A 576,716-nucleotide genomic window follows, 5' to 3' on the forward strand; every position below is an offset into this window, starting at 1 on the left:
TGGAAGGTTAGATTACCGGGATCAAGTAGAATTAGCAGAGTGGATTCATAATTGGCTCTCTGTTAGGAAGCACAATGTGGTCGTGAAGGTTGTTTCTGGCGATGGATGGCAGTCTAGTGGTATCCCATAGTGGTCAGTGTTAGCACCTTTGCGTGTAATTTATACAAAAAATTTGTCTGTAAATTTACAAGATACAGTTAGCAAGTTAACAAATGCTACTAAAGTAGGTGGTGATGTAGACAGTGTGGAAGGCTTTGAAATTATCGGAAGATATTGTTCGGTTAGGTTTGTGGCCTGAGGACTGGCAAATGGCTTTCACTTCTGATAAATGTAAGGTATTGCATGTTGGGAATCAATTCAGGATTAATCCTATAACAGTGAATGGTAGAACTGTGGGGAGTGTTAGGGTACAGAAGGAGTGAGGATTTCATGTCCATAGTTCACTGGAAGTGTGTCATAGCTAGATAGAATGGTGACAAGAATGTTCGGTATACTGGCCATCAACAGAAACTGCACTGAGTACAGGAGATGGGAATGATGTTGCATTTATGTAAGATGCCAGTGAGGTTGCACAAAGTATTGTGTATGGTTTTGATCACACTGTTAACTGAAAGATATTATCAGTCTAGAAAAAGTACAGAAAAGATTCACTCGGCTGTTAGCTGGATTGGAGGTGGGGCCTGGGTTATAGGGAGAAGCTGCATTGTTTACTACGTTAGTTCCTGCAATGTAGAAGGTTGAGGGGGAGCTTATAGGGGCAGAAGAGCATGTGGGGTCTGGACAGAGTGAACCTTCTGTTTCCTGTTGGGAGGTGTTCGAAAAAGAACATAAATTTAAGATCGGGTGAGAGATCTACAAAGGACATCAGGCCAGCTTCTTCATGCATAGGGTATGCATATTTGGAATAAACAAACAAAAAAAATAGTTTATTAGCAACTTTCCGCAGGGGTCACTCCCTCCATGGTTCCCTTGACCATTGATCCCTCCCCAGTAATCTCCCTCCAGGCACTTACCTATACAAGCGGCCCAAGTGCTACACCTGCCCCTACACCTTCTCCCTCACCTCCATTCAGGGCCCCAAACAATCCTTCGGGTGAGTCAATACTTCACCTGCAAATCTGCTGGGGTCATCTATTGTGTCTGGTGCACCCTCTACATAGGTGAGATCCATCAATAATTGAGGGACTGCTTCATCGAGCACCTCTACCATCTGCCATAAGCGGGACTTCCCGGTGGCCAAACATTTTGATTACGATTCCCATCCCTGTTCCTACCAGTCGATCCAGGGTGGAGGGGCTACACCTTATATTCTGTCTGGGTACCATCCAACCTGATGGCATGAATATCGATTTCTCCTCCCGGAGAATTGAAAATAGTCCGCCTCTCCTCCATTCCCCATTTACTTCTTGTCACCTGCCCGGGGTTCCCTCCCCTTCCCTTTCCACTATTGTCCATTCTGCCCTCCTATCAGATTCTTTCTTCTGCCCTTGACCTGTCCCACCCATCTGGCTTCACCTATCACCTTCCTGGTAGCCTCTTTCTCCTCCCCCACTTTTAATTCAGGCGTCTCACCCCTTCCTCTCAGTCCTGAAGAAGGGTCTCAGCCCGAAACGTTGACTGTTTATTCTTTTCCGTAGTTGCTGCTGGACCTGCTAAGTTCCTCCAGCATTTTGTGTGTTACTCTAGAGAGGAGCATGTTGGACTTGTCTCTCTCACTCATTTAAAATGGTTGATAAATATTATAAAAGTAAACAACTGGAAGAAGGCACACAGCATCATTGGAGGCAAAGGGATGGTCGATATTTTGGGTGAAGACCCAACATCAGGGCTGAGTGAAGTGCCAAGATAGCCAGTGTATCAAAGATTCAAATGTAGTCTCTACAAGCTGAACGCAAGCTGCTGTACTTCCAGTTTGTTATTGGCAACACAGTGGCAGTGGAGCAGCAAAGGACAGATAGGTCAGTGTGGAAATGGGAATGGGTGATGGGGTGGGGAAATGCAATGACATGCAATGAGAACTTCAAGATATCCAGAGTGCAGGGAATGTAGGGGCTTTCCAAAATTTTGCTCGGTCTTGCCTTTCAGTTTTAATCTTAATAATAATCTGTAACTCACTGTTTCATGACAGATATATTAAAACATTAAGACACATTAGGAACACTTTAAGATAGTCTGTAGCATTTGAACATTTTTTGTTGCGTTTTCCTGAGGAATGTTGATTGGAGATGCTGGTTGCTCATTTATTTCCACAGCTGCAGCTGACTCACTGAGATTCTCTCATTTACATGTGAGCAGACTTGTGTCTCAACATTGTTTTAAGATAACTGCCTCTTATATCTGGTAATTTTAGTTGAGATTGTTTCAAATTTGAGAAAACTCTCTCGTAGATGTTGACGAGTGATATACAGTATTGCAATGTTCATGATCAAAAACTACTTAGTTTCAGATTTTTGTTTTATATTTGCATTCATTTCAGTAACATTAATTTACTTGGAAGGATATTCCCGTACATATCAGAAACTCTTCTGCCCATAATGGGGAAAATACAGAAATACACAATGTATGCTGCCCTCCACAAGCTATCGAGAGACAAGCCTCTGGGTTTGGATGAGCTGACTGTGGAGTACTTCAGGAGATTCTCAGTCCTGGAATGGTGGGGATGATGGTTCGGGAGGGTGGTGCTGACTAGTGTCATAATGAAATGCAAAACAGAAGCAGCTTCTTTGCCCTATTCAGTGCACACCAAACAACAACAAAACAGTTCCACTAATCTTACATTAATCTTATATAATAAATACACCGTCATATTCCCATCAACTTCCCGCAGTTCTACCACTCACCTAAATACCAGGGGATGCTTCAACACCTCACCCTCAGCTACACTCGCCCCTGTCAAAAAGTAGCCTAAGCTGCCGGTTAACTACAAACTGTACAAACATCGGTGTTGAAGCAACCTGGGGCACCCACAGGAAATCCACATGGACACATGGAGGATGTGCCAACTCCACAAAAACAGGGTCTGAGGTTGGAAGTCATTCTGGTTTTCTGGCTCTGTGAAGCCCAGCAGCACCACTTTGGTTGGACAGTGCCTGGTTAAGAATTCAAGATGGGAAGTTCCACTGGTGATCAGTTGGCGCCCTGAGTAAACTGACACATTCCTGCTTTTGGAAGATCTGTGCTCCGAAATTATACACATCTGACTGTTTTCATTGTAAATGACACTTTTATTTATTTCTTTTTTTCTTTCTTCTTTAATAACTGTTTGATTACATTGGCATTCACAAATACACCATCATTAAAATTGCATGCAGTGTACAATCAATGGACAAGAAGTGTTACTTCTTGCCGTCGGGAAATTGTTAGCGATCAATTGGCCGGTAAGGGTGTTGTGTTCATCCATATTAGCAAGGACATGATGCGAGTAGATCTGTCTGGTATGTTTGGAGCACCTGAAGAGGCAGGGCCACCTGGAGAAGGGGGGACTGTAGCCAAGTGTGAGGAATTTGAAGACACATTTCTCACAGCTGAGGGCGGAGACTTGAAAGCCAAGTTGCTATCGGTTCTGTGGAATGAGGGCAAAGGAGCCAGATGTGAAAGGTTCAATGGGTCCCTCAGTGGGTGGTGAAAACTTCGAGTTGGTTTCAGCAATTCCATCTTTTACAGATTCAAAACAACAAAAAAGGAAAAGGGTCCGAAGCAAAGGTTTGGGCACCTTCCATGGTCAGTACTTTTGCATGCCACTGTATATCCTGGTATCAGTGAAACTGGATGCGACAGGCCATCATTGGTTTGAGACGTTGTCTGCCTTTGTCTTCAACCTGAAGTACCAGCCGGGTAGCCGGAACATTGATGCAGACACGTTGTCCCTATGTTTGCTCGGAGGGGGCGGTGCGCAGAATGGATGGAGAGTATTATCCTTTGGAGTTAAATAAAATGCCAGTTTCCTGCCTTGGGGAAATCAGAGGCAAGGCAATGGCAGTAAAAAGCTGTGGATAATTTGGGAGCTTCTGGTTGTGCCATTCCACAAGTTTACTACAAACTTACTGCTCTAAATACGCTTGTGTGTCCTGAGGAGAGGCAACAGCTCAGTGAGATGACCCTCGTATAGGAACCGTCTGGTCAGCTGCTATAGAAGGGGATATGGCCCAAGTTCAAAAGACGCAACATCCTACCACATCCCTACTGATGAGAGAATGGAACAAATCAGGTTCTATACAGGGTCACGTCTCCTCCAGACAGGCCTTGGTGTTCCCAGTTGGTTTTGCCTGAGAAGCTTCGGAGAATTGTGTTGAAGTCACTTCATGATGATTCAGGTGATTTGGGGTTTGATAAGACTTTTGTATTGGTCCGAAATCAGTCTACTGGCCCTGAATGAAGCCTGAGGTTAAAGTGTCACACCACGGATTTGGCAGCGCAGTAGATACGGCTGTTGCACTTGTGAATATGCACATGTCAGCTAATTATTATTTCATTGTAATAGTATTTAACACCATTCTTTTCATCGTAGTGCTTATCGACACCTGGACACAGCACAGCAAGGCTTCGCTGCCTGTTTGCATTCGCCCTTGCCTGAGAAATTGGACTGTCGAGTCAACTGGCTCTGAAAACCAGTGGTATTCATTTTATATTTAGTTGCTCTTTTCAGCCGCAGTGTAGGCTTCCTTTTCCATTTGAGAGTTTTGTTAACAGCCCTATTTGGCCGAGCGTTTATTGTTGTCTTTGCCCTTTAACACTGTTTGTATTAAAGTCTGTGAACTATTGACCCACTTCAGTCTCTTTCACTCCGCACTTGGGCCATATCAGAACCGGATGACAGCAAGTCTCAAACACATAAAGAGAGAGAGAGAGAGCAGCTGACCTTGGCCATGGGATTCATTGCTCAGGTAGGAGACAAGCTGCAGGCAATGGAATCTGTTCTGAGTGAAATTATGGAGCAGATAATCTCATATCGACAAGCCCAGACTCATGTGGAGGAACTGGTATCATCCCTAGCTGCAATGGTTGAACAGATCACCACAGACAATCAGACTCAGGTGTCTACCATTTCCACACTCACGGCTGCCGTCCATGAACTTACTTGAATAGCCAGCATAAGCTGACAGCCATTAACGTACTCGCCAGCGCAATTCACCAGCTTCTGGCTGCCTCAGTCCCACTCCTAGCATCTTGCAGGTCCTCATTTTCTGCTGCCCCAACAATCTTTGCTACTAATGCTCCCAATCCCGTGCCCGGAGCAGAGCTGACTCCCACGTCCATAGAGGAACCAAGAATTCCAGCATCAGGCAGATATTCTGGTGATGCCAATGGTTGCAGGAATTTTATTACCCAATGTGAGCTGACATTCCAAGCCCAGCTTGGTCGTTTTGGTGATGATACGCAAAAACTAGCGTACATGGTCAATCTTCTCGATCGGCCTCCACTCAGCTTATTCAATGCTTTACGGGAGCAAGAATACGCTGCAGCACAGTCATTGTGACATTTCATGGCGGAGTTAAGGAGGGCTTTTGATCTTCCAGTACGTGGTCAGGAGGCTGCCCACTGACTCTTGTTCCTACGCCAAGGCAGAGGAACGGTGAGAACCTATGCAGTTAAATTATGTATCTTTGCAGTAATGACGGGTTGAATGAGAGATCTCTCATCGTGGCTTTCCAGCCTGGACTGAACACAGGGTCTGGCATGAGATTGCTGTCTGGGACCAGCAGGATAGTCTGGATGACCTGATTAATCTTGCTATCCGAGATGACAACCGGGTGACTGACTGGCGCAGGGAAAGAATGTTTCAAACTTTTTATGCGCCGTCTGATCACTGTCTTTCCTTGCCCCCTATCCATCCTTCACCATCCAGCGCCCTGTCCACGGAGGAGCGTCTGTCACCAGGTTCGTGGATATGGCCCAACTGTGGAGTGAGAGACACTGAGGAGGGTCGATACTTCACAGATTTTAATGTGAACAGTGCTAAAGGGAGAAAGAAAACAATAAACAGCAGGCCAAACAGGACCGTTAGGTAAAACTTTCAAATGGTGAATGAAGCCTACACTGCAGCTGAAAAGAACAACTAAGAATAAAATGAATACCGCTGGTAATCAGAGTCAGTTGACCAGACTGTCCAATTTCTCAGGCAAAGCATTGCTCTGACCGTGTCCAAGTCTCGACAAGCTCTACGACGACAGGTATGGAGTTAAATACTATCACAATTAAATAATAATTAGCTGACACGTGCATATTCAGCTACCTCTTTTAGATCCATCTGATCCACATTGCTTATCTAATTTCAGCCCTTTCAGTTTTCACAGAACCTTCTCTCTAGTAATGGCAACTTCAACACTTCTGCCCCCTGACACTCTGGAACTTCCACCAAACTGCTGATGTCTTCCACAATGAAGACTGATGCACAATACCTAGTTTGTCCAGCATTATCTTGTCCTTCATTACTACCTCTTGAACATAATTTTTCAATGGTCCAATATCTATTCTTGTCTCTACTTTACACTTTATATATCTGAAGAAACTTTTGGTATCCTCTTCAATATTACTGGCTGGCTTACTTTCGTATTCTATCTTTTCCTTCTTAATGACTTTTTAGTTGCCTTCTGTTGGTTTTTAAAAACTTCCCAATAACCTAAATTCCCACTAATTTTTATTCTATTATATGCCATCTCTTCGGCTTTTATGTTGGCTTTGACTCTCTTATGAGCCATTGTTGTGTTCTCTTGCCTTTTTGAGTACTTCTTCCTCTTTGGTATGTACCGTATACCAGAGGTGATGGATAAGTTCCTGGCCTAAGGTAGGAGGAGTCAAATTTAGAAAACCTAGCACATTTATTTTTCAACATAGTCCCCTCTTACATTTACACACAGTCCAGCAGTCGTGGAGCATACGAATCCTTTTTTTTAATGATTTAAATTTTATTGAATTCTTTTAGAAATTTTCCCCAGAACCCTTGAGTCAGTGTTAAAATTATGTAAATCATAGCTTACAAAACATAAAATTATCCATAAAATAAAAAACAAACATGGCAGAAATAAATATCAATATCATAACCATGTGTGTCTCTTTAGATCTCTAATAACATAAAAGACTGCCATTCAGCAATATGCTTCAGCACTCATTCACCACTATTTCCACCCCAGGAAACAGGAATATTTGCCCCATTTTTGTGTATAGACGTCCAATCTATCCAGCTGTTTCTAAGTCATGCGTTCAAAAGCTGCCACTTTGGCTATTTCTGTGGCCCACTCCTAAAATGATGGTCCTTTCAAGTTCCACCAACCTCTAAGGATAATTTGTCTTCCTCCCATTATACTTGTCTGGATCCAATTTTCAGAGTGTCTATCCCCAATAACCCAAGTGTGTCTCCCAAGACAAAACGTCTGCGGCAGAAAGCAAGTTGAATACCTGAAACTTCACCAATATACTTATGTATCGTAATCCAAAATTCTTGAATTCTGGGACAGGACCAGAGTGCATGTACTAAGTGCCCTTTATCTGCCTCATAGCACCAGCAATCAGGGGTATTTTTCAGCCCTAATCTATGTAAACTTGCTGGAGTCCAACAAAAATGGTGTAGAATCTTAAACTGAATAAGGCGCACCCTCAGGTCTCTTGACATTGTTTTGATATTTTTGCAAATTTTGTTGCACTCTTCTGTACGGATCCCATCTTTGTAGAACTCGGAATCTTGGACCTCCAGAAAGTGGTCCACAACAGGGGTGATTGATAAGTTTGTGGCCTAAGAGAGACGGAGGTGAGTTATCCAGCTGTCGTTACATGCATGTGCAGTTCAACACTTTGAGTGATTATGCAGAAAGTTTGAAGTTCATAACTCATGTCCTTCTAACTTAGGCCATGAACTTATCAATCACCGATGCTGTGGACCGATTTCAGGAGATCCAAGACGCTGACTTCTACAAACAAGGGATCCGTGTGCCCCACGGCCGCTGGACTAAGTGTGTAAATGTAGGAGGGGACTATGTTGAAAAATAAATGCGCTAGGTTTTCTAAAATTGACTCCTTCTACCTTAGGCCACGAACTTATCAATCACCCCTCGTATAACCTGTGCCTTCCGAATTCTTTCAGTAGTTTCAACTACTGCTGCTCTGCCATCATCCCTGCCAGTGTTTTTTCCCCCCAGTCAATTTTGGCTAACTTTTCTTCCATGCATCTGTTATTCCCTTTACACCACTGTAACATTCATTCATCTTACTTTAGCTTCTCTTAAATTTCAGGGTGAATTCGTTGATGTTATGATCACTTGCCCCAATGGATTTTTCCCCCTTAAACTCAATACAGGTTCACTGCACAGCATGCAATCCAGAATAGCTGATCCCCTAGTGGTCTCAGCCATGAACTACTCCAAAAAGCCGTCTCAGAAGCATTCTAGAAATTCCCCCTCTTCCGATCCTGCACCAACCTGATTTTCCCAATCTACTTGCATATTGAAATCCTCCATGACTATTGCAACATTGTCCTCTGGGCATGCACTTTCTATCACCCATTGTAATTTTAGACAACACCCTTACTACTCTTTAGGGGTCTGTATATACAGTAATTTCCAACAGGGTCTTTTTACCCTTTCAGTTCTTTAGCTCTACCCACAATGATTCAACACCTTCTGACCCTATATCATCTCTTTCTAATGATATGATTTAATTTTTAACCAACAGAGACTCCCACCCTATTTACCTGACTGACTGTCCTTTTGATACAATATGTATCCTTGGACGTTAAGCTCCCATTTATCATCTTATTTCAGCCATGATTCAGTGATGCCTACAACATCACGCATGCCAATTTGTCACTGTGCTACACATTCATCTACCTTATTCTGCATACTGTATAGAGTGCACATTCAGATATAACACCTTCCGTATGGTATTCACACTTCTTGATTATGTCGACCTTTTAGATTGCAACTCATCCTGTTGATTGCAATTTTGCCCTATCATCAGCCTCTACTGGCAAGAAGTCTCATTGCACCTTACCTTCGTAAACTACTACCTCATCCTCAGCACCATCACTCTAATACCCATCCCCTTGCCAAATTAGTTTAAACACTACCGAACAACTCTACCAACCTTGCTCACAAAAACATTGGACCCTTTTTGGTTCTGGTCCAACCCATCCCTTTTGTACAAGTCATACTTTTCCATAAGAATTTCTAATCATCCATATATCTGAACCAAGGGAAGTCACCTCTGCACCAGTTCCTCAGCCACATATTCACCTGCCAAATGATCCTATTCTTACACTCACTGGTGTGTTGCACAGGCAGCAATCCAGAGATTACTACCCTGGAGGTCCTTTCTTTTTCAACTTTCTGCCTAGCTCCCTGAAATATCTCTTCAGGACCTTCTCTCCTCGTCTACCAATGTTATTGCTGCCAATATGCACCAAGACTTTTGGCAGCTGAAACTCACCATTGAAAATACCATGGGCCAGATCCAAGACATCCCTGACAGATTTCAATGAAAGGTATATCATTGACCCTGAATCATGTCCACAATAATTAGGAGAACAATCCTAGCCTCAAGTGTGTAATTATGAATGTGGGCCATTCAATGCCTCACCAGAGGGTATTTATAAAATCACGACATCTTTCTCCATATCAGTAAGCAGATATTTTATAAATGTGGGGTGAGTTTCACATACCTGAGAAATCTCTATCAATATTAACTGATCAATGTGAGAAAGAGACCTCATTAACACATGACTCTAGCAATAATGGCAAATAGATGTTAATCTGATAAATGCAAGGAGATGCACTTTGGAAGGTCTGATGAAGATAGGATATAATGAATATTAGGGTTAGGAAGCAGTGAAGAACAGAAGGACATTGATATACAGATTCAGAGATGCCTCAGATTGGCAGCACAGGTAGATATGATGCTGAAAATTTTTGAATATTTGCCTTCATTGGCCAAGGTAAATAATACAAAGGGAAGGATGTTATGGACACTTGAAACCTACATTGCATGTGGGACTGTATTTTATGATTCAGCAAACCTGGTAGCAAACCTAGTGAAAATTTGTTCATGAGACTATGGGAACTAGTTTATAACTGTATGCCTTTTACGTTATATGACTACTTTCACTACCATGAACAGCCGCAACGAATCTTCAATTCTTCCAATGCAGAAGGAAGACAATAGTTTAGTAAATAAATGAGGACAGAAGGCCATGGAAGATAGAAAATGGGGAGGAACGGAGGGAGGTGATAGGCAGGAAAGGAGATAAGTTGAGAGAGGGAAATGAGAATGGGGAATGGTGAAGGCCCATTGGGGGGCATTATTGAAAACTCGGGAAATCCAACCAGAGCAGAGGAGACCATAGACTGACATGTCAGAACGGGAATGGGAAGTGGAATTAAAATGGGTGGCCACTGAGAGATCACACTTTCTCTGGCAGATGGAGCTTAGGTGCTCAGCAAAGTGGTCTCCCAAACTAAGTCCGGTCTCAGTGACATACAGGTACCACACTGGGAGAACCAGATATAGTAGATAACCCCAAAAGACTCACAGATGAAGTGTCACCTCACCAGGAAGGACTGTTTGGAGCCCTGAATGGTAGTGAGGGAGGAAGTGTAGGGGCAGGTGTAGCACTTGTTCCGTTTGCAAGACTAAGTGCCAGGAGGGAGATCAGTGGGGAGGGATGAATGGACAAGGGAGTCACATAGGGAGCGATCCCTGTGGAAAGCAGAAAGTGGGATCGTGGGAAGGAAAGGTGTGCTCGGTGGTGGGATCCTGTTGGAGATGGTAGAAGTTATGGAGAATTGTGTGCTAGACGCAGATGCTGGTGGGGTGATAGGTGAGGAGAAGAGGAACACTATCTCTAATAGGGTGGCAAGAGGATGGGGTGAGGGTAGACATGCATGGGAGGAAGAGATGCAGTTGAGGGCATAGTTGATGGTGGAAGAAGGGAAGCCTGTTTCTTTGAAGGAGGAGGATATCTCCATTGTTCTGAAATGAAAAGCCTCATCTTGAGAGCAGATGGGGTGGAGAAGGAGGAATTGAGAAGAGGGGTTGGCATTTTTACAAGTAACAGGTTGAGAAGAGGTATAGCCCAGGGAGCTGTGAGAATCATTAGGTTTATAATAGACATCGGTAGAAAAGCTGCCCCTAAAGAGCGGGTGGAGGGAGGTATTGGAAATGGAACAGTTAAATTTCAGTACAGGATGTAAGCTGGAGACAAAGTTGCTGAAGTTGATGATCTCCACATGGGTGCAGTTGTCAATGTAGCATAGGAAAGGTTGATGAGCGATACCAGCATGGGTTTGCAACATAGACTATTCACATAGCTGACAAAAAGGTAGGCATAGCTGGGACCCATGTGAGTGCCCATGCTTACACCTTTAGTCTGAACGGAGCTGAAGGAGTAATTATTAAGAGTGAGGACAAGTTCTGCCAGATGGAGGAGAGTGGGGGTGAAGGACAACTGGTTGGGTCTGGTGCCCAGATAAAAATGGCGAGCTTTGAGGCCTTCCTGGTGGGTGAGTGGAGGTTTATAGGGACTGGACACCCACAGTGAAAATAAGATGCTTGGGGCCAGGGAACTTGAAATTACAGAAAAGATCAAGAGTTTGTGAAGTATCACAGATATAAGTGGGAAGGCTGAACCAGAGCGATAAAACTGGGTTGAGATATGTAGATATATGAGGGGTGATTGATAAGTTCGTGGCCGAAGGTATAAGGTGTCAATTTTAGAAAACCTAGCACATTTGTTTTTCAACATAGTCCCCTCCTCCATTAACACACTTAGTCCTGTGGTCATGGAGCATACAGATCTTGGACCTCCAGAAAGTGTGCACAGCAGGGGTGATCGATACGTTTGTGGCCTAAGGTAGAGCGAGATGACTTATTGACTTCAAACTTTCTGCATCATCACTCAAACAGTTGAACTGCACATGCGTGTAACGAGAGCTGTATAACTCATCTCCGTCTAACTTCGGCCACAAAACTTATAAATCACCCCTGCTGTGGAGACTTTCTGGAGGTCCCAGATCTGTATGCTCCATGACAGATGGACTAAGTATGTAAATGTAGGAGGGGCCTACGTTGAAAAATAAATGTGCTAGGTTTTCTAAAATTGACTCCTTCTATCTTAGGCCACAAACTTATCAATCACCCCTCGTAAGTGCAGTTGAGCAGGAACAAACAGAAACCTGGACCCACCTGGACAGGCAGTTTTGTTGCTCTTGAGTAGGAGGTAGAAATCGGTGGTGCCGGTCAAAGAAACAATGAGTGTTGGTGGCAGCGGCTGGGAGATCCCTAAATTTATTTATACTGGTGATGGTGTTGGAGACAATGACCTGGTGATCCTTAGAAAAGAATAGAATAGAATATCTTTATTGTCATTGTTGAGCAATGAAACACAGTTTAGCAGCTCAACTTTTTGCAGCATGAGAAAGAATATATACATAAACTCTAAAACCTCAGGAGTGCAGTCCAAAATTAATAATATATGGATGGGGGGGTAGGACTATTGCACACCTGCCATTCCTGGAAGTGTGATGGATTTAGCTGCCGCCGTCTTAGGAGGGGGGCAGGAGAAGGGAAGGGGGTGTTATACATTTCACTGCTTGTGGGTAGAAGCTGTTAAGGAGTCTCTTTGTTTCGTCCTTCATGCTCTGTATCTCTTCCCAGAAGGTAGAGGGGAAAACAGGTGATGTCGAGGATGAGTAGGATCCTTTGAAATACAACTAACCTTTTTTTGAAGTCTGCCAGTATAAATGTCTCTAAGGGAGGGTAATGTTGTGCCAATAATCCGCTCTGCTACCCTCACCACCCGCTGCAAGTCCTTCCCGTTCTGTTCTGTGCAGCTGGCAAACCACACTGCACAGCAATACGTCAGGAGGCTCTCTATAGTTGTCCGATAGAAGTTGATCAGCAGGTGATGAGGGAGGAGAGTGTGCTTTAGCTTTCTTAGGAAGTAGAGCCTCTGTTGGGCCTTCCCCACCTGATAAGAGATTGAGCAGTCCAGGTGAGGTCAGCCGAGATGTGGACGCTGAGGAACTTGAAACTCTCTACTCTCTCCACCTCTTTCCCGTATATGTGCAGAGCAGAGTGCCCCACGCGCTTTGATTTCCTGAAATCTACTATCAGCTCCTTGGTTTTTCTGATGTTCAAGTCCAGGTTATTATGACAACACCATTCTGTCAAATGCTATACCTCCTCCCTATAGGCTGTCTCATCACAGTCTGAAATGATACCTATTAGGGTGGTATCGTCAGCAAATTTGACAATGGTGTTGGTGGAGTGAATGGTAGAGCAGTCATGGGTGAAAAGAGAATAGAGGATGGGGCTGAGAACACACCCCTGTGGTGTACCGGTGTTCCGGATGAGAGTAGATGATGTGTGTTCTCCCATCCTGCCACTTTGGGGTCTGTTACTCAGAAAATCCAGTATCCATCAGCACAGTGAGCTGCCAAGGCCCAGGTTGCTCAATTTCTGCACCAGTTTGTAGGGGATGACTGTATTAAAAGCTGAGCTGTAGTCCACAAACAGCATTCTTACATAGGTGTTATCCTGATCCAGGCTTGTAAGGGCTGTGTGGAGAGCCGTGAAAACTGCATCCTCTGTCGATCTGTTTGCACGATACGCAAACTGGTATTTATCAAAGTCAGCAGGTATGGCAGACTTAATGTAAGACAGTATGAGCCTGGTGGGGTCCTGTTCAGTAAGGGGAGGTGTCTGACAGTTATCGTTGTACCTCAGCAAGGTAGATATCAGTCTGCCCGACTACTCTAGCACACCCTTCATCTGTGGGTTTAAATGCAAGGCTAGGATTAGCACAGAGAGAATGCAGAGTAGTAAATTACTCCAAAAAGCCCTATAGATCGTAAGTAGTGAAAGACAATACTGTGAATTAAATTAAAGCCACTCCTATAACTTAGCAAAAGTTTTAAATGAAAACTATCAACCCAAAAGATTATGGAAGCCTGCATTTGATTTCTTTCAACCATATGCTTGACAGTGTAATACTATATATTCAATTGTTTCATAATAATACCTGCATAACCCAGAATGATGTTTACAAACAAGAAACAAGGAATAATTAAACCATTGTAAGTCATGTCAAAATAACTCATCCCTTCGCGTTTTATCCCACTTTCTAATGAACTCAAGTTTCATGTATTTTGTAAAGGTCTCTCCCCCATGCTCATTATACACAAGTCTTGCCATAATCCCTTAGCTTCTGATTTGCTAAGTGGAAGGTCTATATCCACTGCTGAACGTTTTACACCCTTTCAGCTAAACAATCAACCCTCTCAAAACCCCTCAGCAACTCTATGTGCAGGGACCCTTAAGAAAAAAAATGCAAATCGATAACTTGGACACGAACTAATCTTTGATGAGCTTCCAACAGTAAATTGACCTACTGCTGTTTCAACTCTTCAAGACTGAAAAAGGAATCTGAACGTTACAACTTTACATGGACAAACTTCCACCAGCCACTGTAAGCCAAACATGATGCCAACAAATTCTGCTATATGTACTGATAAATAATTATTTATTCGTTTCTGTATTGTTACCTGTAATTTGGGCACTGAAACAGCCACAACATTCCCAGATTAACTATATTTTCATCCATTTGCAAAAATAGCTGACATATCATAATACTTTCCTTAATTTATAGTAGTCATAGTCATAATCATATCTTATTGATCTTGGGGGAAATTGATTTTCGTTACAGTTGCACCATAAATAATAAATAGTATTAAAACCAGAAATAGTTAAATAGTAATATGTAAATTATGCCAGGAAATAAGTCCAGGACCAGCCTATTGGCTCAGGGTGTCTGACCCTCCAAGGGAGGAGTTGTAAAGTTTGATGGCCACAGGCAGGAATGACTTCCTATGACGCTCTGTGTTGCATCTCGGTGGAATGAGTCTCTGGCTGAATGTACTCCTCTGCCCAACCCAGTACATTATGTAGTGGATGGGAGACATTGTCCAAGATGGCATGCAACTTGGACAGCATCCTCTTTTCAGACACCACCGTGAGAGAGTCCAGTTCCATCCCCACAACATCACTGGCCTTACGAATGAGTTTGTTGATTCTGTTGGTGTCCGCTACCCTCAGCCTGCTGCCCCAGCACACAACAGCAAACATGATCGCACTGGCCACCACGGTACTGATGAACCAACAGACTTTCAGGAATAACAGAATCCCTGGACTTTATCAAATCGTATAAACTAAAACCAACTTCTTCATCTGCTCAAGGAGAGACTGCCATTTCAGAGCCCCGCCCCTGTCGTCAGCACGTCCCCTACCCGGACAACGCGCATGCGCCGAGAATAATCCCACCCATCCCGTCGTTCTGGCGGGAAAACGAAGATGATGTGAAGTTCCGGACGGTTTTGGCGCTTTTTACCACAGAGTTTCAGCGCCGCACGCGCAGCGCGGTATGCCGTCGTCTGATTGGCCCAGCCCGGCTCACGTGAGTAACGTCTATAAATAGCAGCCTGCAGGCGAGCAGCGGGTTACGGCAGGAAGTGGTGGGAATGTGTGGTTGTGTGGGGTTTCTGAGACTGAAATGGTGAAGGACCGAATTCTCTCAGGATACAAGGGACTAGACGCGTGATCGAGAGTATTAGTGAGGAGCCAGTGCACCCTCGTCAGAAAGAAACTCTTGTGGGAGAAACGATCTGCAGCGCAATACCGAGAAAACATCACTCTGGTCACAGGAGATTATTGAGCTGTCTGCCGTCTCGGCAGAGTGGGAAGTAACAGGATCAGGGAAAGAGGTTTGGGCAGCAGAGTTGCCCAGAAGGAAAAAGGGGCGAGAAGGATCAGGGGAATTGGGGTGTGTGAGTTCAGGAAAGAAGGCTGAGCTGTTGCTTTAGGTGAAGAAGTCATGTCTGGGAGCTGGGAATCGGAGGTGAGTTCCCTGGGACCTTGGACACAGATGATGGATAGATGTACTCTTGATGGCCTTGAAAGGGGAAAGATGCTGTTGCTCCATCTCAGACCAGATTAGTGCCTGCTTGTGGAGAGGCCCCAGCCACATTAATTACTGTCAGTGGGGAGTTGATGAGTTAAACCGGATGTTGATTCTCACCATGGACATTAATTTTGGTTGTATGGACATTCAAACTATCTACCTCATGCTTCCAGTTCTGTATCCCTATGCTGTTTTGTTTCTCCTCAGATGTGAGACAACATTTACTCAATTTCTGTTTCCACAGAGCATGCCTGTCATTTGATTATCTTCACCATTTTGTTCTTTTTTTGATGTGTTTTATCGCAACTTCGTAGGTTTTCTTAAAAGAATCAAATGAGTTCTTAACTCCTAGACATGAACTGTGTGAAGTGAAAGTAGAGATTGTGTTATGTCTCCTGTTTTGTTGTTCAGATGTCACTGGATGACAACAGCATTATTGAAATATTGAAATAACTATGCCAACAATATAGTCTCTTTCCTTCATCCAGAAATAGTGCAATGGTTTTCAAGATGTAGTCAATCAGCATCTCAAGCTTTCCCAATCATTCCACAATATCATAGCTCATGTATGTGCTGAAGAGCATTATTTAACTCATTTTGTGATATGTAGTAGATTCATTCCTCTGATATCCTGACATACTTTCATTTCATCTGGAATGTAATCAGTGGTTGATCTCACTCAGCTCTTGGGTGTGAACTCCAAGTATTTGCCAACCTCTAAATAAAATTTCTCCTTGCGTCCAGCCAGTGGGGCTGCCCTTTCATTTGAGCTTGTGATTGCTTGATCCTGTTTCCTATATTGCAGGGATTATCCTTGCACACAAAATAAATATGTGGAATGTTGTCTAATCTGTTTTGTAACTGTGATAAAAGAAAATAGATATTCTACTCTGATAAATACTCTGGTATTTCAGGAAACATGTCTTATCTTTCCAGGATGCAAACAAGTTTAACGACATTGTTCGTTACTTTTCCAAAGAAGAGTGGGCAGAGCTGAGTGACTGGGAGAAACTCCGCTACAAGAATGTGAAGCGGAACTATGAAGCCATGCTCGCCATTGGTTTGTAGAAACCATTACTTTCCTGAATATTCTGTTTGGCATTTTCAGTTGACTCCTGTTGGTACATGATTTTCCCACATGCCTTCGCAGTAGATAATGAGTTTGAAGGCTGTGTTCGTTTGAGTGTTCTATTTCCTCTGCTGATACACTTTCAGAATCTGTATAAATACATTTAATAGCCCTGTTCTGTGATAATATTGATTCAAACACAAGAAAATCTGCTGATACTGGAAACCCAAGACAACACACGAAATGTTTGAGATTCACAGTAGGTCAGGCAGTATCTATGAGAAGAAATAAACAGAACTCATGAAGGGTCTCAGCCTACAACATCAACTGTTTATTCCTCTGCACTAACTGGAATGCACAAGTCAAAAGAGATTGATTGTGTGAAAGTCTTAAGACCAGAAGACATGAGAGCAGAATATGGCTATTTCACCAACCAAGTCTGCTCTGTCATTGCATCGTGGCTGATTCATTATACCTCTCAACCCCACTCTTTTGACTTTTATCAGTAACCTGTGGCACCCTTAAGAAACTGTCAACCTATGGTTTATACGCAATGACATGTCCTTCTGACATGCAAATAATGAATGAAGCAAGCACTCTCCACAGTTAAAATCAACAGGATAAATGGAAGTTATTACATATTCTTGCATAATGATCTTCCTTCTCTTCTGCCAAGCTGCCCCTAGTTGAAATCTTTGTTCTCTCCATGCTTGAAGCAAGGTCACTGCAATCTCAGTCAAGAAGCAAGAGCTTAAGCAATCCAATTAGCACTTGCCTGTTAACACACTGAATACCTAAGCTTTGACCTATACAACACAATATGTACAAAGGAATTGGCTAACACAGAAAAAAATCTGAATGAAGGTGGGCTGTTAACTTGCCTTTCTGCTGACCAACACTCCAGCAATAAATGCCTGCTAAGTTTAAAGTCTTTTTCTGTCACCATACCCTACCTAGCGGTTTATCTTTTTGCAGGCGTTCACAGTAGAGTGACGAAATACAATAGAATCAATGAAAAACTACACAGACTGACAAACAACCAATATAAAAATAATGAGCAACTGCAAATACAATAATAATAATCATGGTCAGAAATAAGTAATAAATGATATCGTGCACATGAGTTATTCAGCCCTTAAAAGTGTGTCCATAGTGTGATCAGTGCAGTGATGAGGTGAGTGAAGTCATCTATACTGGTTCAGGAGCCTGATGGTTGAAGGGTAAGACCTGTTCCTGAATTAGGTGCTGTTGGACATTAGGCTCCTTCACCTCCCGATGGCAGCAGAGGGAAGAGAGCATTGCCTGGATGGTGGGTATCCTTGATGCTTAATGCTTTTTTGTGGCATCACTCAATTGCTGGGAGGACTTTTCCTTTGATGGACTGTGGTGAATTCAGTTCTTGGGCATTGGTATTTTCATACCAGGCCATACATCAGGTTTTCTGAAACTGGTAGATAAATAATTAATTATTTTTCTGAAGTATAGTGCTAATTTATTCACAACATCAGGCAAAACATTGTCAATGTTTTCTCCCAAATTAACAACATGACATTAAGTTTTGGCATTGTGTGAGGAACAGAAGATACTTTAAAGTTATCTGTCAAATTCTAACAGCAGTGCTGATGTGGCTGCCCATGATCTGTGACTGTTCAAGACATTGGAAGACCATGTGGGAAGTCTATTCAGCAAATTAAATGAAATACTGGATTTACAAAGAACCTCGTAAAAATAGTAAGTGCTCTAAATGTGACGAGCATTCCCAAAACACACAGAACCAGAATATGGGAATATAATATTCCCTACTCGACAGATCACTCAGAAACAACAAATATGAAAGTGAGCAATGGAGCACTGTGAAAGTACCTCAGATGAGGGCGTGTTCTCCATGGTGCTTGATACGTACTGCTTTCACCAAACTGAACATGCACTGTCTCTACAAGCTATACAACATTAGAAATGCGCTGGGATGTTTATGGCAAGATTTTCCAGCAAAATATTTCAAACCTGTGACTACTGCACTAAAAATGACCGGGTTATCTTGTGGATTGGGGCCCCACTGTCTCCAAGTTTGGTTGCTATTTCACACAAAAGGCAATTCAAAAGCACATTAAATGCCTACTCTGCTGGTGATGGTCTCATTTTTTCATACTAAATAAATGTCTGTTAAAGCACGAGATAAGTTTAAAATTAAACAGTGACACAAACATACAAACACACATGAATTCGGAAATGAATGTGAAAAAGAATCAAATTCCTGCCCAATAACTTGCTCCAAAGTAATGTGTGATCACTCTAAGATTTCTTTGTCACTAGAGGAAATGAGCACACCAAACTGCCTTGAGATTACTCCAAGATTCCTTGTGCAGTTTTGCTTGTTTTCGTTTCCTTGTGAGAGTTTCCTAATCAATAGCGCAATAATATTCCCTTTAATCCCTGGCCATACACTCCTTTCTGGATAATAAAGAAACCTCTGATGTTTCTTTTCAAGTCTTAAAATGAACCCTTCGTTGTATTTGATTGTGACTTTTTGAATTAAACATGACCCCTCTTAACCCTCCTAGCTATCTTGTGCTTGTAAATTTAGTGAAAGGAAATACTGGCATTATCATCAAGAGATGATGAACACATTTTACTTTTCACAGGACTGAATGTACCAAAGCCAGAATTCATGGGACGGCGAAGCAGAGGGTGTCAGCCCCATTTATATGAATCAAGTGGTTCAGATGAGGAGCGGATGCCTAATCTTTCCAAAAAGTCACAAAGTAATTTGTATTATTATTTGTTGAAATATTTGATGCAGTTGTTACCAAAACTTCGTCTGCAAAGTTTGGCCTTGAGCCTGTTGAATATATTGTCAAAGAGAATCAATACTAAAGTTCAGAGAGAAGGTAAAGTTTTGCAGTTTCCCATTGCATTGCTGATATGGAGTGAGTTTACTTTTACTTTTCTGATACAGTATCTTGCTTTTAATTTAAGCTTTAAATAAATGTCAAAAGTTCAGCTTATTATCTTATGGACAAGTACATGCCTGAAGACAACAAAGTAAAATATACTTACAGAAGTATCGCAGGCACATAGTATCATATCAGCAGCATTCTCAGGAAAAACATAAAATAAGAAAAACTTTTACATTACAGAACAGAATCAGAACAAAACACAATGTTTATTTTAGTGCAAAGTGATCTAAAGGTTTCTAAACTGTAGTGACTTGAGTATATACTGGATTTTTCAGAACTGCCAAGCATTTGGGATAAAATTTCCTATCTTAACCTGAACTGATGATTCACTTTTTATTTGCAAGGAATGAGAACCTTTATACCTCCTTTTAAACATCAATATAGCCAGGGAGCTAAGAGGACTGTTGGCAAGGTAGGAAAAGGAAATACTCACTGAATAAATTAATATCTTAATATTCAATAATAATAGCATGGTCACCTAGATCAGTATTTCTATTTCTAAAGAAGAAAATGTTTGAACTCTTTGGGTTTTCACAATCACTGCTGTTGAATTGATGTGCTAAAGTTAGCAACAATCTTTTGGTGTTCAGGAGAGGACAATTGTTACACAAAATTTGTTAGGCACACCATCTGCCATTTCAAATTACTTTTGATGTTATTGTGAAATGTTAATTTGCAACTTCTCTGAGGATTGGGTGTAATATGAAGGACGATCGGAGACAAGTATTAAGAAGATATGTCAAATCTCCTCTATTCCCCTGATTCACAATCAGATGGGTTTCCTTCATTTGTTCTTGTTTTGTGGGCAGGGCTGTTGTTAATTTTCAAACAACTTACTTAAATATTGTATTCAATTTTTCTCATCTGCTGATGTGATTAATTATTATTTCACAGCATGGTATGAAAGATGTGGCCTTACAGAAATTACCAACATGGGGTAGTTACTACTTTTATTTGTTGATTGGTTTGGGAGTTCAACTGAAAAACAAAGAAAGAACGAGTAGGAATAAAAAAACAAAATCTTGCTACGTTATTCTGAAGCACTGTTTGAGCATCACACTTTGCACCAAATTGACACATTACAGGTCACACCCCATTCAGACAAAGACAAACGTGAAGATTTGAGTGAAGTCACTGAGGAACATGGCTCAATGAAGGAAGATCCCATTTTCGTGAAACAAATCAAAAGAGCAGCAGGTAATTTTGGTTTCTGCAGGTGAAGCTCAAAGTAGAGACCAAACATTGACTTTCATTTATTAATATAAATGATGGATGTAAGATGAATATGATTTAACTTCCATCATAGCTATTTTAGTTGGATTTATGAATATATTGCATTCTATATATCTCTGTACTTACTGTCCAAACTGACTTGAAGCAATAATGGAACATAATGTAGGGTTCATCTACCATGTATATATGGGTAGAAATTAAAATTAAAATGCAATCACTCTGGGATTGTACTACAGATTCCACAACAGCCTCAGGGTCATTGAGGAATGGATATTCGATTAGATTAGATTCGATTCAACTTTATTGTCATTGCGCTGAGTACAGATACAAAGCCAATGGAATGCAGTTAGCATCTAACCAGAAATGCAAATCGTGTTATTTACAAACTAACTGCGAATAAAAAGTAAGTGCGACTGCACACAAATATGAAAGTACTGAGACAGTACAATATGGGTGTAATTCTGCTTAATGCTGTGATGTGAGATTCAGCAGGGTCACAGCCTCAGGGAAGAAGCTCTTCCTCTGCCTGCTGGTGCGGGAACGGAGACTCCTGTACTGCCTACCGGATGGGAGGTGAGTAAAAAGTCCATGGTTAGGGTGAGATGCATCCTCGATAATGCTTTTCACCCTGCCCAGGGAGCATTCATGGTAGATGTTCTCAATGGTGGGCAATTAGGGAGATTGGGGAAAGCTGTAAAAGCAACAGGGTATCAGCCACAGCTATATTCCCATTCCTCAATATAGACTAAGCTCCTTGGCACAGGAGGTTTTGATGGGACAGAATTTGTTTTGTGTATCCCGGTGGGTTTCATACATCAATGTGTAAATAGTCCAATATGAGGAGGGGCCAGACTGGACCTGGTGCTGGGAAATGAGTCTGTCCAGGCACAACGCATTATAATGGTGGGCATGCATTTAAAGTGTGAGGTGGTAAGTTCAAAGCAGATGTGCAGGGCAGGCTGTTGCACAGAAAGAGCTTGGTGCTTGGAATGTATTGCCATGGGTGGCAGTAGAGGCAAATATGATTCAGGCTTTGAAGAGTTTTCCGAGAAAGACATATCAGTGTGAATTGAATGGATGGATGTGGATGTTGTATAGGCAGATGGGATTTGTTTATATCAGTATTTAACTACTAGTCTAATTAGTTTGGTACAACATTACAGACTAGCCAGTTACAATATTGTCCTGTTCTATGTTGTATTAATTTAATTTGCTTAATATTTGCTCATTTTGTGTTATTCCAGCTGTCTCCACCAAAAATATGTTTGGATCAACAAATGATAAGTCAACCAAAGTGTCTGAGAAAAGACAATATGATTTACGAAAGAAAGAGAAGAAAAATTACATTGAGGAACAAGAGCTTCGTGATGACGACTACCTTTGTAGGTCCAAATTATCAATCTTTTTGTTTAAAGCATGCGTAATATATTGGGAGAATTGTTGTGATAACACAATGGAATGGGAGGCTATAGGAATGATGGAACAATGAGACGTGTAGAATATTTGGGAAAAGAGCGCTGACATGTTGGATCCGAGCGTATGATTTCTCTTTAACTTTAACGGCCAGTAATCGCATGATTGATGTTAAATTTACTTCTGCACATTGCAGTATGGTCAGCATCTTCTTGGTCCAGTTTATATTAATTTGCTGATATTTTTCATGGGTTGTTTTGCCACCTACAGTCGAATCCAGGGCAAGCTGTGAAATATTACAGTCTGCCTTCTATGAAACCGATAACTTCAACTGATCCTTATGATAACCTACAATGAACAAACAAAATATGGCTTGAAATAGTTAGCATTCTTAACCTACTGTCATAACTTTTCATCCTATTTTCAAATGTTAGCAATCTGATCTTAATATGTATATAAATGATTTGACTTCAATGTCATAATTTCTGATGTATTTTTGTCACTAATTATCTCAATGCAGATTCCTATAACTAACTTCATTATATTTCCCCAAGGGATTTCTTACTGTGCAGTTATGAATGAATTCTGTCATATTACACAAGTATCAGAGGTAACCTACAGATCACGAAAAACAAGTAATATTTCTGGATTAATTCCTATGATCTGAACTTCAAAATGAAATGTTTTGCTATTTTACATTTCACAGCTGTTGACTTATTTGCTGACTGTTTCCAGAATTTTCAGCTTTCATTTCAGATTTCCAGACCATGTTGCTATAGATTTTTATCTTTTTGTGACTGGTTGCTGTTGCAGTCTTGATTCTCCATCCAATTGTCCATTTCCCTTCTTCAAAAGAATATTGCAGTTGCTAACAATTTCATTTACCATTTTTAAAGTGAATGTTTCATTTTGTCTCCATCACTCTTATGCTACTTCATTTCCTGAGCCAATTTTACCAAAAAGAAATGTAAACACTAATTCATCATGTTTTTATTTGTGAAAGTACCCCTCTGCTAGAAAGTATGCAACCACTTTACTCCATTGGATTGTTGATCAAATTTTGTATCTTTTCTCATGCAGTGGCCCAGTTATAAATGCTTCATTAGTTCAAATTATAGAACTTTTCTTTAACCTTTTTAAAGCAGTTTTATTAGAGTTGATCCTATCTGCCATGACATTGTTAGCTTTAAACATTTTCTTTGCATTTTCCCTGACATCATTACAGTATTGTGTTTGATCATCGTGAGTTTCTCTTCAAGTTTATAAATGAACACCTAGTTGTATTTGATTGGTCTTTTGAATGAAACAGTTCAATCTTAACGCAAGATATTCATGTTAACCTACGGCTGACCTAATGAAGTGACTTTTTACATATCTCCATTGTTATTCTGACTTACTAGGAATGTCTCCACATATAGGTCATAGCAATGGAAAATACTTTTTTTTTCAGCAATGCACACACAAAATGCTGGAGAAATTCAGCAGGGCAGGCACCACCCATGGAAAAGAGGTGATCAAGTCTGACGAAGTGTCGGCCCAAAATATCATCTGTTTTCTCTTTTTCATAGAAGCTGCCTAGCCTGCTTAGTTCCTCCAGCACGTTGAGTATGTTGCTTGGAGTCCAGCATCTGTAGATTTTCTCATATTTTGAGCAATTATTTTTCCAGATGCTTTGCACAGCAGCCAGTTCATGATGGTATTATATTCAAAGACATGCAGTAGAATTATATCCATCGTGGATCATTTAGCCTTTCTCAGCACTAGCTCCCACCAGCTATAGGAACAGCAACATCTTGATCAGTTCTTAACTTTGTATTTTAGTTTGTGAAGCCTGCGAGACGTTTTTTATTGAAGAATGCCCTGTGCATGGTCCACCCATCTTTATGAAGGACACTGTTGTGGATTTCAATCAACCAGACAGAGCACGTTTAACTCTTCCTGAGGGTCTCTACATAGCCCCATCAAAAATTCAGAAAGCTGGTCTGGGTGTCTGGAATGAAGGGAAGCTTATTCCCAGGGGTGTTCATTTTGGACCATATGAAGGGGAGGTTTCTAGTGAAGAAGCAGCTGCTGTCAGTGGATATTCATGGGTGGTAAGTAGCTCTTGCAGTTAATTCCACATCCCATTCTGACATGGCTATCCACGGCCTCCTCTACTGTAAAGATGAAGCCACACTCAGGTTGGAGGAACAACACCTTATGTTCCGTCTGGGTAGCCTCCAACCTGATTGCATGAATATCGACTTCTCTAACTTCCGCTAATGCCCCACCTCCCCCTCGTACCCCATCTGTTACTTATTTTTATACACACATTCTTTCTCTCACTCTCCTTTTTCTCCCTCTGTCCCTCTGAATATACCTCTTGCCCATCCTCTGCGTTCCCCCCCACCCCCATCTTTCTTCCCGGACCTCCTGTCCCATGATCCTCTCGTATCCCTTTTGCCAATCACCTGTCCAGCTCCTGGCTCCATCCCTCCCCGTCCTGTCTTCTCCTATCATTTTGGATCTCTGCCACCCCCTCCCACTTTCAAATCTCTTACTCACTCTTCCTTCAGTTAGTCCTGACAAAGGGTCTCGGCCTGAAACGTCGACTGCACCTCTTCCTAGAGATGCTGCCTGGCCTGCTGCGTTCACCAGCAACTTTGATGTGTGTTGCTTGAATTTACAGAATCTGCAGAATTCCTGTTGTTTACAATGCTCCACGTGTTAGGTTGCACCTGTTGAAGAGAATTTTTGGAGCAAATATGTTCCTACTAGCTCGAGACCAGCTAAACACCACCATAGGGAAAACAGTGAGAGGACAGTATGTTCACAAAATGTTCCCCATAGTTGATAATCCTGTCTTCCATTATTACCACCATCATTATTTGTACACTGCTAAACTTTGTCATTAAATTATATTTCACTGGAATTAGGGAACCAGCTACAGACAAGTATTCTCAGCTGAGAAAAAATACAGAACTTTTGACCCTTAATTTCTCTCTTCTCCCCATGTTCCAGTGATTCTCAATACCATTCACACACTGTCAAGCTTTGTTCTTTCCCACTCTCAGCTGAGTAGATACTCCGTCACGTTCCTGCTCTGTTACCCTTCCTTTTATTCTGATTTCTACACTCCTGGATTGAGAGTACATTAAATGTTTGTGGCCAACACAAATGATCAGAACTTTGTTGTAGCTAAAGAAACTTTAACTACCATGCAAAACGTTTCAAAGTTGTACTGAATTCCGAGTATATATTCCAGTAGCTCATTTTCCACATGATTTGAGTTCCAGGAATATTGTTGGAGTGCTGTGCTTTTAAAGCATAAGCTCATTAAACAGATTAATGGATAATTAATTGAATTGATAGTATGGGAAAATGTGGAAACTTCATGCTTATGTTCTTCATTAATCAGGGAGTTGTACCAAAATATTTTTCCATAGATCAGCAAGGCAAACAATAACCTTGAGTACATAGATGCCCAGGATGAAGCGAAATCAAACTGGATGAGGTAAGGAAAGATTTATACAATTACAAGACAATGATGGATAACTGATTTTGAATATTCCAGAAGAATCAACACTTTCTCTGACAGTTGTTCTCTAGCTAAACGAACTTTTCTCCTCAGACCAGGCCAAGGCCCACAAATCCTTCCTCAAGCCTTGTGATCCTGTGCTGCCAACTGATGCTGTAGTAATGTCAAATGCATTGGTGCTGGTTCAAAGCACCCAGGCTGAGGTCGTCAATTTCATCAAGTTTTCCTCTAACTTTCCTGCCCTTACATCCACTTGGTCCATTTCTGACAGCTCCATCCCGTTTCTTGATCCCTCTGCCTCCATCTGTGGAGCCAAACTGTCGACTGCCATCTTTATCAACCTACTGATTCCAATGGTTTTCTTGACTATACCTCCTCCCACCTCATCTTCTGTTTAAAAAAGATGATTCCCCTTTCCCAGTTCTTTCACCTCTGCCACATCTGTTCCCAGGATGAAGCTTTCCTTTCCAGGATATCAGAGATGTACTCTTTCTTCAAAAACTGGGTTTTCTCTTCCTCCACTGTTGATGCTGCCCTCACCCGCATCTCCTCCATTTCCTGAACACTTTCACTCATCCTATCTTCCCACTGCTTTAACAGTGACATAGTTCCTCTTCTCCTTACCTACCACCCCATGAGCCGATGCATCTAACACATCGTTCTTTGAAACTTCTGCCATCTCCAAAGGGATTCAATCTATCAAAGTCCCTCCTAGCACTTACCCCTGCAAGCTGGCCAAATCACTATACCTGCCCATTCACCTTCTTTCTCGCCATGGACTCCTCTTGTACCACTAGGTAGTCTCTAACATGATGCTATCAATATCTGTTTCTTATGGTTAAGTGAAATCCTCTCCCTTCCTTCTTCTATTTCCTACCCTGGCCTCTTACCTCGTCTCTCTGTCACCTCTCCAATCTGGTTCCTTCCTTTCCAGCCCTTTATCTTTCATGCCCACCAAGTGTCACCTATCACTTTCTATCTATCCTCCTTTAGATCCCCCACCTTTTTATTCTCTTCCCTTTCCCTTTCCTTTTCTGTCTATAAGAAGGATCTTGGTCTGAAATAGTGACTATTTATTCATTTCCATTGATGTTGCCCGGCCTGCTGATTCCCCAACATTTTGTGCATGTTTCTCTGGATTCCTCGCATCTGCAGAGTTTCATGTGTTGAAAATAATCAGCCTGCCATGTTTCGATCTGACTGGGATACTGAAACCACAGTTTAAACTCAGGCATAGATTCTGAGATCTGTTGGAGTCACAGCAAGTCTAAGGAAAGTATTAACCCACTTCACATCACACTTCCTCACTCCTGTTGGTTTTTACCCTCCTGTTAATATCACAGTCAGAATATTCTGCATCTAAGTTGTGTGAGATTGCTTTATCTAGACATCAGATTTGAAGTTGAATCATAAATGTGTGCTATTTGAAGTGTGCTGTTGGGAAGATGTTTTGTAACTTGTCCCCAGAGGAACATTGTTTTATTTTGGTTAGATTGATGTATGCTTGAATGAAAATTCAACTGGAACTTGACATAAAAATCAAAAACAAACTGTAGATGCTTGAAACATAAAATAAAAAGAGGAGGTTCTGGGAACATTGAGGAGGCCAGTCCACATTTCTGGTAGGAAATTTGTTAAAGTTTCAGATGAAAGACTGCTTGACCAATTTCTGACAAAGAGTCTTCCATATTTCATTTTTGAATTTGTGCCAGAACTGGAGATTTCTTTCATTCATTCGGCTTTGCAAATAGACCTCACTTTCTGTGTTTACTTCACAGTTTTACGTTGTTCACTTCATATTTACTTCTTGTGTTCCAGGTTTGTGAACTGTGCCAGAAAGGAGGAGGAACAGAACCTGGTTGCCTTCCAGCACTGTGAAAACATTTACTACAGGACGTGTAAGCCAGTTCCTGCTCACTGTGAGTTACTGGTCTGGTACGGTGATGATTATGCCAAGGAGCTGGGAATCACTTGGACCTCCATGTGGATGTCAAATCAGGAAGCAAAATGTGAGCATTCTGATCAGTTTAACAAACTCCAGGAAAACAATATGTTTACTGTAAATTTATTATCGGAATTTCAACTGGAACGTATAACTATCAAAAACAACATAGCAAACTCATGCAGATGAGATATTTGACAAAAGTTAAAGCACACAGAATTGCACTGAATGATATGCGTATATTTTGTAGGTGCATTGATTTATGAAAAAAACACAGTCTGTGAGCATATTGACAGATGTATTCAGTTCCTTTGCCCTGCTGTGGACCGCAGCAATTCCCAGCTTGTGATTTTCTCTGACATGTATATTTTGCTTCTCTGTTACCCATTTTAACCTACAGAGGCGAGAGGAATTGTTAAAGATTAATACATGAAGGAGATCAGAGATAGAATCCATCAGGCTTTATTATTTATGGAAATCCTGCAGAGTTTCATAATTTTGTCCCCTCAAACCCCTCCCCACGACCCACAGTCTAAGAATTAATGTCTCAGGGCATCTCAGTAATGATGAAGCAATTACAGATCTCACGTTGAAATTGATTCTTGTATATTTTTCTGAATGTGATATTTTCTGGTTTTTTTCTCTCCAGTATCACATCAAGTGACCCAGAGTGACTGTTATCCTTGCCCTCCCTGCAACATTGCATTTACCACAACAGATTTCCTTAAACGGCATTTGAGACGACACGCTGCAGCGTCCAGACCAACATCAACTGGAGAACCATCGTCCTCCAATGTAAACCAAGATGGTCAGAGTCCAATGTCGAAACGTAGGCAGGATCCATTCACACTATCCGATAGAAAGAGGACATTTGCCAAGTCAGATTACCCTCAAGTTGGCAAAAAGGAGAGACAGCATGAATGTCCGGACTGTGGGAAGAGTTTCACACAGGCAGGGAGCCTCCACCAACACCAGCGGACCCACACCGGAGAGAGGCCGTATAAATGTTCCGAATGTGGGAAGAGTTTCACAGTGTCAGGCCATCTCCACCAACACCAGCGGACCCACACCGGAGAGAGGCCGTATAAATGTTCCGAATGTGGGAAGAGTTTCACACAGGCAGGGCACCTCCATCAACACCAGCGGACCCACACCGGAGAGAGGCCGTATAAATGTTCCGAATGTGGGAAGGGTTTCACACAGGCAGGGCACCTCCACCTACACCAGCGGACCCACACCGGAGAGAGGCCGTATAAATGTTCCGAATGTGGGAAGAGTTTCACACGGGCAGGAAACCTCCATCAACACCAGCTGACCCACACCGGAGAGAGATCGTATAAATGTTCCGAATGTGGGAAGAGTTTCACACGGGCAGGAAACTTCCATCAACACCAGCTGACCCACACCGGAGAGAGGCCGTATAAATGTTCCGAATGTGGGAAGCGTTTCACACAGGCAGGAAACCTCCACCGACACCAGCGGACCCACACCGGAGAGAGGCCGTATAAATGTTCCGAATGTGGGAAGAGTTTCACGGTGCCAGGGGACCTCCACCGACACCAGCGGACCCACACCGGAGAGAGGCCGTATAAATGTTCCGAATGTGGGAAGAATTTCACACGGGCAGGAAACCTCCACCGTCACCAGCGGACCCACACCGGAGAGAGGCCGTATAAATGTTCCGAATGTGGGATGGGTTTCACAGAATCAGGGAGCCTCCAGCAACACCAGCGGACCCACACCGGAGAGAGGCCGTATAAATGTTCCGAATGTGGGAAGAGCTTTGCTCATCTTCACCAGCAGAAATCTCACACTTGTGTTGAAACTTGTCACACGTGTGGGAATGTCTTCAGGGATTCATCAGCTTTCACAATTCGTGTGAGAAGTTGTATCGAACAATAACGAACACAACGGTAATTAATTCCGTATTTATTAAAGTTCAGTGAATCTTTCTAAATGACCGTGAATAGTTTTTTTTCTCAAATTGTATTTTTTTACTTATACGTCCCGTATTTTACTCTTTTTGTTGATGTATTTATGTGAAGTTTTGGGCCCCGTCGTTTTCCACAACCTGCGTGAGTTGGAATTTGAGGGGCGATATCACTGGTGCATGTTCCACCCACTCTGTCAAGGCAGCATCTTCCGACTGGGAAAAGCACTGCCCCACTGTGAATTTAATGTATTTAACAGATGTTTCAGGGATGAAACAAGTTTAATTCGTATCGTTGTGCACTGTACGTTTTTAAAATATTGCCGAGTAAAATTCTTGTCCAGCACCCCACGTTTTGCGGGTAATATGTTAATGATAATAAACTAATTGTTCTCTGAATAAACGTGACCGAATTGTTGTTTTAGAGGTGGTTGCGTAAAATCCGATGTCCATTGCGCACCGTATTGCCGGTTGTTCCAAGGGAACTATAAATCTGCTCAGCATACTCCCGGCGTTGGTCACCGGGTAATCCTCTACTACCTCAGCACCAAACCTTTGCCGCTCACTGCACTCCATCCCTGCTGGTTGCAGTCTAACTGCGCATTTGTCATCTAGCATTCACAGTCTTTGTTTTGCCGAAATTCTTCCGACTCCTCTGACTACTACCACAGACTGCGACCGGCTACCACCGAGATCTGTGTCTGGATCGCTTGATCCATATTCTTTGTTCATCCGGCGTGCGTAAAGTTCCACACAGTGGGCGTCTGGAATCCAGTAGGTCCGAGAGTGGAATCTGGTAGGTACGAGAGTCGAATCAGGAATTTCTGACGTTTCAAGGCGAGAAGGGAAATGCTGTGTTCGGTAAGCATGCATAATAAATGTGAGATGAGTATAAAGTTGAAGTTGTAATTTGCACTGTCTCGAGATTCCCCGCCCTTACTGGGGGCAGCACGGATTAGATGGAGTGCTTCTGACCCTCCCACTGCCACTCCGATTTACCTTTTGGGGCGAAAGAAATTACCTTTATTGATGATGTGATAACTAAATGAAAGGGTGCATATAGTGAATCATGATCCTTCAAAGACTGAACGTGAAGCTGAGGGAAGTTTGCTCGCAATTTGTGTGTTCAGTGCTGCTGCTTTTTGTGGGCTATTGAACAACTGATCCATAGCAGCTACCCCTTTGTAGTCTGTGCACATTTGGGAAAGCCCAAAATGACAAGCAGCATCTACAGCGGATTTATTAAAAATAGACAACTGGCAGATAATGTAACTCGGCTACTCAGTATAATTCATTTGGCACAAAAAAGGGATGAGAAGAGTATAGTAGTAGCTTTGGATGCAGAAAAAGCATTTGATAGATTAGAGTGGGATTTTTTATTTAAAGTATTAGAAAAATATGGGTTAGGAACATCTTTTATAAATTGGATTAAAACTTTAAATTCTAACCCTAAAGCTAAAGTAGTGACAAACTCTCAAATTTCAACACCATTCCAGCTAAAAAGGTCAACTAGACAAGGTTGTCCACTATCACCTGCTCTATTTGTATTGGCGATAGAGCCATTAGCAGAACTAATTAGATTGGATCCAGATATTATGGGTTTTAGAGTTAACCAAGAGGAATATAAAATTAATCTTTTTGCCGATGATGTATTTAACAAACCCACAACATTCGTTACATAAATTATCTTCTAGATTGGATGAATATGGGAAGGTATCAGGTTACAAAATAAATTGGGATAAAAGTGAAATTTTATCTCTTACTAAAGGAGACTATAGTCAATGTCGATTAGTAACCCAATTCAGATGGCCGGTAAATGGTATAAAGTATTTAGGTATAAGACTTGATAGTGATGTAAAGAATTTATATAAATTTAATTATTTACCACTATTGAAAAAAATTTAAGAAGATCTTGACAAATGGATGATACTACCAATAACATTAGTAGGTAGAGTCAATGTTGTAAAAATGAATATATTTCCGAGATTACAGTATTTGTTTCAAACATTACCAATACAATTGCCACAGAAATTTTTTCAAGAGTTAAATAAACCTGTGAGAAAATTTCTTTGGAAAGGTAAAATGTCAAGAATATCATTGGAAAAACTGACATGTAAATTTAGGTTAGGAGGGTTACAACTTCCAAACTTTAAAAATTACTATGAAGCAAATCAACTTAGATTTATTGCATCTTTTTTCGATGATCAAAACCCAGCATGGATTAAAATAGAACTAGACAAGATAGGAGAAAATAAACCTGAAGATTTTATATATAAATGGGAATCTAAATGGATACGGGAAAAGAAAGAATCTCCTATATTAACACACTTGACTGATCTATGGAATAAGATAAATGTTGATAAGGAAACACAGAAATCTCGATTAGCAAGGAGACCTTTGTTTCAAAACAGACTTATTCCTTTTACGCAAACAACAGGAATTCTGCAGATGCTGGAAATTCAAGCAACATGCATCAAAGTTGACGAAGGGTCTCGGCCTGAAACGTCGACTGCGCCTCTTCCTATAGATGCTGCTGCGTTCACCAGCAACTTTGATGCATGTTGCTCTTATTCCTTTTGCAATGGACAATCAACTTTTATATAATTGGTACCAAAAAGGGATTAAATTTATAGGAGATTGTTTTGAGCAAGGTATATTGATGTCATTTGAACAATTAAAGGATAAATATAAAATATCTAATAATACTTTCTTTTGTTACTTTCAGTTAAGGGCTTACTTAATAGGTAAGCTGGGTCAAACAATGTTTTTGCCAAAAGCTAATGAAATTGAAATTTTAATTCAAAAAGGGAAAATTAAAAAATTTATTTCTTGTATGTATAATTTGATTCAAGAACAGACAATTAAACAAGGAACCCATAAATCAAAGCAAAAATGGGAAACAGATCTGAATATTAATATTGATGAACTAAATTGGTCAAAACTTTGTCTGGACAGTATGACAAATACAATAAATGTTCAACTTAGATTAGTACAATATAATTTTTTACACCAATTATACATTACACCACAAAAAATAAATAGATTAAATTCAAATCTATCTGATAAATGTTTTTGGTGTAATCAAGAAATTGGTACTTTTTTACATTCTACTTGGTCTTGTTTTAAAATTCAACCCTGTTGGATAAATTTAAGAGTCTTATTGGAACAAATTACTGGAATTCAACTTCCACATAACCCTGTATTATTTCTATTAGTTGATATTGAAGGGATAAAACCGAAACTTAAATTGAATAAATATCAGAAAGAATTTATAAAAATTGCATTGGCAGTAGCTAAGAAGACTATAGCAGTTACTTGGAAATCTGATTCGTATTTAAGTATGGATCGTTGGAATAATGAAATCGCTAGTTCTATTCCACTTGAAAAAAATTACTTATAATTTAAGAGATAATTATGTAACATTCTAGAATATTTGGCGCCCTTATTTACAAAAGATAGGATGTCATATTTAAGTGCTCCGACAAAGAATTTGGTTACTTGGGGAAAGTAACGAATAATTGTACCAAATTTATTTTGAATCCCATGGAGCATGTGGAAACCTTCCAATACCCAGGCGGCTCTTTTTTTCCCCTCTTTCTTTTAGGTAGGACTATATATGGGGGGGGGGGGAGGGTTAAGGGGAGGGGGGTGGGTAGATTTTATCTTTTCATGTATTCTTTTTGAAAATTTAATAAAAATTATATTTTAAAAAAAGCAGCGTCTACAGCGAGAGGAAAACTCCCCGATAAACACTTCATCCCAAAGAAATCTATACGGTTCGATTATTACAGATATCCTGTGTGTTAAGCTGAGCGAAGGTTCCTGAACGGTCGACAGTAACAGTTCTTACTGTGACTTCTCCTCTTTCTCTCTAGCTCAGAAAGGTCTCGGCCCGAAATGTCGACTGTTTACTCTTTTCCCTAGCTGCTGTCTGGCCCGCTGAATTCCTCCAGTGTGTTGCGTTGTATTTCCTGCACCTGCACACTTTCTCGTGTTTGTCCAGACAAGAATAAGACTGGAGGGGATTTTGTGGATAATTCTGGTTGCATGACTTTCGTATTTAGAAATATAATAAGCTCGCTTGCCCCGACCCCTTTCCCGAGATCTGTCATTCTGTCGTTTGGTGCTACTGCTCATTTTATTTACTCCCCACCCTACATTGGTCTCCTACGCCTCCCAAACCCTCGTCTCCAGAAACTCTGATGAGCCACTCCCCGGCCCCCAATCTTCCCATCTCAGTATCACTGACATCTCTAAACTTCGAAGTTTTGTTGAGCCCAGGTTCAAACCCCAGAATTCACTGACCACAGCTCCACCTGTACCCTTCCCTGACCACAGCTCCACCTGTACCCTTCCCTGACAGTAGTTCTTAACTCCCTACACAACCTCCTATCGTACTAGCTGTCCCGACCCACCGCTGGTCTCCTACGGCTACTCCTCATCTCCACAAACTGATTTGAATTTCACTCCCCTTGTATATTCTCTGAACTTGCCACCCTTTTTTGTTCCTGTAGACTTCAGCCCTCTCCTATTTCTAACTGCAACCGTCTACGCTTTGCTGACCCCAATACCCGTCTCTGACTCTGGCTTCCTCCCCCTACCGTTCACTAACTACAATCCCATACTCTTCCCTGAACCTGGTTCCGGCTTCGACTCCAGCTGTAAACTCTTATCCCTTTCCTGACTCCTGCATCAATCCCTCAAGCTTCGCTGAACCCAGCCCCAACACCTTTCACTTCGCTGACGCTGTTGCCAACCTCTGTCATGTCTTTACAGTCGGCTCTGACCTTATCTACCCTGAGGCAGAGAGCTCTTTGTCCTCCTGTACCCAAATTCTCAATGAGCTTTGCACACCCCATCATGCTGAGTTCTTCCAGCGTTGCCTATTTCTGCAGTAAGAATTGCCCCGCACCACCAGCACCAGGAATAATCCATTTCTCATACCATTTTCTGAAGGTAGAGGCCCAGAGCCATTAAAAGCTCCTTAAATGATATATCTTTAATTCTGGAATCTTGTTTGTGAACCTTTGGACGTTCTCCATCATCAGCACATCCGTTCTTTAATGCGGGGCCTAAAAATACCTACAGTACTCAAAGAGACGCCGCACCAGTGCTTTATAAAGCCTTAGCATTGTATGCTTGTTTTTCTATTCAAGTCCTCTCAAAATGAATGGTAACATTTGAATTATTTCCCGTTTAGAAAATAGTTTACACTATTATTCCTTCTACTATAGTGCATGACCATAAGCTTCCAGAAACTTTCATCTGCCATTTCTTTACCCATTATTCTAATCTGTATAACTATTTCTGCAAACTCCCTGCTTCCTCAACATAACCTACATGTACACCTGTCTTCGTATCCTGCACAAACTTGGCCTAAAAGCCATTAACTCTGTCATTCAGATGATTGAAATACACCATGAAAAGAAGCAGTCCCAACACTAGCACCTGCAGTCACACCACTAGTTACTGGCACCAATTAGAAAAGGTGCAGTTTATTCCCACCCTTTCCTTTACCAACCAGCCAATGCTGTATCCATGCTGCCAATGCCATGGGCTCTTATCTCATTTAGCAGCTTCATGTGCAGCACCATGTGAAAGGCCTGCTGAAAATCTGAGTACACAACATCTACCCATTCTCCTTTCTTTACCCTGCTTGTTATTTCCTCAAAGCACTCCCTTGGATTTGTCAGGTATGAGTTTCCCTTAATGTAATCATGCCTATTTTATTATGTGCCACACTGGCATATAATTTCCTTTCCTCTGTCTCTCTCATGTGAAGAGTTGAAAGACATTTGCAATTTTTCAATCCTCCAGAACCATGCCAGAATCTATTGAATCTTGAAAGATCATTACCAATGCCTTCACAATCTCTTCAGCTATCTTTTTCAGAACCCTGTGGTGTAGACCATCTTGTCTGGATGACTCATCTACCTCCAGACCCCCTTCATCTACCCCTTTCCAATCAACTTCAGCCATCGCCTCTCATATGCCTCTGTAATTCCCTTTTCACCACTGCAATATTGATACGTTTGACTTTAACTTCTTCCTCTCAAATTCTTGGGTGCATTCTATCATATTATAATTGTTGCTTCCTAAGAGTTTCTTCACCTTAAGCTCCCTCATCAAATCCAGTTCATTACACAACACCTGATCAAAAACCACTGATACCCCACTGGACTCAAGCTGCTCTAAAAAGCCAAACCCAAATGCATTGTAGAAACTCTCTTTCTTGGGATCCAAAACCAGCACCAACCTGATTTTTCCAATTTATGTGCTTATTGAAATCTCCTATGACTATCCTAACATTGCTCTTCAGATATGATTTTTCTATCTCCCATTGTAACTTTGTAGCCCACATCCTGGCTACTGTTTGGAGGCTTGTATACGGTCTTTTTACCTTTGTCTATCTTTAATTCTCTCCACAACAATTCTACATATTCCAATCCCATTTCACCTCTTTCTAAGGATTTGATTTCATTGTTCAGCAACAGAGCCATGCCACCTTGAGAGTGTGATAAATAAGACAAATGAAGAGGTAGTTACACCCAAGGTGCAGGACACAGGAAACTGGATGACAGGGAGGGAAAAGGAATTAAAGAGCAAGTGCAGACTGTCCCTGTGGCCACCCCCTTGACAACAGGTAGACAAATTTGGATACTGTTGGTGGGGTTGGTGGAATGACCTAGCAGAAGAAAGTCACAGTGGACAGGGATCTGGCACTTAGCCTGATTCTGCAATTCAGAAGGGAAGGGGTTAGCAGAGGTTAGCTGCCGTGACTGGGGATTCGTTCATTAGGAGTAAAGAATGGAGGTTATGTGGAAGAGAATGAGATTCTTAGATGGTACGTTTCTCCTGAGACGACGCTCTGGAATATCTCTGAATGAGACTTCAGCATTCTTAAATGGGAGGGGGAATAGCCAGAGGTTGTTGTAAGGTCTATGTAGATGCCAAAGATATACAGTAGGAAGGATGAGTGGAAAGGTTCTGTCATGGTCCGGTCCATGAAGTCCGCATTCCTGTTCACGGTCCGGTCCATCGACCCTTGCTCCAGGTTTTCCTGTCTACCCTGTTTCTGTTCCTGTTGAGCACTAATTGAGGCAGCTGATTCTCGTTGGGCTGGCTGCATAAATACCTCCAGAAACCAGGGCATGGCTGCTGGATTGTTCTTGTCCTTACTCCTTGTATCCCTTCCCCTGCCTTCTGTTTCCTCGCCTGAAGCCTTGCCTTCTCTTGCCGGTAACTCTCGCCTCGCCTCGCCAGAAGTCTTGTCTTGGAGCCACCCTGTACCTGGCTCCCTTCCTGTCCTTGCCTCTGCTGGGTAAGTCAGGCTGTCTTGCCATTACCCTGCGGTCGGTTCTGTCCCTTCCTGTACCTTGCCTCCCTTGGGAAGCCAGGCCGTCTTGCCGTTACTTGCGGTTGGTTCTGTCCCTTCCTGTCCCTTGCCTCTGTTGGGTGGAGATCCGTGCCCTGCCCAGGAGTACCACGCCCTGCCCAGGAGGAGCTTCAAGACCCCCAAGCCTCTAGCCAAGCCAAGCTTCAAGACCCCACGCCTCACCTCAAGTCTCAAGCCTCGTCTCAAGTCTCTGGTCTCCAGCCTCACCTCAAGTCTCTGGTCTCCAGCCTCACCTCAAATCTGAAGACTTCAGTCTCATCCTGCCTGCCAGCCAAGTCTCGTCCTTGCCTAGTTCTGGGGTCTGCGCCAGAGGCAAGACCCAAGTTCTTGTCCCGTCTCTGGCTTGGAGTCCAAGCCCGGGCTCCTAGCTCTCTTGCCCAGTCCTGTTCCGGGTTCACGGTTTTTGTGTCCATGTCCTTGCCCTCACCCTGTATCCTAGTCCTGTCCCTAGTACATCAGTGTCTGTGTCTTGCACTTGGGTCCGTTCCCAGCCATCCACTTATGACTGGTTCTGCAAAAGGATTGCTATTAGTGCCACATGCTAGTGAGGATAGGAATAAGAAGATTATACAGTTCAACACATGGCTAAGGAATTGGTGCAGGAGGAAAAGCAGACAATTTTTGGATCTTTGGGCTCTCATGTAGAATTTATTCTTCAGAATGTAGAAGACTGAGGGGTGATCTGATGGAGGTATTCAAAATTATGAAGGGTATAGATAGCCTCAATACCAGCAGACTTTAACCATTAAGGTTATGTGGGACTATAAGCAGAGGTCATGGATTAAACGTGGAATGTGAAAAATTTTTAGATGATGAGGACACTAAGTCCTCGTTTATTGTCATTTAGAAATGCCATGTATTAAAAAATGATGCAACGTTCCTCCAGATTGATATCACAAGAAAACACAGGACAAACCAAGACTAAAACTGACAAAGCCACATAATTATAGAATATAGTTAGAACAGTGCAAAGGAATACCATAAATTGATAAAGAGCAGACCATGGGCACGGTAAAAAGAATTCTCAAAGTCCCGATAGCTTCATCATCTCACACAGGCAGTAGAAGGGAGAAGCTCTACCTGCCATGAACCTCCAAGCGCTGCCAACTTGCCGATGCAGCACCATTGGAAGCAGCGGACTCTGAGTCCGTCTGAAAACTTTGAGCCTCCGACCAGCCCCTCCGACACAGTGTCTCCGAGCACCATCCTATCCCGAGTGCTTTGACCCCACCCCAGCCGCCGACCAACAAGCAAAGCTGAGGTCTCGGGGAACATTGAAGGAAAACTCTTGCACTCTGAGAGTCATGAGAGTGTGGAATGAACTGCCATCACATGTGGTGTATGCAAGCTGAATTTCAATGTTTAAGCACGGTACTAGTATTGAGGGCTATGTTCCCAGTGGACATTGATGGGATTAGGCAGTTTAAAAGGGTTCAGTATGCACTAGATGGGCTGAAGGGCTTGATACTCTGCTGTACTTTTCTATGACTCTGAGTCCTTCGGCTTGTCCTTTCAATATACTGTGATCTCTGCATGTTAAGCTCCCGATTATACTCCTCTATCAACCACGATTCATTGATGCCCATAACATCATACCTGCCATTCCCTGACTGAGCTACAGGATCAACCACCTTATTCCGTATGTTGAGCACTTTCAAATATAACACTTTCAGTCCTGTATTTATTACCCTTTTGATTTTGCCCCGCTGTTACACTGCAAATCTTCCCAGTGACAGCAGTTTTGACCTATCATCTGCCTGTCCTTTTTAATGCTCACTACACAGTGTATCTGCCCCATTGTCAACCCAATCACACAGTTTCACATCCGCATGCCAAATGCCAAATCCCCACTGAGAAAAATCAGAAAAATTAGACTGAAGCGCAACTGAGAAAAGTCAGGTACAGACTCCTGCATCGTTACTACCCGTGTAACCTCTGTTGATCTCTCCTCTACAACCTCCATCCTCTAAGTTCCCCAACCCCACACTGCCCATTTCAACCCTTACCCAAGATCCACCAGAATCAGATCCAGGTTTATTATCACCGGCATATGACGGGAAATTTATTAACTTAGCAGCAGCAGTTCAATGCAATACATAATCTAGCAGAGAGAGAAAAATAATAACAAATAAAATAAAACATAATAAATAAACAAGAAATCAATTACATATATTGAATAGATTATTAAAAGATGTGCAAAAACAGAAATACTGTAGATTAACAAAGTGAGATAGTGTCCAAAGCTTCAAAGTCCATTCAGGAATCAGATGGCAGAGGGGAAGAAGCTGTTCTGGAATCGCTGAGTGTGCGCCTTCAGGCTTCTGTATCTCCTACCTGATGGTAACAGTGAGAAAAGGGCATGCACTGGGTGCTGGAGGTCTTTAATAATGGACGCTACCTTTCTGAGCCACCAATCCCTAAAGATTTTCTGGGTAATTTGTAGGCTAGCGCCCAAGATGGAGCTGACTAGATTTATAACCTTCTTCAGCTTCTTTTGGTCCTGTGCAGTAGCTCCTCCATACCAGACAGTGATGCAGCCTGTCAGAATGCTCTCGATGGTACAACCATAGAAGTTTTGGAGTGTATTTGTTGATATGCCAAATCTCTCCATACTCCGAATGAAGTATAGCCGCTGTGTTGCCTTCTTAATGATTACATCAATGGTTGGGACCAGGTTAGATCCTCAGAGATCTTGACATCCAGGAATGTGAAGCTGCTCACTCTCTCCACTTCTCATCCCTCTATGAGAATTGGTATGTGTTCCTTCATCTTACTCTTCCTGAACTCCACAATCAGCTCTTTCGATTTACTGACACTGAGTGCCAGGTTGTTCCAGCGGCACCATTCCACTAGTTGGCATATTTCACTCCTGTACGTTCTCTTGTCACCACCTGAGATTCTACCGACAATGGTTGTATCATCAGCAAATTTTTCAGATGTTATCTGAGCTATGCCTAGCCACACAGTCATGTGTATACAGAGAGTGGAACAGTGGGTGATGCACGCACCTGGTAGGCCCATTCTTCCTGCTTGTGCTTGCCCAGTGAGCTCATGTCCTTATAGATGTACTCCATACAGTCCCTTGGTTTAATCCCATCCCACCAATGTGTGTGACACTAAGGATGCCTTCCACCACTTTAACAACTCTCAGTATACTGACCCTGATTGCCTCATGTTTGCCATGGATATCTAGACTCTATGTTTCCATCCACTTGGAGGAGGAGCTAAAGCTGGCACAGAGCACCACTTCTTCTCGTTCATCTGCAAAACAGTTTAATTTCTTCTCTTTAATATCTCTTCTTTCCTTTCTACAATGGCTGGCGTTCTATCACATTCCATGATCTACAGCTGCACTCAAACTGCAGTTCTTCACCATCGGAGCTCGCCGAGCAGCCTACCATTTTTGCTTTCTCCAGGAATGGTCTGGAGGGTATACACCTTCAGGGTGCAGCCCTTTGGATGATCCGATTCCTCGCCGGTGTCAGCGACTGAGTAAGCTGGGAGATCAGGTCATCAAGATAGCAGTGTATGCTTCTATCAAAATGTGCGATGCTGCAGATTGTAAGATTGAAACAGTGAGTTGTTGGTCTCCCTCCTCGCTGTGGGGGGAACAATATCTCTATCTCCCTCGTTAGTGACAGAGAGAGCCTGTGTCAAAGTCTTGGGTTGGACACCATTTTTTAACGGACACAGACTGTAACTGATATCTTCTAACTCCCACTATCTGCCACAATTATATTTATTACATCTCTTCTCAATCTGCCACTTGCCAGAATACTATTCACATTTGTTACAAGAATCACCGCTTGTAATCATGATCAGTGAGGTACAGAGAATCTGTATTTACCGACAAGAAACATATATCGTTTCAACTAAAAGCACATGGGTTCACCATCTTCTCCACCTGTGTGCACCCCACTAGAAATCCCTGACACTCCATGAACAGTCAATGAAGAGGAAAGGTATTACATGGGAAAGGAGTCCACGCTGGACAGGCATTCCTCGTGGTCCCAATCTCCATGTCCTCCTTGTCCATGATGGTTGGTCTCTGACTGCTGGAGATTTATCGCCCCTGCGTATTTGGAGCTCCTGGCTCTTATACCGTTCAACTGAACCATTGGATCTCCATCCTATTGGCTCAAGGTCACCCAACCTACCAGGGTCACCTTCTTACTGGTCATTGTACAGGGCTACAACCAATATTTTTTATCGTTCTGCCCACCCCAGCCTTTTGTATTTGTGCCTTTACATTCTGACTGCTCCAAACCAGTTCAATGAGATGACACAGACAAACTCCAATGAGATTACAGATTACAGGTCTGGTATTTTACAAAACAAGTAGCTACTCCTCTGAGAATGGTCTCAGGTTTATTGCTCTGATTAGATTGTCCCAGGGTCAAGAATCAGTTCAGAGTCCATACCCTTTACATAACAAATGGCTGCTTGTTTGAGAATGGTCGTAGGTTACGAGATCATTACCTGAAGTTTCCTGTAATCGCATTCAGTTGCTGATTAGATTATCCAAGAGCAAGAATCAGTTTAGAGTCCAACAAAGGGGAAACAAAGACAACTGGCTTGTCTGCTTCCCCTGTCCTTGAATAGACTGCGTTTTTTTGTGGCCAACACCTTCCACTCAGTTCTTTTGTCTCCAATGCATCTATTTTGATGATGTAGGTTTCCATTCCAGAATATTCGGAAAATGCGATTTATACTCAAGTCTTTTCAATGCAGTCTTCATTGGTATCTCTCCAATTTCCCACAAGTCTTCCCTCACCCAATCTTCCCCCACCGCAACAACCCTGACATAACAGTGATAGCTTTCCCCTTGTTCTCACCTATCACCAACCAGGTATTCCCATCAATGCATTCCCAACAAATTCTGGCATCTTCCAGGGACTCCCCCTAGCTGCACATATTCCTCTTGCTTCTCTCCCCATCTGTATGCATCACACTGTCCATGATTCCCTTGTCCTCTCATTCCTCTCCTCTGATGTCATTACAGGCACCTGCAAATCTGTTATTCAGAGGTAACTCACTAAGGATAACTTCTCTCTCCTACTCCCATTTTGACCTCTCTTCCTTTGACCATCAACACTGCTACAATTGTCCTATAGAGTCATGGATGGGCAGGAGGGAAACATGCCCTATGGCCCAACTTCTGTGTTTGATAATAAATACAGATTAGATTAAATTAGATTATGAGGACACTCAGTCGTTGTTTATTGTCATTTAGAAATGCATGCATGAAGAAATGATACAATGTTCCTCCAGAATGATATCACAGAAACACAGGACAGACCAAGACTAAAACTGACAAAAACCACATTATTATAACATATAGTTACAGCAGTGCAAAGCAATACCATAATTTGATAAAGAGCAGACCATGGGCAACGTACAAAAAAGTCTCCAAGTCCCAATAGCCCATCATCTCACTCAGATGGTAGAAGGGAGAAACTCTCCCTGTCATGAACCTCCGGCACCACAAACTTGCTGATGCAGCACCCTGGAAGCACCCGACCACAGCCAACTCTGAGTCAGTCCGAAAACTCTGAGTCTCCGACCAGCCCTCCGACACCGAGCACCGAGCACCATCTCTGCTGAGCACTTCGAACGCGCCCCGGCTGCCGAGCAACAAGCAAAGCCGAGGACTTGGGGGCCTTCCCCTCCCGAGATTCAGGATCACACAGCAGCAGCAGCAGCAACAGCGAAACAGGCATTTCAGAAGTTTCACCAGATGTTCCTCCGCCCTCTCACGTCTGTCTCCATCAAATCAGAATTGTGCATGGCACCCTACTTGAGAGATAACAGATATTCATCACCAGAGTGGCTGCTGCACGCTGCGTCGTGCCGCCATCTTCTCCTCCTCTTCATAAGTTCTCTTTAAACCATTCACCTATCACTATAAAAATATATTATCTTGTTTTGGGCTCCCCTGCAATGGGAAAAGACTGACCATTTGCCTTATCTAGTCCTCTTATGATTTCAATATGCTATAAAATCATCCAGTAATCCCTCCTATGCCCTGGGAGGAGAACCATTGTCTTTCGAGATTCTCCTTTTAACTCCTGCCCTCCAGCCTCAGTAACATCCCCATGAATCTTCAGCCTTTCTGGAATAGTTACATCTCTTATCACTTGCAAAGCAGACCTGTGCACAATCATCCAAGTGAAGTCCCACCAGAACTGCAGAGAATTGGATGGTCTTCAGGAGAGTTAAGGTGAAAAGAGAGACAGTACAGGGTCTTCCGTATGTATAGTACCCCAAGGAAAATGTATATCCCTGTGAGCAACATGACCATAATTCTATTAATATTAACATAGCTATAGAGAAATAACCAAGAGGATAAATGCGAGCAGGAGAAGGATGTTGTTGGTATGGATTTTCAAAGGTACATTTAATGTCAGAGAATGCATACAGTATACATCCTGAAATTCTTTTTCTTCTCAAACATATACAAAAACAGAGCAGTGCACCAAAGAATGAATGACAGTTAATTGTTGAAACCCCAAAGTCCCCCCCAGCTCCTCCCACCCACGCATTAGCAGCAGCAAAGCAATGACCCCACCCCTCCCCCACAAGCAAAAAGCATCTTTGCCCCCCCACCGAACACTCAAGCGTTCAGCAAAGCATCAATAAAGACACAGACCTGCAGTACCCCAAACACTACTCATTCACCTGATAACTCAACATACCACTGGCTCTCTCTCTCTCCCTCATAAGTGAAAAAGGGGTGTCCCCATTTCACAGCGACAGGGGAGACATAACAAACAACTTGCTGATTTACAATGCTAAAAGTCTGTTGTGTCGCTTTTTCCTCATAAGTGAAAAAGGGGTGTCCCCATTTGACAGCGACAGGGGAGACATAACAAACAACTTGCTGATTTACAATGCTAAAAGTCTGTTGAGCTCTGTGCCCAAAGAACTTGGGTCTCTGGGCACACAGCCAGCAGCCAGCTTGCTGCTTTCAATCTTCCATCTCCCACGACACACCACTTTCCTGCATGGCACTGACCTCCAGTCTGCCCGCCTCCAGAGCCACAAAATCCCGGAACCCTGAAGGTACACTAATCTTCTAGGCTGCGTCCTTGGCATATTAAAAAGGGGCCAGTTGTGAAACCCCGAGAACGGGTCCCATTTCTGCAAAGAGCTGAAGTCTATGTGTCACTCCAGGTCTTCAGAAGAACCCTGAAAGGAAAACATATTATAGACAGAAATAGAGCTGTTTCCGAAGATGCCAGCAAAGGAGTCACTGTTAGGCACCATCATTCCCCTAAGCTCCTCCTCCATGCCTTTAACAAGGGACCATTGGTGGCTCATCTGGAAGGTTAGATTACTGGGATCAAGTAGAATTAGCAGAGTGGATTCATAATTGGCTCTTTGTTAGGAAGCACAATGTGGTCGTGAAGGTTGTTTCTGGCGATGGACAGCTGTCTAGTGGTATCCCATAGTGGTCAGTGTTAGCACCTTTGTGTGTAATTTATACAAAAAAATTTGCCTGTAAATTTACAAGGTATAGTTCGCAAGTTTACAAATGCTACTAAAGTAGATGGTGATGTAGACAGTGTGGAAGGCTTTGAAATTGCATGTGGGAATCAATTCAGGATTAAGCCTATAACAGTGAATGGTAGAACCGTGGGGAATGTTATGGTACAGAAGGAGTGAAGATTTCATGTCCATAGTTCACTGGAAGTGTGTCATAGCCAGATAGAATGGTGATGAGGGTGTTTGGTATACTGGCCATCAACAGAAACTGCACTGAGTACAGGAGATGGGAATGATGTTGCGTTTATATAAGATGCCAGTGAGGTTGCACAAAGTATTGTGTATGGTTTTGATCGCACTGTTAACTGAAAGATATTATCAGTCTAGAAAGAGTAGAGATAAGATTTACTCGGCTGTTAGCTGGATTGGAGGTGGGGCCTGGGTTATAGGGAGAAGCTGCATTGTTTACTACGTTAGTTTCTGCAATGTAGAAGATTGAGGGGGATCTTATAGGGGCAGAAGAGCATGTGGGGTCTGGACAGAGTGAACCTTCTGTTTCCTGTTGGGAGGTGTTCGAAAGAGAACATAAATTTAAGATCAGGTGAGAAATCTACAAAGGACATCAGGACAGCTTCTTCATGCATAGGGAGTGCATTTTTGGTATAAGCAAACAAAAATAATAGTTTATTAGCAACATTTAAAATCCATCTTGATTTAATTACATGAATAGGAAGGGTTTACAGGGCTATGTGACAAACACAGACAGATGGGACTTCACTCTGGGACTACACAGTGTGCATGGATGAGTTGGGTTGAAAGAACTGACTCCTATGACTGATGAAGGGAAGCACGGCGGACATTTCCTTCACTGTCCTGTCCACCAGTTTTGGTGGAATTGGACAGGAATATGTAAAGGTTGATTGGGAGAGGCTGTTTCCTGTTTCAATCAACCTTAATAATTTCTTGTCTAATGCTAATAAGTTCCATTTAGTGAATGGAACTAAAATGCGATCATTGTGTGATTAAAGTTGTGCAGGTTGGTTCAGAAGCTGATCAAACAACCTCTGCAGGGTGGAGATACTCTAGTGAGGACTGCATTGGCGCTTCTTCATGCCCCTATGCTGAGCTTGTCAATTTCATTAGTTTTATCTCTAACTTCCATCCTGCCCTAAATCAACTTCAGCCATCTCTGACACCTCCCTCCCTCTCCAGAGTTTGTCTCTCTGAAGATAAACTATCAACCGACACCTTTTATATTTCTACTGATTGCCATAGTTATCTCAACTATACCTCTTCCCAGCATATCTCCTGTAAAAATGCTCTTCCCCTCTCAATTTCCTCACCTCCAAAATATCTGTTTGTAGGATGCAATTTTCCATTCCAGGACATCTGAGATGTCCTCTTTCTTCAAAGTACGGGGTTTCCCTCCTTCTACTATTGGTGGTTCCCTTAATCACATCTCCTCCATTTCCCATACATGTGCACTCACCACTTCCCACTATTGTAATAGTGATAGAGTCGCTCTTGTCCTTACCTGCTACGCCATCAGCCTTCACATCGAACACTATCCTCTGCAACATTCGTCATCTCCAAGGAACGCCACCACTAAACATACCTTTACCTTTGACACCTCCCTCCACTTTCCACAGGGTCACTCCCTCCGTGATTCCCTTGTCCATTTGTCCATCTCCACTAATCTCCCTCCAGGCATGTATCTATGCAAGTGGCCCAAGTGCTATACCTACCCACACACTTCCTCCCTCACCTGGATTCAGGGCCCCAAACAATCCTTCAGGTGAGTCAATACTTGGTATGGAAGTCAACCTGGTATGGAAGTTGTCCTGTCCAAGACCGGAAGAAGCTACAGAAGATCATGAACATAGCCCAGCACATCACACAAACCAATCTTTCGTCCTTGGACTCACTTTACACCGCACGCTGTCAGTGCAGTGCTGACAGGATAATCAAGGACACGACCCACCCAGCATACACACTTTTCGTCCCTCTTACCTCCGGGAGAAGACTCAGGAGCTTGAAGAATCGTACAACCAGATTTGGGAACAGCTTCTTTCCAACTGTGATAAGACAGCTGAACGGATCCTGACCCAGATCTGGGCCGTACCCTCCAAATATCTGGACCTGCCTCTCGGTTTTTTTTTGCACTACCTTACTTTCCCTTTTCTATTTTCTATTTATGATTTATAATTTGCATTTTTAATATTTACTACCGATTTGTACTCCAAGGAGCACAAAGCGCAGAATCAGATATTGCTGTGATGATTGTAAACTCTGGTATCAAATGTTTGGCAATAATAAAGTATGAAGTATAAATTAAGTATACTTCACCTGCAAATCTGCTGGGGTCATCTATTGTAACTGGTGCACCCTCCACATTGGTGAGACCCATCAGTAATTGAGGGACTGCTTCGTCGAGCACCTCTATACCATCTGCCATAAGCGGGACTTCCCGGTGTCCAAACATTTTAATTACGATTCCCATCCCTGTTCCTACCAGTCGATCCAGGGTGGAGGGGCTACAACTTATATTCTGTCCGGGTACCCTTCAACCTGATGGCATGAATATCGATTACTCCTCCCGGAGAATTGAAAATAGTCAGCCTCTCCTCCATTCCCCATTTACTTCTTGTCACCTGCCCTGGGTCCCCTCCCCTTCCCTTTCTACTATTGTCCATTCTGCCCTCCTATCAGATTCTTTCTTCTGCCGTTAACCTGTCCCACCCATCTGGCTTCACCTATCACCTTCCAAGTAGCCTCTTTCTCCTCCCCCACTTTTAATTCAGGCGTCTCACCCCTTCCCTCTCAGTCCTGAAGAAGGGTCTCAGCCCAAAACGTTGACTGTTTATTCTTTTCCGTAGTTGCTGCTGGACCTGCTAAGTTCCTCCAGCATTTTGTGTGTTACTTTAGAGAGGAGCCTGTTGGACTTGTCTCTCTCACTCATTTAAAATGGTTGATAAATATTATAAAAATAAACAACTAGAGGTACTGGAGGTTGTTTCAAATTTGAGAAAACTCTTTCTCGTGGATGTTGACGAGTGACATACAGTATTGTAATGTTCATGATCAAAAACTACTGAGTTTCAAATTTTTGTTTCACATTTGCATTCGTTTCAGTAACATTAATTTACTTGGAAGGACATTCCCGTACATATCAGAAATTTTTCTGCCCATAATGGGAAAAATACAGAAATACACATTGTCTGGTACCCTCCACAAGCTATCGAGAGACAAGCCTCTGGGTTTGGATGAGCTGACTGTGGAGTACTTCAGGAGCTTCTCAGTCCTGGAATGGTGGGGATGATGGTTCGGGAGGGTGGTGATGACTAGTGTCATAATGAAATGCAGAACAGAAGCAGCTTCTTTGCCCTATTCAGTGCACATCAAACATCAACAAAACAGTTCCACTAATCTTACATTAATCTTATATAATAAATACACCGTCATATTCCCATCAAATTCCTGTATTTCTACCACTCATCTAAATACCGGGGGATGCTTCAACACCTCACCCTCAGCTACACTAGCCCCTGTCAAAAAGTAGCCTAAGCTGCCGGTTAACGACAAACTGCACAACCATCGGTGTTGAAGCAACCTGGGGCACCCAGAGGAAATCCACATGGGCACATGGAGGATGTGCCAACTCCACAAAAACAGGGTCTGAGGTTGGAAGTGAATCTAGTTTTCTGGCTCTGTGAAGTCCAGCAGCACCACTTTGGTTGGATAGTGCCTGGTTAAGAATTCAAGATGGAAAGTTCTACTGGTGATCAGTTGGCGCCCTGCGTAAACTGACACATTCCTGCTTTTGGAAGATCTGTGCTCCGAAATTATACACATCTGACTGTTTTCATTGTAAATGACCCTTTCATTTATTTCTTTTTTTCTTTCTTCTTTAATAACTGTTTGATTACATTGACATTCACAAATACACCATCATTAAAATTGCATGCAGTGTACACTCAATGGACAAGAAGTGTTACTTCTTGCCGTCGGGAAATTGTCAGCGATCAATTGGCCGGTAAGGATGTTGTGTTCATCCATATTAGCAAGGACATGACGCGAGTAGATCTGTCTGGTATGTTTGGAGCACCTGGAGAGGCAGGGCCACCTGGAGAAGGGGGGACTGCAGGCAAGCGTGAGGAATTTGAAGACACATTTCTCACAGCTGAGGGCAGAGACTTGAAAGCCAAGTTGCTATCGGTTCTGTGGAATGAGGGCAAAGGAGCCAGATGTGAAAGGTTCAATGGGTCCCTCAGTGGGTGGTGAAAACTTCGAGTTGGTTTCAGCATTTCCATCTTTTACAGTTTCAAAACAACAAAAAAGGAAAAGGGTCCGAAGCAAAGGTTTGGGCACCTCGCATGGTCAGTACTTTTGCATGCCACTGTATATCCTGGTATCAGTGAAACTGGATGCGACAGGCCATCATTGGTTTGAGACGTTGTCTGCCTTTGTCTTCAACCTGAAGTACCAGCCGGGTAGCCGGAACATTGATGCAGACACGTTGTCCCTATGTTTGCTCGGAGGGGGCGGTGCGCAGAATGGATGGAGAGTATTATCCTTTGGAATTAAATAAAATGCCAGTTTCCTGCCATGGGGAAATTGGAGGCAAGGCAATGGCAGTAAAAAGCTGTGGATAATTTGGGAGCTTCTGGTTGTGCCATTCCACAAGTTTACTGCAAACTTACTGCTCTAAATACGCTTGTGAGTCCTGTGGAAGTGGCAACAGCTGTATGAGATGACCCTCATATAGGAACCGTCTGGTCAGCTGCTGTAGAAGGGGATATGGCCCAAGTTCAAAAGACGCAACATCCTACCATATCCCTACTGATGAGAGAATGGAACAAACCAGGTTTTATACAGGGTCACGTCTCCTCCAGACAGGCCTTGGTGTTCCCAGTTGGTTTTGCCTGAGAAGCTTCGGAGAATTGTGTTGAAGTCACTTCATGAAGATTCAGGTGATTTGGGGTTTGATAAGACTTTTGTATTGGTCCGAAATCAGTCTACTGGCCCTGAATGAAGCCTGAGGTTAAAGTGTCACACCACGGATTTGGCAGCACAGAAGACACGGCTGTTGCACTTGTGAATATGCACATGTCAGCTAATTATTATTTCATTGTAATAGTATTTAACACCATTCTTTTCATAGTAGTGCTTATAGACACCTGGACACAGCACAGCAACGCTTCGCTGCCTGTTTGCATTTGGCCTTGCCTGAGAAATTGGACTGTCGAGTCAACTGGCTCCGAAAACCAGTGGTATTCATTTTATATTTAGTTGCTCTTTTCAGCCGCAGTGTAGGCTTCCTTTTCCATTTGAGAGTTTTGTTAACAGCCCTATATGGCCGAGCGTTTATTGTTTTCTTTGCCCTTTAACACTGTTTGTATTAAAGTCTGTGAACTATTGACCCACTTCAGTCTCTTTCACTCCGCACTTGGGCCATATCAGAACCGGATGACAGCAAGTCTCAAACACATAAAGAGAGAGAGAGAGAGAGCAGCTGACCTTGGCCGTGGGATTCATTGCTCAGGTAGGAGACAAGCTACAGGCAATGGAATCTGTTCTGAAGTGAAATTACGGAGCAGATAATCTCATACCGACAAGCCCAGACTCATGTGGAGGAACAGGTATCATCCCTAGCTGCAATGGTTGAACAGATCACCACAGACAATCGGGCTCAGGTGTCTACGATTTCCGCACTCACGGCTGCCGTCCATGAACTTACTTGAATAGCCAGCATAAGCTGACAGCCATTAACGTACTCGCCAGCGCAATTCACCAGCTTCTGGCTGCCTCAGTCCCACTCCTAGCATCTTGCAGTTCCTCCTTTTCTGCTGCCCCAACAATCTTTGCTACTAATGCTCCCGATCCCGTGCCCGGACCAGGGCTGACTCCCACGTCCATATAGGAACCGAGAATTCCACCATCAGGCAGATATTCTGGTGATCCCGATAGTGCAGGAATTTTATTATACAACATGAGCCGACATTCCAAGCCCAGCTTGGTCGTTTTGGTGATGATACGCGAAAACTAGCGTACATGGTCAATCTTCTCGATCAGCCTCCACTCAGCCTATTCAATGCTTTACAGGAGCAAGAATATCTCACAGCCCAGTCATTGTGACATTTCATGGTGGAGTTAAGGAGGGCATTTGATCTTCCAGTACGTGGTCAGGAGGCTGCCCACTGACTCTTGTTCCTACGCCAAGGCAGAGGAACAGTGAGAAACTATACAGTTAAATTATGTACCTTTGCAGTAATGACGGGTTGAATGAGAGATCTCTCATCGTGGCTTTCCAGCCTGGACTGAACACAGGGTCTGGCATGAGATTGCTGTCTGGGACCAGCAGGATAGTCTGGATGACCTGATTAATCTTGCTATCCGAGATGACAACCGGGTGACTGACTGGCGCAGGGAAAGAAAGTTTCAAACTTTTTATGCACCATCTGATCACTGTCTTTCCTCGTCCCCTATCCATCCCTCACCATCCAGTGCTCTGTCCATGGAGGAGCGTCTGTCACCAGGTTCGTGGATATGGCCCAACTGCGAAGTGAGAGACACTGAGGAGGGTCGATACTTCACAGATTTTAATGTGAACAGTGCTAAAGGGGGAAAGAAAACAATAAACACCAGGCCAAACAGGACCGTTAGGTAAAACTTTCAAATGGTGAATGAAGCCTACACTGCGGCTGAAAAGAACAACTAAGAATAAAATGAATACCGCTGGTAATCAGAGTCAGTTGACCAGACTGTCCAATTTCTCAGGCAAAGCATTGCTCTGACCGTGTCCAAGTCTCGACAAGCTCTACAACGACAGGTATGGAGTTAAATACTATCACAATTAAATAATAATTAGCTGACACGTGCATATTCAGCTACCTCTTTTAGATCCATCTGATCCAGATTGCTTCTCTACTTTCAGCCCTTTCAGTTTCCAAAGAACCTTCTCTCTGGTAATGGCAACTTTAACACTTCTGCCCCCTGACACTCTGGAACTTCCACCAAACTGCTGATGTCTTCCACAATGAAGACTGATGCACAATACCTAGTTTGTCCAGCATTATCTTGTCCTTCATTACTACCTCTTGAACATAATTTTTCAATGGTCCAATATCTATTTTTGTCCCTATTTTACACTGTATATTTCTGAAGAAACTTTTGGTATCCTCTTCAATATTACTGGCTGGCTTACTTTCGTATTCTATCTTTTCCTTCTTAATGACTTTTTAGTTGCCTTCTGTTGGTTTTTAAAAACTTCCCAATAACCTAAATTCCCACTAATTTTTATTCCATTATATGCCATCTCTTCGGCTTTTATGTTGGCTTTGACTCTCTTATGAGCCATTGTTGTGTTCTCTTGCCTTTTTAAGTACTTCTTCCTCTTTGGTATGTACCGTATACCAGAGGATACGGATATGGATATGGATAAGTTCATAGCCTAAGGTAGAAGGAGTCAAATTTAGAAAACCTAGCACATTTATTTTTCAACATAGTCCCCTCTTACATTTACACACAGTCCAGCGGTCGTGCAGCATACGAATCCCTTTTTTTTATTATTTAAATTTTATTGAATTCTTTTAGAAATTTTCCCCCGAACCCTTGAGTCAGTTTTGAAATTATGTAAATCATAGCTTACAAAACATAAAATTATCCATAAAATAAAAAACAAACATGGCAGAAATAAATATCAATATCATAACCATGTGTGTCTCTTTAGATCTCTAATAACATAAAAGACTGCCATTCAGCAATATGCATCAGCACTCATTCACCACTATTTCCACCCCAGGAAACCGGAATATTTGTCCCATTTTTGTGTATAGATGTCCAATCTATCCAACTGTTTCTAAGACATGTGTTCAAAAGCTGCCACTTTGGCTATTTCTGTGGCCCACTCCTAAAATGATGGTCCTCTCAAGTTCCTCCGATCTCTAAGTATACTTTGTCTTCCTCCCATTATACTTGTCTGGATCCAATTTTCAGAGTGTTTATCCCAAGTAACCCAAGTGTGTCTCCCAAGACAAAAAGCCTGGGGCAGAAAACGAGTTGAATACCTGAAACTTCACCAATATACTTACGTAACATAATCCAAAATTCTTGAATTCTGGGACAGGACCAGAGCGCATGTACTAAGTGTCCTTTATCTGCCTCACAGCACCAGCAATCAGGGGTATTTTTCAATCCTAATCTATGTAAACTTTCTGGAGTCCAACAAAAATGATGTCGAAACTTAAACTGAATGAGGCGGACCCTCAGGTCTCTTGACATTGTTTTGACATTTTCGCAAATTTTGTTCCACTCTTCAGTACGGATCCCGTCTTTGTAGAAGTCGGTATCTTGGACCTCCAGAAAGTGGTCCACAACAGGGGTGATTGATAAGTTTGTGGCCTAAGAGAGACGGAGGTGAGTTGTCCAGCTCTCGTTACATGCATGTGCAGTTCAAATCTTTGAGTGATTATGCAGAAAGTTTCAAGTTAATAACTCATCTCCTTCGAACTGAGGGCATGAACTGATCAATCCCCATGCTGTGGACCACTTTCAGGAGATCCAAGACGCTGACTTCTACAAACAAGGGATCCGTATGTTCCACGTCCGCTGGACTAAGTGTGTAAATGTAGGAGGGGACTATGTTGAAAAATAAATGTGCGAGGTTCTCTAAAATTGACTCCTTCTACCTTAGGCCACGAACTTATCAACCACCCCTCATATAGTCATAGTCATACTTTATTGATCCCGGGGGAAATTGGTTTTCGTTACAGTTGCACCATAAATAATAAATAGTTATAAAACCATAAATAGTTAAATAGTAATATGTAAATTATGCCAGTAAATTATGAAATAAGTCCAGGACCAGCCTATTAGCTCAGGGTGTCTGACACTCCAAGGGAGGAATTGAAAAGTTTGATGGCCACAGGCAGGAATGACTTCTTATGATGCTCTGTGTTGCATCTCCGTGGAATGAGTCTCTGGCTGAATGTACTCCTGTGCCCAACCAGTACGTTATGTAGTGGATGGGAGACATTGTCCAAAATGGCACGCAACTTAGACAGCATCCTCTTTTCAGACACCACTGTGAGAGAGTCCAGTTCCATCCCCTCAACATCACTGGCCTTACCTGTGCCTTCCAAACTCTTTCAGGAATTTCAACCACTGCTGCTCTCCCATCATCCCTGCCAGTGTTTTCCCCCCAGTCAATTTTGGCCAACTTCTCTTCCATGCATCGTAAATTCCTTTTCCTCCACTGTAATATTGTTCCATCTGACTTTAGCTTCTCTTAAATTTCAGGGTGAATTCGTTGATATTATGATCACTTGCCCCAATGGATCTTTTCCCCTTAAACTCAATACCGGTTCATTGCACAGCATGCAATCCAGAATAGCTGATCCCCTAGTGGTCTCAGCCATGAACTACTCCAAAAAGCCATCTCAGAGGCATTCTAGAAATTCCCCCTCTTCGGATCCTGCACCAACCTGATTTTCCCAATCTACTTGCATATTGAAATCCTCCATGACTGTTGTAACATTGTTCTCTTGGCATGCATTTTCTATCTCCCATTGTAATTTTAGACCACACCCTTACTACTCTTTAGGGGTCTGTATATACAGTAATTCCCATCAGGGTCTTTTTACCCTTTCAGTTCTTTCGCTCTACCCACAATGATTCAACACCTTCCCACCCTATATCATCTCTTTCTAATGATATGATTTAATTTTTAACCAACAGAGTCACCCACCCTATTTACCTGACTAACTGTCCTTTCGACACAATATGTATCCTTGGAAGTTAAGTTCCCATTTATAATCTTATTTCAGCCATGATTCAGTGATGCCTACAACATCATACATACCAATTTGTCACTGTGCTACACATTTATCTACCTTATTCTGCATACTGCATAGAGTGCACATTCAGATATAACACCTTCCATATGGTATTCACACTTGTTGAATAGGTCGACATTTTATATTGCAACTCATCCTGTTGACTGCAATTCTGCCCTATCATCAGCCTCTGCTTGCTGGAAGTCTCTTTGCACCTTACCTTCGTAAACTACTACCTCATCCTCAGCACTATCACTTTGACACCCAGCCCGCTGCCAAATTAGTTTAAACACTACCAAACAGCTGGTAGTGAGTGAGGAGGTGTAGGGGCAGGTGTAGCAGTTGTTCCACTTGCAAGACTACGTGCCAGGAGGGAGATCAGTGGGGAAGGACAAATGGACAAGGGAGTCACATAGGGAGCAATCCCTGCAGAAAGCTGAAAGTGGGATCGTGGGAACGGAAGGTGTGCTTGGTGGTGGGATCCTGTTGGAGAGGGTAGAATTTATGGAGAATTGTGTGCTAGACGCAGATGCTGGTGGAGTGGTAGATGAGGACAAGAGGAACACTATCTCTAATAGGGTGGCAGGAGGATGGGGTGAAGGTTGACATGCATGAGTGGTAGAGATACAGTTGAGGGCATAGTTGATGGTGGAAGAAGGGAAGCCTGTTTCTTTGAAGGAGGAGGATATCTCCTTTGTTCTGGAATGAAAAGCCTCATCTTGAGAGCAGATGGGGGGGAGAAGGAGGAATTGAGAAGAGGGGTTGGCATTTTTACAAGTAACAGGTTGAGAAGAGGTATAGCCCAGGTAGCTGTGAGGACCACAAGGTTTATAATGGACATCGGTAGAAAAGCTGTCCCTAAAGAGTGGGGGGAGGGAGGTATTGGAAATGGACCAGGCAAATTTCAGTACAGGATGGAAGCTGGAGACAAAGTTGATGAAGTTGACGATCTCCACATGGGTGCAGGAATCAGCAGCATGCGGTTGCCAATGTAGCATAGGAAAGGTTGATGAGCGATTCCAGCATGGGTTTGGAACATAGACTGTTCACATAGCTGACAAAATGGCAGGCATAGCTGGGACCCATGTGAGTGCCCATGGTTACACCTTTAGTCTGAATGAAGTGGGAGGAGCTGAAGGAGTAATTATTAAGAGTGAAGACAAGTTCTGCTAGATGGAGGAGAGTGGGGGTGAAGGATAACTGATTGGCTCTGGTGTCCAGATAGAAATGGCGAGCTTTGAGGGCTTCCTGGTGGGTGAGTGGAGGTTTATAGGGACTGGACACCCACAGTGAAAATAAGATACTTGTGGCCAGGGAACTTGAAATTACAGAAAAGATCAAGAGTTTGTGAAGTATCACAGATATAAGTGGGAAGGCTGAACTGGAGCGATAAAACTGGGTTGAGATATGTAGATATATGAGGGGTGATTGATAAGTTTGTGGCCTAAGGTAGAAGGAGTCAATTTTAGAAAACCTAGCACATTTGTTTTTCAACACAGTCCCCTCCTCCATTTACACACTTAGTCCAGTGGCCGTGGAGCCTACAGATCTTGAACCTCCAGAAAGTGTGCACAGCAGGGGTGATCAATACGTTTGTGGCCTAAGGTAGAGGGAGATGATTTATTAACTTCAAACTTTCTGCATCATCAGTCAAACAGTTGAACTGCATGTGCGTGTAAGGAGAGCTGTATAACTCATCTGCTTCTACCTTAGGCAACAAAACTTATCAATCACCCCTGTTGTGGACACTTTCTGGAGGTCCAAGATCTCTATGCTCCATGACAGATGGACTAAGTATGTAAATGTAGGAGGGGACTATGTTGAAAAATAAATGCGCTAGGTTTTCTAAGATTGACTCCTTCTATCTTCAGCCACAAGCTTATCAATCACCCCTCGTAAGTTCAGTGGGGCAAGAACAAACAGAAACCTGTATCCACCTGGATAGGCAGTTTTGTTGTTCTTGAGTAGGAGGTAGAAATCAGTGGTGCCGGTTGAAGAAACTATGAGCGTTGGTGGCAGCGGCTGGGAGATCCCCAAATTTATTTATACTGGTGATTGTGTTGGAGACAATGACCGGTGCTCCTTAGTGGGGTCCTGTTCAAAGGATAAGTAAAGGGAGGTGTCTGACAGTTGTCATTGTGCCTCAGCAAGGTAGAGGTCAGTCTGCCAGACTACTCTAGCACACCCCTTATCTGCGGGTTTAATAGTGAGGCTAGGATTAGCAGAGAGAGAGTGGGGAGTAGTAAATTACTCCTGAAAGCCCTGTGGATCGTAAGTAGTGAAAGACAATACTGTGAGTTAAATTAAAGCCACTCCCATAATTTAGCAAAAGTCTTAAATGAAAACTATCAACCCAAAAGATTATGAGGCCTGCATTTGACTTCTTTCAACCATATGCTTGACAGTGTAATAATAAATATTCAATTGTTTCATAATATTACCTGCATAACCCAGAATGATGTTTAAAAACAAGATACAAGGAATAATTAAACCATTGTAAGTCATGTCAACATAACTCATCCCTTCTCGTTTTATCCCACTTTCTAATGAACTCAAGTTTCATGTATTTTGTAAAGGTCTCTCCCCCATGCTCATTATTCCACAAGTCTTGCCATAATCCCTTAATTCTTAACCCTACCAACCCCTTAGCTTCTGATTTGCTAAGTGGAAGGTCTATATCCACTGCTGAACTTTTTACACACTTTCAGCTAAACAATCAACCCTTCAAAACCCCTCAACAACTCTATGTGCAAGGACCCTTAAGAAAAAAATGCAATCGATAACTTGGACACGAACTAATCTTTGATGAGCTTCCAACAGTAAATTGACCTATTGCTGTTTCAACCCTCCAAAACTGAAAATGGAATCTCAACGTTACAACTTTACATGGACAAACTTCCACCAGCCACTGTAAGCCTAACATGATGCCAACCAATTCTGCTGGATGTACTGATAAATAATTATTTAGTCGTTTCTTTATTGCTAGTTGTAATTTGGGCACTGAAACAGCCACAACATTCCCAGATTAACTATATTTTGATCCATTTGCAAAAATAGCTGACATATCATAATATTTTCCTTAACTTATAGTAGTCATAGTCATAGTCATACTTTATTGATCTGGGGGGAAATTGAATTTTGTTACAGTTGCATCATAAATAATAAATAGTAATAAAACCATAAATAGTTAAATAGTAATATGTAAATTATGCCAGGAAATAAGTCCAGGACCAGCCTATTGGCTCAGGGTGTCTGACCCTCCAAGGGAGGAGTTGTAAAGTTTGATGGCCACAGGCAGGAATGACTTCCTATGACGCTCTGTGCTGCATCTCGGTGGAATGAGTCTCTGGCTGAATGTACTCCTGTGCCCACCCAGTACATTATGTAGTGGATGGGAGACATTGTCCAAGATGGCATGCAACTTGGACAGCATCCTCTTTTCAGACACCACCGTCAGAGAGTCCAGTTCCATTCCCACAACATCACTGGCCTTACGAATGAGTTTGTTGATTCTGTTGGTGTCCGCTACCCTCAGCCTGCTGCCCCAGGCCACAACAGCAAACATGATCGCACTGGCCACCACGGTACTGATGAACCAACAGACTTTCAGGAATAACAGAATCCCTGGACTTTATCAAATCGTATAAACTAAAACCAACTTCTTCATCTGCTCAAGGAGAGACTGCCATTTCAGAGCCCCGCCCCCTGTCGTCATCACGTCCCCTACCCGGACAACGCGCATGCGCCGAGAATAATCCCACCCATCCCGTCGTTTTGGCGGGAAAGCGGAGATGAGGTGAAGTTCCGGACGGTTTTGGCGCTTTTTACCACAGAGTTTCAGCGCCGCACGCGCAGCGCGGTATGCCGTCGTCCGATTGGCCCAGCCCCGCTCACGTGAGTAACCTCTATAAATAGCAGCGTGCAGGCGAGCAGCGGGTTACGGCAGGAGGTGGTGGGAGTGTGTGGTTGTGTGGAGTTTCTGAGAGTGAAATCGTGACGGACCGAATTCTCTCAGGATACAAGGCACTAGACCCGTGATCGAGAGTATTAGTGAGGAGTCAGTGCACCCTCGTCAGAAAGAAACTCTTGTGGGAGAAACGATCTCCAGCGCAATACCGAGAAAACATCACTCTGGTCAATGGAGATGATTGATCTGGCATTGGGCTGTCTGCCGTCTCGGCAGAGCGGGAAGTAACAGGATCAGGGAAAGAGGTTTGGGCAGCAGAGTTGCCCAGAAGGAAAAAGGGGCGAGAAGGATCTGGGAATTGGGGTGTGTGAGTTCAGGAAAGAAGGCTGAGCTGTTGCTTTAGGAGATGAAGTCATGTCTGGGAGCCGGGAATCGGAGGTGAGTTCCCTGGGACCTTGGACACAGATGATGCATAGATGTGCTCTTGATGGCCTTGAAAGGGAAACGATGCTGTTGCTCCATCTCAGACCAGATAAGTTCCTGCTTGTGGAGAGGCCCCAGCCACATTAATTCCTGTCAGTGGGGAGTTGATGAGTTAAACCAGGTGTTGATCCTCATCATGGACATTAATTTTGGTTGTGTGGCCATTCAGACTATCTACCTCATGCTTCCAGTTCTGTATCCCTATGGTGTTTTGTTTCTCCCCAGACGTGAGACAACATTCACTTAATTTCTGTTTCCACAGATCATGCCTGTCATTTGATTATCTTCACCATTTTGTTCTGTTTTTGGTGACTTTTATCTCAACTTCGTAGGTTTTCTTAAAAGAATCAAATGAGTTCTTAACTCCTAGTCATGAACTGTGTGAAGTGAAAATAGGGATTGTGTTATGTCTCCTGTTTTGTTGTTCAGATGTCACTGGATGACAACAGCATGAATGAAATATTGAAGTAGCTATCCAACAATATAGTGTCTTTTCTTCATCCAGAAATAAGTGCAATGATTTTCAAGATGTAGTCAATCAGCATCTCAAGCATTCCCAGTCATTCCAAAATATCATAGCTCATTTATGTGCTGAAGAGCATTATTTAACTCATTTTGTGATACATAGTAGTTTTATTCCTCTGATATCCTGGCATACTTTCATTTCATCTGGAATGTAATCAGTGGTTGATCTCAGTCAGCTCTTGGGTGTAAATTCCAAGTACTTGCCAACCTCAAAATAAAATTTCTCCTTGCGTCCAGCCCAGTGGGGCTCCCCTTTAATTTGAGCTTGTGATTGCTTGATCCTGTTTCCTATATTGATCCTGTTTCCTGTATCCTTGCACTCAAAATAAATATCTGGAATGTTGTCTAATCTGTTTTGCAACTGTGATAAAAGAAAGTAGATATTCTACTCTGATAAATACTCTGGTATTTCAGGAAACATGTCTATCTTGCCAGGATGCAAACAAGTTTAACGACATTGTTCGTTACTTTACCAAAGAAGAGTGGGCAGAGCTGAGTGACTGGGAGAAACTCCACTACAAGAATGTGAAGCAGAACTATGAAGCCATGCTCGCCATTGGTTTGTAGAAACCATTACTTTCCTTAATAATCTGTTTGGCATTTTTGGCATTTTCAGCTGACTCCAGTTGGCATATGATTTTCCCACATGCCATCGCAGTAGATAATGAGTTGGAAGGCTGTGTTCGTTTGAGTGTTCTATTTCCCCTGCTGATACACTTTCAGAATCTGTATAAGTACATTTAATAGCCCTGTTCTGTGATAATATTGATTCAAACACAAGAAAATCTGCTGATACTGGAAACCCAAGACAACACACGAAGTGTTTGAGGATCACGGTCGGTCAGGCAGTATCTATGGAAAGAAACAAACAGTTTCCATTTCGGGCTGAGACCCTTCATCAGAGCTCATGAAGGGTCTCAGCCTAAATCATCAACTGTTTACTCCTCTCCACTAACTGGAATGCACAAGTCAAAACAGATTGATTGTATGAACGTCTTAAGACCATAAGACATGGGAGCAGAATATGGCTATTTCACCTATCAGGTCTGCTCTGTCATTCCATCGTGGCTGATTCATTATCCCTCTCAACCCCATTCTTTTGACTTGTATCAGTAACCTGTGGCACCCTTAAGAAGCTGTCAACCTAGGCTTTATACGCAATGACATGTGCTTCTGACATGCAAATAATGAATGAAGCAAGCACTCTCCACAGTTAAAATCAACAGGGTAAATGGAAATTATTACACATTCTTCCATAATGATCTTTCCTCTCTTCTGCCAAGCTGCCCATAGTTGAAATCTTTGTTGTCTCCATGTTTGAAGCAAGGTCACTGCAATCTCAGTCAAGAAGCAAGAGTTTAAGCAATCCAATTAGCACTTGCATGTTAACATTGAATACCTAAGCTTTGACCTATCCAACACAATATGTACAAAAGAATTGGCTAACACAGAAAAAAATCAAAATGAAGGTGGACTGTTAACTTGCCTTTCTGCTGACCAACACTCCAGCAATAAATGCCTGCTAAGTTTAAAGTCTTTTTCTGTCACCATACCCTACGTATCGGTTTATCTTTTTGCAGGCGTTCACAGTAGAGCGATGAAATACAATAGAATCAATGAAAAACTACACAGACTGACAAACAACCAATATAAAAATAATGAGCAACTGCAAATACAATAATAACAATCATGGTCAGAAAAAAGTAACAAATAATATCGTGCACATGAGTTATTCAGCCCTTAAAAGTGTGTCCATAGTGTGATCAGTGCAGTGATGAGGTGAGTGAAGTTATCTATACTGGTTCAGGAGCCTGATGGTTGAAGGGTAAGACCTGTTCCTGACCTAGGTGGTGTTGGACATAAGGGTCCTTCACCTTCTCCCGATGGCAGCAGAGGAAAGAAATCATTGCCTCGGTGGTGAGTATCCTTGATGCTGAATGCTTTTTTGTGGCATCACTCAGTTGCTGGGAGGACTTTTCCTTTGATGGACTGTGGCGAATTCACCACTGTTTCTTGGCTTACCAGTTCTTGGGCATTGGTATTTCCATACCAGGCCATGATGCACCAGTCAGGATACTCTCCACTGTGCATCAGGTTTTCTGAAACTGATAGATAAATAATTAATTATTTTTCTGAAGAATAGTGCAAATTTATTCACAACATCAAGCAAACCATTGCCAGTGTTTTCTCCCAAATTAACAACATGACTTTAAGGTTTGGCATTGTGTGAGGAACAGAAGATACTTTAAAGTTATCCTGTCAAATTCTAACGGCAGTGCTGATGTGGCTGTCCGTGATCTGCGACTGTTCAAGACATTGGAAGACCATGTGGGAAGTCTATTCAGCAAATTAAATGAAATACTGGATTTACAAAGAACCTCGTAAAAATAGTAAGTGCTCTAAATCTGAAGAGCATCACCAAAACACACACAACCAGAATAAGGGAAGATGATAGCCCCTACTCGACAGATCTCTCAGAAACAACAAATATGAAAGTGAGCAATGGAGCACTGTGAAAGTACCTTGGATGAGGGCATGTTCTCCATGGTGCTTGATACGTACTGCTTTCACTAAACTAAACATGCACTGTCTCTACAAGCTATATGACATTCAAAATGCACTGGGATGTTTATGGTAAGATTTTCCAGCAACATATTCCAAATCTGTGACCATTACATTAAAAATGACAAGGATATCGTGTGCATTGGAGCTCCACTGTCTGCAAGTTTGGCTCTTATGTCACACAAAAGGCAATTCAAAAGCACAGTAAATGCCTACTCTGCTGGAGATGGCCTCATGCTTTAATACTAAATAAATGTCTGTTAAAGCACAAGATAAGTTTAAAATTAAACAGTGACACAAACATACAAACACACATGAATTCAGAAATGAATGTGAAAAAGAATCAAATTCCTGCCCAATAACTTGCTCCAAAGTAATGTGTGATCACTCTAAGATTTCTTTGTCACTAGAGGAAATGAGCACACCAAACTGCCTTGAGATTACTCCAAGATTCCTTGTGCAGTTTTGCTTGTTTTCATTTCCTTGTGAGAGTTTCCTAACCAATAGCGCACTAATATTCCCTGTAATCCCTGGCCATACACTCCTTTCTGGATAATAAAGAAACCTGTGATGTTTCTTTTCAAGTCTTAAAATGAACCCTTCCTTGTATTTGATTGTGACTTTTTGAATTAAACATGACCCCTCTTAACCCTCCTAGCTATCTTGTGCTTGTAAATTTAGTGAAAGGAAATACTGGCATTATCATCAAGAGATGATGAACACATTTTACTTTTCGCAGGACTGAATGTACCAAAGCCAGAATTCATGGGACGGCGACGCAGAGGGTGTCAGCCCCATTTATATGAATCAAGTGATTCAGATGAGGAGTGGACACCTAATCTTCTTTCCAAAAAGTCAAAAGTAATTTGAATTTATTATTTGTTGAAATATTTGATGCAGTTGTTACTAAAACTTCTTCTGCAAAGTTTGGTCATGATCCTGTTGAATATATTGTCAAAGAGAATCAATACTAAAGTTCAGAGAGAAGGTAAAGTTTTGCAGTTTCCAATTGTATTTCTGACACGGTGTGAGTTTACTTTTATGATACAGTATCTTGCTTTTAATTTAAGCTTTAAATAAATGTCAAAAGTTCAGTTTATTATCTTATGGACAACTACATGCCTGAAGACAACAAAGTGAAATGTACCTGCAGAAGTATCGCAGGCACATAGTATCATATCAGCAGCATTCACAGGAAAAACATAAAATACGAAAAACTTACAGTACAGAACAGAATCAGAACAAAACACAAAGTTTATTTTAGTGCAAAGTGATCTCAAAGTTTCTAAACCGCAGTGATTTGAGTATATACTGAATTTTCCAGAACTGCCAAGCAGTTGGGATAAAATTTCCTATCTTAACCTGAACTGATGATTCACTTTTTATTTGCAAGGGATGAGAACCTTTATACCTCCTTTTAAACATCAATATAGCCAGGGAGCTAAGAGGACTGTTGTCAAGGTAGGAAAAGGAAATACTCACTGAATAAATTCATATATTAATATTCAATATTAATAACATGGTCACCTACATCAGTATTTCTATTTCTAATGAAGAAAATGATTGAATCGTTTGGGTTTTCATGATCACTGCTGTTGGATTGATGTGCTAAAGTTAGCAACAATCTTTTGGTGTTCACTACAGGACAATTGTCACACAAAATTTGTTCGGCACACCATCTGCCCTTTCAAATTACTTTTGTTGTCATTGTGAAATGTTAATTTGCACCTTCTCTGAGGATTGGATGTAATATGAAGGATGATCAGAGACAAGTATTAAGAAGATATGTCAGATCTCCTCTCATTCCCCTGATTCACAATCAGACGAGTTTCCTTCATTTGTTCTGGTTTTGTGGACAGGGCTGTTGTTAATTTCCAAACAACTTATTTAATTATTGTATTCAATTTTTCTCATCTGCTGATGTGATTAATTATTATTTCACTGCATGGTATGAAAGATGTGGCCTTACAGAAATTACCAACATGGGGTAGTTACTACTTTTATTTGTTGATTGGTTTGGGAGTTCAACTGAAAAACAAAGAAAGAACTAGTAGGAATAAAAAACAAAACCATGCTATGTTATTCTGAAAGAACTGTTTGAGCATCACACTTTGCACCAAATTGTCACATTACAGGTCACACCCCATTCAGACAATGACAAACGTGAAGATTTAAGTGAAGTCACTGAGGAACATGGCTCAATGAAGGAAGATCCCGTTTTCGTGAAACAAATCAAAAGAGCAGCAGGTAATTTTGGTTTCCAAAGGTGAAGCTCAAAGAAGAGACCAAAAATTAACTTTCATTTATTAAGATAAATGATGGAGGTAGGATGAATATGATCTAACATCCATCATAGCTGTTTTAGTTGCATTTATGAATATATTGCATTCCATATCTCTGTACTTACTGTCTAAACTGACTTGAAACAATAAGGGAACATAACGTAGGGTTTATCTACCGTGTATATATGGGTAGAAATTAAAAATAAAAATGCAATCACTCTGGGATTGTACTACAGATTCCACAATAGTCTCAGGGTCATTGAGGGATGGATATTCGATTAGATTAGATTAGATTCAACTTTATTGTCATTGTGCTGAGTACAGATACAAAGCCAATGAGATGCAGTTAGCATCTAACCAGAAATGCAAATAGTGTTATTTGCAAACTAACTATGAATAAAAAGTAAGTGCTACAGCACACAAATATAAAAGTACTGAGACAGTACAATATGGGTGCAATTCTCCTTAGCGCTGTGATGTGAGATTCAGCAGGGTCACAACATCAGGGAAGAAGCTCTTCCTCTGCCTGCTGGTGCAGGAACGGAGACTCCTGTAGTGCCTACCTGATGGGAGAAGAGTGAAAAGTCCATGGTTAGGGTGAGATGCATCCTCGATAATGCTTTTCACCCTGCCCAGGCAGCGTTCATGGTAGATGTTCTCAATGGTGGGCAATTAGGGAGATTAGGGAAAGCTGTATAAGCAACAGGGTATCAGCCACAGCTATATTCCCATTCCTCAATATAGACTGTAATCTCCTTGGCAGAGGAGGTTTTGATGGGACAGAATTTGTTTTGTGTATCCCGGTGGGTTTCATACATCAGTGTGTAAATAGTCCAATATGAGGAGAGGCCAGACTGGACCTGGTACTGGGAAATGAGTCTGTCCAGACAAAACGCATTATAATGGTGCGCATGCATTTAAAGTGTCAGGTGGTAAGTTCAAAGCAGATGTGCAGGGCAGGCTGTTGCACAGAAAGCGCTTGGTGCTTGGAATGTATTGCCATGGGTGGCAGTAGAGGCAAATATGATTCAGGCTTTTAAGAGTTTTCCAAGAAAGACATATCAGTGTGAAGTGAATGGATGGATGTGGATATTGCATAGGCAGATGGGATTTGTTTATATCGGTATTTAACTTACTAGTCTAATTAGTTTGGCACAACATTACAGACAGGCCTGTTACAATGTTGTACTGTTCTATATTGTATTAATTTAATTTGTTTAATATTAGCTCATTTTGTGTTATTCCAGCTGTCTCCACCAAGTATGTTTAGATCAACAAATGACAAGTCAACCGAAGTGTCTGAGAAAAGACGGTATGATTTACGAAAGAAAGAGAAGAAAAATTACATTGAGGAACAAGAGCTTCGTGATGACTACTACCTTTGTAGGTCCAAATTATCAATCTATTTCTTTAAAGCATGCATAATATATTGGGAGAATTGTGGTGATGATACAATGGAATGGGAGGCTACAGGAATGATGGAACAATGAGACGTGTAGAATATTTGGGAAAATTACGCTGACGTGTTGGATCCGAGTGAATGATTTCTCTTTAACTTTAACGGCCAGTAATCGCATGATTGATGTTAAATTTACTTCTGCACATTGCAGTATGGTCAGCATCTTCTTGGTCCAGTTTATATTAATTTGCTGATATTTTTCATGGGTTGTTTTGCCACTTACTGTTGAATCCAGGGCAAGCTGGGAAATATTACAGTCTGCCTTCTACTAAACCAATAACTTCAACTGATCCTTGTGATAACTTAGAATGAACAAACAAAATATGGCTTGAAATAGTTAGCATTCTTAACCTACTGTCATAAATTTTCATCTTATTTTCAAATGTTAGCAATCTGATCTGATTATGAATATAAATGATTTGACTTAAATGTCATAATTTCTGATGTATTTTTGTCACTAATTATCTGAATGCAGATTCCTATAACTTCACCATATTTTCCCAAGGGATTTCTTACTGTGCAGTTATGAATGAATTCTGTCATATTACACAGTATCTGAGGTAACCTGCAGATCACGAAAAAGAAGTAATATTTCTGGATTAATTCCCATGATCTAAACTCCAGAATGAAATGTTTTGCTGTTTTGCATTTCACGGGTGTTGACATATTTGCTGACTGTTTCCAGAATTTTCAGCTTTCATTTCAGATTTCCAGACCATGTAGCTATACATTTTTATCTTTTTGTGACTGGTTGCTGTTGCAGTCTTGATTCTCCATCCAATTGTCCATTTCCCTTCTTCATAAGAATATTGCAGTTGCCAACAATTTCATTTACCATTTGTAAAGGGAATGTTTCATTTTGTCTCCATCACTCTTATGCTACTTCATAATTTCCTGAGCCAATTTTACCAAAAATAAATGTAAACACTAATTCATCATGTTTTTGTTTGTGAAAGTACCCCTCTGTTAGAAAGTATGCAACCACTTTACTCCATTGGATAGTTGATGAAATTTCATATCTTTTCTTATGCAGTGGCCCCATTATAAATGCTTCGTTAGTTCAAATTATAGAACTTTTCTTTAACCTTTTTAAAGCAGTTTTATTAGAGTTGATTAGCTGGTCCTATTTGCCATGACATTGTTAGCTCTAAACATTTTCTTTGCAGTTTCCCTGGCATCATTACAGTATTATGTTTGATCATCATGAGTTTCTCTTCAAGTTTATAAATGAGCACCTGGTTGTATTTGATTGGCCTTTTGGATGAAATAGTACAATCTTAACGCAAGATATTCATGTTAACCTACGGCTGACCTAATGAAGTGACTTTTCACATATCTCCATTGTTAATCTGACTTACTCGGAATGTCTCCACATATGGGTCATAGCAAGGGAAAACAATATTTTTTTTTCAGCAATGCACACACAAAATGCTGGAGTAATTCAGCAGAGCAGGCACCATCCATGGAAAAGAGGTGATCAAGTCTGATGAAGTGTCGGCCCAAAATGTCATCTGTTTTCTCTTTTTCATCAAAGCTGCCTAGCCTGATTAGTTCCTCCAGCACGTTGAGTGTGTTGCTTGGATTCCAGCATCTGTAGATTTTCTCATGTTTTCAGCAATTATTTTTCCAGATGCTTTGCACAGCAGCCAGTTCATAATGGTATTATATTCAAAGACACACAGTAGAATTATATCCATCGTGAATCATTTAGCCTTTCTCAGCACTAGCTCCCACCAGCTATAGGAACAGCAACATCCTGATCAGTTCTTAACTTTGTATTTTAGTTTGTGAAGCCTGCGAGACATTTTTTTATTGAAGAATGCCCTGTGCATTGTCCACCAATCTTTATGAAGGACACTGTTGTGGATTTCAATCAACCAGACAGAGCACGTTTAACTCTTCCTGAGGGTCTCTACATAGCCCAATCAAAAACTCAGAAAGCTGGTCTTGGTGTCTGGAATGAAGGGAAGTTTATTCCCAGGGGTCTTCATTTTGGACCATATGAAGGGGAGGTTTCTAGTGAAGAAGCAGCTGCTGTCAGTGGATATTCATGGGTGGTAAGTAGCTCTTGCAGTTAACAAAAGCAATACTCCACGTGTTAGGTTGCACCTGTTGAAGAGAATTGTTGGAGCAAATATGTTCCTACTAGCTTGAGACCAGCTAAACACCACCATAGTGAAAACAGTGAGAGGACAGCATGTTCACAACATGTTCCCCATAGTTGATAATCCTGTCTTCCATTATTACCACCATCATTATTTGTACATTGCTAAACTTTGTCATTAAATTATATTTCACTGGAATTAGCAAACCATCTACAGACAAGTATTCACAGCTGAGAAAAAATACGGAACTTTTGACCCTTGATTTCTCTCTTCTCCCCACGTTCCAGTGATTCTCAATACCATTCACACACTATCAAGCTTCGTTCTTTCCCACTCTCAGCTGAGTAGATACTCCGTCACGTTCCTGCTCTGTTACCCTTCCTTTTATTCTGATTTCTACACTCCTGGATTGAGAGTACATTAAATGTTTGTGGCCAACACAGATGATCAGAACTTTGTAGTAGCTAAAGAAACTTTAACTACCATGCAAAAGTTTTTAAAGTTGTACTGTATTCTGAGTATATATTCCTGTAGCTCATTTTCCACATGATTTGAGTCCCAGGAATATTGTTGGAGTGCTGTGGTTTTAAAGCTTAATCTCATTAAACAGATTAAAGGATAAATAATTGAATTGATAGTATGGAAAATGTGGAAACTTCATGCTTATGTTCTTTATTAATCAGGGAGTTGTACCAAAATATTATTCCATAGATCAGCAAGGCAAACAACGACCTTGAATACATAGATGCCCAGGATGAAGCTAAATCAAACTGGATGAGGTAAGGAAAGATTTATCCAATTACAAGACAATGATGGATAACTGATTTTGAATGTTCCAGAAGAATCAACACTTTCTCTGACAGTTGTGTTGTCCAGCTGGACAAACTTTTCTCCTCGGACCTGGCCAAGATCCACAAATCCTTTCTCAAACCTTGTCATCCTGTGCTGACAACTGATAGAACCATAGAAACTACAGCACAGAAACAGGCCTTTTGGCCCTTCTTGGCTGTGCCGATCCATTTTCTGCCTGGTCCCACTGACCTGCACAGGGACCATATCCCACCATACACCTCCCATCCATGTATCTGTCCAATTTATTCTTAAATGTTAAAAAAGAACCCGCATTTACCACCTCATCTGGCAGCTCACTCCATACTCCCACCACTCTCTGTGTGAAGAAGCCTCCCCTAATGTTCCCTTTAAACTTCCCCCCCCCTCACACTTAACCCATGTCCTCCGGTTTTGTTCTCCCCTTGCCTCAGTGGAAAAAGCCTGCTTGCATTCACTCTATCTATACCCATCATAATTTTATATACCTCTATCAAATCTCCCCTCATTCTTCTATGCTCCAGGGAATAAAGTCCTAACCTATTCAACCTTTCTCTGTAACTGAGTTTCTCAAGTCCTGGCAACATCCTTGGAAACCTTCTCTGCACTCTTTCAACCTTATTTATATTCTTCCTGTAATTTGGTGACCAAAACTGAACACAATACTCCAGATTCGGCCTCACCAATGCCTTATACAACCTCATCATAACATTCCAGCTCTTATGCTCAATACTTTGATTAATAAAGGCCAATGTACCAAAAGCTCTCTTTACGACCCTATCTACCTGTGACGCCACTTTTAGGGAATTTTGTATCTGTATTCCCAGATCCCTCTGTTCTACTGCACTCCTCAGTGCCTTACCATTAACCCTCTATGTTCTACCTTGGTTTGTCCTTCCAACGTGCAATACCTCACACTTGTCTGTATTAAACTCCATCTGCCATTTTTCAGCCCATTTTTCCAGCTGGTCCAAGTCCCTCTGCAGGCTCTGAAAACCTTCCTCACTGTCTACTACACCTCCAATCTTTGTATCATCAGCAAATTTGCTGATCCAATTTACCACATTATCATCCAGATCATTGACATAGGTGACAAATAACAATGGACCCAGCACTGATCCCTGTGACACACCACTAGTCACAGGCCTCCACTCAGAGAAGCAATTCTCTACTACCACTCTTTGGCTTCTTCCATTGAGCCAATGTCTAATCCAATTTACCACCTCTCCATGTATACCTAGCGACTGAATTTTCCTAACTAACCTCCTATGCGGGACCTTGTCAAAGGCCTTACTGAAATCCATGTAGACAATATCCACTGCCTTCCCTTCATCCACTTTCCTGGTAACCTCCTCGAAAAACTCCAATAGATTGATCAAACATGACCTACCGCGCACAAAGCCATGTTGACTCTCCCTAATAAGTCCCTGTCTATCCAAATGCTTGTAGATTCTGTCTCTTAGTACTCCCTCCAATAACTTACCTACTACCGACGTTAAACTTACCGGCCTATAATTTCCCGGATTACTTTTCGATCCTTTTTTAAACAACGGAACAACATGAGCCACTCTCCAATCCTCCGGCACCTCACCCGTAGACAGCAACATTTTAAATATTTCTGCCAGGGCCCCCGCAATTTCAACACTAGTCTCCTTCAAGTTCCGAGGAAATACCCTGTCAGGTCCCGGGGATTTATCCACTTTAATTTTCCTCAAGACAGCAAGCACCTCCTCCTTTTCGATCTGTACAGGTTCCATGATCTCACCACTTGATTCCCTTAATTCCATAGACTGCATGCCAGTTTCCTTAGTAAATACAGACGCAAAAAGCCTATTTAATATCTCCCCCATTTCCTTTGGTTCCGCACATAGCTGACCACTCTGATCTTCAAGAGGACCAATTTTATCCCTTACAATCCTTTTGCTCTTAATATACCTGTAAAAGCTCTTTGGATTATCCTTCACTTTGACTGCCAAGGCAACCTCATGTCTTCTTTTAGCCCTCCTGATTTCTTTCTTAAGTATTTTCTTGCACTTCTTATACTCCTCAAGAACCTGATTTACTTCCTGTTTCCTATACATTTCATACAACCCTCTCTTCTTCTTTATCAGAGTTGCAATCTCCCTTGAGAACCAAGGTTCCTTATTCCTATTCACTTTAATCCTGACAGGAACATACAAACTCTGCACTCTCAAAATTTCTCCTTTGAAGGCTTCCCACCTACCAATCACATCTTTGCCAGAGAACAACCTGTCCCAATCCACGCAGTGGATGCAATAACTTCAAATGCATTGTTGCTGATTCAAAGCACCCAGGCTGAGCTTATCAATTTCATCAAGTTTTCCTCTAACTTTCCTGCCCTTACATCCACTTGGTCCATTTCTGACAGCTCCATCCCATTTCTTGATTCCTCTGCCTCCATCTGTGGAGCCAAACTGTCGACTGCCATTTTTATCAACCTACTGATTCCAACGGTTTTCTTGACTATACCTCCTCCCACCTTATCTACTGTTTAAAAAAGATGATTCCCCTTTCCCAGTTCTTTCACCTCTGCCACATCTGTTCCCAGGATGAGGCTTTCCTTTCCAGGATATCAAAGATGTACTCTTTTTCAAAAACTGGGGTTTCTTTTCCTCCACTGTTGATGCTGCCCTCACCCGCATCTCCTCCATTTCCTGAACACTTGCACTCATCCTATCTTCCCTCCGCTTTAACAGTGACATAGTTCCTCTTCTCCTTACCTACTACCCCATGAGCCGATGCATCTAACACATTGTTCTTTGCAACTTCTGCCATCTCCAAAGGGATTCTATCAGCAAATGTATCTTTACTTACTACGTCTGTCTGCTTTCCACAAACACTTGTCCCTCCCCACTAAACTCCCTCTTTGCACTTACCCCTGCAAGCTGGCCAAATCACTACACTGCCCATTCACCTCCTTCCTCGCCATGGACTCCTCTTGTACCACTGGGTAGTCTCTAACATGATGCTATCAATATCTGTTTCTTCTTATGGTTAAATGAAATCCTCTCCCTCACTTCTTCTATTTCCTACTCTGGCCTCTTACCTCTTCTCTCTATCACCTCTCCCATCTGGTTCCTTCCTTTCCAGCCCTTTATCTTTCATGCCCACCGAATGTCACCTATCACTTTCTATCTATCCTCCTTTTGATTCCCCACCTTTTTATTCTGTTGCTTTTCCCTTTCCTTTTCTGTCTGTAAGAAGGATCTTGGTCTGAAATAGTGACTATTTATTCATTTCCATTGATGTTGCCCGGCCTGCTGATTCCCCAACATTTTGTGCATGTTTCTCTGGATTCCTCACGTCTGCAGAATTTCTTGTGTTGAAAATAATCAGCTTGCCATGTTTCGATCTGACTGGGATACTGAAACCACAGTTTAAACTCAGGCATAGATTCTGAGATCTGTTGGAGTCACAGCAAGTCTCAGGAAAGTATTAACCCACTTCACATCACGCTTCCTCACTCCTGTTGGTTTTTACCCTCCTGTTAATATCACAGTCAGAATATTCTGCATGTATGTTGTGTGAGATTGCTTTATCTAGACATCAGATTTGAAGTTGGATCATAAACGTGTGCTATTTGAAGTGTGCTGTTGGGAAGATGTTTCGTAACTTGTCCCCAGAGGAACATTGTTTTGTTTTGGTTAAATTCATGTATGGTTGAATGAGAATTCAACCAGAACTTGACATAAAAATCTAAAACAAACTGTAGATGCTTGAAACCTAAAATAAAAGGAGGAGGTTCTGGGAACATTGAGGAGGCTAGTCCACATTTCTGGTAGGGAATTTGTTAAAGTTTCAGATGAAAGTCTGCTTGACCGATTTCTGACAAAGTGTCTTCCATATTTCATTTTTGAATTTGAGCCAGAACTGGAGACTTCTCTCATTCATTAGACTTTACCAATAGACCTCACTTTCTGTGTTCACTTCACAATTTTACATTGTTCACATCATATTTACTTCTTGTGTTCCAGGTTTGTGAACTGTGCCAGAAAGGAAGAGGAACAGAACCTGGTTGCTTTCCAGCACTGTGGAAACATTTACTACAGGACGTGTAAGCCAGTTCCTCCTCACTGTGAGTTACTGGTCTGGTACGGTGATGATTATGCCAAGGAGCTGGGAATCACTTGGACCTCCATGTGGATGTCAAATCAGGAAGCAAAATGTGAGCATTCTGATCAGTTTAACAAACTCCAGGAAAACAATATGTTTACTGTAAATACATTATGTGTGTTTCAAGTGGATCGTATAACTCTATTGAAAACAATGCAGCAATAGTCATGCAGATGAGATATTTGACAAAAGTTAAAGCACACAGAATTGCACTGAATGATAACCGTGTCAACAGTGTGTATATTTTGTAGATGCATTGATTTATTCAAAAAAACACAGTTGGACCATCTCAGTTTCGAACCTGTGAGCATATTGATAGATGTATTCAGTTCCCTCGCCCTGCTGTGGACTGCAGCAATTCCCAGCTTGTGATTTTATCTGACATGTACATTTTGCTTCTCCGTTGCCCATTTTAACCAACGGACCATCACAGAGGCTAGAGGAATTCTTAAAGATTAATACATGAAGGATATCAGGGATAGAATCCATCATCCTTGATTATTTATGGAAATCCTGCATATTTTCATAAATTTGTCCCCTCCAGCACCCCCCGCCCCTCACAGTCTTAGAACTAATGTTTCAGGGCAATTCAGTAATGATGAAGCAATTGCAGATCTCACGTTCAAATCCATTGTTGTATATTTTGCTGAAAGTGGTATTTTCTGTTTTTTTTCTCTTCAGTATCACATCAAGTGACCCAGAGTGTTGTTATCCTTTGCCCTCAGTGCAACATTGCATTTACCACAACAGATTTCCTTAAACAGCATTTGAGACGACACGCTGCAGCGTCCAGACCAACATCAACTGGAGAACCATCGTCCTCCAAAGTAAACCAAGATGGTCAGAGTCCAGTGTTGAAAAGTAGGCAGGATCCACTCACACTATCTGATAGAAAGAGGGCCTTTGCCAAGTCAGATTACCTTCAAGCTGGCAAAAAGGAGAGACATCATGAATGTCCGGACTGTGGGAAGAGTTTCACACGGGCAGGTGACCTCCAAAAACACCAGTGGACTCACACCGGAGAGAGGCCATATAAATGTTCCAAATGTGGGAAGAGTTTCACAGTGTCAGGGAGTCTCCATCAACACCAGCGGATCCACACCGGAGAGAGACCGTATAAATGTTCCCAATGTGGGAAGAGCTTTGCTTATCTTCACCAGCAGAAATCTCACACTTGTGTTGAAACTTGTCACACGTGTGGGAATGTCTTCAGGAATTCATCAGCGTTCACAGTTCATATGAGAGGTTGCATCGAACAATAACGAACACAACGTTAATTAATTCCATATTTATTAAAGTTCAATGAAACTTTCTAAATGATGTTGAGTAGTTTTTTTCTCAAATTGTATTTTTTTACTTATACGTCCCATATTTTACTCTTTTTGTTTATGTATTTATGTGAAGTTTTGCTATACAGGGACGGGTCCCCTCGTTTCCCACAACCTGCGTGAATTGGAATTTGAGGGGCGATATCACTGTTGCACGTTCCACCCTCTCTGTCAAGGCAGCATCTTCCAACTGGGAAAAGCACTGCCCCACTGTGATTTTAATATATTTAACAGACGTTTCAATGATGAAAAAAAGTTTAATTCGTATCATTCTGCACTGTACGTTTTTAAAATATTGCCGAGTAAAATTATTGACCTGCACCCCACATTGTGCGGGTAGTATGTTAATGTTAATAAACTAATTGTTCTCTGAATAAACGTGACCGAATTGTTGTTTTAGAGGTGGTTGCGTAAACTCCTATATCCATTGCGTGCCGTATTGCCGGTTGTTGTTCAAGGGAAGTATAAATCAACTCAGCATACTCCCGGTGTTGGTCACCGTGTAATCCCCTCCTACTTTAGCACCAAACGTTTGCACCTCACTGCATTTCATCCCTGCTGGTTGCAGTCTAACTGTTCAGTTGTCGTCCAGCATTCACAGTCTTTGTTTTACCGAAAGTCTAACGACTACCCTGACGACTACCACAGACTGCGACCGGCTACCACCGAGATCTGTGTCCGGATCGCTTGATCCATATTCTTTGTTCATCCGGCGGGCGTAAAGTTCCACACGGTGGGCATTTGGAACCTGGTAGGTACGAGGGTCGAATCAGGAATTTCGGATGACGCAAGGCGAGAAACGAAATGCTGTGTTCGGTAAACATACATAATAAATGTGAGATGAGTATAAAGTTGAAGTTGTAATTTGCACTGTCTCGAGATTCCCCGCCCTTACTGGGGGCAGCACGGATTAGATGGAGTGCTTCTAATCCTCCCCTCCACTCCGATTTACCTTTTGGGGCGAAGGAAATTACCTTTATTGATGATGTGATAACTAAAAGAAAGGGTGCGTGCAGTGAATAATGATCCTTTAAAGACTGAACGTGAAGCTGAGGGAAGTTTGCTCGCAATTTGTGAATTCTGTGCTGCTGCTTTTTGTGGGCTATTGAATAACTGAACCATAGCAGCTACCCCTCTGCGGTCTGTGCACATTTCGCAAAGCTCAAAATGACAAGCAGCGTTTACAGATAGAGGAAAACTCCCTGATAAACACTTCATCCCAAAGAAATATACACGGTTCGATTATTACAGATATCCTGTGTGTTAAGCTTAGCGAAGGTTCCTGAACAGTCAACGGTAACAGTTTTTACTGTGACTTCTCCTCTTTCTCTCTAGCCCACATGGAACGTCTCTCCCAGAAATGTCGACTGTGTTTGCTCCTTTCCCGAGCTGCTGTCTGGCCCGCTGAATTCCTCCAGCGTGTTGCGTTGGATTTCCTGCACCTGCAGTCTTTCTCGTGTTTGTCCAGACAAGAATAAGACCGGAGGAGATTTTGTGGATAATTCTGGTTGCATGACTTTCGTATTTAGAAATATAATAAGCTCGCTTGGCCTGACCCCTTTCCAGAGATCTGTCATTCTGCCGTTTGGTGCAACTGCTTATTTTTGGTCTCCTACGCCTCCCAAACCCTCCTCTCCAGAAAATTTTATGAGCCACCCATCCCCCAAACTACCCATCTCAGTATCCCTGACATCTCTAAACTTCGAAGTTTTGTTGAGCCCAGGTTCAAACCCCACAATTCACTGACCACAGCTCCACCCGTAGCCTTCCCTGACAGTAGTTCTTAACTCCCTACACAACCTCCTCCGCACTAGCTGTCCCGACCCACCGCTGGTCTCCCACGGCTACTCCTCATCTCCACAAACTGATTTGAATTTCACTCCCCTTGCATATTCTCTGAACTCGCCACCCTATTTTGATCCTGTAGACTTCAGCCCTCTCCTAATTTTAACTGCAACTGTCTACGCTTTGCTGACCCCACTACCCGTCTCTGACTCTGGCTTCCTCCCCCTACCGTTCACTAACTACAATCCCCTACTCTTCCCTGAACCTGGTTCCGACATCAACTCCAGATGTAAGCTCTTACCCTTTTACTGACTCCTGCTCCAATCCCTCCAGCTTCGCTGAACCCAGCCCCAACACCTTTCACTTTGCTGGCCCTTTTGCCAACCTCTGTCATGACTTCATTATCGGCTCTGACCTTACCTACTCTGAGGAAGAAAGCTCTTTGTCTTCCTGTACTCAAATTCTCAGTGAGCTCTGCACACCCCATAATGCTGAATTCTTCCATGCTTCCATCTCTGAGCTTATTTCTGCAGTAAGAATTTCCTCGCAACACGACCACCAGGAATAATACATTTCTCCTACCTTTTTCTGAAGGTAGAGGCCCAGAGCCATTAAAAGCTCCTTGAATGATGTATCTTTAATTTTGGAATCATGTTTGTGAATCCTTGGACGCTGTCTATCATCAGCACATTCGTTCTTTAATACGGGGCCTAAAACTACTTACGGTACTCAAAGTGACGCCACACCTGTGCTTTATAAAGCCTTAGCATTGTATGCTTGTTTTTGTTTTCAAGTCCTCTCAAAATGAATGGTAACATTTGAATTTACTTCCCGTTTAGAAAATAGTCTACACTTTTATTCCTTCTACTAAAGTGCATGACCATAAACTTCCAGAAACTTTCATCTGCCACTTCTTCACCCACTATTCAAATCTGTATAACTATTTCCACAAACTCCCTGCTTCCTCAGCATAACCTGCACGCACACCTGTCTTCGCATCCTGCACAAACTTGGCCGAAAAGCCATCAACTCTGTCATTCAGATGATTGAAATGTACCATGAAAAGAAGCAGTCCCAACACTAGCACCTGCAGTCACACCACTAGTTTCTGGAACCAATTAGAAAAGATGTTGTTTATTCCCACTCTTTCCTTTGCCAATCAGCGAATGGTCTATGCATTCTACCAATATCATGGGCTCTTACCTCATTCAGCAAGCTCACGTGAGGCACCATGTAAAAGGCCTGCTGAAAATCCACGTACACAACAACTACCGATTCTCCTTTCTCTATCCTGCTTGTTATTTCCTCAAAGCATTCCCATAAGTTTGTCAGGTATGAGTTTTCTTTAAGGGAATCATACTGACTTTGGCCTACTTTATCATGTGCCTCACTGGCCTATAATTTCCTTTCCTCTGTCTCTCTCACATGAAGGGTTGAATGGCATTTCCAATTTTCCTTCCTCCAGAACCATGCCAGAATCTATTGATTCTTGAAAGGTCATTACCAATGCCTTCACAATCTTCTTCAGCTATCTTTTTCAGAACCCTGTGGTGTAGACCATCTTGTCTGGATGACTCATCTACCTCTAGACCCCCTTCATCTACCCCTTTCCAATCAACTTCAGCCATCGCCTCTCATATGCCTCTGTAATTCCCTTTTCACCACTGCAATATTGATACGTTTGACTTTAACTTCTTCCTCTCAAATTCTTGGGTGAAATCTATCATATTATAATTGTTGCTTCCTAAGAGTTTCTTCACCTTAAGCTCCTGTTGAGCACTAATTGAGGCAGCTGATTCTCGTTGTGGCTGGCTGAATAAATACCTCCGGACACCAGGGCGTGGCTGCTAGATTGTTCTTGTCCTTACTCCTTGTATCCCTTCCCCTGCCTTCTGTTTCCTCGCCTGAAGCCTTGCCTTGTCTTGCCAGTAACTTTCGCCTCACCTCGCCTGAAGTCTCCTCTTGGAGCCACCCTGTACCTGGCTCCCTTCCTGTCCCTTGCCTCCGCTGGGTAAGTCAGTCTTGCCATTACCCTGCGGCAAGTTCTGTCCCTTCCTGTCCATTGCCTGTGCTGGGTTAGTCAGGACGTCTTGCCGTTACCCTGCAGTTGGTTCTGTCCCTTCTTGTCCCTTCTGTCCCTTCTTGGTGGAGATCCGCGCCCTGCCCAGGAGGAGCTTGAAGACCCCAAGCCTCTAGCCAAGCTAAGCTTCAAGACCCCATGCCTCACCTCAAGTCTCAAGCCTCGCCTCAAGTCTCTGGACTCCCACCTCACCTCAAGTCTCTGGTCTCCAGCCTCGCCTCGTCTGAAGACTCCAGCCTAGTCCAGCCTGCCAGCCAAGACTTGTCCTTGCCTAGTTCTGGGGTCTGAGCCAGAGGCAAGACCCATGTTCTTGTCCCGTCTCTAGCTCGGAGTCCAAACCCGGGCTCCTAGCTCTCTTGTCCAGACCTGTCCGGGTTCTCGGTTTTTGTGTCCATGTCCTTGCCCTCGCCCTGTATTCTAGTCCTCTCCCTAGTACATCAGTGTCTGTGTCTTGCACTTAGGTCTGTTTCCAGCCACCTCCTTATGACTGGTTCTGCAGAGGGATTACTATTAGTGCCATGTGCTAGTGAGGATAGAAATAAGAAGATAATACAGTTCAACATGTGGCTAAGGAATTGGTGCAGGAGGAAAAGCATGCAATTTTTGGATCATTGCGCTCTCATGTACAATTTATTCCTCAGAATGTAGAAGACTGAGGGGTGATTTGATGGAGATATTCAAAATTATGAAGGGTATAGATAGCGTCAATACCAGCAGACTTTAACAATTGAGGTTAGGTGGGATTATAAACAGAGATCATGGATTAAGCATGGAATGTGAAAAGTTTTTAGATGATGAGGACACTCAGTCCTCGTTTATTGTCATTTAGAAATGCATGCATTAAAAAATGATGCAACGTTCCTCCAGAATGATATCACAAGAAAACACAGGACAAACCAAGACTAAAACTTACAAAACCACATAATTATAGAATATAGTTACAACAGTGCAAAGCAATACCATAATTTGATAAAGGGCAGACCATGGGCACGGTAAAAAGAATTTTCATTTCCCCAATAGCTTCATCATCTCACGCAAGCAGAAGAAGGGAGAAACTCTCCCTGCCATGAACCTCCAAGCGCTGCCAACTTGCCGATGCAGCACCATTGGAAGCAGCGGACTCTGAGTCCGTCCGAAAACTTCGAGCCTCCGACACAGTCTCTCTGAGCACCATCCTACGCCGAGCGCTTCGACCCCGCCCCAGCTGCAGAGCAACAAGTAAAGCTGAGGACTTGGGGAACATTGAAGGAAAACTCTTACACTCTGAGAGTCATGAGAGTGTGGAATGAACTGCCATCACATGTGGTGTCAAGCTGAATTTCAATGTTTAAGCATGGGAGGAGTATTGAGGGCTATGGTACCAGTGGACGTTGATGGGAGTAGGCAGATTAAAAGGTTTTATTATGGACTAGATGGGCTGAAGGGCTTGATACTGTGCTGTACTTTTCTATGACTCTGAGCCCTTCTGCTTGTCCTTTCAATATACTGTGATCCCTGGATGTTAAGCTCCCAATTATACTCCTCTATCAACCATGACTCATTGATGCCCACAACATCATACCTGCCATTCCCTGACTGAGCTACAGGATCAACAACCTTATTCCGTATGTTGAGTGCTTTCAAATATAACACTTTCAGTCCTGTATTTATTACCCTTTTGATTTTGCCCCGCTGCTACACTGCAACTCATCCCAGTGACAGCAATTTTGACTAATCATCTGTCTGTCCTTCCTAACGCTCACTACACAGTGTGTCTGCTTGAATACCACATGCTCCATTGTCAATCCAGTCACACAGTTTCACATCCCCATGCTGAATGCCAAGTCACCAATGAGAAAAATCAGAAAAATTAGACTCAAGCGCAACTGAGAAAAGTCAGGCTACAGGCTCCTGCATCGTTAATACACTTGTAACCTCTGTTGCTCTCTCCTCTACAACTTCCATCCTCTAAGTTCCCCAACCCCACACTGCCCATTTCAACCCTTACCCAAGATCCACCAGAATCAGATCCAGGTTTATTATCACCGGCATATGACGTGAAATTTATTAACTTAGCAGCAGCTGTTCAATGCAATACATAATCTAGCAGAGAAAGAAAAATAATAATAATAAATAAAATATAATAAATAAAAAGAAAATCAATTACATATATTGAATAGATTATTAAAAGATGTGCAAAAACAGAAATACTGTAGATTAACAAAGTGAGATAGTGTCCAAAGCTTCAAAGTCCATTCAGGAATCAGATGGCAGAGGGGAAGAAGCTGTTCCGGAATCGCTGAGTGTGCGCCTTCAGGCTTCTGTATCTCCTACCTGATGGTAACAGTGAGAAAAAGGCATGCCCTGGGTGCTGGAGGTCTTTAATAATGGACGCTGTCTTTCTGAGACACCACTCCCTAAAGATGTCCTGGGTACTTTATAGACTAGCGCCCAAGATGGAGCTGACTAAATTTATAACCCTCTTCAGCTTCTTTCAGTCCTGTGCAGTGGCCCCTCCATACCAGACAGTGATGCAGCCTGTCAGAATGCTCTCGATGGTACAACCATAGAAGTTTTGGAGTGTATTTGTTGATATGCCAAATCTCTTCATACTCCTAATGATGTATAGCTGCTGTCCTGCATTCTTAATGGCAGGCACTCTCTGAGCCACATGGAGAGGATATTGATGGGCTCACAGAGTGCATCACTGATTACATCAAGTTCTGTTTGGACTGCAATGTTCCGACAAGAACTATCCTTTGTTATTCAAAAAACAAGCCGTGGGTGACAAAGGACATTAAGGACATCGTGAACGCCAAAAAGAGGGTGTTTAGAGATGGAAAGAGGGGGGAGCTGAGGGCAATAGAGAGGGACCTGAAAGCCAGGATCAGGAAGGCTAAAGACAGGTACAGGAGGAAGCTCGAGTGGAAACTCCAGCAGAACAACATGAGAGAGGTCTGGAGGGGGATGAGGACCATCACTGGGTTCCAGCAAACTAGCAACAGAGAAGCTTAAGGCAGTGTGGAGAGGGCCAATGAACTTAACCTGTTCTTTAACAGACTTGACATTGTGGTCACTGCCCATCCCCCACATGAGCCATCTGTTGCCTGCCCCCAACCAACACATATTCCACTCTCCCCTCCTACCCCTCCTCACAGTCCCCCATCCTGCTCTGATGACTATACCCCTTCCCCACACGAAACCACCACGGTGGGCTTCACAGCTGAACAGGTGAGAAGACAGCTGAAACGTCTCAACCCAAGCAAGGCTGCAGGACCGGATGGTGTCAGTACCAGGGTGCTCAAAGCCTGTGCCCCTCAGCTATGTGGAGTACTTCACCATGTATTCAAACCGAGCCTGAGGCTCCGGACGGTTCCTGTACTGTGGAAGACGTCCTGCCTCATCCCTGTGCTGAAGGCGCCACGCCCCAGCGGCCTCAATGACTACAGACCGGTGGCATTGACCTCCCACATCATGAAGACCCTGGAGAGACTTGTTCTGGAGCTGCTCCGGCCTATGGTCAGGCCACACTTAGATCCTCTCCAGTTCGCCTACCGACAAGGAGTTGAGGATGCCATCGTCTATCTGCTGAACTGTGTCTACGCCCACCTGGACAAGCCAGCGAGCACTGTGAGGGTCATGTTTTTTGACTTCTCCAGTGCGTTCAACACCATCCGCCCTGCTCTGCTGGGGGAGAAGCTGACAGCGATGCAGGTCGATGCTTCCCTGGTATCATGGATTTTTGACTATCTGACTGGCAGACCACAGTACGTGTGCTTGCAAACCTGTGTGTCCGACAGAGTGATCAGCAGCACTGGGGCTCCACAGGAGACTGTCTTGTCTCCCTTTCTCTTCACCATTTACACCTCGGACTTCAACTACTGCACAGAGTCTTGCCATCTTCAGAAGTTTTCGGATGACTCTGCCATAGTTGGATGCATCAGCAAGGGAGATGAGGCTGAATACAGGGCTACGGTAGGAAACCTTGTCACATAGTGTGAGCAGAATTATCTGCAGCTTAATGTGAAAAAGACTAAGGAGCTGGTGGTAGACCTGAGGAGAGCTAAGGTACCGGTGACCCCTGTTTCCATCCAAGGGTTCAGTGTGGACATGGTGGAGGATTACAAATACCTGGGGATACGAATTGACAATAAACTGGACTGCTCAAAGAACACTGAGGCTGTCTACAAGGGTCAGAGCCGTCTCTATTTCCTGAGGAGACTGAGGTCCTTTAACATCTGCCGGACGATGCTGAGGATGTTCTACGAGTCTGTGGTGGCCAGTGCTATCATGTTTGCTGTTGTGTCCTGGGGCAGCAGGCTGAGGGTAGCAGACACCAACAGAATCAACAAACTCATTCGTAAGGCCAGTGATGTTGTGGGGATGGAACTGGACTCTCTCACGGTGGTGTCTGAAAAGAAGATGCTGGTCTAAGTTGTATGCCATCTTGGTCAATGTCTCCCATCCACTACATTATGTACTGGGTGGGCACAGGTGTACATTCAGCCAGAGACTCATTCCACCGAGATGCAGCACAGAGCATCATAGGAAGTCATTCCTGCCTGTGGCCATCAAACTTTACCACTCCTCCCTTGGAGGGTCAGACACCCTGAGCCAATATGCTGGTCCTGGACTTATTTCATAATTTACTGGCATAATTTACATATTACTATTTAACTATTTATGGTTCTACTACTATATATTATTTATGGTGCAACTCTGATGAAAACAAATTTCCCCTGGGATCAATAAATTATGACTATGACTATTAATGATTACATCAATGGTTGGGACCAGGTTAGATCCTCAGAGATCTTGACACCCAGGAACGTGAAGCTGCTCACTCTCTCCACTTCTCATCCCTCTATGAGAATTGGGATGTGTTCCTTCATCTTACCCTTCCTGAAGTCCACAATCAGCTCTTTCGTTTTACTGACATTGAGTGCCAGGTTGTTCCAGCGGCACCATTCCACGAGTTGGCATATTTCACTCCTGTACGTTCTCTCGTCACCACCTGAGATTCTACCAACAATGGTTGTATCATCAGCAAATTTTTCAGATGTTATTTGAGCTATGCCTAGTCACACAATCATGTGTATACAGAGAATAGAGCTGTGCTTGCCCAGTGAACTCATGTCATCATAGATGGACTCCATTCAGCCCCTTAGTTTAATCGCATCTCACCAATGTGTGTGACACTTAGGAAGCCTTCCACCACTTTAACAACTCTCAGTATACTGACCCTGATTGCCTCATGTTTGCCATGGATATCTGGACTCTATGTTTCCATCCACTTGGAGGAGGAGCTAAAGATGGCACAGAGCACCACTTCTTCTCGTTCATCTGCAAAACAGTTTAATTTCTTCTTTTCAACATCTCTTCTTTCCTTTTTGCAGTGGCTGGTATTCTATCACATTCCATGATCTACAGCTGCACTCAAACTGCAGTTCTTCACCATCGGAGCTAGCCGAGCAGCTTAGCATTTTTGGTTTCTCCAGGAATGGTCTGGAGGGTATACACCTTCAGGGTGCAGCCCTTCGGATGATCCAATTATTCACCGGTGTCACTGACTGAAGTAACGTGGGAGATCAGGACATGAGGACAGCAGTGTATGCTTCTATCAAAATGTGCGATGCTGCAGATTGTAACATTGAAACAGTGAGCTGTTGGTCTCCCTCCTCACTGTGGCAGGAGGAATATCTCTATCTCCCTTGTTAGTGAGAGAGAGAGCATGTCGAAGTGTTAGGTTAGACACCTTGTTTTAATGGACACAGACTGTAACTGATGTCTTCTAACTCCCATAATTATCTTGATTACATCTCTTCTCAATCTGCCACTTGCAAGAATACTATTCACTTTTGTTACAAGAATCACCCCTTGTAATAATGATCAGTGAGGTACAGAGAATCTGTATTTTCCAACAAGTAACGTTTATTGTTTCAACTAAAGGAACGTGGATTCACCATCTTCTCCACCTGTGTGCACCCTCCTAGAATTCCCCGACACTCCATGAAGAGGAAAGGTATTACACGGGAAAGGAGTCTACGCTGGCTAGGCATTCCTCGTGGTCCCAATCTCCACATGTCCTCCTTATCCATGATGTTTGGTCTCTGATTGCTGGAGATTTATGGCCCCTGCGTACTTGGAGCTCCTGACTCTTATAGTGTTCCTCATCAATTGAACCATTGGATCTCCTTCCTACTGGCTCAAGGTTACCTGACCTACCAGGGTCACCTTCTTACTGGTCATTGTACGGGGCTACAACTAACATTGTTTCATGGTTCTGCCCACCCCAGCCTTGTGTATTTGTGCCTTTACACTCTGACTGGTCCAAACCAGTTCAATGATGCAACCCAGGCTGAGTCTAACTAGATTACAGACTGCAGGTCTGTTACTTTACATAATAAGTAGCTACTCCTCTGAGAATGGTCTCAGGTTTATTGCTCTGACTAGATTGTTCCAGCGTCAAGAATTAGTTTGGAGTCCACGTCCTTTACATAACAAATGTTTACTTGTTTGAGAATGGGCTCTGCTTTAGCAGATCATTTCCTGAAGCTTCCTGTATCCATATTCAGTTGCTGATTAGAATATCCAAGAACAAGAATAAGTTTAAAGTCCACAAAAAAGGGGAAACATAGACAGCTGGCTTGTCTGCTTCCCCTGTCCTTGAATAGACTGCAGTATCTTCTGGCCAACACCTTCCATTCAGTTCTTTTGTTTCCAATGCATCTATTTTCATGAGGTAGGTTTCCATTCCAGAATATTCAGAAAATAGGATTTATCCTCCAGTCTTTCCAATGTAGTCTTCACTGGTATCTCTCCCATTTCCCACAAGTCTGTCCTCACCCAATCTTCCTCCCCACAACAACACTAACATGACAGTGATAGGGTTCCCCTTGTCTTCACCTACCGCCAACATTCACAACAATTTCTGTCATCTTCCAGTCACTCCCTCCAGCTGCACATATTCCTCTTGCTTTTCTCCTTTCTGTATGCATTACACTCCCCATGATTCCCTTGTCCTCTCACCTCTCTCCTCTGATCCCATTACAGGCACTTATCACTGCAAATCTGTTATACCTGCAGCTACACCCAGTCAGAGGTATCTCACTAAGGATGACTTCTCTTTCCTATTCCTATTCTGATCTCTCTGTCTTTGACCACCAACACTGCTACAATTGTCCTATAAAGTCATGGATAGGTAGGAGGGAAAGAGGCGCTATGGCCCAACTTCTGTGTTTGATAATAAGTGTAAGTTCTCTTTTAATAATTCTCCTATCACCACCAAAATATATTCTCTTGTTTTGGACTCCCCTGCAATGGGAAAAGACTGACCATTTTCCTTATCTAGTCCTTTTATGATTTCATTATGCCTCTATAAAATCATCCAGTAAATCCTCCTATGCCCTGGGAGGAGAACCATTGTCTTTCGAGTTTCTCCTTTTAACTCCTGCCTTCCGGCCTCAGTAACATCCTCATGAATATTCAGCCTTTCCTGAAACCTACACAGTTATCACTTGCAAAGCAGTCCAGTTTATTGTCAATTCATATCCCCAGGTATTTGTAATCCTCCACCATGTCCACACTGAACCCCTGGATGGAAACAGGGGTCACCGGTACCTTAGTTCTCCTCAGGTCTACCACCAGCTCCTTAGCCTTTTTCACATTAAGGTGCGGATAATTCTGCTCACACCATGTGACAAGGTTTCCTACCGTAGCCCTGTATTCAGCCTCATCTTCCTTGCTGATGCATCCAACTATGGCAGAGTCATCCGAAAACTTCTGAAGATGGCAAGACTCTGTGCAGTAGTTGAAGTCCGAGATGTAAATGGTGAAGAGAAAGGGAGACAAGACAGTCCCCTGTGGAGACCCAGTGCTGCTGATCACTCTGTCGGACACACAGGTTTGCAAGCACACGTACTGTGGTCTGCCAGTCAGATAGTCGAAAATCCATGATACCAGGGAAGCATCCACCTGCATCGCTGTCAGCTTCTCCCCCAGCAGAGCAGGGCGGATGGTGTTGAACGCACTGGAGAAGTCAAAAAACATGACCCTCACAGTGCTCGCTGGCTTGTCCAGGTGGACGTAGACACGGTCCAGCAGGTAGACGATGGCATCCTCAACTCCTTGTCGGTAGGCGAAGGGTCTCGGCCTGAAACATCAACTGCACCTCTTCCTAGAGATGCTGCCTGGCCTGCTGCGTTCACCAGCAACTTTGATGTGTGTTACAGGTTTCATTCAATGGTTACATAGTTGAAATACCATAATAATCCCTACACACTCAATAACAGACACTTAATGCATAGTGAAGGCATGGTCAACATCTGAATAAACACGATGCACAATAAAATCACACTTAAATAAACACTTAGAAAACAGAGTATTACAATGTTTTCCAATATATACCTCCTTTGAGAACTGTATGGTCTCACACAGAGAGAGGAAACTACGAGTCCACACACAAAACCTCAAATAAACTCCAGAATTTACTCTCAAATCTGGGTCAAACTATAATTTCTTGTGGTAAGAACTCGAAGTGTTCTCTCCCTACCTTCCTAGGCCACTGAGCCAAAAACCTGTCCCTTCGTGTCTGAGACAGGAAAAAAGACTCAGGAGCCTTTACAATCTACTCCCACATTATTATTTCCCTCCTGTACATCTTGCATGTCGTGTAAGTTGTACCAATACATCATCGGTATTTCTCTTTCTACTGGGCTTGATTCAGCAATTTCCAGGAGCATCAGAAAGCATTTTGTTGCAGCCTGCACTATAAGAGACTTGAGACACGGAAGAAAACAGCACAAAACAATTGCACAGCTTACCAATACAATACCTACAGTTATCGCTACCTTGGTTAGCCGTGCTCCCCATCCCCCTAGTTTACTATCTACCCAGTCAAATAACTGATCTCTGAACCCTGCATTCTGTCTAACTTCTCTTCTCAGACTTTTCAATTTGTTCATTGCTCCGGTGAATGATCCCTCCGGACTGGTGTTATTTGGTATAAAAGTACTGCACTGTTCTCCAAACATTACACAAACTCCTCCTTTTTCTGCCAACAGCCAGTCTAACACCTGTCTATTCTGCCACGCCACTCTCCTAGTTGCATCCAGCTGTTGTCCTAGTGCCTCCAGCGCATCATTGGTGTAGTTAATGAATCTCTGCTGATTTTAATGTATATAATTTATCCACTCAATGTTTTTGCTAACCCCGAGTATAATCACTTCCCAGCCAGCAGCAAACTTGTTTCTTGCCTTAAACTTGTTAGGTATACCTCTTGGCTGTCCTATACTATCGATTCGGATCATTGGGTCAGGTTCATATTTTCTCCTCTTCCGCCGCAATGTCTGCTGCTTTGGAGCGTCAAATTGTACTCCAGGGGATACAACAACCTCTTGAATCAGCATAACTCGTGTACATGTACCTGCCCAACTGAGGGGAAGCGTGGATCTCAGGCCTTCCTCCATTCCGCACAACCACCAATTGTCTGCTAATGGAATGTTCTGGACATCCAATGCACCTTCGGGTGGAGGGGTACCTCGTATGTATCTTCGGCCCGGGGTTACATCCCAAGTCTGCACGCAGTTACCCCTAAAATGGCCAACCAAAAAAGCACCTGTCCGTGTTAAGCATTCATAATTCAAATGATCCTGCATTACCAATTTTCCCACTGCGGGGGTCTGACTTATTTTACTAATGGCCCAAGGTCTGCTATAATTACATTTATGGGCGAGCACATTTCGATCGAATTGCGAGGAGGCTTGGGATAGCATACACCAATAAGGGCAATATGGGGAGTTATCAATGCATTTCTGATAACAAGGATCCATCCCGCTACAAATTCCCATGCTGCAAGTCTTGACTACACTTGGTCACGGCCGCGCACACTGCCCTCTCCGCTCCTTTTGCCATTGCGTGCAGGTGAGGAGTTATAAGGCATGGGGGCTACGTGTTGCACGGGCTTCGTCCTGGAGCACAGATAACAGTTCTGTCTCTCCATCATTTCTGCTGTGTATTGTGCCCATTTGTACCACTGGCTAGTACATGTCTGTTGCCACTACAAAGAGGTAACTCTTGCGTTCCGCTTACTCCTTTCTTTTAAGGTTTGCGGAGTCCTAACATTCCTATGCCAGATCAGCCAAATTAATGGTTTCCAAGTCCGTACAGGGGTTTGTGGGTGTATCATCCCAAGGGGCAAGACTGGTCGCTCCCAAGTCATCCTCACTGTCTGAAGGAGAACTACTATCCACAACCCCATCCTTAGGGTCACCAGACCTGTTCTCAAAACCAAAAACTTCCCTTATTGTCTGATCAAACTCCTGTGGTACAGTGACAACTTCTTGTTCCTCTTGTCTGTCCCCTGCTATCCGTTCCTCTTCACCACCTACCTCAGGTTCCATACCTGACTGTACCTGCAGGACTGCTCTGGTGCAGTGATTGAGATGGTACCAGGTGGAACGTCCCTCTACTTGAACTGCGGTGGGTGACGCCTTGATTACCGTAAAGGCCCTTCCCTTCTTGGTTCTTTCCACTTTCTTCGAAAAGCTCGCACATAGACCTGAACTCCTGGCTTGATTGGTCCTTCCCTTCGCATGATCTCTGGCTCTTTCCGTTTTTCCTGTGCATAGATAGACTTATGTATCATGATTAGTTGCTGCATGTATTGTTTTAGTTCTATGTTCCAATTGTTCCAAGCTGGGCCCTTTGAATGGTCCACTTCACTGGGGCACTGGCATGGGCCTTCCAGTTAGCATTTCATGCGGTGTTAGACACGTCACTCGATTAGTTTGCATGTGGTAACTCCTAAACGCTTACAGCAGCGCGTCGATCCAGTTGAGTTTAGTACCCGCACAAATTTTATTCAGTTTGGATTTCAGAGTCCCATAAATTCTTTCCACCACGCCCTGCGACTGAGAGTGATACACGCATCCAAACCTCTGCTTTATTCATAGTGCTTGCAATACTAATTTGACCACCTTTTGGATAAATGCTGAAGCATTGTCTGAGCTGACTTCTGAATCTTGGGATTACCTTGTTTGTCAGGAATTTTACCACTGTCCCTGCCCCTTGATCTTGCGAGGGTACCGCTTCTACCCATATACTGGATCTGTCAATTAACATAGAATATAGAACAAAGAATAGTAGAGCACAGTACAGGCCCTTCGGCCCACAACGTTGTGCCGACCCTCAAACCCTGCCTCCCATATAAGCCCCCACCTTAAATTCCGCCATATACCTGTCTAGTAGTCTTTTAAACTTCACTAGTGTATCTGCCTCTACCACTGACTCAGGCAGTGCATTCCACGCACCAACCACTCTCTGAGTAAAAAACCTTCCTCTACTATCCCCCTTGAACTTCCCACCCCTTACCTTAAAGCCATGTCCTCTTGTATTGAGCAGTGGTGCACTGGGGAAGAGGCGCTGGCTATCCACTTTATCTATTCCTCTGATGATCTTGTACACCTCTATCATGTCTCCTCTCATCCTCCTTCCCTCCAAAGAGTAAAGCCCTAGCTCCCTTAATCTCTGATCACAATGCATACTTTCTAAACCAGGCAGCATCCTGGTAAATCTCCTCTGTACCCTTTCCAATGCTTCCACATCCTTCCTATAGTGAGGTGACCAGAACTGGACACAGTACTCCAAGTGTGGCCTAACCGGAGTTTTATAGAGCTGCATCATTACATCGCGACTCTTAAACTCTATCCCTCCACTTATGAAAGCTAACACCGCATAAGCTTCCTTAACTACCCTATCCACCTGTGAGGCAACTTTCAGGGATCTGTGGACATGTACCCCGAGATCCCTCTGCTCCTCCACACTACCAAGTATCCTGCTATTTACTTTGTACTCTGCCTTGGAGTTTGGCCTTCCAAAGTGTACCACCTCACACTTCTCCGAGTTGAACTTCATCTGCCACTTCTCAGCCCACTTCTGCATCCTATCAATGTCTCTCTGCAATCTTTGACAATCCTCTACACTATCTACAACACCACCAACCTTTCTGTCGTCTGCAAACTTGCCAACCCACACTTCTACCCCCACATCCAGGTTGTTAATAAAAATCACGAAAAGTAGAGGTCCCAGAACAGATCCTTCTGGGAAACCACTAGTCACAATCCTCCAATCTGAATGTACTCCCTCCACCAGCACCCTCTGCCTTCTGCAGGCAAGCCAATTCTGAATCCACCTGGCCAAACTTCCCTGGATCCCATGCCATCTAACTTTCTGAATAAGCCTACTGTGTGGATCCTTGTCAAATGCCTTACTAAAATCCATATAGATCACATCCACTGCACTACCCTCATCTATATGCCTGGTCACCTCCTCAAAGAACTCTATCAGGCTTGTTAGACACGATCTGCCCTTCACAAAGCCATGCTGAATGTCCCTGATCAGACCATGATTCTAGAAATGCCTATTGATCCTATCTCTAGGAATCTATTCCGACAGCTTTCCCACCACAGATGCAAGGTTCACTGGTCTATAATTAACTGGACGATCCCTACTACCTTTTCTGAAAAAGGGGACAATATTCGCCTCCCTCCAATCCTCCGGTCCCATTCCCGTGGACATCGAGAACATAAAGATCCTAGCCAGAGGCTCAGCAATCTCTTCTCTCGCCTCGTGGAGCAGCCTGGGGAATATTCCGTCAGGCCCCGGGGACTTATCTGTCCTAATGTATTTTAACAACTCCAACACCTTCTCACCCTTAATATCAACATGCTCCAGAACATCACTCATATTGTTCTCACCATCATCAAGTTCCCTCTCATTGGTGAATACCGAAGAGTGTTATTCATTGAGGACCTCACTCACTTCCACAGCCTCCAGGCACATCTTCCCACCTTTATCTCTAATCGGTCCTACCTTCACTCCTGTCATCCTTTTTTTCTTCACATAATTGAAGAATGCCTTGGGGTTTTCCTTTATCCTACTCGCCAAGGCCTTCTCATGCCCCCTTCTTGCTCTCCTCAGCCCCTTCTTAAGCTCCTTTCTTGCTTCTCTATATTCCTCAATAGACCCATCTGATCTTTGCTTCCTAAACCTCATGTATGCTGCCTTCTTCCACCTGACTAGATTTTCCACCTCACTTGTCACCCATGGTTCATTCAGCCTACCATTCTTTATCTTCCTCACTGGGACAAATTTATCCCTAACATCCTGCAAGAGATCTCTAAACATCGACCACATGTCCATAGTACATTTCCCTGCAAAAACATCATCCCAATTCACACCCGCAAGTTCTAGCCTTATACCCTTATAATTTGCCTTTCCCTAATTAAAAACTTTCCTGTCCTCTCTGATTCTATCCTTTTCCATGATAATGCTAAAGGCCAAGGATCGGTGGTCACTGTCCTCCAGATGCTCACCCACTGAGAGATCTGTGACCTGCCTGGGTTCATTACCTAGTACTAGATCTAGTATGGCATTCCCCCGGTCGGCCTGTCCACATACTGTGATAGGAATCCGTCCTGGACACACTTAACAAACTCTGCCCCATCTAAAACCTTGGAACTAATCAGGTGCCAATCAATATTAGGGAAGTTAAAGTCACCCATGATAACAAACCTGTTATTTTTGCACCTTTCCAAAATCTGCCTCCCAACACGCTCCTCTGTATCTCTGCTGCTACCAGGGGGCCTATAGAATACCCCCAGTAGAGTAACTGCTCCCTTCCTGTTCCTGACTTCCACCCATATTGACTCAAAAGAGGATCCTGCTTCATTACCCACCCTTTCCTGTAGCTGTAATAGTATCCCTGACCAGTAATGCCACCCCTCCTCCCCTTTTTCCGCCCTCTCTATCCCTTGTAAAGCACTGAAATCCAGGAATATTGAGAATCCATTCCTGCCCTGCTGCCAGCCAAGTCACTGTAATGGCCACTACATCATAATTCCATCTATGTATCCACGCTCTCAGTTCATTACCTTTGTTCCTGATGCTTCTTGCATTGAGGTATACACATTTCAGCCCTTCTACCTTACGGTCTTTACACCGTTTATTCTGCATCTCTTTCCTCAAAGCCTCTCTGTATGTTCAATCTGGCTTTACTCCATGCACTTCTTTCACTGCTCTATCGCTCTGGGTCCCATCCCCCTCGCAAATTAGTTTAAACCCTCCCGTACCATGCTACCAAACCTACCTGCAAGGATATTGTTCCCCCTCGAGTTCAGGTGCAACCAATCCAATCTGTACAGGTTCCACCTTGCCCAGAAGAGATCCCAATGATCTAAAAATCTAAAACCCTGCTCCCTGCACCAACTCCTCAGTCACGCATTCAACTGCCATCTCCTCCAATTCTTACCATCACTGTCACGTAGTACTGGCAGCAATCCTGAGAACGCCACCCTTGAGGTCCTGTTCTTCAGCCTTCTGCCAAGTTCCCGAAACTCACACTTCAGAACCTCATCCCTCTTCCTGCCTATGTCGTTGGTGTAAACATTTATCACGACTTCTGGTTGCTTTCCCTCTCGTACCAGGATGTCGTTCACCCGGTCAGAGACATCCCGGACCCTGGCACCCGGGAGGCAACAAACCATGCGGGTGTCCTTCTCACGTCCACAAAATCTCCTGTCTGCTCCCCTGACCACGGAGTCTCCAATGACGACAGCTCTCCTTTTCTCCGTCCCACCCTTCTGCACCATAGGGTCAGACTCAGTGCTGGAGGCCCTGCCACCGTGGCTCACACCTGGTCGGTCGTCCCCGCCAACAGTATCCAGGACGGTAAACTTATTATTCAGGGGAATGGCTACAGGGGTGCTCTGCAGTACTTGTCTGCTCACCTTCGCTTTCCCCCCTCTGACTGTCACCCAATGACCTCCTTCCCACAGCCTACGTCTGACTACCTCTCTGTAGCTCTCATCAATGACTGCCTCATTCTCCCTTATGAGTCGAAGGTCATCCAGCTGCTGCTCCAGTTTCCTTACACGGTCTTCCAGATCGCCCAGCCCTATGCACTTCTGGCAGATGTGACTCTGCGGGAGAGGGGAGCTCCCCCAAGACTGCCACATCTCACGAGAGGTACATCACCGTCTCAGGAGACATTGTAAAAACTAACTGCGAGCTAACTTGTCCTCTGCCTCTTCTCGTTGAAGCCTCAAAGCTCCACTCTTTCACTGGCCCACTCACGCACTGGCCATTTTCCACTGGCCACTTCGCTTGAGCTATCCCTCTATTTATCTGTCTGAGTGTTTCAAAATGTTTGGTCACCTGACCTCAACTGCCCAATCAGCTGCTTTCTGTTCAGTCTGAGCTATTCAAATCTTGATTGTCAAATCAATGGCTTTCTGCTCATCTATTCAAATCTTGATTGCACAGACCAACTGCCAAAACTGCCAGAATCTCTCGAGTCAAAGCCTCAAAGCTCCTCTCCTTCACTGGCCCACTCACGCACTGGCCGCTTTCCAGATACATGTTAATTACTACTAACATGTATCTTTTCTATCTTACTGTCCTTATCATGTCTATGTAATCAATCACTAAATGTTTAAAAGGCCCTTTGGGCATGGGTATATGACCTATTGGGGTTGTAATTCCTTTCCAAACATTATTCTGTGTACAAACCTCGCACTGCGACAGCACATAATCTACTGAAGCATGTAAATAAGGCGACCAAAAACCGTCCTTTTTTATTTTCCTTATCACTTTCCCCCCTTGCACAATGATCCATCCCATGCGCATATGCCGAACCAGTAGAAATGTCTACTTTCTCACCTTCCATCATTTCGCACGCTGCTGTCAAGGCTTTGATTTCTGCTAATTGGGCGGAACACGGTTGGGGGCAAGCTTCCATTTCAATAGTCTTAAAGCTTGTCTGATCCTGCTGCACCACTGAGAAACCTGCATGATTTCCATCATAATCCCTATAACAGGAGCCATCTACAAACAAAACCTTTTTATCTTCCTCTTCTAGTGGTTCGGATCGTAAATCTGCTCTTAATTTGGCAAATGCCATTGTTTCCCTTACACAGTCATGGGGTTCTCCTTCCTGACCCAAGGGGACATAATCAGCTATCTTACTGGTAGTATATCTCCGTATAGTTATATCTGGAAATGTCAATAACATCTGATATGCTGCTATTCTGGCTGGTGTCAACACGAATTTACCTTTTTCCAGTAATTCTGTTACCTTCTGGTGTGTGTACAGGATCACAGGGTAGCCCATTGTCACGGATGATGCCTTTTCATAGGCATAGTATAATGCTGCTAGTCCCTGATAACAGAGTGGGTACCCTAGAGCCACTTCATCCAATTTCGCACTATAGTGTGCTGTAGGTTGTTTTGCTTTTCATGTGCCCATCTCTTGTGTTAGAACCGCTGCGACATAGCCTTCCTGCCGTTTGAATACATACAAATGAAAGTCCTTCTCATAGTCAGGCAAAGCTAACGCTGGGGCTGACTGCATTTCCTGTTTAAAGTATTAAATGCTATTTCTGCCTCCCTTGTTATCACTAGGTATTGTCCCTTCCCACCTGGGTTCTCTGGGCACCCCTAGCATTTTGCATAGGGGTTCACCGGTCCGCCCGTGCCTGTGGGGGCTGATCCTTGGCTAACCTGCGGTTCCCCTCTCATCGGTCCCTGTTGGTACGTGACGGGCCATGACCTGAGTGGACAGTCTTTTCTCATGTGTTCTGGCTGGTTACACCCCCAGCACAGTCTCTCTATCTCTCTCTCCCCTTGTCTCCTCACTGGCCCTCTTTGTCCATAACCTCTCTGTCCCCCTCCTTGGGATTTCCAGTCCTGTCTGGGCTGCTGTTTAAATTTACTCTGTTCCTGATAGGGCATTTGTGGGAATGCTGCTCCAAAGACGTTTATTATTGGCATGGGGTTTTCTGGCCCCTATCTGACAGAGCGACCGGTTCCTCCATACAGTGGTGTTTCATTCATTTCAATGGTTGCACTCAAATCGGGTGCTACTGGCAGCATCTTTTCCCTTCTCTTTTCCCTTCTTTTTGAGTTCTTCAAGCTGCATTTGCATTAGCTTTCTTTGCACCTCTTCCTGCTGCTCAATCAGCTTCCGTTTGTCTTTCCGGGATTTCTCAACCGCATGGACTACGTGGTCTCTAAATTCTCATGAGTTCATTGACATCAGTCCGACCACTTCCTCCAGTTTAGATTTAACTTGCGGAGAAATTGCGTCCAAAATGGTGGTTCGGAACAGTATGGTCATAAACGAGTTGCCTTCCACTTCTTGCTCAGTTTCCAGTCTCCACCTTTTCAACTGAGATTCTACATAGGCTGCTGGATCCTCAGTGTCCCTCAGCGGATCTCCTTTCAAAGCTTTGGGGTCCACTTTGGGTGGGTAAAGCTTCCCGAGGGCCTGCCATACCTTCTGCCTCACTTCGTCAAAGCTGGTCCCGTCAGTCATTGGGCTGAACGCATTTAGTAGTCCAGCCGTTTCCATCAGCTCTTTTAATTTGCAGGTTCCCATCAAGCTTATCAGCAGTGCCTTCAAATCTCCCATAGCCAATAACCATCCCGTAGTTTCCTCTTCAAAGGCTCTAATCCACTTCCCTGCTCCTTCATGTAAGCTAGGCAGGGTGTTTTTCAGATCTTCCAGGTCCTGGGAGCCCCAAGGAGCATACTGTACTTGTCCTGACCCTTTTACTAACAACGGCATCACTTTTTTTCCTTCTCTCCCCATATTCTGATTTTCCTCCTCACCCGACTCCTCAGTATCCCAGACTTTAAACTTTCCCCCCAGTTCTCGTTCTCCTGATATTACAGGGCACTGTTTAAGAGTCTCCTTCTCGTAATAAGGGGGAGGGGCTTCTACATTTCTCAGGTCTGGGTATAGAGTCAGCTCCTTATTCTGTTTCTCCTGTGGTTTACCAGACTGCTTTTCTTGTTTCTCAGTGTTTCTTTACTTGCTACTGATATTCTTCCTTTCTTTCTCAATCTGTCTCCCTCCATCCTAAAGAGTTTTAACACTTCTATCTCCTATTTTCTTTTTTTCTCTCTTTTCTTGGATTTATCTCCAGATTTTTGGTTCATTTTTCCCACTTTTCTGAAATTTCCACGATCTTACCTTGACACACCGGGAATACTTTACTCAGTATTTCTACTGCTGTTCCTTTCCCTGTCATATTGTTCTTCCCCTTTTTAAGGTATTCTTAATGTCTCACACCTCGGTAATACTATTTTTTGTAACTTATTTCTCTATCTCGCCTTATTTTTTCTTCTCATCCACGTCTAAATTATCTACTTAAGCTGTCCTTATCTTCTATTCTGTTCTGCCCGTACAGACCCCTTTCTCGGGCATTATCCGCACAACTTTCATATTGCACCTCGTCTATTCAGACCCTTACTTTTCTTAAGGCGGTATTCACGAGGATTTTCTCTTTTTTTCTTTCTTTCCCTGGCCGTTCAGACCTTTGTCTCATACGAAGCGGTATCCACAGGGACTTACTAACACCACGTGGAATTCTTCTTACTTAACTTCTCGTTATCTTATTCATACTCACCCCCCTCACTGCAGTGTTCTTGATTAATCCTCCCAGCCTCCTTTTAACCCTTAATTCTGCCAGATTCTTTGAATCGGAGAGACCCTTCGGCAGTTGTTTCACACTTTTGAGTCCCCGAGATCTCCCCAAAAACCAACAGAATTCTTAGTCCAAATTGTTGCTAAAAAGCGCCTACCTTTGTTCGGGTGCACCCTGAATTCTGTTAGCTCTGTGGAGGTCCCCCAGGGACCCGGAAGCGCCCTCAATCTACCGTTTCCTTCTTCCACGGGTCTCTTCCCGATCCTGCCCAACTACGCCAGTTTTGTCGTGGTTTTACAAATGACAAGGAAGCGTCAAAGATTCTTCAAGATATTTTAAACTTTAATTTGCAAATTAAAGCTGAGACAGACAGTGGGCTGTAAGTCTGCCACTGAATGCCCGCCTGTCTGCTTCACACAGCACTTTTTATAGGCTCCTTCTGGGTTAGCAGCATTAGCATATCGCTTTAGTTTTACTCTAGCTAATAAATCAATTACTCTTATCTCTCTTACTTGGCTACATTCATTTTTCTCGGGGGTCAAAAGTACACAGGTTTCATTCTAACTAATGATCAATGGTTACATGTGAAATACCATAGTAATCCCTACACACTCAATAACAGACACTTAATGCATAGTAAAGGCATGGTCAACATCTGAATAAACACTTGATGCGCAATAAAAGCACACTAAAGTAAACACTTAAAAACAGAGTGCTGCAATGCTTTCCAATAACATCAACAAAACAGTTCCACTAATCATTCATTAATCTTATATAATAAATACACCATCATATTCCCATCAACTTCCTGCAGTTCTACCACTCACCTAAATACCAGGGGATGCTTCAACACCTCACCCTCGGCTACACTCGCCCCTGTCAGAAAGTAGCCTAAGCTGCCGGTTAAGTACAAACTGTACAAACATCGGTATTAAAGCAACCTGGGGCACCCAGAGGAAATCCACATGGGCACATGGAGGATGTGCCAACTCCACAAAAACGGAGTCCCAGGTTGGAAGTTATACTGGTTTTCTGGCTCTGCGAAGCCCAGCAGCACCACTTTGGTTGGAGAGTGCCTGGTTAAGAAGTCAAGATGGAAAGTTCTACTGGTTATCGATTGGCGCCTTGAGAAAAATGACACATTCCTGCTTTTGGAAGATCTGTGCTCCAAAATTATACACATCTGACTGTTTTAATTGTAAATGATGCTTATTTATTTCTTTATTCCTTTCTTCTTTAATAACTGTTTGATTACATCGGCTTTCACAAATACACCATCATTAAAATTGCATGCAGTGTACACTCAATGTACAAGAAGTGTTACTTCTTGCCGTCGGGAAATTGTCAGCGATGAAATGGCCAGTAAGCATGTTCTGTTCATCTACATTAGCAAGGACGTGATGCGAGTAGATCTGCCTGGTATATTTGGGGCACCTGCAGAGGCGGGGCCACCTGGAGAAGTGGGGACTGTAGCCAAGTGTGAGGAATTTGAAGACACATTTCTCACAGCTGAGGGCGGAGACTTGAAAGAAAAGTTGCTATCGGTTCTGCGGAATGAGGGCAAAGGAGCCTGATGTGAAAGGTCCAATGAGCCCCTCAGTGGGTGGTGAGGTGGTTTCAGCATTTCCATCTTTTACAGTTTCAAAATAACAGAAAAGGAAAAGGGCCCGATTGAAAGGTTTGGGCACCTTGCATGGTCAGTACTTTTGCATGCCACTGTATATCCTGATATCAGTGAAACTGGATGCGACAGGCCATCATTGGTTGAAGACGTTGTCTGCCTTTATTTTCAACCTGAAGTACCAGCCGGGTAGCCAGAACATTGATGCAGACACGTTGTCCCTATGTTTGCTCGGAGGGCGGCGGGGTGGGGGAGCTGTGCGCAGAAATGGATGGAGAGTGGGAGAGCATTCCTGCCTTTGGAGTTAAATAAAATGCCAGTTTCCTGCCATGGGGAAATCAGAGGCAAGGCAACGGCAGTAAAAGGCTGTGGATCATTTGGGAGCTTCTGGTTGTGCCATTCCACAAGTTTACTGCAAACTTACTGCTCTAAATACGCCTCCATTGAGTCCTGTGGAAGTGGCAACAGCTGTATGAGATGACCCTCGTATAGGAACCGTTTGGTCAGCTGCTGTAGAAGGGGATATGGCCCAAGTTCAAAAGACGCAACATCCTACCATATCCCTACTGATGAGAGAATGGAACAAATCAGGTTCTATACAGGGTCACGTCTCCTCCAGACAGGCCTTGGTGTTCCTAGTTGGTTTTGTCTGAGAAGCTTCGAAGAATTGTGTTGAAGTCACTTAATGATGACTCAGGTGATTTGGGGTTTGATAAGACTTTTGGATTGGTCTGAAATCAGTCTACTGGCCCTGAATGAAGCCTGAGGTTAAAGTGTCACACCACGGATTTGGCAGCACAGTAGATACGGCTGTTGCACTTGTGAATATGCACATCAGCTAATTATTATTTCATTGTAATAGTATTTTACACCACTCTTTTCATCGTAGTGCTTATCGACACCTGGACACAGCACAGCAACGCTTCGCTGCCTGTTTGCATTTGGCCTTGCCTGAGAAATTGGACCGTCGAGTCAACTGGCTCCGAAAACCAGTGGTATTCATTTTATATTTAGTTGCTCTTTTCAGCCGCAGTGTAGGCTTCCTTTTCCATTTGAGAGTTTTGTTAACAGCCCTATTTGGCCGAGCGTTTATTGTTTTCTTTGCCCTTTAACACTGTTTGTATTAAAGTCTGTGAACTATTGACCCACTTCAGTCTCTTTCACTCCGCACTTGGGCCATATCAGAACCGGATGACAGCAAGTCTCAAACACATAAAGAGAGAGAGAGAGAGAGAGCAGCTGACCTTGGCCGTGGGATTCATTGCTCAGGTAGGAGACAAGCTACAGGCAATGGAATCTGTTCTGAGTGAAATTACGGAGGCGATGAAGCAGATAATCTCATACCGACAAGCCCAGTCTCATGTGGAGGAACAGGTATCATCCCTAGCTGCAATGGTTGAACAGATCACCACAGACAATCGGACTCAGGTGACAGCCATTAACATACTCACCAGCGCAATTCACCAGTTTCTGACTGCCTCAGTCCCAATCCCAGCATCTTGCAGGTCCTCCTTTTCTGCTGCCATAACAATCTTTGCTACTAATGCTCCCGATCCCGTGCCCGGACCAGAGCTGACTCCCACGTCCATATAGGAACCAAGAATTCCACCATCAGGCAGATATTCTGGTGTTCCCGATAGTGCAGGAATTTTATTATCCAATGTGAGCTGATATTTCAAGCCCAGCTTGGTCGTTTTGGTGATGATACGCGAAAACTAGCGTACATGGTCAATCTTCTCGATCAGCCTCCACTCAGCCTATTCAATGCTTTACAGGAGCAAGAATACGCTATAGCGCAGTCATTGTGACATTTCATGGCGGAGTTAAGGAGGGCTTTTGATCTTCCAGTACGTGGTCAGGAGGCTGCCCACTGACTCTTGTTCCTACGCCAAGGCAGAGGAACGGTGAGAACCTATGCAGTTAAATTATGTATCTTTGCAGTAATGACGGGTTGAATGAGAGATCTCTCATCGTGGCTTTCCAGCCTGGAATGAACACAGGGTTTGGCATGAGATTGCTGTCTGGGACCAGCAGGATAGTCTGGATGACCTGATTAATCTGGCTATTCGAGTTGACGACCGGGTGACTGACTGGCGCAGGGAAAGAATGTTTCAAACTTTTTATGCGCCGTCTGATCACTGTCTTTCCTCGCCCCCTATACATCCCTCACCATGCAGCGCCCTGTCCACGGAGGAGCGTCTGTCACCAGGTTCGTGGATATGGCCCAACTGTGGAGTGAGAGACACTGCAGTGGGTCGATACTTCACAGACTTTAATGTGAACAGTGCTAAAGGGGGAAAGAAAACAATAAACACCAGGCCAAACAGGATCGTTAGCTAAAACTCTCAAATGGTGAATGAAGCCTACACTGCGGCAGAAAAGAATAAGTAAGAATAAAACGAATACCGCTGGTCTTCAGAGTCAGTTGACCTGACTGTCCAATTTCTCAGGGAAAGTGGACTGCAGGCAGCAAAGCATTGCTCTGACCGTGTCCAAGTCTCGACAAGCTCTATGACGACAGGTATGGAGTTAAATACTATCACAATTAAATAATAATTAGCTGACACGTGCATATTCAGCTACCTCTTTCAGATCCATCTGATCCAGATTGCTTCTCTATTTTCAGCCCTTTCAGTTTCCAAAGAACCTTCTCTCTCTGGTAATGGCAACTTTACACACTTCTGCCCCCTGACACTCTGGAACCTGCACTGGACTGCTGATGTCTTCCAAAATGAAGACTGATGCACAATAGCTAGTTTGTCCAGCATTATCTTGTCCTTCATTACTACCTCTTGAACATAATTTTTCAATGGTCCAATATCCATTCTTGTCTCTATTTTACACTTTATATATCTGAAGAAACTTTTGGTATTCTCTTCAATATTATTGGCTAGCTTACTTTCGTATTCCATCTTTTCCTTCTTAATGACTTTTTAGTTGCCTTCTGTTGGTTTTTAAAAATTTCCCAATAAGCTAACTTCCCATTAATTTTTATTCTATTATATGCAATCTCTTTTGCTTTTATGTTGGCTTTGACTCTCCTGTGAGCCATTGTTGTGTCCTCTTGCCTTTTGAATACTTCTTCCTCTTTGGTATGTACAGTATACAAGGGGTGATTGATAAGTTTGTGGCCTAAGGTAGAAGGAGTCAATTTTAGAAAAGCTAGCACATTTATTTTTCAACATAGTCCCCTCTTACATTTACATACTTGGTCCAGCGGTCGTGGAGCATACAAATCCCTTTTTTTATGATGTAAATTTTATTCAATTCTTTTAGAAATTTTTCAAAGAACCCTTAAGCCAGTGTTGAAATTAAGTAAATCATAGCTTAAAAAACATAAAATTATCCATAAAATAAAAAACAAACATGGCAGAAATAAATATCAATATCATAACCATGTGTGTCTCTTTAGATCTCTAATAACATAAAAGACTGCCATTCAGCAATATGCTTCAGCACTCATTCACCACTATTTCCACCCCAGGAAACAGGAATATTTGCCCCATTTTTGTGTATAGACGTCCAATCTATCCAACTGTTTCTAAGACATGCGTTCAAAAGCTGCCACTTCGGCTATTTCTGTGGCCCACTCCTCAAATGATGGTCCCCTCAAGTTCCACCAACCTCTAAGGATAATTTGTCTTCCTCCCATTATACTTGTCTGGATCCAATTTTGAGAGTGTCTATCCCCAATAACCCAAGTGTGTCTCCCAAGACAAAATGTCTGGGGCAGAAAGGGAGTTGATTACTCGAAACTTCACAAATATACTTATGTACCGTAATCCAAAATTCTTGAATTCTGGGACAGGACCAGAGTGCATGTACTAAGTGCCCTTTATCTGTCTCACAGCACCAGCAATCAGGGGTATTTTTCAACCCTAATCTATGTCACCTTGCTGGAGTCCAACAAAAACAGTGTAGAGTCTTAAACTGAATGAGGCGCACCCTCAGGTCTCTTGACGTTGTTTTGACATTTTTGCAAATTTTGTTCCACTCTTCTCTATGGATCCCGTCTTTGTAGAAGTCGGAATCTTGGACCTCCAGAAAGTGGTCCACAATAGGGGTGATTGATAAGTTTGTGGCCTAAGAGAGATGGAGGTGAGTTGTCCAGCTCTTGTTACATGCATGTGCAGTTCAACACTTTGAGTGATTATTGTGACGAGAATACACATAGATAAGATGTTAGCTGTCCTGTGTGATCAGCAGTTGGTCTGCCACCTGTCTTCAAGAGAGAGATAAGGAACACAATGAAACAGCATCTGGAGATGTGTAATGAAGGGATGGGAGAGAGAGAGCTGTCTGGAGAGGCCCCCCCTTTGAACCCTGAACTGTTTGAAGTGATGGACAGGCGATACCCCAGCAGGGGGATAAAAAGGGACAGGTTCGCTAAGGCAGGACACACACGACACCCGAGGTAATGAGACCCTGGAAGCGGTGCGCCTCTCACGAGTCGGTGGGAAGTACCGGACAACGCACAGGGTGGAAAGGTACGATCAGCGGGAACCCGGTGTGTGTCCGCCCTTGCTTGGGTGCCGGGTTCACTGCAGAGGATCGACCGCATCTGGAGGAGGGGTTACAGTCGGTGACCTCAGGTGACATCACCAAAGACCTGCCCGAAAGCTGCTTGTGAGCCATATCGCCGGTCTGTGAGTGGAAGCCGTTTCTGAATGATCAGTCGTTCCCGTTCTCTCTCTTTCTCTCTCTCTCCCCCCACATTGTCCATCGCCATGGCAACGATTACTGCGAGCTGAACTCAATTGGACTGAACTTTTGTGTCACTTTGAAATTTGGTCATTTACCCCTAGACGATAGAGCTTGATTGATGCTGTTATCTTAATTCTGTGCACATGTGTGTTTATCATTGCTGAACTGTTGCATTTATTATCCTTTCGATTACTGTGTTGCTTGTTTCTTTAATAAAACTTTCTTAGTTCTAGAAATCCAGACTCCAACTGAGTGATCCATTTCTGCTGGTTTGGCAACCCAGTTACGGGGTACATAACAATTATGCAGAAAGTTTGAAGTTCATAACTCATCTCCTTCTAACTTAGGCCATGAACTGATCAATCACCCATGCTGTGGACCAATTTCAGGAGATCCAAGACGCTGACTTCCACAAACAAGGGATCCGTATGCTCCATGACAGTGGACTAAGTATGTAAACGTAGAAGGGGACTATGTTGAAAAATAAATGTGCTAGGTTTTCTAAAATTGACTCCTTCTATCTTAGGCCACAAACTTATCAATCACCCCTCGTAAGTTCAGTGGGGCAGGAACAAACAGAAACCTGGATCCACCTGGATAGGCAGTTTTGTTGCTCTTGAGTAGGAGGTAGAAATAGGTGGTACCGGTCGAAGAAACTATGAGTGTTGGTGGCAGCGGCTGGGAGATCCCTAAATTTATTTATACTGGTGATGGTGTTGGAGACAATGACCTGGTGCTCCTTGGAATAGAATAGGATAGAATATCTTTATTGTCATTGTTGTGGAGCAATGAAACACAGTTTAGTAGCTCAATGTTTTGCAGCATGACAAAGAACATATACATAAACTCTAAAACCTCAGGAGTGCAGTCCAAAATTAATAATATATGGATGGGGGGGGGGGGGTAGGACTATTGCACACCTGCCATTCCTGGAAGTGTGATGCATTTAGCTGCCGCCGTCTTAGGAGGGGGGCAGGAGAAGGGAAGGGGGTGTTATACATTTCACTGCTTGTGGGTAGAAGCTGTTAAGGAGTCTCTTTGTTTTCGTCCTTAATGCTCTGTATCTCTTCCCAGAAGGTAGAGGGGAAAACAGATGATGTCGAGGATGAGTAGGATCCTTTGAAATACAAGTAGCCTTCTTTTAAAGTCTGCCAATATAAATGTCTCTAAGGGAGGGTAATGTTGTGCCAATAACCCGCTCTGCTACCCTCACCACCCGCTGCAAGTCCTTCCTGTTCTGTTCTGTGCAGCTGGCAAACCACACTGCACAGCAATACATCAGGAGGCTCTCTATAGTTGTCCGATAGAAGTTGATCAGCAGGTGATGAGGGAGGAGAGCGTGCTTTAGCTTCCTTAGGAAGTAGAGCCTCTGTTGGGCCTTCCCCACCTGATAAGAGATTGAGCAGTCCAGGTGAGGTCAGCCGAGATGTGGACGCTGAGGAACTTGAAACTCTCTGCTCTCTCCACCTCTTTCCCGTACATGTGCAGAGCAGAGTGCCCCACGTGCTTTGATTTCCTGCAATCTACTAGCAGCTCCCTGGTTTTTGTGATGTTCAAGTCCAGGTTATTATTACAACACCGTTCTGTCAAATGCTATACCTCCTCCCTATAGGCTGTCTCATCACAGTCTGATATGATACCTATTAGGGTGGTATCGTCAGCAAATTTGACAATGGTGTTGGTGGAGTGAATGGTAGAGCAGTCATGGGTGAAAAGAGAATAGAGGATGGGGCTGAGAACACACCCCTGTGGTGTACCGGTGTTCAGGATGAGAGTAGATGATGTGTGTTCTCCCATCCTGCCACTTTGGGGTCAGTTACTCAGAAAATCCAGTATCCATGAGCACAGTGAGCTGCCAAGGCCCAGGTTGCTCAATTTCTGCACCAGTTTGTAGGGGATGACTGTATTAAAAGCTGAGCTGTAGTCCACAAACAGCATTCTTACATAGGTGTTATCCTGATCCAGGCTTGTAAGGGCTGTGTGGAGAGCCGTGATAGCTGCATCCTCTGTCGATCTGTTTGCACGATACACAAACTGGTATTTATCAAGGTCAGCAGGTATGGCAGACTTAATGTAAGACAGTATGAGCCTGGTGGGGTCCTGTTCAGTAAGGGGAGGTGTCTGACAGTTATCGTTGTACCTCAGCAAGGTAGATATCAGTCTGCCCGACTACTCTAGCACACCCTTCATCTGCGGGTTTAAATGCAAGGCTAGGATTAGCATAGAGAGAATGCAGAGTAGTAAATTACTCCAAAAAGCCCTATAGATCATAAGTAGTGAAAGACAATACTGTGAATTAAATTAAAGTCACTCCCATAACTTAGCAAAAGTTTTAAATGAAAACTATCAACCCAAAAGATTACGAAGCCTGCATTTGATTTCTTTCAACCATATGCTTGACAGTGTAATCATATATATTCAATTGTTTCATAATAATACCTGCATAACCCAGAATGATGTTTACAAACAAGAAACAAGGAATAATTAAACCATTGTAAGTCATGTCAAAATAACTCATCCCTTCTCGTTTTATCCCACTTTCTAATGAACTCAAGTTTCATGTATTTTGTAAAGGTCTCTCCCCCATGCTCATTATTCCACAAGTCTTGCCATAATCCCTTAATTCTTAACCCTACCAACCCCTTAGCTTCTGATTTGTTTAGTGGAAGGTCTATATCCACTGCTGAACTTTTTACACCCTTTCAGCTAAACAATCAACCCTCTCAAAACCCCTCAACAACTCTATGTGCAGGGACGCTTAAGAAAAAAATGCAAATCGATAACTTGGACACAAACTAATCTTTGATGAGCTTCCAACAGTAAATTGACCACTGCTGTTTCAACTCTTCAAGACTGAAAAAGGAATCCTGAACGTTACAACTTTACATGGACAAACTTCCACCAGCCACTGTAAGCCTAACATGATGCCAACCAATTCTGCTATACGTACTGATAAATAATTATTTATTCATTTCTGTATTGTTACCTGTAATTTGGGCACTGAAACAGCCAGAACATTCCCAGATTAACTATATTTTGATCCATTTGCAAAAGTAGCTGACATATCATAATATTTTCCTTAATTTATAGTAGTCATAGTCATAGTCATACCTTATTGATCCTAGGGGAAATTGATTTTCGTTACAGTTGCACCATAAATAATAAATAGTAATAAAACCATAAATAGTTAAATAGTAATATGTAAATTGTGCCAGGAAATAAGTCCAGGACCAGCCTATTGGCTCAGGGTGTCTGACCCTCCAAGGGAGGAGTTGTAAAGTTTGATGGCCACAGGCAGGAATGACTTCCTATGACGCTCTGTCTTGCATCTCGGTGGAATGAGTCTCTGGCTGAATGTACTCCTCTGCCCAACCCAGTACATTATGTAGTGGATGGGAGACATTGTCCAAGATGGCATGCAACTTGGACAGCATCCTCTTTTCAGACACCACCGTGAGAGAGTCCATTTCCATCCCCACAACATCACTGGCCTTACGAATGAGGTTGTTGCTTGTGTTGGTGTCTGCTACCCTCAGCCTGCTGCCCCAGCACACAACAGCAAACATGATCGCACTGGCCACCACGGTACTGATGAACCAACAGACTTTCAGGAATAACAGAATCCCTGGACTTTATCAAATCGCATAAACTAAAACCAACTTCTTCATCTGCTCAAGGAGAGACTGCCATTTCAGACCCCGCCCCCTGTCGTCATCACGTCCCCTACCCGGACAACGCGCATGCGCCGAGAATAATCCCACCCATCCCGTCGTTCTGGCGGGAAAGCGGAGATGATGTGAAGTTCCGGACGGTTTTGGCGCTTTTTACCACAGAGTTTCAGCGCCGCACGCGCAGCGCGGTTTTCCGTCGTCTGATTGGCCCAGCCCCGCTCACGTGAGTAACGTCTATAAATAGCAGCCTGCAGGCGAGCAGCGGGTTACGGCAGGAGGTGGTGGGAATGTGTGGTTGTGTGGGGTTTCTGAGAGTGAAATGGTGAGGGCCGAATTCTCTCAGGATACAAGGAACTAGACGCGTGATCGAGAGTATTAGTGAGGAGTCAGTGCGCCCTCGCCAGAAAGAAACTCTTGTGGGAGAAACGATCTGCAGCGCAATACCGAGAAAACATCCCTCTGGTCACAGGAGATCATTGAGCTGTCTGCCGTCTCGGCAGGGCGGGAAGTAACAGGATCAGGGAAAGAGGTTTGGGCAGCAGAGTTGCCCAGAAGGAAAAAGGGGCGAGAAAGATCAGGCGAATTGGGGTGTGTGAGTTCAGGAAAGTAGGCTGAGCTGTTGCTTTAGGTGATGAAGTCATGTCTGGGAGCTGGGAATCGGAGGTGAGTTCCCTGGGACCTTGGACACAGATGATGCATAGATGTGCTCTTGATGGCCTTGAAAGTGAAACGATGCTGTTGCTCCATCTCAGACCAGATAAGTTCCTGCTTGTGGAGAGGCCCCAGCCACATTAATTCCTGTCAGTGGGGAGCTGATGAGTTAAACCGGGTGTTGATCCTCATCATGGACATTAATTTTGGTTGTATGGACATTCAAACTATCTACCTCATGCTTCCAGTTCTGTATCCCTATGGTGTTTTGTTTCTCCCCAGATGTGAGACAACATTTACTCAATTTCTGTTTCCACAGAGCATGCCTGTCATTTGATTATCTTCACCATTTTGTTCTTTTTTTTTATGTCTTTTATCGCAACTTCGTAGGTTTTCTTAAAAGAATCAAATGAGTTCTTAACTCCCAGACATGAACTGTGTGAAGTGAAAGTAGAGATTGTGTTATGTCTCCTGTTTTATTGTTCAGATGTCACTGGATGACAACAGCATTATTGAAATATTGAAGTAGCTATCCAACAATATAGTGTCTTTCCTTCATCCAGAAATAGTGCAATGTTTTTCAAGATGTAGTCAATCAGCATCTCAAGCATTCCCAATCATTCCACAATATCATAGCTCATTTATGTACTGAAGAGCATTATTTAACTCATTTTGTGATATGTAGTAGATTCATTCCTCTGATATCCTGACATACTTTCATTTCATCTGGAATGTAATCAGTGGTTGATCTCACTCAGCTCTTGGGTGTGAATTCCAAGTATTTGCCAACCTCAAAATAAAATTTCTCCCTGCGTCCAGCCCAGTGGGGCTCCCCTTTCATTTGAGCTTGTGATTGCTTGATCCTGTTTCCTACATTGCAGGGATTATCCTTGCACACAAAATAAATATGTGGAATGTTGTCTGATCTGTTTTGTAACTGTGATAAAAGAAAATAGATATTCTACTCTGATAAATACTCTGGTATTTCAGGAAACATGTCTTATCTTTCCAGGATGCAAACAAGTTTAACGACATTGTTCGTTACTTTTCCAAAGAAGAGTGGGCAGAGCTGAGTGACTGGGAGAAACTCCGCTATAAGAATGTGAAGCGGAACTATGAAGCCATGCTCGCCATTGGTTTGTAGAAACCATTACTTTCCTTGATATTCTGTTTGGCATTTTCAGTTGACTCCCGTTGGTATATGATTTTCCCACATGCCTTCGCAGTAGATAATGAGTTTGAAGGCTGTGTTCGTTTGAGTGTTCTATTTCCCCTGCTGATACACTTTCAGAATCTGTATAAATACATTTAATAGCCCTGTTCTGTGATAATATTGATTCAAACACAAGAAAATCTGCAGATACTGGACACCTAAGACAACACACGAAATGTTTGAGATTCACAGTAGGTCAGGCAGTATCTATGGGAAGAAACAAACAGAACTCATGAAGGGTCTCAGCCTATAACATCAACTGTTTATTCCTCTGCACTAACTGGAATGCACAAGTCAAAAGAGATTGATTGTGTGAAAGTCTTAAGACCATAAGACATGAGAGCAGAATATGGCTATTTCACCTATCAAGTCTGCTCTGTCATTGCATCGTGGCTGATTCATTATACCTCTCAACCCCATTCTTTTGACATGTATCAGTAACCTGTGGCACCCTTAAGAAACTGTCAACCTACGGTTTATACGGAATGACATGTCCTTCTGACATGCAAATAATGAATGAAGCAAGCACTCTCCACAGTTAAAATCAACAGGGTAAATGGAAATGATTACACATTCTTGCATAATGATCTTTCCTCTCTTCTGCCAAGCTGCCCCTAGTTGAAATCTTTGTTGTCTCCATGTTTGAAGCAAGGTCACTGCAATCTCAGTCAAGAAGCAAGAGCTTAAGCAATCCAATTAGCACTTGCCTGTTAACTCACTGAATACCTAAACTTTGACCTATCCAACACTATGTACAAAAGAATTGGCTAACACAGAAAAAAATCTAAATGAAGGTGGACTGTTAACTTGCCTTTCTGCTGACCAACACTCCAGCAATAAATGCCTGCTAAGTTTAAAGTCTTTTTATGTCACCCATACACTACCTAGCGGTTTATCTTTTTGCAGGCGTTCACAGTAGAGTGATGAAATACAATAGAATCAATGAAAAACTACACAGACTGACAAATAACCAATATAAAAATAATGAGCAACTGCAAATACAATAATAATAATCATGGTCAGAAATAAGTAACAAATGATATCGTGCACATGAGTTATTCAGCCCTTAAAAGTGTGTCCATAGTGTGATCAGTGCAGTGATGAGGTGAGTGAAGTCATTTATACTGGTTCAGGAGCCCGATGGTTGAAGGGTAAGACCTGTTCCTGGACTAGGTGGTGTTGGACCTACGGCTCCTTCACCTTCTCCCGATGGCAGCAGAGGGAAGAGAGCATTGCCTGGATGGTGGGTATCCTTGATGCTGAATGCTTTTTTGTGGCATCACTCAATTGCTGGGAGGACTTTTCCTTTGATGGACTGTGGTGAATTCACCACTATTTCTTGGCTTACCAGTTCTTGGGCATTGGTATTTCCATACCAGGCCATGATGCACCAGACAGGATACTCTCCGCTGTGCATCAGGTTTTCTGAAACTGGTAGACAAATAATTAATCATTTTTCTGAAGAATAGTGCAAATTTATTCACAACATCAAGCAAACCATTGTCAGTGTTTTCTCCCAAATTAACAACATGGCATTAAGGTTTGGCATTGTGTGAGGAACAGAAGATACTTTAAAGTTATCCTGTCAAATTCTATCAGCAGTGCTGATGTGGCTGTCCATGATCTGTGACTGTTCAAGACATTGGAAGACCATGTGGGAAGTCTATTCAGCAAATTAAATGAAATACTGGATTTACAAAGAACCTCGTAAAAATAGTAAGTGCTCTAAATCTGAAGAGCATCCCCAAAACACACAGAACCAGAATATGGGAATATAATATTCCCTACTCGACAGATCACTCAGAAACAACAAATATTAAAGTGAGCAATGGAGTACTGTGAAAGTACCTTGGATGAGGGCGTATTCTCCATGGTGCTTGATACGTACTGCTTTCACCAAACTGAACATGCACTGTCTCTACAAGCTATATGACATTCGAAATGCGCTGGGATGTTTATGGCAAGATCTTCCAGCAACTTATTTCAAATCTGTGACGACTGCACTAAAAACGACCAGGTTATTTTGTGGTTTGGGGTCCCACTGTCTCCAAGTTTGGCTGCTATGTCACACAAAAGACAATTCAAAAGCACAGTAAATGCCTACTCTGCTGGTGATAGTCTCATTTTTTAATAATAAATAAATGTCTGTTAATGCACAAGATAAGTTTAAAATTAAACAGTGACACAAACATACAAACACACATGAATACAGAAATAAATGTGAAAAAGAATCAAATTGCTGCCCAATAACTTGCTCCAAAGTAATGTGTGATCACTCTAAGATTTCTTTGTCACTAGAGGAAATGAGCACACCAAACTGCCTTGAGATTACTCCAAGATTCCTTGTGCAGATTTGCTTGTTTTCGTTTCCTTGTGAGAGTTTCCTAATCAATAGCGCAATAATATTCCCATTTAGCCCTGGCCATACACTCCTTTCTGGATAATAAAGAAACCTATGATGTTTCTTTTCAAGTCTTAAAATGAACCCTTCGTTGTATTTGATTTGACTTTTTGAATTAAACATGACCCCTCTTAACCCTCCTAGCTATCTTGTGCTTCTAAATTTAGTGAAAGGAAATACTGGCATTATCATCAATAGATGATGAACACATTTTACTTTTCACAGGACTGAACGTACCAAAGCCAGAATTCATGGGACGGCAAAGCAGAGGGTGTCAGCCCCATTTATATGAATCAAGTGATTCAGATGAGGAGTGGATGCCTAATCTTTGCAAAAGGCACAAAGTAATGTGAATTATTATTTGTTGAAATATTTGATGCAGTTGTTACTAAAACTTCGTCTGCGAAGTTGGTGGCCTTGAGCCTGATGAATATATTGTCAAAGAGAATCAAAAGGAAAGTTCAGAGAGAAGGTAAAGTATTGCAGTTTCCTATTGCATTGCTGATATAGTGTGAGTTTACTTTTACTTTTCTGATACAGTATCTTGCTTTTAATTAAAACTTTAAATAAATGTCAAAATTTCAGTTTATTATCTTATGGACAAGTACATGCCTGAAGACAACAAAGTAAAATATACTTACAGAAGTATCGCAGGCACGTAGCATCATATCAGCAGCATTCTCAGGAAAAACATAAAATAAGAAAAACTTTTACATTACAGAACAGAATCAGAACAAAACACAATGTTTATTTTAGTGCAAAGTGATCAAAGGTTTCTAAACTGTAGTGATTTGAGTATATACTGGATTTTCCAGAACTGCCAAGCAGTTGGGATAAAATTTCCTATCTTAACCTGAACTCATGATTCACTTTTTATTTGCAAGGAATGAGAACCTTTATACCTCCTTTTAAATGTCAATATAGCCAGGGAGCTAAGAGGATTGTTGGCAAGGTAGGAAAAGGAAATACTCACTGAATAAATTCATATCTTAATATTCAATATTAATAGCATGGTCACCTGGATCAGTATTTCTATTTCTAAAGAAGAAAATGATTGAACTCTTTGGGTTTTCACAATCACTGCTGTTGGATTGATGTGCTAAAGTTAGCAACAATCTTTTGGTGTTCAGGAGAGGACAATTGTTACACAAAATTTGTTAGGCACACCATCTGCCATTTCAAATTACTTTTGATGTCATTGTGAAATGTTAATTTGCAACTTTTCTGAGGATTGGGTGTAATATGAAGGACTATCAGAGACAAGTATTAAAAAGATATGTCAAATCTCCTCTCATTCCCCTGATTCACAATCAGATGGGTTTCCTTCATTTGTTCTGGTTTTGTGGACAGGGCTGTTGTTAATTTCCAAACAACTTATTTAATTATTGTATTCAATTTTTCTCATCTGCTGATGTGATTAATTATTATTTCACTGCATGGTAGGAAAGATGTGGCCTTACAGAAATTACCAACATGGGGTAGTTACTACTTTTATTTGTTGATTGGTTTGGGAGTTCAACTGAAAAACAAAGAAAGAACTAGTAGGAATAAAAAACAAAATCTTGCTACGTTATTCTGAAGTACTGTTTGAGCATCACACTTTGCACCAAATTGTCACATTACAGATCACACCCCATTCAGACAATGACAAACGTGAAGATTTGAGTGAAGTCACTGAGGAACATGGCTCAATGAAGGAAGATCCCATTTTCGTGAAACAAATCAAAAGAGCAGCAGGTAATTTTGGTTTCTGCAGGTGAAGCTCAAATTAGAGACCAAACATTGACTTTCACTTATTAATATAAATGATGGATGTATGATGAATATGATCTAACTTCCATCATAGCTATTTTAGTTGGATTTATGAATATATTGCATTCTATATACCTCTGTACTTACTGTCCAAACTGACTTGAAACAATAATGGAACATAATGTAGGGTTCATCTACCATGTATATATGGGTAGAAATTAAAATTAAAATGCAATCACTCTGGGATTGTACTACAGATTCCACAACAGCCTCAGGGTCATTGAGGAATGGATATTCGATTAGATTAGATTCGATTCAACTTTATTGTCATTGCACTGAGTACAGATACAAATCCAATAAAATGTAGTTAGCATCTAACCAGAAATGCAAATCGTGTTATTTACAAACTAACTGCGAATAAAAAGTAAGTGCGACTGCACACAAATATGAAAGTACTGAGACAGTACAATATGGGTGTAATTCTGCTTAACGCTGTGATGTGAGATTCAGCAGGGTCACAGCCTCAGGGAAGAAGCTCTTCCTCTGCCTGCTGGTGCGGGAACAGAGACTCCTGTAGTGCCTACCAGATGGGAGGTGAGTAAAAAGTCCATGGTTAGGGTGAGATGCATCCTCGATAATGCTTTTCACCCTGCCCAGGCAGCGTTCATGGTAGATGTTCTCAGTGGTGGGCAATTAGGGAGACTGGGGAAAGCTGTAAAAGCAACAGGGTATTAGCCACAGCTATATTCCCATTCCTCAATATAGACTAAGCTCCTTGGCACAGGAGGTTTTGATGGGACAGAATTTGTTTTGTGTATCCCGGTGGGTTTCATACATCAATGTGTAAATAGTCCAATATGAGGAGGGGCCAGACTGGACTTGGTGCTGGGAAATGAGTCTGTCCAGGCGAAACGCATTATAATGGTGGGCATGCATTTAAAGTGTGAGGTGGTAAGTTCAAAGCAGATGTGCAGGGCAGGCTGTTGCACAGAAAGCGCTTGGTGCTTGGAATGTATTGCCATGGGTGGCAGTAGAGGCAAATATGATTCAGGCTTTGAAGAGTTGTCCTAGAAAGACATATCAGTGTGAAGTGAGTGGATGGATGTGGATGTTGTATGGGCAGATGGGATTTATTTATATCGGTATTTAACTACTAGTTTAATTCATTTGGTACAACATTACAGACTAGCCAGTTACAATATTGTCCTGTTCTATGTTGTATTAATTTAATTTGCTTAATATTTGCTCATTTTGTGTTATTCCAGCTGTCTCCACCAAAAATATGTTTGGATCAACAAATGATAAGTCAACCAAAGTGTCTGAGAAAAGGCAATATGATTTACGAAAGAAAGAGAAAAAAAATTATATTGAGGAACAAGAGCTTCGTGATGACGACTACCTTTGTAGGTCCAAATTATCAGTCTTTTTGTTTAAAGCATGCATAATATATTGGGAGAATTGTTCTGATGACACAATGGAATGGGAGGCTATAGGAATGATGGAACAATGAGACGTGTAGAATGTTTGGGAAAAGAGTGCTGACATGTTGGATCCGAGTGTATGATTTCTCTTTTAACTTTAACGGCCAGTAATCGCATGATTGATGCTAAATTTACTTCTGCACATTGCAGTATGGTCAGCATCTTCTTGGTCCAGTTTAAATTAATTTGCTGATATTTTTCATGGGTTGTTTTGCCACCTACAGTTGAATCCAGGGCAAGCTGCGAAATATTACAGTCTGCCTTCTACGAAACCGATAGCTTCAACTGATCCTTATGATAACCTACAATGAACAAACAAAATATGGCTTGAAATAGTTAGCATTCTTAACCTACTGTCATAACTTTTTATTCTATTTTCACATGTTAGCAATCTGATCTTAATATGTATATAAATGATTTGACTTCAATGTCATAATTTCTGATGTATTTTTGTCACTAATTATCTCAATGCAGATTCCTATAACTTCACTATATTTTCCCAAGGGATTTCTTACTGTGCAGTTATGAATGAATTCTGTCATATTACGCAAGTATCAGAGGTAACCTGCAGATCACGAAAAAGAAGTAATATTTCTGGATTAATTCCCATGATCTGAACTTCAGAATGAAATGTTTTGCTATTTTACATTTCACAGATATTGACTTATTTGCTGACTGTTTCCAGAATTTTCAGCTTTCATTTCAGATTTCCAGACCATGTTGTTATAGATTTTTATCTTTTTGTGACTGGTTGCTGTTGCAGTCTTGATTCTCCATCCAATTGTCCATTTCCCTTCTTCAAAAGAATATTGCAGTTGCTAACAATTTCATTTACCATTTTTAAAGTGAATGTTTCATTTTGTCTCCATCACTCTTATCTTATGCTACTTCATCATTTCCTGAGCCAATATTACCAAAAATAAATGTAAACACTAATTCATCAGGTTTTTGTTTGTGAAAGTACCCCTCTGCTAGAAAGTGTGCAACCACTTTACTCCATTGGATTTTGATCAAATTTTGTATCTTTTCTCATGCAGTGGCCCAGTTATAAATGCTTCATTAGTTCAAATTATAGAACTTTTTTTTTTAAAGCCCATTCTTTTTAATTTTCCATGTTCAGATTGGCTCATATGTGTTTCATGGAGGAAAGCTATTTGTGCCCTCTCTTTTTTCAATTTAGACATAATCTTATTTCTTTTAATTGGATTCAAAACCCCATTAACATTATAGGAAATTATTTTTACCAATTCAGTTTGCATTTTTCTCTCGTAGAAAAAAAAGCACTCTCCTTTTCTAACCAAACAGTAAGCAATCCCTTCTCAACAGTAAACCAAGACATATAACCACACCCTAGACATTTCTGAACGTATAACATTTGAAAATTTTCTCCGACTTCCCACAGTGAGGCCTGAGCACCGACCCGCCTCAGTTCAGAGGGATAACCTCTATCTTCACCCTGTGTTAGAGGGCCCTCAGCAGTTTGAATAATCATAGAGAATTTTCTCCTATTTATGTCTCGACCATATTGCTATCATTCAAGTTATTCCGCCTAGATTATTTTCAGTTACCAGTTTTCATTTTACTTTTAAGTCCGATTTACTCTTTTCAGTCATTTCTCTTAATTAATCTATATTCTCTGTACATTCGCGTCTGAATATTTGCAGCTTTTCCTTATAGTTTGACACTCTGGTTCGAGTGGAGCGTCCTCGCCCCACTAACTGCCACGACTTCTGCCGAATCCTCTCCAGTAGCGACTCCGGTTGGGTGATAACTTTAATAGGTAGTCCCCGGTCCGCCAGGTCCGACGTTGCCTCCTCCACCGTAGCGTAAGTTTTTGTCCCTTCGTCGTAAAAGACTCTCAGCCGAGCTGGATACAGGGTCTGGAATCTGATGTTGTTTTCCTTCAGGACTCTCTGTGTTTCCGTATATTCCTTCCGTCTGGCAAGAATCCCCGGTGCGTAGTCGTGGTCTAAACTGATTTTACAGTTGTTCCACATGAAACCTTTCTTTTGCCATGCTCTTTTAAGCACCTCTTCCTTCGTTCTGTAACTGAGAAATCTGATCAGAATCGATCTGGGCTGGGTGCCTGCCGGAGGCTGTGGTGCCAACACACGGTGAGCCCTTTCTATCTGTAGGTCTTTTGCGGCCGGTATATCAAGGTTCTCTCTAAGCAGCTTCTCCACGAAGGGAATCATCAATCCGGGTTTTCCTTCGGGAACTCTGTAGATCCTCACATTTTCCCTTCTCGAGCGGCCTTCTTGATCTATTAGTTTCCACTGGAGTTGGTCTTGTAGCTTCAGCATTTCTGCTATCACCTCCTCTGAATTTTGTAGCGTCTCTTCAATTCCAACAATCCTCGCTTCGGCTTCATCTATCCGCAAGTTAGTTTTTACTATTTCTCCTTTAATATCTTCCAGCTGTTTGCTGTTATCTTGTCGGAACTCGCGAATCTCTCCGAGAATCAAAGACAAAGTCACCGATTCCCCCTCATTATCTCCGTCCTGGCTTGCCGTGGGAGAGCTAGGCCCTTCGCCTTGCTGCATCTCTTTATGTTTATCAGCCTTCAGAGCGGACTTTTTATTCTTGTTCTTAGACATCATCCTTGCCCCTTTTATTAATATAGTTATGCAATATTAAGTATTTGTCTAAATTCGATTTTGGGGCAGTTTACCTTCTTTTTTGTCGAGAGACCTTTTCCTTACGCCGCCATTCCCTCGATGACCCGGAAGTCCTCCTAGAACTTTTCTTTAACTTTTTTAAAGCAGTTTTATTAGAGTTGATCCTATTTGCCATGACATTGTTAGCTTTAAACATTTTCTTTGCAGTTTCCCTGGCATCATTACAGTATTGTGTTTGATCATCATGAGTTTCTCTTCAAGTTTATAAATGAACACTTAGTTGTATTTGATTGGTCTTTTGAATGAAACAGTTCAATCTTAACGCAAGATATTCATGTTAACCTACAGCTGACCTAATGAAGTGACTTTTTACATATCTCCATTGTTAATCTGACTTACTAGGAATGTCTCCACATATAGGTCATAGCAATAGAAAATACTATTTTTTTCAGCAATGCACACACAAAATGCTGGAGAAATTCAGCAGGGCAGGCACCATCCATGGAAAAGAGGTGATCAAGTCTGACGAAGTGTCGGCCCAAAATATCATCTGTTTTCTCTTTTTCATAGAAGCTGCCTAGCCTGCTTAGTTCCTCCAGCACGTTGAGTATGTTGCTTGGAGTCCAGCATCTGTAGATTTTCTCATATTTTGAGCAATTATTTTTCCAGATGCTTTGCACAGCAGCCAGTTCATGATGGTATTATATTCAAAGACATGCAGTAGAATTATATCCATCGTGGATCATTTAGCCTTTCTCAGCACTAGCTCCCACCAGCTATAGGAACAGCAACATCCTGATCAGTTCTTAACTTTGTATTTTAGTTTGTGAAGCCTGCGAGACGTTTTTTATTGAAGAATGCCCTGTGCATGGTCCACCCATCTTTATGAAGGACACTGTTGTGGATTTCAATCAACCAGACAGAGCATGTTTAACACTTCCTGAGGGTCTCTACATAGCCCCATCAAAAATTCAGAAAGCTGGTCTGGGTGTCTGGAATGAAGGGAAGCTTATTCCCAGGGGTGTTCATTTTGGACCATATGAAGGGGAGGTTTCTAGTGAAGAAGCAGCTGCTGTCAGTGGATATTCATGGGTGGTAAGTAGCTCTTGCAGTTAACAAAAGCAATACTCCACGTAACACACATCAAAGTTGCTGGTGAACGCAGCAGGCCAGGCAGCATCTCTAGGAAGAGGTGCAGTCGACGTTTCAGGCCGAGACCCTTCATCAGGACTAACTGAAGGAAGAGTGAATAAGAGATTTGAAAGTGGGAGGGGGAGGCGGAGATCCAAAATGATAGGAGAAGACTGGAGGGGGAGGAATGGAGCCAGGAGCTGGACATGTGATTGCCAAAAGGGATACGAGAGGATCATGGGACAGGAGGTCCGGGAAGAAAGACAGGGGTGGGGGGAACCCAGAGGATGGGCAAGGGGTATATTCAGAGGGACAGAGGGAGAAAAAGGAGAGTGAGAGAAAGAACGCGTGTATCAAAATAAATAACAGATGGGGTACGAGGGGGAGGTGGGCATTAGCGGAAGTTAGAGAAGTTGATGTTCATGCCATCAGGTTGGAGGCTACCCAGTCGGAACATAAGGTGTTGTTCCTCCAACCTGAGTGTGGCTTCATCTTTACAGTAGAGGAGGCCGTGGATAACATTTAATTCCACATCCCATTCTGACATGTCTATCCACGGCCTCCTCTACTGTAAAGATGAAGCCACACTCAGGTTGGAGGAACAACACCTTATATTCCGTCTGGGTAGCCTCCAACCTGATGGCATGAATATCGACTTCTCTAACTTCCGCTAATGCCCCACCTCCCCCTCGTACCCCATCTGTTACTTATTTTTATACACGCGTTCTTTCTCTCACTCTCCTTTTTCTCCCTCTGTCCCTCTGAATATACCCCTTGCCCATCCTCTGGGTTTCCCCCACCCCTGTCTTTCTTCCCGGACCTCCTGTCCCATGATCCTCTCGTATCCCTTTTGCCAATCACCTGTCCAGCTCCTGGCTCCATCCCTCCCCCTCCTGTCTTCTCCTATCATTTTGGATCTCCGCCTCCCCCTCCCACTTTCAAATCTCTTATTCACTCTTCCTTCAGTTAGTCCTGACGAAGGGTCTCGGCCTGAAACGTCGACTGCACCTCTTCCTAGAGATGCTGCCTGGCCTGCTGCGTTCACCAGCAACTTTGATATGTGTTGCTTGAATTTACAGAATTTGCAGAATTCCTGTTGTTTGCAATGCTCCACGTGTTAGGTTGCACCTGTTGAAGAGAATTTTTGGAGCAAATATGTTCCTACTAGCTCGAGACCAGCTAAACACCACCATAGGGAAAACAGTGAGAGGATAGTATGTTCACAAAATGTTCTCCATAGTTGATAATCCTGTCTTCCATTATTACCACCATCATTATTTGTACACTGCTAAACTTTGTCATTAAATTATATTTCACTGGAATTAGGGAACCAGCTACAGACAAGTATTCTCAGCTGAGAAAAAATACAGAACTTTTGACCCTTAATTTCTCTCTTCTCCCCATGTTCCAGTGATTCTCAATACCATTCACACACTGTCAAGCTTTGTTCTTTCCCACTCTCAGCTGAGTAGATACTCCGTCACGTTCCTGCTCTGTTACCCTTCCTTTTATTCTGATTTCTACACTCCTGGATTGAGAGTACATTAAATGTTTGTGGCCAACACAAATGATCAGAACTTTGTAGTAGCTAAAGAAACTTTAACTACCATGCAAAAGTTTTTAAAGTTGTACTGAATTCCGAATATATATTCCAGTAGCTCATTTTCCACATGATTTGTGTCCCAGGAATATTGTTGGAGTGCTGTGCTTTTAAAGCATAAGCTCATTAAACAGATTAATGGATAATTAATTGAATTGATAGTATGGGAAAATGTGGAAACTTCATGCTTATGTTCTTCATTAATCAGGGAGTTGTACCAAAATATTTTTCCATAGATCAGCAAGGCAAACAAGGAACTTGAATACATAGATGCCCAGGATGAAGCTAACTCAAACTGGATGAGGTAAGGAAAGATTTATACAATTACAAATCAATGATGGATAAGTGATTTTGAATGTTGCAGAAGAATCAACACTTTCTCTGACAGTTGTTCTGTAGCTAAAGGAACTTTTCTCCTCAGACCAGGCCAAGGCCCACAAATCCTTCCTCAAGCCTTGTGATCCTGTGCTGCCAACTGATGCTGCAATAATGTCAAATGCATTGGTGCTGATTCAAAGCACCCAGGCTGAGGTCGTCAATTTCATCAAGTTCTCCTCTAACTTTCCTGCCCTTACATCCACTTGGTCCATTTCTGACAGCTCCATCCCATTTCTTGATTCCTCTGCCTCCATCTGTGGAGCCAAACTGTCGACTGCCATTTTTATCAACCTACTGATTCCAATGGTTTTCTTGACTATACCTCCTCCCACCTCATCTTCTGTTTAAAAAAGATGATTCCCCTTTCCCAGTTCTTTCATCTCTGCCACATCTGTTCCCAGGATGAAGTTTTCCTTTCCAGGATATAAGAGATGTACTCTTTCTTCAAAAACTGGGTTTTCTCTTCCTCCACTGTTGATGCTGCCCTTACCCGCATCTCCTCCATTTCCTGAACACTTGCACTCATCCTATCTTCCCACTGCTTTAACAGTGACATAGTTCCTCTTCTCCTTACCTACCACCCCATGAGCCGATGCATCTAACACATCGTTCTTTGAAACTTCTGCCATCTCCAAAAGGATTCGATCTATCAAAGTCCCTCCTAGCACTTACCCCTGCAAGCTGGCCAAATCACTATACCTGCCCATTCACCTCCTTCCTCGCCATGGACTCCTCTCGTACCACTGGGTAGTCTCTAACATGATGCTATCAATATCTGTTTCTTATGGTTAAGTGAAATCCTCTCCCTCCCTTCTTCTATTTCCTACTCTGACCTCTTACCTCGTCTCTCTGTCACCTCTCCAATCTGGTTCCTTCCTTTCCAGCCCTTTATCTTTCATGCCCACCAAGTGTCACCTATCACTTTCTATCTATCCTCCTTTAGATCCCCCACCTTTTTATTCTGTTGCTTTTCCCTTTCCTTTTCTGTCTATAAGAAGGATCTTGGTCTGAAATAGTGACTATTTATTCATTTCCATTGATGTTGCCCGGCCTGCTGATTCCCCAACATTTTGTGCATGTTTCTCTGGATTCCTCACGTCTGCAGAATTTCTTGTGTTGAAAATAATCAGCCTGCCATGTTTCGATCTGACTGGGATACTGAAACCACAGTTTAAACTCAGGCATAGATTCTGAGATCTGTTGGAGTCACAGCAAGTCTCAGGAAAGTATTAACCCACTTCACATCACGCTTCCTCACTCCTGTTGGTTTTTACCCTCCTGTTAATATCACAGTCAGAATATTCTGCATCTAAGTTGTGTGAGATTGCTTTATCTAGACATCAGATTTGAAGTTGAATCATAAATGTGTGCTATTTGAAGTGTGCTGTTGGGAAGATGTTTTGTAACTTGTCCCCAGAGGAACATTGTTTTGTTTTGGTTAGATTGATGTATGCTTGAATGAAAATTCAACTGGAACTTGACATAAAAATCTAAAACAAACTGTAGATGCTTGAAACATAAAATAAAAAGAGGAGGTTCTGGGAACATTGAGGAGGCTAGTCTACATTTCTGGTAGGAAATTTGTTAAAGTTTCAGATGAAAGACTGCTTGACCGATTTCTGACAAAGAGTCTTCCATATTTCATTTTTGAATTTGTGCCAGAACTGGAGATTTCTTTCATTCATTCGGCTTTGCAAATAGACTTCACTTTCTGTGTTCACTTCATATTTACTTCTTGTGTTCCAGGTTTGTGAACTGTGCCAGAAAGGAGGAGGAACAGAACCTGGTTGCCTTCCAGCACTGTGAAAACATTTACTACAGGACGTGTAAGCCAGTTCCTACTCACTGTGAGTTACTGGTCTGGTACGGTGATGATTATGCCAAGGAGCTGGGAATCACTTGGACCTCTATGTGGATGTCAAATCAGGAAGCAAAATGTGAGCATTCTGATCAGTTTAACAAACTCCAGGAAAACAATATGTTTACTGTAAATTTATTATCGGAATTTCAACTGGAATGTATAACTATCAAAAACAACATAGCAAACTCATGCAGATGAGATATTTGACAAAAGTTAAAGCACACAGAACTGCACTGAATGATATGTGTATATTTCATAGATGCATTGATTTATTTAAAAGAAGTCTATAACCTGTGAGCATATTGACAGATGTATTCAGTTCCATTGCCCTGCTGTGGACCGCAGCAATTCTCAGCTTGTGATTTTATCTGACACGTACATTCTGCTTCTCTGTTCCCCATTTTAACCTACAGAGGCTAGAGGAATTGTTAAAGATTAATACATGAAGGAGATCAGAGATGGAATCGATCATCCTTGATTATTTATGGAAATCCTGCAGAGTTTCATAATTTTGTCCCCTCAAACCCTTCCCCCCCGACCCACAGTCTAAGAATTAATGTCTCAGGGCATCTCAATAATGATGAAGCAATTACAGATCTCACGTCGAAATTGATTCTTGTATATTTTGCTGAAAGTGATATTTTCTGTTTTTTTTCTCTCCAGTATCACATCAAGTGACCCAGAGTGACTGTTATCCTTGCCCTCAGTGCAACATTGCATTTACCACAACAGATTTCCTTAAACGGCATTTGAGACGACACGCTGCAGCGTCCAGACCAACATCAACTGGAGAACCATCGACCTCCAATGTAAACCAAGATGGTCAGAGTCCAGTGTCGAAACGTAGGCAGGATCCACTCACAGTATCCGATAGAAAGAGGACATTTGCCAAGTCAGATTACCCTCAAGCTGGCAAAAAGCAGAGACAGCATGAATGTCCGGACTGTGGGAAGAGTTTCACATGGGCGGAGAGCTTCCACCGACACCAGCGGACCCACACCGGAGAGAGGCCGTATAAGTGTTCCGACTGTGGGAAGAGTTTCACACAGGCAGGAAACCTCCATCAACACCAGCGGACCCACACCGGAGAGAGGCCGTATAAATGTTCCGAATGTGGGAAGAGTTTCACGGTGTCAGGGGACCTCCACCGACACCAGCGGACCCACACCGGAGAGAGGCCGTATAAATGTCCCGAATGTGGGAAGAGTTTCACACGGGCAGGGAGCCTCCATCAACACCAGAGGACCCACACCGGAGAGAGGCCGTATAAATGTTCCGAATGTGGGAAGAGTTTCACAGAGTCAGGAAACCTCCATCAACACCAGCGGACCCACACCGGAGAGAGGCCGTATAAATGTTCCGAATGTGGGAAGAGTTTCACGGTGTCAGGGAGCCTCCACCGACACCAGCGGACCCACACCGGAGAGAGGCGGTATAAATGTTCCGAATGTGGGAAGAGTTTCACGGTGTCAGGGAGCCTCCACCGACACCAGCGGACCCACACCGGAGAGAGGCCGTATAAATGTTCCGAATGTGGGAAGGGTTTCACAGTGTCAGGCCACCTCCATCAACACCAGCGGACCCACACCGGAGAGAGGCCATATAAATGTTCCGAATGTGGGAAGAGCTTTGCTCATCTTCACCAGCAGAAATCTCACACTTGTGTTGAAACTTGTCACACGTGTGGGAATGTCTTCAGGGATTCATCAGCTTTCACAATTCATGTGAGAAGTTGTATTGAACAATAACGAACACAACGGTAATTAATTCTGTATTTATTAAAGCAACATACATCAAAGTTGCTGGTGAACGCAGCAGGCCAAGCAGCAACTTTGATGTATGTTGCTTGAATTTCCAGCATCTGCAGAATTCCTGTTGTTTCCGTATTTATTAAAGTTCAGTGAATCTTTCTAAATGACCGTGAATAGTTTTTTTTCTCAAATTGTATTTTTTTACTTATACGTCCCGTATTTTACTCTTTTTGTTGATGTATTTATGTGAAGTTTTGGGCCCCGTCGTTTCCCACAACCTGCGTGAATTGGAATTTGAGGGGCGATATCACTGGTGCATGTTCCACCCACTCTGTCAAGGCAGCATCTTCCGACTGGGAAAAGCACTGCCCCACTGTGAATTTAATGTATTTAACAGATGTTTCAGGGATGAAACAAGTTTAATTCGTATCGTTGTGCACTGTACGTTTTTAAAATATTGCCGAGTAAAATTATTGTCCAGCACCCCACGTTTTGCGGGTAATATGTTAATGATAATAAACTAATTGTTCTCTGAATAAACGTGACCGAATTGTTGTTTTAGAGGTGGTTGCGTAAAATCCGATGTCCATTGCGCACCGTATTGCCGGTTGTTCCAAGGGAACTATAAATCTGCTCAGCATACTGCCGGCGTTGGTCACCGGGTAATCCTCTACTACCTCAGCACCAAACCTTTGCAGCTCACTGCACTTCATCCCAGCTGGTTGCAGTCTAACTGCGCATTTGTCGTCTAGCATTCACAGTCTTTGTTTTGCCGAAATTCTTCCGACTCCTCTGACTACTACCACAGACTGCGACCGGCTACCACCGAGATCTGTGTCCGGATCGCTTGATCCATATTCTTTGTTCATCCGGCGTGCGTAAAGTTCCACACAGTGGGCGTCTGGAATCCAGCAGGTCCGAGAGTCGAATCTGGTAGGTACGAGAATCTAGAATCTGGTAGGTACGAGAGTCGAATCAGGAATTTCTGACGATTCAAGGCGAGAAGGGAAATGCTGTGTTCGGTAAGCATGCATAATAAATGTGAGATGAGTATAAAGTTGAAGTTGTAATTTGCACTGTCTGGAGATTCTCCGCCCTTACTGGGGGCAGCACGGATTAGATGGAGTGCTTCTGACCCTCCCACCGCCATTCCGATTTTCCTTTTGGGGCGAAAGAAATTACCTTTATTGATGATGTGATAAATAAAAGAAAGGGTGCATATAGTGAATCATGATCCTTCAAAGACTGAACGTGAAGCTGAGGGAAGTTTGTTCGCAATTTGTGTGTTCTGTGCTGCTGCTTTTTGTGGGCTATTGAACACCTGACCCATAGCAGCTACTCCTTTGTAGTCTGTGCACATTTGGGAAAGCCCAAAATGACAAGCAGCGTCTACAGCGAGAGGAAAACTCCCCGATAAACACTTCATCCCAAAGAAATCTATCCGGTTCGATTATTACAGATATCCTGTGTGTTAAGCTGAGCGAAGGTTCCTGAACAGTCGACAGTAACAGTTCTTACTGTGACTTCTCCTCTTTCTCTCTAGCTCAGATGAAAGGTCTCGGCCCGAAATGTCGACTGTTTACACTTTTCCCTAGCTGCTGTCTGGCCCGCTGAATTCCTCCAGCGTGTTGCGTTGGATTTCCTGCACCTGCACACTTTCTCGTGTTTGTCCGGACAAGAATAAGACTGGAGGGGATTTTGTGGATAATTCTGGTTGCATGACTTTCGTATTTAGAAATATAATAAGCTCGCTTGCCCCGACCCCTTTCCTGAGATCTGTCATTCTGCCGTTTGGTGCTACTGCTCATTTTATTTACTCCCCACCCGAGATTGGTCTCCTACGCCTCCCAAACCCTCGTCTCCAGAAACTTTGATGAGCCACTCTCCCGCCCCCAATCTTCCCATCTCAGTATCACTGACATCTCTAAACTTCGAAGTTTTGTTGAGCCCAGGTTCAAACCCCACAATTCACTGACCACAGCTCCACCTGTACCCTTCCCTGACAGTAGTTCTTAACTCCCTACACAACCTCCTATCGTACTAGCTGTCCCGACCCACCGCTGGACTCCTACGGCTACTCCTCATCTCCACAAACTGATTTGAATTTCACTCCCCTTGCATATTCTCTGAACTCGCCACCCTTTTTTGTTCCTGTAGACTTCAGCCCTCTCCTATTTCTAACTGCAACCGTCTATGCTATGCTGACCCCACTACCCGTCTCTGACTCTGGCTTCCTCCCCCTACCGTTCACTAACTACAATCCCATACTCTTCCCTGAACCTGGTTCCGGCTTCGACTCCAGCTGTAAACTCTTATCCCTTTCCTGACTCCTGCCTCAATCCCTCAAGCTTCGCTGAACCCAGCCCCAACACCTTTCACTTCGCTGACGCTGTTGCCAACCTCTGTCATGTCTTTACAGTCGGCTCTGACCTTATCTACCCTGAGGCAGAGAGCTCTTTGTCCTCCTGTACCCAAATTCTCAATGAGCTTTGCACACCCCATCATGCTGAGTTCTTCCAGCGTTGCCTATTTCTGCAGTAAGAATTGCCCCGCACCACCAGCACCAGGAATAATCCATTTCTCATACCATTTTCTGAAGGTAGAGGCCCAGAGCCATTAAAAGCTCCTTAAATGATATATCTTTAATTCTGGAATCTTGTTTGTGAACCTTTGGACGTTCTCCATCATCAGCACATCCGTTCTTTAATGCGGGGCCTAAAAATACCTACAGTACTCAAAGAGACGCCGCACCAGTGCTTTATAAAGCCTTAGCATTGTATGCTTGTTTTTCTATTCAAGTCCTCTCAAAATGAATGGTAACATTTGAATTTACTTCCCGTTTAGAAAATAGTTTACACTATTAATCCTTCTACTATAGTGCATGACCATAAACTTCCAGAAACTGTCATCTGCCATTTCTTTACCCATTATTCTAATCTGTATAACTATTTCTGCAAACTCCCTGCTTCCTCAACATAACCTACATGTACACCTGTCTTCGTATCCTGCACAAACTTGGCCTAAAAGCCATCAACTCTGTCATTCAGATGATTGAAATACACCATGAAAAGAAGCAGTCCCAACACTAGCACCTGCAGTCACACCACTAGTTACTGGCACCAATTAGAAAAGGTGTAGTTTATTCCCACCCTTTCCTTTGCCAGTCAGGCAATGCTGTGTCCATGCTGCCAATGCCATGGGCTCTTATCTCATTTAGCAGCTTCATGTGCAGCACCATGTGAAATGCCTGCTGAAAATCTGAGTACACAACATCTACCCATTCTCCTTTCTTTACCCTGCTTGTTATTTCCTCAAAGCACTCCCTTAGGTTTCTCAGGTATGAGTTTCCCTTAATGTAATCATGCCTATTTTATTATGTGCCACACTGGCGTGTAATTTCCTTTCCTCTGTCTCTCTCATGTGAAGAGTTGAAAGACATTTGCAATTTTTCAATCCTCCAGAACCATGCCAGAATCTATTGATTCTTAAAAGATCATTACCAATGCCTTCACAATCTCTTCAGCTATCTTTTTCAGAACCCTGTGGTGTAGACCATCTTGTCTGGATGACTCATCTACCTCCAGACCCCCTTCATCTACCCCTTTCCAATCAACTTCAGCCATCGCCTCTCATATGCCTCTGTAATTCCCTTTTCACCACTGCAATATTGATACGTTTGACTTTAACTTCTTCCTCTCAAATTCTTGGGAGCATTCTATCATATTATAATTGTTGCTTCCTAAGAGTTTCTTCACCTTAAGCTCCCTCATCAAATCCAGTTCATTACACAACACCTGATCAAAAACCGCTGATACCCCACTGGACTCAAGCTGCTCTAAAAAGCCAAACCCAAATGCATTGTAGAAACTCTCTTTCTTGGGATCCAAAACCAGCACCAACCTGATTTTTCCAATTTATGTGCTTATTGAAATCTCCTATGACTATCCTAACATTGCTCTTCAGAAATGATTTTTCTATCTCCCATTGTAACTTTGTAGCCCACATCCTGGCTACTGTTTGGAGGCTTGTATACGGTCTTTTTACCTTTGTCTATATTTAATTCTCCCCACAACAATTCTACATATTCCAATCCCATTTCACCTCTTTCTAAGGATTTGATTTCATTGTTCAGCAACAGAGCCATGCCACCCTGAGATTGTGATAGATAAGACAAATGAAGAGGTAGTTACACCCAAGGTGCAGGACACAGGAAACTGGATGACAGGGAGGGAAAAGGAATTAAAGAGCAAGTGCAGACTGCACCTGTGGCCAACCCCTTGACAACTGGTAGACAAAATTTGATACTGTTGTGGGGGGGAGAGGTGTTGGTAGAATGACCTATCAGAATTAAGTCATAGTGGACAAGTATCTGGCGCTTAGCCTGATTCTGCGATTCAGATGGGAAGGGGGTAGCAGAGGTTAGCTGCAGTGATTGGGGATTCATTAGTTAGGGGTACAGAAAGGAGGTTCTGTGGACGAGAATGAGATTCGTAGATGGTACGTTGCCTCCTTAGACAATGCTCTGGAATATCTCTGATTCAGACTTCAGCATTCTTAAATGGGAGGAGGAATAGCCAGAGGTTGTTGTCGGGTCAATGTAGATACCAAAGACATACAGTAGGAAGGAAGAGTTGAAAGGTTCTGTCATGGTCTGGTCCATGAAGTCCGTGTTCCAGTTCACGGTCTGGTCCATCGACCCTTGCTCCAGGTTTTCCTGTCTACCCTGTTTCTGTTCCTGTTGAGCACTAATTGAGGCAGCTGATTCTCGTTGTGGCTGGCTGAATAAATACCTCCGGACACCAGGGCGTGGCTGCTAGATTGTTCTTGTCCTTACTCCTTGTATCCCTTCCCCTGCCTTCTGTTTCCTTGCCTGAAGCCTTGCCTTGTCTTGCCAGTAACTTTCGCCTCGCCTCACCTGAAGTCTTCTCTTGGAGCCAGCCTGTACCGGGCTCCCTTCCTGTCCCTTGCCTCCGCTGGGTAAGTCAGGCCGTCTTGCCGTTACCCTGCGGTCAGTTCTGTCCCTTCCTGTCCCTTGCCTGTGCTGGGTTAGTCAGGCCGTCTTGCTGTTACCCTGCGGTTGGTTCTGTCCCTTCTTGTCCCTTCTGTCCCTTCTTGGTGGAGATCCGCGCCCTGCCCAGGAGGAGCTTGAAGACCCCAAGCCTCTAGCCAAGCTAAGCTTCAAGACCCCATGCCTCACCTCAAGTCTCAAGCCTCGACTCAAGTCTCTGGACTCCCGCCTCACCTCAAGTCTCTGGTCTCCAGCCTCGCCTCAAGTCTGAAGACTCCAGCCTAGTCCAGCCTGCCAGCCAAGTCTTGTCCTTGCCTAGTTCTGGGGTCTGAGCCAGAGGCAAGACCCAGGTTCTTGTCCCGTCTCTAGCTCAGAGTCCAAACCCGGGCTCCTAGCTCTCTTGTCCAGTCCTGTCCGGGTTCTCAGTTTTTGTGTCCATGTCCTTGCCCTCGCCCTGTATTCTAGTCCTCTCCCTAGTACTTCAGTGTCTGTGTCTTGCACTTGGGGCTGTTTCCAGCCACCTCCTTATGACTGGTTCTGCAGAAGGATTACTATTAGTGCCACGTGCTAGTGAGGATAGAAATAAGAAGATTATACAGTTCAACATGTGGCTAAGGAATTGGTGCAGGAGGAAAAGCATGCAATTTTTGGATCATTGCGCTCTCATGTACAATTTATTCCTCAGAATGTAGAAGACTGAGGGGTGATTTGATGGAGATATTCAAAATTATGAAGGGTATATATAGCGTCAATACCAGCAGACTTTGACAATTGAGGTTAGGTGGGATTATAAGCAGAGATCATGGATTAAGCATGGAATGTGAAAAGTTTTTAGATTATGAGGACACTCAGTCCTCGTTTATTGTCATTTAGAAATGCATGCATTAAAAAATGATGCAACGTTCCTCCAGAATGATATCACAAGAAAACACAGGACAAACCAAGACTAAAACTTACAAAACCACATAATTATAGAATGTAGTTACAAAAGTGCAAAGCAATACCATAATTTGATAAAGGGCAGACCATGGACATGGTAAAAAGAATTTTCATTTCGCCAATAGCTTCATCATCTCACGCAAGCAGTAGAAGGGAGAAACTCTCCCTGCCATGAACCTCCAAGCGCTGCCAACTTGCCGATGCAGCACCATTGGAAGCAGCGGACTCTGAGTCCGTCCGAAAACTTCGAGCCTCCGACACAGTCTCTCTGAGCACCATCCTACGCCGAGCGCTTCGACACCGCCCCAGCTGCAGAGCAACAAGCAAAGTTGAGGACTTGGGGAACATTGAAGGAAAACTCTTACACTCTGAGAGTCATGAGAGTGTGGAATGAACTGCCATCACATGTGGTGTCAAGCTGAATTTCAATGTTTAAGCATGGGAGGAGTATTGAGGGCTATGGTACCAGTGGACGTTGATGGAAGTAGGCAGATTAAAAGGTTTTATTATGGACTAGATGGGCTGAAGGGCTTGATACTGTGCTGTACTTTTCTATGACTCTGAGCCCTTCTGCTTGTCCTTTCAATATACTGTGATCCCTGGATGTTAAGCTCCCAATTATACTCCTCTATCAACCATGACTCATTGATGCCCACAACATCATACCTGCCATTCCCTGACTGAGCTACAGGATCAACAACCTTATTCCGTAGCTTGAGTGCTTTCAAATATAACACTTTCAGTCCTGTATTTATTACCCTTTTGATTTTGCCCCGCTGCTACACTGCAACTCAACCCAGTGACAGCAATTTTGACTAATCATCTGTCTGTCCTTCCTAACGCTCACTACACAGTGTGTCTGCTTGAATACCACATGCTCTATTGTCAACCCAGTCACACAGTTTCACATCCCCATGCTGAATGCCAAGTCACCAAAGAGAAAAATCAGAAAAATTAGACTCAAGCGCAACTGAGAAAAGTCAGGCTATAGACTCCTGCATCGTTAATACGCTTGTAACCTCTGTTGCTCTCTCCTCTGCAACTTCCATCCTCTAAGTTCCCCAACCCCACACTGCCCATTTCAACCCTTACCCAAGATCCACCAGAATCAGATCCAGGTTTATTATCACCAGCATATGACGTGAAATTTATTAACTTAGCAGCAGCTGTTCAATGCAATACATAATCTAGCAGAGAGAGAAAAATAATAATAATAAATAAAATATAATAAATAAACAAGAAAATCAATTACATATATTGAATAGATTATTAAAAGATGTGCAAAAACAGAAATACTGTAGATTAACAAAGTGAGATAGTGTCCAAAGCTTCAAAGTCCATTCAGGATCAGATGGCAGAGGGTAAGAAGCTGTTCCGGAATCGCTGAGTGTGCACCTTCAGACTCCTGTATCTCCTACCTGATGGTAACAGTGAGAAAAAGGCATGCCCTGGGTGCTGGAGGTCTTTAATAATGGATGCTGTCTTTCTGAGACACCACTCCCTAAAGATGTCCTGGTACTTTGTAGGCTTGCGCCCAAAATGGAGCTGACTAAATTTATAACCCTCTTCAGCTTCTTTCAGTCCTGTGCAGTGGCCCCTCCATACCAGACAGTGATGCAGCCTGTCAGAATGCTCTCGATGGTACAACCATAGAAGTTTTGGAGTGTATTTGTTGATATGCCAAATCTCTTCATACTCCTAATGATGTATAGCTGCTGTCTTGCCTTCTTAATGGCAGGCACTCTGTGAGCCACATGGAGAGGATATTGATGGGCTCACACAGTGCATCACTGATTACATCAAGTTCTGTGTGGACTGCAATGTTCCGACAAGAACTATCCTTTGTTATTCAAAAAACAAGCCATGGGTGACAAAGGACATTAAGGACATCGTGAACGCCAAAAAGAGGGTGTTTAGAGATGGAAATGGGGGGGAGCTGAGGGCAATAGAGAGGAACCTGAAAGCCAGGATCAGGAAGGCTAAAGACAGGTACAGGAGGAAGCTCGAGTGGAAACTCCAGCAGAACAACATGAGAGAGGTCTGGAGGGGGATGAGGACCATCACTGGGTTCCAGCAAACTAGCAACAGAGAAGCTTAAGGCAGTGTGGAGAGGGCCAATGAACTTAACCTGTTCTTTAACAGACTTGACATTGTGGTCACTGCCCATCCCCCACATGAGCCATCTGTTGTCTGCCCCCAACCAACACATATTCCACTCTCCCCTCCTACCCCTCCTCACAGTCCCCCATCCTGCTCTCATGACTATACCCCTTCCCCACACGAAACCACCACGCTGGGCTGCAAAGCTGAACAGGTGAGAGGTCAGCTGAAACGTCTCAATCCAAGCAAGGCTGCAGGACTGGATAGTGTCAGTACCAGGGTGCTCAAAGCCTGTGCCCCTCAGCTATGTGGAGTACTTCGCCATGTATTCAACCCGAACCTGAGGCTCTGGAGGGTTCCTGTACTGTGGAAGACGTCCTGCCTCGTCCCTGTGCCGAAGACGCCACGCCCCAGCGGCCTCAATGACTACAGACCGGTGGCATTGACCTCCCACATCATGAAGACCCTGGAGAGAGTTGTTCCGGAGCTGCTCCAGCCTATGGTCAGGCCACACTTAGATCCCCTCCAGTACGCCTACTAACACCGACTAGGAGTTGAGGATGCCATCGTCTACCTGCTGAACCGTGTCTACACCCACCTGGACAAGCCAGCGAGCACTGTGAGGGTCATGTTTTTTGACTTCTCCAGTGTGTTCAACACCATCCGCCCTGCTCTGCTGGGGGAGAAGCTGACAGCGATGCAGGTGGATGCTTCCCTGGTATCATGGATTCATGATTATCTGACTGGCAGACCACAGTACGTGTGCTTGCAACACTCTGTGTCCGACTTAGTGATCAGCAGCACTGGGGCTCCACAGGGGACTGTCTTGTCTCCCTTTCTCTTCACCATTTATACCTCGGACTTCAAATACTGCACAGAGTCTTGTCATCTTCAGAAGTTTTCGGATTACTCTGCCATAGTTGGATGCATCAGCAAGGGAGATGAGTCTGGGTACAGGGCTATGGTAGGAAACTTTGTCACGTGGTGTGAGCAGAACTATCTGCAGCTTAATGTGAAAAAGACTAAGGAGCTGGTGGTAGACCTGAGGAGAGCTAAGGTACCGGTAACCCCTGTTTCCATCTGGGGGTCAGTGTGGACATGGTGGAGGATTACAAATACCTGGGGATACGAATTGACAATAAACTGGACTGATCAAAGAACACTGAGGCTGTCTACAAGAAGGGTCAGAGCCGTCTGTATTTCCTGAGGAGACTGAGGTCCTTTAACATCTGCCGGACGATGCTGAGGATGTTCTACGAGTCTGTGGTGGCCAGTGCTATCATGTTTGTTGTTGTGTGCTGGGCAGCAGGCTGAGGGTAGCAGACACCAACAGAATCAACAAACTCATTCGTAAGGCCAGTGATGTTGTGGGGATGGAAATGGACTCTCACGGTGGTGTCTGAAAAGAGGATGCTGTCTAAGTTGCGTGCCATCTTGGTCAATGTCTCCCATCCACTACATAATGTACTGGGTGGGCACAGGAGTACATTCAGCCAGAGACTCGTTCCACCGAGATGCAGCACAGAGCATCATAGGAAGTCATTCTTGCCTGTGGCCATTAAACTTTACAACTCCTCCCTTGGAGGGTCAGACACCCTTAGCCAATAGGCTGGTCCTGGACTTATTTCATAATTTAATGGCATAATTTACATATTACTATTTAACTATTTATGGTTCTACTACTATTTTTCAGATGTCATTTGAGCTATGCCTAGCCACACAGTCATGTGTATACAGAGAGTAGAACAGTGGGTGAAGCACGCACCTGGTAGGCCCATTTTTCCTGCCTGTGGTTGCCCAGTGAGCTCATGTCCTCATAGATGGACTCTTTATTCAGCCCCTTTGTTTAATCCCATCCCACCAACGTGTGTGACACTTAGGAAGCCTTCCACCACTTTAACAACGCTCAGTATACTGACCCTGATTGCCTCATGTTTGCCATGGATATCTGGTCTCTAAGTTTCCATGCACTTGGAGGAGGAGCTAAAGCTGGCACAGAGCACCACTTCTTCTAGTACATCCACAAAACAGTTTAATTTCTTCTCTTTAATATCTCTTCTTTCCTTTCTACAATGGCTGGTGTTCTATCACATTCCATGATCTACAGCTGCACTCAAACTGCAGTTCTTCAGCATCGGAGCTCGCTGAGCAGCCTAGCAGTTTTGCTTTCTCCAGGAATGGTCTGGAGGGTATACACCTTCAGGGTGCAGTCCTTTGGATGACCCGATTCCTCGCCGGTGTCACCGACTGAGTAAGGTGGGAGATCAGGACATGAGGACAGCAGTGTATGCTTCTATCAACATGTGCGATGCTGCAGATTGTAACATTGAAACAGTGGGCTGTTGGTCTGTAACCTCATTGTGGCAGGAGGAATATCTCTATCTCCCTCGTTAGTGACAGAGAGAGCCTGTCGAAGTGTTGTGTTAGACACATTTTTTTAATGGACACAGACAGTAACTGATGTCTTCTAACTCCCACAATTATCTTGATTACATCTCTTCTCAATCTGCCACTTGCAAGAATACTATTCACCTTTGTTACAAGAATCACCCCTTGTAATAATGATCAGTGAGTTACAGAGAATCTGTATTTACCGACAAGTAACGTTTATTGTTTCAACTGAAGGAACGTGGATTCACCATCTTCTCCACCTGTGTGCACCCTCCTAGAATTCCCCGACACTCTATGAATAGTCAATGAAGACGAAAGGTATTACACGGAATGGAGTCTACGCTGGCTAGGCATTCCTCGTGGTCCCACTCTCCACATGTTCTCCTTATCCATGATGTTTGGTCTCTGATTGCTGGAGATTTATGGCCCCTGCGTATTTGGAGCTCCTGACTCTTATAGTGTTCCTCATCAATTGAACCATTGGATCTCCTTCCTACTGGCTCAAGGTCACCTGACCTACCTGGGTCAACTTCTTACTGGTCATTGTACAGGGCTACAACAAACATTCTTTCATGGTTCTGCCCACCGCAGCCTTGTGTATTTGGACCTTCACACTCTGTCTGTTCCAAACCAGTTAAATGAGGCACCCCAGACAGAGTTTAATGAGATCACAGACTGCAGGTCTGTTACTTTACATACAAGTAGCTACTCCTCTGAGAACGGTCTCAGATTTATTGCTCTGATTAGATTGTTCCAGTGTCAAGAATCAGTTCGCAGTCCACGTCCTTTACATAACAAATGGTTACTTGTTTGAGAATGGGCTCTGCTTTAGCAGATCATTACTGAAGCTTCCTGTATCCATATTCAGTTGCTGATTAGATTATCCAAGAACAAGAATAAGTTTAAAGTCCACAAAAAGGAGGAAACAAAGACAGCTGGCTTGTCTGCTTCCCCTATCCTTGAATAGACTGCAGTTTCTTCTGGCCAACACCTTCCATTCAGTTCTTTTGTTTCCAATGCATCTATTTTGATAATGTAGGTTTCCATTCCAGAATATTCGGAAAATGGGATTTATCCTCCAGTCTTTCCAATGTAGTCTTCACTGGTATCTCTCCCATTTCCCACAAGTCTGCCCTCACCCGATCTTCCTCCCCACAACAACCCTAGCATAACAGTGACGGGGTTCTCCTTGTCTTCACCTACAACCAACCAGGTATTCACATTCACAACAACTTCTGTCATCTTCCAGTCACTCCCTCCAGCTGCATATATTCCTCTTGCTTCTCTCCTTTCTGTATGCATCACACTCTCCATGATTCCCTTGCCCTCTCATCTCTCTCCTCTGATCCCATTACACGCACTTATCACTGCAAATCTGTTATACCTGCAGCTACACCCAGTCAGAGGTATCTCACTAAGGATGACTTCTCTTTCCTATTCCTATTCTGATCTCTCTGTCTTTGACCACCAACACTGCTACAATTGTCCTATAGAGTCATGGATAGGTAGGAGGGAAAGAGGCGCTATGGCCCAACTTCTGTGTTTGATAATAAGTATAAGTTCTCTTTTAATAATTCTCCTATCACCACCAAAATATATTCTCTTGTTTTGGACTCCCCTGCAATGGGAAAAGACTGACCATTTGTCTTATCTAGTCCTTTTATGATTTCATTATGCCTCTATGAAATCATCCAGTAAATCCTCCTATGCCCTGGGAGGAGAACCATTGTCTTTCGAGTTTCTCCTTTTAACTCCTGCCTTCCGGCCTCAGTAACATCCCCATGAATCTTCAGCCTTTCCTGACACCTACACAGTTATCACTTGCAAAGCAGTCCTGTGCACAATAATCCAAGTGAGGTCCCACGAGAACTGCAGAGTTCGATAGTCTTCAGGAGAGTTAAGGTAAAAAGAGAGACAGTACAGGGTCTTCCGTATGTATAGTACCTCCAAGCAAATAAGTGTATCCCCGTGAGCAACATGACCATAATTCTATTAATATTAAAGTAGCTATAGAGAAGTAACCAAGAGGATAGATGCCAGCAGGACAGCGGATTTTGATAGTATGGATTTTCAAAGGTACATTTAATGTCAGAGAAATGTATACAATATAAATCCTGAAATTCTTTTTTCTTCTCAAACATATACAAATATAGAGGATGACCCAAAGAATGAATGACAGTTAATTGTTAGAACCCCAAAGCACCCCCAGCTCCTCCCAACCACGCATAAGCAGCAGATCCCCCCAAAAGCAAAAAGCATCTTTGCGCGCCCCCACCGAGCACTCAAACATTCAGCAAAGCATCAATAAAGACACAGACCCGCAGTACCCCAAATGTTACTCGTTCACCTGGTAATTCGACATACCACAGGATCTCTCTCTCCCTCATAAGTGAAAAAGAGATGTCCCCATTTCACAGCGAGAGGGGAGAGATAACAAATAACTCGCTGATTTAGAATGTTAAAAGTCTGTTGTGTCGCTTTTTCTGAGCTCTGTGCCCAAAGAACTTGGGTCTCTGGGCACACAGCCAGCAGCCAGCTTGCTGCTTTCGGTCTTCTGTCTCGCATGACACACCAGTTTCCTACGTGGCACTGACCTCAAGTCTGCCCGCCTCTGGAGCCACAAAATCCCAGAACCCTGAAGGTGCTCTACTCTTCTAGGCCGCGTCCATGGCATATCAAGTCGCGGACAGTCGTGAGACCCCAAGAACGGGTCCCATTTCCGTAAAGAACCGAAGTCTGTGAATCACTCCAGGTCTTCAGAAGAACCCTGAAAGGAAAAGATAGAGATATTATAGACAGAAATAGAACTGTTTCCGAAGATGCAAGGAAAGGAGTCACCATTAGCCACCATCATTCTCCTAAGCTCCTCCTCCATGCTTTTAACAAGGGACCATTGGTGGCTTGTCTGGAAGGTTAGATTACCAGGATCAAGTAGAATTAGCAGAGTGGATTCATAATAAGGTCTGTGGTGGGAAGCACAATGTGAACATAGAGGATGTTTCTGGCAATGGATGGCTGTCCAGTGGTATCCCATAGTGGTCAGTGTTAGCACCTTTGCGTGTAATTTATACAAATATTGTCTGTAAGTTTACAAGATATAGTTAGCAAGTTTACAAATGCTACTAAAATAGGTGGTGATGTAGACAGTGTGGAAGGCTTTGCTATTATTGGAAGATATTGTTCAGTTGGGTTTATGGCCTGAGGACCGGCAAATGGCTTTCACTTCTGATAAATGTAAGGTATTGCATGTTGGGAATCAACTCAGGATTAAGCCTATAACAGTGAATGGCAGAACCGTGGGGAGTGTTATGGAACAGAAGGAGTGAGGATTTCATGTCCACAGTTCACCGGAAATGTATGATTGATAGATAGAATGGTGACGAGGGTGCTTGGTACACTGGCCATCAACAGTAACTGCACTGAGTACAGGAGATGGGAATGATGTTCATTTATATAAGATGCCAGTGAGGTTGCACAAAGTATTGTGTATGGTTTTGATCACACTGTTAACTGAAAGATATTATCAGTCTAGAAGGAGTACAGAACAGATTTATTTGAATGTCACCTGGATTGGAGGTGATGCATGGGTTACAGGGAGAAGCTGCATGGTTTACTATGTTAGTTCCTGTACGGTAGAAGATTGAGGGGGCCTCAATCTTAGTTATAGTCATACTTTATTGATCCCAGGGGAAATTGGTTACAGTTGCACCATAAATAATTAAATATTAATAAAACCATAAATAGTTAAATAGTAATATGTAAATTATGCCAGGAAATAACTCCAGGACCAGCCTATTGGCTCAGGGTGTCTGACCCTCCAAGGGAGGAGTTGTAAAGTTTGTTGGCCACAGGCAGGAATTACTTCCTATGACGCTCTGTGCTGCATCTCGGTGGAATGAGTCTCTGGCTGAATGTACTCCTGTGCCCAACCAGTACATTATGTAGTGGATGGGAGACATTGTCCAAGATGGCATGCAACTTGGACAGCATCCTCTTTTCAGACACCACCGTCAGAGAGTCCAGTTCCATCCCCACAACATCACTGTCCTTATGAATTGGTTTGTTGATTCTATTGGTGTCTGTTACCCACAGCCTGCTGCCCCAGCACACAACAGCAAACATGATCACACTGGCCACCACAGACTCGTAGAACATCCTCAGCATTGTCTGGCAGATGTTAAAGTACCTCAGTCTCCTCAAGAAATAGAGACGGCTCTGACCCTTCTTGTAGACAGCCTCAGTGTTCTTTGACCAGTCCAGTTTATTGTCAATTCATATCCCCAGGTATTTGTAAGCCTCCACCATGTCCACACTGACCCCCTGGATGGAAACAGGGGTCACCAGTACCTTAGCTCTCCTCAGGTCTACCACCAGCTCCTTAGTCTGACAGGGTTTCCTACAGTAGCCCTGTACTCAGCCTCATCTCCCTTGCTGATGCATCCAACTATGGCAGAGCCATCCGAAAACTTCTGAAGATGACAAGACTCTGTGCAGTAGTTGAAGTCCGAGGTGTAAATAGTGAAGAGAAAGGGAGACAAGACAGTCCCCTGTGGAGCCCCAGTGCTGCTGATCACTATGTCGGACACAGGGTACGTACTGTGGTCTGCCAGTCAGGTAATCAAGGATCCATGACACCAGGAAAGCATCCACCTGCATCGCTGTCAGCTTCCCCCCGGCAGGGTGGATGGTGTTGAATGCACTGAAGAAGTCAAAAAACATGACCCTCACAGTGCTCGCTGGCTTGTCCAGGTGGGCGTAGGCATGGTTCAGCAGGTAGACATTGGCATCCTCAACCCCTCGTCGGTGCTGGTAGGCGAACTGGAAGGGATCTAAGTGTGGCCTGACCATAGGCCGGAGCAGCTCCAGAACAAGTCTCTCCAGGGTCTTCATGATGTGGGAGGTCAATGCCACCGGTCTGTAGTCATTGAGGCCGCTGGGCCATGGTGTCTTCGGACAGGGACGAGGCAGGACGTCTTCCACATGGTGACGTACTTCACGTAGCTTAGGGGCACAGGCTTTAGGCACCCTGGTACTGACACCATCCGGTCCTGCAGCCTTGCTTGGGTTGAGACATTTCAGCTGTCTTCTCACCTGTTCAGCTGTGAAGCCCACCGTGGTGGTTTCGTGTGGGGAAGGGGTATAGTCATGAGAGCAGGGTGGGGGACTGTGAGGAGGGGTAGGAGGGGAGAGTGGAATATGTGTTCTATATTCTCTCGGTTTCTTCACCTCTAAAACATCCGTTTGCAGCAAGCAACTTTCCATTCCAGGACATCTGAGATGTCCTCTTTCTTCAAAGTGTGGAGTTTCCCTCCCTCTACTATTGATGCTGCCCTCACTCACATCTCCTCCATTTTCCATACATGTGCACTCACCCCACCCTCCCACTGCTGTAATAATGATAGAGTCGCTCTTGTCCTTACCTGCCACCCCACCAGCCTCCACATGGAACACTATCTTCTGCAGCTTCCGCCATCTCCAAAGGGACACCAGCACTAAACATATCTTTACCTACTTACCACCCTCCACTTTCTGCAGGGGTCACTCCCTCCATGATTCCCTTGACCATTGATCCCTCCCCACTAATCTCCCTCCAGGCACTTATCTATACAAGCGGCCCAAGTGCTACACCTGCCCATACACCTTCTCCCTCACCTCCATTCAGGGCCCCAAACAATCCTTCTGGTGAGTTAATACTTCACCAGCAAATCTGCTGGGGTCATTTATTGTATCTGGTGCACCCTCTACATAGGTGAGACCCATCAATAATTGAGGGACTGCTTCGTCGAGCACCTCTACCGTCTGCCATAAGCGGGACTTCCCGGTGGCCAAACATTTTAATTATGATTCCCATCCCTGTTCCTACCAGTCGATCCAGGGTGGAGGGGCGACACCTTATATTCTGACTGGGTACCCTCCAACCTGATGGCATGAATATTGATTTCTCCTTCCAGTGAATTGAAAATCGTCCCCCTCTCCTCCAATCCCCATTTATTTCTTGTCACCTGCCCGGTGACCCCTCCCCTTCCCTTTCTACTATTGTCCACTCTGCCCTCCTCCAGGTTCTTTCTTCTGCCCTTGACCTTTCTCACCCACCTGGATTCAACTATCACGTTCCAGTTAGCCTCTTTCTCCTCCCCCACTTTTAATTCAGGTGTCTCACCCCTTCCCTCAGTCCTGAAGAAGGGTCTCGGCCTGAAACGTTGAATGTTTACTCTTTTCCGTAGTTGCTGCCGGACCTGCTAAGTTCCTCCAGCATTTTGTGTGTTACTTTAGAGAGGAGCCTGTTGGACTTGTCTCTCTCACTCATTTAAAATGATTGATAAATATTATAAAAATAAACACCTGGAAGAAGTCAGTAGGCACACAGCATCATTGGAGGCAAAGGGATGGTCGATATTTTGGCTGAAGACCCAACATCAGGGCTGAGTGAAGTGCCAGGATAGCCAGTTTATCGAAGAGTGGAATGCAGTCTCCACAAGCTGAATGCAAGCTGCTGTACTTCTAATTTGTTTTTGGCTACACAGTGGCAGTTGAGAAGCAGAGAACAGATAGGTCAGTGTGGAAATAGGAATGGGTGATGGGGTGGGGAATGAAATGACATGCAATGAGTAGCTCAAGATATTCAGAGTGCAGAGAATGTAGGTGCTTTCCAAAATTTAACTTGGTCTTGGCTTACAGTTTTTATCTTAATAATAATCTGTACATCACTGTTTCATGACAAGTATATTAAAACATTAAGACACATTAGGAACACTTCAAGGTAGTCTTAAACATTTGAACATTTTTTGTTGCGTTTTCATGAGGAATCTTGATTCGAGATGGTGGTTGCTCATTTAATTCCATAGTGCAGATGACTCACTGAGATTCTCTCATTATATGTGAGCAGACTTGTGTCTCAACATTTTTTAACTGAACTACCTCTGATATCTAGTAATTTTACTGGAGATTGTTTCAAATTTGAGAAAACTCCTTCTCGTAGATGTTGATGAGTGATATACAGTATTGCAAAGTTCATGATCAAAAACTACTTAGTTTCAAATTTTTGTTTTATATTTGCATTCGTTCCAGTAACATTAATTTTCTTGGAAGGACATTCCCGTAAATATAGAAACTCTTCTGCCCATAATGGGAAAAATACAGAAATACACATTGTCTGGTGCCCTCCACAAGCTATCGAGAGACAAGCCTCTGGGTTTGGATGAGCTGACTGTGGAGTACTTCAGGAGATTCTCAGTCCTGGAATGGTGGGGATGATGGTTGGGGAGGGTGGTGCTTGTGAAGAAAATCCCAGGTCCTCTGGAGGAACTGGATGCAATTTGCCTGGATGCAGGAGGTATTGAAAGGTTTCCAACATCACTTTGTTTCAGCATCTCCTGAGAATTAATTTTGATTTTCTCCCTTGTAGAGTCAATACCTGTCCATGGGGTGGCAGCACATCACCATACTTTACAGTGGAATTGAAGCTCCACTTGAAGTTGGTTCTTTCAGGTCTCTGTTTCTTTCTGCTGATGGAAGGAAGGAAATGCGAGAATAGCCACAATGGGACAGGGAGAGAGGGAAGAGAGGCATTAGGAGGCACAGAATTGCCTTGCAGTTTACACTCTCTGCTGTTGTTCCAATTTCAGAGTTTAATCCTATCGTCATCTATAAGGAGTCTGAACGTCCTCCTCGTGAAAGCTGTAGTTTTCTCCGGGTGCTCTGGTTTCGTCCCACTGTCCCACGACATACCAGTCAGTATGGTCAGTGTAAATTGTCCCGCGATTGGGCTGTGGTTGAATTGGGGTTTGCCCTTGTAGCATGGCTCGAAGGGCTGGAAGGGCCTTTTCTGCTCTGTAACCCTAAATAAATACAAAAATTAATTAATTAATGAAAAAAACTTACAGCTGACTAGTGTCATAATGAAATTCAGAACAGAAGCAGCTTCTTTGCCCTATTGAGTGCACAGCAAACATCAACAAAACAGTTCCACTAATCTTACATTCATCTTGTATTATAAATACACTGTCATATTCCCATCAACTTCCTGCAGTTCTACCATTCACCTAAATACCAGGGGATGCTTCAACACTTCACCCTCGGCTACACTCACCCCTGTCAAAAGTAGCCTAAGCTGCCGGTTAACGACAAACTGCACAACCATCGGTGTTGAAGCAACCTGGGGCACCCAGAGGAAATCCACATGGGCACATGGAGGATGTGCCAACTCCACAAAAACGGGGTCCGAGGTTGGAAGTGAATCTGGTTTTCTGGCTCTGTGAAGCCCAGCTGCATCACTTTGGTTGGATAGCGCCTGGTTAAGAATTCAAGATGGAAAGTTCTACTGGTGATCGGTTGGCACCCTGAGTAAAATGACACATTCCAGCTTTTGGAAGATCTGTGCTCCAAAATTATACTAATCTGACTGTGGCCAAGTGTGAAGAATTTGAAGACATTTTTCTCGCAGCTGAAGGTGGAGACTTGAATGACAAGTTGTTATCGGTTCAAGCAACACACATCAAAGTTGCCAGTGAACGCAGCAGGCCAGGCAGCATCTCTAGGAAGAGGTACAGTCGACGTTTCGGGCCGAGACCCTTCGTCAGGACTAACTGAAGGAAGAGCTAGTAAAATTGTTTTTAAATTCACTACTGCGAAGCCTCTTCCGTGATGCCTACACTGAAGAAGTTTAAATCTTCTCTTCGACGGGAGTTCAGTGAAACCATCTCTCACTGCTCCCCATCTGTAATTTCTTTGGCTCTTACTAGCTCTTCCTTCAGTTAGTCCTGACGAAGGGTCTTGGCCCGAAACGTCGACTGTACCTCTTCCTGGAGATGCTGCCTGACCTGCTGCGTTCACCAGCAACTTTGATGTATGTTGCTTGAATTTCCAGCATCTGCAGAACTCTTCGTGTTTACATTGTTATCGGTTCTGCAGAATGAGGGAAAGGAGCCTGATGTGAAAGGTCCAATGGGTCCCTCAGTGGATTGTGAAAACTCCAAGCTGGTTTCAGCATTTCCATCTTTTACAGTTTCAAAATAACAAAAAAGAAAAAGGGCCCGAAGCAAAAGTTTGGGCACCCTGCATGGACAGTACTTAGTAACACCCTCTTTTGCAAGTATCACGGCTAGTAAATGCTTTCTGTAGCCAGCTAAGAGTCTTTCATTTCTTGTTTGGGGGATTTTCGCCTATTCTTCCTTGCAAAACGCTTCGACTTCTGTGAGATTCCTGGGCCGTCTTGCATGCACATCTCTTTTGAGGTTTATCCACAGATTTTTGTTGATGTTTAGCTCGGGGGACTGGGCCATGGCAAAACCTTCAGCATGCGCCTTTAGAAGTAGTCCATTGTGGATTTTGAGGTGTGTTCCGATCATTATCCTGAAAAGAGCCATCCTCTTTTCATCTTCAGCTTTTTTTTTTACAGACAGTGTGATGTTTGCTTACAGAATTTGCTGGTATTTAATTGAATTCATTCTTCCCTCTACTAGTGAAATGTTCCCCGTGCCACTGGCTGCAACACAAGCCCAAAGCATGATCGATCCAACCCCGTGCTTAACAGTTGGAGAGGTGTACTTTTCATGAAATTCTGCACCCTTTATTCTCCAAACATATCTTTGCTCATTGCAGTCAAAAAGTTCTATTTTAACTTCATCAGTCCGCAGGACTTGTTTCCAAAATGCATCAGGCTTGTTTAGATGTTCCTTTGCATAGTTCTGATGTTGAATTTTGTGGTGAGGACGCAGGAAATGATTTCTTCTGATGACTCTTTCATGAAGATCATATTTGTGCAGGTGTTGTTGCCACAGTACAACAGTGCACCACCAATCCAGAGTCGCTAAATCTTCCTTCAGGTCTTTTGCAGTCAAATGGGGGTTTTGATTTCCCTTTCTAGCAATCCTACGAGAAGTTCTCTCAGAAAGTTTTCTTGGTCGTCAAGACCTCAACTTGACCTGCACCATTCCTGTTAACTGCCATTTCTTAATTAGGTTACGAACTGAGGAAACGGCTACCTGAAAGCGCTTTGCTATATTCTTATAGCCTTCTCCTGGTTTGTGGGCATCATTTATTTTAATTTTCAGAGTGCTTGGCAGCTGCCCAGGGCTGCTGATTTTTGGGAGAAGGTTTGAGGAGTCAGGGTATTTATAAAGCTCTGAAATTTGCATAACCTGGCCTTGCCTAATGATGATTCTGGACAACCCATAGCCCTAACAAGCTAATTAAGGTCTGAGACCTTAGTAAAAGTTATCTGAGAGCTCAAATCTCTTGGGGTGCCCAACCTTTCGCACTGTGCTCCTTTCCTTTTTTTGACTCTAAAATTGTACAAAACAAAAATAATGCACTAATCTTGCTTAAAATGTTGCAAAGAATGTTTCATCTTTAAATTTATGACTTTTGGAGATCAGTTCATCTTCTACTCGCTTACCTATTCATGTTGTGGTTTTACAAACGACAAAGGGAGACACCGAAGATTCTTCAAGAAATGTTTAAACTTTAATTTGCAAAGTAAAGGTGAGACAGAAAGTGGGCTAGGCTCTGTAAGTCTGCGACTGAATGCCGGCTGTCTGTTTCACACAACCATTTTTATAGCCCTTCTGGTTGAGCATACCACTGTAAGTTTCACTCTCGCTAATAAACCAATTACTCTTATCTCTCTTACTTGGCTACATTCGTTTTTCTCCAGGGGTTAAAAGTACACAGGTTTCATTCAATGGTTACATAGTTGAAATACCATAATAATCCCTACGCACTCAATAACAGACACTTAATGCATAATGAAGGCATGGTCAACATCTGTATAAACACTTGATGCACAATAAAAGCACACTTAAATAAACACTTAGAAAACAGAGTATTACAATGTTTTCCAATATATACCTCCTTTGAGACCTCTACAGTCTCACAGAGAGAGAGGAAACTACGAGTCCACACACAAAACCTCAAATAAACTCCAGAATTTACTCCCAAATCTGGGTCAAACTATAATTTCTTGTGGTTAGAACTCGAAGTGTTCTCTCCCTACCTTCCTAGGCCACTGAGCCAAAAACCTGTCCCTTCGTGTCTGAGACAGGAAAAAAGACTCAGGAGCCTTTACAATCTACTCCCACATTATTATTTCCCTCCTGTACATCTTGCATGTCGTGTAAGCTGTACCAATACATCATCGGTATTTCTCTTTCTACTGGGCTTGATTCAGCAATTTCCAGGAGCATCAGAAAGCATTTTGTTGTGGCCCGCACTATAAGAGACTTGAGACATGGAAGAAAACAGCACAAAACAATTGCAGAGCTTACCAATGCAATACATACACTTATCGCTACCTTGGTTAGCCATGCTCCCCATCCCACTAGTTTACTATCTACCCTGTCAAATAACTGATCTCCGAACCCTGCATTCTGTCTAACTTCTCTTCTCAGACTTTTCAATTTGTTCATTGCTCTGGTGAATGATCCCTCCGGACTGGTGTTATTTGGTATATAGAAGTACTGCACTGTTCTCCAAACATTACACAAACTCCTCCTTTTTCTGCCAACAGCCAGTCTAACACCTGTCTATTCTGCCACGCCACTCTACTAGTTGCATCCAGCTGTTGTCCTAGTGCCTCCAGCGCATCATCGGTGTAGTTAATGAATCTCTGTTGATTTTAATGTATATAATTTATCCACTCAACGTTTTTGCTAACCCCTATTACAGGTATAATCGCTTCCCAGCCAGCAGCAATCTCGTTTCTTGCCTTAAACTCGTTAGGTATACCTCTTGGCTGTCCTATACTATCGATTCGGATCATTGGGTCAGGTTCATATTTTCGCCTCTTCCGCCGCAATGTCTGCTGCTTTGGAGCGTCAAATTGTGCTTCAGAGGATACTACAACTTCTTGAATCAGCATAACCCATGTACATGTACCTGCCCAACTGAGGGGAAGCGTGGATCTCAGGCCTTCTTCCATTCCGCACAACCACCAAGTGTCCGCTAATGGAATGTTCTGGACATCCAACGCACCTTCGGGTGGAGGGGTACCTACTATGTATCTTCGGCCTGGGGTTACATCCCAAGTCTGCACGCAGTTACCCCTAAAATGGCCAACCAAAAAAGCACCTGTCCGTGTAAAGCATTCATAATTCAAATGATCCTGCATTACCAATTTTCCCACTGCGGGGGTCTGACTTATTTTACTAATGGCCCAAGGTCTGCTATAATTACATTTATGGGCGAGCACATTTCGATCGAATTGCGAGGAGGCTTGGGATAGCATACACCAATAAGGGCAATATGGGGAGTTATCAATACATTTCTGAAAACAAAGATCCGTCCCGCTACAAATTCCCATGCTGCAAGTCTTGACTACACTTGGTTACGGCTGCACACAGCCCCCTCCGCTCCTTTTGCCATTGCGTTCAGGTGAGGAGTTATAAGGCATCAGGGCTACGTGTTGCACGGGCTTCGTCCTGGAGCACAGATAACAGTTCTGTCTCTCCATCATTCCTGCTGTGTATTGTTCCCATTGGTACCACTGGCTAGTACGTGTCTGTTGCCACTACAAAGAGGTAACTCTTGCGTTCCGCTTACTCCTTTCTTTTAAGGTTTGCGGAGTCCTAACATTCCTATGCCAGATAAGCCAAATTAATGGTTTCCAAGTCCGTACAGGGGTTTGTGGGTGTATCATCCCAAGGGGCAAGACTGGTCGCTCCCAAGTCATCCTCACTGTCTGAAGGAGAACTACTATCCACAACTTCATCCTTAGGGTCACCAGACCTGTTCTCAAAACCAAAAACTTCCCTTATTGTCTGATCAAACTCCTGTGGTACAGTGACAACTTCTTGTTCCTCTTGTCTGTCCCCTGCTATCCGTTCCTCTTCACCACCTACCTCGGGTTCCACACCTGACTGTACACGCGGGACTGCTCTGGTGCAGTGATTGAGACGGTACCAGGTGGAACGTCCCTCTACCTGAACTGCGGTGGGTGACGCTTTGATTACCGTAAAGGCCCTTCCCTTCTTGGTTCGTTCCACGTTCTTCGAATAGCTCGCATATAGACCTGATCTCCTGCCTTGATTGGTCCTTCCCCTCGCACGATCTCTGGCTTTTTCCATTTTTCCTGTGCATAGATGGACTTACGTATCATGGTTAGTTGCTGCATGTATTGTTTTAGTTCTACTTCCAATTGTTCAAGCTAGGCCCTTTGTATGGTCCTCTTCACTGGGGCACTGGCATAGGCCTTCCAGTTAGCATTTCATGCGGTGTTAGACACGTCACTCGATTAGTTTGCATGTGGTAACTCATTAACGCTAATGGCAGTGCGTCGATCCAGTTGAGTTCAGTACCCACACAAATTTTATTCAGTTTGGTTTTTAGAGTCCCATTAAATCTTTCCACCATGCCCTGCGACTGAAGGTGATACACGCATCCAAACCTCTGCTTTATTCATAGTGCTTGCAATACTAATCTGACCACCTTTTGGATAAACGCTGAAGCATTGTCTGAGCTGACTTCTGAATCTTGGGATTACCTTGTTTGTCAGGAATTTTACCACTGTCCCTGCCCCTTGATCTTGCGAGGGTACCGCTTCCACCCATATACTAGATCTGTCAATTAACATAGAATATAGAACATAGAATAGTACAGCACAGTACAGGCCCTTCGGCCCACAACATTGTGCCGACCCTCAAACCCTGCCTCCCATATAAGCCCCCACCTTAAATTCCGCCATATACCTGTCTAGTAGTCTCTTAAACTTCACTAATGTATCTGCCTCCACCACTGACTCAGGCAGTGCATTCCACGCACCAACCACTCTCTGAGTAAAAAACATTCCTCCAATATTCCCCTTTAACGTCCCACTCCTTCCCTTAAAGCCATGTCCTCTTGTATTGAGCAGTGGTGCCCTGGGGAAGAGGCGCTGGCTATCCACTTCATCTATTCCTCTTATTATCTTGTACACCTCTATCATGTCTCCTCTCATCCTCCTTCTCTCCAAAGAGTAAAGCCCTAGCTCCCTTAATCTCTGATCACAATGTATACTTTCTAAACCAAGCAGCATCCTGGTAAATCTCCTCTGTACCCCTTCCAATGCTTCCACATCCTTCCTATAGTGAGGTGACCAGAACTGGACATAGTACTCCAAGTGTGGCCTAACCGGAGTTTTACGGAGCTGCATCATTACATCACGACTCTTAAACTCTATCCCTCGACTTATGAAAGCTAACACCGCATAAGCTTTCTTAACTACCCTATCCACCTGTGAGGCAACTTTCAGGGATCTGTGGACATGTACCCCAAGATCCCTCTGCTCCTCCACACTACCAAGTATCCTGCCATTTACTTTGTACTCTGCCTTGGAGTTTCTCCTTCCAAAGTGTACCACCTCACACTTCTCCGGGTTGAACTCCATCTGCCACTTCTCAGCCCACTTCTGCATCCTATCAATGTCTCTCTGCAATCTTTGACAATCCTCTACACTATCTACAACACCACCAAACTTTCTGTCGTCTGCAAACTTGCCAACCCACCCTTCTACCCCCACATCCAGGTTGTTAATAAAAATCACGAAAAGTAGACGTCCCAGAACAGATCCTTCTGGGATACCACTAGTCACAATCCTCCAATCTGAATGTACTCCCTCCACCACCACCCTTTGCCTTCTGCAGGCAAGCCAATTCTGAATCCACCTGGCCAAACTTCCCTGGATCCCATGCCATCTAACTTTCTGAATAAGCCTACCGTGTGGAACCTTGTCAAATGCCTTACTAAAATCCATATAGATCACATCCACTGCACTACCCTCATCTATATGCCTGGTCACCTCCTCAAAGAACTCTATCAGGCTTGTTAGACACAATCTGCCCTTCACAAAGCCATGCTGACTGTCCCTGATCAGACCATGACTCTCTAAATGCCTATAGATCCTATCTCTAAGAATCTTTTCCAACAGCTTTCCCACCACAGACGTAAGGCTCACTGGTCTATAATTACCCGGACTATCCCTACTACCTTTTCTGAACAAGGGGACAACATTCGCCTCCCTCCAATCCTCCGGTACCATTCCCGTGGACAATGAGGACATAAAGATCCTAGCCAGAGGCTCAGCAATCTCTTCTCTCGCCTCGTAGAGCAGCCTGGGGAATATTCCGTCAGGTCCCGGGGACTTATCTGTCCTAATGTATTTTAACAACTCCAACACCTCCTCACCCTTAATATCAACATGCTCCAGAACATCACTCATATTGTCCTCAGCATCATCAAGTTCTCTCTCATTGGTGAATACCGAAGAGAAGTATTCATTGAGGACCTCGCTCACTTCCACAGCCTCCAGGCACATCTTCCCACCTTTATCTCTAATCGGTCCTACCTTCACTCCTGTCATCCTTTTTTTCTTCACATAACTGAAGAATGCCTTGGGGTTCTCCTTTATCCTACTCACCAAGGCCTTCTCATGCCCCCTTCTTGCTCTTCTCAGCCCCTTCTTAAGCTCCTTTCTTGCTTCTCTATATTCCTCAATAGACCCATCTGATCCTATCTTCCTAAACCTCATGTATGCTGCCTTCTTCCACCTGACTAGATTTTCCACCTCACTTGTCACCCATGGTTCCTTCACCCTACCATTCTTTATCTTCCTCACTGGGACAAATTTATCCCTAACATCCTGCAAGAAATCTCTAAACGTCGACCACATGTCCATAGTACATTTCCCTGCAAAAACATCATCCCAATTCACATCCGCAAGTTCTGGCCTTATAGCCTCATAATTTGCCTTTCCCCAATTAAAAATTTTCCTGTCCTCTCTGATTCTATCCTTTTCCATGATAATGCTAAAGGCCAGGGAGCGGTGGTCACTGTCCCCCAGATGCTCACCCACTGAGAGATCTGTGACCTGATCCGGTTAATTACTTAGTACTAGATCTAGTATGGCATTCCCCCTGGTTGGCCTGTCCACATACTGTGATAGGAATCCGTCCTGGACACACTAAACAAATTCTGCCCCATCTAAACCCTTGGAACTAATCAGGTGCCAATCAATATTAGGGAAGTTAATGTCACCCATGATAACAACCCTGTTATTTTTGCACCTTTCCAAAATCTGCCTCCCAATCTGCTCCTCTGTATCTCTGCTGCTACCAGGGGGCCTATAGAATACCCCCAATAGAGTAACTGCTCCCTTTCTGTCCTGACTTCCACCCATATTGACTCAAAAGAGGATCCTGCTTCATTACCCACCCTTTCTGTAACTGTAGTAGTATCCCTGACCAGTAATGCCACCCCTCCTCCCCTTTTTCTGCCCTTTCTATCCCTTGTAAAGCACTGAAATCCAGGAATATTGAGAATCCATTCCTGCCCTGCTGCCAGCCAAGTCACTGTAATGGCCACTACATCATAATTCCATGTATGTATCCACGCTCTCAGTTCATCACATTTGTTCCTGATGCTTCTTGCATTGAGGTATACACATTTCAGCCCTTCTACCTTACGGTCTTTACACCATTTATTCTGCATCTCTTTCCTCAAAGCCTCTCTGTATGTTAGATCTGGCTTTACTCCATGCACTTCTTTCACTGCTCTATCGCTCTGGGTCCCATCCCCCTCGCAAATTAGTTTAAACCCGCTCGTACCATGCTAGCAAACCTACCTGCAAGGATATTGCTCCCCCTCAAGTTCAGGTGCAACCAATTCAATCTGTACAGGTCCCACCTTGCCCAGAAGAGATCCCAATGACCTAAAAATCTAAAACCCTGCTCCCTGCACCAACTCCTCAGCCACGCATTCAACTGCCATCTCCTCCAATTCTTACCATCACTGTCATAGAAACATAGAAAAATAGGTGCAGGAGTAGGCCATTCGGCCCTTCGATCCTGCACTGCCATTCAGTATGATCATGTCTGATCATCCAACTCAGAACCCTGTACCAGCCTTCCCTCCATACCCCCTGATCCCTTTAGCCACAAGGGCCATATCTAACTCCCTCTTAAATATAGCCAATGAATTGGCCTCAGCTGTTTCCTGTGGCAGAGAATTCCACAGATTCACCACTCTCTGTGTGAAGAAGTTTTTCCTAATCTCTGTCCTAAAAGGCTTCCCCTTTATCCTCAAACTGTGACCCCTCGTTCTGGACTTCCCCAACATCGGGAACAATCTTCCTGCATCTAGCCTGTCCAATCCCTTTAGGATTTTATACGTTTCAATCAGATCCCCCCTCAATCTTCTAAATTCCAACGAGTATAAGCCTAGTTCATCCAGTCTTTCATCATATGAAAGTCCTGCCATCCCAGGAATCAATCTGGTGAACCTTCTTTGTATTCCTTCTATGGCAAGGATGTCTTTGCTCAGATTAGGGGACCAAAACTGCACACAATACTCCAGGTGTGGTCTCACCAAGGCCTTGTACAACTGCAGTAGTACCTCCCTGCTCCTGTGCTTGAATCCTCTTGCTATAAATGCCAGCATACCATTCGCCTTTTTCACCGTCTGCTGTACCTGCATGCCCACTTTCAATGACTGGTGTATAATGACACCCAGGTCTCGTTGCACCTCCCCTTTTCCTAATCGGCCACCATTCAGATAATAATCTATTTTCCTGTTTTTGCCACCAAAGTGGATAACTTCACATTTATCCACATTAAATTGCATCTGCCATGAATTTGCCCACTCACCTAACCTATCCAAGTCACCCTGCATCCTCTTGGCATCCTCCTCACAGCTAACACTGCCACCCAGCTTCGTGTCATCCACAGACTTGGAGATGCTGCATTTAATTCCCTCATCCGTCATTAATATATATTGTAAACAACTGGGGTCCCAGCACTGAGCCTTGCGGTACCCCACTAGTCACTGCCTGCCATTCTGAAAAGGTCCCGTTTATTCCCACTCTTTGCTTCCTGTCTGCCAACCAATTCTCTATCCACATCAATACCTTACCCCCAATACCGTGTGCTTTAAGTTTGCACACTAATCTCCTATGTGGGACCTTGTCAAAAGCCTTTTGAAAATCCAAATATACCACATCCACTGGTTCTCCCCTATCCACTCTACTAGTTACATCCTCAAAAAATTCTATGAGATTCGTCAGACATGATTTTCCTTTCACAAATCCATGCTGACTTTGTCCGATGATTTCACCGCTTTCCAAATGTGCTGTTATCACATCTTTGATAACTGACTCTAGCAGTTTCCCCACCACCGATGTTAGGCTAATCGGTCTATAATTCCCTGGTTTCTCTCTCATGTAGCACTGGCAGCAATCCTGAGAACGCCACCATTGAGGTCCTGTTCTTCAGCCTTCTGCCTAGTTCCCGAAACTCACACTTCAGGACCTCATCCCTCTTCCTGCCTATGTCGTTGGTATCAACATGTATCATGACTTCTGGTTGCTTTTCCTCTTGTACCAGGATGTTGTTCACCCAGTCAGAGACATCCCGGACCCTGGCACCCGGGAGGCAACAAACCATGCGGGTGTCCTTCTCACGTCCACAAAATATCCTGTCTGCTCCCCTGACTACGGAGTCTCCAATGACGACAGCTCTCCTCTTCTCCGTCCCACCCTTCTGCACCACAGGGTCAGACTCAGTGCCGGAGGCCCTGCCACCGTGGCTCACACCTGGTCAGTCGTCCCCGCCAACAGTATTCAGGACAGTAAACATATTATTCAGGGGAATGGCTACAGGGGTGCTCTGCACTACCTGTCTGCTCACCTTTGCTTTCCCCCCTCTGACTGTCACCCAACGACCTGCTTGCCACAACCTACGTGTGACTACCTCCCTGTAGCTCTCATCTATGACTGCCTCATTCTCCCTTATGAGTCGAAGGTCATCCAGCTGCTGCTCCAGATTCCTTACACCGTCTCCCAGATCGCCCAGCCCTATGCACTTCTGGCAGATGTGACTCTGCGGGAGAGGGGAGTTCCCCCAAGACTGCCACATCTCACATGAGCGGCACATCACCGTCTCAGGAGACATTGTAAAAACTAACTGCGAGATAGCTTGTCCTCTGCCTCTTCTCGTCGAAGCCTCAAAGCTCCACTCCTTCACTGGCCCACTCACGCACTGGCCGTTTTCCACTGGCCACTTCGCTTGAGCTAGCCCTCTATTTATCTGTCTGAGCTTTTTAAAATGTTTGGTCACCTGACCGCGACTGCCCAATCAGCTGCTTTCTGTTCAGTCTGAGCTATTCAAATCTTGATTGTCCAATCAACGGCTTTCTGCTCATCTATTCAAATCTTGATTGACTTGATTGCACAGACCAACTGCCAAAACTGCCAGAATCTCTCGAGTCAAAGCCTCAAGCTCCACTCCTTCACTGGCCCACTCACACACTGGCCGCTTTCCAGATACATCTTAATTACTACTAACATGTATCTTTTCCCTCTAACTGTCCTTATCATGTCTATTTAATCAATCACTAAATGTTTAAAAGGCCCTTTGGGCACGGGTATATGACCTATTGGGGTTGGAATTCCTTTCCAAACATTATTCTGTGTACAAACCTCGCACTGCGACAGCACATAATCTACTGAAGCATGTAAATAAGGTGACCAAAAACCGTCCTTTTTTATTTTCCTTATCACTTTCCCCCTTGCACAATGATCCATCCCATGCGCATATGCCGAACCAGTAGAAATGTCTACTTTCTCACCTTCCATCATTTCGCACGCTGCTGTCAGGGCTTTGATTTCTGTTAATTGGGCGGAACACGGTTGGGGGCAAGCTTCCATTTTAATAGTCTTAAAGCTTGTCTGATCCTGCTGCACCACTGAGAAACCTGCATGATTTCCATCATAATCCCTATAAAGAGGAGCCATCTACAAACAAAACCTTTTTATCTTCCTCTTCTAGTGGGTCGGATCGTAAATCTGCTCTTAATTTGGCAAATGCCATTGTTTCCCTTACACAGTCATGGGGTTCTCCTTCCTGACCCAAGGGGACATAATCAGCTATCTTACTGGTAGTATATCTCCGTATAGTTATATCTGGAAATGTCAATAACATCTGATATGCTGCTATTCTGGCTGGTGTCAACACGAATTTACCTCTTTCCAGTAATTCTGTTACCTTCTGGTGTGTGTACAGGATCACAGGGTAGCCCCTGGTCATGGTTGATACCTTTTCATAGGCATAGTATAATGCTGCTAGTCCCTGATAACAGGGTGGGTACCCCAGAGCCACTTCATCCAATTTCGCACTATAGCATGCTGTAGGTTGTTTTGCTTTTCATGTGCCCATCTCTTGTGTTAGAACCACTGCGACATAGCCTTCCTGCCGTTTGAATACATACAAATGAAAGTCCTTCTCATAGTCAGGCAAAGCTAACGCTGGGGCTGACTGCGTTTCCTGTTTAAAGTATTAAACGCTATTTCTGCCTCCCTTGTTATCACTAGGTAATGTCCCTTCCCACCTGGGTTCTCTGGGCACCCCTAGCATCTTGCATAGGGGTTCACCGGTCCGCCCGTGCCTGTGGGGGCTGATCCTTGGCTAACCTGCGGTTCCCCTCTCATCGGTCCCTGTTGGTACGTGACGGGCCATGACCTGAGTGGACAGTCTTTTCTCATGTGTCCTGGCTGGTTACACCCCCAGCACAGTCTCTCTATCTCTCTCTCCCCTTGTCTCCTCACTGGCCCTCTTTGTCCATAACCTCTCTGTCCCCTCCTTGGGATTTCCAGTCCTGTCTGGGCTGCTGTTTAAATTTACTCTGTTCCTGATAGGGCATTCGTGGGAATGCTCCTCCAAAGACGTTTATTATTGGCATGGGGTTTTCTGGCCCCTATCTGACAGCGCGACCGGTTCCTCCATACAGTGGTGTTTCATTCATTTCAATGGTTGCACTCAAATCGGGTGCTACTGGCAGCATCTTTTCCCTTCCCTTTTTCCTTCTTTTTGAGTTCTTCAAGCTGCATTTGCATTAGCTTTCTTTGCACCTCTTCCTGCTGCTCAATCAGCTTCTGTTTGTCTTTCCGAGATTTCTCAACCGCATGGACTACGTGGTCTCTAAATTCTCATGAGTTCATGGACATCAGTCCGACCACTTCCTCCAGTTTAGACGCAAACAACAGGAATTCTGCAGATGCTGGAAATTCAAGCAATCCACGGCCTCCTCTACTGTAAAGATGAAGCCACACTCAGGTTGGAGGAACAACACCTTATATTCCGTATGGGTAGCCTCCAACCTGATGGCATGAACATTGACTTCTCTAACTTCCGCTAGGCCCCACCTCCCCCTCGGACCCCATCTGTTACTCTTTTTTATGCACACATTCTTTCTCTCACTCTCCTTTTTCTCCCTCTGTCCCTCTGAATATACCTCTTGCCCATCCTCTGGGTCACCCCCCCCCCACCGTCTTTCTTCCCGGACCTCCTGTCCCATGATCCTCTCGTATCTCCTTTTGCCAATCACCTGTCCAGCTCTCGGCTCTATCCCTCCCCCTCCTGTCTTCTCCTATCATTTTGCATCTCCCCCTCCCCCTCCAGCTTTCAAATCCCTTACTCACTCTTCCTTCAGTTAGTCCTGACGAAGGGTCTCGGCCTGAAACGTCGACTGCGCCTCTTCCTATAGATGCTGCCTGGCCTGCTGCGTTCACCAGCAACTTTGATGTGTGTTCCTCCAGTTTAGATTTAACTTGCGGAGGCATTGTGTCCAAAATGGTGGTTTGGAACAGTATGGTCATAAACGAGTTGCCTTCCACTTCTTGCTCAGTTTCCAGTCTCCACCTTTTCAACTGAGATTCTACATAGGCTGCTGGATTCTCAGTGTCCCCCAGCGGATCTCCTTTCAAAGCTTTGGGGTCCACTTTGGGTGGGTAAAGCTTCCCGAGGGCCTGCCATACCTTCTGCCTCACTTCGTCAAAGCTGGTCCCGTCAGTCATTGGGCTGAATGCATTTAATCGTCCCGCCATTTCCATCAGTTCTTTTAATTTGCAGGTTCCCATCAAGCTTATCAGCAGTGCCTTCAAATCTCCTGTAGCCAATAACCGTCCCGTAGTTTCTTCTTCAAAGGCTCTAATCCACTTTCCTGCTCCTTCATGTAAACTAGGCACGGTGTTTTTCAGATCTTCCAGGTCCTGGGAGCCCCAAGGAGCATACTGTACTTGTCCTGACCCTTTTACTAACAACGGCATCACTTTTTTTCCTTCTCTCCCCATATTCTGATTTTCCTCCTCACCCGACTCCTCAGTATCCCAGACTTTAAACCTTCCCTCCAGTTCACGTTCTCCTGATATTACAGGGCACTGTTTAAGAGTCTCCTTCTCGTAATAAGGGGGAGGGGCTTCTACATTTCTCAGGTCTGGGTATAGAGTCGGCTCCTTATTCTGTTTCTCCTGTGGTTTACCAGACTGCTTTTCTTGTTTCTCAGTGTTTCTTTACTTGCTACTGATATTCTTCCTTTCTTTCTCAATCTGTCTCCCTCCATCCTAAAGAGTTTTAACACTTCTATCTCCTATTTTCTTTTTTTCTCTCTTTTCTTGGATTTATCTCCTAGTTTGTGATTTTGAATCAGCGCCTCCATTTCCTCTAATAAACTTACATCAAATGTTCCTTCTTTCAGCAACTTGGTGACCAGATTTTTGGTTCATTTTTCCCATTTTTCTGAAATTTCCACAATCTTACCTTGACACACTGGGAATATTTTACTCAGTATTTCTACTGCTGATCCTTTCCCTGTCATATTGTTCTTCCCCTTTTTAAGGTATTCTTAATGTCTCACACCTCGGTAATACTATTTTCTGTAACTTATTTCTCTATCTCGCCTTATGGTTTCTTCTCACCCACGTCTAAATTATCTACTTAAGCTATCCTTATCTTCTATTCTGTTCTGCCCGTGCAGACCCCTTTCCCAGGCAGTAACCGCAGAACTTTCATATTGCACCTCGTCTATTCAGACCCTTACTTTTCTTAAGGCTGTATTCATGAGGATTTTCTCTTTTGCACCTCACCTATTCAGACCCTTACACTTCTTAAGGTGGTATTCACGAGGATTTTCTCTTTTTTTCTTTCTTTCCCTGCCCATTCAGACCTTTGTCTCATACGAAGCGGTATCCACAGGGACTTACTAACACCACGTGGAATTTTTCTTACTTAACTTCTCGTTATCTTATTCATACTCACCCCCCTCACTGCAGTGTTCTTGATTAATCCTCCCAGCCTCCTTTTAACCCTTAATTCTGCCAGATTCTTTGAATCGGAGAGACCTTTCGGCAGTTGTTTCACACTTTTGAGTCCCCGAGATCTCCCCAAAAACCAACAGAATTCTTAGTCCAAATTGTCGCTAAAAAGCGCTTACCTTTGTTCGGGTGCACCCTGAATTCTGTTAGCTCTGTGGAGGTCCCCCAGGGACCAGGAAGCGCCCTCAATCTACCATTTCCTTCTTCCACGGGTCTCTTCCCGATCCTGCCCAACTACGCCAGTTTGGTCGTGGTTTTACAAATGACAAGGAAGCGCCGAAGATTCTTCAAGATATTTTAAACTTTAATTTGCAAATCAAAGCTGAGACAGACAGTGGGCTAAGCTCTGTAAGTCTGCCACTGAATGCCCGCCTGTCTGCTTCACACAGCACTTTTTATAGGCTCCTTCTGGGTTAGCAGCATTAGCATATCGCTTTATTTTTACTCTAGCTAATAAATCAATTACTCTTATCTCTCTTACTTGGCTACATTCATTTTTCTCGGGGGTCAAAAGTACACAGGTTTCATTCTAACTAATGAATCATGGTTACATGTGAAATACCATAGTAATCCCTACACACTCAATAACAGACACTTAATGCATAGTAAAGGCATGGTCAACATCTGAATAAACACTTGGTGCGCAATAAAAGCACACTAAAGTAAACACTTAAAAACAGAGTGCTGCAATGCTTTCCAATAACAACAACAACGAAACAGTTCCACTAATCATTCATTAATCTTATATTATAAATACACCATCATATTCCCATCAACTTCCTGCAGTTCTACCACTCACCTAAATACCAGTGGATGCTTCAACACCTCACCCTCAGCTACACTCGCCCCTGTCAAAAAGTAGTCTAAGCTGCCGGTTAACTACAAACTGCACAAACATCGGTGTTGAAGCAACCTGGGGCACCCAGAGGAAATCCACATGGGCACATGGAGGATGTGTCAACTCCACAAAAACAGGGTCCCAGGTTGGAAGTCATTCTAGTTTTCTGGCTCTGTGAAGCCCAGCAGCACCACTTTGGTTGGATAGTGCCTGGTTAAGAATTCAAGATGGAAAGTTCTGCTGGTTATCGGTTGGCGCCTTGAGAAAAATGACACATTCCTGCTTTTGGAAGATCTGTGCTCCAAAATTATACACATCTGACTGTTTTAATTGTAAATGACGCTTATTTATTTCTTTCTTCTTTAATAACTGTTTGATTACATTGGCATTCACAAATACACCTTCATTAAAATTGCATGCAGTGTACAATCAATATACAAAAAGTGTTACTTCTTGCCGTTGGGAAATTGTCAGTGATCAAATATCTGGTAAGGATATTGTGGTAGTCCAGAATAGCAAGGACGTGACGCGAGTAGATCTGCCTGGTATGTTTGGGGCACCTGGAGAGACAGGGCCACCTGGAGAAGGGGGGACTGTAGCCAACTGGCTCCGAAAACTAGTGGTATTCATTTTATATTTAGTTGCTATTTTCAGCCGCAGTGTAGGCTTCCTTTTCCATTTGAGAGTTTTGTTAACAGCCCTATTTGGCCGAGCGTTTATTGTTTTCTTTGCCCTTTAACAGTGTTTGTATTAAAGTCCGTGAACTATTGACCACTTCAGTCTCTTTCACTCCGCACTTGGGCCATATCAGAACCGGATGACAGCAAGTCTCAAACACATAAAGAGAGAGAGAGAGAGAGCAGCTGACCTTGGCCGTGGGATTCATTGCTCAGGTAGGAGACAAGCTACAGGCAATGGAATCTGTTCTGAGTAAAATTACTGAGACAATGAAGGAGATAATCTCATACTGACAAGCCCAGACTCATGTGGAGGAACAGGTATCATCCCCAGCTGCAATGGTTGAACAGATCACCACAGACAATTGGACTCAAGTGTCTGTGATTTCAGCACTCACGGCCGCCTTCCCTGAACTTACTTGAACAGCCAGCATAAGCTGACAGCCATTAACGTACTCGCCAGCGCAATTCACCAGCTTATGGCTGCCTCATTCCCAATCCCAGCATCTCTTAGGTCCTCCTTTTCTGCTGCCCCAACAATCTTTGCTACTAATGCTCCCGATCCCCTGCCCGGACCAGAGCTGACTCCCACGTCCATATAGGAACCAAGAATTCCAGCATCAGGCAGATATTCTGGTAATGCCAATGGTTGCAGGAATTTTATTATCCAATGTGAGCTGACATTCCAAGCCCAGCTTGGTCGTTTTGGTGATGATACACGAAAACTAGCGTACATGGTCAATCTTCTCGATCGGCCTCCACTCAGCCTATTCAATGCTTTATGGGAGCAAGAATACGCCTCAGCACAGTCATTGTGACATTTCATGGCGGAGTTAAGGAGGGCTTTTGATCTTCCAGTACGTGGTCAGGAGGCTGCCCAGTAACTCTTGTTCCTGCGCCAAGGCAGAGGAACGGTGAGAACCTATGCAGTTAAATTATGTATCTTTGCAGTAATGACAGGTTGAATGAGAGATCTCTCATCGTGGCTTTCCAGCCTGGACTGAACACAGGGTCTGGCATGAGATTGCTGTCTGGGACCAGCAGGATAGTCTGGATGACCTGATTAATCTGGCTATTTGAGTCGACGACCGGGTGACTGACTGGCACAGGGAAAGAATGTTTCAAACTTTTTATGCGCCATCTGATCACTGTCTTTCCTTGCCCCCTATCCATCCCTTACCACCCAGCGCCCAGCCCACGGAGGAGCGTCTGTCACCAGCTTCGCGGATACGGCCCAACTGTGGAGTGAGAGACACTGAGGATGGTCGATACTTCACAGATTTTAATGTGAACAGTGCAAAAGGGGGAAAGAAAACAATAAACACCAGGCCAAACAGGACCGTTAGCTAAAACTCTGAAATGGTGAATGAAGCCTACACTGCGGCTGAAAAGAACAACTAAGAATAAAATGAGTACCGCTGGTAATCAGAGTCAGTTGACCAGACTGTCCAATTTCTCAGGCAAAGCATTGCTGTGACCGTGTCCAAGTCTCGACAAGCTCTACGACGACAGGTATGGAGTTAAATACTATCACAATTAAATAATAATTAGCTGACACGTGCATATTCAGCTACCTCCTTCAGAACCATCTGATCCTGATTGCTTCTCTACTTTCAGCTGTTTCAGTTTCCAAAGAACCTTCTCCTCGTAATGGCAACTTTACACACTTCTGCCCCCTGACACTCTGGAACCTGCACTGGACTGCTAATGTCTTCCAAAATGAAGACTGGTGCACAATACCTAGTTTGTCCAGCATTATCTTGTCCTTCATACTACCTCTTGAACATAATTTTTCAATGGTCCAATATCTATTCTTGTCTCTATTTTACACTTTATATATCTGAAGACACTTTCGGTATACTCTTCAATATTATTGGCTAGCTTACTTTCATATTCCATCTTTTCCTTCCTAATGACTTTTTAGTTGCCTTCTGTTGGTTTTTAAAAATTTCCCAATAAGCTAACTTCCCACTAATTTTTATTCTATTATTTGCAATCTCTTTGGCTTTTATGTTGGCTTTGACTCTCTTGTGAGCCATTGTTGTGTCCTCTTGCCTTTTGAGTACTTCTTCCTCTTTGGTATGTACAGTATACGAGGGGTGATTGATAAGTTTGTGGCCAAAGCTAGAAGGAGTCAATTTTAGAAAACCTAGCACATTTGTTTTTCAACATACTCCCCTCTTACATTTACACACTTGGTCCAGCGGTCATGGAGCATACAAATCCCTTCTTTTTTTATAATTTAAATTTTATTCAATTCTTTTAGAAATTTTTCCAAGAACCCTTGAGTCAGTGTTGAAATTATGTAAATCATAGCTTACAAAACATAAAATTATCAAAAAAAACAAACATGACAGAAATAAATATCAATATCATAACCATGTGTGTCTCTTTAGATCTCTAATAACATAAAAGACTGCCATTCAGCAATATGCATCAGCACTCATTTACCACTATTTCCATCCCAGGAAACCGGAATATTTGCCCCATTTTTGTGTACAGACGTCCAATCTATCCAACTGTTTCTAAGACATGCGTTCAAAAGCTGCCACTTTGGCTATTTCTGTGGCCCACTCCTAAAATGATGGTCCTCTCAAGTTCCTCCGATCTCCAAGTATACTTTGTCTTCCTCCCATTATACTTGTCTGGATCCAATTTTCAGAGTGTTTATCCCCAAGTAACCCAAGTGTGTCTCCCAAGACAAAAAGCCTGGGGCAGAAAGTGAGTTGAATACCTGAAACTTCACCAATATACTTATGTATCGTAATCCAAAATTCTTGAATTCTGGGACAGGACCAGAGCGCATGTACTAAGTGTCCTTTATCTGCCTCACAGCACCAGCAATCAGGGGTATTTTTCAACCCTAATCTATGTAATCTTGCTGGAGTCCAACAAAAATGGTGTAGAATCTTAAAATGAATAAGGCGCACGCTCAGGTCTCTTGACATGGTTTTGACATTTTCACAAATTTTGTTGCACTCTGCTGTATGGATCACGTCTTTGTAGAAGTCAGAATCTTGGACCTCCAGAAAGTGGTCCACAACAGGGGTGATTGATAAGTTTGTGGCCTAAGAGAGATGGAGGTGAGTTGTCCAGCTCTTGTTACATGCACGTGCAGTTCAACACTTTGAGTGATTATGCAGAAAGTTTGAAGTTCATAACTCATCTCCTTCTAACTTAGGCCATGAACTTATCAATCACCGATGCTGTTGACCAATTTCAGGAGATCCAAGACGCTGACTTCTACAAACAAGGGATCCGTGTGCTCCACGGCCGCTGGACTAAGTGTGTAAATGTAGGAGGGGACTATGCTGAAAAATAAATGTGTTAGGTTTTCTAAAATTGACTCCTTCTACCTTAGGCCACGAACTTATCAATCACCCCTTGTATAACCTGTGTCTTCCAAATTCTTTCAGTAATTTCAACCACTGCTGCTCTGCCATCATCCCTGCCAGTGTTTTTTCCCCCTCAGTCAATTTTGGCTAATTTCTCTTCCATGCATCTGTTATTCCCTTTACACCACTGTAACATTGATCCATCATACTTTAGCTTCACTTAAATTTCAGGGTGAATTCGTTGACATTATGATCACTTGCCCCAATGCATTTTTTCCCCTTAAACTCAATACCGGTTCACTGCACAGCATGAAATCCAGAATAGCTGATCCCCTAGTGGTCTCAGCCATGAACTACTCCAAAAAGCCATCTCAGAGGCATTCTAGAAATTCCCCCTCTTCGGATCCTGCACCAACCTGATTTTGCCAATCTACTTGCATATTGAAATCGTCCATGACTGTTGTAACATTGTCCTCTTGGCATGCATTTTTTATCTCCCATTGTAATTTTAGACCACACCCTTACTACTCTTTAGGGGACTCTATGTACAGTAATTCCCATCAGGGTATTTTTACCCTTTCAGTTCTTTAGCTCTACCCACAATGATTCAACACCTTCCCACCCTATATAATCTCTTTCTAATGATATGATTTAATTTTTAACCAACAGAATCTCCCACCCTATTTACCTGACTGACTGTCCTTTCGACACAATATGTATCATTGGACGTTAAGCTCCCATTTATAATCTTATTTCAGTCATGATTCAGTGATGCCTACAACATCATTCATGCCAATTTGTCACCGTGCTACACATTTATCTACCTTATTCTGCATACTGTATAGAGTGCACAGTCAGATATAACACCTTCCGTATGGTATTCACACTTTTTTATTATGTCGACCTTTTATATTGCAACTCATCCTGTTGACTGTAAATTTGCCCTATCATCAGCCTCTACTGGCAAGAACTCTCATTGCACCTTACCTTCGTAAACTACTACCTCATCCTCAGCACCATCACTCTAATACCCATCCCCTTGTCAAATTAGTTTAAACACTACTGAACAACTCTACCAACCTTGCTCACAAAAACACGGGACCATTTTTGGTTCTGGTCTAACCCATCCCTTTTGTACAAGTCATACTTTACCATTAGAATTTCTAATCAGCCATATATCTGAACCAAGGGAAGTCACCCCTGCACCAGTTCCTCAGCCACATATTCACCTGCCAAATGATCCCATTCTTACACTCACTGCTGTGTTGCACAGACAGCAATCCAGATATTACTACCTTGGAGGTCCTTTCTTTTTCGACTTTCTGCCTAGCTCCCTGAAATATCTCTTCAGGACCTCCTCTCCTCGTCTACCAATGTTATTGCTGCCAATAAGCACCAAGAATTTTGGCAGCCATAACTCATCATTGAAAATACCATGGGCCAGATCCTAGACATCCCTGACAGGTTTCAATGAAAGGTATATCATACACCCTGAATCATGTCGACAATAATTAGGAGAAGAATCCTGGCCTCAAGTGTGCAGTTATGAACGTGGGCCATTCAATGCCTCACCAGACGGTATTCATAAAATCAAAAGATCTTTCTCCATACCAGTAAGCAGATATTTTATAAATGTGGGGTGAGTTTCACACACCTGAGAAAGTTCTATCAATATTAACTGGTCAGTATGAGAAACAGACCTCATTAACACATGACTCTTGCAACAATGGCAAATAGATGTTAATCTGATAAATGCAAGGAGATGCACTTTGGAAGGTCTGATGAAGATAGGATATAATGAATGTTAGGGTTAGGAAGCACTGAAGAACAGAAGGACATTGATATACAGATTCAGAGAGGCCTCAGATTGGCAGCACAGGTAGCTAGGATGCTGAAAATTTTTGAATATTTGCCTTCATTAGCCAAGGTAAAGAATACAAAGGGTTGTTATGGACACTTGAAACCTACATTGCATGTAGGACTGTATTTTATGATTCAGCAAACCTAGTGAAAATTTGTTCATGAGACTATGGGAACTAGTTTATAACTGTATGGTTTTTACATTATATGACTACTTTCACTACCATGAACAGCCGCAACTAATCTTCAATTCTTCCAATGTAAATGGAAGACAATAGTTTCGTAAATAAATGAGGACAGGCGGCCATGGAAGATAGAAAATGGGGAGGAGCGGAGGGAGGTGATAAGCAGGAAAGGAGATAAGTTGAGAGAGGGAAATGAGAATGGGGAATGGTGAAGGCCCAATGGGGGGCATTATTGGAAACTCGGGAAATCCAACCAGAGTAGAGGAGACCATAGACTGACATGTTAGAACGGGAATGGGAAGTGGAATTAAAATGGGTGGCCACTGAGAGATCACACTTTTTCTGGCAGATGGAGCTTAGGTGCTCAGCAAAGTGGTCTCCCAAACTAAGTCCGGTCTGAGTGACATACAGGTACCACACTGGGAGAACCAGATATAGTAGATAACCCCAAAAGACTTATTGACTTCAAACTTTCTGCATGATCACTCAAACAGTTGAACTCCATGTGCGTGTTACGAGAGCGGTATAACTCAGCTCCTTCTAACTTAGGCCACAAAACTTATAAATCACCCCTGCTGTGGAGACTTTCTGGAGGTCCAAGATCTGTATGCTCCATGACAGCTGGACTAAGTATGTAAATGTAGAAGGGGACTATGTTGAAAAATAAGTGTGCTAGGTTTTCTAAAATTGACTCCTTCTATCTTAGGCCACAAACTTATCAATCACCCCTCGTAAGTTCAGTGGGGCAGGAACAAACAGAAACCTGGATCCACCTGGACAGGCAGTTTTGTTGCTCTTGAGTAGAAGGTAGAAATCGGTGGTGCCGGTCGAAGAAACTATGAGTGTTGGTGGCAGCGGCTGGGAGATCCCTAAATTTATTTATACTGGTGATGGTGTTGGAGACAATGACCTGGTGCTCCTTAGAATAGAATAGGATACAATATCTTTATTGTCATTGTTGTGGAGCAATGAAACACAGTTTAGTAGCTCAATGTTTTGCACAATGACAAAGAATATATACATAAACTCTAAAACCTCAGGAGCGCAGTCCAAAATTAATAATATATGGATGGGGGCGGGTAGGACAATTGCACACCTGCCATTCCTGGAAGTGTGATGCATTTAGCTGCCACCGTCTTAGGAGGGGGGCAGGAGAAGGGAAGGGGGTGTTATACATTTCACTGCTTGTGGGTAGAAGCTGTTAAGGAGTCTCTTTGTTTTCGTCCTTAATGCTCTGTATCTCTTCCCAGAAGGTAGAGGGGAAAACAGATGATGTCGAGGATGAGTAGGATCCTTTGAAATACAAGTAGCCTTCTTTTAAAGTCTGCCAGTATAAATGTCTCTAAGGGAGGGTAATGTTGCGCCAATAACCCACTCTGCTACCCTCACCACCCGCTGCAAGTTCTTCCTGCTCTGTTCTGTGCAGCTGGCAAACCACACTACACAGCAATACGTCAGGAGGCTCTCTATAGTTGTCCGATAGAAGTTGATCAGCAGGTGATGAGGGAGGAGAGCGTGCTTTAGCTTTCTTAGGAAGTAGAGCCTCTGTTCGGCCTTCCCCACCTGCTAAGAGATTGAGCAGTCCAGGTGAGGTCAGCCGAGATGTGGACGCTGAGGAACTTGAAACCCTCTACTCTCTCCACCTCTTTCCTGTATATCTGCAGAGCAGAGTGCCCCACGCGCTTTGATTTCCTGAAATCTACTATCAGCTGCTTGGTTTTTGTGATGTTCAACTCCAGGATATTATGACAACACCGTTCTGTCAAATGCTATACCTCCTCCCTATAGGTTGTCTCATCACAGTCTGATATGATACCTATTAGGGTGGTATCGTCAGCAAATTTGACAATGGTGTTGGTGGAGTGAATGGTAGAGCAGTCATGGGTGAAAAGAGAATAGAGGATGGGGCTGAGAACACACCCCTGTGGTGTCCCGGTGTTCAGGATGAGAGTAGATGATGTGTGTTCTCCCATCCTGCCACTTTGGGGTCAGTTACTCAGAAAATCCAGTATCCATGAGCACAGTGAGCTGCCAAGGCCCAGGTTGCTCAATTTCTGCACCAGTTTGTAGGGGATGACTGTATTAAAAGCTGAGCTGTAGTCCACAAACAGCATTCTTACATAGGTGTTATCCTGATCCAGGCTTGTAAGGGCTGTGTGGAGAGCTGTGATAACTGCATCCTCTGTCGATCTGTTTGCACGATACGCAAACTGGTATTTATCAAAGTCAGCAGGTATGGCAGACTTAATGTAAGACAGTATGAGCCTGGTGGGGTCCTCTTCAGTAAAGGGAGGTGTCTGACAGTTATCGTTGTGCCTCAGCAAGGTAGATATCAGTCTGCCCGACTACTCTAGCACACCCTTCATCTGCGGGTTTAAATGCAAGGCTAGGATTAGCATAGAGAGAATGCAGAGTAGTAAATTACTCCAAAAAGCCCTATAGATCGTAAGTAGTGAAAGACAATACTGTGAATTAAATTAAAGCCACTCCCATAACTTAGCAAAAGTTTTAAATGAAAACTATCAACCCAAAAGATTATGAAGCCTGCATTTGATTTCTTTCAACCATATGCTTGACAGTGTAATACTATATATTCAATTGTTTCATAATAATACCTGCATAACCCAGAATGATGTTTACAAACAAGAAACAAGGAATAATTAAACCGTTGTAAGTTATGTCAAAATAACTCATCCCTTCTCGTTTTCTCCCACTTTCTAATGAACTCAAGTTTCATGTATTTTGTAAAGGTCTCTCCCCCATGCTCATTATTACACAAGTCTTGCCATAATCCCTTAATTCTTAACCCTACCAACCCCTTAGCTTCTGATTTGCTAAGTGGAAGGTCTATATCCACTGCTGAACGTTTTACACCCTTTCAGCTAAACAATCAACCCTCTCAAAACCCCTCAGCAACTCTATGTGCAGGGACCCTTAAGAAAAAAATGCAAATCGATAACGTGGACACGAACTAATCTTTGATGAGCTTCCAACAGTAAATTGACCTACTGCTGTTTCAACACTTCAAGACTGAAAAAGGAATCTGAATGTTACAACTTTACATGGACAAACTTCCACCAGCCACTGTAAGCCTAACATGATGCCAACCAATTCTGCTATGTGTACTGATAAATAATTATTTATTCGTTTCTGTATTGTTACCTGTAATTTGGGCACTGAAACAGCCACAACATTCCCAGATTAACTATATTTTGATCCATTTGCAAAAGTAGCTGACATATCATAATATTTTCCTTAATTTATAGTAGTCATAGTCATAATCATACCTTATTGATCCTGGGGGAAATTGATTTTCGTTACAGTTGCACCATAAATAATAAATAGTAATAAAACCATAAATAGTTAAATAGTACTATGTAAATTATGCCAGGAAATAAGTCCAGGACCAGCCTATTGGCTCAGGGTGTCTGACCCTCCAAGGGAGGAGTTGTAAAGTTTGATGGCCACAGGCAGGAATGACTTCCTATGACGCTCTGTGCTGCATCTCGGTGGAATGAGTCTCTGGCTGAATGTACTCCTGTGCCCACCCAGTACATTATGTAGTGGATGGGAGACATTGTCCAAGATGGCATGCAACTTGGACAGCATCCTCTTTTCAGACACCACCGTGAGAGAGTCCAGTTCCATCCCCACAACATCACTGGCCTTACGAATGAGGTTGTTGCTTGTGTTGGTGTCTGCTACCCTCAGCCTGCTGCCCCAGCACACAACAGCAAACATGATCGCACTGGCCATCACGGTACTGATGAACGAACAGACTTTCAGGAATAACAGAATCCCTGGACTTTATCAAATCGCATAAACTAAAACCAACTTCTTCATCTGCTCAAGGAGAGACTGCCATTTCAGAGCCCCGCCCCCTGTCGTCAGCACGTCACCTACCCGGACAACGCGCATGCGCCGAGATTAATCCCACCCATCCCGTCGTTCTGGCGGGAAAGCGGAGATGATGTGAAGTTCCGGACGGTTTTGGCGCTTTTTACCACAGAGTTTCAGCGCCGCACGCGCAGCGCGGTATGCCGTCGTCTGATTGGCCCAGCCCCGCTCACGTGAGTAACCTCTATAAATAGCAGCGTGCAGGCGAGCAGCGGGGTACGGCAGGAGGTGGTGGGAATGTGTGGTTGTGTGGAGTTTCTGAGACTGAAATGGTGAAGGATCGAATTCTCTCAGGATACAAGGCACTAGACCCGTGATCGAGAGTATTAGTGAGGAGCCAGTGCACCCTCGTCAGAAAGAAATTCTTGTGGGAGAAACGATCTCCAGCGCAATACCGAGAAAACATCACTCTGGTCACAGGAGATCATTGAGCTGTCTGCCATCTCGGCAGGGCGGGAAGAAACAGGATCAGGGAAAGAGGTTTGGGCAGCAGAGTTGCCCAGAAGGAAAAAGGGGCGAGAAGGATCTGGGAATTGGGGTGTGTGAGTTCAGGAAAGAAGGCTGAGCTGTTGCTTTAGGTGATGAAGTCATGTCTGGGAGCTGGGAATCGGAGGTGAGTTCCCTGGGACTTTGGACACAGATGATGGATAGAAGTACTCTTGATGGCCTTGAAAGGGGAAAGATGCTGTTGCTCCATCTCAGACCAGATTAGTGCCTGCTTGTGGAGAGGTCCCAGCCACATTAATTCCTGTCAGTGGGGAGTTGATGAGTTAAACCGGGTGTTGATCCTCATCATGGACATTAATTTTGGTTGTATGGACATTCAAACTATCTACCTCATGCTTCCAGTTCTGTATCCCTATGGTGTTTTGTTTCTCCCCAGATGTGAGACAACATTTACTTAATTTCTGTTTCCACAGAGCATGCCTGTCATTTGATTATCTTCACCATTTTGTTCTTTTTTTGATGTCTTTTATCGCAACTTCGTAGGTTTTCTTAAAAGAATCAAATGAGTTCTTAACTCCTAGACATGAACTGTGTGAAGTGAAAATAGAGATTGTGTTATGTCTCCTGTTTTATTGTTCAGATGTCACTGGATGACAACAGCATTATTGAAATATTGAAATAACTATGCCAACAATATAGTGTCTTTCCTTCATCCAGAAATAGTGCAATGGTTTTCAAGATGTAGTCAATCAGCATCTCAAGCATTCCCCATCATTTCACAATATCATAGCTCAGTTATGTGCTGAAGAGCATTATTTAACTCATTTTGTGATATGTAGTAGATTCATTCCTCTGATATCCTGACATACTTTCATTTCATCTGGAATGTAATCAGTGGTTGATCTCACTCAGCTCTTGGGTGTGAATTCCAAGTATTTGCCAACCTCTAAATAAAATTTCTCCCTGCGTCCAGCCCAGTGGGGCTCCCCTTTAATTTGAGCCTGTGATTGCTTGATCCTGTTTCCTATATTGCAGGGATTATCCTTGCACACAAAATAAATATGTGGAATGTTGTCTAATCTGTTTTGTAACTGTGATAAAAGAAAATAGATATTCTACTCTGATAAATACTCTGGTATTTCAGGAAACATGTCTTATCTTTCCAGGATGCAAACAAGTTTAACGACATTGTTCGTTACTTTTCCAAAGAAGAGTGGGCAGAGCTGAGTGACTGGGAGAAACTCCGCTATAAGAATGTGAAGCGGAACTATGAAGCCATGCTCGCCATTGGTTTGTAGAAACCATTACTTTCCTTGATATTCTGTTTGGCATTTTCAGTTGACTCCTGTTGGTACATGATTTTCCCACATGCCTTCGCAGTAGATAATGAGTTTGAAGGCTGTGTTCGTTTGAGTGTTCTATTTCCTCTGCTGATACACTTTCAGAATCTGTATAAATACATTTAATAGCCCTGTTCTGTGATAATATTGATTCAAACACAAGAAAATCTGCAGATACTGGAAACCCAAGACAACACACGAAATGTTTGAGATTCACAGTAGGTCAGGCAGTATCTATGGGAAGAAATAAACAGAACTCATGAAGGGTCTCAGCCTATAACATCAACTGTTTATTCCTCTGCACTAACTGGAATGCACAAGTCAAAACAGATTGATTGTGTGAAAGTCTTAAGACCAGAAGACATGAGAGCAGAATATAGCTATTTCACCTATCAAGTCTGCTCTGTCATTGCATTGTGGCTGATTCATTATACCTCTCAACCCCATTCTTTTGACTTATATCAGTAACCTGTGGCACCCTTAAGAAACTGTCAACCTATGGTTTATACACAATGACATGTCCTTCTGACATGCAAATAATGAATGAAGCAAGCACTCTCCACAGTTAAAATCAACAGGATAAATGGAAGTTATTACATATTCTTGCATAATGATCTTTCCTCTCTTCTGCCAAGCTGCCCCTAGTTGAAATCTTTGTTGTCTCCATGTTTGAAGCAAGGTGACTGCAATCTCAATCAAGAAGCAAGAGTTTAAGCAATCCAATTAGCACTTGCCTGTTAACACACTGAATACCTAAGCTTTGACCTATCGAACACAATATGTACAAAGGAATTGGCTAACACAGAAAAAAATCTAAATGAAGGTGGGCTGTTAACTTGCCTTTCTGCTGACCAACACTCCAGCAATAAATGCCTGCTAAGTTTAAAGTCTTTTTCTGTCACCATACCCTACCTAGCGGTTTATCTTTTTGCAGGCGTTCACAGTAGAGTGATGAAATACAATAGAATCAATGAAAAACTACACAGACTGACAAACAACCAATATAAAAATAATGAGCAACTGCAAATACAATAATAATAATTATGGTCAGAAATCAGTAACAAATAATATCGTGCACATGAGTTATTCAGCCCTTAAAAGTGTGTCCATAGTGTGATCAGTGCAGTAATGAGGTGAGTGAAGTTATCTATACTGGTTCAGGAGCCCGATGGTTGAAGGGTAAGACCTGTTCCTGGACTAGGTGGTGTTGGACCTAAGGCTCCTTCACCTTCTCCCGATGGCAGCAGAGGGAAGAAACCATTGCCTGGATGGTGGGTATCCTTGATGCTGAATGCTTTTTTGTGGCATCACTCAATTTCTGGGAGGACTTTTCCTTTGATGGACTGTGGTGAATTCACCACTGTTTCTTGGCTTACCAGTTCTTGGGCATTGGTATTTCCATACCAGGCCATGATGCACCAGTCAGGATACTCTCCACTGTGCATCAGGTTTTCTGAAACTGATAGATAAATAATTAATTATTTTTCTGAAGAATAGTGCAAATTTATTCACAACATCAAGCAAACCATTGTCAGTGTTTTCTCCCAAATTAACAACATGGCATTAAGGTTTGGCATTGTGTGAGGAACAGAGGATACTTTAAAGTTATCCTGTCAAATTCTATCAGCAGTGCTGATGTGGCTGTCCCTGATCTGTGACTGTTCAAGACATTGGAAGACCATGTGGGAAGTCTATTCAGCAAATTAAATGAAATACTGGATTTACAAAGAACCTCATAAAAATAGTAAGTGCTCTAAATCTGAAGAGCATCCCCAAAACACACAAACCAGAATATGGGAAGATGATATCCCCTACTCGACAGATCACTCAGAAACAACAAATATTAAAGTGAGCAATGGAGCACTGTGAAAGTACCTCAGATGAGGGCGTGTTCTCCATGGTGCTTGATACGTACTGCTTTCACCAAACTAAACGTGTACTGTCTCTAAAAGCTATACGACATTAGAAATGCGCTGGGATGTTTATGGCAAGATTTTCCAGCAAAATATTTCAAACCTGTGACTACTGCACTAAAAATGACCGGGTTATCTTGTGGATTGGGGCCCCACTGTCTCCAAGTTTGGTTGCTATGTCACACAAAAGGCAATTCAAAGGCACATTAAATGCCTACTCTGCTGGTGATGGTCTCATTTTTTCATACTGAATTAAACATGACCCCTCTTAACCCTCCTAGCTATCTTGTGCTTGTAAATTTAGTGAAAGGAAATACTGGCATTATCATCAATAGATGATGAACACATTTTACTTTTCACAGGACTGAATGTACCAAAGCCAGAATTCATGGGACGGCGAAGCAGAGGGTGTCAGCCCCATTTATATGAATCAAGTGGTTCAGATGACGAGTGGACACCTAATCTTCTTTCCAAAAAGTCACAAAGTAATTTGAATTTATTATTTGTTGAAATATTTGATGCAGTTGTTACCAAAACTTCTTCTGCAAAGTTTGGCCTTGAGCCTGATGAATATATTGTCAAAGAGAATCAAAACGAAAGTTCAGAGAGAATGTAAGGTATTGCAGTTTCCCATTGCATAGCTGATACGGTGTGAGTTTACTTTTACTTTTCTGATACAGTATCTTGCTTTTAATTTAAGCTTTAAATAAATGTCAAAAGTTCAGTTTATTATCTTATGGACAAGTACATGCCTGAAGACAACAAAGTAAAATATACTTACAGAAGTATTGCAGGCACATAGTATCATATCAGCAGCATTCTCAGGAAAAACATAAAATAAGAAAAACTTTTACATTACAGAACAGAATCAGAACAAAACACAATGTTTATTTTAGTGCAAAGTGATCTAAAGGTTTCTAAACTGTAGTGATTTGAGTATATACTGGATTTTCCAGAACTGCCAAGCAGTTGGGATAAAATTTCCTATCTTAACCTGAACTGATGATTCACTTTTTATTTGCAAGGAATGAGAACCTTTATACCTCCTTTTAAACGTCAATATAGCCAGGGAGCTAAGAGGACTGTTGGCAAGGTAGGAAAAGGAAATACTCACTGAATAAATTAATATCTTAATATTCAATATTAATAGCATGGTCACCTGGATCAGTATTTCTATTTCTAAAGAAGAAAATGATTGAACTCTTTGGGTTTTCACAATCACTGCTGTTGGATTGATGTGCTAAAGTTAGCAACAATCTTTTGGTGTTCGGGAGAGGACAATTGTTATACAAAATTTGTCAGGCACACCATCTGCCATTTCAAATTACTTTTGATGTCATTGTGAAATGTTAATTTGCAACTTCTCTGAGGATTGGGTGTAATATGAAGGACGATCAGAGACAAGTATTAAGAAGATATGTCAAATCTCCTCTCATTCCCCTGATTCACAATCAGATGGGTTTCCTTCATTTCTTCTGGTTTTGTGGACAGGGCTGTTGTTAATTTCCAAACAACTTATTTAATTATTGTATTCAATTTTTCTCATCTGCTGATGTGATTAATTATTATTTCACTGCATGGTATGAAAGATGTGGCCTTACAGAAATTACCAAGATGGGGTAGTTACTAGTTTTATTTGTTGATTGGTTTGGGAGTTCAACTGAAAAACAAAGAAAGAAGTAGTAGGGATAAAAAACAAAATCTTGCTACGTTATTCTGAAGCACTGTTTGAGCATCACACTTTGCACCAAATTGTCACATTACAGGTCACACCCCATTCAGACAATGACAAACGTGAAGATTTGAGTGAAGTCACTGAGGAACATGGCTCAATGAAGGAAGATCCCATTTTCGTGAAACAAATCAAAAGAGCAGCAGGTAATTTTGGTTTCCGCAGGTGAAGCTCAAAGTAGAGACCAAACATTGACTTTCACTTATTAATATAAATGATGGATGTAAGATGAATATGATCTAACTTCCATCATAGCTATTTTAGTTGGATTTATGAATATATTGCATTCTATATATCTCTGTACTTACTGTCCAAACTGACTTGAAACAATAATGGAACATAATGTAGGGTTCATCTACCATGTATATATGGGTAGAAATTAAAATTAAAATGCAATCACTCTGGGATTGTACTACAGATTCCACAACAGCCTCAGGGTCATTGAGGAATGGATATTCGATTAGATTAGATTCGATTCAACTTTATTGTCATTGCGCTGAGTACAGATACAAAGCCAATGAAATGCAGTTAGCATCTAACCAGAAATGCAAATCGTGTTATTTACAAACTAACTGCGAATAAAAAGTAAGTGCGACTGCACACAAATATGAAAGTACTGAGACAGTACAATATGGGTGTAATTCTGCTTAACGCTGTGATGTGAGATTCAGCAGGGTCACAGCCTCAGGGAAGAAGCTCTTCCTCTGCCTGCTGGTGCGGGAACGGAGACTCCTGTACTGCCTACCGGATGGGAGGTGAGTAAAAAGTCCATGGTTAGGGTGAGATGCATCCTCGATAATGCTTTTCACCCTGCCCAGGGAGCATTCATGGTAGATGTTCTCAATGGTGGGCAATTAGGGAGATTGGGGAAAGCTGTAAAAGCAACAGGGTATCAGCCACAGCTATATTCCCATTCCTCAATATAGACTAAGCTCCTTGGCACAGGAGGTTTTGATGGGACAGAATTTGTTTTGTGTATCCCGGTGGGTTTCATACATCAATGTGTAAATAGTCCAATATGAGGAGGGGCCACACTGGACCTGGTGCTGGGAAATGAGTCTGTCCAGGCAAAATGCATTATAACGGTGGGCATGCACTTAAAGTGTGAGGTGGTAAGTTCAAAGCAGATGTGCAGGGCAGGCTGTTGCACAGAAAGCGCTTGGTGCTTGGAATGTATTGCCATGGGTGGCAGTAGAGGCAAATATGATTCAGGCTTTGAAGAGTTTTCCTAGAACAACATATCAGTGTGAAGGGAGTGGATGGATGTGGATGTTGTACGGGCAGATGGGATTTGTTTATATCGGTATTTAACTACTAGTTTAATTCGTTTGGTACAACATTACAGACTAGCCAGTTACAATATTGTCCTGTTCTATGTTGTATTAATTTAATTTGCTTAATATTTGCTCATTTTGTGTTATTCCAGCTGTCTCCACCAAAAATATGTTTGGATCAACAAATGATAAGTCAACCAAAGTGTCTGAGAAAAGGCAATATGATTTACGAAAGAAAGAGAAGAAAAATTACATTGAGGAACAAGAGCTTCGTGATGACGACTACCTTTGTAGGTCCAAATTATCAATCTTTTTGTTTAAAGCATGCGTAATATATTGGGAGAATTGTTGTGATGACACAATGGAATGGGAGGCTATAGGAATGATGGAACAATGAGACGTGTAGAATATTTGGGAAAAGAGCGCTGACATATTGGATCCGAGTGTATGATTTCTCTTTAACTTTAACGGCCAGTAATCGCATGATTGATGTTAAATTTACTTCTGCACATTGCAGTATGGTCAGCATCTTCTTGGTCCAGTTTATATTAATTTGCTGATATTTTTCATGGGTTGTTTTGCCACCTACAGTTGAATCCAGGGCAAGCTGCGAAATATTACAGTCTGCCTTCTACGAAACCGATAACTTCAACTGATCCTTATGATAACCTACAATGAACAAACAAAATATGGCTTGAAATAGTTAGCATTCTTAACCTACTGTCATAACTTTTCATCCTATTTTCAAATGTTAGCAATCTGATCTTAATATGAATATAAATGATTTGACTTCAATGTCATAATTTCTGATGTATTTTTGTCACTAATTATCTCAATGCAGATTCCTATAACTTCACTATATTTTCCCCAAGGGATTTCTTACTGTGCAGTTATGAATGAATTCTGTCATATTACGCAAGTATCAGAGGTAACCTGCAGATCACGAAAAACAAGTAATATTTCTGGATTAATTCCCATGATCTGAACTTCAGAATGAAATATTTTGCTATTTTACATTTCACAGATGTTGACTTATTTGCTGACTGTTTCCAGAATTTTCAGCTTTCATTTCAGATTTCCAGACCATGTTGTTATAGATTTTTATCTTTTTGTGACTGGTTGCTGTTGCAGTCTTGATTCTCCATCCAATTGTCCATTTCCCTTCTTCAAAAGAATATTGCAGTTGCTAACAATTTCATTTACCATTTTTAAAGTGAATGTTTCATTTTGTCTCCATCACTCTTATGCTACTTCATCATTTCCTGAGCCAATTTTACCAAAAATAAATGTAAACACTAATTCATCAGGTTTTTGTTTGTGAAAGTACCCCTCTGCTAGAAAGTATGCAACCACTTTACCCCATTGGATTGTTGATTAAATTTTGTATCTTTTCTCATGCAGTGGCCCAGTTATAAATGTTTCATTAGTTCAAATTATAGAACTTTTCTTTAACCTTTTTAAAGCAGTTTTATTAGAGTTGATCCTATTTGGCATGACATTGTTAGCTTTAAACATTTTCTTTGCAGTTTCCCTGACATCATTACAGTATTGTGTTTGATCATCATGAGTTTCTCTTCAAGTTTATAAATGAACACTTAGTTGTATTTCATTGGACTTTTGAATGAAACAGTTGAATCTTAACGCAAGATTGTTAACCTACGGCTGACCTAATGAAGTGACTTTTTACATATCTCCATTGTTATTCTAACTTACTAGGAATGTCTCCACATATAGGTCATAGCAATGGAAAATACTTTTTTTTCCAGCAATGCACACACAAAATGCTGAAGAAATTCAGCAGGGCAGGCACCATCCATGGAAAAGAGGTGATCAAGTCTGACGAAGTGTCGGCCCAAAATATCATCTGTTTTCTCTTTTTCATAGAAGCTGCCTAGCCTGCTTAGTTCCTCCAGCACGTTGAGTATGTTGCTTGGAGTCCAGCATCTGTAGATTTTCTCATATTTTGAGCAATTATTTTTCCAGATGCTTTGCACAGCAGCCAGTTCATGATGGTATTATATTCAAAGACATGCAGTAGAATTATATCCATCGTGGATCATTTAGCCTTTCTCAGCACTAGCTCCCACCAGCTATAGGAACAGCAACATCCTGATCAGTTCTTAACTTTGTATTTTAGTTTGTGAAGCCTGCGAGACGTTTTTTATTGAAGAATGCCCTGTGCATGGTCCACCCATCTTTATGAAGGACACTGTTGTGGATTTCAATCAACCAGACAGAGCATGTTTAACACTTCCTGAGGGTCTCTACATAGCCCCATCAAAAATTCAGAAAGCTGGTCTGGGTGTCTGGAATGAAGGGAAGCTTATTCCCAGGGGTGTTCATTTTGGACCATATGAAGGGGAGGTTTCTAGTGAAGAAGCAGCTGCTGTCAGTGGATATTCATGGGTGGTAAGTAGCTCTTGCAGTTAACAAAAGCAATACTCCACGTAACACACATCAAAGTTGCTGGTGAACGCAGCAGGCCAGGCAGCATCTCTAGGAAGAGGTGCAGTCGACGTTTCAGGCCGAGACCCTTCATCAGGACTAACTGAAGGAAGAGTGAATAAGAGATTTGAAAGTGGGAGGGGGAGGCGGAGATCCAAAATGATAGGAGAAGACTGGAGGGGGAGGAATGGAGCCAGGAGCTGGACATGTGATTGCCAAAAGGGATACGAGAGGATCATGGGACAGGAGGTCCGGGAAGAAAGACAGGGGTGGGATGGCTTCATCTTTACAGTAGAGGAGGCCGTGGATAACATTTAATTCCACATCCCATTCTGACATGTCTATCCACGGCCTCCTCTACTGTAAAGATGAAGCCACACTCAGGTTGGAGGAACAACACCTTATATTCCGTCTGGGTAGCCTCCAACCTGATGGCATGAATATCGACTTCTCTAACTTCCGCTAATGCCCCACCTCCCCCTCGTACCCCATCTGTTACTTATTTTTATACACGTGTTCTTTCTCTCACTCTCCTTTTTCTCCCTCTGTCCCTCTGAATATACCCCTTGCCCATCCTCTGGGTTTCCCCCACCCCTGTCTTTCTTCCCGGACCTCCTGTCCCATGATCCTCTCGTATCCCTTTTGCCAATCACCTGTCCAGCTCCTGGCTCCATCCCTCCCCCTCCTGTCTTCTCCTATCATTTTGGATCTCCGCCTCCCCCTCCCACTTTGAAATCTCTTATTCACTCTTCCTTCAGTTAGTCCTGACGAAGGGTCTCGGCCTGAAACGTCGACTGCACCTCTTCCTAGAGATGCTGCCTGGCCTGCTGCGTTCACCAGCAACTTTGATATGTGTTGCTTGAATTTACAGAATTTGCAGAATTCCTGTTGTTTACAATGCTCCACGTGTTAGGTTGCACCTGTTGAAGAGAATTTTTGGAGCAAATATGTTCCTACTAGCTCGAGACCAGCTAAACACCACCATAGGGAAAACAGTGAGAGGACAGTATGTTCACAAAATGTTCCCCATAGTTGATAATCTTGTCTTCCATTATTACCACCATCATTATTTGTACACTGCTAAACTTGTCATTAAATTATATTTCACTGGAATTAGGGAACCAGCTACAGACAAGTATTCTCAGCTGAGAAAAAATACAGAACTTTTGACCCTTAATTTCTCTCTTCTCCCCATGTTCCAGTGATTCTCAATAACATTCACACACTGTCAAGCTTTGTTCTTTCCCACTCTCAGCTGAGTAGATACTCCGTCACGTTCCTGCTCTGTTACCCTTCCTTTTATTCTGATTTCTACACTCCTGGATTGAGAGTACATTAAATGTTTGTGGCCAACACAAATGATCAGAACTTTGTTGTAGCTAAAGAAACTTTAACTGCCACGCAAAACGTTTCAAAGTTGTACTGAATTCCGAGTATATATTCCAGGAGCTCATTTTCCACATGATTTGAGTCACAGGAATATTGTTGGAGTGCTGTGCTTTTAAAGCATAAGCTCATTAAACAGATTAACGGATAATTAATTGAATTGATAGTATGGGAAAATGTGGAAATTCATGCTTATGTTCTTCATTAATCAGGGAGTTGTACCAAAATATTTTTCCATAGATCAGCAAGGCAAATAATGACCTTGAGTACATAGATGCCCAGGATGAAGCTAAATCAAACTGGATGAGGTAAGGAAAGATTTATACAATTACAAGACAATGATGGATAATTGATTTTGAATATTCCAGAAGAATCAACACTTTCTCTGACAGTTGTTCTCTAGCTAAACAAACTTTTCTCCTCGGACCAGGCCAAGACCCACAAATTCTTTCTCAAACCTTGAGATCCTGTGCTGCCAACTGATGCTGCAGTAATGTCAAATGCATTGCTGCTGATTCAAAGCACCCAGGCTGAGGTCGTCAATTTCATCAAGTTTTTCTCTAACTTTCCTGCCCTTACATCCACTTGGTCCATTTCTGACAGCTCCATCCCATTTCTTGATCCCTCTGCCTCCATCTGTGGAGCCAAACTGTCGACTGCCATCTTTATCAACCTACTGATTCCAATGGTTTTCTTGACTATACCTCCTCCCACCTCATCTTCTGTTTAAAAAAGATGATTCCCCTTTCCCAGTTCTTTCACCTCTGCCACATCTGTTCTCAGGATGAAGCTTTCCTTTCCAGGATATCAGAGATGTACTCTTTCTTCAAAAACTGGGTTTTCTCTTCCTCCACTGTTGATGCTGCCCTCACCTGCATCTCCTCCATTTCCTGAACACTTGCACTCATCCTATCTTCCCACTGCTTTAACAATGACATAGTTCCTCTTCTCCTTACCTACCACCCCATGAGCCGATGCATCTAACACATCGTTCTTTGCAACTTCTGCCATCTCCAAAGGGATTCAATCTATCAAAGTCCCTCCTAGCACTTACCCCTGCAAGCTGGCCAAATCACTATACCTGCCCATTCACCTCCTTCCTCGCCATGGACTCCTCTTGTACCACTGGGTAGTCTCTAACATGATGCTATCAATATCTGTTTCTTCTCATGGTTAAGTGAAATTCTCTCCCTTCCTTCTTCTATTTCCTACTCTGGCCTCTTACCTCGTCTCTCCGTCACCTCTCCAATCTGGTTCCTTCCTTTCCAGCCCCTTATCTTTCATGCTCACCGAGTGTCACCTATCACTTTCTATCTATCCTCCTTTAGATCCCCCACCTTTTTATTCTCTTTCCCTTTCCCTTTCCCTTTCTGTCTATAAGAAGGATCTTGGTCTGAAATAGTGACTATTTATTCATTTCCATTGATGTTGCCTGGCCTGCTGATTCGCCAACATTTTGTGCATGTTTCTCTGGATTCCTCACGTCTGCAGAGTTTCTTGTGTTGAAAATAATCAGCCTGCCATGTTTTGATCTGACTGGGATACTGAAACCACAGTTTAAACTCAGGCATAGATTCTGAGATCTGTTGGAGTCACAGCAAGTCTAAGGAAAGTATTAACCCACTTCACATCACGCTTCCTCACTCCTGTTGGTTTTTACCCTCCTGTTAATATCACAGTCAGAATATTCTGCATCTAAGTTGTGTGAGATTGCTTTATCTAGACATCAGATTTGAAGTTGGATCATAGACGTGTGCTATTTGAAGTGTGCTGTTGGGAAGATGTTTTATAACTTGTCCCCAGAGGAACATTGTTTTATTTTGGTTAGATTGATGTATGCTTGAATGAAAATTCAACTAGAACTTGACATAAAAATCAAAAACAAACTGCAGATGCTTGAAACATAAAATAAAAAGAGGAGGTTCTGGGAACATTGAGGAGGCTAGTCCACATTTCTAGTAGGAAATTTGTTAAAGTTTCAGATGAAAGACTGCTTGACCGATTTCTGACAAAGAGTCTTCCATATTTCATTTTTGAATTTGTGCCAGAACTGGAGATTTCTTTCATTCATTCGGCTTTGCAAATAGACTTCACTTTCTGTGTTCACTTCATATTTACTTCTTGTGTTCCAGGTTTGTGAACTGTGCCAGAAAGGAGGAGGAACAGAACCTGGTTGCCTTCCAGCACTGTGAAAACATTTACTACAGGACGTGTAAGCCAGTTCCTGCTCACTGTGAGTTACTGGTCTGGTACGGTGATGATTATGCCAAGGAGCTGGGAATCACTTGGACCTCTATGTGGATGTCAAATCAGGAAGCAAAATGTGAGCATTCTGATCAGTTTAACGAACTCCAGGAAAACAATATGCTTACTGTAAATTTATTATCAGAATTTCAACTGGAATGTATAACTCTATCAAAAACAACGCAGCCATAGTCATGCAGATGAGATATTTGACAAAAGTTAAAGCACACAGAATTGCACTGAATTATATGTGTATATTTCGTAGATGCATTGATTTATTTAAAAGAAGTCTATAACCTGTGAGCATATTGACAGATGTATTCAGTTCCTTTGCCCTGCTGTGGACCGCAGCAATTCCCAGCTTGTGATTTTATCTGACACGTACATTTTGCTTCTCTGTTACCCATTTTAACCTACAGAGGCTAGAGGAATTGTTAAAGATTAATACATGAAGGAGATCAGAGATGGAATCCATCATCCTTGATTATTTATGGAAATCCTGCAGAGTTTCATAATTTTGTCCCCTCAAACCCTTCCCCCCCGACCCACAGTCTCAGAATTAATGTCTCAGGGCATCTCAATAATGATGAAGCAATTACAGATCTCACGTTCAAATTGATTCTTGTATATTTTGCTGTAAGTGATATTTTCTGTTTTTTTTCTCTCCAGTATCACATCAAGTGACCCAGAGTGACTGTTATCCTTGCCCTCAGTGCAACATTGCATTTACCACAACAGATTTCCTTAAACGGCATTTGAGACGACACGCTGCAGCGTCCAGACCAACATCAACTGGAGAACCATCGTCCTCCAATGTAAACCAAGATGGTCAGAGTCCAATGTCGAAACGTAGGCAGGATCCATTCACACTATCCGATAGAAAGAGGACATTTGCCAAGTCAGATTACCCTCAAGTTGGCAAAAAGGAGAGACAGCATGAATGTCCGGACTGTGGGAAGAGTTTCACACAGGCAGGGAGCCTCCACCAACACCAGCGGACCCACACCGGAGAGAGGCCGTATAAATGTTCCGAATGTGGGAAGAGTTTCACACAGGCAGGGCACCTCCACCAACACCAGCGGACCCACACCGGAGAGAGGCCGTATAAATGTTCCGAATGTGGGAAGAGTTTCACACAGGCAGGGCACCTCCATCAACACCAGCGGACCCACACCGGAGAGAGGCCGTATAAATGTTCTGAATGTGGGAAGGGTTTCACAGAGTCAGGGAGCCTCCACCGACACCAGCGGACCCACACCGGAGAGAGGCCGTATAAATGTTCCGAATGTGGGAAGAATTTCACACGGGCAGGAAACCTCCACCGACACCAGCGGACCCACACCGGAGAGAGGCCGTATAAATGTTCTGAATGTGGGAAGCGTTTCACAGAGTCAGGGAGCCTCCACCGACACCAGCGGACCCACACCGGAGAAAGGCGTTATAAATGTTCTGAATGTGGGAAGGGTTTCACAGAGTCAGGGAGCCTCCACCGACACCAGCGGACCCACACCGGAGAGAGGCCGTATAAATGTTCCGAATGTGGGAAGAGCTTTGCTCATCTTCACCAGCAGAAATCTCACACTTGTGTTGAAACTTGTCACACGTGTGGGAATGTCTTCAGGGATTCATCAGCTTTCACAATTCATGTGAGAAGTTGTATCGAACAATAACGAACACAACGGTAATTAATTCCGTATTTATTAAAGTTCAGTGAATCTTTCTAAATGACCGTGAATAGTTTTTATTCTCAAATTGTATTTTTTTACTTATACGTCCCGTATTTTACTCTTTTTGTTGATGTATTTATGTGAAGTTTTGGGTCCCGTCGTTTCCCACAACCTGCGTGAGTTGGAATTTGAGGGGCGATATCACTGGTGCATGTTCCACCCACTCTGTCAAGGCAGCATCTTCCGACTGGGAAAAGCACTGCCCCACTGTGAATTTAATGTATTTAACAGATGTTTCAGGGATGAAACAAGTTTAATTCGTATCGTTGTGCACTGTACGTTTTTAAAATATTGCCGAGTAAAATTCTTGTCCAGCACCCCACGTTTTGCGGGTAATATGTTAATGATAATAAACTAATTGTTCTCTGAATAAACGTGACCGAATTGTTGTTTTAGAGGTGGTTGCGTAAAATCCGATGTCCATTGCGCACCGTATTGCCGGTTGTTCCAAGGGAACTATAAATCTGCTCAGCATACTCCCGGCATTGGTCACCGGGTAATCCTCTACTACCTCAGCACCAAACCTTTGCCGCTCACTGCACTTCATCCCTGCTGGTTGCAGTCTAACTGCGCATTTGTCATCTAGCATTCAAAGTCTTTGTTTTGCCGAAATTCTTCCGACTCCTCTGACTACTACCACAGACTGCGACCGGCTACCACCGAGATCTGTGTCCGGATCGCTTGATCCGTATTCTTTGTGCATCCGGCATGCGTAAAGTTCCACACAGTGGGCGTCTGGAATCTGGTAGGTAGGAGAGTCGAATCAGGAATTTCGGACGATTCAAGGCGAGAAAGAAAATGCTCAGTTACAGAGAAACTCAGTTACAGAGAAAGGTTGAATAGGTTACGACTTTATTCCCTGGACGTAGAAGAATGAGGGGTGATTTGAGAGAGGTATATAAAATTATGATGGGTATAGCTAGAGTGAATGCAAGCAGGCTTTTTCCACTGTGGCAAGGGGAGAAAAAACCAGAGGACTTGGGTTAAGGGTGAGGGGGGAAAAGTTTAAAGGAAACATTAGGGGGGGCTTATTCACACAGAGAATGGTGGGAGTATGGAATGAGCTGCTAGATGAGGTGGTAAATGCGGGTTCTTTTTTAACATTTAAGAATAAATTGGATAGATACATGGATGGGAGGCGTATGGAGGGATATGGTCCGTGTGCGGGTCAGTGGGACTAGGCAGAAAATGGTTCAGCACAGCCAAGAAGGGCCAAAAGTCCTGTTTCTGTGCTGTTGTTTCTATGGTTTCTATGCTGTGTTCGGTAAGCATACATAATAAATGTGAGATGAGTATACAGTTGAAGTTGTAATTTGCACTGTCTCGAGATTCCCCGCCCTTACTGGGGGCAGCACGGATTAGATGGAGTGCTCTGACCCTCCCTCCGCCCCCCACCAACACTCCGATTTATCTTTCGGGGACAAAGAAATTACCTTTATTGATGATGTGATAACTCAAAGAAAGGGTGCATACACTGAATAATGATCCTTTGAAGTCTGAACGTGAAGTTGAGGGAAGTTTGCTCGCAATTTGTGTGTTCTGTGCTGCTGCTCTTTGTGGGCTATTGAACACCTGACCCATAGCAGCTACTCCTTTGTAGTCTGTGCACATTTGGGAAAGCCCAAAATGACAAGCAGCATCTACAGCGAGAGGAAAACTCCCCGATAAACACTTCATCCCAAAGAAATATACACGGTTCCATTATTACAGATATCCTGTGTGTTAAAGCTGAGCGAAGGTTCCTGAACAGTCGACAGCAACAGTTCTTACTGTGACTTCTCCTCTTTCTCTTTAGCTCAGATGAAAGGTCTCGGCCCGAAATGTCGACTGTTTACTCTTTTCCCTAGCTGCTGTTTGGCCCGCTGAATTCCTCCAGCGTGTTGCGTTGGATTTCCTGCACCTGCACACTTTCTCGTGTTTGTCCAGACAAGAATAAGACTGGAGGGGATTTTGTGGATAATTCTGGTTGCATGACTTTCGTATTTAGAAATATAATAAGCTCGCTTGCCCCGACCCCTTTCCTGAGATCTGTCATTCTGCCGTTTGGTGCTACTGCTCATTTTATTTACTCCCCACCCAACATTGGTCTCCTACGTCTCCCAAACCCTCGTCTCCAGAAACTTTGATGAGCCACTCCCCCGCCCCCAATCTTCCCATCTCAGTATCACTGACATCTCTAAACTTCGAAGTTTTGTTGAGCCCAGGTTCAAACCCCACAATTCACTGACCACAGCTCCACCCGTACCCTTCCCTGACAGTAGTTCTTAACTCCCTACACAACCTCCTCCCACTTGCTGTCCCGACCCATCGCTGGTCTCCTACGGCTACTCCTCATCTCCACAAACTGATTTGAATTTCACTCCCCTTGCATATTCTCTGAACTCGCCACCCTTTTTTGTTCCTGTAGACTTCAGCCCTCTCCTATTTCTAACTGCAACCGTCTACGCTTTGCTGACCCCACTACCCGTCTCTGACTCTGGCTTCCTCCCCCTACCGTTCACTAACTACAATCCCATACTCTTCCCAGAACCTGGTTCCGGCTTCGACTCCAGCTGTAAACTCTTATCCCTTTCCTGACTCCTGCATCAATCCCTCAAGCTTCGCTGAACCCAGCCCCAACACCCTTCACTTCGCTGATGCTGTTGCCAACCTCTGTCATGTCTTCACAGTCGGCTCTGACCTTATCTACCCTGAGGCAGAGAGCTCTTTGTCCTCCTGTACCTAAATTCTCAGTGAGCTTTGCACACCCCATCATGCTGAGTTCTTCCAGCGTTGCCTCTTTCTGCAGTAAGAATTGCCCCGCACCACCAGCACCAGGAATAATCCATTTCTCATCCCATTTTCTGAAGGTAGAGGCCCAGAGCCATTAAAAGCTCCTTAAATGATATATCTTTAATTCTGGAATCTTGTTTGTGAACCTTTGGACGTTCTCCATCATCAGCACATCCGTTCTTTAATGCGGGGCCTAAAAATACCTACAGTACTCAAAGAGACGCCGCACCAGTGCTTTATAAAGCCTTAGCATTGTATGCTTGTTTTTCTATTCAAGTCCTCTCAAAATGAATGGTAACATTTGAATTTACTTCCCGTTTAGAAAATAGTTTACACTATTATTCCTTCTACTATATTGCATGACCATAAACTTCCAGAAACTTTCATCTGCCATTTCTTTACCCATTATTCTAATCTGTATAACTATTTCTGCAAACTCCCTGCTTCCTCAACATAACCTACATGTACACCTGTCTTCGTATCCTGCACAAACTTGGCCTAAAAGCCATCAACTCTGTCATTCAGATGATTGAAATACACCATGAAAAGAAGCAGTCCCAACACTAGCACCTGCAGTCACACCACTAGTTACTGGCACCAATTAGAAAAGGTGTAGTTTATTCCCACCCTTTCCTTTGCCAGTCAGCCAATGCTGTATCCATGCTGCCAATGCCATGGGCTCTTATCTCATTTAGCAGCTTCATGTGCAGCACCATGTGAAATGCCTGCTGAAAATCTGAGTACACAACATCTACCCATTCTCCTTTCTTTACCCTGCTTGTTATTTCCTCAAAGCACTCCCTTAGATTTCTCAGGTATGAGTTTCCCTTAATGTAATCATGCCTATTTTATTATGTGCCACACTGGCATATAATTTCCTTTCCTCTGTCTCTCTCATGTGAAGAGTTGAAAGACATTTGCAATTTTTCAATCCTCCAGAACCATGCCAGAATCTATTGATTCTTAAAAGATCATTACCAATGCCTTCACAATCTCTTCAGCTATCTTTTTCAGAACCCTGTGGTGTAGACCATCTTGTCTGGATGACTCATCTACCTCCAGACCCCCTTCATCTACCCCTTTCCAATCAACTTCAGCCATCGCCTCTCATATGCCTCTGTAATTCCCTTTTCACCACTGCAATATTGATACGTTTGACTTTAACTTCTTCCTCTCAAATTCTTGGGAGCATTCTATCATATTATAATTGTTGCTTCCTAAGAGTTTCTTCACCTTAAGCTCCCTCATCAAATCCAGTTCATTACACAACACCTGATCAAAAACCGCTGATACCCCACTGGACTCAAGCTGCTCTAAAAAGCCAAACCCAAATGCATTGTAGAAATTCTCTTTCATGGGATCCAAAACCAGCACCAACCTGATTTTTCCAATTTATGTGCTTATTGAAATCTCCTATGACTATCCTAACATTGCTCTTCAGATATGATTTTTCTATCTCCCATTGTAACTTTGTAGCCCACATCCTGGCTACTGTTTGGAGGCTTGTATACGGTCTTTTTACCTTTGTCTATATTTAATTCTCCCCACAACAATTCTACATATTCCAATCCCATTTCACCTCTTTCTAAGGATTTGATTTCATTGTTCAGCAACAGAGCCATGCCACCCTGAGATTGTGATAAATAAGACAAATGAAGAGGTAGTTACACCCAAGGTGCAGGACACAGGAAACTGGATGACAGGGAGGGAAAAGGAATTAAAGAGCAAGTGCAGACTGTCCCTGTGGCCACCCCCTTGACAACAGGTAGACAAATTTGGATACTGTTGGTGGGGTTGGTGGAATGACCTAGCAGAAGAAAGTCACAGTGGACAGAGATCTGGCACTTAGCCTGATTCTGCAATTCAGAAGGGAAGGGGTTAGCAGAGGTTAGCTGCCGTGACTGGGGATTCGTTCATTAGGAGTAAAGAATGGAGGTTATGTGGAAGAGAATGAGATTCTTAGATGGTACGTTTCTCCTGAGACGATGCTCTGGAATATCTCTGATTGAGACTTCAGCATTCTTAAATGGGAGGGGGAATAGCCAGAGGTTGTTGTAGGGTCTATGTAGATACCAAAGACATACAGTAGGAAGGATGAGTGGAAAGGTTCTGTCAGGGTCCGGTCCATGAAGTCCGCATTCCAGTTCACGGTCTGGTCCATCGACCCTTGCTCCAGGTTTTCCTGTCTACCCTGTTTCTGTTCCTGTTGAGCACTAATTGAGGCAGCTGATTCTCATTGGGGCTGGCTGCATAAATACCTCCAGACACCAGGGCATGGCTGCTGGATTGTTCTTGTCCTTACTCCTTGTATCCCTTCCCCTGCCTTCTGTTACCTCGCCTGAAGCCTTGCCTTCTCTTGTCGGTAACTCTCGCCTCACCTCGCCTGAAGTCTTGTCTTGGAGCCACCCTGTACCTAGCTCCCTTCCTGTCCTTGCCTCTGCTGGGTAAGTCAGGCTGTCTTGCCATTACCCTGCGGTCGGTTCTGTCCCTTCCTATCCCTTGGCTCTGTTGGGTGGAGATCCATGCCCTGCCCAGGAGTACCACGCCCTGCCCAGGAGGAGCTTCAAGACCCCCAAGCCTCTAGCCAAGCCAAGCTTCAAGACCCCACGCCTCACCTCAAGTCTCAAGCCTCGTCTCAAGTCTCTGGTCTCCAACCTCACCTCAAGTTTCTGGTCTCCAGCCTCACCTCAAATCTGAAGACTCCAGTCTCATCCTGCCTGCCAGCCAAGTCTCGTCCTTGCCTAGTTCTGGGGTCTGCGCCAGAGGCAAGACCCAAGTTCTTGTCCCGTCTCTGGCTTGGAGTCCAAGCCCGGGCTCCTAGCTCTCTTGCCCACTCCTGTTCCAGGTTCACGGTTTTTGTGTCCATGTCCTTGCCCTCACCCTGTATCCTAGTCCTGTCCCGAGTACATCAGTGTCTGTGTCTTGCACTTGGGTCCGTTCCCAGCCATCCACTTCGACTGGTTCTGCAAAAGGATTGCTATCAGTGCCACATGCTAGTGAGGATAGGAATAAGAAGATTATACAGTTCAACACATGGCTAAGGAATTGATGCAGGAGGAAAAGCAGACAACTTTTGGATCATTGGGTTCTCATGCAGAATTTATTCTTCAGAATGTAGAAGACTGAGGGGTGATCTGATGGAGGTATTCAAAATTATGAAGGGTATAGATAGCGTCAATACCAGCAGACTTTAACCATTGAGGTTATGTGGGACTATAAGCAGAGGTCATGGATTAAGCGTGGAATGTGAAAAATTTTTAGATGATGAGGACACTAAGTCCTCGTTTATTGTCATTTAGAAATGCCATGTATTAAAAAATGATGCAACGTTCCTCCAGATTGATATCACAAGAAAACACAGGACAAACCAAGACTAAAACTTACAAAACCACATAATTATAGAATATAGTTACAACAGTGCAAAGGAATACCATAATTTGATAAAGAGCAGACCATGGGCACGGTAAAAAGAATTCTCAATGTCCCGATAGCTTCATCATCTCACGCAGGCAGTAGAAGGGAGAAGCTCTCCCTGCCATGAACCGCCAAGCGCTGCCAACTTGCCGATGCAGCACCATTGGAAGCAGCGGACTCTGAGTCCGTCTGAAAACTTTGAGCCTCCGACCAGCCCCTCCGACACAGTGTCTCCGAGCACCATCCTATCCCGAGTGCTTTGACCCCACCCCAGCCGCCGAACAACAAGCAAAGCTGAGGTCTCGGGGAACATTGAAGGAAAACTCTTGTACTCTGAGAGTCATGAGAGTGTGGAATGAACTGCCATCACATGTGGTGTATGCAAGCTGAATTTCAACGTTTAAGCATGGTACTAGTATTGAGGGCTATGTTCCCAGTGGACATTGATGGGATTAGGGAGTTTAAAATGTTTCAGTATGCACCAGATGGGCTGAAGGGCTTGATACTGTGCTGTACTTTTCTATGACTCTGAGTCCTTCGGCTTGTCCTTTCAATATACTGTGATCCCTGCATGTTAAGCTCCCAATTATACTCCTCTATCAACCACGATTCATTGATGCCCATAACATCATACCTGCCATTCCCTGACTGAGCTATAGGATTAACCACCTTATTCCGTATGTTGAGCACTTTCAAATATAACACTTTCAGTCCTGTATTTATTACCCCTTTGATTTTGCCCTGCTGTTACACTGCAAATCTTCCCAGTGACAGCAATTTTGACCTATCATCTGCCTGTCCTTTTTAATGCTCACTACACAGTGTATCTGCCCCATTGTCAACCCAATCACACAGTTTCACATCCCCATGCCAAATGCCAAGTCCCCGCTGAGAAAAATCAGAAAAATTAGACTGAAGCGCAACTGAGAAAAGTCAGGTACAGACTCCTGCATCGTTACTACCCGTGTAACCTCTGTTGATCTCTCCTCTACAACCTCCATCCTCTAAGTTCCCCAACCCCACACTGCCCATTTCAACCCTTACCCAAGATCCACCAGAATCAGATCCAGGTTTATTATCACCGGCAGGTGACGTGAAATTTATTAACTTAGCAGCAGCAGTTCAATGCAATACATAATCTAGCACAGAGAGAGAAAAATAATAACAAATAAAACATAATAAATAAACAAGAAAATCAATTACATATATTGAATAGATTATTAAAAGATGTGCAAAAACGGAAATACTGTAGATTAACAAAGTGAGATAGTGTCCAAAGCTTCAAAGTCCATTCAGGAATCGGCTGGCAGAGGGGAAGAAGCTGTTCTGGAATCGCTGAGTGTGTGCCTTCAGGCTTCTGTATCTCCTGCCTGATGGTAACAGTGAAAAAAGGGCATGCCCTGGGTGCTGGAGGGCTTTAATAATGGACACTACCTTTCTGAGTCACCACTCCCTAAAAACGTTCTGGGTAATTTGTAGGCTAGCGCCCAAGATGGAGCTGACTAGATTTATAACCTTCTTCAGCTTCTTTTGGTCCTGTGCAGTAGCTCCTCCATACCAGACAGTGATGCAGCCTGTCAGAATGCTCTCGATGGTATAAACATAGAAGTTTTGGAGTGTATTTGTTGATATGCCAAATCTCTCCATACTCCGAATGAAGTATAGCCGCTGTGTTGCCTTCTTAATGATTACATCAATGGTTGGGACCAGGTTAGATCCTCAGAGATCTTGACATCCAGGAACGTGAAGCTGCTCACTCTCTCCACTTCTCATCCCTCTATGAGAATTGGTATGTGTTCCTTCATCTTACTCTTCCTGAACTCCACAATCAGCTCTTTCGATTTACTGACACTGAGTGCCAGGTTGTTCCAGCGGCACCATTCCACTAGTTGGCATATTTCACTCCTGTACGTTCTCTTGTCACCACCTGAGATTCTACCAACAATGGTTGTATCATCAGCAAATTTTTCAGATGTTATCTGAGCTATGCCTAGCCACACAGTCATGTGTATACAGAGAGTGGAACAGTGGGTGATGCACGCACCTGGTAGGCCCATTCTTCCTGTTTGTGCTTGCCCAGTGAGCTCATATCCTCATAGATGTACTCCATACAGCCCCTTGGTTTAATCCCATCCCACCAATGTGTGTGACACTAAGGATGCCTTCCACCACTTTAACAACTCTCAGTATACTGACCCTGATTGCCTCATGTTTGCCATGGATATCTAGACTCTATGTGTCCATCCACTTGGAGGAGGAGCTAAAGATGGCACAGAGCACCACTTCTTCTCGTTCATCTGCAAAACAGTTTAATTTCTTCTATTTAATATCGCTTCTTTCCTTTCTACAATGGCTGGCGTTCTATCACATTCCATGATCTACAGCTGCACTCAAACTGCAGTTCTTCACCATCGGAGCTAGCCGAGCAGCCTAGCATTTTTTCTTTCTCCAGGAATGGTCTGGAGGGTATACACCTTCAGGGTGCAGCCCTTTGGATGATCCGATTCCTCGCCGGTGTCACCGACTGAGTAAGGTGGGAGATCAGGACATCAAGATAGCAGTGTATGCTTCTATCAAAATGTGCGATGCTGCAGATTGTAAGATTGAAACAGTGAGTTGTTGGTCTCCCTCCTCGCTGTGGGGGGAACAATATCTCTATCTCCCTCGTTAGTGACAGAGAGAGCCTGTGTCAAAGTCTTGGGTTGGACACTTTTTTTTAATGGACACAGACTGTAACTGATATCTTCTAACTCCCACTGTCTGCCACAATTATATTTATTACATCTCTTCTCAATCTGCCACTTGCAAGAATACTATTCACATCTGTTACAAGAATCATCCCTTGTAATAATGATCAGTGAGGTACAGAGAATCTGTATTTACCAACAAGAAACATATATCATTTCAACTAAAAGCACATGGGTTCACCATCTTCTCCACCTGTGTGCACCCCACTAGAAATCCCTGACACTCCATGAACAGTCAATGAAGAGGAAAGGTATTACACGGGAATGGAGTCTACGCTGGCAGGCATTTCTCGTGGTCCCAATCTCCATGTCCTCCTTGTCCATGATGGTTGGTCTCTGACTGCTGGAGATTTATCGCCCCTGCGTATTTGGAGCTCCTGGCTCTTATACTGTTCAACTGAACCATTGGATCTCCATCCTATTGGCTCAAGGTCACCCAACCTACCAGGGTCACCTTCTCACTGGTCATTGTACAGGGCTACAACCAATATTTTTTATCATTCTGCCCACCCCAGCCTTTTGTATTTGTGCCTTTACATTCTGACTGCTCCAAACCAGTTCAATGAGATGACACAGACAAACTCCAATGAGATTACAGATTACAGGTCTGGTATCTTACAAAACAAGTAGCTACTCCTCTGAGAATGGCCTCAGGTTTATTGCTCTGATTAGATTGTCCCAGAGTCAAGAATCAGTTCAGAGTCCATACCCTTTACATAACGAATGGCTGCTTGTTTGAGAATGGTCGCAGGTTACGAGATCATTACCTGAAGCTTCCTGTAATCGCATTCAGTTGCTGATTACATTATCCAAGAGCAAGAATCAGTTTAGAGTCCAACAAAGGGGAAACAAAGACAACTGGCTTGTCTGCTTCCCCTGTCCTTGAATAGACTGCGGTTTTTTGTGGCCAACACCTTCCACTCAGTTCTTTTGTTTCCAATGCATCTATTTTGATGATGTAGGTTTCCATTCCAGAATATTTGGAAAATGCGATTTATCCTCAAGTCTTTTCAATGCAGTCTTCATTGGTATCTCTCCAATTTCCCACAAGTCTTCCCTCACCCAATCTTCCTCCACCGCAACAACCCTGACATAACAGTGATAGCTTTCCTCTTGTCCTCACCTATCACCAACCAGGTATTCCATCAATACATTCCCAACAAATTCTGGCATCTTCCAGGGACTCCCCCCAGCTGCACATATTCCTCTTGCTTCTCTCCCCATCTGCATGCATCACACTGTCCATGATTCCCTTGTCCTCTCATCCCCCTCCTCTGATGCCATTACAGGCACCTGCAAATCTGTTATACCTGCAGCTACACCCAGTCAGAGGTAACTCACTAAGGATAAATTCACTCTCCTACTCCCATTTTGACCTCTCTTCCTTTGACCATCAACACTGCTACAATTGTCCTATAGAGTCATGAATGGGCAGGAGGGAAACATGCCCTATGGCCCAACTTCTGTGTTTGATAATAAGTACAGATTAGATTAAATTAGATTATGAGGACACTCAGTCGTCTTTTATTGTCATTTAGAAATGCATGCATGAAGAAATGATACAATGTTCCTCCAGTATGATATCACAGAAACACAGGACAGACCAAGACAAAAACTGACAAAAACCACATTATTATAACATATAGTTACAGCAGTGCAAAGCAATACCATAATTTGATAAACAGCAGACCATGGGCAATGTACAAAAAAGTCTCAAAGTCCCAATAGCCCATCATCTCACTCAGATGGTAGTGGGGAGAAACTCTCCCTGTCATGAACCTCCAGCACCACAAACTTGCTGATGCAGCACCCTGGAAGCACCCGACCACAGCCAACTCTGAGTCCGTCCGAAAACTCTGAGTCTCCAACCAGCCCTCCGACACCGAGCACCATCTCTGCTGAGCACTTTGACCGCGCCCCGGGCGCCGAGCAACAAGCAAAGCCGAGGACTCGGGGCCTTCCCCTCCCGAGATTCAGGATCACACAGCAGCAGCAGCAGCAAAACAGGCATTTCAGAAGTCTCACCAGATGTTCCTCCGCCCTCTCACGTCTGTCTCCATTAAATCAGAATTGTGCATGGCACCCTACTTGAGAGATAACAGATATTCATCACCAGAGTGGCTGCTGCACGCTGTGTCGTGCCGCCATCTTCTCCTCCTCTTCATAAGTTCTCTTTAAACCATTCACCTATCACTATAAAAATATATAATCTTGTTTTGGACTCCCCTGCAATGGGAAAAGACTGACCATTTGCCTTATCTAGTCCTCTTATGATTTCAATATGCTTCTATAAAATCATCCAGTAATCCCTCCTATGCCCTGGGAGGAGAACCATTGTCTTTCGAGATTCTCCTTTTAACTCCTGCCCTCCAGCCTCGGTAACATCCCCATGAATCTTCAGCCTTTCTGGAATAGTTACATCTCTTATCACTTGCAAAGCAGACCTGTGCACAATCATCCAAGTGAAGTCCCACCAGAACTGCAGAGAATTGGATGGTCTTCAGGAGAGTTAAGGTGAAAAGAGAGACAGTACAGGATCTTCCGTATGTATAGTACCCTAAGGAAAATGTATATCCCTGTGAGCAACATGACCATAATTCTATTAATATTAACGTAGCTATAGAGAAATAACCAAGAGGATAAATGCGAGCAGGAGACAGATGTTGTTGGTATGGATTTTCAAAGGTACATTTAATGTCAGAGAATGCATACAGTATACATCCTGAAATTCTTTTTCTTCTCAAACATATACAAAAACAGAGCAGTGCACCAAAGAATGAATGACAGTTAATTGTTAAAACCCCAAAGTCCCCCCCAGCTCCTCCCACCCACGCATTAGCAGCAGCAAAGCAATGACCCCACCCCTCCCCCACAAGCAAAAAGCATCTTTGCCCCCCCACCGAACACTCAAGCGTTCAGCAAAGCATCAATAAAGGCACAGACCTGCAGTACCCCAAACACTACTCATTCACCTGATAATTCAACATACCACTGGCTCTCTCTCTCCCTCATAAGTGAAAAAGGGGTGTCCCCATTTCACAGCGACAGGGGAGACATAACAAACAACTTGCTGATTTACAATGCTAAAAGTCTGTTGTGTCGCTTTTTCTGAGCTCTGTGCCCAAAGAACTTGGGTCTCTGGGCACACAGCCAGCAGCCAGCTTGCTGCTTTCAATCTTCCATCTCCCACGACACACCACTTTCCTGCATGGCACTGACCTCGAGTCTGCCCGCCTCCAGAGCCACAAAATCCCGGAACTCTGAAGGTGCACTAATCTTCTAGACCGCGTCCTTGGCATATCAAAAAGGGGCCAGTCGTGAGACCCCGAGAACGGGTCCCATTTCCGCAAAGAGCTGAAGTCTGTGTGTCACTCCAGGTCTTCAGAAGAACCTTGAAAGGAAAAAATAGAGATATTATAGACAGAAATTGAGCTGTTTCTGAAGATGCCAGCAAAGGAGTCACTGTTAGGCACCATCATTCCCCTAAGCTCCTCCTCCATGCCTTTAACAAGGGACCATTGGTGGCTCATCTGGAAGGTTAGATTACCGGGATCAAGTAGAATTAGCAGAGTGGATTCATAATTGGCTCTCTGTTAGGAAGCACAATGTGGTCGTGAAGTTTGTTTCTGGCGATGGACAGCTGTTTAGTGGTATCCCATAGTGGTCAGTGTTAGCACCTTTGCGTGTAATTTATACAAAAAATTTGTCTGTAAATTTACAAGGTATAGTTAGCAAGTTTACAAATGCTACTAAAGTAGATGGTGATGTAGACAGTGTGGAAGGCTTTGAAATTATCGGAAGATATTGTTCGGTTAGGTTTGTGGCCTGAGGACTGGCAAATGGCTTTCACTTCTGATAAATGTAAGGTATTGCATGTGGGAATCAATTCAGGATTAAGCCTATAACAGTGAATGGTAGAACCGTGGGAAATGTTATGGTACAGAAGGAGTGAAGATTTCATGTCCATAGTTCACTGGAAGTGTGTCATAGCTAGATAGAATGGTGATGAGGGTGTTTGGTATACTGGCCATCAACAGAAACTGCACTTAGTACAGGAGATGGGAATGATGTTGCGTTTATGTAAGATGCCAGTGAGGTTGCACAAAGTATTGTGTATGGTTTTGATCGCACTGGTAACTGAAAGATATTATCAGTCCAGAAAGAGTACAGAAAAGATTTACTCGGCTGTTAGCTGGATTGGAGGTAGGGCCTGGGTTATAGGGAGAAGCTGCATTGTTTACTACGTTAGTTCCTGCAATGTAGAAGATTGAGGGGGATCTTATAGGGGCAGAAGAGCATGTGGGGTCTGGACAGAGTGAACCTTCTGATTCCTGTTGGGAGGTGTTCAAAAGAGAACATAAATTTAAGATCGGGTGAGAGATCTACAAAGGACATCAGGACAGCTTCTTCATGCATAGGGTGTGCATTTTTGGTATAAGCAAACAAAAATAATAGTTTATTAGCAACATTTAAAATCCATCTTGATTTAATTACATGAATAGGAAGGGTTTAGAGGGCTATGTGACAAACACAGGCAGATGGGACTTCACTCTGGGACTACACAGTGTGCATGGATGAGCTGGGTTGAAAGAACTGACTCCTATGACTGATGAAGGGAAGCACGGCAGACATTTCCTTCATTGTCCTGTCCACCAGTTTTGGTGGAATTGGACAGGAATATGTAAAGGTTGATTGGGAGAGGCTGTTTCCTGTTTCAATCAACCTTAATAATTTCCTGTCTAATGCTAATAAGTTCCATTTAGTGGAATGGAACTAAAATGGGATCATTGTGTGATTAAAGTTGTGCAGGTTGGTTCAGAAGCTGATCAAACAACCTCTGCAGGGTGGAGATACTCTAGTGAGGACTGCATTGGCGCTTCTTCATGCCCCCAAGCTGAGCTTGTCAATTTCATTAGTTTTATCTCTAACTTCCATCCTGCCCTAAATCAACTTCAGCCATCTCTGACACCTCCCTCCCTCTCCAGAGTTTGTCTCTCTGAAGATAAACTATCAACCGACACCTTTTATATTTCTACTGATTGCCATAGTTATCTCAACTATACCTCTTCCCAGCATATCTCCTGTAAAAATGCTGTTCCCCTCTCAATTTCCTCACCTCCAAAATATCTGTTTGTAGGATGCAATTTTCCATTCCAGGACATCTGAGATGTCTTCTTTCTTCAAAGTACGGGGTTTCCCTCCTTCTACTATTGGTGGTTCCCTTAATCACATCTCCTCCATTTCCCATACATGTGCACTCACCACTTCCCACTATTGTAATAGTGATAGAGTTCCTCTTGTCCTTACCTGCTACCCCATCAGCCTCCACATCGAACACTATCCTCTGCAACATCCGTCATCTCCAAGGAACGCCACCACTAAACATATCTTTACCTTTGACACCTCCCTCCACTTTCCACAGGGTCACTCCCTCCGTGATTCCCTTGTCCATTCGTCCATCTCCACTAATCTCCCTCCAGGCATGTATCTATGCAAGTGGCCCAAGTGCTACACCTACCCACACACCTCCTCCCTCACCTGCATTCAGGGCCCCAAACAATCCTTCAGGTGAGTCAATACTTGGTATGGAAGTCAACCTGGTATGGAAGTTGTCCTGTCCAAGACCGGAAGAAGCTACAGAAGATCATGAACATAGCCCAGCACATCACACAAACCAATCTTTCGTCCTTGGACTCACTTTACACCGCACGCTGTCAGAGCAGTGCTGACAGGATAATCAAGGACACGACCCACCCAGCATACACACTTTTTGTCCCTCTTACCTCCGGGAGAAGACTCAGGAGCTTGAAGAATCGTAAAACCAGATTTGGGAACAGCTTCTTTCCAACTGTGATAAGACAGCTGAACGGATCCTGACCCAGATCTGGGCCGTACCCTCCAAATATCTGGACCTGCCTCTCGGTTTTTTTTTGCACTACCTTACTTTCCCTTTTCTATTTTCTATTTATGATTTATAATTTGCATTTTTAATATTTACTACCGATTTGTACTCCAAGGTGCGCAAAGCGCAGAATCAGATATTGCTGTGATGATTGTAAACTCTGGTATCAGATGTTTGGCAATAATAAAGTATGAAGTATAAATTAAGTATACTTCACCTGCAAATCTGCTGGGGTCATCTATTGTATCTGGTGCACCCTCTACATTGGTGAGACCCATCAGTAATTGAGGGACTGCTTCCTCGAGCACCTCTGCACCATCTGCCATAAGCGGGACTTCCCGGTGGCCAAACATTTTAATTACGATTCCCATCCCTGTTCCTACCAGTTGATCCAGGGTGGAGGGGTTACAACTTATATTCTGTCTGGGTACCCTTCAACCTGATGGCATGAATATCGATTACTCCTCCCGGAGAATTGAAAATAGTCCGCCTCTCCTCCATTCCCCATTTACTTCTTGTCACCTGCCCTGGGTCCCCTCCCCTTCCCTTTCTACTATTGTCCATTCTGCCCTCCTATCAGATTCTTTCTTCTGCCGTTAACCTGTCCCACCCATCTGGCTTCACCTATCACCTTCCAAGTAGCCTCTTTCTCCTCCCCCACTTTTAATTCAGGCGTCTCACCCCTTCCTCTCAGTCCTGAAGAAGGGTCTCAGCCCAAAACGTTGACTGTTTATTCTTTTCCGTAGTTGCTGCCGGACCTGCTAAGTTCCTCCAGCATTTTGTGTGTTACTTTAGAGAGGAGCCTGTTGGACTTGTCTCTCTCACTCATTTAAAATGGTTGATAAATATTATAAAAATAAACAACTAGAGGTACTGGAGGTTGTTTCAAATTTGAGAAAACTCTTTCTTGTGGATGTTGACGAGTGACATACAGTATTGTAATGTTCATGATCAAAATCTACTTAGTTTCAAATTTTTGTTTCACATTTGCATTCGTTTCAGTAACATTAATTTACTTGGAAGGACATTCCCGTACATATCAGAAACTCTTCTGCCCATAATGGGAAAAATACAGAAATACACATTGTCTGGTGCCCTCCACAAGCTATCGAGAGACAAGCCTCAGGGTTTGGATGAGCTGACTGTGGAGTACTTCAGGAGCTTCTCAGTCCTGGAATGGTGGGGATGATGGTTCGGGAGGGTGGTGCTGACCAGTGTCATAATGAAATGCAGAACAGAAGCAGCTTCTTTGCCCTATTCAGTGCACACCAAACATCAACAAAACAGTTCCACTAATCTTACATTAATCTTATATAATAAATACACCGTCATATTCCCATCAACTTCCTGTATTTCTACCACTCACCTAAATACCAGGGGATGCTTCAACACCTCACCCTCGGCTACACTAGCCCCTGTCAAAAAGTAGCCTAAGCTGCCGGTTAACGACAAACTGCACAACCATCGGTGTTGAAGCAACCTGGGGCACCCAGAGGAAATCCACATGGGCACATGGAGGATGTGCCAACTCCACAAAAACAGGGTCTGAGGTTGGAAGTGAATCTAGTTTTCTGGCTCTGTGAAGTCCAGCAGCACCACTTTGGTTGGATAGTGCCTGGTTAAGAATTCAAGATGGAAAGTTCTACTGGTGATTAGTTGGCGCCCTGCGTAAACTGACACATTCCTGCTTTTGGAAGATCTGTGCTCCGAAATTATACACATCTGACTGTTTTCATTGTAAATGACCCTTTCATTTATTTCTTTTTTTCTTTCTTCTTTAATAACTGTTTGATTACATTGACATTCACAAATACACCATCATTAAAATTGCATGCAGTGTACAATAAATGGACAAGAAGTGTTACTTCTTGCCGTCGGGAAATTGTCAGCGATCAACTGGCCGGTAAGGATGTTGTGTTCATCCATATTAGCAAGGACATGACGCGAGTAGATCTGTCTGGTATGTTTGGAGCACCTGGAGAGGCAGGGCCACCTGGAGAAGTGGGGACTGTAGCCAAGCGTGAGGAATTTGAAGACACATTTCTCACAGCTGAGGGGGGAGACTTGAAAGAAAAGTTGCTATCGGTTCTGTGGAATGAGGGCAAAGGAGCCAGATGTGAAAGGTTCAATGGGTTCCTCAGTGGGTGGTGAAAACTTCGAGTTGGTTTCAGCATTTCCATCTTTTACAGATTCAAAACAACAAAAAAGGAAAAGGGTCCGAAGCAAAGGTTTGGGCACCTCGCATGGTCAGTACTTTTGCATGCCACTGTATATCCTGGTATCAGTGAAACTGGATGCGACAGGCCATCATTGGTTTGAGACGTTGTCTGCCTTTGTCTTCAACCTGAAGTACTAGCCGGGTAGCCGGAACATTGATGCAGACACGTTGTCCCTACGTTTGATTGGAGGGGGCGGTGCGCAGAATGGATGGAGAGTATTATCCTTTGGAATTAAATAAAATGCCAGTTTCCTGCCATGGGGAAATCGGAGGCAAGGCAATGGCAGTAAAAAGCTGTGGATCATTTGGGAGCTTCTGGTTGTGCCATTCCACAAGTTTACTGCAACCTTACTGCTCTAAATACGCTTGTGAGTCCTGTGGAAGTGGCAACAGCTGTATGAGATGACCCTCGTATAGGAACCGTCTGGTCAGCTGCTGTAGAAGGGGATATGGCCCAAGTTCAAAAGACGCAACATCCTACCATATCCCTACTGATGAGAGAATGGAACAAACCAGGTTTTATACAGGGTCACGTCTCCTCCAGACAGGCCTTGGTGTTCCCAGTTGGTTTTGCCTGAGAAGCTTCGGAGAATTGTGTTGAAGTCACTTCATGAAGATTCAGGTGATTTGGGGTTTGATAAGACTTTTGTATTGGTCCGAAATCAGTCTACTGGCCCTGAATGAAGCCTGAGGTTAAAGTGTCACACCACGGATTTGGCAGCGCAGTAGATACGGCTGTTGCACTTGTGAATATGCACATGTCAGCTAATTATTATTTCATTGTAATAGTATTTAACACCATTCTTTTCATCGTAGTGCTTATCGACACCTGGACACAGCACAGCAATGCTTCGCTGCCTGTTTGCATTCGGCCTTGCCTGAGAAATTGGACTGTCGAGTCAACTGGCTCCGAAAACCAGTGGTATTCATTTTATATTTAGTTGCTCTTTTCAGCCGCTGTGTAGGCTTCCTTTTCCATTTGAGAGTTTTGTTAACAGCCCTATTTGGCCGAGCATTTATTGTTTTCTTTGCCCTTTAACACTGTTTGTATTAAAGTCTGTGAACTATTGACCCACTTCAGTCTCTTTCACTCCGCACTTGGGCCATATCAGAACCGGATGACAGCAAGTCTCAAACACATAAAGAGAGAGAGAGAGAGAGCAGCTGACCTTGGCCGTGGGATTCATTGCTCAGGTAGGAGACAAGCTACAGGCAATGGAATCTGTTCTGAGTGAAATTACGGAGGCAATGAAGCAGATAATCTCATACTGACAAGCCCAGACTCATGTGGAGGAACAGGTATCATCCCTAGCTGCAATGGTTGAACAGATCACCACAGACAATCAGACTCAGATGTCTACCATTTCCACACTCACGGCTGCCGTCCATGAACTTACTTGAATAGCCAGCATAAGCTGACAGCCATTAACGTACTCGCCAGCGCAATTCACCAGCTTCTGGCTGCCTCAGTCCCACTCCTAGCATCTTGCAGTTCCTCCTTTTCTGCTGCCCCAACAATCTTTGCTACTAATGCTCCCGATCCCGTGCCCGGAGCAGAGCTGACTCCAACGTCCATATAGGAACCAAGAATTCCAGCATCAGGCAGATATTCTGGTGATGCCAATAATGCAGCAAATTTATTATCCAACATGAGCTGACATTCCAAGCCCAGCTTGGTCGTTTTGGTGATGATACGCGAAAACTAGCGTACATGGTCAATCTTCTCAATCAGCCTCCACTCAGCCTATTCAATGCTTTACAGGAGCAAGAATATCTCACAGCCCAGTCATTGTGACCTTTCATGGTGGAGTTAAGGAGGGCTTTTGATCTTCCAGTACGTCGTCAGGAGGCTGCCCACTGACTCTTGTTCCTACGCCAAGGCAGAGGAACGGTGAGAACCTCTGCAGTCAAATTATGTACCTTTGCAGTAATGATGGGTTGAATGAGAGATCTCTCATCGTGGCTTTCCAGCCTGGACTGAACACAGGGTCTGGCATGAGATTGCTGTCTGGGACCAGCAGAATAGTCTGGATGACCTAATTAATCTGGCTATTCGAGTTGACGACCGGGTGACTGACTGGCGCAGGGAAAGAATGTTTCAAACTTTTAATGCACCGTCTGATCACTGTCTTTCCTCGTCCCCTATCCATCCCTCACCATCCAGTGCCCTGTCCATGGAGGAGCGTCTGTCACCAGGTTCGTGGATATGGCCCAACTGCGAAGTGAGAGACACTGAGGAGGGTCGATACTTCACAGATTTTAATGTGAACAGTGCTAAAGGGGGAAAGAAAACAATAAACAGCAGGCCAAACAGGACCGTTAGGTAAAACTTTCAAATGGTGAATGAAGCCTACACTGCGGCTGAAAAGAACAACTAAGAATAAAATGAATACCGCTGGTAATCAGAGTCTGTTGACCAGACTGTCCAATTTCTCAGGCAAAGCATTGCTCTGACCGTGTCCGAGTCTCGACAAGCTCTACGACGACAGGTATGGAGTTAAATACTATCACAATTAAATAATAATTAGCTGACAAGTGCATATTCAGCTACCTCTTTTAGATCCATCTGATCCAGATTGCTTCTCTACTTTCAGCCCTTTCAGTTTCCAAAGAACCTTCTCTCTGGTAATGGCAACTTTAACACTTCTGCCCCCTGACACTCTGGAACTTCCACCAAACTGCTGATGTCTTCCACAATGAAGAATGATGCACAATACCTAGTTTGTCCAGCATTATCTTGTCCTTCATTACTACCTCTTGAACATAATTTTTCAATGGTCCAATATCTATTCTTGTCTCTATTTTACACTGTATATATCTGAAGAAACTTTTGGTATCCTCTTCAATATTACTGGCTGGCTTACTTTCGTATTCTATCTTTTCCTTCTTAATGACTTTTTAGTTGCCTTCTGTTGGTTTTTAAAAACTTCCCAATAACCTAAATTCCCACTAATTTTTATTCCATTATATGCCATCCCTTCGGCTTTTATGTTGGCTTTGACTCTCTTATGAGCCATTGTTGTGTTCTCTTGCCTTTTTAAGTACTTCTTCCTCTTTGGTATGTACCGTATACCAGAGGTGATGGATAAGTTCATAGCCTAAGGTAGAAGGAGTCAAGTTTAGAAAAACTAGCACATTTATTTTTCAACATAGTCCCCTCTTACATTTACACACAGTCCAGCGGTCGTGGAGCATACGAATCCCTTTTTTTTAATGATTTAAATTTTATTGAATTCTTTTAGAAATTTTCCCCCGAACCCTTGAGTCAGTCTTAAAATTATGTAAATCTGATTAAAATTACTTGTAAATATAAAGATTTATTTAAGATTAACTTTTTACCATTAATAGACCATATTACTCAACTTTCATCTAAATGGTTTCCCTTATATTTAACTTTGATTGGTCGTATTAATGCAGTTAAGATGTTTTTTTTGCCAAAATTTTTATATGTGTTTCAGGCATTACCAATTTTTGTTCCAAAATCTTTCTTTGATAAAGTTGACTCTAAAATTTCTTCATTTATTTGGCAGAATAAGAATCCGAGACTGGGTAAAATACATTTACAGAAAGCTAAGAGAGATGGAGGTTTAGCATTACCTAACTTTAGATTCTATTATTGGGCTATTAATATTCGACATATGAAATTTTGGTTACTTGATCAGGATATACTATCTATTCCTAAATGGGTAGCATTGGAACTACAATCTGTTCAGGGTTATACACTTGGCTCTATTTTAGGCTCCTCTCTCCCTTTTGATTCGAAAGGCCTTAAGCAGGTCTCTAACCCGATAGTTAAATATGCTTTGCGCATTTGGTTTCAATTCAGAAAATTTTTTGATCTTAATCAATTCGGGTTAGCGATTCCTATTTTAGGTAACATATTTTTTCCTCCCTCTTTTACGGATCGCGCTTTTCAAATTTGGAAGACTAAGGGTATTTTACGGTTTTTGGATTTATTTTTAGATGGTTCCCTTATGTCTTTTGAACAATTATCTAATAAATATAACTTATCAAGAATACATTTTTTTAGATATTTACAAGTTAGAAATTTCCTAAGTACTATACTTTCTTCCTTTCCAATGCTTCCTCCTACATATATTTTAGATTCGATAATTAACCTCAACCCATGTCAGAAAGGTGCATCGGCTATGATTTATAATATTATTATGAAACTTAGGAAAGCTCCATTTGATAAGATTAGGGTAGATTGGGAACAGGAATTGGGGCTTACCATTTCTGTGGATGATTGGGGGCAGATTTTTACAATTAGTTAATACTTCCTCTATTTGTGCTAAACATTCCCTAATTCAATTTAAAGTGGTTCATAGAGCACATATGTCCAAAGATAAGTTAGCGCGTTTTTACTCGTATATTAATCCTTTTTGTGATAGATGTTCGGGGCAGATAGCCTCTTTAACTCATATGTTTTGGTCTTGCCCTACTTTGGAAACTTTTTGGAGAGATATTTTTAATATTATTTCTAAGGTATTAAATATAGATATCTCTCCTCACCTTATTACTGCTATCTTTGGACTACCTAAAATTTCTAGTAATCTTTCCCCTTCAGCCCGTAGAATGATTGCATTTCTTACTTTAATGGCGAAAAGATGTATTTTACAACATTGGAAAGAGCTTAATGCTCCAACTACCTTTTTTTGGTTTTCTCAGACGATTTTATGTTTGAATTTGGAGAAAATTAGAAGTAACCTTTATGATTCTTCATTTAAATTTGAACAGATTTGGGGACCTTTTATTCGATATTTTCATTTAATGTAATATTTACCCTTCTTGTTTTTTTTCACTGTTTTTAATGGAGGTCGGGATTGAGGACGTGATTTTAAGTTTAACTCTGTTTGGTTTCAAGTTAGCCCATTGCTTTGCTTTGCTTTTAGTTAGTTGCACGGTGGGTTTTTTTTGGGGGTTTTTTTTTTCTTTTTTTTCCCATTGATATATATAAAATTTAGTATACTATTATGTTATCTTGGTTTCTTATGTTTAAATTACATTGTTTGTAGTATTTTTTTTGGTATTGATACCTTTTGGAATTTTATTATACTTTAACATTGTATTAATGTTTATATGGCTTACCTTTTTTGTATACTTATTCAATAAAAAGATTTAAAAAGAAAGAAAATTATGTAAATCATAGCTTACAAAACATAAAATTATCCATAAAATAAAAAACAAACATGGCAGAAATAAATATCAATATCATAACCATGTGTGTCTCTTTAGATCTCTAATAACATAAAAGACTGCCATTCAGCAATATGCATCAGCACTCATTCACCACTATTTCCACCCCAGGAAACCGGAATATTTGCCCCATTTTTGTGTATAGACATCAAATCTATCCAACTGTTTCTAAGATATGAGTTCAAAAGCTGCCACTTTGGCTATTTCTGTAACCCACTCCTAAAATGATGGTCCTCTCAAGTTCCTCCGATCTCTAAGTATACTTTGTCTTCCTCCCATTATACTTGTCTGGATCCAATTTTCAGAGTGTTTGTCCCCAAGTAACCCAAATGTGTCTCCCAAGACAAAAAGCCTGGGGCAGAAAGCAAGTTGAATACCTGAAACTTCACCAATATACTTATGTAACATAATCCAAAATTCTTGAATTCTGGGACAGGACCAGAGCGCATGTACTAAGTGTCCTTTATCTGCCTCACAGCACCAGCAATCAGGGGTATTTTTCAATCCTAATCTATGTAAACTTTCTGGAGTCCAACAAAAATGATGTCGAAACTTAAACTGAATGAGGCGGACCCTCAGGTCTCTTGACATTGTTTTGACATTTTCGCAAATTTTGTTCCACTCTTCAGTACGGATCCCGTCTTTGTAGAAGTCGGTATCTTGGACCTCCAGAAAGTGGTCCACAACAGGGGTGATTGATAAGTTTGTGGCCTAAGAGAGACGGAGGTGAGTTGTCCAGCTCTCGTTACATGCATGTGCAGTTCAAATCTTTGAGTGATTATGCAGAAAGTTTCAAGTTAATAACTCGTCTCCTTCGAACTGAGGGCATGAACTGATCAATCCCTATGCTGTGGACCACTTTCAGGAGATCCAAGACGCTGACTTCTACAAACAAGGGATCCGTATGTTCCACGTCCGCTGGACTAAGTGTGTAAATGTAGGAGGGGACTATGTTGAAAAATAAATGTTCCAGGTTCTCTAAAATTGACTCCTTCTACCTTAGGCCATGATCTTATCAATCACCCCTCGTATAGTCATAGTCATAGCCATACTTTATTGATCCCGGGGGAAATTGGTTTTCGTTACAGTTGCACCATAAATAATAAATAGTAATAAAACCATAAATAGTTAAATAGTAATATGTAAATTATGCCAGTAAATTATGAAATAAGTCCAGGACCAGCCTATTAGCTCAGGGTGTCTGACACTCCAAGGGAGGGTGTGAAAAGTTTGATGGCCACAGGCAGGAATGACTTCCTATGATGCTGTGTGTTGCATCTCCGTGGAATGAGTCTCTGGCTGAATGTACTCCTGTGCCCAACCAGTACATTATGTAGTAGATGGGAGACATTGTCCAAAATGGCACGCAACTTAGACAGCATCCTCTTTTCAGACACCACCGTGAGAGAGTCCAGTTCCATCCCCTCAACATCACTGGCCTTACCTGTGCCTTCCAAACTCTTTCAGGAATTTCAACCACTGCTGCTCTCCCATCATCCCTGCCAGTGTTTTTCCCCCAAGTCAATTTTGGCCAACTTCTTTTCCATGCATCGTAAATTCCCTTTCCTCCACTGTAATATTGTTCCATCTGACTTTAGCTTCTCTTAAATTTCAGGGTGAATTCGTTGATATTATGATCACTTGCCCCAATGGATCTTTTCCCCTTAAACTCAATACCGGTTCATTGCACAGCATGCAATCCAGAATAGCTGATCCCCTAGTGGTCTCAGCCATGAACTACTCCAAAAAGCCATCTCAGAGGCATTCTAGAAATTCCCCCTCTTCGGATCCTGCACCAACCTGATTGTCCCAATCTACTTGCATATTGAAATCCTCCATGACTGTTGTAACATTGTCCTCTTGGCATGCATTTTCTATCTCCCATTGTAATTTTAGACCACACCCTTACTACTCTTTAGGGGTCTGTATATACAGTAATTCCCATCACGGTTTTTTTACCCTTTCAGTTCTTTAGCTCTACCCACAATGATTCAACACCTTCCCACCCTATATCATCTCTTTCTAATGATATGATTTAATTTTTAACCAACAGAGTCACCCACCCTATTTACCTGACTAACTGTCCTTTCGACACAATATGTATCCTTGGAAGTTAAGCTCCCATTTATAATCTTATTTCAGCCATGATTCAGTGATGCCTACAACATCATACATACCAATTTGTCACTGTGCTACACATTTATCTACCTTATTCTGCATACTGCATAGAGTGCACATTCAGATATAACACCTTCCATATGGTATTCACACTTGTTGAATAGGTCGACATTTTATATTGCAACTCATCCTGTTGACTGCAATTCTGCCCGATCATCAGCCTCTGCTTGCTAGAAGTCTCTTTGCACCCTATCTTCGTAAACTACTACCTCATCCTCAGCACTATCACTTTGACACCCAGCCGGCTGCCAAATTAGTTTAAACACTACCAAACAACTCTACCAACCTTGCTCACAAAAACATTGGACCCCTTTTCGTTCTGGTCTAATCGATCCCTTTTGTACAAGTCATACTTTCCCATAAGAATTTCTAATCGGCCATTTATCTGAACCAAGGGAACTCACCCTTGCATCAGTTCCTCAGCCACATATTCACCTGCCAAATGATCCTATTCTTACACTCACTGGTGTGTTCTACAGACAGCAATCCAGAGATTACTACCTTGGAGGTCCGTTCCTTTTCAACTTTCTACCTAGCTCCGTAAAATATTTCTTCAGGACCTCTTCTCCTCGCCTACCAATGTTATTGCTGCCAATATACACCAAGACACTCTGACAGCTGAAATTCGCCCTTGAAAATACCATGGGCTGGATCCAAGACATCCCTGACAGATTTCAATGAAAGATATATCATACACCCTGAATCATGTCGACAATAATTAGGAGAACAATCCTAGCCTCAAGTGTGTAATTATGAACGTGGGCCATTCAATGCCTCACCAGAGGGTATTTATAAAATCAGGACATCTTTCTCCATACCAGTAAGCAGATATTTTATAAATGTGGGGTGAGTTTCACATGCCTGAGAAAGCTCTATCAATATTAACTTGTCAATATGAGAAAGAGACCTCATTAACACATGACTCTAGCAACAATGGCAAATAGATGTTAATCTGATAAATACAAGGAGATGCACTTTGGAAGGTCTGATGAAGATAGGATATAATGAATGTTAGGCATAGGAAGCACTGAAGAACAGAAGGACATTGATATACAGATTCAGAGATGCATCAGATTGGCAGCACAGGTAGATATGATGCTGAAAATTTTTGAATATTCGCCTTCATTAGCCAAGGTAGAGAATACAAAGGGAAGGATGTTATGGAAACCTACATTGCATGTGGGACTGTATTTTATGATTCAGCAAACCTAGTGAAAATTTGTTCATGAGACTATGGGAACTAGTTTATAACTGTATGCCTTTTACGTTATATGACTACTTTCACTACCATGAACAGCCGCAACTAATCTTCAATTCTTCCAATGTAGATGGAAGACAACAGTTTAGTAAATAAATGAGGACAGAAGGCCATGGAAGAAAGAAAATGGGGAGGAGCAGAGGGAGGTGATAGGCAGGAAAGGAGATAAGTTGAGAGAGGGAAATGAGAATGGGGAATGGTGAAGGCCCAATGGGGGGCATTATTGGAAATTCGGGAAATCCAACCAGAGTAGAGCAGACCATGGACTGACATGTCAGAACGGGAATGGGAAGGGGAACTAAAATGGGTGGCCACTGAGAGATCACACTTTTTCTGGCAGATGGAGCTTAGGTGCTCAGCAAAGTGGTCTCCCAAACTAAGTCCGGTCTCAGTGACATACAGGTACCACACTGCGAACACCAGATATAGTAGATAATCCGAAAAGACTCACAGGTGAATTGTCACCTCACCTGGAAGGACTGTTTGGAGATCTGAATGCTAGTGAGGGAGGAGGTGTAGGGGCAGGTGTAGCACTTGTTCCACTTGCAAGACTACGTGCCAGGAGGGAGACCAGTGGGGAGGGACGAATGGACAAGGGAGTCACATAGGGAGCGATCCTTGGGGAAAGCTGAAAGTGGGATCGTGGGAAGGAAAGGTGTGCTTGGTGGTGGGATCCTGTTGGAGAGGGTAGAAGTTATAGAGAATTGTGTGCTAGACGCAGATGCTGGTGGAGTGGTAGATGAGGACAAGAGGAACACTATCTCTAATAGGGTGGCAGGAGGATGGGGTGAAGGTTGACATGCATGAGTGGTAGAGATACGGTTGAAGGCATAGTTGATGGTGGAAGAAGGGAAGCCTGTTTCTTTGAAGGAGGAGGATATCTCCTTTGATCTGGAATGAAAAGCCTCATCTTGAGAGCAGATGGGGGGGAGAAGGAGGAATTGAGAAGAGGGGTTGGCATTTTTACAAGTAACAGGTTGAGAAGAGGTATAGCCCAGGGAGCTGTGAGGACCACAAGGTTTATAATGGACATCGGTAGAAAAGCTGTCCCTAAAGAGTGGGGGGAGGGAGGTATTGGAAATGGACCAGGCAAATTTCAGTACAGGATGGAAGCTGGAGACAAAGTTGATGAAGTTGACGATCTCCACATGGGTGCAGGAATCAGCACCATGCAGTTGTCAATGTGGCATAGGAAAGGTTGATGAGCGATTCCAGCATGGGTTTGGAACATAGACTGTTCACATAGCTGACAAAATGGCAGGCATAGCTGGGACCCATGTGAGTGCCCATGGTTACACCTTTAGTCTGAATGAAGTGGGAGGAGCTGAAGGAGTAATTATTAAGAGTGAAGACAAGTTCTGCTAGATGGAGGAGAGTGGGGGTGAAGGATAACTGATTGGCTCCGGTGTCCAGATAAAAATGGCGAGCTTTGAGGCCTTCCTGGTGGGTGAGTGGAGGTTTATAGGGACCGGACACCCACAGTGAAAATATGATACTTGGGGCCAAGGAACTTGAAGTTACAGAAAAGATCAAGAGTTTGTGAAGTATCACAGATATAAGTGGGAAGGCTGAACTGGAGCGATAAAACTGGGTTGAGACATGTAGATATATGAGGGGTGATTGATACGTTTGTGGCCTAAGGTAGAAGGAGTCAATTTTAGAAAACCTAGCACATTTGTTTTTCAACACAGTCCCCTCCTCCATTTACACACTTAGTCCAGTGGCCGTGGAGCCTACAGATCTTGAACCTCCAGAAAGTGTGCACAGCAGGGGTGATCAATACGTTTGTGGCCTAAGGTAGAGGGAGATGATTTATTAACTTCAAACTTTCTGCATCATCAGTCAAACAGTTGAACTGCATGTGCGTGTAAGGAGAGCTGTATAACTCATCTGCTTCTACCTTAGGCAACAAAACTTATCAATCACCCCTGTTGTGGACACTTTCTGGAGGTCCAAGATCTCTATGCTCCATGACAGATGGACTAAGTATGTAAATGTAGGAGGGGACTATGTTGAAAAATAAATGCGCTAGGTTTTCTAAAATTGACTCCTTCTATCTTATCAATCACCCTTCGTAAGTTCAGTGGGGCAAGAACAAACAGAAACCTGGATCCACCTGGACAGGCAGTTTTGTTGTTCTTGAGTAGGAGGTAGAAATCAGTGGTGCCAGTTGAAGAAACTATGAGTGTTGGTGGCAGCGGCTGGGAGATCCCCAAATTTATTTATACTGGTGATTGTGTTGGAGACAATGACCTGGTGCTCCTTAGTGGGGTCCTGTTCAAAGGATAAGTAAAGGGAGGTGTCTGACAGTTGTCATTGTGCCTCAGCAAGGTAGAGGTCAGTCTGCCAGACTACTCTAGCACACCCCTTATCTGCGGGTTTAATAGTGAGGCTAGGATTAGCAGAAAGAGAGTGGAGAGTAGTAAATTACTCCTAAAAGCCCTGTAGATCGCAAGTAGTGAAAGACAATACTGTGAGTTAAATTAAAGCCACTCCCATAACTTAGCAAAAGTTTTAAATGAAAACTATCAACCCAAAAGATTATGAAGCCTGCATTTGATTTCTTTCAACCATATGCTTGACAGTGTAATAATAAATATTCAATTGTTTCATAATATTACCTGCATAACCCAGAATGATGTTTACAAACAAGATACAAGGAATAATTAAACCATTGTAAGTCATGTCAACATAACTCATCCCTTCTCGTTTTATCCCACTTTCTAATGAACTCATGTATTTTGAGAAGGTCTCTCCCCCATGCTCATTATTCCACAAATCCTGCCATAATCCCTTAATTCTTAACCCTACCAACCCCTTAGCTTCTGATTTGCTAAGTGGAAGGTCTATATCCACTGCTGAACTTTTTACACACTTTCAGCTAAGCAATCAACCCTCTCAAAACCCCTCAACAACTCTATGTGCAGGAACCCTTAAGAAAAAAATGCAATCGATAACTTGGACAGGAACTAATCTTTGATGAGCTTCCAACAGTAAATTGACCTACTGCTGTTTCAACTCTTCAAAACTGAAAAAGGAATCTGAACGTTACAACTTTACATGGACAAATTTCCACCAGCCACTGTAAGCCAAGCAACATGACGCCAACCAATTCTGCTAGATGTACTGATAAATAATTATTTAGTCGTTTCTTTATTGTTACCTGTAATTTGGGCACTGAAACAGTCACAACATTCCCAGATTAACTATATTTTGATCCATTTGCAAAAATAGCTGACAGCGTTCTGAGAGGCGGGACTGCGCAGGCGTGTGATGTCGGGCTGTGCAGCGCGGCAGATTTAAAAGGAACAAAGCCTCATGGAGCGGGCAGCGTAGTTTGCAGGCGGCGGAGTGAGCCGGGAGCAGAGTGAAGACTTAAGGGCTTTGGCTGACCGGGCTTAGGCGGAAGCGGGCGAGGCAAGGAAGGTTTGACATTCATTTTCTGTTGTTATTTGAGGAGAGGGGCATTATGAGTGTGAGGGCAGTTTGCTGTTCTCGGTGTCGGATGTGGGAGGCCCTGGAGTCTCCAAGCCTCCCGGACGTCTACATCTGTGCCAAGTGCATTGAGATGCAGCTCCTAAGGGACCGCGTTACGGAACTGGAGCTGCAGCTCGATGACCTTCGTCTGGTCAGGGAGAGCGAGGAGGTGATAGAGAGGAGTGGAAGGCAGGTGGTCACGCCGGGGCCACGGGAGGCAGACAAGTGGGTCACGGTTTGGAGGGGGAAGGGGAAAAGTCAGGTGATGGGGAGTACCCCGGTGGCTGTGCCCCTTAACAACAGGTACTCCTGTTTGAGTACTGTTGGGGGGGGGACAGCTTACCCGGGGGAAGCGACAGTGGCCGTGCCTCCGGCACAGAGTCTGGCCCTGTAGCTCAGAAGGGTAGGGCAAGGAAGAGGAGGGTAGTTGTGATAGGGGACTCAATAGTAAGGGGGTCAGATAGGCGATTCTGTGGACGCAGTCCAGAGACCCGGATGGTAGTTTGCCTCCCTGGTGCCAGGGTCCGGGATATTTCTGGTCGTGTCCAGGATATCCTGAAGTGGGAGGGTGAGGAGCCAGAGGTCGTGGTACATATAGGTACCAATGACATAGGTAGGAAAAGGGATGAGATCCTGAAAGGAGAATATAGGGAGTTAAGAAGGGAGTTGAGAAAAAGGACTGCAAAGGTAGTAATCTCGGGATTACTGCCTGTGCCACGCGACAGTGAGAGTAGAAATGCGATGAGGTGGAGGATAAATGCATGGCTGAGGGATTGGAGCAGGGGGCAGGGATTCAAGTTTTTGGATCATTGGGACCTCTTTTGGCGCAGGCGTGATCTGTACAAAAAGGACGGGTTACACTTGAATCCTAGGGGGACCAATATCCTGGCAGGGAGATTAGCGGGGGCTACTGAGGTGACTTTAAACTAGAATGGTTGGGGGGCGGGAATCAAATTAAAGAGGCTAGGCGTGAGGAGGTCAGTTCACAACAGAGGGATGGGAACCAGTGCAGAGAGACAGAGGGGTGTAAAGTGAGGGTAGAAGCAAAAGGTACAAAGGAGAAAAGTAAAAGTGGCAGGCCGACAAATCCAGGGCAAGCATTAAAAAGGGCCACTTTTCAGCATAATTGTATAAGGGCTAAGAGAGTTGTAAAAGAGCGCCTGAAGGCTTTATGTGTCAATGCAAGGAGCATTCGTAATAAGGTGGATGAATTGAAAGTGCAGATTGTTATTAATGATTATGATATAGTTGGGATCACAGAGACATGGCTCCAGGGTGACCAGGGATGGGAGCTCAACGTTCAGAGATATTCAATATTCAGGAGGGATAGACATGAAGGAAGGGGAGGTGGGGTGGCGTTGCTGGTTAAAGAAGAGATTAACGCAATAGAAAGGAAGGACATAAGCCGGGAAGATGTGGAATCGATATGGGTAGAGCTGCGTAACACTAAGGGGCAGAAGACGCTGGTGGGAGTTGTGTACAGGCCACCTAACAGTAGTAGTGAGGTCAGAGATGGTATTAAACAGGAAATTAGAAATGTGTGCAATAAAGGAACAGCAGTTATAATGGGGGACTTAAATCTACATGTAGACTGGGTGAACCAAATTGGTAAAGGTGCTGAGAAAGAGGACTTCTTGGAATGTATGCGGGATGGTTTTTTGAACCAACATGTCGAGGAACCAACTAGAGAGCAGGTTATTCTGGACTGGGTTTTGAGCAATGAGGAAGGTTTAATTAGCAATCTTGTCGTGAGAGGACCCTTGGGTAAGAGTGACCATAATATGGTGGAATTCTTCATTAACATGGAGAGTGACATAGTTAATTCAGAAACAAAGGTTCTGAACTTAAAGAGGGGTAACTTTGAAGGTATGAGACGTGAATTAGCTAAGATAGACTGGCAAATAACACTTAAAGGATTGACGGTGGATATGCAATGGCAAGCATTTAAAGGTTGCATGGATGAACTACAACAATTGTTCATCCCAGTTTGGCAAAAGAATAAATCAAGGAAGGTAGTGCACCCGTGACTGACAAAAGAAATTAGGGATAGTATCAATTCCAAAGAAGAAGCATACAAATTAGCCAGAGAAAGTGGCTCACCTGAGGACTGGGAGAAATTCAGAGTTCAGCAGGGGAGGACAAAGGGCTTAATAAGGAAGGGGAAAAAAGATTATGAGAGAAAACTGACAGGGAACATAAAAACAGACTGTAAAAGCTTTTATAGATATGTAAAAAGGGAAAGACTGATAAAGACAAATGTAGGTCCCCTGCAGACAGAAACAGGTGAATTGATTATGGGGAGCAAGGACATGGCAGACCAATTGAATAATTACTTTGGTTCTGTCTTCACTAAGGAGGACATAAATAATCTTCCAGAAATAGTAAGGGACAGAGGGTCCAGTGAGATGGAGGAACTGAGCGAAATACATGTTAGTAGGGAAGGGGTGTTAGGTAAATTGAAGGGATTGAAGGCAGATAAATCCCCAGGGCCAGATGGTCTGCATCCTAGAGTGCTTAAGGAAGTAGCCCAAGAAATAGTGGATGCATTAGTGATAATTTTTCAAAACTCGTTAGATTCTGGACTAGTTCCTGAGGATTGGAGGGTGGCTAATGTAACCCCACTTTTTAAAAAAGGAGGGAGAGAGAAACCGGGGAATTATAGGCTGGTTAGCCTAACGTCGGTGGTGGGGAAACTGCTGGAGTCAGTTATCAAAGATGTGATAACAGCACATTTGGAAAGCGGTGAAATGATCGGACAGAGTCAGCATGGATTTGTGAAAGGAAAATCACATTTGACGAATCTCATAGAATTTTTTGAGGATGTAACCAGTAGAGTGGATAGGGGTGAACCAGTAGATGTGGTATATTTGGATTTTCAAAAGGCTTTTGACAAGGTCCCACACAGGAGATTAGTGTGCAAACTTAAAGCACACGGTATTGGGGTAAGGTATTGCTGTGGCTGGAGAATTGGTTAGCAGACAGGAAGCAAAGAGTGGGAATGAACGGGACCTTTTCAGAATGGCAGGCGGTGACTAGTGGGGTACCGCAAGGCTCAGTGCTGGGACCCCAGTTGTTTACAATATATATTAATGACTTGGATGAGGGAATTAAATGCAGCATCTCCAAGTTTGCGGATGACATGAAGCTGGGTGGCAGTGTTAGCGGTGAGGAGGATGCTAAGAGGATGCAGGGTGACTTGAATAGGTTGGGTGAGTGGACAAATTCATGGCAGATGCAATTTAATGTGGATAAATGTGAAGTTATCCACTTTGGTGGCAAAAATAGGAAAACAGATTATTATCTGAATGGTGGCCGATTAGGAAAAGGGGAAGTGCAACGAGACCTGGGTGTCATTACACACCAGTCATTGAAAGTGGGCATGCAGGTACAGCAGGCGGTGAAAAAGGCGAATGGTATGCTGGCATTTATAGCGAGAGGATTCGAGTACAGGAGCAGGGAGGTACTACTGCAGTTGTACAAGGCCTTGGTGAGACCACACCTGGAGTGTTGTGTGCAGTTTTGGTCCCCTAATCTGAGGAAAGACATCTTTGCCATAGAGGGAGTACAAAGAAGGTTCACCAGATTGATTCCTGGGATGGCAGGACTTTCATATGAAGAAAGACTGGATGAACTGGGCTTGTACTCGTTGGAATTTAGAAGATTGAGGGGGGATCTGATTGAAACGTATAAGATCCTAAAGGGATTGGACAGGCTAGATGCAGGAAGATTGTTCCCGATGTTGGGGAAGTCCAAAACGAGGGGCCACAGTTTGAGGATAGAGGGGAAGCCATATAGGACCGAGATTAGGAAAAACTTCTTCACACAGAGAGTGGTGAATCTGTGGAATTCTCTGCCACAGGAAACTGTTGAGGCCAGTTCATTGGCTATATTTAAGAGGGAGTTAGATATGGCCCTTGTGGCTACGGGGGTCAGGGGGTATGGAGGGAAGGCTGGGGCGGGGTTCTGAGTTGGATGATCAGCCATGATCATAATAAATGGCGGTGCAGGCTCGAAGGGCCGAATGGCCAACTCCTGCACCTATTTTCTATGTTTCTATGTTTATGATTTCATTATGCCTCTATAAAATCATCCAGTAAATCCTCCTATGCCCTGGGAGGAGAACCATTGTCTTTCGAGTTTCTCCTTTTAACTCCTGCCCTCCGGCCTCAGTAACATCCTCATGAATCTTCAGCCTTTCCTGAAACCTACACAGTTATCACTTGCAAAGCAGTCCAGTTTATTGTCAATTCATATCCCCAGGTATTTGTAATCCTCCACCATGTCCACACTGAACCCCTGGATGGAAACAGGGGTCACCGGTACCTTAGTTCTCCTCAGGTCTACCACCAGCTCCTTAGCCTTTTTCACATTAAGCTGCAGATAATTCTGCTTTCACAATGTGACAAGGTTTCCTACCGTAGCCCTGTATTCAGCCTCATCTCCCTTGCTGATGCATCCAACTATGGCAGAGTCATCCGAAAACTTCTGAAGATGACAAGACTCTGTGCAGTAGTTGAAGTCCGAGGTGTAAATGGTGAAGAGAAAGGGAGACAAGACAGTCCCCTGTGGAGCCCCAGTGCTGCTGATCACTCTGTCGGACACACAGGTTTGCAAGCACACGTACTGTGGTCTGCCAGTCAGATAGTCAAAAATCCATCATACCAGGGAAGCATCCACCTGCATCGCTGTCAGCTTCTCCCCCAGCAGAGCAGGGCGGATGGTGTTGAACGCACTGGAGAAGTCAAAAAACATGACCCTCACAGTGCTCGCTGGCTTGTCCAGGTGAACGTAGACACGGTCCAGCAGGTAGACGATGGCATCCTCAACTCCTTGTCGGTAGGCAAAGGGTCTCGGCCTGAAACATCAACTGCACCTCTTCCTAGAGATGCTGCCTGGCCTGCTGCGTTCACTAGCAACTTTGATGTGTGTTACAGGTTTCATTCAATGGTTACATAGTTGAAATACCATAATAATCCCTACGCACTCAATAACAGACACTTAATGCATAGTGAAGGCATGGTCAACATCTGAATAAACACTTGATGCACAATAAAAGCACACTTAAATAAACACTTAGAAAACAGAGTATTACAATGTTTTCCAATATATACCTCCTTTGAGAACTGTATGGTCTCACACAGAGAGAGGAAACTATGAGTCCACACACAAAACCTCAAATAAACTCCAGAATTTACTCTCAAATCTGGGTCAAACTATAATTTCTTGTGGTTAGAACTCGAAGTGTTCTCTCCCTACCTTCCTAGGCCACTGAGCCAAAAACCTGTCCCTTCGTGTCTGAGACAGGAAAAAAGACTCAGGAGCCTTTACAGTCTACTCCCACATTATTATTTCCCTCCTGTACACCTTGCATGTCGTGTAAGCTGTACCAATGCATCATTGGTATTTCTCTTTCTACTGGGCTTGATTCAGCAATTTCCAGGAGCATCGGAAAGCATTTTGTTGCAGCCTGCACTATAAGAGACTTGAGACACGGAAGAAAACAGCACAAAACAATCGCACAGCTTACCAATACAATACCTACAGTTATCGCTACCTTGGTTAGCCGTGCTCCCCATCCCCCTAGTTTACTATCTACCCAGTCAAATAACTGATCTCTGAACCCTGCATTCTGTCTAACTTCTCTTCTCAGACTTCTCAATTTGTTCATTGCTCTGATGAATGATCCCTCCGGACTGGTGTTAATTGGTATAAAAGTACTGCACTGTTCTCCAAAAATTACACAAACTCCTCCTTTTTCTGCCAACAGCCAGTCTAACACCTGTCTATTCTGCCACGCCACTCTACTAGTTGCATCCAGCTGTTGTCCTAGTGCATCCAGCGCATCATCGGTGTAGTTAATGAAACTCTGTTGATTTTAATGTATATAAATTATCCACTCAACGTTTTTGCTAACCCCTAGTATAATCACTTCCCAGCCAGCAGCAAACTTGTTTCTTGCCTTAAACTCGTTAGGTATACCTCTTGGCTGTCCTATACTATCGATTCGGATCATTGGGTCAGGTTCATATTTTCGCCTCTTCCATCGCAATGTCTGCTGCTTTGGAGCATCAAATTGTACTTCAGGGGATACTAGAACCTCTTGAATCAGCATAACCCGTGTACATGTACCTGCCCAACTGAGGGGAAGCGTGGATCTCAGGCCTTCCTCCATTCCGCACAACCACCAATTGTCTGCTAATGGAATGTTCTGGACATCCAATGCACCTTCGGGTGGAGGGGTACCTCGTATGTATCTTTGGCCTGGGGTTACATCCCAAGTCTGCACGCAGTTACCCCTAAAATGGCCAACCAAAAAAGCACCTGTCCGTGTAAAGCATTCATAATTCAAATGATCCTTCATTACCAATTTTCCTACTGCGGGGGTCTGACTTATTTTACTAATGGCCCAAGGTCTGCTATAATTACATTTATGGGCGAGCACATTTCGATCGAATTGCGAGGAGGCTTGGGATAGCATACACCAATAAGGGCAATATGGGGAGTTATCAATACATTTCTGATAACAAGGATCCATCCCGCTACAAATTCCCATGCTGCAAGTCTTGACTACACTTGATCATGGCCGCGCACACTGCCCTCTCCGCTCCTTTTGCCATTGCATGCAGGTGAGGAGTTATAAGGCATGGGGGCTACGTGTTGCACGGGCTTCGTCCTGGAGCACAGATAACAGTTCTGTCTCTCCATCATTCCTGCTGTGTATTGTGCCCATTGGTGCCACTGGCTAGTACATGTCTGTTGCCACTACAAAGAGGTAACTCTTGCGTTCCGCTTACTCCTTTCTTTTAAGGTTTGCGGAGTCCTAACATTCCTTTGCCAGATCAGCCAAATTAATGGTTTCCAAGTCCGTACAGGGGTTTGTGGGTGTATCATCCCAAGGGGCAAGACTGGTCGCTCCCAAGTCATCCTCACTGTCTGAAGGAGAACTACTATCCACAACTTCATCCTTGGGGTCATCAGACCTGTTCTCAAAACCAAAAACTTCCCTTATCGTCTGATCAAACTCCTGTGGTACAGTGACAACTTCTTGTTCCTCTTGTCTGTCCCCTGCTATCCGTTCCTCTTCACCACCTACCTCAGGTTCCATACCTGACTGTACCTGCAGGACTGCTCTGGTGCAGTGATTGAGATGGTACCAGGTGGAACGTCCCTCTACTTGAACTGCGGTGGGTGACGCCTTGATTACCGTAAAAGGCCCTTCCCTTCTTGGTTCGTTCCACTTTCTTGGAAAAGCTCGCACATAGACCTGAACTCCTGGCTTGATTGGTCCTTCCCTTCGCATGATCTCTGGCTCTTTCCGTTTTTCCTGTGCATAGATAGACTTATGTATCATGATTAGTTGCTGCAGGTATTGTTTTAGTTCTACTTCCAATTGTTCCAAGCTAGGCCCGTTGAATGGTCCTCTTCACTGGGGCACTGGCATGGGCCTTCCAGTTAGCATTTCATGTGGTGTTAGACACGTCACTCGATTAGTTTGCATGTGGTAACTCCTAAATGCTTACGGCAGCGCGTCGATCCAGTTGAGTTTAGTACCCGCACAAATTTTATTCAGTTTGGTTTTCAGAGTCCCATAAATTCTTTCCACCATGCCCTGCGACTGAGGGTAATACACGCATCCAAACCTCTGCTTTATTCATAGTGCTTGCAATACTAATTTGACCACCTTTTGGATAAATGCTGAAGCATTGTCTGAGCTGACTTCTGAATCTTGGGATTACCTTGTTTGTCAGGAATTTTACCACTGTCCCTGCCCCTTGATCTTGCGAGGGTACCGCTTCTACCCATATACTGGATCTGTCAATTAACATAGAATATAGAACATAGAATAGTACAGCACAGTACAGGCCCTTTGGCCCACAACGTTGTGCCGACCCTCAAACCCTGCCTCCCATATAAGCCCCCACCTTAAATTCCGCCATATACCTGTCTAGTAGTCTTTTAAACTTCACGAGTGTATCTGCCTCCACCACTGACTCAGGCAGTGCATTCCACACACCAACCACTCTCTGAGTAAAAAACCTTCCTCTAATATCCCCCTTGAACTTCCCACCCCTTACCTTAAAGCCATGTCCTCTTGTATTGAGCAGTGGTGCACTGGGGAAGAGGCGCTGGCTATCCACTTTATCTATTCCTCTGATGATCTTGTACACCTCTATCATGTCTCCTCTCATCCTCCTTCCTTCCAAAGAGTAAAGCCCTAGCTCCCTTAATCTCTGGTTACAATGCATACTTTCTAAACCAGGCAGCATCCTGGTAAATCTCCTCTGTACCCTTTCCAATGCTTCCACATCCTTCCTATAGTGAGGTGACCAGAACTGGACACAGTACTCCAAGTGTGGCCTAACTGGAGTTTTATAGAGCTGCATCATTACATCTCGACTCTTAAACTCTATCCCTCCACTTATGAAAGCTAACACCCCAGAAGCTTTCTTAACTACCCTATCCACCTGTGAGGCAACATTCAGGGATCTGTGGAATTGTACCCCGAGATCCCTCTGCTCCTCCACACTACCAAGTATCCTGCCATTTACTTTGTACTCTGCCTTGGAGTTTGGCCTTCCAAAGTGTACCACCTCACACTTCTCCGGGTTGAACTTCATCTGCCACTTCTCAGCCCACTTCTGCATCCTATCAATGTCTCTCTGCAATCTTTGACAATCCTCTACACTATCTACAACACCACCAACCTTTCTGTCGTCTGCAAACTTGCCAACCCACACTTCTACCCCCACATCCAGGTCGTTAATAAAAATCACGAAAAGTAGACGTCCCAGAACAGATCCTTGTGGGAAACCACTAGTCACAATCCTCCAATCTGAATGTACTCCCTCCACCACCACGCTCTACCTTCTGCAGGCAAGCCAATTCTGAATCCACCTGGCCAAACTTCCCTGGATCGCATGCCATCTAACTTTCTGAATAAGCCTACCGTGTGGAACCTTGTCAAATGCCTTACTAAAATCCATATAGATCACATCCACTGCACTACCCTCATCTATATGCCTGGTCACCTCCTCAAAGAACTCTATCAGGCATGTTAGACACGATCTGCCCTTCACAAAGCCATGCTGAATGTCCCTGATCAGACCATGATTCTAGAAATGCCTATTGATCCTATCTCTAAGAATCTATTCCAACAGCTTTCCCACCACAGACGTAAGGTTCACTGGTCTATAATTACCTGGACTATCCCTACAACCTTTTCTGAAAAAGGGGACAACATTTGCCTCCCTCCAATCCTCCGGTCCCATTACCGTGGACAACGAGAACATAAAGATCCTAGCCAGAGGCTCAGCAATCTCTTCTCTCGCCTCGTGGAGCAGCCTGGGGAATATTCGGTCAGGCCCCAGGGACTTATCTGTCCTAATGTATTTTAACAACTCCAACACCTTCTCACCCTTAATATCAACATGCTCCAGAACATCACTCATATTGTTCTCACCATCATCAAGTTCCCTCTCATTGGTGAATACCGAAGAGAAGTATTCATTGAGGACCCCATTCACTTCCACAGTCTCCAGGCACATCTTCCCACCTTTATCTCTAATCGGTCCTACCTTCACTCCTGTCATCCTATTTTTCTTCACATAATTGAAGAATGCCTTGGGGTTCTCCATAGTACATTTCCCTGCAAAAACATCATCCCAATTCACACCCGCAAGTTCTAGCATTATACCCTTATAATTTGCCTTTCCCCAATTAAAAATTTTCCTGTCCTCTCTGATTCTATCCTTTTCCATGATAATGCTAAAGGCCAGAGAGCGGTGGTCACTGTCCTCCAGATGCTCACCCACTGTGAGATCTGTGACCTGCCCGGGTTCATTACCTAGTACTAGATCTAGTATGGCATTCCCCCGGTTGGCCTGTCCACATACTGTGATAGGAATCCGTCCTGGACACACTTAACAAACTCTGCCCCATCTAAACCCTTGGAACTAATCAGGTGCCAATCAATATTAGGGAAGTTAAAGTCACCCATGATAACAAACCTGTTATTTTTGCACCTTTCCAAAATCTGCCTCCCAATATGCTCCTCTGTATCTCTGCTGCTACCAGGGGGCCTATAGAATACCTCCAGTAGAGTAACTGCTCCCTTCCTGTTCCTGACTTCCACCCATATTGACTCAAAAGAGGATCCTGCTTCATTACCCACCCTTTCTGTAGCTGTAATAGTATCCCTGACCAGTAATGCCACCCCTCCTCCCCTTTTTCCACCCTCTTTATCCCTTGTAAAGCACTGAAATCCAGGAATATTGAGAATCCATTCCTGCCCTGCTGCCAGCCAAGTCACTGTAATGGCCACTACATCATAATTCCATGTATGTATCCACGCTCTCAGTTATCACCTTTGTTCCTGATGCTTCTTGCATTGAGGTACACACATTTCAGCCCTTCTACCTTACGGTCTTTACACCGTTTATTCTGCATCTCTTTCCTCAAAGCCTCTCTGTATGTTCAATCTGGCTTTACTCCATGCACTTCTTTCACTGCTCTATCGCTCTGGGTCCCATCCCCCTCGAAAATTAGTTTAAACCCTCCCGTACCATGCTACCAAACCTACCTGCAAGGATATTGTTCCCCCTCGAGTTCAGGTGCAACCAATCCAATCTGTACAGGTCCCACCTTGCCCAGAAGAGATCCCAATGATCTAAAAATCTAAAACCCTGCTCCCTGCACCAACTCCTCAGCCATGCATTCAACTGCCATCTCCTCCAATTCTTACCATCACTGTCACGTAGCACTGGCAGCAATCCTGAGAACGCCACCCTTGAGGTCCTGTTCTTCAGCCTTCTGCCTAGTTCCCGAAACTCACACTTCAGAACCTCATCCCTCTTCCTGCCTATGTCATTGGTGTCAACATTTATCACGACTTCTGGTTGCTTTCCCTCTCGTACCAGGATGTCGTTCACCCGGTCAGAGACATCCCGGACCCTGGCACCCGGGAGGCAACAAACCATGCGGGTGTCCTTCTCACGTCCACAAAATCTCCTGTCTACTCCCCTGACCACGGAGTCTCCAATGACGACAGCTCTCCTCTTCTCCGTCCCACCCTTCTGCACCATAGGGTCAGACTCAGTGCCGGAGGCCCTGCCACCGTGGCTCACACCTGGTCAGTCGTCCCCGCCAACAGTATCCAGGACGGTAAACTTATTATTCAGAGGAATGGCTACAGGGGTGCTCTGCAGTACCTGTCTGCTCACCTTCGCTTTCCCCCCTCTGACTGTCACCCAATGACCTGCTTCCCACAGCCTACGTCTGACTACCTCCCTGTAGCTCTCATCTATGACTGCCTCATTCTCCCTTATGAGTCGAAGGTCATCCAGCTGCTGCTCCAGTTTCCTTACACGGTCTTCCAGATCACCCAGCCGTATGCACTTCTGGCAGATGTGACTCTGCAGGAGAGGGGAGTTCCCCCAAGACGGCCACATCTCACATGAGAGGCACATCACCGTCTCAAAAACATTGTAAAAACTAACTGCGAGCTAGCTTGTCCTCTGCCTCTTCTCGTCGAAGCCTCAAAGCTCCACTCCTTCACTGGCCCACTCACGCACTGGCCGTTTTCCACTGGCCACTTCGCTTGAGCTAGCCCTCTATTTATCTGTCTGAGTGTTTCAAAATGTTTGGTCACCTGACCGCGACTGCCCAATCAGCTGCTTTCTGCTCAGTCTGAGCTATTCAAATCTTGATTGTCTAATCAACGGCTTTCTGCTCATCTATTCAAATCTTGATTGACTTGATTGCACAGACCAACTGCCAAAACTGCCAGTATCTCTCGAGTCAAAGCCTCAAAGCTCCTCTCCTTCACTGGCCCACACACGCACTGGCCGCTTTCCAGATACATGTTAATTACTACTAACATGTATCTTTTCTGTCTTACTGTCCTCATCATGTCTATGTAATCAATCACTAAATGTTTAAAAGGCCCTTTGGGCATGGGCATATGACCTATTGGGGTTGTAATTCCTTTCCAAACATTATTCTGTGCACAAACCTCGCACTGTGACAGCACATAATCTACTGAAGCATGTAAATAAGGCGACCAAAAACCGTCCTTTTTTATTTTCCTTATCACTTTCCCCCCTTGCACAATGATCCATCCCATGCGCATATGCCGAACCAGTAGAAATGTCTACTTTCTCACCTTCCATCATTTCATACGCTGCTGTCAGGGCTTTGATTTCTGCTAATTGGGCGGAACACGGTTGGGGGCAAGCTTCCATTTCAATAGTCTTAAAGCTTGTCTGATCCTGCTGCACCACTGAGAAACCTGCATGATTTCCATCATAATCCCTATAACAGGAGCCATCTACAAACAAAACCTTTTTATCTTCCTCTTCTAGTGGTTCGGATCGTAAATCTGCTCTTAATTTGGCAAATGCCATTGTTTCCCTTACGCAGTCATGGGGTTCTCCTTCCTGACCCAAGGGGACATAATCAGCTATCTTACTGGTAGTATATCTCCGTATAGTTATATCTGGAAATGTCAATAACATCTGATATGCTGCTATTCTGGCTGGTGTCAACACGAATTTACCTTTTTCCAGTAATTCTGTTACCTTCTGGTGTGTGTACAGGATCACAGGGTAGCCCCTGGTCATGGTTGATACCTTTTCATAGGCATAGTATAATGCTGCTAGTCCCTGATAACAGGGTGGGTACCCCAGAGCCACTTCATCCAATTTCGCACTATAGCATGCTGTAGGTTGTTTTGCTTTTCATGTGCCCATCTCTTGTGTTAGAACCACTGCGACATAGCCTTCCTGCCGTTTGAATACATACAAATGAAAGTCCTTCTCATAGTCAGGCAAAGCTAACGCTGGGGCTGACTGCGTTTCCTGTTTAAAGTATTAAACGCTATTTCTGCCTCCCTTGTTATCACTAGGTAATGTCCCTTCCCACCTGGGTTCTCTGGGCACCCCTAGCATCTTGCATAGGGGTTCACCGGTCCGCCCGTGCCTGTGGGGGCTGATCCTTGGCTAACCTGCGGTTCCCCTCTCATCGGTCCCTGTTGGTACGTGACGGGCCATGACCTGAGTGGACAGTCTTTTCTCATGTGTCCTGGCTGGTTACACCCCCAGCACAGTCTCTCTATCTCTCTCTCCCCTTGTCTCCTCACTGGCCCTTTTTGTCCATAACCTCTCTGTCCCCTCCTTGGGATTTCCAGTCCTGTCTGGGGTGCTGTTTAAATTTACTCTGTTCCTGATAGGGCATTTGTGGGAATGCTGCTCCAAAGACGTTTATTATTGGCATGGGGTTTTCTGGCCCCTATCTGACAGAGCGACCGGTTCCTCCATACAGTGGTGTTTCATTCATTTCAATGGTTGCACTCAAATCGGGTGCTACTGGCAGCATCTTTTCCCTTCTCTTTTTCCTTCTTTTTGAGTTCTTCAAGCTGCATTTGCATTAGCTTTCTTTGCACCTCTTCCTGCTGCTCAATCAGCTTCCGTTTGTCGTTCCGAGATTTCTCAACCGCATGGACTACGTGGTCTCTAAATTCTCATGAGTTCATGGACATCAGTCCGACCACTTCCTCCAGTTTAAATTTAACTTGCGGAGGCATTGCGTCCAAAATGGTGGTTTGGAACAGTATGGTCATAAACGAGTTGCCTTCCACTTCTTGCTCAGTTTCCAGTCTCCACCTTTTCAACTGAGATTCTACATAGGCTGCTGGATTCTCAGTGTCCCCCAGCGGATCTCCTTTCAAAGCTTTGGGGTCCACTTTGGGTGGGTAAAGCTTCCCGAGGGCCTGCCATACCTTCTGCCTCACTTCGTCAAAGCTGGTCCCGTCAGTCATTGGGCTGAACGCATTTAGTAGTCCAGCCGTTTCCATCAGCTCTTTTAATTTGCAGGTTCCCATCAAGCTTACCAGCAGTGCCTTCAAATCTCCCGTAGCCAATAACCGTCCCGTAGTTTCTTCTTCAAAGGCTCTAATCCACTTCCCTGCTCCTTCATGTAAACTAGGCACGGTGTTTTTCAGCTCTTCCAGGTCCTGGGAGCCCCAAGGAGCATACTGTACTTGTCCTGACCCTTTTACTAACAACGGCATCACTTTTTTTCCTTCTCTCCCCATATTCTGATTTTCCTCCTCACCCGACTCCTCAGTATCCCAGACTTTAAACCTTCCCCCCAGTTCTCGTTCTCCTGATATTACAGAGCACTGTTTAAGAGTCTCCTTCTCATAATAAGGGGGAGGGGCTTCTACATTTCTCAGGTCTGGGTATAGAGTCGGCTCCTTATTCTGTTTCTCCTGTGGTTTACCAGACTGCTTTTCTTGTTTCTCAGTGTTTCTTTACTTGCTACTGATATTCTTCCTTTCTTTCTCAATCTGTCTCCCTCCATCCTAAAGAGTTTTAACACTTCTATCTCCTATTTTCTTTTTTTCTCTCTTTTCTTGGATTTATCTCCTAGTTTGTGATTTTGAATCAGCGCCTCCATTTCCTCTAATAAACTTACATCAAATGTTCCTTCTTTCAGCAACTTGGTGACCAGATTTTTGGTTCATTTTTCCCATTTTTCTGAAATTTCCACGATCTTACCTTGACACACTGGGAATATTTTACTCAGTATTTCTACTGCTGTTCCTTTCCCTGTCATATTGTTCTTCCCCTTTTTAAGGTATTCTTAATGTCTCACACCTCGGTAATACTATTTTCTGTAACTTATTTCTCTATCTCGCCTTATGGTTTCTTCTCACCCACGTCTAAATTATTTACTTAAGCTATCCTTATCTTCTATTCTGTTCTGCCCGTGCAGACCCCTTTCCCAGGCAGTAACCGCAGAACTTTCATATTGCACCTCGTCTATTCAGACCCTTACTTTTCTTAAGGCAGTATTCATGAGGATTTTCTCTTCTGCACCTCACCTATTCAGACCCTTACACTTCTTAAGGTGGTATTCACGAGGATTTTCTCTTTTTTTTTCATTCTTTCCCTGCCCATTCAGACCTTTGTCTCATACGAAGCGGAATCCACAGGGACTTACTAACACCACGTGGAATTTTTCTTACTTAACTTCTCGTTATCTTATTCATACTCACCCCCCTCACTGCAGTGTTCTTGATTAATCCTCCCAGCCTCCTTTTAACCCTTAATTCTGCCAGATTCTTTGAATCGGAGAGACCTTTCGGCAGTTGTTTCACACTTTTGAGTCCCCGAGATCTCCCCAAAAACCAACAGAATTCTTAGTCCAAATTGTCGCTAAAAAGCGCTTACCTTTGTTCGGGTGCACCCTGAATTCTGTTAGCTCTGTGGAGGTCCCCCAGGGACCAGGAAGCGCCCTCAATCTACCATTTCCTTCTTCCACGGGTCTCTTCCCGATCCTGCCCAACTACGCCAGTTTTGTCGTGGTTTTACAAATGACAAGGAAGCGCCGAAGATTCTTCAAGATATTTTAAACTTTAATTTGCAAATCAAAGCTGAGACAGACAGTGGGCTAAGCTCTGTAAGTCTGCCACTGAATGCCCGCCTGTCTGCTTCACACAGCACTTTTTATAGGCCTCCTTCTGGGTTAGCAGCATTAGCATATCGCTTTATTTTTACTCTAGCTAATAAATCAATTACTCTTATCTCTCTTACTTGGCTACATTCATTTTTCTCGGGGGGTCAAAAGTACACAGGTTTCATTCTAACTAATGAATCATGGTTACATGTGAAATACCATAGTAATCCCTACACACTCAATAACAGACACTTAATGCATAGTAAAGGCATGGTCAACATCTGAATAAACACTTGGTGCGCAATAAAAGCACACTAAAGTAAACACTTAAAAACAGAGTGCTGCAATGCTTTCCAATAACAACAACAAAACAGTTCCACTAATCATTCATTAATCTTATATTATAAATACACCATCATATTCCCATCAACTTCCTGCAGTTCTACCACTCACCTAAATACCAGTGGATGCTCTAACACCTCACCCTCGGCTACACTCGCCCCTGTCAAAAAGTAGTCTAAGCTGCCGGTTAACTACAAACTGCACAAACATCGGTGTTGAAGCAACCTGGGGCACCCAGAGGAAATCCACGTGGGCACATGGAGGATGTGCCAACTCCACAAAACAGGGTCCCAGGTTGGAAGTTATTCTGGTTTTCTGGCTCTGCGAAGCCCAGCAGCACCACTTTGGTTGGAGAGTGCCTGGTTAAGAAGTCAAGATGGAAAGTTCTACTGGTTATCGATTGGCCCCTTGAGAAAAACGACACATTCCTGCTTTTGGAAGATCTGTGCTCCAAAATTATACACATCTGACTGTTTTAATTGTAAATGACGCTTATTTATTTCTTTATTCCTTTCTTCTTTAATAACTGTTTGATTACATCGGCTTTCACAAATACACCATCATTAAAATTGCATGCAGTGTACACTCAATGGACAAGAAGTGTTACTTCTTGCCGTCGGGAAATTGTCAGCGATGAAATGGCCAGTAAGCATGTTCTGTTCATCTACATTAGCAAGGACGTGATACGAGTAGATCTGCCTGGTATATTTGGGGCACCTGCAGAGGCGGGGCCACCTGGAGAAGTGGGGACTGTAGCCAAGTGTGAGGAATTTGAAGACACATTTCTCACAGCTGAGGGCGGAGACTTGAAAGAAAAGTTGCTATCGGTTCTGCGGAATGAGGGCAAAGGAGCCTGATGTGAAAGGTTCAATGGGTCCCTCAGTGGGTGGTGAGGTGGTTTCAGCATTTCTATCTTTTACAGTTTCAAAATAACAGGAAAAGGGCCTGATTGAAAGGTTTGGGCACCTTGCATGGTCAGTACTTTTGCATGCCACTGTATATCCTGGTATCAGTGAAACTGGATGCGACAGGCCATCATTGGTTTGAGACGTTGTCTGCCTTTATTTTCAACCTGAAGTACTAGCCGGGTAGCCGGAACATTGATGCAGACACGTTGTCCCTATGTTTGCTCGGAGGGCGGCGGGGTGGGGGAGCTGTGCGCAGAAATGGATGGAGAATGGGAGAGTATTCCTGCCTTTGGAGTTAAATAAAATGCCAGTTTCCTGCCATGGGGAAATCAGAGGCAAGGCAATGGCAGTAAAAAGCTGTGGATCATTTGGGAGCTTCTGGTTGTGCCATTCCACAAGTTTACTGCAACCTTACTGTTCTAAATACGCCTCCCTTGAGTCCTGTGGAAGTGGCAACAGCTGTATGAGATGACCCTCGTATAGGAACTGTTTGGTCAGCTGCTGTAGAAGGGGATATGGCCCAAGTTCAAAAGACGCAACATCCTACCATATCCCTACTGATGAGAGAATGGAACAAATCAGGTTCTATACAGGGTCACGTCTCCTCCAGACAGGCCTTGGTGTTCCCAGTTGGTTTTGTCTGAGAAGCTTCGGAGAATTGTGTTGAAGTCACTTCATGATGATTCAGGTGATTTGGGGTTTGATAAGACTTTTGTATTGGTCCGAAATCAGTCTACTGGCCCTGAATGAAGCCTGAGGTTAAAGTGTCACTCCACGGATTTGGCAGTGCAGTAGATACGGCTGTTGCACTTGTGAATATGCACGTCAGCTAATTATTATTTCATTGTAATAGTATTTAACACCATTCTTTTCATCGTAGTGCTTATCGACACCCGGACACAGCACAGCAACGCTGCCTGTTTGCATTCGGCCTTGCCTGAGAAATTGGACTGTCGAGTCAACTGGCTTCGAAAACCAGTGGTATTCATTTTATATTTAGTTGCTCTTTTCAGCCGCAGTGTAGGCTTCCTTTTCCATTTGAACGTTTTGTTAACAGCCCTATTTGGCCGAGCGTTTATTGTTTTCTTTGCCCTTTAACACTGTTTGTATTAAAGTCTGTGAACTATTGACCCACTTCAGTCTCTTTCACTCCGCACTTGGGACATATCAGAACCGGATGACAGCAAGTCTCAAACACATAAAGAGAGAGAGAGAGAGCAGCTGACCTTGGCCGTGGGATTCATTGCTCAGGTAGGAGACAAGCTGCAGGCAATGGAATCTGTTCTGAGTGAAATTATGGAGGCAATGAAGCAGATAATCTCATACCGACAAGCCCAGACTCATGTGGAGGAACAGGTATCATCCCTAGCTGCAATGGTTGAACAGATCACCACAGACAATTGGACTCAGGTGACAGCCATTAACGTACTCACCAGTGCAATTCACCAGTTTCTGACTGCCTCAGTCCCACTCCTAGCATCTTGCAGGTCCTCCTTTTCTGCTGCCATAACAATCTTTGCTACTAATGCTCCCGATCCCGTGCCCGGACCAGAGCTGACTCCCACGTCCATATAGGAACCGAGAATTCCACCATCAGGCAGATATTCTGGTGATCCCGATAGTGCAGGAATTTTATTATCCAATGTGAGCTGATATTCCAAGCCCAGCTTGGTCGTTTTGGTGATGATACGCGAAAACTAGCGTACATGGTCAATCTTCTCGATCGGCCTCCACTCAGCCTATTCAATGCTTTACAGGAGCAAGAATACGCTATAGCGCAGTCATTGTGACATTTCATGGTGGAGTTAAGGAGGGCTTTTGATCTTCCAGTACGTGGTCAGGAGGCTGCCCACTGACTCTTGTTCCTGCGCCAAGGCTGAGGAACGGTGAGAAACTATACAGTTAAATTATGTACCTTTGCAGTAATGACGGGTTGAATGAGAGATCTCTCATCGTGGCTTTCCAGCCTGGACTGAATGCAGGGTCTGGCATGAGATTGCTGTCTGGGACCAGCAGGATAGTCTGGATGACCTGATTAATCTGGCTATTCGAGTTGATGACCGGGTGACTGACTGGCGCAGGGAAAGAATGTTTCAAACTTTTTATGCGCCGTCTGATCACTGTCTTTCCTCGCCCCCTATCCATCCTTCACCATGCAGCGCCCTGTCCACGGAGGAGCGTCTGTCACCAGGTTCGTGGATATGGCCCAACTGTGGAGTGAGAGACACTGCGGTGGGTCAATACTTCACAGACTTTAATGCGAACAGTGCAAAAGGGGGAAAGAAAACAATAAACACCAGGCCAAACAGGATCGTTAGCTAAAACTCTCAAATGGTGAACGAAGCCTACACTGTGGCAGAAAGGAATAAGTAAGAATAAAACGAATACCGCTGGTCTTCAGAGTCAGTTGACCTGACTGTCCAATTTCTCAGGGAAAGCGGATTGCAGGCAGCAAAGCATTGCTCTGACCGTGTCCAAGTCTCGACAAGCTCTACGACGACAGGTATGGAGTTAAATACTATCACAATTAAATAATAATTAGCTGACACGTGCATATTCAGCTACCTCTTTCAGATCCATCTGATCCAGATTGCTTCTCCACTTTCAGCCCTTTCAGTTTCCAAAGAACCTTCTCTCTCTGGTAATGGCAACTTTACACACTTCTGCCCCCTGACACTCTGGAACCTGCACTGGACTGCTGATGTCTTCCAAAATGAAGACTGATGCACAATAGCTAGTTTGTCCAGCATTATCTTGTCCTTCATTACTACCTCTTGAACATAATTTTTCAATGGTCCAATATCTATTCTTGTCTCTATTTTACACTTTATATATCTGAAGAAACTTTTGGTATTCTCTTCAATATTATTGGCTAGCTTACTTTCGTATTCCATCTTTTCCTTCTTAATGACTTTTTAGTTGCCTTCTGTTGGTTTTTAAAAATTTCCCAATAAGTTAACTTCCCATTAATTTTTATTCTATTATATTCCATCTCTTTGGCTTTTATGTTGGCTTTGACTCTCTTGTGAGCCATTGTTGTGTCCTCTTGCCTTTTGAATACTTCTTCCTCTATGGTATGTACAGTATACAAGGGGTGATTGATAAGTTCGTGGCCTAAGCTAGAAGAAGTCAATTTTAGAAAAGCTAGCACATTTATTTTTCAACATAGTCCCCTCTTATATTTACATACTTGGTCCAGTGGTCGTGGAGCATACAAATCCCTTCTTTTTTATGATTTAAATTTTATTCAATTCTTTTAGAAATTTTTCAAAGAACCCTTCAGCCAGTGTTGAAATTAAGTAAATCATAGCTTAAAAAACATTAAATTATCCATAAAATAAAAAACAAACATGGCAGAAATAAATATCAATATCATAACCATGTGTATCTCTTTAGATCTCTAATAACATAAAAGACTGCCATTCAGCAATATGCTTCAGCACTCATTCACCAGGATTTCCACCCCAGGAAACCGGAATATTTGCCCCATTTTTGTGTATAGACGTCCAATCTATCCAACTGTTTCTAAGACATACGTTCAAAAGCTGCCACTTCGGCTATTTCTGTGGCCCACTCCTAAAATGATGGTCCCCTCAAGTTCCACCAACCTCGAAGGATAATTTGTCTTCCTCCCATTATACTTGTCTGGATCCAATTTTGAGAGTGTCTATCCCCAATAACCCAAGTGTGTCTCCCAAGACAAAACGTCTGGGGCAGAAAGGGAGTTGATTACTCGAAACTTCACAAATATACTTATGTACCGTAATCCAAAATTCTTGAATTCTGGGACAGGACCAGAGTGCATGTACTAAGTCCCCTTTATCTGCCTCAAAGCACCAGCAATCAGGGGTATTTTTCAACCCTAATCTATGTCACCTTGCTGGAGTCCAACAAAAACAGTGTAGAGTCTTAAACTGAATGAGGCGCACCCTCAGGTCTCTTGACATTGTTTTGACATTTTTGCAAATTTTGTTCCACTCTTCTCTACGGATCCCGTCTTTGTAGAAGTCGGAATCTTGAACCTCCAGAAAGTGGTCCACAACAGGGGTGATTGATAAGTTTGTAGCCTAAGAGAGATGGAGGTGAGTTGTACAGCTCTTGTTACATGCATGTGCAGTTCAACACTTTGAGTGATTATTGTGACGAGAATACACATAGATAAGATGTTAGCTGTCCTGTGTGATCAGCAGTTGGTCTGCCACCTGTCTTCAAGAGAGAGGTAAGGAACACAATGAAACAGCATCTGGAGATGTGTAATGAAGGGACGGGAGAGAGAGAGCTGTCTGGAGCGGCTCCCCCTTTGAACCCTGAACTGTTTGAAGTGATGGACAGGCGATACCCCAGCAGGGGGATAAAAAGGGACAGGTTCGCTAAGGCAGGACACACACGACATCCGAGGTAACGAGACCCTGGAAGCGGTGCGCCTCTCACGAGTCGGTGGGAAGTATCGGACAACGCACAGGGTGGAAAGGTACGATCAGCGGGAACCCGGTGTGTGTCCGCCCTTGCTTGGGTGCCGGGTTCACTGCAGAGGATCGACCGCATCTGGAGGAGGGGTCACAGTCGGTGACCTCAGGTGACATCACCAAGGACCTGCCCGAAAGCTGTTTGTGGCCATATCGCCGGTCTGTGAGTGGAAGCCGTTTCTGAATGATCAGTCATTCCCGTTCTCTCTCTCTCTCTCCCCCCACGTTGTCCATCGCCATGGCAACGATTACTGCGAGCTGAACTAAATTGGACTGAACTTTTGTGTCACTTTGAAATTTGGTCATTTACCCCTAGACAACGATAGAGCTTGATTGATGTTGTTATCTTAATTCTGTGCACATGTGTGTTTATCATTGCTGAACTGTTGCATTTATTATCCTTTCGATTACTGTGTTGCTTGTTTCTTTAATAAAACTTTCTTAGTTCTAGTAATCCAGACTCCAACTGAGTGATCCATTTCTGCTGGTTTGGCAACCCAGTTACGGGGTACGTAACATTATGCAGAAAGTTTGAAGTTCATAACTCATCTCTTTCAAACTTAGGCCATGAACTGATCAATCACCCATGCTGTGGACCAATTTCAGGAGATCCAAGACGCTGACTTCTACAAACAAGGGATCCGTATGCTCCATGACAGCTGGACTAAGTATGTAAACGTAGAAGGGGACTATGTTGAAAAATAAATGTGCTAGGTTTTCTAAAATTGACTCCTTCTATCTTTGGCCACAAACTTATCAATCACCCCTCGTAAGTTCAGTGGGGCAGGAACAAACAGAAACCTGGATCCACCTGGATAGGCAGTTTTGTTGCTCTTGAGTAGGAGGTAGAAATAGGTGGTACCGGTCGAAAAAACTATGAGTGTTGGTAGCAGCCACTGGGAGATCCCTAAATTTATTTATACTGGTGATGGTGTTGGAGACAATGACCTGGTGCTCCTTGGAATAGAATAGGATAGAATATCTTTATTGTCATTGTTGTGGAGCAATGAAACACAGTTTAGTAGCTCAATGTTTTGCAGCATGACAAAGAATATATACATAAACTCTAAAACCTCAGGAGTGCAGTCCAAAATTAATAATATATGGATGAGGGGGTAGGATTATTGCACACCTGCCATTCCTGGAAGTGTGATGCATTTAGCTGCCGTCATTTAGGAGGGGGGCAGGAGAAGGGAAGGGGGTGTTATACATTTCACTGCTTGTGGGTAGAAGCTGTTAAGGAGTCTCTTTGTTTTCATCCTTAATGCTCTGTATCTCTTCCCAGAAGGTAGAAGGGAAAACAGATGATGTTGAGGATGAGTAGGATCCTTTGAAATACAAGTAGCCTTCTTTTGAAGTCTGCCAATATAAATGTCTCTGAGGGAGGGTAATGTCGTGCCAATAACCCGCTCTGCTACCCTCACCACCCGCTGCAAGTCCTTCCTGTTCTGTTCTGTGCAGCTGGCAAACCACACTGCACAGCAATACGTCAGGAGGCTCTCTATAGTTGTCCAATAGAAGTTGATCAGGAGGTGATGAGGGAGGAGAGCGTGCTTTAGCTTTCTTAGGAAGTAGAGCCTCTGTTGGGCCTTCCCCACCTGATAAGAGATTGAGCGGTGCAGGTGAGGTCAGCCGAGATGTGGACGCTGAGGAACTTGAAACTCTCTGCTCTCTCCACCTCTTTCCCGTATATGTGCAGAGCAGAGTGCCCCATGCGCTTTGATTTCCTGAAATCTACTATCAGCTCCTTGGTTTTTGTGATGTTCAAGTTCAGGTTATTATTACAACACCATTCTGTCAAATGCTGTACCTCCTCCCTATAGGCTGTCTCATCACAGTCTGATATGATACCTATTAGGGTGGTATCGTCAGCAAATTTGACAATGGTGTTGGTGGAGTGAATGGTAGAGCAGTCATGGGTGAAAAGAGAATAGAAGATGGGGCTGAGAACACACCCCTGTGGTGTACCGGTGTTCAGGATGAGAGTAGATGATGTGTGTTCTCCCATCCTGCCACTTTGGGGTCTGTTACTCAGAAAATCCAGTATCCATGAGCACAGTGAGCTGCCAAGGCCCAGGTTGCTCAATTTCTGCACCAGTTTGTAGGGGATGACTGTATTAAAAGCTGAGCTGTAGTCCACAAACAGCATTCTTACATAGGTGTTATCCTGATCCAGGCTTGTAAGGGCTGTGTGGAGAGCCGTGATAGCTGCATCCTCTGTCGATCTGTTTGCATGATACACAAACTGGTATTTATCAAGGTCAGCAGGTATGGCAGACTTAATGTAAGACAGTATGAGCCTGGTGGGGTCCTGTTCAGTAAGGGGAGGTGTCTGACAGTTATCGTTGTACCTCAGCAAGGTAGATATCAGTCTGCCCGACTACTCTAGCACACCCTTCATCTGCGGGTTTAAATGCAAGGCTAGGATTAGCATAGAGAGAATGCAGAGTAGTAAATTACTCCAAAAAGCCCTATAGATCGTAAGTAGTGAAAGACAATACTGTGAATTAAATTAAAGCCACTCCCATAACTTAGCAAAAGTTTTAAATGAAAACTATCAACCCAAAAGATTACGAAGTCTGCATTTGATTTCTTTCAACCATATGCTTGACAGTGTAATACTATATATTCAATTGTTTCATAATAATACCTGCATAACCCAGAATGATGTTTACAAACAAGAAACAAGGAATAATTAAACCATTGTAAGTCATGTCAAAATAACTCATCCCTTCTCGTTTTATCCCACTTTCTAATGAACTCAAGTTTCATGTATTTTGTAAAGGTCTCTCCCCCATGCTCATTATTACACAAGTCTTGCCATAATCCCTTAGCTTCTGATTTGCTAAGTGGAAGGTCTATATCCACTGCTGAACTTTTTACACCCTTTCAGCCCTCTCAAAACCCCTCAGCAACTCTATGTGCAGGGACCCTTAAGAAAAAAATGCAAATCGATAACTTGGACACGAACTAATCTTTGATGAGCTTCCAACAGTAAATTGACCTACTGCTGTTTCAACTCTTCAAGACTGAAAAAGGAATCTGAACGTTACAACTTTACACGGACAAACTTCCACCAGCCACTGTAAGCCTAACATGATGCCAACTAATTCTGCTATATGTACTGATAAATAATTATTTATTCATTTCTGTATTGTTACCTGTAATTTGGGCACTGAAACAGCCACAACATTCCCAGATTAACTATATTTTGATCCATTTGCAAAAATAGCTGACATATCATAATATTTTCCTTAATTTATAGTAGTCATAGTCATAATCATACCTTATTGATCCTAGGGGAAATTGATTTTCGTTACAGTTGCACCATAAATAATAAATAGTAATAAAACCATAAATAGTTAAATAGTAATATGTAAATTATGCCAGGAAATAAGTCCAGGACCAGCCTATTGGCTCAGGGTGTCTGACCCTCCAAGGGAGGAGTTGTAAAGTTTGATGGCCACAGGCAGGAATGACTTCCTATGACGCTCTGTGTTGCATCTCGGTGGAATGAGTCTCTGGCTGAATGTACTCCTCTGCCCAACCCAGTACATTATGTAGTGGATGGGAGACATTGTCCAAGATGGCATGCAACTTGGACAGCATCCTCTTTTCAGACACCACCGTCAGAGAGTCCAGTTCCATCCCCACAACATCACTGGCCTTACGAATGAGTTTGTTGCTTGTGTTGGTGTCTGCTACCCTCAGCCTGCTGCCCCAGCACACAACAGCAAACATGATCGCACTGGCCATCACGGTACTGATGAACCAACAGACTTTCAGGAATAACAGAATCCCTGGACTTTATCAAATCGTATAAACTAAAACCAACTTCTTCATCTGCTCAAGGAGAGACTGCCATTTCAGAGCCCCGCCCCCAGTCGTCATCACGTCCCCTACCCGGACAACGCGCATGCGCCGTAGACAATCCCACCCATCCCACCGTTCTGGCGGGAAAACGGAGATGAGGTGAAGTTCCGGACGGTTTTGGCGCTTTTTATCACAGAGCTTCAGCGCTGCACGCGCAGCGCGGTTTGCCGTCGTCTGATTGGCCCAGCCCGGCTCACGTGAGTAACCTCTATAAATAGCAGCGGGTTACGGCAGGAGGTGGTGGGAGTGTGTGATTGTGTGGGGTTTCTGAGAGTGAAATGGTAAAGGACCGAATTCTCTCAGGATACAAGGCACTAGACCCGTGATCGAGAGTATTAGTGAGGAGCCAGTGCACCCTCGTCAGAAAGAAACTCTTGTGGGAGAAACGATCTCCAGCGCAATACCGAGAAAACATCACTCTGGTCAATGGAGATGATTGATCTGGGATTGGGCTGTCTGCCGTCTCGGCAGAGCGGGAAGTAACCGGATCAGGGAAAGAGGTTTGGGCAGCAGAGTTGCCCAGCAGGGCGAGAAGGATCAGGGGAATTGGGGTGTGTGAGTTCAGGAAAGAAGGCTGAGCTGTTGCTTTAGGTGATGAAGTCATGTCTGGGAGCTGGGAATCGGAGGTGAGTTCCCTGGGACCTTGGACACAGATGATAGATAGATGTACTCTTGATGGCCTTGAAAGGGGAAAGATGCTGTTGCTCCATCTCAGACCCAGCCACATTAATTACTGTCAGTGGGGAGTTGATGAGTTAAACCGGGTGTTGATCCTCATCATGGACATTAATTTTGGTTGTATGGACATTCAAACTATCTACCTCATGCTTCCAGTTCTGTATCCCTATGGTGTTTTGTTTCTCCCCAGATGTGAGACAACATTTACTCAATTTCTGTTTCCACAGAACATGCCTGTCATTTGATTATCTTCACCATTTTGTTCTTTTTTTGATGTCTTTTATTGCAACTTCGTAGGTTTTCTTAAAAGAATCAAATGAGTTCTTAACTCCTAGACATGAACTGTGTGAAGTGAAAATAGAGATTGTGTTATGTCTCCTGTTTTATTGTTCAGATGTCACTGGATGACAATAGCATTATTGAAATATTGAAAACTATGCCAACAATATAGTGTCTTTCTTTCATCCAGAAATAGTGCGATGGTTTTCAAGATGTAGTCAATCAGCATCTCAAGCATTCCCAATCATTCCACAATATCATAGCTCATTAATGTGCTGAAGAGCATTATTTAACTCATTTTGTGATATGTAGTAGATTCATTCCTCTGATATCCTGACATACTTTCATTTCATCTGGAATGTAATCAGTGGTTGATCTCACTCAGCTCTTGGGTGTGAATTCCAAGTATTTGCCAACCTCAAAATAAAATTTCTCCTTGCGTCCAGCCCAGTGGGGCTGCCCTTTCATTTGAGCTTGTGATTGCTTGATCCTGTTTCCTATATTGCAGGGATTATCCTTGCACACAAAATAAATATGTGGAATGTTGCCTGATTTGTTTTGTAACTGTGATTAAAAAAAAATAGATATTCTACTCTGATAAATACTCCCTGGTATTTCAGGAAACATGTCTTATCTTTCCAGGATGCAAACAAGTTTAACGACATTGTTCGTTACTTTTCCAAAGAAGAGTGGGCAGAGCTGAGTGACTGGGAGAAACTCCGCTATAAGAATGTGAAGCGGAATTATGAAGCCATGCTCGCCATTGGTTTGTAGAAACCATTACTTTCCTTGATATTCTGTTTGGCATTTTCAGTTGACTCCTGTTGGCATATGATTTTCCCACATGCCTTCGCAGTAGATAATGAGTTTGAAGGCTGTGTTCGTTTGAGTGTTCTATTTCCTCTGCTGATACACTTTCAGAATCTGTATAAATACATTTAATAGCCCTGTTGTGATAATATTGATTCAAACACAAGAAAATCTGCAGATACTGGAAACCCAAGACAACACACGAAATGTTTGAGATTCACAGTAGGTCAGGCAGTATCTATGGGAAGAAACAAATGGAACTCATGATGGGTCTCAGCCCATAACATCAACTGTATATTCCTCTGCACTAACTGGAATGCACAAGTCAAAAGAGATTGATTGTGTGAAAGTCTTAAGACCGTAAGACATGAGAGCAGAATATGGCTATTTCACCTATAAAGTCTGCTCTGTCATTGCATCGTGGCTGATTCATTATACCTCTCAACCCCCTTCTTTTGACATGTATCAGTAACCTGTGGCACCCTTAAGAAGCTGTCAACCTATGGTTTATACGCAATGACATGTCCTTCTGACATGCAAATAATGAATGAAGCAAGCACTCTCCACAGTTAAAATCAACAGGGTAAACGGAAATTATTACACATTCTTCCATAATGATCTTTCCTCTCTTCTGCCAAGCTGCCCATAGTTGAAATCTTTGTTGTCTCCATGTTTGAAGCAAGGTCACTGCAATCTCAGTCAAGAAGCAAGAGTTTAAGCAATCCAATTAGCACTTGTATGTTAACATTGAATACCTAAGCTTTGACCTATCCAACACAATATGTACAAAAGAATTGGCTAACACAGAAAAAATCTAAATGAAGGTGGACTGTTAACTTGCCTTTCTGCTGACCAACACTCCAGCAATAAATGACTGCTAAGTTTAAAGTCTTTTTCTGTCACCATACCCTACCTAGCTGTTTATCTTTTTGCAGGCGTTCACAGTAGAGCGATGAAATACAATAGAATCAATGAAAAACTACACAGACTGACAAACAACCAATATAAAAATAATGAGCAACTGCAAATACAATAATAATAATCATGGTCAGAAATAAGTAATAAATAATATCGTGCACATGAGTTATTCAGCCCTTAAAAGTGTGTCCATAATGTGATCAGTGCAGTGATGAGGTGAGTGAAGTCATCTATACTGGTTCAGGAGCCTGATGGTTGAAGGGTAAGACCTGTTCCTGAACTAGGTGCTGTTGGACATTAGGCTCCTTCACCTCCCGATGGCAGCAGAGGGAAGAGAGCATTGCCTGGATGGTGGGTATCCTTGATGCTTAATGCTTTTTTGTGGCATCACTCAATTGCTGGGAGGACTTTTCCTTTGATGGACTGTGGTGAATTCACCACTGTTTCTTGGCTTACCAGTTCTTGGGGATTGGTATTTTCATACCAGGCCATACATCAGGTTTTCTGAAACTGGTAGATAAATAATTAATTATTTTTCTGAAGAATAGTGCAAATTTATTCACAACATCAGGCAAAACATTGTCAATGTTTTCTCCCAAATTAACAACATGACATTAAGTTTTGGCATTGTGTGAGGAACAGAAGATACTTTAAAGTTATCCTGTCAAATTCTAACAGCAGTGCTGATGTGGCTGTCCATGATCTGTGACTGTTCAAGACATTGGAAGACCATGTGGGAAGTCTATTCAGCAAATTAAATGAAATACTGGATTTACAAAGAACCTCGTAAAAATAGTAAGTGCTCTAAATGTGAAGAGCATCCCCAAAACACACAGAACCAGAATATGGGAAGACAATATCCCCTACTCGACAGATCACTCAGAAACAACAAATATTAAAGTGAGCAATGGAGCACTGTGAAAGTACCTTGGATGAGGGCGTGTTCTTCATGGTGCTTAATACGTACTGCTTTCACCAAACTGAACATGCACTGTCTCTACAAGCTATATGACATTCGAAATGCGCTGGGATGTTTATGGCAAGATCTTCCAGCAACATATTTCAAATCTGTGACTACTGCACTAAAAACAACCAGGTTATTTTGTGGTTTGGGGTCCCACTGTCTCCAAGTTTGGCTGCTATGTCACACAAAAGACAATTCAAAAGCACAGTAAATGCCTACTCTGCTGGTGATGGTCTCATTTTTTAATACTAAATAAATGTCTTTTAAAGCACAAGATAACTTTAAAATTAAACAGTGACACAAACATACAAACACACATGAATTCAGAAATGAATGTGAAAAAGAATCAAATTCCTGCCCAATAACGTGCTCCAAATTAATGTGTGATCACTCTAAGATTTCTTTGTCACTAGAGGAAATGAGCACACCAAACTGCCTTGAGATTACTCCAAGATTCCTCGTGTAGTTTTGCTTGTTTTCATTTCCTTGTGAGAGTTTCCTAACCAATAGTGCAATAATATTCCCATTAAGCCCTGGCCATTCACTCTTTTCTGGATAATAAAGAAACCTATAATGTTTCTTTTCAAGTCTTAAAATGAATCCTTCGTTGTATTTGATTGTGATTTTTTGAATTAAACATGACCCCTCTTAACCCTCCTAGCTATCTTGTGCTTGTAAATTTAGTGAAAGGAAATACTGGCATTATCATCAAGAGATGATGAACACATCTTACTTTTCACAGGACTGAATGTACCAAAGCCAGAATTCATGGGACGGCGAAGCAGAGGGTGTCAGCCCCATTTATATGAATCAAGTGGTTCAGATGACGAGTGGACACCTAATCTTCTTTCCAAAAAGTCACAAAGTAATTTGAATTTATTATTTGTTGAAATATTTGATGCAGTTGTTACCAAAACTTCTTCTGCAAAGTTTGGCCTTGAGCCTGATGAATATATTGTCAAAGAGAATCACAACGAAATTTCAGAGAAAAGGTAAAGTATTGCAGTTTCCTATTGCATTGCTGATACGGTGTGAGTTTACTTTTACTTTTCTGATACAGTATCTTGCTTTTAATTTAAGCTTTAAATAAATGTCAAAAGTTCAGTTTATTATCTTATGGACAAGTACATGGCTGAAGACAACAAAGTAAAATGTACTTACAGAAGTATCGCAGGCACATAGTATCATATCAGCAGCATTCTCAGGAAAAACATAAAATAAGAAAAACTTTTACAGTACAGAACAGAATCAGAACAAAACACAATGTTTATTTTAGTGCAAAGTGATCTAAAGGTTTCTAAACTGTAGTGATTTGAGTACATACTGAATTTTCCAGAACTGCCAAGCAAAATTTCCTATCTTAACCTGAACTGATGATTCTCTTTTTATTTGCAAGGGATGAGAAGCTTTATACCTCCTTTTAAACGTCAATATAGCCAGGGAGCTAAGAGGACTGTTGGCAAGGTAGGAAAAGGAAATACTCACTGAATAAATTAATATCTTAATATTCAATATTAATAGCATGGTCACCTAGATCAGTATTTCTATTTCTAAAGAAGAAAATTATTGAACCCTTTGGGTTTTCACAATCGCTGCTGTTGAATTGATGTGCTAAAGTTAGCAACAATCTTTTGGTGTTCAGGAGAGGACAATTGTTACACAAAATTTGTTAGGCACACCATCTGCCATTTCAAATTACATTTGATGTCATTGTGAAATGTTAATTTGCAACTTCTCTGAGGATTGGGTGTAATATGAAGGACGATCAGAGACAGGTATTCAGAAGATAAGTCAAATCTCCTCTTATTCCCCTGATTCACAATCAGATGGGTTTCCTTCATTTGTTCTGGTTTTGTGGGCAGGGCTGTTGTTAACTTCCAAACAACTTATTTAATTATTCAATTTTTCTCATCTGCTGATGTGATTAATTATTATTTCACAGCATGGTATGAAAGATGTGGCCTTACAGAAATTACCAATTACATGGGGTAGTTACTACTTTTATTTGCTGATTGGTTTGGGAGTTGAACTGAAAAACAAAGAAAGAACTAGTAGGAATAAAAAAACACAATCTTGCTACGTTATTCTGAAAGAACTGTTTGAGCATCACACTTTGCACCAAATTGTCACATTACAGGTCACACCCCATTCAGACGAAGACAAACGTGAAGATTTGAGTGAAGTCACTGAGGAACATGGCTCAATGAAGGAAGATCCCATTTTCGTGAAACAAATCAAAAGAGCAGCAGGTAATTTTGGTTTCCAAAGGTGAAGCTCAAAGAAGAGACCAAAAATTGACTTTCATTTATTAAGATAAATGATGGAGGTAAACTGAATATGATCTAACTTCCATCAAAGCTATTTTAGTTGGATTTATGAATATATTGCATTCTATATCTCTGTACTTACTGTCCAAACTGACTTGAAACAATAATGGAACATAATGTAGGGTTCACCTACCGTGTATATATGGGTAGAAATTAAAAATAAAAATGCAATCACTGGGATTGTACTACATATTCCACAATAGCCTCAGGGTCATTGAGGAATGGATATTCGATTAGATTAGATTCGATTCAACTTTACTGTCATTGCGCTAAGTACAGATACAAAGCCAATGAAATGCAGTTAGCATCGAACCAGAAATGCAAATCGTGTTATTTACAAACTAACTGTGAATAAAAAGTAAGTGCGACAGCACACAAATATAAAACTACTGAGACAGTACAATATGGGTGCAATTCTCCTTAGCGCTGTGATGTGAGATTCAGCAGGGTCACAGCCTCAGGGAAGAAGCTCTTCCTCTGCCTGCTGGTGCGGGAACGGAGACTCCTGTAGTGCCTACCGGATGGGAGAAGAGTAAAAAGTCCATGGTTAGGGTGAGATGCATCCTCAATAATGCTTTTCACCCTGCCCAGGCAGCGTTCATGGTAGATGTTCTCAATGGTGGGCAATTAGGGAGATTGGGGAAAGCTGTAAAAGCAACAGGTTATCAGCCACAGCTATATTCCCATTCCTCAATATAGGCTGTAATCTCCTTGGCACAGGAGGTTTTCATGGGGCAGAATTTGTTTTGTGTATCCCAGTGGGTTTCATACATCAATGTGTAAATAGTCCAATATGAGGAGGGGCCAGACTGGACCCGGTGCTGGTAAATGAGTCTGTCCAGGCGAAATGCATTATAATGGTGGGCATGCATTTAAAGTGTGAGGTGGTAAGTTCAAAGCAGATGTGCAGGGCAGGCTGTTGCACAGAAAGCACTTGGTGCTTGGAATGTATTGCCATGGGTGGCAGTAGAGGCAAATATGATTCAGGCTTTGAAGAGTTTTCCGAGAAAGACATATCAGTGTGAATTGAATGGATGGATGTGGATGTTGTATAGGCAGATGGGATTTGCTTATATCAGTATTTAACTACTAGTCTAATTAGTTTGCTACAATATTACAGACAAGCCAGTTACTATATTGTATTAATTTAATTTGCTTAATATTTGCTTATTTTGTGTTATTCCAGCTGTCTCCACCAAAAATATGTTTGGATCAACAAATGATAAGTCAACCAAAGTGTCTGAGAAAAGACAGTATTATTTACGAAAGAAAGAGAAGAAAAATTACATTGAGGAACAAGAGCTTCGTGATGACGACTACCTTTGTAGGTCCAAATTATCAATCTTTTTGTTTAAAGCATGTGTAATATATTGGGAAAATTGTTGTGATGACACAATGGAATGGGAGGCTATAGCAACGATGGAACAATGAGACGTGTAGAATGTTTGGGAAAAGAGCGCTGACATGTTGGATCCGAGTGTATGATTTCTCTTTAACTTTAAGGGCCAGTAATCGCATGATTGATGTTAAATTTACTTCTGCACATTGCAGTATGGTCAGCATCTTCTTGTCCAGTTTATATTAATTTGCTGATATTTTTCATGGGTTGTTTTGCCACCTACGGTTGAATCCAGGGCAAGCTGGGAAATATTACAGTCTGCCTTCTACGAATCCAATAACTTCAACTGATCCTTATGATAACCTACAATGAACAAACAAAATATGGCTTGAAATAGTTAGCATTCTTAACCTACTGTCATAACTTTTCATCCTATTTTCAAATGTTAGCAATCTGATCTGAATATGAATATAAATGATTTGACCTAAATGTCATAATTTCTGATGTATTTTTGTCACTAATTCTCTCAATGCAGATTCCTATAACTTCACTATATTTTCCCAAGGGATTTCTTACTGTGCAGTTATGAATGAATTCTGTCATATTACACAAGTATCTGAGGTAACCTGCAGATCACGAAAAACAAGTAATATTTCTGGATTAATTTCCATGATCTGAACTTCAGAATGAAATGTTTTGCTGTTTTACATTTCACAGGTGTTGACTTATTTGCTGACTGTTTCCAGAATTTTCTGCTTTCATTTCAGATTTCCAGACCATGTTGTTATAGATTTTTATCTTTTTGTGACTGGTTGCTGTTGCAGTCTTGATTCTCCATCCAATTGTCCATTTCCCTTCTTCATAAGAATATTGCAGTTGCCAACAATTTCATTTACCATTTTTAAAGTGAATGTTTCATTTTGTCTCCATCACTCTTATGCTACTTCATCATTTCCTGAGCCAATATTACCAAAAATAAATGTAAACCCTAATTCATCATGTTTTTGTTTGTGAAAGTACCCCTCTGTTAGAAAGTATGCAACCACTTTACTCCAATGGATAGTTGAATCAAATTTTGTATTTTTTCTTATGCAGTGGCCCAGTTATGAATGCTTCATTAGTTCAAATTATAGAACTTTTCTTTAACCTTTTTAAAGCAGTTTTATTAGAGTTGATCCTATTTGCCTTGACATTGTTACCTTTAAACATTTTCTTTGCAGTTTCCCTGGCATCATTACAGTATTGTGTTTGCTCATCATGAGTTTCTCTTCAAGTTTATAAATGAACACTTAGTTGTATTTGATTGGTCTTTTGAATGAAACAGTTCAATCTTAACGCAAGATATTCATGTTAACCTACGGCTGACCTAATGAAGTGACTTTTTATATATCTCCATTGTTAATCTGACTTACTGGGAATGTCTCCACATATAGGTCATAGCAATGGAACATATTTTTTTTCAGCAATGCACACACAAAATGCTGGAGAAATTCAGCTGGGCAGGCACCATCCATGGAAAACAGGTGATCAAGTCTGACGAAGTGTCGGCCCAAAATATCATCTGTTTTCTCTTTTTCATAGAAGCTGCCTAGCCTGCTTAGTTCCCCCAACATGTTGAGTGTGTTGCTTCGAGTCCAGCATCTGTAGATTTTCTCATGTTTTGAGCAATTATTTTTCCAGATGCTTTGCACAGCAGCCAGTTCATGATGGTATTATATTCAAAGACATGCAGTCGAATTATATCCATCGTGGATCATTTAGCCTTTCTCAGCACTAGCTCCCACCAGCTATACGAACAGCAACATCTTGATCAGTTCTTAACTTTGTATTTTAGTTTGTGAAGCCTGCGAGAGATTTTTTATTGAAGAATGCCCTGTTCATGGTCCACCCATCTTTATGAAGGACACTGTTGTGGATTTCAATCAACCAGACAGAGCACGTTTAACTCTTCCTGAGGGTCTCTACATAGCCCCATCAAAAATTCAGAAAGCTGGTCTTGGTGTCTGGAATGAAGGGAAGGTTATTCCCAGGGGTCTTCATTTTGGACCATATGAAGGGGAGGTTTCTAGTGAAGAAGCAGCTGCTGTCAGTGGATATTCATGGGTGGTAAGTAGCTCTTGCAGTTAACAAAAGCAATACTCCACGTGTTAGGTTGCACCTGTTGAAGAGAATTGTTGGAGCAAATACGTTCCTACTAGCTTGAGACCAGCTAAACACCACCATAGGGAAAACAGTGAGAGGACAGTATGTTCGCAAAATGTTCCCCATAGTTGATAATCCTGTCTTCTATTATTACCACCATCATTATTTGTACACTGCTAAACTTTGTCATTAAATTATATTTCACTGGAATTAGGGAACCAGTTACAGACAAGTATTCTCAGCTGAGAAAAAATACAGAACTTTTGACCCTTAATTTCTCTCCTCACCATGATTCTCAATACCATTCACACACTATCAAGCTTTGTTCTTTCCCACTCTCAGCTGAATAGACACTTCGTCACGTTCCTGCTCTGTTACCCTTCCTTTTATTCTGATTTCTACACTCCTGGATTGAGAGTACATTAAATGTTTGTGGCCAACACAAATGATCAGAACTTTGTAGTAGCTAAAGAAACTTTAACTACCACGCAAAACTTTTCAAAGTTGTACTGAATTCCGAGTATATATTCCAGTAGTTCATTTCCACATGATTTGAGTCCCAGGAATATTGTTGGATTGCTGTGGTTTTAAAGCATAAGCTCATTAAACAGATTAAAGGATAATTAATTGAATTGATATTATGGGAAAATGTGGAAACTTCATGCTTATGTTCTTCATAAGCATGCTCCTAATCTCTCCTTTAACCAGCAACGCCACCCCACCTCCCCTTCCTTCATGTCTATCCCTCCTGAATATTGAATATCCCTGAACGTTGAGCTCCCATCCCTGGTCACCCTGGAGCCATGTCTCTGTGATCCCAACTATATCATCCACTTTTTTAAAAAGGAGGGAGAGAGAAACCGGGGAATTATAGACCGGTTAGCCTAACGTCGGTGGTGGGGAAACTGCTGGAGTCAGTTATCAAGGATGTGATAACAGCACATTTGGAAAGCGGTGAAATGATCGGACAAAGTCAGCATGGATTTGTGAAAGGAAAATCATGTCTGACAAATCTCATAGAATTTTTTGAGGATGTAACCAGTAGAGTGGATAGGGGAGAACCAGTGGATGTGGTATATTTGGATTTTCAAAAGGCTTTTGACAAGGTCCCACACAGGAGATTAGTGTGCAAACTTAAAGCACACGGTATTGGGAATGAGGTATTGGTGTGGCTGGAGAATTGGTTAGCAGACAGGAAGCAAAGAGTGGGAATAAACGGGACCTTTTCAGAATGGCAGGCGGTGACTAGTGGGGTACCGCAAGGCTCAGTGCTGGGACCCCAGTTGTTTACAATATATATTAATGACTTGGATGAGGGAATTAAATGCAGCATCTCCAAGTTTGCGGATGACATGAAGCTGGGTGGCAGTGTTAGCTGTGAGGAGGATGCTAAGAGGATGCAGGTTGACTTGGATAGGTTGGGTGAGTGGGCAAATTCATGGCAGATGCAATTTAATGTGGATAAATGTGAAGTTATCCACTTTGGTGGCAAAAATAGGAAAACAGATTATTATCTGAATGGTGGCCGATTAGGAAAAGGGGAGGTGCAACGAGACCTGGGTGTCATTATACACTAGTCATTGAAAGTGGGCATGCAGGTACAGCAGGCGGTGAAAAAGGCGAATGGTATACTGGCATTTATAGCGAGAGGATTCGAGTACAGGAGCAGGGAGGTACTACTGCAGTTGTACAAGACCTTGGTGAGACCACACCTGGAGTATTGTGTGCAGCTTTGGTCCCCTAATCTGAGGAAAGACATCCTTGCCATAGAGAGAATACAAAGAAGGTTCACCAGATTGATTCCAGGGATGGCAGGACTTTCATATGAAGAAAGACTGGATGAACTGGGCTTGTACTCGTTGGAATTTAGAAGATTGAGGGGGGATCTGATTGAAACGTATAAGATCCTAAAGGGATTGGACAGGCTAGATGCAGGAAGATTGTTCTCGATGTTGGGGAAGTCCAGAACGAGGGGCCACAGTTTGAGGATAGAGGGGAAGCCTTTTAGGACCGAGATTAGGAAAAACTTCTTCACACAGAGAGTGGTGAATCTGTGGAATTCTCTGCCACAGGAAACAGTTGAGGCCAGTTCATTGGCTATATTTAAGAGGGAGTTAGATATGGCCCTTGTGGCTACGGGGGTCAGGTGGTATGGAGGGAAGGCTGGGGTGGGGTTCTGAGTTGGATGATCAGCCATGATCATAATGGTGGTGCAGGCTCGAAGGGCTGAATGGCCTACTCCTGCACCTATTTTCTATGTTTCTATTAATCAGGGAGTTGTACCAAAATATTTTTCCATAGATCAGCAAGGCAAACAGAGAACTTGAGTACATAGAAGCCCAGGATGAAGCTAAATCAAACTGGATGAGGTAAGGAAAGCAACATACATCAAAGTTGCTGGTGAACGCAGCAGGCCAAGCAGCATCTATAGGAAGAGGTGCAGTCGACGTTTCAGGCCGAGACCCTTCATCAGGACTAACTGAAGGAAGAGTGAGTAAGGGATTTGAAAGTTGGAGGGGGAGGGGGAGATCCAAAATGATAGGAGAAGACAGGAGGGGGAGGGATAGAGCTGAGAGCTGGACAGGTGATAGGTAAAAGGGGATACGAGAGGATCATGGGACGGGAGGTCCAGGAAGAAAGACAAGGGGGGGGGGGTGACCCAGAGGATGGGCAAGAGGTATATTCAGAGGGACAGAGGGAGAAAAAGGAGAGTGAGAGAAAGAATGTGTGCATAAAAATGAGTAACAGATGGGGTACGAGGGGGAGGTGGGGCCTTAGCGGAAGTTAGAGAAGTCGATGTTCATGCCCTCAGGTTGGAGGCTACCCAGACGGAATATAAGGTGTTGTTCCTCCAACCTGAGTGTGGCTTCATCTTTACAGTAGAGGAGGCCGTGGATAGACATGTCAGAATGGGAATGGGATGTGGAATTAAAATGTGTGGCCACTGGGAGATCCTGCTTTCTCTGGCGGACAGAGCGTAGATGTTCAGCAAAGCGGTCTCCCAGTCTGCGTCGGGTCTCACCAATATAGAAAAGGCCACATCGGGAGCACCGGATGCAGTATATCACCCCAGTCGACACACAGGTGAAGTAATGCCTCACCTGGAAGGACTGTTTGGGGCCCTGAATGGTGGTAAGGGAGGAAGTGTAAGGGCATGTGTAGCACTTGTTCCGCTTACACGGATAAGTGCCAGGAGGGAGATCAGTGGGGAGGGATGGGGGGGACGAATGACAAGGGAGTTGTGTAGGGAGCGATCCCTGCGGAATGCAGGGGGGGGGGGAAGATGTGCTTAGTGGTGGGATCCCGTTGGAGGTGGCGGAAGTTACGGAGAATAATATGTTGGACCCGGAGGCTGGTGGGGTGGTAGGTGAGGACCAGGGGAACCCTATTCCTAGTGGGGTGGTGGGAGGATGGAGTGAGAGCAGATGTACGTGAAATGGGGGAGATGCGTTTAAGAGCAGAGTTGATAGTGGAGGAAGGGAAGCCCCTTTCTTTAAAAAAGGAAGACATCTCCCTCATCCTAGAATGAAAAGCCTCATCCTGAGAGCAGATGCAGCGGAGACGGAGGAATTGCGAGAAGGGGATGGCGTTTTTGCAAGAGACAGGGTGAGAAGAGGAATAGTCCAGATAGCTGTGAGAGTCAGTAGGCTTATAGTAGACATCAGTGGATAAGCTGTCTCCAGAGACAGAGACAGAAAGATCTAGAAAGGGGAGGGAGGTGTTGGAAATGGACCAGGTAAACTTGAAGGCAGGGTGAAAGTTGGAGGCAAAGTTAATAAAGTCAACGAGTTCTGCATGCGTGCAGGAAGCAGCGCCAATGCAGTCGTCGATGTAGCGAAGGAAAAGTGGGGGACAGATACCAGAATAGGCACGGAACATAGATTGTTCCACAAACCCAACAAAAAGGCAGGCATAGCTAGGACCCATACGGGTGCCCACAGCTGCACCTTTAGTTTGGAGGAAATGGGAGGAGCCAAAGGAGAAATTATTAAGAGTAAGGACTAATTCCGCTAGACGGAGCAGAGTGGTGGTAGAGGGGAACTGATTAGATCTGGAATCCAAAAAGAAGCGTAGAGCTTTGAGAGCTTCCTGATGGGGGATGGAAGTATATAAGGACTGGACATCCATGGTGAAAATAAAGCGGTGGGGGCCAGGGAATTTAAAATCATCGAAAAGTTTAAGAGCGTGAGAAGTGTCACGAACATAGGTCGGGAGGGATTGAACAAGGGGTGATAAAACAGTGTCGAGGTATGCAGAAATGAGTTCGGTGAGGCAGGAGGTAAGGAAAGATTTATACAATTACGAGACAATGATGGATAACTGATTTTGAATATTGCAGAAGAATCAACACTTTCTCTGACAGTTGTTCTCTAGCTAAAGAAACTTTTCTCCTCAGACCAGGCCAAGGCCCACAAATCCTCCCTCAAGCCTTGTGATCCTGTGCTGCCAACTGATGCTGCAATAATGTCAAATGCAGTGGTGCTGATTCAAAGCACCCAGGCTGAGCTCGTCAATTTCATCAAGTGTTCCTCTAACTTTCCCGCCCTTAAATCCACTTGGTCCATTTCTGACTGCTCCATCCCATTTCTTGATCCCTGTGCCTCCATCTGTGGAGCCAAACTGTCGACTGCCATTTTTATCATCTACTGATTCCAATGGTTTTCTTGACTGTACCTCCTCTCACCTTATCTTCTGTTTAAAAAAAATTATTCCCCTTTCCCAGTTCTTTCATCTCTGCCACATCTGTTCCCAGGATAAGGCTTTCCTTTCATAGAAACATAGAAAAAAAATAGGTGCAGGAGTAGGCCATTCGGCCCTTCGAGCCTGCACCGCCATTTATTATGATCATGGCTGATCATCCAACTCAGAACCCCACCCCAGCCTTCCCTCCATACCCCCTGATCCCCGTAGCCACAAGGGCCATATCTAACTCCCTCTTAAATATAGCCAATGAACTGGCCTCAACTGTTTCCTGTGGCAGAGAATTCCATAGATTCACCACTCTCTGTGTGAAGAAGTTTTTCCTAATCTCGGTCCTAAAAGGCTTCCCCTTTATCCTCAAACTGTGACCCCTTGTTCTGGACTTCCCTAACATCGGGAACAATCTTCCTGCATCTGGCCTGTCCAATCCCTTTAGGATTTTATATGTTTCAATCAGATCCCCCCTCAATCTTCTAAATTCCAACGAGTACAAGCTCAGTTCATCCAGTCTTTCTTCATATGAAAGTCCTGCCATCCCAGGAATCAATCTGGTGAACCTGAAGGATATCAGAGATGTACTCTTTCTTCAAAAACTGGGTTTTCTCTTCCTCCACTGTTGATGCTGCCCTCATCCGCATCTTCTCCATTTCCTGAACACTTGCACTCATCCTATCTTCCCACTGCTTTAACAGTGACATAGTTCCTCTTCTCCTTACCTACCACCCCATGAGCCGATGCATCTAACACATCGTTCTTTGCAACTTCTGCCATCTCCAAAGGGATTCTATCTATCAAAGTCCCTCCTAGCACTTACCCCTGCAAGACTGCCAAATCACTATACCTGCCCATTCACCTCCTTCCTCGCCATGGACTTCTCTTGTACCACTGGGTAGTCTCTAACATGATGCTATCAATATCTGTTTCTTCTTATGGTTAAAAGAAATCCTCTCCCTCCCTTCTTCTATTTCCTACTCTGGCCTCTTACCTCTTTTCTCTGTCACCTCTCCAATCTGGTTCCTTCCTTTCCAGCCCTTTATCTTTCATGCTCACCGAGTGTCACCTATCACTTTCTATCTATCCTCCTTTAGATCCCCCACCTTTTTATTCCCTTTCCCTTTCCCTTTCCTTTTCTGTCTATAAGAAGGGACTTGGTCTGAAATAGTGACTATTTAGTCATTTCCATTGATGTTGCCTGGCCTGCTGATTCGCCAACATTTTGTTCATGTTTCTCTGGATTCCTCGCATCTGCAGAATTTCTTGTGTTGAAAATAATCAGCCTGCCATGTTTCGATCTGACTGGGATACTGAAACCACAGTTTAAACTCAGGCATAGATTCTGAGATCTGTTGGAGTCACAGCAAGTCTAAGGAAAGTATTAACCCACTTCACATCACGCTTCCTCACTCCTGTTGGTTTTTACCCTCCTGTTAATATCACAGTCAGAATATTCTGCATCTAAGTTGTGTGAGATTGCTTTATCTAGACATCAGATTTGAAGTTGGATCATAGACGTGTGCTATTTGAAGTGTGCTGTTGGGAAGATGTTTTATAACTTGTCCCCAGAGGAACATTGTTTTGTTTTGGTTAGATTGATGTATGCTTGAATGAAAATTCAACTAAAACTTGACATAAAAATCTAAAACAAACTGTAGATGCTTGAAACATAAAATAAAAAGAGGAGGTTCTGGGAACATTGAGGAGGCTAGTCCACATTTCTGGTAGGAAATTTGTTGAAGTTTCAGATGAAAGACTGCTTGACCAATTTCTGACAAAGAGTCTTCTATATTTCATTTTTGAATTTGTGCCAGAACTGGAGATTTCTTTCATTCATTCGGCTTTGCAAATAGACCTCACTTTCTGTGTTTACTTCACAATTTTGCGTTGTTCACTTCATATTTACTTCTTGTATTCCAGGTTTGTGAACTGTGCCAGAAAGGAGGAGGAACAGAACCTGGTTGCCTTCCAGCACTGTGGAAACATTTACTACAGGACGTGTAAGCAAGTTCCTACTCACTGTGAGTTACTGGTCTGGTACGGTGATGATTATGCCAAGGAGCTGGGAATCACTTGGACCTCCATGTGGATGTCAAATCAGGAAGCAAAATGTGAGCATTCTGATCAGTTTAACAAACTCCACGAAAACAATATGTTTACTGTAAATTTATTATCGGAATTTCAACTAGAACGTATAACTATCAAAAACAACATAGCAAACTCATGCAGATGAGATATTTGACAAAAGTTAAAGCACACAGAATTGCACTGAATGATATGTGTATATTTCGTAGATGCATTGATTTATTAAAAAAAAGTTTATAACCTGTGAGCATATTGACAGATGTATTCAGTTCCTTTGCCCTGCTGTGGACCGCAGCAATTCTCAGCTTGTGATTTTATCTGACACGTACATTCTGCTTCTCTGTTCCCCATTTTAACCTACAGAGGCTAGAGGAATTGTTAAAGATTAATACATGAAGGAGATCAGAGATAGAATCCATCATCCTTGATTATTTATGGAAATCCTGCAGAGTTTCATAATTTTGTCCCCTCAAACCCCCCCTCCCCGCGACCCACAGTCTTAGAATTAATGTCTCAGAGCATCTCAGTTAAGATGAAGCAATTACAGATCTCACGTTCAAATTGATTCTTGTATATTTTGCTGTAAGTGATATTTTCTGTTTTTTTTCTCTCCAGTATCACATCAAGTGACCCAGAGTGACTGTTATCCTTGCCCTCAGTGCAACATTGCATTTACCACAACAGATTTCCTTAAACGGCATTTGAGACGACACGCTGCAGCGTCCAGACCAACATCAACTGGAGAACCATCGTCCTCCAATGTAAACCAAGATGGTCAGAGTCCAATGTCGAAACGTAGGCAGGATCCATTCACACTATCCGATAGAAAGAGGGCATTTGCCAAGTCAGATTACCTCAAGCTGGCAAAAAGGAGAGACAGCATGAATGTCCGGACTGTGGGAAGAGTTTCACACAGGCAGGGAGCCTCCACCGACACCAGCTGACCCACACCAGAGTGAGGCCGTATAAATGTTCCGACTGTGGGAAGGGTTTCAACGTGTCAGGGGACCTCCACCGACACCAGCGGACCCACACCGGAGAGAGGCCGTATAAATGTTCCGAATGTGGGAAGGGTTTCACAGTGTCAGGCCACCTCCATCAACACCAGCGGACCCACACCGGAGAGAGGCCGTATAAATGTTCCAAATGTGGGAAGAGTTTCACACGGGCAGGGAGCCTCCACCTACACCAGCGGATCCACACCGGAGAGAGGCCGTATAAATGTTCCGAATGTGGGAAGAGTTTCACAGTGTCAGGCCATCTCTATCAACACCAGCGGACCCACACCGGAGAGAGGCCGTATAAATGTTCCGAATGTGGGAAGGGTTTCACAGAGTCAGGGAGCCTCCACCGACACCAGCGGACCCACACCGGAGAGAGGCCGTATAAATGTTCCGAATGTGGGAAGAGTTTCACAGAGTCAGGAAACCTCCATCAACACCAGCGGACCCACACCGGAGAGAGGCCGTATAAATGTTCCGAATGTGGGAAGAGTTTCACGGTGTCAGGGAGCCTCCACCGTCACCAGCGGACCCACACCGGAGAAAGGCGTTATAAATGTTCTGAATGTGGGAAGGGTTTCACAGAGTCAGGGAGCCTCCACCGACACCAGCGGACCCACACCGGAGAGAGGCCGTATAAATGTTCCGAATGTGGGAAGAGCTTTGCTCATCTTCACCAGCAGAAATCTCACACTTGTGTTGAAACTTGTCACACGTGTGGGAATGTCTTCAGGGATTCATCAGCTTTCACAATTCATGTGAGAAGTTGTATCGAACAATAACGAACACAACGGTAATTAATTCCGTATTTATTAAAGTTCAGTGAATCTTTCTAAATGACCTCGAATAGTTCTTTTTCTCAAATTGTAGTTTTTTACTTATACGTCCCGTATTTTACTCTTTTTGTTGATGTATTTATGTGAAGTTTTGGGCCCCGTCGTTTCCCACAACCTGCGTGAATTGGAATTTGAGGGGCGATATCACTGGTGCATGTTCCACCCACTCTGTCAAGGCAGCATCTTCCGACTGGGAAAACTGCCCCACTGTGAATTTAATGTATTTAACAGATGTTTCAGGGATGAAACAAGTTTAATTCGTATCGTTCTGCACTGTACGTTTTTAAAATATTGCCGAGTAAAATTATTGTCCAGCACCCCACGTTTTGCGGGTAATATGTTAATGATAATAAACTAATTGTTCTCTGAATAAACGTGACCGAATTGTTGTTTTAGAGGTGGTTGCGTAAAATCCGATGTCCATTGCGCACCGTATTGCCGGTTGTTCCAAGGGAACTGTAAATCTGCTCAGCATACTCCCGGCGTTGGTCACCGGGTAATCCTCTACTACCTCAGCACCAAACTTTTGCAGCTCACTGCACTTCATCCCTGCTGGTTGCAGTCTAACTGCGCATTTGTCGTCTAGCATTCAAAGTCTTTGTTTTGCCGAAATTCTTCCGACTCCTCTGACTACTACCACAGACTGCGACCGGCTACCACCGAGATCTGTGTCCGGATCGCTTGATCCATATTCTTTGTGCATCTGGCATGCGTAAAGTTTCACACAGTGGGCGTCTGGAATCTGGTAGGTAGGAGAGTCGAATCAGGAATTTCGGACGATTCAAGGCGAGAAAGAAAATGCTCAGTTACAGAGAAACTCAGTTACAGAGAAAGGTTGAATAGGTTACGACTTTATTCCCTGGACGTAGAAGAATGAGGGGTGATTTGAGAGAGGTATATAAAATTATGATGGGTATAGATAGAGTGAATGCAAGCAGGCTTTTTCCACTGTGGCAAGGGGAGAAAAAACCAGAGGACATGGGTTAAGGGTGAGGGGGGAAAGTTTAAAGGAAACATTAGGGGGGCTTATTCACACAGAGAATGGTGGGAGTATGGAATGAGCTGCTAGATGAGGTGGTAAATGCGGGTTCTTTTTTAACATTTAAGAATAAATTGGATAGATACATGGATGGGAGGCGTATGGAGGGATATGGTCCGTGTGCGGGTCAGTGGGACTAGGCAGAAAATGGTTCAGCACAGCCAAGAAGGGCCAAAAGTCCTGTTTCTGTGCTGTTGTTTCTATGGTTTCTATGCTGTGTTCGGTAAGCATACATAATAAATGTGAGATGAGTATACAGTTGAAGTTGTAATTTGCACTGTCTCGAGATTCCCCGCCCTTACTGGGGGCAGCACGGATTAGATGGAGTGCTTCTGACCCTCCCACCGCCCCCCACCAACACTCCGATTTATCTTTCGGGGAGAAAGAAATTACCTTTATTGATGATGTGATAACTCAAAGAAAGGGTGCATACACTGAATAATGATCCTTTGAAGTCTGAACGTGAAGCTGAGGGAAGTTTGCTCGCAATTTGTGTGTTCTGTGCTGCTGCTCTTTGTGGGCTATTGAACACCTGACCCATAGCAGCTACTCCTTTGTAGTCTGTGCACATTTGGGAAAGCCCAAAATGACAAGCAGCGTCTACAGCGAGAGGAAAACTCCCCGATAAACACTTCATCCCAAAGAAATATACACGGTTCCATTATTACAGATATCCTGTGTGTTAAAGCTGAGCGAAGGTTCCTGAACAGTCGACAGTAACAGTTCTTACTGTGACTTCTCCTCTTTCTCTGTCGCTCAGATGAAAGGTCTCGCCCAGAAATTTCGACTGTTTATTCTTTTCCTTCGCTGCTGTCTGGCCCGCTGAATTCCTCCAGCGTGTTGCGATGGATTTCCTGCACCTGCACACTTTCTCGTGTTTGTCCAGACAAGAATAAGACTGGAGGGGATTTTGTGGATAATTCTGGTTGCATGACTTTCGTATTTAGAAATATAATAAGCTCGCTTGCCCCGACCCCTTTCCTGAGATCTGTCATTCTGCCGTTTGGTGCTACTGCTCATTTTATTTACTCCCCACCCAACATTGGTCTCCTACGTCTCCCAAACCGTCGTCTCCAGAAACTTTGATGAGCCACTCCCCCGCCCCCAATCTTCCCATCTCAGTATCACTGACATCTCTAAACTTCGAAGTTTTGTTGAGCCCAGGTTCAAACCCCACAATTCACTGACCACAGCTCCACCCGTACCCTTCCCTGACAGTAGTTCTTAACTCCCTACACAACCTCCTCCGCACTAGCTGTCCCGACCCACCGCTGGTCTCCTACGGCTACTCCTCATCTCCACAAACTGATTTGAATTTAACTCCCCTTGCATATTCTCTGAACTTGCCACCCTTTTTTGATCCTGTAGACTTCAGCCCTCTCCTATTTCTAACTGCAACCGTCTACACTTTCCTGACCCCACTACCCGTCTCTGACTCTGGCTGCCTCCTCCTACTGTTCGCTGACTACAATCCCCTACTCTTCCCTGAACCTGGTTCCGGCTTCGACTCTAGGTGTAAGCTCTTATCCTTTTCCTGACTCCCGATCCAACCCCTCAAGCTTCGCTGAACCCAGCCCCAACACCCTTCACTTCGCTGGCCCTGTTGCCAACCTCTGTCATGTCTTCACAGTCGGCTCTGACCTTACCTACCCTGAGGCAGAAAGCCCTTTGTCCTCCTGTACCCTAATTCTCGATGAGCTCTGCACACCCCATAATGCTGAGTACTTCCATCGCTGCCTATTTCTGCAGTAAGAATTTCCCCACACTACCACCACCAGGAATAATCCATTTCTCCTACCATTTTCTGAAGGTAGAGGCCCAGAGCCATTAAAAGCTCCTTAAATGATATATCTTTAATTCTGGAATCATGTTTGTGAACCTTTCGACACTCTCCATCATCAGCACATCCGTTCTTTAATGTTGGGCCTAAAAATACTTACGGTACTCAAAGTGACGCTGCACCAGTGCTTTATAAAGCCTTAGCATTGTCTGCTTGTTTTTGTATTCAAGTCCTCTCAAAATGAATGGTAGCATTTGAATTTACTTCCCGTTTAGAAAATAGTTTACACTCTTATTCCTTCTACTCAAGTGCATGACCATAAACTTCCAGAAACTTTCATCTGCCACTTCTTTACCCATTATTCTAATCTGTATAACTATTTCTGCAAACTTCCTGCTTCCTCAACATAACCTACGTGTACACCTGTCTTCGTATCCTGCACAAACTTGGCCTAAAAGCCATCAACTCTGTCATTCAGATGATTGAAATGCACCATGAAAAGAAGCAGTCCCAACACTAGCACCTGCAGTCACACCACTAGTTTCTGGCACCAATTAGAAAAGATGTTGTTTATTCCCACTCTTTCCTTTGCCAATCAGCCAATGCTCTATCCATGCTGCCAATACCATGGGCTCTTATCTCATTTCGCAGCTTCATGTGCAGCACCATGTGAAAGGCCTGCTGAAAATCTGAGTACACAACATCTACCGATTCTCATTTCTCTACCCTGCTTGTTATTTTCTCAAAGCATTCCCATAGATTTGTCAGGTATGAGTTTTCCTTAAGGCAACCATACTGACTTTGGCCTACTTTGTCATGTGCCTCACTGGCCTATAATTTCCTTTCCTCTGTCTCTCTCACGTAAAAAGTTGAAAGACATTTGCAATTTTTCAATCCTCCAGAAGGATGCCAGAAACTATCGATTCTTGAAAGATCATTACCAATGCCTTCACAATCTCTTCAGCTATCTTTTTCAGAACCCTGTGGTGTAGACCATCTTGTCTGGATGACTCATCTACCTCCAGACCCCCTTCACCTACCCCTTTCCAATCAACTTCAGCCATCGCCTCTCATATGCCTCTGTAATTCCCTTTTCACCACTGCAATATTGATACGTTTGACTTTAACTTCTTCCTCTCAAATTCTTGGGTGCATTCTATCATATTATAATTGTTGCTTCCTAAGAGTTTCTTCACCTTAAGCTCCCTCATCAAATCCAGTTCATTACACAACACCTGATCAAAAACCGCTGATACCCCACTGGACTCAAGCTGCTCTAAAAAGCCAAACCCAAATGCATTGTAGAAATTCTCTTTCATGGGATCCAAAACCAGCACCAACCTGATTTTTCCAATTTATGTGCTTATTGAAATCTCCTATGACTATCCTAACATTGCTCTTCAGATATGATTTTTCTATCTCCCATTGTAACTTTGTAGCCCACATCCTGGCTACTGTTTGGAGGCTTGTATACGGTCTTTTTACCCTTGTCTATATTTAATTCTCTCCACAACAATTCTACATATTCCAATCCCATTTCATCTCTTTCTAAGGATTTGATTTCATTGTTCAGCAACAGAGCCATGCCACACTGAGAGTGTGATAAATAAGACAAATGAAGAGGTAGTTACACCCAAGGTGCAGGACACAGGAAACTAGATGACAGGGAGGGAAAAGGAATTAAAGATCAAGTGCAGACTGTCCCTGTGGCCACACCCTTGACAACGGGTAGACAATTTTAGATACTGTTGGTGGGGTTGGTGGAATGACCTAGCAGAAGAAAGTCACAGTGGACAGGGATCTGGCACTTAGCCTGATTCTGCGATTCAGAAGGGAAGTGGGTAGCCGAGGTTAGCTGCAGTGATTTAGATTCATTTGTTGGGGGTACAGAAAGGAGGTTCTGTGGAGGAAAATGAGATTCTTAGATGGTACGTTGCCCCCCCGAGACAATGCTCTGGAATATCTCTGATTCAGACTTCAGCATTCTTAAATGGGAGGGGGAATAGCCAGAGGTTGTTGTAGGATCTATGTAGATACCAAAGACATACAGTAGGAAGGAAGAGTGGAAAGGTTCTGTCATGGCCTGGTCCGTGAAGTCTGCATTCCAGTTCACGGTCCGGTCCACCAACCCTTGCTCCAGGTTTTCCTGTCTACCCTGTTTCTGTTCCTGTTGAGCACTGATTGAGGCAGCTGATTCTTATGGGGGCTGGCTGCATAAATATCTCCAGACACTAGGGCGTGGCTGCTGGATTGATCATGTCCTTACTCCTTGTATCCCTTCCCCTACCTTCTGTTTCCTCGCCTGAAGCCTTCCCTTTTCTTGCTGGTAACTCTCGCCTCGCCTCGCCTGAAGTCTTGTCTTGGAGCCACCCTGTACCTCGCTCCCTTCCTGACCCTTGCCTCCGCTGGGTAAATCAGGCTGTCTTGCCGTTACCCTGCGGTCGGTTCTGTCCCTTCCTGACCCTTGCCTCTGTCAGGTAAGCCAAGCCATCTTGGCGTTACCCTACGGATGGTTCGGTCCCTTTCTGTCCCTTACTTCCGTCGGATAAGCCAGGCTGTATTGCCGTTACCCTGTGGTTGGTTCTGTCCCTTCCTGTCCCTTGCCTCTGTCGGGTGGAGATCAGTGCCCTGCCCAGGAGGACCACGCCCTGCCCAGGAGAAGCTTCAAGACCCCCAAGCCTCTAGCCAAGCCAAGCTTCAAGACCCCATGCCTCACCTCAAATCTCAAGCCTCGTCTCAAGTCTCTGGTCTCCAGACTCACCTCAAGGGTCTGGTCTCCAGCCTCGCCTCAAGCCTTGCCTCAAATCTGAAGACTCCAGCCTCATCCTGCCTGCCAGTCAAGTCTCGTCCTTGCCTAGTTCTGGGGTCTGAGCCAGAGGCAAGACCCGGGTTTCTGTTCCGTCTCTGGCTTGGAGTCCAAGCCCAGGCTCCTAGCTCTCTTGCCCAGTCCTGTTCCGGGTTCCCAGTTGTCGTGTCCATGTCCTTGCCCTCGCCTTGTATCCTAGTCCTGTCCCTAGTACTTCAGTGTCTGTGTCTTGCACTCGGGTCCGTTCCGAGCCACTTCCTTATGACTGGTTCTGCAAAAGGATTACTATTAGTGCCACATGCTAGTGAGGATAGAAATAAGAAGATTATACAGTTCAACACGTGGCTAAGAAATTAGTGCAGGAGGAAAAGCAGACAATTTTTGGATCATTGGGCTCTCATGTAGAATTTATTCCTCAAAATGTAGAAGACTGAGGGTTGATCTGATGGAGATATTCAAAATTATGAAGTGTATAGATAGCGTCTATACCAGCAGACTTTAACCATTGAGGTTATGTGGGACTATAAGCAGAGGTCATGAATTAAGCACGGAATGTGAAAAGATTTTAGATTATGAGGACACTCAGTCCTCGTTTATTGTCATTTAGAAATGCATGCATTAAAAAATGATGCAACGTTCCTCCAGATCGATATTACAAGAAAACACAGGACAAACCAATACTAAAACTTACAAAACCACATAATTATAAAATATAGTTACAACAGTGCAAAGCAATAGCATAATTTGATAAAGAGCAGACCATGGGCACGGTAAAAAGAATTCTGAAAGTCCTGATAGCTTAATCATCTCACGCAGGCAGTAGAAGGGAGAAGGTCTCCCTGCCATGAACCTCCAAGCGCTGCCAACTTGCCGATGCAGCAGCATTGGAAGCAGCGAACTCTGAGTTGGTCCGAAAACTTCGAGCCTCCGACACAGTCTCTCTGAGCACCATCCTACGCCGAGCGCTTCGACCCCACCCCAGCTGCAGAGCAACAAGCAAAGCTGAGGAGTCGGGGAACATTGAAGGAAAACTTTTGCACTCTGAGAGTCATGAGAGTGTGGAATGAACTGCCATCACATGTTGTGTATGCAAGCTTAATTTCAACATTTAAGCATGGGAGGAGTATTGAGGGCTATGGTCCCAGTGGACGTTGATGGGAGTAGGGAATTTAAAAGGTTTCAGTATGGACTAGATGGGCTGAAGGGCTTGATACTGTGCTGTACTTTTCACTGACTCTGAGCCCTTCTGCTTGTCCTTTCAATATACTGTGATCCCTGGATGTTAAGCTCCCAATTATACTCCTCTATCAACCACGATTCATTGATGCCCACAACATCATACCTGCCATTCCCTGACTGAGCTACAGGATCAACCACCTTATTCCGTATGTTGAGCACTTTCAAATATAACACTTTCAGTCCTGTATTTATTACCCTTTTGATTTTGCCCCGCTGTTACACTGCGACTCATCCCTGTGACAGCAATTTTGACCCATCATCTGCCTGTCCTTCCTAACGCTCACTACACAGTGTATCTGCTTGAATACCACGTGCCCCATTGTCAACCCAATCACAGTTCCACATCCCCATGCCAAATGCCAAGTCTCCACTGAGAAAAATCAGAAAAATTAGACTCAAGCGCAACTGAGAAAAGTCAGGCAACAGACTCCTGCATCGTTACTACCCGTGTAAATTCTGTTGATCTCTCCTCTACAACTTCCATCCGCTAAGTTCCCCAACCCCACACTGCCCATTTCAACCCTTACCCAAGATTCACCAGAATCAGAACCAGGTTTATTATCTCTGGCATGTGACGTGAAATTTGTTAACTTAGCAGCAGTTCAATGCAATACATAATATAGCAGAGAGGAAGAATAATAATAAATAAAATAAAACATAAAAATAAACAAGAAAATAAAAATCAATTACATATATTGAATAGATTATTAAAAGATGTGCAAAAACAGAAATACTGTAGATTAAAAAAGTGAGATAGTGTCCAAAGCTTCAAAGTCCATTCAGGAATCGGGTGGCAGAGGGGAAGAAGCTGTTCCGGAATCACTGAGTGTGCGCCTTCAGGCTTCTGTATCTCCTATGTGATGGTAACAGTGAGAAAAGGGCATGCCCTGGGTGCTGGAGGTCTTTAATAATGGATGCTGTCTTTCTGAGACACCACTCCCCAAAGATGTCCTCGGTACTTTGTAGGCTAGTGCCCAAGATGGAGCTGACTAGATTTATAACCTTCTTCAGCTTCTTTCGGTCCTGTGCAGTGGCCCCTCCATACCAGACAGTAATGCAGCCCGTCAGAATGCTCTCGATGGTACAACCATAGAAGTTTTGGAGTGTATTTGTTGATATGCCAAATCTCTTCATACTCCTAATGATGTATAGCCGCTGTCTTGCCTTCTTAATGGCAGGCACTCTGTGAGCCACATGGAGAGGATATTGATGGGCTCACAGAGTGCATCACTGATTACATCAACTTCTGTGTGGACTGCAATGTTCCAACCAGAACTGCGCTTTGTTGTTCAAATAATATGCCATGGGTGACAAAGGACATTAAGGACATCCTGAACGCCAAAAAGAGGGTGTTTAGAGATGGAAATAGGGACGAGCTGAGGGCAATACAGACGGACCTGAAATCCAGGATCAGGGAGGCTAAAGACAGGTACAGGAGGAAGCTTGAGTGGAAACTTCAGCAGAACAACATGAGAGAGGTCTGGAGTGGGATGAGGACCATCACTGGGTTTCGGCAAACCAGCAACAGAGGAGCTGAAGGCAGTGTGGACAGGGCCAACAAACATAACCTGTTCTTTAACAGATTTGACATTGTGGCCCCTGCCCATCCCCCACATGAGCCATCTGTTGTCGGCCCCCAACCAACACATATTCCACTCTCCCCTCCTACCCCTCCTCACAGTCCCCCACCCTGCTCTGATGACTATACCCCTTCCCCACATGAAACCACCACGGTGGGCTTCACAGCTGAACAGGTGAGAAGACAGCTGAAACGTCTCAACCCAAGCAAGGCTGCAGGACCGGATGGTGTCAGTACCATGGTGCTCAAAGCCTGTGCCCCTCAGCTCTGTGGAGTACTTCACCATGTATTCAACCTGAGCTTGAGGCTCCGGAGGGTTCCTGTACTGTGGAAGACGTCCTGCCTCGTCCCTGTGCTGAAGACGCCGCGCCCCAGTGGCCTCAATGACTACAGACTGGTGGCATTAACCTCCCACATCACGAAGACCCTGGAGAGACTTGCTCTGGAGCTGCTCCAGCCTATGGTCAGGCCACACTTAGATCCCCTCCAGTTCACCTACCAGCACCGACAAGGAGTTGAGGATGCCATCGTCTACCTGCTGAACTATGTCTACGCCCACCTGGACAAGCCAGCGAGCACTGTGAGGGTCATGTTTTTTGACTTCTCCAGTGCGTTCAACACCATCTGCCCTGCTCTGCTGGGGGAGAAGCTGACAGCGATGCAGGTGGATGCTTCCCTGGTATCATGGATTTTTGACCATCTGACTGGCAGACCACAGTACGTGTGCTTGCAAACCTGTGTGTCCGACAGAGTGATCAGCAGCACTGGAGCTCCACAGGGGACTGTCTTGTCTCCCTTTCTCTTCACCATTTACACCTCGGACTTCAACTACTGCACAGAATCTTGTCATCTTCAGAAGTTTTCGGATGACTCTGCCATAGTTGGATGCATCAGCAAGGGAGATGAGGCTGAGGACAGGGCTACGGTAGGAAACTTTGTCACATGGTGTGAGCAGAATTATCTGCAGCTTAATGTGAAAAAGACTAAGGAGCTGGTGGTAGACCTGAGGAGAGCTAAGGTACCGGTGACACCCATTTCCATCCAGAGGGTCACTGTGGACATGGTGGAGGATTACAAATACCTGGGGATACGAATTGACAATAAACTGGACTGGTCTAAGAACACTGAGGCTGTCTACAAGAATGGTCAGAGCCGTCTCTATTTCCTGAGGAGACTGAGGTCCTTTAACATCTGCCGGACGATGCTGAGGATGTTCTACGAGTCTGTGGTGGCCAGTGCTATCATGTTTGCTGTTGTGTGCTGGGGCAGCAGGCTGAGGGTAGCAGACACCAACAGAATCAACAAACTCTTTCGTAAGGCCAGTGTTGTTGTGGGGATGGAACTGGACTCTCTGACGGTGGTGTCTGAAAAGAGGATGCTGTCTAAGTTGCATGCCATCTTTGTCAATGTCTCCCATCCACTACATAATGTACTGAGTGGGCACAGGTGTACATTCAGCCAGAGACTCATTCCACCGAGATGCAACACAGAGCATCATAGGAAGTCATTCCTGCCTGTGGCCATCAAACTTCACAACTCCTCCCTTGGAGGGTCAGACACCCTGAGCCAATAGGCTGGTCCTGGACTTATTTCATAATTTACTGGCAGAATTTACATATTACTATTTAACTATTTATGGTTCTATTAGTATTTATTATTTATGGTGCAACTCTAATGAAAACCAATTTCCCCCGGGATGAATAAATTATGACTATGACTATTAATGATTACATCAATGTGTTGGGACCAGGTTAGATCACCAGTGATCTTGACACCCAGGAACGTGAAGCTGCTCACTCTCTCCACTTCTCATCCCTCTATGAGAATTGGTATGTGTTCCTTCATCTTACCCTTCCTGAACTCCACAATCAGCTCTTTCATTTTACTGACATTGAGTGCCAGGTTGTTCCAGCGGCACCATTCCACTGGTTGGCATATTTCACTCCTGTACGTTCTCTTGTCACCACCTGAGATTCTACCGACAATGGTTGTATCAGCAGCAAATTTTTCAGATGTTATTTGAGCTATGCCTAGTCACACAATCATGTGTATACAGAGAGTAGAGCAGTGGGTGAAGCACACACCTGGTTGGCCCATTTTTCCTGCCTGTGGTTGCCCAGTGAACTCATGTCCTCATAGATGGACTCCATTCAGCCCCTTGGTTTAATCCCATCCCACCAATGTGTGTGACACTTATGAAGCCTTCCACCACTTTAACAACTCTCAGTACACTAACCCTGATTGCCTCATGTTTGCCATGGATATCTTGTCTCTATGTTTCAATCCACTTGGAGGAGGAGCCAAAGATGGCACAGAGCACCACTTCTTCTCTTTCATCCGCAAAGCAGTTTCTCCCTCCTCACTGTGGCAGGAGGAATATCTCCATCTCCCTTGTTAGTGAGAGAGAGAGAGAGCCTGTCGAAGTGTTGGGTTAGACACCTTGTTTTAATGGACACAGACTGTAACTGATGTCTTCTAACTCCCACAATTATCTTGATTACATCTCTTCTCAATCTGCCACTTGCAAGAATACTATTCACTTTTGTTACAAGAATCACCCCTTGTAATAATGATCAGTGAGGTACAGAGAATCTGTATTTTCCAACAAGTAACGTTTGTTGTTTCAACTAAAGGAACGTGGATTCACCATCTTCTCCACCTGTGTGCACCCTCCTAGAATTCCCCGGCACTCAATGAAGAGGAAAGGTATTACGCGGGAAAGGAGTCTACGCTGGCTAGGCATTCCTCGTGGTCCCAATCTCCACATGTCCTCCTTATCCGTGATGTTTGGTCTCTGATTGCTGGAGATTTATGGCCCCTGCATATTTGGAGCTCCTGACTCTTATAGTGTTCCTCATCAATTGAACCATTGGATATCCTTCCTATTGGCTCAAGGTCACCTGACCTACCTGGGTCACCTTCTTACTGGTCATTGTACAGGGCTACAACAAACATATTTTCATGGTTCTGCCCACCCCAGCCTTGTGTATTTGTGCCTTCACACTCTAACTGGTCCAAACCAGTTAAATGAGGCAACCCAGGCTGAGTCAAACTAGATCACAGACTGCAGGGCTGTTACTTTACATAACAAGTAGCTACTCCTCTGAGAATGGTCTCAGGTTTAATGCTCTGATTAGATTGTCCCAGAGTCAAGAATCAGTTCGGAGTCCACGTTGTTTACGTAACAAATGGTTACTTGTTTGAGAATGGGCTCTGCTTCAGCAGATCATTACCTGAAGCTTCCTGTATCCCCATTCAGTTGTTGATTAGATTATCCAAGAGCAAGAATAAGTTTAGAGTCCACAAAAAAGGGGAAACAAAGACAACTGGCTTGTCTGCTTCCCCTGTCCTTGAATAGACTGCAGTTTTTTCTGGCCAACACCTTCCCCTCAGTTCTTTTGTTTCCAATGCATCTATTTTGATAATGTAGGTTTCCATTCCAGAATATTCGGAAAATGGGATTTATCCTCCAGTCTTTCCAATGTAGTCTTCACTGGTATCTCTCCCATTTCCCACAAGTCTGTCCTCACCCAATCTTCCTCCCCACAACAACCCTAGCATAACAGTGATGGGGTTCCCCTTGTCTTCACCTACATTCAACCAGGTATTCACATTTCCAACAACTTCTGTCATCTTCCAGTCACTCCCTCCAGCTGCACATATTCCTCTTGCTTCTCTGCTTTCTGTATGCATCACACTGTCCATGATTCCCTTGTCCTATCATCCCTCTCCTCTGATCCCATTAAACGCACTTATCACTGCAAATCTGTTATACCTGCAGTTACACCCAGTCAGAGGTATCTCACTAAGGATAACTTCTCTCTCCTACTCCCATTCTGACCTCTGTCTTTGACCACCAACACTGCTACAATTGTCCTACAGAGTCATGGATAGGTAGGAGGTAAAGAGGTGCTATGGCCCAACTTCTGTGTTTGATAATAAGTATAAGTTCTCTTTTAATAATTCTCCTATCACCACCAAAATATATTCTCTTGTTTTGGACTCCCCTGCAATGGGAAAAGACTGACCATTTGTCTTATCTAGTCCTTTTATGATTTCATTATGCCTCTATGAAATCATCCAGTAAATCCTCCTATGCCCTGGGAGGAGAACCATTGTCTTTCGAGTTTCTCCTTTTAACTCCTACCCTCCAGCCTCAGTAACATCCCCATGAATCTTCAGCATTTCCTGAAAGCTGCACAGTTATCACTTGCAAAGCAGTCCTGTGCACAATAATCCAAGTGAGGTCCCATCAGAACTGCAGAGTTCCATAGTCTTCAGGAGAGTTAAGCTGAAAAGAGAGTTAGTACAGGGTCTTCCGTATATATAGTCCTCCAAGCAAAAAAGTATATCCCTGTGAGCAACATGACCATAATTCTATTAATATTAAAGTAGCTATAGAGAAGTAACCAAGAGGATAGATGCGAGCAGGACAGCGGATTTTGATAGTATGGATTTTCAAAGGTACATTTAATGTCAGAGAAATGTATACAATATACATCCTGAAATTCTTTTTCTTCTCAAACATATACAAATACAGAGGAGGGCCCAAAGAATGAATGACAGTTAATTGTTAGAACCCCAAAGCACCCCCCCAGCTCCTCCCACCCACGCATAAGCAGCAGCAAAGCAATGACTCCACCCTTCCCCCACAAGCAAAAAGCATCTTTGACCACCCCCGCTCCCACCAAGCACTCAAGCATTCAGCAACACATCAATAAAGACACAGACCTACAGTACCCCAAACACTACTCGTTCACCTGGTAATTCGACATGCACAGGCTCTCTCTCTCCCTCATAAGTGAAAAAGAGGTGTCCCCGTTTCACAGCGACAGGGAAGACATAACAAACAACTCGCTGATTTACAATGCTATAAGTCTGTTGATCGCTTTTTCTGAGCTCTGTGCCCAAAGAACTTGGGTCTCTGGGCACACAGCCAGCAGCCAGCTTGCTGCTTTCAATCTTCCATCTCCCACGACACACCAGTTTCCTACGCGACACTGACCTCGAGTCTGCCCGCCTCCAGAGCCACAAAATCCCGGAACCCTGAAGGTGCGCTAATCTTCCAGGCCGCGTCCTTGGCATATCAAATAGCGGCCAGTCGTGAGACCCTGAGAATGGGTCCCATTTCTGCAAAGAACCGAAGTCTGTGTGTCACTCCAGGTCTTCAGAAGAACCTTGAAAGGAGAAAATAGAGATATTATAGACAGAAATTGAGCTGTTTCTGAAGATGCAATGAAAGGAGTAACCATTAGGCACCATCATTCCCCTAAGCTCCTCCTCCATGCCTTTAACAAGGGACCATTGGTGACTCATCCGGAAGGTTAGATTACCAGGATCAAGTAGAATTAGTAGAGTGGATTCATCATTGCCTCTGTGGTAGGAAGCACAATGTGATCGTAGAGGTTGTTTCTGGCGAAGGACGGCTGTCCAGTGGTATCTCACAGTGGTCAGTGTTAGCACCTTTGCGTGTAATTTATACAAAGTTTACAAGATATAGTTAGTAAGTTTACAAATGCTACTAAAATAGGTGTTGATGTACGCAGTGTGGAAGGCTTTGATATTATTGGAAGATATTGTTCAGTTGGGTTTATGGCCTGTGGACCGGCAAATGGCTTTCACTTCTGATAAAAGTAACGTATTGCTTGTTGGGAATCAGCTCAGGATTAAGCCTATAACAGTGAATGGTAGAACCGTGGGGAGTGTTATGGAACAGAAGGAGTGAGGATTTCATGTCCACAGTTCACCGGAAGTGTGTGATAGATAGATAGAATGGTGACGAGGGTGTTTGGTACACGGGCCATCAACAGAAACTGCACTGAGTACAGGAGATGGGAATGATGTTCATTTATATAAGATGCCAGTGAGGTTGTATAAAGTATTGTGTCTGGTTTTGATTGCACTGTTAACTGAAAGATATTATCAGTCCAGAAGGAGTACAGAAAAGATTTACTAGGCTGTCATCTGGATTGGAGATGGGACCGGGTTATAGGGAGAATCTTCATAGTTTACTACGTTAGTTCCTGCAATGTAGAAGATTGAGGGGGATCTCAATCTTCTACATTCTCTCAGTTTCTTCACCTCTAAAACATCAGTTTTCAGGAAGCAACTTTCCATTCCAGGACATCTGAGATGTCCTCTTTCTTCAAAGTATGGAGTTTCCCTCCCTCTACTATTGATGCTGCACATAATCACATCTTCTCCATTTCCGATGCATGTGAACTCACCCCACCTTCCCGCTGTTGTAATAGTGATGGAGTCCCTCTTGTCCTTACCATCAGCCTCCACATGGAACACTATCCTCTGCAGCTTCCGCCATCTCCAAAGGGACACCAGCACTAAACATATCTTTACCTACTCACCACCCTCCACTTTCCGCAGGGGTCACTCCCTCCATTATTCCCTTGACCATTGATCCCTCCCCACTAATTTCCCTCCAGGCACTTATCTATACAAGTGGCCCAAGTGCTACACCTGCCCATACACCTTCTCCCTCACCTCCATTCAGGGCCCCAAACAATCCTTCTGGTGAGTTAATACTTCACCTGCAAATCTGCTGGGATCATTTATTGTGTCTGGTGCACCCTCTACATAGGTGAGACCCATCAGTAATTGAGGGACTGCTTCATCGAGCACCTCTACCGTCTGCCATAAGCGGGACTTCCCGGTGGCCAAACATTTTAATGATGCTTCCTATCCCTGTTCCAATGGGTTGATCCAGGGTGGAGGGTCTACAACTTATATTCTGACTGGGTACCCTCCAACCTGATGGCATGAATATAAATTTCTCCTTCCGGTGAATTGAAAATCGTCCCCCTCTCCTCCAATCCCCATTTATTTCTTGTCACCTGCCCGGTGACCCCTCCCCTTCCCTTTCTACTATTGTCCACTCTGCCCTCCTCCAGGTTCTTTCTTCTGCCCTTGACCTTTCTCACCCACCTGGATTCAACTATCACGTTCCAGTTAGCCTCTTTCTCCTCCCCCACTTTTAATTCAGGTGTCTCACCCCTTCCCTCTCAGTCCTGAAGAAGGGTCTCAGCCTGAAACGTTGAATGTTTACTCTTTTCCGTAGTTGCTGCCGGACCTGCTAAGTTTCTCCAGCATTTTGTGTGTTACTCTAGAGAGGAGCCTGTAGGACTTGTCTCTCTCACTCATATAAAATGGTTGATAAATGTTATGAAAATAAACATCTGGAAGAAGTCAGTAGTCACACAGCATCATTGGAGGCAAAGGGATGGTCGATATTTTGGCTGAAGACCCAACATCAGGGCTGAGTGAAGTGCCAGGATAGCCAGTTTATCGAAGAGTGGAATGCAGTCTCCACAAGCTGAATGCAAGCTGCTGTACTTCCAGATTGTTTTTGGCAACACAGTGGCAGTGGAGAAGCAGAGAACAGATAGGTCAGTGTGGAAACAGGAATGGGTGATGGGGTGGGGAATGACATGACATGCAATGAGAAGCTCAAGATATCCAGAGTGCAGAGAATGTAAGCAACACACATCAAAGTTGCTGGTGAACGCAGCAGGCCAAGCAGCATCTATAGGAAGAGGTGCAGTCGACGTTTCAGGCCGAGACCCTTCGTCAGGACTAACTGAAGGAAGAGTGAGAAAGGGATTTGAAAGCTGGAGGGGGAGGGGGAGATGCAAAATGATAGGAGAAGACAGGAGGGGGAGGGATAGTGCCGAGAGCTGGACAGGTGATAGGCAAAAGGGGATACGAGAGGATCATGGGACAGGAGGTCCGGGAACAAAGACGGGGGGGGGGGTGACCCAGAGGATGGGCAAGAGGTATATTCAGAGGGACAGAGGGAGAAAAAGGAGAGTGAGAGAAAGAATGTGTGCATAAAAAAGAGTAACAGATGGGGTACGAGGGGGAGGTGGGGCCTAGCGGAAGTTAGAGAAGTCAATGTTCATGCCATCAGGTTGGAGGCTACCCAGACGGAATATAAGGTGTTGTTCCTCCAACCTGAGTGTGGCTTCATCTTTACAGTAGAGGAGGCCGTGGATAGACATGTCAGAATGGGAATGGGATGTGGAATTAAAATGTGTTGTCACTGGGAGATCCTGCTTTCTCTGGCGGACAGAGCGTAGATGTTCAGCAAAGCGGTCTCCCAGTCTGCGTCGGGTCTCACCAATATATAAAAGGCCACATCGGGAGCACCGGACGCAGTATATCACCCCAGTCGACTCACAGGTCACACGTTTGTCCCCCTTCACCCACACCTCAGCGAGTTCCGTGTTCGCCATGATGCGGAACTTTTCTTCCGCCGTCTCCGTCTCCGAGCCTACTTCTTCGGCAAGGACTCTTCCACCCCCACCGATGACCCCTTCTCCCGTCTTCAACCCTCCTCTTCTTCATGGACACCCCGCTCTGGTCTTCTGCCTGCTCTGGATCTCTTTATTGCCAACTGCCGACGGGACATCAACCGTCTCGACTTCACCGCACCTTGTCCCCATTCCAACCTCACTCCTTCAGAACGATCTGCTCTCCACTCCCTCCGCACTAATCCTAACATTATTATTAAACCCGCTGATAAAGGGGGTGCTGTTGTAGTCTGGCGTACTGACCTCTACCTTGCCGAGGCACAGCGACAACTCGCGGATACCTCCTCTTATTTACCCCTCGATCGTGACCCCACTAAGGAGCACCAGGCCATTGTCTCCCACACTATCAACGACCTTATCCACTCAGGGGATCTCCCATCCACTGCTACCAACCTTATAGTTCCCACACCCCACACTTCCCGTTTCTACCTCCTACCCAAGATCCACAAACCTGCCTGTCCTGGCCGAGCTATTGTCTCAGCTTGCTCCTGCCCCACCGAACTCGTTTCTGCATACCTCGACACTGTTTTATCACCCCTTGTTCAATCCCTTCCGACCTATGTTCGTGACACTTCTCACGCTCTTAAACTTTTCGATGGTTTTAAGTTCCCTGGCCCCCACCGCTTTATTTTCACCATGGATGTCCAGTCCCTATATACTTCCATCCCCCATCAGGAAGGTCTCAAAGCTCTACGCTTCTTTTTGGATTCCAGACCTAATCAGTTCCCCTCTACCACCACTCTGCTCCGTCTAGCAGAATTAGTCCTTACTCTTAATAATTTCTCCTTTTGCTCCTCCCATTTCCTCCAAACTAAAGGTGTAGCTATGGGCACCCGTATGGGTCCTAGCTATGCCTGCCTTTTTGTTGGGTTTGTGGAACAATCTATGTTCCGTGCCTATTCTGGTATCTGTCCCCCACTTTTCCTTCGCTACATCGACGACTGCATTGGCGCTGCTTCCTGCACGCATGCAGAACTCGTTGACTTTATTAACTTTGCCTCCTAATTTTCACCCTGCCCTCAAGTTTACCTGGTCCATTTCCGACACCTCCCTCCCCTTTCTAGATCTTTCTGTCTCTGTCTCTGGAGACAGCTTATCCACTGATGTCTACTATAAGCCTACTGACTCTCACAGCTATCTGGACTATTCCTCTTCTCACCCTGTCTCTTGCAAAAACGCCATCCCCTTCTCGCAATTCCTCCGTCTCCGCCGCATCTGCTCTCAGGATGAGGCTTTTCATTCTAGGACGAGGGAGATGTCTTCATTTTTTAAAGAAAGGGGCTTCCCTTCCTCCACTATCAACTCTGCTCTTAAACGCATCTCCCCCATTTCACGTACATCTGTTCTCACTCCATCCTCCCACCACCCCACTAGGAATAGGGTTCCCCTGGTCCTCACCTACCACCCCACCAGCCTCCGGGTCCAACATATTATTCTCCGTAACTTCCGCCACCTCCAACAGGATCCCACCACTAAGCAGCACATCTTTCCCTCCCCCCCTCTCTCTGCATTCCGCAGGGATCGCTCCCTACACAACTCCCTTGTCCATTCGTCCCCCCCATCCCTCCCCACTGATCTCCCTCCTGGCACTTATCCGTGTAAGCGGAACAAGTGCTACACATGCCCTTACACTTCCTCCCTTACCACCATTCAGGGCCCCAAACAGTCCTTCCAGGTGAGGCATCACTTCACCTGTGAGTCGACTGGGGTGATATACTGCGTCCGGTGCTCCCGATGTGGCCTTTTATATATTGGTGAGACCCAACGCAGACTGGGAGACCACTTTGCTGAACATCTACGCTCTGTCCGCCAGAGAAAGCAGGATCTCCCAGTGGCCACACATTTTAATTCCACATCCCATTCCCATTCTGACATGTCTATCCACGGCCTCCTCTACTGTAAAGATGAAGCCACACTCAGGTTGGAGGAACAACACCTTATATTCCGTCTGGGTAGCCTCCAACCTGATGGCATGAACATCGACTTCTCTAACTTCCGCTAGGCCCCACCTCCCCCTCGTACCCCATCTGTTACTCTTTCTTATGCACACATTCTTTCTCTCACTCTCCTTTTTCTCCCTCTGTCCCTCTGAATATACCTCTTGCCCATCCTCTGGGTCACCCCCCCCCCGTCTTTCTTCCCGGACCTCCTGTCCCATGATCCTCTCGTATCCCCTTTTGCCTATCACCTGTCCAGCTCTCGGCTCTATCCCTCCCCCTCCTGTCTTCTCCTATCATTTTGCATCTCCCCCTCTCCCTCCAGCTTTCAAATCCCTTACTCACTCTTCCTTCAGTTAGTCCTGACAAAGGGTCTCGGCCTGAAACGTCGATTGCACCTCTTCCTATAGATGCTGCCTGGCCTGCTGCGTTCACCAGCAACTTTGATGTGTGTTGCTTGAATTTCCAGCATCTGCAGAATTCCTGTTGTGTGCAGAGAATGTAGGTGCTTTCCAAAATTTTGCTTGGTCTTGCCTTACAGTTTTTATCTTAATAATAATCTGTACATCACTGTTTCATGACAAGTATATTGAAACATTAAGACACATTAGGAACATTTTAAGATAGTCTTAAACATTTTAACATTTTTTGTTGCGTTTTCATGAGGAATCTTGATTAGAGATGGTGGTTGCTCATTTATTTCCATAGTGTAGATGACTCACTGAGATTCTCTCATTATATGTGAGCAGATTTGTGTCTCAACATTTTTTAACTTAACTACCTCTTATCTCTAGTAATTTTACTGGAGATTGTTTCAAATTTGAGAAAACTCCTTCTCGTAGATGTTGACGAGTTATATACAGTATTGCAAAGTTCATGATCAAAAACTACTTAGTGTCAAATGTTTGTTTTATATTTGCATTCTTTTTTTAGTAATGTTAATTTTCTTGGAAGGATATTCCCGTACATATCAGAAACCCTTCTGCCCATAATGGGAAAAATACAGAAATACACAATGTCTGGTGCCCTCCACAAGCTATCGAGAGACAAGCCTCTGGGTTTGGATGAGCTGACTGTGGAATACTTCAGGAGCTTCTCAGTCCTGGAATGGTGGGGATGATGGTTGGGGAGGGTGGTGCTTGTGAAGAAAATCCCAGGTCCTCTGGAGGAACTAGATGCAATTTGCCTGGATGCAGGAGGTATTGAAAGGTTTCCAACATGACTTTGTTTCAGCATCTCCTGAGAATTAATTTTGATTTTCTCCCTTGTAGAGTCAATACCTGTCCATGGGGTGGCAGCGCATCACCATACTTTACAGTGGAATTGAAGCTCCACTTGAAGTTGGTTCTTTCAGGTCTCCGTTTCTTTCTGCTGATGGAAGGAAGGAAATGCGAGAATAGCCACAATGGGACAGGGAGAGAGGGAAGAGAGGCATTAGGAGGCACAGAATTGCCTTGCAGTTTACACTCTCTGCTGTTGTTCCAATTTCAGAGTTTAATCCTATCGTCATCTATAAGGAGTCTGAACGTCCTCCTCGTGAAAGCTGTAGTTTTCTCCGGGTGCTCTGGTTTCGTCCCACTGTCCCATGACATACCAGTCACTATGGTCAGTGTAAATTGTCCCGCGATTGGGCTGTGGTTGAATTGGGGTTTGCCCTTGTAGCATGGCTCGAGGGGCTGGAAGGGCCTTTTCTGCTCTGTAACCCTAAATAAATACATAAATTAATTAATTTTAAAAACTTACAGCTGACTCGTGTTATAATGAAATGCAGAACAGAAGCAGCTTCTTTGCCCTATTGAGTGCACACCAAACAACAACAAAATAGTTCCACTAATCTTACATTAATCTTATATAATAAATACACCATCATATTCTCATCAACTTCCTGCAGTTCTACCACTCACCTAAATACCAGGGGATGCTTCAACACCTCACCCTCGGCTACACTCGCCCCTGTCAAAAAGTAGCCTAAGCTGCCGGTTAACTACAAACTGCACAACCATCGGTGTTGAAGCAACCTGGGGCACCCAGAGGAAATCCACATGGGCACATGGAAGATGTGCCAACTCCACAAAAACGGGGTCTGAGGTTGGAAGTGAATCTGGTTTTCTGGCTCTGTGAAGTCCAGCAGCACCACTTTGGTTGGATCGCGCCTGGTTAAGAATTCAAGATGGAAAGTTCTACGGGTGATCGGTTGGCGCCCTGAGTAAACTGACACATTCCAGCTTTTGGAAGATCTGTGCTCCAAAATTATACAAATCTGACTGTTTTCATTGTAATTGACACTTTTATTTATTTATTTTTTCTTTCTGCTTTAATAACTGTTTGATTACGTTGACATTGACAAATACACCTTAATTATAATTGCATGCCATGTACAATCTGTTACTTCTTGCCGTCGGGTAATTGCCAGAGGGCAGTATTTGCACAGTCTTAATGGGACGGTTGAAACATCCCGACTTCGCGGTTTGGTAGGACCCGAGTCATTCCTAATTTAGACGTAAAAAGGGGTTTCATTGTGGGGGCTATTGTCTCGGATTGGATTCACTAATTCTGTACATTTGCAGTAAGAATTGATTAAGTGGTTTGAATGTTTAAACCTGTGTTTAAACTCGTGTTTGGGAAACGATTTAGATACGTTATTATGAACGCCGCAGCGATTAAACTTTAGTGCGATTCAAAGAGATTGTCCACAACTAATACCCAGATACAAACGTTTGTATATTGTTGAATGGGGTTTTAAGTACCATTAAAGTATTAGGGGACGTTACCTTCGCTGAATGATGTTCTGATCAATTCGCTGGTAAGGATGTTGTGTTAGTCCAGATTAGCAAGGACGTGACGCGAGTAGATCTGTCTGGTATGTTTGGGGCACCTGGAGAGGTGGGGCCACATGGAGAAGGGGGGACTGTGGCCAAGTGTAAGGAATTTGAAGACATGTTTCTCATAGCTGAAGGCGGAGACTTGAAAGACAAGTTGTTATCGGTTCAAGCAACACACATCAAAGTTGCTGGTGAACGCAGCAGGCCAGGCAGCATCTCTAGGAAGAGGTACAGTCGACGTTTTGGGCCGAGACCCTTCGTCAGGACTAACTGAAGGAAGAGCTAGTAAGTTTGTTTTTAAATTCACTACTGCGAAGCCTCTTCCGTGATGCCTACACTGAAGAAGTTTAAATCTTCTCTTTGACGGGAGTTCAGTGAAACCATCTCTCACTGCTCCCCAGCTGTAATTTCTTCGGCTCTTACTAGCTCTTCCTTCAGTTAGTCCTGACGAAGGGTCTCGGCCCGAAACGTCGACTGTACCTCTTCCTGGTGATGCTGCCTGGCCTGCTGCGTTCACCAGCAACTTTGATGTGTGTTGCTTGAATTTCCAGCAGCTGCAGAATTCTTCGTGTTTACATTGTTATCGGTTCTGCAGAATGAGGGAAAGGAGCCTGATGTGAAAGGTCCAACCGGTCCCTCAGTGGATTGTGAAAACTCCGAGTTGGTTTCAGCATTTCCATCTTTTACAGTTTCAAAATAACAAAAAAAGAAAATGGGCCTGAAGCAGAAGTTTGGGCACCCTGCATGGACAGTACTTAGTAACACCCTCTTTTGCAAGTATCACAGCTAGCAACCGCTTTCTGTAGCCAGCTAAAAGTGTTTTATTTCTTGTTTGGGGGATTTTCCTCTATTCTTCCTTGCAAAACGCTTTGACTTCTGTGAGATTCCTGCACCGTCTTGCATGCACAGCTCTTTTGAAGTTTACTCACAGATTTTCGTTGATGTTTAGGTCAGGGGACTGGGCCATGGCAAAACCTTCAGCTTGCGCCTTTAGAAGTAGTCCATTGTGGATTTTGAAGTGTGTTTCCGATCATTATCCTGAAAAGGGCCATCCTCTTTTCATCTTCAGCTTTTTTTTTACAGATGGTGTGATGTTTGCTTCCAGAATTTGTTAGTATTTAATTGAATTCATTCTTCCCTCTACTCGTGAAATGTTCCCCATACCACTGGCTGCAACACAAGCCCAAAGCATGAGCAATCCACCCCTGTGCTTTACAGTTGGAGAGGTGTACTTTTCATAAATTGTGCACCCTTTTTTCTCCAAACATACATAGAAACATAGAAACATAGAAAATAGGTGCAGGAGTAGGCCATTCGGCCCTTCGAACCTGCACCGCCATTTATTATGATCATGGCTGATCATCCAACTCAGAACCCCGCCCCAGCTTTCCCTCCATACCCCCTGACCCCCGTAGCCACAAGGGCCATATCTAACTCCCTCTTAAATATAGCCAATGAACTGGCCTCAACAGTTTCCTGTGGCAGAGAATTCCACAGATTCACCACTCTCTGTGTGAAGAAGTTTTTCCTAATCTCGGTCCTAAAAGGCTTCCCCTCTATCTTCAAACTGTGACCCCTCGTTCTGGACTTCCCCAACATCGGGAACAATCTTCCTGCATCTAGCCTGTCCAATCCCTTTAGGATCTTATACGTTTCAATCAGATCCCCCCTCAATCTTCTAAATTCCAACGAGTACAAGCCCAGTTCATCCAGTCTTTCTTCATATGAAAGTCCTGCCATCCCAGGAATCAATCTGGTGAACCTTCTTTGTACTCCCTCTATGGCAAAGATGTCTTTCCTCAGATTAGGGGACCAAAACTGCACACAATACTCCAGGTGTGGTCTCACCAAGGCCTTGTACAACTGCAGTAGTACCTCCCTGCTCCTGTACTCGAATCCTCTCGCTATAAATGCCAGCATACCATTCGCCTTTTTCACCGCCTGCTGTACCTGCATGCCCACTTTCAATGACTGGTGTATAATGACACCCAGGTCTCGTTGCACCTCCCCTTTTCCTAATCGGCCACCATTCAGATAATAATCTGTTTTCCTATTTTTGCCACCAAAGTGGATAACTTCACATTTATCCACATTAAATTGCATCTGCCATGAATTTGCCCACTCACCCAACCTATCCAAGTCACCCTGCATCGTCTTGGCATCCTCCTCACTGCTAACACTGCCACCCAGCTTCGTGTCATCCGCAAACTTGGAGATGCTGCATTTAATTCCCTCATCCAAGTCATTAATATATATTGTAAACAACTGGGGTCCCAGCACTGAGCCTTGCGGTACCCCACTAGTCACCGCCTGCCATTCTGAAAAGGTCCCGTTTATTCCCACTCTTTGCTTCCTGTCTGCTAACCAATTCTCCACCCACACCAATACCTTACCCCCAATACCGTGTGCTTTAAGTTTGCACACTAATCTCCTGTGTGGGACCTTGTCAAAAGCCTTTTGAAAATCCAAATATACCACATCCACTGGTTCTCCCCTATCCACTCTACTAGTTACATCCTCAAAAAATTCTATGAGATTCGTCAGACATGATTTTCCTTTCACAAATCCATGCTGACTTTGTCCGATCATTTCACCGCTTTCCAAATGTGCTGTTATCACATCCTTGATAACTGACTCCAGCAGTTTCCCCACCACCGACGTTAGGCTAACCGGTCTATAATTCCCCGGTTTCTCTCTCCCTCCTTTTTTAAAAAGTGGGGTTACATTAGCCACCCTCCAATCCTCAGGAACTAGTCCAGAATCTAACGAGTTTTGAAAAATTATCACTAATGCATCCACTATTTCTTGGGCTACTTCCTTAAGCACTCTGGGATGCAGACCATCTGGCCCTGGGGATTTATCTGCCTTCAATCCCTTCAATTTACCTAACACCACTTCCCTACTAACATGTATTTCGCTCAGTTCCTCCATCTCACTGGATCCTCTGTCCCTTACTATTTCTGGAAGATTATTTATGTCCTCCTTAGTGAAGACAGAACCAAAGTAATTATTCAATTGGTCTGCCATGTCCTTGCTCCCCATAATCAATTCACCTGTTTCTGTCTGCAGGGGACCTACATTTGCCTTTACCAGTCTTTTCCTTTTTACATATCTATAAAAGCTTTTACAGTCCGTTTTTATGTTCCCTGCCAGTTTTCTCTCATAATCTTTTCTCCCCTTCCTAATTAAGCCCTTTGTCCTCCTCTGCTGAACTCTAAATTTCTCCCAGTCCTCAGGTAAGCCACTTTCTCTGGTTAATTTGTATGCTTCTTCTTTGGAATTGATACTCTCCCTAATTTCTCTTGTCAGCCACGGGTGCACTACCTTCCTTGATTTATTCTTTTGCCAAAATACCTTTGCTCATTGCAGCCAAAAAGTTCTACTTTAGCTTCACCAGTCCACGGGACTTGTTTCCAAAATGCATTAGGCTTGTTTAGATGTTTCTTCTGACACTGAATTTTGTGGTGAGGACGCAGGAAATGATTTCTTCTGATGACTCTTCCATGAAGGTCATATTTGTTCAGGTGTTGCTGCACAGGAGAACAGTGCACCACCAATCCAGCGTCTGCTAAATCATCCTGAAAGTCTTTTGCAGTCAAACGGGGGTTTTGATTTCCCTTTCTAGCAATCCTACAAAAAGTTCTCTCGGAAAGTTTTCTTGGTCTTCGAGACCTCAACTTGACCTGCACCATTCCTGTTAACTGCCATTTCTTAATTACATTACGAAACTGAGGAAACGGCTACCTGAAAATGCCTTGCTATCTTCTTATAGCCTTCTCCTGTTTTGTGGGCATCATTTATTTTAATTTTCAGAGTGCTGGGCAGCTGCCCAGGGCTGCTAATTTTTGGGAGAAGGTTTGAGGAGTCAGGGTATTTATAAAGCTTTGAAATTTGCATAACCTGGCCTTTCCTAACGATGACTGTGAACAAGCCATAGCCCTAACAAGCTAATTCAGGTCTTAGACCTCGGTAAAAGTTATCTGAGAGCTCAAATCTCTTGGGGTGCCCAACCTTTCGCACTGTGCTCCTTTCCTTTTTTTTGACTCTGAAACTGTACAAAACAAAAATAATACACTAATCTTGCTTAAAATGTTGAAAAGAATGTTTCATCTTTAACTTTGTGATTTTTGGAGATCAGTTCATCATCTACTCGCTTACTTATTCATGTCGTGGTTTTACAAATGACAAAGGGAGACACTGAAGATTCTTCAAGAAATGTTTAAGCTTTAATTTGCAAAGTAAAGCTGAGATAGAAAGTGGGCTAGGCTCTGTAAGTCTGCCACTGAATGCCTGCTGCCTATTTCACGCAACAATTTTTATAGCCCTTCTGGGTTAGCATACCGTTGTAAGTTTCACTCTAGCTAATAAATCAATTACTCTTATCTCTCTTACTTGGCTACATTCGTTTTTCTCAAGGGGTCAAAAGTACACAGGTTTCATTCAACGGTTACATAGCTGAAATACCATTATAATTCCTCCGCACTCAATAATAGACACTTTAATGCATAGTAAAGGCATGGTCAACATCTGTATAAACACTTGATGCGCAATAAAAGCACACTTAAATAAACACTTAGAAAACAGAGTATTACAATGTTTTCCAATACAATCACTCCTTTGAGACCTATAGAGTCATACAGAGAGCGAGAGGAAGGTATAAGTCCACACCCAAAAGCTCAAATAAACTCCAGAATTTACTCCCAAATCTGGGTCAAACTATAATTTCTTGTGGTTAGAACTCGAAGTGTTCTCTCCCTACCTTCCTAGGCCACTGAGCCAAAAACCTGTCCTTTCATGTCTGAGACAGGAAAAAAGACTCAGGAGCCTTTACAATCTACTCCCACATTATTATTTCCCTCCTGTACATCTTGCATGTCGTGTAAGCTGTACCAATACATCATCGGTATTTCTCTTTCTACTGGGCTTGATTCAGCAATTTCCAGGAGCATCGGAAAGCATTTTGTTGCGGCCCGCACTATAAGAGACTTGAGACATGGAAGAAAACAGCACAAAACAATCGCACAGCTTACCAATACAATACCTACAGTTATCGCTATCTTTGTTAGCCATGCTCCCCATCCCCCTAGTTTACTATCTAACCAGTCAAATAACTGATCTCCAAACCCTGCATTCTGTCTAACTTCTCTTCTCAGACTTTTCAATTTGTTCACTGCTCTGGTAAATGATCCCTCTGGACTGGTGTTATTTAGTATAAAAGTACAGCACTGTTCTCCAAACATTACACAAACTCCTCCTTTTTCTGCCAAAAGCCAGTCTAACACCTGTCTATTCTGCCACGCCACTCTACTAGTTCCATCCAGCTGTTCTCCTAGTGCCTCCAGCGCATCATCGGTGTAGTTAATAAAACTCTGTTGATTATAATATATATAATTTATCCACTCAACATTTTTGCTAACCCCTATCACAGGTATAATCGCTTCCCAGCCAGCAGCAATCTCGTTTCTTGCCTTAATGTTGTTAGGTATACCTCTTGGCTGTCCTATACTATCGATTTGGATCATTGGGTCAGGTTCATATTTTCGCCTCTTCTGCCACAGTGTCTGCTGCTTCGGAGCATCAAATTGTGCTTCAGGGGATACTACAACTTCTTGGATCAGCATAACCCGTGTACATGTACCTGCCCAACTGAGGGGAAGTGTGGATCTCGGGCCTTCCTCCATTCCGCACAACCACCAAGTGTCCGCTAATGGAATGCTCTGGACATCCAATGCACCTTCGGGTGGAGGGGTATCTACTATGTATCTTCGGCCTGGGGTTACATCCCAAGTCTGCACGCAGTTACCCCTAAAATGGCTCTGGAGCACAGATAACAGTTTTGTCTCTCCATCATTCCTGCTGAGTATTGTGCCCATTGGTACCACTGGCTAGTACGTGTCTGTTGCCACTACAAAGAAGTAACTGTTGTGCTCCGCTTACTCCTTTCTTTTGAGATTTGTGGAGTCCAAACATTCCTTTGCCATATCAGCCAAATTAATGGTTTCCAAGTCCGTACAGGGGTTTGTGGGTGTATCATCCCAAGGGGCAAGACTGGTCGCTCCCAAGTCATCCTCACTGTCTGAAGGAGTACTACTATCCACAACTTCATCCTTAGGATCGTCAGACCTGTTCTCAAAACCAAAAACTTCCCTTATCGTCTGATCAAACTCCTGTGGTACAGTGACAACTTCTTGTTCCTCTTGTCTGCCCCCTGCTATCCGTTCCTCTTCACCAGCTATCTCGGGTTCTACACCTGACTGTACCTGCGGGACTGCTCTGGTGCAGTAATTGAGATGGTACCAGGTGGAACGTCCCTCTACCTGAACTGCGGTGGGTGACGCCTTGATTACCGTAAAAGGCCCTTCCCTTCTTGGTTCGTTCCACTTTCTTCGAAAAGCTCGCACATAGACCTGATCTCCTGGCTTGATTGGTCCTTCCCTTTGCACAATCTCTGGCTTTATCCGTTTTTCCTGTGCATAGATGGACTTATGTATCATGGTTAGTTGCTGCAGGTATTGTTTTAGTTCTACTTCCAATTGTTCCAAGCTAGGCCTTTTGTATGGTCCTCTTCACTGGGGCACTGGCATGGGCCTTCCGGTTAGCATTTCATGCGGTGTTAGACACGTCACTCGATTAGTTTGCATGCGGTAACTCATTAACGCTAACAGCAGTGTGTCGATCCAGTTAAGTTTAGTACCCACACAAATTTTATTCAGTTTGGTTTTTAGAGTCCCATTAATTCTTTCCACCATGCCCTGTGACTGAGGGTGATACACGCATCGAAACCTCTGGTTTATTCTTAGTGCTTGCAATATTAATTTGACCAGCTTTTGGATAAACGCTGAACCATTGCCTGAGCTGACTTCTGAATCTTGGGATAACCTTGTTTGTCAGGAATTTTACCACTGTCCCTGCCCCTTGATCTTTCGAGGGTACCACTTCTACCCATCTAATGGATCTGTCAATTAACATAGAACATAGAATAGTACAGCACAGTACAGGCCTTTCGGCCCACAATGTTGTGCCGACCCTCAAACCCTGCCTCCCATATAAGCCCCCACCTTAAATTCCTCCATATACCTGTCTAGTAGTCTCTTAAACTTCACTAGTGTATCTGCCTCAACCACTGACTCAGGCAGTGCATTCCACGCACCAACCATTCTCTGAGTAAAAAGCCTCCCTCTAATATCCCTCTTGAACTTTCCACTCCTTACCTTAAAGCGATGTCCTCTTGTATTGAGCAGTGGTGCCCTGGGGAAGAGGCGCTGGCTATGCACTCTATCTATTCCTCTTATCTTGTACACCTCTATCATATCTCCTCTCATCCTCCTTCTCTCCAAAGAGTAAAGCCCTAGCTCCCTTAATCTCTGATCATAATGCATACTTACTAAACCAGGCAGCATCCTGGTAAATCTCCTCTGTACTCTTTCCAATGCTTCCACATCCTTCCTATAATGAGGCAACCAGAACCGGACACAGTACTCCAAGTGTGGCCTAACCAGAGTTTTATAGAGCTGCATCATTGCATCGCGACTCTTAAACTCTATCCCTCCACTTATGAAAGCTAACACCCCAGAAGCTTTCTTAACTACCCTATCCACCTGTGAGACAACTTTCCGGGATCTTTGGACATGTACCCTGAGATCCCTCTGCTCCTCCACACTACCAAGTATCCTGCCATTTACTTTGAACTCCACCTTAGAGTTTGTCCTTCCAAAGTGTACCACCTCACACTTCTCTGGGTTGAACTCCATCTGCCACTTCTCAGCCCACTTCTGCATCCTATCAATGTCTCTCTGCAATCTTTGACAATCCTCTACATTATCTACAACACCACCAACCTTTCTGTCGTCTGCAAACTTGCCAACCCACCCTTCTACCCCCACATCCAGGTCGTTAATAAAAATCACGAAAAGTACAGGTCCCAGAACAGATCCTTGTGGGACACCACTAGTCACAATCCTCCAATCTGAATGCACTCCCTCCACCACCACACTTTGCCTTCTGCAGGGAAGCCAATTCTGAATCCACCTGGCCAAACTTCCCTGGATCCCATGCCTTCTAACTTTCTGAATAAGCCTACCATGTGGAACCTTGTCAAATGCCTTACTAAAATCCATATAGATCACATCCACTGCACTACCCTCATCTATATGCCTGGTCACCTCCTCAAAAAACTCTATCAGGCTTGTTAGACACGATCTGCCCTTCACAAAGCCATGCTGACTGTTCCTGATCAGACCATGATTCTCTAAATGCCTATAGATTCTGTTAGGAAACGAATTAGGGCAAGTGACAGAAGTCTGTGTATGGGAGCACTTTGGTTCCAGTGATCATTACACCATTAGTTTCAATTTGATCATGGACAAGGATAGATCTGGTCCTAGGGTTGAGGTTCTGAACTGGAAGAAGGCCAAATTTGAAGAAATGAGAAAGGATCTAAAAAGCGTGGATTGGGACAGGTTGTTCTCTGGCAAAGGTAGGTGGGAAGCCTTCAAAGGGGAAATTTTGAGAGTGCAGAGTTTGTATGTTCCTGTCAGGATTAAAGGCAAATTGATGCCCCCTTCTTGCTCTTCTCAGCCCCTTCTTAAGCTCCTTTCTTGCTTCTCTATATTCCTCAATAGACCCATCTGATCCTTGCTTCCTAAACCTCATGTATGCTGCCTTCTTCCACCTGACTAGATTTTCCACCTCACTTGTCACCCATGGTTCCTTCACCCTACGATTCTTTATCTTGCTCACTGGGACAAATTTATCCCTAAGATTCTGCAAGAGATCTCTAAACATCGACCACATGTCCATAGTACATTTCCCTGCAAAAACATCACCCCAATTCACACCCGTAAGTTCTAGCCTTATAGCCTCATAATTTGCCTTTCCCCAATTAAACATTTTCCTGTCCTCTCTGATTCGATCCTTTTCCATGATCATGCTAAAGGCCAGGGAGCGGTGGTCACTGTCCCCCAGATGCTCACCGACTGAGAGATCTGTGACCTGACCCGGTTCATTACCTAGTACTAGACCTAGTATGGCATTCCCCCTGGTCGGCCTGTCCACATACTGTGACAGGAATCCGTCCTGGACACACTTAACAAACTCTGCCCCATCTAAACCCTTAGAACTAATCAGGTGCCAATCAATATTAGGGAAGTTAAAGTCACCCATGATAGCAACCCTGTTATTTTTGCACCTTTCCAAAATCTGCCTCCCAATCTGCTCCTCTGTATCTCTGCTGCTACCAGGGGGCCTATAGAATACCCCCAATAGAGTAACTGCTCCCTTCCTGTTCCTGACTTCCACCCATGTTGACTGAAAAGAGGATCCTGCTACGTTACCCACCCTTTCTGTAGCTGGAATAGTATCCCTGACCAGTAATGCCACCCCTCCTCCCCTTTTTCCGCCCTTTCTATCCCTTGTAAAGCACTGAAATCCAGGAATATTGAGAATCCATTCCTGCCCTGCTGCCAGCCAAGTCTCTGTAATGGCCACTACATCATAATTCCATGTATGTATCCACGTTCTCAGTTCATCACTTTTGTTCCTGATGCTTCTTACATTCAGGTACACACATTTCAGTCCTTCTACCTTACTGTCTTTACACCATTTATTCTGCTTATCTTTCCTCAAAGCCTCTCTGTATGTTAGATTTGGCTTTACTCCATGCACTTCTTTCACTGCTCTATCGCTCTGGGTCCCATCCCCCTCGCAAATTAGTTTAAACCCTCCCGAACCATGCCAGCAAACCTACCTGCAAGGATATTGCTCCCCCTCGACTTCAGGTACAACCCATCCCATCTGCACAGATCCCACCTTCCCCAGAAGAGATCCCAATGATCTAAAAATCTAAAACCCTGCTCTTTTGACCAACTCCTCAGCCATGCATTCAACTGCCATCTCCTCCAATTCTTACCATCACTGTCACATAGCATTGGCAGCAATCCTGAGAATGCCACCCTTGAGGTCCTGTTCTTCAGCCTTCTGCCTAGTTCCCGAAACTCACACTTCAGGACCTCATCCCTCTTCCTGCCTGTGTCATTGGTCGGCTCCTTATTCTGTTTCTCCTGTGGTTTACCAGACTGCTTTTCTTGTTTCTCAGTGCATTTAAAGGTTGCATGGATGAACTACAACAATTGTTCATCCCAGTTTGGCAAAAGAATAAATCAAGGAAGGTAGTGCACCCGTGGCTGACAAGAGAAATTAGGGAGAGTATCAATTCCAAAGAAGAAGCATACAAATTAACCAGAGAAAGTGGCTTACCTGAGGACTGGGAGAAATTTAGAGTTCAGCAGAGGAGGACAAAGGGCTTAATTAGGAAGGGGAGAAAAGATTATGAGAGAAAACTGGCAGGGAACATAAAAACGGACTGTAAAAGCTTTTATAGATATGTAAAAAGGAAAAGACTGGTAAAGGCAAATGTAGGTCCCCTGCAGACAGAAACAGGTGAATTGATTATGGGGAGCAAGGACATGGCAGACCAATTGAATAATTACTTTGGTTCTGTCTTCACTAAGGAGGACATAAATAATCTTCCAGAAATAGTAAGGGACAGAGGATCCAGTGAGATGGAGGAACTGAGCGAAATACATGTTAGTAGGGAAGTGGTGTTAGGTAAATTGAAGGGATTGAAGGCAGATAAATCCCCAGGGCCAGATGGTCTGCATCCCAGAGTGCTTAAGGAAGTAGCCCAAGAAATAGTGGATGCATTAGTGATAATTTTTCAAAACTCGTTAGATTCTGGACTAGTTCCTGAGGATTGGAGGGTGGCTAATGTAACCCCACTTTTTAAAAAAGGAGGGAGAGAGAAACCGGGGAATTATAGACCGGTTAGCCTAACGTCGGTGGTGGGGAAACTGCTGGAGTCAGTTATCAAGGATGTGATAACAGCACATTTGGAAAGCGGTGAAATGATCGGACAAAGTCAGCATGGATTTGTGAAAGGAAAATCATGTCTGACGAATCTCATAGAATTTTTTGAGGATGTAACTAGTAGAGTGGATAGGGGAGAACCAGTGGATGTGGTATATTTGGATTTTCAAAAGGCTTTTGACAAGGTCCCACACAGGAGATTAGTGTGCAAACTTAAAGCACACGGTATTGGGGGTAAGGTATTGGTGTGAGTGGAGAATTGGTTAGCAGACAGGAAGCAAAGAGTGGGAATAAACGGGACCTTTTCAGAATGGCAGGCGGTGACTAGTGGGGCACCGCAAGGCTCAGTGCTGGGACCCCAGTTGTTTACAATATATATTAATGACTTGGATGAGGGAATTAAATGCAGCATCTCCAAGTTTGCGGATGACACGAAGCTGGGTGGCAGTGTTAGCTGTGAGGAGGATGCTGAGAGGATGCAGGGTGACTTGGATAGGTTGGGTGAGTGGGCAAATTCATGGCAGATGCAATTTAATGTGGATAAATGTGAAGTTATCCACTTTGGTGGCAAAAATAGGAAAACAGATTATTATCTGAATGGTGGCCGATTAGGAAAAGGGGAGGTGCAACGAGACCTGGGTGTCATTATACACCAGTCATTGAAAGTGGGCATGCAGGTACAGCAGGCGGTGAAAAAGGCGAATGGTATGCTGGCATTTATAGCGAGAGGATTCGAGTACAGGAGCAGGGAGGTACTACTGCAGTTGTACAAGGCCTTGGTGAGACCACACCCGGAGTATTGTGTGCAGTTTTGGTCCCCTAATCTGAGGAAAGACATCCTTGCCTTAGCGGGAGTACAAAGAAGGTTCACCAGATTGATTCCTGGGATGGCAGGACTTTCATATGAAGAAAGACTGGATGAACTGGGCTTGTACTCATTGGAATTTAGAAGATTGAGGGGGGATCTGATTGAAACGTATAAGATCCTAAAGGGATTGGACAGGCTTGATGCAGGAAGATTGTTCCCGATGTTGGAGAAGTCCAGAACGAGGGGCCACAGTTTGAGGATAGAGGGGATGCCTTTAGGACCGAGATTAGGAACAACTTCTTCACACAGAGAGTGGTGAATCTGTGGAATTCTCTGCCACAGGAAACAGTTGAGGCCAGTTCATTGGCTATATTTAAGAGGGAGTTAGATATGGCCCTTGTGGCTACGGGGGTCAGGGGGTATGGAGGGAAGGCTGGGGCGGGGTTCTGAGATGGATGATCAGCGATGATCATAATAAATGGCGGTGCAGGCTCGAAGGGCCGAATGGCCTACTCCTGCACCTATTTTCTATGTTTCTATGCTATGTCTTCTTTACTTGCTACTGATATTCTTCCTTTCTTTCTCAATCTTTCTCCCTCCACCCTAAAGAGTTTTAACACTTCTATCTCCTATTTTCTTTTTTTCTCTCTTTTCTTGGATTTATCTCTTAGTTGGTGATTTTTAATCAGCGCCCCTATTTCCTCACATAAACTTACATCAAATGTTCCTTCTTCCAGCCACTTCATGACCAGATTTTTGGTTCATTTTTCCCATTTTTCTGAAATTTCTGCGATCTTACCTTGTCACTCCAGGAATATTTTACTCAGTATTTCTACTGCTGTTCCTTTCCCTGTCATATTGTTCTTCCCCTTTTTAAGGTATTCTTAACGTCTCACACCTCAGTAATACTATTTTCTGTAACTTATTTCTCTATCTAGCCTTATGGTTTCTTCTCACTCACGTCTAAATTATCTACTTAAGCTATCCTCATCTTCTATTCTGTTCTGCCCGTGCAGACCCCTTTCCCGGGCAGTATCCACAGAACTTTTTTTTGCACCTCGTCTATTCAGACCCTTACTTTTGTTAAGGCAGTATTCATAAGGATTTTCTGTTTTGCACCTCACCTATTCAGACCCTTACACTTCTTAAGGTGGTATTCATGAGGATTTTCTCTTTTTTTCTTTCTTTCCCTGCCCGTTCAGACCTTTTTCTCATACGAAGCGGTATCCACAGGGACTTACTAACACCACATGGAATTTTTCTTACTTAACTTCTCGTTACCTTATTCATACTCACCCCCCTCACTGCAGTGTTCTTGATTAATCCTCCCAGCCTCCTTTTAACCCTTAATTCTGCCAGATTCTTTGAATCAGAGAGACCTTTCGGCAGTTGTTTCACATTTTTGAGTCCCCGAGATCTCCCCAAAAACCAACAGAATTCTTAGTCCAAATTGTCGCTAAAAAGCGCTTACTGTTGTTTGGGTGCACCCTGAATTCTGTTAGCTCTGTGGAGGTCCCCCAGGACCAGGAAGCACCCTCAATTTACCATTTCCTTCTTCCACGGTATCTTCCCGATCCTGCCCAACTACACCAGTTTTGTCCTGGTTTTACAAATGACAAGGAAGCGCCAAAGATTCTTCAAGATGTTTTAAACTTTAATTTGCAAATCAAAGCTGAGACAGACAGTGGGCTAGCCTCTGTAAGTCTGCCACTGACTGCCCGCCCGTCTGCTTCATGCAGCACTTTTTATAGGCCTCCTTTTGGGTTAACAGCATTAGCAGATTGCTGTAAGTTTTACTCTGGCTAATAAATAAATTACTCATATCTCTCTTACCTGGCTACATTCATTTTTCTCGGCGGGTCAAAAGTACACAGGTTTCATTCGAACTAATGAATCAATGGTTACATGTGAAATACCATAGTAATCCCTACACACTCAATAACAGACACTTAATGCATAGTAAAGGCATGGTCAACATCTGAAGAAATACTTGGTGTGCAATAAAAGCACACTAAAGTAAACACTTAAAAACAGAGTGCTGCAATGCTTTCCAATAACATCAACAAAACAGTTCCACTAATCATTCATTAACCTTATATTATAAATACACCATCATATTCCCATCAACTTCCTGCAGTTCTACCAGTCACCTAAATACTAGGGGATGCTTCAACACCTCACCCTCGGCTACACTCGCCCCTGTCAAAAAGTAGCCTAAGCTGCTGGTTAACTACAAACTGCACAAACATCGGTATTGAAGCAACCTCGGGTACCCAGAAGAAATCCACATGGGCACATGGAGGATGTGTCAACTCGACAAAAACAGGGTCTGAGGTTGGAAGTCATTCTGGTTTTCTGGCTCTGTGAAGCCCAGCAGCACCACTTTGGTTGGATAGCGCCTGGTTAAGAATTCAAGATGGAAAGTTCTACTGGTTATCCATTGGCGCCTTGAGAAAAATGACACATTCCTGCTTTTGGAAGATCTGTGCTCCAAAATTATACACATCTGACTGTTTTAATTGTAAATGACCCTTTTATTTATTTATTTTTCTCTTTCTTCTTTAATAACTGTTTGATTACATTGGCATTCACAAATACACCTTCATTAAAATTGCATGCAGTGTACAATCAATATACAAGAAGTGTTACTTCTTGCCGTCAGGAAATTGCCGGTGATCAAATGGCCGGTAAGGATGTTCTGTTCATCTATATTAGCAAGGATGTGACACGAGTAGATCTGCCTGGCGGGGCCACCTGGAGAAGGGGGGACTGTAGCCAAGTGTGAGGAATTTGAAGACACATTTCTCACAGCTGAGGGCGGAGACTTGAAAGAAAAGTTGCTATCGGTTCTGTGGAATGAGGGCAAAGGAGCCAGATGTGAAAGGTTCAATGGGTCCCTCAGTGGGTGGTGAAAACTCCGAGTTGGTTTCAGCATTTCCATCTTTACAGTTTCAAAACAACAAAAAAGGAAAAGGGTCCGAAGCAAAGGTTTGGGCACCTCGCATGGTCAGTACTTTTGCATGCCACTGTATATCCTGGTATCAGTGAAACTGGATGCGACAGGCCATCATTGGTTGAAGACGTTGTCTGCCTTTGTCTTCAACCTGAAGTACCAGCCGGGCAGCCGGAACATTGATGGAGACACATTGTCCCAACGTTTGCTTGGGGGGTGGGGGGACCGCAGAAATGATGGAGTGTGGGAGAGCATTCCTGCCTTTGGAGTTAAATAAAATGCCAGTTTCTTGCCATGGGGAAATCAGAGGCAAGGCAATGGCAGTAAAAGGCTGTGGATCATTTGGGAGCTTCTGGTTGTGCCATTCCACAAGTTTACTGCAACCTTACTGTTCTAAATACGCCTCCATTGAGTCCTGTGGAAGTGGCAACAGCTCTGTGAGATGACCCTCGTATAGGAACCGTTTGGTCAGCTGCTGTAGAAGGGGATATGGCCCAAGTTCAAAAGATGCAACATCCTACCATATCCCTACTGATGAGAGAATGAAACAAATCAGGTTATAAACAGGGTCACGTCTCCTCCAGACAGGCCTTGGTGTTCCCAGTTGGGTTTGCCTGAGAAGCTTCGGAGAATTGTGTTGAAGTCACTTCATGATGATTCAGGTGATTTGGGGTTTGATAAGACTTTTGGATTGGTCCGAAATCAGTCTACTGGCCCTGAATGAAGCCTGAGGTTAAAGTGTCACACCACGGATTTGGCAGCGCAGTAGGTACGGCTGTTGCACTTGTGAATATGCACATCAGCTAATTATTACTTCATTGTAATAGTATTTAACACCACTCTTTTCATCGTAGTGCTTATCGACACCTGGACACAGCACAGCAATGCTTCGCTGCCTGTTTGCATTCGGCCTTGCCTGAGAAATTGGACGGTCGAGTCAACTGGCTCCGAAAACTAGTGGTATTCATTTTATATTTATTTGCTCTTTTCAGCCGCAGTGTCGGCTTCCTTTTCCATTTGAGAGTTTTGTTAACAGCCCTATTTGGCCGAGCGTTTATTGTTTTCTTTGCTCTTTAACAGTGTTTGTATTAAAGTCTGTGAACTATTGACCGCTTCAGTCTCTTCCACTCCGCACTTGGGCCATATCAGAACTGGATGACAGCAAGTCTCAAACACATAAAGAGAGAGAGAGAGCAGCTGACCTTGGCCGTGGGATTCTTTGCTCAGGTAGGAGACAAGCTACAGGCAATGGAATCTGTTCTGAGTAAAATTACGGAGGCAATGAAGCAAATAATCTCATACTGACAAGCCCAGACTCATGTGGAGGAACAGGTATCATCCCTAGCTGCAATGGTTGAACAGATCACCACAGACAATTGGACTCAAGTGTCTGTGATTTCAGCACTCACGGCCGCCGTCCCTGAACTTACTTGAATAGGCAGCATAAGCTGACAGCCATTAACGTACTCGCCAGCGCAATTCACCAGCTTATGGCTGCCTCAGTCCCAATGCCAGCATCTTGCAGGTCCTCCTTTTCTGCTGCCCCAACAATCTTTGCTACTAATGCTCCCGATCCCGTGCCCGGACCAGAGCTGACTCCCACATCCATATAGGAACCAAGAATTCCACCATCAGGCAGATATTCTGGTGATGCCAATGGTTGCAGGAATTTTATTATCCAATGTGAGCTGACATTCCAAGCCCAGCTTGGTCGTTTTGGTGACGATAGGCGAAAACTAGCGTACATGGTCAATCTTCTCGGTCGGCCTCCACTCAGCCTATTCAATGCTTTACAGGAGCAAGAATACACCTCAGCACAGTCATTGTGACATTTCATGGCGGAGTTAAGGAGGGCTTCTGATCTTCCAGTACGTGGTCAGGAGGCTGCCCAGTAACTCTTGTTCCTGCGCCAAGGCAGAGGAACGGTGAGAACCTCTGCAGTTAAATTATGTACCTTTGCAGTAATGATGGGTTGAATGAGAGATCTCTCATCGTGGCTTTCCAGCCTGGACTGAACACAGGGTCTGGCATGAGATTGCTGTCTGGGACCAGCAGAATAGTCTGGATGACCTAATTAATCTGGCTATTCGAGTTGACGACCGGGTGACTGACTGGTGCAGGGAAAGAATGTGTCAAACTTTTAATGCACCGTCTGATCACTGTCTTTCCTCGTCCCCTATCCATCCCTCACCATGCAGCGCCCTGTCCACAGAGGAGCGTCTGTTACCAGGTTCGTAGATATGGCCCAACTGTGGAGTGAGAGACACTGAGGAGGGTCGATACTTCACAGACTCTAATGTGAACAGTGCTAAAGGGGGAAAGAAAACAATAAACACCAGGCCAAACAGGACCGTTAGCTAAAACTCTCAAATGGTGAATGAAGCCTACACTGTGGCTGAAAAGAACAACTAAGAATAAAATGAATACCGCTGGTAATCAGAGTCAGTTGACCAGACTGTCCAATTTCTCAGGCAAAGCATTGCTCTGACCGTGTCCAAGTCTTGACAAGCTCTACGACGACAGGTATGGAGTTAAATACTATCACAATTAAATAATAATTAGCTGACACGTGCATATTCAGCTACCTCTTTCAGATCCATCTGATCCAGATTGCTTCTCTACTTTCAGCCCTTTCAGTTTCCAAAGAACCTTCTCTCTCTGGTAATGGCAACTTTACACACTTCTGCCCCCTGACATTCTGGAACCTGCACTGGACTGCTAATGTCTTCCAAAATGAAAACTGATGCACAATAGCTAGTTTGTCCAGCATTATCTTGTCCTTCATTACTACCTATTGAACATAACTTTTCAATGGTCCAATATCTATTCTTGTCTCTATTTTACACTTTATATATCTGAAGAAACTTTTGGTATCCTCTTCAATATTATTGGCTAGCTTACTTTCATATTCCATCTTTTCCTTCTTAATGACTTTTTAGTTGCCTTCTGTTGGTTTTTAAAAGTTTCCCAATAAGCTAACTTTCCACTAATTTTTATTGTATTATATGCAATCTCTTCGGCTTTTATGTTGGCTTTGACTCTCTTGTGAGCCATTTTTGTGTCCTCTTGCCTTTTGAATACTTCTTCCTCTTTGGTATGTACAGTATACAAGGGGTGATTGATAAGTTCGTGGCCTAAGGTAGAAGGAGTCAATTTTAGAAAACCTAGCACATTTATTTTCCAACATAGTCCCCTCTTACATTTACACACTTGGTCCAGCGGTCGTGGAGAATACAAATCCCTCTTTTTTATGACTTAAATTTTATTCAATTCTTTTAGAAATTTTTCTAAGAACCCTTGAGTCAGTGTTGAAATTATGTAAATCATAGCTTACAAAACATAAAATTGTCATAAAAAACAAACATGGCAGAAATAAATATCAATATGATAACCATGTGTGTCTCTTTAGATCTCTCATAACATAAAAGACTGCCATTCAGCAATATGCTTCAGCACTCCTTCACCACTATTTCCACCCCAGGAAACCGGAATATTTGCCCCATTTTTGTGTATAGACTTCCAATCTATCGAACTGTTTCTAAGACATGCATTCAAAAGCTTCCACTTCAGCTATTTCTGTGGTCCACTCCTAAAATGGTGCCCCCCCGCAAGTTCCGCTAACCTCTAAGGATAATTTGTCTTCCTCCCATTATACTTGTCTGGATCCAATTTTGAGAGTGTCTATCCCCAATAACCCAAGTGTGTCTCCCAAGACAAAACGTCTGGGGCAGAAAGGGAGTTGAATACCTGAAACTTCACCAATATACTTATGTATCGTAATCCAAAATTCTTGAATTCTGGGACAGGACCAGAGCGCATGTACTAAGTCCCCTTTATCTGCCTCACAGCACCAGCAAACAGGGTATTTTTCAACCCTAATCTATGTAAACTTGCTGGAGTCCAACAAAAATGGTGTAGAATCTTAAACTGAATAAGGCGCACGCTCAGGTCTCTTGACATTGTTTTGACATTTTTGCAAATTTTGTGGCACTCTTCTGTACGGATCACGTCTTTGTAGAAGTTGGAATCTTGGACCCCCAGAAAGTGGTCCACAACAGGGGTGATTGATAAGTTTGTGGCCTAAGAAAGACGGAGGTGAGTTGTCCAGCTCTCGTTACATGCATGTGCAGTTCAACACTTTGAGTGATTATGCAGAAAGTTTGAAGTTCATAACTCATCTCCTTCTAACTTAGGTCATGAACTGATCAATCACCCATGCTGTGGACCACTTTCAGGAGATCCAAGACGCTGACTTCTACAAACAAGGGATCCGTGTGCTCCACGGCCGCTGGACTAAGTGTGTAAATGTAGGAGGGGACTATGTTGAAAAATAAATGTGCTAGGTTTTCTAAAATTGACTCCTTCTACCTTAGGCCACGAACTTATCAATCACCCCTCGTATAACCTGTGCCTTCCGAATTCTTTCAGTGGTTTCAACCACTGCTGCTCTGCCATCATCCCTGCCAGTGTTTTTTCCCCCCAGTCAACTTTGGCTAACTTCTCTTCCATGCATCTGTTATTCCCTTTACACCACTGTAACATTGATCCATCTTACTTTAGCTTCTCTGAAATTTCAGGGTGAATTCGTTGATGTTATGATCACTTGCCCCAATGGATTTTTTCACCTTAAACTCAATACAGGTTCACTGCACAGCATGCAATCCAGAATAGCTGATCCCCTAATGGTCTCAGCCATGAACTACTCCAAAAAGCCATCTCATAGGCATTCTAGAAATTCCCCCTCTTCTGATCCTGCACCAACCTGATTTTCCCAATCTACTTGCATATTGAAATCCCCCATGACTATTGCAACATTGTCCTCTGGGCATGCACTTTCTATCACCCATTGTAATTTTAGACCACACCCTTACTACTCTTTAAGGGTCTGTATATACAGTAATTTCCATCAGGGTCTTTTTACCCTTTCAGTTCTTTAGCTCTACCCACAATGATTCAACACCTTCTGACCCTATATCATCTCTTTCTAATGATATGATTTAATTTTTAACCAACAGAGACTCCCACCCTATTTACCTGACTGACTGTCCTTTTGATACAATATGTATCCTTGGACGTTGAGCTCCCATTTATAATCTTATTTCAGCCATGATTCAGTGATGCCTACAACATCACACATGCCAATTTGTCACTGTGCTACACATTCATCTACTTTATTCTGCATACTGTATAGAGTGCACATTCAGATATAACACCTTCCGTATGGTATTCACACTTCTTGATTATTTCGACCTTTTAGATTGCCACTCATCCTGTTGATTGCAATTTTGCCCTATCATCAGCCTCTGCTGGCAAGAAGTCTCATTGCATCTTACCTTCGTAAACTACTACCTCATCCTCAGCACCATCACTCTAATACCCATCCCCTTGCCAAATTAGTTTAAACACTACCGAACAACTCTACCAACCTTGCTCACAAAAACATTGGACCCTTTTTGGTTCTGGTCCAACCCATCCCTTTTGTACAAGTCATACTTTTCCATCAGAATTTCTAATCATCCATATACCTGAACCAAGGGAAGTCACCTCTGCACCAGTTCCTCAGCCACATATTCACCTGCCAAATGATCCTATTCTTACACTCACTGGTGTGTTGCACAGGCAGCAATCCAGAGATTGCTACCCTGGAGGTCCTTTCTTTTTCAACTTTCTGCCTAGCTCCCTGAAATATCTCTTCAGGACCTCCTCTCCTCGTCTACCAATGTTATTGCTGCCAATATGCACCAAGACTTTTGGCAGCTGAAACTCACCATTGAAAATACCATGGGCCAGATCCAAGACATCCCTGACAGATTTCAATGAAAGGTATATTATACACCCTGAATCATGTCCACAATAATTAGGAGAAGAATCCTAGCCTCAAGTGTGCAGTTATGAACGTGGGCCATTGAGTGCCTCACCAGAGGGTATTTATAAAATCAGGACATCTTTCTCCATACCAGTAAGCAGATATTTTATAAATGTGGGGTGAGTTTCACATACCTGAGAAATCTCTATCAATATTAACTGGTCAATGTGAGAAACAGACTTTATTAACACATGACTCTAGCAACAATGGCAAATAGATGTTAATCTGATAAATGCAAGGAGATGCACTTTGGAAGGTCTGATGAAGACAGGATATAATGAATATTAGGGTTAGGAAGCACTGAAGAACAGAAGGACATTGATATACAGATTCAGAGATGCCTCAGATTGGCAGCACAGGTAGATAGGATGCTGAAAATTTTTGAATATTTGCCTTCATTGGCCAAGGTAAATAATACAAAGGGAAGGATGTTATGGACACTTGAAACCTACATTGCATATGGGACTGTATTTTATGATTCAGCAAACCTGGTAGCAAACCTAGTGAAAATTTGTTCATGAGACTATGGGAACTAGTTTATAACTGTATGCCTTTTACATTATATGACTACTTTCACTACCATGAACAGCCGCAACGAATCTTCAATTCTTCTAATGCAGATGGAAGACAATAGTTTAGTAAATAAATGAGGACAGAAGGCCATGGAAGATAGAAAATGGGGAGGAGCAGAGGGAGGTGATAGGCAGGAAAGGAGATAAGTTGAGAGTGGGAAATGAGAATGGGGAATGGTGAAGGACCAATGGGGGGCATTATTGGAAACTCAGGAAATCCAACCAGAGTAGAGCAGACCATGGACTGACATGTCAGAACGGGAATGGGAAGTCCAATTAAAATGGGTGGCCACTGAGAGATCACACTTTCTCTGGCAGATGGAGCTTAGGTGCTCAGCAAAGTGGTCTCCCAAACTAAGTCCGGTCTCAGTGACATATAGGTACCACACTGGGAGAACCAGATATAGTAGATAATCCCAAAAGACTCACAGATGAAGTGTCACCTCACCTGGAAGGACTGTTTGGAGCCCTGAATGGTAGTGAGGGAGGAGGTGTAGGGGCAGGTGTAGCACTTGTTCCACTTGAAAGACTAAGTGCCAGGAGGGAGATCAGTGGGGAGGGATGAATGGACAAGGGAGTCACACAGGGAGCGATCCCTGCGGAAAGCAGAAAGTGGGATCGTGGGAAGGAAAGGTATGCTTGGTGGTGGGATCCTGTTGGAGATGGTAAAAATTATTGAGAATTGTGTGCTAGACGCAGATGCTGGTGAGGTGATAGGTGAGGAGAAGAGGAACACTATCTCTAATAGGGTGGCAGGAGGATGGGGTGAGGGTAGACATGCATGAGTGGTAGAGATACGGTTGAGGGCATAGTTGATGGTGGAAGAAGGGAAGCCTGTTTCTTTGAAGGAAGAGGATATCTCCTTTGTTCTGGAATGAAAAGCTTCATCTTGAGAGCAGATGGGGTGGAGAAGGAGGAATTGAGAAGAGGGGTTGGCATTTTTACAAGTAACAGGTTGAGAAGAGGTATAGCCCGGGGATCTGTGAGAATCATTAGGTTTATAATAGACATCGGTAGAAAAGCTGCCCCTAAAGAGCGGGTGGAGGGAGGTATTGGAAATGGAACAGTTAAATTTCAGTACAGGATGGAAGCTGGAGACAAAGTTGCTGAAGTTGATGATCTCCACATGGGTGCAGGAATCAGCACCATGCGGTTGTCAATGTAGCATAGGAAAGGTTGATGAGCGATTCCAGCATTGGTTTGCAACATAGCTGACAAAATGGCAGGCATAGCTGGGACCCATGTGAGTGCCCATGGTTACACCTTTAGTCTGAACGAAGTGGGAGGAGCTGAAGGAGTAATTATTAAGAGTGAGGACAAGTTCTGCCAGATGGAGGAGAGTGGGGGTGAAGGACAACTGGTTGGGTCTGGTGCCCAGATAAAAATGGCGAGCTTTGAGGCCTTCCTGGTGGGTGAGTGGAGGTTTATAGGGACCGGACACCCACAGTAAAAATAAGATGCTTGAGGCCAGGGAACTTGAAATTACAGAAAAGATCAAGAGTTTGTGAAGTACCACAGGTATAAGTGGGAAGGCTGAACTGGAGCGATAAAACTGGGTTAAGATATGTAGATATATGAGGGGTGATTGATAAGTTCGTGGCCTAAGGTAGAAGGTGTCAATTTTAGAAAACCTAGCACATTTGGTTTTCAACATAGTCCCCTCCTCCATTTACACACTTAGTCCTGTGGTCATGGAGCATACAGATCTTGGACCTCCAGAAAGTGTCCACAGCAGGGATGATCGATACGTTTGTGGCCTAAGGTAGAGCGAGATGACTTATTGACTTCAAACTTTCTGCATCATCACTCAAACAGTTGAACTGCACGTGCGTGTAACGAGAGCTGTATAACTCATCTCCGTCTAACTTAGGCCACAAAACTTATAAATCACCCCTGCTGTGGAGACTTTCTGGAGGTCCCAGATCTGTATGCTCCATGACAGATGGACTAAGTATGTAAATGTAGGAGGGGCCTACGTTGAAAAATAAATGTGCTAGGTTTTCTAAAATTGACACCTTCTATATTAGGCCACAAACTTATCAATCACCCCTCGTAAGTTCAGTGGAGCAGGAACAAACAGAAACCTGGATCCACCTGGACAGGCAGTTTTGTTGCTCTTGAGTAGGAGGTAGAAATCGGTGGTGCCGGTCAAAGAAACTATGAGTGTTGGTGGCAGCCGCTGGGAGATCCCTAAATTTATTTATACTGGTGATGGTGTTGGAGACAATGACCTGGTGCTCCTTAGAAAAGAATAGAATAGAATATCTTTATTGTCATTGTTGTGGAGCAATGAAACACAGTTTAGCAGCTCAATGTTTTGCAGCATGACAAAGAATATATACATAAACTCTAAAACCTCAGGAGAGTAGTCCAAAATTAATAATATATGGATGGGGGGGTGGGGTAGGACTATTGCACACCTGCCATTCCTGGAAGGGTGATGCATTTAGCTGCCGCCGTCTTAGGAGGGGGGCAGGAGAAGGGAAGGGGGTGTTATACATTTCACTGCTTGTGGGTAGAAGCTGTTAAGGAGTCTCTTTGTTTCGTCCTTCATGCTCTGTATCTCTTCCCAGAAGGTAGAGGGGAAAACAGGTGATGTCGAGGATGAGTAGGATCCTTTGAAATACAACTAACCTTCTTTTAAAATCTGCCAGTATAAATGTCTCTAAGGGAGGGTAATGTTGTGCCAATAACCCGCTCTGCTACCCTCACCACCCGCTGCAAGTCCTTCCTGTTCTGTTCTGTGCAGCTGGCAAACCACACTGCACAGCAATACGTCAGGAGGCTCTCTATGGTTGTCAGATAGGAGTTGATCAGCAGGTGATGAGAGAGGAGAGTGTGCTTTAGCTTTCTTAGGAAGTAGAGCCTCTGTTGGGCCTTCCCCACCTGATAAGAGATTGAGCAGTCCAGTTGAGGTCAGCCGAGATGTGGACGCTGAGGAACTTGAAACTCTCTACTCTCTCCACCTCTTTCCCGTATATGTGCAGAGCAGAGTGCCCCATGTGCTTTGATTTCCTGCGATCTACTATCAGCTCCTTGGTTTTTGTGATGTTCAAGTCCAGGTTATTATGACAACACCATTCTGTCAAATGCTGTACCTCCTCCCTATAGGCTGTCTCATCACAGTCTGATATGATACCTATTAGGGTGGTATCGTCAGCAAATTTGACAATGGTGTTGGTGGAGTGAATGGTAGAGCAGTCATGGGTGAAAAGAGAATAGAGGATGGGGCTGAGAACACACCCCTGTGGTGTACCGGTGTTCAGGATGAGAGTAGATGATGTGTGTTCTGCCATCCTGCCACTTTGGGGTCAGTTACTCAGAAACTCCAGTATCCATGAGCACAGTGAGCTGCCAAGGCCCAGGTTGCTCAATTTCTGCACCAGTTTGTAGGGGATGACTGTATTAAAAGCTGAGCTGTAGTCCACAAACAGCATTCTTACATAGGTGTTATCCTGATCCAGGCTTGTAAGGGCTGTGCGGAGAGCCGTGATAACTGCATCCTCTGTCGATCTGTTTGCACGATACACAAACTGGTATTTATCAAGGTCAGCAGGTATGGCAGACTTAATGTAAGACAGTATGAGCCTGGTGGGGTCCTGTTCAGTAAGGGGAGGTGTCTGACAGTTATCGTTGTACCTCAGCAAGGTAGATATCAGTCTGCCCGACTACTCTAGCACACCCTTCATCTGCGGGTTTAAATGCAAGGCTAGGATTAGCATAGAGAGAGTGCAGAGTAGTAAATTACTCCAAAAAGCCCTATAGATCGTAAGTAGTGAAAGACAATACTGTGAATTAAATTAAAGCCACTCCCATAACTTAGCAAAAGTTTTAAATGAAAACTATCAACCCAAAAGATTATGGAAGCCTGCATTTGATTTCTTTCAACCATATGCTTGACAGTGTAATACTATATATTCAATTGTTTCATAATAATACCTGCATAACCCAGAATGATGTTTACAAACAAGAAACAAGGAATAATTAAACCATTGTAAGTCATGTCAAAATAACTCATCCCTTCTCATTTTATCCCACTTTCTAATGAACTCAAGTTTCATGTATTTTGTAAAGGTCTCTCCCCCATGCTCATTATTCCACAAGTCTTGCCATAATCCCTTAATTCTTAACCCTACCAACCCCTTAGCTTCTGATTTGCTAAGTGGAAGGTCTATATCCACTGCTGAACTTTTTACACCCTTTCAACTAAACAATCAACCCTCTCAAAACCCCTCAGCAACTCTATGTGCAGGGACCCTTAAGAAAAAAATGCAAATCGATAACTTGGACACGAACTAATCTTTGATGAGCTTCCAACAGTAAATTGACCTACTGCTGTTTCAACTCTTCAAGACTGAAAAAGGAATCCGAACGTTACAACTTTACATGGACAAACTTCCACCAGCCACTGTAAGCCAAACATGATGCCAACCAATTCTGCTATGTGTACTGATAAATAATTATTTATTCGTTTCTGTATTGTTACCTGTTAATTGGGCACTGAAACAGCCACAACATTCCCAGATTAACTATATTTTGATCCATTTGAAAAAATAGCTGACATATCATAATATTTACCTTAATTTATAGTAGTCATAGTCATACTTTATTGATCCCGGGGGAAATTGATTTTCGTTACAGTTGCACCATAAATAATAAATAGTAATAAAACCATTAAATAGTTAAATAGTAATATGTAAATTATGCCAGGAAATAAGGGAGGAGTTGTAAAGTTTGATGGCCACAGGCAGGAATGACTTCCTATGACGCTCTGTGTTGCATCTCGGTGGAATGAGTCTCTGGCTGAATGTACTCCTCTGCCCAACCCAGTACATTATGTAGTGGATGGGAGACATTGTCCAAGATGGCATGCAACTTGGACAGCATCCTCTTTTCAGACACCACCGTCAGAGAGTCCAGTTCCATCCCTACAACATCACTGGCCTTACGAATGAGTTTGTTGATTCTGTTGGTGTTTGCTACCCTCAGCCTGCTGCCCCAGCACACAACAGCAAACATGATCGCACTGGCCATCACGGTACTGATGAACCAACAGACTTTCAGGAATAACAGAATCCCTGGACTTTATAAAATCGCATAAACTAAAACCAACTTCTTCATCTGCTCAAGGAGAGACTGCCATTTCAAAGCCACGCCCCCTGTCGTCAACACGTCACCTTCCGGGACAACGCGCATGCGCCGTAGACAATCCCACCCATCCCGTCGTTCTGGCGGGAAAACGGAGATGATGTGAAGTTCCGGACGGTTTTGGCGCTTTTTACCACAGAGTTTCAGCGCCGCACGCGCTGCGCGGTTTGCCGTCGTCCGATTGGCCCAGCCCGGCTCACGTGAGTAACGTCTATAAATAGCAGCGTGCAGGCGAGCAGCGGGTTACGGCAGGAAGTGGTGGGAATGTGTGGTTGTGTGGGGTTTCTGAGAGTGAAATGGTGAGGGCCGAATTCTCTCAGGATACAAGGAACTAGACGCGTGATCGAGAGTATTAGTGAGGAGTCAGTGCGCCCTCGCCAGAAAGAAACTCTTGTGGGAGAAACGATCTGCAGCGCAATACCGAGAAAACATCACTCTGGTCACAGGAGATCATTGGGCTGTCTGCCGTCTCGGCAGAGTGGGAAGTAACAGGATCAGGGAAAGAGGTTTGGGCAGCAGAGTTGCCCAGAAGGAAAAAGGGGCGAGAAGGATCTGGGAATTGGGGTGTGTGAGTTCAGGAAAGAAGGCTGAGCTGTTGCTTTAGGTGATGAAGTCATGTCTGGGAGCTGGGAATCGGAGGTGAGTTCCCTGGGACTTTGGACACAGATGATGGATAGAAGTACTCTTGATGGCCTTGAAAGGGGAAAGATGCTGTTGCTCCAACTCAGACCAGATTAGTGCCTGCTTGTGGAGAGGTCCCAGCCACATTAATTCCTGTCAGTGGGGAGTTGATGAGTTAAACCGGGTGTTGATCCTCATCATGGACATTAATTTTGGTTGTATGGACATTCAAACTATCTACCTCATGCTTCCAGTTCTGTATCCCTATGGTGTTTTGTTTCTCCCCAGATGTGAGACAACATTTACTTAATTTCTGTTTCCACAGAGCATGCCTGTCATTTGATTATCTTCACCATTTTGTTCTTTTTTTGATGTCTTTTATCTCAACTTCGTAGGTTTTCTTAAAAGAATCAAATGAGTTCTTAACTCCCAGACAGCTTTAAACATTTTCTTTGCCGTTTCCTTGGCATCATTACAGTATTGTGTTTGATCATCATGAGTTTCTCTTCAAGTTTATAAATGAACACTTAGTTGTATTTGATTGGTCTTTTGAATGAAACAGTTCAATCTTAACGCAAGATATTCATGTTAACCTACGGCTGACCTAATGAAGTGACTCTTTACATATCCCCATTGTTATTCTGACTTACTAGGAATGTCTCCACATATAGGTCATAGCAATGGAAAATACTTTTTTTTTCAGCAATGCACACACAAAATGCTGGAGAAATTCAGCAGGGCAGGCACCATCCATGGAAAAGAGGTGATCAAGTCTGACGAAGTGTCGGCCCAAAATATCATCTGTTTTCTCTTTTTCATAGAAGCTGCCTAGCCTGCTTAGTTCCTCCAGCACGTTGAGTGTGTTGCTTGGAGTCCAGCATCTGTAGATTTTCTCATATTTTGAGCAATTATTTTTCCAGATTCTTTGCACAGCAGCCAGTTCATGATGGTATTATATTCAAAGACATGCAGTAGAATTATATCCATCATGGATCATTTAGCCTTTCTCAGCACTAGCTCCCACCAGCTATAGGAACAGCAACATCCTGATCAGTTCTTAACTTTGTATTTTAGTTTGTGAAGCCTGCGAGACATTTTTTATTGAAGAATGCCCTGTGCATGGTCCACCCATCTTTATGAAGGACACTGTTGTGGATTTCAATCAACCAGACAGAGCACGTTTAACTCTTCCTGAGGGTCTCTACATAGCCCAATCAAAAATTCAGAAAGCTGGTCTTGGTGTCTGGAATGAAGGGAAGTTTATTCCCAGGGGTCTTCATTTTGGACCATATGAAGGGGAGGTTTCTAGTGAAGAAGCAGCTGCTGTCAGTGGATATTCATGGGTGGTAAGTAGCTCTTGCAGTTAACAAAAGCAATACTCCACGTAACATACATCAAAGTTGCTGGTGAACGCAGCAGGCCAGGCAGCATCTCTAGGAAGAGGTGCAGTCGACGTTTCAGGCCGAGACCCTTTGTCAGGACTAACTGAAGGAAGAGTGAGTAAGGGATTTGAAAGTGGGAGGGGGAGGGGGAGATCCAAAATGATAGGAGAAGACAGGAGGGGGAGGGATGGAGCCAGGAGCTGGACAGGTGATTGGCAAAAGGGGATACGAGAGGATCATGGGACAGGAGGTCCGGGAAGAAAGACAGGGGTGGGGGGAACCCAGAGGATGGGCAAGGAGTATATTCAGAGGGACAGAGGGAGAAAAAGGAGAGTGAGAGAAAGAATGTGTGTATAAAAATAAGTAACAGATGGGGTACGAGGGGGAGGTGGGGCATTAGCGGAAGTTAGAGAAGTCGATGTTCATGCCATCAGGTTGGAGGCTACCCAGACGGAATATAAGGTGTTGTTCCTCCAGCCTCAGTGTGGCTTCATCTTTACAGTAGAGGAGGCCGTGGATAGACATTTAATTCCACATCCCATTCTGACATGTTTTTTTTCTCAAGTTGTATTTTTTTACTTATACGTCCCGTACTTTACTTTTTTTGTTGATGTATTTATGTGAAGTTTTGGATCCCGTCGTTTCCCACAACCTGCGTGAATTGGAATTTGAGGGGCGATATCACTGTTGCATGTTCCACCCACTCTGTCAAGGCAGCATCTTCCGACTGGGAAAAGCACTGCCCCACTGTGAATTTAATGTATTTACCAGATGTTTCAGTGATGAAACAAGTTTAATTGGTATCGTTCAGCACTGTACGTTTTTAAAATATTGCCGAGTAAAATGATTGTCCAGCACCCCACGTTTTGCGGATAATATGTTAATGTTAATAAACTAATTATTCTCTGAATAAACGTGACCGAATTGTTGTTTTAGAGGTGGTTGCGTAAAATCCGATGTCCATTGCGCACCGTGTTGCCGGTTGTTCCAAGGGAAGTATAAATCTGCTCAGCATACTCCCGGCGTTGGTCACCGGGTAATCCTCTACTACCTCAGCACCAAACCTTTGCAGCTCACTGCACTTCATCCCAGCTGGTTGCAGTCTAACTGCGCATTTGTCGTCTAGCATTCACAGTCTTTGTTTTGCCGAAATTCTTCCGACTCCTCGGACTACTACCACAGACTGCGACCGGCTACCACCGAGATCTGTCTCCAGATCGCTTGATCCATATTCTTTGTTCATCCGGCGTGCGTTAAGTTCCACACAGTGGGCGTCTGGAATCCAGTAGGTCCGAGAGTCGAATCAGGAATTTCTGACGATTCAAGGCGAGAAGGGAAATGCTGTGTTCGGTAAGCATGCATAATAAATGTGAGATGAGTATAAAGTTGAAGTTGTACTTTGCACTGTCTCGAGATTCTCCGCCCTTACTGGGGGCAGCACGGATTAGATGGAGTGCTTCTGACCCTCCCACTGCCACTCCGATTTACCTTTTGGGGCGAAAGAAATTACCTTTATTGATGATGTGATAACTAAAAGAAAGGGTGCATACAGTGAATCATGATGCTTCAAAGACTGAACGTGAAGCTGAGGGAAGTTTGCTCGCAATTTGTGTGTTCTGTGCTGCTGCTTTTTGTGGGCTATTGAATAACTGAACCATTGCAGCTACTCCTCTGCGGTCTGTGCACACTTAGCAAAGCCCAAAATGACAAGCAGCGTCTACAGCGAGAGGAAAACTCCCCGATAAACACTTCATCCCAAAGAAATATATACGGTTCGATTATTACAGATATGCTGTGTGTTAAGCTGAGCGAAGGTTCCTGAACAGTCGACAGTAACAGTTCTTACTGTGACTTCTCCTCTTTCTCTCTAGCTCAGATGAAAGGTCTCGGCCCGAAATGTCGACTGTTTACTCTTTTCCCTAGCCGCTGTCTGGCCCGCTGAATTCCTCCAGCGTGTTGCGTTGGATTTCCTGCACCTGCACACTTTCTCGTGTTTGTCCGGACAAGAACAAGACTGGAGGGGATTTTGTGGATAATTCTGGTTGCATGACTTTCGTATTTAGAAATATAATAAGCTCGCTTGCCCCGACCCCTTTCCAGAGATCTGTCATTCTGCCGTTTGGTGCTACTGCTCATTTTATTTACTCCCCACCCTACATTGGTCTCCTACGCCTCCCAAACCCTCGTCTCCAGAAACTTTGATGAGCCACTCCCGCCCCGCAATCTTCCCATCTCAGTATCACTGACATCTCTAAACTTCGAACTTTTGTTGAGCCCAGGTCCAAACTCCACAATTCGCAGACCACAGCTCCACCCCTATCCTTCCCTGACAGTAGTTCTTAACTCCCTACACAACCTCCTCTGCACTAGCTGTCCCGACCCACCGCTGGTCTCCCACGGCTACTCCTCATCTCCACAAACTTATTTGAATTTAACTTCCCTTGCATATTCTCTGAACTCGCCACCCGTTTTTGATCCTGTAGACTTCAGCCCTCTCCTATTTCTAACTGCAACCGTCTATGCTATGTGGACCCCACTACCCGTCTCTGACTCTGGCCGTTCGCTAACTACAATCCTCAACTCTTCCCTGAACCTGGTTCCGGCTTCGACTCCAGCTGCAAACTCTTATCCTTTTCCTGACTCCTGCATCAATCCCTCAAGCTTCGCTGAACCCAGTCCCAACACCTTTCACTTCGCTGACGCTGTTGCCAACCTCTGTCATGTCTTTACAGTTGGCTCTGACCTTACCTACCCTGAGGCAGAGAGCTCTTTGTCCTCCTGTACCCAAATTCTCAATGAGCTTTGCACACCCCAACATGCTGAGTTCTTCCAGCGTTGCCTATTTCAGCAGTAAGAATTTCCCCGCACCACCAGCACCAGGAATAATCCATTTCTCATACCATTTTCTGAAGGTAGAGGCCCAGAGCCATTAAAAGCTCCTTAAATGATATATCTTTAATTCTGGAATCATGTTTGTGAACCTTTGGACGTTCTCCATCATCAGCACATCCGTTCTTTAATGCGGGGCCTAAAAATACCTACAATACTCAAAGAGACGCCGCACCAGTGCTTTATAAAGCCTTAGCATTGTATGCTTGTTCTTCTATTCAAGTCCTCTCAAAATGAATGGTAACATTTGAATTTACTTCCCGTTTAGAAAATAGTTTACACTATCATTCCTTCTACTATAGTGCATGACCATAAACTTCGAGAAACTTTCATCTGCCATTTCTTTACCCATTATTCTAATCTGTATAACTATTTCTGCAAACTCCCTGCTTCCTCAACATAACCTACATGTACACCTGTCTTCGTATCCTGCACAAACTTAGCCTAAAAGCCATTAACTCTGTCATTCAGATGATTGAAATACACCATGAAAAGAAGCAGTCCCAACACTAGCACCTGCAGTCACACCACTAGTTACTGGCACCAATTAGAAAAGGTGTAGTTTATTCCCACTCTTTCCTTTGCCAATCAGCCAATGCTGTATCCATGCTGCCAATGCCATGGGCTCTTATCTCATTTAGCAGCTTCATGTGCAGCACCATGTGAAAGGCCTGCTGAAAATCTGAGTACACAACATCTACCCATTCTCCTTTCTTTACCCTGCTTGTTATTTCCTCAAAGCACTCCCTTAGGTTTCTCAGGTATGAGTTTCCCTTAATGTAATCATGCCTATTTTATTATGTGCCACACTGGCATATAATTTCCTTTCCTCTGTCTCTCTCATGTGAAGAGTTGAAAGACATTTGCAATTTTTCAATCCTCCAGAACCATGCCAGAATCTATTGATTCTTGAAAGATCATTACCAATGCCTTCACAATCTCTTCAGCTATCTTTTTCAGAACCCTGTGGTGTAGACCATCTTGTCTGGATGACTCATCTACCTCTAGACCCCCTTCATCTACCCCTTTCCAATCAACTTCAGCTATCGCCTCTCATATGCCTCTGTAATTCCCTTTTCACCACTGCAATATTGATACGTTTGACTTTAACTTCTTCCTCTCAAATTCTTGGGTGAATTCTATCATATTATAATTGTTGCTTCCTAAGAGTTTCTTCACCTTAAGCTCCCTCATCAAATCCAGTTCATTACACAACACCTGATCAAAAACCGCTGATACCCCACTGGACTCAAGCTGCTCTAAAAAGCCAAACCCAAATGCATTGTAGAAATTCTCTTTCTTGGGATCCAAAACCAGCACCAACCTGATTTTTCCAATTTATGTGCTTATTGGAATCTCCTATGACTATCCTAACATTGCTCTTCAGATATGATTTTTCTATCTCTCATTGTAACTTTGTAGCCCACATCCTGGCTACTGTTTGGAGGCTTGTATATGGTCTTTTTACCTTTGTCTATATTTAATTCTCCCCACAACAATTCTACATATTCCAATCCCATTTCACCTCTTTCTAAGGATTTGATTTCACTGTTCAGCAACAGAGCCATGCCACACTGAGAGTGTGATAAATAAGACAAATGAAGAGGTAGTTACACCCAAGGTGCAGGACACAGGAAACTGGATGACAGGGAGGGAAAAGGAATTAAAGAGCAAGTGCAGACTGTCCCTGTGGCCACCCCCTTGACAACAGGTAGACAAATTTGGATACTGTTGGTGGGGTTGGTGGAATGACCTAGCAGAAGAAAGTCACAGTGGACAGGGGTCTGGCACTTAGCCTGATTCTGCAATTCAGAAGGGAAGGGGTTAGCAGAGGTTAGCTGCCGTGACTGGGGATTCGTTCATTAGGAGTAAAGAATGGAGGTTATGTGGAAGAGAATGAGATTCTTAGATGGTACGTTTCTCCTGAGACGACGCTCTGGAATATCTCTGAATGAGACTTCAGCATTCTTAAATGGGAGGGGGAATAGCCAGAGGTTGTTGTAAGGTCTATGTAGATGCCAAAGATATACAGTAGGAAGGATGAGTGGAAAGGTTCTGTCACGGTCCGGTCCATCGACCCTTGCTCCAGGTTTTCCTGTCTACCCTGTTTCTGTTCCTGTTGAGCACTAATTGAGGCAGCTGATTCTCGTTGGGCTGGCTGCATAAATACCTCCAGAAACCAGGGCATGGCTGCTGGATTGTTCTTGTCCTTACTCCTTGTATCCCTTCCCCTGCCTTCTGTTTCCTCGCCTGAAGCCTTGCCTTCTCTTGCCGGTAACTCTCGCCTTGCCTCGCCTGAAGTCTTGTCTTGGAGCCACTCTGTACCTAGCTCCCTTCCTGTCCCTTGCCTCAGCTGGGTAAGTCAGGCGGTCTTGCCGTTACCCTGCAGTCGGTTCTGTCCCTTCCTGTCCCTTGCCTCTGTGGGGTGGAGATCCGTGCCCTGCCCAGGAGTACCACGCCCTGCCCAGGAGGAGCTTCAAGACCCCCAAGCCTCTAGCCAAGCCAAGCTTCAAGACCCCACGCCTCACCTCAAGTCTCAAGCCTCGTCTCAAGTCTCTGGTCTCCAGCCTTACCTCTAGTATCTGGTCTCCAGCCTCGCCTCAAGCCTCTGGTCTCCAGCCTCACCTCAAATCTGAAGACTCCAGTCTCATCCTGCCTGCCAGCCAAGTCTCGTCCTTGCCTAGTTCTGGGGTCTGCGCCAGAGGCAAGACCCAAGTTCTTGTCCCGTCTCTGGCTTGGAGTCCAAGCCCGGGCTCCTCGCTCTCTTGCCCAGTCCTGTTCCAGGTTCACGGTTTTCGTGTCCATGTCCTTGCCCTCACCCTGTATCCTAGTCCTGTCCCGAGTACATCAGTGTCTGTGTCTTGCACTTGGGTCCGTTCCCAGCCACCTCCTTATGACTGGTTCTGCAAAAGGATTGCTATTAGTGCCACATGCTAGTGAGGATAGAAATAAGATGATTATACAGTTCAACACATGGCTAAGGAATTGGTGCAGGAGGAAAAGCAGACAATTTTTGGATTATTGGGCTCTCATGTAGAATTTATTCTTCAGAATGTAGAAGACTGAGGGGTGATCTGATGGAGATATTCAAAATTATGAATGGTATAGATAGAGTCAATACCAGCAGACTTTAACCATTGAGGTTATGTGGGACTATAAGCAGAGGTCATGGATTAAGCGTGGAATGTGAAAAGTTATTAGATTATGAGGACACTCAGTCCTCATTTATTGTCATTTTTTAATGCATGCATTAAAAAATGATGCAACGTTCCTCCAGATTGATATCACAAGAAAACACAGGACAAACCAAGACTAAAACTTACAAAACCACATAATTATAGAATATAGTTACAACAGTGCAAAGGAATACCATAATTTGATAAAGAGCAGACCATGGGCACGGTAAAAAGAATTCCCAAAGTCCCGGTAGCTTCATCATCTCACACAGGCAGTAGAAGGGAGAAGCTCTCCCTGCCATGAACCGCCAAGCGCTGCCAACTTGCCGATGCAGCACCATTGGAAGCAGCGGACTCTGAGTCCGTCTGAAAACTTTGAGCCTCTGACCAGCCCCTGCGACACAGTGTCTCCGAGCACCATCCTATCCCGAGTGCTTTGACCCCACCCCAGCCGCCGAACAAAAAGCAAAGCTGAGGTCTCGGGGAACATTGAAGGAAAACTCTTGCACTCTGAGAGTCATGAGGGTGTGGAATGAACTGCCATCACATGTGGTGTATGCAAGCTGAATTTCAACGTTTAAGCATGGTACTAGTATTGAGGGCTATGTTCCCAGTGGACATTGATGGGATTAGGCAGTTTAAAAGGTTTCAGTATGCACTAGATGGGCTGAAGGGCTTGATACTGTGCTGTACTTTTCTATGACTCAGTCCTTCGGCTTGTCCTTTCAATATACTGTGAACCCTGCATGTTAAGCTCCCAATTATACTCCTCTATCAACCACGATTCATTGATGCCCATAACATCATACCTGCCATTCCCTGACTGAGCTACAGGATTAACCACCTTATTCCGTATGTTGAGCACTTTCAACTATAACACTTTCAGTCCTGTATTTATTACCCTTTTGAATTTGCCCCGCTGTTACACTGCAAATCATCCCAGTGACAGCAATTTTGACCTATCATCTGCCTGTCCTTTTTAATGCTCACTACACAGTGTATCTGCCCCATTGTCAACCCAATCACACAGTTTCACATCCGCATGCCAAATGCCAAGTCCCCACTGAGAAAAATCAGAAAAATTAGACTGAAGCACAACTGAGAAAAGTCAGGTACAGACTCCTGCATCGTTACTACCCGTGCAACTTCTGCTGATCTCACCTCTACAACTTCCATCCGCTAAGTTCCCCAACCCCACACTGCCCATTTCAACCCTTACCCAAGATCCACCAGAATCAGATGCAGGTTTATTATCACCGGCAGGTGACGTGAAATTTATTAACTTAGCAGCAGCAGTTCAATGCAATACATAATCTAGCACAGAGAGAAAAATAATAACAAATAAAATAAAACATAATAAATAAACAAGAAAATCAATTACATATATTGAATAGATTATTAAAAGATGTGCAAAAACAGAAATACTGTAGATTAACAAAGTGAGATAGTGTCCAAAGCTTCAAAGTCCATTCAGGAATCGGGTGGCAGAGGGGAAGAAGCTGTTCCGGAATCGCTCAGTGTGTGCCTTCAGGCTTCTGTATCTCCTACCTGATGGTAACAGTGAGAAAAGGGCATGCACTGGGTGCTGGAGGGCTGTAATAATGGACACTACCTTTCTGAGTCACCACTCCCTAAAAATGTTCTGGGTAATTTGTAGACTAGCGCCCAAGATGGAGCTGACTAGATTTATAACCTTCTTCAGCTTCTTTTGGTCCTGTGCAGTAGCTCCTCCATACCAGACAGTGATGCAGCCTGTCAGAATGCTCTCGATGGTACAACCATAGAAGTTTTGGAGTGTATTTGTTGATATGCCAAATCCCTTCATACTCCGAATGAAGCATAGCCGCTGTGTTGCCTTCTTAATGATTACATCAATGGTTGGGACCAGGTTAGATCCTCAGATCTTGACAGCCAGGAACGTGAAGCTGCTCACTCTCTCCACTTCTCATCCCTCTATGAGAATTAGTATGTGTTCCTTCATCCTACTCTTCCTGAACTCCACAATCAGCTCTTTCGTTTTACTAACACTGAGTGCCAGGTTGTTCCAGCAGCACCATTCCACTAGTAGGCATATTTCACTCCTGTACGTTCTCTTGTCACCACCTGAGATTCTACTGACAATGGTTGTATCATCAGCAAATTTTTCAGATGTTATCTGAGCTATGCCTAGCCACACAGTCATGTGTATACAGAGAGTGGAACAGTGGGTGATGCACACACCTGGTAGGCCCATTCTTCCTGCTTGTGCTTGCCCAGTGAGCTCATGTCCTCATAGATGGACTCCATTCAGCCCCTTAGTTTAATCGCATCTCACCAATGTGTGTGACACTAAGGATGCCTTCCACCACTTTAACAACTCTCAGTATACTGACCCTGATTGCCTCATGTTTGCCATGGATATCTAGACTCTATGTTTCCATCCACTTGGGGGAGGAGCTAAAGATGGCACAGAGCACCACTTCTTCTAGTTCATCTGCAAAACAGTTTAATTTCTTCTCTTTAATATCTCTTCTTTCCTTTCTACAATGGCTGGTGTTCTATCACATTCCATGATCTACAGCTGCACTCAAACTGCAGTTCTTCACCATCGGAGCTCGCCGAGCAGCCTAGCAGCCCTTCGGATGATCCAATTCCTCGCCGGTGTCACCGACTGAGTAAGGTGGGAGATCAGGACATCAAGACGGCAGTGTATGCTTCTATCAAAATGTGCGATGCTGCAGATTGTAAGATTGAAACAGTGAGTTGTTGGTCTCCCTCCTCGCTGTGGGGGGAACAATATCTCTATCTCCCTCGTTAGTGACAGAGAGAGCCTGTGTCAAAGTCTTGGGTTGGACACCTTTTTTTAATGGACACAGACTGTAACTGATATTTTCTAACTCCCACTGTCTGCCACAATTATATTTATTACATCTCTTCTCAATCTGCCACTTGGAAGAATACTATTCACATTGGTTACAAGAATCACCCCTGTAATAATGATCAGTGAGGTACAGAGAATCTGTATTTACCGACAAGAAACATATATCGTTTCAACTAAAAGCACATGGGTTCACCATCTTCTCCACCTGTGTGCACCCCACTAGGAATCCCTGACACTCCATGAACAGTCAATGAAGAGGAAAGGTATTACACGGGAAAGGAGTCTACGCTGGCCAGGCATTCCTCGTAGTCCCAATCTCCATGTCCTCCTTATCCATGATGGTTGGTCTCTGACTGCTGGAGATTTATCGCCCCTGCGTATTTGGAGCTCCTGGCTCTTATACTGTTCAATTGAACCATTGGATCTCCATCCTATTGGCTCAAGGTCACCCAACCTACCAGGGTCACCTTCTTACTGGTCATTGTACAGGGCTACAACCAACATTGTTTCATCGTTCTGCCCACCCCAGCCTTTGTATTTGTGCCTTTATATTCCGACTGGTCCAAACCAGTTCAATGAGATGACACAGACAGACTCCAATGAGATTACAGATTACAGGTCTGGTATTTTACAAAACAAGTAGCTACTCCTCTGAGAATGGTCTCAGGTTTATTGCTCTGATTAGATTGTCCCAGGGTCAAGAATCAGTTCAGAGTCCATACCCTTTACATAACAAATGGCTGCTTGTTTGAGAATGGTCGCAGGTTACCAGATCATTACCTGAAGCTTCCTGTAATCGCATTCAGTTGCTGATTAGATTATCCAAGAGCGAGAATCAGTTTAGAGTCCAACAAAGGGGAAACAAGGACAACTGGCTTGTCTGCTTCCCCTGTCCTTGAATAGACTGCGTTTTTTTGTGGCCAACACCTTCCACTCAGTTCTTTTGTTTCCAATGCATCTATTTTGATGATGTAGGTTTCCATTCCAGAAGATTCGGAAAATGCGATTTATCCTCAAGTCTTTTCAATGCAGTCTTCATTGGTATCTCTCCAATTTCCCACAAGTCTTCCCTCACCCAATCTTCCCCCACCGCAACAACCCTGACATAACAGTGATAGCTTTCCCCTTGTCCTCACCTATCACCAACCAGGTATTCCCATCAATACATTCCCAACAAATTCTGGCATCTTCCAGGGACTCCCCCCAGCTGCCCATATTCCTCTTGCTTCTCTCCCCATCTGTATGCATCACACTGTCCATGATTCCCTTGTCCTCTCATCCCTCTCCTCTGATGCCATTACAGGCACCTGCAAATCTGTTATACCTGCAGCTACACCCAGTCAGAGGTAACTCACTAAGGATAAATTCACTCTCCTACTCCCATTTTGACCTCTCTTCCTTTGACCATCAACATTGCTACAATTGTCTTATAGAGTCATGGGTAGGCAGGAGGGAAACATGCCCTATGGCCCAACTTCTGTGTTTGATAATAAGTATAGATTAGATTAAATTAGATTATGAGGACACTCAGTCATCGTTTATTGTCATTTAGAAATGCATGCATGAAGAAATGATACAATGTTCCTCCAGTATGATATCACAGAAACACAGGACAGACCAAGACTAAAACTGACAAAAACCACATTATTATAACATATAGTTACAGCAGTGCAAAGCAATACCATAATTTGATAAAGAGCAGACCATGGTCAATGTACAAAAAAGTCTCAAAGTCCCAATAGCCCATCATCTCACTCAGACGGTAGAAGGGAGAAACTCTCCCTGTCATGAACCTCCGGCACCACAAACTTGCTGATGCAGCACCCTGGAAGCACCCGACCACAGCCGACTCTGAATCCGTCCGAAAACTCTGAGTCTCCAACCAGCCCTCCGACACCGAGCACCGAGCACCATCTCTGCTGAGCACTTCGACCGCGCCCCGGCCGCCAAGCAACAAGCAAAGCCGAGGACTTGGGGGCCTTCCCCTCCCGAGATTCAGGATCGCACAACAGCAGCAGCAGCGAAACAGGCATTTCAGAAGTTTCACCAGATGTTCCTCCGCCCTCTCACGTCTGTCTCCATCAAATCAGGATTGTGCATGGCACCCTACTTGAGAGATAACAGATATTCATCACCGGAGTGGCCGCTGCACGCTGCGTCGTGCCGCCATCTTCTCCTCCTCTTCATAAGTTCTCTTTAAATCATTCACCTATCACTATAAAAATATATTATCTTGTTTTGGGCTCCCCTGCAATGGGAAAAGACTGACCATTTGCCTTATCTAGTCCTCTTATGATTTCAATATGCTATAAAATCATCCAGTAATCCCTCCTATGCCCTGGGAGGAGAACCATTGTCTTTCGAGATTCTCCTTTTAACTCCTGCCCTCCAGCCTCGGTAACATCCCCATGAATCTTCAGCCTTTCTGGAATAGTTACATCTCTTATCACTTGCAAAGCAGACCTGTGCACAATCATCCAAGTGAAGTCCCACCAGAACTGTAGAGAATTGGATGGTCTTCAGCAGAGTTAAGGTGAAAAGAGAGACAGTACAGGGTCTTCCGTATGTATAGTACCCCAAGGAAAAAAGTATATCCCTTTGAGCAACATGACCATAATTCTATTAATATTAACGTAGCTATAGAGAAATAACCAAGAGGATAAATGCGAGCAGGAGACAGATGTTGTTGGTATGGATTTTCAAAGGTACATTTAATGTCAGAGAATGTATACAGTATACATCCTGAAATTCTTTTTCTTCCCAAACATATACAAAAACAGAGGAGTGCACCAAAGAATGAATGACAGTGAATTGTTAAAACCCCAAAGTCCCCCCCAGCTCCTCCCACCCACGCATTAGCAGCAGCAAAGCAATGACCCCACCCCTCCCCCACAAGCAAAAAGCATCTTTGCCCCCCCACCGAACACTCAAGCGTTCAGCAAAGCATCAGTAAAGACACAGACCTGCAGTACCCCAAACACTACTCATTCACCTGATAATTCGACATACCACTGGCTCTCTCTCTCCCTCATAAGTGAAAAAGGGGTGTCCCCATTTCACAGCAACAGGGGAGACATAACAAACAACTTGCTGATTTACAATGCTAAAAGTCTGTTGTGTCGCTTTTTCTGAGCTCTGTGCCCAAAGAACTCGGGTCTCTGGGCACACAGCCAGCAGCCAGCTTGCTGCTTTCAATCTTCCATCTCCCACGACGCACCACTTTCCTGCATGGCACTGACCTCGAGTCTGCCCGCCTCCAGAGCCACAAAATCCCGGAACCCTGAAGGTGCACTAATCTTCTAGGCCGCGTCCTTGGCATATTAAAAAGGGGCCAGTTGTGAGACCCCGAGAACGGGTCCCATTTCCGCAAAGAGCTGAAGTCTATGTGTCACTCCAGGACTTCAGAAGAACCCTGAAAGGAAAAAATAGAGATATTATACACAGAAATAGAGCTGTTTCCGAAGATGCCAGCAAAGGAGTCACTGTTAGGCACCATCATTCCCCTAAGCTCCTCCTCCATGCCTTTAACAAGGGACCATTAGTGGCTCATCTGGAAGGTTAGATTACCGGGATCAAGTAGAATTAGCAGAGTGGATTCATAATTGGCTCTCTGTTAGGAAGCACAATGTGGTTGTGAAGTTTGTTTCTGGCAATGGACAGCTGTCTAGTGGTATCCCATAGTGGTCAGTGTTAGCACCTTTGTGTGTAATTTATACAAAAAATTTGCCTGTAAATTTACAAGGTATAGTTAACAAGTTTACAAACGCTACTAAAGTAGATGGTGATGTAGACAGTGTGGAAGGCTTTGAAATTATCGGAAGATATTGTTCGGTTAGGTTTGTGGCCTGAGGACTGGCAAATGGCTTTCACTTCTGATAAATGTAAGGTATTGCATGTTGGGAATCAATTCAGGATTAAGCCTATAACACTGAATGGTAGAACTGTGGGGAATGTTATGGTACAGAAGGAGTGAAGATTTCATGTCCATAGTTCACTGGAAGTGTGTCATTGCCAGACAGAATGGTGATGAGGGTGTTTGGTATACTGGCCATCAACAGAAACTGCACTGAGTACAGGAGATGGGAATGATGTTGCGTTTATATAAGATGCCAGTAAGGTTGCACAAAGTATTGTGTATGGTTTTGATCGCACTGTTAACTGAAAGATATTATCAGTCTAGAAAGAGTACAGAAAAGATTTACTCGGCTGTTAGCTGGATTGGAGATGGGGCCTGGGTTATAGGGAGAAGCTGCATTGTTTACTACATTAGTTCCTGCAATGTAGAAGATTGAGGGGGATCTTATAGGGGCAGAAGAGCATGTGGGGTCTGGACAGAGTGAACCTTCTGTTTCCTGTTGGGAGGTGTTCGAAAGAGAACATAAATTTAAGATCAGGTGAGAGATCTACAAAGGATATCAGGACAGCTTCTTCATGCATAGGGTGTGCATTTTTGGTATAAGCAAACAAAAATAATAGTTTATTAGCAACATTTAAAATCCATCTTGATTTAATTACATGAATAGGAAGGGTTTAGAGGGCTATGTGACAAACGCAGGCAGATGGGACTTCACTCTGGGGCTACACAGTGTGCATGGATGAGTTGGATTGAAAGAACTGACTCCTATGACTGATGAAGGGAAGCACGGCAGACATTTCCTTCACTGTCCTGTCCACCAGTTTTGGTGGAATTGGACAGGAATATGTAAAGGTTGATTGGGAGAGGCTGTTTCCTGTTTCAATCAACCTTAACAATTTCCTGTCTAATGCTCATAAGTTCCATTTAGTGAATGGAACTAAAATGGGATCATTGTGTGATTAAAGTTGTGCAGGTTGGTTCAGAAGCTGATCAAACAACCTCTGCAGGGTGGAGATACTCTAGTGAGGACTGCATTGGTGCTTCTTCATGCCCCCATGCTGAGCTTGTCAATTTCATTAGTTTTAACTCTAACTTCCATCCTGCCCTAAATCAACTTCAGCCATCTCTGACACCTCCCTCTCTCTCCAGAGTTCGTCTCTCTGCAGATAAACTATCAACCGACACCTTTTATATTTCTACTGATTGCCATAGTTATCTCAACTATACCTCTTCCCAGCATATCTCCTGTAAAAATGCTGTTCCCCTCTCAATTTCCTCACCTCCAAATTATCCGTTTGCAGGATGCAACTTTCCATTCCAGGACATCTGAGATGTCCTCTTTCTTCAAAGTACGGAGTTTCCCTCCTTCTACTATTGATGCTTCCTGTAATCACATCTCCTCCATTTCCCATACATGTGCACTCACCACTTCCCACTATTGTAATAGTGATAGAGTCGCTCTTGTCCTTACCTGCTACCCCATCAGCCTCCACATTGAACACTATCCTCTGCAACTTCCGTCATCCCCAAGGAACGCCACCACAAAACATATCTTTACCTTCGACACCTCCCTCCACTTTCCGCAGGGGTCACTCCCTCCGTGATTCCCTTGTCCATTCGTCCATCTCCACTAATCTCCCTCCAAGCATTTATGTATGCAAGCAGCCCAAGTGCTACACCTACCCACACACCTCCTCCCTCACCTGCATTCAGGGCCCCAAACAATTCTTCAGGTGAGTCAATACCTGGTATGGAAGTCAACCTGGTATGGATGTTGTCCTGTCCAAGACCGGAAGAAGCTGCAGAAGATCATGAACATAGCCCAGCACATCACACAAACCAATTTTTCGTCCTTGGACTCACTTTACACCGCACGCTGTCAGAGCAGTACTGACAGGATAATCAAGGACACGACCACCCAGCATACACACTTTTCGTCCCTCTTACCTCTGGGAGAAGACTCAGGAGCTTGAAGAATCGTACAACCAGATTTGGGAACAGCTTCTTTCCAAAGGTGATAAGACAGCTGAACGGATCCTGACCCAGATCAGGGCCGTACCCTCCAAATATCCGGACTTGCCTCTCGGTTGTTTTTTGCACTACCTTACTTTCCCTTTTCTATTTTCTATTTATGATTTATAATTTGCATTTTTAATATTTACTATCGATTTGTACTCCAAGGAGCGCAAAGCGCAGAATCAGATATTGCTGTGATGATTGTACACTCTGGTATCAAATGTTTGGCAATAATAAAGTATGAAGTATAAATTAAGTATACTTCACCTGCAAATCTGCTGGGGTCATCTTTTGTGTCTGGTGCATCCTCTACATTGGTGAGACCCATCAGTAATTGAGGGACTGCTTCGTTGAGAACCTCTGCACCATCTGCCACAAGCGGGACTTCCCGGTGGCCAAACATTTTAATTATGATTCCCATCCCTGTTCCTACCAGTGGATCCAGGGTGGAGGGGCAACACCTTATATTCCGTCTTGGTACCCTTCAACCTGATGGAATGAATATCGATTTCTCCTCCCGGAGAATTGAAAATAGTCCGCCTCTCCTCCATTACCCATTTACTTCTTGTCACCTGCCCTGGGTCCCCTTCCCTTCCCTTTCCAATATTGTCCATTCTGCCCTCCTATCAGATTCTTTCTTCTGCCCTTGACCTGTCCCACCCATCTAGCTTCACCTATCACCTTCCAGGTAGCCTCTTTCTCCTCCCCCACTTTTAATTCAGGCATCTCACCCCTTCCTCTCAGTCCTGAAGAAGGGTCTCAGCCCAAAATGTTGACTGTTTATTCTTTACCGTAGGTGCTGCTGGACCCGCTAAGTTCCTCCAGCATTTTGTGTGTTACTTTAGAGAGGAGCCTGTTGGACTTGTCTCTCTCACTCATTTAAAATGGTTGATAAATATTATAAAAATAAACAACTGGAAGAGGTCACACAGCATCATTGGAGGCAAAGGGATGGTCGATATTTTGGCTGAAGACCCAACATGAGGGCTGAGTGAAGTGCCAAGATAGCCAGTGTATCGAAGAGTGGAATGCAGTCTCCACAAGCTGAATGCAAGCTGCTGTACTCCTAATTTGTTTTTGGCTACACAGTGGCAGTGGAGCAGCAAAGGACAGACAGGTCAGTGTGGAAGTGGAAATGGGAATGGGTGATGGGGTGCGGAATGAAATGACATGCAATGAGAACTTCAAGATATCCAGAGTGCAGAGAATGTAGGTGCTTTCCAAAATTTTGCTTGGTCTTGCCTTTCAGTTTTAATCTTAATAATAATCTGTAACTCACTGTTTCATGACAGATATATTAAAACATTAAGACACATTAGGAACACTTTAAGATAGTCTGAAGCATTTGAACATTTTTTGTTGCGTTTTCCTGAGGAATGTTGATTGGAGATGCTGGTTGCTCATTTATTTCCACAGCTGCAGCTGACTCACTGAGATTCTCTCATTTACATGTGAGCAGACTTGTGTCTCAACATTTTTTTAAGATAACTGCCTCTTATATCTGGTAATTTTAGTTGAGATTGTTTCAAATTTGAGAAAACTCTTTCTCGTAGATGTTGACGAGTGATATACAGTATTGCAATGTTCATGATCAAAAACTACTTAGTTTCAAATTTTTGTTTCACATTTGCATTCATTTCAGTAACATTAATTTACTTGGAAGGATATTCCCGTACATATCAGAAACTCTTCTGCCCATAATGGGGAAAATACAGAAATACACTATGTATGGTGCCCTCCCCAAGCTATCGAGAGACAAGCCTCTGGGTTTGGATGAGCTGACTGTGGAGTACTTCAGGAGCTTCTCAGTCCTGGAATGGTGGGGATGATGGTTCGGGAGGGTGGTGCTGACTAGTGTCATAATGAAATGCAGAACAGAAGCAGCTTCTTTGCCCTATTCAGTGCACACCAAACAACAACAAAACAGTTCCACTAATCTTACATTTATCTCATATAATAAATACACCGTCATATTCCCATCAACTTCCCGCAGTTCTACCACTCACCTAAATACCAGGGGATGCTTCAACACCTCACCCTCGGCTACACTCGCCCCTGTCAAAAAGTAGCCTAAGCTGCCGGTTAACGACAAACTGCACAACCATCGGTGTTGAAGCAACCTGGGGCACCCACAGGAAATCCACATGGGCACATGGAGGATGTGCCAACTCCACGAAAACAGGGTCCGAGGTTGGAAGTGAATCTAGTTTTCTGGCTCTGTGAAGTCCAGCAGCACCACTTTGGTTGGATAGTGCCTGGTTGAGAACTCAAGATGGAAAGTTCTACTGGTTATCGGTTGTCGCCCTGAGAAAAATGACACATTCCAGCTTTTGGAAGATCTGTGCTCCAAAATTATACACATCTGACTGTTTTAATTGTAAATGACCCTTTTATTTATTTCTTTTTTTCTTTCTTCTTTAATAACTGTTTGATTAAACTGGCATTCACAAATACACTTTCATTAAAATTGCATGCAGTGTACAATCAATGTACAAGAAGTATTACATCTTGCCGTCAGGAAATTGCCAGTGATCAATTGGCCGGTAAGGATGTTGTGTTCATCCATATTAGCAAGGACGTGACGTGAGTAGACCTGTCTGGTATGTTTGGGGCACCTGGAGAGGCAGGGTCACCTGGAAAAGGTGGGACTGTAGGCAAGCGTGAGGAATTTGAAGACACATTTCTCACAGCTGAGGGCAGAGACTTGAAAGACAAGTTGCTCTCGGCTCTGCCGAATGAGGGCAAAGGAGCCTGATATGAAACGTCCAATGAGTCCCTCAGTGGGTGGTGAAAACTCCAAGCTGGTTTCAGCATTTCCATCTTTACAGTTTCAAAACAACAAAAAAGGAAAAGTGTCCAAAGCAAAGGTTTGGGCACCTCGCATGGTCAGTACTTTTGCAGGCCACTGTATATCCTGGTATCAGTGAAACTGGATGCGACAGGCATCATTGGTTTGAGACGTTGTCTGCCTTTGTCTTCAACCTGAAGTACTAGCCGGGTAGCCGGAACATTGATGCAGACACATTGTCCCTATGTTTGATTGCCGGGGGCGGGGTGCGCAGAAATGGATGGAGAGTGGGAGAGCATTCCTGCCTTTGGAGTTAAATAAAATGCCAGTTTCTTGCCATGGGGAAATCAGAGGCAAGGCAACGGCAGTAAAAGGCTGTGGATCATTTGGGAGCTTCTGGTTGTGCCATTCCACAAGTTTACTGCAACCTTACTGTTCTAAATACGTCTCCATTGAGTCCTGTGGAAGTGGCAATGGCTCAGTGAGATGACCCTTGTATAGGAACCGTTTGGTCAGCTGCTGTAGAAGGGGATATGGCCCAAGTTCAAAAGACGCAACATCCTACCATATCCCTACTGATGAGAGAATGGAACAAACCAGGTTCTATACAGGATCACGTCTCCTCCAGACAGGCCTTGGTGTTCCCAGTTGGGTTTGCCTGAGAAGCTTTGCAGAATTGTGTTGAAGTCACTTCATGATGATTCAGGTGATTTGGGGTTTGATAAGACTTTTGGATTGGTCCGAAATCAGTCTACTGACCCTGAATGAAGCCTGAGGTTAAAGTGTCACACCACGGATTTGGCAGTGCAGTAGGTACAGCAGTTGCGCTTGTGAATATGCACATGTCAGCTAATTATTATTTCATTGTAATAGTATTTAACACCATTCTTTTCATCGTAGTGCTTATCGACACCTGGACACAGCACAGCAACGCTTCGCAGCCTGTTTGCATTCGGCTTTGCCTGAGAAATTAGACTGTCGAGTCAACTGGCTCCAAAAACTGGTGGTATTCATTTTATATTTAGTTGCTCTTTTCAGCCGCAGTGTAGGCTTCCTTTTCCATTTGAGAGTTTTGTTAACAGCCCTATATGGCCGAGCGTTTATTGTTTTCATTGCTCTTTAACACTGTTTGTATTAAAGTCTGTGAACTATTGACCCACTTCAGTCTCTTTCACTCCGCACTTGGGCCATATCAGAACCGGATGACAGCAAGTCTCAAACACATAAAGAGAGAGAGAGAGAGAGAGCAGCTGACCTTGGCCGTGGGATTCATTGCTCAGGTAGGAGACAAGCTGCAGGCAATGAAATCTGTTCTGAGTAAAATTACGGAGGCGATGAAGCAGATAATCTCATACCGACAAGCCCAGACTCATGTGGAGGAACAGGTATCATCCCTAGCTGCAATGGTTGAACAGATCACCACAGACAATCGGACTCAGATGTCTACAATTTCCGCACTCACGGCTGCCGTCCCTGAACTTACTTGAATAGCCAGCATAAACTGACAGCCATTAACGTACTCGCCAGCGCAATTCACCAGCTTCTGGCTGCCTCAGTTCCACTCCCAGAATCTCGCAGGTCCTTCTTTTCTGCTGCCCCAACAATCTTTGCTACTAATGCTCCCGATCCCGTGCCCGGACCAGAGCTGACTCCCACGTCCATATAGGAACCAAGAATTCCACCATCAGGCAGACATTCTAGTGATCCCGATGGTTGCAGGAATTCTATTATCCAATGTGAGCTGAAATTCCAAGCCCAGATTGGCCGTTTTGGTGATGATGCGCGAAAACTAGCGTACATGGTCAATCTTCTCAATCGGCCTCCACTCAGCCTATTCAATGCTTTACAGAAGCAAGAATACGCTATAGCGCAGTCATTGTGACATTTCATGGTGGAGTTAAGGAGGGCTTTTGATCTTCCAGTACGTGGTCAGGAGGCTGCCCACTGACTCTTGTTCCTGCGCCAAGGCTGAGGAACGGTGAGAAACCATACAGTTAAATTATGTACCTTTGCAGTAATGACAGGTTGAATGAGAGATCTCTCATCGTGGCTTTCCAGCCTGGACTGAACGCAGGGTCTGGCATGAGATTGCTGTCTGGGACCAGCAGGATAGTCTGGATGACCTGATTAACCTGGCTATTTGAGTTGACGACCGGGTGACTGACTGGCGCAGGGAAAGAATGTTTCAAACTTTTTGTGCGCCATCTGATCACTGTCTTTCCTCGTCCCCTATCCATCCCTCACCATCCAGTGCCCTGTCCATGGAGGAGCGTCTGTCACCAGCTTCGCGGATATGGCCCAACTGTGGAGTGAGAGACACTGAGGAGGGTCGATACTTCACAGACTTTAATGTGAACAGTGTTAAAGGGGAAAGAAAACAATAAACACCAGGCCAAACAAGACCGTTAGCTAAAACTCTCAAATGGTGAATGAAGCCTACACTGTGGCTGAAAAGAACAACTAAGAATAAAATGAATACCGCTGGTCTTCAGAGTCAGTTGACCAGACTGTCCAATTTCTCAGGCAAAGCATTGCTCTGACCGTGTCCAAGTCTTGACAAGCTCTACGACGACAGGTATGGAGTTAAATACTATCACAATTAAATAATAATTAGCTGACACGTGCATATTCAGCTACCCCTGTTAGATCCATCTGATCCAGATTGCTTCTCTACTTTCAACCCTTTCAGTTTCCAAAGAACCTTCTTTCTAGTAATGGCAACTTTAACACTTCTGCCCCCTGACACTCTGGAACTTCCACCGAACTGCTGATGTCTTCCACAATGAAGAATGATGCACAATACCTAGTTTGTCCAGCATTATCTTGTCCTTCATACTACCTCTTGAACATAATTTTTCAATGGTCCAAAATCTATTCTTATCTCTATTTTACACTTTATATATCTGAAGAAACTTTTGGTATCCTCTTCAATACTACTGGCTGGCTTACTTTCGTATTCTATCTTTTCCTTCTTAATGACTTTTTAGTTGCCTTCTGTTGGTTTTTAAAAACTTCCCAATAACCTAAATTCCCACTAATTTTTATTCCATTATATGCCATCTATTCGGCTTTTATGTTGGCTTTGACTCTCTTGTGAGCCATTGTTGTGTTCTCTTGCCTTTTTGAGTACTTCTTCCTCTTTGGTATGTACAGTATACCAGAGGTGATTGATAAGTTCATGGCCCAAGGTAGAAGGAATCAATTTTAGAAAACCTAGCACATTTATTTTTCAACATAGTCCCCTCTTACATTTACACACAATCCAGCGGTCGTGGAGCATACGACTCCCTTTTTTTTAATGATTTAAATTTTATTGAATTCTTTTAGAAATTTTCCCCCGAACTGTTGAGTCAGTGTTGAAATTATGTAAATCATAGCTTACAAAACAGAAAATTATCCATAAAATAAAAAACAAACATGGCAGAAATAAATATCAATATGATAACCATGTGTGTCTATTTAGATCTCTCATAACATAAAACACTGCCATTCAGCAATATGCATCAGCACACATTCACCACGATTTCCACCCCAGGAAACCTGAATATTTGCCCCATTTTTGTGTATAGACGTCCAATCTATCAAACTGTTTCTAAGACATGAGTTCAAAAGCTTCCACTTTGGCTATTTCTGTGGCCGACTCCTAAAATGATGGTCCTCTCAAGTTCCTCCAATCTCTAAGTATAATTTGTCTTCCTCCCATTATACTTGTCTGGATCCAATTTTCAGAGTGCTTATCTCCAAGTAACCCAAGTGTGTCTCCCAAGACAAAAAGCCTGGGGCAGAAAGCGAGTTGAATACCTCAAACTTCACCAATATACTTATGTAACATAATCCAAAATTCTTGAATTCTGGGACAGGACCAGAGCGCATGTACTAAGTGCCCTTTATCTGCCTCACAGCACCAGCAATCAGGGGTATTTTTCAACCCTAATCTATGTAACCTTGCTGGAGTCCAACAAAAATGGTGTCGAATTTTAAACTGAATAAGGCGGACCCTCAGGTCTCTTGACATTGTTTTGACATTTTTGCAAATTTTGTTCCACTCTTCAGTACAGATCCCGTCTTTGTATAAGTCGGTAACTTGGATCTCCAGAAAGTGGTCCACAACAGGGGTGATTGATAAGTTTGTGGCCTAAGAGAGACGGAGGTGAGTTGTCCAGCTCTCATTACATGCATGTGCAGTTCAACTCTTTGAGTGATTATGCAGAAAGTTTGAAGTTAATAACTCATCTCCTTCTAACTGAGGGCATGAACTTATCAATCACCCATGCTGTGGACCACTTTCAGGAGATCCAAGACGCTGACTTCTACAAACAAGGGATCTGTATGCTCCACGTCTGCTGGATGAAGTGTGTAAATGTAGGAGGGGACTATGTTGAAAAATAAATGTGCTAGGTTCTCTAAAATTGACTCCTTCTACCTTAGGCCACGAACTTATCAACCACCCCTCATATAGTCATAGTCATAGTCATAGTCATACTTTATTGATCCCGGGGGAAATTGGTTTTCATTACAGTTGCACCATAAATAATAAATAGTAATAAAACCATAAATAGTTAAATAGTAATATGTAAATTATGCCAGTAAATTATGAAATAAGTCCAGGACCAGCCTATTAGCTCAGGGTGTCTGACCCTCCAAGGGAGGAGTTGAAAAGTTTGATGGCCACAGGCAGGAATGACTTCCTGTGATGCTCTGTGTTGCATCTCCGTGGAATGAGTCTCTGGCTGAATGTACTCCTGTGCCCAACCAGTACGTTATGTAGTGGATGGGAGACATTGTCCAAAATGGCACGCAACTTAGACAGCATCCTCTTTTCAGACACCACCGTGAGAGAGTCCAGTTCCATCCCCTCAACATCACTGGCCTTACCTGTGCCTTCCAAACTCTTTCAGGAATTTCAACCACTGCTGCTCTGCCATCATCCCTGCCAGTGTTTTTCCCCCAAGTCAATTTTGGCCAACTTCTCTTCCATGCATCGTAAATTCCCTTTACTCCACTGTAATGTTGATCCATCTGACTTTAGCTTCTCTTAAATTTCAGGGTGAATTCGTTGATATTATGATCACTTTCCCCAATGGATCTTTTCCCTTTAAACTCAATACCGGTTCATTGCACAGCATGCAATCCAGAATAGCTGATCCCCTAGTGGTCTCAACCATGAACTACTCCAAAAAGCCATCTCAGAGGCATTCTAGAAATTCCCCCTCTTCGGATCCTGCACCAACCTGATTTTCCCAATCTACTTGCATATTGCAATCCTCCATGACTGTTGTAACATTGTCCTCTTGGCATGCATTTTCTATCTCCCATTGTAATTTTAGACCACACCCTTACTACTCTTTAGGGGTCTGTATAAACAGTAATTCCCATCAGGGTCTTTTTACCTTTTCAGTTCTTTAGCTCTACCCACAATGATTCAACACCTTCCCACCCTATATCATCTCTTTCTAATGATATGATTTAATTTTTAACCAACAGAGTCACCCACCCTATTTACCTGACTAACTGTCCTTTCGACACAATATGTATCCTTGGAAGTTAAGCTCCCATTTATAATCTTATTTCAGCCATGATTCAGTGATGCCTACAACATCATACATACCAATTTGTCACTGTGCTACACATTTATCTACCTTATTCTGCATACTGCATAGAGTGCACATTCAGATATAACACCTTCCGTATGGTATTCACACATGTTGATTATGTCGACCATTTATATTGCAACTCATCCTGTTGACTGCAATTCTGCCCTATCATCAGCCTCTGCTTGCTAGAAGTCTCTTTGCACCTTACCTTCGTAAACTACTACCTCATCCTCAGCACTATCACTTTGACACCTAGCCCGTTGCCAAATTAGTTTAAACACTACTGAACAACTCTACCAACCTTGCTCACAAAAACATTGGACCCCTTTTCGTTCTGGTCTAACCCATCCCTTTTGTACAAGTCATACTTTCCCATAAGAATTTCTAATGACCCATATATCTGAACCAGAGGAACTCACCCCTGCACCAGTTCCTCAGCCACATATTCACCTGCCAAATGATCCTATTCTTACACTCACTGGTGTGTTCCACAGGCAGCAATCCAGAGATTACTACCGTGGAGGTCCGTTCTTTTTCAACTTTCTACCTAGCTCCCTAAAATATCTCAGAAGGTATATCAGACACCCTGAATCATGTTGACAATAATTAGGAGAACAATCCTCGCCTCAGGTGTGTCATTATGAACGTGGGCCATTTTATGCCTCACTGGAGGGTATTTATAAAATCAGGACATCTTTCTCCATACCAGTAAGCAGATATTTTATAAATGTGGGGTGAGTTTCACATGCCTGGAAAACCTCTATCAATATTAACTGGTCAATGTGAGAAAGAGACCTCATTAATACATAACTCTAGCAACAATGGCAAATAGATGTTAATCTGATAAATACAAGGAGATGCACTTTGGAAGGTCTGATGAAGATAGGATACAATGAATGTTAGGGTTAGGAAGCACTGAGGAAGAGAAGGACATTGATATACAGATTCAGAGATGCCTCAGGGTGGCAACCCAGGTAGATAGGATGCTAAAAAATTTTGAATATTTGCCCTCATTAGGCAAAGAATACAAAGGAAAGGAGGTTATGTAGACTTGAAACCTACATTGCATGTGGGACTGTATTTTATGATTCAGCAAACCTCGTGAAAATTTGTTCATGAGAACATAGGAAGTAGTTTATAACTGTATGCCTTTTACATTATATGACTACTTTCACTACCATGAACAGCTGCAACGAATCTTCAATTCTTCCAATTTAGATGGAAGACAACAGTTTAGTAAATAAATGAGGACAGAAGGCCATGGAAGAAAGAAAATAGGGAGGAGCAGAGGGAGGTGATGGGCAGGAAAGGAGATAAGTTGAGAGAGGGAAATGAGAATGGGGAATGGTGAAGGACCAATGGGGGGTATTATTGGAAATTCGGGAAATCCAACCAGAGTAGAGCAGACCATGGACTGTCATGTCAGAATGGGAATGGGAAGGGGAACTAAAATGGGTGGCCACTGAGAGATCACACTTTTTCTGGCAGATGGAGCTTAGGTGCTCAGCAAAGTGGTCTCCCAAACTAAGTCCGGTCTCAGTGACATACAGGTACCACACTGCGAACACCAGATATTGTATATAACCTCAAAAGACTCACAGGTGAATTGTCATCTCACCTGGAAGGACTGTTTGGAGCCCTGAACGGTAGTGAGGGAGGAGGTGTAGGGGCAGGTGCAGCACTTGTTCCGCTTTCAAGACTAAGTGCCAGGAGGAAGATCAGTGGGGAGGGTTGAATGGACAAGGGAGTCACATAGGGAGCGATCCCTGCAGAAAGCAGAAAGTGGGATCGTGGGAAGAAAAAGTGTGCTTGGTGGTGAGATCCTGTTGGACATGGTAGAAGTTACGGAGAATTGTGTGCTGGACGCAGATGCTGGTGGGGTGGTAGGTGAGGACAAGAGGAATGCTATCTCTAATAGGGTGGCAGGAGGATGGGGTGAGGGTAGACATGCATGAATGGAAGAGATACGGTTGAGGGCATAGTTGATGGTGGAAGAAGGGAAGCCTGTTTCTTTGACGGAGGAGGACATCTCCTGTTCTCTAGAATGAAAAGCCTCTTCTTGAGAGCAGATGGGGTGCAGAAGGAGGAATTGAGAAGAGGGGTTGGCATTTTTACAAGTAACAGCTTGAGAAGAGGTATAGCCCAGGTAGCTGTGAGGACCACAAGGTTTATAATAGACATCGGTCGAAAAGCTGTCCCTAAAGAGCCGGGGGAGGGAGGTATTGGAAATGGACCAGGTAAATTTCAGTACAGCATGGAAGTTGGAGACAAAGTTGATTAAGTTGACGAGTTCCACATTGGTGCAGGAATCAGCACCATGCAGTTGTCAATGTAGCAAAGGAAAGGTTGATGAGTGATACGAGCATGGGTTTGGAACATAGACTGTTCACATAGGAAAGGTTGATGAGCAATTCCAGCATGGGTTTGGAACATAGACTGTTCACATAGCCACAAAATGGCAGGCATAGCTGGGACCCATGTGAGTGCCCATGGTTACACCTTTAGTCTGAATGAAGTGTGAGGAGCTGAAGGAGTAATTATTAAGAGTGAGGACAAGTTCTGCCAGATGGAGGAGAGTGGAGGTGAAGGAGAACTGGTTGGGTCTGGTGCCCAGATAAAAATGGTGAGCTTTGAGGCCTTCCTGGTGGGTGAGTGCAAGTGTATAGGGACCGGACACCCACAGTGAAACTAAGATGCTTGGGGCCAGGGAACTTGAAATTGCGGAAAAGATCAAGAGTTTGTGAAGTATCATAGGTATAAGTGGGAAGGCTGAACCGGAGGGATAAGACTGGGTTGAGCTATGTCAATACATGAGGGGTGATTCATAAGTTCATGGCCTAAGGTTGAAGGAGTCAGTTTTAGAAAACCTAGCACATTTGTTTTTCAACATAGTCCCCTCCCACATTTACACACTTAAGCCAGTGGTCATGGAGCATATGGATCTTGGACCTCCAGAAAGTGTCCACAGCAGGGGTGATCGATAAGTTCGTGGCCTAAGGTAGAGGGAGATGACTTATTAACTTCAAACTTTTTGCATCATCACTGAAAGAGTTGAACTGCATGTGCATGTAATGAGAGCTGTTTAACTCATCTCCTTCTACCTTAGGCCACAAACCTATCAATCATCCATGCTGTGGACACTTTCTGGAGGTCCAAGATCTGTATGCACCATGACAGACAATAGAAAATAAGTGCAGGAGTAGGCTATTCGGCCCTTTGTGCCAGCACTGCCATTCACTGTGATCGTGGCCGATCATCCATAATCAGTAACCAGTTCCTGCCTTATCCCCATAACCTTTGATTCCGCTATCTTTAAGAGCTCTATCCATCTCTTTCTTGAAAGCATCCAGAGACTTGGCCTCCACAGCCTTCTGGGGCAGAGCATTCCATACATCCACCACTCTCTGGGTGAAAAACTTTTTCCTAAAATCTGTTCGAAATGGCCTACCCCTTATTCTTAAACTGTGGCCTCTGGTTCTGGACTCACCCATCTGTGGGAACATGCTTCCTGCCTCCAGCGTGTCCAATCCCTTAATAATCTTATATATTTCAATAAGATCCCCTCTCAGCCTTCTAAATTCCAGAGTATACAAGCACAGTCGCTCCAATCTTTTGACAAATGACAGTCCCGCCATCCCAGGAATTAATCTTGTGAACCTACGCTGCACTCCCTCAATAGCAAGAATATCCTTCCTCAAATTTGGAGACCAAAACTGCACACAGTACTCCAGGTGTGGTCTCACCAGGGTCCTATACAGCTGCAGAAGGCTCTCTTTGCTCTTATACTCAATTTCAAGGAAGGCCAGCATGCCATTATCTTTCTTCACAGCCTGCTGTCCTTGCATGCTTGCTTTCAGTGACTGACGTACAAGAACACCTAGATCTCGTTGTACTACCCCTTTTCCTAACTTGACTCCATTTAGATAATAATCTGCCTTCCTGTTCTTACCACCAAGGTGGATAACCTCACATTTATCCACATTAAACTGTATCTGCCATGCATCTGCCCACTCACCCAGCCTGTCCAAGTCACCCTGCATTCTCGTAACATCCTCCTCACATTTCACACTGCCACCCAGCTTTGTGTCATAGGCAAATTTGCTAATGTTACTTTTAATTCCCTCATCCAAATCATTAATATATATTGTAAACAGCTGCGGTCCCAGCACTGAACCCGGCGGTACCCCACTGGTCACCGCCTGCATTTCGAAAGAGACCCATTAATCGCTACTCCTTGTTTTCTGTCAGCCAGCCAATTTTCAATCTATGTCAGTACTCTGCCCCCAATACCATGTGCCCTAATTTTGCAAACTAATCTCCTATGTGGGACTTTATCAAAGGCTTCCTGAAGGTCCAGGTACATTACATCCACTGGCTCTCCCTTGACTATTTTCATAGTTACATCCTCAAAAAATTCCAGAAGATTAGTCAAGCATGATTTCCTGTTCGTAAATCCATGCCGACTCGGACCGATCCTGTTACTGCTATCCAGATGTGTCGTAATTTCACCTTTTATAATTGACTCCAGCATCTTTCCCACCATCGACGTCAGGTTAACCGGTCTATAATTCCCGGTTTTCTCTCTTCCTCCCTTCTTGAAGAGAGGGACAACATTAGCCACCCTCCAATTCACAGTAACTGATCCTGAATCTTTAGAACATTGGAAGATGATTACCAATGCGTCCACGATTCCTAAAGCCACATCCTTAAGTACCCTGGGATGCAGACCATCAGGACCCGGGGACTTGTAAGTCTTCAGATCCAACAGTCTATTCAACACCATTTCCTGCCTAATATAAATTTCCTTCAGTTTATCCATTACCCTAGGTCCTTTGGCCACTATTATATCTGGGAGATTGTTTGTGTCTTCCCTAGTGAAGACAGATCCAAAGTACCTGTTCAACTCGTCTGCCATTTCCTTGTTCCCCATAATAAATTCACCCGTTTCTGTCTTCAAGGGCCCAATTTTGGTCTTAAGTATTTTTTTTCCTTTTCACATACCTAAAGAAGCTTTTACTATCCTCCTTTATATTCTTGGCAAGTTTACCTTTGTACCTCATTTTTTCTCCGCGTATTGCCTTTTTAGTGACCTTCTGTTGCTCTTTAAAAGTTTCCCAATCCTCTGGCTTCCCACTCGTCTTTGCTATGTTATACTTTTTCTCTTTTATTTCTATACTGTCCATTACTTCCCTTGTCAGCCACGGCCTCCCCTTACTCCCCTTAGGATCTTTCTTCCTCTTTGGAATGAACTGATACTGCACCTTCCCCATTATTCCCAGAAACACTTGCCATTGCTGTTCCACTATCATCCCTGCTAGGGTATTATTCCATTGAACTTTGGCCAGCTCCTCACTCATAGCACCATAGTTCCCTTTGTTCAACTGCAATACTGACACTTCCGAGTTTCCCTTCTCCCTCTCAAATTATAGATTAAGACTTATCATATTATGGTCACTACCTCCTAATGGCTCCTTTACCTCGAGGCCCCTGATCAAATCCGGTTCAGCTGGAATAAGTTTGTAAATGTAGGGGGGGACTATGTTGAAAAATAAATGTGCTAGGTTTTCTAAAATTGACTCCTTCTATCTTAGGCCACCAGCTTATCAATCACCCCTTGTAAGTTCAGTGGGGAAGGAACAAACAGAAACCTGGATCTACCTGGACAGGCAGTTTTGTTGTTCTTGGGAAGGAGGTACAAATCGGTGGTGCCGGTTGAAGAAACTATGAGTGTTGGTGGCAGCGGCTGGGAGATCCCTAAAGTTTTTTATATTGGTGATGGTGTTGGAGGCAATGACCTGGTGCTCCTTAGTGGGGTCCTGTTCGATGGATAAGTAAAGGGAGGAAGGGGGTTGGTACTGACAGTTGTCGCTGGGTCTCAACAAGGTAGAGGTCAGTCTGCCAGACTACTATAGCACACCCTTTATCTGCGGGATTAATAGTGAGGCTAGGATCAGCATAGAGAGAGTAGGGAGTAGTGCGTTCAGAGGGAGTGAAGTTGGAATTGGAAAGAGGAGTGGTGAAGTCGAGACAGTTGATGTCCCTTCACAAGATTACAATGAAAGGATCCACAGCAGGCAGAAGACCACTGTGGGTGTCCTGGAAGAGGAGGAGGGTTGAAGACAGGAGAAAGGGTCATCGGTGTGGGGTGGAGAGTCAATACCAAACAAGTAGGCCCAGAGACAGAGGCAATGGAAAAACTCCGCATCATGGTGGGCATGGAACTCCCTGAGGTGTGGGTGCAGGGGGACAAAGGTGAAGTCTTACTGAGGACAGAATTCTCTCTCTCAGAGAGGGGAAGAGGATGGTGAAGACCCGGCACGGATAAGAGATGCAATCAGAGGGAGGAAGGGGGTTGGTACTGTCAGAGGACAGGAGCAGATTGGGGTATTCTGGGAAAGTGGGGTGAGAGGAAGATGGAGTCGGTAGACGTTATGCAGATTGGGAGACCGCTTCACCAACTACCTACGCTCCGCCCGCCAGAAAAAGCGGGATCTCCCAGTATCTACCCATTTTAATTCCACTATCCATTCCGACACGTCAGTCCATGGCCTCCTCTACTGTCACGCTGATGCCACATGCAGGTTGGAGGAGCCACACCTTATATTCCGTCTGGGTAACCTCCTACCTGATGGCATGAACAGATTTCTCCAACTTCTGGTAATGCCCACCCCCCTCCACACTCTCTCGTTCACCATTCCCCATTCCCATTTCCCTCTCTCACCTGACCTGCCAAAGTATTTCCTTCAGGTACTCCTCTGCCTTCTCCTTCTTCCATGGACTTCTGCCCTCTCCTATTGGACTGCCTCCTCTCTAACCCTCTCTTTCACCAATCTACTTCCCAACTCTTTACTTCACCTCTCTCCCACCTCCCATTTCACTTATCACCTTGTGGGTCTTCCTCCCCTCCTCCCATTTTCTTACTCGTACTCATCTTTTTTTCCCCAGTCCTGATGAAGGGTCTTGGCCTGAAATGTCAACTGTAGTTTTTTTTTCATAGATGCAGCCTGGCCTGCTGAGTTCCTCCAGCAATTTGTGTGTTACTTGGTTTCCAGCATTTGCAGATCTCTCTTGTACAATGAATTTTGCTCCAATTGCCGAAATCAGTGCAGCTCCAGAATGTGAAAGAGCCTGACATCCGCCAGGTGAAAGTGGACCACTTGTTGGATGTCCACCAGCCACAGAATAATTCAGTTCCTCCACCACATGCATAAAGTAGCCTCAGAGTGCATAATTTACAAACTTTAGTGCAGTTACTCAGACTGTCCACATCAACTCCACCTCCCAAATCCATGGATTCCACCAACAAATGGAAAAAGGAGCAGGGAACACTGGGACTGCTCTGAGATGCACACCATCCAGTCTTGGAATGTTTCACTTGAAATTCCTCAATGAGGCCTAAATCCCTGGAACCTTCTCCACGATATCACCAATGGAATGATTAAAAAGTTTAAAAACAACCAGATGCTGGAACATTGAACAGAGTTAATGTTTCGAGTCAGAGATGCATTCCCTACCTGATATTGAAGCAGATGGTCCTGCGAACCTTCAGAAAATCTGGGCAACAGAGTGATCTGGAATCACTCCTGCACCACAGGTCAAAGTGTACCTGGATTGGAACCAGGTCCCAAGATAGAAAGGCTCTCGCTTACTCATGCAGCTTACATTTAAGATCGATGCAAGGTTAACAAGCAAACTGTTTGAACAACTGCTGTGGAATGCCATCCCCCCACCTCACATCCAGTCAAACCTCATTTTTCCACAATGTGTGAGATCAAATCTCATTCTGTTGAGAAAATCAGGTTGTTTAATGTCAACAATATGCAGATGCAATAAATGTTACTGTGCAAAACGTTGCATGGGATCTCATGCACTGAGCGTGGACCTTTGCACAATGAAATGCAGCTGGAAGTTGGCAACTGAGGAAAATTGGCTGTAACTAAAGCAAGGAATGCCACGGGTCCCTTAACTGAAAGATCCCAGTGACAGCAATTGGCAGACAGCAATGCCCACTGATTCTCCTCGAGTAAGGCTGTGCACACAAACCTGGACAAACAAAAAGAATGTATTTAACATCTGTCTGGAACAATCCATTGTCTCTTTGGTTTTCAAAGCTTCCAGTCCCAAAGAAGGCAGCAGTAACCTGCTTAAATGACTATCGTCTGGTGGCATTAACTTCAACCAATATGAAAGGCTTTGAGTGGCTTTGCATGGAGCACATTAAAACCTTTCTCCTAGAAACACTGGATTCTTTCCAGTGCATTCATCACTGAAATCAATCCACTAATGATGCAATCGCCTCTGTCCTCCACTCTGTTCTGTCCCACCTGGAAAACGGGGGCTCATTGGCCAGACTACTATTAATAGACTTCAGTTTGGCATTCAATACCATCATGCCCCAGAAACTGGTGGGAAAACTGTCCTGACTGGTTCTCAACACCTCCCCCTGCAATTGTATACTGGACATCATAGTAAGGCCACAGTCAGTCTGTGTGGGCAGCAACTACTCTCCTCTGCACTGGCGCTCCCCAAGGCCATTGCTGTTCACACTGCTGATGCAGGCTGTGTCACAGATCCAGCTCAAACCGTGTCAGCATGTTTGCAGATGACATGACATCTTATCAAGAAGAATGATGAGACGGTGTGTCGAGAGAAAGTGGAGCAGCTGTTGGATTGGTGTGAGAAGAACAACCTAAACCTGAACGTGGAGAAGACAGAGGGAATTATTGTGGACTTTAGGAAGATGCAGACAAACCATCCCCCTCTGTGAATACACGGCTCCTCCATAGAAAGAGGTAAGTGCACCAAGTTCCTGAAAGTTCGCATCACAGATGACCTCACCTGGTCACTTAATACCACCTTCCTCAACAAGAAGGCACAGCAGTGCCTGCACTTCCTAAGATTGAGTCAAGCAAGGCTCCCACTCCCCTCCATCTGAACAGTGTATTATAGAAGCACCATTGAGAGCATCCTGACAGGTTGCATCTCCATCTGGTAATGGGAGCAGTCGAGCATCAGACCTGAAGTCCCTGGAAAGGCTCGTGAGAGTAGCTGAGGATCATAGCAGTCTCCCTACCACCTATCAGGGACATTTATCTGGAGCACTGCAGACGTAGGTCCCATAGTATTATCAAGGATCCCATCCATCATCCATCATCCTCTTTGACTTTCTAACATCAGGCAGGAGACTACTATGCCAGCCGCAAGGTGTTCGAAGTGTCACTGGTTAATCTGCTCCGTACCTTATAACATTTAATATTAATACACTTTGTTGATCATCTGTAGATATTATCCTAACCTCCTAACTTATCGTGTGTTTTGTGCTTTACACCCTGGTTTGAAGACACATTGCCTTGTTTCTATATACATTACATATGTGATATACATGTATGGAGTTAAATGACAACAGACTTCACTTGACTTTAAAATTAGCAGCAGTGGTGTCCAGAAAACACGGCGGAAGCAAAAACATCCCAACAACCACCTGATTCTCTGATTCCGTGAGCCATCTGATACCTTAGGACAACGAAGTACAGTAACAAGCAAACTGGGAAAGAATCTCTGATTTCAGTGCCTCGCCATCCCTCTTCTTCCACTTCTGACTTTTAAATGCAGTTGGCAGTCCAGCTTCAAGGTGCATTATCGCCACAAACTGGACTGGGGTATGGAGTGGACAATTGGGAAAAACACCCTGACAACTTTTTTTCAAGTTAAAGATAAATTACTCCAAAAAGCCCTATAGATCATAAGTAGTGAAAGACAATACTGTGAATTAAATTAAAGCCACTCCCATAACTTAGCAAAAGTTTTAAATGAAAACTATCAACCCAAAAGATTATGAAGCCTGTATTTGATTTCGTTCAACCATATGCTTGACACCACAATAATATATATCCTACTGTTTCATAATAATACCTACACAACCCAGAATGGTGTTTACAAACAAGATACAAGGAGTATATAAACCATTATAAATCATGTCATAATAACTCATTCCTTCTCGGTTTATCCCAGTTTCTAATGAACTCAAGTTTCATGTATTTTGTAAATGTGTCTCCCCTTATGCTCATTATCTCACAAATCTTGTAATAATCCCTTAATAATTAACCCTACCAACCCCTTAGCTTCTGATTTGCTAAGTGGAAGGTCTATATCCACTGCTGAACTTTTTACACCCTTTCAGCTAAACAGTTAACCCGCTCAGAACCCCTCAACAACTCTATGTCCAAGGACCTTTAAGGAAAAAAAACATGCAAACCGATGATTTGGACGGGAACTAACCTTTGATGAGCTTCCAACAGTAAATCTGACCTACTGCTGTTTCAACTCTTCAAAACTGAAAAAGGAATCCGAATGTTACAACTTTACATGGACAAACTTCCATCAGCCTCTGTAAGCCTAACATGATGTCAACCAGTTCTGCTAGATATAGTGTTTAATAATTACTGTCATTTCTTTATTATTACCTGTAATTCGGGCACTGAAACAGCCACAACATTCCCAGATTAACTATATTTTGATCTATTTCCAAAAATAGCTGACACATCAGAATATTTTCCTTAATTTATTGATGAAACAACAGACTTTCAGGAATAACAGAATCCCTGGACTTTATAAAATCGTATAATCTAAAACCAACTTCTTCATCTGCTCAAGGCGAGACCGCTATTTCAAAGCCCCGCCCAGGATCCGTCGCCTGTCGTCATCACGTCCCCTACCCGGAGAACGCGCATGCGCCGTAGACAATCCCACCCATCCCGTCGTTCTGGCGGGAAAATGGAGATGATGTGAAATTCCGGACGGTTTTGGCGCTTTTTACCACAGAGTTTCAGCGCCGCACGCGCAGCGCGGTTTGCCGTCGTCTGATTGGCCCAGCCCCGCTCACGTGAGTAACCTCTATAAATAGCAGCCTGCAGGCGAGCAGCGGGTTACGGCAGGAGGTGGTGGGAGTGTGTGGTTGTGTGGGGTTTCTGAGAGTGAAATCGTGACGGACCGAATTCTCTCTCAGGATACAAGGCACTAGACCCGTGATCGAGAGTATTAGTTAGGAGTCAGTGCGCCCTCGCCAGAAAGAAACTCTTGTGGGAGAAACGATCTCCAGCGCAATACCGAGAAAACATCACTCTGGTCACAGGAGATCATTGAGCTGTCTGCCGTCTCGGCAGGGCGGGAAGAAACAGGATCAGGGAAAGAGGTTTGGGCAGCAGAGTTGCCCAGAAGGAAAAAGGGGCGAGAAGGATCAGGGGAATTGGGGTGTGTGAGTTCAGGAAAGAAGGTTGAGGTGTTCCTTTAGGTGAAGAAGTCATTTCTGGGAGCTGGGAATCGGAGGTGAGTTCCCTGGGACCTTGGACACAGGTGATGGATAGATGTACTCTTGATGGCCTTGAAAGGGAAACGATGCTGTTGCTCCATCTCAGACCAGATTAGTTCCTGCTTGTGGAGAGGCCCCAGCCACATTAATTACTGTCAGTGGGGAGTTGATGAGTTAAAGCGGGTGTTGATCCTCATCATGGACATCAATTTTGGTTGTATGGCCATTCAGAGTATCACCCTCATGCTTCCTGTATCCCTGTGGTGTTTTGTTTCTCCCCAGATGTGAGACAACATTCACTTAATTTTTGTTTCCACAGATCATGCCTGGCAATTGATTATCTTCATCATTTTGTTCTTTTTTTTTGATGGCTTTTATCTCAACTTGCTTGGTTTTCTTAAAAGAATCAAATGAGTTCTTAACTCCTAGACATGAATTGTGTGAAATGAAAATAGGGCTTGTATTATTTTTCCTGTTTTATTGTTCAGATGTCAGTAGACAAAACCAGCATGATTGAAATATTGAAGTAGCTATGCTAATAATATAGTGTCTCCTTCATCCAGAAATAAGTGCAAGTGATTTTCAATATATAGTCAATTAGCATCTCAAGCATTCCCCGTCATTCCACAATATCATAGCTCATTTATGTGCTGAAGAGCATTATTTCACTCATTTTGTGGTATGTAGTAGTTTCATTCCTCTGATATTCTGACATACTTTCATTTCATCTGGAGTATAATCAGTGGTTGATCCTACTGAACTCCTGGGTGTAAAGTCCAAGTATTTACCAACTTCTAAATAATAAAATTTTGCCATTGGTTTGTAGAAACCATTACTTTCCTTAATATTCTATTTGGCATTTTCAGTTGACTCCTGTTGGCATATGATTTTCCCGCATGCCTTTGCAGTGGATAATGAGTTTGAAGGCTGTGTTTGTTTGAGTGTTTTATTTCCTCTGCTGATACACTTTGAAATGTGTGTAAATACATCTACCCTGTCCTGTGATAATATTGATTCAAACACAAGAAAATCTGCAGATACTGGAAACCCAAGACAACACATGAAATGTTTGAGGATCACTGTAGGTCAGGCAGTATCTATGGGAAGAAACAAACAGTTGCCATTTCGGGTTGAGACCCTTCATCAGAACTCATGAAGGGTGTCAGCCTAAAACATTGACTGTTTATTCCTCTCCACTAACTGGAATGCACAAGTCAAAAGAGATGGATTGTGTGAAAGTCTTAAGACCATAAGACATGGGAGCAGAATATGGATATTTCACCCATCAAGTCTGCTCTGTCAGTCCATCATGGCTGATTCATTATCCCTCTCAACCCCATTCATTTGACTTGTATCAGTAACCTGTGGCACCCTTAAGAAGCTGTCAACCTACCCTTTATATGCAATGACATGTCCTTCTGACATGCAAATAACGAATGAAGCAAGCACTCTCCGCAGTTAAAATCAACAGGATGAACAGAAATTATTGCACATTCTTGCATAATGATCTTTCCTCTCTTCTGCCAAGCTGCCCCTAGTTGAAATCTTTGTTGTCTCCATGTTTGGAGCAAGGTCACTGCAATCTCAATCAAGACACAGAGCTTAATCAATCCAATTAGCACTTGCCTGTTAACACACTAAATACCTAATCTTTGACCTATCCAACAAAATATGTACAAAAGAATTGGCTAACACAGAAAAATTCTAAATGAAGGTGGACTGTTAACTTGCCTTTCTGCTGACCAACACTCTAGCAATAAATGCCTGCTAAGTTTAAAGTCTTTTTATGTCACCATACACTACCTAGTGGTTTATCTTTTTGCAGGCGTTCACAGTAGAGAGATGAAATAGAATAGAATCAATGAAAAACTACACAGACTGACAAACAACCAATATAAAAATAATGAGCAACTGCAAATACAATAATAATAATTATGGTCAGAAATAAGTAACAAATAATATCGTGCACATGAGTTATTCAGCCCTTAAAAGTGTGTCCATAGTGTGATCAGTGCAGTAATGAGGTGAGTGAAGTTATCTATACTGGTTCAGGAGCCAGATGGTTGAAGGGTAAGACCTGTTCCTGGACTAGGTGGTGTTGGACCTAAGGCTCCTTCACCTTCTCCTGATGGCAGCAGAGGGAAGAGAGCATTGCCTGGCTGGTGGGTATCCTTGATGCTGAATGCTTTTTTGTGGCATCACTCAGTTGCTGGGAGGACTTTTCCTTTCATGGACTGTGGTGAATTCACCACTGTTTCTTGGCTTACCAGTTCTTGGGCATTGGTATTTCCTTACCAGGCCATGATGCACCAGTCAGGATACTCTCTGCTGTACATCAGGTTTTCTGAAACTGGTAGATAAATAATTAATTATTTTTCTGAAGAATACTGCAAACTTATTCACAACATCAAGCAAACCATTGTCAGTGTTTCCTCCCAAATTAACAACATGGCATTAAGGTTTGGCATTGTGTGAGGAACAGAAGATACTTTAAAGTTATCCTGTCAAATTCTAACAGCAGTGCTGATGTGGCTGTCCATGATCTGTGACTGTTCAAGACATTGGAAGACCATGTGGGAAGTCTATTCAGCAAATTATATGAAATACCGGATCTACAGAGAATCTCGTAAAAATAATAAATGCTCTAAATCTGGAGAGCATTCCCAAAACACACAGAACCAGAATATGGGAAGATGATATTCCCTACTCGACAGATCACTCAGAAACAACAAATATTAAAGTGAGCAATGGAGTACTGCGAAAGTACCGTGGATGAGGGTATGTTTTCCATGGTGCTTGATACGTACTGATTTCACCAAACTAAACATGCACTGTCTCTACAAGCTATACGACATTCGAAATGCACTGGGATGTTTATGGCAAGATATTCCAGCAACATATTCCAAATCTGTGACCACTGCATTAAAAACGACAAGGGTATTTTCTGCTTTGGAGCTCCACTGTCTCCAAGTTTGGCTCCTATGTCTCACAAAAGGCAATTCAAAAGCACAGTAAATGCCTACTCTGCTGTTGATGGTCTCATCTATTAATACGAAATAAATGTCTCTTAAAGCACAAGATAAGTTTAAAATTAAACAGTGACAAACATACAAACACACATGAATTCAGAAATGAATGTGTCCAAGAATCAAATTCCTGCCCAATAACTTGCTCCAAAGTAATGTGTGATCACTCTAAGATTTCTTTGTCACTAGAGGAAATGAGCACACCAAACTGCCTTGAGATTATTCCAAGATTCCTGGTGCAGCTTTGCTTGTTTTCATTTCCTTGTGAGAGTTTCCTAACCAATAGCACAATAATATTCCCATTAAGCCCTGGCTATTCACTCCTTTCTGGATAATAAAGAAATCTATGATGTTTCTTTAAAAGTCTTAAAATGAACCCTCAGTGATATTTGTATTAAACAGGACCCCTCTTAACCCTCCTAGCTATCTTGTGCTTGTAAATTTAGTGAAAGGAAATACTGGCATTATCATCAAGAGATGATGAACACATTTTACTTTTCGCAGGACTGAAAAAGCCAGAATTCATGGGACGACGAAGCAGAGGGTGTCAGCCCCATTTATATGAATCAAGTGATTCAGATGAGGAGTGGATACCTAATCTTCTTTCCAAAAAGTCACAAAGTAATTTGAATTTATTATTTGTTGAAATATTTGATGCAGTTGTTACCAAAACTTCTTCTGCAAAGTTTGGCCTTGAGCCTGATGACTATATTGTCAAGGAGAATCAAAACGAAAGTTCAGAGAGAAGGTAAAGTATTGCAGTTTCCAATTGCATTGCTGATATGGTGTGAGTTTACTTTTACTTTTCTGATACAGTATCTTGCTTTTAATTTAAGCTTTAAATAAATGTCAAAAGTTCAGTTTATTATCTTATGGACAAGTACATGCCTGAAGACAACAAAGTAAAATGTACTTATAGAAGTATCGCAGGCACATAGTATCATATCAGCGGCATTGTCAGGAAGAACATAAAATAAGAAAAACTTTTACAGTCCAGAACAGAATCAGAACAAAACACAATGCTTATTTTAGTGCAAAGTGATCTAAAAGTTTCTAAGCTGTACTGATTTGAGTATATACTGGATTTTCCAGAACTGCCAAGCAGTTGGGATAAAATTTCCTATCTTAACCTGAACTGATGATTCTCTTTTTATTTGCAAGGGATGAGAACCTTTATACCTCCTTTTAAACGTCAATATAGCCAGGGAGCTAAGAGGACTGTTGTCAAGGTAGGAAAAGGAAATACTCACTGAATAAATTAATATCTTAATATTCAATATTAATAGCGTGGTCACCTACATCAGCATTTCTATTTCTAAAGAAGAAAATGATTGAACTCTTTGGGTTTTCACAATCACTGCTGCTGGATTGATGTGCTAAAGTTAGCAACAATCTATTGGTGTTCAGGAGAGGACAATTGTTACACAAAATTTGTTAGGCACACCATCTGCCATCTCAAATTACTTTTGTTTTCATTGTGAAATGTTAATTTACAGCTTCTCTGAGGATTGGGTGTAATATGGAGGACGATCAGAGACAAGTATTCAGAAGATATGTCAAATCTCCTCTTATTCCCCAGATTCACAATCAGATGGGTTTCCTTCATTTGTTCTGGTTTTGTGGACAGGGCTGTTGTTAATTTCCAAACAACTTATTTAATTATTGTATTCAATTTTTCTCACCTGCTGATGTCATTAAATATTATTTCACAGAATGGTATGAAAGATGTGGCCTTACAGAAATTACCAACATGGGGTAGTTACTACTTTTATTTGTTGATTGGTTTGGGAATTCAGCTGAAAAACAAAGGATGAACTAGTAGGAATAAAAAGCAAAACTTTGCTACGTCATTCTGAAGCACTGTTTGAGCATCACACTTTGCACCAAATTGTCACATCACAGGTCACACCCCATTCAGACAATGACAAACGTGAAGATTTGAGTGAAATCACTGAGGAACAAGGTTCAGTGAAGGAAGATCCGGTTTTCGTTAAATGAATCAAAAGAGCAGCAAGATAATTTTGGTTTCTAAAGGTGAAGCTCAAAATAGAGACCAAAAATTGACACTTATTTATTAAGATAAATGATGGAGGTAGGATGAATATGATCTAACTTCCATCATAGCTATTTTAGTTGGATTTATGAATATATTGCATTCTATATCTCTGTACTTACTGTCCAAACTGACTTGAACCAATAATGGAACATAACGCAGGGTTCATCCACTGTGTATACATGGGTAGCAATTAAAAATAAAAATGCAATCACTCTGGTATTGTACTACAGATTCCACAACAGCCTCAGGGTCATTGAGGAATGGATATTCGATTAGATTAGATTAGATTAGATTAGATTCAACTTTAATGTCATTGTGCCGAGTGCAGATAGAAAGGCAATGAAATGCAGTTAGCATCTAACCAGAAATGCAAATCGTGTTATTTACAAACTAACTGTGAATATAAAGTAAGTGCTACAGCACACAAGTATAAAAGTATTGAGACAGTACAATATGGGTGCAATACTGCTTAGCGCTGTGATGTGAGATTCAGCAGGGTCACAGCCTCAGGGAAAAAGCTGTTCCTCTGCCTGCTGGTGCGGGAACGGAGACTCCTGTAGTGCCTACCGGATGGGAGGAGAGTAAAAAGTCCATGATGGGCAATTAGGTAGATTAGGGAATGCTGTAAAAGCAACAGGGTATCAGCCAAAGCTATATTCTCATTCCTCAATATAGACTGTAAGCTCCTTGGCACAGGAGGTTTTGATAGGACAGAATTTGTTTTGTGCATCCCGGAGGGTTTCCTTCATCAATGTGTAAATACTGTAGTTCAATATGAGGAGGGGCCAGACTGGACCTGGTACTGGGAAATGAGTCTGGCCAGGCGAAATGCATTATAATGGTGGGCATGCATTTAAAGTGTGAGGTGGTAAGCTCAAAGCAGATGTGCAGGGCAGGCTGTTGCACAGAAAGCGCTTGGTGCTTGGAATGTGTTGCCATGGGTGGCAGTAGAGACAAATATGATTCAGGCTTTTAAGAGTTTTCCGAGAAAGACATATCAGTGTGAAGTGAATGGAGGGATGTGGATGTTGTACAGGCAGATGGGATTTGTTTATATTGGTATTTAACCACTAGTCTAATTAGTTTGGCACAACATTACAGACTGGCCTGTTCCAATGTTGTACTGTTCTATATTGTATTAATTTAATTTGTTTAATCTTTGCCCATGTTGTATTATTCCAGCTCTCCCCACCACAAATATGTTTAGATTAACAAATGACAAATCAACCAACGTGTCTGAGAAAAGACGGTATGATTTAAGAAATAAAGAGAAGAAAAATTACGTTGAGGAAGAAGAGCTTCGTGATGACGACTACCTTTGTAGGTCCAAATTATCAATCTATTTCTTTAAAGCATGCATAATATATTGGGAGAATTGTGGTGATGATACAATGGAATGGGAGGCTATAGGAATGATGGAACAATGAGACGTGTAGAATGTTTGGGAAAAGAGCGCTGACATGTTGTATCAGAGTCTATGATTTCTCTTTAACTTTAACAGCCAGTAATCGCATGATTGATGTTAAATTTACTTCTGCACATTGCAGTAGGGTCAGCATCTTCTTGGTCCAGTTTATATTAATTTGCTGATTTTTTTTCATGGGTTATTTTGCCACATACTGTTGAATCCAGGGCAAGCTGGGAAACATTACATTTTGCCTTCTACGAAACCAATAGCTTCAACTCATCCTTCTGATAACCTAAAATGAACAAATAAAATATGGCTTGAAATAGTTAACATTCTTAACCTACTGTCATAACATTTCATCTTATTTTCAAATGTTAGCAATCTGATCTTAATATGAATATGAATGATTTGACTTAAATGTCATAATTTCTGATGTATTTTTGTCACTAATTATCTCAATGCAGATTCCTATAACTTCACTATATTTTCCCAAGGGATTTCTTACTGTGCAGTTACAAATGAATTCTGTCACACTACAGTACACAAATGTACACAAATGAGTTAACCTGCAGATCAAGAAAAACAAGTAATATTTCTGGATTAATTCCCATCATCTGAACTTCAGAATGAAATGTTTTGCTGTTTTCCATTTCACAGGTGTTGACTTATTTGGTGACTGTTTCCAGAATTTTCTGCTTTCATTTCAGATTTCCAGACCATATAGTCATAGATTTTTATCATTTTGTGACTGGTTGCTGTTGCAGTCTCGATTCTCCAACTAATTGTCCATTTTCCCTTCTTCATAAGAAGATTGCAGTTGCCAGCAGTTCATTTACCATTTTTAAAGTGAATGTTTCATTTTGTCTCCATCTCTCTTATTCTACTTCATAATTTCCTGAGCCTATTTTACCTAAAATAAATGTAAACACTAAGTCATCACGTTTTTGTTTGTGAAAATACCCCTCTGCTAGAAAGTATGCAACCACTTTACTCCATTGGATAGTTGATCAAATTTCATATCTTTTCTCATGCAGTAGCCCAGTTATAAATGCTTCATTAGTTCAAATTATAGAACTTTTCTTTAACCTTTTTAAAGCAGTTTTATTAGAGTTGATCCTATTTGCCATGACATTGTTAGCTCTAAACATTTTCTTTGCAGTTTCCCTGGCATCATTACAGTATTATGTTTGATGATCATGAGTTTTCTCTTAAAGTTTATAAATGAACACTTAGTTGTATTTGATTGGTCTTTTGAATGAAACAGTTCAGTCTTAACCCAAGATATTCATGTTAACTTACGCTGACCTAATGAAGTGAATTTTCACATATCTCCATTGTTAATCTGACCTACTAGGAATGTCTCTACATATAGGTCATAGCAATGAAAAATAATATTTTTTTTCTCAGCAATGCACAAACAAAATGCTGGAGTAATTCAGCAGAGCAGGCACCATCCATGGAAAAGAGATGATCAAGTCTGATGACGTGTCGGCCCAAAATGTCATCTGTTTTCTCCTTTACATCGAAGCTGCGTAGCGTGGTTAGTTCCTCCAGCATGTTGAGTGTGTTGCTTGGATTCCAGCATCCAGATGCTTTGCACAGCAGCCAGTGCATGATGGTATTATATTCAAAGGCATACAGTAAAATTATATCCATCGTGGTTCATCTAGCCTTTCTCAGCACTATCTCCCACCAGCTATAGGAACAGCAACATCCTGATCAGTTCTTAACTTTGTATTTTAGTTTGTGAAGCCTGCGAGACATTTTTTATTGAAGAATGCCCTGTGCATGGTCCACCCATCTTTATGAAGGACACTGTTGTGGATTTCAATCAACCAGACAGAGCACGTTTAACTCTTCCTGAGGGTTTCTACATAGCCCAATCAAAAATTCAGAAAGCTGGTCTTGGTGTCTGGAATGAAGGGAAGCTTATTCCCAAGGGTGTTCATTTTGGACCATATGAAGGGGAGGTTTCTAGTGAAGAAGCAGCTGTTGTCACTGGATATTCATGGGTGGTAAGTAGCTCTTGCAGTTAACAAAAGCAATACTCCACGTGTTAGGTTGCACCTGTTGAAGAGAATTTTTGGAGCAAATATGTTCCTACTAGCTTGAGACCAGCTAAACACCACCATAGGGAAAACAGTGACAGGACTGTATGTTCACAAAATGTTCCCCATAGTTGATAATCCTGTCTTCCATTATTACCACCATCATTGTTTATACACTGCTAAACTTTGGGATTAAATTATATTTCACTGGAATTAGGGAACCAGCCACGGATGAGTATTCTCAACTGAGAAAAAAATACGGAACTTTTGACCCTTAATTTCTCTCTTCTCGCCATGTTCCAGTGATTCTCAATACCATTCACACACTGTCAAGCTTTGTTCTTTCCCACTGTCAGCTGAATAGATACTGCATCACGTTCCAGCTCTGTTACCCTTCCTTTTATTCTGATTTCTACACTCCTGGATTGAGAGTACATTGAATGTTTGTGGCTAACAAGAAGTGATCAGAACTTTGTAGTAGCTAAAGAACCTTTAACTACCATGAAAAACTTTTTATAGTTGTACTGAATTCCGAATATATATTCCAGTAGCTCATTTTCCACATGATTTGAGTCCCAGGAATATTGTTGGAGTGCTGTGGTGTTAAAGCATAAACTCATTGAACAGATTAAAGGATAATTAATTGAATTGATAGTGTGGGAAAATATGCAAACATCATGCTTATGTTCTTCGTTAATCAGGGAGTTGTACCAAAATATTTTTCCATAGATCAGTAAGGCAAACAATGACCTTGAGTACATAGATACCCAGGATGAATCTAAATCAAACTGGATGAGGTAAGGAAAGATTTGTACAATTACAAATGATGACAATGATGAATAACTGATTTTGAATGTTCCAGAAGAATCAACACTTTCTCTGACAGTTGTGTTCTCTAGCTAAACAAACTTTTCTCCTCAGACCAGGCCAAGACCCACAAATTCTTCCTCAAACCTTGTGATCCTGTGCTGCCAACTGATGCTGCAATAATGTCAACTGCATTGGTGCTGATTCAAAGCTCCCAGGCTGAGCTCGTGAATTTCATCAAGTTTTCCTCTAACTTTCCTGCCCTTACATCCACTTGGTCCATTTCTGACAGCTCCATCCCATTTCTTGATCTTTCTGCCTCCATCTGTGGACCCAAACTGTCGTCTGGCATTTTTATCAACCTACTAATTCAAATGTTTTTCTTGACTATACCTCCTCTCACCCTATCTCCTGTTCCCAGGATGAGGCTTTCCTTTCCAGGATATCAGAGATGTACTCTTTCTTCAAAAACTGGGGTTTCTCTTCCTCTACTGTTGACGCTGCCCTCACAAGCATCTTCTCCATTTCCTGAACACTTGCACTCATCCTATCTTCCCACCACTTTAATAGTGACATAATTCCTCTTCTCCTTACCTACCACACATTGAGCTGATGCATCTAACACATCGTTCTTTGCAACTTCTGCCATCTCCAGAGGGACTCTATCAGCAAACGTATCTTTACTTACTCCGTGTCTCTGCTTTCCACAACCATTTGTCCCTCCCCACTAAGCACTCTCCTGGCACTTACCCCTGCAAGCTGGCCAAATTACTATACCTGCCCATTCACTTCCTTCCTCGCCTACATTCTGGGCCCCAAACAGTCCTTCTGGGTGAGGCAACACGTCACCCATGAATCTACTGGAGTTGTCTCTTGTGTCCTGTGGTCCCAAGGTGACCCCCTCTATGTTTGGAAGACCCATTGTAAATTGTGGGACCACTTTGTCAAGTACCAACACTTGATCCATCAACATTTTAACTCTGATTCCAATTCGCATTTCTGCTTCGAAATGTCGGTCCATGGACTCCTGTTGTATCACGGGGTAGTCTCTAATGTGACGGTATCAATATTTATTTCTTCTTATGGTTAAATAAATCCTCTCCATCCCCTCTTCTATTTCCTACTCTGGCCTCTTAGCTCTTCTCTCTATCACCTCTCCCATCAGGTTCCTTCCTTTCCAGCCCTTTATCGTTCATGCCCACCAAATGTCACCTATCACTCTCTATCTATCCTCCTTTAGATACCCCACCTTTTTATTCTGTTGCTTTTCCCTTTCCTTTTCTGTCTACAAGAAGGGTCTTGGTCTGAAATAGTGACTATTTATTCATTTTCATTGATGTTGCCTGGCCTGCTGATTCCTCCAACATTTTGTGCATGTTTCTCTGGATTCCTTACGTCTGCAGAATTTCATGTGTTGAAAATAATCAGCTTGCCATGTTTCAATCTGACTGGGATACTGAAACCACAGTTTAATGTCAGGCATAGATTCTAAGATCTGTTGGAGTCACAGCAAGTCTAAGGAAAGTATTAACCCACTTCACATCACGCTTCCTCACTCCTGTTGGTTTTTACCCTCCTGTTAATATCACAGTCAGAATATTCTGCATCTAAGTTGTGTGAGATTTCTTTATCTAGACATCAGATTTGAAGTTGAATCATAAACGTGTGCTTTTTGAAGTGTGCTGTTGGGAAGATGTTTTGTAACTTGTCCCCAGAGGAACATTGTTTTGTTTTGGTTAGATTCATGTATGGTTGAATGAGAATTCAACTAGAACTTGACATAAAAATCTAAAACAAACTGTAGATGCTGGAACCCTAAAATAAAAAGAGGAGGTTCTGGGAAGATTGAGGAGGCTAGTCCACATTTCTAGGAGGGAATTTGTTAAAGTTTCAGATGAAAGACTGCTTGACTGATTCCTGAGAAAGAGTCTTCCATATTTCATTTTTGAATTTGAGCCAGAACTGGAGACTTCTCTCATTCATTAGACTCTGCCAGTAGACCTCACATTCTGTGTTCACTTCACAACTTTAAGTTTTTCATTTCATATTTACTTTTTGTGTTCCAGGTTTGTGAACTGTGCCAGAAAGGAGGAGGAACAGAACCTGGTTGCCTTCCAGCACTGTGGAAACATTTACTACAGGACGTGTAAGCCAGTTCCTACTCACTGTGAGTTACTGGTCTGGTACGGTGATGATTATGCCAAGGAGCTGGGAATCACTTGGACCTCCATGTGGATGTCAAATCAGGAAGCAAAACGTGAGCATTCTGATCAGTTTAACAAACTCCAGGAAAACAATATGTTTACTGTAAATACATTATGTGTGTTTTAAGTGGAACCTATAACACTATCAAAAACAACGCAGCAATAGTCATGCAGATGAGATATTTGACAGAAGTTAAAGCACACAGAATTGCAGTGAATGATATCATGGATGTCAACAGTGTGTATGTTTTGTGGATGCATTGATTTATTGAAAAAAAACAGAGCTGGACCATCTCAGGCTACGTCCGCACTACGCCGGATAATTTTGAAAACGGTTTGAGTAAAAACGACAGGCATCCACACTAAGTGTTTTCAAAATATCTCTGTCCTCACGAACACGGATATTTGGGCGAATCTCCTCTACTGGGCATGCGCAGGACACACAGCAGACAAGCGAAGAGGAAACAGTATAATTCGTGCGCGTTTGTCCAGTTACAGAGTAGAAAAACTTCAAAGGAAATACTCTTAGCTTTCGCGCAGGAGGACTTAAAACTGAAAAAAAAACAAATACTGGAGCGTATGGAGGCAACCGACAGGGAGTTCACGGACAGTCTGACCCAGCTGACGACGAACATTGAAAAACTGTCTGTCTGTATCTTGTTTTATGGCGGTTGGCATCCAGCTTAATGGTGCATTACCGCACATTGAAAAACTGACTAACTCTGTTGCATTAATAAGGCACCTTGTTAAATATATAAAACATGCATTTGTGCGCATGCGCCGGTCGTGCATGCCGCTTGTTACAGTCGCTCTGTCTAGTTTTCTTACTTTTCTTACTTTTTTAACTTAAGTTATTTGTTGTATTTTTTTTTCACGGTTACACATTGAAGCTGCCCCCTCTCTAACATGCTGGTGGAGAGAGTTTTATTTGGGTTTTTAGCGCTGGAAATAGTTACATTCGGCCACGTCTCATTAGCGTGGCAGCACTATTGTCGCATTGTTTATTCCAGGGACCAGCTGATTGTGCTTATGCCGGCCGGTTTTAGCGAACAGAGCGGCGGACCCCCAGGCTGAAATCTGGAGGAAAACACAGAGGATGCAGAGGGCGATCAAAAAGGCGAGGGAAGAGGACCGGGTCGAGACAACAGAGGCTTATGGAGAAGAGAAGTTATAAGCCGTGTCTCCCCTCTCTCATTATGGGCAATGTGAGATCGCTGGGTAATAAAACGGACGAGTTGACGGCGCTTGTCAGGAGCCAGAGAACATTTCGGGAGAGCAGTGTTACGTGTTTTACTGAAACGTGGCTGCACGAGGACATAGCCGATGAAAACGTTTCCATAGAGGGCTTCCAGACCGTTCGGGCTGATCGGAATTGCACTGAGAGCGGTAAGCGTAAAGGAGGGGGGCTTGCTGTTCTGGTAAACAACAGATGGTGCAATCCTGGTCATATTACGATCAAGGAACGTGTTTGTAGCCCGGATATTGAACTTTTTGCTGTTGAACTCCGGCCATATTTTTTGCCAAGGGAAATCTCACATGAAATTGTGGTTGTTGTGTACATCGCTCCCTGTGCCAACCCGACATCGGCGTGTAACGGCATTTACACCGTCATAGCCAGATTACAAACCCAGCACCCGAGTGCCCTCATTACCATCTCGGGTGACTTCAACCATGTTACCATGGCGAGAACACTGCCCAACTTCACGCAGTATGTGAGCTGTACAACCAGAGGGGAGAGGACTCTGGATTTGATGTATGCTAATGTTGAGGATGCATACAGCTCCTCTCCCCTCCCCCCATTGGGAAGGTCAGATCACAACCTGGTGCATCTAAAACCCTGCTACGTGCCTCTGGTGAAGAGTAAACCTACAACCTTGAGGACAGTGAGGAAATGGTCGGAGGAGGCTTATGAGGCACTCCAGGGTTGTTTTGAAGTGACAGACTGGCAGGCACTCTGTGAGCCACATGGAGAGGATATTGATGGGCTCACAGAGTGCATCACTGAATACATCAACTTCTGTGCGGACTGCAATGTTCCGACTAGAACTGTCCTTTGTTATTCAAACAACAAGCCATGGGTGACAAAGGACATTAAGGACATCCTGAACGCTAAAAAGAGGGCATTTAGAGGTGGAAATAGGGAGGAGCTGAGGGCAATACAGAGGGACCTGAAAGCCAGGATCAGGGAGGCTAAAGACAGGTACAGGAGGAAGCTTGAGTGGAAACTTCAGCAGAACAACATGAGAGAGGTCTGGAGTGGGATGAGGACCATCACTGGGTTCCGGCAAACTAGCAACAGAGGAGCTGAAGGCAGTGTGGACAGGGCCAACAAACATAACCTGTTCTTTAACAGATTTGACATTGTGGCCCCTGCCCATCCCCCACATGAGCCATCTGTTGTCGGCCCCCAACCCACACATATTCCACTCTCCCCTCCTACCCCTCTTCACAGTCCCCCACCCTGCTCTCATGACTATACCCCTTCCCCACACGAAACAACACGGTGGGCTTCACAGCTGAACAGGTGAGAAGACAGCTGAAACGTCTCAACCCAAGCAAGGCTGCAGGACTGGGTGCTGTCAGTACCAGGGTGCTCAAAGCCTGTGCCCCTCAGCTATGTGGAATACTTCGCCATGTATTCAACCTGAGACTGAGGCTCCGGAGGGTTCCTGTGCTGTGGAAGATGTCCTACCTCGTCCCTGTGCCGAAGACTCCGCGCCCTAGCGGCCTCAATGACTACAGACCGGTGGCATTGACCTCCCACATCATGAAGACTTTGGAGTGACTTGTTCTGGAGCTGCTCCGGCCTATGATTAGGCCACACTTAGATACCCTCCAGTTCGCCTACCAGCCCCAACTAGGAGTTGAGGATGCCATCGTCTACCTGCTGAACCGTGTCTACACCCACCTGTACAAGCCAGCGAGCACTGTGAGGGTCATATTTTTTGACTTCTCCAGTGCGTTCACCACCATCCACCCTGCTCTGCTGGGGGAGAAGCTGACAGCGATGCAGGTGGATGCTTTCCTGGTGTCATGGATTCTTGATTACCTGACTGGCAGACCACAGTACATGTGCTTGCAAACCTGTGTGTCCGACAGAGTGATCAGCAGCACTGGGGCTCCACAGGGGACTGTCTTGTCTTCCTTTCTCTTCACCATTTACACCTCGGACTTCAACTACTGCACAGAGTCTTGTCATCTTCAGAAATTTTCGGATGACTCTGCCATAGTTGGATGCATCAGCAAGAGAGATGAGGCTGAGTGCAGGGCCACGGTAGGAAACTTTGTTACATGGTGTGAGCAGAATTATCTGCAGCTTAATGTGAAAAAGACTAAGGAGCTGGTGGTAGACCTGAGGAGAGCTAAGGTACCGGTGACCCCTGTTTCCATCCAGGGGGTCAGTGTGGACATGGTGGAGGATTACAAATACCTGGGGATACGAATTGACAATAAACTGGACTGGTCAAAGAACACTGAGGCTATCTACAAGAATGGTCAGAGCCGTCTCTATTTCCTGAGGAGACTGAGGTCCTTTAACATCTGCCGGATGATGCTGAGGATGAGTCTGTGGTGGCCAGTGCAATCATATTTGCTGTTGTGTGCTGGAGCAGCAGGCTGAGGGTAGCAGACACCAACAGAATCAACAAACTCATTCGTAAGGCCAGTGAAGTTGTGGGGATGGAACTGGACTCTCTGACGGTGGTGTCTGAAAAGAGGATGCTGTCCAAGTTGCATGCCTTCTTGGACAATATCTCCCATCCACTACATAATGTACTGGTTGGGCACAGGAGTACATTCAGCCAGAGACTCATTCCACTGAGATGCAGCACAGAGCGTCATAGGAAGTCAATCCTGCCTGTGGCCATCAAACTTTACAACTCCTCCCTTGGAGGGTCAGACACCCTGAGCCAATAGGCTGGTCCTGGACTTATTTCCTGGCATAATTTACATATTACTATTTAATTATTTATGGTTTTATTACTATTTAATTATTTATGGTGCAAATGTAATGCAAACCAATTTCCCCCGGGATCAATAAAGTATGACTATGACTAAGACTATGCCTGCATCAGTGTTATCTTGTATTTCCATACAATGTTACGTTAGGCTGTTACACATCTATTGTCAGAGAAGTACTTGCATAAATAGGTAAACCACCTTCATACAAGCAAGGACAGAAAACAGGGCAAAGTGAGTTTTCTTATTTATTCAGTAAGCAATGGGTCAAAGTATTTGGTGAGTACATTTCTAACTCTTTTGGCTTCAGTCTCGTTGCCGTCTGTTCTGAAATTGTTAGGTTATGTGGAGGGTTGCGTTCAAGAAAACAACGAAATGCTGCTCTGCGGCCATCTGTTCCGGCACGTCATGACAGCGTTTTTAAATAGTCAAAAAAGCTCACTTTACAATTTAACTCTCATGCCATTCACACCGACTGCACGGTATAACAGCTGTCCGGCAGTGTTTGCATGGTACCAAGCAGAAGCAGAAAAAGTATTGTTGTTGTGGTGCTGTCAGGACGGCGTTTTAAATCTCTCCATTTACCCCATATACATTACAAAGGATATTAGGCGTTTTCAGATTTATTCACTCTGGAGACCGTCTCTGAAAATCTCCATTTTTGGGGGATGAAAACACCGCTTTAGTCTGGACGGAGGGTCAAGAGAAAAAAGCTTAGTTTTCAAAATTATCCGGCATAGTGTGGACGTAGCCAGTCTCGAACCTATGAGCATTTTGACAGATGTAGTCAGTTCCCTTGCCCTGCTGTGGACCTCAGCAATTCCCAGCTTGTGATTTTATCTGACATGTACATTTTGCTTCTCTGTTACCCATTTTAACGGACGGACTATCACAGAGGCTAGAGGAATTGTTAAAGATTAATACATGGAGGAGATCAGAGGTAGAATCCATCATCCTTGATTATTTATGGTAATCCTGCAGAGTTTCATAAATTTGTCCCCTCCACCCCGCCCCCCACCCCACAATCTTAGAATTAATGTCTCAGGGCATCTCAGTAATGATGAAGCAATTACAGATCTCACGTTCAAATTGATTCTTGTATATTTTGCTGTAAGTGATATTTTCTGTTTTTTTTCTCTCCAGTATCACATCAAGTGACCCAGAGTGACTGTTATCCTTGCCCTCAGTGCAACATTGCATTTACCACAACAGATTTCCTTAAACGGCATTTGAGACGACACGCTGCAGCGTCCAGACCAACATCAACTGGAGAACCATCGTCCTCCAATGTAAACCAAGATGGTCAGAGTCCAATGTCGAAACGTAGGCAGGATCCATTCACACTACCCGATAGAAAGAGAACATTTGTCAAGTCAGATTACCTCAAGCTGGCAAAAAGGAGAGACAGCATGAATGTCCGGTCTGTAGTAAGAGTTTCACACGGGCGGAGAGCTTCCACCGACACCAGCGGACCCACACCGGAGAGAGGTCGTATAAATGTTCCGAATGTGGGAAGAGCTTTGGTTATTTTCACCAGCAGAAATCTCACTCTCGTGTTGAAACTTGTCACATGTGTGGGAATGTCTTCAGGGATCCATCAGCTTTCACAGTTCATGTGAGATGTTGTATCGAACAATAACGAACACAATGGTAATTAATTCCGTATTTATTAAAGTTCAATGATTCTTTCTAAATGACCTCGAATAGTTTTTTCTCTCAAATTGTATTTTTTTACTTATACGTCCCGTATTTTACAATTTTTCTTGATGTATTTATATGAGGTTGGTATACAGGCACGGGTCCCCTCGTTTCCCACAACCTGCGCGAATTGGAATTTGAGGGGCGGTATCACTGTTGCATGTTCCACAATCTCTGTCAAGGCAGCATCTTCCGACTGTTTTTATTATATTTAACAGATATTTCAGTGATGAAACAAGTTTAATTCGTATCATTCTGCTTTGTACGTATTTAAAATATTGCCGAGTAAAATTATTGATCAGCATCCCACGTTGTGCGGGTAAAATATGTTAATGTTAATAAACTGATTGTTTTCTAAATAAACGTGACTGAATTGTTGTTTTAGAGGTGGTTGCGTAAAATCCTGTCTCAGTTGCGCACTGTATTGCCGGTTGTTGTTCAAGGGAAGTGTAAATCTGCTCAGCATACTCCCGGCGTTGGTCACCATGTAATCCCCTCCTACCTTTGCCGCTCACTGCACTTCATCCCTGCTGGTTGCAGTCTAACTGCTCATTTGTCGTGCAGCATTCACAGGCTTTGTTTTGCCAAAATTCTTCCGACTCCTCTGACTACTACCAAAGACTGCGACCGGCTGCCACCGAGATCTGTGTCCGGGTCGCTTGATCCATATTCTTTGTTCATCCGGCGTGCGTAAAGTTCCACACAGTGGGCGTCTGGAATCCAGTAGGTAAGAGAGTGGAATCTGGTAGGTACGAGAGTCGAATCAGGAATTCCGGACGATTCAAGGCGAGAACGGAAATGCTGTGTTCGGTAAGCATACATAATAAATGTGAGACGAGTATAAAGTAGAATTCGTAATTTGCACTGTCTGGAGATTCCCCGCCCCCACTGGGGGCAGCGCGGATTAGATGGAGTGCTTCTGACCCCCCCCCCCCAACTCCGATTTACCTGTTGGGGCGAAGGAAATTACCTTTATTGATGATGTGATAACTAAAAGAAAGGGTGCGTGCAGTGAATAATGATCCTTTAAAGACTGAACGTGAAGTTGAGGGAAGTTTGCTCGCAGTTTGTGTGTTCTGTGCTGCTTCTTTTTGTGTTCTGTTGAATAACCGAACCATAGCAGCTACCCCTCTGCGGTCTGTGCACATTTGGCAAAGCCCAAAATGACAAGCAGCGTTTAAAGGGAGAGGAAAACTCCCTGATAAACACTTCACCCCAAAGAAATGTACAATGTTCGATTATTACAGATAGCCTGTGTGTTAAGCTGAGCGAAGGTTCCTGAACAGTCGACAGTCCTTACTGTGACTTCTCATCTTTCTCTCTAGCCCAGATGAAAAGTCTCGGCCCGAAAGTGTTTACTCTTTTCCCTAGCTGCTGTCTGGCCCGCTGAATTCCTCCAGCGTCTTGTGTGTTTTGCGTTGGATTTACTGCATCTGTAGATTTTCTCGTGTTTGTCCAGACTAGAAGGGATTTTGTGGATAATTCTGGTTACACGACTTTCGTATTTAGAAATATAATAAGCTCGCTTGCCCCGACCCTTTTCCTGAGATCTGTCATTCTGCTGCTAGGTTCTACTCATTTTATTTACTCCCCATCCTACATTGGTTTCCTATGCCTCCCAAACCCTCGTCTCCAGAAACTTTTATGAGCCTCCCCCACCATCTTCCCATCTTAGTATCCCTGACATCTCCAAACTTCGAACTTTTCCTGAGCCCAGGTCCAAACCCCACAATTCGCTGACCACAGCTCCACCCCTACCCTTCCCTGACCCTAGTTCGTAACTCCCTACCCAACCTCCTCCGCACTAGCTGTCCCGACCCACCGCTGGTCTCCCACGGCTACTCCTCATCTCCACAAATTTATTTGAATTTCACTCCCCTTGCATATTCTCTGAACTCGCCACCCTTTTTTGATCCTGTAGATTTCAGCCCTCTCCTAATTCTAACTGCAACCGTCTACGCTTTCCTGACCCCACTACCCGTCTCTGACTCTGGCTTCCTCCACCTACCGTTCGCTGACTACAATCCCCTACTCTTCCCTGAACCTGTTTCCGACATCGACTCCAGCTGTAAGCTCTTACCCTTTTGCTGACTCCTGCTCCAATCTCTCACGCTTCGCTGAACCCACCCCCAACACTTTTCACTTCACTGGCCCTGTTGCCAACTTCTGTTACGTCTTTACTGTCGGCTCTGACCTTACCTACCGTGAGGCAAAAAGCTCTTTGTCCTCCTGTACCCAAATTCTCAATGAGCTCTGCACACCTCATAATGCCGAGTTCTTCCATCGGTGAGCCTATTTCTGCCGTAAGAATTTCTCCCCTCCACCACCACCACCAGGAATAATCCATTTCTCCTCCCTTCCTCTGAAGGTAGAGGCCCAGAGCCAGTAAAAGTTCCTCATATGACAAATCTTTAATCCTGGAATCGTGTTCGTGAACCTTTGAACGCTCTCCATCATCAGCACACCCGTTCTTTAATACGGGGCCTGAAACTGCTCTATGAAGCCCTGAAGCATTGTATGCTTCTTTTTGTATTCAAGTTCTCTCAAAGTGAATGGTATCATTTGAATTTACTACCAGTTTAGAAAATAGTCAACACTTTTATTCCTTCTACTAAAGTGCATGACCATACACTTCCCGAAACTTTCATCTGCCACTTCTTTACCCATTATTCTAATCCGTATAAATACTTCTGCAAACTCCCTGCTTCCTCAACATAACCTACACGTCCACCCGTCTTCGTATTGTGCACAAACTTGGCCTAAAAGCCATCAACTCTGTCATTTAAATCATTGAAATGCACCATGAAAAGAAGCAGTCCCGACACTAGCCCCTGCAGTCACACCACTAGTTACCAACACCAATTAGAAAAGGTAAACACAAAATAATCTGCAGATGCTAAGGTCAAAGCAACACTCACAACACGCCAGAGGAACTCAGCAGGTCGGGCAGCATGCATGGAAAAGATCGGTCGACGTTTCGGACCGGAACCCTTCTTCAGGACTGTAGGGGGAAGGGGCAGAGCCCCTGTAAAGAAGGTTGGGGGAGGATGGGAAGGAGAAGGCTGGTAGGTTCCAGGTGAAGAACCAGTAAGGGGAAAGATAAAAGGGTGGGGGAAGGGAGGCAGGGAGGTGATAGGCAGGAAAGGTGAAGAAAGAGTAGGGGAAAACACAACGGGTAGTAGAAGGAGACGGAACCAAGAGGGATGAGGTAGGCAGCTGGGGGAGGGGGCAGAGAGACATCGGGATAGGGGAAGGGAGGGGGGAGGGAACTACCGGAAGTTGGAGAATTCTATGTCCATACCAAGGGGCTGGAGACTACATAGACGGTATATGAGGTGTTGCTCCTTCAACCTGAGTTTAGCCTCATCATGGCAGTAGAGGAGACCATGTATGGACATATCTGAATGGGAGTGGGAGGCAGAGTTGAAGTGGGTGGCTACTGGGAGATCCTGTCTGTTTTGGCGGACGGAGCGGAGGTGCTCAATGAAGCGATACCCAATCTGTGTCGGGTTTCACTGATGTAGAGGAGGCCGCACCAGGAGCACCGGATGCAATAGATGACCCCAACAGACTCACAAGTGAAGTGTTGCCTTACTTGGAAGTACTCTTTGGAGTCCTGAATCCCCAGCTGCCTACCTTGTCCCTCTTGGTTCCGCCTCCTTCTACTACCCATTGTGTTTTCCCCTATTCTTTCTTCAGCTTTCCTGCCTATCACCTCCCTGCCTCTCTTCCCCCACCCCTTTATCTTTCCCCTTACTGGTTCTTCACCTGGAACCTACCAGCCTTCTCCTTCCCACCCTCCCCCCACCTTCTTTATAGGGCCTCTGCCCTTCCCCCTACAGTCCTGACGCAGGGTTCCAGCCCGAAACGTTGACCGATCTTTTCCACGGATGCTGCCCAACCTGCTGAATTAGAAAAGGTGTAGTTTATTCCCACCCTTTCCTTTGCCAATCAGCCAATGCTCTATCCATGCTGCCAATGCCATGGGCTCTTATCTCATTTAGCAGCTTCATGTGCGCCATGTGAAAGGCCTGCTGAAAATCTTGAGTACACAACATCTACCCATTCTCCTTTCTTTACCCTGCTTGTTATTTCCTCAAAGTATTCCCTTAGATTTGTCAGGTATGAGTTTCCCTTAAAGTAACCATGCCTATTTTATTATGTGCCACACTGGCATATAATTTCCTTTCCTCTGTCTCTCTCACATGAAGAGTTGAAAGACTTTTGCAATTTTCATTCCTCCGGAATCATGCCAGAATCAATTGATTCTTGGAAGATCATTACCAATGCCTTCACAGTCTCTTCAGCTACTTTTTCAGAACCCTGGGGTGTAGACCATCTTGTCTGGATGACTTATCTATCTTCAAATTCCAAAGCATACTCTCCATAGTAATTGCAACTGCACTCATCTGCCCCATGATCCTCTTGAACTTTTGGCATACGGCTAGTGTCTTCCATGTAGAAGACTAATAAAAAGTAGCAGTTCAGTTCTTCTTCCATTTCCTTGTCTCCCATTACTGTCTCCAGCATCAATGTCCAGTTGTCCCATATCTATTTTTGCACCTTGCTTCTAGAAACTCCAGTCATTGCTGCTCTGCAGTAATTCTTGTTAGTGTCCTCTTCCAATTAAGTTTAGCCAGCTCCTCTCATATGCCTCTGTGATTCCCTTTTCACCACTGCAATACTGATACATTTGACTTTAACTTCTTCCTCTCAAATTTCAGGGTGAATTCTATCATATTGTAATTGTTGCTTCCTCAGAGTTCCTTTACCTTAAGCTCCCTCATCAAATCCAGTTCATAACACAACACCCAATCAGAAAGCACTGATCCCCCACTGGGCTCAAGCTGCTCTAAAATGCCAAACCCATTTGCATTCTACAAATTCTCTTTCTCGAGATCCAAAATCTGATTTTTCCAATCTGTCTGCATATTGAAATCTCCTATGACTATCATAACATTGCCCTTTGGACGTTATTTTTCTATCTCCCATTGTAACTTTGTAGCCCATATCCTGGCTACTGTTTGGAGGCCTGTATATGGTCCTTTTGTGTGGCCTCTATCGCTCGTGGTCCATGGGTACTGCACCTGTGTTAGTCACTGGAAGTGGCTTCTCCAGGGCGCAAGCCAGGGCAGAGTTGATATGGAGATCTGTCTGTTGCCCATGCAGTGGGACCCCCCTCTCTATGCTGATGATAGGTCCAAAGGAACAACGAAAGTCAATACAGTTTGGTGGCAGCGGCATCGCAGGAGTTGCCGTGCCGGTGCTGGGTACAGCAGTCAGCTGCCTTCAGGACTCCGACTCCGGATTTTTCCTCGGGGTTTACTCCTAAAGCCTTTCCCGTGAGCGGGTACAGCCGCAAGACAGCGGAGGTTTGAAATTGGAGTTTCCCTCTCCTCGATGAGCTACCATCCATGGTTAACAAGCCCCATCTGCCTGGAGCAACTGGTTTTAAGGCACCAGTGGTCCGCCTTTGCCCCTTCTCCTGTCAGTGAGAACAGCTCCACCAGGCATAAGAACTATGCCACGCGTGAAGGCCAGGATTTGGACTTGGTTGTCAGAGGCTGTTTGAGAAGCAGGTCAAGAAAAGCATTTGTTTAGCAGTGGGAGCTTGACCCCACTACCACTCTTCGGCTATGACTACCCTTGGAGCCTTTTTACCTTTGTTATATTTAACTCTACCCAAAACAATTCTACACGTTCCAATCTATGTCACCTCTTTCTAATTTGATTGCATTGTTTAGCAACAGAGCCATGCTACCCTGCGAAGGTGATAGATAGGACAAATGAAGAGGTAGTTACATCTAAGGTGCAGGACACCCTAAACTGGGTGACAGTTGGGAGGGAAAAGGAATTAAACAGCAAGTGCAGAGTGTCCCTGTGGCCATCCTGTTGACAACAGTTATACAATTTTGGATACTGTTGGGGGGGCTGAAGTCACAACGGACAGGTCTCTGGTACATATTCTGTCTCCGTGCTTCAGAAGGGAAGGGGGTAGCAGAGGTGAGCTGTAGTGATTGGGGATTCATTAGTTAGGGGTACAGAAAGGAGGTCCTGTGGACGAGAATGAGAATCTTAGATGGTATGTCGCCTCCTGGGGCAATGCTCTGGAATATCTCTGATTGAGACTTCAGCATTCTTAAATGGGAGGGGGAATAGCCGGAGTTTGTTGTAGGGTCTATGTAGATACCAAAGACATACAGTTGGAAGGAAGAGTGGAAAGGTTCTGCAGAAGGATTACTATTAGTGCCACATGCTAGTGAGGATAGAAATAAGATTATACAATTCAACACATAGCTAAGGAATTGGTGTAGGAGGAAAAACATACAATTCTTGGATCATTGGGCTCTCATGTAGAATTTATTCCTGAGAAGGTAGAAGACTGAGGGGAGATTTGATGGAGATATTCAAAATTATGAAGGGTATAGATAGTGTCAATACCATCAGACTGTGACCATTGAGGTTAGGTGGGACTATAAGCAGAGGTCATGGATTAAGCATGGAAAGTGAAAAGTGTAAGGGGAACATTGAGGGAAAATTCCTGCACTCTAAGAGTCGTGAGAGTGTGGAATGAACTGCCATCACATGTGGTGCATGTGTTCAATTTCAATGTTTAAGCAAAGCTTGGATGGAAGGAGTATTGAGGGCTATGGTTCCAGTGGACATTGATGGGAGTAGGCAGTTTACAAGGTTTCAGTAAGGACTAGATGGGCTGAAGGGCTTGATACTGTGCTGTACTTTTCTCTGACTCTGAGCCCTTCTGCTTGTACTTTCAATATACTGTAATCCCTGGATGTTAAGCTCCCAATTATAATTCTCTATCAACCATGATTCATTGATGCCCACAACATCATACCCGCCATTCCCTGAGTGAACTACAGGATCAACCACCTTCTTCTGTATGTTAAGTACACTGAAATATAACACTTTTAGTTCTGTATTAATTACCCTTTTGATTTTGTCCCCCTGTTACACTGCAACTCATCCCAGTGACAGCAATTTTGCCCTATCATCTGCCTGTCCTTCCAAACACTCACTACACTGTGTATCTGCTTGAATACCACATGCCCCATTGTCAACCCAATCACACAGTTTCTCATCCCCTTGCCAAATGCCAAGTCCCCACTGAGAAAAATCAGAACAATTAGACTCAAGCGCAACTGAGAAAAGTCAGGTACAGACTCCTGCATCGTTACTACCCGTGTAACCTCTGTTGATCTCTCCTCTACAACTTCCATCTGCTAAGTTCCCCAACCCCACACTGCCCATTTCAACCCTTACCCAAGAATCAGATCCAGGTTTATTATCACCGGCATGTGACGTGAAATTTATTAACTCAGCAGCAGTTCAATGCAATACATAATCTAGCAGAGAAAAATAATAATAATAAAATAAAACATAATAAATAAACAAGTAAATCAATTACGTATATAGAATAGATCTTTTAAAAATATGCAAAAACAGAAATACTGTATATTTTAAAAAGTGAGCTTCAATGTCCATTCAGGAATCGGATGGCAGAGGAGAAGAAGCTGTTCCGGAATCACTGAGTGTGAGCCGTCAGGCTTCTGTATCTCCTACCTGATGGTAACAATGAGAAAAGGGCATGCCCTGGGTGCTGGAGGTCTTTAATAATGTACGCTGCCTTTCTGAGACACCACTCCTCAATGATGTCCTGTGTATTTTGTACTGTAGGCTAGTGCTCAAGATGGAGCTAACTAGATTTATAACCTTCTGTAGCTTCTTTTGGTCCTGTGCAGTAGCCCCTCCATAGCAGACCGTGATGCAGCCTGTCAGAATGCTCTCCATAGTACAACTATAGCTGTCACCTGGATTGGAGCTGGGGCCTGGGTTACAGGGAGAAGCTGCATAGATTACTACATTAGTTCCTGCAATGTAGAAGATTGATGGGATCTGGAGAGAGTGAACCTCCTGTTTCCTATTGGGAGGTGTTTGAAAGAGAACATAAATTTAAGATCGGGTGAGAGGTCTACAAGGGACATCAGGACAGCTTCTTCATGCATAGGTCTGTGCATATCTGGAATAAGCAAACAGAAATAATAGTTCATTAGCAACATTTAATATCCATCTTAATTTAATTACATGAATAGGAAGGGTTTAGAGGGCTATGTGACAAACACAGGCAGATGGGACTTCACTCTGGGGCTACACAGTGTGCATGGATGAATTGGGTTGAAAGAACTGACTCCTATGACTGATGAAGGGAAGCACAGCAGACATTTCCTTCACTGTCATATCTACCAGTTTTGGTGGAATTAGACAGGAATATGTAAAGGTTGATTGGGAGAGGATGTTTCCTGTTTCAATCAACCCTTACAATTTCATGTTTAATGCTAATAAGTTCCATTTAATGAATGGAACTAAAATGGGATCATTGTGTGATTAAAGTTGTGCAGGTTGGTTCAGAAGCTAATCAAACAACCTCTGCAGGGTGGAGATACTCTAGTGAGGACTGCATTGGCGCATCTTCATGCCCCCAAGCTGAACTTGTCAATTTCATCAGTTTTACCTCAAACTTCCATCCTGCCATAAGTCAACTTCGGCCATCTCTGACACCTCCCTCTCTCTCCAGAGTTTGTCTCTCTGTAGATAAACTATCAACCGACACCTTTTATAATCCTACTGATTCGCATAGTTATCTCAACTATACCTCTTCCCAACATATCTCCTGTAAAAATGCTGTTCCCCTCTCTCAATTTCTTCACCTCCAAAATATTTGTTTGTAGGATGTAATTTTCCATTCCAGGACATCTGAGATGTCTCCTTTCTTCAAAGTACGAGGTTTCCCTCCTTCTACTATTGATGGTTCCCTAAATCACATCTCCTCCATTTCCCATACATGTGCACTCACCACTTCCCGCTATTGTAATAGTGATAGAGTCCCTCTTGTCCTTACCTGCTACCCCATCAGCCTCCACATCGAACACTATCCTCTGCAACATCCGTCATCTCCAAGGAACGCCACCACTAAACATATCTTTACCTCTACACCTCCCTCCACTCTCTGCAGGGGTCACTCCCTCCATGATTCCCTTGTCCATTTGTCCATCTCCACTAATCTCCCTCCAGGCATTTATGTATGCAAGCGGCCCAAGTGCTACACCTACCCACACACCTCCTCCCTCACCTGGATTCAGGGCCCCAAACAATCCTTCAGGTGAGTCAATACTTGGTATGGAAGTCAACCTGGTATGGAAGTTGTCCTGTCCAAGACCGGAAGAAGCTACAGAAGATCATGAACATAGCCCAGCACATCACGCAAACCAATCTTTCGTCCTTGGACTCACTTTACACCGCACGCTGTCGGAGCAGTGCTGACAGGATAATCAAGGACACGGCCCACCCAGCATACACACTTTTCGTCCCACTTCCCTCCGGGAGAAGACTCAGGAGCTTGAAGACTCGTATGGCCAGATTTGGGAACAGCTTCTTTCCAAGTGTGATAAGACTGCTGAATGGATCCTGACCCAGATCTGAGCCATACCCTCCAAATATCTGGACCTGCCTCTCGGTTTATTTTTGCACTACCTTACTTACCCTTTTCTATTTATGATTTATAATTTAAATTTTTAATATTTACTATCGATTTGTACTCCAGGGAGCGCAAAGCGCAGAATCAAATATTGCTGTGATGATTGTACACTCTGGTATCAATTGTTTGGCAACAATGAAATATGAAATATAAATTAAGTATACTTCACCTGCAAATCTGCTGGGGTCATCTTTTGTGTCTGGTGCACCCTCTACATTGGTGAGACCCATCAATAATTGAGGGACTGCTTCGTCGAGCACCTCTGCACCATCTGCCACAAGCGGGACTTCCCGGTAGCCAAACATTTTAATTACGATTCCCATACCTGTTCCTACCAGTCGATCCAGGGTGGGGGGGGGGCAATACCTTATATTCTGTCTGGGTACCCTTCAACCTGATGGCATGAATATCAATTTCTCCTTCCGCTGAATGGAAAATCGTCCCCCTCTCCTCCATTCCCCATGTACTTCTTGTCACCTGCCCTGGGTGCCTTCCCCTTCCCTTTCTAGGATTGTCCACTCTGCCCTCCTATCAGATTCTTTCTTCTGCCCTTGACCTTTCTCACCCATCTGGCTTCACCTATCACCTTCCAGTTAGCCTCTTTCTCCTCCCCCACTTTTAATTCAGGCATCTCACCCCTTCCTCTCAGTCCTGAAGAAGGGTCTCAGCCCGAAACGTTGACTGTTTACTCTTTTCCGTAGTTGCTGCCGGACCTGCTAAGTTCCTCCAGCATTTTGTGTGTTACTCTAGAGAGGAGCCTGTTGAACTTGTCTCTCTCACTCATTTAAAATGGTTGATAAATATTATGAAAATAAACACCTAGAAGAAGTCAGTAGTCACACAGCATCATTGGAGGCAAAGGGATGGTCGATATTTTGGGTGAAGACCCAACATCAGGGCTGAGTGAAGTGCCAAGATAGCCAGTGTATCGAAGAGTGGAACGTAGTCTCCACAAGGTGAATGCAAGCTGCTGTTCTTCCAGTTTGTTTTTGGCTACACAGTGGCAGTAGAGAAGCAGAGAACAGATAGGTCAGTGTGGAAATGGGAATGGGTGATGGGGTGGGGAATGAAATGGCATGCAAGATATCCAGAGTGCAGAGAATGTAGGTGCTTTCCAAAATTTTGATTGGTCTTGCCTTTCAGTTTTAATTTTAATAATAATCTGTAACTCACTGTTTCATGACAGATATATTAAAACATTAAGACACATTAGGAACACTTTAAGATCATCTTAAGCATTTGAACATTTTTTGTTGCGTTTTCCTGAGGAATGTTGATTGGAGATGCTGGTTGCTCATTTACTTCCATAGCAGCAACTGACTCACTGAGATTCTCTCATTTACATGTGAGCAGCCTTGTGTCTCAACATTTTTTTTACGATAACTGCCTCTTATATCTAGTAATTTTAGTTGAGATTGTTTCAAACTTGAGAAAATTCCTTCTCCTGGATGTTGACCAGTGATATACCGTATTGCAATGTTCATGATCAAAAACTACTTAGTTTCAAATGATTGTTTTATATTTGCATTCGTTTCACTAACATTAATTTTCTTGGAAGGACATTCCCGTACATATCAGAAACTGTTCTGCCCATAATGGGGAAAATTACAGAAATACACATTGTCTGGTGCCCTCCACAATCTATGGCGAGACAAGACTCTGGGGTTGGATGAAGTGACTGTGGAGTACTTCGTGAGCTTCTCAGTCCTGGAATGGTGGGGATGATGGTTCGGGAGGGTGGTGCTGACTAGTGTCATAATGAAATGCAGAACAGAAGCAGCTTCTTTGCCCTATTCAGTGCACACCAAACAACAAGAAAACAGTTCCACTAATGATACAGCTCTCATTACATGCATGTGCAGTTCAAATCTTTGAGTGATTATGCAGAAAGTTTGAAGTTAATAACTCATCTCCTTCTAACTTAGGTCATGAACTGATCAATCACCCATGCTGTGGACCACTTTCAGGAGATCCAAGACGCTGACTTCTACAAACAAGGGATCCGTATGCTGCACAGCAGCTGGACTAAGTGTGTAAATGTAGGAGTGGACTATGTTGAAAAATAAATGTGCGAGGTTTCCTAAAATTGACTCCTTCTACTTTAGGCCACGAACTTATCACTCACCCCTTGCATAACCTGTGCCTTCCGAATTCTTTCAGTAATTTCAACCACTGCTGCTCTGCCTTCATCCCTGCCAGTGTTTCCCCCCCCCACAATCAATTTTGGCCAACTTCTCTTCCATGCATCTGTAATTCCCTTTACTCCACTGTAATATTGATCCATCTGACTTTAGCTTCTCTTAAATTTCAGGGTGAATTCCTTCATGTTATGATCACTTGCCCCAACGGATTTTTTCCCCTTAAACTCAATACCGGTTCATTGCACAGCATGCAATCCAGAATAGCTGATCCCCTAGTGGCCTCAACCATGAACTACTCCAAAAAGCCATCTCATAGGCACTCTAGAAATTCCCCCTCTTCGGATCCCGCACCAAGCTGATTTTCCCAATCTACTTGCATATTGAAATCCACCATGACTATTGTAACATTGTCCTCTTGGCATGCATTTTCTATCTCCCATTATAATTTTAGACCACACCCTTACTACTCTTTAGGGGTCTGTATATACAGTAATTCCCATCAGGGTCTTTTTACCCTATCAGTTCGTTAGCTCTACCCACGATGATTCAACACCTTCCAACCCTATATCATCAGTTTCTAATGATATGATTTAATTTTTAACCAGCAGAGTCACCCATCCTATTTACCTGACTGACTGTCCTTTCGATACAATATGTATCCTTGGATGTTAAGCTCTCATTTATAATCTTATTTCAGCCATGATTCAGTGATGCCTACAACATCACACATGCCAATTTATCACTGTGCTACACATTCATCTACCTTATTCTGCATACTGTATAGAGTGCACAGTCAGATATAACACCTTCCGTATGGTATTCACACTTGTTGATTATGTCGACCTTTTATATTGCAACTCATCCTGTTGACTGCAATTCTGCCCTATCATCAGCCTCTGCTTGCTATAAGTCTCTTTGCACCTTACCTTCGTAAACTACTACCTCATCCTCAGCACTATCACTTTGACACCCAGCCCATTGCCAAATTAGTTTAAACGCTACCGAACAACTCTACCAACCTTGCTCACAAAAACATTGGACCCCTTTTCGTTCTGGTCTAACCCATCCCTTTTGTACAAGTCATACTTTCCCATAAGAATTTCTAATGATCCATATATCTGAACCAGGGGAACGCATCCTTGCATCAGTTCCTCAGCTACATATTCACCTGCCAAATGATCCCATTCTTACACTCACTGGTGTGTTGCACAGGCAGGAATCCAGAGATTACTACCTTGGAGGTCCTTTCTTTTTCAACTTTCTACCTAGCTCCCTAAAATATCTCTTCAGGACCTCCTCTCCTCGTCTACCAATGTTATTGGTGCCAATATACACCAAGACTTCTGGCAACTCAAACTCACCCTTGAAAATACCATGGGCCGGATCCAAGACATCCCTGACAGATTTCAATGAAAGGTATATCATACACCTTGAATCATGTCGACAATAATTAGGAGAACAATCCTAGCCTCAAGTGTGTAATTATGAACGTGGGCCATTCTATGCCTCACCAGAGGGTATTTATAAAATCAGGACATCTTTCTCCATACCAGTAAGCAGATATTTTATAAATGTGGGGTGAGTTTCACATGCCTGAGAAACCTCTGTCAATATTAACTGGTCAATGTGAGAAAGAAACCCGATTAACACATGACTCTAGCAACAATGGCAAATAGATGTTAGACTGTTAAATGCAAGGAGATGCACTTTGGAAGGTCTGATGAAGGTAAGATATAATGAATGTTAGGGTTAGGAAGCACTGAAGAACAGAAGGACATTGATATACAGATTCAGAGATGCCTCAGATTAGCAGCACAGGTAGACAGGATGCTGAAATTTTTGAATATTTGCCTGCATTAGCCAAGGTAAAGAATGCAAAGGGAAGGATGTTATGGACACTTGAAACCTACATTGCATGTGGGACTGTATTTTATGATTCAGCAAACCTAGTGAAAATGGGAACTAGTTTATAACCCTATGGCTTTTACATAATATGACTACTTTCACTACCATGAACAGCTGCAACTAATCTTCAATTCTTCCAATGTAGATGGAAGACAACAGTTTAGTAAATAAATGAGGACAGAAGGCCATGGAAGAAAGAAAATGGGGAGGAGCAGAGGGAGGTGATAGGCAGGAAAGGAGATATGTCGAGAGAGGGAAATGACAATGGGGAATGGTGAAGGACCAACCGAGGACATTACTGGAGGTTCGAGAAATCCAACCCGAGTGGAGGAGACCACGAACTGACAGGTCCGAACGGGAATGCGAAGTGGAATTAAAATGGGTGGTCACTGAGAGATCACACTTTTTCTGGCAGATGGTGCTTAGGTGCTCAGCAAAGTGGTCTCCCATACTAAGTCCGGTCTCAGTGATATACAGGTACCACACTGGGAGCACCAGATATAGTAGATAACCCCAAAAGACTCACAGGTGAATTGTCACCTCACCTGGAAGGACTGTTTGGAGCCCTGAATGGTAGTGAGGGAGGAGGTGTAGGGGCAGATGTAACACTTGTTTCGCTTGCAAGACTAAGTGCCAGGAGGGAGATCAGTGGGGAGGGATGAATGGATAAGGGAGTCACATAGGGAGCGATCCCTGCAGAAAGCAGAAAGTGGGATCGTGGGAAGGAAAGGTGTGCTTGGTGGTGGGATCCTGTTGGGAGATGGTAGAAGTTATAGAGAATTGTGTGCTAGACGCAGATGCTGGTGGAGTGGTAGATGAGGACAAGAGGAACACTATCTCTAATAGGGTGGCAGGAGGATGGGGTGAAGGTAGACATGCATGTATGGAAGAGATACGGTGAGGGCATAGTTGATGGTGGAAGAAGGGAAGCCTGTTTCTTTGAAGGAGGTGGATATCTCCTTTGTTCTGGAATGAAAAGCCTCATCTTGAGAGCAGATGGGGTGGAGGAGGAGGAATTGAGAAATGTGGTTGGCATTTTTACAAGTAACAGGTTGGGAAGAGGTAGTCCAGGTAGCTGTGAGAATCAGTAGGTTTATAATAGATATCAGTAGAAAGGCTATCAATAAAGAGCGGATGGGGGGGAAGAAGGGAGGTATTGGAAATGGACAGGTAAATTTGCGGATAGGATGGAAGTTGGAGACAAAGTTGATGAAGTCGACGATCTCCACATGAGTGCAGGAAGCAGCACCACGCAGTTGTCAGTGTAGCATAGGAAAGGTTGATGAGCGATACCAGCATGGGTTTGGAACATAGACTGTTTACATAGCCAACGAAATGGCAGGCATAGCTGGGACCCATGTGAGTGCTCATGGTGACACCTTTAGTCTAAAGTAGGGGTCGCCAACCCATCGATCGTGATCGACTGGTCGATCTTTGAGACTTTCCCAGTCGATTCCGAAAAAAATGAAAAATAAATACACAAATACGGTTGTAATGTGAGCATTATAAAAATAAGTAATACTAATTAGGATAATGGTAATATAGCAACATTTTTGCTATTAAAAACTATTTGTAAAGAGAGATTGGTTCCGGGTTGCGGGGTTTTAGTTCCGTTCTTTCTGCCCAGTGCGCATGTGTGTATAGCTCTCCCGCCACCCACCACATTTTCAGCGTAGTTTCTGCTGCATCAAAGTGACCAATTAGATTAGATAAGAGTACAGACTGTCGCAAACATCAATATACGGCACTCACTCGTGATATCCTGCAAGGTAGCTAGCTAGCATGTTGGAGGCTCCACGAAAGGCAGCGAAAACGTACAACTTCCATCCAGAATGGGAAGAGGAATTTCTACTTACCTTGGTAAAAGACAAGTGTGTATGTATGTTGTGCCACTAAACACAAGCACTGTCTAAAAGAGGGAATCTGGAGCGGCCCCACAACACCAACCACCAGAAATTTAAAGGCACCTACCCCCCAAAGAGCGCAATTCGTGCCAGGAAAGTTGAGGAGCTGAAATCGGGGTTGAAGGCCCAGCAATCCTTTTTCACAAAACATGCTGCTCAAAATAAGGCTGCTATTGAAGCATCATTTCGTGTAAGTCACCTTTTGGCTAAACACAAGAAGCCTTTTACAGATGGCGATTTATTCAAGGAAGCAATGGTCATTACCGCAGAGACTGTTTTTAATGACTTTAAAAACAAAAGCGACATCACAACCACAACACATAATATACTGCTTGGCCCTGCAACAGTAACACGGAGGGTAGAGTCACTCTCAGAGGATGTGGATCAACAAGTGTTAAAGGACTTGTCACTCTGTGAATAATTTTCAATGCAGTTCGATGAATCCCTGGATGTAATGCAAACAGCTCAGCTTGTTGTATTTGTCAGAATGGCTTTCCAGGACTTTACAACAAAGGAGGACTTCCTGATGCTATTGCAATTAAAGGAGAGAACGAGAGGTGAGGATATTTACAATGAGTTTAAAAAATATATCCGTGAAAATGACATCCCCATTCATAAACTGGTGGCAATTACTACTGATGGGACCCCAGCAATGCGTGGTGTGCGCGTTGGTTTTATAGCACTGTGCCGTAATGACCCTGATTTTCCCAGCTTCCTAGATTATCACTGTGTGATTCATCAGCAGGCCTTGGCTGGGAAGGTTGTGGACTTTTCTCATGTAATGACACGGGTGGTCAAACTGATAAACTTGATTCGAGCAAAAGCACTTCAGCACCACTTATTCAAGGTGTTATTGGATGAGCTCGATGCCGCTTATGGAGACATAATTCTTCATGCTGATGTTCGGTGGTTGAGTCACAGCAAAAGTGCTGCAACGATTTCTTGACTTGCTGCCCGAGATAAAGAGTTTCCTGTCAACAAGAAACGAGGAGCACGAGGAGCTGTCAGATGATGCGTAGCTACTGGATTTAGTGTTTCTGACAGACATAACGGCTAAATTAAACGCACTTAATAACGAGCTCATGGGAAAAGACCAACACCTAACCCACATGATAAGCGCAGTAAATGCGTTTAAGGCCAAGCTCGATGTTTGGATTTCAAATTTAAAGAAAGGGAGGCTGACATACTTTCCCAACTTGGAAAAAATGTTACCAGCCATCACGGAAAAAAATGCTTTTTGCCTTGAGCAGTACTGTGCTCACTGACACAAACTGGCAATAGAGTTCGATCGGTGTTTTGGGGAGTAAAACATCATGAAAGATATTGCTGCATTTATTTCAAACCCATTTCTGCCCATCGATATCGAACAGATAGCAGCCAAACTCTAGCAAGTATTTTGTGTGCCAAGTGATTCTGAAATGGAAATAATTGGTTTGCAAAATGACATCAAGCTTAAAGGAAGATCAGGGGATGGGGACTTTTGGGGGCTTGTCAGCAGGGAGAAGTTTCCTTATCTCACAGCATGTGCACTAAAAGTCAGTGCCTACTTCGGGTCAACTTATCTGTGTGAAATTGCATTTTCACAGATGAAAATTATTAAATCTAAGTACAGGAGCCCTCTTACTGACAGACACCTCACAGACTGTCTCAGACTGGCTGTCTGTAGTTATGAGCCAAATTTCAGGGAACTAGCAGAAAGTATTCAGCCCCAGTCATCACACTGAGTGCAACAGTCAATTTTTATTCATTTATTTTTCCTGTTGAAATAAAACTAAATAATGAAACTTAGAATTAAGGGTGTGAAGTATTGTAATATTCTTAACGAAAGACAGCGAAGGCCTGTTTGATATGCCAGTTACGGTGTTTTCTTGTTTGAACTAATTTGAAAGTTTGACAAAAGTATTTTATGTATTTCAAATACATTTAGCCCAAATAAAAGGCCTCAAATTGGAAGTACAATCTGAGCTGTATTTTCTCTAAACGATTTAGTAGGTAGATCTTGTCTTTCACTAAGGTTGAGGTAGGTGATCTTGGGCTTAAAAAGGTTGGTGACCACTAGTCTAAAGGAAGTGGGAGTAGCTGAAGGAGTAATGATTAAGAGTGAGGACAAGTTCTGCCAGATGGAGGAGAGTGGGGGTGAAGCAGAACTGGTTGGGTCTGGTGTTCAGATAAAAATGGCAAGCTTTAAGGCCTTCCTGGTGGGTGAGTGGAGGTGTATAGGGACTGGCCACCCACAGTGAAAATAAGATGCTTGGGGACAGGGAACCTGAAATTACGGAAAAAATCAAGAGTTTGTGAAGTATCACAGATATAAGTGGGAAGGCTGAACTGGAGGGATAAAACTGGGTTGAGATATGTCAATATGAGGGGTGATTGATAAGTTCATGGCCTAAGGTAGAAGGAGTCAATTTTAAAAAATCTAGCACTTGTTTCCATCCAGGGGGTCAGTGTGGACATGGAGGATTACAAATACCTGGGGATACGAATTGACAATAAACTGGACTGGTCAAAGAACACTGAGGCTGTCTACAAGAAGGGTCAGAGTCGTCTGTATTTCCTCCGGAGACTGAGGTCCTTTAACATCTGTCGGACGATGTTGAGGATGCTCTACGAGTCTGTGGTGGCCAGTGCTATCATGTTTGCTGTTGTGTGCTGGGGCAGCAGGCTAAGGGTAGCAGACACCAACAGAATCAACAAACTCATTCGTAAGGCCAGTGATGTTGTGGGGATGGAACTGGACTCTCTCACGGTGGTGTCTGAAAAGAGGATGCTGTCCAAGTTGCATGCCATCTTGGACAATGTCTCCCATCCACTACATAATGTAATGGTTGGGCACAGGAGTACATTCAGCCAGAGACTTATTCCACTGCGATGCAACAGTGAGGGTCATAGGAAGTCATTCCTGCCTGTGGCCATCAAACTTTACAACTCCTCCCTTGGAGGGTCAGACACCCTGAGCCAATAGGCTGCTCCTGGACTTATTTCCTGGCATAATTTACATATTACTATTTAATTATTTATGGTTTTATTACTATTTAATTATTTATGGTGCAACTGTAACAAAAACCAATTTCCCTTGGGATCAATAAAGTATGACTATGACTACTATGACATTTGTTTTTCAACATGGTCCCCTCCTACATTTACACACTTAGTCCAGTGGTCGTGGAGCATACGGATCTTGAATCTCCGGAAAGTGTCCACAGCAGGGGTGATAAGTTCGTGGCCTAAGGTAAGGGAGATGACTTATTAACTTCAAACCTTCTGCATCATCACTCAAAGAGTTGAACTGCATGTGCATGTAATGAGAGCTATATAACTCATCGCCTTCTACCTTAGGCCACAAACTTATCAATCACCCCTGCTGTGGACACTTTCTGGAGGTCCAAGATCTGTATGCACCGTGTCAGCTGGAATAAGTTTGTAAATGTAGGAGGGGTCTTGTTGAAAAATAGATGTGCTAGGTTTTCTAAAATTGACTCATTCTATCTTAGGCCACGAGCTTATCAATCACCCCTCGTAAGTTCAGTGGGGCAGGAGCAAACAGAAACCTGGATCTACCTGGACAGGCAGTTTTGTTGTTCTTGGGTAGGAGGTACAAATCGGCGGTGCCGGTTGAAGAAACTGTGAGTGTTGGTGGCAGCGGCTGGGAGATCCCTAAAGTTATTTATATTGGTGATGGTGTTGGAGACAATGACCTGGTGCTCCTTCCTGGGGTCCTGTTCGAGGGATAAGTAAAGGGAGGTGTCTGACAGCTGTCGCTGGGCCTCAACAAGGTAGAGGTCAGTCTGCCAGACTACTATAGCACACCGCTTATCTGCGGGTTTAATAGTGAGGCTAGGATCAGCATAGAGAGAGTAGGGAGTAGTGCGTTCAGAAGGAGTGAAGTTGGAATTGGAAAGAGGAGTGGTGAAGTCGAGACAGTTGATGTCCCATCACAAGATTGCAATGAAAGGATCCAGAGCAGGCAGAAGACCACTGCGGGGTGTCCTGGAAGAGGAGGAGGGTTGAAGATGGGAGAAGGGGTCATCGGTGTGGGGTGGAGAGACCTTGCCAAAGAAGTAGGCCCGGAGACGGAGGCAACGGTACAAGAACTCCACATCATGGTGGGCGTGGAACTCACTGAGGTGTTGGTGCAGGGGGACAAAGGTGAAGCCTTGCTGAGGACAGAATGTTCACTCTCAGAAAGGGGAAGAGGATGGTGAAGACCCAGCACAGATAAGAGCTGCAATCAGAGGAGGGAAAGGGGTTGGTAGTGTCAGAGGATAGGGGCAGATTGGGGTATTCAGGGAAAGTGGGGTGAGAGGAAGATGGAGTCGGTAGACGTTATGCAGATTGGGAGACCACTTCACCAAACACTTATGCTTCGTCCTCCAGAAAAAGCAGGATCTCCCAGTGTCTACCCATTTTAATTCCACTTTCCATTCCGACATGTCAGTCCATGGCCTCCTCTACTGTCAAGCAGATGCCACATGCAGGTTGGAGGAGCCACACCTTATATTCTGTCTGGGTAACCTCCAACCTGATTGCATGAACAGATTTCTCCAACTTCCGGTAATGCCCACCCAACTCCACACTCTCTCGTTCACCATTCCCCATTTCCCTCTCTCACCTGACCTGCCAAGTATTTCCTTCAGCTACTCCTCTGCCTTCTCTTTCTTCCATGGACTCCTGCCCTCTCCTATTAGACTGCCCCCTCTCCAGCCCTCTATCTCTTTCACCAATCTACTTCGCATCTCTTTACTTTACCTCTCTCCCACCTCCCATTTCACTTATCACCTTGTGGTTCTTCCTGCCCTCCTCCCATTTTCTTACTCGTACTCATCTTTTTTTTCCCAGTCCTGATGAAGAGTCTTGGCCTGAAATGTCAACTGTAGTTTTTTTCCCCATAGATGCAGCCTGGCCTGCTGAGTTCCTCCAGCAATTTGTGTGTTACTTGGTTTCCAGCATTTGCAGATCTCTCTTGTACAATGAATTTTGCTCCAATTGCCGAAATCAGTGCAGCTCCAGAATGTGAAAGAGCCTGACATCCGCCAGTGAAAGTGGACCACTTGTTGGATGTCCACCAGTCACAGAATAATTCAGTTCCTCCACCACATGCATAAAGTAGCCTCAGAGTGCATAATTTACAAACTTTAGTGCAGTTACTCGGATTAGCCACATCAACTCCACCTCCCAAATCCATGGATTCCACCATCAAATGGAAAAGGGAGCAGGGAACACTGGGACTGCTCCGAGATGCACACCATCCTGTCTTGGAATGTTTCACTTGAAATTCCTCAATGAGGCCCAAATCCCTGCAACCTTCTCCACAACATCACCAGTGGAATGATTAAAAAGTTTAAAAACAAGCAAATGCTGGAACTTTGAACAGAGTTAATGTTCGAGTCAGAGATGCATTCCCTACCTGATATTGAAACTGATGGTCCTGCGATCCTTCAGAAAATCTGGGCAACAGAGTGATCTGGAATCACTCCTGCACCACAGGTCAAAGTGTACCTGGATTGGAAACAGGTCCCAAGATAGAAAGACTCTCGCTTACTCAAGCAGCTTACATTTAAGATCAATGCAAGGTTAACAAGCAAACTGTTTGAACAACTGCTGTGGAATGCCATCCCCCCCACCTCACATCCAGTCAAACCTCATTTTTCCACAATGTGTGAGATCAAAACTCACTCTGTTGAGAAAATCAGGTTGTTTAATGTCAACAATATGCAGATGCAATAAATGTTACTGTGCAAAACGTTGCATGGGATCTCATGCACTGAGCGTGGATCTTTGCACAAAGAAATGCAGCTGGAAGTTGGCAACTGAGGAAAATTGGCTGTAACTAAAGCAAGGAATGCCACGGGTCCCTTAACTGAAAGATCTCAGTAACAGCAATTGGCAGACAGCAACGCCCACTGATTCTCCTCGAGTAAGGCTGTGCACACAAACCTGGACAAACAAAAAGAATGTATTTAACATCTGTCTGGAACAATCCATTGTCTCTTTGGTTTTCAAAGCTTCCAGTCCCAAAGAAGGCAGCAGTAACCTGCTAAATGACTATCGTCTGGTGGCATTAACTTCAACCAATATGAAAGGCTTTGAGTGGCTTTTCATGGAGCACATTAAAGCCTTTCTCCTGGAAACACTGGATTCTTTCCAGTGCATTCATCACTGAAATCAATCCACTGATGATGCAATCGCCTCTGTCCTCCACTCTGTTCTGACCCACCTGGAAAACGGGGGCTCATTGGCCAGACTACTATTAATAGACTTCAGTTTGGCATTCAATACCATCATGCCCCAGAAACTGGTGGGAAAACTGTCCTGGCTGGTTCTCAACACCTCCCTCTGCAATTGTATACTGGACATCATAGTAAGGCCACAGTCAGTCTGTGTGGGCAGCAACTACTCTCCTCTGCACTGGCGCTCCCCAAGGCCACTGCTGTTCACACTGCTGATGCAGGCTGTGTCACAGATCCAGCTCAAACCGTGTCAGCATGTTTGCAGATGACATGACATCTTATCAAGAAGAGTGACGAGACGGTGTGTCAAGAGAAAGTGGAGCAGCTGTTGGATTGGTGTGCGAAGAACAACCTAAACCTGAACGTGGAGAAGACAGAGGAAGTCATTGTGGACTTTAGGAAGGTGAAGACAAACCATCCTCCTCTGTGAATACATGGATCCTCCATAGAAAGGTAAGTGCAGCAAGTTCATGGGAGTTCACATCGCAGACGACCTCACCTGGTCCCTCAATATCACCTCCCTGAACAAAAAGCCACAGCAGCACCTCCACTTCCTAAAATTGAGTCAAACAAGGCTCCCACTCCCCTCCATCTGAACAGTGTATTATAGAAGCACCATTGAGAGCATCCTGACAGGTTGCATCTCTGTATGGTAATGGGAGCAGTCAAGCATCTGACCTGAAGTCCCTGGAAAGGATTGTGAGGATCATATCTGTCTCCCTACCATCCATCGGGGACACTTATCTGGAGCACTGCAGATGTAGGTACCTTAGTATTATCAAGGATCCCAACCATCATCCAGCATCCTCTTTGACTTCCTACCATCAGGCAGGAGACTACTATACCAGCCGCATGGTGTTCAAACTGTCACTGGTTAATCTGCTCCTTACCTTATAATATTTAATATTAATACACTTCACTTTGTTATTTAACTGTAGGTATTATCCTAACCTCCTAACCTATCGTGTGTTTTGTGCTTTACACCCTAGTTCGAAGAAACAGTGTCTTGTTTCTCGACACATGACATATGTGATGTACATGTATGGAGTTAAATGACAATAAATTTTACTTGACTTGAAAATTAGCAGCAGGAGCATCCAGAACACAGGGTGCATGCAAAAACATCCCAACAACCACCTGATTCTGTGATTCAACTTGCCTGTGAGCCATCTGATACCTCAGGACAACGAGCAAACTGATCTTCAACTCCAATGCCTCGCCATCCATCTTCCTCTACTTCTGACTTTTAATGGCGGTTGGCAGTCCAACTTAAAGGGGCATTATCGCCACAAACTGGACTGGGGTATGGAGTGGACAACTGGGAAAAAAACCCTTACTACTTTTTTCCAAATTAAAGCTACTCTAAAAAGCCCTATAGATTGCAAGTAGTGAAAGGGAATTCCGTCAATTAAATCCATTCCCATAACTTAGCAAAAGTTTTAAATGAAAACTATCAACCCAAAAGATTATGAAGCCTGTATTTGATTTCTTTCAACCATATGCTTGACACTGTAATAATATATTCAACTGTTTCATAATAATACCTACATAGCCCAGAATGTTTACAAACAAGATACAGTACAAGGAATAATTAAGCCATTATTAGTCATGTCAAAATAACTCATCCCTTCTTATTTTATCCCACTTCCTAATGAACTCAAGTGTCATGTATTTTGTAAAGGTCTCTCCCCTTATACTCATTATCCCACAAGTTCTGCCATATCCCCTTAATTCTTAACCCTACCAACCGCTTAGCTTCTGATTTGCTAAGTGGAAGGTCTATATCCACTGCTGATCTTTTTACAGCCTTTCAACTAAACAATCAACCCGCTCAAAACCTCTCAACAACTCTATGTGCAGTGACCCTTAAGAAAAAGAAAACATGCAAACTGATCATTTGGACACGAACTAACTTTTGATGAGCTTCCAACAGTAAATCTGACCTACTGCTGTTTCAACTCTTCAAAACTGAAAAAGGAATCCGAATGTTACAACTTTACATGGACAAACTTCCATCAGCCTCTGTAAGCCTAACATGATGTCAACCAGTTCTGCTAGATATAGTGTTTAATAATTACTGTCATTTCTTTATTATTACCTGTAATTCGGGCACTGAAACAGCCACAACATTCCCAGATTAACTATATTTTGATCCATTTGCAAAAATAGCTCACATATCATAACATTTTCCTTAATTTATTAATGAACCAACAGACTTTCAGGAATAACAGAATGTCTGGACTTTATCAAAACGTATAAACTAAATCCGAATTCTTCATCTGTCTGTCTGTGTCTTGTTTTACAGCGGTTGGCACCCAGCTTAATGGTGCATTACCGCCACCTTCTGCTCCGGAATGTGCACTAGACGTACATTCTAAATCCCTTCACCCAATCTCTCTCTCTCTCTCTCTCTCTCACTCACACACACACACACACACACACACACACACACACACACACACACACACACAAACCTATACTTTATCCTCCCATCTTTGGCCATCCTAGTACCCTATTCCTGTTTATCTGTCATATCCTATAAAAAACCCCTGTACCCCCTAAGAAAGCTAAAAATACCCTAACCTGTGCTCTCTCACCCATGCCCAGCAACCCTTTTAATGTGAATTCCTGCACCCCCAATTCCCTTCGTTTAATTCTCATCATCTCTCTCTGTATCCCATACTTTCTGCAACTCAGAACTACATGTTCTACTAACTCCTCTTCCTGACATTCTTCACACAATCCTGTCTGGTGTTTCCCTATCATTTTCATTCTGTTTAACGCACAGTGCCTCAGCCTTAACCTAGTCCACAATTTCCTCTTTTCTGTTTCCACTACCTACTCTCGTACCTGCAACACTCTTTTGTATTTGATATAAATGCCTCCCTTTCCCCTCCCTGTCCCATCTTTCTTGCCACATCTGGTTGATTTTTTCCCAGATTACACACTTAACCTCTGCTTTACTGAAACTAATGTGCATTTCTATGTTTTCTTTCTTTAACACCCTCTTTGCCAACTCATCCACCCTCTCATTCCCCTTCACCCCTACATGTGCTGGAACCCATTGAAATTTTACCTGACCTCCCCGATTTGCAATCCTTTCAACTAACTGAAGGACTTCATAAAGTACATCTTGCCGACTGTTTGTGTGAAAAGACCTTAAACTTGCTAGAACTGAGGATGAATCTGAGCATATCAATGCTTTGACTTGTCTGGCTTTCTGCACCCATTGCAACACAACCAACACTGCCAGCATCTCCACTGTAAACATCCCTAACTTATTAGATGTTCTTCTGCTGATTCCAATTTCTTTTGCTGGTATAGTCACCCCAAACCCTGTCACTCCTGTTTAAGGTTCCTTCGCACCATCCGTATAAATGTGAGTATAATCACTATACTTTTCCATCACATGACAGTGAAATGCATCTACCAAATCAGTTTTATATCTTTCTTTCCTTTTTACCTCTAACAAATGCCAGTCTATGTCAGGCCATACAAGCTTCCATGGAGCTACAACCAGATAAACTACTGAAGGACTTATCCTTAGATCAAACACTCCACATTCTTTCGCGATATCATTCCCTACCCGACTAAAGGTATCCCTCTGAAACCTCCCATTTTCCCAGCACTCCGGCAACACTCCTTTAGTAGGGTGAGAATCATTGTGCCCCTGCAAGTTAGCCCAGTAGTTTGCCATCAGTTGCATCCTTCTTTGTTCCAAAGGCATTACTCCCATTTCTACCTGTAGGGCTGATATTGGTGATGTTTTAAAAGCCCCACTGCACACTCTCAAAGCCTGAGCCTGAATCACATCCAGTTTCCTTATAAGAGACCTAGCTGCTGATCCATATGCTATATTTCCATAGTCCAACACAGATCTCACGAAAGCCACATACATTCTCTTCAACGCTGGACAACTTGCTCCCCATTCCCTACCAGTCAAACATCTCATCACATTTATTATTTTTTCACATTTCTCCTCAACTTTCCTGATATGGTCTGCCCACGTTAATCATGAATCAATATAACTCCCAGAAATTTAAATGATCTAACCCTTTCTAATTCATTCCCATACATCCTTAACTTCTTCCCTACCTCAATTATTTTCCAGGTAAAAAAAAATACAGTTTGAGTTTTTTCTACTGAAAATCTACATCCCCAATCATAACCCCACTCTACCACTTCATCAATTGCTTCTTGTAGTTTCCTGATTATATGGTCCATGTTCCTGCCTCTTTTCCACAAGGCCCCATCATCCGCAAACAGTGACCTACCTATATCCACTGGTACCTTTGTGAAGACATCATTGATCATAATGATGAAAAGTAACGGGTTAATCACACTACCTTGAGGTGTGCCATTTTCCACTAAGTACTGTTTTGATAATTCTGATCCAATCCGAACGTGAATTTTTCTACCAAACAAAAAATCTTTAATCCAATTAAAAACTCTCCCACCAACCCCCATCTTGTGCAGTTTAATTAATAATCCTTCCTTCCACATCACATCATAGGCTTTTTCAATGCCAAAAAAAGCACTGCAACTACCGATTCTTTATTTGCCTGGGCCTTCCTTGTTTGAGTCTCTAACCTTATCACCGAATCCATGGAATTCCTTCCCTTTCTAAAACCACTCTGATAACTTGCCAGCATTCCCCTCATCTCAAGCTCATATAACAACCTTTCCATTATCATCCTTTCCATTATCTTACATATATTTGATGTTAATACTATTGGTCTGTAGCTAGTGGGTTTTGACGGATCCTTGTTAGGCTTCCTTATTGGAATTACTACTGCTTCTTTCCATGCACTTGGTAATCTTCCCTGCTCCCACACTCTGTTATAAAAATGCAGCAACTTCAAGAGCGCTCCTTCTCCTATATTTTTTAGCATCACAGGGTATATCAGATCTTTCCCTGGGGAGGTTGGTCTCGATCTCTTTATTGCTTTCACCATTTCTGCTAACGTAAATGGATCATCAATTATATCATCTGTTCCTTCCCTCCTGTTTAACACACCTGGGTGTTGACTCATTGTTCTTTTCCTTCTCCCTTCTTCAGACAAATTTTCTGAACTGTGTATCTGAACAAATGACTTGGCCATGACCTCAGCCTTATCCCTACTGGAGACTGCAGTTTCCTCCTCAGATATCATTACTGGATATTCCCATTCCCATCCTCTTAATCATTCCCCATACCTCTCCCACGGGTGTTGTTCTTCCTATTTTGTTGCAAAAACTCCTCCAACTTGCCCTTTTAGCTTGACATATAGTTCTTCTCACCACTGTCTGTGCTTTCTTATATTGAACCAAATGCTGCATATTATGGGTTCTTTTAACTAGCCTGAATGATCTTTTTCTGTTTTTCACAGCCTGACAACATTCCTCTGTCCACCATGGTACCAGTTTCCTATTCATCCTATTTTTACTCCTGGGAATAGATCCTTCTGCTACCATGATAATTGCTGAAGTCACCTGATTGTTTAATTCATCTACATTTCCAGAAATAACAATCTTTGTCAATGCTTCTTCACTCAACTTCTGGAACTTACCCCAATCTGCTTTTCCAAACTGTAAACAACAGGAATTCTGCAGATGCCGTAAATTTAAGCAACACACATCAAAGTTGCTGGTGAACGCAGCAGGCCAGGCAGCATCTCTAGGAAGAGGTGCAGTCGACGTTTCAGGCCAAGACCCTTCGTCAGGACTAACTGAAGGAAGAGTGAGTAAGAGATTTGAAAGTGGGAGGGGGAGGGGGAGATCCAAAATGATAGGACAAGACAGGAGGGGGAGGGATGGAGCCAGGAGCTGGACAGGTGATTGGCAAAAGGGATACGAGAGAATCATGGGACAGGAGGTCCGGGAAGAAAGACAAGGGGGGGCGGGGGAACCCAGAGGATGGGCAAGAGGTATATTCAGAGGGACAGAGGGAGAAAAAGGAGAGTGAGAGAAAGAATGTGTGTATAAAAATAAGTAACAGATGGGGTACGAGGGGGAGGTGGGGCATTAGCGGAAGTTAGAGAAGTCGATGTTCATGCCATCAGATTGAAGGCTACCCAGACGGAATATAAGGTGTTGTTCCTCCAACCTGAGTGTGGCTTCATCTTTACAGTAGAGGAGGCCGTGGGTAGACATGTCAGAATGGGAATGGGATGTGGAATTAATATGTGCGGCCACTGGGAAATCCTGCTTTCTCTGGCGGACAGAGCGTAGGTGTTCAGCAAAGCGGTCTCCCAGTCTGTGTCGGGTCTCGCCAATATATAAGAGGCCACATCGGGAGCACCGGACGCAGTATATCACCCCAGCCGACTCACAGGTGAAGTGTCGCCTCACCTGGAAGGACTGTTTGGGGCCCTGAATGGTGGTAAGGGAGGAAGTGTAAGGGCATGTGTAGCACTTGTTCCGCTTACACGGATAAGTGCCAGGAGGGAGATCAGTGGGGAGGGATGGGGCGGGGGGACGAATGGACAAGGGAGTCGCGTAGGGAGCGATCCCTGCGGAAAGCAGAGGCGGAGGGGGAGGGAAAGATGTGTTTAGTGGTGGGATCCCGTTGGAGGTGGCGGAAGTTTGGATTCCAGACGTAATCAGTTCCCCTCTACCACCACTCTGCTCCGTCTAGCGGAATTAGTCCTTACTCTTAATAATTTCTGCTTTGGCTCCTCCCACTTCCTCCAAACTAAAGGTGTAACTATGGGCACCCGTATGGGTCCTAGCTATGCCTGCCTTTTTGTTGGTTTTGTGGAACAATCTATGTTCCGTGCCTATTCTGGTATCTGTCCCCCACTTTTCCTTCGCTACATCGACGACTGCATTGGCGCTGCTTCCTGCCCGCATGCAGAGCTCGTTGACTTTATTAACATTGCCTCCAACTTTCACCCTGCCCTCAAGTTTACCTGGTCCATTTCTGACACCTCCCTCCCCTTTCTAGATCTTTCTGTCTCTGGAGACAGCTTATCCACTGATGTCTACTATAAGCCTACTGACTCTCACAGCTATCTGGACTATTCCTCTTCTCACCCTGTCTCTTGCAAAAACGCCATCCCCTTCTCGCAATTCCTCCGTCTCCGCCGCATCTGCTCTCAGGATCAGGCTTTTCATTCTAGGACGAGGGAGATGTCCTCCTTTTTTAAAGAAAGGGGCTTCCCTTCCTCCACTATCAACTCTGCTCTTAAACGCATCTCCCCCATTTCACGTACATCTGCTCTCACTCCATCCTCCCGCCACCCCACAAGGAATAGGGTTCCCCTGGTCCTCACCTACCACCCCACCAGCCTCCAGGTCCAACATATTATTCTCCGTAACTTCCGCCACCTCCAACGGGATTCCACCACTAAACACATCTTTCCCTCCCCCCCCCCGCTTTCCGCAGGGATCGCTCCCTACGCAACTCCCTTGTCCATTCGTCCCCCCCATCCCTCCCCACTGATCTCCCTCCTGGCACTTATCCATGTAAGCGGAACAAGTGCTACACATGCCCTTACACTTCCTCCCTTACCACCATTCAGGGCCCCAAACAGTCCTTCCAGGTGAGGCAACACTTCACCTGTGAGTCGGCTGGGGTGATATACTGCATCTGGTGCTCCCAATGTGGCCTCTTATATATTGACGAGACCCGACACAGACTGGGAGACCGCTTTGCTGAACACCTACGCTCTGTCCGCCAGAGAAAGCAGGATCTCCCAGTGGCCACACATTTTAATTCCACATCCCATTCCCATTCTGACATGTCTATCCACGGCCTCCTCTACTGTAAAGATGAAGCCACACTCAGGTTGGAGGAACAACACCTTATATTCCGTCTGGGTAGCCTCCAACCTGATGGCATGAACATCGACTTCTCTAACTTCCGCTAATGCCCCACCTCCCCCTCGTACCCCATCTGTTACTTAATTTTATACACACATTCTTTCTCTCACTCTCCTTTTTCTCCCTCTGTCCCTCTGAATATACCCCTTGCCCATCCTCTGGGTTCCCCCGCCCCCCCCCTTGTCTTTCTTCCCAGACCTCCTGTCCCATGATCCTCTCATATCCCTTTTGCCAATCACCTTCCAGCTCCTGGCTCCATCCCTCCCCCTCCTGTCTTCTCCTATCATTTTGGATGTCCCCCTCCCCCTCCCACTTTCAAATCTCTTACTCACTCTTCCTTCAGTTAGTCCTGATGAAGGGTCTCGGCCTGAAACGTCGACTGCACCTCTTCCAAGAGATGCTGCCTGGCCTGCTGCTTTTCCAAACACCCACTTTGGGATTCCGCCACCTGGTCTTACTTCAACTCTTTCACCCACTGAACATAAAACTGGGTAGTGATCACTGCCTACTGTTGAAGCAGTCCAAACTCCCCAGTTACTAATGCCAGCCAAGGTATGAGACACTAACGTAATATCTAACACTGACTCAGTTCCTGTTGTTATGTCTATCCTTGTGCCTCTACCATCAGTCATACACACCAAATCCCTTTCTTCCATCAAATCTTCAATTACCTTTCCATTTGGATCTGTAATCTGATTCCGCGCCCGCCCCCCCCCCCATATTGTGCTATGAGCATTGAAATCTGCACACACTACTTTATGTCTGATTCATCCTTGTATCCTTATAGGCTGTCCAAATCCAACCTTTTACATGGATTGTAGTAGTTAATTATAACCACTCCCTCACCTCTCTCCCACCACTATGTATTCCTGATCATCTCCTTTTTCCAGTACCCTATATGGTATACCTTGCTTGATTAACATAGCACAACCCCCTCCTCCCCCTAGATTTCTACCTTCCCTTATCATTGTATACCCATTTACCACAAAGCCTAAAGTTGGTTTCAACCAAGTTTCCTGAATACACACTACATCCGGTTTTACAACCATTTCTTTAATAAACTGCTTGAATTCCTGGCTATTGGCCAGTAAGCTCCTTCCATTCCATTGTAAAAGAATCACCATAATTAGTATTAACCAACTCATGACACTTCCTGGCTTGACTGATTAGTGAGGTTCTCCCGCACTTCCTCCCATGTCGGTTTACTGCTGTTTTTACCACCAGCTGAATTTTGTCACTTTTTGACTTTACCTCAAGCCGTACTATTAATCACTCCTGCAATGAATGTTACTAGAGCCTTTTTGTCTACATAAATCCTGTCATTTGTTCTTTGTTGCATCTCTCATATCCCTATTGCTCCCTGTTCATTAGGAGCATTATTCTGTTCTCTTGACATTCTTACAGGTTCTGCATAAGTGATCTTTCTTTTCACTCTTATTTCTTGAATTTTATTCTCCCGTCTCATAACCTCACACCCACTATATGCCACATAATGGGCTCCTCCACAACTGCGGCATTTTGGTTTTACTCCTGTTCCGCACTTTCCATATTCATGATCACCCCCACATCTAGCGCATCTCCTCTGCCTTTTACAGTTTGTAGCTATGTGTCGAAACCTTTGACAATTATAGCACCTCAATGGCTTTGGCACATACACCCTTACCGGGTAACTCATGAAACCCAGGAACACCTTCCTTGGCACTCTTTCTTCTTCAAATTCAATCAATACTGATTCACTTTCCCTTTTCACTCCCTCCTTTGTTGTTTTCAGTCTTTGAACATTCATTACTTTCCCTCCTTTGACATTCCTCTTTGACTCCTCCATATTTATACTCATTGGTACCCCCATGATCACACCTTTACAACCACTATTTTGTGCTCCCACCCTCCCTGTGTATTCCACCTTGCATTTTCCTATCTCTTTTAGCTTGAGTGCTTTCTCAAGTTGTTCTTCATTCGCACATCTTACCAATAAGTTGCCATCATTAAGGACTTCTGCAAATACTATTTCCCCCATCTTATTTGCCAGAGTTGTTGTTAGCACAAATGGGTTAATTTTCTTCATATGTCCCTGAGCCTTCTCATTAAACCTCATTATGACAACACCTTCTCTCTGAACTTGTTCATCTTCCTCACTTTCAGAGCGTTCTCCACTGTCATTTCTTATTCTTTTATTTTCTTTGCCTCGGTTTTCATTCATCCACCCCTCACTATCTCCTCATCCCCTTTATTTCTCCCTTCACAATAATCCATCTCTCCCCAGCTGCCTATCTCTAATCCCAAATCCCTATCCCGCTCCTTCTCCACTCTCTTTCCCTCAACCCGCCCTCTCATCTTGTCCACTATTACCGGGCCCACACGACCCACTCCCAGCAATTCCCGTTCTTTCCCCACTCTCGTTCCCTCAACAAGTTCCAAACCACATTCACGCATCGAGGCCTATAGAGGAAAACACTCCAACCAGCCAGCTAGCCTATCCCGCTGCCCAACCTGGCCGAGCACTAACCAAAGACTTCTTCAGCTGCTGTATCTTGTTTTACGGCGGTTGGCATCCAGCTTAATGGTGCATTACCACCTCTTCACCTGCTCGAAGCGCGGCTGTTATTTCAAATCCCCGCCCAGGCTCCGTCACCTGTCGTCATCACGTAACCTACCCGGACAACGCGCATGCGCCGAAGACAATCCCACCCATCCCGTCGTTTTGGCGGGAAAGCGGAGATGATGTGAAGTTCCGGACGGTTTTGGCGCTTTTTACCACAGAGCTTCAGCGCCGCACGCGCAGCGCGGTATGCCGTCGTCCGATTGGCCCAGCCCGGCTCACGTGAGTAACCTCTAAATAGCAGCCTGCAGGCGAGCAGCGGGTTACGGCAGGAGGTGGTGGGAATGTGTGGTTGTGTGGAGTTGCTGAGAGTGAAATCGTGAAGGACCGAATTCTCTCAGGATACAAGGCACTAGACCCGTGATCGAGAGTATTAGTTAGGAGTCAGTGCACCCTCGTCAGAAAGAAACTTTTGTGGGAGAAACGATCTCCAGCGCAATACCGAGAAAACATCACTCTGGTCACAGGAGATCATTGAGCTGTCTGCCGTCTCGGCAGGGCGAGAAGTAACAGGATCAGGGAAAGAGGTTTGGGCAGCAGAGTTGCCCAGAAGGAAAAAGGGGCGAGAAGGATCAGGGGAATTGGGGTGTGTGAGTTCAGGAAAGTAGGCTGAGCTGTTGCTTTAGGAGATGAAGTCATGTCTGGGAGCTGAGAATCGGAGGTGAGTTCCCTGGGACCTTGGACACAGATGATGGATAGATGTACTCTTGATGGCCTTGAAAGGGAAAAGATGCTGTTGCTCCATCTCAAACCAGATTAGTTCCTGCTTGTGGAGAGACCCCAGCCACATTCATTCCTGTCAGTGGGGATTGATTCTCACCATTTTGGTTGAATGGCCATTTAGACTATTTCCCTCATGCTTGCAGTTCTGTGTCCCTGTGGTGTTTTGTATCTCCCCAGATGTGAGACAACATTCACTGAATTTCTGTTTCCACAGATCATGCCTGCCATTTAACTATCTTCATAATTTTGTTCTTTTTTTTATGTCTTTTATTTCAACTTATGTTTTCTCAAATGAGTTCTTGACTCTGAGACATGAATTGTGTGAAGTGAAAATTGGGCTTGTATTATTTCTCCTGTTTTATTGTTCAGGTGACAGCAGCATTATTTAAGTATTGAAGTATCTATGCCAACCATATTGTGTCTTTCCTACATATAGAACATAGAGTGGTACAGCACATTACAGGCCCTTCGGCAATGTTGGGCCAACCCTCAAACCCTGCCTCCCATATAACCCCCTCACCTTAAATTCCTCCATATACCTGTCTAATAGTCTCTTAATTTTCACTAGTGTATCTGCCTCCACCACTGACTCAGGCAGTGCATGGTAAAAAAAGCCTTTCTCTAATATCCCTCTTGAACTTCCCACCCCTTACCTTAAAGCCATGTCCTCTTGTATTCAGCAGTTGGTGCCCTGGGGAAGGGGTGCTGGCTATCCACTCTTACCTATTCCTCTTAATATCTTGTACACCTCTATCATGTCTCCTCTCATCCTACTTCTCTCAAGAGTAAAGCCCCAGCTCCCATAATCTCTGATCATAATGCATACTCTCTAAACCAGGCAGCACCCTGGTAAATCTCCTCTGTACCCTTTCCAGTGCTTCCACATCCTTCCTATAGTGAGGCGACCAAAACTGGACACAGTACTCCAAGTGTGGCCTAACCTGAGTTTTATAGAGCTGCATCATTACCCCGTGACTATCCCTTGACTTATGAAAGCTAACACCCCATAAGCTTTCTTAACTACCTTATCTACCTGTGAGGCAACTTTCAGTGATCTGTGGACATGTACTCCCAAATCCCTCTGCTCTTCCACACTACCAAGTATCCTGCCATTTACTTTGTACTCTGCCTTGGAGTTTGTCCTTCCAAAGTGTAGCACCTCACACTTCTCTGGGTTAAACTCCATCTGCCACTTCTCAGCCCACTTCTGCATCCTATCAATGTCTCTCTGCAATCTTTGACAATCCTCTACACTATCTACAACACCACCAACCTTTCTGTCGTCTGCAAACTTACCAACCCACCCTTCTACCCCCACATCCAGGTCGTTAATAAAAATCATGAAAAGTAGAGGTCCCAGAACAGATCCTTGTGGGACACCACTAGTCACAATCCTCCAATCTGAATGTATTCCCTCCACCACCACCCTCTGCCTTCTGCCGGCAAGCCAGTTCTGAATCCACCTGGCCAAACTTCCCTGGATACCATGCCTTCTGACTTTCTGAATAAGCCTACCATGTGGAACCTTGTCAAATGCCTTACCAAAATCCATATAGATCACATCCACTGCACTACCCTCATCTACATGCCTGGTCACCTCCTCAAAGAACTCTATCAGGCTTGTTAGACACGATCTGCCATTCACAAAGCCATGCTGACTGTCCCTGATCAGACCATGATTCTCTAAATGCCCAGAGATCCTATCTCTAAGAATCTTTTCCAACAACTTTCCCACCACAGACGTAAGGCTCACTGGTCTATAATTATCCAGACTATCCCTACTACTGTTTTTGAACAAGGGGACAACATTCGCCTCCCTCCAATCCTCTGGTACCATTCCCGTGGACAACGAGGATATAAAGATCCTAGCCAGAGGCTCAGCAATCTCTTCCCTCACCTCGTGGAGCACCCTGGGGAGTATTCTGTCAGGCCCCGGGGACTTATCCATCCTAATGTATTTTAGTAACTCCAACACCTCCTTTCCCTTAATATCAACATGCTCCAGAACATCAACCTCACTCATATTGTCCTCACCATCATCAAGTTCCCTCTCATTGGTGAATACCGAAGAGAAGTATTCATTGAGGACCTCGCTCACTTCCACAGCCTCGAGGCATATCTTCCCACCTTTATCTCTAATCGGTCCTACCTTCACTCCTGTCATCCTTTTGTTCTTCACATAATTGAAGAATGCCTTGGGGTTTTCATTTACCCTCCTTGCCAAGGCCTTCTCATGCCCCCTTCTTGCTCTTCTCAGCCCCTTCTTAAGCTTCTTTTTTGCTTCCCTATATTCCTCAATAAACCCTTCTGATCCTTGCTTCCTAAACCTCATGTATGTTGCTTTCTTCCACCTGACTAGATTTTCCACCTCACTTGTCACCCATTGTTCCCTTACCCTACCATTCTTTTACTTCCTCACTGGGACAAATTTATCCCTAGCATCCTGTAAGAGCTCTCTAAACATCGACCACATGTTCATAGTATAATTCCCTGCAAAAACATCATCTCAATTCTCACTCGCAAGTTCTAGCCTTATAGCCTCATAATTTGCCCTTCCCCAATTAAAAATGTTCCTGTGAAATAATGAAATAAGTGCAAACGATTTTCAATGCGTAGTCAATCAGCATCTCACGCACTCCCCATCATTCCACAATATCATAGCTGATTTATGTACTGAAGGGCATTATTTCACTCATTTTGTGATCTGTGGTAGTTTTCATTCCTCTGATATTCTGACATACTTTCATTTCATCTGGAATGTAATCAGTGGTTGATCTTACTCAACTCTTGGGTGTAAATTCCAAGTATTTACCAACCTCTAAATAAAATTTCTCCTTGCGTCCAGCCCAGTGGTGCTCCCCTTTAATTTGAGCTTGTGATCGCTTGATTTTGTTTCCTAAATTGCAGGGACTATCCTTGCACACAAAATAAATCTGTGGAATGTTGTCTCATCTGTTTTGCAACTGTGATAAAAGAAAATAGATATTCTACTGTGATAAATAATCTGGTATTTCAGGAAACATGTCTATCTTTCCAGGATGCAAGCAAGTTTAATGACATTGTCTGTTACTTTTCCGAAGAAGAGTGGGCAGAGCTGAGTGACTGGGAGAAACTCCGCTATAAGAATGTGAAGCAGAACTATGAAGCCATGCTCGCCATTGGTTTGTAGAAACCATTACTTTCCTTGATATTCTGTTTGGCATTTTCAGATGACACCTATTGGCATATGACTTTCCCACATGCCATCGCAGTGGATAAAGAGTTTGAAGGCTGTGTTCGTTTGAGCTTTCTATTTCCTCTGCTGATTCACTTTCAGAATGTGTATAAATACAATTAATAGCCCTGTTCTGTGATAATATTGATTCAAACACAAGAAAATCTGCAGATACTGGAAACCCAAGACAACACACGAAATGTTTGAGGATCACGGTAGGTCAGGCAGTATCTATGCAAAGAAACAAACAGTTGCCGTTTTGGGCTGAGGCCCTTTAAGAGAACTGATGAAGGGTCTCAGCCTAAAACATTGACTGTTTATTCCTCTCCACTAACTGGAATGCACAAGTCAAAAGAGATTGATTGTTTCAAAGTCTTAAGAACATAAGACATGGGAGCAGAATATGGCTATTTCACCCATCAAGTCTGCTCTGCCATTCCATCATGGCTGATTCGTCATCCCTCTCAATCCCATTCTTTTGACTTGTATCAGTAACCTGTGGCACCCTTAAGAGGCTATCAACCTACGCTTTATACGCAATGACATGTGCTTGTCATATTCAAATAATGAATGAAGCAAACACCCACCACAGTTAAAATCCCAGGATGAACTGGAATCATTATGCATTCTTGCCTAATGATCTTTCGTCTCTTCTGCCAAGCTGGCCCTAGTTGAAATCTTTGTTGTCTCCATGTTGGAAGCAATGTCACTGTAATCTCAGTCAAGAAACAAGAGTTTAAGCAATCCAATTAGCGCTTGCCTGTTAACACACTGAATACCTCAGCTTTGACCTATCCAACACAATGTGTGCAAAAGAATTGGCTAACACTAAAAAAAATCTAAATGAAGGTTGTCTGCTAATTTGCCTTTCTGCTGACCAACACTCCAGCAATAAATGCCTGCTCAAGTTCAAAGTATTTATATGTCATCATACACTACCTAGAGGTTCATTTTCTTGCAGGCATTCACAGTAGAGCAATGAATTACAATTACAATCAGTGAAAAACTACACAGACTGACAAACAACCAATATAAAAATAATGCGTAACTGCAAATACAATAATAATAATCGTGGTCAGAAATATGTAACAAATAATATTCTGAACGTGAGTCATTAAGCCCTTAAAAGTGAGTCCGTAGAGTTATCAGTGCAGTGATGAGGTGAGTGAAGTTATCTATACTGGTTCAGGAGCCTGATGGTTGAAGGGTAAGACCTCTTCCTGAACTAGGTGCTGTTGGACCTAACGGCTCCTTCACCTTCTCCCAATGGCAGCAGAGGTGGATGGTGGATATTCTTGATGCTAAATGCTTTCTTGTGGCATCACTCAATTGCTGGGAGGACTTTTCCTTTGATGGACTGTGGTGAATTCACCACTGTTTCTTGGCTTACCAGTTCTTGGGCATTGGTATTTCCATACCAGGCCATGATGCACCAGTCAGGATACTCTCCACTGTGCATCAGGTTTTCTGAAACGGGTAGATGAATAATTAAAACTTTTCTGCAGAATAGTGCAAATTTATTCACAACATCAAGCAAACCATTGTCAGTGTTTTCTCCCAAATTAACAACATGGCATTAAGGTTTGGCATTGTGTGAGGAACAGACGATACTTTAAAGTTATCCTGTCAAATTCTAACAGCAGTGCTGATGTGGCTGTCTGTGATCTGTGACTGTTCAAGACATTGGAAGACCATGTGGGAAGTCTATTCAGCAAATTAAATGAAATACTGGATTTACAAAGAACCTCGTAAAAATAGTAAGTGCTCTAAATCTGAAGAGCATTCCCAAAACACACAGAACCAGAATATGGGAAGATGATATTCCCTACTCGACAGATCACTCAGAAACAACAAATATGAAAGTGAGCAGTGGAGCACTGTGAAAGTACCTTGGATGAGGGCGTGTTCTCCATGGTGCTTGATAGGTACTGCTTTCACCAAACTAAACATGCACTGTCTCTACAAGCTATACGACATTCAAAATGCACTGGGATGTTTATGGCAAGATTTTCCAGTAACATATTCCAAACCTGTGACTACTGCATTAAAAATGACAAGGGTGTCGTGTGCATTGGAGCTCTACTGTCTCCAAGTTTGGCTGCTATGTCACACAAAAGGCAATTCAAAAGCACATTAAATGCCTACTCTGCTGGTGATGGTCTCATTTTTTCATACTAAATAAATGTCTGTTAAAGCACAAGATAAGTTTAAAATTAAACAGTGACACAAACATACAAACACACATGAATTCGGAAATGAATGTGACCAAGAATCAAATTCCTGCCCAATAACTTGCTCCAAAGTAATGTGTGATCACTCTAAGATTTCTTTGTCACTAGAGGAAATGAGCACACCAAACTGCCTTGAGATTACTCCAAGGTTCCTTGTGCAGTTTTTCTTGTTTTCGTTTCCTTGTGAGAGTTTCCTAACCAATAGCACAACAATATTCCCATTAAGCCCTGGCCATACACTCCTTTCTGGATAATAAAGAAACCTCTGACGTTTCTTTTCAAGTCTTAAAATGAACCCTTTATTGTATTTGATTGTGACTTTTTGAATTAAACAGGACCTCTCTTAATCCTCCTAGCTATCTTGTGCTTGTAAATTTAGTGAAAGGAAATACTGGCATTATCAGCAATAGATGATCGACACATTTTACTTTTCACAGGACTGAATGTACCAAAGCCTGAATTCATGGGACAACAAAGCAGAGGGTGTCAGCCCCATTTATATGAATCAAGTGACTCAGATGAGGAGTGGACACCCAATCTTCTTTCCAAAAAGTCACAAAGTAATTTGAATTTATTATTTGTTGAAATATTTGATGCAGTTGTTAACACAAATTCTACTGCAAAGTTTGGTCTTGAGCCGGTTGAATATATTATTAAAGAGAGTTAATACTAAAGTTTAGAGAGAAGGTAAAGTGTTGCAGTTTCCTATTGCTTTGCTGATACGGTGTAAGTTTACTTTTATGATACAGTATGTTGCTTTTAATTTAAGCTCTAAATAAATATCAAAGTTCAGTTTATTTTCATATGAACAAGTACATGCCTGAACACACAAAGTAAAATGTACCTGCAAAAGTATTGCAGGCACATAGTATCATATCAGCAGTATTTACAGGAAAAACATAAAATAAACAGAGAATAATAAAAACTTTTACAGTACAGAACAGAATCAGAACAAAAAACAAGGTCAATTTTAGTTCAAAGTGATTTAGAAGTTTCTAAACCATAGTGATTGGTGTATATACTGGATTTTCCAGAAATGCCAGGCAGTTGGGATAAAATTTACTTTTCTTAACCTGAACTGATGATTCACTTTTTATTTCCAAGGGATGAGAACCTTTATACCTCCTTTTAAACATCAATATAGCCAGGGAGCTAAGAGGACTGCTGTCAAGGTAGGAAAAGGGAATAATCACAGAATAAATTAATATCTTTATATTCACCATTAATAGCATGGTGACCTACATCAGCATTTCTATTTCTAAAGAAGAAAATGATTGAATTGTTTGGATTTTCATGATCACTGCTGTTGGATTGATGTGCTAAAGTTAGCAACAATATTTGGTGTTCAGGACAGGACAATTGTTACACAAAATTTGTTAGGTACACCAGCTGCCATTTTAAATTACTGTTGATGTCACTGTGAAATGTTAATTTGCACCTTCTCTGAGGATTGAGTGTAATATGAAAGACGATCGGAGACAAGTAAAAAGAAGGTATGTCAAATCTCCTCTCATTCCCCTGATTCAAATCAGATGGGTTTCCTTCATTTGTTCTGGTTTTGTGGGCAGGACTGTTGTTAATTTCCAAACAACTTATTTAATTATTGTATTCAAATATTATCATCTGCCAATGTCATCAAATATTATTTCATAGAATGGTATGAAAGATGTGGCCTTTACAGAAATTAACAACATGGGCTTGTCACTGCTTTTATTTGTTGATTGGTTTGGGAATTCAACTGAAAAACAAAGTAAGAACTAGTAGGAATAAAAAACAAAACTTTGCTACGTTATTCTGAAGAATTGTTTGAGCATCACACTTTGCCCTAAATTGTCACATCACAGGTCACACACTGTTCAGACAATGACAAATGTGAAGATTTGAATGAAGTCACTGAGGAACATGGCTCAATGAAGGAAGATCCAGTTTTCGTTAAACGAATCAAAAGAGCAGCAGGTAATTTTGGTTTCTAAAGGTGAAACTCTAAGTAGCGTCCAAAAATTGACTTTCATTTATTAAGATAAATAATGGAGGAATATGATCTAACTTCCATGATAGCTATTTTTAGATGGATTTATGAATATATTGCATTATATACATCTGTACTTACTGTTCAAACTGACTTGAAATAATGATGGGACATAACATAGGGTTCATCCACTGTGTACATATGGGTAGAAATTAAAGATAAAAATGGAATCACTGGGATTACACTGCAGATTCCCCAGTAGCCTCAGGGTCATTGAGGAATGGATATTTGATTAGATTAGATTCAACTTTATTGTCATTGTGCCGAGTACAGATACAAAGCCAATGAAATGTAGTTAGCATCTAACCAGAAATGCAAAGAATTGTGTTATTTACAAAATAACTGTGAATAAAAGTAAGTGCTATAGCACACAAATATAAATGTACTGAGACAGTAGAAAGTCCATGGTTAGGGTGAGATGCATCCTTGATAATGCTTTTCGCCCTGCCCAGGCAGCGTTTATGGTAGATGTTCTCAATGGTGGGTAATTAGGGAGATTATGCAGGGAGATTAGGGAAAACTGTAAAACCAACAGGGTATCAACCACAGCTATATTCCCATTCCTCAATATAGACTAAGCTCCTTCGCACAGGAGGTTTTGATGGGACAGAATTTGTTCTGTGCATCCCGGTGGGTTTCATACATCAGTGTGTAAATAGTCCAATATGAGGAGGGGCCAGACTGGACTTGGTGCTGGGAAATGAGTCTGTCCAGGCGAAACGCATTATAATGGTGGGCATGCACTTAAAGTGTGAGGTGGTAAGTTCAAAGCAGATGTGCAGGGCAGGCTGTTGCACAGGAAGCGCTTGGTGCTTGGAATGTATTGCCATGGGTGGCAGTAGAGGCAAATATGATTCAGGCTTTGAAGAGTTTTCCTAGAAAGACATATCATTGTGCAGTGAATGGAAGGATGTGGATATTGTGTAGGCAGATGGGATTTGTTTATATCAGTACTAAACTACTAGTGTAATTAGTTTGGCACAACATTACAGGCTGGCCTGTTCCCATGTTGTACTGTTCTATGTTGTATTAATTTAATTTGTTTAATCTTTGCTGATTTTGTGTTATTCCAGCTCTCTCCACCAAAAATATGTTTGGATCAACAAATGACAAATCAACCAACGTATCTGCGAGAAGATGGTATGGTTTACGAAATAAAGAGAAGAAAAGTTACATTGAGGAACAAGAGCTTCGTGATGACGACTACCTTTGTAGGTCCAAATTACTAGGTATCGGTCCATTTCTTTAAAGCATGCATAATATATTGGGAGAATTGTGGTGTGATACAATGGAATGGGAGGCTATAGCAATGACGGAACAATGAGACGTGTAAAATGTTTGGGAAAAGAGTGCTGACATGTTGGATCAGAGTCTATGGTTTCTTTTTAACTCTAATGGCCAGTGTTAAATTTACTTCTGCACCTTGCAGTATGGTCAGCATCTTGGTCTAGTTTATATTAATTTGCTGATTTTTTTTCATGGGTTATTTTGCCACCTACAGTTGAATCCAGGACAAGCTGGGAAATATTACAGTCTGCCTTCTACGAAACCAATAACTTCAACTGATCCTTATGATAACCTACAATGAAGAAACAAAATATGGCTTGAAATAGTTAGCATTCTTAACCTACTGTTGTCAATGGTGATCAACCCGATGTAATGAAGCAAGTACCACAGTTGATTCTCTTCCACCTTTATTAGTAGCAAGGCACAAGAGAGAACCTTCCATCTGCACTCACAGAGAGTCAGCCACTCGAAGTCTCTCTGTCTTAGCACAGAGTTTTTTATACTATCTTTGTCACAAAAGCCTAGCAACAGTGATAGTCTGCGACAAAGGCCACTTAATCACCTAAAACAGAGGTAAACATACTTGACAAAGGATACTTAATCACATCAACACTCACAACATGCTGGAGGAACTCAGCAGGTCGGGCAGCATCCGTGGAAACGATCAGTCAATGTTTCGGGCTGGAACCCTTCATCAGGACTGAAGAGGGAAGGGGCAGAGGCCCTATAAAGAAAGTGGGGGGAAGGTGGGAAGGAGAAGGCTGGTAGGTTCCAGGTGAAAAACCATTAAGGGGAAAGATAAAGGGGTGGGGGAGGGGAGGCAGGGAGGTGATAGGCAGGAAAGGTGAAGAAGGAATAGGAGAAAACACAATGGGTAGTAGGAGGAGGCGGAACCATGAGGGAGGTGATAGGCAGCTGGGGGAGGGGGCAGAGTGAAATAGAGATAGGGGAAGGGAGGGGGGAGGGAATTACCGGAAGTTGGAGAATTCTATGTTCATACCAAGGGGCTGGAGACTACCTAGATGGTATATGAGGTGTTGCTCCTCCAACCTGACCACCTCCTTCCTTGCAGCGTAAGTGCTACACCTGTCCCTACACCACCTCTCTTGCCACCATTTAGGGCCCCAAACAGTCCTTCCAGATGAGGCAACACTTCACTTGTGAGTCTGTTGGGGTCGTCTATTGCATCCGGTGCTCACGGTGCGGCCTCTACATCGCTGAAACCCGACGCAGTTTGGGGAACCGCTTCGTCAAGCACCTCCGCTCTGTCCTCCTCAACAAACAGGATCTCCCAGTAGCCACCCACTTCAACTCTGCTTCCCATTCCCATTCGGATATGTCCATACATGGCCTCCCCTACTGCCATGATGAGGCTAAACTCAGGTTGGAGGAGCAACACCTCATATACCATCTAGGTAGCCTCCAGCCCCTTGGTATGAACATAGAGTTCTCCAACTAACGGTAATTCCCTTCCCCTATCTCTATTTCACTCTGCTCCCTCCCCCAGCTGCCTATCACCTCATGGTTCTGCCTCCTTCTACTACCCATTGTGTTTTCCCCTATTCCTTCTTCACCTTTCCTGCCTATCACCTCCTTGCTTCCCCTCCCCCATCCCTTTATCTTTCCCCTTACTGGTTTTTCACCTAGAACCTACCAGCCTTCTCCTTCCCACCCTCCCCCCACCTTCTTTATAGGGCCTCTGCCCCTTCCCTCTTCAGTCCTGACGAAGGGTTCCGGCCCGAAACGTTGACTGATCGTTTCCACGGATGCTACCCGACCTGCTGGGTTCCTCCAGCGTGTTGTGAGTGTTGCTTTGACCCCAGCATCTGCAGATTATTTTGTCTTAATTTAATCACATCAGGCAGATGTAAACAGAGAACAGAGTATAATTGTCACATCCTACGTATGAGACTCAGCATTTACATGTCAGCTGGACAAATTGATCTTTTAACATCTCAATACAAAAGAACAGTCAGATCAATGGATATTCCAGCTACTCAAATAAAGCAGAATTTAATAATTTAGATAAAAGACTATACCAAAATTAAGAAAGGAATGTCCTGCCTTAACTTCATCAGCAAGCACCTTTTGTCGAAACCAAAATGTGTGAAAACTAGGAGATGTCTTTTGTGGGTCTGTGTGAGTTTGTACCTTATCTTGCTCCAGTGAAGCAGCTGTGAGACATTATTCAAACATACTGCAGTTACAGACATAGTCGGTACTTAAACCAAAGTTGAAATTTAAACATGAAACCAAAAGGTGAAAAGTCAGGAGAGAATAGCTGCTCAAACTGCAGCGATTCTCAAACCAGAATACACAGGCTCAACCTTAACCATCATTTACAGGAATCTGAGAATCCCCCCAGTTCCCTTAAAACTTTATCACTGTCATAACTTTTCATCTTATTTTCAAATCTTAGCAATCTGATCTTAATATGAAAATAAATGATTTGACTTAAATGTCATAATTTCTGATGTATTTTTGTCACTAATTATCTCAATGCAGATTCCTATCAACTCACTATATTTTCCCAGGGGCTTTCTTACTGTTCAGTTACGAATGAATTCTGTCATATTACACAAGTGTCTGAGGTAACCTGCAGATCATGAAAAACAAGTACAGTAATATTTCAGTATTAATTCCCATGATCTGAACTTCAGAATGAAATGTTTTGCTGCTTTACATTTCACAGGTGTTGACTTATTTGCTGACTATTTCCAGAATTTTCTGCTTTCATTTCAGATTTCCAGACCATGTGGTTATAGATTTTTATCTTTTTGTGACTGGTTGCTGTCGCAGTCTTGATTCTACAACTAATTGTCCATTTTCCCCTCTTCATAAGAAGATTGCAGTTGCCAACAATTTCATTTACCATTTTTAAAGTGAATATTTCATTTTGTTTCCATCACTCTTATGCTACTTCATACTTTCCTGAGCCTATTTTACCCAAAAATAAATGTAAACACTAATTCATCATGTTTTTGTTTGTGGATGTACCTCTCTGTTAGAAAGTATGCAACCACTTTACTCCATTGGATACTTGATCAAATTTCATAACTTTTCTTTAACCTTTTTAAAGCAGTTTTATTAGAGTTGATCCTATTTGCCATGACATTGTTACCTTTAAACATTTTCTTTGCACTTCACTTGGCTTATTATTACAGTATTATGTTTGATCATCATGAGTTTTCTCCAAGTTTATAATGCATTTCATTGGCTTTGTATCTGTACTCGGCATAATGACAATAAAGTTGAATCTAATCTAATGTAATCCAAATGAACACTTAGTTGTAACTGATTGGTCTTTTGAATGAACCAGTCCAATCTTAACCCAAGATATTCATGTTAACCTACAGCTGACCGAATGAAGTGACTTCGACACAGAAAAAATGCTGGTAAACACAGCAGGCCAGGCAGCATCTGTAGGAAGATAGGTTCCTGACGAAGGTTCTTGGCCTGAAACGTCAACTGTACCTCTTCCTGTAGATGCTGCCTGGCCTGCTGTGTTCACCACCATTTTTTGTGTGTTTGGCTTGAATTTCTAGCATCTGCAGGTTTCCTCGTGTCTGCATAATGAAGTGACTTTTCACATATCTCCATTGTTAATCTGACTTACTGGGAATGTCTCCACATATAGGTCATAGCAATGGAAAATAGTATTTTTTTCTCAGCAATGCACACACAAAATGCTGGAATAATTCAGCAGGGCAGGCACCATCCATGGAAAAGAGATGATCAAGTCTGATGAAGTGTCGGCCCAAAATGTCATCTGTTTACTCTTTTTAATAGAAGCTGCCTAGCCTGCTTAGTTCCTCCAGCATGTTGAGTGTGTTGCTTGAATTCCAGCATCTGTAGATTTTCTCATGTTTGGAGTAATTATTTTTCAAGGTGCTTTGCACAGCAGCCAGTTCATGATGGTATTATATTCAAAGACATGCAGTAAAATTATATCCATCATGGATCATCTAGCCTTTCTCAGCACCAGCTCCCACCAGCTATAGGAACAGCAACATCCTGATGAGTTCTTAACTTTGTATTTTAGTTTGTGAAGCCTGCGAGACATTTTTTATTGAAGAATGCCCTGTGCATGGTCCACCCATCTTTATGAAGGACACTGTTGTGGATTTCAATCAACCAGACAGAGCACGTTTAACTCTTCCTGAGGGTCTCTACGTAACCTCATCAAAAATTCAGAAAGCTGGTCTTGGTGTCTGGAATGAAGGGAAGGTTATTCCCAAGGGTGTTCATTTTGGACCATATGAAGGGGAGGTTTCTAGTGAAGAAGCAGCTGCTGTCGGTGGATATTCATGGATGGTAAGTAGCTCTTGCAGTTAAGAAAAGCCATACTCCATGTATTAGGTTGCACCTGTTGAAGAGAATTGTGGGAGCAAATATGTTCCTACTAGCTTGAGACCAGCTAAACACCACCACAGGGAAAACAGTGAAAGGACAGTATGTTCACAAAATGTTCCCCATAGCTGATAATCCTGTCTTCCATTACTACCACCATCATTATTTGTACACTGCTAAACTTTGTCATTAAATTATATTTCACTGGAATTACGGAACCAGCTACAGACAAGTATTCTCAGCTAAGAAAAATACAGAACTTCTGACCCTTAATTTCTCTCTTCTCACCATGTTCCAGTGATTCTCAACACCATTCTCACACTAGCAAGCTTTGTTCTTTCCCACTGTTACTAAACTGATACTCTGTCACGTTCCTGCTCTGTTCCCCTTCCTTTTATTCTGATTTCTGCTGGATTGAGAGTACACTGAATGTTTGTGGCCAACAGGAAATGATCAGAACTTTGTAGTAGCTAAAGAACCTTTAACTACCATGCAAAACTTTTTAAAGTTGTACTGAATTCCGAATATATGTTCTAGTAGCTCATTTGCCACATGATTTGAGTCCCAGGAATATTGTTGGAGTGCTGTGGTTTTAAAGCATAAGCTCATTAAACAGATTAAAGGATAATTAATTGAATCAATAGTATGGAAAATTATGCAAACTTCATGCTTATCTTCTTCATTAATCAAGGAGTTGTACCAAAATATTTTTCCATAGATCAGCAAGGCAAACAACAACCTTGAGTACATAGATGCCCAGGATGAAGCTAAATCAAACTGGATGAGGTAAGGAGATTTATACAATTACAAGACAATGATGGATAACTGATTTTGAATGTTCCAGAAGAATCGACACTTTCTCTGATAATTGTGTTCTCTAGCTAAACGAACATTTCTCCTCAGACTAGGCCAAGACTGACAAATTCTTTCTCAAAGCTCGTGATCCTGTGCCTCCAACTGATGCTGCAGTAACATCAACTGCATTGGTGCTGATTCAACGCACCCAGGCTGAGCTTGTCAATCTCATCAAGTTTTCCTCTAACTTTCCCGCCCTTACATCCACTTGGTCCATTTCTGACAGCTCCATCCTATTTCTTGATCTTTCTGCCTCCATCTGTGGAGCCAAACTGTCGACTGCTATTTTTATCAACCTACCGATTCCAATGGTTTTCTTGACTATACCTCCTCCCACCCAATCTCTTGTTTAAAAAAAAATTCCGCTTTCTCAGTTCTTTCATCTCTGCCACATCTGTACCCAGGATGAGGCTTTCCTTTCCAGGATATCAGAGATATACTCTTTCTTCAAAAACTGGGTTTTCTCTTCCTCCACTGTTGATGCTATCACCCGCATCTTCTCCATTTCCTGAACACTTGCACTCATCCTATCTTCCCTCCGCTTTAGCAGTGACATAGTTCCTCTTCTCCTTACCTACCACCCCATGAGCCGATGCATCTAACACATCGTTCTTTGCAACTTCTGCCATCTCCAAAGGGATTCTATCAGCAAATGTATCTTTCCTTACTCCGTCTCTCTGCTTTCCACAACCATTTGTCCCTCCCCACTAAACTCTCTCCTAGCACTTACCCCTGCAAGCTGGCCAAATTACTACACCTGCCCATTTACCTCCTTCCTCGCCTACATTCAGGGCCCCAAATAGTCCTTCTGGGTGAGGCAACACGTCACCCGTGAATCTACTGGAGTCGTCTCTTGTGTCCTATCCTCCCAAGGTGACTTCCTCTATGTTTGGAAGACCCTTCGTAAATTGTGGGACCACCTTGTCAAGTACCAACACTTGATCCATCAACACTTTAATTCTGATTCCAATATGCATTCCTGTTCTGAAATGTCGGTCCATGGTTTCCTCTTGTTCCACTGGGTAGTCTCTAACGTGATGGTATCAATATTTATTTCTTCATGTGGTTAAAAAAATCCTCTCCCTCCCCTCTTCTTCTATTTCCTACTCTGGCCTCTAACCTTTTCTCTCTATCACCTCTCCCATCAGGTTCCTTCCTTTCCAGCCCTTTATCTTTCATACCCACCGAATGTCACCTATCACTTTCTATCTATCCTCCTTTAAATTCCCCACCTTTTTAATTCTGTTGCTTTTCCCTTTCCTATCCTGTCTGTAAGAAGGGTGTTGGTCTAAAATGGTGACTATTTATTCATTTCCATTGATGTTGCCTGGCCTGCTGATTCGCCAACATTTTGTTCATGTTTCTCTGGAATCCTCGCGTCTGCAGAGTTTCTTGTGTTGAAAATAATCAGCCTGCCATGTTTCGATCTGACTGGGATACTGAAACCACAGTTTAAACTCAGGCATAGATTCTGAGATCTGTTGGAGTCACAGCAAGTCTCAGGAAAGTATTAACCCACTTCACTTCACGCTTCCTCACTCCTGTTGGTTTTTACCCTCCTGTTAATATCACTGTCAGAATATTCTGCATCTAAGTTGTGTGAGATTGCTTTATCTAGACATCAGATTTGAAGTTGAATCATAAAGATGTGTGCTATTTGAAGTCTGCTGTTGGGAAAATGTTTTGTACCTTGTTGCCAGAGGAACATTGTTTTGTTTTGGCTTCTCTGATTCATTAGACTTTGCCAATAGACCTCACTTTCTGTGTTCACTCCACAATTTTAGGTTGTTCGCTTCGTATTTCCCTCTTGTGTTCCAGGTTTGTGAACTGTGCCAGAAAGGAGGAGGAACAGAACCTGGTTGCCTTCCAGCACTGTGGAAACATTTATTACAGGACATGTAAGCCAGTTCCTGCTCACTGTGAGTTACTTGTCTGGTACGGTGATGATTATGCCAAGGAGCTGGGAATCACTTGGACCTCCATGTGGATGTCAAATCAGGAAGCAAAATGTGAGCATTCTGATCAATTTAACAAACTCCAGGAAAACAATATGTTTACTGTAAATAGATTATGGGTGTTTCAAGTGGATCGTATAATACTATCAAAAACAACGTAGCAATAGTCATGCAGATGAGATACTTGACGAAAGTTAAAGCACACAGAATTGCACTGAACAATATCATGGGTGTCAACAGCATGTATATTTTGTGGATACATTGATTTATTTAAAAAAACACAGTTGGACCAACATCAGTCTTGTACCTGTGAGCATATTGACAGATGTGGTCAATTCCCTTGCCCTACTGTGGACTTCAGCGATTCCCAGCTTGTGATTTTATCTGACATGTACATTTTGCTTCTCTGTTACCCATTTTAACGGACGGACTATCACAGAGGCTAGAGGAATTCTTAAAGATTAATACATGGAGGAGATCAGAGGTAGAATCCATCATCCTTGATTATTTATGGAAATCCTGCAGAGTTTCACAAATTTGTCCCCTCCACCCCGCCCCCCGCCCCCCACAATCTTAGAATTAATGTCTCAGGGCATCTCAGTAATGATGAAGCAATTACAGATCTCACGTTCAAATTGATTCTTGTATATTTTGCTGAAAGTGATATTTTCTGGTTTTTTTTCCCTCCAGTATCACATCAAGTGACCCAGAGTGACTGTTATCCTTGCCCTCAGTGCAACATTGCATTTACCACAACAGATGTCCTTAAACGGCATTTGAGACGTCACGCTGCAGCGTCCAGACCAACATCAACTGGAGAACCATCGTCCTCCAATGTAAACCAAGATGGTCAGAGTCCAGTGTCCAAAAGTAGGCAGGATCCATTCACACTATCCGATAGAAAGAGGGCATTTGCCAAGTCAAATTACCCTCAAGCTAGCAAAAAGGAGAGAGAGCATGAATGTTTGGACTGTGGGAAGAGTTTCACACAGGTAGGGAGCCTCCATCAGCACCAGCGGACCCACACCGGAGAGAGGCCGTATAAATGTTCCGAATGTGGGAAGAGTTTCACACGGGCAGGAAACCTCCACCGACACCAGCGGACCCACACTGGAGAGAGGCCGTATAAATGTTCCGAATGTGGGAAGTGTTTCACACGGGCAGGGAGCCTCCACCGACACCAGCGGACCCACACCGGAGAGAGGCCGTATAAATGTTCCGAATGTGGGAAGAGTTTCACACGGGCAGGAAACCTCCACCGACACCAGCGGACCCACACTGGAGAGAGGCCGTATAAATGTTCCGAATGTGGGAAGTGTTTCACACAGGCAGGAAACCTCCATCAACACCAGCGGACCCACACCGGAGAGAGGCCGTATAAATGTTCCGAATGTGCGAAGTGTTTCACACGGGCAGGGCACCTCCACCTACACCAGCGGACCCACACCGGAGAGAGGCCGTATAAATGTTCCGAATGTGGGAAGGGTTTCACACAGGCAGGGCACCTCCACCTACACCAGCGGACCCACACCGGAGAGAGGCCGTATAAATGTTCCGAATGTGGGAAGAGTTTCACATGGGCAGGAAGCCTCCACCGACACCAGCGGACCCACACCGGAGAGAGGCCGTATAAATGTTCCGAATGTGGGAAGAGTTTCACATGGGCAGGAAGCCTCCACCGACACCAGCGGACCCACACCGGAGAGAGGCCATATAAATGTTCCGAATGTGGGAAGAGTTTCACGGAGTCAGGCCACCTCCATCAACACCAGCGGACCCACACCGGAGAGAGGCTGTATAAATGTTCCGAATGTGGGAAGAGTTTTGCTTATCTTCACCAGCAGAAATCTCACACTTGTGTTGAAACTTTTCACGTGTGTGGGAATGTCTGCATGGATCCATCAGCTTACACAAAGGGTTGTATTGAACAATAACGAACACAACGGTTATCAAGTCGGTATTTATTAACGTTCAATGAAACTTTCTAAATGACGTTGAATGGTTTTTTAAATTTCAAATTGTATTTTTTACTTTACGTCCCGTGTTTTACTCTTTTTGATGATATATTTATGTGAAGTTTTGCTATACAGGGACGGGCCCCGTCGTTTCCCATAACCTGCGTGAATTGGAATTTGAGGGACGATATCACTGTTGCATGTTCCACCCTCTCTGTCATGGCAACATCTGCCGATCTTCCGACTCTTTTTATTATGTTTAACAGATGTTTCAGTGATGAAACAAGTTTAATTCGTATCGTTCTGCATTGTACGTAATTAAAATATTGCCGAGTAAAGTTATTGACCTGCACCCCACGTTGTGCGGGTAAGATCTGTTAATGATAATAAACTAATTGTTCTCTGAATAAACGTGACCGAATTGTTGTTTTAGAGGTGGTTGCGTAAAATCCTGAGTCCATTGCGCACCGTATTGCCGGTTGTTCAAGGGAAGTGTAAATCTGCTCAGCATGCTCCCGGCGTTGGTCACCGGGTAATCCCCTCCTACCTTTGCACCAAACCTTTGCAGCTCACTGCACTTCATCCCTGCTAGTTGCAGTCTAACTGCGCATTTGTCGTCTAGCATTCACAGTCTTTGTTTTGCCGAAAATCTAACGACTATCCTGACTACTACCACAGACTGCGACCGGCTACCACCGAGATCTGTGTCCGGATCGCTTGATACATAGTCTTTGCTCATCCGGCGTGCGCAAAGTTCCACAAAGTGGGCGACTGGAATCTGGTAGGTACGAGAGTCGAATCAGGAATTTCGGACGATTCAAGGCGAGAAACGAAATGCTGTGTTTGGTAAACATACATAATAAATGTGAGATGAGTATAAAGTTGAAGTTGTAATGTGCACTGTCTGGAGACTCCCCGCCTCACTGCGGGCAGCACGAATTAGATGGAAACAACAGGAATTCTGCAGATGCTGGAAATTCAAGCAACACACATCAAAGTTGCTGGTGAACGCAGCAGGCCAGGCAGCATTTCTAGGAAGAGGTACAGTCGACGTTTCAGACCGAGACCCTTGTCAGGACTAACTGAAGGAAGAGTGAGTAAGGGATTTGAAAGTTGGAGGGGGAGGGGGAGATCCAAAATGATAGGAGAAGACAGGAGGGGGAGGGATAGAGCCAAGAGCTGGACAGGTGATTGGTAAAAGGAGATACGAGAGGATCATGGGACAGGAGGTCCCAAACAGTCCTTCCAGGTGAGGCAACACTTCACCTGTGAGTCGACTGGGGTGATATACTGCGTCCGGTGCTCCCGATGTGGCCTTTTATATATTGGCGAGACCCGACGCAGACTGGGAGACCGCTTTGCTGAACATCTACGCTCTGTCCGCCAGAGAAAGCAGGATCTCCCAGTGGCCACACATTTTAATTCCACATCCCATTCCCATTCTGATATGTCTATCCACGGCCTCCTCTACTGTAAAGATGAAGCCACACTCAGGTTGGAGGAACAACTTATATTCCGTCTGGGTAGCCTCCAACCTGATGGCATGAACATCGACTTCTCTAAATTCCGCTAAGGCCCCAACTCCCTCTCGTACCCCATCTGTTACTTATTTTTATGCACACATTCTTTCTCTCACTCTCCTTTTTCTCCCTCTGTCCCTCTGAATATACCCCTTGCCCATCCTCTGGGTACCCCCCCCCCTTTCTTCCCGGACCTCCTGTCCCATGATCCTCTCGTATCCCTTTTGCCAATCACATGTCCAGTTCCTGGCTCCATTCCTCCCCCTCCTGTCTTCTCCTATCATTTTGGATCTCCCCCTCCCCCTCCAACTTTCAAATCCCTTACTTACTCTTCCTTCAGTTAGTCCTGACGAAGGGTCTCGGCCTGAAACGTCGACTGCACCTCTTCCTACAGATGCTGCCTGGCCTGCTGCGTTCACCAGCAACGAATTAGATGGAGTGCTTCTATTCCCCGCCCCCCCCCCCCACTCCGATTTACCCGTTGGGGCGAAGGAAATTACCTTTATTGATGATGTGATATCTAAAAGAAAGAGCCAGCGCAGTGAATAATGATCCTTTAAAGACTGAACATGAAGGTGAGGGAAGTTTGCTCGCAGTTTGTGTGTTCTGTGCTGCTTCTTTTTGTGTTCTATTGAATAAATGAATCATAGCAGCTACCCCTCTGCCGTCTGTGCACATTTGGCAAAGTCCAAATGACAAGCTGCATTTACAGAGAGAGGAAAACTCCCCGATAAACACTTCATCCCAAAGAAATGTACAAGGTACGATTATTACAGATATCCTGTGTGTTAAGCTGAGCGAAGGTTCCTGAACAGTCGACAGTAACAGTTCTTACTGTGACTTCTCCTCTTTCTCTTTAGCTCAGATGAAAGGTCTTGGCCCGAAATGTCGACTGTTTACTCCTTTCCCTAGCTGCTGTCCAGCCCGCTGAATTCCTCCGGCGTCTTGTGTGTGTTGCGTTGGATTTCCTGCACCTGCAGACTTTCTCGTGTTTGTCCAGACAGGAATCAGACTGGAGGGGATTTTGTAGATAATTCTGGTTGCATCACTTTAGTATTTAGAAATATAATAAGCTCGCTTGGCCCGACCCCTTTCCTGAGATCTGTCATTATGCCGCTACTGCTCATTTTATTCGCCCAGGTCCAAACCCCACAATTCGTTGATCACAGCTCCACCCCTACCCTTCCCTAACCGTAGTTCTTAACTCCCTACCCAACCTCCTCCGCACGAACTGTCCCGACCCACCGCTGGTCTCCCACGGCTACTCCTCATCTCCACAAACTTATTTGAATTTCACTCCACTTGCATATTCTCTGAACGCGCCACCCTTTTTTGATCCTGTAGACTTCAACCCTCTCCTAATTCTAACTGCAACCGTCCACACTTTCCTGACCCCACTACCCGTCTCTAACTCTGGCTTCCTCCCCCTACCGTTCACTAACTACAATCCCATACTCTTCCCTGAACCCGGTTCCGGCTTCGACTCCAGCTGTAAACTTTTATCCTTTTCCTGACTCCTGCTTCAATCCCTCAAGCTTCGCTGAACCCAGCCCCAACACCTTTCACTTGCTGTTGCCAACCTCTATCATGACTTCACAGAGGCAGAAAGCTCTTTGTCCTCCTGTACCCAAATTCTCAATGAGCTCTGCACACCCCATAATGCTGAGTTCTTCCATTTCTGAGCCTATTTCTGTAGTAAGAATTTCTCCGCACCACCACCACCACCACCAGGAATAATCCATTTTTCTGAAGGTGGTGGTCCAGTGCCATTATAAGCTTCTTAAATGATGTATCTTGAATTCTAGATTCATATTTGTGAAACTTTGGAAGCTCTCCATCATCAGCACACCAGTTCTTTAATACGGGGCCTAAATTTGCTTACAGTACTCAAAGCAAGGCCACGCTAGTGCCTTGTAAAGCCTTAGCATTGTATGCTTGTTTTTGTATTTAAGTCCTCTCGAAATGAATAGTTTAATTTGAATTTACTACCTGTTTTAAAAAATAATCTACACTTTTATTCCTTCCACTAAAGTACAAGACCATACACTTCCTGAAACTTCCATCTGCCCATTATTTACCCATTATTCTAATCTGTATAGCTATTTCTGCAAACTCCCTGCTTCCTCAACATAACCTACACATCCACCTGTCTTCGTATCCTGCACAAACTTGGCCTAAAAGCCATTAACTCTGTCATTCAGATGATTGAAATACACCATGAAAAGAAGCAGTCCCAACACTAGCACCTGCAGTCACACCACTAGTTACTGGCACCAATTAGAAAAGGTGTAGTTTATTCCCACCCTTTCCTTTGCCAATCAGCCAATGCTGTATCCATGCTGCCAATGCCATGGGCTCTTATCTCATTTAGCAGCTTCATGTGCAGCACCATGTGAAAGGCCTGCTGAAAATCTGAGTACACAACATCTACCCATTCTCCTTTCTTTACCCTGCTTGTTATTTCCTCAAAGCACTCCCTTAGATTTGTCAGGTATGAGTTTCCCTTAATGTAACCATGCCTATTTTATTATGTGCCACACTGGCGTGTAATTTCCTTTCCTCTGTCTCTCTCATGTGAAGAGTTGAAAGACATTTGCAATTTTTCATTCCTCCAGAACCATGCCAGAATCTATTGATTCTTGAAAGATCATTACCAATGCCTTCACTGTCACAATGGGACCATTGGGAACGGACCCAAATGGCAGACACAGACACTGAAGTACAAGGAACAGGACTTGACTAGAGTAGGGACGTGACAGGATACCGACAAGGAGCAGGGACAAGAATGCAGACTTGGGCTAGGTCATGGAATAGACAGGGAACCTGGACTAGGAATGATGAACTAGGAGCCTGGGCTTGGGCTCCAGCCAGAAACTGGACAAGGACCCAGAACCTGGGTCTTGCCTCGGACTCGGTCCCCAGAACCAGGCAAGGACATGACATAACTACAGGACAGGAGACTGGGGTCTTGAGGCTTGAGCTTGGAGGCAGACTTGGGGTCTTGAGGCTTGAGGCTGGGGTCTTGGAATGCGGAGGCTGATAACTTGGAGGCTGGAGCTCAGAGACAGACTAGGAACTGTACATAGAGCCAGGACTTATCCTTCGAAAAGCTGGGACTCATCCTTAACATGACACCAACATGAGACAGGACAGTCCATAGACATTGAGCCAGGACTATACTTAGACAAGCCAGGACTCAACTTCTTCTCCACACCAAGGTGGGACAGGACCATCCATCAGGTAACGGCAGAACGGCCAGACTTACCAACAGAGGCAAAGACAAGACAAGACAAGACAGATCCCACCGCAGGGCAATGGCAGAACAGCCTGACTTACCCCACGGAGGCGAGGACAAGAAGAGACCAACACCAAAGAATGACAGACAGTTCCATCTCTGCACCGGGGTTGCTCCAAGTCACAATTACGGCCAGCAACCTCAGCTGGCTACGGAAACAGCCAGATCCCTATCTAGCTCAGAGTGGCTGACGGCCACTCGGCTGGCCTGGGAAACAGCCAAATCCAGGATCAAGTCAGGATTAAGCTTCTAACAGTGAATGGTAGAACCGTGGGGAGTGTTACGGAACAGAAGGAGTGAGGATTTCATGTCCATAGTTCACCGGAAGTGTGTCATAAGTAGATAGAATGGTGACGAGGGTGTTTGGTACACTGGTCATCAACAGAAATTGCATTGAGTACAAGAGATGGGAATGATGTTCATTTATATAAGATGCCAGTGAAGTTGCACAAAGTATTGTGAACGGTTTTGGTCGCACTGTTAACTGAAAGATGTTATCAGTCTAGAAAGAGTACAGAAAAGATTTACTCGGCTGTTAGCTGGATTGGAGGTGGGGCCTGGGTTATAGGGAGAAGCTGCATAGTTTACTATATTAGTTCCTGCAATGTGGAAGATTAAGGGGGATCTTATAGGGGCATAAGAGCATGAGGGGTCTGGCAGAGTGAGCCTCCTGTTTTCTATTGGGAGGTGTTCTAAAGAGAACATAAATTTAAGATCGGGTGAGAGATCTACAAGGGACATCAGGACAGCTTCTTCATGCACAGGGCTGTGCATATTTGGAATAAGCAAACAGAAATAATAGTTCATTAGCAACATTTAAAATCCATTTTGATTTAATTACATGAATAGGAAGGGTTAAGAGGGATATGAAACAAACACAGGCAGATGGGACTTCACCCTGGGGCAACACACTGTACATGGATGAGTTGGGCTGAAAGAACTGACTCCTATGACTGATGAAGGAAAGCACGACAAGCATTTCCTTCACTGTCCTGTCCACCAGTTTTGGTGGAATTGGACAGGAATATGTGAAGGTTGATTGGGAGAGGATGTTTCCTGTTTCAATCAACCTTAACAATTTCCTGTCTAATGCTAATAAGTTCCATTTAGTGAATGGAACTAGAATGGGATCATTTTGTGATTAAAGTTGTGCAAGTTGGTTCAGAAGCTGATCAAACACCTCTGCATGGTGGAGATACTCGAGTGAGGACTGCATTGGCGCTTCTTCATGCCCCCATGATGAGCTCGTCAATTTCATCATTTTTGCCTCGAACTTCCATCCTGGCATAAATCAACTTCGGCCATCTCTGACACCTCCCTCCCTCTCCAGAGTTTGTGTCTCTGTAGATAAACTATCAACCGATACCTTTTATAATCCTACTGATTCGCAGTTATCTCAGTTATACCTCTTCCCAACATATCTCCTGTAAAAATGCTGTTCCCCTCTCTCAGTTTCTTCACCAAAATCTCTGTTTGTAGAATGCAACCTTCCATTCCAGGACATCTGAAATGTCCTCTTTCTTCAAAGTACGGAGTTACCCTCCCTCTACTATTGATGCTGCCCATAATCACATCTTCTCCATTTCCCATACATGTGCCCTTAACCCCAGCTTCCCGCTGTTGAGTCCCGCTTGTCCTTACCTACTACCCCATCAACGTCCACATCAAACACTATCCTCTACACCTTCCGCCTTCTCCAAGGAATGCCACCACCAAACATATCTTTACCTCTGCACCACCCTCCACTTTCTGTAGGGGTCATTCCCTCTGTGATTCCCTTGACCATTCGTCCCTCCCCACTAATCTCCTTCCAGGCGCGTATCTACGCAAGCGGCCCAAGTGCTACACCTACCCACACACCTCCTCCCTCACCTCCATTCAGGGCCCCAAACAATCCTTTGGGTGAGTCAATATTTCAACTGCAAATCTGCTGGGGTCATCTATTGTGTCTGGTGCACCCTCAACATTGGTGAGACCCATCAATAATTGAGGGACTGCTTCGTTGAGCACCTCTGCACCATCTGCCATCAGCAAGACTTCCCGGTAGCCAAACATTTTAATTACGATTCCCATCCCTGTTCCTACCAGTCGATCCAGGGTGGGGGGGGGCAATACCTTATATTCTGTCTGGGTACCCCCCCAACATGATGGTATGAATATCGATTTCTCCTTCCGGTGAATGGAAAATCGTCCCCCATCTCCTCCATTCCCCATGTACTTCTTGTCACCTGCCCTGGGTCCCATCCCCTTCCCTTTCTACTATTGTCCACTCTGACCTCCTATCAGATTCTTTCTTCTGCCCTTGACCTTTCTCACCCATCTGGCTTCACCTATCACCTTCCAGTTAGCCTCTTTCTCCTCGCCCACTTTTAATTCAGTGTCTCACCCCTTCCTCTCAGTCCTAAAGAAGGGTCTCAGCCCAAAACGTTGATTGTTTACTCTTTTCCGTAGTTGCTGCTGGGACCTGCTAAGTTCCTCCAGCATTTTGTGTGTTACTCTAGAGAGGAGCCTGTTGAACTTGTCTCTCTCACTCATTTAAAATGGTTGATAAATATTATAAAAATAAACAAGTGGCAGAAGTCAGTAGTCACACAGCATCATTGGAGGCAAAGGGATGGTCGATATTTTGGCTGAAGACCCAACATCAGGGCTGAGTGAAGTGCCAGGATAGCCAGTTTATCAAAGAGTGGAACGTAGTCTCCACAAGCTGAATGCAAGCTGCTGTACTTCTAATTTGTTTTTGGCTACACAGTGGCAGTGGAGAAGCAAAGAACAGATAGGTCAGTGTGGAAATGGGAATGGGTGATGGGGTGGGGAAATGAAATGACATGCAATGAGAACCTTAAGATATCCAGAGTGTAGAGAAGGTAGGTGCGTTCCAAAATTTTGATTGGTCTTGCCTTACAGTTTTTATCTTAATAATTATCTGTACATCACTGTTTCATGACAAACATATTAAAACATTAAGACACATTAGGAATACTTTAAGATAGTCTTAAACATTTTAACATTTTTTGTTGAGTTCTCATGAGGAATCTTGATTGGAGATGGTGGTTGTTCATTTACTTCCATAGCTGCTGATGACTCACTGAGATTCTCTCATGTATATTTGAGCAAGCTTATGTCTCAACATGTTTTAACTTAACTACCTCTGATATCTAGAGGTATCATAGATACTGGAGGTTGTTTCAAATTTGAGAAAACTCTTTCTCGTGGATGTTGACGAGTGACATACAGTATTGTAATGTTCATGATCAAAAACTACTTAGTTTCAAATTTTTGTTTCACATTTGCATTCATTTCAGTAATATTAATTTACTTGGAAGATCATTCCCGTACATATCAGAAACTCTTCTGCCCATAATGGGGAAAAATACAGAAATATACGATGTATGGTGCCCTCCACAAGCTATCGAGAGACAAGCCTCTGGTTTGTATGAGCTGACTGTGGAGTACTTCAGGAGCTTCTCAGTCCTGGAATGGTGGGGATGATGGTTGGGGATGGTACTGCTTGTGAAGAAAATCCGAGGTTCTCTGGAGGAACTAGATGCAATTTGCCTGGATGCAGGAGGTATTGAATGGTTTCCAACATCACTTTGTGTCAGCATCTCCTGAGAATTAATTTTGATTTTCTCCCTTGTAGAGTCCATGGGGTGGCAGTGCATCACCATACTTTACAGTGGATTTGAAGCTCCACTTAAGTTGGTTCTTTCAGGTCTCTGTTTCTTTCTGGCGATGGAAGGAAGGAAATGAGAGAATAGCCACAATGGGACAAGGAGAGAGGGAAGAGAGGCATTAGGAGGCTCAGATTTGCCTTGCAGTTTACACTTTCTGCTATTGTTCGAGTTTTAGAGTTTAATTCTATCGTCATCCGTAAGGGCTCTGAACGTCCTCCTCGTGACAGCTGTAGTTTTCTCCGGGTGCTCTGGTTTCGTCCCACGACATATCAGTCAGTATGGTCATTGTAAATTGTCCTACGATTGGGCCTTGTTGACTTGGGCTTTGCCCTTGTAGCATGGCTCGAGGGGCTGGAAGGGCCTTCTCTGCTCTGTAACCCTAAATAAATTCATAAGTAAATTAATTAATTTAAAAAACTTACAGCTGACTCGTGTTATAATGAAATGCAAAACAGAAGCAGCTTCTTTGCCCTATTGAGTGCACACCAAACATCAACAAAAACAGTTCCACTAATCTTACATTTATCTTATATAATAAATACACCGTCATATTCCCATCAACTTCCTGCACTTCTACCACTCACCTAAATACCAGGGGATGCTTCAACACCTCACCCTCGGCTACACTCGCCCCTGTCAGAAAGTAGCCTAAGCTGCCGGTTAAGTACAAACTGTACAAACATCGGTATTAAAGCAACCTGGGGCACCCAGAGGAAATCCACATGGGCACATGGAGGATGTGCCAACTCCACAATAACAGGGTCCGAGGTCGGAAGTGAATCTAGTTTTCTGGCTCTGTGAAGCCCAGCAGCAGCACTTTGGTTGGATAGCGCCTGGTTAAAAATTCAAGATGGGAAGTTCTACTGGTGATCAGTTGGCGCCCTGAGCAAAATGACACATTCCTGCTTTTGGAAGATCTGTGCTCCATAATTATACACATCTGACTTTTTAAATTGTAAATGACCCTTTTATTTATTTCTTTTTTCTTTCTTCTTTGAGGACTGTTTGATTACGTTGACATTTATAAATACACCTCCATTATAATTGCATGCATTGTACAATCTGTTACTTCTTGCCGTCAGGTAATTGCCAGTGCGCAGTATTTACACCGTCTTGACGACTGGTCAAAACATCCTGACATCCTGGTTTGGTAGGACCCGAGTCATACCAAACTTAGACTTAAGGAATTCGAGAAGGGTGGTTTCCTCACCACTGAGACCAGTGGCTTGTTAGCGAGGGGCTAACTAGCCATGTTTCTCGAGACGCCTGGTAAAAAGGGGTTTCATTGTGGGGGCTATTGTGTGGGATTTGATTTGCTAATTCTGTGTATTTGCTGTAAGAATGGATTAAGTGGTTTGAGTGTTTAAGCCTGCGTTTAAATTCGTGTTTGGGAAAGGATTTAGATACCTGATTATGAACGCCACAGTGATTTTTCACAACTAATACCCAGATATATTGTTGAATACGGTTTTAAGCACTGTTAAAGTATTAGGGAAAGTTACCTTCGCTGAATGGCATTCTGATCAATTGGCTGGTGAGGACGTTGTGTTAGTCCAGATTAGCATAGAAACATAGAAAATAGGTGCAGGAGTAGGCCATTCGGCCCTTCGAGCCTGCACCGCCATTCAGGATGATCATGGCTGATCATCCAACTCAGAGCCCTGTACCAGCCTTCCCTCCATACCCCCTGATCCCTTTAGCCACAAGGGCCATATCTAACTCCCTCTTAAATATAGCCAATGAACTGGCCTCAACTGCTTCCTGTGGCAGAGAATTCCACAGATTCACCAATTTCTGTGTGAGGAAATTTTTCCTAATCTCGGTCCTAAAAGGCTTCCCCTTTATCCTTAAACTGTGACCCCTCGTTCTGGACTTCTCCAACATCGGGAACAATCTTCCTGCATCTAGCTGTCCAATCCCTTTAGGATTTTATACGTTTCAATAAGATCCCCCCTCAATCTTCTAAATTCCAATGAGTATAAGCCTAGTTCATCCTGTCTTTCATCATATGAAAGTCCTGCCATCCCAGGAATCAATCTGGCGAACCTTCTTTGTACTCCCTCTATGGCAAGGATGTCTTTCCTCAGATTAGGGGACCAAAACTGCACACAATACTCCAGGTGTGGTCTCACCAAGGCCTTGTACAACTGAAGTAGTACCTCCCTGCTCCTGTACTCGAAGCCTCTTGCTATAAATGCCAGCATACCATTCGCCTTTTTCACCGCCTGCTGTACCTGCATGCCCACTTTCAATGACTGGTGTATAATGATACCCAGGTCTCGTTGCACCTCCCCTTTTCCTAATCGGCAACCATTCAGATAATAATCTGTTTTCCTGTTTTTTCCACCAAAGTGGATAACCTCACAGTTATCCACAATAAATTGCATCTGCCATGAATTTGCCTACTCACCCAACCTATCCAAGTCACCCTGCATCCTCTTCACAGCTAACACTGCCGCCCAACTTCGTGTCATCCGCAAACTTGGAGATGCTGCATTTAATTCCCTCATCCAAGTCATTAATATATATTGTAAACAACTGGGGTCCCAGCACTGAGCCTTGCGGTACCCCACTAGTCACTGCCTGCCATTCTAAAAAGGTCCCGTTTATTCCCACTCTTTGCTTCCTGTCTGCCAACCAATTCTCTATCCACATCAATACCTTACCCCAATACCATGTACTTTGTTTGCACATTAATCTCCTGTGTGGGACCTTGTCAAAAGCCTTTTGAAAATCCAAATATACCACATCCACTGGTTCTCCCCTATCCACTCTACTAGTTATATCTTCAAAAAATTCTATAAGATTTGTCAGACATGATTTTCCTTTCACAAATCCATGCTGACTTTGTCTGATGATTTCACCGCTTTCCAAATGCGCTGTTGTCGTATCTTTGGTAACTGACTCTAGCAGTTTCCCCACTACCGATGTTAGGCTAACTGGTCTATAATTCCTTGGTTTCTCTCTCCCTCCCTTTTTAAAAAGAGGGGATACATTAGCCACCCTCCAATCCTCAGGAACTAGTCCAGGATCTAAAGAGTTTTGAAAAATTATCGCTAATGCATCCACTATTTCTTGGGCTACCTCCCTAAGCACTCTGGGATGCAGACCATCTGGCCCTGGGGATTTATCTGCCTTTAATCCCTTCAATTTACCTAACACCACTTCCCTACTAACATGTATTTCCCTCAGTTCTTCCATCTCACTGGACCCTCTGTCCCCTACTATTTCCGGATGATTATTTATGTCCTCCTTAGTGAAGACAGAACCAAAGTAGTTATTCAATTGGTCAGCCATGTCCTTGCTCCCCATAATCAATTCATCTGTTTCTGTCTGTAGGGGACCTACATTTGTCTTAACCAATCTTTTTCTGTTCACATATCTATTAAAGCTTTTACAGTCAGCTTTTATGTTCCCTGCCAGTTTTCTCTCATAATCTTTTTTCCCCTTTCTAATTAAGCCCTTTGTCCTCCTCTGCTGAACTCTGAATTTCTCCCAGTCCTCAGGTGAGCCACTTTTTCTGGCTAATTTGTATGCTTCTTCTTTGGAATTGATACTATCCTGAATTTCCCTTGTCAGCCACGGGTGCACTGCTTTCCTTGATTTATTCTTTTGCCAAACTGGGATGAACAATTGTTGTAGTTCATCCATGCGATCTTTAAATGCTTGCCATTGCATATCCACCGTCAACCCTTTAAGTGTCATTTTCCAGTCTATCTTAGCTAATTCACGTCTCATACCTTCAAAGTTACCCTTCTTTAAGTTCAGAACCTTTGTTTCTGAATTAACTATGTCACTCTCCATCTTAATGAAGAATTCCACCATATTATGGTCACTCTTACCCAAGGGGCCTCTCACGACAAGATTGCTAATTAACCCTTCCTCATTGCTCAATGCCCAGTCTAGAATAGCCTGCTCTATAGTTGGTTCCTCGACATGTTGGTTCAAAAAACCATCCCGCATACATTCCAAGAAACCCTCTTCCTCAGTACCCTTACCAATTTGGTTCACCCAATCTATATGTAGATTGAAGTCACGCATTATAACTGCTGTTCCTTTATTGCACACACTTCTAATTTCCTGTTTAAAACCATCCCCAACCTCACTACTACTGTTAGCTGGCCTGTACACAACTCCCACCAGCATGATGGGAGTACATCCGCCTGGTATGTTTGGGGCACCTGGAGAGGCGGGGCCATGGGCCATCCATACTTTTAGAGAAGGGGGTCTGTAGCCAAGTGTGAGGAATTTGAAGACACGTTTTTCGCAGCTGAGGGCGGAGACTTGAAAGACAAGTTGCAGTTGGTTCTGCAGAAAGAGGAAAAGGAGCCAGCTGATGTGAAAGTTCTAATGGGTCCCTCAGTGGGTGGGGAATGTTCTCTGGAGTGAAGCCCACCCCCGAGGGGGAGGAGGAATATGAGACCTGGGCGGAGCAGACATCTCAGTTGTTTGATGAGTGGCAGTGCTCAGATAATATGAAAAGACAGAAACGGGTAGAGAGTCTAAAGAACCCAGTTGCCACTTCTGCAGACTACAGGCAAGCATTAGAAGGTGTTTATGGCATGACGGGCAGCCCAACTGAGCTTATGATGAGGTTGAGATGCATGTTTCAGGAGAAAGGGGAAAACTTTGTGCTTACACTTTCCGGCTAGAGAAACAGCTGCTTTGCTTTTGCCATAAAGGGGACATTCCACCGGCTGATATGAATCAGTTAAGGATGGACCAAGTGCTGAAAGGTGCACATGATGTGATTGCTTTAAGCCCCCGGGTATCTCATAGGACGTGTCCCCCTTCCTTGTTTGTTGAGCTGATCAGAGAAGTAAGGGAGGAGGAAAAAACGATGGAGAGTGGGAGGCCTCACTCTGCAGGGCACAGCCTCTGTTGCTGAAGCGACCCCTGATGCCACACAAGCAAGGGTTTTGCAGGATTTCCTGAAAAAATATGAGAGCCAATGTATTTCATTTGATGTCAGCTGGTGCATGACAAACCCCTCGGGAGACGGACCCACCAGTGGTTCAAACTAAGCAGAGGGCTGCTACTGAGCGAGGTCCCTAGCCCAGCGGAGTACTGGTATTTTCTGCTACAACTGTGGTGTGGATGGACATTTCAAACGAGAGTGTGAAGGACAGGAAAACCTTCAGAAGGTGAACCAATGGTTACTTAAACAGAAGAAGTCAGGCAACTTCAGAGAGACGCAGCAAGGGAATACCCAGTACGGCGTCTCGGAGAGTACACATTCCAATCGATGCACCAAGGAACACATCAAAGTGTGAAACCATGTTCCTGAAGGCTTCCTGGGACCAATCTCCAGTGTGTCCATATGGACTGAGAGTATTTATTCTAGAGCCATACTTGACACAGGTTCCCAGATTACTCTGCTGTACAGATCCTTTTACGACCGGTATTTGATGTACTCACTATTGACACCACTCAATGCCCTAGAGCTTCAAAGGTACATTTTATGTAAGATAAATGTATATAATAGGCACCCCGAAATGCTTTTTCTTCGCAACTATCCATGAAAACGGAGTGCCCCAAAGAATGAATGGCAGTTAAGTGGTAGAACCCCCCAGATGCGTACGCGGCAGCAGGCACAATCCCTCTCTCCCCACTGACAAGAAAAAAGCAACGGCACAAGTCACCAAGCACTTAAATGTGCAACAAAAGCAGCAGCAAAGACACAGACTTGCAGAACTCCAAAGACTACGCATTCACCCGGTATTTGACATACCACAGGTTCTCGCTCTCCCTAATATGAGACAAAAGAGAAGTCTCCGTTTCACAGTGAGAGGGGAGACATAACAAACAACTCGCTGGTTTACGAAGAAAAGTCCATTGCGTCGCTTTTTCCGAGCTCTGTGCCCAAAGATCTTCCAGCTCCCACGACACACCAGTCTGTTGGGACACTGATCCACCCGTCACCAGAGCCCCGAGATCCTAGACCGCCAAAGGTGAGCCAAACTATTAGGCCACACCCTTGGCATGTCGGATAATCCCGAGAGCAGGTCCCATTCCCACAAAGAACCGAAGTCAGCGTGTAGCTCCAGGTCAGGGTCTCCAAAAGAACCCTGAAAGGGGAAAATATAGATATTAAAGATGGAAATAGAGCTGTTTCCGAAGATGCAATCAAAGAAGTCGCTGTTTTGCGCCATCTTGACGCTAAGGCTTGGGGCCTTAGTACTGAAGCTTTCCGTATGATGGTTACTTGTCTTTGAAGCTGGAGTTTTTGGAGGCAGATGTGGGAGTAGCTGAGGCCCTTGATTTGTTAGTGTTGGTCTGTCCAGACCCAGTTGAGAAGGGTGAAGCTTGTGGAAACAAATACTCCTACTGTGAGAAGGCTACTGGGACCCTAAGGACAGAATTGGAGAGAGTTTTCTGAAAACTTAGTCCATTCAACCTCACCCATTCAGAACTGCTTTTGAGAAAGTGCAAGTTTGTCCAAGGCCGGATGATGAAATGAGGAAAAATGTGATACTCCCAGTCCACCTTTCGGAACAAATTGGGATGGAAAAATGTGAAGGGTCCTTCCAGTTGCTGAAGAAGCTTCTGACTAAAGCACCCATGTTGGCCTTTGCAAGCCCCCAGTTGCCGTATGTACTGAATATAGATGCCAGCTCAGAGGGTTCTATGTCAGGATCAGGGCACATGGTTGAGACCTGTCACTTTTGTCAGCCAGGATCTGTCTGTCATGGTCCGGTCCATAAAGTCCGCATTCCGGTTCATGGTTCGGTCCATGGACTCCGGGCTCCGGGTCTTTCAGCTGTCCCTTGTTTCATTTGGGCTTAATCATAGGCACCTGATGCTTGTCTTGGGGCTGGGAATATAAGTGGCCCTGGGTCCAAGTGTGGGTACTGGTTCATCTCGTCAGTATCCCGTCCTTGTCTCTGTGGGGTAAGTCAGGCCATTTTTGCCATTACCCTGAGGCTGGAGTGTTCGCTTCCCTTCCCCTTCCTTCTGAAGCCTTGCCTGCAAGCTTGTCAAGTTCAACCTCTGGAGCAAGACCAGAGCCTTGCTGTGTCAAGATAAGGAACTGTATATCATTGAGTTGGAACTGTCTCTGTGTCCACGCCTTCGCTAGGTAGGTCCGGCCATTTGCCACTACCTAGTGTTGAGAACCATCTCGTCGTGTTCAGCATTCTGTGTATGAGTCTCGGCTCTTCGTCCTGTTCCTAAGGAGGGGTCCCAGCTCTGTGTTCCATGTTCCTGTCGCTCAAGTCCTAGGCTCCATGTTCCTGTGCTCTAGACCAAGGCTCTGTGTTCCTGTCCTCCTCAAGACCAAGTGAAGGCTTCCGGCTTTGTGTTCCGAGGTTCCTGTCTCCCAAGACCACGGCATGTCTCCCAGAGTCCGATCCCGAGTCAAGACCCAGGTTCTGGGTCCTTGTCCAGTCTCTGGCTCGGAGTCCAAACCCAAGCGTCATCATGTCCTCGCCTCGAGGAACCCAAGCTTCGTCATGTCCTCGCCTCAAGGAACCCAAGCCTCGTCATGTCCTCGCCTCGAGGAACCCAAGCTACGTCCAGTCTCATAGCCACATCATGTCCTTGCCTGGATCTGGGGTCTGAGCCGACTCAAGACCCAGGTTTCGGGTCCCTGTCCAGTCTCTGGTTCAGAGTCCTTGTCCAGGTTTCAAGTTCCTAGTTCCTCGTTCCGGTCCCGCATTCCTAGTCAAGTCCTAGCCCAAGTCTGTGTTCACGTCCCAGTGGTTAGTCTGTATCCAGTCACATCCCAGCTCTCTAGTCAAGTCCTGTTCCAGTCTACTGGCCAGGAATGAAGCCTGAGGTTAAAGTGTCACAACCTGTGCCATTGACCTCCTACCTGGCACTAATCTTCCCCGGGGCCGGCTCTTTTCCCTCTCTCATCCTGAAACGGTGGCCATGGAGAAATACATCAAGCAGGCATTGGACATGGGGTTTATCTATCCATCAACCTCACTGGCAGGAGCAGGCTTCTTTTTTGTGAGCAAGGAAGAGGGCAAGCTCCATCCCTGCATCGATTATCAGCCCCTGAACAACATCACTGTGAAGAACCACTGCCCTCTTCCCTTGCTGGTGTCTGCATTTGAACACCTCCAGGGAGCAACATTATTTTCCAAAATTGATCTGTGCAATGCTTACAATCTGTTTCGCATTAGACAGGGAATGAGTCGAAAATGGGTTTCAACACCTCTAATGGACACTATGAGTACCTGGTGATGCCTTTTGGTGTGGCCAACGCCCCCGCTGTATTCCAGGCCTTAGTTAATGATGTACTGAGGGACATGTTGAACCAGTTTGTGTTTGTATATTTAGATGACATCCTTATCTATTCCCACTGTCATCAGCAGCATGTCCAGCATGTCTGGAGAGTTCTCAGACAGCTTCTTCAAAATAACTTGTAAGCCAAGCCCGAAAAATGTGAACTCCATAAAGACCAGGTGTTGTGTTTGGGCTAAATACTTAACCCATCCAGTGTTCAAATGGACCTTGGTAAAGTTCAGGCAGTTGCAGAGTGGCCCAAGGTGTCTGCAGTCAAACAGGTACTGCACTTCATGGGGTTTGCGGACTTTTGTCGCCACTTCATCCGGAATTTTGACTCGATCGTGTTTCCAATTAATGCACTCAGCAAGAAGACCTCGGCAGGATTCCATTGGATGGACGATGCCGACCAAGCATTTTCAGAGCTAAAGCGATGTTTCACCACTGCCCCGCCGCTGCAACACCCAGATCCACCTCAGCAATTCATTGTCAAGGTGGATGCATCCGATGTAGGCATTGGATCTGTCCTCTCTCAGTGCTCGTCTGTGGATAGCTGGCTGCACCTTTGTGCCTTTCTTTCCCAGTACTTGACTCCGGCCGATAGGAATTACGATGTTGGGAACTGGGAGCTTCTGGCTGTTAAGGAGATGCTAAGGGAATGGCGACAATGGATGGAGGGGGCAGAGCATCCATTCTTGGTCTGGACAGATCACAAGAAGCTCCCCTATATTCAGGATGCTCAACTTTGTCAAGCCAGAGTGGGACCGCTTGTTCATACTGTTCAATTTCATCCTCGACCCGGCAGCAAGAATACAAAGGCCGACGCTCTCTCCTGGCAGTCTGACGGATCTGAGGACAATGCTGATCCAGAGCACATACTTCCTGGCCCGTGTATTGCTGCTCCGGTGATCTGGGGAATAGAGGCAGAGATGATGGCAGCCCAACAGTCAGACCCAGTCGGATGGGGGACTTTAAACAAGCTGTTTGACCCTGCTGCAGTGTGTTCCAAAGTTTTGAAATAGGGTCACTCCTCCTGTCTGACAGGACATCCAGGAATTCAACAGACCCAGTAGTTTATGAAGAGAGAATTTTGGTGACCATCTATGTCCCAGGATGACCACGACTTTGTATCTGTCTGTCTCACCTGCGTTCAGAACAAGACATCATGCCAGAGTCCTGCAGGACTTTTATATCCACTGCCTGTGCCCCACCTCCCTGGTCCCACCTCTCCGTAGATTTCATCACTGGTCTTCCCCCTCCTAATGGAAACACCACTATTTTGGTCGTTGTGGATCGATTTTCCAAGGTTGTCCATTTTTTTCCATGCCCAAGCTTCCATCGGCTGCCACACTCATGGTTCAACAAGTGTTCAGGTTCCATGGCTTTCCTCAAGACTTAGTGTCTGATCGTGGACCACAGTTCACTTCACACTTTTGGAAGACTTTCTGCTCTCTTGTAGGAGCCACAGCCAGCCTCTCATCTGGGTTCCAACCCCATTCCAACGGCCAGACAGAGAGTGAACCAGGAGTTGGAGACAACCCTGCGCTGCCTTGCCTCTTCCAACCCACAACCTGGTTTGGGCAGAGATCGCCCATAATACCTCCAGTCGTCCTCCACCAGTATGTCTCCCTTTCAATGCCAGAAAGGATTCCCGCCCCTGCTGTTCCATGATCATCAGATTGACGTAGGAGTTCCTGTTGCTGAACAGCTATCCAGCGCTGCAAGCGCACCTGGAGACGAGCCAGGGCTTCTCTGCTGCACGCCCAGAAACAACATTCCCGGCATGTTGATCAGCTCCGTCGACAGGTAAGGCCATTCAAGCCAGGAGAGGAGGTCTGGTTGGCATCAAGGGATCTTCCCCTGAAAATCGAGAACCGCAAATTGGCATTGCGCTACGTGGGACCGTTTGTAGTGGAAAAGGCTGTCAACAAGGTGTCCTATAGATTGCCGCTACCAGCATCACTGAAGATTCACTGAGTATTCCATGATTCCCAGCTCAAGCTGGTTATTACCTCTCCCCTGGCCCCAGTCACCCCACTTCCTCCTCCTCCCAGCCTGGTAGATGGGTCCCTTGTCTATATGGTGCAGTGCCTCCTGGCATATTGCTGGGTATGTGGTAAGGTACCTTGTGGACTGGGAAGGGTATAGTTCAGAAGAACATACTTGGATCCCAGGGAAGGACATTTGGACAAGTTGCTGATCCGGGACTTCGAGCAGACACAAGTCTGTGGTGCCTCAGAGGCTGTACCTAGAGAGGGGGGGCCCTGTCACAACCACGGATTCAGCAGCGCAGTAGATACGGCAATTGCACTTGTGAATATGCACGTTTCAGCTAATTATTATTTCATTGTAATAACATTTAACCCCATTTTCTTCGTCGAGGTGCTTGTCGACACTTGGGCACAGCACAGCAATGCTTCGCTGTCTGTTTACATTCGGTCTTGCCTGAGAAATTGGACTGTCGAGTCAACTGACTCTGAAGACTAGCGGATACCCTTTATATTTAGTCATTCTTTTCAGCTGCAGTGTAGACTTCATTTTCAATTGGAGAGTTTAGCCTGTTTGCCCTATCGTTTCTTGTTTTCTTTTCCCTTTAACACTGTTCATATTAAAGTCATGAACTATCGACCCGCCGCAGTGTCTCTCACTCCACAGCTGGGCCATATCTGAACCGTTTGACATAAAGCGCACTGTAAGTTATGCACTTCATGTATTCGGAGAAAAACGCTGCCTACGAGGGTCGCTCCCTTATCCTATTTACAGAGTGTGGGGCCACTTGATTTAGTATGTATGGATTTCTGTACAGCTGGATTCCAGAAAACACTATGAACGTCTTGGTTATTATTGATCAATACACCAGATGCACTCAAGCCTTCCCTGCAAAGGACCAGAGGTTGCCCACTTTGGCCAAAATGTTATGGGGTAAAAGTACTTTGTTTATTAGGGGCCAGACCCAGAGTCACCCCATAGTGCCCGGAACCTCCAAGTGTTGCAAACTAATCCCTCTAATATGAAGTCTAACAGGAGGCGAATCAAGTAGCCTGCAGCTAACATGACTTCACTGTGGAAGCAGTTTGATAAAGATGTTAACCAAATTCTGGAGGCAACAGCGAAGGGAGGGGTTGATAGGAAGCTGTGTAGGGGATTCATAGCCCGTTCTTTAGTTACAGCCTTCAGTATTTTGGGCATCGAGGGAGAGAGGAAGAGGAGAGCCATCCGCAGTACCAGCGATGCGGCAGAGAGGGCCTCAAGATGGCCGTGGCTCAAAAGAGGGGAGCCATGGAGTCATAAGTAGCCAGCCATCTGGACACAAGCTGGGGTCTGATCAGCCCCGGATGGGTCACCTGGAGGAGGTTGTATGATTGACCCGAAACACCCGATGATTCCAGGAACATCACTGAAGATGTGTCCAGAAGCATCAATAGATGTATGTACACAGCAAGATGGATACATAGCAATTAGGGAAAGGATTTTGAGAGTAGGCTCATATATGAGTTTTTGCATTACAAGTTTGAAGTTTAGAGTTGAGAATCAAAGACCATGCCTTATATTTCTCAGGGTGCTCCTCAGCCTGAGTTCAACCAGACATTGCTATACATGCTCGGAGCCCTGGATATCAGCAAGGAGAATAAATGGATTCAGCATATTGGGCATTTGGTCCACTGCTACAACTGTACACGGAATGAAGCTACCGGATACTCGCCATACTATTTGATGTTCGGGCACGAAGCATGATTGCCTATAGACCTCTGTTTTGGGACTGGGGGAAGACTTGCCACAGAAGACATATCTTAAATATGTATCTGACATGACGGAGGAACTGCAAAAGGCTTATGAATAAGCAGAGGTCTCTGCTACCAAGCAGAATCAAGGAAACCAGAGTAGATATGATCAATAGATTAGGTTCTCCCAACTGGTGCCTGGAGGCAGAGTTTTTTATCAAGGATTTTGGGGCTACCAAGGAAGCATAATTTGGGTGCAGGAGGCACGTGTTGACCCAAAGCTTGACATGGACCCTACACCTCATAGAAGACACTGCACTAAAGTGGAAGAACAGTTAGTGGAAGAACAGTTAGTGAAAGAACAGAAGGGCAATCAGTGGAGAGACTTAAAAAGGACCTAACTACCAAGGAGACCAGAGTGTTGTGTCTATCCCCCTAGTGACTACTACTTACAAATGGATTGGAGGTCTTGACATCACAAAGTTCCTTTGTTATTAATGATAGTTGGGTAAATTTCAAAGACATGAGGACATAACTATTTTTGGTGAGGAGTGAATGTAACACCTGGTTAAGATTTCACTGCTAATGTCGTAAGGCATTTCATTTAATGGTATTCTATAGAAGCAGTATGTTCCGCTGATGGTATGTTCTGCTGATACTGCTAATGATGAGGGGTTGTGACGTTCAGCTTAGGAAGGTCAGGTCAGCCAACTGGAGTGCTGTAGAAGGTTCTGTGAAAGCTGGATGGAGAGGTTTTGTGATGGATACTGAGTGGGCCAAGGTCTTTTTCGGTGGGAGATGAAGAAGGTGGAGAGAACCATAGGGTTCCATCCAACTGGATTGCATGATTCAATGGAGTCCAAGATGGAAATTTCGACCAGTGATCGGTGAATAGGAATTGGCACCTTGAGTACAAGGACACCTCCAGCTTTTGGAAGATCTGAGCTCCAACCTTGCACACACTTGACTGGTTTAATTATGACGGGCCCTTTTATTTTTTTCTTTCGTCTTAAATAACTGTTTGATTAAGTTGACATTCATGAGTACACCTTCCTCATAATTGTATGCAGTGTACAATCTGTTACTTCTTGCCAGTGGATAATTGCCAGTGGGCAGTACTAACACAAGATTTGCGGTCGAAACATCCTGACTTCCTGGTTTGGTGGAAACAAATTCATACCAACCCAAGACATAAGGAATTCGAGAAAGATGTTTTTTTTTAACCACTGTGTTCAGTAGCTTGATAGCGAGGGATGATAAATCATTTGTGATTAAACAGATTAAACAGTATCGTTGGCTGAATGATATCTGTCTGCTTTTATGGGCTTAAATTATTACCTGCCATAGCAAGGTCGGTCATGTATTATATTTTCCAATAGGTCAATCAGAGGGATGTCTGGGGTACAAGTTTACAGTGAGAATGGAGAACTGGAGATTCTTCACTTCAAGAATTCGAGCTGGAGTCTAAATTTCAGATAATGAAATTTCAGTTAAATAACATGGACTCTAGACCTTGTATTCTACCTCGTGAAGATTTTATTCCTGCCTGTTATGCACTTTCTCTGTAGATTCTTCATTCCATGATTGTTTCCCCTTGTACGGCCTTGATGCACTGTTGTAATGCAATGATCTACACGGCGAGCATGTAAAACAAAAATTTTTACTGTACATCAGTACGCTACAGGCTGATAATGACCTGGCTCTCAAGGAACTGTACGAGACCATCAGCACCCTGGAGACTGCACGCCCGGATGATATCGTCATTGTCACTGGTGACTTTAATAGAGTGTCGCTGCCTAAAGTCTCTCTGAGGTTTTGTCAACACATCCAGGTGAGCACAGGGGGACATGGTATACTCAACCACTGCTATTCTCCCTTCCGCAACGCTTACAAAGCACTTCTCCCCCCGCTGTTTGGAAAATCGGATCACTCCTCCACCTTACTGCTGCTGAGGTACAGGCAGAAGCTGAAACACAAGGTGGTCATAGTTAAAATTGTCCACTCTTGGTTCAAGCAATCGGCCTCCATGCTATAGGACTGTTTTGTCTTCCATGATGCGGGTGTCTCCAAGTTCACAGAAGGGATCATGAGTTTCGTGCAGAAGTGCATGGAGAATGTTGTCCCCCAAAAATTGGTCAGGGTCTATTCAAACCAGAAAGATTGAATCAACAGTTCCGTGCGAGCAGCTCTTACTGCACAACACAGAGCTTATAATGCCAGTAACCAGCAAGAACTCAAGAAATGCAGCTACAATCTGCGCTGTCATCGAGGTAGCGAAACAACAATACAGGGACAAGATTCAGACACAACTCTCCACCAGCAACACACGCAGTTTATGGCAAGGTCTGCACACCATCACAGACTTCAAAGCTAAATGCAGTGAAGTTTCCAACATTGCCGCCTCTCTCCCAGACGAGCTAAATATTTTTTATGTTCAGTTCGATGTTGCTAACACTGAGCCCCTGAAGAGAGAGCTGCCAAAGAGACCTGCAGCTTGGTCATCTCTCGGGCCGAAGTACGCAGGTGTTTCCAATGAGTGGACAGTCGCAAGGCTGCAGGACCGGACGGTATCTCAAGGCAAGTACTCAGGGTGTGCGTGGCACAACTGGCAGGTGTATTTACAGACATTTTTAATCTCCCCCTCTCCCAGAGTAGAGAGCCCTCCTGCTGCAAAACATCCACCATTGTTCCTGTACCTAAAACGATCAAGGTAACATGTCTGAATGACTGGCAACCTGTCGCACTCACCTCAATAATAAGCAAATGTTTTGAGAGGCTTTGCAGACTACATCCGCAGGATGCTAACACCCACACTGGCCCCCCTAGAATTCACCTACTGGCATAGCTGATCGACAAATGACGCAATTGCCACAGCTCTACATTTCACGCTTACACATCTGGAGAAGAAGGATGCTTATGTGAGAATGCTGTTCTTGGATTACAGCTCAGCATTCAACTCCATAATTCTCTCCAGGCTCAACAACAAGCTCAGAGACCTCGGCCTTCACCCTGCTTTATGTAGCTGTATCCTAGACTTCCTGTCAGATCACTGGTAGGTGGTAAGAGTAGGCTTTCTGACCCTCTGACCCTCAACACAGGAGCCACTCAGGGCTGTGTCCTAAGCCCCCTCCTTTACTCTCTGTAACCCATGACCGTCGCCACCCACACCTCCAATCTGCTAATTAAATTTGCTGATAATACTACACTGATTGGCCTATCTCAAATAATAACGAGGCAGCCTAGAGAGAAGAAATCATCACCCTGACACAGTGGTGTCAAGAAAACAACCTCTCCCTCAACATTGCAAAAACAGAGGAGCTGGTTGTGGACTACAGGAGGAATGGAGACAGGCTAACCTCTGTTGACGTCAGTCTGGGGTTGAGAGAGTGAACAGCTTTAAGTTCATCGGTATACACATCACCAAGGATCTCAAGTGGTCTGTACATACCGACTGTGTGGTGAAAAAGTCACAAAAGCGCCTCTTTCACCTCAGACAGTTGAAGAAGTTTGGTGTAGGCCCCCAAGTCCTAAGAACTTTCTACAGGGGCCCAATTGAGAACATCCTGACTGGCTGCATCATCGCCTGGTATGGGAACTGTACTTCCCTCAATCACAGGACTCTACAGACAGTCGTGTGGCCAGCCCAGAACATCTGTAGATATGAACTTCCCACTGCTCAGGACATTTATAAAAACAGGTCCCAAAGGATCATTGGGAATCTGAGTCACCCCAACCACAAACTGTTCCAGCAGCTACCAACTGGGAAACAGTACCACAGCATGAAAGCCAGGACCAACAGACTCTGGGACAGCCCCTTCAACCAGGCCATCAGACTGATGATGAATTCATAATGATACAGTTGTATTTCTATGTTATATTGACTGTCCTGTTGTACATGCTATCTATTATAAATTGCACGGTGCACAATAAGATGGCGATGTAACGTAAAGATTTTTACTCCTCGTGTATATGAAGGATGTAAGTAACAAAGTCAATTCAGTTCAATTCAACAATGTGACGAGAATAAACAAATTTACCAATTCACCATAATGGTGCTGAGTCAGAAGCTAAATCTACAATGACCAGTTTATCCTTAGCATGGCACCTCAACTCACAGGCCCAGAGACTCGGTGCAGTTTTGATCCCTAGGGTATTCCTTGCGGAGTGTGCTCAATTTCTCTGTAACTGTGGTTGCTCTAAACTAGGTCTAGTGTTGATGCGGCAACAAGTGAAATTGACAGAAATGAGGAAGAAAATAAGATTGATATAGATGGATAGGTGCTGGCATCATGGATCTAGTTGCCTTTGCCCGAGCTGTATATGAAATGTAACAACCGATCAGGCAGACATCTAACCCGTGATACTATGTGCTTTGCCGGGCACGCACTATACCAATGCAGTTATGCAAAGTTTTAGGTGTAGTGACAGAGTGAGCAGACATTGGCAAAGAATGTCACAGAATGGGCTGTATGGATGCAAATAACAGAATAACTTATGAGCCGGCTTAAAACACAGAAATCAGAACCTAGTGACAAATAGTGTATGCACTCACAGTGGAGACAGAATAACTGCTGCTTTTAATGTATATAAATTGGTAATTCCAAGACTTCTGGGCGATGCAACTTTTGGAGGAGCTAATCAATGTCAGTAGGGTTGTAGCAAGCACAGGAAGTTATTGCTAATCAACAAAAGGGGGAAATGATTAGTCAGTGAATTTCAAAATAATGAAACCTGTGTTAGAAGTGAATCCATACGTGGAAGGGGCAATTTTCAGCGAGGCAGGGGAACAAGGGGAGCCAGGAGTACAAATGCAATAATCACTGAAACGTATGCCTCAGGATTGCAAGCCCATGCACAGACAGCATAATAAGCAGCAGAATTTACTGCCTTCCATATGGCAGATGCTGTCCAACCTGCTAGTCTGCGAGGAATTTTCTGTTTTCAATATACCAGTCACTGAGTAAAACAGCATAAAAACAGGTCCTTGAGCTCCAGACTTTCATACCAAACAAGACCCCAACTAGTCCCATTTGCCAGTGTTTGGCGCATACCCTTCAAAACTAACAACACTAACCTAAAGAGAAACTGACCTGCCCACATGGCTTTTAAAAGTAATTATTTTACCTGCCTAAATAGTTCTCTGGCAGGTAATTCAACGTTGATACCTGCCACCGTGCAATAAAGTTGCCGCTCATTTCTTTCCCCTCTCATCTTAAACCTATGACCTCTCATTCTTGATTCTTCAGATTTGTGAGAAGAAATGTGTTCATTCTCCCATCCACTGCCCATCTTGATTTTTATACGTCTCTGTAAGATCACCTCTCAATCCCTATACTCTAAGGAATAATGTCCTAGACTGTTCATCCTCTCCCTATAACTCTGCCCTTCAAGGAATCATCACTGTAAGTCTTTTCTGCACTCTTTCCTGTTAATAACAACTTTCCTACAGCAATGCAACCAAAACTGAACATACTATTCCATGTCTGGGCTCACTGAATCATAGCTATGACCCATATATTACTAGATGTGGGTGGAAGGGTTGGCACAGAGCAGACCTAAGGATTTGGCAGAAGGAAAAAAACTTGCAAATATGCCCTGTTCAAAAGAAGATCTAATATAGAATATTTTCATGATCTGGAAATCACCCATTAGATTTTAGATCTAATGGGTGATTTCCAGATCATGAAAATATTCTAATTACACGTAGAATTGATGTTTCCATATCAAGGAGAGATAAATGCTGAACAGATCAAGGTCTGAAATACGACGTACTGTTGGAAATGTTTTTGGAAATTGAGGAAAATGAAACGCTTTTTAGGGTATCATGTCCGGGTGGAACTCTACTACCATGTTGAGGCCACGCTCAGGTTGGTGGAGTAGCACCTTATATTCTGCTTGGGTAGCCTCCAACCTGATGGCATGAACTTCATTTTCTCAAACTACTGGTGATTGTCCCCCCCTCCCTTCACCATTCCCCATTCCTGTTTCTCTCTCACACCTTACCTCCTGACCTACCCATCACCTCCCTCTGGTTCTCTTGCCCCTTCCCTTTCTTCCATGGTCTTCTGACCTCTCCTGTCAGATTCTCTTTTCTCCAGCCCTTTATCTCTTTCTCCAAACAGCTTCCAAGCTCCTTGCTGCACCCCATCCCCTCTCCTAGTTTCACCTATCATCTGCTTCCTTGTGTTACTTCCTCCCCTCCACCCACTTTCTTTCCCTGATTTCTCTCCTTCCCTTCCAGCCACAAAGAAAGCCCAAAATATCGACTATTTACTCTTTTCTATAGGTGCTGCCTGACATACTGAGTTTCTTCAGCATTTTGTGTGTGAAATAACAATATTGTCTGTTTCCACGGCCTTTTATCAGAACACAAGACAACTTTTGTTCCAACAGCTTCAATCTTTTTCTCCTCTCTACCGATCCTACCTGACTGGCTGGGTATTCCTAGTATGTGAAGTGAATCACGTTGGCAGAGGGATTGAGTATATTCAATTTCAACGTTTCATATTGTGAGAAGCTCAGACAAGCAACTTTGTGAACACATTCTATACCTGAGTTCCTGTTCTCAAATCTACACTCTTGCAAAATATATGACAAGTGATAACCATTACAACTAGGGGAAATGAGTTAACATTGTGGTTAATACCTCTTCCTCTGTTGGTTGCAAAAAATGCATATCTGGAGCTGCAAGTATGGCCAATTTCCTTGAAAGCCTTGCAACAGGGGATATGAAACTGTCATCTCCGGATGCACCACGATTCTTTTTTTTCCCTCGGCTGAAACCAGACGTAAGAGGATTCAAGCTATGTAATCAGCAGGAAATTGGCAACCTGCGGGCTTAAAGTTTCAACAGCCCTGTACAATATATTGGGAGATACCACCAGAGGTGCAGTCTGTACTGTGGCTGGATGTGCACCTGCAGGCAGAACCAGGGTAGAAATATTAAGAGTCAGGGTACTTGGACAGATTTGAATTTGGAAGGAGGTTAAGAAGAAGGTGCATAGCCGGTATAGGCAACAATGAGGCACATTGGGAGTATAAGAAATGCAATAAAACAATTAAGGGGGAAATCAGGAAGGCTAAAAGAGGGGGAATGATGCTGCTCTGGCATAACAAGTGGACAAGTATCTCAAGGGCTTCTTCAGATATATTGCAAGAAAAAGGTCAGCAAGAAAGGAGATTGGTCTTCTTGAAGATCAACACAGTCTTCTATTCCCAGAACCAAATGGGGGAGATATTAAATGGATTCTTTTGCATCAGTATTTATTTGGAAGACGGCACAGAGTCTATATAATAGGCAAAATAGCAGTGAGATCACAGGCCATATATGGATTGCACAGGAGGAGGTGCTTGCTGTCCTGAGGCAAATTGGAGTGGAATAATTCCCCAAGGCCTGACAAGGTGCTCCATCGGCTATAGTGGCAGCCGACTACAGCAATTGTGAGTGGCCACAGCAGAGGTATTTAAAATGTCTTTGGACACAGATGAGGTGCAAGACTGGAGGATAGCTAATGTTCTCCATGGTTTTAAGAATAAACTGAGAAATTATAGGCTGGTGAGCCTGACCTCAGTATTGGGTAAGTTATTGGAAGACATTCTAAGGGACTTGATATATAAGTATTTTGATGGCATCAGGGAATTTTAAAAATAAAGCTCGGTATCAGACTGCAAGTGACAAATCTTTTATTTTAGCATGATGTCATGGAGAGTTCAAGTGAGAACTCTGAGGTACGAATGAAAAGCTTCTCTTTGTATCTAGTAGTGTACAAGTGAGCAAAACCAACCATCTCCACCCATTAGCAAGACAAAGAGTTGCTTTGTGCTCCATCCATCTGCCATTCATGCAGCAGAGTTATTATTTTAATTAGAGATTTGGTCAAAACTGTAATCTTAGTTATATGAACTGATTAGACATCGTGAACGTGCCTTGTGGATAGCAGGTCATGTCTCATCAATCTAAAAGAGAATTTTGATGTGGTTACCAAGGAAACTGATGAAGGAAATTCAATGGATATTGTGTACATGGCCTTTAGCAAGGCCTTTGACAAGGTCCTGCAAGGGAGGTTGATCAAGAAGGTTCAATCTCTTGCTGTTCAGGTTGAGGTTATAAATTGGATTCAACATTGGTTTCATAGGAGAAATTATAGAGTGATATGAGATGGTTGTCCTTCTGCCTGGAAGTCAGTGACTAGTCATGTGCTGCAGGGCTCCGTTCCTGTTCTGTTCTTATTTGTCATCTATATCAATAATCTGGATGATAATGTGGTAAACTGGATCAGCAAATTGGCAGATGATGCCAAGATTAGGAGCATAGTGGGCAGCAAGGAACGCTAACAAAGACTGGAGTAGGATCAGGACCTGCTTGATAAAAGAATGCACACAACACACTGGAGGAACTCAGCAGGTAGGGCAGCATCCGTGAAAACGAACAGTTAACGTTCAACATTTCCATCCACGCTGAGTTCCTCCAGCGTGTTGTGCGTGTTGCTTTGACCCCAGCATCTGCAGAGTATTTTGTGATTTAAAAATGGGCTGAAAATTGGAAGATGGAGTTTAATGCAGACAACTGTGAGGTGTAGCACTTTGGTAGGATGAACCAGTGAAGGGCTTACACAGTGAATGGCAGGACACAGACAAGCGTCGTAGAATAGAGGGATCTGGGAATACAGATCAACAATTCCTTGGAAGTAGCATAATGGGTAGATAGGTTCATAAAGAGAGCTTTTATCACACTGGCCTTCAAAAATTAAAGCACCGAGTACTGGAATTGGGATGTTATGTTGAAGTTATATAAGATGTTGAAGCCTAATTTTGAGTATTGTGTGCCGTTATGGTCACCCATATATAGTAAATATATCAATAAATTCGAAAGACTACCAAGAATATTACAAGGCTTTTGCTAGGGTATGAGCACGTGAGGTGAAATTTGCCCTATTATCTGCCTATCCTTCCTCAATCTCACTGCACACTGCACCTACTTGTATACCAACTGCCCCATCCTCAACCTTATCGCTCCTTGTTCCAGCCCCCCTCCTCAACAGTGCTAAAACAACCTGTCAGTAAGTATACTGGACCCCTGGAGTTCAGGTGCAACCTGTCCCAATCATGTGTTTCCCCAAGAAATCCCAGGGAATAGGTCATATAGGTTAGAATTTTATTCTACGGAGTGTGGGAGAATGAGGGAAGTTTTGATAGATGTACAGTATATAAAATCAGGAGTGGTAAGATGATGGTGTGCTTTGTAACTCCATAAACTAATTGAAAGAAAAACACAGGAGCTGGGATAAACTAGTCTACTTAGTTTTATTTTTAGTAAGGTGTGCACAGAAATGGTGGCATAATGACATAGCCACTCATGTACTTCTTACATATAACCCATAATGAATTATGGAAATAAACAATAGAATGCTTAATCAAATAATATTTACTATATTACTCAAATATTATTGAAATATTGAATGCTCACCGCTCACTACTTAGCTATAAACTTCAGCTATATATAGAATGCATCTTAACTCACTCAGGCCTAAAGATTTAACTGCTGTAAAGGATTTCTTACGCTTGTGGGGTCATGGCTTTCCTGACAAGGGGAATCACCCTGCTTAGTGGGTGAGACGTGGCTGTAAAAACAATCTCAGATTCTGGGGTCTTCTCTGCGGTGGTTCCAGGAGCTGGCTGTGGGACCGCAGGAGTTAAGCAGCCTCCAATCTGTGTGAACTGGACCACTTGCAACAAAACCTGGAGGGTGGAGGCAGGGAAACAGGAGGAGACAGGAGAGGTGAAAACTGTAGGGAGGCGTGAAAACGGGGCTCACCCAGAGTGACCTCAGCAGGGACGGCTGTTAAGTTGCCGGGTTAACCCATCTGACTATCATGAAAGGTCCAACATTGCGGCATGACAGCTTCATGGAATCTGTGCAGAGGGGCAGATGCCACGTAGACAACCACACCCACTGACCACATTGGAAGGAGGGAGCCTGTCTGCGTCTGCAGCTGGCCTGCTGCTGTAGGAGCACTGAGGCATGCCTGAGTGCCAAGTGGGCCTCTCACCAGGCCCTCCGCACCTTGTCACCGCTTCCCTAGCACAGGGAGCAGCAACCTCTGGCTGCTGTCTCGGAAAAAAAATATGGAGGAACAAATACTGGACTTCAAAGGCTGATGTACCCTTTGAAGTGTTGACCTGTTGACTGCCCATAAGAGCATTGAGCTCCAAGACCCCGGGTTGTCTGAGGCAAAATGGCGCAGGCACTTCTCCAGCTCCTGATTGGCCCTGCCAGTTTGAAGATGGAAATCTAAGGAGAAACTCAGGTGTTAAGCAGTGACATGACGTCCTTGGAATTCCACGATGTCGCCTTTCCGCTGTCATCACCAAGTCACCGTCTCCTTGGCTGAGGGGAGACTGGATAGCGGAACAAAATGCCCTTCTTTGGACAAACGGTCAACCATGGTTAAGACGACTGTGTTACCTGATGAAGGGGGCGGGGTGTGGAAGAGAAGATTGGTGATGAAATCCAGAGACCCATGGGACCAAAGATGCATCGGATCCAGGAAGCCAGCTGGAGCTGGTGTGGGATTCTTCTGGGTGGAGCAGACAGTGCACGCCCAAATGTACCCAGTAACACCCTTCCTCATCTGAAGCCACCAGAAGTGATGTCTGATGAACTGGATCATCTTCTGAACTCCGGGGTGCCCCATCATAGGCCAGTCACACCCCCACTTCAGCACCTCAGGGTGAAGAGTAGCCGGAACATGGAGGCACCCTGGTGGGCCTGTCTGGGTCAGAATCCGCCTGCTGAGCCTACAGGATCGAATCTCCCAGTGATAGCAATACTTGAGTGGCAGAGATGGTATTCTCCCTGGCAGACAAATCAAACTGGTGTGAAAGTTCTCCACCATATTCTTAGATCTTGAATGATAGGTAAGGACAAACTCAAATGTGCTTTAAAATAGAACCCACCTGGCGCTGGAACCACTTCTTTTTTATGCTGTATATAAATGACTTAGATGATGGAATAGATGGCTTTGTTGCCAAGTTTGCAGGCGATATGAAGATTGGAGGAGGGGCAGGTAGTTTTGAGGAAACAGGCAAGATGCAGAAGGATTTAGACAGATTAGGAGAATGGACAAGAAATTGGCAAATGAAACACAATGTTGGAAAATGCATGGTCATGCACTTTGGTAGTAGAAATAAATGTGCAGACTATTTTCTAAACAGGGATAAAATCCAGCAATCTGAGATGCAGAGGGACTTGGGTGTCCTTGTGCAGGACACCCTGAAGGTTAACTTGCAGATTGAGTCAGTGGTGAGGAAGGCAAATGCCATGTTAACATTCATTTCAATAAGTATAGAATACGAGAGCAAGGATGTGATGTTGAGGCTTTATAAAACATTGGTAAGGCCTCACCTTGAGTATTGTGAACAGTTTTGGTCCGCTCATCTTAGAAAAGATGTGCTGGCATTGCAGACGGTCTAGAGGAGGTACACAAGGATGATTCCAGGAATGAAAGAGTTATCATACGAGGATAATGGCTTTGGGTCTGTACTTGCTGGAATTCAGAAGGATATGGGAGGATCTCATTGAAACCTTTCGACTTTTGAAAGGCCTAGACAGAGTAGATGTGGAAAGGATATTTCCCATGGTGGGAGAGTCTAGGACATTAGAGAACAGCTTCAGGATAGAGGGAAGCCCTTTCAAAACAGAGATGCAGAGAACTTTCTTTAGTCAAAGGGTAGTGAACTAGTGAAAATTGTTGCCACCTGCAGCTATGGAGACCAGGTTGTTGGGTGTACTTAAGGCAGAGATTGATAGGGTCTTAATTGGACGTGGCATTAAAGGTTATGGGGAGAAGGCCAGGAACTGGGGTTGAGGAGGAGAAAGAAATGGGTCAGCCATGATTGAATGGTGGAGCAGACTCGATGGGCCAGCTAGCCTAATTCTGCTCCTACGTCTTACGGTCTTATGGTCTACAACAGTGTCCAAAATGGTGCACTTATTATTGAGGGGAATGGCCACAGGGGTGCTCTGCACTAACTGCCTATTCACTGTCCCACTCCTTCTCTTGACAGTAACCCAGCAACCAGCTTCCTGCAACTTAGGGGTGACTATCTTGTAAGTCCAATCAATTATCTTCTCAATCTCCCGTACAAGCAAAGGTCATCCAGCTGCAGCTCCAGATCCCTAACATGGTCTCTTAGGAGCTGCAGCTGGATGCACCATGCAGATGTAGTCCCCTGGGAGACTCTGGGTCTCCGGGACCTCATCTGCGGCTAGAGAGATGAAGATGCTGGTCAAGGTTCCAGAAATCTTGTCCCTTGCCTCCTTCAATAACTTGGGGTAAAACCCATCAGGCCCTGGGGACATATACACATTAATACTCATCAGGAGACCTACATTCCTCCACCTTGATCTCTAAAATGCCTTAACATATTTATACACTCAGCACCGAGCGCACGCAGCACTTGTCCTCCGTATCCTTTTCCTTGGTAAATACTGAAGTAAAGTATTCATTAAGTACCTCACTCACATTCTCTGCATCCAAGTATATGTTTCCCCCTTTATTCTTGACTGGTCCCACCTCTCCCTCGGTATCCTGCTGCTCGATGTATGTATAGAATACCTTGTGATTCACCTTAATCCTATTTGCTAAGGACTTTTCATTGCCCGTCCTGGCATACCTAATTCCCTTCTTTAGCTGTTTTCTGGCTTCTTTACATTCATGTGCTCCATTTGATCCTAAATTCCAAAGCTTTACGTAATTTCCCCTTTTCTTCTTGACTAAATTCACCATCTCTCTGGACGTTCAATTCAATTCAAGTTGAACTGTCATTTAACCATATGTGAACACTCATGAATACATCCAAAAGAGACAGTGTTCCTGTAGGGTCAAGGTGCAAAGACACATTACCAATAGCCACACACATTGAGCACACACAAGATTACAATCAAGTAATAAGAGTCCCGAAGCCCACCTCCCACCACCCTGAAGCCTCAGCTTGATGTACACAAGTCTACAAACCCATATAGAATATCAGCAAAAATACAAGGATGCAGGAAATGCATATGTAACACCCTGGGAAAGGGTTACACATGTATATATTCATTCCAGATCCCCCAGCCCAACTACACTGCGCTGCCCTACCCCCGCTGTAGTGCACAATGCCTCACCTCCAGCATCCAAGGTTCTCTTATCTTTCTATCACTATCCTTCCTTCTAACAGGAATATACCTTTCCTGTACTCTGAGCAATTGATCTTTAAGCACCCTCCACCCATCTGATGTGGACTTGCTAGAGAAAAGGTGTTCCCAATTAACTCTTCTTAGTTCCTGCCTAATGCCCTCATAATTTGCCCTTCTCCAATCTAAAACTCAAAACTCTCCTACAAGGACCATACCTATCCTTATCTATAGCTAACCTGAAAGGTAAGGAGTTGTTGTCACTGTTCCCTAATGGGCCACCACTGAAAGGTCAGTCATCTGGCCAGGCTCATTACCCAACACTGATCCACGCTCTAAGTTCATCACCTTTCCTGGCATTAAAACGTACACACGTCAAATTATATGATATTATTATATCATTATATGTGTTATTTCGATTTTGCCTTTCAACACTTTCCCTGGAATCTAACTTCCAGTCCAATCTTTCCCATACTGACCTGGTGCTCTGGTTCCCAGCCCCCTGCAAAACTAGCTTAAACTCTCTTGAGTGGCATTAGCAAACCTCTCGGCCAGGAGTGGGTTCCCCTCCAGATCAGGTGCAACCCGTCCCTCTTGTACATGTTACCTCTTCCCCAGAAAAGGTTCAAATGATCCAAGAACTTGAAACGCCATCCTGGTGCCATCTCCTCAGCCACTCATTCAGTTGTGCTATCACCCCATTCCTACCTGCACTAGGAGAGAAAATTCAGAAAACTAGGGTGCAAAGGATTCTCTATTGGCTAACTTGCAGGCTGCAACAGTGGTAAGGAAGGCAATGTTAGCATTTATTTTGAGAGGAAGGACTAGAATATAAAAACAAGTATGTAATGCTGGGGCTTCATAATGCATTAGTTAGACCACTCTTGGTGTATTGTGAGCAGCTGTGGATTCCTTGTCTAAGTAAGAATGTGCTGACATTGGATAGGGTGCAGAGGAGATACATGACAATGATCCCTGGAATGAAAGTGTTACATACAAGGGGTGTTTTATGGCTCTGGGCTTGTTCTTACTGGAGTTTAGAAAAATGGGGAGGGGTGTAGGTGGGATCTTCTTGAAACCTATCAGATTTTGAAAGACCTAGATGGAATGGAGAGGATGTTTGCTATGGTGAGAATCTAAGACAAGAGGGAGTAGCCTCAGAAAAGAAGGGTGTCACTTTTAAAAAGAGGAATTACTTTCGCCAGGGTGTGGTGAGTCAATAGAACTCATTGCCACATATGGCTGTGGAGGCCAAGTCACTGGCTATATTAAAAGGGGAAGTTGATAGGCTCTTGATTAGTCAGGGCATCAAAGCTTAAGAGAGAAGGCAGGAGAAAGTGTTGAGGTGGATAATAAACCAGCCATGATAGAGTGGTGGAACAGGCTCGATGGGCCAAATGGTGTAAATTTGCAATGTTTTATGGAGCAAAAAAGTTGCCCTACTTTCCTTTTAATTGCCAGTGTCGCCTTAAACTTGTGTCATCTAGTTCTTGATTTCCCAGCTCTCTAAATAGGAATGAGTTCATTCACCCATCTATTCCCCTCTAATTTTACAAGATCAGCTTTATGCCCTACGGAATAAAGATCTAGTCTATCAATCCTCTTCCTTTAACTCACCCCTCAAGACACCATCCTTGTAAATATTTTCTCTAACCTGTTCAGTTGATAACAAATTTCCTATAGCAGGGTGACCAAAATCTGGACCCAATACCCCAGTGTGGCCTCACAGCATCATAGTTTTGACCTATATATTACACTGGACAACAAAGATTTTGCTTCCTGAATACCTTTACGTGTACCTTATGAATTTTGGGCTGCTGATCATGAAAATCACAATGAAATTTCCCTATCACGCACTATTTTTTAATAAAATTATGTTTATCATTTCAATTCATAATTCAAGTCAATTAAAATGTTGCCTACAATGTAAGCTGGGAAGTTTCCTGTCTTGTCCAGGCATGCTTGGGCATGATTAGGCTGCATGGCTGCTGCATGGTAGGACAGGTTTTAGTAATAATTATTGGGTTCAGGACCGTCAGGATGAAATTTGCTACCACCAGGCACACAAAATTCTATGAAGGATTTTGATATTTGAGACACATGCTTCCCAGAATAACTGATGCCAAGATTAAGGAAAGCATGTTTGTTGGTCCACAAATCAAACAGGTCATCAATGACAGGCAATTTGAAGAATTTCTAGTGGGACTGGAGAAAATCACATGGAAGGCATTCAAGGAAGTTGTTGAAATTTTTCTCTGCATCTACGGCGCACCAAACTATATGCAGCTGGTTGAAAGCATGCTTCAAGCATATAAAACCATGAAATGCAACATGTCACTAAAGATCCATTTTCTGCATTCCCATTTAGACTTCTTCCCTGCAAATCTTGGTGCTGTCAGTGATGAGCATGGTGAAAGGTTTCAGCAGGACATTGCGGTCATGGAGAAAAGATACCAGGGCAATTGGAATCCATCAGTGCTGGCGAATTATTGTTGGACACTGAGACACTGAGTACAAATAAAACTCATTAACAAAAGATTTTTAACTTAGTTGAACCATTGCAAAGCATCAGCACCATTATGCAATTAAACACATTATATTCAATAAAAGTTAATTTGTTGTTTCTCCAAATTCCTACGCGATACAAGTAGTCTGAAATTATATTTGTGTTCTTCCTCAAGCAGTCTATCATAAACAAAAAAATATTCTGAGGAAGCAAACACTTTTGAAAAAATTTGTTGTCCAGTGTTATTGGGGGAGGGTGGCTCTACACACTTGATAGAAGATAAAAACAACAGAACAGGAAGGAAAGGAAAGTATAATAAATAAACTAACGGGACAGCATTGTAGCATAACACTGTTACGGTGCCAACAACCAGATTCAAATCCATCACTGTTTGCAAGGAGTTTGAATGTACACCACGCGACGTCTGGTTGCTCCAGTTCCCTCCCAGATTACAAAATGGTAAATGTTAGTAGGTTAATTGATCACGTGGTTGTAATTGGGCCAGAAGGGCCTGTTGCTATGCTTTACTTCTAAATAGAAAATAAATAAATAATTTACTCCTTTTAGATCATGGAAATATTGTATTTAGATTTAGAAAAGATGCTTCCATATCGAGAGTGATAAGTAAATGCTGAACACATCAGAGTCTGAATTATGAGGAACCGCCAGGAAGTGTAATTAGAAAAATAACCGTAACTCTTGAGTTGAGACTGAGAAAATGCTAACATGAGGACAATAGTGACTTATTCCAATGCCTGTTCTATTAATGTGATATACCACATTGTGTCCAGCTCAGTCTGTAGTGATGTTTCCAACTTATTCCTACTGATGACCATTGAAGTCCCAACAAGAGGACACTATGTGCTGTTGCTACTTTTAATGCTCGTCAGCAAAGAGGAACTCTAAACTCACCCGCCAATGGAAGACAGTAGATGGTAGTTAGATTGCTTTGTCCATGCTTGGCTTGGTGCCATAAGACTTCTTGGGGCTTGGAATAAATATTGAGAAAGGACGGTCTATCCTCCCATTTGTAGACAGCTTTGCTGTCACCTCTGTTAGATCTACTTGCTGTGCTGATGGGACACAGCATACTTGGATTGCAGTGGAGGGGTGTGGTACATTGCCTGCAAGATAGGAATCTGTGAATATAACACAATTGGGAAGTTGTTTGACTCTGTGGGACAGCTCACCCAAATTAGGCACCAGTGTCCAGATTTTTATGAAGAGGACCTCAAGCGAGAGTGACTTTCATTGAGTGACAATTGAGCACCTAATTCGATGTCTGGTAGTTTGTCCAGTTCCATCCTTTCCCTGTTTAATAGTTGCAGAAATGGTAGAGTGGAGTGAATTCCTGGGCTAAAGAGGGCATGTGAGAGATAACCAGGCCAAGTCTGCAGTGACATACACTATGGGTCAAATTGGTTAAGGCTTTTTGCACCAGGTAGGATTTTAGGACAGTCCAGTACTTTTCAAGCTCATTAGAACAGAATCTAACAGTACAGCAGAGAATTAAGGCCTTTGGCTATCAATGTCTCCATCAAACAGACTGACAAATTGATGTTCCTCTGCCAGTGTATGACCCATATCTCTGCTTCTTCATGTGTCTAAGAGCCTTTTAAATATCACTTCTGTACCTGCTTCCATTACCAGTCAGTGGTGACATCCTGTTCCAGGCACCCACCACTGAGAAAAGAAACTTGCCCTGCACATCACTTCTGGTTTAAGATGGCGCTAATCAACTTACGCGACAGCTTACTGGTAGTTAAGATGGCAAGAAATATGACTGAAAATTTTACTAATAGCTGCTTTTCTGAAATAAATTATGGTTAACACTCACTGCAAACAATGAAGAAGCATGCGGAGGTGAAGTGGATTTGAAGTGGATACACCGTGCTGGTGTATCGCAAAGCTGAGGGACCACGTGCTCAAGACGGGATCACACATGGAGTTATCACTGTCACTGTTGGGGTGTACGACTTGGAGAGGAGTCAATGCAGACAAGTTTTGATACCCTTCTACTTAACCCAGGTGCAAAGTTGGTCACTCCAAGCGCCGAGTCAACTTGGTGAGATCACGAACGGCTTGGGGCTATGAGGACCACGCATGTCATTGCATTGGGATCCAGATCCTAGAGCAAGGCACTACCCAGTGCTTGGACAATTTAAACGCCGGCCAGATAGACTTGGAAAACCCGAGTGTCAGGACTAAAGGCAAGGGTCAGACTGATTTTGCTCGTTCTCCTGCAATGCTCATTCCTCTCTCCGTGGCACCGAGGCTGTGCACTGCACTGGTGGCTGTCGTCTCTGCGAGTTTCGTAGTGTTTTTGTCCCGCTAATATGATCACTGAGATTGAGGCTTGGGCCTATTCTGGCTGCTGTGGTGAGCAGATCTAAGGACTCAATCTGGTTTGGAATGCTGTTGTTTGCTCTTAAAGTTTGCATTGTGTGAGTGTGTGTGAATGTGTGCATGCGTGTGTGTGTGTGTGTGTGTGTGTGCATGTGTGTGTGTGTGTCTGTGTCTGTGCATGTGTGTGTGTGAACGTGTGCGCGCGTGTGTGTGAGTGTGTGTGAATGTGTGCGTGTGTGCATGTGTGTGTTTGTGCTTGTGCGTGTGTGTGTGCGTGTGAGTGTGTGTGTGCGTGTGTGCACGTGTGTGTGTGTGCGTGTGTGCATGTGTGCGTGTGTGTGTGTGAATGTGTGCGCGCGCGTGTGTGTATGTGTGTGTGTGTGTGTGTCTGTGTCTGTGTATGTGTGTGTGTGAATGTGTGTGCGTGTGTGTGAGAGAGTGTGTGAATGTGTGCGTGTGTGTGCGTGTGTGCATGTGTGTGTTTGTGCTTGTGCGTGTGTGTGTGTCCGTGTGAGTGTGTGTGTGCGTATGTGCACGTGTGTGTGTGTGTGTGTGTGTGAATGTGTGCGTGTGTGTGCGTGTGTGCATGTGTGTGTTTGTGCTTGTGCGTGTGTGTGTGTCCGTGTGAGTGTGTGTGTGCGTATGTGCACGTGTGTGTGTGTGTGCATGTGTGTGTGTTTTCTCTTTTTCTCATTGAAGTGGTTAAGGTTTTTTTTAATTGGGTTATTAGTGTTTCTTGCTTTCTGCCTGTCTATAAGCAAATAAATCTCCAGGTTATATTTTATACATTCTTTGATAATAAATGTACCTTGAATCTTGAAATTTTGAATCAATTTACCCCTCTTACCATGTCACTAGTACATTTCTGTCATAATAAATAGATTCCATCTACCCGGTGATGCCCATCGTCCAAACTTCCATTAGGTCACCCCTTAGTCTTTAACACTCCAGAGAAAACAGCCCAACTTTGTACAACCTCTCTTTTTATCTCATACCCTTGAATCCAGGCAGAATGCCGGACTAATAAGTAAATTTGACTGAGTTTCCCTCCTAACATACTCGGCAGTGATTAGGAAGAGCAGATGAATTTCAAAAAAGTGTGTTACAGGAGAGAATTTGTTAGTTTTAGTCCCAACAGACTTAGCAGCTGGTACAAGGAGGTAGGGGAGGTAGGCTGTAGTGGAGCGGCCAATTTGAGTAGAGCTGCTGGTAGGCTTTGGTGCACACACAGCTTCAGTGCGGAAGCCTGGCAGCAATAAGGAGACATTTTGATCTCAGGTGGTAATCCCATGTGCCAGTGAGGGTAGCAATGTGAAAGCAGTACAGTTATATGCATGGTTAAAGGGTTGGTGCAGGAGGGAGAGCTTCAGGTAGATGGATCATTTTGCTCTCTACCTAGGAAAGGTGGGACCTGTACAAGAGGGAAGGGGCACCAATACCCCTGTAGGGAGGTTCTGTTTGTGCTATTTAGGAGAAGTTAAACTTGAGTGGCAGGAGTGTGGAATGATGGAGGGACTGAGGGGGAGGTAAGGGTGGGAGAGGGAAGCTAGATATAAAAGGCAGACAGGTTTAGGAACACAGTGCGAATGATGGGCTGAAGTGTTTATATCAATACAATGAATTATTATGGGTAAAGCAAATAGCCCTAGAGTCTGGATCAGTGCATGGAAATATGATGCTGTGGCCACTATGGGGACTCAGATGAGAAAGAGACAGCTCTGTGTACCAGGATGTGGATATTCTAGATGTGATAGAGAGAAGGAAGGGGCAGGGGAGATGCAGACAGAATGCCACAGCTGACCATTAGAGGACATCCCGGAATGCTCGTCCATTGAGACTGTGTGGGTGGAGGAATCACTCTGATGGGTTTATACTCTAGGCCTCCCAAAGATAGGGAAACATATGAAGACAGAAGCTGAAGAAGTGTAAAAGTTACAGTGTTGTGATAATAGGTAACTTTAATATTCCCAATATTCCTTATTCAAAGAGGATTTCATGGAGCAGAATTTGTCTGATGTGCCCAAGGGTATTTCTAGGAATAGTCTGTTAATAGTCCAACTAGAAGAGGGGATAACAAATACTGGGAAAACAAGGCTGGATAGGATATTTGGGTGATAATGCGACAGCCTTCAGGGAACAGTGATTGTAACTCAAGTTTTGAGATAGCTGTGAAGATATCTGGGTGGGATGTCCTCAATTAGTGGAAGGCAAGCTACAAAATTATTAAGCAGGAGTTAGGGATTAGGAGAAAGTTTTGTTCAGCAAATGGGAATTACTGGGAATCATTTAAAGACAAGCTCATCAGAATTCAGTACTAGCAGATTCCAATAAGGAAGAAAGTTGAGATGGTTTGGTAACCTTGGATGACAAAGGTTGTTTCTTCAAATAGTTGAAGGAAACAGCCACAAGGCTTGGGAAGCTTTAATAAGGAAATAAAAGAAAACAAGAAGGAACTCAAATAAGGTATTAGAAGAACCTAAAAGGGCTATGAAATGTTCTTGGCAAGTAGGATTATGGAAAGTTGATAGGTATTTTAAATACGCATTACAAACAAGAGAGCAGTCAGGGAAAGAGTAGGTTTGCTTGAGGATAAAGGGTGGAGTTCATGTCTACAGCAAGAGCATGTGGTCAAGACATTAAATAAGTCATTCACATGGAAGGACATGGCAGACAGTCAAATGAGTCTAAGTATCTAAGTAATACAACCATCTAATATAAGCATCAAAAAGAGATGAAGATAGATCTATTGAAGAACCACAAGGTGGATAACCGACCAGGACTTCAAGCAATCTATGTCAGGTTATTAAGAAGCAGTAATGGAGATTGATGGGCCTTGACAAAGATAACTTGTTTCCTTACCAGTGATAGCTGAGGTCGAAGAAGAGTGGAGAGTAGCCAGTGTTGTTTCTTTATTTAAGGATGATAACAATAATTGATGAAATTATAGGCCAGTAAGCCTCACATCAGTGGTAGGGAAGCTACTGAAGGAGACTCTTAGAGATAGGATTTACTCACATTTGGAAATGTATAACCTCATTTGGATCCTTCAGTATGGTTTTGTGCAGGACATCTCGTGCTTACAAACTTGAGTGAGTATTATATCAAGATGGTGATAAAGATGATGGGGGTCGGGTAGTGGACCTCTACATGGCCTCGAGTAGTGCATTTGACAAAGTTCCTCATGGTAAGCTGACCAAGATGCCTTCATTCCAATAATTTAGTAGATTAAATTCAAAATTAGCTTTGTTGTAGAAGACAAGGTAGTAGTGGGTGGGTGTTATTCTGAATGGAGGTCTGTAGTCAGTGGAGTTCTGCAGAGATTAGTGCTCGAACCTTTGTGTTACAGATAACATGGACAAACATAGGTGGGTTCATCGCTAGTTTTGTAGATGACATAAAATTGGGAGTTGTAGATACTGAAGAGGGTCAAAGGATGCAGGAGAATTTAGATCTCCTGATCTTGTGCTTTCAGTGTGGAGTTTGTACATTCATGTGATGATGGGGGTTTTCTGGATGCTCTGGTTTCTGAAGATGTGCGGGTGATTAAGTTAAATGGCCACTGAAAATTGTCCCTAGTGAATAAGTGAACTAGGGGATATTGACAGAATGTAGAGAGAATGGGATTAATCAGAAGATTCAGAATCAGGTTTAACGTCACTGTATGTTGTAAACTATGTTGTTTCGTACTGTAGTGTACAATGCGATACACAATAAGCTATACATAGTGATTGGTTGATAAGTGTTATTTTGTCTCTACTACTAACTTATTAAACATTTTCTTTTTCTTTTTATTATTTATATATTTCTAATAAAGTAATTTCTTATAACCTTTAATATATGCCCAGTGCCTTCCATGTTTGCAATTGCTTCTTGCTGATGATTCAGAAAATAATTTAAAAATATTTTGGTTCTAATACCACAGTTTTGGTCTCCCCTACCCTGGGCAAACAATGTTACCATCCCCCTTATCTATATCCTTATCATTTTTTAAACTTTGAAATGATCACCTCACATTCTCCTGGGCTCCAAGGAATAAGTACTTATCTTGACCAACCTTTCCAGATGACTCAGGTCCTCTCGTCCTGGCAACATCCTCGTAAATCTTTTCTGCACTCTTTCCAGTTGAACCACCTCTATCTGGAAACGGTCAACAAAGCCACACACTGTGCTCCAAGAATGGTCTTGACAATGACAAATTCAATTGCAAAGTAAGATCTAAACTCCTATACTCAGTTCCCTGACTGCTGAAGGCTAGTGTGTTAAGTGTCTTTTTCTTCACCACCCTCTTAGAGAAACTGATGGCCATGCCACTAGGTTGCAGATAATCAAGGCAGAAAATGAAGAGCTGACCCTCTAATTGATGTCTGGCTGTAAGTTGTTTGCAGAGGGGAAGAGTGGCTGTGAGATTTCTCCCTGACACTTTGTAACTAACAAGGAGGAAAAATAAACAAACCTTTATTTTTGTGACGAGAGACCTCGATAGTTAGAACCCAAGTGGTGGAGTATCCAAGGCAAGGAATGAGACACAGTATAAAGCTGGAACGAGAACTGAGCACAAGCAAAATGCTCAATAATATCTCTAGTTCATCTTACAACTGAGCACTGAGGCCTCATTCAAGTGCTCTTAATATACTCAATTCTTGGTGCCCAGAACATTAGCAGGACAATCCTGAATATTTAAAGGGGCTGTGCCAGCTATCCATACTCTGGAGAGTTAGAGCGTCGAAACCCCAGAAGCTAGCGCGACTGGGTGCATCTCATAACAGGACCCCGTCCCCTATGGCCAACTCCTGATGGCCCTGGCTGCTTGGAAAAATGGAGAACTGGATCCAAGTGGTCTTTTTCAGACACTCAGCACCTTTCCTTGGGTAGGAATTCTTCCCAGTCCATGAGGTACTGCTGAACAGTCTGAACAGTTCATGAGTCCAAACATCTTCTCACTGTGAAGACCTGTTCCCTTTCAATAAACCTGGGCTGTGGTGGCTGCTGATGGTGGTGGGGCTAAGGGGCAGGTGCTGACTGGTTCTCATTTATCAGAATCAGAATAAGGTTTATTATCACCGGCAAGTGACGTGAAATTTGTTAACTTAGCAGCAGCAGTTCAATGCAATACATAATCCAGCAGAGAGAAAATAAAATAAAATAATAATAAATAAACAAGTAAATTATGTATATTGAATAGATTATTTAAAAATGTGCAAAAACAGAAATACTGTATATTAAAAAGGTGAGGTAGTGTCCAAAGCTTCAAAGTCCATTCAGGAATCGGATGGCAGAGGGGAAGAAGCTGTTCCTGAATCGCTGAGCGTGTGCCTTCAGGCTTCTGTATCTCTCTCCTGATGGTAACAGTGAGAAAAGGGCATGCCCTGGGTGATGGAGGTCCTTAATAATAGACGCTGCCTTTCTGAAACGACGTTCCCTAAAGATTTCCTGGGTACTTTGTAGGCTAGTGCCCAAGATGGAGCTGACTAGATTTACAACCTTCTGCAGCTTCTTTCTGTCCTGTGCAGTAGCCCCTCCATACCAGACCGTGATATGGGATCGATCTTCAGTGTCGTGGGGAACTACTGAAGTCTTGACAGGCACAACAATGAAATGAAGGGAGTTAAATACCGCCAGAATGAAATAATAATGAGCTGACGCGTCCACATTCACGGGCACAATTGCTGAATCTGCTGTACTGCAGAGTCCATCGTTTGAGCACCTCCTTGGTCTTCTCCTGAACTAGAGATTCACTCTCTCTAGTTCCCATGTGGCCCAGACTGGACAGTTGGGTTCATACGCAGACCCATTTGGCTGGGACTGGCTTGTCTGTCCTTGGGTACAGGACTAGGATTCAGGTTACCTCACAGTGAAGACCGCCCACTTGTTGATCATTGGCCTCAGGAGAGTTTGGGGGTCGTAACACCATGCTGCAAACATACCCTCTTCACTGACTGGACCAAGCAATAATTCTTCCCTCTCTCTAGTCCACAGATAGGTTATGCTGGAACAGCCAAGGGTACCCAAGGATCAGAGTTATGAGTGGTGTGTCAGTGATGTAGAAACTAATGTCATCCACATGAACCTCTATCCTCATCTGGAGTTCCATGGTCTGTTGCCGATTCTGTCCAGGTCCAAGCGGGCAACCATCCAAGACAGTTGTGGGCATGGATATCTCAACTCTCACAGCAGGATGTTGAGTCGATGGGAGTTTCCGAAGTCCAGAAAAGAGGAGGAGGAGAAGATGGCGGCACGACGCAGCGCGCACGCTGCGGTGATGAATATCTGTTATCTGTCAAGTAGGATGCCATGCACAATTCTGATTTGATGGAGGCAAACGTGAGAGCATGGAGGAACATCTGGTGAAGCTTCTGAAATGCCTGTTTCGCTGCCACTGCTACTGTGTAATCCGAAATCTCTGGAGGGGAAGGCCCCGAGTCCTCGGCTTTGCTTGTTGCTCGGCGGTCGAGGCCGGGGTTGGAGTGCTTGGCAGAGATGGTGCTCGGTGCTCGGTGTTGGAGGGCTGGCCGGAGGCTCGAAGTTTTCGGACAGACATTGCATCATTTTTTATTGCATGCATTTCTAAATGACAATAAACGAGGACTGAGTGTCCCAATAATCTATAATCTATAACTGCCTCTCCGGTTCTTACCCCAGGTGATCTTCACCTTCAGCATGGAGCCTGAAAGCAGAGGGTTGGTTGTGGTGGCTTTTCCACTCCCCGACCTCAGACCATGATAAGCCTGTCAGCACAGGACGGTCTTTGCTGTTCTCGCAACAGCTGCAACCTTGAGCATTCAGCTCGCAGGTAACCTGTCTTCCCGCAGTAATAGCAACAGCCTTGACTTCAGAGCTAGGACCTTTCATTGGTGGAGTGTGTAGTGCAATGGATTTGCATGGGCTCATCAGGATCTTGAGCAGGAGACTGGCTGATCATGGTCCAAGGTCGGGGAGTGGAAATGCAAAGCATTGAGGCTGGCTTGGGCTAGCCCTCTTCAACCTCTTGATGTAGTCCCACTTTCGCTCGATTATCAAGATGATGGGCTGGTCGATCAGAACCTCTAAGTCTCCGGATTCTCCCAATGTGAGGGCATCCTTCAGTTTTTGTTGGAGTCTGTGGTGGTACAGTGTGGCCAAGGCCTCCCTGTTCCAGCTAATCTCTTGGGCCAAGGTCCGAAACTCGATGGCGTAGTTGGCGGCTGGCCATCTGCCCTGTTGTATCTTCATCAGATGGTCCGAGGCTCAGCTTGTTCCAGCAGGGTGATGGAAGACCTTCCTCATGGTGGCCATGAATTCTCCAAATTGGAGCCATCCTCTGACCTTTGTTCCCAATGCACAGTGGCCCAGGTCAGGGCCCTCCGTGTCAGAAGAGAGATAATGAAGGCCACCTTTTGCACTTTGAAGGGAACTGGGATGGCTGGAGTTTGAATACTAATGAGCATTGAGTGAGGAAGCCACAGTAAGAACCCAGATCACTGTTGAATCTCTCTGGGGCCGGAAGATGTACTGGCTTCGCAGAGTGACCAACAGCCTCACCTGATTGACTTCCTTCTTGCGAAAGTTGACACACACCAACCTGGAGGTCCATTCTCTGTCTGGAAATCCTCTCACTGTGGCTGGCCACAGCAGATGAAATACTCTGATACCCTGCTGGATCCATGTTTGACTCAATCGTACTGTGAAAAGAGACCTTGATGAGGATGGTTTGCACCCAAATGCTGGTGTATCCAAGGCAAGGATTGAGATACAGCATAAAACTGGATCAAGAACTGAGCACAAACAAAATGCTAGACAGTATCTGAAGGTGAACTTACGATGAGCACTGAGGCTCTGTTCAAGTGCTCTATAAATAATTCTAGGCACCCAAAACATGATTGCTAATTAATGGGACAACCTGAACTCTTAAAGCTATCAGCCATCCATACTCCGGATAGTGAGAGCATCTTAACTGGGAAACTAGCATAGTTGGGTACATCACGTAACAACTTATCCCTGTCCGACCACTGGAGCATCACATTTGCACTGGGGAATCAAGAACCTCATCATAGATTGTACCTTATTCAATTCTAAGAGGCTTCACCGTCTCAGCTGCAGAAGACAGCTTTGGTTCAACAAATCATCAACAAGAGTCTGGGTTTGTGAAGCCAAAGTTCACAATAAATGAAAAAAAGAACATATGTGTTTCAATGTTTAGAATTTCGCAACATCTATCAACATCTCAGTTATTTAATCTTGTCACCACTGGAATGAGGATTCAAGTCTGATTAAGCCACATGGACTGCTGGTCACAACTGCACTGCCTTTTGCAGCCAAGTCCATCTCAATGACCTGAAAGGAATGTGGCTTTTGTTCTCCCATGAGGGAAAGATATCTGATAACAGTATCTCACTCATAGAAGCAGTTTTATTCTTTCAATTTCTTGTGTTGAGGCATCTTTAGAAAAAGATGAAATTAAAATAATTCTTTTAACACCTACTGCTGGAGTTATTTGCAAGAGTGTCAAACAATTAATTTCTATTCATGATCTTTTTGATTCACTGATATGTTGTGTGCTTAAGAATGATTTCGGGCTTTACAAGGAAAGCAAAGAGATGAAGACAGAAGATGTAGCGTGAAGAACAGACATTTCCACCAGGATGAATCTATATAAAACTGGATGTAATTGTAAGATAATGTAAGGTACTGATGTTCCAGTTTAAGAGATAGTTCCAGAAGAATTAATACTCTCTCTGAAAGATATGTTTCCCCAGCTGATCTGGCCTTTCTCCTTGGACCATCCCAAGACCCACAAATCCTATCTCATGATCCTGCGCTGCCAACAGATGATGCAGAACTGTGTATTGGATAATCAGAGCACTGCACTGGTGTTGTTTCATGCACCCATGCTAATCTTCTCAATTTCAGCAACTTTGCTTCCGACTTCCACCCTGCCCTTAAATTCACTTGGTCCATTTCTGGAGCTCCTTCCCCTTTCTCGATCTCTCTGTCTCCATCTCTGCAGACAAACTGTTGGCTGACATCTTTTTCAAACCCTCTGATTCCCATGGTTATCTTAACCACACCTCTTCCCAACCAGGCCCCGTAAAAATGCCATTTCCTTTTCTCAGTTCCCTCATCTCTGCTGCACTTATTCCCACAATGCGGGTTTCCTTTCCAGAATATCAGAGACTTCCTCCTTCTTCGAAGTATGGGGCTTGTCTTCCTCTAACATTGATGCTGCCCTGACCCACATCTCCTCCATTTTCTGAACATCCGATCTTGCCCCATCATCCCGCTGCCTTAACAGTGAAAGAGTTCCTCTTGTTCTTAACTACTAACCACCCTCCGAGCAGCCACATCCAACACATCATTCTCCACAATCTCCAAAAGGATCATCCTACCACTAAACATATCATTACCTCTCCCCACCCCTCTACTGTCCATAGGGATCTCTCCCTCCGCGATTCCTTGTCCATTTGTCTCTACCCACTAATCTCCTTCCTGGCACTTATCCTTGCAAATGGCTAAAGTGCTACCCTGCCTATTCACCTCCTCTCTCAGCTCCTTTGAGAGCTCCAAACAGTCTTTCCAGCTGAGGCAACGCTTCAGCTGTGAATCTGCTGGGATCATCTATTATGTCCAATTCTCCCGATGTGGCCTCCTCTACATTGGTGAGACCAGTCGTAAATTGTGCGGGGGTGGGGGGGGGGTGCTCTTCATCTCCACTCCATCTGTCGAAAGCAAAATTTCCCAGTGGCCAATGTTTTAATTTACATTCCCACTCCCATTCCAACATATCGGTCCATGGCCTCCTGTTACCTCAAAATGAGGTGGCCTTCAGGGTGGAGGAGCAACACCTTATATTCTGTCTGGGTAGTCTCCAACCTGATGGCATGAGCCTCAATTTCTCCTCTGGTATAGAAAAAAATCACTCCCCATTCCCTGCAACATACATCAAAGTTGCTGGTGAACGCAGCAGGCCAGGCAGCATCTATAGGAAGAGGCACAGTCGACGTTTCAGGCCGAGACCCTTCGTCAGGACTAACTCCCCATTCCCTGTTCTTCTGTTCCCCACTATGGCCATTTATCTCTTCTCACCTACCTATTACTGCCCCCTAGGTCTCCTCCTCCTTCTCTTTTTCCTATGGTCCACTCTCCTCTCCTATCGGATTCCGTATTCTCCAGCCCTTTAATTTTCCAACCCACCCGGCTTCACCCATCAGCTTCCAGCTAGCTTCGTTCTACTCACTGCACCTTTTAATTCTGGCATCTTCCTCTTTCCTTTTCAATCCTGGCAAAAGATCTCAGTCCAAAATGTCAACTGTTCATTTTATTCTCATAAATGCTGCCTGGTCTGCTGAGTTCCTCCAGCACATTGTACGTGTTGCTTTGGATTTCCAGCATCTGCCACCTTTCTCGTGTTTATGACTAATTGTGCCGTATGGTCTTAAAAATTACATGGGATGGCATTTCCGAATGTGAGAGAAGGTCAATCAGTGGATTGCCTGGTGAACAGGTTTACAGTGAGAATGGGGAACCAGAAATTCTTCAGTTCAAGAGTTACAGAGCTGGAGTCTTAATTTCTGAAAACGATCAGGCACTTAGTCAAATAAAATGAGCTCTTAACCTTTATTCTAACTCGGTAAAGACATAACTTATTGCCTGGCTGTTCTACATTTTCACTGTAAATGTAACACTTTATTCTGCATTCCATGATTGTTTCCCTTTGTACCGCCTCAGTGCACTGTTGTAATGTAATGTATTATGGGGAGCATGTAAAACAAAGATTTTCTCTGTGTGCCCGTACATGTGACAATACTAAACTTATTTACCAATTCACGATTAACGGTGCAGAATCAGAAGCTAAATCTGTAATTGTCCAAGCTCTTGGTGCAATTCTGACCTCTTGGAGCTTTCTTTGTGGAGTTTGCACATTTTTTCTGTAACCGCCTGGGCTTTCTCATGGTTCTCTGATTGCCCCTCACATCCTAAAGACCAGCATTGGTTGCTGTAAACTGGATTTAGTGTCGGTGTGGCAACAAGAGATGAACTGATGGGAATGAGAAAGAAGATAAGGTTGATATAGATGGGTGGGTGTAGCCACAGTGGATCCAACCACCTTTTCCTGAGCTGTATATGAAATTTAACAACAGATCAGGCAGGCACCTAAACTGTAACACTGTGTGCCTTGCTGGACACGCAATGTAGCGGGGTAGGACTTACTTCGTGTATGGAATTTAGCAACAGATCAGACACTCACCTAACCCATGACACTGAGAGCCTCACTGGGAACTCAATATAGTGGGATATGGCTTGTACTGTACATGAAATTTAACACCAGACTAGGTACCGTGACAGTGCATGCCCTCTCAGGCCCACATGATAGCAATACAATTTTACATTTTTGACACAGTGACAGAGCGGGCAGATATTGGCAAGGACTTACAGAATGTGTTGTAAGGATGTATATAGCAGAGTAAGTCACTGGCCGGCTTAAAATGCAGAAATCAGAACCTAGTGGTATACACTCACAGTGGAGGGAAAGTTCATTAACAGAATAACTGCTGCTTTCAATGTTCATGAATCAGTAATCTGCTGCTGGGGCAGCAGGCTGAGGGTAGCAGACACCAACAGAATCAACAAACTCATTCGTAAGGCCAGTGATGTTGTAGGGATGGAACTGGACTCTCTGACGGTGGTGTCTGAAAAGAGGATGCTGTCCAAGTTGCATGCCATCTTGGACAATGTCTCCCATCCACTACATAATGTACTGGGTTGGGCACATAGGAAGTCATTTCTGCCTGTGGCCATCAAACTTTGCAACTCCTCCCTTGGAGGGTCAGACACCCTGAGCCAATAGGCTGGTCCTGGACTTATTTCATAATTTACTGGCATAATTTACATATTACTATTTAACTATTTATGGTTTTATTACTATTTATTATTTATGGTGCAACTGTAATGAAAACCAATTTCCCCCGGGATCAATAAAGTATGACTATGACTATGACTATGACTGACTAATTCCAAAATATCTGGCCGCTGACACCTTTGGAGGAGATAATCAATGCCGGTAGGATTGTAGCAAGCACAGAAAATGTTTACTCATCAACAGAGGTAGAAATAGAATTTCAAAATAGACAAAAGTTTGTTAGAAGTGAGTTCTTATGTGGAAGGAGCAATTTGTGGTGAGGCGGGGGCACGAGGGGAACCATGAGTACAATACACTAATCAGTGACATGTGTGCCACAGGACAGACTGCAAGCCCATGTAAATGGAACAATGTAAGCACCAGAATTTACTGCCTCCTCTACGACGGCTGCTCCACTGCCTGCAGTTTCCAGGGAATTTTCTGTTTCCAATATACCAGTCGTGGAGTAACACCGCATGGAAGCAGATCCTTCAGCTGGACTGCTCCATGCTGACCAGGTCCCCCTATGCAAGCTAGTCCCATTTGCCAGTTTTTGACATATAACCTTCGAAACTAACCTAAACAGAAACTGAAATTCCTGTACCTGGCCAACTGGCTTTTAAAAGTTATTATTTTACCTGCCCCAACTCTTTCCTCTGGTAGCTGATTCAACATTGATACTAGCCATTGTGTAATAAAACTGCCTTTCACTTCTTTCCCCTCTCTTCTTACATATGTGCCCTCTCGTTCTTGATTCTCTAAATTTGAGAAAAGGAATGCATTCATTCACTTTATCTATGTCCCTCTCGATTATATACGTCTCTGTAAGATTGCCTACACTTTAACGCGTGGTTTCTCAATTGGGGTTCCACAGAATCCCAGGGTTCTGTGAGAGGTCGCTAGGGTTCTGTGACAGATCTTGATTTAAAAAGAAAAGAGACATCAGATTTTGAGCTTTGTGCAACGCGCGATGCTAGCACTGGCAGTGGTGGGCAGTGACCGAGCAGCTCTGTTCGCAATCTCAGCCAGTATGGCAGTGCGCATTTGGACCGAGTTTATTAGGTTAAGTCCATTCTCAGTTTTTGACACAAGATAGGGAGGCCGTTGATAATTGATGAGCGCTGTATTGCACAGAGGGATGGGCAGTAGGTTGTTGAGGAGCGTGAAATGTGTTTTCGGAGCATTGAATAGACTTGGCCTACTTGGGCTGTGATGTCAGCCTCCCGAATTATCTCCTCCAACTTCCCATTATGCATTGTGGACTGGCTTATAGGAGCGAACAAACTACCAGTGTAGTAGAAAATTGGAGGGAAATTTTAATTCTAAAGAACATCCAGTGTGGTGATTTTTGAAGAGGAGGTGTGAGATGGAAGAGGAGGATTCTACGCCTAGGTCTAGAGACAATTCTGATAAGGTTAATGACGAAGAATTACAATCTTCTGAGTCATTTCACGACTCTAGCGCAACGACGACACAAAAATTGTTCATCTTTACAATGGAAGTTACTTTTCAATGGGTTTTACATGGACTGGTGATCCAAGTTGTCCTATAGCATTGTGCCTAATCTAGTTAACTGCCTAGTGGCAATTAACTTATAAATGTAGCAATGGCTCCAGCAAAATTGAAAAGACACTAAACTACAAATCACAGCCATATGACACGCAAACGTGCTGATTATTTTAAACAACTATTGGAATCTCAAAACAAACAGATTAAAGCTTTTGTAAATAAAGCCACAGTAAAGGGATTCAAGAAGCAAGTTATTTATTAGTTTTAAGACCAGTTCACTTCAGCATGTTTAAAAAAAAGGGTGAAAACTTGGACAAAGAGCACACCAATCTCCTGCTACATAGAGAAATCCGATGGGTGAGCAGATGAAGAGTTCTCAACAAGGTGTTTGAGATGAAAGCTAAATTGCAGGAGTACCCTCAAGAAAATAGTAGGCCAGATTTTGCTGACTGCTTTGAAGATGAAGAATATCTGAAACTAGCCCACTTAAAAGACATTTTTCATCATAGAAAAACCAACTGAACAAGTCTCTGCAAGGCACTGAGAAAATGTTTTGACTCCAAGTGACAAAATTCTTGGATTTAAAAAGAAACGGAATCTTTTGGAAAATCATGTTGTCTACGGAGTCTCTGTGGATGGAAGTTAGGAATAGGAAGGGGTCAATAACTCTACTGGGTGTTTTTTATAGACCACCTAATAGTAACAGGGACTTCAAGGAGCAGACAGGGAGACAGATTCTGGAAAGGAGTAATAATAACAGGGTTGTTGTGCTGGGACATTTTACTTTTTTCTTTTAAATCTTTTTATTAATTATTATTGAAAATCAACAACAGAGAAAAATACAACAAAATAATCAGGATAACATATCCATATGTAGAGTAAAAGTTAAACTATCAACCAGGCTGAACAGTATATCAATAATAATCAAAAAACAAAGTATTAAAGCTTTTTTTTATGGAAAAAAAGGAAAGAAAGAAAAAAAGAACCCCTACTAACTAAAACAGAGAAAACTCCTAATAACTAAAAAAAAGATTTTAATTTCCCAAGTATTGATTGGCATCTTCCTAGAGTGAGGAGTTTACATGGGGTAGAGTTTGTTAGGTGTGTTCAGGAAGGTTTCTTGACACAATATGTAGATAAGCGGTTGGGTACAGAGATAGAGGAGGTTATATGGAATTAGGCTAGGAGTATGTTACCTCCTGTTCCATCAATGCCAGGAATTGTTTAATTTAAAATCCTACATAGTCTACATTACTCAAAAGTAAGGATTCATAAAATATTCCCAGAGGTGGCTCCAATGTGTGAGAAATGCAAGTCCTCGGAGGCAAATTTGTTACATGGTTATGCTTTATGTCCCAGGATACAAGAGTATTGGAAGCAAATATTTGAGGTTCTATCGAAGGTACTAAAGGTTCCGATAATACCAGACCCCAGTTTAATAAATTTTGGAACTTCTGCGAGGTCAGATAAATTCCAGGCTACCCAGCAACAGCTCCTGACCTATGGCATACTTGATGGAAAGAAGCTCATACTGACGTTCTGGAAAAAGGAGGAGACTCCATCACTCAGACAATGGCTGGCTGCATTAATGGATACTCTGCATCTAGAGAGGATAAAATACGTTATCAAGGACAGACTCAAGGAATTTGAAAAAATCTGGCAACCATTACTGTTGTATTTAGAAGAGACCGACAGCTGAATTAAGTGTGGGGGGGGGCGGGGGGTGGTAGGACCTAAACAGCACATATGGGAGGGATGAGGGGAAGCGAAAGGAGACTGGGTGTTAGGGTTTCCTTTGCTTTTTGCTTGTTTACTATACATACATTCATTTGACATTCATTATGTTGTTATAAGAAAGAAAAGAAAAAAGAAACATTGTACTTTAGGACATTGTCGGTTGTGGTTAAGCTGATGTTGCTTCACAATAAAAACATTTGATAACAATATGTAGATCAGCCTATAAGAGGAGAGACTGCACTTGATCTGGTATTGGGAAATGAACCTGGTCAGGTGTCAGGTCTCTCATTGTGAGAGCATTTTGGAGATAGTGGTCACAATTCTATCTCCTTTACCATAGCATTGGAGAAAGATAGGAACAGACAAGTTCGGGAAACATTTAATTGGAGTAAGGGGAAAGATGAGGCTATCAGGCAGGAACTTGGAAGCATAAATTGGAAACAGCTGTTCTCAAGGAAAAGTACGGAAGAAATGTGGCAAATGTTCAGGGGATATTTGCGTGGGGTTCTGAGTAGATATGTTCCAATGAAACATGGAAAGGATGATTGGGTACAAGATCCGTGGTGTACAAAGGCTGTTGTAAATCTAGTCAAGAAGAAAAGAAGAGCTTATGAAAGATTCAAAAAACTAGGTAATGATAGGAATCTAGAAGATTAAAAGGCTAGCAGGAAGGAGTTTAAGAATGAAATTAGGAGAACCAGAAGGGGCCATGAGAAGGCATTGGCGGACAGGATTAAGGAAAAGCCCAAGACATTCTACAAGTATGTGAAGAGCAAGAGGATAAGATATGAGCGAATAGGACCAATCAGGTGTGACAGTAGAAAAGTGTGTATGGAACCGGAGGAAGTAGTGGAGGTACTTAATGAATACTTTACTTCAGTATTCACTATGGAAAAGGATCTTGGCGATTGTAGCGATGACTTGCAGTGGACTAAAAAGCCTGAACATATTAGATATTAAGGAAGAGGATGTATTGGAGCTTTTAGAAAGCATCAAGCTGGATAAGTCACCGGGACTGGATGAGATGTACCCCAAGCTACTGTGGGAAGTGAGGGAGGAGGTCACTCAGCTTCTGGCAATGATCTTTGCATCATCAATGAGGACGGGAGAGGTTTCAGAGGATTGGAGTGTTGCAGATGTTGTTCCTTTATTCAAGAAAGGGAGTAGGGATAGCCCAGGAAATTATAGGCCAGTGAGTCTTACTTCAATGTTTGGTAAGTTGATGGAGAAGATCCTGAGAGGCAGGATTTATGAACATTTGGAGATGCATAATATGATTAGGAATAGTCAGCATGGCTTTGTCAAAGGCAGGTAGTGCCTTATGAGCCTGATTGAATTTTCTGAGGATGCGACTAAACATATTGATGAAGGTAGATCCTTCATCAATGTGTTCAGTGTAGATGTAGTGTACATGGATTTTAGCAAGGCATTTGATAAGGTACCCCGTGCAAGGTTTATTGAGAAAGTTAGGAGGCATGGGATCCAAGAAATGGCTTGCCCACAGAAGGCAAAGTTCGGTTGAAGATGGGTCATATTCTGCATGGAAGGTGGTGACCAATGGTGTGCCTCAGGGATCTGTTCTGAGACCTCTACTCTTTGTGATTTTTATAAACATTTTGGATGAGGAAGTGGAGGGATGGGTTAGTAAATTTGCTGATGGCACAAAGGTTGGGGGTGTTGTGGATCGTGTGGAGGACTGTCAGAGGTTACAGCGGGACACTGATAGGATCCAAAACTGGGCTGAGAAGTGGCAGATGGAATTCAACCCAGATAAGTGTGAGGTGGTTCATTTTGGTAGGTCAAATATGATGACAGAATATAACAATAATGGTAAGACTCTTGGCAGTGTGGAGGATCAGAGGGATCTTGGGGTCCAAGTCCATAGGACACTCAGAGCTGCTATGCAGGTTGACTCTGTGGTTAAGAGGGCATCAATCGTGGGATGGAGTTTAAGAGCCGAGAGGTAATGTTGCAGCCTTATAGGACCCTGGTCAGACCCCACTTGGAGTACTGTGCTCAGTTCTGGTTGCCTCACTACAGGAAGGACGTGGAAACCATAGAAAGGGTGCAGAGGAGATTGACAAGGATGTTGCCTGGATTGGGGAGCATGTCTTATGAGAATATGTTGAGTGAACTCGACCTTTTCTCTTTGGAGCGACAGAGGATGAGAGCTGACCTGATAGAGGTGTACAAGATAATGGGAGGCATTGATCATGTGGATAGTCAGAGGCTTTTCCCCAGGGCTGAAATAGCTAGCACAAGAGGGTATAGTTTTAAGGTAGTTGGAAGTAGGTACAGAGGAGATGTCAGTGGTAAGTCTTTTACGCAGGGAGTGCTGAGTGGGTGGAATGGGCTGCCGGCGATGGTGGTGGAGGCAGAAACAATAGGGTCTATTAAGAGACTCTTGGATGGCTACATGGAGCTTAGAAAAATAGAGGGCTATGGGTAAAGCCTAGGTTGTTCTAAGGTAGCGGCATGTTCGGCACAGGTTTGTGGGCTGAAGGGCCTGTATTGCATTGTATGTTTTCTATGTTTCTATGTTTCTAAAGGGAAACCTTGAAATGTTTCGACTGCTGCTTGGGCTTGAGAGTGAGGAAGGATATCATAAATTCTTGAGTCTCATTGAAAACCACCTGGAAGAACTGCAGAACTAAATTGAACAGTATTTTTCCTCCTTTTTAACGTAAGTGTATGACTGGGTGAGGGACCTTTTTTCTGAATCTTCTGCTCAGCCTGAGAGCTTGACTTTGAGAGAAGAGGAAGGACTTTGTGAGCTGGACTCTGATCATGCACCCAAGATGAGATTTACTGACCTGCTCCTGGACAAGTGCTGGATTTCTGTGAAAGAAGAGTATCCTTCCATTCATAAGAAATCAATGAACAATTGGCTGCAGTTTTCAACTTCTTACATGTCTGAGCAAACTTTTTCTTGTTTATTAACAAGTCCCCTGTGGTTCCTTTATGTAAAAAGGAAATGATTCATTACCTGAACGAAACTTTATTTATTTTAAATGTCTCCTTGATCTAGGTTTCAGTTCTTACCATTCACCTTTATAATAAGAATTATAGAAAGACATTAGGTGTATAAGATGATGAGACATTAATTGTGTGGATAGCGAGAGGCTTTTTCTAGGGCTGAAATGGCTAACATGAGGGGGCATAGTTTTAAGGTGCTTGGAAGTAGGTACAAGGGGATGCCAGAGGTAAGTTTTCACACAGAGAGTGGTGGGTGTGTGAAATATACTGCCAGCAACAGTGGTAGAGGCAGATACAATAGGGTCTTTTAAGAGATTCTTAGATAGGTACATGGAGCTTAGAAAAATAGAGGGCTATGTAGTAGGGAAATTCTGGACAGTTTGTCGAATAGGCTACATGGCCAGCACAACATTGTGGGCTGAAGGGCCTGTATTGTATTGTATGTTTTCTATGTTTCTAAGAACAAGGAAAGAAATCACCTCATTTCAGTTGAAGGTGAAATCCATGTGTGCTTATCTCAAGTTTGACCCAGAATTCATAAATGTATTATGTCTGCCGTATGAGTTTTTAAAATTTACGAAAGGGAAAGAGATTAATTTGAAGAAAGGTAAGCTAAACTTAACTGCCTGTTCTTTTTCCAAGAAGTGTTGACTAAAAATGCATTCTCTATTCGAGAGCATTGATAATTATTTTTGGATTATTATACCTACAATGTACTGATAACACTAACGTACTGTGAGCTGTAGATATAATAATTTTTGTGCAGGGTTCCCCAAGACCTGAGAATTATTTCAAGGTTCGTCCAGGGCAAAAGGGTTAAGAAAGGCTGCTCTAAAGATACAATGTCCGAGCCTTTCTGTCCTTCCCTCCACCTCTGCACTTCAAGGCATCATTGTTGCAATCTTTTTCCTGCACCTTTCCAGTTAATAACAACTTTCCTGCAACAAGGCGACCAAAACTGAACAAATTATTCCATTATTCCACTGAGTCATAGTTATGTCCTATAGGTGGATGGAGAGATTGCTGCACAGCAGATCTAAGAACCTGATAGAAGGAAAAACATGGCAATATACCTGTTCAAAAGAAGGTCTGATAAATAAACTAATGGGCGATTTCCAGATCATGAAAAATTCCAATTACTTGTAGAATTGACGTTTCCATATCCTGGAGAGAGAAATGTTGAACAGATCAGGGCCTGAAGTATGAGGTACCACCAGGAAAATGTATTTGGAAATTCAGGGAAATGAAACACTTTGTAAAGTGTCATGTCCAGGTGGAACTCTCTCTAGTAAGGGAAATAGCGACGAATGATTGAGTGTTCCGGATCAGTGCATGAGGGGAATAGGGGGTAGGGTCACATGAAATAAGATGGGAGAGCTTCTTGTAAAGATTGACAGCACCCACTCAGCCAGGGAGAGCAGCAGAGTCTTCTAATTCTTTGCTCAAGATAATATGCGTGCAATCATATGCATGCAATATCACAAGGACCGTGTTCAATGTGTTACACGGGGAGAGTGGGGAAGGAATATGGAGCATTATGTATTTCAGAACAGTGTCAGGAAAATGAGACGGCAATGACTACTGAGGCATCGCTGTTGCCTGGTTCATCCTATGAAGCAAACTATAAAAGTGAGTGACAAAGTGATTGGCAATGTTACAAAATGAACAACATGCACTCAAACACACACACACACACACACACACACACACAAACACACACACACACACACAAACTGAATGTACTGAAAGTAAAAAAAAGAGAATGTGGTGATTTCGCAAGTTCAGGCCACATCAGTAGAGAGAGCAACAATAATATTATTTGTTGTTAAGGACTTTTCATCAGAAAATGACACAACTCTCTTGTAACATCTTTAAGCTTTCTCTTTTCCCCCCTGATTCTACCTGACCAGTTACATATTCCTAATTTATTAAGCATATTACGTTGGCTGCAGGATTGAGAATATTCAGTTCCAGCTCCTCTGTTGTGCAGAGCTTAGCCGAGTAGAATTGTGAACACATTCTAAGTGTGAGTTCTTGTCCACAGATTGAACTCTTGCAAAATATATTGCAAATAATAACTACTACAACCAAGGGCAAAATGAATCATCATTGTGGTTAGTACTGCTTCTTCCTGTTGGTCTGAGAAATACTTATCTGGAACTTCAGGCATGGCCAAATTTCCTTCAAAGTCTTGTGCGGGAGATATTGAGCTGTCATCACCAAATTCATCATGACTCATTTTTTTCTCACGTTGAAACCACGTGCAAGAAGATTTGAGCTGTCTAGTCAGTGGGAAATTGGTGACTAACTGGCTTAAAGTTTCAATTTGCACCTCAATTGTGAAGCATCAAAATGCCCTGAGAACATTCCTATGTTATCCAATAATCCTGTGTTCCATCAATGTGAATTAATCTCAGTCTCAAAAATAAAGTCCACTCTCTACCAAACTCACGCATTTTTCCTGCTAATTATCAAACCACTTAATGTCATTTAACCACAGCGACATCTCGTGTATCATTTGTCATATGGTGAGCAGGATTAAGGAAAACCCCAAGGATCTGTACAAGTACGTGAAGAGGAAGACGATAAGATGTGGGAGAATAGGACCAGTCAAGTGTGACAGTGTGTATGGAACTGCAGGAGATAGCAGAGGTACTTAATGAATACTTTGCTTCAGTATTCACTATGGAAAAGGATCTTGGTGGTTGTAGGGATGACTTATAGTGGGGTTAAAAAGCTTGAGCATATAGACATTAAGAAAGAGGATGTGCTGGAGCTCTTGGAAAGCAGCTAGATGGATAAGTTTACAGGACCAGATGAGATGTACCCCAGGCTACTGTGGGAGGTGAGGGTGGAGATTGCTGAGCCTCTGGCAATGATCTTTGCATCATCAATGGGGATGGGAGAGGTTCCAGAGGATTGAAGGGTTGCAGATATTCTTCCCTCATTCAAGAAAGGGAGTAGAGATAGCCCAGGAAAATATAGACTTGTGAGTCTTACTTCAGTGGTTGGTAGGTTGATGGAGAAGATCCTGAGAGGCAGGATTTATGAACATTTGGAGAGGCATAATATGATTAGGAATAGTCAATACGGCTTTGTCAAAGGCAGGTTGTGCTTTATGAGCCTGATTGAATTTTTTGAGGATGTGACTAAACACATTGATGAGGGTAGAACAGTAGATGTTGTGTATATGGGTTTGAGTTACAAAATACACGCGGACTAAGATGTTAACTGTCCTGTGCTATCACCAGTGGGATCATCAGTTGATCTGCCACCTGCCTTCAGGAGTTTTGGCCTGCTTATGATCAAGACACCCTTGAGGTGGTGGACCAGCAGTGCTAAAGCACCACCTCCCACTGGTGAGCTTAAAAACTTGGCATCTGCCTCTATCAGAGTTGTTGGTCACTTCCATCCAACAGATAGACAGCTGAAGAACAGACTATGCAACTACTGAAGAGTTTGCATAAGATGTATACACTGTCTGACTATCTGCCCCTCTGGACATACTTGGTCCATACCCATGCTGATCCTTTCTCTGCTGCCTCAGCTACAGCCCTGCTGGTTGACTTGATCTCTCTTCTAGTGAAGCCAAGGTCATGAAGCCACTTCTGGAGAGTGAACGCAATAAACCTATGGCAGCCTGCTTCGAATGGATAGCATGAGACCTTCCACCCTCTGTCTCTGCACTCTGATCTTAATTCTGCATACTTGGTTAACTTGTGCTCATGGGCTTCATCGATGTGGTCTTCCCAGGGGACTGTGAGTTCACCAATAACCACTTCTCTTCTGGTGTCAAACCATATGATTATATCTGGACACAAGGTTGTGAAAGCTATTTGTTGTGGGAAACTGCCTTTCCTGTCCAGGTCAGCCTTGACACACCAATCATTGGCTGAAGAAAGTATGTTTGATCGTAAGCCTGTGCTGTACACCCTTGACTTGGAGCCTTCTTTCACAAAGGATATGGGATGTTCTGTGCAGCATGGGGCATGAGATAAGTTGTGCTGCAGTACTCTCTGCTCAACCGCTCTGTTACACCTTTGAGAACGTTGTTATGTCTCCAAGTGTACATACCGCTGGAAAGATTGACTCTGTATGCACTCAAGATATGTTGAAATGTTCCCAAGCAGCACACCTATCTGTCTTATCTTCATACCAGGTGCTGAGGTTGGCAGGTGTTGGGAGCAGATCGTACGCTGCTCTGCATAGAAAAGAAATGTGGAGCGGTTCCATCTGCCACAGAACATTCCAAGATAGATGGCGTTGTTCAACACTTTCCCACCGGGTCCAAGCCTCTTGTTCGGCCAGGCCAGCTGTTTTAGTTAACCTCTTCTCCTCTCCTACCTCTCGTATTTCTTGTGTTACAAGCTCACGGCGCTCCTTACCTGTAGAAGATGACCACCACTTGTGGGTTGTCCATCCAAGTCCCTGGCAGCCTAGCTGGATAGCCCCAACCGTCTCCTTGTGCTTCAATCTAGACTCTGCTTCATCAACTGTTACACGGCCTGACCACTTCCTGCCTGATCTCACATCCAGCTGGGTGCTCTTGATGACAGGGTCTTTTGAGTCTCAAAGCATCAAGAATGATCTTACCTTGGCTACCTTGACCTCTTCAACAAGGGATTGCACTGGGATGGTAAGCTTTGTCTGGCTACTGTGGATTGCAACATTGGTGAGGCTGCTCGGTACTTCAAGCCACTTCTTCACATACTTGTTGATCTTCGGTTCCATTGCCTCAACATGGGACATTGCCACTTCATAGACAGTTAGTGGCCACATTATCCGTGGCATCAGTCCATACTGCAAGAACCACAACTTCAACTTGCCAGGCAAGCCACACTTGTCAACAGACATCAGACCTCTGCTGATCTGTTCTCCTGTCTCTTGAACTCTCTTGGTGTCTCTCAGCTCCTCTGTGTACCATCACCCGAGGCTCTTAACTGGTTGTTCCTGAATGGATGGAATCTCCTCTCCACAAAGAGTGAAATGAAAGTCAACCAGCTTTCCTCTCCTAAGATCAAGGCTCCTTGACTTCTTGATCTTGAACTTCATTCTTCCCCACTCCATTAGCTCCTCGAGTCTAGATAGTACATTCTCCACTGCCTCTGTGCTGGGACCCAAAAGGTAAGATCATCCATGAACGCTCATATTGGTGGTAACTCCTCTCCGCCATCAAGTGCAACACCTGGTCCCACTGATTCTGCAGCCCTCACAATGACCTCCGTGGCTAACACAAAAAGGATGGGTAAAATTGCACATCCCATTGGGATTCCAACATCCAAGCTCTGCCACCTAGTTGTAAACTGCTGAGTGGAAAACCTCATCCAGAAATCGTTGTAGTACTGCATAACAGAGTTACTCACCTTAGCAGGAATCCATAGGAATTCCATCGCAAACTCAATCAGGACGTGGGGAACAGAACCATAAGCATTTGCCAGATCAAGCCAAACTACAGCCAGATTTCTTCTCAACCTTTTCGACTCCTGGATGGTATGCCATATGATACTAGAGTGTTCAATGCATCCTGGGAAGCCTGGTATTCCTGTCTTCTGCACAGATGTATTTACTAATCCATTCTGTATCACAAATGAAGATATTCTTTCTGCCAGAATGCCAAACATAATCTTCCCCTCTACACTCAGGAGTGAAATTGGTCGGAACTGATTCAATGGAGAAGAATTCTCTTCCTTCGGGATGTATACTCCTTCAGCCTCACTCCATGACAAAGGAACAACACCTTGTCTCCACACCACCTTTAACAATCTCCACAAGTATTTCCTCAGCTCTTCACACTTCTTGAACACCTTATATGGCACTCCATTAGGTCCTGGCACTGAGCCTGACCTTGCCTTTCTGATGAACCGTTCGACTTCTCCCAGTTTAGGTTCTGACAGATCGAACTTCACTCCTGGCTTGGTAGGCTTCAGAAGCCCCGAAATGTCAAGCAAAGGAGCCTCCCGGTGTTCGTTAGAGTAAGTGCTTACCAGGTGATCCTCAAGTTCTTGTTGAGAGATGTTAAGCTGCCCGCTCGTACTTTGTTCAAACAGTTTCTTTGTGAACTCGTGAGGGTTTTCAAAGAACGACTTTCTTGCCTTCTCTCTCTTCTTTCTCTTTTTACGTTGTGACTCTGCACGATGGAGTGATGCTAACTTTATTCGAAAATGCTCTTGGAGATCAGCAAGCCCTGGCTTGTCACCCTCACTTGCTACCTTCCACCTCTGTCTCAACGATCTAAGCTCTCTCCTCAACCTACTAATCTCCTTCTGGCGCCTGCTTGGTTGCTGTGTAGGCTTTGCTTTCTTCAATTCAACCAAACCAAACCTGTACTTTCCAACATCGTAAATCATATCGCCCATCACTTCCAACTTTCTCTTTGATGTTCCCTTGAGAGTGTTCTGCAACATCATACTGATATCCTCATCAAATACAAATACAAATCAAGCCTTCTCATCTGTCATTGCTGGCCACTTGACCTTCCTTTTCTTCTCTACCTCCTCACTACCGCCATCATGTGAAGGATCTACCTGGGTACTGTGGTCTGAAACCTGACCTGGGTTATCTCTCGTCTGACCTGAAGTATGATGACTCTCTCCAGAGCAAATCGCTGTGGCCTGTGAATCAGTGGTTGAAAAGACTACATCATCTGTGTTTGGTGAAGTAATCTAACTTTCATCCACTGGGATGGAATAGCACTTCAACTTTGCTTGGTGGGTTCGTAAACCATTAATGCTGCAAAACACTCTCCCACACCAACACACTGGACACTCAGAGCCTCTTATCCTAGCTCTTGGTCATAGTCGTTCCCTGTAATTAACTGTATCCATCAGATTGGGTGCATCATTCTCCCTCCCTCTTGGAGGACCCCGAGGGTATGTTTCTCTATGTAAACTAGAAGTTTCAAGAGGTGGGTGCTCTTCTGAGCTGGTGCCCGGACTGCCAATCCTGACACCCCCGGTGCCAGTCTTTCCTGGCTGTCCGCTGTCTCTGCACGCTGTCACTGGACTATTCCCGGTTGCCAACCAGACTATTCCTGGTAGTCACTGGTGTCCAGAACAAAAGAGTTAAAAATACACGTGGACTAAGATGTTAACTGTCCTGTGCTATCACCAGTGGGATCAACAGTTGATCTGCCACCTGCCTTCAGGAGTTTCGGCCCGCTTATGATCAAGACTCGAGGTGGTGGGCCAGCAGTCCTAAAGCGCCACCTCCCACTGCTAAGCTTAAAAGCTTGGCATCTGCCCCTATCAGAGTTGTTGGTCACTTCCATCCAACAGATAGACACTTGAAGAGCAGACTATGCAACTACTGAAGGGTTTGCAAAAGATGTATACACTGTCTGACTATCTGCCCCTCTGGACATACTTGGTCCATACCCATGCTGATCCTTTCTCTGCTGCCTCAGCTACAGTCCTGCTGGTTGACTTGATCTCTCTTCTAGTGAAGCCAAGGTCACGCAGCCACTTCTGGAGAGTGAGTGCAATAAATCTACAGCAGCCTACTTCGAATCAATAGCATGAGACCTTCCACCCTCTGTCTCTGCACTCTGATCTTAATTCTGCATACTTGGTTAACTTGCGCTCATGGGCTTCATCGATGTTGTCTTCCCAGGGAACTGTGAGTTCACCAATAACCACTTCTTTACTGGTGTCACACCATACGATTATATCTGGACGCAATGTGGTGAAAGCTATTTGCTCTGGGAAACTGCCTTTCCTGTCCAGGTCAGCCTTGACACACCAATCATTGGCTGAAGAAAGTATGCTTGATCGTGAGCCTGCGCTGTACACCCTTGACTTGGAGCCTTCTTTCACAAATGATATGCGATGTTCTGTGCAGCATGGGGCATGAGATAAGTTGTGCTGCAGTACTCTCTGCTCAGCCGCTTCTGTTACAACAAGGCATTTGATAAGATACCCCATGCAAAGCTTATTAAGAAAGTAAGGAGGCATGGGATCCAAGGGGTGCTTTGTGGATCCAGAATTGGATTGCCCACAGAAGGCAAAGAGTGCTTGTAGGTGGGTCATATTCTTCACAGAGGTTGGTGACCAGTGGTGTGCCTCAGGGATATGTTCTGAGACCCCTTCTCTTCGTGCTTTTTATAAATGATCTGGATGAGGATGAGTTAGTAAATTTGCTGATGACGCAAAGGTTGAGGGTATTGTGGATAGTATGGAGGGCTGTCAGAGGTTACAGTGGGACATCAATAGGATGCAATATGGGGCTGAGAAGTGGCAGATGGAGTTCAACCCAGGTAAGTGTGAGGTGGTTCATTTTGGTCGGTCAAATATGATGACATGATATAGTATTAATGGTAGTTCTCTTGGCAGTGTGGAGACTCAGAATCCATAGGCTGCACAGGTTGTCTGTGTGATTAAGAAGGCACACGGTGCATTGGCCCTCATCAACCATGGGATTGAGTTTAAGAGCTGACAGGTAATGTTACAGCTATATAGGACGCTGGTCAGACCCCACTTGGAGTACTGTGCTCATTTCTGGTCACCTCACTGCAGGAAGGATGTGGAAACTATAGGAATGGTGAAGAGGAGATTTACAAGGATGTTGCCTGGATTGGGGAGCATGCCTTGAACTCGGCCTCTTCTCCTCTTCAGCAGAGAATGAGAGGTGACCTGATAGAGGCGTATAAGATGATGAGAGGCAGATGTGGATAGTCAGAGGCTTTTTCCCAGGGCTGAAAGGGCTAACACGAGAGGGCTTGGAAGTAGGTACAGAGAAAATGTCAGGGGTAAGTTTTTACACAGAGAGTGGTGAGTGCGTGAAATGGGCTGCCGGCAATGGTGGTGGAGGCGAATACGATAGGGTCTTTTAAGAGACTCCTGGATAGGTACATGGAGCTTAGAAAAATAGAGGGCTATAGGTAACCTAGGTAATTTCTAAAGTAAGTACATGTTTGGCACAGCATTGTGGGCCAAAGGGCCTGTAATGTGCTGTAGATTTTCTATATCTCTGTTTCTATATATTTTGCAAGAGTGCAAACTTAAGAGCAAGAACTCACATGTAGAATGTGTTCACAATTCTGCTCGGCTAAGCCCTACACACTAGAAGAGCTGAAACTGAATATACTCAATCTCGCTGCCAATTAGATTAGCTTAATAGAATAGGAATATGTAACCGTTCAGGTAACATTAGTGGAGAGGAGAAATTGAAAGCGAGATGTGGATCTGTCACAGAATTGTGCTAAATGGCTGCACTGAAGAGTGGTTTTACCTCAGAAAACTCATACCATACAAAACTCATCAAAGCTCCAAAGATCATTTCTCAGACTCCTCCACTCCAGCCTATCCCGAGCAATATTCCTTTGAAAATCTCCCTGACATTATCACATCTTTCCATAGTGTGGGGACCAGAATTGCACAAAATACGCCAAATACAATGTCCGAGTTACATTACCCCAAACTTGGAGGACCGGTGGACCACTCTTAGTCTAGCCTCTACCCTTCGACCTGTTTGGCATGGGTGACCCTACCAAGAGCCAAAGCATAAAGCCCTGACTCCAGCCAGCATAGCCCTCTGGGTTATTGAGGCATGCAAGTCTCCAAACCACAACAAGGTTGTGGTCCTTAAGTTCCTATTAAACCTGTTCCCTATAGTTCTTGATCACGCAACGCTGGAAATAAAAATGTTGGGTGTCTGACTCCACTTTTAGTAATGCATGCACTTGAATTCCTATGCCTCTCTGTGTTTCAACACTCCACAGGGCACTGTCATTTGCAGTGAAAATCCTACCTGGATTTGATTTTCCAAAATACAACATCTTGCACTAATTCGAATTAAATTTCACTTGCCATGTCACTGTCACTCACTCAACTGACCTTTCTCCCTGTAATCAGAAGGGAAGTTTGCTCATTATTCACTTTGCCACCCACCTTAGTGTCATTGCATATTGATAGATACCACCAGGAGTACAGTCTGTACTGTGGCCTGGCGGGTGCTTGGAGGCCTCAGCTGTCCACCTTGCTGAAGTGTTTTCTTCCAGAAAGGTTTGCAAAGATATCACTATCCTGGGCTGAGGGTATTGATCTACTTTTGGTACTGGTTTGGTGGTGACCTTACAATCATCACAGATCCTGACAGACCCATCCTTCTTGGCTAGTGGGCTCAGCTTAACCTTAGAAAGAATTTCTTCAGCATCCATGCGATCTAGCTTATTGGCTACTTTACAGATAGTTAAATCTTTTAAATTGACTTCTCAGCTTTTGTCCTCCAGTCCTGCTGAAGGGTTTCAGCCCAAAACATCGACTGTACCTTTTTTCCATAGATGCTGCCTGGCCTGCTGAACTCCTCCAGCATTTTGTGTGTGTTGTCAGATTTTCTCTTCTTTTTAGCAAAGATGGTATAAGGAACCAAATGGGCTTTGTAAGCTTTGGCTGTGGCATTTTCATTTAAGGCTCTTTTACCCTTGATAGTTTTGAGCTTTCTAATGCCAAACTTGAACACTCCTGTGGCATCATCCAGTATTTTTTGATTTGAATCTATTGTAGGGATTTGGCATGCGAATGGTAGATGAATTTCCAATCAAGTTGGAGTTGTTTCAGCCAATCACATCCCTACAATGCTGGCCCTCTGGTTTCTTTTACCACACACAAGTCCAATATGACTTGCTAGCTGTTGTATTTCATTCTTACAAATGTCATTCTGACAGGAGTAATTTTTTGTCCAACTTAAGTTTTTAGTTGGATATCTGCAGGCTTCAGTTCAGTATCTTTGAAATGCTATTCAAACTCGGTTGTTCAATGACTGAAACAGCTGAGCCAGTGTTCAATTCTATTTCAAAAAACTTGTACTTCACTTCTAGTGTAAGCCATATTGCTTGTCTCTTGTTAGTTTTCAAATTATAAATCTCATGGCTCAGAGTTTTCTTCAACAACATGCAGATCAGTGCTCTTTTTGAAATGACTTTTTATCTTTTTCTCTTCCCTGTGCAGTCCACTTGTTTTTGTCTCCCCAGCTTGCTCTTTGTATGTGTCCTCCCTTGTTGCATCTTCTGCAAGTTTCTTTCACCTTTAAACCTTCATCAGTCTGGTGTATGGTGAGCCCCCGTCTCAACAGTAACACAATTTGTTTGGCCAAGCATGGTTCTGTTTAGCTGTTGTTATTTTGTTCATGCTCACTTTAATTCCTGATTGCAACTCAATTGTGTCTCTGGCTGCTGTTTCCATTGGTACAGCGATTTCAACTACTCTTTTAATGCGAGTTGTGCTTCAGATAGGAGCTGCTTTTGAATGTTTTCATGTAAGATTCCACAACTAAACAATCTCTCAGTGCATCATTAAGATGAACTGACAATACATGGATAACTTCTTCAATTCAGCCATGTAAGCTGAAATGGACTCAGCTTTCCTTTTAATTCTGCTTATGAAACCTAAAGTATTTTGCAAACAACAAGTGTTTCAGTTCTAAATGTTCCTGCACTACATTCACGACATCAGTAAAGCTCAGTTTGTCTAGGTTGGTTAGAGCAGCTATACTTCTTAGCCAACTGTATGTTTTTTCCACCTTTTGCACTCAGCGATACTGATACTCATTTTTCATTGCTATTTCATTTACTTCAAAATACTACCCAATTAATTCGGTGTACATCATCCAGTTATCCATTGTGCAATTGAACACATCCATCTTTCTGATGCAGCCATCCATTTCGGTTTATTAGTTAATTATCACCTAGTACTTGCTGTTTATGTTTTCATGTTCATTTTGTCCACTTATTGCCTTTTCTGTAACTCAAACACCTCTCTCCCCTTCTGCAGAAAAAGCATGCATTGCTTCAACACATAGGTGATTGCCTCGAGTTTATTTTAAAACTTTCTCATCAATATAGTTATGTTTTGTAACTCCAGAAACCAATTGAAAGAAAAACACAGGAAACTTATCTATTTAGTTTTTTATTTCTTTTTATGAGGCGCGGACATATGATGTCGTGGCTTATGCTATGCACATACCTCTTACATATAATGTGTAATGCAGTTCAGTATGCCCTCTATCAAGTCACTTAATAGAAATCCAAGGGGTATTTTTCTACACAAATAAGACATTTGTCTAATGCAAGCAAATGGGATTCAGGTAGATCAACTTCAAAGTCAGCGTGAATTGGGCTAAAGAGTTACTTTCCCATACAATACCATACAATTCTATGTGTCAGTGTTTACTTTCAGCTGGATGCACCTGCATTTCAATGGCTTGTGCAGAACAAACACCCATTTCCCTTCCAATGTCAACTTTTCCCTGACTCTCACCAATGATATAAATTCCAGGTGTTTATGTTTTCATATGAGGAAAGACTGAATCGACTAGGCTTATACTCATTGGAATTTAGAAGATTGAGGGGGGATCTTATTGAAACGTATAAAATCCTAAAGGGATTGGACAGGCTAGATGCAGGAAGATTGTTCCCGATGTTGGGGAAGTCCAGAACGAGGGGTCACAGTTTGAGGATAAAGGGGAAGCCTTTTAGGACTGAGATTAGGAAAAACTTCTTCACACAGGGAGTGGTGAATCTGTGGAATTCTCTGCCACAGGAAACAGTTGAGGCCAGTTCATTGGCTATATTTAAGAGGGAGTTAGATATGGCCCTTGTGGCTAAAGGGATCAGGGGGTATGGAGGGAAGGCTGGTACAGGGTTCTGAGTTGGATGATCAGCCATGATCATACTGAATGGCGGTGCAGGCTCGAAGGGCCAAATGGCCTACTCCTGCACCTATTTTCTATGTTTCTATGATACTTTTGTTCCCTCACATCTTTCCACATTGTACTCATGGACGGACCATAGATGCTTGTCAAATCTATGCCGGGGCAACGGATATATCACCGAGCAGCTACGCTCTGTCCGCCAGAACAAATGGTATCTCCCAGTGGCCACCCACCTTAGTTCCACTTCCTATTCCCATAGATGCTGATTGGACTGCTGAGTTCCTCCAGCATTTTGTGTGTGTTGCTCGGACTTCCAGCATCCTGCAGATTTCCTCTTGTTTGTGATTTGAACACAAACATGCCGCCCGACAGATGCAGGATTGACGGAGGTAGGTTTTAGGTTCCTGTATCATCCAGGGAAGATAGGACCTGTACAAGGGATGGCTATACTTAAACCAGAATAGTTCCAATATCCTTGTTGGGGAAACTTTAAACCGGATTGGCAGGGGAATGAAATTCAGAGCAGATATTCAGATAGGGCAGTACAGTAACCTAGAGGAAAGAAAAATAGTAGGTTCAGTAGGCAGAATAAGAATATAAATGCACAAAAGGGAAAACGATGCACTCAAAACTGTAATTAGCAAGTGGAGCTAAGCCAGTGCTGTCATTCCTGAGATATGGTTGAAATGTAGGCAGAACGGGTAACAGAGTATCCAAGGTATAATAACCTTAGGTGAGAAAGCTCCTTGAGTAAGTTCCTATAGATAGAGAATAGGACCAAAAACAGAGTAAAAACTTTTCTTGGGGTGCATTGCAGAGCCCCTCCCCACAGAGCAGCCAACTATTAGATGTAGGGACGGCAAGATTTCTGTATTGTGACAAACATAAAGAGAGATGCGATGTTATGTTGAAGTTGCAAAACACGTTGGTGAGGCCTAATTTGGAGTACTGTGTGTAGTTTTGGTCAACTCCTGTGAAAGATGTAAACAAGGTTGAAAGAATGCAGAGAAAATTTGCAAGGATGTTACCGGGTTATAAGGAAAGATTGAATAGGTTAGGACTGTATTCCTTCGAACATAGAAGACTGAGAGGAGATTTGATGGAGGTATACAAAATTATGAGGCATATAGATAGGGTAAATGCAGGCCAGCTTTTTCCACTGACATTGGGTGGGATTACAACCAAAGGTCATGGCTTAAGGGTAAAAGGTGAGAAGTTTAAGGGGAACATGAGGGGAAATGTCTTCACTCAGGGGGTCTTGAGAGTGTGGAATGAGCTGACAACACAAGTGGTCCATGTGAGCTCGATTTCAATGTTCGAGAGGTTTGGATAGGTACATGGGTAGCAGGGGTAAGGAGAGCTATGCTCCCAGTGCAGGTCATTGGGAGTAGGCAGTTTAAATGATTTTGGCATGGACTAGATGGGCTGAAGGGCCTGTTTCTATGCTGTACTTCTCTATGACTATGAAGGGTTTTGGCCTAAAGTGTCGACTGTTTACTCTTTTGCAGAGATGCTGCCTGAGCTGCTGAGTTCCTGCAGCATTCTGCGTGGTTCTGTAGAGTGTCCAGGAGAGGTATTTTACACAATATATTGAAACGAATGAAGAAAGGTTACTGGACTTTAACTTGGAGAATATACAGTAACAAGGACATTATGACAATAACCACATTTTTTAGTGTTTATGCAAAAGGATAGAGGTCAACCAGGAATAAGGATCTGAAACTAGGGAAACAACAGTTCCATAAAAGTAAGACAGAACACAGAGAAGGCCAACTACAAGGTAGCTCTATATCTGAACTGTGGGAAACTCTGAAAGATAAAGCCATGAGAGTTCTGAGACAGCATGTTCCTGTCAGAGTGAAACCCAAGGCCGAAAATGATAGGGAATCCTGGATGTGGGGGGAGGAGGGGGATATGAAAGATTGGATAAAGTTAAAAAAATGAAGAATACAGTAGGAATGGAAGAATAAGGACATGGGAGTCCTTAAATAATGCATAGGGAGGTGCTTAGAAATGAAATTAAGACAGCAAAGTGAAGTCTCAAAATACTGCTGGCAGACAAGATAAAGGTAAATACCATAAGACCATAAGACATAGGAGCAGAATTAGGCCATCTGGCACATTGCGTCTGTTCTACCACTCAGTCATGGCTGATCTTTTTTTTACTCTTCCTCAACCCCAGTTCCCAGCCTTCTCCCCGTAACCTTTGATGCCATGTCCAATCAAGAACCGATAAATCTCTGCCTTAAATTCACCCAACAACTTGGCCTCCGTAGCTGCATGTGGCAACAAATTCCACAAATTCGCCACCCTTTGGCTAATGAAATTTCTCCACACCTCGTGTTGAAAGGGCGCCCCTCTATCCTGAGGCTGTGCCCTCTTGTCCTAGACTCTCCCACCATGGGAAACATCCTTTCCATATCTACTCTGTCTAGGCCTTTCAACATTTGAACGGTTTCAATGAAATCCCCCCACATCCTTCTGAATTCCAGTGTGTACAGACCCAGAGTCATCTAATGATAACTCGTATGATAACTCTTTCATTCCTGGAATCATCCCTGTGAACCTCCTCTGGACCCTCTCTAATGCTAGCACATCTTTTCTAAGAGAAGGGCCCAAAACTGTTCACAATACTCAAGGTGAGGCCTCACCAGTGCCTTATAAAGCCTCAGCATCACATCCCTGCTCTTATATTCTAGACCTCTTGAAATGAATGCTAACATGGCATTTGCCTTCCTCACCACTGACTCAACCTGCAAGTTAACCTTCAGGGTGTTCTGCACAAGGACTCCCAATTCCCTCTGCATCTCAGATTCCTGGATTTCTCCCTGCTTAGAAAATAGTCTGAAAATATGGAGGAGAATTACAAGTAGTTAAAGGGCAAAAGAGAAAACACAGAAAGGACAATATTGATAACATGAACAACCTATGGGAGGAACCTGAATGTAATGACTAACTCCTGAATGAAAAAAAATTATCAATGTTTCCAAAGTAATTGGATTTCGTGGCTGGAGATGAATGGGGGAGATGAAATTCCCTATAAAGAAAGAAGAGATACATAACGTCATAGCAGGCTTAAAGATCAATAAATCTTCATGGTCCCATGACATTTATCTCAGGGCTCTACTTTGGCAAGGGAAGAAATAGCTGCGAGTCTGTCCCTGAATTTTAAAACTTTACTGGGTTTAAAGCCAATGCTATAACTAGAGGAAGCCAAAATGGTTCCCCTTTTCAAGGAGAGCAAGAAAATGTGTGGCAAAGACAAATTTGTGAACTTAGTATCAGTAGTAGAGCAGTTATTAGAAAGGTTTCTGAGAGACAGGAGTAATAATCACTTAGAAAAGCAAGGACAAATACTCGAATGGCTTTCTCAAGAACTGTGAGTTTCTGATCAAATTGAGTGTATTTTTCTGAAGTCAAAAAATATAGGTACATTGTGTAGAGGTTCAAAGTTTGTTCAGTGTCCTTAAAGGATCATTGGAATTCTACATCAAAGTACCTGTAGTTTTCATTTCTACCATTCATGTTGTTTGTCCTAGAATCAAGTCGATAACATGGGTTATCTAGCTGAGACTGGGACATACAACATGAAGGGCAGTGCAGGTAGATAACATGGTTAAGAAAGGGGATAATATGGACTTTTTCTTATCAGATTGCTTTAATACAAGAGCTTCCACTTTATAAAATGTTGCTGAGAACTCAACTGGAGGAAAGCCTGCAGTTTTGGTCACCCCACTGTAGAAGGCATTGGAGAGTGTGCCGAGGATATTGCCTGGGAGGGAGTGTTTCAGTTGTGAAAGAGACTGGAGGGACTACATCGGTTTTCCCATGAGCAGAGGATGGGAGGTAAAATTGTGGTATATAAAATTATGAGGTACAAACGTTTGTAGAATAGAGGAAAAAAAATCTCCATAGTAAAGATAGATAAAACTGGAGGACTTAGGGTAAGAGGCAGTAGACTTAGAAGGAATCTGATATGGGCCTTTCTTTACTCACCTGAGTGGTGAGTACATTGCTTGAGCATTTAAGAAGTGACAGTATTTTAAATTGTATCTGGACATGCACTTGAATTGTCGAGGCAAAGATTTGTACTGGCCAAGTGCTGAAAGGTAAAATTAGTACGGATGGGTAATCAATTGTTAGTGTGGGCATGGCTGAGTAATTGTCTTGTTTTTAAGCTTTGTGACTGAAACTCGGTGTGCTTTTGTCCCAATTGATCTATCTGATCTTAATCTATCAGAAACATTTACTGTGTCCAAATTATCCCTACCCCATCTTCTTTGCTACTGAGAACGAAGTAAATTTCCCTTGTTCCTATTTCTGACCCATATCTCTTTACTCCTTTTCTATTCAACTCTCTGTCTAAATGCCTTTTAAACATTGTACTAAATCTACCTTGACTAGCTCCTCTGGCTCCTCCTTCCACATTTTTACCATCTACTATTCGAAAACCCTACCTCCCAAATTTCCATTAATATCTTCCCTCATACCTTAAACCTGTGCCTTCTTGTTATAGATTCCCTTGTATAGGAAGAAAACATTTTGATTATCTACTGAAGATTTAAATTAAAACCTGCAGATACTGGAAAGCTAAAGACTGAAAATTCGAGAAATATTCAGCAAGCCAAGCTGCATATTTGGGAAGAACAGTTATAGCAAGGAATCTCCGACATGAAATTTTGACTCTGTTTCTCTTCGCACAGATACAGCCTCACCTGTTGATTATTTCCAACATTTGTTTTGGCCCATCTCTGACACTCTTAAGTTGATAAACATAAATAAGATCAGCCCTCAGTCTTTTATATTCCAGTGAGAAAAAGCTCAGCCTAACCAATCTCTCCTTCTAACTACAGCCTTCCATCTCTCCTGCACTCTTTCATTACCACATCTAGAATGGCATTGGGCCAATTCCAGTATGCAATACCTCTTTTCTTTCTCCCACTTTCCCCTCGTCTTTTGGTTCAGGAGTGACATCAAGGCAGATTGTTCAAAACACAACTGCAAGATTTTTGTTTTCAACTCTCATGGTTACACTTTTCCTTATCAAATGCCCATCTTCAAGGTCCATGCATGAACAAAAGAGGCAACTCTACGTAACATGCCTCTCATGCGTTTATTTATGGCAACATATGTAATAGAATACATTTGTATTTTTATATACATAAATAGCAAATTCCGAAATTTTAAGAAGCTGTATAATGGCAGTACCCAGCGGAGTTTTGGTAAGAACGAAGCTCTGACCCATGCACAATTGCAAGCTCAAAGACAGCTTCTGTCCCACTGATATAACTCTATTGAATACACATATTGCACAATAAAATGAACACGACTTCATAATCTATCTTGTTATAGCCCTTACACATTAATGTCTGCCTGTGCAGGTCTTTGTCTGTAATCATATTCTGCATTCTGTTATTGCTTTCCTGGGTAATACCCTGATGTAATGATGTGATAAAATGATCTGTATAGATGATAGGAAAGCCCAGCTTATCACTCAACGTTCCCTCTAATTTTCTTTTATAGCTGTGCAGATCATCCATTGCTTTCAGCAGGAAAGTTTTTACAGAGCCTGGAAACTGTGCGGCATTTAAATTTTTTTGTGAAATACATACTATGAATATTTACTTTTCTTTTTAAATCTTTTTATTAAATAAGTATACAAAAAGGTAAGCCATATAGACACTAATACACTGTTAGAATATAATAAAATTACAGAAGATATTAATACAAAAAAAAATACTACAAACAATGTAATTTAAACATAACATACCAAGGTAACATAATAGTATACTAATTTTATATATATATATCAATAGAGAAAAGGAAAAAAAAACCCAAAAAAACCCCACCGTGCAACTAACTAAAAGCAAAGCAAAGCAATGGGCTAACTTGAAACCAAACAGAGTTAAACTTAAAATCACGTCCTCAATCCCGACCTCCATTAAAAACAGTAAAAAAAAACAAGAAGGGTATATATTACATTAAATGAAAATATTGAATAAAAGATCTCCAAGTCTGTTCAAATTTAAATGAGGAGTCATAAAGATTGCTTCTAATTTTCTCCAGATTCAAGCATAATATCGTCTGAGAAAACCAAAAAAAAGGTAGTTGGAGCATTAAGCTCTTTCCAATGTTGTAAGATACATCTTTTCGCCATTAAAGTAAGAAATGCAATCATTCTATGGGCTGAAGGGGAAAGATTACTGGAAATTTTAGGTAGTCCAAAGATAGCAGTAATAGGGTGAGGAGAGATATCTATATTCAATACCTTAGAGATAATATTAAAAATGTCTCTCCAAAAAGTTTCCAAAGTAGGGCAAGACCAAAACATATGAGTTAAAGAGGCTATCTGCCCCGGACATCTATCACAAAAAGGATTAATATGAGAATAAAAGCGCGCTAACTTATCTTTGGACATATGTGCTCTATGAACAACTTTAAATTGAATTAGGGAATATTTAGCACAGATAGAGGAAGTATTGACTAATTGTAAAATCTGCCCCCAGTCATCCACGGAAATGGTAAACCCCAATTCCTGTTCCCAATCTACCCTAATCTTATCAAATGGAGCTTTCCTAAGTTTCATAATAATATTATAAATCATAGCCGATGCACCTTTCTGACATGGATTAAGGTTGATTATAGTATCTAAAATGTATGTAGGAGGAAGCATTGGAAAGGAAGGAAGTATAGTACTTAGGAAATTTCTAACTTGTAGATATCTAAAAAAATGTATTCTTGATAAGTTATATTTATTAGATAATTGTTCAAAAGACATAAGGGAACCATCTAAAAATAAATCCAAAAACTGTGAAATACCCTTAGTCTTCCAAGTTTGAAAAGCACGATCCGTAAAAGAGGGAGAAAAAAATGTTACCTAAAATAGGAATCGCTAACCCAAATTGATTAGGATCAAAAAATTTTCTGAATTGAAACCAAATACGCAAGGTATACTTGACTATCGGGTTAGACACCTGTTTAAGGTGTTTCCAATCAAAAGGAAGAGAGGAACCTAAAATAGAGCCAAGTGTAAAACCCTGAACAGATTGTAATTCCAATACTACCCATTTAGGAATGGATAGTATATCCTGGTCCAGTAACCAGAATTTCATATGTCGAATATTAATTGCCCAATAATAAAATCGAAAGTTAGGTAATGCTAAGCCTCCATCTCTCTTAGCTTTCTGTAAATGTATTTTACCCAGTCTCGGGTTTTTATTCTGCCAAATAAATGAAGAAATTTTAGAGTCAACTTTGTCAAAAAAAGATTTTGGAACAAAGATTGGTAATGCCTGAAATATATATAAAAATTTTGGCAAAAAAAACCATCTTAACTGCATTAATACGACCAATCAAAGTTAAATATAAAGGAAACCATTTAGATGAAAGTTGAGTAATATGGTCTATTAATGGTAAAAAGTTAGTCTTAAATAAATCTTTGTATTTACAAGTAATTTTAATCCCAAGATATGAAAAATAATTATTAATCAATTTAAATGGAAATTTATAATATAAGGGAAGTTGTTTATTAATCGGAAAGAGTTCACTCTTACTAAGATTTAATTTATAACCTGAAAAAAGACCAAATTGTGCTAATAACTCTAAAACAGCCAGGATGGATTTTTGAGGGTTAGAAATATACAAAAGTAAATCATCAGCATAGAGTGATAATTTATGGGACTTTAAGCCCCGAGTTATCCCAGTAATATTTGGAGATTCTCGAATGGCAATTGCAAGAGGTTCTAATGCAATATCAAATAATAAGGGACTAAGAGGACAACCTTGTCGAGTACCTCGAAAAAGAGGGAAAAAAGGTGAACTTAAAGAGTTAGTACGGACCGAGGCCACGGGAGAATAATATAAGAGTTTAATCCAGGATATAAATTTCGAGCTAAAATTAAACATTTCAAGCACCTTAAATAAATAAGGCCATTCTACTCTATCAAAAGCTTTCTCGGCATCTAAAGAGATAACACATTCAGGAACATTTTGTGAGGGAGTATAAGTGATATTTAACAGTGTACGAATATTATAAAAAGAGTAACGACCTTTAATAAAACCCGTTTGGTCTTCCGAAATAATAGAGGGAAGTACTTTTTCTAATCTATTTGCTAATAACTTAGAAAAAACTTTAGAATCAACATTTAATAAAGGTATTGGTCTATAAGATGCACATTGAGCAGGATCTTTATCCTTCTTTAAAATTAAAGAAATTGACACTCTATTAAAAGATTCAGGAAGTTTACCAAGTTTCAAAGAAGCCTCAAAAACCCTACAGAGCCAAGGGATTAATGAAGGAGCAAAACATTTATAAAATTCTACGGTAAACCCATCAGGGCCAGGAGCTTTCCCCAAATTCATAGAGAAAATAACATTCTTAATCTCATCCATGGTAATGGGAGTATCTAACATAGAAGCCATATCCTGTGAAATCTCAGGGAAGTCTAAATTATCTAAAAAATCATTCATATATTTAGAATCTCGAGGAGACTCTGATTGATATAAGGAAGAGTAAAAATCACAGATGGTTTGATTAATCCCCACATGATCAAGTATCAGGCGATTATTTTGGTTATAAATCTGATTAATTTGAGATTTAGCATAATTAGACTTCAATTGATTAGCCAACAGTTTGCCAATTTTGTCACTGTGTACATAAAATTCACTTCTTGTTTTCTTTAATTGGTTTACAATCGAGGACGAAAGTAATAAACTGTGTTCCATTTGAAGTTCAGAATGAATATTTAGAATGAAAATTGAAAAATCACTTCTGACTTTATTTAATAATTGAAGGTACTATGAAACACAGAACAACAAAGAAAAATCAATCATGTTTCTTAAGTTTTTTCTAGCTGCATCCAGTTCGAGCTGCCCAACAACTAAGGTTATGTGTGCAGGCGCGTTTCAGTTCCCACGCAGCCATGCGGAGGTTAAAGGAAACAGTGTTTTCATTGTACTCTGGAACATGTGACAAAAATTGATCATTAACCAATTAGCAACGGTCAATCACTACATCCGAAGGTGAAAGTCTTGTTTGCTACCAAGGGTGGTAAAGAAGAATGCAAAAGACCTCGGGGAGAATTGACAACTAATGCTACATAGTTTCCCAATGCTACACAGCCTGATGTCACACGGTACTGTACTAAGGCATACCAGAGTGACTTGATGTTTGAAGGACTTAAACTGAATTGCATACCTCATGCAGATATTCAGATCTGTGTTACATTTTTTTCGTGCCACCAGCACCTGACAAAAAAATAATGAGATTAGTTTGATGATCTCAGTCATTTAAGATCAGGTATACCAGGCAGTGTTCCCTGTTTCTCTCTTGAAATACAGTGGGGGGAGGTGGGGGTCTGATTCATGACCTCCTCTGAAATTCCCAGAGGCTCAGTTTTGGCACCCCTCAAAATGCATTAGGTTCCCCATTTTCTAAACATCATTATATCCCACTGGCTAAAGTGGAATGTGTTATAATACTGTGTCAATAGAGAAACTTAAACATGTTGGGGACACTCAAGAAAGTCCAGGAATAATAGACAATTGGATTTAATATAAACTAGAAGAAACAGGATGACTCTAATATGCCCAGGAGAATCCTAACTAACCAATTATCACCTATCATCCCTCCTCTCCCACCAATAATTTGATTTTCCTTTGCATCCAAGTCTGATCACTGCATGTTAAGCAATTGCATCGTATCCCTTCAGACCTTTGCACTTAAAGGGATGCTCGATAATAGAATTAAATTTCATGCTGTGGTTAGCTAAAACAAATAACAAATTACTTCTTTGTATAATTGCCAAAACAATCACTGTATTAAGAATACAGTGCTCTTTTATGAAATGATCGGAACCAGATGGTAATTTACCAAGGCCATTGGACAAGTCGTTGGAGGAAAAGTTTTTCTGGGAATGTGGGGAAGTCCAGTGATTCGCAAACCCCTAAATTGAATCTTTAAAGTAAGAGACCCATTCTCTCCACCATCCAGGTCCTATAGCTCAATCAAAGGCCCTTAACCTACTCTGCAAACCTGAAAAGCCAGTGGGAATGTGCCAAACTCTGAGAGACTACTGGCTTTCAGAAACCCACCAATCTGAATGCCAGGAGGCCACTGTTGGGAAAAGTACCTAATATTGTTCTGACAATGCTGCCAGCTCATTTGTTTAGATGAATTCAGCAAGGAAATGATCTGTATTGACAAGACAGGAGAGAGTGAAAGGTCAGGGCAAAACGGTCACTCCACTGGAACACAGAAGAGGGAAGTGAAAAAGAGGCAAATCAATTGCTTTCAAACTTGCACATTGGAAGAAAGCTGTCACTAAATGATCAACAAAAGGGTTTAAATGCACTACAGATGGCTGCTTTGCAAATTCAGCACTAGGAATGAACATATACATCTTCCTGTGCTGTCTGGTCTGCCGTGTGACCTAGTCATGGTGGGGTGAGGAGGTGTGGCTTTCAGGCAGAGAATCAACGTGCAAAGAAGTTGTGAAAATTTCTTTGCAGAGATACCTGCGTGGGGCACAGCGAAGCAGTGTCAAAACCCATATGGATACACTCAGGAGATCAGATTAAACTGAAATCTCATTTGTGGCAGGCTCTGCCCGCTCTCTTTTAACCTGTGCATACAAGGTGTTCTCTGTAGTTACTGGAGCACTCGGTTCAGCTTTGTTCGATGCAGCCAGGTTAATCGTTGCATAGGGGACCTCGTTATCCACCGTCGCAGCCTGAAGAAAGGAAAGTCGATTCAATATTCTGATCGTCTGCCACACACGAGTAAACATTTAAATCAAATATTTTTATCAACAGAGTTGTCATTAGATCATCAAGGGCAACATGCAATTTCAGGAGCAGATTCTTTCGAAGTTGAACTAGCAATGGATACAATTCATTGACAGGGTTTCAGAAAAAAGAAGGGGGCTGTTGTATTTGCCGATCCGCTTATTAAAAATTTATGCCCTATCCATCCTTTCTCTATCATCCTCCCCATCTTCTGTCTGCCCCACTTCTTTCTTTTTCTTACCACTTCATCCACTCCAACTTCTCCCCTCTCCACTGCCTTCTTTCCCTGCCCTTCTCTCCTCCATCCCCTTCTCCTCTCTGCTTCTTTATTCCCCTCATGCACTCTCTCACTGCTTCTCTCTCTGTCTCCCCTCCCCAAACCCTTCCCCCCTCACACTTCCCTTTCTCCCTTCCTTACTTTGTCATCTTGTCCATCTCTTACCTTCAGATCTCCCCTGTATTCCTCACTCTTCCCTTCCTATGAACCTCTCTGATCTCCCTGTACTCTCTATACACCAGATCTTCCTTTTTATCTCTTTCCCTTTCTGTCTTGCATTTCACACTCTCTCCGCAACTCCTCTTCCTTTTCTATTTGCTCTTCCCTCTCACTCAGTCTCACCTCTCTACCTCCTTACTCCTTGCAACTCTCTCCATTATTTTACCCACGTCTCTTTCTCCAGTCACCATGTCTTTGTCTGTCTCCCTTTCTCTTGCCCCTCTCAACCCTTTGTCTCTTTTCCCACCACTCTCTCCTCCTTTCTATACTCACTCCTCTCTCTTTCCTCCCTGTCTTTTAACCCCCACCATCCCTCCCATAATATTTCTGATTTTAGCATGATTTCTTAGTCAACTAAGGAAGATGAAGTTGTTAGAATGTACAAGAGAACTAGAGAGTAAGGAGGTGCAAGGATCATGAGAGAAGGGATCTGCTCTGACTAGAAAGAGACCTTGCTAATCATCAGTGATTTTAAACATCCTCTGCAACACAATAGATTATTTTGTAAAAAAATATTAAATTATTTAAATAATCCTTGATTACATTCGTAGAACCACTGAACATTAAGAAGAAAGCTGTACTGGCTGCGGGTGAGGTCTGAAACAAGTATTTTGTTTGCATCAGCATTTACTAAGGAGAAAGGCTTGACGATAATAAGTTAATGAGGCAACTTAATGAAAATAATGGGGCATCTTAATATGTCAGGGCATCTTTAGATAAACAAAGTGTCCGGGTTATTTCCCTAAAAGAACATTAAGGCGAGTTAGTCTCCAGGTCCTGATTGGATATAGCCCATGTTATTTGAGTGGTATAAGAGATAAGATTCCTGGGAAGTTGCAAAGACCTTTATGTCCACGGGAAAGTTCCGGATGACTGGCAAGCAGCTGACGTTCTCCTATTCCGAAGTGAAATAAAAACAATCCTGGAAACTACAGGTCAGTGAGCCCTGCACCAGTAGTAGGGATGGTGGTGGAAATAATTCTTAGAAATATGATTTATGAGTGTAAGGAAAACAATAGCCTCATTAGATAGAGTCAGCATGGTTCTTTGTGGAGCAAGTAGTGCTGTACAAACTTGAATGAGATTTTCGAGGATGTGAGGAAGGTGATTGGCAAAGGTAAAGCTGTTGATGGAATCTATGTTGATTTCAGTAAGACTTTTCACAATGTCCCTCATGGGAGGCTCATCCTGAAGTTTAAGATGCATGGAATCCACAAGGACCTGGCTGTTTGAATTCAGAACTTACTTCACATAGAAGACAGAGGGTAATGGTTGGTTGGAGTTATTTTAGCTACAGGACCGGGAATACTGTTAGTTGCTGGTGAATGCAGCAGGCCAGGCAGCATCTCTAGGAAGAGGTGCTGCCTGGCCTGCTGCGCTCACCAGCAACTTTTATCTGTGTTGCTTGAATTTCCAGCATCTGCAGAATTCCTGTTGTTTCCGGGAATACTGTTGTTCTGTGGGAATCCATACTGGGACTTTACTGTGTGTTGTATATAAATATAAATGATACGGATAGGTTGGTTAGTAAGTTCTTAGGTGAAACAAAGATTTGTGGCATTGTGGATAGTGAGATAGGTTGTTAAAGGATGACTGGGTATATAAATAGGTTGCAAATATGCCCAGAGAAATGCAGAGAGTAAGATTAAGAGAAGTGGAGTCATGAGGAAAAGGGCAGAGAGATGGGTAGCATAAAAGGGAGGGAAGAAATAGGCAGGAGGTAGGGCAGGTGAATGTGGGAAATAAGAGGATGAAGGTATAAGAGGGAGAGAGGGGAGAGAGAAAGAGGGAAAGAAGAAAAATGAGAAAGAGGTGGAAGAGAAGGCAAAATACAATCTGGAGTCTTCATGTACAAGAGAAAGTATTCTGGGATTGTGGTGGAACCTATTGCACAGACACTATCTCTATGACGAGCCCATAAACATTTCAGTGACACCTTTCTTTAATAGCATCTCTAGCTTGAGATGGCTTGAATGAGAAAAATTATCTGTGGTTCTGAATCCGAAGATTCATTTCCCCACATTCCTTCAGCATTCTTCCCTTCTTACATCAGTGTTACATCATCAACATTTTATATTGGTATCAGTGTGTAATCGACAAAAGAGTTTACCTGAACTGTGTCTGGATCTCCTGTTAGAAAAAAGAAAGGAGGTGTTAGAAGCAATTATCGCTGAAATGAAAGCCAGTAACGAGCCAAGTCAAGTCAAGGATATCAAATCTTAACAAAATATAAACAAGTACCACCAATCAAACCTTCAGATGCTGGAATTCTGAGGTGAAGATAACAGTGCTGGAAACACTCAAAAGGTAAGGCAGCTGCCATGGAGAGGGAACCTTTTTCCACAGATGATGCCTGACCTGCTCAGTGATTGCAGTGCTTTCTGTTTTACAGATACTTGTGCACACACACACGCACACAATAAATATGATATATTATTAAGCAAAGACGGACTCAACAGCAGGGAAGCCATGCATGAAACCCACATGTGTGCCTGTGAATTCACACTTGGAGAATTGTGCATAACTTTGGTTTTTGAGCTATGAAGCAAGTGGAAACACTGAAGGCTACAAACTAATGACTCAGTAACGGTTATTGTGCCCATTGGGAACAGGAGAGCTGTGTGTTTTATTTCCACATAGAGAAGACTGGCCTGAAGTAATGGGGTTTATTAACTGTCCTGAAAATGTAATATGGCTAAGTATTTATCTTTACCTTGCAAATATTTTACTAAATATTTGCAAAATTTTACCAACTCATATTTTACTAAATTCACTGATTTTTTTTGAGGAGGTGATAGAGGTGATTGATGGAGCCAGAGTTGTGGATGTTGGCCACATGGACTTTAGTAAGTCACTCAATAAGGTCCTTCATGGTAAGTTCATCCAGAGGATTATATTGCATGGGATCCACAGTGACTTGGCCCATCAAATTCAGAATTTGGTTCTGAATTCAGGTTTGCTAAGGCTGCTGGGGAGAGTTTAAACTAGAATTGTTGGGGGGTGGGAACCGAACTGAAGAGACTGGGGAAGAGGTGGTTGGCTCACAAATAGAGAAAGCTTGCAGACAGTGTGTGAGCGAGGATAAGTAAGTGATAGAGAAGAGACGCGTTCAGACCGATGGTTTGAGATGTGTCTATTTTAGCACAAGGAGTGTTGTGAACAAAGCAGAGGAGCTTAGAATGTGGATCAGTACTTGGAGCTATGATGTGGTGGCCATTACAGAGACTTGGATAGCTCGGGGACAGGAATGGTTACTTCAGGTGCTGCATTTTAGATGTTTCAGAAAGGACAGGGTGGGAAGCAAAAGAGGTGGGGGTGTGGCACTGTTGATCAGAGATAGTGTCATGGTTGCAGAAAAGGTGGACGTATGGAGGGATTGTCTACAGAGTCTCTGAGGGTGGAGGTTAGGAACAGGAAGGGGTCAATAACCTTACTGGGTGTTTTGTATAGGCCGCCCAATAGTAACAGGGATACCGAGGAGCAAATAGGGAAACAGATCCTGGAAAGGCATAATAATAACACAGTTGTCATGGTGGGAGATTTTAATTTCCCAAATATCGATTGGCATCTCCCTAGAGCAAGGGGCTTAGATGGGGTGGAGTTTTTTAGGTGTGTTCAGGAAAGTTTCTTGACACAATATGTAGATAAGACTACAAGAGGAGAGACTGTACTTGATTTGGTATTGGGAAATGAACATGGTCAGGTGTCAGATCTCTCAGTGGGAGAGCATTTTAGAGATAGTGATCATACTTCTATCTCCTTTACAATAGCATTGGACAGAGATAGGAACAGACAAGTTAGAAAAGCATTTAATTGGAGAAGGGGAATCATGAGGCTATCAACAGGAAATTGGAAGCTTAAACTGGGAACAGATTTTCTCAGGGAAAGGTACGAAAGAAATGTGGTGAATGTTCAGGGGATATTTGTATGGAGTTCTGCATAGGTACATTCCAATGAAACAGGGAAGTTATGGTAGGGTACAGGAACCGTGGTGTACAAAGGCTGTCGTAAATCTGGTCAAGAAGAAAAGAAAAGCTTATGAAAGGTTCAGAGAGCTAGGTAATGCTAGGGATCTAGAAGATTATAAGGCTAACAGGAAGAAGCTTAAGGAGGAAATTTAGAGAGCCAGAAGGGGCCATGAGAAGGGCTTGGTGGCAGGATTAAGGAAAACCGCAAGGCGTTCTGCAAGTATGTGAAGAGCAAGAGGATAAGACGTGAAAGAATAGGACCTATCAAGTGTGACAGTGGGAAAGTGTGTAAGGAACCAGAGGAAATAGCAGAGATCCTTAATGAATACTTTACTTCAGTATTCACTGTGGAAAAGGACCTTGATGATTGTAGTGATGACTTGCAGCAGATTGAAAAGCTTGAGCACATAGATATTAAGAAAGAGGGTGTGCTGAAGCTTTTGGAAAGCATCAAGTTGGATAAATCACCAGGACCGGATAGGATGTACCCCAGGCTACGGTGGGAGGCAAATGAGGAGATTGCTCAGCCTCTGGCAATGATCTTTGCATCATCAATGGGGACAGGAGAGGTTCCAGAGGATTGGAGTGTTGCAGATGTTGTTCCCTAATCCAAGAAAGGGAGTGGAGGCAGCCCAGGAAATTATAGACCAATGAGTCTTACTTCAGTGGTTGGTAAGTTGATGGAGTAGATCCTGGCAGGCAAGATTTATGAACATTTGGAGAGGTATAATATGATTAGGAATAGTCAGCATGGCTTTGTCAAGGGCAGGTCATGCCTCAGGAGCCTGATAGAATTTTTTGAGGATGTGACTAAACACATTGATGAGGGTAGAGCTGTATATGTAGTGTATATGAATTTCAGCAAGGCATTTCATAAGGTACCCCATACAAGGCTTATTGAGAATGTAAGGAGGCATGGGATCCAAGGGGACATTGCTTTGTGGATCCAGAACTGGCTTGCCCACAGAAGGCAAAGTGTGATTGTAGATGGGTCATATTCTGCACGGAGGTCGGTGACCAGTGGCGTGCCTTAGGGGTCTGTTCTGGGACCCTTACTCTTCGTAATTTTTATAAATGACCTGGATGAGAAATTGGAGGGATGGGTTAGTAAGTTTGCTGATGACACAAAGGTTGGAGGTGTTGTGGATAGTGTGGAGGGCTGTCAAAGGTTACAGCGGGATATTGATAGGATGCAAAACTGGGCTGAGAAGTGGCAGATGGAGTTCAACTCAGATAAGTGTGAGGTGGTTCATTTTGGTAGGTCAAATATGATGGCAGAATATAGTATTAATGGTAAGACTCTTGGCAGTGTGGAGGATCAGAGGGATCTTGGGGTCCGAGTCCATAGGGTGCTCAAAGCAGCTGTGCAGGTTGTCTCTGTGGTGAAGAAGGCAAACGGTGTATTGGCCTTCATCAATCGTGGAACTGAATTTAGGTGCCGATAGGTAATGTTGCAGCTATATAGGATCCTGGTCAGACCCCACTTGGAGTACTGTGCTCAGTTCTGGTCGCCTCACTACAGGAAGGATGTGGAAACCATAGAAAGGGTGCAGAGGAGATTTACAAGGATATTGTCTGGAATGGGGAGCATACCTTATGAAAACAGGTTGAGTGAACTCGGCCTTTCCTCCTTGGAACGACGGAGGATGTGAGGTGACCTGACAGAGGTGTATAAAATGATGTGCGACATTGATTGTGTGGATAGTCAGAGGCTTTTTCCCAGGGCTGAAATGGCTGCCACAAGAGGGCACAGGTTTAAGATGCTGGGGAGTAGGTACAGAGGAGATGTCAGGAGTCAGTTTTTTACACAGAGAGTGGTGAGTGCGTGGGATGCGCTGCTGGCAATGGTGGTGGAGTTGGATACGATAGGGTCTTTTCAGAGACTTTTGGATTGCTACATGGAGCTTAGAAAAATAGAGGGCTATCGGTAACCCTAGTAATTTCTAAGGTAGGGACATGTTTGGCACAACTTTGTGGGCCGAAGGGCCTGTATTGTGCTGTAGGTTTTCTATGTTTTCTTTTTCTCTGTATTTCTAGAATTAGCTTGCACATTGGGTTGCACCTGAACTGGAGGGGAACTAATATCCTGGCCGGTAGGTTTACTAATGCAACTCAGGAGGGTTTAAACTAGTTTTGCTAAGGGCTGGGAACTGAGGCACTAGCTCAGTAAGTGAAGGATTGGCCAGGAAGGTAGATGTCAGGGAAAGTATTGATAGACAAAATTGAAATACAGTAACAGATATGATGCGATGGTTAGTTTAAATGCTAGGCATATTATGGATAAAGGTGATGAACTTGGACTGTGGATCAGTACATGGAACTACAATATTGTGATCATTATAGAGGTTTAACTGAGGGAGGAGCAGGAGTGGATGATTATTGTACCAAAAAATAACAAAAAATAGAAAAGATAGAGAAGGCGGTAAAGTGGGGGAGTTACACTACTAACCAGGGACAACATCACAGTAGCACTCATAGGAGACATAATGTTGGGGTCAGACACTGAGTCCATTTGGTTAGTACTTAAGAATAGGAAGAGTACAATCACACTGATGAGATTGGACTACAGACCCTCTAAGACATTGAGACATTGAGGAACAGATATATAATCAGATTAATGAAATGTGTCAAAATAACGGGGTTGTTTTCATGGAAGATTTCAGCTTCCCATAATAAACTGGGACCTTCTTAGTCCCAGGGGTTTAGATAGGGCAGGATTTGTGAAGTGTATCCGGGAGGGTTTCTTAAATCACTATGCAGATAGTCCAATGAGAGGAGGGGCTGTACTGGACCTAGTGTTGGGTAATCAGCTTGGCAAGGTGATTGACCTTACTGTGGGTGAGCAGTTAGGGAAAAGTGACCACAACTCCTTAATTTTCTGGATAGCTATAGATAAGGATAGGTATGGTCCTTGCAGGAGAGTTTTAACTTGGATTAGGGCAAATTTTGAAGATATAAAGCAGGAATTAAGAAAAGTGAATTGGGAACATCCTTTTTTCCTGGCTAGTCCACATAAGACATACGGAGGGTGTTTAAAGATCAATTGCACAAAGTACACAAAAGGTATGTGTGTAAGAAAAATTAAGCTTGAGAATTAAGGGTTAATAAAATCACGAAGATAGCAGGGTAGGAAGCAAGTGAGGTCTGTCTGCCTACTCATACTAATTAGCAATAAGTCCTGTTAGAGATAAAGAACTGATGAGCATGCATTTTGAATTTAAGGAGAAAACCTTACAGCTATATGACTAATGACTTGGTTTTTGTAACCAATGGAGAAGGACTGTTGGCCTTCAGGATTACATGGCTAACGGCTAGGTTTCTTTTAATTAATGGGGAACTGGTTGTGTTTGTGGGGATCCAATGTCTAATTTTGTGCAAGGTTTGGAAGCAGCCTGAACCTTGTCAATAAGATCTAAACAGGGTCTCTTGACCCATGAAAACTGGTGAACTGCATGTACTTTAGGATATAAAAGACCATGCTTGTGCTCGCTTTAGCAGAGTCTCTCAGTGGGCTCTCCAAATGTAATAAAGAAATTAAACTGAATACTGGGGTCTGTGTCTTTGTTTAAGTCTAATCAGTGATACAGTAGTAAATTTTTCTGACCATCTGGCGAAGAGGATGGGATCCCTATAGATACAGGATCCAAGTGAACTCCGACTGAGAAATTGGAACCTTAAGTAGAGGAAGCCGACTAGTGAGACCATAAGACATAGGAACAGAATTAGGCCATTCAGCCCATCAAGTCTGCTCCACCATTCTATCATGGCTCACCCTGGATCCCATTCAACCCCATATACCTGCCTTTTTGCCATATCCTTCGATGCACTAATCGATCAGGAAACGATCAACTCCTGCCTTAAATATACCCACGGACTTGGCTTCCACCACAGTCTGTGGCAGAGCATTCCACAGATTTACTACTCTCTGGCTAAAAGATTCCTCCTTACTTCTGCTCTAAAGGGACACACAAAGAGCTGGTGGAACACAGCAGGCCAGGCAGCATCTATAGAAAGTTCTAAAGGGCCGCCTCTCAATTTGGAGGCTGTGCCCTCTAGTTCTGGATATCCCCACCATAGGAAACATCCTCTCTACATTCACCCTATCTAGTACTTTCAACATTCAGTAGGTTTCAATGAGATTTCTCCATCATTCTTCTAAATTCCAGTGAGTACAGGCCCAAAGCTCCTCATACGCTAACCCCTTCATACCCGGAATCATCCTCATGAACCTCCTCTGAACTCTCTCCAATTACAACACATCCTTTCCGAGATATGGGACCCAAAACTGTTGACAATACTTTAAGTGTGGCCTGACTAGTGTCTAATAAATAACATTATCATGCAAACAACAGGAATTTTGCAGATGCTGGAAATTCAAGCAACACACATAAAAGTTGCTGGTGAACGCAGCAGTCCAGGCAACATCTTTAGGAAGAGGTACAGTCGACGTTTCAGGCCAAGACCCTTCGTCAGGGCTAACTGAAGGAAGAGTGAGTAAGGGATTTGAAAGCTGGAGGGGGAGGGGGAGATGCAAAATGATAGGAGAAGACAGGAGGGGGAGGGATGGAGCCAAGAGCTGGACAGGTGATAGGCAAAAGGGGATACGAGAGGATCATGGGACAGGAGGTCCGGGAAGAAAGACGGGGGGGAGGGTACCCAGAGGATGGGCAAGGGGTATATTCAGAGGGACAGAGGGAGAAAAAGGAGAGTGAGAGAAAGAATGTGTGCATAAAAATGAGTAACAGATGGGGTACGAGGGGGAGGTGGGGCCTTAGCGGAAGTTAGAGAAGTCAAAGTTCATGCCATCAGGTTGGAGGCTACCCAGACGGAATATAAGGTGTTGTTCCTCCAACCTGAGTGTGGCTTCATCTTTACAGTAGAGGAGGCCGTGGATAGACATGTCAGAATGGGAATGGGATGTGGAATAAAAACGTGTGGCCACTGGGAGATCCTGCTTTCTCTGGCGGACAGAGCGTAGATGTTCAGCAAAGCGATCTCCCAGTCTGTGTCGGGTCTCGCCAATATATAAAAGGCCACATCGAGAGTCACCCCAGCCGACTCACAGGTGAAGTGTTGTCTCACCTGGAAGGACTGTTTGGGGCCCTGAATGGTGGTAAGGGAGGAAGTGCTCCCTTAAGCGGAACAAGTGCTACACATGCCCTTACACTTCCTCCCTTACCACCATTCAGGGCCCCAAACAGTCCTTCCAGATGAGGCAACACTTCACCTGTGAGTCGGCTGGGGTGATATACTGCGTCCGGTGCTCCCGATGTGGCCTTTTATATATTGGCGAGACCCGACGCAGACTGGGAGACCGCTTTGCTGAACATCTACGCTCTGTCCGCCAGAGAAAGCAGGATCTCCCAGTGGCCACACATTTTAATTCCACATCCCATTCCCATTCTGACATGTCCATCCACAGCCTCCTCTACTGTAAAGATGAAGCCACACTCAGGTTGGAGGAACAACACCTTATATTCCGTCTGGGTAGCCTCCAACCTGATGGCATGAACATCAACTTCTCTAACTTCCGCTAATGCCCCACCTCCCCCTCGTACCCCATCTGTTACTTATTTCTATACACACATTCTTTCTCTCACTCTCCTTTTTCTCCCTCTGTCCATCTGAATATACCCCTTGCCCATCCTCTGCGTCCTGCCCACCTCCTGGTCTTTCTTCCGGGACCTCCTGTCCCATGATCCTCTCGTATCCCTTTTGTCTATCACCTGTCCAGCTCTTGGCTCCATCCCTCCCCGTCCTGTCTTCTCCTATCATTTTGGATCTCCCCCTCCCCCTCCAACTTTCAAATCCCTTACTCACTCTTCCTTCAGTTAGTCCTGACGAAGGGTCTTGGCCTGAAATGTTGACTGTACCTCTTCCTAGAGATGCTGCCTGGCCTGCTGCGTTCACCAGCAACTTTGATGTGTGTTGCAGCATTATCATCTTGCTTTTGTATTCTATTCTCCTTGAAATAAATGCTAACTTTGCATCTGCCTTCTTTACCACACACTCAACCTGTAAATTAACCTTCTGGGAGTCTTGCATGAAACTCCTAAGTCTGATATTTGAACCTTCTCCACATTTTTGATAATAGTCCGTACTATTGTTCCTTTTACCAAAATGTATTATCATACGTTTCCCAACACTATATTCGATCTGCCACTTTTTTGCCCATTCTTCCAATTCCAGACTTCCTTGAAAGAAAAGAATCAAGATCTGGATCGGGGGCGAGTGTCATCCTGAACTGGTTGGTGACCATTCCCTGAGTTCAGGTAAAGAACAAGAAGGGACTTGGAGGAGGGGACAAGACTCAATATAGATTAAAATATGGACCTCAGTATTTGGTATTTGGTTGGCCGACCAATCCACAAACCCAAGAAGGACTTTCAGAAATGGACTACCCACCCAGGCATGGACTGCTGATCCACTAACAAATGCGCCAGTGAATACACAAAGAAAGATTGAAAATTATAATTTTCAACTCCTAGGTGACCTGTTGGTTCCCCCAGGTTCACCTGCTGACAAGGTTTGGTTAGAAACAGGGGACAGCAGGTACTCTGTAACATTCTCCAGTGATTTGTATGGGTGGAGTTGTGGTGATTGGCTGTATGGTGTCTCTTTTGATCTAAAGAAAATTCAGTTTTGGAAACATGAAATAGAAGTTGGCAAAAGGGGTATAGAATATACTGCATGATGTGTTGTTTCGGTAAATGTGAAGAGGTGGCAAGACAGCATCAACCACCAGAGGTTAAGCCTAAGAAGAAAATCCAACCCCTCAGAGGTAGAGGTACCCCCATTTGAGACCCTCAGCCCCGACTGCCTCAGGCTCTGGAAGGTATCCTCAAATAACTCTCCCGCATCCTTATCAGGAGCTCTCTGAAGAGATGAAAATAATAGAGATGACTGTGGGCGTGTTTCAGCCATTGAACCACCTTGCTGTCCGGGCAAGGAGAGGAGAGGAGGGTAAGCCAAGGTGGGGGTGTAAAAGAATCTGATCAAGGGAGACCTGAACTGAACTCTCAGTCAATAGGACGGGTACTCCGACCACAGTAGGGGTGCCTCGGGGAACAGCAGAGGCCAAGGAGAGGCTGTCCACCGACAGTCCAGGAACATTTGAGGGAGTGGCACATCAGCTCCCTCGCATTACAGTGGGAGACATACCCATACTAAAACCATGGACCCAAGCTGAGGTATGAAATATGATTAGTGATTCACCCAAGCCTTTGACTTTTCACAGTTGGTTAGACCACACCTGTCCAATTTTTAACCTGCTACCTGGAGATGTGCCGGCGCTGCTTAAAGTGAAATATGAAACTCCATAGCCCAGAGTAGGATCAGTTTCCCTCCCATTAATTCCAGACCAAGGGGTGACTGGGTTCCTCCTGCAAATGGTACCTCCACGGATGGTTGAAGGGCTAAAAGAGGCATCCTTGCGGGCGCAAGGCAACACGGGGATTTTGTGGAAGTTACTAGGTGTCAGCAGAAAAAGGGTGAAGCCATTACCGATTTCGTTCTCCATTTCCAGGATACCTGGGAATCTAGTGCAGGAATTCCCCTCAATCAGCAAAATGGTGTAGACGTTTCTGAACTGCCTTCCACCGGAGGTGGCTTGCTCTTTTAAATTAACTAACCTAAACTAGCAAACGCAGCAATGGAATAATATTGCTCCCTCCTTGATTGATATGGATAGAAACGGGTCATTTAAGAACCAGGAGGAGAAAACACCGTACGTGCAGAAGGGAGGAGAATGGAACATCGGTGCGCGACCTAATCACCGGGGCGAGAGTCTGGATGTCTGTAGGAAATGTGGTAGTAACGGACTGGGGAATGCCATAGTAGGAATGAAGGGCTAGGGCAAGGGGGCCCTGGAACGAAGGGTAGGGAGACGTTCAGAGGGTCGGCTCCTTTTACTTTGCGGATTCCCTTTGCTGATTTCTCTATCGGGGAGGGTAAACTTTGAACCAGAGTGTATAGCCGCGGAAGTCGATTTACAACCCAGTAGCGGGAAATCTTCTTGGGCGGGGGCATTTCTCGCTACCGCATGTGTTGTTGACAGTTAAACATCCGTTTAAACCAAAAGACCTGGGACCTACGGTGAGACGGGTGTTGACGAATCAAAAGCCACCCCACCAAAGAGGGGTGATTTATTTCGGACCTGATACCAGACTGATAATATTACCCCCGTCACAAGTTGGATGTGAGTTTCACAGACGGAGCCCCCCCCACCCCACCCCACCCCACCCCACCTCACCCCCGAACCTCAACTGAGGGAACTTGACGATATCCGTCAAGTTGACCCGATGTTGTGGGCACAATATAAGAATCATGTGGGGTTAGTTAAGTCCGTTGACCCTCACCAGGTCACCGACAAGCGAAACGCCCTTCTACCCTCCATCAAGCAGTACGGCTTATCTTCAGAAGCAATGAACAGAATTAAGTCATTGATTGAAACTTTATTGTAGCAAGGGGTTCTCCGACTAACACAAAGACCCAGCAACACACCGATATTACCCACTCCCAAGGCTGGAAAACCGGATGAGTGGCGGTTTGTACAGGACCTGAGGACTATAAATCAGATTGTACCGCCCATTTCACCTGTAGGGCCGGACACCGATGTGATATTCGCCTCTATCCCAAACAAGAGAAAATCTGCAGATGCTGGAAATCCGAGCAAAACACACAAAGTGCTGGAGGAACTCAGCAGGCCAGGCAGCATCTAGGAAAACAGTACAGACGACAGCTTCGCACAACCTGCTCCGCAATTACTGTCATCCCTGGTGCAAGCCATTGTTGTTGTATCTGATGTATAATCTCCCTCCCTCACATGACTAACCGAACAAGGACATGCAGGAGATTTCTGGGGAACAACGAGAAAACTATTGAAGTTGTCCGGATCTCCGCACCCTTTCAGAGTCCCTGAAGCATTGATTGTCCCTCCATTCTCCTCTCTTTTTATCTGGAGCCCCTTCTTGGGCGCCAACCAAATCCTGCAAAGTAAGAGTAGGAACTGTTCGTGTGCATTGCACTTGCATAAGCACCCGCATCGCTTTTTCATCAGTGGCGGCCTTTTTAGCCGCTGTGCCATGGGGTCTGGGGCGTCGGATTGAGATTCGTACTTAACGACAGTAGTTTGTTTCGGAAACTGCACTGCCTGCAATACATTTTAAGAAGGCGCGCGTGTTGTACAGGCTTCCCCAATGATATAATAAACCTTCTATGTTGCCAGAGTGACCCAAAGTCGTGCACCACCCCAAAAGCACATCCAGAGTCCTTGTAAGTATTTACTGTGTACCCCTCTGCTAGAATACAAGCTCGTGTCAGAGCGACGAGTTCAGCCGCCTGAGCGGACGTTCCTTGGGGGAGGGCCCCTGCCTTTAATGTCTCCAAAGGAGTTACTACTGCATAATCTGCCAGTATGGTGTGGTCATTAGGCTTACAAGAGGAGCTGTCCGTAAAGGGTATCAACTCCGGCTTGTCGAGCGGCTCGGGGAGATGTGACAATTTCCACCACTTTTACACAGTCACGAGGCTCGGCGGATTCCACCATGGTGACCAGTGTAACCGGGTTGAGGGCCGGTGCTCGTTGGAAGGTTAAGTTCGATTTGCCGAGCAGTATGACTTCATATCCCGCCGGCGGGCTGTGATAAAGTGTCGTGGAGCTGCCGCGTTGAGCAGCATGAGGTTTCAGCACAGTGAAGGTGTGGTCTAGTACTAATGATACAGTCTTTCCAACCATCATATCTGTAGCTGCCGCTGGCCTCAAACATCCTGGCACCCCTCTAACCACTGGGGGCAGTAATGTGGAATAGTATGCCACCGGTCTTCTGCGTCCCGATGTTTCTGGGTCAGTACCGCACTGGCAAAGCCCTCCGTTTTGTTTACATACAGCTGGAATGGCTTACCGTAGTCTGGCAGTCTTAGAGCGGGCGCCTGTATCAGGGCACCCTTCAATGGCTCATAAGCTTGTTCCGTCTCCTCTCTAAGATCTGCTGTCCGGGGCTGCTCGATCTATGGCGACTCGCAGGGCAGCGTCATAGAGCCGATATGCAGGGACGCAATGTCTGCATAAGTTTTGTCGTGCCCCATCATCTGCTTCTTGGTAGCCGGCCTGGGAGTCTGTACTGGTTCGCGCTCCGGCCCCAACCGGCGGATCCCTCGATGCAGCACATTCCCCAGAACTGCAACTTTGGTAAAGATGCTCTGTGGCCTCGAGCTGCTGAGTGAGTCCTTTCTACAGTTACTCTGGAGTTTGCGAAGCCAACAGCAAATCTTTTGCATACTGCAGCACCAAACCGCCTCCGTGCGGTAATAAGTCTTGCCCGATCATCGCGGGCAGCAGCTGCATATACTGCAGGGCTCTCCGTGGCATCCCGGGTACATGTATTCTGCCGTCCGTTATAGGTAGACGGGAACGGATACTGACTGTCATCGCGCAGGGATATTGAGCAGAAGGGTGAACACAAATCAGTTAGTGTACCAGCCGCTATCTGATGGGACTAAAAGACCTGACCCTGTGCTGTGCTGTTCAATGAAACCCACGACTAGTGGTGTTCTGCAAGGACCCACACTGGGATCTCTTCTGTTTGCATAAAACTGTGAATGGGTAGGTTAGTAAGTTTGCAGATAACACAAAGATTGGTGGCGTTGTTTACCATCTAGAACAGGGCTTCCCAACCCTTTTTATGCTGCGGCCCCTTGTCATTACCACAGTGTCTGTGGACCCCCGGTTGGAACCTCTGGTGTACAAGATTGCCAAAGAATGCGGAATATAGATAAGTTGCAGCTACGGATGGAGAAATTGCACTTGCAATTTAATAAGATGTTGCACTTTGTGATGTCAAATGTTTGATTGCAGGCCTTTAGGCAGTTGAGTTTGCATGGAATGGAGGGAGATGAAGCATGCTCAAGGAAAAGTGATAAGGTGTTATTAACATAATTAAATCAGCATAACATAATGGGCCAAAGGGCCTCTTCCGTGCTGCACTGCGTTTATGTTCTAACTCCAGAAAGCTGATTTGAAAATCGTAGATCCATTAGGCAGGAAGCTGAATAACTAAATGACGCTAGAAAATAAAGAAGTTCCGATCAGGGAGGGGAGGGGAAGTTGTGTTGGTCGTCGAACCAGTGCAGGAATTGGGAGCTGAAAGGTGCAATGCCTGCAAGTGGAGAAGTAAGGTTAATGCCTCAGGATCAGAAATATTAACTGGATTTCTTTCTGAAAACTGCAAGCCTGCCTAAACACTTTCTGTTTTATGGCCTGTGTCCAGTTGTAGCCTGCACGCAGAATTCACCCATATCGCGAGCTCTAGTCTCATGTTGTTCAGACAGTGGAAATTCTTCCTGCTTTGCTTGCCCATGGGTTATTAACAAACCAGTATTTTTGTGTGTGACAGTTCACTGGCGGCATTGTGAAGATTTTATTTGTAAATGTCAGTTTATTTAATGACTTGAACTTCAGCTGCAGATAAATTGGTGGGATTTGACCCCATGTCTCTGGATTAAGGTTTGAGACCTCTAGATACAAGCTTGAAAATGTAAAAACGGCGTGACAACACTCCACTTCTTCAATGTTTTTTAATGTGTTCTGATTGCAATGTGATTTAACCAATTACGTTAAAACAGCAGATTCATCTTTAGCTATTCCTGTTTTTGATTACCAACTGCAATTATCACAAATGAGGAACAAAAGGCTTTCCGATCTTCAATCATTTCCTGTTCCCCTGCTCAAAACACAATCCTAGCGCCAAACTCTAAGGCTGTAAGGAGATTGTTACGTAGTGCACTTGCGGAAGATACATATTTATCTTCATATTCATCTCTCAGCTAGTTGAAATCCAGGTCTTCTGCAGAACAAAATATCAGTTGCCGATGCAATCAGCACCTGTTCAAATTGTTATTTATTATGGTGGGAGTAGAAACCGCAGTAGCCAGAGGAAGAAAAACATGTTCAATGAGTCACTCCTCTGTCTGTTTCCACATCTTCCTCGAGAAGAGGAAGTGAAGCAAAAGCGAGATAACATCAGAATAAAAACAACACCAGCCTGAGATAGGGAAGGTGGGAGTCTAATGGGAACAAAACACTTCTCTCTTACCCTGTGTAGAATGATTAGTAATGTTGGTCACGTCAAATAGAGTAAATTAGCAAAGTTGGTCACGTCAAATATTAAATTGGGGTTAAAGTTAAGCAGCATGTACAGTCAATGGATTCTGGAATTGTGAGTAACACAAGACTTATGAAACATTCTAATTGAATAAGGGACCTGACCACTTGTAAACAGAAAGTAATTACTCGGATGTTATTTTGATCTCAGTATATAAACTCATGGGAAATTTATTTCTGACTGCCATTGTTTTGTCACTGATGAAGTTTGCTTTATAATCTCCCTTTTTCTTTTGAATTGGTCCACACTTTCTGGAAGCATCTCTCCCATCCATATCCTCCATCCTAGAAAATGAAGAGTGATGACTTAATATCGCAAGAGGGACCCGTAACAAAGGCGGGAGAGTCGCCTTTGAAATGAAGGAATATCCACACTGTTGGAGAGGATATTCTTAATTATGTCATATGGTGAGCATTGAAATAATTGATGTGGGTGGTCATTTTAATGAGACTGTATTACAGGCCCTCCAATAGTCAGCAGGAATTAGAAGATCAGATACATACAGAGACTGAGAATGTTGGAAGAATAATAGAGTAGTAATAGTGGGAGATTTGAACTTTCCTTATATTGACTAGACCACCCATCAAGTAAAGGGCTTTGATGGGGTGGAATTTGTTAAATATGTCCAAGGAAGTTTCCACAATTAATATTTAGAGGATCCTAATAGAGAGGGAGGAATACTGGACTTCGTTAGGGAGCAAGGCAGGGCAAATGACTGAAGTGTCATTCGGTTAGTAACTAATATCTATATTATTTGTAACACATTTATGGAGAAAGAGAGGAGAGATTCTAAACTGGGGCAGGGCTAACTATGGAAACATTATGCAGCTTCTTGTGCACGACACCACTCTTAAAAGGATGGTTGGCAAGAGGGATAATTTTAAATGAGTTCAGGGGCATCATGTTCATGCTAGGAGGAAGGGCAAGGCTGGCAAGTTTATAGAACCCTGGTTGAAGAGAGATATTAAAGCTCTGGTATGGATATGAAGACCTAAATTGGGTTCAGGCAATTGGAAATTATCGATGACTAAGAATAAACTTGAGGAAAATCACGAAGGTATAAGGAGGGTATAAAATAAGACCATAAGATATAGCAGCAGAAATAGGCCATCTGGCCCATCGAGACTGCTCCACCGTTTCATCGTAGCTGATCCAATTTACCTCAGCTCCAATCTCCTGCCTTCCCCCTGTATCTCTTCATGCCCTGACCAATCAAGAATCCATCAACTTGTGCCTTAAATATACATAAATACTTGGCCTCCACAGCTGCCTGTGGCAAAGAATTCCACAGATTCACCACTCTCTGGCTAAAGAAATTCTTCTTTATCTCTGTTCTAAAATGAGATCCTCTAGTCTGAGACTGTGTCCTCTGGTCTTAGACTCTCTCACCATAGGAAACATCCTCTCCACATCCACTCGATCAAGGCCTTGGCAATTTGATTAGTTTCAATTCCTCACTGCTCATTCTTCTGAATTCTAGTGAATACAGGCCCTGAGCCATCAGACACTCTTCAAATGACAAACCATTCAATCATGAACCTCCTTTGAACTCTCTACAGTTTCAGCACATTATTTCCAAGATAAGGGGCCAAAACTGATCATAATACACCAAGTGAGGTCTTCCCAGTGCTTTATAAAGTCTCAACATTACATCCTTGTTTTTATATTCCAGTTCATTTGAAATTAACGCTAACATCACATTTACTTTCCTCACCACAGACTCAACCTGCAAGTTAACCTTTAAGGAATTCTGTACAAGGATTCCCAAGCCCCTTTGCACCTCAGTTCTTTCTTTCATTTTCTCTCCATTTAGACAATAGTCATTCCTTCCATTTAATTTACTAAAGTGCTTGACCATACACTTCCCAATACTGAATTCTATCTGCTACTTCTTTACCCATTCTGTTAATTTGTCTTAGTCCTTCTGTAACCTCTCTACTTTCTCAAAATGACCTGCCCCTCCACCTATTTTCGTATCACCTGCAAACTTTGCAACAAAGCTTTCAGTTCCATCATTCAATGCATTTACATATAACATAAAAAGAATTGGTCCCAGCACAGACACCTATGGAAAATGACTAGTCACTGGAAGCCAACCAGAAAAGGCTCCCTTTATTCTGACTTTTTGCCTCTTGTCAATCAGTAATTACTTCATACATGCTCGAATCTTTCCTGTAATACCATAGGATCGTAGCTTGTTAAGCACCCTCATGTGTGGCACCTTGTCAAAGGTCTTCTGAAAATCCAAGTACACAACCTCAACTGATTCTTGTTTCTCTATCCTGCTTGTTATTTCTAAAAAAGAATTCAAACAGATTTGTCAGGCAAGATTTTCACTTGAGGAAACCATGCTGACTATGGCCTCCAAGTACACATTTTATCATGTGCCTCCTAATACCCTGAGACCTCATCCTAGTAATCGACTCCAACATCTTCTCAACCACTGTTGTCAGACAAACTGGCCTATAATTTCCTTTCTTCTGCCTCTCTCCCTTCTTGAAGAGTTGTGTGACACTTTCAATTTTCCAGTCTTCCAGAACGATTCCAAAATCAAGTGTTTCTTGAAAGACCATTACCAATGTCTCTATAGTCTCTTCAGACACCTCTTTTTTAGAACCCTTGGGTGTACTCCATATGGTCCTGGTGACCTATCTACCTTCAGACCTTTCAATTTCCCTAGAACCTTATCTCTAGTAATGGTAATTTCACACACTTCATAACCCCTGACACCTGGAACTTCCACCATAATGCTAGTGTCTTCCGCCATGAAGACTGACACAAAATACTTCTTCAGTTCATTTCATTGTCCCCCATTATTACTTCTCCAGCATTGTTTTCCAATGGTCCAATATCCAGTCTCACCTCTCTTTTACTCTTCTTTTATCAGGAGAAACTTTTGGTATCCTCTGTAATATTATTGGCTGACTTACTTTCATGTTCGATCATTACCTTCTGCATGACTCTTTTAGTTATCTTCTGTTGGTTTTTAAAAGCTTTGCAATCCTCTAACTTCCCACTAACTTTTGCTTTATTGTACATCCTCTCTTTTGTTTTTATCTTGGATTTGACTTCTCTTGTTAGCTACAGTTGTGTCAACTTGCCTTTAGAATACTTCTTCCTCTTTGGGATGTATATATCCTGTGCCTTCCGAATTGCTTCCAGAAATTCCAGCCATTGCTGTTTTGCTGTCATCCATGTCAGTGTTCTCTTCCAATAAATTCAGGCCAACTCCTCTCTCATGCCTCTGTAATTCCCTTTAATCCACTGCAATACTGATACATATGACTTTAGCTTCTCCTCCTCAAATTTCAAGGTGAATTCAATAATATTATGACCACTTGCCTCAAAGAGTTCATTTACTTGTTTTGTCTAATCAATTCCAGTTCACCGCACGACATCCAATCCAGAATAGTTCATACACCAGCTGCTCTAAAAAACCATCTCATAGGATTCTAGAAATTCCTCTTCTTGGGTTCCAGCACCAACCTAACTTTCCCAGTGTACCTGCATATTGAAATCCCCCATGACTATTGTCACATTGCCTTTTTGGTATGCATTTTCTATCTCCCAATATTTTGTAGATCACAACCTTATTACTGTTTGGGGACCTGTAGACAGCTCCTATCAGGGTAACTTTACCTTTGCAGTTCCTTAGCTCTATCCATAATGATTCAACACCTTCTCAGCCTATGTCACCTCTCTATAATGATTTGATTTAATGTTTTACCAAGAGAGCAATGTTGCCCTCTTTGCTTTCCTGCCCTGTCCTTTTGATACAATGTGTATTCTTGGACATTATGCTCCCAGCTAAAACCTTATTTCAGTCATGATTCAGCGATGCCTACAACATCAGACATGCCAATCTGTAAATGTGCTACAAATTAATCTACCTTATTCCTTATACTGCGCACATTCAAATATAACACCTCCAGTCCTTAATTCACCCTTTTCGATTTTGTCCACTTTTACATTGCAACTAATCCTGTGATTGCAATTGTGCCCTGTCAACAGCCTCTCTATACATTGCTTCTGTTTGTAAACCAACAGATTAGAAAGCTGGCCCTGCTATAGGAGTCATACTGGACATGGTAGAGGTTGTCGTAGAACAAAGGATCCTCCAGGAAACTCTGGCAATTCTGGACAACGTTTCTCACTCTCTGCATGCCACCTTGGCTGAATAAAGAAGCAATTTCAGTAATAGACTAGGACAACTGCGCTACTCCAAAGAGCGCTATATGAGTTCATTCTTACCCTCAGCCATTAAGCTCTGTTTTATTTTTAAGGCAACATATTTTTTTATTCTTTCTTACTTCTCTTTTGTGCACTTGTAATGTTACTGTGACACTGTAATTTCCTTTGGGATCAAGAAAATTTCTATCTATCTATCTTCAGCACTGTCACTTGGGTTCCCATCACCCTGCCAAATTAGCTTAAACCCTCCCGAACAAGTCTAGCTAACATAGCCGCAAGGATATTGGATACCCTTTGGTTCAGATGTAATCCATCCCTTTTGTATATGTCATGCCTTCCCCAGAAGAGATCCCAATGATCTATAAACCTGAATCCCTGACCCTTGTAATGGTTCCTCAGCCACACATTCACCTGCCAAACCTTCAAACATAAACCTGGCAGGCAGAATGAAAGAAAATACCAAGAGAATCTGTCACCATATTAAGAATAAAAGGGTAGCTAGGGACAGACCAAGTCACCTAACGATCAGCATGGTTATTGATGTGTGAATCAATGAGAGGTAAATGAGATATTTAATGACCGGTTTTACTGTGGAGCCATTGATGGATACTAAAGAAATGAGGGATGCTGTCTTGAACTACATTTGAGGGAGGATATATTGTTGAACCTAAAGCATGTTAAGGTGAATAAATCTCTTGGGCATGACCATATGGACCCTTGCCTCATGTGGGAAACTAGAAAAGAAATTTCAGAGACCATTGTGGGACACTTGCTTCAGCCATGGGTGAAAACTCCAAAGACTGGTGGATTGATAATGTTGTACTGTTCTTCAGCCCAACTTGTCCATCCTGACTAAGATGCTCATCTAATGCAGGTTACATTTGTCTTCATTTAGTCTTGATCCTTTAAACCAGGGGTTCCCAATCTGGGGTCTTTGGCATAAAAAGGTTTGGAATCCCTTTTCTATCTGTGTCCCCATCCTTCCTGATGAAGGATCTTGGCCTGAAAGGTCGACTTTTAATTTCCAACTATAGATGCTGCCTGACTGGTTGAGTTCCTCCAGCACTTTTGTGTGTTTCTGAAGATATCCAATATTTGCTGATTGCCTTCTGTATACCTGCCTACTGTCTTTTAAATGATGGAGTTGACTTGGAAAAGGCAATGAGTACAACTTCCCATGTTATCCTGGACATATCAGGCTATCTATTGGGTGCGGTTGTGGAGGTTGTGCAATTAGTATTGCATTCTTAAACTTGCTTCCTATTTACTATTAAGGGGTAAGCGCTCAATGAACAAGTCCAGATTAATTAACTTCAATAGATTAAAAACATCTATGACAGTCATATCCTGGTTTTTGAACGCATACCTGCTGATGTGCATTTCTTTTTGATGATGATACAGAGAAGAATGATGATGATCATAATCCCCAGCGTTCCGAAGAGGAAGGCGGCGATCCAGATTCCTAAAATGATAATCACAAATTACAAATGATCCCCCATGTCCCAGAGTCATAGAGACACAGACAATTATCTAACCTACCATATCCACACCAACCAATTACTGTAGCTGGGTGCCTCTGATTGGTCTGCATTAGATCTGTCACCTTCACTGTCCTGGCCATTTAAGTGCCTGTCCAAGTGCCTTTTAAAGTTTGTGGGAATATCTGCCTCCATCATCTCCTCACATAGTGCGTCTATATTCCAGTCATTCTCCTTGTAAAAATGTTCGCCCATCAGATGATCTCAAAGCCTCTTATCTCTTCAGTTACTTTATAATCCCCAATCCAAAAGGAAAAAGAAACAATTCTTATTCTTGATCCTATCCATCCCCTTCATCATTTTAATATTCCTCTTGTTAGGTTACTCCTTAATGACCCCCGACTTCAGACAATTTAAACCTAGTTCATCCCATTTTTTTCCAAATACTAAAATAGTGCAATACAGGTAAACATCCTGGTGAAGGACACAGTTTTCCTGCTGTGACATACCCAATGTTTCATGACATTGCAACCTGCAGTCTTAATTTGAATAGTGGGTGTTGTTCACCATTACTACCTCATTTTGCCTTATTTTAGGAATTCTGTCATAAACAATGACCGTGTTTTACACAGACTCTCGAAATATAAAGCATTTGTAATACATGGGACATGGCACAGGAGTAGGCTTCATGGCATATACTGTCTGTGGTGACCATGATGTCAATCCAAACTGACGTCAACTTTCTGTGCATGGGCACTATCTCTCCTTGTCCATGTGCCCATTTAAATTCCTTGTAAATGTTATTATCACATCTGCTTCAAGAACCTCTCCGGTAGCACTTTCTAGTATCTACCTCTCCCTTTTAAAATAAAAACTTGCCTCGTAAATCTTTTAAGCTCCCCTTCACTTACCTTAAAGTTAGTATTTGACATTTCCACCTTGTAAAAAAAGACTCTGACTCTCTACCCTGTCTATGACCTACTTCCTATTTCACCGTTGGCATTTAGGGCAACAATTAAGGGCAACGATCATCTCTGGTAGTATTCAGGGCTTTTCTCATCATGTCTGTTGCTCGGTTTTCACTACTGTCAGTCATGCAGGTCTCAGGTGGGAGACTCCAGAATACCAGCACACAGGGATGAAGAAGGATTCCTCATTGCTGTTTCCAGAACAGCTTTGTTTTACCAGTCTGGGTTGTTAATCCTGAGCAGAACCCCCAAACCTGTATGATCAGTGAACCACTGAAGTCTGACTTCTAACCTTTGACCTGTTTGGCATGGTTGGCCCTACCAAGAGCCAAAACACAGAGCCTTGACTCCAGCCAGCCTAGCTCTGAGTGGGTCATTGAGACACATAAGCCTTCATACCCTATGACAAGTCATCTTAGAGGCCTATCAATGACTTTTTATCAGATACCCTCCCAGACTATGACTCTCCAGAGAAAACAATCTAAGTGTTTTCCTCCCTCATTATAGCTAAGTATTCTTCAATTCAGGCAGAATTCTGGTCAACCTCTTCTGCACCTTTTCTAAAGCCACCATATTTTTCCTATAACTATTGTAGTCGGAGGACTGCTTTTGTCACTTTCCCGATTCTTCTGAGCAGCATGGTCCTTCATTAGTCCACTATGCTTTCCAACCAGAAGCACAGAGGTTGGCACCAACACTTCTATTGGGCAACAGTTCATGGTATACAGTTGAGGCATCATCCAGTACCTTTCTTAATTCACTTTCAGTTGGCTTTATGGCAGTGGATGTGGCATACACAGAGTAGATGGATCTCCAATCAAGTTATAGTTGTCTCAGCCAATCATGTCCCCAGTGTGTGGCTTGTTGTTTATTGTATTTTACTGTCATGAAAATCATTCCCACAGGAGTTATCTTTTCTCTAGTATAAGTTCTTAGTTGGATATCTATAGTCTTCAGTTCAGTATCTTTGAAATGCCATTCAGAATCATATTGTGGAATGACTAAAACAGCTGAGCCAGAGTACAAATCCATTTTAATTCATTTGGTGTAAGCCATATTGCTTTTCCCTTGGCAGTTTTCATGTTGTAAAGCTAAAGGCTAGCCAGTCCTGTGTCATTCTCATTATTATCAGATACTTCTTCATGACAGCATACAGACTAGTGCTCTTTTGAAACTGCAACTTGACATTTAACCTTTTTTTCCTCTCTGTAAAGTCCATTTATTTTTATCCGCTTGACATACTCTCTGTATATGTCCTATTTTGTTGCATTTTCTACAAGCTTCGCCTTTAAACCTGAACTTGCCTGCATTTGCCCCTGCCACAATGGTAGCACAATTTGTTCGATCAAGCCAGTTTCTGTTTAAACATTGCAACTTTGTTCATGCTCACTTTATTTCTGAGTGCAACTCAGTTGTGCCTGTCTGCTGTTTCCATTGATACAACAATCTCAATTGATCTTTTAAATATAAGTTGTGTTTCAGTTAGGAGAAGGTTTTGAATACTTTCTTGTATGATTCCACAAGCTAACTGATCTTTCAATGCATCATTAAGCCCATTACTGAGTTGAGAATGCTCAATCAATTCAATTCAGCCACATAAACTGAAATAGACTCCCCTTCCTTTTGACTCTACGTATGAAACCCAAAGCATTTTCTGCAATGAATAATGATTTCAGTTCTATATGTTCCTGCATTACTTTCACAACATCAGCAAAGCTCATTTCAGTTGGTTTGTTAAGAGCAGCTTAACTTCGAAACAAACTGTATCTTTAAATATAATGCACTCAGCAAAATTACTCGCTTCTCAATGGATATTGCATTTGCTTCAAAATACTGTTTAATTAGTTCAGTTTACCTGAACCTGTTACCCACTCAGCAATTGAACCTGTCAATATTTCTGATGCAGCCACCAGCCATTTCTGCTCTTTCCCCCCTGGTTATTATCACCCTGTACTCACTACTTATGAACCCCTAAATTTATTCATTGTCTGCCTTTTTTTTTATAACTCAACTGACTCTGCATGTGCTGGGCTGTGTTTCTTTTTACTCAACTGCTCCCTGCTGCACTTTTTAAAAAAAATCTTTAACTTCTTGTTGCATTTCAGCAGATCGGTAGTTGTCTCGGGCCCATTTTAAAAATACTTAATCTCCGCTGTGGCATTTTATAACTCCAAAACAAGAAAGTTCATAAAAATATTGACAATATTACTGAAGTATTAAATACACAACAAATATGACTTCCTAAATTTTATACTCAACACGCCGACCTATTAAAGCAAGCGTGCCATAAGCTTTCTTTACCTCCCTGTCCACTATGTTGTCACTTTCAAGAAACTAATAACTTTTATCCCAAGATCCCTTTGTGCTTCAATGCTCCTTGGCTCCTGCTATTATATTTGACCTCCCAAAGTGCAATGCATCCCACTAATTAGGATTAAAATCCATCTGCCATTACGCTGCTCATATTTCAAAGTGATCCATATCTTGCATAATCCTTTGACAATATTATACACTATCCACAACTTCACCAATTTTCATGTGGACTGTAAACTTACTATGTAGCCTATCTACATATTCATCCAAACTATCTATATCAGCTGGCTGCATTTGCAGGCTGTGTATTCCTTTAGAGTCACGTACCAAGCGAGGGATCTTAACTCAGCTCAAAACATAGTTTTCCCAGAGGCAATGAACTTTTACAGTGAGTGATGACTGAAGAAGTCCAATGTCCACGATGCCCCTACTCCTGTAGTCAGGACCTTGACCGATAAGGGCAAGAGTGCCAAATTCCATCCTCATTATCCTGTCTCCCAGTGTCTGTTACTGTAACATGCTGTAGGGTTTCACTGCTGTGTTGGATGAGAATGTATTTGGCACAGTAAGTGACAAGTAACAGGGGATGCAGAACCAATACCGATATGGCACTGGTTACAGCTCTCCAATGAAGAACAGTTCTCTGCTACCATCCCCTCCTTCCCACCAACAAGACAATTTTCTGCCCATTTGGCCAGCTCATCGTGTATACCGTGTTACTTCACCTGCCCGAGCCTTGCATACAAGGCCTTCCTGAAGTACATGCAGACAATGTCTCACATTCTGCCCTTGCCAATCTTCTTAATAACCTCTTCAAAAAACAATCAAATTTGGCAGACATGATTTCTCTCCAGTAATTTTCCCACCTCTGATCTTAGACTCACTCGCCTGCAGTTCTCTAGCTTGTTCTTGAAACCCTTCTAGTACAAATTCAGCCACCCTCCAGTCTTCAGGTACCTCACCTGTGACCCGTAATGAAATAAAATCTCAATTTTTTTCTTGTTTGCCCCCATTGTCCTGGTATACATAACCAGAATGTGGGTATTTAGCTATCTTGTAGATAGATCGATCTCTTTTTATGCACCTTAAGACATTCAGCACATTTAGCTCCATTTTACTTCAGCCTTACGCTGAGCTCTTTGGGTATCTAGTGTGTACAAAGTAGTATAAGAATGTAGAAACATAGTAATTTGAAGTAGAGGTCGGCTATTCATCCCCCCTACCCCCGGCCTCTGTGTACATACATCTACTGATGCTTCTGGACACATCTTTAGCGATGTTCCCGGAATCATCGGATGTTTTGGGTCTTTCAACATCATACAACCTCCTCCAGGTGACCCAGCTGAGGCTGATCAGACCCCAGCTTGTGTCCAGATGGCTAGCTACTTATGACTCCATGGCTCCCCTCTTTTGAGCCACAACCATCTTGAGGCCCTCTCTGCCGCATTGGTGATACTGCGGATGGCTCTCCTCTTCTTCTCTCCCTCGATGCCCAAAATGCTGAAGACTCTAACTAAAGAATGGCCTATGAATCCCCTACAACCAACCTCCACTAGGAGACACCTCGCTCTCCATCCAGCCTGCTGACAGTTGCTGACCAGTCCTGCGTACTTGGAGAGCTTCCTTTCAAAGGCCTCTTCCAAGCTATCTTCCCATGGGACTGTCAGCTCCAGCAGCACCACTTGTTTAGTCGACTCAGACACTAGGACAATGGCTGGTCGCAGGGTGGTAGCTGCGATATGGTTGGGGAACTTCAGCTGCCCTTTGAGGTCCACCTACAGCTGCCAGTCCCTTGCAGAGGTCAGAATGCCTGCAGATGTTCTTTTGACAGGTATTGGCTGCTCCCCAGCTCTGACAAAGGCAATGGTCTGCTTGGAGGGTCGGGACCACTTCGCCCACTCAACTCCTGTGCTGACGGCTTCAGCGATGGTCTTCAGGACCTGATCATGCCTCCACCTGTACCGTCCCTCACCAAGTGCCCTTGCACAGCTGCTGAGGATGTGCTCCAGGGTTCCTCGCTTGGAGCACAGTGGGCACACAGATGACTCTGCCTTGCCCCATGTGTGCAGGTTTGATGGGCTTGGAAGCACATCGTACACTGCCTGGATCAGAAATTGGATATGGTGTGGTTCGGCTTTCCAAAGATCAGCCGAGATCACTTTCCTCTCAACTGCATTCTCCCATCTTGTCCAAGCTCCCTGTTGCTTCATTCCCACCACCTTGCAGGCTCTCATCTCCTCCACTACTGCTCCCACCGCCTCCTGAACTAGATGACGCCTTTCCTTCCCTCTGGTGTCCATTTGGGGAGTTGGAAAGGATCCTAGCCCAGCTCGGCCTTGTGTGACCACTCCCACCAGCCTCCTGTGATGCAGCCTCGCCTCTGCCTCCTGAACAGCTTCCTCTGCCCTCCACTTCCTGCCAGTACTTAGTTGGATCCCTGTGCTAGCCACCTTTGGGTCACTTGAGTCCCTATACTGTAGCACTTCTCTGGCTCTTGTTACCTGGAATTCTTCCTCCAAGGATTTGAAGGGCAGTTGCAGTTTGTTGTGGTGTCCATAGAGTGCGATGCTGCTCAGGCTCTTTGGCAGCCCCAGCCATCTCCTGAGGTGGTTGCTAACTCTCCTCTCTAAGGTTTCGACTGTCGAGATCGGAACTGCATAGACGAGGAGGGGCCACAGGATTCTGGGAAGAATGCCATGCTGATACACCCAGGCTTTAAACTTCCCAGGTAGGCCAGACCTATCCACAGATTTCAGCCATCCCTCCAACTTGGTGCAGGTTGCCTGAATGGATGTTGTGTCCCTTAAAGAGCTGTCAAAAACTTTGCCTAAGCTCTTGACTGGCTTTTCTGTGATGGTTGGGATGGCTGTGCCTGCGATGCTGAACCGGAACTTGTTCTCCACCTTCCCTTTCCTCAGCACAATCGATCTTGATTTGGCAGGTTTGAAACGCATCTGGGCCCACTCCACCAGCTTTTCGAGCCCTTGCAGAATCCACCGGCAGCCTGGGACTGATTCTGTGGTGACTGTGAGGTCATCCATGAATGCCCTGATAGGTGGTTGCCATTGAGTGGAATTCACTCTGGGCCCTCTGCACTCTGGCTCAGCAGACTTAGTGAGCATGTTCATGGCTAGGGAGACAGTGTCACTGAGATAGTGCACCCTGTGATGATACCGATCTCCACCTTGTGCCAGGTTGATGTAATTGCTCCTGAAGAGACCCTCATCCTGAAGTTGCTGTAATAATCAGCGATAAGGTCTCTGATTCTGCTGGGGATGTGATATTTGGTCAGTGTGAGCTGCATCAGCTTGTGTGGAATGGAGCCATATGCATTTGCCAGGTTGAGCCACAACATTGACAGATTGTCCTTGTTCTCTCTGGCCTCCCTGATGAGCTGTATCACCACACCGATGTGCTCTAGACAGCCCGGCATCCCTGAAATGCCACCCTTCTGGACTGATGTATCAATATAGGTGTTCTTTGCTAGGTTGGTGCACAGCCGGTTAGAAGCTGCACTGAAGAAGACCTTCGCCTCGACACACAGCAGGGAGATGATGTGAAACTGATCTATCTGGGTGGTATCTTCTTCCTTCGGGATCCACACCCCTTCAGCCACTCTCCACTGTTCTGGGATCTTCCCCCTTCTCCAAAAGGTTCTCAGGATCTTCCACAGACGCAGCAGGAGTTTGGGGCAGTTCTTGTACACTTTGTACGAGGTGTTGCTTGGTCCTGGAGCCGAGCTTGCCCTTGCTTTGCGGACAACCTCTCTGACTTCCTTTAGTTGCAGCTCTGACATGTCGAACTGCACATCCGGTTCAGGTGGGTCTATTAGGATGTCGCACTCTCCCAACTCCTGCTCTCTTTCAGGATCATTGTATATCTTCTTCAGATGTTGGTCTATGTCTTCCTGTGAACAGGTCAGTTTCCCACTGCGCTTCTCCCCCAGCAACTCCTTGGTGAACTTGAAGGGGTTGGTGATAAAGGCAGCACATTTTCGAGCCCTTTCACGACGCCACCTCCAATGCCACTCTGCCCGGTGGAGGACCCTGATCTTCTTTCGTAGTATGCACATCAGCTGGGCCGAGCCAATGCGCTCCTCTTCTCCTGCCTCCTTGTATTGGGACTTCAGTGCTTTCATCTCCTGCCTGATGTTGTGGATCCTCAATGCTCTTTGGTTCTTCGAGTAAGATGTTTTGGAGCCTTCCTTCTCCTCTTCTCCGAACCGTTCAGCTGCGATACTGACAATAATTGTTGTCATGGCTTGCAGCTTCCTATCAACCCCTCCCTTCGCCAAACCTCCAGAATTTGGTTAACATCTTCATCAAACTGCTTCCACAGTGAAGTCATGTTAGCTGCAGGCCATTGGATCCGCCTCCTGTTAGACTTCATGTTAGAGGGATTAGTTTGCAACACTTGGAGGTTTCGGGCACTATGAGGTGACTCCGGGCCTGGCCCCTCCTTTGTCTCACCAGGTTGGACACCTACGCGTTGTGCTGCTCCTGCTCCCGCCAAACACTTCATCCTCGCTTGGTGGATCTTCAAGCCGCGATCGTTCTTGCAGATTTTGCCACATGCACACTGCTTCCTCATCGTCGTTTGTTCATTGCCTGGGTCTGATGTGGTTGTGTCCATCCGACTGGGGTGCTCATCCTCCCCCCCTCTCGGGCATCCCTGGGGGTATCTTTTCCTTAGATTCTTTGTAGCTTTTGTGGGGGTCCTCCTCTCAGAGGACACAGATTGGGTTGCCAGCCCGTTCTGCCCCAGTTGCTGTCTCTCCGGGCTGTCACTGACTCTCCAGTCGTCACCACTCTTTTCGTGGTTGTCACCCAGTCTTTCCTGGTTGTCACTGATTAACTCAGGGTGTAAGCTGTGTACATACATCTATTGATGCTTCTGGACACTGAACATGTTCTACCATATAACAGGATCATCATTGATTTTTCATTAGAGCATTGTAACAAGTTCAACTCTAACTTTGTATATGCTTAATATGCAAAATTCCATCAAACCAGCATTGGATATTGAATTTGGACGTGAACTCAATCCCAACCCTATTGATCTGGCAAAGTCTTTTGCACAAATTTGTGCAAATCGGGGGAATTGGCGATCAAATTAGTCACATGTTACACAGAGTGCCAGACTCCTCCCTAACAATCCCTGGATTTGTCGTGTTTCACTGGTATGCCACAGTCAAGTGAGAGGCAATATCTACTGCAGAGATTGGATTATGTAGTCCAGGGGCTCTTCATATTGACTATTGTATCAGGTAAATGTGAGAAGGGTTAACTCTTCCTGATTCATGCATTATCTTCCTTCAGCTAACTAATAATTGCTCTTCCATGTTGAACAACAATGGAACGATTACCGAGATAAGCAAAGATACTGTGCGAGGGGATTTCAATGTCCATCACCCAATATAGCTTGGTAGCACCACAGCAGATGGAACTACTACAGCCTCCTCACTATTGAACACATCTACATGAAATGTTGTTGCAGGAAAGCAGCCTTCTTCATCAGGGACCCACACAACCCAGGACATGCTCTCTTCTCACTGCTGCCATCAGGAAGAAGGCACAGGAGCCTCACGACTCACACCACCTTTTTCATGATGAGATAAGGGAACTCAACCATCAGGCCCTTAAACCAACTTCACTCAATTTCACTTGCCAACTCATTGGAATGTACCCACAACCAATGCACTCACTTTCAAGGACTCTTCATCTCATGTTCTCGATATACTCTATTGCTCATTTATTTATTATTATTTCTCTTTTTTTCTATCTGCACAGCTTGTTTGTTATCTTTTGCACACTGGATGAATGCTCAAGTTGCTGTGGTCTTTCACTGATTCTAGAAAAGTTTATTATTCTATTATGGATTTATTGAATATACCCACAGAAGATGAATCTGTGGATTGTATATGGTGACATACATGTACTTTGATAATTGATTTACTTAAAACTTTCATAAATTTAATGTGATTCATGTCAGGAGGTCAATGAGAGTGAAACTTTGGAATTTTGGACCTTTGGGAGAGTCCAGGAATAGAGAGAACTTGGTGTACACGTCAATGGATCTTTATAGGTAGACAAGTGTGAAGCAGGCCTAAGATGATTGTATACTCTATGCCCAGCTATTGAGGGCAAACATGGAGGTCATGGCACAGGTTTATAAAATATTGGCTGACAACATATGGACTACTGTGTGCAGTTCTGTTCACCACATGGGGAAGGGTCTGATTTATGTTGGAGACCTTGCAGAGGTTTGCAATACAATCATGTCCTTCACAGGATTTTCTCCATACCAGAACATTCCAGTTGTGGATAGAGGCTGGCTTGGATTTCTTTAGACCTGGAGACCCTGAGCCAGGACTTAGAACATGGAACAAGCCCTTCATCTAACTGCATCTGCAGTGACCCATGTGCCTAATTAAACCAATCCTATGTCCTTGAACATGCTCAAAATCCCTCTGTTCCCTGTCTGTTCATTAACCTGCCTAAATAGCTCTTTAAAATGGTTGTATCTTCCTGCACCTTCCCTAGCAATCTGTTTTCTGGGCACCTACCTCTATATGTCAAAAAAAAACTTACCCCATAAATCTCTTTTTAAACTTGTCTCCCTCACCTCAAAGCTATGCCCTCTAGCACTTGATATTTCTACACTGGGCAAAAGACTCTGTTAACACCACTAATCACACGTCCTACATCACATCCAAATAATAAATGTGTATGATAAACAATTTGGGTCCTAGCGCTGATCCCCATAACAGAACTTCAATCGGATGAACAACCCTCCTACATAATGTCTAGGTTCTCTTAACAAACCAGTATTGGGTCCATTTTGTTACCTTGTCTTTGATACAATTGGCCCTAACATTTTAGATCAGTCTTCAGGGATCTTTACAAAGGCCTTACTGAAGTCCATAAGACCATAAGATATAGGAGCGGAAATAGGCACCATTCGGCCGTTCAAGTCTGCTCCACCATTCAGTCATGGGCTGATCCAATTCGTCTAGTCATTTCCACTCCCCTACTTTCTCCCCATATCCCTTTGATGTCCTGGCTAATCAAGAAGCTATCAATCTCTGCCTTAAATGCACCCAATGACTTGACCTCCACAGCTGCTCATGGGAACAAATTCCACAGATTTACCATCCTCTGACAAAAGTAATTTCTCCACATCTCTGTTCTAACTGGACATCCTTCAATCCTGAAGTAGTGCCCTCTTGTCCCAGGATCCCCTACCATGGGAAATAACTTTACCATATCTAATTTATTCAGGCCTTTTAACATTCAGAATGTTTCTATGAGATCCCCCCTCATTCTCTTGAACTCCAGGGAATACAGCCCAAGAGCTGCCAGATGTTCCTCATATGGTAACCCTTTGATTCCTGGAATCATTCTCATGAATCTTCTCTGAACCCTCTCCAATGTCAGTAAATCCTTTCTAAAATAAAGAGCCTAAAACTGCACACAATACTCCAATTGTGGTCTCATGAGTGCCTTATAGAGCCTCAACGTCACATCCTTGTTGTTATATTCTATACCTCTAGAAATGAATGCCAACGTTGCATTTGCCTTCTTCACCACCAACTCAACCTGGAGGTTAACCTTTAGGATATCCTGCACAAGGACCCCAAAGTCCCTTTGCATCTCTGCATTTTGAATTCTCTCCCCATCTAAATAATCGTCTGCCCATTTATTTCTTCATCAAACTGCATGACCATACACTTTCCAACATTGTTTTTCATTTGCGACTTCTTTGCCCATTCCTCGAAACTATATAAGTCTCCTTACAGGCTCTCTGTTTCTTCAACACAATCCACTCCTCCACCTATCTTTTTTATCATTGGCAAATTTAGCCACAAATCCATTAATCCCATAGTCCAAATCACTAACATACATCATAAAAAGCAGCGGTCCCAACACCGACCCCTGTGGAACTCCACTGGTAACTGGTAGCCAGCCAGAATAGGATCCCTTTATTCCCATTCTGTTTTCTGCCGATCAACCAATGCTCCACCCATGCTCGTAACTTCCCCGTAATTCCATGAACTCTTCTTGCTAAGCAGCCTCATGTTTGGCACCTTGTCAAAGGCCTTCTGAAAATCCAAGTACACCACATCCACTGCATCTCCTTTGTCTACCCTGCTTGTAATTTCCTCAAAAATTTGCAGTAGTTTAGTCAGGCAAGATTTTACTTTCAGGAAACCATGCTGGCTTTCGCCTATCTTGTCATGTGCCTCCAGGTACTTTTGTGATCTCATCCCTAACAATTGATTCCAACAACTTCCCAACCACTGACATCAGGCTAACAGGTCTATAGTTCCCTTTCTGCTGCCTCCCACCCTTCTTAAGTAGCGGAGTAACATTTGCAATTTTCCAGTCATCCACTACAATGCCAGAATCTATTGATATTTGAAAGATCATTGTTAACGCCTTCGCAATCTCTCCAGCTACTTCTTTCAGAACATAAGGGTGCATTCCATTAGGTCCAGGAGATTTATCCACCCTCAGACCATTAAGCTTCCTGAGCACCTTCTCAGTCGTAATTTTCACTGCACATACTTCACTTCCTTGACACTCTTGAATGTCTGGTATACTGCAGATGTTTTCCACTGTGAAGACTGATGAAAAATATGCATTTAGTTCCTCTGCCATCTCTGCGCCTCTCATTACAATATGTCCAGTGTCATTTTCTATTGGTCCTATATCTACCCTCAACTCTCTTTTGTTCTTTATATACATAAAAAAGTTTTTAGTATCTTCTTTGATATTAGTCACCAGCTTTCCTTCACAATTCTTCTCTTCCTTCCTAATGACCTTCTTAGTTGCCTTCTGCAAGTTTTTAACAGCTTTCCAATCCTCTGTCTTCCCACTAGCTTTGGCTTCCTTGTATGCCCTCTCTTTTGCTTGTACTTTGGCTCTGACTTCACTTGTCAGCCATGTTATTGTCCTTCTTGCATTCAAAAATTTCTTCTTATTTGGAATATATTTGTCTTGCACTTCCCTCATTTTTTGCAGAAATTCCAGCCATTGTTGCTCTGCTGTCCTTTCTGCTAGTGTCCCTTTCCAGTCAGCTTTGGCCAGTTCCCCTCTCATACCATTGTAATTTATTTTATTCCACTGAAATACCAACACATTGGAATTTAGTTTCTCCTTCTCAAATTTCAAAGTGAACTCTATCATATTGTGATCATGGCTTCCTAAGGGTTCCTTAACCTTAAGCTCTCTTATCACCTCCGGATTATTGCGCAATATCCAATCCAGCACAGCTGGTCCCCTAGTTGGCTCAACAACAAGCTGTTCTAAAAAGCCATCCCTTAGACATTCTAGAAATTCTCTCTCTTGAGGTTCAGTACTGACCTGTTTTTTCCCAATCCAGTTTCATTTTAAATCCCCAACGATTATCATGACATTGTCTTTTTAACTCGCCTTTTCTATCTCCTACTCTAATTTGTAATCCCCATCCTCTGGTAGTCTAAAGTGAACACAGTGCCTAATTAATAAATATTTTTATTTCAAATGACTCAATAAAATTAACAAGTCAAGACCAAGCCCCTCCTCCACCTAGACGACCATCTATATTCAAAGCCCAGCTGTCCAAGTATTGGGTAATCTCCTTTATTGGGTTATTTTCAGTAACTTCTCTGCATTAATCTTAAATTCATTTCATTATTTATCATACCTGCACTTCACAAAAATCATCAGGACTGTCACCAGTAGCTATTGAAATCATTAATATCTCCCCTTGCTTCTTATGGTGTAATAGTATTACCTGCACTGAAGCCCCCTGTCATTCAATATGATGAAGGCTGTTCTATGTTGGTCTCACTTCCTCTTTATTCACACTCATATTGAATTTATTGTTCTAAATTCCAGTGAGTATAGGCCCAAAGCCATCAAACACTCCTCATATGAAATTTCATTCATTCCTGGAACCATCTTTGTGAACCTCCTTTGTACCTTCTCCAATATCAGAGCATCCTTTTTTTAAATAAGGGCCCCAAAACTGCTCACAATACTCTAAGGAGGACTGGTCAGAGGCTCGAAGTTTTCGGACGGACTCAGAGTTGGCTGCGGTTGGGTGCTTCCAATGTATCGGCAAGTTTGCGACGCTTGGAGTTCATGGCAGGGAGAGTTTCTCCCTTCTACCATCTGCGTGAGATGATGGGGCTATTGGGACTTGGAGACTTTTTTTTACCGTGCCATGGTCTGCTCTTTATCAAATTACGGTATTGCTTTGCACTTTTGTAACTATATGTTATAATTATGTGGTTTTGTCAGTTTTAGTCATGGTTTGTCCTGTGTTTCTGTGACATCTTTCTGGAGGAACATTGTATCATTTTTAATGCATGCATTTCTAAATGACAATAAACGAGGACTGAGTGTCCTCATAATCTAAAAATCTAAAAATAAATCTAAAAAGTAAGGCCTCATTGTGCCTTATAAGGCTTCACATTACATCCTTGGATTTGAATTCTAGACCTCTTGATATGAATGCAAACATCACATTTACCTTCCTCAGCACTTACTCAACCTGTATGTTAACTTTTAGGGACTCCAAGTCTCTTTGCACCTCAGTGGGAAGGAAACAGGAGACATAGACTTAAATTTGATGTACACGTCATCTGACTCTGAGTGGTAAGGGTAGAGCAGATGACCAAGTACTCACTTCTGCCTTGCTACTCAATGTGAAGAAGACTGATCTATGCGGGCTTCAAACATTCTTCGTCTATGACATATCTATGACCAACACAAACACTTATCTATGACCAACTTCAAAATTATCAATAAGATGACCTCCACCAACCTCAAAGGTAGAGAATTACAGAGATTTTTTTATCCTCTGAGAGAAGATAATTCCAGGCACCATGATTTTAAATGACAGCCCCTAACTCAACTCAGTTTCCTTCACGGCTACCCGCAGTCAGATTTTAAATTTCATCTCATAACCGATGCAATTGAAGCAACTAGATCTGATCGAGTAACAATATAATCAGAGAAAGAAGCACTTTAGCATATCTCCCCTCATGTACTTTTCTGCTTGCACAGACTCAGATTCAATACCTTTCCAACACTGGACATATGCTATCTGGAAACACCAGTCAAAAACAGACACAAAGCTGGAACAAGATGCACAGATGCATGTATTTCGTGTGGTGAGTGATTGCATTTAGAGGAGCTTTCATTGGCTAAAATAAAATATAAAATGAGGTAGTCTCGTACATTGAGTAAAAGCTTATAATTCAGTGCCATGTTAATATAGAAACATAGAAAACCTACAGCAAAGTACAGGTCCTTTGGCCCACAATGCTGTGCCAAGCATGTATTATTTTAAGAATTACCTAGGGTTATGCATAGCCCTCCATTTTTTAAAGCTCCATGTACTTATCCAGGAGACTCTTAGAAGACACCATTGTATCCGCCTTCACCACCACTGCTGGCAGCCTATTCTACGCACTCAGCGCTCTCTGTGTAAAAGAAATTACCCTTGACATACTCTCTGTAGCTACTTCCAAGCACCTTGAAACCATGTCCTCTCATGTGAGCCTGTTCAGCCCTGGAAAAAAGCCTCTGACGATCCACACAATCAATGCCTCTCATCTTTTATACACCTCTATCAGGTCACCTCTCATCCTCCGTCACTCCAAGGCAAAAAAAGGCCAAGTTCACTCAACCTATTCTCATAAGGCGTGCTCCCAATCCAGGCAACATCCTTGTAAATCTCCTCAGCAACCTTTCTATAGTTTCCACATCCTTCCTGTGGTGAGGTGTCCAGAACTGAGCACAGTACTCCAGATAGGGTCTGACCAGGATTCCATACAGCTGTGACATTACCTCTCGGCTCTTGAACTCAGTCCCACAGCTGATGAAGGCCAATGTACCGTATGCCTTCTTAACCACACAGTCAACCTGCGCAGCAGCTTTGAGTGCCCTATGGACACAGACACCAAGATCCCTCTGATCCTCCACACTGCCAAAAGTCTTACCATTAATACTATATTTTGTCATCAGATTTGACCTACGAAAATGAGCCACCTCACACTTATCTGGTTTGAACTCCATTTCTCACTTTTCAGCCCAGTTTTGCATCCTGTTGATGTCCTGATGTAACTCTAAGAGCCCTCCACACTATCCAGAACACCCTCAACTTTTGTGTCATCAGCAATCTTACTAACCCATCCCTCCACTTCCTCATCCAGGTCATTTATAAAAATCACAAAGAAAATGGGTTTCAGAACAGATCCCTGGGGCACACCACTGGTCACCAATCTCCATGCAGAATATGACCAGTCTACAACCACTTTTTGCCTTCTGTGGCCAAGCCAATTCTGGATCCACAAAGCAAGGTCCATTTAGATCCAATGCCTCTTTACTTTCTCAATAAGTGTTGCATGGGGTACCTTATCAAATGCCTTGCTAAAATCCATAAACACTACATCTACTACTCTACCTTCATCAATGTGTTTATTTACATCCTCAAAAAATTCAATCAGGTTTGTAAAGCACGACTTGCCTTTGACAAAGTCATGCTTACTATTCCTAAACATATTATGCCTCTTCAAATGTTCACAAATCCCGCCTCTCAGGAACTTCTCCATCAACTTAACAACCACTAAAGTAAGGTTCACTGGTCTATAATTTCCTGGGCTATCTCTACTCCCTTTCTTGAATAATGGAACAACATCTGCAACCCTCCAATCCTCCAGAACCTCTCTTGTCCACATTGATGATGCAAAGATTGTTGCCAGAAGCTCGGCAATCTCTTCCCTCACCTCTTACAGTAGCCTGGTGTATATCTTGTCTGGTCCAGGTGACTTATCTAACTCGATGCTTTCCAAAAGTTCCAGCACATCCTCTTTCTTAATATTTACTTGATCAAGCTTTCCAGTCCTCTGTGAGTCATCCCTACAATCGCCAACGTCCTTTTCCATAGTGAATACTGAAGCAAAGTATTCATTAAGTACCTCTGCTATCTCCTCCCGTTCCATACACACTTTTCTTCTGTCACACTTGATTGGTCCTATTCTCTCACGTCATATCCTCTTGCTCTTCACATATTTGTAGAATGCCTTGGGGTTTTCCTAAATCCTGCTCGCCAGTACCTTCTTGTGGCCCCTTCTGGCTCACCTAATTTCATATTTAAGATCTTCCTGCTAGCCTTATAATTTTCTAGATCTCTATCATTACCTAGTTTTTTGAACCTTTTGTAAGCTTTTCTTTTCTCCTTGACTAGATTTTCAACAGCATTTGTACACCATGTTTCCTGTACCCTACCATCCTTTCCCTGGCTCATTGGAACAAACCTATGCAGAACACCACGCAAATATCCACTGAACATTTGCCACATTTCTGCCATACATTTCCCTGAGATCATCTGTTCAAAATTTATGCTTTCAAGTTCCTGCCTGATAGCTTCATATTTCCCCTTACTCCAATTAAACGTTTTCCTAACTTGTCTCTTCCTATCCCTCTCCAATACTATGGTAAAGGAGATAGAACTGTGATCACTGTTTCCAAAATGCTCTCCCACTGAGAGATCTGACACCTGACCAGGTTCATTTCCCAATACCAGATCAAGGACAGCTTCTCTTCTTTTAGATGTAACACGTTGTAAGGTTTCACTGCTAATCTAATGACTTCTCTGTAATGTTCCACTGTTGAGCTAATGGTTTCTCTGTAGCAGCAATGTTTGGGTTATGACGAGAGATAATGGGGCATGTTAGCCAATGAGCAGGATGCTGTTCTTTCTTGTGTGTCTGGGAGCTGGGAATTCGCAGTCTTTTGCCGGAGAGAGATGAGGAGAGAAGACGCGAATGGAGAGAGTTGATAGACCACCGGACAGAGTGGACTTGGAGTGAGGGTCTGAAGGTCAGTGACGATCGGAGAAGGTCGATGGTAGATGAACGGCTTTATCAGTGAGCTCCAGCATTGCGCATTAGACTGTTTCATGAGAATGGGCCCTTTTTCGTTTTCTTTACTAACCATATAGTCAAATTAAGAATTATAAAGCTCAATCATTTAATTGCATATTGTATACTCTTTGTTATTTCATGGTACTGATTTGTAACAGGGGACACATTGTGCAGCATCCACCCAAACGAAATTTCTTAAGTTTGGTCAGGCCGGGGGTGGGGGGCTTGCTATCATCCCCTATATTAAGCCGCCAGCCGAAGCCGGAGTTACATAGGCTTATCTACATATTGTGTCAGAAAGCTGTCCTGAACACACCTAACCAACACCACCCCATCTAAACCCCTTGCTCCAGGGAGATGCAAATCAGTATTGGGGAAATTAAAATTGCCCACCGTGACAACCCTGTTGTTATTGTATCTGTCCAGAATCTGTCTCCCTATCTGCTCCATGATGTCTCTGTTACTATTGAGTTGTCTATAAAAAACACCCAGTAGGGTTTCTTTTCCTAACTTCCACCCACAGAGACTCAGTAGACAATCCCTCCATGACTTCCTCCTTTTCTGCAGCCGTGACACTATCTCTGATCAGCAGTGCAACACCCCCACCTCTTTTGCCTCCCTCCCTGTCCTTTCAGAAACATCTAAAACCTGACACTCTAAGCAGCCATTCCTGCCCCTGAGCCATCCAAGTTTCTGTAATGACCACAACATCATAGCTCCAAGTATTGATCCACTCTCTGAACTCATCCGCTTTGTTCATGATACTCCTTGCATTACAATAGACACATCTCAAACCATCAGTTTGAGTGTATCCCTTCTCTATCGCCTGTCATTCCTCCCTCTCACGCCGTCTACAAGCTTCTCGATTTCTGACCCAACTGTCCCTTTCTCCATCTCTTCAGTTCGGTTCCCACCCCCAGTGATTCTAGTTTAAACTCTCCCCAATAGCCTTATCAAACCTCCCTGCAAGGATATTAGTCCCCAACAGATTCAAGTGCTGCTCGTTCTTTTTGTACAGGTCACGCCTGCCCCAAAAGAGGTCCCAAAGCTCCAGAATCCCTCCCCGGCTCCAATCCCTCAGCCACGCATTTATCCTCCACCTCACTCTATTCCTATACTCACTGTCACGTGGCACAGGCAATAATCCCGAGATTACTACCTTTGAGGTCCTGCATCTCAACTTCCTTCCTAACCCCCCTGTAGTCTTTTTTCAGGACCTCTTCGCTTTTCTTACCTATGTCATTGGTACCAATATGTACCACGACCTCTGGCTGTTCTCCTTCCCACTTCAGGATATCGTGGACATGATCAGAAACACCCCAGTCCCTGGCACCTGGCAGGCAAATGACCATCTGTGTTTCTTTCCTGCATCCACAGAGTCGCCTGTCTGACCCCATAACTATAGAATCCCCTATCACTGCTGCCATCCTTTTTCTTTCCCTACCCTTCTGAGCCACAGGACCAGATTCTGTGCCAGAGGCGTAGCCACTGTTGCTTCCCCCAGGTGGGTTGTTCCTCCCCCGCCCCAACATTATGTCAACGGGAGTACTTATTGTTAAGGGGGACGGCCACAGAGGTGCTCTTCAGTATCTGATTTTGCCCTTCCCTCTCCTGACTGTTACACAATCATCTGTATCCCAAGGTAATGTTCTTGGTAATTTGGTCTTGAGGCCCAACAGAATAGCATGGCATGGCCACATAAAATTGGGTTGAAAGAACAAGTAGTGAACGGATCAGTAGAAAAAATTGCAGGCAATTGCTGTCTTTGCACTCAAGGAGCAAGGGCCAAGGTCAGGAAACTGCCTCCTCCTCCAACAGCTTGAAGTAGCAACAGTGCCTGTTCATGGGACTGGAGCTCAGTGAATATTCCATCTCTGATTGCAGGTTCTATTCTGCTCTTCCATTGAGCTTACTGTGAACAAGTAGACACAAGGAAATCTGCAGATGCTGGAATTTCAAGCAACACACATAAAAGTTGCTGGTGAACGCAACAGGCCAGGCAGCATCTCTAGCAAGAGGTACAGTCGATGTTTCGGGCCAAGACCCTTCATCAGGACTTCGTCAGAAAGCAGGATTTCCCAATGGCCACACATTTTAATTCCACGTCCCATTCCCATTCTGATATGTCTATCCACGGCCTCCTCTACTGTAAAGATGAAGCCACACTCAGGTTGGAGGAACAACACCTTATATTCCGTCTGAGTAGCCTCCAACCTGATGGCATGAATATTGACTTCTCAAACTTCCGCTAATGCCCCACCTCCCCCTCGTACCCTACCCATTATTTATTTATTTATATACACACATTCTTTTTCTCTCTCACCTTTTTCTCCCTCTGTCCCTCTCGCTATACCCCTTGCCCATTCTCTGGGCTTCCCCCCTCCCGCTTTCTTTCTCCCTAGGCCTCCCGTCCCATGATCCTCTCATATCCCTTTTGCCAATCAACTGTCCAGTTCTTGGTTCCATCCCTCCCCCTCCTGTCTTCCCCTATCATTTCCGATCTCCCCCTCTCCCTCCCACTTTCAAATCTCTTACTAGCTATTCCTCCAGTTAGTCCTGACGAAGGGTCTCGGCCCGAAACGTCGACTGTACCTCTTCCTAGAGATGCTGCCTGGCCTGCTGCGTTCACCAGCAACTTTTATTTGTGACCAAGTAGAATTATTTTCTGCATGTAGCCTTGCCCCTCCAGATGTAATTGATTACAAGACAGCAAAAAAAACCTCAGTTACATACAACATCAAACCAAGAACAATGCAACACAGTAATGTATTTCAGCTCATGATGTTGTAAACCTACTCCACAAACAATCTAACTTTCATTTCTACATAGCCCAGGAGCTAGTGCAAGGGGCAAGGCTTCAGAGTGATGGATGATTCAATGTCTTCTGGGAAAGATAAAAGGATGGATTACTCCTCAACCAAAGGGGGACCAATATCCTTGCAGGCAAATTTGCTGTATCTGTTTATGAGGGTTGAAACCAATTTGGCATGGAATGGGAACCGGAGTGATAGTGCTGAGGATGAGGTAGTTGGTTTACAAAAGCAGAGTGTAGTTACTCTGCTAGCAAGGAGAGGCTGATAATAGGGAAAAATTGCAGTCAACAGGATGAGTAGCAATGCAAAAGACCTACAAAATTGAAACGGGTGAATACAGGACTGAAGGTGTTATATTTGAATGTGTTCCGTATATGAACAAGGTAGATGAATATGTAGCACAGCTACAGATTGGCATGTATGACATTGTGGCCAACACTGAATCATGGCTGAAAGAAGATTACAGCTGAGACCTTAATGTCCAAGGATACATATTGTATTGAAAGAACAGGCAGGAAAGCAGAGGGCGTGGAAAGATTCTGTTGAAATCAGATCATTAAAAAGAGGTGGCATAGGGTTGGAAGGTGTTAAATCCTTGCTCATAGACCAAACAAACTGCAAGGGTAAAAGGGCCCTGATGGGAGGTATCTGCAGACTACCAAACAGCAATAAGTATGTGGTCTACAACTTACAATGCGAAATAGAAATGCATGCCAAAAGGGCTTCGTTACATGGTCATGCAGGATTTCATGTGCAGGTAGATTAGGAAAATCAAGTTGGTGCTGGATCCCAAGAGGGAGAATTTCTAGAATGCCCATGAGATGACTTTTTAGGAAGCTCATGGTTGAGGACACTAAGGGATCAGCTGTTTTTGATTGGATGTTGTGTAATGAACCGGAATTATTTGCAGAGCTTAAGGTAAGGGAATTAAAGAGGATACCAAAAGTTTCTTCAGATACACGAAGTGTTAAAAAAGAGGTGAGAGTAGATATCAGACCACTGAAAAATGATGCCAGAGAGGTAGTAATGGGGGAACAAGGAAATAGTGGACAAAGTGAATGAGTATTTTGCATCAGTTCTCATTGTGGAAGACACTAGCAGTATCTAGGATGTTCCAGAGTGCCAGGGGGCAGAGTGTGTGAAGTTGCCATTATGAGAAGTTTCTTGGGAAATTGAAAGGTCTCAGAGTAGATACGTCACCTGGACCAGATGGTATACACCCCAGGGTTCCGAAGGAGGTGGCTGATGAGATTGTGGAGGCATTAGTAAGGATCTTTCAAGAATCAATTGATTCTGGCATAGTTCTGTACGAATTGAAAATTGTAAATGTCACTACTCTTCAAGAAGGGAGAGAGGCAGAAAAAAGGAAGATATAGGCCAGTTACTCTGAATTCGGAGGATCGGAAAGATGTTGAAGTCAATTGTTAACGATGTGGTTTTGGGGTACTTGGACCGTAATCAGCATGGTTTCCTTAAGTGAATATCTTGCCTGACAAAGGCTGCTTACCAAGTTAAGAGTTTATGGTATTACAGGAAATATACTAGCATGGATAAAGAATTGGTTGATTAGCAGGAGGCAAATAGTGATAATAATGGAAACCTTTCCCGGTTGGCTTCCAGTGACTAGTTGTGTTCCACATAGGCATGTGTTGGGTCTTGATACGTTATATGTCAATGACTTGGATGACAGAAGTGATAGCTTTTAGCTAAGTTTGTGGGCAATACGAAGGTAATTTTGAGGAAGGAGAGAGGCCACAGAAGGACTTAGACGAGTTAGGAGAATGGGAAAAAAGTGGCAGATGGAATATCATGTAGGGAAGTTAGAAGAAATAAAAGGTTAGACTATTTTCTGCATGGATAGAAAATTCAAAAATCTGAAGTGCAAAGGGGCTTGGGTATTCCCATGCAGGATTCCCTAAATGGTAGTTTTCAGGTTGAGTGGGTAATGAGGAAAGCAAATGTAAAGTTTGCATTAATTTCGGGAGGACTAGAACATAAAAGCAATAATGTAATGTTGAGGCTGTATAAAGCACTGATGAGGCCTCACTTAGAGTACTGTGAGTAGTTGTGGGCCCCTTCTCTCAGAAGGAATGTGCTGAAACTTGAGAAGGTTTCCGGTGCTATAGGATGATTCCAGAGTTATTGAACATGATAGCCAGCGCAATTACCTTGAAACGGCCGGACCAACAGCATAAAAACTCCGGCTTACTCAGGGCAGGACCGTCACCTGAGCCAGTGCGGCAATGTACGTTCTGGGCCGCCGAGAATGGTGGATTCTAAGTTGCTTCGGTGCCCGGGGTTGCTTCGGGAATTCGGTCTCTTCGTGTCCAGTTAAGTGATTGCTGGCTGCATGTCTCTTCATGTGCTACTCAAGATACGAATTGCCTGTCGTCGTTTGGTTTTGTCGTTCTCGTGTCCAGCTGAGTATTGCCGGCCGTTTGCCGCTACTCCGAGACAAGATACGAACTGTCTGTCTTTGTTGGTTTTGTCGTTTCGTGTCCAGGTGAGTTTTGCCTGCCGTTTGCCGCTTCATGTGCTACTCCGTATCAAGATGAGAATTGTCTGCCGTTGTTTGGTTTTGTCGTTTCGTGCCCAGCTAAGTATTGCCGGCTGTTTGCATCTTCAGGCGCTACTTTGTGTCAAGATAAGAATTGCCTGCTGTTTATCTGCGCACAAACATGATAAATATCGATTTACAGACTCTTGGACTATTGGAGTCTGGGTGCGCCAAACAGTCGTTCTCTTGTCCAGCCGCGGTGATATATGCCATTGGAGCTATTGGACTATATGCTATTTCTGCTGGGAATCACTATCCTTGTTATATTTTAAAGAACACTTCACACAGCGAATGTCTAATCAAGTTAACACAGCCCTCCCTAATGTACCTGTAAAGGATTACAGGTAGCTGCTAAAATGACTAATGGTTTACTCTCAGCAGTCATTTGTACATCATTCATCCTCCTTTCCCTGCCTGAACAGGTCCGGTCAGTAAGGCCACTAACATAAGGACAGCTGCGAAACAGTCATGGCCGGGCCTGGGTGTTTACCACATTGGAAGTGCCGACCGTCTGCAGCTTCAACAGTACCAGCATAATAGGGCATCAGAGGTCTGTGGATACTGTGTGGACAACTTGCGGGGTCGTCTACTGTTCGCTATCACTCTCCGTTCGCGCGTGCTACCAAGTAGATCAGTGAGCTGACGCAAAATGAGACTCCGCTTTGTTATGTACCTTCGCACTGTCTGTTTCAAAAGGCTGGATTTGCAGGTGCCTGTCCATTTCAGTTCAACCTCCTATTTCCACTTTGACATGACCTTGTGCTGGCATTTTGAGGGCAAACTCTCTTTAGAGGAACATTTATTCGACTGGATTATTACCAACCTTCTAACATGAATACAGTATTGACTTATCCAATTTATTTTAACTCTAAACCCATCCCTACATCTGCATTTCTCCGGTCATCTGAAGCTACATCTGAAATTCAATTCAGATATGAAGACTGGTTGCTGCTGTAATTAATTTGCTATATTCCATATCTCCAAATTACGGCCTAACAGCCTCTATACCTTCAGCTCTCTAGATGCTATTTATTGCAAGAGAGCAATACAATCGAGTTACAAGCAAAGGAAATACATTGCGTTTGTGTGGCAACAAACTTCAGAGATTCACAACCACCTGGGTGAAGATGATCTTCCTCACTTCATTTCTAAACATACGTCTCTTCATTCTGAGGCTTTTCTTGCGGATTTAAGATTCCCCTACGACTGGGAAGACTCTCCGCATTTCCTGCCACTTAAGTATCAGATGGGTTTCAATGCGATCTATACCTGCAGCCCCAATACTTCTGAACAGCATCGTATAAAAGCCTAGACACATCAACAAACATCATTACATGTGCCGTCTTTACTACTCGACCTGAAAGTTTAACTTGAAGAAGCCATTTCTCAGCAGAAATACATTTTTAATGAAACAGTGTTGCGAAGCAGTTCCTTTCTTCTCCTTAATGGCCCCAACAGTCTCCTCTGTGCAGGCACAATCACTTATAAGAGACATGAAGCATAAAATGTATCAAAATGAACAATTTACCTGTTGTCAAAAGAGATGTATTAGTCTGAGAAGCAGTTGTTCCTACAGAAGAAAAACAAAAGTAATTGTTATTTTCAAGGCAAAACGACTTCTGTAAAGATTGGCGCAAAACACTTCGCCTATCTGTTCAAAGTAATGATAATTCTAGACCGATAAATAGAGGCGTGCTTCATGCATCAGGATTAAGAGGAACATGTAGCAAATTTTATTTAATCTCAAGGAATCTATGAACAAATCAGTTATGTTTGTCACTCCTAAAACACTCTGAATCTGTCGGCTGCGTAAGTCTGGGGAAGGCAATCTCTGGCCCCACCAAAAGTGTGATACTAACGCGCAAGCACACTCCCACCCCGCAAACCGCCTGCGGATGCCGAGTGATTCATTACCCTGCTACAAATAGGTGGTATAAGTAACAGTCAGTACACAACATAGCATTAAAAGATTCAGCTTTCTAATTCTTCATTTGACTGAAATGTCAGTAAAGAAACAGCAAAAAGACAGGAAAGGGCCCTTGTTAATGAAACAGTCAAATGTGAAGAAGTTGGAGTCACCGTTTCTGCTTGGTCAATCCTCCTTCGATCTCACACCGAGCTCTGTTGAATCAAGGCACCGCTCCAGGTCGAATCCTACGATCTCTTCTTTCTGGCAGCGTCTCTCTTCTTCCCCTTAAAAATAGCCCCAGCCCCACCTTAGTGTCCCGAGAAGCCAACCCTTAGTCCGGCCATCCTAACTGGATAGCACACAATTCTCCTATCCCTTATCTTCAATAGTAACCCAAACAAGCAGCTTACAAAGAACAGCACAATATGAAATACAGATCTTCAACAGTTTAAAGAAATATGAACCAGGGCATTACACGCTGACAGATGAAATTAACTGAAAGAGAAACATGCAGCTGGACGATGCCTCTCTTATTTTTTTCATGTTTAGCGAGTTGCGCACTTATTTGTGAAAACCAACATTGGAGACCCCGATGCTCTGGGATGATTCCAGAGATATTGACATGTCGGCCAATGTAGTCGCTTTGAAACTGCCGGAGATTTGGGAGCAAAATGGCATTGCTTGGCTTGTAGAAGGCGAAGTCAAATTCGGGCTGCAATAAATCACCGCCTACAACATTATATATTTGTAGGTGAAAGTATCGCCAAGCAACTGCATGTTTGTGAGAATGGTGAGTCAACGAGAACTCCCACCTACACATGATAAATACCGATTTCAGAATACTCACCTCTTGCAGGTTCTTGGACTCTTGGAGTCTGAGTGCGCCAGACAGTCATTCTCTTGTCCAGCCGGGGTGTTCCTAAGCCAGTGGAGCTACTAGACTATATGCTGTCTCTGCTTGCATTCACTATCCTTGTTTTATTTTTAAAGAATTCTTCATACAAGAAATGTCTAATCAAGTTCACACATCCCTCGCTAATATATCGGTGACGGATTGCAGCAATCTTGTTAAAATGACTGATGGTTTACTCTCAGCAGTCATTTGTACATCATTCATCCACCTTTCCCAGCCTGAATAGGTCCGGTCAGTAAGGCCACTAGATTAAGGACAGCTGCGAAACAGACATCGCCCGGCCTGGCTGCTTACCAAACTTGGAGGTGCTGACCGTCTGCAGCTTCGACAGTACCAGCATAATAGGACATCAGAGGTCTGTGGACACCGTGTGGACAGCCTGCAGGATCGTCTACTGTTCATTATTATTATCGTTCACCACTGCAGTCACAAGACGTAGGGTCAAGCACCACATTTCGACAACAAGACCGCCAATGCGCCAAGGATATTCTCTGTTGTTAGCCATCATTGCCTAGTCAACATGCACTGACTGTACAATGTATCAGATCTTCGGATTATTTGGATCAATTGTGACAATGTGGTAGATTCACATGCCGGCAATTGATCATGCGGTGAATCGTTTGGGCCTCCTACATGCAGGGGCACTCTCTGGTGATGCGTGCTACCAAGTAGATCAGTGAGCTGACGCAAAATGAGACTCCGCTTTGCCGTGTACCTTCGCACTGTCTGTCTCAAAATGCTGGATTACCAGGTGGCTCTCCATTTCAGTTCAACGTCCTATTTCCATTTTTACATGACTTTGTGCTGGCATATTGAGGGCAAACTGTCTTTAGAGGAACATTTATTCATATTTCGACTGGATTATTACCAACCTTCCAACATGAATACAGTGTCGACTTCTCCAACTTATTTTAACTCTAACCCCATCTCCACATCTGCATTTCTCTGGTCTTCCTGAAGCTACATCTAAAATTCAATCTACAATTCAATTCAGATATGAAGACTGGTTGCTGCTGTAATTAATTTGCTATATTCCATATCTCCAAATTACGCCCTAACAGCCTCTATACCTTCAGCTCTCTCGATGCTATTTATTGCAAGAGAGCAATACAATCGAGTTACAAGCAAAGGAAATACATTGCATTTGTGTGGCAACAAACTTCAGAGATTCACAACCACCTGGGTGAAGATGATCTTCCTCACTTCATTTCTAAACATACGTCTCTTCATTCTGAGGCTTTTCTTGCGGATTTAAGATTCCCCTACAACTGGTAAGACTCTCCGCATTTCCTGCCACTTAAGTATCAGATGGGTTTCAATGCGATCTATACCTGCAGCCCCAATACTTCTGAACAGCATCGTATAAAAGCCTAGACACATCAACAAACATCATTACATGTGCCGTCTTTACTACTCGACCTGAAAGTTTAACTTGAAGAAGCCATTTCTCAGCAGAAATACATTTTTAATGAAACAGTGTTGCGAAGCAGTTCCTTTCCTCTCCTTAATGGCCCCAACAGTCTCCTCTATGCAGGCACAATCACTTATAAGAGACATGAAGCATAAAATGTATCAAAATGAACAATTTACCTGTTGTCGAAAGAGATGTATTAGTCTGAGAAGCAGTTGTTCCTACAGAAGAAAAACAAAAGTAATTGTTATTTTCAAGGCAAAACGACTTCTGTAAAGATTGGCGCAAAACACTTCGCCTATCTGTTCAAAGTAATGATAATTCTAGACCGATAAATAGAGGCGTGCTTCATGCATCAGGATTAAGAGGAACATGTAGCAAATTTTATTTAATCTCAAGGAATCTATGAACAAATCAGTTATGTTTGTCACTCCTAAAACACTCTGAATCTGTCGGCTGCGTAAGTCTGGGGAAGGCAATCTCTGGCCCCACCAAAAGTGTGATACTAACGCGCAAGCACACTCCCACCCCGCAAACCGCCTGCGGATGCCGAGTGATTCATTACCCTGCTACAAATAGGTGGTATAAGTAACAGTCAGTACACAACATAGCATTAAAAGATTCAGCTTTCTAATTCTTCATTTGACTGAAATGTCAGTAAAGAAACAGCAAAAAGACAGGAAAGGGCCCTTGTTAATGAAACAGTCAAATGTGAAGAAGTTGGAGTCACCGTTTCTGCTTGGTCAATCCTCCTTCGATCTCACACCGAGCTCTGTTGAATCAAGGCACCGCTCCAGGTCGAATCCTACGATCTCTTCTTTCTGGCAGCGTCTCTCTTCTTCCCCTTAAAAATAGCCCCAGCCCCACCTTAGTGTCCCGAGAAGCCAACCCTTAGTCCGGCCATCCTAACTGGATAGCACACAATTCTCCTATCCCTTATCTTCAATAGTAACCCAAACAAGCAGCTTACAAAGAACAGCACAATATGAAATACAGATCTTCAACAGTTTAAAGAAATATGAACCAGGGCATTACACGCTGACAGATGAAATTAACTGAAAGAGAAACATGCAGCTGGACGATGCCTCTCTTATTTTTTTCATGTTTAGCGAGTTGCGCACTTATTTGTGAAAACCAACATTGGAGACCCCGATGCTCTGGGATGATTCCAGAGATATTGACATGTCGGCCAATGTAGTCGCTTTGAAACTGCCGGAGATTTGGGAGCAAAATGGCGTTGCTTGGCTTGTAGAAGGCGAAGTCAAATTCGGGCTGCAATAAATCACCGCCTACAACATTATATATTTGTAGGTGAAAGTATCGCCAAGCAACTGCATGTTTGTGAGAATGGTGAGTCAACGAGAACTCCCACCTACACATGATAAATACCGATTTCAGAATACTCACCTCTTGCAGGTTCTTGGACTCTTGGAGTCTGAGTGCGCCAGACAGTCATTCTCTTGTCCAGCCGGGGTGTTCCTAAGCCAGTGGAGCTACTAGACTATATGCTGTCTCTGCTTGCATTCACTATCCTTGTTTTATTTTTAAAGAATTCTTCATACAAGAAATGTCTAATCAAGTTCACACATCCCTCGCTAATATATCGGTGACGGATTGCAGCAATCTTGTTAAAATGACTGATGGTTTACTCTCAGCAGTCATTTGTACATCATTCATCCACCTTTCCCAGCCTGAATAGGTCCGGTCAGTAAGGCCACTAGATTAAGGACAGCTGCGAAACAGACATCGCCCGGCCTGGCTGCTTACCAAACTTGGAGGTGCTGACCGTCTGCAGCTTCGACAGTACCAGCATAATAGGACATCAGAGGTCTGTGGACACCGTGTGGACAGCCTGCAGGATCGTCTACTGTTCATTATTATTATCGTTCACCACTGCAGTCACAAGACGTAGGGTCAAGCACCACATTTCGACAACAAGACCGCCAATGCGCCAAGGATATTCTCTGTTGTTAGCCATCATTGCCTAGTCAACATGCACTGACTGTACAATGTATCAGATCTTCGGATTATTTGGATCAATTGTGACAATGTGGTAGATTCACATGCCGGCAATTGATCATGCGGTGATTCGTTTGGGCCTCCTACATGCAGGGGCACTCTCTGGTGATGCGTGCTACCAAGTAGATCAGTGAGCTGACGCAAAATGAGACTCCGCTTTGTCGTGTACCTTCGCACTGTCTGTCTCAAAATGCTGGATTACCAGGTGGCTCTCCATTTCAGTTCAACGTCCTATTTCCATTTTTACATGACTTTGTGCTGGCATATTGAGGGCAAACTGTCTTTAGAGGAACATTTATTCATATTTCGACTGGATTATTACCAACCTTCCAACATGAATACAGTGTCGACTTCTCCAACTTATTTTAACTCTAACCCCATCTCCACATCTGCATTTCTCTGGTCTTCCTGAAGCTACATCTAAAATTCAATCTACAATTCAATTCAGATATGAAGACTGGTTGCTGCTGTAATTAATTTGCTATATTCCATATCTCCAAATTACGCCCTAACAGCCTCTATACCTTCAGCTCTCTCGATGCTATTTATTGCAAGAGAGCAATACAATCGAGTTACAAGCAAAGGAAATACATTGCATTTGTGTGGCAACAAACTTCAGAGATTCACAACCACCTGGGTGAAGATGATCTTCCTCACTTCATTTCTAAACATACGTCTCTTCATTCTGAGGCTTTTCTTGCGGATTTAAGATTCCCCTACAACTGGTAAGACTCTCCGCATTTCCTGCCACTTAAGTATCAGATGGGTTTCAATGCGATCTATACCTGCAGCCCCAATACTTCTGAACAGCATCGTATAAAAGCCTAGACACATCAACAAACATCATTACATGTGCCGTCTTTACTACTCGACCTGAAAGTTTAACTTGAAGAAGCCATTTCTCAGCAGAAATACATTTTTAATGAAACAGTGTTGCGAAGCAGTTCCTTTCTTCTCCTTAATGGCCCCAACAGTCTCCTCTGTGCAGGCACAATCACTTATAAGAGACATGAAGCATAAAATGTATCAAAATGAACAATTTACCTGTTGTCGAAAGAGATGTATTAGTCTGAGAAGTAGTTGCTCCTACAGAAGAAAAACAAAAGTAATTGTTATTTTCAAGGCAAAACGACTTCTGTAAAGATTGGCGCAAAACACTTCGCCTATCTGTTCAAAGTAATGATAATTCTAGACCGATAAATAGAGGCGTGCTTCATGCATCAGGATTAAGAGGAATATGTAGCAAATTTTATTTAATCTCAAGGAATCTATGAACAAATCAGTTATGTTTGTCACTCCTAAAACACTCTGAATCTGTCGGCTGCGTAAGTCTGGGGAAGGCAATCTCTGGCCCCACCAAAAGTGTGATATTAACGCGCAAGCACACTCCCACCCCCCAAACCCCCTGCGGATGCCGAGTGATTCATTACCCTGCTACAAATAGGTGGTATAAGTAACAGTCAGTACACAACATAGCATTAAAAGATTCAGCTTTCTAATTCTTCATTTGACTGAAATGTCAGTAAAGAAACAGCAAAAAGACAGGAAAGGGCCCTTGTTAATGAAACAGTCAAATGTGAAGAAGTTGGAGTCACGATTTCTGCTTGGTCAATCCTCCTTCGATCTCACACCGAGCTCTGTTGAATCAAGGCACCGCTCCAGGTCGAATCCTACGATCTCTTCTTTCTGGCAGCGTCTCTCTTCTTCCCCTTAAAAATAGCCCCAGCCCCACCTTAGTGTCCCGAGAAGCCAACCCTTAGTCCAGCCATCCTAACTGGATAGCACACAATTCTCCTATCCCTTATCTTCAATAGTAACCCAAACAAGCAGCTTACAAAGAACAGCACAATATGAAATACAGATCTTCAACAGTTTAAAGAAATATGAACCAGGTCATTACACGCTGACAGATGAAATTAACTGAAAGAGAAGCATGCAGCTGGACGATGCCTCTCTTATTTTTTTCATGTTTAGCGAGTTGCGCACTTATTTGTGAAAACCGACATTGGAGACCCCGATGCTCTGGGATGATTCCAGAGATATTGACATGTCGGCCAATGTAGTCGCTTTGAAACTGCCGGAGATTTGGGAGCAAAATGGCGTTGCTTGGCTTGTAGAAGGCGAAGTCAAATTCGGGTTGCAATAAATCACCGCCTACAACATTATATATTTGTAGGTGAAAGTATCGCCAAGCAACTGCATGTTTGTGAGAATGGTGAGTCAACGAGAACTCCCAACTACACATGATAAATACCGATTTCAGAATACTCACCTCTTGCAGGTTCTTGGACTCTTGGAGTCTGAGTGCGCCAGACAGTCATTCTCTTGTCCAGCCGCGGTGTTCCTAAGCCAGTGGAGCTACTAGACTATATGCTGTCTCTGCTTGCATTCACTATCCTTGTTTTATTTTTAAAGAAGTCTTCATACAAGAAATGTCTAATCAAGTTCACACATCCCTCGCTAATATATCGGTGACGGATTGCAGCAATCTTGTTAAAATGACTGATGGTTTACTCTCAGCAGTCATTTGTACATCATTCATCCACCTTTCCCAGCCTGAATAGGTCCGGTCAGTAAGGCCACTAGATTAAGGACAGCTGCGAAACAGACATCGCCCGGCCTGGCTGCTTACCAAACTTGGAGGTGCTGACTGTCTGCAGCTTCGACAGTACCAGCATAATAGGACATCAGAGGTCTGTGGACACCGTGCGGACAGCCTGCAGGATCGTCTACTGTTCATTATTATTATCGTTCACCACTGCAGTCACAAGACGTAGGGTCAAGCACCACATTTCGACAACAAGACCGCCAATGCGCCAAGGATATTCTCTGTTGTTAGCCATCATTGCCTAGTCAACATGCACTGACTGTACAATGTATCAGATCTTCGGATTATTTGGATCAATTGCGACAATGTGGCAGATTCACATGCCGGCAATTGATCATGCGGTGAATCGTTTGGGCCTCCTACATGCAGGGGCACTCTCTGGTGATGCGTGCTACCAAGTAGATCAGTGAGCTGACGCAAAATGAGACTCCGCTTTGTCGTGTACCTTCGCACTGTCTGTCTCAAAATGCTGGATCACCAGGTGGCTCTCCATTTCAGTTCAACATCCTATTTCCATTTTTACATGACCTTGTGCTGGCATATTGAGGGCAAACTCTCTTTAGAGGAACATTTATTCATATTTCAACTGGATTATTACCAACCTTCCAACATGAATACAGTGTCGACTTCTCCAACTTATTTTAAATCTAAACCCATCCCTACATCTGCATTTCTCCGGTCATCTGAAGCTACATCTAAATTCAATTCAGATATGAAGACTGGTTGCTGCTGTAATTAATTTGCTATATTCCATATCTCCAATTACGCCCTAACAGCCTCTATACATTCAGCTCTCTGGATGCTACTTATTGCAAGAGAACAATACAATCGAGTTACAAGCAAAAGAAAATGCATTGCATTTGTGTCGCAACAAACTTCAGAGATTCACGACCACCTGGGTGAAGATGATCTTCCTCACTTCATTTCTAAACATGTATCTCTTCATTCTGAGGCTTTTCTTGGGGATTTAAGATTCCCCTACGACTGGAAAGACTCTCTGCATTTCCCGCCCCTTAAGTATCAGGTAGGTTTCAATGTGATCTATGGCTGCAGCCCCAATACTTCTGAACATCATCGTATAGAAGCCCAGACACATCAACAAACATCATTACATGTTCCGTCTTTACTACTCTACCTGATAATTAAACTTGAAGAAGCCATTGCTCAGCAGAAATACATTTTTAATGAAACACTGTTGCGAAGTAATTCCCTTCTCCTCCTTAATGGCCTCAAGAACCTCCTCTATGCAGGTGCACTCACTTATAAGACACAAGAAGCATAAAATGTATCAAAATGAACAATTTACCTGTTGTCGAAAGAGATGTAGTAGTTTGAGGAGTAGTTGCTCCAACAGAAGAAAAATAAATGTAATCGTTTTTTTCAAGGCAAAACTACTTCTGTAAAGATTGGCGCAAAACACTTCGGCTATCTGTTTACATAGAAACATAGAAACATAGAAAATAGGTGCAGGAGTAGGCCATTCGGCCCTTCGAGCCTGCACCGCCATTCACTATGATCATGGCTGATCATCCAACTCAGAACCCTGCATCAGCCCTCCCTCCATACCCCCTGATCCCTTTAGCCACAAGGGCCATATCTAACTCCCTCTTAAATATAGCCAATGAACTGGCCTCAATTGTTTCCTGTGGCAGAGAATTCCATAGATTCACCACTCTCTGTGTGAAGAAGTTTTCCCTAATCTCGGTCCTAAAAGGCTTCCCCTATATCCTCAAACTGTGACCCCTCGTTCTGGACCTCCCCAACATCGGGAACAATCTTCCTGCATCTAGCCTGTCCAATCCCTTTAGGATTTTATACGTTTTAATCAGATCCCCCCTCAATCTTCTAAATTCCAACGAGTACAAGCCCAGTTCATCCAGTCTTTCTTCATATGAAAGTCCTGCCATCCCAGGAATCAATCTGGTGAACCTTCTTTGTACTCCCTCTATGGCAAGGATGTCTTTCCTCAGATTAGGGGACCAAATCTGCACACAATACTCCAGGTGTGGTCTCACCAAGGCCTTGTACAACTGCAGTAGTACCTCCCTGCTCCTGTACTCGAATCCTCTTGCTATAAATGCCAGCATACCATTCGCCTTTTTCGCCGCCTGCTGTACCTGCATGCCCACTTTCAATGACTGGTGTATAATGACACCCAGGTCTTGTTGCACCTCCCCTTTTCCTAATCGGCCACCATTCAGATAATAATCTGTTTTCCTATTTTTGCCACCAAACTGGATAACTTCACATTTCTCCACATTAAATTTCATCTACCATGAATTTGCCCACTCACCTAACCTATCCAAGTCACCCTGCATCCTCTTAGCATCCTCCTCACAGCTAACACTGCCGCCCAGCTTCGTGTCATCCGCAAACTTGGAGATGCTGCATTTAATTCCCTCATCCAAGTCATTAATATATATTGTAAACAACTGGGGTTCCAGCACCGAGCCTTGCGGTACCCCACTAGTCACTGCCTGCCATTCTGAAAAGGTCCCGTTTACTCCCATTCTTTGCTTCCTGTCTGCCAACCAATTCTCTATCCACATCAATACCTTACCCCTAATACCGTGTGCTTTCAGTTTGCACACTAATCTCCTGTGTGAGAACTTGTCAAAAGCCTTTTGAAAATCCAAATATACCACATCCACTGGTTCTCCCCTATCCACTCTACTAGTTACATCCTCAAAATATTCTATGAGATTCGTCAGACATGATTTTCCTTTCACAAATCCATGCTGACTTTGTCCGATGATTTCACTGCTTTCCAAATGTGCAGTTATCACATCTTTGATAACTGACTCTAGCATTTTCCCCACCACCGATGTCAGGCTAACCGGTCTATAATTCCCTGGGTTCTCTCTCCCTCCTTTTTTAAAAAGTGGGGTTACATTAGCCACCCTCCAATCCTCAGGAACTAGTCGAGAATCTAAAGAGTTTTGAAAAATTATCACTAATGCATCCACTATTTCTTAGGCTACTTCTTTAAGCACTCTGGGATGCAGACCATCTGGCCCTGGGGATTTATCTGCCTTTAATCCCTTCAATTTACCCAACACCACTTCCCTACTAACATGTATTTCCCTCAGTTCCTCCATCTCACTGGACCCTCTGTCCCCTACTATTTCCAGAAGATTATTTATGTCCTCCTCAGTGAAGACAGAACCAAAGTAATTATTCAATTGGTCAGCCATGTCCTTGCTCCCCATAATCAATTCACCTGTTTCTTTCTGTAGGGGACCTGTCTTAACCAATCTTTTTCTTTTCACATATCTATAAAAGCTTTTACAGTCAGTTTTTATGTTCCCCGCTAGTTTTCTCTCATAATCGTTTTCCCCCTTCCTAATTAAGCCCTTTGTCCTTCTCTGCTGAACTCTGAATTTCTCCCAGTCCTCAGGTGAGCCACTTTTTCTGGCTAATTTGTATGCTTCTTCTTTGGAATTGATACTATCCTTAATTTCCCTTGTCAGCCACGGGTGCACTACCTTCCTCGATTCATTCTTTTGCCAAACTGGGATGAACAATTGTTGTAGTTCATCCATGCGCTCTTTAAATGCTTGCCATTGCATATCCACCGTCAACCCTTTAAGTGTCATTTGCCTGTCTATCTTAGCTAATTCACGTCTCATACCTTCAAAGTTACCCTTCTTTAAGTTCAGAACCTTTGTTTCTGAATTAACTATGACACTCTCCATCTTAATGAAGAATTCCACCATATTATGGTCACTCTTACCCAAGGGGCCTCTCACGACAAGATTGCTAATTAACCCTTCCTCATTGCTCAATACCCAGTCTAGAGTAGCCTGCTCTCTAGTTGGTTCCTCGACATGTTGGTTGAAAAAGCCATCCCGCATACATTCCAAGAAATCCTCTTCCTCAGCACCTTTACCAATTTGGTTCACCCAGTCTACATGTAGATTGAAGTCCCCCATTATAACTGCTGTTCCTTTATTGCACACATTTCTAATTTCCTGTTTAATACCATCCCCAACCTCACTACTACTGTTAGGTGGCCTGTAGCCAACTCCCACCAGCGTTTTCTACCCCTTAATGTTATGCAGCTCTATCCATATCGATTCCACATCTTCCTGGCTTATGTCCTTCCTTTCTATCGCGTTAATCTCCTCTCTAACCAGCAACGCCACCCCACCTCCTTTTCTTTCACGTTTAAAGTAATGATTAATTCTAGACTGATAAATAGACGTGTGCTTCATGCATCAGGATTAAGAGGAACATGCAGCAAATTTTATTGAATCTCAAGGAATCTATGAACAAATCAGTTATGTTTGTAACTCCTAAAACACTGTGATTCTGTGGCTGTGTAAGTCTGGCGAAGGCAATCTCCGGCCCGACCGAAAGTGTGAGATTAACGCCCAAGCACAACCCCCGCCCCCCGCCCAAACCCTCTGTGGATGTCGAGTGATTCATTACCCTGCTACAAATAATTGGTATAAATAGCAAACAGTACACAACATACCATGAAAAGATATAGCTTTCTAAGTTTTCATTTGACTGAGAGGTCAGTAAAGAAACAGCAAAAAGAGAGGAAAGGGACCTTTTTAATGAAACAGTCAAACGTGAAGAAGTTGGAGCTCACGGTTTCCCCTTCACCAATCCTCCTTCGATCTCACACCGAGCTTTGTTGAATCATGGCACCGCTCCGGGTCGAATCCTATGATTTCTTCTTTCTGGCATCTTCTCTCCTCTTCCCCTTAATAATAGCCCCAAGCCCCACCTTAGTGTCCCTCACTCGAGAAGCCAACCCTTAATCCGGCCATCCTAATTGGATGGCTCACAATTCTCCTATCACTTATCTTCAATAGTAACCCAAACAAGCAGCTTGCAAAGAACAGCACAATATGAAATACAGATCTTCAACAGTTTAAAGAAATTTGAACCAGGGCATTACACGCTGAAAGATAAAATTAACTGAAAGATAAACATGCAGCTGGGCGATGCCTGTCTTATTTTTGATTTTTTCATGTTTAGCGAGATGCGGACTTATTGGTGAAAATGGACATTGGAGACCCCAATGCTCCAGGATGATTCCAGAGATGTTGTCTCTCACAACACGCTGGAGGAACTCAGCAGGTCGGGCAGCATCCGTGGGAAAGATCGGCTGACGTTTCGGGCCCGAACCCTTCGTCAGTACTGAAGAGGGAAGGGGCAGAGGCCCTATAAAGAAGGTGGGGGGAGGGTGGGAAGGAGAAGGCTGGTAGGTTCCAAGTGAAAAAACAGTAAGGGGAAAGATAAAGGGGTGGGGGAGGGGAAGCACGGGAGTGATAGGCAGGAAAGGTGAAGAAGGAACGGGGAAAACACAATGGGTAGTAGAAGGAGGTGGAACTATGAGGGAGGTGATACGCAGCTGGAGGAGGGGGCAGAGTGACATAGGGATAGAGGAAGGGAGGGGGAGGGAACTACCAGAAGTTGGAGAATTCTATGTTCATACAAAGGGGCTGGAGACTACCTAGACGGTATATGAGGTGTTGCTCCTCCAACCTGAGTTTAGCCTCATCATGGCAGTAGAGGAGGCCATGTATGGACAGATCTGAATGGGAGTGGGAAGCTGAGTTGAAGTGGGTAGCAACCGGGAGATCCTGTCTGTTGCGGCGGCGGAGCGGAGGTGCTGGACGAAGCGGTCCCCCAATCTGCGTCGGGTTTCACCGATGTAGAGGAGGCCGCACCGGGAGCACCGGATGCAATAGATGACCCCAACAGACTCAGAAGTGAAGTGTTGCCTCACTTGGAAGGACTGTTTGGGGCCCTGAATGGTGGCAAGAGAGGAGGTGTAGGGACAGGTGTAGCACTTGCACTTATAAGGATAAGTGCCGGGTGGGAGATCCGTGGGGAGGGACGTGTGGACCAGGGGGTCGAGGACGGACCGATCCCTGCGGAAAGTGGAGAGGGGTGGAGAGGGAAAGATTTGCTTAGTGGTGGGGTCCTGTTGAAGGTGGTGGAAGTTGCGGAGGATAATGTGCTGGATTCGGAGGCTGGTGGGGTGGTAGGTGAGATATTGACATGTCGGCCAACGTAGTCGCTTTGAAACTGCCGGAATTTGGGAGCAAAATGGCGTTGCGTGGCTTGTACAAGCCGAGGCTAAATTCACGATGCAATAAATCAACGCCTACAACATCATATATTTCTAGGTAAAAGCATCGCTAAGCAACTTCTTGATTGTGAGAATGGTGAGTCAACTAGAACTCCCACCGACACATGATAAATACCGATTTCAGAATACTCACCTCTTACAGGTTCTTGGACTCTGGAGTTTGAGTGCGCCTGACAGTCTATCTCTTGTCCAGCCGCGGTGTTCCTAAGCCAGTGGAGCTACTAGACTATATGCTGTCTCTGCTTGAATTCACTACCCTTGTTTTCTTTTTAAAGAACTCTTCATACAACAAATGTCTAATCTAGTTCATACAGCCCTCGCTGATATACCTGTGAAGGATTACATCTGGCTTGCTAAAATGACTGATGGTTTACTCTCAGAAGTAGTTTGTATATCATTCATCCTCATTTCCCTGCCTGAATAGGTCCGGTCAGTAAGGCCACTAAAATAAGGACAGCTGCGAAACAGACATCGCACAGCCTGGGTGCTTACCAAGCTTGGACGTGCCGACCGTCTGCAGCTTCGACAGAACCAGCATAATAGAACATCAGAGGTCTGTGGACACCGTGTGGACAGCCTGCAGGGTCGTCTACTGTTCATTATCATTATCGCTCACCACCACAGTCACAAGACGTAGGGTCAAGCACCACATATCGACAACAAGCCTGCCAATGCGCCAAGGATGTCCTCTGTGTTAGCCATTGTTGCCTAGGAAACAGGCACTGGCTGCACAATGTATCAGATCTTCGGATACTTTGGATGGATTGCGAGAACGTGGCAGATGCACATGCGGTGAATCGTTTGGGCCTCCTACATGCTGGAGAAGTCTCTGTTAGCGCGTGCTATCAAGTACATCAGTGAGCTGACGCAACATGGGACTCTGCTTTGTCGTGTATCTTCGTCTGTGTATCTTTGTCTGTCTCAAAAGGATGGATTTCAAGGTGCCTCTCCATTTCAGTTCAAACTCCTATTCCCATTTTGACATGACCTTGTGCTGGCATTTTGAGGGCAAACTCTCTTTAGAGGAACATTTATTCATATTTCGACTGGATTATTACCAACCTTATAACATGAATACAGTATCGACTTCTCCAACTTATTTTAACTCTAAACCCATCCCCACATCTGCATTTCTCTGGTCTCCCTGAGGGTACATCTAAAATTCAATCTACAAATCAACTCAGACATGAAGACTGGTTGTGACTGTAATTAATTTGCTCTATTCCATATCTCCAAATTACGCCCTAACAGCCTCTATACCTTCAGCTCTGTCGATGCTATTTATTGCAAGAGAGCAATACAATCGAGTTACAAGCGAAAGAAAATACATTGCATTTGTGTGGCAACAAACTCCAGAAATTCACAACCACCTGGGTGTAGATGATCCTCCTGACTTCATTTCCAAACATGTCTCTCTTCATTCTGAGGTTTTTCTTGCGGATTTAAGATTCCCCTACGACTGGGAAGACTCTCCGCATTTCCTGCCACTTAGGTATCAGATGGGTTTCAATGCGATCTATGCCTGCAGCCCCAAAACTTATGAACATCATCGTATAGAAGCCCAGACACATCAACAAACATCATTATATGAGCCGGCTTTACTATTCTACCTGAAAGTTAAACTTGAAGAAGCCATTGCTCAGCAGAAATACATTTTTAATGGAACACTTTTGCGAAGCAATTCCTTTCTCCTCTTTAATAGCCCCAATAGCCTCCTCTATGTAGGTGCAATCACTTACAAGAGACACGAAGCATAAAATGTATCAAAATGTACAATTTACCTGCTGTCGAAAGAGACAGATGTAGTAGCCTGAGAAATAGTTTCTCCCACAGAAGAAAAATAAAAGTAATCGTTATTTTCAAAGCAAAACTACTTCTGTAAAGATTGACGCAAAACACTTCGCCTATCTGTTTAGATTAATTCTGGACCGATAAATAGAGGCGTGCTACATGCATCAGGATTACGAGGAACATGTAGCAAATTTTATTGAATCTCAAGGAATCTATGAACAAATCAGTCGGCTGCGTAAATCTAGGGGAAGGCAATCTCCGGCCCCAACAAAAGCGTGAGATTAACGCGAAAGCCCAACCCCGCCCCCCCCCGCCCCGCCAAACCCTCTGTGGATGCCGACTGTTTCGTTACCCTGCTACAAGTAAGTGGTATAAATAGCAAACAGTACACAACACACCATTAAAAGATATAGCTTTATAAGTTTTCATTTGACTCAGAGGTCAGTAAAGAAAGAGCGAAAAGGAAGGAGAGGGCCCTTTTTCATGAAACTGTCAAATGTGGAGAAGTTGGAGCTCACAGTTTCCCCTTCGCCAATTGTCCTTCGATCTCACACCGAGCTTTGCTGATTCACGACACCGCTCCCGGTCGAATCCTACGATCTCTTCTTCCCGGCATCTTCTCTCCTCTTCCCCTTAACAATAGCCCCAAGCCCCACCTTAGTGTCCCCCACCCGCGAAGCCAACCCTTAGTCCGGCCATCCTAAGTGGATGGCACACAATTCTCCTATCTCTTTCTTCAACAGTAACCCAAACAAATAGCTTGCAAAGAACAGCAGAATATTAAATACAGATCTTCAACAGTTAAAAAAAAATATGAACCAGGGCATTACAAGCTGATAGATAAAATTTACTGAAAGCTAAACATGCAGCTGAACGATGCTTGTCTTAGTTTTGATTTTTTAATGTTTAGCGAGATGCACACTTACTTGTGAAAACGTGCATTAGAGACCCCGATGCTCCGGGAAGAGTCCAGAGGCATAGCGCATGTCGGCCAATGTAGTCGCTTTGAAAGTGCCGGAGATTTGGGAGCAAAATGGCTTTGCTTGGCTTGTCGAAGCCGAGGCTAAATTCGCGTTGCAATAACTCACCGCCTACAACATCAAATATTTCTAGGTGAAAGTATCTCTAAGCGACTCCATGTTTCCGAGAATGGTAAGTCAATAGAACTCCCACCTACACATGATAAATACCGATTTCAGAATACTCACCTTTTACAGGTTCTTGGACTCTTGGAGTCTGAGTGCGCCAGACAGCCATTCTCTTGTCCAGCCGCGGTGTTCCTAAGCCATTGGAGCTATTAGACTATATGCTGTCTCTGCTAGGAATTCACTATCCTTGTTTTATCTTTAAGGAACTCTTCATACAACAAATGTCTAATCAAGTTCGCACAGCCCTCGCTGATATACTTGTGAAGGATTGCAGCTATCTTGTTAAAATGACTGATGGTTTACTCTCAGCAGTCATTTGTACATCATTCATCCATCTTTCCCAGCCTGAATAGGTCCGGTCAGTAAGGCCACTAGATTAAGGACAGCTGCGAAACAGACATCGCCCGGCCTGGCTGCTTACCAAACTTGGAGGTGCTGACCGTCTGCAGCTTCGACAGTACCAGCATAATAGGACATCAGAGGTCTGTGGACACCGTGCGGACAGCCTGCAGGATCGTCTACTGTTCATTATTATTATCGTTCACCGCTGCAGTCACAAGACGTAGGGTCAAGCACCACATTTCGACAACAAGACCGCCAATGCGCCAAGGATATTCTCTGTTGTTAGCCATCATTGCCTAGTCAACATGCACTGACTGTACAATGTATCAGATCTTCGGATTATTTGGATCAATTGCGACAATGTGGCAGATTCACATGCCGGCAATTGATCATGCGGTGAATCGTTTGGGCCTCCTACATGCAGGGGCACTCTCTGGTGATGCGTGCTACCAAGTAGATCAGTGAGCTGACGCAAAATGAGACTCCGCTTTGTCGTGTACCTTCGCACTGTCTGTCTCAAAATGCTGGATTACCAGGTGGCTCTCCATTTCAGTTCAACATCCTATTTCCATTTTTACATGACCTTGTGCTGGCATATTGAGGGCAAACTCTCTTTAGAGGAACATTTATTCGACTGGATTATTACCAACCTTCTAACATGAATACAGTATTGACTTATCCAATTTATTTTAACTCTAAACCCATCCCTACATCTGCATTTCTCCGGTCATCTGAAGCTACATCTGAAATTCAATTCAGATATGAAGACTGGTTGCTGCTGTAATTAATTTGCTATATTCCATATCTCCAATTACGCCCTAACAGCCTCTATACATTCAGCTCTCGAGATGCTACTTATTGCAAGAGAACAATACAATCGAGTTACAAGCAAAAGAAAATGCATTGCGTTTGTGTCGCAACAAACTTCAGAGATTCACGACCACCTGGGTGAAGATGATCTTCCTCACTTCATTTCTAAACATGTCTCTCTTCATTCTGAGGCTTTTCCTGCGGATTTAAGATTCCCCTACGACTGAAAAGGCTCTCTGCATTTCCAGCCCCTTAAGTATCACGTGGGTTTCAATGAGATCTATGCCTGCAGCCTCAATACTTCTGAACATCATCGTATAGAAGCCCAGACACATCAACAAACATCATTATATGTGCCGTCTTTACTACCTTACCTGAATGTTAAACTTGAGGAAGCCATTGCTCAGCTGAAATACATTTTTAATGAAACACTGCTGGGAAGCAGTTCCCTTCGCCTCCTTAATGGCCCCAACAGCCGCCTCTATGCAGGTGCAATCACTTATAAGAGTCATGAAGCATAAATTGTGTCAAAATGAACAGTTTACCTGTTTTCGAATGAGATGTATTAGTCTGAGAAGTTGTTGCACGTGCAGAAGAAAAATAAAAGTTATTGTTGTTTTCAAGGCAAAACTACTTCTGTAAAGATTGGTGCAAAACAGTTCGTCTATCTGCTTAAAGTAATGATTAATTAAGGACTGACAAATAGAAGCGTGCTCCGTGCATCAGGATTAAGAAGAACATGTAGCAAATTTTATTGAATTTCAAGGAATCTATGGGCAAATCAGTTATGTTTGTCACTCCTAAAACACTCTGATTCTGTCGGCTGCGTAAGTCGGGGGAAGGCAATCTCTGGCTCCACCAAAAGTGTGAGATTAACGTGCAAGCAGCCGCCACTTCAAATCCGTGTGGCTGCCGACTGATTCATTACCCTGCTACAAATAAGTGGTATAAATAGCAAACAGTACACAAAACACCATTAAAAGATTTAGCTTTATAATTCTTCATTTGACTGAAAGGTTCGTAAAGAAACAGCAAAAGGAAAGGAAGGGCCCTTTTTAATGAAACAGTCAAATGTGAAGAAGTTGGAGCTGACGGTTTCCCCTTCACCAATCCTCCTTCGATCTCACACCGAGCTTTGTTGAATCACGACACAGCTCCGGGTCGAATCCTACGATCTCTTCTCTCCGGCATCTTCTCTCCGCTTCCCCTTAACAGTAGCCTCAAGCCCCACCTTAGTGTCTCTCACCCGGGAAGCCAACCCTTAATCCGGCCATCCTAATGGGATGGCACACAATTCTCCTATCACTTATCTTCAATAGTAACCCAAGCAAGCAGCTTGCAAAGAACAGCACAATATGAAATACAGATCTTCAACAGTTAAAAAAAAATATGAACCAGGGCATTATACGCTGAAAGATAAAATTAAATGAAGCATAAACATGCAGCTGGACGATGCCTGTCTTAGTTTTAATTTTTTCATGTTTAGCGAGATGCGCACTTATTTGTGAAAATCTAAAATCTACATTAGAGATCCCGATGTTCCACGATGATTCCAGAGGTATTGAACACGTCGGCCAATGTAGTCGCTTTGAAACTGTCAGAGTTTGGGGAGCAAAATGGCGTTGCTTGGCTTATAGAAGCCGAGGCCAAGTTCGGCCTAGAATAAATCACTGCCGACAACAACAAATACTTCCAGGTTTAAGCGTCGCTGAGCAACACCACGGCTGCAAGAGCGGTGAGTCATCTAGAACTCCCGCCTGAACATGATAAATTCCGATCGTTGAAAACTCACCTTTTGCAGACTCTTGGACTATCGGAGTCTGATGGCGCCTAACAGTTACTCTCCTTGTCTAGCCGCGGTGATGCTACGTCATTGGAGCTACTGGGCCACCTACTATCTCTGCTGGGAAATCACTATCCTTGTTTTACTTTTAAAGAACTTTTCATGCAGCAAATGCCTGAACAAGTTCACATAATCCCTCCCTGATGCACCCGTGGAAGATTACAAGGAGCTTTCTAAAATGACTGACAGTGCACGCTCAGCCACGCAATCCTCCTAATTTCTCTGCCACAAAAAAAAACAGTTAGTACGACCTCTAAATAAGTACAGCTGTGAAACAGGTGTGACTGGGCCTGTGTTTTTGCCACGATTGGAAGTGGTGACCGCCTGGACATACGACATTACCAGCGTACCGGGACAGTAGAGGTCCGTAAATTCCATCGGCTGCAGCTGCTGCTGTCGTCTATTGTTCATTATCATTATCATGCTCCACCACACTCACAAAACATGGAGTGGAACAACACAATTCCACAATTTTCTTGCCAGTCCATTCCCGCATGCGTGGACTGGAGGTTGAAAAGCTGGCAACCGCCAAAGATGAATTTTCCAACATGGAAAGACTTGGTATTGTACAGCAGTCGGACTATCCCTGGGTTTCGGTTCTCCATATGGTCCCTAACTCTCTATGTGGCAATCACTAACCCCTTAAAGAGGTCACAACCTCTGATTGTTACCAGGTTCCACAGATCCAAGACTTTTTGGCACGTTTAGCCGGAAATTTAATTTTTTCCAAAGTCGACTTAACCTTTAAGTGCCTGTGTGCTCAGAAAAGCTTCACCTCTGTGCTACCTTTTCTCGCCGATTATCCCCCGCCGAGCGGAATTACAACGCGATGAATCGGGAACTACTGGCGGTCGGACCCGGATCTGGGCCGTACCCTCCAAATATCCGGACCTGCCTCTCGGTATTTTTTTTTTTGCACTACCTTACCTTCCATTTTCTATTTTCTATTTATGATTTATAATTTAAATTTTTAATATTTGCTATCGATTTGTACTCCAGGGAGCGGGAAGCACAGAATCAAATATCGCTGTGATGATTATAGGTTCTAGTATCAATTGTTTGGCGACATTAAAGTATAAAAGTATAAAGTCAAGCTAGCATTGGAAGAATGGAAGTACTGGCTGGAGGGGGCGGAACACCCATTTGTTGTGTGGACTGATCATAAGAACCTGGGTTATACTCAGACCGCCAAACGTTCGAACTCCCGCCAGGCCCGCTGGGCATTATTTTTTGACCGGTTCAAGTTTTCCCTGACAAACCGTCCAGGGACCAAGAATGGTAAGCCGGACGCGCTCTCCCCTAATACAACTCCAAGGAGGACAGCTCCATCCCAGAGACAATCCTCCCACCATCCTGCGTGGTGGCAAGCCTCACTTGGGAGATCGAGTTCAAAGTAAAGGAAGCCACGACCCTGACCCCGGCAATGGACTCGGCGATCGCCTGTATGTGCCCGATTCCGTCAGATCCCAGGTTCTCCAGTGGGGGCACACATCTCGGTTCGCCTGCCGGCCGGGAGTGATCAGACCCTGGCTCTCCTGAAAAGACACTTCTGGTGGCCTTCCATGGAGGCGGATACCCGTTCCTATGTCTCGGCATGTTCCATCTCTGCCCGTGGAGAAGCCTCTCATCGGCAACATGCGGGTTTACTTCGTCCTCTACCTGTCCCTGGTCGTCCCTAGTCGCACATCACCCTAGATTTCGTCATTGGTCTACCCCCTTCCCGCGGAAGCACCACTTTCCTCACGGTGGTAGACTGGTTCTCAAAGGCGGTGCACTTTGTAGCCCTCCCCAAACTTCCTTCTTCTCAGGAAACCGCAGACCTTCTCGTCCTCCACGTCCTCCGCCTCCACGGAATCCCCGCGGACATCGTCTCCGATCGAGGTCTCCAGTTCGTCTCACAGGTATGGAAGGCCTTATGTCAAGCTTTGGGTGCATCAGCCGATTACCTGGAGCGACCACCTCGCGTGGGTTGAGTACGCCCACAACTCTCTGGTGAGTTCTGCCATTGGAAGGTCTCCCTTCGAGTGTTCACTTGGGTACCAACCCCCGCTGTTCCCCGCGCAAGAAGAGGAGATGGCGGTGCCGTCGGTTCGGGAACATATCTATCGGTGCCTTAAGGTTTGGAAGGAGACACGCACGGCCCTATTCAGATCAGCCGATCGCAATAAGAAGACCGCCGACTGACACCGGACTCCGGCGCCTGAGTACCGACCTTGGCAGATGGTGTGGCTTTCATCCAAGGACATCCTGCTCAAAAATGAACATAGCAAACTCGCCCCTCGCTTCCTGGGACCATTCAAGGTCGAAAGGGTCATCAATGCCACAGCAGTCCGACTTAAGCTGCCAAGACCTATGCGCATTCACTCTATCTTTCATGTTTCCCAGTTAAAGCCAGTTTCCTTCAGCCCCTTGTGTCCTCCGACTGAGACTCCCCCACCTGCCCGTATCATCAACAACCATCCGGCGTACACCGTCCGACGACTACTGGATGTGCGCCGTCGGGGCAGGGGTTTCTAATACCTGGTAGACTGGGAAGGGTACGGTCCAGAAGAGCGTTCCTGGGTTCCCCGCTCCTTCATCCTGGACTCTTGCCTCATCCAGGATTTTCATCGGGTCCATCCAGATAAGTCTGGAGAATCGCCTGGATGGTCCCGTTGAGGTGGGTGGGGGGCGGGCGGGTACTGTCATGGTCCCGTCTGGCAATTCCCCACCTTGCTATTACCTCAGTAATCGGGCCTCAATCCCCTCGTCTAATTTCCAATCATTCCCAGTTCCACTAATTGCACACACCTGCCTTCCATCAGTAAATACAGGATTAAAAACCCTCACAACAAGGAGCTGCCAGTTCGTTGGTCGACTCTAGTGTGAGTAACCTCGTTTCATGGTTCTTTAGGACTGGCAGTTCTAAGTTCCGTATCGTTTTCCTGGATTCTCTACGTGAACTTGTCTCCGTGTCAAGACGCTCCTGGATACCTATTCCACACTCACGACTGTGCTAACGCCTCTCGATCCTGCCTCCGTGCCTGTGTCCAGCACTTGGGTTCCCCCCGCAGCCACGTCCTTGCAACAAGAACAGCTCCAAAAGAGTAACTGCAGTCGTCTGCGGCTGAGTTTGTATGCAGGTAGTCATTACGAGTGCCAGGCAATTTTATTCCTGACTCCGTGACCACCTTGCCAGCCTCTCAACAGCGTTCCACTGTCTTCAGTAAATTCAATTCCTTTGCACCTATTCCTACCTCCCATCTTGAGTTTCTGTTGACCTACATTCCGCCTCATAAGTTGTCGCCCACACGACGCACACCACTGTCCCCTTAGGCCCCCTTACGATGGCCCATTCCACATTTTGGAATGGAAAGAAAACACTTTTGTCAAAGATAACTGGGGTAAACCTGAATGTATTTCGGTAGATCTCCTTAAACCAGCCCACCATGATTTGGAGCATTCCGTTACCACGCCTCTGCCATCACGACATGACCATAAGTGTATCAACACCTCTGGACGAGCAGGAGGCACTTGCGGTTCCTCCACCCCCTCCCCCACCCACCACCCCATGCAAGATAGGATCCAAGCCAGGCTATCCATGCTCACAATGCCGGTTTTAGTGAGATATGAGGGTACAGGGTAATTTAACTGGTGTAATTGTACATAACTCACAACGTTGACATTGAGCTGAGGTTCACCTTCAGAGGCTAGTCTGACGTGATGATATATCACGCGAAGTTCTGTTACTGGACCTTTTGCCTTCAGCGCGTGGAATACAGTAAATGTGTTGTTACAGTTTTTCTTAAACATAAAACGTCTCATGCAGTTTTATTTGCAAAGACCTCCAAACCTGCAATGCCACTCTAGAGGAAAATGGAACCTTCTAGTTTACATTATTAAGATTTCTTTTCATTAACACAATATTTTCTTTCCTCAGTTAATTTCTGACGCCAGCTATCTACATGAACGTTTCTAAAATATTATGTTGACCCTGATATGGCAACCCTAGTGGGATTTTTAATTATGGTAGCATTAACGGAATAATGGTAGCACACAAACCCACAGCAGATATTAGAACTTTCAAAGATCCAACAGCTCAAATGAAAAGAACAAACATAATTTTCCAAATCCAATGCGGAGTCTGGACCAAACACTGTGCAGTGCACACGGCTAGAAAACTATCCACGAGACGAAATGAACATTAGTTACCCGTAACAAGACACGATCCTCTGTCATTCATCTCAGTCCATGAAGATCAAGGGCAGTGGTTCGTCTGGGAAATTTCGAAAATCATGGCAGAGACGCAAAAAAAAAAAGAACTCAAGAGAATCCTTAGAACCTTAGTTCTCAACGAAAGACTCTATTCTCAAACATATTGAACTGGACGCAGTTTACGAACCAATGCATCTGCGGGTTCGGAATACACGTTGATAAGGAAGAAGAATCAATACAAGTTGGTTAGAGTATACACGAGAAATTCTGCAGTTGTGGGAAATCCGGAGGGGCTTAGTAGGTCAGCAGAATCAATAGAAATGAATACACTGTCGACGTTTCGGGCCAAGACCATTTTTCAGAACTGAAAAGAAAGGGGGGAAACAACAGAATAAAAATGTGGGTGGGGGAAGGTAAAGGAGGATAGATAGAAAATGATAGGTGAAGTCAGGTGGAAAGGTATGGTGAGGAAGGAATCGCATAGGAGAGGAGAGTGGACCATAGCAGAAAGGGGAAGAGGGGCCCACTGGGGGGAATGAATGTAATAGACAGGTGAAAAGAGGCAAGGGGAAAGGACGAAGAGAGAAGAGCGAGAGATTATTTTACCAGAAGGAGAAATCGATCTTCGTGCCATCAGGTTGGAGGCAAACCAGATGGAAGATAAGGTGTTGTTCCTCGACCCTGAGGTTGGCCTCATTGTGGCATACGGGTGGGCCGCGGGGAATGGACCTACATGTCGGACGGGCAGGGGAATCGGAATCAGAATTAAAATGTTTCGTCACTGGGAGGTTCCGCTCCTGGCGGATGGAGCTCGATGAAACGCTCCCCTCACCCCGCAATTCACGACGTTCTCATTAATGCAGAGGTGACAGCATTAGACGACTCCAACAGATTCGCAGGGGAGTTATCTGTGTCTATGATCTGATATAACCTGATTTTAGTGCCTGAAATGACCCAGAACTGTTGTGAAATGGTCTAATTCAGGAAAAATATAACAAAAGAATGATACTAGAGGCATTTCATTATTTACAACTTATCCTGGGTTGGAGCCAATAAAAAGTGGGCATAGGCTAGTGTGATAATTCAAAACTCACAGGAGCGAAGTGTAACAAAGGAGGGCTGATAATAATGGATAGCGCGACCCTATCAAAGCTCGGCGCGTCGGGAGTTCGCAGTTCTGTTCCGGCGCTATTTAACGAAGTTTGCAGGTCTTCCTGTACAATGCGTGCCTTTTCCCAGTGCTCTGCTTTTCTCCAGCATCCAAAGACTTACTGGGCAGGTGTTCAAATTGTCCCGTGATTTAGCTGCATGTTAATCGGATTTTTCGAGGGTTGCTAGAGTGGCCTGTCCCAAAAAGCTGTCTGGCTAAATAAAATAATATAAAAAGTATTGACGAAGAGCTTCAGAGGTGGAGCAGCGAGAACTCTGGAGACTTACTATCGCAAGGAAGACCCCAGGCCTTGGGCTGGGAGTTGAAGGGCCAATCATTTAGCCAATAGGGCATCTCCTGTTTGTGTTGTAAGTGGCAGAAGACGTTTTGTTGAGAATGTTGTTTCTAAATGAACAATAACATACAGGAAATGTTGACCCACGTCAATATAACTTCCGTAGGTATTTAATTCATAGAATAAAGTTGAATCAATAACGTTGCGAGTGATTTGAATTAATTAGAGCGTGTTTTAGCATTTCCCTAACCGAAAGTAGTTGACGAAGTTAGGGGGGTCGATATTCGCTGCACTGCCATTTTTCTTTTCCCCATTTCTACTTCATCATCATCTTCAAGCGGTCCAATATCCGTTCTTGCCTACCTCTTACCCTTTATATATGCAAAAACATATACAGTTTCGAGTCTTATTTTATGTTATTGGGATATTCTCCTCATATTGAATCTTCTCCCTGTACGTTTCTAATATGTCCTCTGTTGGCTTTTAAAGATTTTCCAATCCTCTGGCTTCCATAGCCCTTGCCAGATTATATGCCTCCTCTTATGTTTTTATAGCTTCCCTGAATTCCCTAGTCTGAAATGGTACCTTATCCTCCCCTTAGTTTTCTCGTTTTCGCTTTGACAGACCTTTTACTGTGCCTCCCGAATTACTCCGATGACACCCTGCCATTGCTCTTTCATAACCGTCCCTGCTGGAGTCTTCTTCCGTTCAGCTTTGGCCAGCTTCTCCCTCAAGCCTCTGTAGTTACCATTACTACAAAGTAATATAATCTACTTCAATCATTCCACAAATTAATTTTTTTCTTGTCTACTACCAGCTTATTGTTTCCAGTCTATTGGGATATTGAAATTCCAGGTGATTACAACAATACTGGCGATTTAGCATACGTTTTATGTCCCCGGGTGCGTTTTGTACCACACATCCTGACTACCATTTGGAAGACTATACTTTAAATACTTTATACCTTATTGTGGCCAAACAATTGATACTATAACGTATAATAATCACAGCGATATTTGATTCTGTGCTTCCCACTCCCTGGATTACAAATCGACAGTAAATATTAAAAATTTAAATTATAAATCATAAATAGAAAATAGAAAAATGGAAAGTCAGGTAGTGCAAAAAAGCCGAGAGGCATGTCCGGACATTTGGAGGGTACGGCCCAGATCCGGGTCAGGATCCGTTCAGCAGTCTTATCACAGTTGGAAAGAAGCTGTTCCCAAATCTGGCCGTACGAGTCTTCAAAGCTCTTGAGCCTTCGCCCGGAGAGAAGAGGGATGAAAAGTCTGTTGGCTGGGTGGGTCGTGTCCTTAATTATCCTGGTAGCACTACTCCGACAGCGTGCGGTGTAAAGTGAGTCCAAGGACGGAAGATTAGTTTGTGTGATGTGCTGCGCCGTGTTCACGATCTTCTGCAGCTTCTTCCGGTCTTGGACATGACAACTTTCATACCAGGTTGTGATGTACCCTAGAAGAATGCTTTCTACGGTGCATCTATAAAAATTGGTGAGGGTTTTAGGTGACAGGCCAAATTTCTTTAGTTTTCTCAGGAAGTAAAGGCGCTGGTGGGCCTTCTTGACAGTGGAGTCCACTTGGTTGGACCAAGTCAGGTCATTTGTGATATTGACCCCGAGGAACTTAAAGCTTTTGACCTGCTCCACTTGTGCACCACCGATGTAAATTGGGCCGTGCGGTCCGCTACTTCTGAAGTCAACAACCAATTCCTTCGTCTTGCTAACGTTGAGGGATAGGTTATTGTCTTCGCACCATGCCACCAGGCTCTTAATTTCCTCTCTGTACTCAAACTCATCATTACCCGCTGCATAACCCCCATCAGAATCACTTTACAATTTAGGTTCCTCAACTCTGTCCACAAGGATTTTACAATATATGAACCTCTTTCATTCATTACTATTAATTGATTTACTTTTATTTAGAACAGAGTGCACCCCCTCCCCCAATTCCCTCTGTACGCTTGTGAGTATTTTCAGTAGGATGCAATGGAATTCATGTCCAGGAAGTATTGTTCCAAAATATTATACTTAACTTTCTTTGTACAAACTGTATGAAGATTAAGGAGGATGTGCTTGGAAGATGTGCTTGCGTTGGAGAGGGCCTAGAGGAGGTTCATAATAATGATTCCATGAATGTAAAGGTTAACGTGACGGGACCGTGATGGTTTGGGGCCTCTACTCGTGGCAGTTTATAAGAATGAGGGGAAACTCACTGAAGTCAATCCCATGTTGTAAAGTATAGCTAGTGGACGCAGATACAATATTTCCTGTAGTGGGGGAGCCTTGGACTAGAGGGCCCGGGTTCAGAGTAGAGGGACGTCTACTTAGAACAGAGACGCGATATATTTCCTTAGCCAGAGATTACTGAATCCGTGCAATTTATTGCCACAAAGCAGTGTAGGGCAAGTTATTAAAATCATGGGTTCTGGATTCGCCAGGTGTCAAATATCACGAGGAGAAAGCAAGAATCTGGGATTGAGAGGGATAATAAATCAGCTATAATGGATAGACTTTAAATCTTCTCCTATGTCTCATAGCCTTGTGGTCTTTTCGAATGCCGCCTGCTCTGAATAATTCCAGAATCAAAACATTCCTGCAATATCTTGGATCGTCACTATTATAAACTGTGGGGATCTGTATGGAGCACTGTCCCGTGAATGTGGCGTAAATGACCGGCGCTGCTACAGTATTGTTGATTTTACATAAGGTAAGGTTGGATCCTATTCAATCATCTGCCCTATTATCCTCGATAATAAGTATCCATTGCTGAGCGGTGAGATCTTTGTTGAATCACCCAAATTGCTAACCCGGGTCCGCAGAACTTAAGTGGATATGGCATTGATAAAATAAAGATAATGTAATAAAATTAAGAGTTGTTTGAATTAGTTAGGATTTGTGCGATCATTTATTTCAGTGAAGTTAGTTGAGCAAGATAGGGGTCAACATTCGTTACTCGCCATTTCTTTTTTTTTTCCCCCGTACTACACTGGCTTAAATTTCAAGTGGTCCAATGACCGCTCTTGCTTCCAACTTTCTCTTAACGTATTCAAAATAAAACCTTTTGGTATTTTCTTTTATCTTCGTGGCTACCTTATCGTTCTGTTACATCTTCATACCCCTCCCCCCCCCATGCTTTTTTCGGTAACATTCGTTGGCTCTTAAAGGCTTCCCTTTACCCTTTCCAATATTTTATGTCATCTTTTGTTTTATGCCGTGCTTGCTTTGTCCTTTCTACCATGGTTTTCTCGTCCTCTACTCAGTGTGCTTCTTCTTCCTTGGGATGAAATTTTGCTGTGTCTCTTGAATTATTCCTGGAACCTCCACTTACTGTCTTCCCGTCAGCTTTGGCCAGTTCCTTTCATTCATCTGAAATTATCATTATTTAACTGCACTATAGTTACATCAGATTTCCGTGTTTCTCCTGTGACGAGAATACACATAGATAAGATGTTAGCTGACCTGTGTGATCAGCAGTTGGTCTGCCACCTGTCTTCAAGAGAGAGATAAGGAACACAATGAAACAGCATCTGGAGATGTGTAATGAAGGGACGGGAGAGAGAGCTGTCTGGAGCGGCTCCCTCTTTGAACCCTGAACTGTTTGAAGTGGTGGACAGGCGATGCCCCAGCAGGGGGATAAAAAGGGACAGGTTCGCTAAGGCAAAGGCAGGACACACACGACACCCGAGGTAACGAGACCCTGGAAGCGGTGCGCCTCTCACGAGTCGGTGGGAAGTATCGGACCTTCAACGCACAGGGTGGAAAGGTACGATCAGCGGGAACCCGGTGTGTGTCCACCCTCGCTTGGGTGCCGGGTTCACTGCAGAGGATCGACCGCATCTGGAGGAGGGGTCACAGTCGGTGACCGCAGGTGACATCACAAAGGACCCGCCCGGAAAGCTGCTTTGTGAGCAATATCGCCGGTCTGTGAGTGGAAGCTGTTTCTGAATGATCAGTCGTTCCCGTTCTCTCTCTCACCCTCCCCCCACGTTGTCCATCGCCATGGCAACGATTACTGCGAACTGAACTACTAAATTGGACTGAACTTTGTGTCACTTTGAAATTGGTCATTTATCCCTAGACAACGATAGAGCTTGATTGATGCTGTTATCTTAATTCTGTGCACATGTGTGTTTATCATTGTTGAACTGTTGCATTTATTATCCTTTCGATTACTGTGTTGCTTGTTTCTTTAATAAAACTTTCTTAGTTCTAGTAACCCAGACTCCAACTGAGTGATCCATTTCTGCTGGTTTGGCAACCCAGTTACGGGGTACGTAACACTCCCTCTCGTAAATTGCAGGCTGAAGTTTATCATGCTACGGTCACTACTTCCTAGGTGTTCTTTAACCTTCAGTTGTCTCATTTAATCTGCCTCATCACACAATGGCAAATAAAGAACTGTTTGTCATCCCGTGACCTCTACCACAAGATGTTCTAAAATGCTATCTCATAAGGATTAAACTACTTCCCTTTCTTGTGCTGTTAAATCAAAATGATTTTCCCAGTATACTCGCATATTGAAGTCTCTAATCTTCAGTGTGCCCCGTGGCGTAGTGGAATCCTCACCGGACCTCGAGGAAATTAGCAGCTACTAACTCGGCCTCGTAAAAACAGACAAATGCTAAAGAAACGTCAAGTTTGAGGATTGGGATGTTTGTTGAGTCACCTACTATTGCGAAACAGCTTCTCCTCTGACCCTTTTACCTTCAGCCTTTTCAATCTGCCCCATCCAGGCAGAAATTCTCACAGAAGACATGTATTGTTGATTACGTTAAAAGGAAAGATTTACCTCAAGAGGACATTCACGAATATTCTGTTGTTTAAGAAGCTTATTCATTTGCTAAAAACAAAGTATATTAGTCAATGAAAAGAGAACACATGTTATATAAATAACCGCGCTGAAACATAAGCATCCTGATATCTCTTAAATTTATTTGGTACCTACAAGTGGGATGAGGGCTATAAGGAACAAGCAGTAAGTCGTGTTGAGTTTCAATAAATATCTGAACAAAGCAACTTCGAGTTCTGCATAGAGAGGTCGGTGTACTTGCGTTGAATGGAAGATCAATTTCCAGTGTAACTGTGTTTAACCATCCATGAATACCCACGAATACAGCCAAATGAAACAGCCTTACTCCGGGGCCAAGGTGAAAAACACCAAACCAACGGTGATGCACAGCACGAGGCACAGATAAGACAGCAAGGGAGTTTCAGTTGTACTCCGACTGCACCAAGCGAAAGAACAATGCAGCATTGAATACTGCACTTCGGCCACAATACAATAGCGTCGTAGAAAAGACCTGACACGAAGTTCTCTGTCAACTTCTCTCCTTCACTCCTCTCCTGCCTCAGCCTTTTCCCTATCCACTGCAGTTATCTTCCCTCTTGGCCCTGAAGCACTTCCACGACACACAACGTCAACAATTCCTGCTCCTCTGTCCAGATATTTCTCGATCTGATGAATCTCCGGCAGTTCATTTCTTTTATAACAGTGACTGATACATTTCATCTTATTCTAGCTAAGCCAAAAAACAAAAGAATTTCCCAACTGAAACACACCTTCCAACACAGGTTCTGTATGCATCTCTGCAAGTCACTGCCTTCCGAGTTCACATCCGAACATACCAAAATTAAAGGTCTCTGTCTCCATTCGTCTTTCTGACGGTGATGACGCGGAGCACATTCTAACTCAGGAAATGTTTTCCTCATATGTCCTCCATTCATTTTACCAACTATTTTAAATCCGTGACCACAACTTTGATCGCTCTGCTAAGGCAGATGGGTACTTTCTATTTGCACTCAGGAGGGTGATACATAAAATTACAACTCTCTTCCCTGATCGAAAACAGACAATAAACTCACGCATGGCGTAATCTATCTGCCTCAGCATAAAAAGAATTATCCAGCCTAAAACCACCTTCCTGCACAGGTTATGTATCTCTGCTCGCCACTGCTTTCCGAGTGCACATCTGAACATCCCAATGTTGAAGGTCTCTGCCCACATTAGTACTTCTGGCAGTGATGATGCGGAACACATTTGATATCAGAAACTTTTTCCCTCACATTTCCTCCAATCATGTTATCAACTATTTTAAGTCAGTGACCACAATTTTGATCCCTATACCAAGGCAGATGGGAACTTCCTATTTGCACTGTGGGCGGTTCCACATAAAATTACAACTCTCTTCCCTGATTCAAAAACAAACAATAAACACCCGCGTGGCTTAACGTATCACAAAAAAAAAGAAAATCAGCAGATACTGGAAATCCCAGCAACTCACACAAAATACTGGAGGAACTCAGCAGGCCAGGCAGCATCTATGGAAAATACTACAGTCGACGTTTCGGGCCCAGACCCATCAGCATGACTGGAGAAAAAAAAAGATGAGGAGCAGAGTTCAAAGGTGGGGAAGGGGAGGAAGAAACACAAGATGATAGGTGAAACTGGGAGGGGATGTTGTGATATAAAGAGCTGGGAAATTAGTTGGTGAAGAAGATACAGGGCTGGAGAAAGGGGAGTCTGAAATAAAAGGACAGAAGTCCATGGAAGAAAGAAAGGTAAGGAGGAGTATGAATTGGGAGTGCGAGCACCCAGAGGTCGTGGTACATATTGGTACCAAGGTGGAGGTCGTAAAAGCAGAATACAAGGAGTTAGGAAGGAAACTGAGAAGCAGGAACTCAACGGTAGTAATCTCGGGATTGCTGCCTGTGCACGCAACATTAAATACAGTAATAGAATGAAGTGGAGATAAAGGCGTGGCTGAATGATTGGAGCAGGGTTCAGGATTCGGATATTTGGGTCATTAGGACCTCTTCTGAGCAGGTGTGACCTGTACAAACAGGATGGGATGCATTTGAAACCGAGGAGGGCCAATATCCCAGCGGGGAGGTTTGCTAATGCTGTTGGGATGGTTCAAACTAGCTTTGCATTGGGGTGGGAAACAAAGTGAAGAGGCAGAGGATGGGAGATTTCAGCACAAGTAGAAGCAGCTTGTGGAGAGTTTGTGAGGAAGGATAGGCAGATGTTAGAGCAAAGGTGGACTCTGGCTGATGGTTTGAGATGTGTTTATTTTAATGCAAGAAGTATCATGAACAAGGCGGATGAACTTAGAGCGTAGATCAGTACGTGGAACTATGACTTTGTGGCCATTACAAACATTTGGATGTCTTAGGAGGTGGAATGGCTGCCGAGTGTGCCAGGTTTTAGATGTTTCAAAAGAACAGAGAGGTGGGGTGTGGAAATGCTAATTATGGATAGCGTCACGGCTGCAGGAAAGAGGAAGTCATAGAGGGATGGTCTACAGAGGCAGTGTGGGTGGAAGTCAGAAGCAGGAAAGGGGGCAATACCTCTACCGGGTGTTTTTTATAGACCCCACCCTCAGTAGTACCAGGGATATCGAGGGTCAGATAGGGAGGTAAATTCTGCAACGATGCAATAATAATAGAGTAGTTGTGATAAGAGATTTTTAGCTTTCCTAATATTGATTGGCATCTCCGTAGCACAAGGAGTTTAGATCGGGTGGCGTTTGTTAGGTGTATTCAGGAAGGTTTCCTGACACAATATGTAAATAAGCCTACAAGAGGAGAGGCTGTACTTGATCTGGTTTTGGGAAATTAACCTGGTCAGGTGTCAGTGGGAGGGCATTTTGGAGATAATGATTATAATTCTATCTCCTTGACCACAGCATTGGAGAGGGATAGGAACAGACAAGTTGGGAAAGCGTTTATTTGTAGTAAGGGGAAATATGAAGCTATCAGGCAGGAACTTGGAAGTATAAATTGGAGAAGAACCTGGGAGGCAAGATTTATGGGCATTGGAGAGATATAATCCGTTTACTGATAGCCAGCATGGCTTTGTTAAGGACAGGTCGTGCCTTATGATCCTGATTAAAATCTTTGAGGATGTAACAAAACACATTGATGAAGATAGAGCACTGGATATAGTGGATATGGAGTTCAGTAAGGCATTTGATAAGGTTCCTTATGCTAGGCTTCTTCCAAAATTCGGGAGCTATAGGATCCAAGGAGACCTTCCTTTGTGGATCCAGAATTGACTTGCCCACAGAAGGCAAAGGGTGGTTGTAGATGGTTCGCATTCTGCATGGAGGTCGGTGACCAGTGATATTCCGCAGGGATCTGTTCTGGGACCCCTGTTCATTGTGACATTTAGAAATAACCTGCACGAAGAAGTATAAGGGTAGGTTAGTAAGTTTGCTGATGACACAAAGGTTGGGCCTGTTGTGGATAGTCTGGAGGGTTGTCAGAGGTTACAGCGCGACATCGATAGGATTCAAAACCGGGCTGCTAAGTGGTAGATGGACTTCAACCCAGATAAGTGTGAAGTCGTTCATTTTAGTAGGTCAAATTTGAAGACAGAGTATTATATTAATGGTAAGACTCTTGACAGCGTGGAGATCTGAGAGATCTTGGAGTCCATGTCCATAGGACACTCAACACTGCTGCGCAGGTTGACAGTGTTGTTAAGAAGGCGTATGTTGTGTTGGCATTCATTAACCGTGGGACTGAGTTCAAACACCGTGAGGTAATTTCACAGCTATGTAAGACGTTGGTCAGACTCCACTTGAGTACTGTGTTCAGTTCTGGTCGCCTCGCTACAGGAAGGATGCGGATACTACAGAGAGGGTGCAGAGGAAATTAAAATGATGTTGACTGGATTGGGGGGGCGTATCTTATATGTTGAGTGAACTTGACCTTTCTCCTTGGAGAGACGGAGGACGAGAGATGACCTGATAGAGGTGTATAAGATGATGAGGGGTAATGATCGTGTGGATCGCCAAAGGGTTTATCCCAGGGCTGAAATAGTTAACAGGAGGGAGCATACTTTGAAAGTGCTTGGAAGTAGGTACTGAGGGGATGGCAGGTGTAAGTGTTTCATACAGAGAGTGGTAGGTGCGTTGAATGCACTGCCGGCGGTGGTGTTGGAAGCGGATACAATAGGGTCTTTTAAGAGCCCCTTAGATAGGTACATGGAGCTTAGAAAAATAGGTATGCACTAAGGAAATTCTAGGCAGTTTCTTGAGTAGGTTACATGGTCGCCGAAGGACTTGTAATGTGCTGTAGATTTCTACTTAGGAAAAGGAGCACCGGGGGAGCCGATGGGCAGGCGAGGAGATAAGGCGAGAGAGGGTAAAACAGATGGGGAATCGTGAAGAGGGGCCATTCCGGAAGTTTGAGAAATCAATGTTCATGCCATCAGGATGGAGGCTGGCTCGAAAGAATATAGGGTGTTCTTCTTCCAACCTGAGTGTGGTCTCACCACGACAGTGGAGGAAACTATCGGTAGACATATCGGAATGGGAAGTGGAATTAAAATAAATAGCCACTGGGGACCCCGCTTATTCTGGCCATCGCAGCGCAGGTGCTCGGTGAAACGGTCACCCAATCTATGTTGGGTCTCGCTGATATATAGGAGGCCGCACCGAGAGGACTGCACACGGTATATGACACAATCAGACTCACAGGTGAAGTGTTGCCTCACCTGGAAGGACTGTTTGGGGCCTTGTTTCTTTCGTCAAGCTCCTACGCTCTATTTCCTCACTACAATTCAGGGCCGCAAAAGGTCCTTCCAGGTGAGACATATACTTCACTTGTGAGTCTGCTGGGGTCATATACTGTGTCCAGTGCTCCCGGTGCGTCGTCCTGTAGATTGGTGAGACCTGACGTAGATTGGGAGAATGCTTCGTTGAGCACCTAGGCTCCATCTCCAAAAGAAGCGGTATCTCCCAGTGGCCACCCATTCCTATTCCGATATGACTATCCATGGCCTCCTCCACTCTCCTGCTGAGGCCACATTCAGGTTGAAGGAACAGCACCTTATGTTCCGTCGGGGTAACCTCCAGCCTGATGGCATGAACATCAATTTCTCGAACTTCTGGTAATGCCCCCCTTCACAATTCCCCATTCCTTTTTCCCTCTCTCGCCTTATCCCCTTGCCTTCCCATTTGCTCTCTCTGGTGCTCCTCCCCCTTTTCCTTTTTTACATGTAGTTCTGTCCTCTGCTCTGAGACTCCCAATTCTCCAGCCCTGTATCCCTTTCGGCAATCAACTTCCCTGCTCTTTACTTTACTCCTTCCCTCTCAGCTTCATCTATCACCTTGTGTTTCTCCCTCCCCTCCCCACACCTTTTAACTCTACTCTTCAACTTATTTTCTCCAGTCCTGCTGAAGGATCTCGGCCCGCAACGTCAGCTGTACTCTTTCCATGAATGTTGTCTGGCCTGCTGATTTCCTCCAGCATTTTGAGTGTGTGTCTTGGCTTAACCTAACTTTCCATTCAGGTCTCGTATTCCGTGTGAACTCTTTCAATACAATACCACTTTTCCTATGCCACCCCAAGCTGCTGAAAGTAAAGACGAATATGTTCCATGCTCTGTCACAGCTGAATAGGTACCAAACATTACATCTCAATAATATCCCAAGGAACATCGTAATGTAGACCATTCAGCCTGTGGAGGGCCGAGAACGGCCACCGTCTGGCGTTCTGTGCGGTTATCTGATGCTCCGGCTCTTATCCTTTGAAGGTGGGAAAAGAGTACAGCTGAACGATCGGCAATGATATGTGATTAAAGAAATCGTCCGGTAACTCAGCTCCGCGGATAAATGTTCTCATCAAGCGGCCTGTTCGAAAAGTTAAACTAGTGACATATTGATTTCAACTTACTCTGTTCAGGATGAAGACTAACCTGCTATTTGAAGTGAGATGCTGTAAAATGACGAATTTCCTTTGCTGCATTTCACAGTGTAGACGTAGCGCCCCTGATCCTCCGAGCGAAACCCGCTGATGTTTAAACTTCTGTAATCGAACTGGAAACGCGAATTGTTGACTATCTTTTCCTTATTTAGCTTCCAATAAATTTCAATCCCTTCCCCTTTTATCTTATTGGTCGAAACGCTCCATGTCATATTGCGAAAATAGGAAATATCGGATGATTCTAGCATCAGCTGCACCGTGGCTCCCTCACAAATCGGGTTTTCTGGGGTTGCAGATACTGTGAAACGAAAGTAAGAAGCCAGATTTAGAATATTCAGTCAGATGAAGGCAGAGAAATCCAGCAGCAATCGCACAGATACCATTTTATCACTGAAACTTTAGTGATGTCTTTTGTACCTCTCTCTGCATTCCGCAGGGATCGCTCCCTACGCGAGTCCCCCGCATCCCTCCCCACTGATCTCCCTCCTGGCACTTATCCTTGTAAGCGGAATAAGTGCTACACATGCCCTTACACTTCCTCCCTTACCACCATTCAGGGCCTCAGACAGTCCTTCCAGGTGAGGCGACACTTCACCTGTGAGTCGACTGGGGTGATATACTGCGTCCGGTGTTCCCGATGTGACCTTCTATATATTGGCGAGACCCGACGCAGACTGGGAGATCTTTTTGCTGAACACCTACGCTCTGTCCGCCGGAGAAAGCAGGATCTCCCAGTGGCCACACATTTTAATTCCACATCCCATTCCCATTCTGATATGTCTACCCACGGCCTCCTCTACTGTAAAGATGAAGCCACAATCAGGTGGGAAGAACAACACCTTATTTACGTCTGGGTAGCCTCCAACCTGATGGCATGAACATTTACTTCTCTAACTTCCGCTAATACCCCACCTCCCCCTCGTACCCCATCCGTTATTTATTTACATACACACATTCTTTCTCTCTCTCTCCATTTTCTTCCTCTGTTCTTCTGACTATACCCTTTGCCCATCCTCTGGGTTCCCCCCCTCCCCCTTTTCCTTCCCCTCCCCCTTTTCCTTCTCCCTGGGCCTCCTGTCCCATCATCCTCTCATACACCTTTTCCCAATCACCTGTCCAGCTCTTGTCTCCATCCCTCCCCCTCCTGTCTTCTCCTATCATTTTGGATCTCCCCTTCCCCCTCCCACTTTCAAATCTCTTACCAGCTCTTCCTTCAGTTAGTCCTGACGAAGGGTCTCGGCACGAAACGTCGACTGTACCTCTTCCTAGAGATGCTGCCTGGCCTGCTGCGTTCACCAGCAATTTTGATGTGTGTTGCTTAAATTTCCAGCATCTGCAGAATTCCTTGTGTTTACGTTTGTAAACAGACTTGTAAATCTCCTCTGCACTCTCTCTATAGTATCCACACCCTTCCTGTAGTGGGGTGATCAGAACTGAACACATTAGTCCAAGTGTGGTCTGATCTAGGTTTTACACAGCTGTAACATTTCCTCACGGCTCTTGAATTCAATCGCACAGCTGATGAATGCCAACGCACGATACACCTTCTTAACAGCAATGTCAACTTGCGTGGCAGCTTTGAGCGTTCTATGGACACCGACACCAAAATTTCGCTGATCCTCCACACTGCCAAGATTCTTACTATTAATGTTATATTCTATCCTCATATTTCAACTTCTGAAATAAATCACCTCACACTTATCCGGGTTGAAATCCATCTGCCACTTCTTAGCCCAGTTCAGCATCCTATCAACATCGCGCTGTAACCTCTGACTATTCCTAATCAGATTATGTCTCTCGAATTGCTCATAAATCCTGCCTCTCAACAACTTCTCCAACAACTTGCCCACCACTGAATTAAGACTCACTGGTCCATAACTTCCTGTATTATCTCTTCTCTTTTCCTAGAGCAAGGGAACCATATTTGCAACCCTTCAATCCTCCGGTACTTCTCCGGTGGATCATCGCCAGAGTCGCAGCAATCTCTTTCCTCACTTCCCACAGTAGCCTGGGGTATCTCTCTTCCGATCCAGCGACTTATCTAACTTAATAATTTCAAAAGTTCCAGCACGTTCTTTCTTGATGTCTATATGATCAAGCGTTTCACACCGCTGTAAGTCATCCCCACAACTGCCAAGGTTCTTTGGTGAATACTGAAGTAAAGTCTTCACTAAAAAAAAAACCTCTTGCTACCTCTTCCAAGTCCATGCACATGTTTCCACTATAGCACCTGATTGGTTCTATTCTCACACGGCTCATCTTCTTGCTCTTCATATACTTGTAAAATGCCTTGGTGGCTTCCTTAATCCTGCTCACCAAGGCCTTCTCTTGGCCCCGTCTATCTTTCCAAATATTGAAGCCTTTAAAGCTTTACTTCGGTTGCACTTGGAGTATTGCTTTCAGTTCTGTTAACACCATTACAGGAACGTGTGTAGGTTTTATAAATTACGTAGAAACGGTTTACTAGGATGCTATCACAAACAAGAGAGAATCTACAGATGCTGGAAATCCAAGCAAAACATACAAAATGCCAGAGCAACGGAGCAGGCTAGGAGGCACCTATGGAAATGGATATAAACCGACATTTCTGGCCGAGACCCTTCAGCAGGACTCGAGAAAAAAATGAGTCAGAGTTAGAAGGTGGGGAGTGAGGAGAGATAAACGCATAGGTGAAACCGGAAGTGGGGGTGGGTTGGGGTGAAATAAAGAGCTGGGAAGTTGGTGAAAGGGATACAGGGCTGGAGAAGGGGGAATCTTGTAGGAGAGGACAGAAGACAATGGAAAAAGAAAAGAGGGAGAAGCACCAGAGAAAGGTGATTCGCAGGCAAGGTGATAAGTTGAGAGTAAAGGTGATAGGAAATGGGGGGAGGGGACGCGTGGGATGAGCTTCAGAAATTTATGTTCGTGCCACCAGGATGGAGGCTACCTAGACAGGACATAAGGCATTGCTACCCCAACCTTCAGTGTGGCTTCATCGAAACAGTAAAGGCAATAGATTTATATTTCTAAATAGGAATTCCGGAGGCCCAATCAGCGGAGGGAGCAGAGCACAGCGACGAGATTTGTCGCAGGTCGGCCACGCTTGTTTAAATGTATAGGTCCGCGAGCGTTTCGAGATTCTGGAGGTCGAATCAGCGGTGTGAGCAGAACACCGCTAATTAAATAAAAGTAGAAAAGGGACAAGTGGAGTGGCCATTGCTGGGAGTTGGCTAGTGGTGAGAGTAGGAGTGTCAAGCTTTTGCTCAAAGGAGGTTTCGGCTCGAAAGAGGCATTGGGTCTGTTTAAGTGTCAGTTAAGATTCCCATTTTGTTTGGCGTTTTGTGTTGTTCATGCAAGATATTGGAGATTGCATGAAGTGCATCCAGCTGCAGCTCCTTGAAGACCGTGTTCGGGATCTGGAGGATCAGCTGGCTGACTTTCAGCGTGTATGGGACAGCGAGGAGATAATCAATCAGAGACAGAGGGAAGTAGTCACCCCGAAATTGCAGGAGGCGAGTAGCTGGGTGACTGCCAGCAAAATTGGAAATTTGAGTAGGCAATTAGCGCAGTACACCACTGTGGCTACTCCCCTCAATAACAGTACCATTTTGGATACTGTTGTGGGGGATGATCTCCAGGGAAATGCCACGGAGACCAGGTTACTGTCAGTGAGTATGGGTCAGTGGTGCAGAAGGAAAGGGGGAGAAGCGGAGAGAGTTGGTGATAGGGAACTCATTAGTCAGCGGAAGGGACAGCAGATTCTGTGGACGTGAACGGGAGACCGGATGGTATGTTGCCTCTCAGGTTCCAGGGTCTCGGATCGCATCCACAGCTTTTTAAGAGAGAGAGGGAGAGCAGCCAGATGTCTTGGTGGATATTGGTACCAATGACATTGGAAGGAAAAGTAATGAGATCCTGAAGACAGAATTTAGAGAGCTAGGTAGAAAACTGAGATGCAGGACCTCCCGGGTAGTAAATTCTATATTGATACCTGTGCAATGTGCCAGTGAGGAGAGGCACAGGATGATCTGGCAGATAAGTGCGTGGCTGAAAAACTGGTGCATGGGGCAGGGCGTCGGTTTCTTTGATCATTGGTATCTCTTCTGGGGAAGGTTTGATCTGTACAGAGGTGACGGGTTGCATCTGTACCTGACGGGGACCAGTTGTCTCGCGGGTAGGTTTCTCAGAGCTGTTGTGGGGGAGGGGCGGCTTTTAAAATAAATTTGGTAGGTGTGTGGGATCCGGAATGAAGGGACTCTGGATAGGATGGATTGTAAAAAAGCAAAGATAGCGTGCAGTTAGACTGACAGGAAGAGCAGACAGGTGTTAGGACAAAATTGCAGCCAGCACAGTGAGAATTAGTATATTAGGGATGCAACATGCAAATACAGCACTCCAAGTGTTATATCTCAATTCACGGAGTATAAGAAATAAAGTGGATGACCTTGTTGCACTATTTCAGTTTTAGCCATCACTGAATCATGGCTGAAGGATGGTTGTAGTTGGGGCCTGAATGTCTTGTTGCACCTTGTATCAGAGGGATTGGGGAGCAGGTAAAGGGAGTGGTTGGTAAAGAATGACATAAAATCTGTGGGAAAATGTGACATAGGTTCAGAAGATGTTGAATCCTTGTGGGTTGAGTTTAGGAAATGCAAGGGTTAAAAGACCCTTAAGGGAGTTCTATATAGGCCTCACAACAGTAGCTGGAAATTGAAAAGGTGTGTAAGAAGGGCAATGTTCTGATGGTCATGGCAGAGTTTAAAATGCAGGTTGATTGGGAAAATCAGGGTGGTATTGAATCTCAAGGTAGTGAGTTTGTTGAATGCCTACGAGATGGCATTTATAGCAGTTTGCCATTGAACCTTCTCGGGGATCAGCTATACTGGATGGCATTATGCGATTAGGGCACTGAAGGCAAAAGAGTCCTTTGGAGTCGGTGATCACAATGTGATTGAGTTCAACTTGAAATTTGATAGGGAGAAAATAAAGTCTGACTTCGCAAAATTTCAGTGGAGTAAGGGAAATCACGGTGGTATGAAAAGAAGTTGGCCAAAGTAAATTGGAAGGAGCGGCTGGCAAGGATGACAGCAGAGCAGCAATATTGTGAGTTTCTGGGAAAATGATGAAGGTGCAGGACAGATGAAATCCAAAAACAAGGAAATACTCAAATGGTAAAATAGTACAGCCGTGGCTGACAAGGGAAGTCAAAGCTGATGTGAAAAAAAGAGAGACCATAAAACAAAGCAAAAATTGGTCGGAAGATAGAGGATTGGGAAGCTTTTAAACCTACAGAGAACAACTAAAAGATTCATTCGAAGGGAAAATATGAAATATGAAAGCAAGCTAGCAAACAAGATCAAAGAAGATATTAAAAGCCTTTTCAAGTATGTAAAGAATAAAAGGGAGATGAGTGCGGATATACAGTAGGACCGCTAGAAGACGACGCTAGAGAAATAATAACGGGGGAACAAGGAGGTTTCAGATGAACTAATTGAATATTTGGCATTAGTCTTCATTGTGGAAGACACTAGTACTATTACAAGGGAGTAGCTTCTCAAAGAGCTGAAAGATCAGAAGGTGCAGAAGTCCCAAGGGACAGATGAAGTGCACCCTCGGATTCTAAAAGAGGTAGCGCTGGAGATTATGGAAGCATTAGCTATGATCTTTCAAAAATCATTGGACTCTCGCAGGGAGCAAGAGGAATGGGAGGAGTGGAAAGTTGCAAATGTTGCCCCACCCTTCAAGAAAGGAGGAAGGCGGCAGAAAGGAAATTATAGACCAGCTAGCCTGAACTCAGTAGCTAGGAAGATGTTGGAATCATTTTTTTAAGGATGAGGTTATGGAGTACTTGGTGACCCCGGACAAAACAGGACAAAGTCAGCCTGGTTTCCTTAAGGGAAAATCATGGATGGTGAACCTGTTGGAATTCTTTGAGGAGATTACAAGTAGAATTGTTAGGAGATGCAGTGGATTTTGTACATTTGGACTTTCAGAATGCTTTTGACAAGGTGCCACACATGAGGCTGTTGCCTGTTGAAGAGCCCGTGTTATTACAGGACAGATACTTGTTGTCTGGTTCACTGTCAGTGAGTAGTAGTGTTCCGTAGGGGTCTGTGTTGGGACCGCTTCGTTTTATGCTGTATATCAAGGAATAGTTAGCTTTGTTGCCAAGTTTGCAAATGATACGATGATTGGTGGAGGGGCAGGTAGTCTTTAGGATACACGTAGGCTGCAGAAGGACTTAGAATTGGAGAATGGGTAAGAAAGTGCCAAATGAAATACAATGTTGAAAATGCATTGTCATGCACTTTGGTATTTGAAATAAATATGCAGAGTGTTTTCTGAACTTGGAGAAAATCCAAAAATCTGAGATACAAAGGGACTTGGGAGTTCTTGTGCAGAACGCCCTCAAAGTTAACTTGCAGGATGAGTCGGCAGTGAGGAAGTCAAATGCAATGTCAGCATTCATTTTAAGAGGTCTTGAATACAAGAGCAAGGATATGATGCTGAGGCTTTACAAAGTACTCGTGAGGCCTCACCTTGAGTATTGCATGGTGGGGGATTCGAGGACAAGTGGGTACTGCCTCAGGACAGTGCTGTGTCTAGTTAAAACAAAGATACGGAGAAATTGCTTTAGCCAGAGGGTGGTGAAGTTTTGGATTTTTTTAAACTACAGACAGCTGTGGAGGCCAGGTCGTTGTGTGTATTTAAGGCAGAGACTGAAATTTCTTGATTGGAAACGGCATCAATGGTTACGGGGAGAAGGCTGTGTCAGGAGGTTCAGGAGGAGGAAAATAATCAGCCGTGATTGAATGGCAGAGCAGACCCGATGGGTCAAATGGCTTAATTCTGCACCTATGCTTGATCGTCGTAAGGTCTAATGGGAATAGAAAGTGGATTAAAATTCGGACGGAGCGTAGGTGCTCGGCGGAGCGGTCTCCTAATCTACCGGGGACTCGCCGATATACAGGAAACCAAACCAGGACCACCCGGATAGATTTCTGAATTTGAACATGTGATATAAAGTTGTGTTGGACATACTTGGATTGACTTTTTTCCTGGAACGGCGGAGGCTGAAGGAAGACCTTATAAAGTTCCATAAGTTTAAGTCGGTAGATAGAGCAGTTCGCTAGCATCTTTTTTTACAGGCTGAAAATGCCTAATGCTACAGGGCAGGCATTAATGTGAGAGCGGGAATGTTCAAAGGAGGTGGGTGGGATATTTTTGTACTTTGCGGAGAAGTCGGTGCCTGGAATATGCTTGCCAGAGGTCGAGATAGATTCAATAAATAGAGATGTTTAAGAAGCTCTTACATAGTCGCATTTCCCACAGGGTAAGGGGGATATGATCATTGTCTGCACGGAAGGGGCTAGTTTAGGTAGGCGCGTATGTTCTGTGTTCTATATATGATTTTGTTTATTTATACTTGTAGTAGCAATTCACCTTCTTTATAATCTATCGAACCGTGCTCATTGCTGACTTTAGAGATCTCAGTGACCTCCTGACTGCTCCCCAGTGCCGTACACTGATAGTGTATAAGATCTATTCTTAGTCGCTCTTCTATAGTTCAGTTCCTAGTACATAAGATGCAATTCAATCTACCATTATTCTGCGCCTCTTATCATCTCGTATCACCATGTGATATAAAAGTATTCTTGTTTTTACAGCACAACGGAAAATTAACCATTATCGCGCTATCCATTTAATTCCAATTTATCGTCCGCCTGTTTCTGCTTGATAAGCATCGGGGACCATCCAAAAAATATGTTGATCTTTCCAGGTCTGATTTTAGAATCACAGAGATGTAGAGAGCGGAATGAGACCGAT

General features: G+C 43.6%; 3 protein-coding genes across 6 annotated transcripts in view; 2 read left to right on the plus strand and 1 right to left on the minus strand.

The window, feature by feature from the left end:
• The first annotated feature begins 15,604 nt into the window (after positions 1 to 15,604).
• On the plus strand, positions 15,605 to 30,340 carry LOC134350904 (histone-lysine N-methyltransferase PRDM9-like). Its single transcript, XM_063056723.1, has 10 exons — positions 15,605 to 15,877; positions 16,877 to 17,000; positions 19,652 to 19,771; positions 21,052 to 21,163; positions 21,683 to 21,772; positions 22,444 to 22,581; positions 24,434 to 24,705; positions 26,038 to 26,105; positions 27,948 to 28,138; positions 28,721 to 30,340. The coding sequence occupies exons 3-10, from the start codon at positions 19,658 to 19,660 to the stop codon at positions 29,971 to 29,973; spliced, it is 2,238 nt and encodes a 745-aa protein (XP_062912793.1). The 5' UTR covers positions 15,605 to 15,877; positions 16,877 to 17,000; positions 19,652 to 19,657; the 3' UTR covers positions 29,974 to 30,340.
• A 67,672-nt stretch (positions 30,341 to 98,012) lies between these two features.
• LOC134351204 (zinc finger protein 850-like) lies at positions 98,013 to 406,762 on the plus strand. The gene is made up of 20 exons (XM_063057314.1): positions 98,013 to 98,217; positions 106,660 to 106,876; positions 108,295 to 108,440; positions 113,936 to 114,073; positions 117,593 to 117,864; positions 119,737 to 119,804; positions 121,625 to 121,815; positions 122,403 to 123,463; positions 124,299 to 124,423; positions 160,014 to 160,065; positions 167,786 to 168,003; positions 169,422 to 169,567; positions 174,689 to 174,830; positions 180,500 to 180,690; positions 181,281 to 182,224; positions 187,227 to 187,232; positions 253,663 to 254,462; positions 355,804 to 355,874; positions 370,237 to 370,259; positions 405,839 to 406,762. The coding sequence occupies exons 1-20, from the start codon at positions 98,013 to 98,015 to the stop codon at positions 406,760 to 406,762; spliced, it is 5,940 nt and encodes a 1,979-aa protein (XP_062913384.1).
• A 69,736-nt stretch (positions 406,763 to 476,498) lies between these two features.
• LOC134350250 (uncharacterized) overlaps positions 476,499 to 576,716 on the minus strand; it is a 114,755-nt gene continuing 14,537 nt past the window's right edge. For 2 of the 4 annotated variants that reach the window (XM_063055265.1, XM_063055266.1), the window contains exons 3-9: positions 568,903 to 569,208; positions 538,939 to 538,980; positions 536,055 to 536,096; positions 533,171 to 533,212; positions 508,962 to 509,057; positions 489,386 to 489,405; positions 486,554 to 486,724 (exon numbers count right to left, since the gene is read on the minus strand). In XM_063055265.1, the coding sequence (XP_062911335.1) occupies positions 486,569 to 486,724; positions 489,386 to 489,405; positions 508,962 to 509,057; positions 533,171 to 533,212; positions 536,055 to 536,096; positions 538,939 to 538,980; positions 568,903 to 569,208 (704 nt within the window). In that variant the 3' untranslated portion in view covers positions 486,554 to 486,568. Of the gene's footprint in view, positions 476,547 to 485,190; positions 486,725 to 489,385; positions 489,406 to 508,961; positions 509,058 to 533,170; positions 533,213 to 536,054; positions 536,097 to 538,938; positions 538,981 to 568,902; positions 569,209 to 576,716 lie in introns of those variants that run through there. The other 2 variants (XR_010018856.1, XM_063055264.1) reach the window with 2 other exon arrangements.

Source organism: Mobula hypostoma, chromosome 8, assembly GCF_963921235.1.
Source record: "Mobula hypostoma chromosome 8, sMobHyp1.1, whole genome shotgun sequence".
Lineage (NCBI taxonomy): Eukaryota > Metazoa > Chordata > Chondrichthyes > Myliobatiformes > Myliobatidae > Mobula > Mobula hypostoma.

What these genes read in the sequence shown, in the direction of transcription:
- LOC134351204 (XM_063057314.1), top strand. Translation starts at nt 98,013, where the DNA reads ATGGCCAGTAAGCATGTTCTGTTCATCTACATTAGCAAGGACGTGATG. An exon ending in TCAGTGGATATTCATGGGTG is followed by an intron (nt 117,865 to 119,736) that starts GTAAGTAGCTCT and finishes ATTTTTCCATAG; the next exon opens with ATCAGCAAGGCAAACAAGGA. An exon ending in ATTGGCCCAGCCCCGCTCAC is followed by an intron (nt 168,004 to 169,421) that starts GTGAGTAACCTC and finishes CTGGTATTTCAG; the next exon opens with GAAACATGTCTTATCTTTCC.
- LOC134350904 (XM_063056723.1), top strand. Translation starts at nt 19,658, where the DNA reads ATGTACCAAAGCCAGAATTCATGGGACGGCGAAGCAGAGGGTGTCAGC. An exon ending in TCAGTGGATATTCATGGGTG is followed by an intron (nt 24,706 to 26,037) that starts GTAAGTAGCTCT and finishes ATTTTTCCATAG; the next exon opens with ATCAGCAAGGCAAACAATAA. An exon ending in GCGAAATCAAACTGGATGAG is followed by an intron (nt 26,106 to 27,947) that starts GTAAGGAAAGAT and finishes CTTGTGTTCCAG; the next exon opens with GTTTGTGAACTGTGCCAGAA.